The sequence below is a fragment of the Tamandua tetradactyla genome, chromosome 5 (genome assembly GCF_023851605.1).
Source record: "Tamandua tetradactyla isolate mTamTet1 chromosome 5, mTamTet1.pri, whole genome shotgun sequence".
Taxonomy (NCBI): Eukaryota; Metazoa; Chordata; class Mammalia; order Pilosa; family Myrmecophagidae; genus Tamandua; species Tamandua tetradactyla.
The window spans coordinates 11,038,191-11,514,125 of record NC_135331.1 but is presented as its reverse complement, the minus strand read 5'-3'; the positions used below and the strand labels follow the sequence as shown (position 1 = coordinate 11,514,125).

Genomic DNA, 475,935 nt, shown 5'->3' with positions numbered 1-475,935 from the left:
GCTCAGCACACAGTAGGTGCTCAGGTCATAAAGGCCCTGAGGGCATGTGAGAATGAAGGAGAAGTTAAGGGGTTAGGGAAGATGATGTCTATGAACTGGACCCAGCCTGGCCCCCCTGGAAATGCTGGTGTTTGACAAGTTCTCCACTCAGTCCTGAAATATAAAGACTCGAATCCTCAAGGCCAGACAGCGCTAACCTCCTTCTGAAAGTGTCAGAAGGCAGGGCAGGGTTAGGAAAAGTCTCTGTTTAGCCGATGAGGACAAAGATATAAGAGGACTCAGCAGGGGCCAGCTCAGGTAGTGGGGGAGTGTAGGGGGTGTGGTGGGTGAAGTCACCAAAGTCCCATGGGTGGTCCACAGAGAGGGAGAGGATGACGGTCCTAGATGCCGTTCTGAGCGCCCTGGGACATAGACTCCCTTAATTCTCCCAACAACCCTCTGAGGTACATAATGTTATTTCCCCATTGTACAGAAGGAAAAGTCGAGGCACAGAGAGCTTAGGCAGTTTACAAAGGTGGCAGGGCTGAGCAGAGGTCAGGACGGGTGATCCTGAACGTGTGTGTCAGAGCAAAGCCCCTCACCATCAGCCTGCCACCCAGTCCTGGGACCAGAGCTGGGTCACCCACCCCTGCCCTTCTGCTTCATGAAAGCCCATTCAGACCACATAGTTACCTTCAGAGCACAGGCCCCAGAATCTCACTGTCTCCCCAGCCCTGTAAACTTGAACAGATCGCTCAACTCTCTGAACCTCTATTTCCTCATCTGTAGAATGGGGATGGTAATTTACCTACCCCGCAGGATTGTTGTGGAGGGTTGATGCATGCAAGGGGCTTAGCACAGCCAGAGCTCCCAGAGAGCACTCAGAAGAAGCTACAGGCATGAAAGTGACTTTGCATATGCTGTTCCCTTCCGCTAGTGTCCTTCCCTCTTTTCTGCCTGTCTTCATCCTGCTCATCTTTCCTGGCTCACACCTAAAGCAAGTCTTCTGCAACATCTTCCTGCCTCCCTCTTAAAGTTTAATAAAGGGCTGTTGGAGAAGCCGAGGGCAGGCTTATGGGACATCCATGAGGGAGAGTGGGGGGCCGATATCACCCGGCCACAAAGCAGAGAGGGGAGGGGTGGTTATCACATCCGGGAAAGAGCTAGCCCTGGCTGCCAGTGACGCCTGCCTGATTGCAACCGAGCTAGCCAGGGGAGGAATGCTTGGTGCTCCCTCCGGGAGGAACTGGGAAAATGAATAAAGCTTCCCCCTCTCCTCCAGCCCCGCATCTCCCTCTGGCCTCCCTGTCTGCTGACCCTGACCAGATGCAGAAGGCAGGGAAACTGTGGCTGCACTGATGCGCTCGGCCGCCCGCATGCAGGGCAGGTGGAGAAGACTGCGCAGAGCGGAGCTGCAGGGACAAGCGCAAGACGCCGCTCGTGGCCCAAGCTCCCATGGCTGGTTTGTGGCAGAGTCAGAATTAGAACCCATGCCACCTGGCTCCAGCATCATCCAGGGAGTAGCTGACGGTGAAGTCTAAAGGCTACCTAAAGGACCTGGGATAGGCATGCTGGTGGATCCCAGCTTCAGCCGGTGGGAGCGCAGGCTCCTCAGCCTCAGACTTGGACAGCTTTCCTGACCTCGTCGGCATCGTTCCTGGTAAGAAGGATGCTGATATGGCTCAGCAAACGCAGGTTCCAACGTTAGACATGCTTAGGTTCAGATTCCAGCTCAGCCACTTCCAAACGAAGCAGTGAAGGATAAAGGACCTCACCTTTCCGGGCCTCAGTTGGCCTCATCTGTGGAATGGAGCTAATGATGGTTCACTCCAATGATCCACTGTGAGGAGCTGCTGGGGAGGTCTGCTCAGAGCCCCGGCTCTCTGCCTGCACCTGGGACACGGGGAGGGCACGGCCTCGCTTCCTATCCCCACCCCAGCCTGGACTCCTCCCTCTTTCCCTTTGTGCTTCCCAACAGCTCCCCTTCCATCCTGAACTACCCAGCTCGCCGGAACCCCCCCCCTCTCTGCCAAGAACCCTCTCTGCCAAGAGGCTCTGAGGCAGAGAAATCAAAAGCCCAGCAGGATCCCTTAAAGTACAGACAAGTTAGCAACCCAGGCAATTCAAGAAAGCTCTTGGATTTGAGTTCTGGACAAATCTGATCTTTAAAAAAAAAGAAAAATCCCGCACTCGAAGCCCAATTGAGGAGGTAAATTGCATGCCCCACAAAGCCGTTTTTTTTTTTTTTGGTGCACCGTTCCTGGAAGTACTGCAATACCAGGTCGATGCGCGGAGTGGACGGAGCAAGCTCCCACTCCATCTCCCTGCTCCAAAAATCCATTTAATATATTGTCCTCGGATAGAGGACGTATCAGATATTAAACTGATAAGAACAGATACTACACTTGATCTTAGCCAAAAGGCCGAGAAGCGATACAAAGCCGTTTTTAAGAAGTCCTTTGAGCGCTGGCGAGAGGGAGAAGCATTGGCATTTGTAGACAGGGCTGCCCGAGCCCCTCCATGCGGTCAAGGTCGCAGGAGGAGACGGAGAAAATACAAGTTCCCCAGACAAACACAACCCAGGCAGTCTCCCAGACTACCCGTCTGGGGCTTCAAAAATGCCAAGGTCACGAAGGGCGAAAAAGGCTGAGGAACGGTTCCAAATCAAAAGGGATGAAAATGAGTGGCAACTAAGAGCGCTCCGTGATCCTGAATCAGATTCTGGATTATTAAAAAAAAAAAAAAAAAAAGAAGGGAGAGTGCACGGGTGGTTCAGTGGTTAGAATGCCCGCCTTCCATGCGGGAGACCCAGGTTCGATTCCCAGACCTTGCTTCAAAAAAAGAAAAGAATAAAAGGGGGGGGGCATATTATCGACAGCCCCTTCCAACATGAAAAGGTTAGAATGGGCAGAGCCCAAATACCCCCAAAGAGTGGAAGAAAAATCAAAGGTGATGGTGGAGTTATACAGAGAAGTTCCGGTTTGACAAATGAGCATGAATGCTGAATCATTATATTGATATTTCTTTTAGTCTCCAGTACCTTTAGAGCAGCTAGAAATAAAAATCTAAAGTTGTGGTATTGTAGCCCATACCAAACTCTGAAATCTGCTCTACAACTAATTGTTGTGCTGTGACTTTGAAATTTATTGCTTTTTTATATATATGTTCTTTTTCACAAGAAAGAAAAAAAAAGTCGATTGTGATGATGAAAAAATATTTATTCCTTCTAGCCTTCAATGTTCTGGAGCAGCTAGAAGAAAAAATCTGAGATGATGGTATGGTAGCCCATGACAAACTCTGGGATCTGTCCTGTAACTACTTGTTGAAGTGTGCTTTGAAAACTATTGCCTTTTTCTTTCTTTGCTTTGTATATATGTTATATTGTACATGAAAAAGGTAAAACAAAAAAGGGGAGGGAGCAATTAGGAAAATTTGAATATGTACGGTGGATTAGATTATAATATCATATCCATGTTAAATATCCTGATTTGATAACTATACTGTAGTTATGTAAGAGAATTTTATTGTCCTTAGGAGATAAGTGCAGGTAAAAGGGCGTCACAATTGCAACTTCTTCCCAAATGACTCAGAAAAATATATATGCATATTTCTATATAGAAAGAGAGAAGTGATAGCGCAAATGTGGCAAAATGGTAAATCAGGGTACAGGACATGTGTATACATATATGTGACTCCTTTTCTGGAAGAGTGACAGTGTGAAAATGAAAAAGTGAAAAGTTTTTTAAAATGCATGTTCCAAGGTCACGTCTCCCTGGAGACCTTTGGCCGACCGGCATCTGTGTTTTAACGAGCTCCTCAGGGAAGCCTGGCTGCAACCCAAAGCTCCACTGAAAACGGGGTGGGGGTGGGAGGCCTTTGTCCCCATCAGAGGCCGTGTGAGTGGGCCTGCGGGCAGAGGCACAGCCCGGGTGGCTGTGCCCTCCTTTCCCGCTGTTCCAGGCAGCAATCACAGAGCCACTAATGGAGGGTTTTGCAAACCAACAGCAGGAGAGAGCTTCCAGATTTGTGCCAAGAGCAGAGCTGTGCTCCAGTCTCTAACCCACTTATAATTACATGACTTAAAATACAATCTGCTAAAGAGTCTGCTGGGGAAGGCAGACGGAAAAGAAAGGAACTGAAGGGAAACGAGGAGTCAGCTAAGACAGGATAAGGAGGGGACCTGGGAGGTGCAGAGAGCTCCAGCTCGTGTGTGTGTGTGTGTGTGTGTGTGTGTGTGTGTGTGTGTGTGTGTGTGATAATGATGGCATTGTTTGGCTTTAATCCTCTTTAGCCATTTTCATTTGGGGACATTGGCAGCAGCTGCCATTTCTTAAGGCATGGGAGACACCAGCACCTCACTGAGCTCAGCTTTTTTGTTCATATCTGCCAGGGGCCTGTCTCACCCAGACAGGGGTGCTTCTCACAAGCAGAGCCTCAGAAAAAGTGATGACACCCCAAAAGGCAATTAGGAGAAAAATAACTTGGGTAGAGTTGCAACCCAACACAATCTAGCCAGAAGCTTGCAATTTTTTTTTCTTTCCTTTTTTTTTTTTGCAAACTTTTTTTTTTCAGTTTGGTGGTTTCCTCTTTACTGATGTGCTGCCTACCATCCCCCTACAATTTCAGTCTCTTCCATCACCCCCGAAAAGCAGACAGTGAAAGGAAAGGATTGTTGGGGGTCTGAGCCCCTTGGGGAGTGAGAAATAGAACAGAAACCCAAACAATTACTGGAGGTGACAGAGGTTGACAGCCAAGAAAAAGTCTGAAGCAGAGTGGGAAAGGCGGCAGAGAAAAGAAGAAAGGGAGGCCCTGGGGCCCATCTCTCCTTTTAGGAGGAGCTGGAGAAAAAAAGCGTCACACAGTAAGAATTGCAAACTTTTTTGACCAGGACCCATAGTAAGGAGTTTTGTGGCACAATCTAGTTCACATTTGTGTGATGAAGATGAAATGCTTCATCCAGATCTAAGTCTAAGGAAGACCTTGCTGCCCCAGCTGTCGGAAGTGCTGTCAGTAGATCGCCTGTTCAGTTGAGCCTCTGGTTCTTGGGCAAACAGCCACCTTGCCCAAGCTCATGCCCCCTTCCCAGCGTGACCTGTGTCCAATGACTGACTGAGGGGTGTAAAGGCCTGGCCACCTTGGCTCAACTTGGGACAATTCTGAAGACCTCTCTAAGTCCCAGGTTCCCTGGAGTTAATCAAGGTTTTGGTTGGGCCTGCATCACAACTCAACTTCTCCTCCTGCCTACTCCTGCTTCTTGCTTCCACAGAAGTTGATCCCAAGGATCCTCCCTAATAAATATCTTACAGGCTAAGCCCCAGCAAAGAGTCTGCTTTCTGGGGAACCTAACCAGGGACCCACACAATTGAAATAAAAGCTTTGTGAAATAATATTGTACTCTCTATGTATTCTGCATTTTCCTATTATCTATGCTATCTCATTCTTTAAAATGTTGGTCGTGACCCACTGAATTAATTCCATGGCTCAACTCACCCCAGGTTTGAAGAAATCCTAGTCTGCACTATGCCTATGAAAGATGGTCAGTGGGTTCTTTGAGATGTCTTTGGCTGCAAATAGAAAATGCTTGACTAAACGTGGATTAAATATTAGGAGCTTATTATTTACAAAACAAGTTATTTGGCAATAGGTAGCTCAAGGATTGGTTTGTGGCTCAACAACTTCATCAAGATCACAGGGTCTTTCCATATTTACACTCTGCCATCCTTCACATGTTGGCTTCATCCCTAGACCTGTCTCCTCATGGTTGCAAGATGGCTGCTACTGCTGCAGGCATCATGTCTTCATACGACTACTCCATAGAAGTGGAGTGTAGGGGCATCTCCTTACATATTTATTTTAATTCAGAAGGAAAACTTTTTCCAGAAGCAGACTTCCCATTATCAGGACTGGGTCACTGTGCATGTCTAAATCAATCTCTGACCTCCAATACCCACCAGGATTCCATTAGCAAGAATGAAAACGTGAATGAATGTTAGTAAGCAACCAACAGGACTGCCACAGTTCATGTCAGGTATCCCAAAATATCTTGATATCCCATTTTTGGTCCTTACTTCTTTCTAGGATCCCATGTCAAAGCCCTGAAGTGGGGACAGAGTCATTGACCTAAGGCAGATTCACAGCAATCATGCCAGCCCTCGGCATCCCAGACCCATGGCAGACATCACTAATCGATTGCAGCAGTCATGCCAGCCTTCAGCATCCCAGACCCATGGTAGACATCACTAATCAATCACAATAGTCTTTCCCACTGAATAGCAGTGTGATTTCACAATGTATCTCCACAAAGTACTTGGTGCAGCATTGCCAACCTTATTAACGCTGGACTCAGAGATAAAATCTGGTTCCTGCCCTGGCCTCTAGACTAGAGGATAATAAAGGAAGCTGATGTGAGGCAGGATTGGCTGGGTTTTGTTCCCTACTTTCAGAGCACCTCTGACTCACACAATCCAATCCTCCCTTCTCCCACAGAATATATCCTCCCTCTGCCTATGGAACTCCCACCTGTCCTTCAAAAATGTCTTTTCAAGCCTCACCCCTTCAGGATTCTCCCCCGGGTATCCAACCTTGCCTAAAATTGTTCACTGGGTTCACTGATTAGTCCTAACTTCACTCCTAGTGGGATAGCCAGAAACGGTGTGCTTTCTGAAGTAATGCAGAAGAAGTGTTCCTATAAAGTATTCTTCTAAAACAAAAACAAAAACCTGAATCTAATTCAGCCACTAGATTAACCAGGGGTTATGAAGAGTATGGAGGCTAACATTAAATGACATGTGGGGATGCAACTAGCAAAAATCCAGAATGTTGGGAAATAAAGGACAAATGATCCAGTGTCCTTCAACAAGTGCCATTTTTAAAAGGACACATTTTGAAGATTTGTATCAGTTATCTATTTGCCTTGATAATGCTGCATAATAAATCACACTAGAGCTAAGTGACTTAAAAGAACCATTTGTTACTTCTCCTGAGTCTCTGGTTGGATACGGAGTTTGGGGTTGGGCTGGGCTTGCTCATGTGTCTTTGGTCAGCTGGCAGGTGAGGGGGGTACTGGCAGGTGTAGGCTGGCCTCACCTGGACAGTTCTCCTCCACATGCTCTTTCACCTCGATGGGGAAAGGGGGGAGCCATAAATACAGTGGAAGTTTGTACAGTGTGGCCATGGGATCCTTTTCCAGAAAACTTCCAGTCTTCAGCAAAGTTAACTAAACTCAATCCTGAGTGTGACTGCATTTCTTCTCACAAAGTCATGAGACTAGACTTCTCATCTGGGTTTGACTCAGAGTGGAAAGAGGATAGCTCACACAGGCCCAAAGAGCCTGGAGGCAGGGAGAAGCATGAGGAGGAGAGGAGCAAGATGAAATAATATACAGGAACTGGCAGAAATTGTAGGGAGACCTTAAGCTGCCTCGGGACCTGGAATTTAAGTCTCTGCTGTGTTTCCCAGATCTCTAGGGGTCAGAGCTCTGTGTTACATGGGTGTGGCAGAGGACATTGGATTATTGCTCTCAAGTCTTCACTCCTTTCTGCCAATGTGACTTTGAAGTGCCTGAAAATGAGGAAAGTATTTTTCTCTGCTCTGTTGAAGTTGGTTTTGGCCATGATTTTTTTTTTTTTTTTTTTTTTTGGCCAATGGAATGTACTAGATCTGAGCCAACACTTTAAGAGGTATTGCTTATGTTTGGTTGCTGCCTTGCACTTCTGCTGTTCACCATGGAAAGTACATGCCATGAGTAGTAGCTGGTTCAACAAGGATGAGAAGCATGTGGAATAGACTCAAACCGTACCACAGCCAGCCAGGTGAGCTCAGCAGAGTTCAGCTGACCTGCAGATTCAAAAACAACAAACTTTATTGACATATAATTCAATACATAAAATTCACCCATTCTAAATGTACAATTAAATAGTTTTTATTCTATTCACAGAATTGTGCAATAGTCACCACAATCAAGAATATCTTTATTGGCCCACTAAGAAACCTGCTGTGCAGTCAATCCCTATTTCCCTGTTTGTTGCTTTAAGCCATTTAATTTTGGAATAGTTTGTTACACGGCATTATCGCACTCATAGCTGACATACACACAGGTATCAGCAATGCACCCAGCTTGAGCAAGTCTACAATATTGCATTTCCCTCAGGGAAGCTCAAGAATAGAAAGCTTTGCATGCACATATCTGCACATAGCCCTCCATGCATATTCACACAGTAGTTCACACTTAGACACACTTTCACTTTCACACATTTCTACAAATATATCACACACCCACACTCAGAAATTTCCACTGATACACGCTTAGATTTATACACAGATTTCCATGCATCAGCTCACTTGTAGACACATAAATCCAGACAATAATTTCCCAAGCCCCACTCATTCAAATGACAGAAGACAAATTTTTCATATTCACGTATCACAGATGCTCTCATTTACTTATTTTTTTCTTTAAATGATCCCATTTTTATTTAAAGAAATACATATTTAAAGGAAGCTTTTTATCAGAGCTATAAAAAGAAGGTGACTATTTTTCCCATTTGTTCTTTCCCTTTTCCCCACCGTTCTCAATTCTGCCCATTTCAAGGTGAAGATCGAGTGCCACCACCTCCAGGAAGCCCTCCTGATCAGTGCTATCTTGATGGGGTCACACAACACTGAGCCCAGGTTCTGGAGTAAGTGTTGTCCTGAGTGTGACTTCTGGCCCCATCTAGCAGCTGTGTAAACTTGGGCTGGCCTGCCCTGATATTTTCAGAGGCTGGGACAAGAATACAAGTGGAGATCCCCGGGGCCAGGCATCTAAAAGTCTTTATGGCACAAATCAATGAAATAAATAAATGATATAAATCAATTAAATAAAACTGCATTCATTTCATTTTTAAAAATGCATTAAACCATAATAAATATTAATCCATAAAATGTTTCACAATTCTGGAACTCAATGTCCATCGGTCAATGTAAAGAAATTATATCAGGCTTCATGAGATTTATAGCTAGACCTACGTGTATTCAAATTTCAAAATGATCCTCTATTCCTGTCTTATTGTTGATGCGTAATGAATTATCGTGAACTCAGTAGCTCAAAACAACCCACATTTACTATCACATCGTTTCTGTGGGTCTGGAATCCAGGCACGGCTTAGCTGGATCCTGTCTGGAAATCTCACACAGCTGCAATCGAGGTGCCAGCCAGGGCTCAACTGGAGAGGGATCTGCTTCCAAGCCCATGTGGTGGTTGGCAGGATTGCATTCCTTGCAGGTTGTTAGACTTCAGGCCTCGGCTCCTTGCTGGCTACTGGCTGGAGGCCACCTCAGTTTCTTGCCTTGTGAGCCTTTCCCTGTGGCAGCAGACCTTATCACAGCCAACAGAGGAAAGAGCCAACAGAGAATCTGCCAGCAGCATGGTGGTTACAATCTATGGCACATAATCCCACAAGTGAAACCCCATCATCCTGGCAGTATCCTACAATTAAGGAGCAAGTTATGGGTTCTTCCTACACTCGAGGGTGGGGAGGGGATTACACAGGTAATATCAAGAGGTGGGGATTACTGGGGACTCTTTTGGAGCCTGCCATCCACAGTCACCAGGTGCATTTGCTGCAAATATTGCATTAATTTGTGAGTACCTCCTGCACCACATGTTGGAGCACACAAAGGAGCCCTACAAGGAAATGACAGTTCCTTGCACATTTATTCTATCAGAGACGAGGGATTTGGCAAGTTAATTAATTTGTCTTGGTGCTTCCAACCCTCAAATTACCCTTGCACCAGAAGCGTATCTGTCTTCAGTGTGGGTAACAACACAACTCATGAGCTTTCACCCCAGTAGGGCACCATTAGCTGCTATTTTGAGAGGAAACCTCTAAACGATGTGGAGAAGCTTTTCCTCGGGGAATGAACTTAATCATGAGAGTGGATGTATAGGGTTATGGGTCATGTCATACCAGCTCTGAGTACCAAATTCCAAGGGACAAAGGTCCCATGTGTTCTGTAACACAGGACTGCTTGAGTGTCCTCACAACATGGCGGCTGGTTTCCCCAAGAGCAAGTCATCCAAGAGGGAGCAGCCTTGCCTTGGAAGTCACATAGCATCATTTCTGAGTCTGCTACTGGTTACCCAGGTCAGCCCGATTCCAAGAGGGAGGGTCCCACACCAGGTATTATGGTAAGCAGACTGCTAATATAGCCCCCCAGGATTCATCCACACCCTGTACCATCCCTTCTCCTTGAGTGTGGGTGGGCCTCATGATATGATGGGGTATCATTTCCGTGGTTATGTTACATCCTATGATAGAAAAGGACTCTGCAGATATGATTTCAGTTCCTAACTGTGAGTTGACCAAAAAGGAGCGTTTTCTGAGTGCTCTGACCTAACCAGGCAAACATTTAAAAGAGGATAGAGATTTGAACCTAGAGGAGTTTCTCCTGGCTTCAAAGAAGCAAACAGCATGCTGTGAACTGTCTCTGGAGGGGGCCACAGTGACAAGGAGCTTAGAATGCTCCCCAGGCAACAGCTAGCAAGAAAATGGTGACTTCATTTCTACACCTGCCAGGAGTTGAATTCTTCCAACAAAGGATGAGTTGTAAGAGGATCTGGAGCCTCTGATGAGCTCACAACCCTGGCTAATACCTTGATTTCAGCTTTGGGAGACCCAGAGCAGAGAACCTGGTTATGCTGTGCCCAGACCCACAGAAACTGGGAGAATAAATAGGGGTTGTTTTAAGCTGCAAGGTTTATGACAATTTATTGCACAGCAATAGATAACTAGCACAACTGTGACTATCAGGATGCAGGTATCCCCCGGTGTCATTTTGGAGGCTGGTTACCATAGCTTGGTATTGTCAGATCTTTTAATTTTTGCCTTTCTGGTTGGTGGCAATCCCACTTTTCTTCCCTCTATTTCCTATGCCAACCTTCTTTATAGGTCACACACTCACTTGCTTACTCTCCCTTTATTCACTCATTCATTCCATGAACAATTCCTGAGCCCTGACTCTATTCATGTCCAGGGCAGGCTATGGGGACATAGAAGTGAGTCATGCCTGTTCTCTGAACTCCAGAAGAGCCAGCCTGGAGCAGGAAACACATCCCAGTATTCCTCAGTGTCCCCAGCACATGGTCTCCCGACACAGGCGGTACATGGTTTAGCATCTTCCCAAGATCACTTTCAGCATTCTGTCGCACCCTGAAACCACAAATCTAACTGACATACAACATTGATTTAGCCAAAGTTTCCACATGGAGACCAAGGATGGTATCACATCATATATTGCCAGCCAAATGTTATCAAACTTCTATATTAAACCTCTTCTCTTCCCTCAAGTGCTCCTGTTTGGAGCATCTTCTCTCCCTTCTCCCCTGCCAAAAATCTTCATTATTCTGGGAAGTTCTTTTCAATGGTCATATTGCACTTGGCAAAACAACTGCTTCATGAGTAACCCAACCAAGGTGGTGGGTGGACAAAGGACTGTCCTCCTTGCTCCTCCGGTGATCCTCCCGGTAGTCCTCCAGGTGTTCCTCCAGGTGATCCCCCAGGTGATTCCCCCAGGTGGTCCTCCAGGTGGGCCTCCAGGTGGCCCTCCAGGTGGTCCTCCTGGTGATTCCCCCAGGTGATCCCCAGGTGATCCTCCTGGTAATCCCCCAGGTGATCCTCCTGGTAGTCTTCCAGGTGTTCCTCCAGGAGATTCCCCCAGGTGGCCCTCCAGGTGGTCCTCCAGGTGATTCCCCCAGGTGGCCCTGCCCTAGCCCTTGTGACCTCGAATAAGGTACCCGTTGCCCTGGTTTCCTGGCCTATGCCCTGCAAAGGGCTTTAGGGAAGAACGCAGCCTCCCTAGGGCCCCACCCTTACTTTTGAGGTTCTGGGAGGAAAGTGTTGGTTGCATGGTGAGTCCAGATAATGACCATTTGAGGCTCCGAGAATGAGGGGTAGCAAAGCAGCAGACCGAAGGCCCTGAGGACAGTGTCTCCAGACCCAGCTTCCAGAACACCCAGAGACGCCCAGCCCAGCCCCCTCATGTCCCCTCTGAGCCGATACCCCGTCACCGTGGGACATGCATCTTCATTGCTCTCCTGTCACTTGATGAGGGGACTCTTTACTAGTCCCCCACGAAAATAATTCATCAGCAGATGTTGTCAGCTCTCCTTTCAAAATGTATCCAGGTCTGTCCTCTTCCCTTTGTCTCCACGGCTCCCATCTCAGGCCCAGGGATGGCGGCCACCCCCTGCTGTACCCCAGCTTCCCCCTTGCCGCACCACATTGTGTTCCCCACATGCCATCCCGAGTGAGCTTCCGAAGGGTAATTCAAAAAATATTGTATACATTGGAAATCAAAAGTTCCATATAATCCTAACTGCCCCAAGAGATTATTTCAAACAATATTTTGGTATATATCTTTTTCTTTCCTTTTGAAAAAAAAATGAGATGGAACTTATATACAGTTAAGTATCAGTTCTTAAGTATAGACTGATGAATTTTTAACCCATGTTTACAACCACCTAATCAACAGCAAGATCAAGCTCTGGAACCTTTCCAGTAGGTTTGGAGTCTCTTTCTAGACTTTTCTCATTTATAATCCAATAATCATGCGCATGCATGTGTTTCTCCTAAGATGATATATCATGGTCATATATATGATGATGCCAATATGCAATATAATTTTATGAATAGACACCAATTTTCTTTTAAAATGGAATTATCCTTGACTTAATATTCTGCAATACGTTTTCTTCACTCGGACATTTTTTCATATCAGTGCATAAAGATCAAGAGATAAAACACGATCTGCTTCATTCATTCATATAGTCATTCATTCAATCAACAAATACTTTCATATGTGCTTATACAACATGCTCAGCGGGATGTCACTAAAGGGATTTAAACAGAGAAGTGATTCCATGGTTTTATTTTTTGGCTAGCTCATTCTGGAAGAAATATGCTATCCCTCAGCCCCTGTAGTGGAAGATAAACCACTCCCTCCTCTGACCTCCACCTTGTTCCATCTCTCCCTCCTCCCTTACACTCTGTCAGACCAGGGGACAAAAAATATTATTCCAGAAAGCGAGGGGTAAAGGGTATGGTATGTATAATCTTTTTTTTCTCTATTATCGTTTTATTTCTTTTTCTGTTGTCTTTTTATTTCTTTTTCTAAATTGACGCAAATGTTCTAAGAAATGATGAATATGCAACTATGTGATGATATTAAGAATTACTGATTGTATATGTAAAATGGAATGATATCTTAATGTTTTGTTTGTTAATTTTTTTTTAATTAATAAAAAAAGTTAAAAAATATATATTAAAGAGGGCAGTGTGTGCCTGCCATGCCATAGACCCAGCTTCAATTCACAGTGCCTCCCCAGGCAAAAATAAATGAATAAATAAAAGTTAGAGATATTTTGGGTAGTGCATTATCTAACAAAAAATATATATATTATTTCACTTCTTACACCCTCCAAGTCTTTTTGTCTCTTGCAAGGCCCTGCATAGGCTGGCTCCTGCCTCCCTCTTGAACGTCCCCGCCTACCACTCTCCCCTCTGAGTCTGCCCCAACCACCTGGCTTTCTTTCTGTTCCCTAAACCTGCCAGGCTCGTTCAAGCCTCAGGGCCTTTGCACTTGCTGTTGCCACTGCCTGGAATGTTCTCCTACCTCTCCCTTCTGTTCATACAGCTGGCTCCTTCTTGCCACTCAGATCCCAGTTAAAGTTCCCTTTCCCATCTACACTTGGCCTGCCAACCACACGCCCAGCCAGTCACTGCCCACTGCCTCATCCTGTTAGAGTTCCTTCATAGTTCCTATCACTATCTGAGTATCTTATTTGTTCAGACTGTCCTCCCTACGAGAATCTCAGCTCCAAGAAGGCTGCCTGGTACACTCCTCTATCCCTAGGGCCTAAATCAGTGCCTGGCGCATGGAATGTGCTCAGGAAATAGCTCTCAAATTCATTCACTCACTCACTCCATTCATTCATTCATTCACCTCACAGGTATTGGGAGCTTACTGCTTAAGGACAGCGGGTCCCCAAGGTATAAGGGTAACCAGGATGTTTGGCATCAACGGATACAAGTTCAGTCTCCACCATCACCAAGCTCTGACTTTCGGCAAGTCAATTCCTCTCTCTGAGTCTCTATTTCCTCATCCATTAAAAAAGGGACTAGGCGGTGCGATAGGGGCTTAGTGGCAGAATTCTTGCCTGTCATGCCGGAGTCCCGGGTTTGATTCCCAGTGACTGTCAACGCCAAAAAAAAAAAAAAAAAAAAAAAAAAACCCAGAAAAAAAAGGGTCCAATGATTCTTGTTTGGTGGAATTATTATGAGAGTTTAGTCCTAACTTGTAAAAAAGCCTACCAGGCTTTCGACATAGAATAAACTGTGATGCACCCATACAGTGGAATATTATTCAGAAATAAAAAAGGAAGCTATCAAGACACAGAAAAACATGGAGCAATGCTTAGGAAAATGCTTAGGCTAAGTGAAGGAAGCCAATCTGAAAAGGTTCCAGGCTATGTGATGCAAACTCTATTACATTCTGGAAAAGACGAAACTAAAGAGATAGCAAAAAAGATCAGTGGGAGCCACAGATTTGGGGGTGAGGGTGGAGAAGGGATAACAGATGGAACACAGGGAATTTTTAGGATGGTGAAACTCTCCGGTGTGATTCTGTAACAGTAGATATGTGACAATATGCATTGACCAGAAGCCTTAAAACTATATACACAAGAGTGAGCCCTAACATTGACTATGGATTGCAGTTACTAACAAGTATTGATATTGGTTCAGGCAAATGTAACAAATGTCCCACACTAACGCAAGGTGTGAGAACCAGGGGAAACCGTGCACGTGTTGGGGAAAGGAACAGGGAGGGTCTGGGATCCCTCTGTACTTTCTGTGCAATTTTTTCTGCAAACCTAAAACTGCTCTAAAAGGAAAGTTTTTTACATACTACGACATGGATGAACCTAGAAAACATTATGTTAAGTGAAAGAAGCCGGACACAATAATCCCAATAGTGTGTGATTCCATTTATATGAAATTCCACAATAGGCAAAACCACAGAGACAGAGAGGAGATTAGTGGTGCCAGGCCTGGTAGGAGGGGGCCAATGGGGAGTGAGTGTTTAATGGCCACAGGGTTTCCTGTGGGGGTGAAGAAAATGTTCTGGAACTAAACAGTGGTGATAACGGCTCAACACTGTGAATGTACCAAATGTCACTGAATTGCACAATTTCAAATGTGAACTTCATGTTAATGTGTATTTTGCTACAATAATAAAACAATTTAAAAGTCTACCTGACAGCCTGGTATGTGGTTGGCACTCACTGAATGAATGAATGGAAGTCCCCTTCCCTTTCTCCATGCCCAGGGGTGATCCTGTCTGCAGGGCAGCCACCCCGGGAGACATGGGCACGGGCCTGGGAGCTCCGAGGAAGCGGTGGAACAGCTGGACGCCTGCGTGGGTGGGAGACCAAGAGCGGATGTTGGTGGGAGGACCCTGAGGCCAGCTGGTGACCTACTTGCCTCAGGAGGGAGAGGGGGGTGGGGAAGGACCACAAACAAACCAGGGCAGCTTCTGAAAATAATAGAGAGAGTGGGAGCAGCCTCAGGGCCACAGGATGTCTCCCGGGGCAACTTGGGGAGGCAGGAAACATTTGAGGTCCCCGACTCCAGCCTCCAAGACTCCCTCCCAGGCCAGGGAGCGTGGGCAGCTGTCCTGCGTCCACCCTGCGGGCCTGGGCATCCAGCCTACTACGTGTCAGCTGATCCAGGGCAGACAGAAATCTGGCAGAGGCTAAAAGACATTAGGCCCCGGGGCAATGTTTAAAAGCACAAGTTGTCCTTGGAGGCAATGGAATACTATGCCATACAGCTTCCAGACAACAACAAAAATGAGAATGCTCTTTATGTTCTGATATGAGCCATCCCTAAGCTAAGTTAAAAAAAAAAAGATGAATTAAAAAGGGATGAAATGCAATACATATGTGCATTTGCTGGTGCTTCATGCCGTTATTTCCGGAAGAACACATAATGAGAAATTGGTGGCAGTGGTTGAGGGATGGGGTGGAAGGAAAACTTTTCACTTAAATATCCTTCAACCCTTTTGAATGTTAAAGCATTAGAGGTAATACCATTTTGAAAACAGATATTGCAAATGTGAAAAGAGAAAAGAAAAGGAAAATGCAGCTGCCACCCACCATGGGGAAGTGCTTTAACCCTTTGCTTCCACCAAAGAGGGTGAATGATGGCATACTTCTTCCAGAATGATTTATCCAAAAAAAACAAACAGACAAACAAAAAAACTGGTTATATCACTCTTCTGAACAACGCTCCTTTGTTTAAATTCCTTCAGTGACATATAGCTGAGTATGTTGAATATGCTCAAAAAAGTATTTATTGATTGAATGAGTGAATGAATGCATGTATGAATGAAGCAGATAATGTTTTAGCTCTTGGTCTTTAAGTATGGACATGGAAACACGTCCACGTTCAGTGCAAAGAAAAATTTTTCACAGAATATTAAATAGGAAGAAAAAACGTAGAAGATATACTTCAAACTTGCTGGAAACATTCCATATCTTGATCCTAGGGTTGATTAGATGGATAAAAATTCATCAATCTGTACTTAAGAATTGGGCACTGGACTGTAGAAGTAATTTTTTAAAAGGAAAAAAATTTTTTCAAAGGGTAAAAGGGGGGTGCGAGGGTGGTTCAGCGGTAGAATTCTTGCCTGCCATGTGGGAGACCCGGATTCGATTCCCGACCCATGTAAGTCCCAAAACAAACAAACAAAAGAAACCAACAAAAACAAACAAACAAAAAATTCAACAAATGGTGCTGCAATAATGGGATACTCACAGGGAAAAAGAATGAAATGTGACCCCGCCATACAGCATACAGAAAAAATGAAAAGGAAAAAAGATACAAAACAAAATACTTATGGAGCTCATTTCTTGGGTGGGAGTTGGGATTATGGGGGCTTCTGATTTCCAGGGTATCTGTGAACAGATTACAACAAGCACACAACACACGGATCTTTTTGAAATATATATTTTATATGTTTTATTCCTATTACATTTATATTTACATATATACATTTTAGACTCTTTGGTTTAACACACAAAGTTTTACACTTCTTCAAAAACTAGAAAAACCAAGTTTTATTCCTATTCAATCTTGTGGGAGCAAGTGTCTCTCTTAATCCCTATTCAGCACTGTATGTTGGAAGCCTGATGAGATTATCTCCACGGAGACGTGACTCCCCCAATTGTGGGTATTAACTTTTGAATAGAGGGAGATGCGACTCCACCCATTCCAGGTGGGTCCTGATTGCTTTACTGGAATCCTCTAAAAGAGGAAGCATTTTGGAGTAAGCTTGAGAATGATGAGAGAAGAAACAAGAAAACTACAGAGTCCACCAGCCCAGTGACCTTTGGAGATGAAGAAGAAAAACGCTCCTGGGGAAGCTTCGTGAAGCAAGAGGCCTGGAGAGGAAGTTAGCAGACATCACCACGGTCGCCACGTGCCTTTCCAGTTGAGAGAGAAACCCTGAACCTCATCGGCCTTTCTCGAGTGATGGTAACCATTAGTTGGTGTCTTTACTTGGACAATTTCATAGACTTGCTTTAATTGGGACATTTTCATGGCCTTAGAACTGTGAACTTGCAAATTAATAAATTCCCCCTTTTAAAAAAGCCATCCTGTTTCTAGCATATTGCATTCCGGCAGCTAGCAAACTAGAACAGTGTTTCAAGTTTTTTTTTAAAAAAGGGAAGAAAACGATTAAAGCAAACTTCGAGATACTGGTTCCCTCGAGGAGAGGAAAGGGGCGTGTAATGGGTCAAATCGTGTCCCTCAAAAAGACATGTTCAAGCCCTAACCCCCGGATTGTGATCGTGACCTTATTTGGAAAAAAGTTCTTTGGAGATGTGATTAGTTAAGAGGAGGCCAAACTGAATTGGGATAACCCAAACCCAATACGGGTGGTGTCCTCGGGAGAAGGGGAGAATCAGATACAGACAGACAGACAGACAGACGCTGGGGAGGTGGCCATGTGGCGAGTGAGGCAGAGAGCCCCGTGGATGGCCAGCAAGTTGCCACCAGAAGCCAGGAGAGAGGCGTGGGACAGATTCTGCCCTGCAGGCTTCAGAGGGAGCAAGGCCTCCCAACACAGTGGCTTTGGACTTGTGGCCTCCAGAACTCGGAAGACAACGCCTGTCTGTTACTTTAAGGCACCCAGTCTGTAGGACTCTGCAATGGCAGCCCTAGGAAACTGCAATCAGCAGGGGCACTTGGCAGGCTTCTGGGGGTGGGGGTAGGGTGGGGGGGACCATGTGTTTATTGCCTAACTGCAGCACCTTTGTAGGTGAAAAGGGGAGTGCTGGTGATGGTTATGGTAGAACACAAGGTGCAAACCAAAACTGCCCCCAGGCAAAGCAGAACCCAGGATCTCCGTCCTGAGATATGACACCATTCTGTTTCTCGACCTGGGGGGGTAAGGACAAGGGTGTTGATTTTATTAGCACTTTTTAAACTATTTTTTTAATACATTTTATATGCACAATATATTTCACAGTCATTTTTTGCAATGAATAAATGAATAAGTGGGTTCCAGAATCAGTTCATGGTTCTTGCAGAAAAAGGCATTTATTGAAGGGAAGAGCGGTGAGCTCACACGTTGCCAGAATGAGGTCAGGAAACAAGCACAGACAGAGGGCAGGCACGTGGCTGGAGCACTGACCCCACTGCTGCCGCCGTCCCTGGAACCTGAATGGGGCTCCCACTTCTGCACCATCACCTGAATCTATCCTTGTCCCTGCATCTCTGCCAACTCAAAGGTCAAAATCCTCGGGGGGTGCCTCTGAATGCTCCAGCTGGTTGCAAGGGCTGCTGAGAAAGTGAGAGCCTGGCAACCTCACCTTGTTCGGGGGTGGGGGTTGGGGAGCACTGCCTGCCACCACAAAAGCCAAAACTGGGGAAGTTCCAGCTTCAGGATGAGGACATAGAGGATGAGCGGCTAAAAAAATTTTTTTAAATGGCCAATGTTTACTCAAGTCCTCATTGATTCTATCTGAGAAGCTGACAGCAATATCTGCCCGTGTCCCCAGGGTGCTGCTTCCGCTGGGTCAGCCCTGGCTTTGTTCCCTCCAGCGGCCCCACTTCGGCCCTGCTCCCCGGTGTCCAAACCCCACAGCGTTCGGTTTCCCCGGGTGTGTCAGAGACTAGGGACACACACCAAAATGGATCTGAAAGGATCTAAAGGATGTTAGAGGCAGCTAAATTCTAGAATCCTTGCCAGCAGGTCTCTGGTTAAGATTTAGAGTACGGGTTTAGCAGTTTATATACAAGTTGGTGTTAAGGTTGTGGTTAAGGGAACGGCCACTTTAATGAAAACAAATGATAACTTGAGCTTCGGTCCGGGGCAATTGCCACCAGTTCACTTGCTGATAACACAGAGGATTCGGGCTCCTCACACCTCCACATCTCTGACCACTCGCTTTCTTCCCGCCACACTGGCAGACACAGTCGCACCTCAGGGCCTTTGCACTGCTGTTCCCGCTACCTGGAACCATTGTCCTCCAGATATTTGTGTGCCTGGCTCCCTCATTTCCCTCATTCTTTGCTCACATGTTAGCCAGCCCTTGCCTGACCTCCTATATAAAATAGAAGCAGTTCCCACACTCCTACCTGCACTCCCTGACTTTTCACCTTTGGGAGGGATCCCAGAGTTATAGGATTTGGCACCAATTCAGATGAGCTCATGTGCACATTTACTTGAACGATTCATTCCTCCTTCAATAGCCATTTACTGAGCACCTACTATATGGTGTCAGCCAGGGGCCTGGTAGAGTGACTGCTTCAATTTCCAGTTGGCTGCCCCAAATCACCAAAATCCCCAGATAACCATGTTCCCACCCTCTCCCCTAGGCAGGAGGTGTCCTTTTGGAGGTTCTTAGAACAACCTGGAAATCCTGAGCTAATTGCCTGGCTTCCTGCAGGCCAGGTCACCTCCTGGGAATCCGGGGCCTGGAACCAGCTTCTGCTCTTCCCTGCCCAGTCTATTCAGGTATCGCTAAGGAGTACACTTTGCAAAGCCAGTCCAGGGAAAAGCTCAGCTCCTTGAACCTGTGCTTTGTCAGGGGTTTCCCAGGGGGCAGGCTGCAGGGCCCTGAGCAAAACCACAGGCCAGACTGTGGGCATAACGCTTCCTGACTTTCATATATTTAAAAATATGGTGTGTGGGCCACCATTTGTCCTTTTGTCCAAGACCTCACCAGCATTATAGGCAAGTTCTCAAATCTGGTTCAGGAATGGCAAATACATAGCAAACCCTCCATGACTACCCATCCCAGACCATGGCAGACATCACTAATGGAGCACAGCACTCATTCTCAGTCAGATGTAGCCTCAGAATTCCTTCTCATTTGATGCACATGTTCTAAGAAATGATCATGATGATGAATATACAACTATGTGATGATATTGTGAATTCCTGATTATATATGTAGAATGGGGAAAAAAAGGTTATGAATAAAGAAAATCAGCTTTTAGGATTATGCCACTATCTTTAGATAATTGTCTTATGGGGACAACACCCTTCAGAATTAAGATCAGAAAAGCTCTCACAAAACAGTAGTACTATCATGAATTACTGTAATAATATTTTCTGTGAATAAAAATAACCAGCCAAGCCTTTGGAAAGCATCTTCTTTGCCAAAGAAACAACACAAAGTAAGAATAAAACTAAGAATATCAAGTTGCAAAAATTCACATTTCTTCAGTTTGGGGAACTTCCCCAAGTTTTGCTCTGCCTGCATGAGTCTACAGAATAAAGAACTGACATTGTATATTAATGGTTAAAACTCAACTATTTCTAACTGACAAGAAGTTCATTTATGAGTTGTTTTTCATCGCAAACTGGACTTCAAACACGACAAATTCATGAAAATACTATTTTCACAGAACAATTTATAAAATGCTCAGATAAAATGATCTCTTTATTAACCCAATATTGAAATACTATTTAAAACAAGAAAAATTTCAGGGAGTCCTATGCTAAAAGACCACCGTATTATTTTATACAAACATGAACTATCTATAATGCATTATATCCCACAGGTAGGATTTTATATACTGATAATTTAAACATACCATGATCTGGCAACGGTCACAACAAAAACATTGGGAAAGTAAGTGCCCTTTCTAGGCAGCCTACATAATCTGATTGTGGTATTATTAATTCAAAAGGCTATTCTGTAGGAAAAAGGGTGAGCATTTATAAATCTTTCTTTTACTGCTGTTGATTATGTTATTTATGATAGGCACTGTTTGTTAGAGTTCCTTTTCAGATTAGGAAAAGGCATAGCTACAATTCATTTGTGTTACTGCCCAGAATACTTTTAAAGGACACCTATGCAAAATTATGAAAAATGTGGACGCAGAATTCTTTATTTAAAGTTTGAAAATTTAAAATTAAGAACTGGTAATATTTTACGATACTGTCTCCTTTTATATGTAGTATCAGGAAAAGCTGTCTCAAATGATTTATGAAAACTATACAGACTGTTGCTGCTAATAAGCTAATCACAACATGCAACTGATATATTGTGAACAGGGACATCTATTTCTCTGAGCAAAAGTCAAAGATGATGCATAAAGCACATTTTTGAAATAAAAAACAATTTAATTGGGAATTAAATATAAGTAACTAAGATAAAAAGTAGATTTCTAGCCTGCTAGATTTTTCCATATGTAGATGGTGTCCGCCTGGAAGGCAGAGATATTTTATTTCATAAAACTAAAACTACAAAGTGCACTGTGAAAACTAAAGATGTTTCCATTGTATGAATTGACTCAAATTTTTAAAAAAGTATTAAAAAAAACAAGTTATTCTATTTCCATGTGACTTTTCTAATTAAGATATGTGAAATGTCAGAACTAGAAATACCATATTGTTATAGACAAGAGTAAAAAATTAAGTTTTAAAGTCAAAAAAAAGAATTCCTCCTTACACAGCCCTCGGGGCGCCACTGCTAAGTGCAAAAGGCCATGGGTATGGGAGATGCAAGGGGATTTCTTCCCTGTTTAGAACTTTCTACATGGCAGTCGGCTCTAGGCTCACAGCATTCATTAAGAGGCATCATTTTTTCCTGGGAATTTTCTTCCCCTGTTAAGAAACTGCTGATGCCAGATGTTTATAGACAATAGATAAACCATACTCAAATGCTGTCTTTTTGAAACTTCTCAGAATTTTCTCAGAAATTCCTAATGTTATACGGAGAAAAGAAAAAATAAATAATAATAAAATAAATACCCGTTTGGGGAGCCATTACTTCTATTAAAAGCGTTCTTGAAAGCCCACTCTTCCTGCTGAAGAGATTAATGTTTTGCATTAAAGCCCCGCATATTCTGACTACCAGGAGTTTTTTGGCAGAGTAAGGAAGTCGGAAGGTACGTTTTGTCTGAACTGCTTGTTTCTTTTCCTCGCGTGGAGCTCTCTGTCTCCCTGTCTCTTCATCTCTGCTCTGTGTGTATATTCGTCTCTGTGAGTCTCAAAATTTTTTGGTCTCTCTCTCTGTCCCTTTCTCCCTCAGTCCCTATCTCTGTGTGAATTGATCTCTTAGGGAAGTTCTCTTCCTCCCTGTCCCTCGGTGTCTTCCTCTCCCAGCCTTAACCTCTCCATCCCCGCCCCCCACCCTCCTCTCTCCTCCCTCCCCCGGCCTCCTTCAGGACCCTCAGGTTGGGTCCAAGCCACAAGACTGGGTGTAAAGTGAAGAGTCACCCAAGGTTTCCAGGCCGTCAGATGCACACATCTTTAGATAGGTGGGCTGGATAACAACCATTTAACAATGTTCTTGTTTTTCTCCAGAAGGTTGCAGGGCATCTCGGCCAGCTCCGTGGCACCCACGCTTATCCTTGAATATAATCTGATTCAAATGTCTTCCCCTGCAACTTTTGTTCCTCCTCCTAACGGACCTTAGAAACTTGGGGTCTTTAAAGAAGCTCATAGGTCAACACTGGGGTACAAAAGCTCAGCAGAGCAGGTCTCGAATCCAGAACTTCTAGCTCCACAGCCTGCAACTCAAGCCCCAGCCTCAGGGACCAGCCGGACAGGAAGAGACCTTATAGTCAGGCCGTGGTGGGGGTTGGGGTGGGGGTGCAGCAGACACCCCGCGGCTTGGGCAAGCTGCTTCAGGTCTCTGAGCCTCAGTTTCCTCACCTGTGGGATGGGATGATAACCTATCTCAGAGGGCGTGCTGTGAAACTTTACTCCATGAAATGAGGCAATGCAAAGTGCCTCGATGATAGTAAGTACTCAAGCAGGGGCTGTTGCTATGATTCCTTTCAGTAGAGAACTGAAGCTCGAGTTTGCACAATGAGAGCATGGCAGATCCAGATTTAGTATCCGGGTCTCCCAGCTCTTACTCCAGCGTATTTTCAGGTCACTAATGAACATTCCTGGACCCTACCCTCACACAAATAATTAGAGAAATAGTTGAATAAATGCTGACACTAAGTTCTTAGGAATTGAATCCAAACCATGGCTACTCTTCTTTTCATTACCTTTTTTTCTTTACCTCTCTCTCTCTCTTTCTTGGTTGCCCTTTGCTTACACAAGTAATGCACGGATGCATTCTTGATGGAAAGACATTTGGGGCATTATTAATAAAACTAAAATCTGCTTTTTCGCTCCCCCCAGTCCTCGTAACTACCCCCAAATGTCCACTGTTATCAATTCGGGAGAATCCCTCCAGACCTGTTCCTATACATTTACATTCCGAGTCTGCAGCTAATTTTCAGAACCTTCTTACTGAAACACTAGAAAATAGAAATTGGGGCAGTCGGTCCTAAGAACGAAGGAGGGCAGTGGGGGTTGGAGAGGGTCTCGCTTTCTGTTTCCTAAAGATCAGTTACCTATAAATATTCTAGAAGCTTCCGGCAGGTAGTGTCGGCCAAGACGCCAGAGAGTGGGATGCATAATAACCTTTCCTGGACTGTACAGAAAGAAAACCGGAGAAGGCAGAGGTGCTCGTCCATCTTCTCCAATCCGCAGCCACTAGCCACATGGGACTTTTGAGCCCTTGGAATGTGGCCGGTCCAGATAGAAATGGACTGTGAGCACAAAATACACATGGAATTTCAAAGCCTTAATATGTTTTTTAAAAAAAAAACCTTATATCGATTACACGTTGAAATAATATTTTGGATATATTAGGTTAACTAAAATATAAAATTAAAATTAATTTTGCCTGTTTCTTTTTACCTCCTTAAGCAACTAGTGGAAAAATTTTAATTCCATTCATGGCTCACACTATATTTCTGAAAGACAGCCTGGTTCAAAATAGTTGCCCCCATGTCGTAAAAAATTATCATAGTGATAAATACAAAACGATGTGATGATTTTGTGAGCCATTGTGCACCATGTATGGATTGTTTGTGTGTTATATCAATAAAAACATTAAAAAGTTGCCCCAAGAGACACTTCATTAAAAAAAAAACACACAACTCACTGAAAGTAATAATAACGGTTAAATTGTACCAAGAGTTCATGGATTAGGTAGTAGGATAAATCCTTCCCAAGTATCATCTCATCCAAACCCTCATATCAGCCAGAGGAAGTGAGAACTGTTCTTACCTCCATTTTGCAGAAGAGGAGTCTGAAGGTCAGAGAGGTGAAACCACTTGCCGGAGATCACACAGCCCCAGGAAGCCACAGAGCCTGGACATGAACCAAAGCAACATCGCTAATGGGATTAACCCTGCACAGTGGCAGGAAAGAATACTCGTGGGACTCATCACAGAGAGAAGTGAGGACAGAAGCCTTTGAAAAGCTGGTTGGCATTGGGGTGAAGGGAGGATGCCCCAAGAGAAACACAAGACCATCTCGTAAATAGTCTCCTAAGGAGGGAGGTCTTAATCCTTGCTGGTGCTTTATTTTGTTAGTTTGAGAGCCAGAGGAGAAGCCAGCCAGACCACCGTTGTGCCCTTCTCTCTGCCCTGCATTCAAAGAGTAGTAGTTTGATTTATTAAGCAGCCTGTGACCTGCTGAGGCCCTCCCTAGCAACTTGTTCCTCACTGCACTACCTGTTTTCTCTTCTTCCTTTAGTGATAAAGCCCTCACACTTGGCCTGGGCACATGGCCATCCAGAATAGAATAGAGACTACAATTCTCAGCCTCTGTGGCAGTTAGGTATGCCCACATGTTTATAAGCAGAAGTGGCATATATAAATTCTAGGAAGTGTGCAAAAGTAGGGGGCATGTCCTTCATTTCCCTTTTATATGTTTCTCATGGCTGGAATGCAGACATGATGGCAGGTGCTAGAGCAGTCATTTTGTATCACAAGAGCAGTCATTTTTCAAGGATGGCAGGAAAACAAAGTATATAGAGCTTGGGATGCTGGTCTTTTAAAATCATTATTAAATAAGAAGATGCATGCAGAGTGCTTCTTTAAGCACTGTGCCTTAAAGTAACATGTGCAATAAATGATAGCTACAATCATCACGTGTTGAATTTCCCATGCAAGCAGGAAGTTGTAGGTGTGTTTGGAGACACCAGGAAGATATGATTCACTTGACAATATTTATTGCACACCTGCAAGCTGCATTGTACTACGATGGGAACTGAGGGCCACCAAAAGGAAGTGTTAGCACTGCATCTTGGTCCTTGTGACGTACTAGGATTCTTCAGTCCTTCTGTGAACCAAAGCAGACAACCATGCCCTTCGCTTTGTAACTGCAGTTCGCCCATGCTAGAACAGGCAGAACCAATTTTCTGGAAACCTTGAGATTATAGGCAAACACAACAGATGGCAGAGGGAAACGTTTACAAATTGGTTCCTCATGACTCTGTAGTGAGTCCCACACAAGTCCTGGACTGCCCACCTATGAACTCGTTTTAATATGAGAGAAAAATAAACCATTATGGGCTTGAATTTCTGTTCCTTGAAGCTAAAATTAATGCTACTTGGTATACATCTTCCTTTATTTATTATTATTACTGTTTTTATGCTCTGGGCCTGGCAGGAGTGGGAAATGTGTTATCAGGGGGTTGCAGAGAAAAGTCCTCAAGTCCTGCAAAGCAGAACCAGTTTCCCAGCAGATTTCCGCTAAGGCTGCTGCCGAGCTCTCCCCACTAGGATTCAGCCTTCATTTGCTCTCATACCTGCAAATGGTCTCCAGCCTCTGCTCTGTACTAACCCAAAGCGACTGCTGCTTTCTCTAAAGATAACCCACGAGTTGCAGAGGCATCCGTCAGTGTCAGCTCCTGTCTGCAGTTGGTGGTCACAACCAGGCATATGAGCCTGCCTGACACCAAAAGGTCGGGGCTTCTCCCCATCCCCCTTCACCCTGATCTTTCCTGGTCCTGGTTCCTCGGCTGTACTCGCAGTTGGCCTGTCCATCTGCCTGCCAAGCCCATTAAATTAAGCAGCTGGGCCTTTGCATCCTGACTCGTGCTTTTTTTTTTTTTTTTTTTTTTTTTTTGGCAGGAAACACCAGGCCAGAGCCACAGACAACTTTCAGAAATGATTTTTTGGCTCGGCCAAGGAGAGCCAGGTTATAAGTTGGAGAAAGGAGGCCACCACTCCCTTCCAATTCAGCTGCCGTTATGGAATGCCTGCTCTGTGCTAACTTCATGTGGTCCCGAGTGGGCAGCTGCTGTTTGCTCCACTCACCCACCTCGATATTCCTCAGGCCTCCCCCTTCCCCACCACTGGCTCGTTCGGTCTGGGCACCCGTAGCTCCACTTCCAGTGCTCAGGTCGGGCATGTGACTTGGACCGGCCAATCAGAATCTCACAGCCCTTCGGACGTAGTGATTGGCGACTCCTTTTGGCCGCTGATAGTGAGTCCGGATGGTAGCTGACTTGGAATTGAATCTTCTCTACGGTAATTGGAATTGAGAGGGTGGGAGGGTGGGGGCTGGTAGCAGCTGTTTTTCCACCTGAAGTGGACGATCTGACTGAGAGAGAGGAGTTAGCTGAGGGAAGCTGAACTGAGAGGTGGGAGGAGCAAGACAGAGAGAAACCAGCTCTCATGGCATCATTTGAGCTCCTGGATCAAGCCACACCTGAATGTTTTGATTAAGCATGCACTTTCCATTCATGTAAGCCAATCAATGAACTTTCTGTTTAAACCACTTATATTTGGGGTTTCTAGTCCTTGCAAATAATCGTCCTGATTTTCTATCCTCCTTCCTTCTTCATATTATAATCTAACATTCCATATTCTATATTACAGAATCTAATAATTCTATAACATTACTTGTTTATCTTGTTTATTGTATGCCCTCTAGCTATCCGCCCCTCCCCCACAGACACTGCTACAAAAGGGCAATGATTTTTATCTTTGTGGGGGGTGTGTGGGGGAGAATGTGTTTTGTTTAATGCGATAAGTCTAGAAACTGAAAGAGTGGTTAGCACCTAGAAAGTGTGCCATAAATATATGTATTTTTTTCTTTTTATTTTTTTAAATACAAAAAAACAAATAAATGCAAACATTCCTCCATAAATATTTTTATGAATAGAAAAATAAAAGTTCTGAATAGTCTTGAATAGGAGCTATCATATATATAATTTCGTTTAGAGCTCACCCCCATTTTATAAATATAAGGAAAATGGATAGTTGACAATATTTAGAAAGTATTATTACTTTTTAAAGATGTGATCGCAATATTATTATATTTAAAATTATTTTAAAACAATTTCTATCTTTTAGTGATATCGACGGAAATACAGTCAATTCTCATTATTTGAGGATTCCGTATTTGTGAATTGACCTACTCGCTAAAACCCCAGAATCAATACTCATGGCATTTTCATGGTCATTTACAGACATGCAGGGAGTAGTGAAAATTTTGAGTCACCCGAATGCACACGTACCCAGTTGAGGTTGGACAGGTGACATGACATCTTGTTTCAGTCTCATACTGTAAACAGTGTCCTTTCAATGGTATTTTTAGTTTGCCATGTTTTTTTGCATTTTTATGCTTTCCCTTGGTGATTTTGCTGTTTAAAATGCCTCCAAACATGGGGCCGAAGTGCTGTCTAGTGTTCGGAAGCACAAAAAGCTGCAATGTGCCTTAATGAGAGAGCACGAGTGTATTTTACTGAGCATCTCATATGTGCCAGACCCTGGTCTAGGAAGTGGGGATACAGATAAAAACCCCTGCTTTCATGGAGACAGAAAACAGAGCAACAAATAAAGACATACTACAATGCCAGGAAGTGATAAGTAAACTGAAGAAAAATAGAGCAAGCAGGGTATTTCAGTATGTTAATGCTGCCGGAACGCAATATACCAGAAACGGACTGGTTTTTACAAAGGGGATTTATTAGGTTATAAATTTAAAATTCTAAGGCCATGAAAATGTCCAAATTAAGGCACCAACAGGAGGATACCATCACTCAACAGAGGCCGATGGCATCCGGGTTTCTTTGTCACATGGAAAGGCACGTGGTGACATCTGCTGTCCTTCTCTCCTGGCTTCTGGTTTCAAATGGCTCTCTCCTCTCCTTCCGCATCGCCAAACGTCTGTGTCTTGGTTTCATCTCTGCTCTCTGTGTCACCTCTGAGCTCTCTATGTTTTCTGCCTTTTATTCTCTTCATTCAGGGCTCCAGGAAGGATTAAGACCCACCTTGAATGGGTCGGTCACATCTCCAAGGAAACAACCTAGTCAAAAGGCCCCATCCACAATAGGTCTGCCCCCACAAGATTGGATTAGAAGGATATGGCTTTTCGGGTTACATTACGGCCTAAACCAGCACCCAGGGTAAGGGGATAGAGTGTGATGGATGGAAGGGTGGGGGCTCGGTTGGCCAGGGAAGGGCTCTCTGCTGGGGTTACATTTGAACAGACCCGAGGGTCCTATAGAAATGCCTAGGATATCTGAGGCATAGGAGGGAGGCCAGTGTGGCTTCCAGGCAGTGAGCAGGATGGGAGGTGGCAGGGTCTGAAACCGTGACCTGCGGGAGGTAGCGCATGCCAGCTCCCAAGAGCTGAGAGATGCCGCCTTGGTAGCTTGAAATCGACTGCAGTGAGAATATTTACACCACGGAAATTGGCAAACACTGGACATCAGTGTTCCCCTCCACCCCCTCAGAGAGCTAATTTACCAGCACAGGACTATTTGTAGGCCACAGTCAGGCGTTTGGATTTTATTTCAAGTTTGACAGGCAGCAGGGAGGCTTTGGAGTGACATGATCATATTTTTATTTCTAAGAGACCATCCCTGGCTGCCAGGTGGAAAAGAGCCTGTAGAAACAGGTCACTTCGTTTCTCCAGGCAAGAGATGATGCCAGTTTGAACGTGAAGGGGTTGGATTTGGGATGTATCTGGATTTGCTGATAAGTGGGGAGTGTGAAACATGGGTGAAAGAGAAGCATCAAGAAGGTTTACTGTGGTCTCTGTATGTATCTATTCCTGCATAACAGAGTGCCCTAAAACTTAGTGGCTAGAAACAACAATCGTTTATTTGGCTCACAAGTCTGCCATTTGGGCAGGGCTCTAGGGGACGGCTTATCTCTAATGCACTGGGCATCACTCAGGGTGGCTCGATGGACAAGTGGAGAGCTGGACTCATCTGAAGACTATCACTCACATGTCTGATGGGCGACCTGGCTGTGACCGGAACATCTGTACAGGGCCTCTCCATGTGGCCTCATGGCAGGGTTTTAAGAGCAAGTGTCCCAAGAGAAAAGAAGGTCCTGGGGGTACGTTATTGCTTTTTAAGTTCTAACCTCAGAAGTCACCTAGCAATGCTTGCACTTGAGTCACAGGCCCACCCAGATTCAAGGGGAAGGAACCCAGGGTTGTGACCTTTTGGGGAAATACAATCTGCTACCTTATGTGTCACCTACTATAGCTAGGCACCCCACATACATGAGTTCATTCAATCCTGGACTATCTTTGCTTTACAGATGATAGAGGCTCAGAGATGTCAAGCCGCTCAGCCAAGGCCATTCACCCACTAAGGGGACAGAGCTGGGGTTTGACCCAGTAGGCTGACTCAGGTAACAGAGCAGCACCCAGCCAAGGCAAATGAAGCCATGGAGTCTTGGGCATGGCAGAGTATCGTTAACCCAGAGGAGGGGCGGCCAGCAGCCCGGAGCTGGCTGCTCTGGACCCACCCAGAGCCCCTCTGGCCTGCCCAGAACTAACCTTGGTTTCCCAACCGGTTCTCAGGCCATGAGTTTATTCTAATTTCAGGACTGGGAGTTGGAGACGAGGCTTGCACACACTTATAGGCAGAAAAGACTTTGCAATAAATCCTGGAGGCCCTGTCTCTCGAGCTGCGCGGGGGCCAGCACGTGGGCAGATAGATGGAAGGGCTGGTGGGAAGCACGTCTTCCAGAAACCATCACCGGGTAGCTTGGAGCCTCAGTAAGAGAACCAGAGGGCATGCTGGCCGCTAAGGCCGCATTCCAGCCACGCAGATGGGAGAGCACAGGAGGTTTTCTAAGCAGAGCCAGGCCCCTTTATCTTAATCGATATTTCCTCGGAGAAAAGGCCAAGTCAGTGCAAGAACCTAGATGTTGCCACCCAATGCCCGATCATCATTCTCGCTGTGGTTCAGCATTTAGTGATCTGCCAGAGGGCTGATGAGGAAGCATTGACTCGGGGGTTTCACGCCAGAAAAATTGCCAGAATACTGCAGGGGGCGGGGGTGGGGGGGTGGCTGTCACTGGGTGTACTTATTATCATTTTCGGTTTTCGTGTTTCCCTTTTCTTTTTTTCTTTTGGAAACCATTTCAAATGGCATATTTATTTTTTTAATAAACGATTTCAAGCATTAAGAAAGGATAGATAATACTGTGAATGTACTCGATGCATTTCACGCACTTAAAAAGGTTACAATGGAAACTTTTATGTTATGTACATTTTACCACAATCAAAACATACGTAAAATAAACGATCTCTCAAACTGGAAATAATCCAAATGCCTCTCAGGTGAATAGGTAAACAAATTCTGGTCTAGCCATGCAGTGGAGACCACTCAGCAGTAAAAAGGAAGGTACTACAGACGGACGAGCAGGAATCTTAAAAACGTTATGCTGAGTGAAAGAAGCCAAACCCCAAAGAGTTCATACTGCATGATTCTATTGATATAAAACTCTAAAAAGACAAATCTAGAGTTACTGTAAGTGAGTAAGGAGTTGCCTGGGTCTGGGGGCTGGGGGGACACTGACTGCAAAAGAGCCTGGAAGAAACTTTTGGGGGTATCCGTTACATGTGTGTCTACATTTATCAAAATTCATGGAACCGGACGCTTAAAGTGGGTGCATTTCATTGAATGTAAATTATACCCCAATAAAGTTAATTTTAAAAACATTAATATAACAAACTTGCACATACCTACCTCCCAACTTAAAAAATAAAAGGTTAGGAAGCAAATTGCGCCCCCTCTATTTCCTTCCATCACTTCCTGATTATGGTATGTTTCTTTTTCAGGAGTGTCTTTAAACTTTGACTACATGGGTGTAGTAAATACTTGCTAAGTAATACTTAGTACTACTTACTAAGCTAGTATTTTTCAAAGCACTGGTTGCAACCCTTTAACATGTCCTGGTTTCTTAGGGCCACCGTAATAAAGAACCACAAACCAGGAAATTAGAACAACCAATTAATGTCTTATACTTCCAAAGGCTTTGAAATCTGAAATCTGTAGTGGAGAATCCTCCCTTTCATCGTCCTGGCTTCTGGTGGTTTGCCTGCCATCCTTGAACTTCCATCTTCTGCCTCAGTCACCGCCTGGCCTACTTCCCCGTGTCTCTCCATGTGCAGTTCTCCCCTTCTTATGAGGACTCTAGTCATATTGGCTCAGGATCCACTTTAATCCAGTTTGGCCTCTCTCAACCAACCACATGTCCAAAGACCCTATTTCCTAAGAAGGTCACATTCATGGAAATGAGTGTTAGGACTTGAACACATGTCTTGGGGCAGGGGAGACAATTCAGTTCATTACAATAGGTTTTTTAAAACCAACTTAGGAGGGCAGGACGCAGTGGCTCAGCAGGCAGCGTTCTCACCTGCCATGCCAGAGACCCGGGTTTGATTCCAGGTGCCTGCCCATGCAAAAAAAAAAAATCAATTTAGGAGGTTACAACCAGCCCTTAAAGAATAAGGATGGGATAGGATAGTTAGCATAAGTGTAGTTAAGCATTGTCTTGAGAAACTTTCGCTCAAATGTTACAGCTTTGTATATGTGTGCCGGCTTGGAACATAAAATATCTTCCTTATCCCACAAATGTTTGAAAAACACTGTCCTAAATATCTAATATTCTTTTGCCATTTTCAAGTGTTAGATAAATAGTAACATACAGTCCTAATCCTTCTCCAGCTGTTTTTTTTGCTCACTTGACGTTAGTTTTGAGATGAAACCATGTTTATACATGTAGCTCGATTTCATTCATTGCAGCACTGTAGAAACATGCCACAGTTATTTTTCCATCTTCTCATGATTTGCTTTTATTCGTTTGCCAAATGGGACATTAAAAAGAAAAAAAAGCTTCCTAACACTATCGCCAGCATTTCATATTTGAAAGGACATCTTAATATAAAGTCAGAAAACATGACTCTCCAAATAAAAGACAGGCTTTCAAATGGAATGAATCTGGCTTTGTAAAAATTCACCCTATTTGTCCTTGGGGATTGAGGTTGTTGGTTTATTCCTTGTTGATTATGAGTCTGTTTATTTGTTGTTGTAAACTGGTGAGAACATAATTACATGTGCAGCGTTCTTATGCTACTTATTACCTCTGGGGAGGGTGGGGAAGAGAAGAGAGTCGGATAGAGAAGGGTTTCAAAGGTGTTCCCAGCTATAAAGCTTTATTTCTTTCATTCAAAAAAAAATTTAAGTGAAATATGGCCAAATGTTAACGCTCATTCCATCTGGAGTGTGGGTAGAGGCACCCATGGGTGCATTTTGTTCTGAGTTTAAAGCATTTCATTAATTTTTTTTCATCAACAACCTGTACTTTGTCCTAAGTGTTAAGTAGATCATTCACATTTTTTTTTTCCATCTCCAACCAGAGAATTGGGGAATTTCTATAGTACATGAAAGAGTTTAGACTTTGTGGTTGAAAATCCAGCATTGCCAGCTTGTCTGTTTACTCTGTGAGCTTGGGAAAGTCATTTCACTTTGCTGGGTCTCAAGTTCCTCATTGGAACTAAAGTTTGGAGCTACTGAGGATGAACATAAGATCATGCAAAGTCCCCAGCATTGGGCCTCAGAGATGCTGTTACTGCACATTACAGAAGAGGGGAAGGCTGAACTAGCCTGGCGTGTTTCACCTGCTAAGGCAACTTAATGATTCACCCAAGACCCCACAGTAAGTCGCTCATGGAAAATGTACTAGAACTCAGTTCTTCCAATCTACAAATGCAGAGCAAGGATCCATGCTGCTTCTCCTAGTTCATACTTGAGGAACTTGATAGCTTAGAAAATATTTATGCCCATATGATCCCCAAATCCCCTGGCTGCAGGGGCTCAGCATAGAACAGTGGTTGGGGAGCACGGCCTCCGGTGAAGGGCTGATTTGGGTTCAAATCCAGACTCTGTTGCTTCTTAGCTGTGTGTTTTTGAGCAAATCAAAGACCTCGATGACCCTGGTCTCCATTTGTAAAAGGGGAATAATGACTGCACATAAAGCTGGGGGCTATATGCAAAGCCGGTGCTAGGACAGTGCCTAGAACATGGTAAGCATTCAATAAACGGTGGCTATGAGTATTAGTAGCCGAAGAGAGAATGAAATGCATGTGGCAAGCTCGCCTAAGCAAAATAAGGGGTATCGCCTTCACAAAGCACTTAAAAACAGGGTTAAGAGTATTGGGAGAAGAATTTCAAAATCGTTTTCCTGCAGGCCCAAATGCTTTAAAGCAGGATCATTTGGGCCCCCATGGGGCATCTGGCACTCTCTGGAGACAGTTTTGATTGTCACACCTGGGTGGGTTGGGGGGCGGTTTGTCCTACCTGCATCTAGTGGGTGGAGGCCAGGGATTCTACCAAACATCTACAATGCCCACCACCCCCACCCCTTGCCTCTACAGCAAAGAATTATCTGGCCCAGAAAGCCGAGGCTAAGAAACCCTGGTCCAAAGTGAGCTCCCCTTTGCCAGAGGAAGTTGCCAATGGCCATGCAATGCACACTCCAGATCCGGGGACAGCTTGCTGCTTTCCTGACTGCGGAGTGAGTCATTTTGTGAAGCTCAGGAACATTTAGCAAGGCGGTATTGGTCAAATTAGCAAATCATCCTAATTTGTCCGTTGGGTAAGTAGAGCTGGAAGGGTGTTTGGGGCCTTCACAAAGAGAGACTCGCCCAACGCCAACGAAGACTCATGAGGACCGAAGATGGTTCAAGAGATTTCGAAAGAACCCATCTAAATGTCCCTCCTCCGAGAAGGATTCTGGGAACATCTGAACTCCTGGCCCAAAGAATTCAATTTCCCTCATCCCTAAAAACGCGACTCCTCAGTTTGATGAAAGGAGGTGTGAAGTCAGATAAATCCGAGCCCTGTCCTTCCCTAGCTGGGGTTACAAATAATCTCCTCTTTCCCAGCCTAACTCCTAAAATGGGGTGAGGATGAGCGTCAAGATTCTGCAGGAAAAGCCGTGAGCACAGAAACTGTCACATAGCAAGCACTCAGTAAATGTCAACTATCGCCGTCAGCATTGTCACCATTATTTTTACCAAGTCCCCAAGCACGTGGGAAGGTAAATTCTCACAATGACCTTCTGAGATGGGTGATGTCATTCTCACTTTGCAGATGAGGAAACTGAGGCTCAGAGTGATAAAGCCGCACCTGTCAGCGGCCTTCTCCCTGGTCTCAGGGCTCCCACTCCTGCCCACCTACAGTCCATTCTCCCCTCAGCAACTGAAGAGATCTTTAGAAAATGAAATCAGATCTTATTTAGGTGAAGATGCTTTCAGAGTTCTGATGCTACCTGATATGTCATGATCTAACCTTTCTTTATGATTTCGGTATCATGGAAAAAAAGAGTAATGTTATGGTTATATAAGATGAAACACTAGGAGAAACTGAGTCAAGGGTATTAGGGACCTCTCTGTATCATCTTTGTGATGTTTCTGTAAATAAAAAATTATTCCAAAATATAAAGCGTCTTTAAAAATATAAAATCAGATCATGTTACTCCTTGACCCAAAATCCTGCAGTGACTTCCCATTAGGCTTAGAATAAAATTTGAATGACTTTCCGTGGCCTATAAAGCCATGAACCAGCTGGCCACCTCTCCGACCTCACCTCCTAATACTCTCTTCCTCACTCTACACTCCAGCTGCTCTGGTCTTCTTTCCATTCCTCCAACACGGGAAACTTATTCCTGCCCCAGGACCTTTGCATTCGCGGTTCCCTCTGCTGGGGATGCTCTTCCCCGTTGCAGGTCTCCCCATGACTTCCTCCTTCTCATCCTTCAGGTCTTATTCAAATGTCACCCCCTCAGAGTCCCTCTCCCTATGTGGTCACATGAGCCCTTCTAATTTCCTCATAGCAATTTACCACTCTCAGAAATTATCTTCTTTGATTGAGTTATCTGTTCCTTTCCATCTTTTCCACCAGATTGGAAGTTCAACGAGGCAAGGACTGTCTGGTTTGCTTACTACTGTGTCCCCAGCTTCTCGCAGAAGGCCTGGAGCCTTGTAAAGCCTCAATAAACATTTTCCAAAAGAATAAGTGACTTCTGGTAATTTCACAGGACATTGAAATAAAGCTGCAGGCTTTACCAGAAAGCTTCCATTCACTGCAGCCCCCACACATGCTTGTCTGCCTTGTGCCATATTTTGGAAGGATTTGAATTCACAACCATCTTTTACAAATTGAAACATTTCACATAAAAATCCATATATCCAAGATCCTTTGGAAAAAAAAAAATCAGAGAATCTGGCCATACTGGGCTCATTATGTTCCCCATGGACTGGAGCTGGGAAATGGACACCCCCTAGCTGGGGAGTGGGCTCTGCAATTCATAAAAGTCACTACTCAGCCAACGTAATTCTTTCGCGCTGTCGGCCTGGTCCCCGTAGGCTTCGGATCCCCCTCAAACTCTAAAGGGTCCTGAGAGATACTACTGGTTTTCAAATATTTTAGACATAGCCCCTCTTTCCAAATCTCAATGGAAGCTCAATGTATTAGATAAAAGTAAGGATAATTAATATTGATTGCATACTTACTGTGGGTTATGCCTCTACTTTGCTGGACTCAAGGGGTTGGAAACAGAACCCGTTAGCTCCCACCCTCCTCAGTAGCTCTCTAAGAAAGTTCTGTAGATCCAAGGAAGGCAGTACAAAAAGAAGTAACATTTAACCCACTCTCCTCATTTTACAGATTGGCAAACTGAGGCCTAGAGGAGGAAGGCACCCTTCAGTAAATGGCAACACCCTTTCAGGTGAAATGAATGTGTCTGCCTCGTCCTTAGGGAGACCACCAGCATTGATTATTGCAGAAACAGGCCAATAAGGAATCGGTTCTTTCCTCTGTGAGCGGTTTGCCGATTCCCAGGATCTGTTCACACTTAGCCGTGTGAGCTCGCTCTCAGGCTCTGAGTCGGCTAATTCCTTTAGGCATGTGCCAGCGAAACTGGACTCTGGAGGGGAGTTGCCCAAACTTACAGTGGCATGTGGACAGAGGCACAGCCTATGTCCCAGCCCAGACCCAAGTCCTCCTCCAGAACTGATGATGTCAGTGGAGGTTAACACACCTTCCATTTTGCAGCTGGAAAATTACGGCACTCTTACTGTGGGAAGATACATGCGTGGGTTGCTCCATTGGGTTCTGCGTTTATGAAGTGTTTGGTGTGCGCCAGGATTGTGTCAGGGGCTGGGAATTCACAATGGGGATTTATTGAATATGAACGCTTTTGCTCTCAGGCTCTCCTGAGGTTCCAGCCTCTGACTTACTAGCTGTGTGACCTTCAGCAAGTGACCTAGTCTCTCTGTGCCTCAGTTCAGCTGTAAAATGGGGATGGGTAGGGATAGTACACAACACGTAGGATTGTCTTGGGGATTCAATGAGATAATGTTTTGGCACAAATGAAGAAAGTGAGTGCAGTGTTTGTTTTTTTTCTGCCGCACTTATCAGAAGCTGATATTTTTATTTGAGTCTTTGTTGATTTACTGTCTGGCTGGCTTACTAGCTGACTGTCCACGAGAGAAGGAGCTTGTCTGTTTTGCTTCCCGGCCTAGAACTATGCTTGGCCAGAGTACATGTTCTGTAAATATCTGTTTGCTGAATGAATCGCAGTCTTTCATATTCCTGCTGTAATTGCCTTGGCAATGACATGCCCTGCCCACCGCGGAGCTCAAGGTCTCGTGGACTCCTGTGTGAGCCATCACAGCAGTGCTGGGCACCCGTCAGAATGTCACCGACTGGGCTCGGTGCCCTGGGCTTACAAATGACACTTGTGTGGCTTTTGGTGGCCAGAGCCTCAGCACGGGGGAGTGAGCTGGCGACTCGGGAGAGTGGAGTTAGCGGTTGTGCAGAGCCGGCTGGACACCAGCTCCTCCACTCCAGCGGCGACAGGGGCGCAAGCCAGGACGCAGGGGGCCTGCCTGGGCCCCTTGGAGGGCGCTGCTTCCGAAGATGAATGCCCGCAGCGTAATCACCTTGCTAGTATTTAGGGATGGGGATTCGGGCACCCTGCATGCCTCGAGAAACAAACTGAATTTCTCTGTGGGAGCAAAGGGCCTTGCAAACTTACTGTAGGGCGCAGCAGGAGAAGAACGGATTACTGGGAAAGATCAGAAAAGAGAGCACCTCCAAACCCAGCTAAAGGCGATGCGCAACCCTCGGAAGCCGCACACTTTCTGCCCCGCCCTGAAGAGGGATGCCCGCTGGGGAGGCTGGGAAGCCCGAGGAAATGGACCAAAGTTTCCCGGGGTGTCCGCAGAATTCGAGACCTCCCCCCGCACTACCAGCCTCTGCCAACTCGTTCTTCCGGCCAAAAACTCAGAAATCTACACATTCTCCCTTTATCTTCTGCAAACTTGGCTCTGATTAGATTGAGGGTTACCGTTCCGATGATACTATAACTTCCCGAGTTTCAAAAAGATTATCTAAAGATAGAGAGGATGGATATTTTCTTTGGAGGATGACTTTTTTTTTTTCTGAATTGCACGGCCAGGTACCGGGAATCGAACCCTGGTCTCCAGCATGGCAGGCGAGAACTCTGCCACTGAGCCACCACCCTGTGAGCCACCGTCCCAGGATGACTTTTTAAGCTTTTTTCTTTTTTAATGTAAAAACTCACAGAAGTGACACACAAAATATACAGATACGCACATTTCCATACCTTAGAATAAACAACAATATTTTGACTTATCTGGGAAAGGGTTTTTAAAGCAACCAGACAAACCTCTCCTTTCTCCTCTCAATCCCAGAAAATTTGAATGCAAAAGAAGTCTACCTACTTCTCTTTAATAATCTCCCTTTCCACTCCCAAACCAGATTTATTTTAAAGGGCAAATTCCAGGAGCCCTTGAAATGCCTAGTCGGTCTTCCACATGCCAGGTCTGAAAACATCTGGCCTCAAAGAACTTGATCCGACGAAGGCCGAAGTCGCTAGGGCGCATATCTGGACCGTCCCCTCCAGCCCCAATTCCCGCGTGCAACTTTACAACTCCCGCTCCGGCCAGAAGGGCCTATTTGCTCGGCCCGCTTGGCGGAAGGATCCCGTGCGCTCGCAAGTTACGCTCAACCGTCTCCTGCCCCTACCCGCGCTCTGGCTCCGCCCCCTTTCCAGCGTCCGGACTCCGCCCCCTTCGGCGCGCCCTATGGCCCGTAAAGAAGTCCCGGCCGGGCCGCTGCACTCCCCCGCTCGCATCCGTGCGCCGCCCGAGGCTGGCTAAGCAGTCATCGGCCATTTTGTTCTTCTCGTGGTTCCAGCGGGGAGAGAAGGAGGAAGCAGGGAGCGGGGCGGCTGGGGGGGGACCCGCCGCGGCTGCTGCCACCGCCGCCACCACCGTCTGTGTGCTCGTGGCGTGGGAAAGGAGGTGTGGGTCCCGAGCGCGAGCCGGCGGTGGCGCCGCTGCGGGAGGGTCGGCGGCGGGAAGGCGATGGCGGATATAGATAAACTCAACATCGACAGCATCATCCAACGGCTGCTGGAAGGTGAGGGGGGCGGCGGGCGGGCTGAGGGGAGCTGGGCCCAGGGGCGGCAGGCGGCCCCGGGGCTCGCGGGAGGGGAGTTGGGAAGCCGGTTGGGCTTGCGGCGGTGAGGGGAGCGAGCCCGCAAGTTGGCCCGCGGGGCCAGGGGCTGCCGCCGGCCGGAGGGAGGCCGGGCCGGGTCCCGAACCTGACCCAGCCCGCGGCCTCTCCCGGCCCGGCTCATTCGTTACACGAGGCTGCAGCCTTCCTCCTGCCTGTAAAATTTGAAAATTCCGCCGCCTACCCCCACGTTTCCCACCCATACTCTCTCCTCCCCCATCCCCCCCTCTCCCCCCGGCAAACTGGACGACGGGTCTTGGGAGAGGAGATTGGGGGGGCTCGGTTCAACCTGCAGGACGGCGTGTACCGTGCTTTATTCTGGCCAGGATCGAGTTTCTGGTACTTTTTCTCAAAAAGCAATTTATTAGGGGAGTTGGTTTCATCGGGTTTGGGGGCTTTATTCATATCTTGCTTTCTTTTTTGTGTGTGTGGACTGGGGTCGGGGTTCCATTTCTTCATACTTGGTAGTGAACGCTCATTATCTGAAGGGGACGTAAGAATTCATCTCTCCCTAACCCCCAGATAACCTTTTAAGTTATCCTTCCTTATCTTCGATAGGGCTCCGCGCCCTTTTTCATGAGCGTGCTTGTGAACTTGAAATCAGCGATGACTGTGTCATTATCTTTCCAGTGTACCAGGGTCTGGGTCCAGCGCTTTGCGTTCTTCAGATTCTAACAATAATAATAGCCAACACTTCTAAGGACTTCACTATGTGTCTGGCATCCCTTTACAGATTTAATTTCATTCTCATAACCTTATGGGGTAGGTGCTATTATTTTTCCCGTTGTACATACGAAACTTAAGACACAGAGAGGTGAAGTCATTTGTCCAAGGTCACACAGGTAGTGACAGGTTTCAAAGCCAGGAGCCAGAACTCTCTACATTTCAACTCTCATCCTATAGATGACCCAATGTGTAAAGGAAAATGGAAGTGTCCCATGGTTAAGAAAAGGTTAAGTTAAAGCTTTCGTGTTGGCGGACCTAAGACTTGTGAGGTGCCTGGCAATTGATTCTTATTGATATGGAAAGCGGTGAGCTTCAGATTTTAAAGAGGGAGGCCACATAGAACTACGTGGGTATTCCAGAGCATATCTCCTAATACAAACATCTTTCCCAGACTTTGGAAGAGTTCAAGTAATTCTCATTCTTGATTTAGGCACTAAATCGTGTAGATTTGTCTGAGTTTTAACTGCTTTTTGCCTTTATGCTGTCCTAAAATATTGTTGGAATTTAAATGTGTGATAGAGGAGAGTATGAACAGTTGGGCACCTCTGGTGTTAGAATTTGCAGAACTTTTGAAGTAAATCATTAAAATGAAACTCCTAAAAAACTCTTCCTTTTCTTAAATCAGTGCCTTTTTTTTTCTTTTGCAGTACTTTCTAGCTTTCTTAAAAGAACAACCCACAGAATATGTATAAGAAACCCTGAAGTGCTGTTAATGACACTGCCATTTGCAGGTGAAATCCTTGTCATTCAGTTCCTGGGATTTATTATAAGAAACACAGGCTATAAAAAATATTCAAATGCTTTCCGTACTAGTCAGTACAGTTCTTTGATTTCTGTGTAGCAGTACTCTGTTAGAAACTGATTAAAACTTTTGCAGTGGGAAAGAAACTTTTATTAAATATTTTCATTTAAAATCTTAAATTAACTATACTTCTGTACAGGAATATATATATGTATTTAGGTCTCAACTGAAGTTCTGGTTTTGCCCATAATTGTCTCTGTAGTCACATAACAGGCTTTGTTAATTTAATCTTGTTGCCTTGATGAGCTTGGCTCATGTAAAATGAGATCAATCACTGTTTCTTAATAATCCCTCTTAATGCGTTATGCTGTACTTGAAAACCAGATTTTGAAATTTTCATTTTTCACTACAAATAATAGAATAAAGCAGTGCATTTTAATTCCTTGGGAATACTGTAGCTGCACAACATAGTTAAATTCTTGTCTCATGGATGTTAGATTGGCAGGGAAACAGTTGAAGAGGATTCCTTGAGGATAAGTATCCATCAAAGTTGAGAGATTCAATAAAGTTATTGAATTTTGTAATGCCCCAAAAGCCTTTTTCAAGCCTAAAAAATTTAATTAGATTAAATAAATCTGAAAATGGAGAGAAAAGGAGTTTTGTGACATTGTTAGACATTTTTTATGTGTTCAGAGTGTCTGATCTTTATGGTCAAGGACTGTACAAGCTATCAGTGTAAGTCCTTGGTTAGCACTGAAAAGACAACTCAAACTTAAGTCCAGTTTAAGAAAAACAGAATGCTGGTTTAGACCTTACTCACTAGCTTCGCAGTTCTTTTTCTACTATAAATGTTTAGTTTTTCCTTAAGCTGAAGTATCACTTCTGTGTCCCACCTCAGAAATTTTATCCAAGGAAGCTCTGCCTTCCTGTTGATAGATAAATTATTCAAGTTATTTCCTAGTATGACTGAGGTTCACTTATATAAATACTACACAATAAAACTTGGGGGATTTAGAGAGAAAAGAAATCAGTATTCGGATATTGTACATTGGAGAAAGGTCAGTTTTGAGGGCAGACTTATTTTGTAAGCGACCCCATTCAAGGGTCAGTGATGGCTAGCGCTTTTCTTGCACAGCAAGTGGTTGTAACTTACTTCACATTGTAGTTTGCAAAAGCATCTTTGTTCTGAAGATAGCTGTTGTCAAATTGGGAGTTCGTGCCATACTGTAAAATTGCCCAACTTGTTTGGTGATCTAAACAGAGGTTCACTAGTAAGGGTTCTTTTGACGATAGTATTCAGATATTCTGAAACACTAAAATTATTAAAATAACCTAGGTTTCTGTATACTCATGTTAAAAAGGCAGAGGCTCCTGGTCCTAGAGGTAAGAAAGGACAGACATAATGTCAAAAAAGAGTTCTTAAAATGCTGAGAAAACAACAGTGATCTTTTCTAATGAGACATCTGCAATTATTTTTTTGCAAGTCAATTTTAATAGTTGGAGGCTTTTCTTGTAATCTGTTAATATAGGAATTCTGTTAAAAAGAACAATATCAAAGTCATATGTTTCTAATTCTAACTTCTGAGAAGCCTGTGTTGTGAGCCCCTTGCCCTTCTCCCCTTTTGCGTGTCAGTTGTGTACCCACATCCTCTCCTGCTGGGAGACAAGGAAAACTTGACCAGTGATAGATGATCTGCAGCTTGAGAGTTTGACAAATCCATTTTTTAAACCACGGCATCAGAAGGATTATTGTTGTGCCTGCAGTGCCTTCATGCCTATTAGCAGGAAGCAGTAATGAAATATGTTATTTGGTTTGTTTGAAGTTTTATGTACATGAGCAGAGGTCCAGGCTTTCTGCCTTAGAATAGGCAGCACTGGGAAAAATGCCTTAGTAGTAAGTAGCCTGTCAGTCAGCAAGAGAAGTTGGTGAAAATGTTTTATGCCTTTGAAACTAGTCTCAGACCTGTGACTGTTTCGCGAAAGCTTGTGGCAGTCTTTCCGCTTGGCTAGGTGAGGATTGTTGATCCTGAAGCATACAATTGGGCTTATTAGTCGACCTTAAAGAATGAAATGTGAAAGGAATGATCTGGGTGTGAATTGCTTTATGGATGAGAAAACGAACTGGAAAGTCTTATTTAAAGTAGAAGTCTTCCTGCTGATGTCTTTGCAGTAAAACCAAAAAGATAATACTTTTTTGTGGTTTATATTTTTTCCTAGAAAAGATTCAGTCTGTGAGAAAATTTAATGTTGCAGATATTCACTGGTAGTATTGTTTTGCTGTAAGTTCTTCTTTTCCTAAATCTGTCACATACCGTGAGGTTACTGATTCATTGAAATGAATATGATGTGGCATACTCTTAAGATTACCTCCTATGGGCGGGCCGCGGTGGCTCAGCGGGCAAAGTGCTTGCCTGCCATGCCGGAGGACCTCGGTTCGATTCCCGGCCCCAGCCCATGTAAAAAAACAAACAAACAAACAAAAATACAATAAAACAAGAAGATGTTTCCTTTCCTTCCTTCTATCCTTCCTTCCTTCTCTCTGTCTTTCCTTCCCTTCCTCCCTCAAAAAAAAAAAAAAAGATTACCTCCTATTTTAATAGGATTATTAAAATAGCAAAATTTCTTGACTGATTTTTGTATAGGTTGTGCCATTCTCAGGTTCTAAAACTTAATTATTCCACTGAGGCTTTGTGCATGTGTGCTGTTCTTTAATATAACTTTTCTTTTTTTCAACAATTAAGGACCAACTATACTATTTTTATTCCTCGTAAGTAACCCCAAAGCAGTCTTAAACTTCCTTTCAAAACTTTCATCTCTTTGCTTGTTGACTGGTTTCAGGAAAGTTACTCTTGTTGATGAGAAAAGCTGACATTGCAGATAGTTGCTGATGTATTTTTACTTCAGGTTCTCAGTTCGTTTTCAGTAAAATTACATGGAAGTTTTTATGATATGCTCCTGAACCTCTGCTAACATTTCTGAATCTCTCTTTCTAGCCAGATAAAGAAATGCTTTTACTTAAAAAAAGTCACACTTAATGTCTAAGTTGTATTTTAATGTATTAATCCCTAACCTACATGTTCACAATGTCTGCTGACTTTATTTCCATGCAGTTCCTAGAATTCTCATTTCTTAGAAAATGCTATACTGTAGAATGGAATTTTTATTTGTTGGAGTATGTTGCATTTCCCTGAGATAATTTGATATCTATTTGAACTTTATCTATAGGTATCACAAGGTAACAGTCTTGAAATTTTCCTCCTAGAAGCTCCTTTTTGTGCTAGTTTCTCCCAGCATGCGCAGAACCCGGTCAGGGCTTTAAAACTCTAGTGAGTGTTGACTGGTCTACATAGGTGTGAGCCACTTACTGCAGAAATAGTTTCCTGAAAAACCTAGAGTTGGGTACTTATTCACTAGTCTGAGACTCTGCTAAGAAAAGATACAGGTTGAAACCAGAAGCTTGCTGAAAGTGAACTTTCCTGCTAGGTGATCTGCCCAAGCTTCTGGGCAAATTGTGAAATCATTAATGATCAGAGTTTTCTGACCATTGAAGCAGGGAACCCACCATCTTCCCATCAGCTGCGTTTCTGGAGATCACTACCATGTGTAGTTTGTTAAAAGGAAACGCTAATGTGATTGTTCTGGGAAAAAAAACATTTTTTGTTTGTTTCTTTCTTCCCTCAAAGAGTATCATCACTCTGCTTTCCCTTCTCATCTTGTAACACTTTGATCACAAAAAGGTGATCACAAAGAGACTTTAATTTTATTTCAGTTTTATGTTCTTGGGCCCATAGTAGTGACGTGATTTGCCCAAGGCTGCCTAGACTTGATAAAGGAACTTTGAGCTCCTGGCGCTCCAGTTCAGTACTGTTCTCTTACCATTTTCTTTTCATTGTGTATTTGAAGGGTTTGTCTCTTCCCTCTTGTCTTCCTTTCTTACTATTTTTCATTGAAAAACACAGCTCCCGTTTATGCGCAGTGTTCATTCAAAACTTGTTTCTTCAGAGAATTCAGAGTTTTAGAGACATTTCAGGCTGAAGGATGGCTCCACCTAGAGCTGTATTTTCTCTGACTTGGTAATAAATACAGCCCTTTTAATGGAAAAAAAAATATTTACAGACCAAAGCTAGGTACAAACTAGTTATGCTTATTGCTCTTATTCATCCATTAGGCCAAAGTGATTTTATCATTTGAATCCAAACAAAATCCCCTAAGCCAATAAAAATTAAATTAGTAACTTTGGTTTAATGGTAGGTTTGCTAAAGCAATATCAAGCTCACTTGATATTGACTTTAATGGTCGAATGAGACAGCCTCAGAATATTTAGTCTGGTCCTATGTTTTTACTTCAGTTCTAACTCAGAAAAATGCCTGTTTTCATAAATCTTTTGCACAAAACAAATATTACGGCTTCGATTGCAAATTGAGGATGATCAAGCTCTGTATTTAATCAAACTGCCAGGAAGCAATTCTTGACTGCCAGTTTAATGGAGGGGGGGATCATTTAATAACTGTAAAATTAAGGTGAATTTAGCAGTTGTTTAATCTGTATTAAATGCTGTCTAATCTGTTAGAATCAAAACAGAAAATTTCTTCATTTCCTGCTACTAACTTATAAATGAACTGTTAAAAGGACAGAGGATTCTTGTGCTTCCACTTTGACAGTGACAAGAACTGTGTCTAGTACAAATACTTCTAAGTTTAGTGTGCCCCTATGCTGTGTGAGGAATTCTGTCTCTGGTCACTTTTCATCTGTTCAGATTACCGGGAGACCTTTCTTACAGTACACTCTGACATCCTTTGCAATGTACAGTCATGATTGTAAACACAAGTGCAAGCCCAGGAATTAGAGGCACAGCAAAATGTGTGCTGAACCTGTGTCATTCTTAATGAAATGGAAACATTAAAATTTTTTCTTAGATAATTAAAAGGGGCCCGTGAAAAAATACCATGGTTGTCTAAAAATATTCATGTCGGGAGGGCTGCAGATATTTCTCATCCAACATTTTAAAAGAATAATTCTTAGGACAAACTTTGGTAATGTGGCAGTCTCTAAAACTCTCCTAAGTGCTGTACAAATACTAATTCTTTTTAAGTCTGGAGAACAAAAAACTGAATGTAAGAAGGGCTGTCCTGGTGGGAGGCTGTAGGTTGGAAAGGCTGATTGCTTGGCTTGGATGCAAAAATGAGGCCTCCACCTGTGCTATCTATAGTTTAATTTCAGCCAGTAGAAAAAGGAAGGCCTTTCTAGCCATTAGTATTCATAAACAAGCAGGATGGCTACCCCTTGTTCAGAATACTATAAAGAAGTCTTACTTGGTGTTGAAGACCTGATTAAATTTTTTTAATCATAAGATTTTTTCTTTTTTCATTATGAAATATATCTACAAGAAGGCAATAAATTGGCAAAATACATTGTAGCAAGTAGTTAGAGAACAGATTTCAGAGTTTGGGATGGGTTACTGTTCCTCAATTTTTCCTTCTAGCTACTCCAAGATACTGGAGACTGAAAGAAATATCAATCTAATTAGGACTCATATGTGTAAACTGTGTAATTCTCCTTTGATCCTTCTCCCGATCTTTAGGGGCATTTGGGCTCTCTGCTTTTTAACTTTTTTCATATTGGAAAAGGTTGTTGATAATACGGGATAGGGGTATGGATCTAGTTGCTGTTCTTGAACAGGTTGGCCTCTCTGGGTTTCAGTACTAATCTGGTCTAGGAGCCCATCTGGTGGTTGTAAGTTTCTGGAAAGTAATCTTAGTACATGAAACTTTATAGATTCTTAGATAGAGCCTTAGGTGTTCTTTAGGGTGAACAGAAATGGTTTTGGTTGGGGTTTGGCAAACCATGGTAATAAGTGATATCTAGCTAAAGCTTGCATTAAAGTAGCCTCCAGAATAGCCTCTGGACTCTATTTGAACTCTCTTAGCCATTGATACCTTGTTTTTTTACACTTCTTTTCTGCCTTTTGGTCGGGAAGGTGTTGTCAAAGCTACATTGCCAAGGAGATTTTCACTTCTGGATGTCCTGTCACATCTGGGGCAGGGGAGGATGATTATTTTACTTGCAGAGTTGGGCTTAGACAACAAGGCTACATCTGAGCAACAAAAGAGGTTTTCTGGAAGACTCTTAGTCATAACTATAGGTAGGCTTAACTTCTCCACTACAGAAATAAGCTTCATAAAATTAAGCCTCAGGATAAAGAATTGGGCCTATTCACGGTATCAGGGGTTTCCCTGGTGGTAAAGCTTAATAGTTCTATGTTTTTTCTCCCATCCCTCAGGGCACTTTGCCAGTACATTTTAACTGACTGTCCAACATACTCTTGGATGTATCTGAGTATTACTTTAAGTTAAACAGAGTTATAAACCCTCATTCTCAGTCAGGTGTTTGGGTTGTTTAAATGAGCTGTCCAGACAGGTTAAGTTACATTATGTGCTACAGAAAATTTAGGTTTTAGACAAATAAACCTCTTTTCCTTTGGTCTCATGTAGTAGGTGGAGTTCTAGAGTACAGAGCTTGTTATACTTACCCCTCTAAGATTTTAAGAATCTTATTAGGCATGAAAGCCATATTCTTTGTACAAGTCTTAAAAATAAAGCCAGTCAGAGCAAGTGACATCATGTTTTTGCCCCCTGTTCATCTGAAATTTCTATCTGTTCAGATACTTTTAATTTTACATAAAATCATATATTTACTTCATTTGACTAATTGGAGTTTTCATCTCTTACAGTGAGAGGGTCCAAGCCTGGTAAGAACGTCCAGCTACAGGAGAATGAAATCAGAGGATTGTGCTTAAAGTCTCGTGAGATCTTTCTCAGTCAGCCTATCCTACTAGAACTTGAAGCACCACTCAAAATATGTGGTAAGTTTTAGCATGCCAAATGGGTATCTTTGATTTCATGATTGGGTAGCATAAGTCATGATTCTACTTATGACCTTGTTTTAGCCAGCATAACCATCTACTCTTTATGAATAACCTGGAGCTACTTAAGGTTAAGTTAAATATATATATTTTTTTAAGTAACTAGCTTTGAATGGACTTAGTTTACTTAGAATTCCAATTTTCTAAAAGTGATTTTTTTTGAAAGATTGCCGAAAATGGAATGAAACCAAGAATGGAGAACTAAGAAAAGGTCTGAACTATGTGAAAATGTAGGGAATTATATTTAATCTTAAAGTAACAATGGTTAAGAAAAACAACTTCCTCGATTCTAGCTTTGTGGTTTCAGCTATATGCAGGATAAATGCTGATAATTGATATTTTTAACTCAACAACACAGTGTACTTCATGTAGATAATAATATATTCCTCTAGCATATTTGACTACATTGATAAAATCCTATGTGTGTTTTAAGGTAAAGTGCTCTTTGGCATTATCTAGCAGGGAGAAATTCAAAACCTCATGTGTTGGTGGGGAGAGTGTGGGCCTTTGTTGCTGCTGGCCAGGGCTCCCTAGAGAGCGGTCACTTGCTGACACAGTGTCTGTGACTGTCGGGCTCTGATATTGATCAACTGGCCTGAGGGGAAAACCGACTTACTTGGCAAGAAGGCAGGCATAGGCACTGGTACTCCTTTCCACAACATAAATTCTTCATTACTTGAGTTTTGCATGAAGTGTTGGGCAGACACGTGAACATTTAACATTTTTATTAAGCTTGGTTGAGTTAAATATGATCCAAGGTTGGAAATTACTAAGTGTTAACGTTCAAATTAGACTCATAAGAGGTTAATGCCATTGTGTAATAAGAGTAAAGAATGTCTTTCCAAAGGTTTTTTAGTCTGTTGAGCCATAAATATGGAAACACAATGTAACAAAATTCTTGCTTGTAGGTGATATCCATGGGCAGTACTATGATTTGCTTCGACTTTTTGAGTATGGTGGTTTCCCACCTGAAAGCAACTACCTGTTTCTTGGGGACTATGTGGACAGAGGAAAGCAGTCATTGGAGACTATCTGCCTCTTATTGGCCTATAAAATCAAATATCCCGAGAATTTTTTTCTTCTCCGAGGAAACCACGAATGTGCCAGCATCAATAGAATTTATGGATTTTATGATGAATGTAAGTTCTTTTGCTGTCTAAGGAAGAGTTATTGGCATTAAGATACTTTGTCATAAACTGAATTGTCACATACTTCTTTTGTTAAGGTTTGTGAGAGTTTGGATGCTGTGTTATAATCTCCCATGTTTTCTGCATCATTACCTTGCTTTTATCTTAGTTTTTTCTTTCTTGGGCTAGAAAAAGAACACTGCCTCTGCAGTATGATAATGTCCTGGTTTCTGTTAGGAAGTGATGGATCAGCTCAGCAAGTAATAATCACATTGTTTGATTCTCTAAGATAGTCATTGTGAATATGATCAGGTAAAACTTAGTTCTTAGTACAACTCTATCCAAAGAGGTAGGTCGTTTGTTTTGGTTTTTTTTTTTTGTTTGCTTGATTTTGTTTTTTGTTTTTTTTTTTTTTGCGTGGGCAGGCACTGGAAATCGAACCCGGGTCTCTGGCATGGCAGACGAGAACTCTGCCTGCTGAGCCACTGTGGCCTGACCGGTAGTTTTGTTTTTAACAGCTTTACTGAGATATAGTTTTATTCCATAAAATTTATCTATTTTAAGTGACTTCTAGAACTATCACTGCAGCTCCAAACTTTTTTGAACACTTCATGTAGATGGATGCTTAAAATATGCCAATTTGTTTTTAAAATTTGTGGTGTTGGGCTAGTGTTTTCCTTCTGGCACATATGGACCCAGGAAAAGTGCTGAAAGAAGAAAGCAGAATTGTATGCAAGTATTTTTTATGACCCATTTTGAATCTCTGACTTGAAAGTTGGTCATTGTTTAGTTGGTAAAAGTTAGAAACTATTCTTAAAGCCTTGGAAATGGTTTTGGTAGAGGGGTTGTTTAAAGTGACTATAATGGCATTAAAAAAAGGTTTTGAATCCTTAGCTCCATGCTTTTGTGCTCGTCATTTCTACCAGGAGAGGGTTCTGATTAGGAAGGAGGGGCGGCTAAGGAATTCAAGTTATTAACACTAGTAAGAAAACCACCAGACAAGTAAAGCACTGTGGCCCACTTGGCTACAGTCATAGCCTTGTGAAGTCTCTCAGGGTATGATGTTTTTTTGCCATCTTAATTTGACACAGGTGTGTTCAGCCAGTTATTAGTTAGAAATGCAGTGCTGAAAAGGTTAGGTTTGAGCCCTCCTGCCACCACCCTCCCACAGCTAGATGTTTCCTTGGTCTTGGACTTTGAAGCGCTTCCATCTAGCGGATGAGATTAATGCTCTTGGAAGGCTACTGGGGAAAAGGTCCTTTGGGTTCTGGCCTGACTTGTCCCAGCAATAAGACTCTGACATTGAGAAAGAGGCTGTATCAGAGAAGTACTGGCAAGGCAGTGAAACAGAAGCAGGAGTTTTTTTGTAATAAATTATGTTTTGATATTTGTTAGATGCTGGTACTTAAAGGGATTAGGAAAGGGTTCCTTTTTACACAGCTGCTAGCTCAGCAAGTACTTTGATGTGATGAAGTTCAAATCCAGATAATTCTGTATTGTGACATATATCCTGACAATATTGGCTACACAGTTTTGCTTTATATTTAATTCAGGAGCCTTTAAAAATGATTTAAAAGGTCACCTTTGGTCTCAACTTTGACTCCTGTTTGGCCATCAAGACACATTTCTAGACCTGTACTCAAGCTTCTCCCATCAGACAAATATAATTTTCCATCCAATGTACTTGTGGACATAAAAGTGTCATCTGTATAGATGACTTTAAATCAAGATGGTTTGCAGGCTTTTTTTTTTTTAATCCTTCGGTCGTTTTATTAAAATGAAAGTTGAAGTGTAGATTTCCACACAGCAATTAAAAACCACTGCTTTAAATGATATGCTTGGTCCCTAAGTAAAATAAGTATCCTTTATACCATTTCCTATTTTTGAGTTTTATGGGTAAGGTGATGGGAAGACTGAAACATCTTATGAAGTAAAATGTGAATGGTTGTTGATCCTTTTCTGGTACCTGAGCTGTCTGGTCTGTATTAATATGAAACTGCATTAGGAATTGTGGTTCAACATCATGAAATTTAGAAGCTTGTCGGGGCTCTGGTGATTACCCAGGCTAGACTTTGTTGGAGCCAGGTATTCTTAGCAGTCTGAAGTGACCTTTGGGAGGAAATGTAGTGAGGACAGAAAGCAGGGGCCCAGGACTTAGTTAAGATGCTCAGAGAAGAATAGGAAGTTTTCGATGGACAAGCCTGAAAGATAGCAAAGGAATAGGAAAGAGGAGCTGGAGTAACATGATTAAAGAAACAAGAAATATAGGTAGGCTTCAAGAAAGGAAAGTATCACCAGTTGGCAGTGACAAGTGCAGAGGAAAAGGAAAAATACAGGCAGTACAAGAAAGGGAGCCACTGGGTGATTGTTCAGAGAGAGAGGCTTCAGTAGAAGAGTAGACACCAGAAGTAAATCACATTGTAAGTGGAGTTAAGACAGTTGGGCCTCTCTTTTGTATTATTGCTAGTATTATTTTGAAATCAGAGTTGATAATTGTGCACAGGTTTCCCTTCAGGCTTAAGGGAGAGTTCTGTTATGCTTCCAGAACCCTCCAGTGAAGGATGATAGGGACAGAGAATTAAGTGTTTTCTAAAGAAATATAAAACAAGATGAGCTGTGGTGAATTATACCACAGTCCTAGAGAAACCAGAGCAATTAGGAGGAAAGACAGACAATAGTCTTCCTCCAGCAAATGATATATCAAGATGTTTGTGGATTTGCGTTACATCCTAAGCCCTGTGTAAATCCCACCCCCCACCCCAAGAAGAGGTACAGGTTTCAACCTAGAAATGCCCTTTTGCTCCCCAGGATAAGAAAGGAGAAGAGGCTAAGGACAAACTCCTGGTTTCACGATAAAGAGGTTGTGCTTTGGCTTTCAGTTTTCTTAGCATGGTGAGGTACAGGTGACTCAGGCACCCCAGTAGTTTGGTAGTCCCCAACCAGTTCAGACAGAATGACACTTTAAATGTTTGTGAGTTTGTTTTTAACTCAGAACTTAATTTTCCTGTAAAAACAATGCCTTAAAGAATTTATAGTTCTTTTGTCAGAAGGGCATTCTGATTCTAGCATACATGAAATCACAGGGTTGGTGAGGGCAGTTTAGCCACACTAGTATTGTTTCTGTGGGAAAGTTCTGAGTTTCTAAAGCATAATGTTAGGAACAGATAGCTGTAGTGCCTGCAATAAGCAGTCTATATTCTCTATACTTAGTATGCCTTCTGCTGTAAGGATTGAGGGACTAGGGGTTGTCTGTTATCAGTAGGTTATTAAACAGGAAAAAGGAGGAGGGTTAGCTCTCAGAGATTAGTTTGTAAATTGCCTCTGTAAATAGGGAGCTTACCTGTCGGTTGAGATTGTACAAAACAGACTAGGTTTCAGTATTTCCTGTGAAAATTGAATTGTTGCTTATAGATCAAATAGTTCCAAGTGTCATTTCCAAATATCACAAGCTCTTTGGGGTTTTTAATAAATGGATAGTTTTTATTTAGTTAAAAGGTAATCAGAACCTTTGCTTTGGGACGTTTATTCTTAGCGCAATCCCTTTAACCATCCTAAACTTTTTGTAGGTAAAAGAAGATACAACATTAAACTATGGAAAACTTTCACAGACTGCTTTAACTGTTTACCGATAGCAGCCATCGTGGATGAGAAAATATTCTGCTGTCATGGAGGTATGCAGGCTGATTTTAGTTCCATGTAGATTACAATTCCTTCTAAAGGATAGACACTTTGGTGTTCAGGAGTAATTGTGTTAACTTCCTCTGTCGCATTACTCTTCTTTGTTGATACATGGTACCACGGTTTTACCCTGGTATACTTGAGGATAACTTTGGAAGAAGTTGAAGTATGTTAAAGGAATTATAGGTTGTGTACCAGTTTGATTGAAAACAGAGCAAAAAATATTTTAAAATATTAAATGAAGAGTGGATTTGCTGTTCCACAGATCCTCTAGAATATTGAAAATGTAAATAGACCTTCCATTTGAGAAATTTTTCTGACTGCAGTTTTTAGAGGCTATTATTTTTCTTCAGTAATTCAAAGATGCTGTCTTCTACATCTGAATTGGAATTTCAGTGTTGCTTTGTTCGGTAATTGTGCTTCATATTAAAGCAGTAATTGCAAAAAGGGGGATTTCTTTTCGAAATTAGGTAGCCTTCAAAAAATCAATGTAATGTATTTTAGTAGGGGCATTATCCCTGCCCCTCCTAGACTAAATGGGTTTTAATAGAGTTGGGCCTGTGATTTGTAACACAAATGGTCATAAATTATATCTATGCTGGTCCAGTAGATTTGAAACTCACTGTAAGTGTGCTCCATCACACCTGAGTCGCTATCTTCTATGCCCAGGTGTTAAAGTAATCAGTAATAAAATATAGTATGTACATTGCCATTATTCTCATAAGCTCAGGGGATTGGGCACAGTTGTAGTTTAAAAGTCACAGGATTTTAATTTTATAGAATTCTGTAATACTGAGGTAACCACCTCCAAAAGCATCCTCTGCCCTATGGATTAGAATAAATTACTGGACTTACTCTGTTGAAGTTTTTATTTATTTTTTAAAAACAAAACAAAGAAATATAATTACCCTAAAGGATGGATCATTGGCAAAACATAACTGTAGATCTTAAGCTTAGATATTAGTCATTGAGTCTCTATAGACTGTAGTGTTATTTGTTAACAGTGATAGCATCCTTTTAAAAGTTATTTTCTTCTATTTCCTACCCACCCCCTTCATTTAATAGGTTTATCACCAGATCTTCAATCTATGGAGCAGATTCGGCGAATTATGCGACCAACTGATGTACCAGATCAAGGTCTTCTTTGTGATCTTTTGTGGTCTGACCCCGATAAAGATGTCTTAGGCTGGGGTGAAAATGACAGAGGAGTGTCCTTCACATTTGGTGCAGAAGTGGTTGCAAAATTTCTCCATAAGCATGATTTGGATCTTATATGTAGAGCCCATCAGGTATTGATTTTGAATTTTACATGTACACTTAAGAGCATGTGTGTGAGCACAGATTCTCCTTGTTGATTTTGGTGGGTAGGTATTGCTTATTTATACAAAATGTCTCTGGAAACAGTCTACAGGATATCAGGCTCAGTGGGAAACTGAAGAGTGGTTTTACTCATCATAATTTTGCCCCTACTTATAATGAAAAAATTTTCTCCCCAAGGTGGTTGAAGATGGATATGAATTTTTTGCCAAGAGGCAGTTGGTCACTCTGTTTTCTGCACCCAATTATTGTGGAGAGTTTGACAATGCAGGTGCCATGATGAGTGTGGATGAAACGCTTATGTGTTCTTTTCAGGTATAACATGTTTTCAACATTATTTCCTTTTATTGTATCTCAGTTTTTGCTGCTTTAAAAAAAAATAGTTTCTGCCTATTGTTCATTTTTATTGAGTAGGTTAAATTTTTTATTTCCCCTTAATCCAGCTTTAGTAACTTAAATGTTAAATATTTAGCAGTAACTTAAAACTTAAATATTTTAAGAGCCCATATATTACTCTATGGTAATATAGTACTGTGAAAATATTCTTTAAAAAATTTTCATGGGCCCTTTCCCCTGGTGTTAATAATTTAATGGTTTTTATATTACTTAAATAGGAAAAACATTAGACAGCTTCTTCACTCCTTATGCTTATGGCTCTTTTACTGTAATGCCAAACCGTAGTGTCACTGATTTTCTGCTAAAAATGAGATCACCACCTGTACATGAGATAGTACTGTTGCTCTGTTATTACTCGATTCTACTACCACGTTGTTCTCATCTAATCTCTACAAAACCTTTGTTCACCATGACGTAATTTGGCCTTCATTTGACACAAAAGCATTCATTTTTACATAAAGTCTGCTTCAGTGTTTTTCTCACTTGTTCATTCGTAAGCAGAAATACAGCAGCTACTGGAGTCATGTGTCATTTACCAGTTAAATACATTAAAACTGTAGTAGCTTCACCTACTATGGTGAATGCCCACATTCATCTTCCTTCGAGCATGTGCTTTTGCTGTGCATTTGAACTGTTTAAAAAAAAAAAGCAATACCAGTTATTATATTGTGAAGAGCTTGCAACTCAGATATGAAAGGATCCCCTAGGGGTTGAGAACTACCTTCCCACTTAGACCAGGATGGGTATCCTAAAGATACTACCAAGTATACGCTACAGAAAGTTGTTTTATCTAGAAGCAAAATAACATGCCCAGATTATATATTTTATCTGTTCATCATAGCAAGGTTACAAAAATGTTTACATGCTTGCTTGATTTGTATTAATATGCTCATTAGGCTTTCGGAATTCTGAGGCTTTTTTGGGGGGGCTTGGGCAGGTTCTGCGAACTGAGCCAATTTTAAACAAATGAAATCAAAAAGCTTTCTGAACAGGAGATTTGAGGGAAGTTAAAAGAATCTCAAGATGTGGACCAAATATGTTTTCTAAAATGCACTGTCTTTGGAATCTTTTCAGATATTAAAGCCTGCGGAGAAAAAGAAGCCAAATGCCACTAGACCTGTAACACCACCAAGGGGTATGATCACAAAGCAAGCAAAGAAATAGATGTCATTTTGACACTGCCTGGTTGGGACTTGTAACATATAGTATATAACCTTCATTTTTAAAACTGTAACGTGTACTGGTCAGCTTGCTCAAATAGATGTATGTTTGTGGGGCACTCCCCCTGCCAATTTTGATTTAATGAGTGGCATTTGCTGGTTATAACAGCAAATGAAAGACTTTTCCATTCCCAAAAATAGTATTTCGTTTTGTTTTTTAATTCTCTATTCCTTTTGCAAACAACTTCAATGATGGTGTTAAAACTGTACACCCCAGGACATTTTAACCTGTCTAAGGGGTAGGTGTACCATTGATCTTTTTTAATTCAGTACAACTCATGAATAATGTAAATGTTTGTTTTCTTTAGGATATAAAGAGAGCCCTAGGGTGCTCTGAATCTGTACATGTTATTGTTATAAAATGCATACTGTCAAAACAAACCACTGTGAACATTTTTTTAATTTTAAAAATTTGTTTCAAAGGGATTGCTTTTTTCTCTCATTGTCTTATCATGTACAAACTAGTTTTTATAGCTGTCAACATTAGGAGTAACTTTCAATCTTGCCAGCATCACTGGTATGATGTATATTTAATTAAAGCACACTTTTCCCCTACCGTATACTTAAAATGATGATTAAAGCCATTGTTTTAAATGTTTGTGACTCTTTCCTAAAGCCAAAGTTTCTGTTGAGATCTATATTGACACTAGGTGGCATGGTTATGTACACATGCCATCTTCTAGGGGATTCAAACAGGTTTTTGATTTCAAATAGCAATTAGTAATATAGTACTGTTTAAGATATTAATGATTAAAGTTAACATTTTGTACAATTTCCATATATAGTCTATTCATTAAGTAATCTTTTTACAGTTGCATCAGGCCTGAACCCGACCATTCAGAAAGCTTCAAATTATAGAAACAATACTGTTCTATACGAGTGACCGATTATGCTTTCTTTGGCCTACATTCTTTATTCTGCGGTGAAGTTGAGGCTTATAAGTCAAAACAAAGGAACTAACTTACTATCCACCAGTTTATACAAAACTCACAGTATCTATGACTTTTTTAAACTAAGATCTGTTAAAAAGAAATCTGTTTCAACAGATGACAGTGTACAATACCATGTGGTAAAAATGAATTCAGACTTATTAAATGAAGAACTTGTTAAATCCTCTCAGTGTCTATTTATCAGCACAATACACACAGGAGAACTGTTGATGGCATAGTGAATAGAATTTAATGAATAAATTACTCTGGAAACCACACAGGCTCAATTTGGATTTGTCTTCCCTCAAACATTCTTGTTTTCCAAAATGGATTATAATACAGATGCTCATATTCTTTGAGCTCTAACCTGGATATAAATAAATTTCTGAAAGTCTAAAATAGAGTGGTGAGATATTTATTTGGAGAGAAGGAACTTGAGCTGTGATTTTTCCAAATCATGTGACATAATCTCTGTCCATGCTGTTTTCTCATCGTCTGGGTTAATTTGAACTTGGTAAGTTTAATAACTACTTTCTTTATTACTTTGTCTTGAACAACATTTTCACATACAGTTCTTTGAATCTTTTCCGCTTTCCCTATTTTGTAGGGAACACAGTGTTGTGTTGTATTATATTTGTCATAAATGTGTCAAACATTAAGTCCTTATAGGACATGAAATGTTGGTGAAGAGCATAGCATTTGGAAAGCACATCAATTAAAATCTTGGTTTCCTTTAGGGTGTTGGGGAAGGAAATTTCCTTGTGAGGAAATGTTTGGAAAGACAGTGTGAGGTGGAGGGACAAATTTAGGAGCCTCTCCCATCTGCACTAACAGGCTCTGATCCTGAAGCATCTGCTTCTTTGGGTCTCTCCAGGTGAGGGAGGTCAAACCTCATGACCGTCTAAACTTTCAGATATTTTATTTTCCACAATCTCCCACGTTCCTTTGACTCCTCGAAGAAAAAGATGGGCAAAAGTTGATCATGTCAAAGGCAAATTCTATAGGCCTTTGTTTCATGCCCTGGATGTTATCAGTTGTGTCTTTTAGGATTTCACAAGTCTGCAAAGTTCTAAAATGCCAGGGTTATGCCATCATTAGAAAGTAGTACAGTTTGAAATTCTTTCAAGAGAACATGGGCACATAGCACTGATTAAGTAGAGAACAAAATCAATCTTTATAGGACATGAGCTCTTTAGGAGAGATGCAATTCATTTAAAGTAGCATATGAAATCAGCTTGAGGCCTTGCTCTTTCATCCCACTCTACGTTCATCTTTCCTTTTGCTGTTTTCGTTTATCTCTGCAGGCACAATCACATCTTGGTCCAAGTCCTAGCTCTTCTCTTAGCTGGGTGAGTCGATCTCTGGGCCACAGGGGCAGAATTACCTGCCTTATATTGTGAGTCTTGACTGGAATAATTTGGTGTGCTTAGAAGAGTACCCTTGGCCCAGGATAGGATTCAGTAAATATTCACTATTTGTTGCCTTATAATTAAGCCTAGTTGTTTTATGTGTTTGAGTATCTTCAGTTGGCTGACTTCCAAGTAGCACCTGCCTTTTTTAGTTATGTCTTGACAAACTAAGCATTTCTGAGCACTTAACTGCATGCAGAATATCAATACAGATGTTTCGAGTAGATATATAATAAGTAACTAGGAAACGAAGTTGTTGAAAATTAATTGTGTGGTATTTTAAATTCTAGTTTTCTTCTAAGTGATTTCTTAAAAAGAGCTCCAAGGTGACAGCACCATTACAAAACCATACAGAAAAGTGTCAGCCATCATATGCATTTAGAAAGTTTGTATAATACTGTTTAAACCTATTAGTCATAATCAACTTGGTACCCACTTGACTAGGCCTGTCCTCTTCTGTGTGCAGTAGCATCTTTCTCCTTGAGTCTCTTGATAAGAGTAGAGACTTCTCAAGTAACATACACATAAATGGATATGAGGCTTGGGGACTAGAGACAAGTTATTGAATGCTGAGCCTTGAATAACGCACAGGATTTAGATTGATTGACAGGAAGCTACACCCCCTAAATTTCCTAACGTGAAAGTATAGTTGGAGGATACAAGACACCAAAGAATATTTCTAAGTTTTAAACCAATGTCAGAATAAAGGAACGTAGAAGTACAGTAAGAGAATTTGGTCCAGATACAGGCAAAAGTCTGCATTTGTCCTTGCTGAATTGAGCTCCAGATGAAGAGTACAAGTGATGTTTTATCACTTTCAACTTCAACCTTCCATTCAGAATGAAGATTTGCACAAAACTAGCATTTAGTTAGTACCTGAAGAAGGATTGTGTGGTCACAGATTCAGTAGCTTGAACAAGACTTGGAATTTGGATTTATTACAAATGCCTGAATATTTCAATTACAGGTAAGCACTTTAGCTGTGAAAATTGTCATAAATATACATATATGAATTATCAGTATAAAATGTGTTATGGGATTAAAACACTTATAAAAGCTTAGTTTTTAATCAGAATATTTAAAAGCTTGTGGTAAATTAGGGCATATTGCCTAGATTTTATACTTTTTGAGCTAATATATTTATAAAAACTTAAGTTCAAGGCATGTAGAATATTGGAATTTAATCATTATAGCAACAATCTTAAGTGCTTCTGGAAATATTCAGAAAGCATCTTGAGGTACTGCACGAAGCTTGAGATTGAAGGATTGTGTGGAGTTAAATCACCATCAACCAAATCTTTCAAGGTCCAGAAATTGATAAGTATTAAATTGTTATCTTGCTATTAGACACTCAGTTTGGTGGTAGGGTCAGCCAAAAAAAAAAAAAAGCTTGCTCAATCAAGGTAAAAGTGAGCATCTGCTTTAGTGTTACAAATGAGTAAATACTGTCTGCAGGAGCAGTGGGTGCTAATTCTAATATTAATTTGTAATACTTAAAAATTTTTGGATACAATTTCAAATTCATTGTGCCCTAAAGATCGGTTCTCTAACAGTGATATTTGGTGCAGCTCTAGAAGAAATGTCAAAAACCCACTTAAAGTGCATATTCCTTTTTTCTTCTAGCTACCCAGTTAGCACAATGTCAAATAATGTGTCTCGCAGAGAGGACCAGCCCACACACCAGTTGTTCAATACTGGTAAACAGGCGAACAGTAAACCAGTCATTATGTTCTTGGACAAACCAGCTGCTTGACCTTTCAGCAAAAAAGCCTGTCAAGTTAGGTAGGTGTGGCAGAGAGCGGGTGGGATAAAGGATGTTCTTGCTGAGGTTGAAAGAAGTTAATATGCCATCTGCTGGGAATTTGCTCACTCACCAGTTCGACAAGTCATTAGAGGAATCAGGGTCCATACCTGTTAGTTCCCAAAATAAAATAACTTTTTTCCACGTTTTAATTAGCCACCTACAAACACTAAATAGCTTTCTTTTTGTATTAAGTGATAGGTAGTAGACTCAACTATTCCCCTGGTTGGGAGTTTGTACAGATGCGTGGACCCAGCATGGATCAATAGGTTGCCTGCATTTTGTTGGTCTCTGGTGTAGGTTGATTTCAGGTTTGCTCCATGTGTATCTTGTTTTGGGGCCAGTGGGGTACTTCATGGCAAAGGAGAAGAGAAAGCAGACAGTCTTTCTCTTCTAAGACTAAGATTTGCTTAGTGCAAACTGCTTATTGGGTGCACATTCTGTTCCCCATGAATGGCATATTTGTATAAGATTATGGAAACAATATCTGCAGTCTTGCTCAGATCAACATGATTTCAAAACCGTTTTTTTGTGTTTATATAGAATGAAAGGGTTGAGAATTCCACAAGCTAGGATTATTTTAACAGTGTTGTTCAAACTTTTGACAGGTAGAACTCTTCAAATAAAATCATTAAAGACATCATATATAAAATGAAATGCTTCTGTTCGAAGCAGTAGCTGGGGTGTGCTTGCCCCCATTCGCTTCAGCCCCTGAGGATCAAAACCACTGTTCTAGGAGAAATATTGGCTGCTGTTTACAGGCCTGTACCTGTAGACCAGCATCTGAGATGTCAGCACGACCTTCCGCTACTTTTATGATGCCTTGTCTAAGATCTAAATAGTTAAGAAATTAAATCCCAGTACTCTCTGAGTAGATAATCAAGCAAGTGATCACTTTCAGAGTTATCTAGTTGATTTTCATTTCTTATCATTGCCTTATGGGATAGGTCAGAAAGCATTCTGCAGATTTGAACAAAGCGTCCAAGGGTTTTTCATTTTGGGGACCTCAGGATAGCAAATACTGCTTTAAAAAAGCATGTTTATATAAAATATATATGATTGATACTTTCATATTTGTGTATATATAAGGCATGTTATCATTAGGTATGTTGTGTTTTTATATACTTTTCATTTTTAACATTTTTTTTTGTAAAGTATATCTTAATGCAAAAGAATATATAAAATGAATGTCCTTGTGCCCCCATCTTGGGTTAAGAAATAGGCTATTATCAGGGTCTTAGCAGCCCTCTGCATATACCTGCCAATTACATACTTACCTCTCTCTCTCCAGAGTTAAGCGCCATCATGAATTTGAGGTTAATCATTTCCGTGCTTTTCTTTGTGTGTTTGTGTGCCAAACAAGATGTTAAATTTGCCAGTTTTTTTTAACTATGTATTAAAAATTATAGTGTTTTTTTCTCCCTACATGTTTTAAGTTAATGTTTTTACTATTGCTAGTAGTAACATTAGCAATTTTATTTCATGTTATTAATGTTAGAAGTTACTATCTTGCTCTTCCAGTTCTCTCTCCTTTGGGAACTATAATTAGATGTGTGTTGAACCCCATTCTTACTTTCTTTTTACTTTAACCTGTCCTTTTTTCATATGTGTTCATTGGGCTATATTACGGAAAATGTGAACTCTATTTTCTTGTTTTCTAATTTTCTCTTAAGCTATACCTATGCTAATCCATCCACTGAATTTTTTATTTCCATTACTATATTTTTATTTCAAGAAGTTCTATTATTTTTCTCCCCAAATCTGCTTAATAGTTATTTATCGTCTTTCTTCCCTGCTAATCTTTTTAAACTTCTGTTATTTCTTTCCTGTAATAAGCATGGTTATTTTATATTGTCTCTGGTTATTCCAATATCTGAAGTCTTGGTGGACTTGTTACTGTTCTTTGTTGTTCTTAAAGGTTCTCGTTTTTTTCTGTGTGTTTTGTGGTTTTTGACTGAGAGTTGCCCGTTTTCTTCGAATCTTTTACTGTGGGGATTCTCTGTGGCTTGAATGGGAGTTGCTCCATAAATTAGAGTTTGCTTCTAACGGGTATGCAAAGCCTAGAATTTTTTAGTTCTTCATTTGATGGTTTTCAGATTATACAGGTATCATGAAACTAGAGCACAAACCTGTAGCACCTAGTCATAAACTCTCAGGAGACACTTTTTCTTTTCCTACCCAGTATCAGGGTCAAACTAGGTGAGTTTCTTTGCTATCCCCTTCTTTGTGGTAGGGTTATTTCTCCTTTGTCTTTATACCATATTATACCTAACTGATTTGGGGGTGTACTGTGATTAGGTCGAACCATATGAGAATTCTCCAAATTCAGCAACATCATGTGGTTTGGGCCTACAAAAACACTAGTTTTGCAATAGATTTACCATCTTCAGTAGGTCCTAGATTTTATCTCCTGTCTCCAAACACCCCCAGGTAGTTGTAAAAACTGAAGTGGAAGATCTCCAGGGTTTTGCAGAAATCTTTAAAGTTTAGGCCATCTTGGTATTCACCTGTGTGCTGGTTTGAAAGTGTTATGTACCCTAGAAAAGCCATGTTTTAATTCTGATTCAATCTTGTGGGAGAAACCATTTCTTTTAACTGTATGTAGAAGTTTTGATTAGATTATCTCCACAGAAATATGGCTCCCTCAGCTGTGGGTGTGGCTTTTGATTAGGTAGAAATGTGACTCCACCCATTCCAGGTGTGTCTTGATTAGGAATCCTTTAAAAGAGGAAATATTTTGGAGAAAACCTCAGAAATGACTGAAGCCTCAGAGCCAATAGAAATTTCACAGCAGATCTGACACAGATGCGAACATTTAGAGAACAGGAAGACACAGATGTTTGGAGATGCTTGGATCCCAGCAAACATCTCCATGAGATGTTAAGCAAGCCAGAACCTGGACAGAGCCAAGGGAAACCAAGAGATTGAAAGCAATGAAGCCCAGGAGCAAGAGACCAGCAGATGTCAGCCATGTGACTACCCAGCTGACAGGTGTTCCTGATCAGTTGGCCTTTCTTGAGTGAAGGTAACCTCTTGTTGATGCTTTAATTTAGATATTTTCATAGGCTTAAAACTGTAAACTTGTAACATATTAAATTCCTCTTTTGAAAAGCCATTCCAGTTCTGGTATATCACATTCTGGCAGCTTGCAAACTAACACAGCTGCCTCCGAAGGTTCCTGTTTCTATTTTATTTGGGGATCAGTCTTTTAATTGCTTTCATGTCCACCCTGTGGTATATTCAGCATTTTAGTTGTAATCAAAAGGGCCTGTCAGGGTCTTTCTCGATTCTTTTGTCTGTTCAATTCTAATTCATTTCTATTTCAAGTTTTGTTTAAGTTAAATTGAATCCTTGCTATTGTTTTTTGTTTGTTTGTTTGTTTTGTGCATTAAAGTATATTGCCGCTTAAAACACAAACACTCTGGAATTCAAGGACCCATCAGATTTGTCTTTAATAGGCTCATCCTTTGACCCTGAATCCCACTTTAAATGGGTGTTGCCTTTTATTTTATATTTTAATTGTTTGAGGTTACTACCCGCACATCCTCTTTAGGTAAGATGTGATGTATCAAATAGTTTACTGGGTGAGTATACTGCTGTTAATATTTTAGAGACCCCTGTTGATTTACAGAGCAGCTTCCTCCTATGAGAATTCATCACACCACTTGGATTTCACACCTAAAAAGTGGAGTTGATGTGCAGAAAGACCCCTCTCAGGACTTACAGAGGCCAGAGAAATTAACCAGCAAGAGCAGGTGGCAAAGGCACCCTTGCCCTCAGTCCATAATTCCCCAATCCCACCTCTAGTTTGATTGATCAGGGTCTGTGAACTCACTCAAAGTCTATGCAGGATACTATATGCAAGTCCTATTGTGAGTCATTCTAGGGAAAGAATTTATAGCTTTATTGATTTTGTAAAACAAGAGAGGGTAAGTGGTAGTTTGAAATGAGTGAGTGGACCTGGTCCTACCTCAAACTTAAAGGTGGCCATTGTCATAATTACTACTTTAATTCTAGAGAAGATTTCTAAGATACAAAGATTATTACCAGACCTGGAATTTAATCATTTTTTTGTCTTATGTTTTAAAATGGCATGTATACACTCTTGCTAGTAATTACTCATTCATGGTTTCTTTGCCAAGAGTAATGGAGATCCCTTTGGTAATAACTTTAGCATTTATATTGTGCCCATCTGTGTTCACTTTCATGAATAAATAATAGAATCATACATCTTCCAGGCATAAGGAATGTTTCTGTATTAATAGTTTCTAAGGACCAAATGATATAGATTCAATTTAAGCATTCTTTTATTTTAGGAGTCATTTGTCATTTGTGGTAGAGAAATAGGAAAACTAACCCAGAATTAAAAGGGTTTCTGCAAACCATGCTCAAGCTAGTTTTTACATAAAATATAGAGAGGTCTCCTTTCTGAGTTTGTGGGCACCTAGAACCTTTGGCTGGTTACACTAGCCCCTGAGTCTCCAGAAGCCCACGCTCACAGGAGCCCAAGCTTCTCTTTCTGAGACGCCATGCTGGGTAGTGTATAGCGCAGCAGTCTGGCCATGACCAGGGCGGGAAGCCTCACCACCACTCTGGCTGTGTGGCTTTGGGCAAGTCCTTTAACCTGTCTATGCCTCAGTGTTTACTTGGTTAAAAAGGGGGTGACACCCCCAAGAGAGCCTCTTTTGTTGCTCAGATGTAGCCTCTCTCTCCAGCCAATATGATGAGCAGTCTCACCACCCTCCCCCTCTCTGCGTGGGACATGACTCCCAGGGTTGTGGACCTTCCTGGCAACCTGGGACAGAGATCCTGGAATGAGCTGAGACTCAGCATCAAAGGACTAAGAAAAACCCTAGAATGAGCTGAGAATTAACATCAAGAGACTGAGAGAACCTTCTCGACCAAAAGGGGGAAGAGTAAAATGAGGCAAAGTGTCAATGGCTGAGAGATTCCAAACAGACTTGAGAGGTTATCCTGGAGGTTGTTCTTACGCATTAAGTAGATATCACCTTGTTGTTCAAGATGTAGTGGAGAGGCTGGAGGCAACTGCCTGAAAATGTAGAACTGTGTTCCAGTAGCCATGTTTCTTGATGATGATTGAACAATGATATAGCTTTCACAGTGAGACTCTGTGAATGTGAAAACCTTATGTCTATGCTCCTTTTAGCTACTATATCAACAGAAGAGTAGAACATATGGAATAAAAATAAACAATAGGGGGAACAATGTTAAAATAAATTCAGTTTGAAATAGTGGTAAATGAAAGCGAGGGGTAAGGGGTATGGTACGTATAGTTTTTGTTTTTTTTTTTTCTGTTATCATTTTATTTCTTTTTCCGTTGTCTTTTTATTTCTTTTTCTAAATTGATGCAAATGTACTAAGAAATGATGAATATGCAACTATGTGATGATATTAAGAATTATTATATATGTCAAATGGAATGATTTCTAAATGTTTTGTTTGTTAATTATTTTTAATTAATAAAAAAGGGGGGGTGACAGCAGTCTACGTAAGTGTTGTCATGAAGGTTAAATAAGCTAGTGCATGTAGAGAAACACAGGCCCATAATACTTTTGCAGCAAATACTAGGGTTTTTTCTTTTAATTTTAATTTTATTTTTTACTATGAACTGCCTCCAAAGCCAGTTGGCACTGAATGAAAAATGTAAAACAGTTTAAGTTAAAAAAAAAAAAAAGAAAAAGGCCTCCACCCCCTCCACCATCATGCGGTTGATAACCAAAAATGGAATTAGTCTTGAAATTCAACAGATCCAAGTGCTTTCCACAGCTAAGCCAACCGTGAAACTGAAAGAAAAGCAATTTCATATACAGTCTCAACAAATAAGTTAACAAAACTGAAGTGAATGCTTCAGCCCTCGATTAATTTCTATTTTTAGTATTTTTTTATTTTTAAAATTAGTTTATATTTGAATAGGTATAATAGATGATTGTTTTTTAAAGATCCAAGCCCTCTAAAATGTTAAAAGTAAATCTTCCCTTCAGCCCCAACCTCTAGCCACTCTCCTCAAATGAAGCCTTTCCCGTTTCTTCCACTCTTTCAGAGATATACTGTGCATACACCAGCAGCTACGTTTGTATATCTTACTCCATCTTTTTTTTTTAACACAAGTAGTATTTAAACATTACTTTGATTATTTAGCACATCTGTAGCTATTAGTATATTCTAGAGCTGCTTCATGCTTTTAAACTCAGCCCCTGAGTCTAAATTTTCAAAAAGCTTATTAAAAGCACATTCTACCTCCCTTTGTTGAAAATAGAGAAGTCTAAAGTCAGGATTACAATGGAAAAGGGTATGTGAAGGGAAAATCTATCATGAGTAGACATGGGTCCTGTTTTATCCCAACAGAACTGGCACTATTTACCTGGAAATATTTATTCTTTGTGACAAACCATTCTCAGTTCTAGTCCCTTGAGGTGGGTGAGTTCCTACTCACGTGGTGCCAAGAGAGGAAAGTGGGTCTGGCTGAACCCCTTTCAGCTTGGTGGCTGTGCTGTAAGGGAGCAGCAGGAGCTGGTCTCAGACTGCCAACGAAGAGCAAGAAGAGTCCCTGTGAGCCCGCTGGGCAAGCTCGTTTTCTTACAGGGACAGTTCTTGAGCTACTATCCCTGTGTTATGTAACCTTGAGTAGATCTGAGTTTTTAAGTTGTTTTTATGAACTAAATAATGTTCATACACATGGTTAAAAAAATTTTTTTTTTCTTGAAGATAGAAACAAACAGTTAAAGGTCTCTAAGCCACAGAGTTCCGACGCAGACTGTGACTTTCTGATTTTGAGTATTTATCAGGGCAAATGTTGATCCTTTTTTCACACTAATTCTTTACATGCCTCTACATCTTCATTAGGATAAGAATATTGTTTCAGCTTGCTAAAGCCACCAGAATGCTATATACCAGAAATGGGGTGGCTTTTTCAAAGGGGATTTTTTAGGCTACAAATTTAAGTTCTCTGGCCATGATACTATCCTAATTAAGGCATCTGGAGAAAGATTCTTTGAATTTGAAGAAAGGCCACTGGCATCTAGCATTCCTCAGTCACGTGGGAATGTACCTGGTGACATTTCTAGGCCCTTCTCTCCTGGGTTGGTTTTAGAATGGCTCTTTCAGTTCCTGTGGGTCCTTCTGGCTTCTCCTGGGGCATTTTCTTTCTCTCATTGTGTCTCCTGGGGTATTTTCTTAAGTGCTTTCTCTCCTCCTTGAGCTCTCTTAAAGGACTCCAGGAAAGGGTTAAGACCCATGTCGAATTTGGTGGGTCACATCTCCATGGAAATAATCTAATCAAAAGGTCCCACCCAACAATTGGTCTGCCCCCATAAGAGTAGATAAAAAAAAAACATTGGCTTTCTGAGGTACATAACAGATTCAAACCGGCACAAATATTAATATATGCTTAATAATACATCTTGGAGACATACTGTAATTTGTGTGCATAGAGCTGCGTTATTCTTTTCAAGAACCGCATGGTATACTTTAGTGTGGTTTTACCATAATTTATTTAACCAGCCCCCCCGTGTACAGACTTTTAGGTTGTTTGCCCATGTTTGTTGTTATAAATAATGCTGGAATAAAAATCCTTGTCCACCTTATGTTATTTTAGTCTCCTAAGCTACTCAAGCAAATACCATGAAATAGGTCAGATTATGCAATGGGAATTTTCACTCACAATTTGAGGCTGGGAAAATGAACAAATCAAGAAGGCAGTGCTTTCTTCCTGCAGACTGTGGTGTTCTAGGGCTGTCTACTGACAAATCTTGGTCCTTAGCTTGTCACATGGCAAGGCATGTGACATTGTCTTTTGTCTCTCCCTCCTGGGTTCTGTTGATACTTGGCTTCTTGCTTCCTGTGGCTTCTCTCTGTGTGAATTTCATTCTATTTATAAAGGACTCCAGTTATAGAATTAAAACCCACCCTGACAGACTGGGCCACCCCTTAACTGATGTTACCTCTTCAAAAGGTCCTACTTCCAATGAGTTCACACCCACAGGAGTGGTTAGGTTAAGAACATGTTTTTCTGGGGTACATATAGCTTCAAACCACCATATATGTATATGTATAAAAGTGTTATCTGTTGGATAAATTTCATGAAGTTCAATTGTTGATCAAGGGGCAGAGGGAAAGAGTGTTGATTTTATTTTTTAACTTTTTGTTCTAAAAATCTTCCATATACACAGAAAACTACTGAACCTCATGTGCTCATCCCTCAGCCTCATAGTCTTCAACTTGGGCCAAGCTTGTGTCCTTGATGCTTTACTCCCCCCACATGATTATTTAAAGTAAATCCTAGATATCATTTTATCTGTAAATATATCAAATTGTGGCTCTAAAAGATGTTTTTTTTAAACATTGTCATTGGGTGCAGAGGTGGTTCAGTGGTAGAATACTCGCCTTCCATGTAGGAGACCCGGGTTCGATTCCTGGACCATGCACCCAAAAAAACAAGCAAACAAAAGACAATGTCATTATCATACTTAATATCTAGTTGGTATTCAAATTTTCTAGATGGTTTTAGTTTACTTGAATGAAGATCCAAAATAGGCCTGTGCATTTAATAGGTTGATATATCTCTTAAATATTTTTTCAGGTGTAGGTTCTCCTTTTTAAAGAATCCTGGCTGTCTGATCTTTGGCACTTTCTGGGTTTTAGATTCCCCTCTGAACACTGTGTTGAAGCTAAAGACTGAATCAGATGCAGATTCCATTTCAGGGAGTAATATTTTGTTAGTCCTGTTCTTCCATCAAGAGACACATCCCATCTGGGTGTTTTTTTGTGTATGTGTGATATTAGCAGCTGTTGATGCCATTAGTACATTAGTTGCAAAATGTCTGTACTCTGATTCTATCATTTCTTCTTTATTTATCAGCTAGAACATGTCTATATTGAGAAATCTGCTATTCGATTACTATGCTGTGCAATACATACGGAAAAGTCTGGATAAATGCTTGATTCTTTCTCTTTATTTACCAGTTTTCAAAATAAATGAATAAGTGAAATCACTAGTGGTCTCTCAGAGGTGACCAATCAGTTTTGTTTTGCTCTGTTTTTGTATCGTTATGAACTCATGGATTTTAATGTACTTGGAAGTGTTTCCATCCATTGAAATTCGTGTTCTTGCTGATGTTCAATTTCCACCATCTTTGGCCAGTCAGAACCTTGGCTCCTGTCCTCTTTTGACATAACCAGTTTCCTTGCCTACCCTGAAATCGTTCTAGGTTTATTTTGAATTTGTCTTCATTTTTCCAGAGAGCCATGGTTCTTTTTAGGTGGGAAATGATTTTGAGTCTGGTTGTTAGGGGTGGGTGCTCAGTACCAAGGAGTTGTTTGTTTCTAGGCCTTGTCAGTGAACAAAATTAGGAAATACATATTTTTCAGAGAAAATAAATCATTTTTTCATAAATGATTTATGATCATAAATGATTTTCCAATTTAGAATTAGCAATTTCTACTTTAAGTTCATATTTGTATCTCTTTTCTTGTATAGAGAAAATCATAGTTCCTAGCAATATTAACGTAATTATTTGTTTCATCTTATAATTAGTTTCAGAATAATATCGATAATATTAACAATGTATTTACTAAAAATTGTTGTTTTTTTTTGTTATAAAGCTGTGGGTTACAGAACAATCCTGCATAAAATACAAGATTCCCATATGCCACCCTCTTAACAACTTACATTGTTGTACAGTTGTTACAGTTGATGCAAGCACATTTTTGTAGTTATACTATTACTATAGTCCATAGTTTAACTTAGGGCTCACTGTGTTGTACAGTTCCATGGATTTTTTTTTTTTTAGAAAATTTATATTCTGGTACTATATATACAACAAAATTTCCCCCTTTTAACCACATGCAAATATATAATTCAGTGCTATTAATTACATTTGCAATGTTGTGCCGCCATCTATTACCAAAACTCTTCCATTGTCCCAAATAGAAGCTCTGTACATTATAAGCCTCAACTCCCTATTTCCTATCCCTACCCTATCCCCCAGTAAACTATATTCTAAATTCTGACTGAGTTTGCTTATTCTAATTATTTCATATCAGTGAGATCATATACTCCTTGTCCTTTTGAGTCTGGCATTTTTTACTCGCCATGATGTTTGCGGGGTTTATGTTATCACATGTATCAGAACTTTATTCCTTTTTAGAGGTGAACAGTATTCCATTATGTGTTGTTTTCACTTGCAAGCCGCCAGAATGCACTATACCAGAAACAGAATGGCTTTTAAAAAAGAAGAATTTATTGAGTTACAAGTTTACAGTCCTAAGGTTGTCAAAATGTCCAAATTAAGGCACCAACAAGAGGTTACCTTCACTCAAGAAAGTCCAAGAAGTTCGGTGATTCTGTCTCAGCTGGAAGGGCACGTGGCAAAGTCTACTAGCTTTCTCTCCTGGCTTCTTATTTCATGAAGCTCCTCCAGGGGCATTTTCTTTCTTCATCTCCAAAGATCTCTGGTTGCCTGGACTCTAAAGCTTTTTCCAAGATGGTTCCCTCTTAAAGGGCTCCGGTAAGCAAACCCACCTTGAAAGGGTGGAGACACGTCTCCATGGAAACCATCTAATCAGAAGTTACAACCCACAGTTGGATGGGTCACATCTCCATGGACACAGTGAAAAAGCTCCCACCCAGCAATATAGAATGAGGATTAAAGAACTTGGCTTTTCTATACTATACAACAGACGTAAACCGGCACATGTGTATATCCCACATTTTGTTTATCCATCTGTCTCTTGACTTACACTTGGGTTACTTCGATCTTTTGGCAATTGTGAAACATACCACTGTGAACATCAGTGTACAAATATCTGAGTACCTGCTTTCAATTCTTTTGGGATATTCTTGGAAGTGGGATTGCCAGGTCATATGGTAATTCTATACTTACCTTTCTGAGGAATTGTCTTCCACAGTGACCATAGCATTTTATATTCCCACCAGCAGTAAATGAGTATTCCTGTTCCTTCTAAGAATCCATTGCCTAGCGCAAAGTCCTAAAGATGTTTCCTATGTTTTCTTCTAGGAGTTTGTTTTAGTTCTTACATTTAGGTCTTTGATCCGTTTTGAGTTGTGTATGGTGTGAATTAGATGTCCTTTCATTCTTTTGCATATGGAGAGCCAGTTTACCTAGGACCAGTCTTTCTTGAAAAGACTGTTCTTTCCCAGTTGAGTGCCCTTTGCCCCCTTGTCAAAAATGAGTTGGTTGTAAATGTGAGGGTTGATTTCTGAGCTCTCAATTCAATTCCATTGGTCTACATGTCTGTCTTTGTGCCACTACCATGCTGTTATGTTTATTGTGGCTTTGTCATAAGTTTTAAGATCTCGAAGTGTGAGTCCTCCAACTTTGTTCTTCTTTTTCAAGATGGCTTTGGCTATTTGGGGCCTCTTACCCTACCATACAAATTTGATAATTTCTATTTCTTCAAAGAAGGTTGGAATTTTTATTGGGATTGCACTGAATCTGTCAATTGCTTTGGGTAGAATTGACATCAAGTCACCTGAAAGAACTTTCAGTGGGATTATGTGAAAACAATAAGGCTTCTTTGTTTCATCTTGCTTTTTAAGTTTGTATTTTTTTAAATTTGCTTTTATACTAAGTGTGAAACGTTAACATGATTCCAGAGTCAAATGTACAAAGCAAGGTGGAATTCAGAGATATTTAACTTATCTCCTTTCCCTTCCCACCTGTCCTTGCCCTACCTTTTTTGTTTATCCTTCTCTGTGTGTGTTATTAATATAAGTAAATACGTGTGCATGTGTGTGTGTGTATATAAATATCTATATATATTCCTAGACCCCGTTCCCCCTTTTATTGGAGAATGGAAGCCTATCAGACACTCTTGTTTCCCACTTTGCTTTTCCCCCTTAAGTTTATCTTGGAGACGAGTCCATAGTAGTATTTGTGTTCCTCGTGCCTTTTACAGCTTATGGTACTTCAGGGCAAGGAGGTGCAGTTATGAATGTTATCACTTCTCTATGAATGACATAAAGGCAGTTTCCAGCTTGTGCTGTCTCAAAGCGTGCTGCCGTGAATAACTCGCACATATATCTCTTCATCAACTTACTACCTGCCTTGCAAAGAGTCCTACTTGCCTTCTACCAGCAGCATATGAGAGTAGATTCATTCTTTTTACATTCTTGTTTATAAGGCAGAGGCCCTCAACTCACTGTCTTTGCATTTTAATTATGTCCTTGATTGACCCCCCCCCCAGCACCTGATTAATGACCATGCTCACCAAAGGTAGACTGGGGGCCGCTTAGACCTAGACTCAGACAAGAAAGGGGGTGGGGCAGGGCAGTACTGGTTAGAACAGCACACTGAGGGCCATTTTGATGCCGAGTCTTCCTCATTCTTGTATTTCTTTTGTGTTCTTCTCAACCATTTCTGTGAATATACACAAACATGTATTTATGAGTGAGTGCATGTCTGTATCTGACACTTTTTTAGTTTCCTGGTTGCTAAAACTAGCACCATGTGATGGTTGCTTAAACAATGGGAATTTATTGGCTCACGGTTTTGAGGCTAGGAGAAATCCAGAATCAAGGTGTCACCAAGGCAGTGCTTTCTCCCTGAAAACCATGGTGTTTGTTCTAGGGCTGCCTACTAGCGATTGTTGGCCCTTGACTTTTCTGTCACATGCTAGTGCATATAACAGTGGTGTCTTTTCCTTTCTCTTCCAAGTTCTGTTGACTTCCAGCTTCTGCTGCTCCCTCTGGCTTCTTCCATGTCCAATTTCCTTTGCTTACAGGAACTTTAGCCTTACTGGGTTAAGGCCCAGCCTCATTCAGTTTGTGCACACTAACTAATAACATCTTCAAAGGTACTATTTACAAATAGTTTCACACAAGCAGGACAGGGGTTGGGACCTGAACATGCCTTTTGTGGGGGTCATGACATCAATAGACATCAAGTTTAAATGGTATTTTAAATGTTTTCTGATTATAGATAACCCAACCTCAGTTCCTTCATTTAATGACAAATATTTATTGAATGCCTGATATGTTCTTAGTGACACTAAGGTGCCGATACTGATTTTTCCCCTTGGGCTTTGGGGTTATTTCTGTAAGGTTGAAGCTAGAAATGATTGGGAAACAGCAAGGTCTTCCACAGCTGATCTGAATGGAGATTTCAGGCTGAAGAAGCCCATGAAAGTGTCGAGGGATTTAGAACCTTAGGTGAAGTGTTACTGAATCCCTTTTCTACTCAGGGTCTACTTTTGGGAAGCTCTGTTGCTCACAGTTAAATATAATCCAAACTGGTTGGTGTGGGCATTTTGGATTATATGGTTTCCTCCCTAACTTCTTCCTCACCTTTCCCTGGTAAACAGAGCCAAAGGTTTGGGTGGAATTAACCCAACCATTGGCCATAATTCCTTGGCATGGAGATTGGTGTAGAGATGGGCTGCCCAGCCCAGTCAGTACACAGTATTCTCCTGTCAGAGTGTATTGTTCAGGAATGGAAAGGCAACCCAGGTTGGTTCAATCCAAAGGAAGGCTGGGGCTATTCTTTAATAGCTGGGGAGAAGGGACCCAAGAATACCTCTCTTCTCTGGAAGTTGTGCTATGCTGAGGTGAAGCCTAAACTGCTACAAATCATTTTGCACAAGAAGGGAAACTAATCTGAGAACAAAACCAAGACATGGAAAATAGCAGATAGGAGAATGACAGAAACAAAGCGAGAGCCCCTTTCAGGCCACATCTGATGCCTGTCCTACCACTGGGCCTGTCAGTTAAATGATAAATAAATGTCCTTAAGTTCATTTTGAATTAAAGTTTATGCTACTTGTAACCATGTAATAGGCTTCTGGATTTTCCTTGTAACCGTGTAATAGACTTCTGGATTTTCCATCAGTTTACTCAATGCAGTGATAGGAGACAAAAGCAGTTTCTCAACAGAGTGGCTTAAAATTGCCACCACATATCAGCAGTTGCATCATTCAAGTAATTCCATCTTGGTTCTCCTCAGGAAATACTTGCACAAGTCACCTTCATGCTTCAACCCAGCCTATACCTTCTGGCAGCAGATTGGGTGGGATTGATTATATATGAGGGTTGGTAGCAGCTAGATCTGCCAACCAGCAAGGGAGTGACTCCCCTGAACCCTTCCCACGTTGATGGAAAGGTATGAGCCCCTTCGAGGGAAGTTGCTTTTGTCATTCCTCCTGATGAACAAGGAGAACCTAAACTTGGAAAGTTCAGAGAAGAAATGACAACAGCATGAAGGGATATGGCTCAAGAAACTGGACGTCACAAGCCAGAGCTCAAGAAAAGACCCAGGAAGTGCTGGGGCAGGCCCATATCCTATTTGGTACAGAACCTAAAGCGGCCGTGTTGCTGGCCTCTGCTTCCTCTTACCAAACATCATGCTGGGCCCTATCCACGTGGTATCTCTTGCACCTTCCCACAAGCCCAATGCTGGCAGTACTCAGATCCCCTTTTACTGATGAATGAGGAAAATGAGACATAGATTGTCATTACAAAGGCCAAGTGATTGATTTTGTTTTTCTGTGGGATGTTTTTTTTAAATATATTTTTATTGAGCTATACACACACATACAGTCCATACATGATAAACAATCATTGGTTCACAATATCATCACATAGTCGTGTATTCATCACCATGATTTTTAGAACATTTGTATCACTCCAAAAAAGATTAAATAAACTCATATATCCCTCTCACTGACCACTAGTATTTCAGTCTACCCAGTTTTTTACCCTTTATCCCTCCCTATTATTTTTTTTTAATCCTTATTTTTTTTACTCGTCTGTCCCTACCCTGGATATGTAGAGCCTTAGACACAAGCTTTTTACAATCACACAGTTACATTATAAAAACTGTATAGTTAATTCAATCATCTTGGAGAATTAAGGCTGTTGGAATACAGCTCAACAGTTTCAGGTATTTCCCTTCAGCCACTACAATACACCATAAACTAAAAAAGGATTATCTATATATTGCATAATAACCCTTCCAGGACAACCTCCTGACACTGAAATCTGAACCACTGAAACTTTGTTCTGTCTCATTTTTTTCTTCCCTCCTTTTGCTCAAGAAGGCTTTCCCAATCCCGTGATACCAGGTCCCAGCTCATCCCAGGAATCCTGCCTCACGTTGCCAGGGAGATTTACACCTCTGGGAGTCATGTCCCATGTGGGGGGGAGGGCAGTGAACTAACCTGCTGAGTTGGCTCTTTAGAGAGAGAGGCCACACCTGAGCAACAAAAGAGGTTCTCTGGGTGTAACTCTTAGGAATAATATAAGTAGGCTTAGCTTCTTTGCAGGAATATTTCATAGGGGTGAACCCCAAAACCAAGGGCTCAGCATATTGAATTGATTATCCCCAATTGCTTGTAAGAATATCAGAAGTTCCCCAGATGGGAAAGTTTAATATTTCCTCCTCTCTCCCAATCCCCCAAGAGGACTTTTTATTCTCTGCTCAAATTACTCCGGGATATATTGCAGCATCACACACTAACCTATACTGACCAACTGGATCTCGTGCCCTATTCAGGATTCCATGTAATTATGGTATTCAAATAAACTGATTGTATTAGTTAGGGTTCTCTAGAGGAACACTTGCAAATATAAAATTTATGAAAGTGTCTCACCTGACCGTAGGAATGCAGAGTCCAAAATCCACAGGGCAGGCTGCGAAGCCGATGACTCCAATGGATGGCCTGGACGAACTCCACAGGAGAGGCTCACCAGCCAAAGCAGGAATGCAACCTGTCTCCTCTGAGTCCTCCTTAAAAGGCTTCCCATGATTGGATTTAGCATCACTAATTGCAGAAGACACTCCCCTTTGGCTGATTACAAATGGAATCAGCTGTGGATGTAGCTGACGTGATCATGACCTAATCCTATGAAATGTCCTCATTGCAACAGACAGGCCAGCACTTGCCCAATCAGATGAACAGGTACCACAACTTGGCCAAGTTGACACCTGTCCCTAACCATGACACTGATCATACAAGTTAAATTAGATAATGCACTACCCAAAATATGAATTTTGCAATATGAATTATGAAAGTGTCTCACCTGACCATAGGAATGCAGAGTCCAAAATCCACAGGGCAGGCTGCGAAGCCGATGACTCCAATGGATGGCCTGGACGAACTCCACAGGAGAGGCTCACCAGCCAAAGCAGGAATGCAACCTGTCTCCTCTGAGTCCTCAAATAAACATTCCTTCCTTTGGTCTTAGAGAAGTTGAAGTTTTAAAATATGGACCATATCATCCTTTATCCTGTATTCTGATTCACCTTGGTCCTAGGCCAATCAGCTTCATTCATATCTCCAGTTAAAGTCTGATCACTTTTTCAACTTTTAAAACAGATGCTGTATGGGATAATGCTGATTTTCATAGCTTCAGTGCTCTAACACAGAGTCTCAGGTGTCACATACTTACCTGAAGTTTCAGGGAACTACCAGGTTATACTCAAATAGCTCAGTATCTCAGAATTTAGACATAACAGAACTCCAGAATAGATGTGACTCCTGTAAGGGCAGGACCCTTTACAATAGGCCCTGATCTGATAACCCATGCTCTCAACTTCAGTTCTCCGTGTTCATACATTACCGTGTGAGTGAGGCATGATAATATTTGTCTTTCTGTTTCTACCGTTTCATTCAGCATACTGCCCTTAAGGTTCATTCACCTAGTTGCATGCCTCACAACTTCATTCCTTCTTGCAACCACTCATGTACATACCACAGTTCCCCCTTCCTTCCCTTGGTCATTGTACGCTTAGACCACCTTATCCATTGCAAATCAGACATTACCGCCATAAATACCAGTGTGCAAATGTCCAAACATGTCCCCACTCTCAGTTCCTCCAAGTATATACCTAGCAAAGGGGTTGTGGGATCACGTGGTAACCCCACCCCTAACTTCCTGTGGAACCACCACACTGCCCTCCAATGGGTTGCACCTCTCAGCTTCCCTACCAACAACGAATAGGTACATCTCTTTCTCCACATCTTTTTTAGCACTTACTTCTCTTGTTCAGTTTTAAACAGTTTCATTTGCACATTGTACAAGAGCTGTGTGTTTTAAAATAAATAGGTTAGCCTGGTACATAGTAGCAGTCGATGTCATTTGTCAAATGAACGAATGTTAGGTATTTTACTGAGGTTGCAAAGGGCGTTGGTATCTTTGTCTATTCAGGGGCTATTTATAGCACCAGCCCCTGGGAAAGCAGGACCCTACCCACTTGGAACTCAGTTTCAATAGTGTGGATAGATGCAGAGAGAGGAGATAACCAGGGACAGGTCTCCTGAGGAAGTGTCATTGCAACAGAGACTTGAGCCTGAAAATGAGCTGGCGGCCCTAGATGATGGGCAGAGTATTTCCACGAGAGGAGCAGCTGGTCTGCAAGCCCTAAGCAAGGAGCAGTGCATGAGAGGACATCAAGACCAGAGTGACTTGAGCAGAGGAGAGTCACAAGGGATGCTTGAGAAGGAGCAGGGCTTCATCGGCCACACTAAGGATTTTAATCCTAGAGCAAAGGGAAGCTAGTGAAGGATTCTGAGCTTTGTGTTTCAAGAAAAGTTACCTTTTTATTCCTTAACTTGGTGGTGAGGGCATGGGTGTTTCTGTAGTATTCCATATAATCTTTGAATGTCTGAAATATACCTTAGTAGATTAGACTTTTTTTTAAAGAAATCATTCTTGGGTGGGCCACGGTTAGCAGGCAGAGTTCTCGCCTTCCATGCCAGAGACCCGGGTTCGATTCCCTGAACCTGCCCATATGAAAAAGGAAGAAGAAGTCATTCTTAGTACTGTATGGTGAAAGTAGAAGTGGAAAGACTGTTCAAGCATGGGATGGTGGTGATGTGGAGCAGGTAGATGACAGTGAACGGGAAAGGCGGACTCCAGTGATGTCAGAAGGGAGAACCGTGGGGCTTGGTGACTGACTGGGTGGGGGAGGTGAAGGAAAAAGAGGAACCAAGACTCCTATTCTAGCATGAATACAAAGTCCATGTGCCTGAAATATAAAAAATTATATTTTCATCATTCTCAAAGATAGACCATATGCTGGGTCACAAAGCAAGTCTTAACAAATTTAAAAAGATTGAAATCATACACAACACTTTCTCAGATCATAAAGGAATGAAGTTGGAAATCAATAATAGGCGGAGTGCCAGTTTCACAAATACGTGGAGGCTCAACAACACACTCTTAAACAACGAGTGGGTCAAAGAAGAAATTGCAAGAGAAATTAGTAAATACCTCGAGGCGAATGAAAACAAAAACACAACATATCAAAACTTATGGGACACAGCAAAGGCAGTGCTAAGAGGGAAATTTATTGCCCTAAATACCTATATCAGAAAAGAAGAAAAGGCAAAAATTCAGGAGTTAACTGTCCACTTGGAAGAGCTGGAGAAAGAACAGCAAACTAATCCCAAAACAAGCAAAAGGAAAGAAATAACAAAGATTAGAGCAGAAATAAATGAAATTGAAAACATGAAAACAATAGAGAAAATCAATAAGACCAGAAGTTGGTTCTATGAGAAAATCAATAAGATTGATGGGCCCTTAGCAAGATTGACAAAAAGAAGAAGAGAGAGGATGCAAATAAATAAGATCAGAAATGGAAGAGGAGACATAACTACTAACCTCACAGAAATAAAGGAGGTAATAACAGGATACTAAGAACAACTCTATGCTAATAAATACAGCAATTTAGATGAAATGGATGGGTTCCTAGAAAGACATGAACAACCAACTTTGACTCAAGAAGAAATAGATGACCTCAACAAACCAATCACAAGTAAAGAAATTGAATCAGTCATTCAAAAGCTTCCTAAAAAGAAAAGTCCAGGACCAGACGGCTTCACATGTGAATTCTATCAAACATTCCAGAAAGAATTAGTACCAACTCTCCTCAAACTCTTCAAAAAAATCGAAGTGGAGGGAAAACTACCTAATTCATTCTACGAAGCCAACATCACCCTCATACCAAAACCAGGCAAAGATATTACAAAAAAAGAAAACTACAGACCAATCTCTCTAATGAATATAGATGCAAAAATCCTCAATAAAACTCTAGCAAATCGTATCCAACAACACATTAAAAGAATTATACATCATGACCAAGTAGGATTCATCCCAGGTATGCAAGGATGGTTCAACATAAGAAAATCAATTAATGTAATACACCATATCAACAAATCAAAGCAGAAAAATCACATGATCATCTCAATTGATGCAGAGAAGGCATTTGACAAGATTCAACATCCTTTCCTGTTGAAAACACTTCAAAAGATAGGAATACAAGGGAACTTCCTTAAAATGATAGAGGGAATATATGAAAAACCCACAGCTAATATCATCCTCAATGGGGAAAAACTGAAAACTTTCGCCCTAAGATCAGGAACAAGACAAGGATGTCCATTATCACCACTATTATTCAACATTGTGTTGGAGGTTCTAGCCAGAGCAATTAGACAAGAAAAAGAAATACAAGGCATCAAAATTGGAAAGGAAGAAGTAAAACTATCACTGTTTGCAGACGATATGATACTATACGTCGAAAACCCGGAAAAATCCACAACAAAACTACTAGAGCTAATAAATGAGTACAGCAAAGTAGCAGGTTACAAGATCAACATTCAAAAATCTGTAGCATTTCTATACACTAGTAATGAACAAGCTGAGGGGGACATCAAGAAACGAATCCCGTTTACAATTGCAACTAAAAGAATAAAATACCTAGGAATAAATTTAACTAAAGAGACAAAAAACCTATATAAAGAAAACTACAAAAAACTGTTAAAAGAAATCACAGAAGACCTAAATAGATGGAAGGGCATACCGTGTTCATGGATTGGAAGACCAAATATAGTTAAGATGTCAGTCCTACCTAAATTGATTTACAGATTCAATGCAATACCAATCAAAATCCCAACAACTTATTTTTCAGAAATAGAAAAACCAATAAGCAAATTTATCTGGAAGCGCAGGGTGCCCCGAATTGCTAAAAACATCTTGAGGAAAAAAACCGAAGCTGGAGGTCTAGCGCTGCCTGACTTTAAGGCATATTATGAAGCCACAGTGGTCAAAACAGCATGGTACTGGCATAAATATAGATATATCGACCAATGGAATCGGATAGAGTGCTCAGATATAGACCCTCTCATCTATGGACATTTGATCTTTGATAAGGCAGTCAAGCCAACTCACCTGGGACAGAACAGTCTCTTCAATAAATGGTGCCTAGAGAACTGGATATCCATATGCAAAAGAATGAAAGAAGACCCGTATCTCACACCCTATACAAAAGTTAACTCAAAATGGATCAAAGATGTAAACATTAGGTCTAAGACATAAAACAGTTAGAGGAAAATGTAGGGAGATATCTTATGAAACTTACAATTGGAGGTGGTTTTATGGACCTTAAACCTAAAGCAAGAGCACTGAAGAAGGAAATAAATAAATGGGAGCTCCTCAAAATTAAACACTTTTGTGCATCAAAGAACTTCATCAAGAAAGTAGAAAGACAGCGTACACAATGGGAGACAATATTTGGAAACGACATATCAGATAAAGGTCTAGTATCCAGAATTTATAAAGAGATTGTCCAACTCAACAACAAAAAGCCAACCCAATTACAAAATGGGAAAAAGACTTGAACAGACATCTTTCAGAAGAGGAAATACAAATGGCCAAAAGGCACATGAAGAGATGCTCAATGTCCCTGGCCATTAGAGAAATGCAAATCAAAACCACAATGAGATACCATCTCACACCCACCAGAATGGCCATTATCAACAAAATAGAAAATTACAAGTGCTGGAGAGGATGTGGAGAAAGAGGCACACTTATCCACTGTTGGTGGGAATGTCAAATGGTGCAACCACTGTGGAAGGCAGTTTGGTGGTTCCTCAAAAAGCTGAATATAGAATTGCCATACAACCCAGCAATACCATTGCTAGGTATCTACTCAAAGGACTTAAGGGCAAAGACACAAACGGACATTTGCACACCAATGTTTATAGCAGCGTTATTTACAATTGCAAAGAGATGGAAACAGCCAAAATGCCCATCAACAGACGAGTGGCTAAACAAACTGTGGTATATACATACGATGGAATATTATGCAGCTTTAAGACAGAATAAACTTATGAAGCATGTAATAACATGGATGGACCTAGAGAACATTATGCTGAGTGAGTCTAGCCAAAAACTAAAGGACAAATACTGTATGGTCCCACTGATGTGAATGGACATCCGAGAATAAACTTGGAATATGTGATTGGTAACAGAGTCCAGCAGGAGTTAGAAACAGGGTAAGATAATGGGTAACTGGAGCTGAAGGGATACAGACCCTGCAACAGGACTAGATACAAAAACTCAAAAATGGACAGCACAATAATACCTAATTGTAAAGTAATCATGTTAAAACACTGAATGAAGCTGCATCTGAGCTATAGAGGTTTTTTTTTGTCTGTCTGTTTGTTTGTCTTTTTTTTTCTTTTTCCTTTTCTTTTTTTTATTATTAATATTTTTATTTTTTTCTCTATATTAACATTATATATCTTTTTCTGTTGTTTTGCTAGTTCTTTTCCTAAATTGATGCAAATGTACTAAGAAATGATGATCATGCATCTATGTGATGATGTTAAGAATTACTGATTGCATATGTAGAATGGAATGATTTCTAAATGTTGTGTTAATTTCTTTTTATTCTTTAATTAATAAAAAAAAAAAAAGATATCACCTTGTTAGTCAAGATGTAGTGGAGAGGCTGGAGGGAACTGCCTGAAAATGTGGAGCTGTGTTCCAGTGGCCATGTTTCTTAAAGATGATAAAAAAAAAAAAATTATATTTTCATTTTAAAGATAGAGTAGGCAGGACGGGTCACGGTGGCTCACTGGCAGAGTTCTTACCTACCATGCTGGAGACCTGGGTTCGATTCCTGGTGCCTGCCCATGTAAAAGAAAAAAAGAGATAGAAGATAGAAGAGGCAGACCTGGTTTCATATTCATCAGCAGTAACGTTAGGTAGGTCAACCTTTCTGAGCCTCTCTTTTTTTTCTTCTTTAAAATGTAGACTCTTAGAGCTATTGAATGGTTATGAGGATTTTAGAGGGTGTTCATGTAAAACATTTAGCACGCTGCTGGGGACATGCAGATCGTTTGGTTGTAATTGAAAATCTTGGGGGAGAATTGTTTTATCATCTGAGTTCGTGGTGGGATTTGGGTTGGATCCCAAATCACTTAGTTCAGCCATTGGTTCTCAAATTGGGTCCCTATGAGAATCCCCTGAGGTTCCAGGCCTTGTAGCCAGAGATTCTGATTTGGAAATGGGGGCCCAGAAATGTACATTTGCGTATAGTTCAGTAGCTGACTCTCAGATATTGGTTCATGAACACCCTTGGAGAGACACTGCCCTAGACCCTACTGCTTTTATAAAAAGTGCACAAATACACACACTCCCCACCTCCCGCCAGAGTTGAGGATAAAAACAGCCTTACATCTCTATCTGTATTAGTCAGCACTCTTTCAGGTGTAATTGACAGAAGCACCAATCACAATCTGGCTGTATAGCAAAGGGAATTTTTCACTTGTGTAACTAACATGTCCCCGGTGGCTCTGGAGACAGCTAGATGCAGGGCTGCAAGTAAGATCATCTGGACTTTGCCTGCATTCCTATCAGATGTCTCTGCTCTTCTCAGTGTGGCCTCACCCCTCCCAGCAGGCTTGCTCTCCACGATTCCCCATGGGTCCAGGCCCTACCCACCCTTGCCAATAGCAGTCCCAGCAGAGGACTTCCAGCATAGGTCCCCACGTGGAGGATCATTGGCCTGGATTGGACCAGCTTCCCCTGAACCATCTGGATTGGACCTAGGGGGAGAATGACATTACCAAAAGGGGGAACAGATGCAAGGCAGGAAAAACAGAAGAAAGCCCCCATTCTCTCTAAAGAAGAGCTCAGATTAGAAATATTCCCTCAATGCAATGTGCTTTCTCAGAGGTAGTGAACGCCCCAGCTGGAGATACTCCAGCTGTGGCCAGAGAGCCATTTTTGTAAGATGCCACTCAAAGAGAAGAAGTTTTCTTCCAACTGATTCTCATTCTTCTAGAACTAGGCTCAACACCCTTCCTCCAGGAAAGCTTCCTGGGTCCTTCTGGTTCCCGTATAATTATGCTTTCTTCTGCTGCTGAAGACAGACAGTGAGTTCTAGTCCTGCTGTTGGCCACTTCATGGCTGGGTGATGTTGCATAAGTGATGTCATTTCCCTGAGCATTGTTTTTCTCTTTGTATAATGACAACACGCATTTTCCTAAAGATCCCTTCTCTGCTTCTTCAACAGCTGGCACATGGTGCTGAGAATAAAGGCCACATTTCCCATCTTCCCTTGCAGCTAGGTTGCACGAGACTAAGCACTAGCCATGGGACTTGTGTGAGCCTCAGTATCATGGGACCTCTTGAGAAGGCAGCTGGTATGCTTCTTTTGTCCCTTTCATGGTCATCCCCTCCTAAGTCCTGCCATCTTTGACCATGAGGAACAAGTCCCTGGACGGATGGAGAGCAGGACTGGGAAGGAACCTGAGTCCCTAAAGCTGAAGAACTTCTGGCTTGTTTAAGCCACACATCTGTTGGACTTTCTATTCCAGCCAAACCTGGCCCTAACTGATAGGAGTGCCTGCCTAAAAGTGTTGTAGAGATGACACGAGGTACATGTAATGTGTGTACTGGGCACTCAGAAGTGGCTGAGGTTCTTCTCCCAGGTTCTATTATCACTGTCCAATTCATTCTTCTGCCTCATACTAGATTTGGTTATTTCCAATTGGTCTCTCGCACCAAGGGTATGCTCTTTAACAGTAGGGACTTGGTCTTCTCTGGCTCTCCCTCAGCTTCTGGCCCAGGTTCCTGGGGTGCAAAGAAGAGAAGCCCACTTGGACCAACTGCAGCACATAGGAGATTTATTGCAAGATTATGAGGCACCCACATGATGGGAAGAAAGGCTGGAGAGCCAGGCTTGGCTCAGATGAGCCCCCAGAGCCCCCAGACCTCCTGAAGACTGCTGAGTCACCAGATCCCAGCGCCGATGGCAATAGATAGCTACCATCGGCTGTCTGCCTCTCCTGTTGGCTTGGCTTGGGTCACATGCTCACCCCTCAGAAGAGGGGGACGGTTTGATGAGCAGACCTGCTGGGCTGGACCCAACAGTGAGGCTTTCCCCAATGGAAACTAGAGTGCTTTTACCAGAAGAAAGTGAAAAGGGTGCTGAGCAGGAAACAAAACTCAACAATGTCCCTGTAGGGGCAGGGTCTGGACATTCTTGACAATAAGTAACAGAAACCCTGACCCAAGCAATAATGAAACACATCACTTCAAAAACTGAAGTGTGGATATGGGACTGTGCCAGGGCTGCTTGAGTAAGTGATTCAGCAACATCAGAGGCCCAGGTACTTTCCACTCTCAGCTCTGTCCTTCCCAGGCTGGGAGCCAAGTGGCAGAAGCAGTCCCAGGCAGAGAAAGAAGAGACGCAGGCTCCTTCTGTGACTACCTGGGAAGGATGACACTTCCCAGAAGCCCCAGCAAAGCTCCCCTGGGGTCTCACTGGCCAGAGAATTGGGTCACATGCCCTTTTCCTAGAACAGGCACTAACTAGCAAGGGCAGATAGAACCACTGAAATGGGTTTAGACTTTTCTCCTGGGTGGAGAGAAGCTAGGGAGTCTTCCCCAGATGACCATTGTTAGGCCTATCTGGTTGATGCATCCTCAGCTGAACAGGAGGGCCAGACCACTGTAGAGAGTAGTTTCTGTGAGCACCCAGCAGAAGGTAATACTGCTAAATCCTTTAGTTTGGGGTTCTGCTTACCAAACTAAAAATCAGAAAATAGTTCCAGTGTCTTCTATCCTCTTTCCAGAGGAAATCTCAACTATGTCAATAGATAAGAAAAATTCAAGAGAACTAGGTAACTTGACCCACAGACATTAGCATCCACTACTCTGATGATGTATAGGGAAGAGTCCATTGTGAATCCTTTCTCTGGAGCAAGGTTAATGGTTGAGCTCTGCCTCTGTCCAGCCATGTGGCCTTGAAATCAGCTTCAGATCTTTGAGTTTCAGTCTTGTCTGTGAAATGGGGACAAGATGCTTAGCACAGTGCCTGGCATATAGTATGAGCTGAACAAATGGGACTTCTTTTTTTTTTTAATTTATTAATTAAAAAGTTAAGAAATAAAATATCAACATACATAATCAGTAATTCACAATATCATTACTTAGTTGCATATTCATCATTTCTTAGAATATTTGCATTAATTCAGAAAAAGAAATAAAACGAACACAGGAAAGAAAGAAAAAAAAAAAAGATTATACCTACCATACCCCTTACCCCTTGCTTTTTTTTGATCACTAGCATTTCAAACTAAATTTATTTTAGCTAAATGGGACTTCTTATGTCCCAGGTACTGTGTTAGGCCAGAGGGTCTTCTAAGCCCCTCCTGCCAGCATCCTTTTGTGTGTGTCTTCATGGTGGTCTCTCTTCCTTCTCCATTTCCCTCTCTCTGCATTCCTCAGCCCATTACCGTCAGCATGTGATACCGTTTACTCTGCCTCCTTCAAAACACTCTCCTCCCTTGTTTTCCAGGACACTACATTCCCACATTTTTTTCCCTAGCTCCTCTTTCTTCTTTGCAGCATCTTCCTTGCCTGCTTAACCTCTGTGAGTCCTGTGCCCCTCTGTCTACATTCCTAGAGGCAGACCTCATCCTGGTCCATGGTTTCAGTCCCAGCTGTGCACCAGTGCTGCCCAAACCTTTCTGCCAAGGTCCAGGCTCAAATCCAAGTGCCACTTGACACCTCCACTAGAACAATTCAAACCAAACATTTTCAAAATAACGATGTCCTCCACACCCTTCACTGTCCCAGGCTTCTCTGTCATGGCGGATGGCACCACTGTGTACTCATGCATCCAACCTCTTCTTTCTCCTCCACATTAATACATTCACAATATCCAGCTGTCCTGTGTCAAAATGGGTCCCAAATCCATGCCCTTTTCATTTCCTGCTCCCAGCATTCTAGTCCAAGCCATCAGTTATCACATGCCTGCACCTCCATTCTATTTTACTTTCCTTGTAATCCATTCTTCATCCAGCATCCAAAATCATCTTTTAGAATTGAATTATATCAATAGATCCATGGAAAAATAAATGGAATATTATTCAGCCTTAAAAAGAATGAAGTACTGATACATACTACAACACGGGTGGACCTGGAAAACATGATGCTAACTAAAAGAAACCAGTCACAAAAGGCCATATATTGCAGGATTCCATTTACATGAAATGATTAGTGGTTGTCAGAGCCTGGGAGGGTGGATAATGGGGTGTGACTGCTAATGGGTATTGTTTTCTTTCAGGGTAATGAAAAAGTTCTAGAACTAGATATTGGTTACAAAACATAGTGAAAGTACTTAATGCCCCTAGAGTATACTTTTTAATGGCTGAAGTGTTCAGTTTTATGTTATATGTATTTTGCCACAGTTTAAATAAAATCAAACTATTTCCCTCCCTTGCTTAAAACTCCCATGAAGTGTTGTAATTTCCCTGACCCCCGCCCTTCCCATTGCCTCTGCCCTGTTTTCTGACCTTGCTTCTCTCTCACCATTCTTTTACCCTCCCGGCAGGTGCCAGTAATTCTGGCCACCTTCTGGTTTCTAATCAGGCCAAGCTTTATTTCCCAACTCAGGCCCTTTGCATGTACTGTTTTCCTGGCTTAAAATGTTTTCCCCTCACTTTTCATGGTCAGTTCTGCCTCAGCTTTTAGTAGTAATTAAAACGTCACCTCGTCAGAAAAAAGGCCTTCCCCAATCATCCTACCTCATCTTTTTCTGCACCACTACTTCCTGCCATAGCCCCCTGGTCATTTATTTCGTAATACTTATTACAGTTTGTGTGTTGGTCTTGCATACCTCCCTACTAGACAGAAGTTCATGAGGTGGGACAGGGGCCTGTCTTGTTCGGTTCTGCATTCTCGGTGCCTAGAAACACTCAGTGTAGTCAAATAGTTGACACTCTGTAGCTGTTTGTTGAATTAACAAAAGGGAAGGGGTGGAGACAGGATTCCAACCAGGTCACTTAGCAAATCCTGTGTTCTTTCTTTTTTTCCACATGAAGAACTATGGAGCAGAAGTTTGAGACGAGTATCTGAGAATAGGGTCAGAATTAGCCATGACCTTTATGTAGCTACATTATCATGTGCATACTTGTCACAGATACCCAAGCTTTGTGCAGATATCCATGTGTTTCTGTTGCTGCTATAAGATAAATAATTTCGCCTGGGGAAGTAGCCCCAGACAGTAGATGTAACTCTGGGAAATCCAAGCAGAACCCCTATGCCGTCTCCCTGCTGAGATCTCATCTAATTCTCTATCCTCCTTTCTGTTTTCTCATCTTCTCCTACAGCCAGGATCTGGCTTTTGTCATAGGAAGGGAAGCAGTCAACTGCAACAGCTGACAAAACTGGCCTGGGGGTACTAAAACCAGCAGAGGCAGACCCCTATGTTCCCATGGGATAAAACCAGAAACTGCTACTGCCCTGGCCCAGCCTCAGCTGTCCTGGGGCCAAGTGCACAACCACACTGCAGGGGCAGTGCTTCGGTCTTCTTCCAAATGCACGTGAGCACCAAAAGGGAGGACACCCAGAAAGCTCTGGGACGATACCTGGCACATACTTGCTTGGCTTTTATAAGAGGGAGGCAGGCATCAGAGTGAATGTGAGGAGAGGTGCGGAAGCAGAGGTCGGAATGGTGGGGCCATGAACCAGAGAAGTCAGGCAGCCTCTAGGAGCTGGGAAAAACAAGGAATTCTCCCCTAGAGTCTCCAGAAGAAACACAGTCCTGCCCACACCTTGATTTCATCTTGTAAGACCCATTTTGGACTTCTAACCTATAGAACTGTAAGATTATAAATTTGAGTAGCTTTAAGCCACTGAGTTTGTAATAATTTGTAACAGAAGCAGAAGGAAATTGTAATCCCCAAGGAGATGAGATTCTTCTGTCCAGCTAAAACAGACTCAGAGGTGTCTAGGAGATGGCTTCTGCCCTTGGGAAACTTTGGGACAAATGGTCCTTCCCAGAGAGAGAGGCTGACAGAGCAACTAATTCCAGTGTGAGCAGCTCCAGGAATGAAGAATGAACATAGTCGGGGGGGATGCCCAGGTAAGGGAGGGCCCCAGGGGGATGCTCGAGGGGGACATGGAAGGTGGGTAGGAGGAGGTCCAGGCAGAGGGTTGTAGCCCAGACTCCTCAGCCTTTAGGCATGGTGGGCCCCTCCTCTCATGGCCACCAGTCCGTAAGCAGGGACACCCCCTTACCTCCACCCTCAGCATACTGTACAGGGGACAAGGTGGGCCACTCGCAGCCACCCTGGGGAATCAGGAGCCTCAGGCAGGGCATGGCCTGGGGGGAGTGTTAGGCCCTGCACCGCCACTTGTGTGCCTCACTCTAGCAGGAGGAAGGAAGTGGCTCCCTCCTCCCACCCCTTCCAGCTGTTGGGGCGGGATTCTCGTGATTTACCCACCCCCACCCCAGGCAGGACCTTTGGCCATCTGCAGGACTGTGGGGGGCCTCACTGGGCTCAGGCTTGAGAAGGGGAGAGGGACAAACAAGAGTCAGAGAGATTGACATGAGACGAAAAGAACAAGGACATGGGGGGCAGATGCAGACAAGAGCTGAGCTAGATACCCAGAGCCCAGAGGAAGACTCAGACAGAGTTAGAAGGAGGACAGAGGAGAGAAGAGGAAGGGGAAAGGGGCAGGTCGAGGGCAGGGAGGGGCGGAGGTGGAGGGAGACAAGGGGCGGGGCGGGGCCAGCCCAGGACCGCAGGCGTCTCCCAGTTGCTGCAGTGGCCCCGGGCGAGCGCAGGGTAAGTGCTCCCGGGCGGGAGTTGGGGGGAGGCGCCCCTTCTTGGAGCGCAGCCCCTTCTACAAGCCACCCTGCCCCGCTGAGGACCCCCGCCACAGCACACCCCCTCCCAGGTCCTGCCTGAGACCCATGGAATCCCAGCTGGGCCCCCGACCCCAGTTGTCCTCAGTCTTGCATTTCCCAGGGCAAGCTCACACAGCAGGGCAGTGGGGATGGGGATACACCTGGCCGGGTCTTCCCAGGGGACAGTTGGGTTCAGTGGAGGGAGTGGGATTGAGATAGGATCACCAGACTGGGAGGGAGCCCCCTTAGCCCTCAGTCATCTCCTCAAAAATGGGAGTGTTGACCTGAGCCACCCTTTTGCAGTGAGTGTTCTCTGTGGCTGGGGCCTTCCCCTCATCACAATCCTGCGCAGCAAGGTCAGCGGGTACCATCATCTCCCTCTTAGAGGCGAGGAAACCCAGACTCAGAGGGACCGAGCCACTTGCCTTGGGTCACACAGCCAGAGGAGGCAGAGCCTGCACCTACACCCAGGTCTGTGTGAACGCTAAACCCTTTCATCCATCGTTCACCCTGCCCCGCCCCACCCCGCCCTGCCCCGCCCCACCTTGCTTTCCTAGGGAGACTGCATGGGAGGGAAGGGCAGTGCTGGGCATCCTGGTAGGGGCCTGAAGTGACCAAGGCCACCCCTTTGCATGGGGGCGGGCACTGTCCCTGCAGCCACCCTTTGCCTGGAAATACTAACAGCACAGCCCCTTGGGGCCAGGGTTCAGTTTCAGAGCAGACAGTGAAGAGCGGTGAGTGTTGGGAGCCCTATCCTGGAACTCCCCGGGGAACCAACCAGCACCAATGCTGGGTGTAGGGGCTCTATACAGGCTTATACCTCTCAGGATTACAGAGAAGATGGAATGAGATGGTTCGTGGGAAAGCTTAGCACTATGCCTGCAGCAAGGTTCTCCCACACTGTGGGCTGCTCCCCACCATCTCCACCCCTCTGAAAGCAGTTCTCTGTTCTGGCACCTTTAACCTAGAGTAGCTCAGAGCTGTCTGAGATCTGCAAGATTTCCGGACAGCCTCACCACCAGCTGGAAGCTTCTTGAGTAAGACTAAGGTTGGGGGCAGCAACTTCTCCTTGTTGGACTTTCCCAGGGGAAAGGCTGGGCCTGGCCAGAGTGGAGTAAGCGTAGGGTTTTGAAAATCTTTACACTAAGGCTTGCATAATTCCAGAACAGCTCTGCATCCCCTAAGCCCTCCCTCCACCATTAATTTACCAAGGAGGAAGCCCAGGGTATTTTTTGACCACAAAAGTGTTTCTCTCCTAGTCACTCAAGCCTAAAACTTTAGAGCCCATCTTCCATTCTTTTCCTCCTGTCCCCATCTAGGCTATAAACAAGTGCTACCCCTAAGCATATTTCAAATTAAGCCATTCCCCTGCACCTTCACCCTCAAACTTAGACCATCATCATCTCTTGCCTCTTCCCTGGTCTCCCTGCCACACCCTTGACCCCCAAATCCTCATCATCATCTACCAAGCCCCCAACTTGATGACCCATGAACTCTTGGATCTTATCTCCTGCCACTCTCTTCTGACCCCAACCTTAGTTCTTTTCTCTCTTAGGCCTGTGCATGTGCTGTTTCTTCTGCTGGAAATGTGCTTCCCTGCACTCTTTTTTGGGACTTACCTCCTTGTAATTCAGGGTGCACCATAAATGTCCCCTCCTCAGAAGTCTTTGCTAGCCACCCCAGCTGTGAAGGAGTCACATGGACCTTCTCTCACATTAATGTGTTTTCCTTTCTTTCCACCACTTAGCCCTGGGTGGTGTTAATCTTGTTTATGTTTCCTCAGTTCCTTGTTTGTCACCCTGGCTAAAATTTCTGCCCACCACAGCTGTGGCCTTTTTCTTACCTCTTCACTCTGATTCCCCAGAGCCCAGCACAGTACCTGCCACACAGTAAATGTTGAGGTAATTTTGTACATTGCTAGCAGCATATGCAACTGTCTGAGTTCTATTTTTCTTATCATTGCTTATCAGTATTCTTTCTACATTTCTCCATAAACCTCAGAATTGTCATTCCTCCTTACAGACCACTGCCTTTCTCGGTGTTCTGAGAAAGTGGGGCATGTGACTGTTTCCAAGTTGTAGCCACGATATCCAGTTTAGCTTTAAATATCTTTGTCCAAATTGTGCTTGTTTTTTGCTTTCAAAGGGTTTCTGTGAGACATAGTTCCCATGCTGATGTGTTCAAAGCAAGGGCACAGTCATTCTGAAGTTACCTGCTGCTTATTATCAGTTGGCTGTTCAGAAAGAGGACCCCCAACAATGTGTACCAGTTTCCTAACAGCCCCACAAGCATTGGGCTTTATGATTTTTGTTTGTTTGGGCTAGTTTAATGGGAAGGGTAAAGTAGTTTTCAATTTTCTATCACTTGAATTAGTGAAGCTGGGTGTTTTTCCTAGTTGTTTGCTTTCTATTTCCTGTCTTGTGAAGGAAGGAAATGTTCAGTCCACCTTAATTCTTTCTTTCTTCTTTGCTGGTGGTGATAGTTCCACTTGAGCCCATCTCATGAGAACAGGGTCCCCAGGGGCCTGGAATGGAACACACCGAACCATACTCTGTGGTTTCAGAAGCTGCTCTTGTCAGTTAACCAACAAGACACTCTCTGAGGGTCCAAGTCTTTGTAAATATATATTTTTCAAAATGGTAATGTTTTTTAATTATAAAAGTAACACATGCTGGGTGCATAGGTAGTTCAGTGGTTAGAATGCCTGCCTTCCATGTGGGAGACCCGGGTTTGATTCCCGGACCATGCACCCCAAAATAAATAAATAGATAGATAATAAAAAAGTAGCACATGCTGTGCAGGGTTATTTATTGGAACACTAGGGCAACAAAAGTTTGGAAGACAACCTAAATGTCCCTAGTGGGACTATACACATGAAAGGTGCATTCCTACGTGGAGGCCTGGGCAGCTGCTGACACAGTGACACAGAACAATCTCTGAGATACTGTTTTAGTCTCGGATGGCTGCTGTAACAGATTATCACAAACTTGGTGCTTTAAGACAACACAGATTACCACAAACTTGGTGCTTTAAGACAACGCAGATTTTTAATCTTACTGTTCTGGAGCTCGGAGGTCAAAATCAGTCTCACTGGGCTATCAAGGTATGACAGGGCTGTTTTCCTTCTAAAGGCTCCAGGGAAGACTGTTTCCTTACCTTTTCCAGCTTTTAGAAGCTGCCTGCATTCTTCGGCTCCTGGCCCCATCCTCCATCTTCACATCCAGGAGTGTAGCATCTCCCACCGCAGCTTCCATTGTCACATCTCCTTCTGTATCCCTGACCCTCCTGTGTCCACTTATCAGAACCCCTGTAATTCCATTGGGCTCAAGCCGATAATCCAGGATCACCTCCTTAGCTTAATCCCATTTCCAAGTTCCCTAGTCACAGATTTCAGGGCTTAGGACATGAACATCTTTGAGGGCTGTTATTCAGCCTACCGCAGGTATATTAAGGGGAATATGCCTGGTTCCAAGCTGTATGTGGACTCACATTTTTAGGAAAGTTGGGGGGGGGGGCGAGTGATGTAGGAGAATACAAATGTGTGTGTGTGTGTGTATATATTCGTGCTTGCAAAGACATAGAATATCCCAGAAGGCTATGCAGGAAACTAAGAGTGGCTGCCTTGGGGAAGAAGAACAGGGGTGAGACGGAGACTTACTTGACTTTGTTTTATTTAAATTTTTACTACATGCATATGTTATCTATGTTAAAAATAATTTTAAAAAGCAACATATAATCATTGCAAAAGTTCAGTTTTTCCAGAGACAAAGAGAAGGAAAATACCCTCCATCCATGAAAGCACCCACTTTCCCCCAAGAGAACTTTGACTATTTCCTTCCAGACTTAAAAAGTACATATGTAGTTCCTGGACAAGGCACCCCCCCCCCCAAAGAAAAAAGATTAAAAAAAAATACATCTGTAATATTTAACATAGATAGGATCGTCCTGCACACATTGTACTGTGATGTGATTTTTTTTTTTTGGCTTCCCATATTATTGGCATTTTTCCAATGTGTATATGAAGGTTTAACATCAACCTTTAACAACACTAGAATTTTCTGCTGTTGAGATGTACCTTAATTGACTTAACCAGACTGTTGGCGGTGGACATTTTGATCGTTTACTGCTCTCCAGAATAATCTCAACGTTGTAATGTGTATCCTCTGCCTACACTTTGAGCCTTATACTCTTTTCAGACATCGTTAACCTAAGCAAGTTAAAAATAATCTGTCAGGAAGTGTTGCAAAGCCACGTTACTAACACAAATGGCAACAGATGGGCACATTTGGGCCAATGTTTTCTTATTTTCCAGATCCAGAGGCAACAGAAAAATGGCCACCTCGGATGATAAGGTAATTTGATTCTGGGGAACTAGGAATGTTAAAGGGCTCCTCAGCCCTAGGAAGATAATCATGTTTGGTGTCTTCAGACAGCCTAGAGGGAAGCCCATAGTTGAGAATGTTTGCATTGTACTGAAGTTTTTGAAGTCACCAAGGTGAAAATCCCCAGAAGGATTTCACAAAACCTGAGATATCCTGGTAATCTGAAATCAGGTCATTCCAATCCCAGTGCTGCATTTTAATAACTGTGTGTCATCAGGCCAGATCCTTCACCTCCCTGAAGGTCAGTTTCCCTCTCTGGGAAATGGGAAATACTCATCAGCCCCATCCCTGAAGGAGGATTCTAGGAGACGATGCTCGGGTGCATTCAAGGAGACAGTGCTTGCAGAGTACTAGGCAAATATGTCCCCCTGGGGGCTTTTAACAACCACTTTTTTATAGATAAAGAAACTTGGGCTCAGAGAAGGAAAACCACTTGCCCAAGATCACACAGCTAGGAAGCAGCCAAGATGGGATTCCAACCCTGGCTTGACTTCAAAGCGAGTGCTTGCCCCCTGTATAATGTGACCTTCCCTGGGTAAGACTAATAAATTCTGTCGTTGATATCCAGGGTGCAGGTTTGTTGGTATTTGGGGGGACATTGGTTGTGAAGGGGTAAGGCAAGGTGGAAGGAGGTGTTGACTTCCATTTTCAGCTGTTACTTTGGAGGTTCTAGAGCTATCTAGGTCAATGCTAGAAGTTCAGGATAGGAGCAGGAGTGAGGTGGGCAGAGTCCAAGAAGCAAATGTGGGGCAGAGAGGACCATGGAATAATGAAGGTGACCTTGCATTTCATCACATTGATGACCCCTTTAATTGTAAGTCGTTCTGATTTCAGAGATGTTTCAAATGAGGGGAGAGAAATGACCAGTGGCACTTGTAGGTGACTCCATTTATTCTGATTTCAGAGATGTTGAAATGTGCAGACGGTGTTCCTCTTTGAATCTATGGAATATGATTGTAGCCACACTAACAATGACAACAAGCCTCCAGGGGGTACTTACTCTGTGCCACGCACATGCTAAGGGGTTTCTTTGTATTTGGTTTTTTAACTCTCACTTCAACTCTATGAATTAAATATTATTCCCCAAGGTACAGATAGGGAGACTGAGGTGCAGGAAGTTTAGCAACCTGCCCAAAGTCACACAGTAGGCAAGAGGTTCAAAACCATTCCAGCTGGCTCCTGTGCCCTTAATTACTTTAGGATTCTGCACTGCATACTTGGCAAACCTGATCCATTCCAAAGATAGTATAGTTTTCCAAGAGGAAGAGTGGAGGAAGGGGAGCATGGGAACAGCAAGTGCTCTCTGGGAAGGATATGGTCAGAGACTCCTCCTCTCATTCATCTAACAAATGTTTATGGAGTGCTAGCTATGTGCATGGCACCGATTTAGCCACTTAGGCTTCGGTGGCGAAGATAGGCGCTGGTCCCTACCCACCTGTGGCTTCCTTTCCAGCTAGGGGGACAGGCCCTTGTCTGAAAGTTGCAAAACTGAATATGTGAAGGCACATGGTGGGGAGACCTGTGATGGGAACTTCACAGGGGCTCCTGAGACCTTTGGATCAGGGAGACCAATCTGAGCTGATACCTGAAGAACCATTGGAAATAACCTTGCAAGAGGGGCACAGGGGAAGGTGTTCCTGGCAGAGGAAGCAACCACTGCAGAGCTCAAGAAGCAAATGGCAGTGAGGCACAGCTGAGGCAGTATACTGGAGGGCAAGAGTGGAGGCAGCGTGGGGAGAGGCGAGCCTGTGCAGAGCCTGGAGGACACTGCAGGTCTCGGTTGTTCTACGTGCCGGGCAGGCAGTGGAAGGTGGTAAGCAGGGGAGTGACAGATGAGGCATGGGTTTGGAAGTCTGTCTGCTACTGTGTGGAGAACGATGGAGATGTGAGAATGGACACAGGGGGACAAACAAGGCAGTGGAAGCCACCCTCCAGGGCTACCCTCCAGAATGGGGGTAGCAGTGCTGAGGAAAGTGAGTGATTTAGGGGAAATTTACCAGTGCAATGCACAGGACTGGGGAGGATGGTGATAGGATACAACAGAAGGAAGAAGAGACGCCTTTCCCGTGGAGGGTCTTTGAAGGATCTCTGGAGGAAGAGGCTTTGAGCTGGACTTTGAGATTTGGATGTGTGGGCTTTGGGGGAAGGGCATTTCTAGCAGAGGGAAAAGCACGGTCACAGGCCTGATGGCAGGCTGGAGGGGAGGGGGCATGAAGCTGCAGCCAGACGGCAAGAGGCCTTGAATGCCCAGCTGCGGAGTCTGGACTTTCATCAGAGGGAACCCTGGTTCTGTGGCAGGTTTTCGGCCAAGGTGGAGACTGTAACATCGTCCTGCCGGTGCCAACCTCGGGATGTGCTGCGCCTCCAGGGGGTGAGCCAGATTTCTCTCGGGGTGAGAGAGAAAGCTAGCGAGAGCAGCACGCTCTGGAGCCAGAGGGCCAGGGTTCAAATCTTGCCTCTGCCCCTGACTGACTGTGTGACCTTGGACCATTTTCTTAGCCTGTCTGAATTCATTCTTAGGGCTGCTGTAACAAATTAGCACAAAGTGGGTGTCTTTAAACAGCAGACATTTATTCTCTCACGGTTCAGGAGGCCAGAAGTCTGAAATGAAGGTGTCGGTAGGGTTGGTTCCTTCCGGAGGCCCTGAGGGAAAATCTGTTTCTTGCTGTCTCCAAGCTCCTGGTGGCTGCGGGCCATCCTTGGCATTTCTTAGCTGGTGACTTCATCACTCCGATCTCTGCCACTCTCCTGTGTCTCTGGGTGTCCTCCTCCTCTTCTCAGGGCACCGGTCATTGGACTTAGGACCCACGCTAATCCGCTCTGACCTCATCGTAACCAAGTACATCTGCAATAGTCTATTTCTAAATAAGGGCACATTCTGCAGCTCTGGGTGGACGTGAGTTTGGGGCACAGCATTCAGCCCCCTCCACACCCTGAGCCTCAGTGTCCTCAGCTGCCTAATGAGAAGCATAGAGGCCACTGTCCTATAATAGGAGCCCAGTAGGTTCTTTATTGTTAGTAATCAAAGAAAGGCAAATGGAAACAATCAATACTTTTACTTCGTCATTTCCTATTAAACCAGGCAAACTAGAACAGTAAGTGGGAATGCTCAGTGTTGGCTAAACGATGGTGAAGCCACCTCATTTGTACACATTGCAAGGGGCTGGATCAACCAGTATTGCTTTTCTGGAAAGAAATTTGACAATGTGTATTAAGGACCATTAAAATGTTCATAATCGAACTGGGTCATCTCAAACTTGAGGAAAGGAAATAATTCATAAAAAGGAAAAAGTGTAAGTCACAGCACCGTATTTCTTAGCATTTAAGATGGCATTGATTGTAAATATGTACCATTATTTTACGTACTATTGAAAGAAATTGTGCTGCAATTTACTGTGATACAGTATGATCCAAAGCTGAAACACCATTAAGGTTGTAAAACACATCTAGATTTCAGAGATGTTAAAATGTGGTCTTAGAATTGGTGATAAAGTTGCTAAAAATTAGAAACAGTCAAAAAAATGCAATAGAAACACTGATTCCTTGGTAAGTTTCTTGGCCATTAAAAAGACAAAAGTCTAATGCAAAGAATTAGTGGGAAAATAAAAGATGCAATACTGTCTACAATCTCTAGTTATAATTGTAAAAGATAAGATAGGTAGATAGAGAGATGGATGGATGGATGGATGGATGGATGAATGGATGGATGGGCGGATGGATAGATAGATACATAGATAATAGGTAGGTAAGTAGGTAGGTAGGTAGATGATATATAAAGTTTGGGGTGTTGGTGTTGTGTATGAATGTATTTTCCTTTATTCTGCTCATGCTTTTGCAATAGTACTTCTAACATAAATAGATCCAGGGTAGAGGTGTGTTTATTGGGTAGATGATAGTAGGTAAAGCTGGGGGAGGGACCCTGCAGGGCCCTGGTGAAGCTGGGGAGATGCAGAGACAGGTCAGAATTGAGGGGGTGTTGAGGCTGTGTCCCAGAGGCTGAAAGAAAACAGCAGGGGAGGCAGAAGGTTGGAACACAGATCCAAGGACGTACCTTGGGGAACACCTGGGAGGTGAGAGCCTGTTTGTCGTCACCCAGAGGACAATGCAAAAGGCTATGGCTCTGTGGGGCAGCCAGGGAGCTTTGGCGAGGACCACTTGCAGCAAATTCGCCTCTTACTGGTTCAAAGAACAAGTTGATTTTAATAAGTTACCCTCTGGAGTTAGTTGTGTTTAAAATTTGTACTTATGAGGTTTCTTTTAGGGCTTTCTAATTATCCAACTCCCCTTGTTTTTCAGTGGGAAGCAACTGTATTGTAGGAGAAACCAGTGGGTTTTTTTTTTAAGCCATGGTTCATGTCTTGTTTGCAGTTGCTATTTCTCCTGAGATGGGCTCAGCAGCCAGTAGACACCTCCCTCTCCATCCCAGCCCGCCTGGGTGACCACTGGGAAGTCAGCCCATCTCTCCGAGCCTCAGTATCCCTTTTATGTAACAGTGCCGTGTAGAAACACGAATGTGCCTGAGAAGCACCAAGCAGGGGACCTGCACACAGCAAGCACAGCACCAGAAGTGCCAGCTCACTTATGACCTATGCCAAGTTTTCAGCCAGTTCCCTGCCCTTAGTCCTCATCTCAGATGACTGCACTGGAACAGCCGCATCTGGGGGACTTGGGAGCCGGGTGTGCTCAGAAATCCTTCTGGTCCTTTGGCTGCTCACTTCTCCCTAGGCATCTGGAGGCTCTGGCTTGCAGCTGTGATTCATTTAAGGCACTGAATTGAAGAAATGCCACCACCCAGGCCAGGCCCAGACCAATGGATCAGAATCTCGTGGTGTGGGACCCAGGCATCAGTGTTTTTAAGGCTCCTGTGCTGAGAGCCCCTGGTGAGACTGTGGCTGGGCAGGTTCTTCCTCTGTAAGTGGTGGGAGCGTGGGGTGCCCCTAAGCCTGCATAGTCTGCCCGTTCCACAGTAGAAGCATAACCAAGACTCTGGGGGAGAGGGTCCCACACACAGCTTAGCCACACTAGTGCTAGGTCTTCATTTCTAGCTGGACACCCCGTTGTTTCATGCTGTGCTTTCGTAAAACAAATAGCAAGACTTACACTTCCCAGGTGATGTGAACGACGTCACAGACTTTGGATAGGACTGTCACATCTCAGGCTGTCGTCATTTCCCCCTCCTCCAGGGAAATAGGCGGGGCATGTCTGCCCCATAACGTTTGTCGGTCCGACTAAGGTTTTCCACCCATCAGTGGGTCATGACATCCATATAATGACTTACAATCGGCCTTTCAAATACTGAAATAGAATAAAATAGAAACTGTAGGAGGGTATTGCACAGAATAACTTGAGTGTCAGCTATAGAATGTAGATATGTCAGTGTGTGCTCACGGGCATGTGGTAAAGTGAATATGTCATTGAGAAGCCCTGTCCTCTCCCCCGCCTAGCACTGGTGCACCCAGCACTGGCGTGGCCCTGTTAAGGAGAGGGAGAGCTCCTGCGCGAGGGGGCGGCGGGGGGTTCCCAGCTCTGCCTCTCCCTGGCTGTGTGACCTGGGCCAAGTCACCTGGCACAGTTTCATTATCTGTAAATGGCAGCGATTCAGCCCCCACCTCCTGGGTTGTTGTTGGGTTGTCAGGGGCAATGCGTTGTAAAAATGTTGCCCAGAGCTTGGAAAACAGCAAGTGCTCTGGGGATAGTTCTGACATCCACCTGTGTGGATGCTTTCGCCCATGTCGTCTGCACCCAGCCTCACAATCACCTTGTAGGTGGGCAGGCAAGAGGGATCCTGACCCCCCAGGAAAGACCTAGAAAGTTGGAGAGCCCAGACTTGGGGGGGACCTTGAGCGCCTTGCTAGGTCATTGGTCCCCGTTGGACAGCACAGCGGGTGAGCACGCCCACCCACCTGAGCTGGCCTGCGTCATGGTGGTTGTTTTTGTGAACCTCAAACTTCCTCCCCACCTTAGAGCAGGAAAAACTTCTGCGCTTATTTAAAGACTTCCCTGAATTTAAAAATAGACATTCCTCAGAACACAAATCCCCTGGGGACGGGGGCAGGGGGGGCAGGGGAAGCGGGCCCCTTGGGGAGGTGAGCTTGTGCCCACCTTCCCCTCTCCCTCGCAGCGGCCAGGGCCTAGCCCCCCTGTCTCCCCACAGGGGGGAATTTGCTCGGGGTCATTCCACTTGTCCACTTATGTTTAGTGGAAGCCTGGAATCACCCAGTCTCTGCCCAGGGTGGGGCTTGGTCTGGTGGCGGGGCGACAGGCTCAAGTAGTCATGCAAACAAGAGAACACAGTTTCAACAGAAGAGAATGTGGGGTCATGTGCAGGTGGGACGGGGGAGGTGTCTGGTTGGAAGTCAGGGGGCTTCCCTGAGCTTGATGCTTGAGGAAGACCTGAAGGAGGAAAGAAAGTAAATGACAAGATGAGAGTGGCAGGGGGTGGGAAGTGGGAAACATTCCTGGCAGGAGCACTTGCAAAGGTCCTGTGGGGAAGGGACCTGCCAGGTGCAAAGGGCTGAATGGAGGCTATGTGGAGGCTACGTGGGCAGAGCAGAGAGAGCCGTGAAAGGCGAGGTCAAATAGGCGGGTGGAGGCCGCATCACGCAAAAACAGGCAAGCAAACCAAAGCATTATACAAAAGGCATCTGAAAGGCACTTTGGTTGTTGGTCTGTATTTTTAAGAGTCGTGGGAAGCCAAAGAAGAGCTGTAAGTAAGGGAATGTGTTGGGGGTCCCTAAGCTCACCCCAGGTTCAATAAAGACTCAGCATATAGTTGTACTCAAAGCTATGATTTATTACAGTGTAAAAATACAAGCAAAATCAGCTAAGGGAAAAGATGTCTGGGCTAAGACCAGCAGAAATCACACTCAAACTTCCAGAGTTCTCTCCCAATGGAGTCTCAAGGGATGCACATACTTCCTCCAGGAATGTGTTGTGACATGTGGGAAATGTCAACCAGGGAAGCTCATTAGAGACTCAGTACCCAGTTTTTGTTGGGAGCTGTTCATGTAGACTTCTTCTGCCTGCTATATACCAAGATTCCAGACTTCTAGAAAGAAAGCAAGTGTTCGGTATAAGCCACATTGTTCATACAAACAGTCTTAAGCACAATGAGTCACTCTTATCAGGGGAGGATAAGAACCTACCAGAATCCACATTCCCCTACCACAGTCCAGTCAAGGGCCAAGCAAGCCTTTCTAAGATTGAAGTCTCAGGAAATAACTCTTTCTGCTTGGGCAGTGACATGATTTATGTTTCAAGAGATGTTGCATGGTTGCTGTTAGAGAATGCAAGTGTGACGGGAGAGCAGTGAGGAACTGATACATCCTCCAAGTGAGAGAGGGTGGAGGCTGGGATAAGCATGGGCAGAGGGGTGGAGAAGTAGATGGTAGACTCAATAGTAATTTAGATGCTAAAGTGCATGGGGCATAGTGATGAGTGGGCTAAGGGGGAGGAGGAGGAAGGGCTGGAATTGGGGACATCTCCTTTGGTCCTGCCTGGGTGGACCAGGAGACAGGAGACCCAGATGCAAGTCCACCTGTCCATGAGACTTGTGGTGGTTGCCATTTTGCAGGGCCTCAGTTTCCCCATCTGCAAAAGGAGGAGAACTTGCATGTCAGGCTCTTGATCCTATCTCTTATAGCATCGTCATTCTTGTTGCCTAAAAAGTCAGCTTTTCTGTCATGTTTTCCCCTCGTCAGCAGAGTGTCTTGGAAATTACAAAGCTGAAAGAGTTGAGTTCATGTGCCACCCTCACCACTTTTTTATGTTATTTTGTTTTGTCTTTAAAATCCAATGTTTAGAAACATTCTATACTAACCAAACAACACCCTTATGTTGTATTTTTGTTGTTTTTAAAAACTGTACATAAACAATTCTCAATATGGGAAATTAAAACAATGGGTATTTATTAGTTTGAACCATATGAAATTGCTTGCTTCTGCCAGTTTTAACTTTTAAAGGCCATTTTATTTCAAGAAAGTTTTCTTAAATTTCTTAAATTATTTGTTCTGCTCCACTGTTTTGGTTTTCTTATCCAGATTTCTGTTATGCATATAACATTTGCATTTGTCATTTGTCTCTCTTTTCTCTCTCCCCTTCCTCTATCTCCCACCCCCATTCTCTCTCTCTCTCTCTCTCTCTCTCTCTCTCTCTCACTTTCCTCTTCTCTCTCCTCTCCCCTCTTTCCCTTTTTCCCTCTCTTAAGTAGTTCATTGACCACTGAATTTTCTGCAGGCTGCCTCTTACCCCCAGATGCCCAATTTATTTTTATGGTTAAACCTAATAGAATAAAAAGTGAAAACTTCTCTTCATCCTCCAACCCAGTTTCACTCACCTCCTAGAAGTCATCATTTTGGTTGTTGATTTTGTCTTTTCTTTTTTTAACAAAAATGGAATTATTTGATGCATTCCAGTCTATAAGTTGCTGGCTTTCACTTAACCATACATCAAGGATATCATTCTCAATTGGTGCATTCAGGAATCCAGGTATAACACATTCTCCACAGTTGCGTGCGGTCACCATGGTGTATTTGACGATGGACTTTGAGGTTGTTTCAGTTTGGGGCTGTTGTTGCAGGACTGTAGTGAGCATCCATGTGCACACGCGTGAGTCCTTTATCAGCTCAAAGAACATGACATTTAAAAATTTGATGGAAACTGATTTAAAGCTAATTACACACGTCTACACACTCCCATATCTTGCACTTCAGAGAGGCTCAAACATTTTTTGAAAAGATGAAACTGCCTAGCTTTTCTCCAAAAAGGGGTATATCCATTCACACATCACTAGGTGTGTAAGAGTGCCCACTTCTCTGTGCCTTTATCATCCTGTGATAAAGTGTGACCTGAGGGAAGCAGTCTCCCCTCTCTGTGCCTCAGTTTCCCCTCATGTAGAAAGGAGAAACTGCTCCTCCCTGCCCTGCCCACTTCTTAGAATTGTTGTAAGCATGAAATGGGAGGAGGCGGGGATGAAGTGGCCTCTTCACTGTGAGCAGAGTAGGAGGTGTCCAAATTGGCCACAAAAACAAGCTTTATCCAAGAGGCTTTGTCTGCCTTCTGAAGGAGACTGCTTCCTCCTTAAGAGTCCTGCACAGACATGCAGCTGTGAAGATAAGGTTCTTCGGGCCACCCTGTTTTCAGGCTGACACGTGCACATGCTCTTTGGATTAGTCTCCTGGGAGAGCCATAACAAATATTCACAAAATGGGTGGCTTAAAACAACAGGATTTTTTTTATCTCACAGAACAGGAGGCCGGAAGCTCAAAATCAAGGTGTGGGCAGGTTGTTTCCTCTGGAGGCTCTGAGGGAGAATCCGTTCCATGCCTCTCTCCAGGCAACCCCCACAAGCCTTGGCTTGTGGCAGCATCACTCCAGTCTCTACCCGTTGTCACGTGGCCTTCTTCCCTGTGTGTGTGTCTGTGTGTCCTCTCCTCTTCTTATGAGGAAACCAGTTTTTGGACTTAGAGCCCACCCTAATCAAATATGATTCCATCTTGAGTAATTACACCTGCAAAGATCCTATTTCCAAATAAGGTCACGTTCTGAGGCCCCATGTGGATGTATATCTTGGAAGGGCAATATTCACCCACTTAGTTGGTGAGCCCCCAGTCGCTGGCTGCCTGGCTTTCTCTCAGCTGACCATGTATTGTAGAGGACAGGTTCCCAAGCCACACGGCCCAGGGGCAGGGCCTGACTCTGCCTTTTTCCAGCAGTATGTGACTTTGGATAAGTCATCTCCCTCACCAAGACCCAAAATGATGGCCTCCTCTTCGGAGGACTGTTGGGAAAGAGTTCATAGAAGGAAGTTAGGGTCATGTCTGGCGTATGGTAAACAATCAGTAATAATAGCTGTCACTGTTGTTGCTGCTGCAGTTTTGGGGTGGGGCTTAATCAGCAGATCAGGGCCCCAAAAGTAGGCTCTGGGAGGGAGCAAGGAGGTGGGGACTTAGGCCTTGAAAATTGGGAGTTTGCTGAATTTCTTAAAATGTACCTTTTCTGTGATTTTAGATGCTCATGAGATGGGGACTTTCCCCTCCTGCAGGTGGCACGGCTTCAGAAGGCCTGTAAAAATAAACCTCCAAGTAACCGCGTTATCTCCATCACTCCTAGATCATTTCATCCCCTCTGTCTGGTAGTAATACTTCCAGTATAATATCCACCATATATAAAGAGAAGTAGACAGTTGATCCACCTTTGAGGGGTAGCTCCTGTGATTTTGTTGTTAACTCATTTATTAAATATTGAACCCCAAGCAGGGTTTAATAGGAAGGAAGGGTTTCTCTCTCAAAAAGATCACCATCTAGTGCAGGGGACAGACAAGGCTGGGGTGTCCAGTGCTTGCTAATAAGTGTCGTGACGGGGAAGTAGAGGAAGGACCCTTGCCCAGCAGGTGATAAAATCTGGCATAAAATCTGAAAGATAAATAGGGTGAGACAGGCAAAGGATAATCTTGACAGCGGAGGCAGGATGTACAAAGTCTAGGAAGTAAGCAAAAGCGTGGTGCTTCCTAGAACCCTCAGGAGTTCAAGGTAGCCAGAGAAAGCCAAGGCGACTGGGAGGAAATGAAACTTCATTCCACGGGGCCTTGGCAACCAAGAGAGCTTCCACTTTATATTGAAGGCAGTGGGGAGGGGTTATGGGAGGGGGTTAAGACTGGAGGTTGGAGGGCCGGGACACAGCCAAACTTGTATTTGAAGAAGATGACTCAGGCTGAGACTGTTTGGAGAAGGAACTGGAGGTGAAGCAGAGCTGGAGCAGGAGGCCAAGCCATGAGGCTTCTACAGGTGTCCAGGCAAGTCAAGAGGTGATGGTGGCAGATGATGCAGAGAAGATGGAGTGTCCTCAGTACTGAGGGAGTGGAATAGATGGGGCTTGTGGGAGAGTGGAAAGCCAAGGATACAGCTTGTTGTGGTGGGTAGAGCGTCTTTCTGTAGGAGAACATAGAAGGGGGGGGGGGCAGATATGGGGGGAAAGGTAATAAGTTCCGTTTGGGCATCTTGAGTCAGAACAAACTAAGGGTGATTCTTGTTGTTTGCAGTAGTTATGCTCTATAAGGGCTCCATGAGCACCGCAATAATGAATACTGGAACCATTGCTTCCAGGGAAATAGAATTAGGTTCCTGTGAGTTTCTGGTCATATTTTTGTCAGCTGATCAATATATGAACTTGTTTTATGTGTATGTCTGTTTAAAGACATCTTATTTTTTTATATATTGTTGCTTCATTAACACTGAATTCATGACCAACAGCACAGCACTATAAATCATGCACTAATGAAGTCTGTTTAACCCACATTTTCTCCATAAGGCAAATCACAGCCTTTTTGTACTTAGGAACACTAGACAGCACTTCAGCATTACACCTGGGGGCTGTTTTAAATCACCCACAAAAAGCAGGAAAATGTAGCTCTAAATATAGTGAAAAGGACATTCTCAGTATGAGAACTGAAATAAGAAGACAGACCATCACTTTGTTGGACCTCAGCTGGGAACATATGCATTGAGCAGCTCAAATTTTTCACTGCTCTGTGCATGTCCGCAAATGACAGTGAAAATATTTTGAATATTGATTTTGGAGTACACATTAATTGTAGGAAGTAGGTGAATTTGCAGTACAGGATCCATGAATAATGAGGGTCAACTGTAATTTTCTGATAGGATATCAGAATAATTGGGTTAGAGATTTTGGTTTGGGCATGAACAACACTGAAAACACAGGTGTGCTGAAGCCAACAAAGGGGAAGCGTCTCCGGGCACAAAGGCAGGTCAGGGAGGGGGTCTCAGAGATGCCTGGCACGGGGGCAGGGATGTGGTGCAGGAGACTGAAAAGGGGCAGCCAGAGAGTAAGAGAAAAGTCAGCAGGGATTGGGAAGCAGATCAGAGTCACCAGGGTCAGACGATGCAGTACAGTCAGGCAGAATGGAGCCAAGCAGAGTTCTGGGCTAAGGAAAGGGGACCCCAGCGAGAGCAACGTGTTGACATTGTAGGGACAGCAGGAGTAATGCAGGGGAGATGGAGACATGGAGGTGTCCAGTGTTGGTGACACCACTGCTTAGGTTCTTGGGGTTGCAAGTGACAGAAACAAACTCAATCCAGCTTAATCAACTGAGAACATATCAGTTCATGTAACTGCAAAACCTAGGTGCTGCAGAGGCTGGAGAGGGACAGATGAACAGAGAAGCAGAATGTGAAATATCCACAAATGGGTGAAGTTGGAGGAGTTGAGGAGACAGTATTTGTTGTTAAGGGGTAGTAACAGCTAGCGCTGGTAGAGGGGCGGCTCTCAGCTGGGCAGCGAGCTTGGCGTTTTGTGGACTTGAGCTCAGTTCAAGTTCCTGCCATCAGTCCGAGAAAGGTGGGGGAACCCGAAAGCGGAGAGTCCAGAGTAGGTGGTGAGGTTGTTGAAGCAACAGCATTTTCTTGATCTCAGCTATATATTTGCCCTTTTCTGGGACTTTTCTGACAGGCCCTTGACTTAAAACCAGAATTGGTCTCTGCTCCACCGGATGCCATAAATATTTTCATCCCAAACTACTGAAAGTTGCTTCTTTACTGGTTGCAAAGTTTCAGATAGAAAAGTTTCCTCTCTTGTAAAACATAAATGTGGTTTTTGTAAAGTACCCCGAGGCTCCAGCCAGGCTGAGAAAAGGCACCAGAGGCGTTCATCTTCCGGGTGAGCTGTTTTAAGGGGAATTTATGGCCAGTAGCCACTCAGCGGGTTTCATTATACCTGCAGGCTGGCCCGTGGCTACCCAGAGATGGATGGGTAGCCAAGTGGGTCCTGGGGTTCCACCGACCTCGATCAGGGGGTACTTGATGGGCTTCTGCTCTAGGTCAGTGTCACCTGAGCCCCTGGGGACGCAGACCCTGCCTTCCTGAAGCTGAAATGCTAGCAAGGAGAGAGAAAGCGTAATACATGGTCGCACCAGTAAAGTTCTCATTATAAACAGTGATAAGGGCCCTGGAAGGAAAAGTAAAGAACAAGAGGAGAGAACTTAATGGGGGGTCTGCTTTAGACCTGCGGGGCCAGGGAGGGGCTTCTTTTGGAAGTGACGTCTCAGCTGAGGCCTCCAGCTTGAGTGAGAGTCAGCCCAGCACAGAGTGTGGGGAAGAGCATTCCAGGCCCAGAGCGCTGCGGAGTCAGCCCCGCCCATCTCTGCACTAGTGATAAACCACTTGATTGCTGGATGTAGAATTTTGGGGTCCCTTCCCCCAAACCTTGCCCTGCAGTCTTTGCAGTACCAGTGGCTGCCCCAGGTACTTCACAAGAAAACGTTGGAGTTTAGGGGAGGCTTGTTAAAGAGGTGATATCCTTTGACCAACTTTAGAAACCTCCGAGGCACCACAGGACAGAGGAAGGACAGTGGACGGGGACCCAGGTGGCTCAAGTCCTGCTTCCGAGGGACCTGGCTCCCCATCCTGCAAACGCTCCCACCCCAGAAATGCTCTGCTTCGCTGACAGAGTGGGACATTGGCAGGGGATCTCTTTGGGCGCTGACCTTTCCTGAGCATGCAGGTGTTCACTTGTATTTCCTTCTCAAAGTCTTAACAGTTTAGTTTTATGCATTTATCTACATTAATATTAATGCATCCGGATTTTATTTTGTGTGGCTAGAGGTAGGGATCTAATTTTTTTTCTGTTGGGAAAACTAGATGTCCTATCTTATCCACCGTCACAGCTCAGATTCCTGCAGGGACAGGGGTCTGTTTTGGGCTCTCTTCTCTTGTTATATCGGTTATATTGCTTGTTCTTATTCACATGCTAGAAAATTCTAAGTATTTAACTTTATTGAAAAGTTGATATCTGCTGAGGTAAACTGGGCAAAGGGGACATTACTTTGAAGCCATGTCTCTTTAAACAACTGTCCAAAGTATATTTAAAATAGCACTAGCCTAAATTATTTTACAAATTTATTCACCACTCACCCTTCGAGAACTGATGTGTAGCATGAAGTAGAGTCTCCTCATATTCTGTGAAACCCTATGTACTTTTACTTCTCCTTCCCACCCCACCCTGCCAGCTCTGACCTCCGGCTTTTCGGGTTCTCAGGGCCCTGCGCCCTGAGACCAGCCCTTCCTGCGCTGGACCCTGCGCCCGGGGCGGGTGTTTTGTGAGCGGGCTGCAGAGCGGGTTCCGCCGGCTGCTGCCAGGCCGCCCGCAGGGACGGGCCTGCCGGGGCCCGGGGTTTCCTGTTGCCTGCCCGGTTCACAGACTCTGGATTCCAAAAATAAAAGCACGAGAAACCGCCGTGACCTCCCGGGCCCGTGCCCGCGCGGCGCGCCGCGTCCCCGGGCCGCCCCTCCTGGGCCCGGCGGGGCCCGGCCCCCCACACCCGGCAGGCCCGCCGCCCCGCTCACGCGCCCGCGCGCCGTCTCCCGCCCCAGCCCGTGCCCCGCAGGGCCAAGGTGGCGGCCCCCGAGAGGATGAGCCGGTTCCTGAGGCACTTCACCGTGGTCGGGGACGACTACCACACCTGGGACGTCAACTACAAGAAGTGGGAGAACGAGGAGGACGAGGAGGAGGAGGAGCAGCCGCCCCCCACGGGGCCGGCCTCGGGCGAGGAGGGCAGGGCCCCCGACCCCGCCGCCGGCCCGCAGCCCGCGCCCAGGCCCTCCGCAGACTTCAGGGCCACGCTGAGGAAGCTCTTCAGCTCCCACAGGTTTCAGGTACGTGGGGCAGGAACCCGGGACCCTGCGGGGGCGGGGGCCTCAGGCAGGGCCACGGGGCTCAGTCACCCCGTCTACGGCACGGCCTCACCCAGGCGTCCGTCCAGCGCCCGGGACCCGGCGGGCGGACCCCACGATGGCAAGGGTAAAACGGGTCATGATCCAAAGTAAATTCAGATGCCGTCAGCAGATGAAGGAATGAACGAAGGGTGCTCCCTCCGCCTTGTGAGATACTGTTCCGCCATTTAAAGGAGTGGAGCACCAGCACAGCATGGACGGGCCCGAGAACATCATGCTAAGTGAGAGGCGCCGGTCAGGAAAGGCCGCATGTTGTAGGATTCCCTTTATATGAATTATCTAGAAAAGGCAAAATCCTAGAAACGGAAGGTAGGTCAGAAGTTGCCTGGGCTGGCCGGAGGGAGGACCGGAGAGTGAGAGCCAGTGCGGTGCTTTCAGTTCTGTTTGGGGTGACGGAAATGTTCTGGAACCAGACAGGGGTGATGGTAGCCCAGCATTGTAGAGGTATAAGATGCCACTCAGAACGATTACAGTGGTTACGGTTGTAGATTTTGTGTTACATGCATTTTATCACAATTTTTTAAAGAGTAGATTAAAGATTAAACATTGGAGGTGAAAAAGCATTCATCCATTCAGCAACCATTGAGTACCTGCTCAGTGAGTTGAAGGGGGGCCAAGAGGGTCCCATCCCTTATTGAGACTCATTGCAGGGCCTCATTCTCTTCCTCTGTGAAGTGAGGCCAGCATCACCTGCCTGGCTTTACCCACCACCAGCCACCAGGTGAGGGGATGGGAGGACACGGGGGGTGGGGGGTGGGGTGGGGGGGGAGGGGGCACGTGGACTTCAAGGAATAGCAAAGGTAGTGGGACTTTCTATAGAGAACAGTGTCCCAATGTCCTCAGATTTTGAAGACAAATGCAGTTTGAGTCTGGCCAGCCCTTCCCGAACCCCTATTCCAGATCTGGGAGCACGTTCCGAGTCCCCAGAAAACACAGGAGGCCCGGTGACATGAGCTATTGTAGGCCTCCTTTTAACCGAAATAAACCCCCTAGTACGATGGTCTTTCTAGAGCAGAGAGAAGCAGCCCTTGCCTCGCCCATCATTGACTTTGTTCCAGAGAACAAAGAGAAAAATATATTTTCCCCCCTCTGATGTGGCTTAAAGTGATGAAATGAGCTGACAACTCAGCCCTCCTTCGCACACGAGCTCCTTCCCTCTGGCTGTGACAGGAAAGGAAACGTGGGATTAAGTTGTTGGGGTTGAAATCCCAAACCCACAATTTCAGAAGGAAGGAGCCAACTTCCTCCCAGCTGTGAGCGGGAGCCCTGGACCACCCCCTTGGGATCCCAGCCCCCTGCCTGGGCTCACGAGCCCCTGGGTCTGTTGTGGTCTGGGGGTGCACCCTGAGCTGGGCGCCTGTAGACACTCCCACTGGGAAAAGAGACGCTGACTTTTGTAAAATAAGTGGAGATATATTGTTCATTCACATGACATTTGCTTATCAAGCTCCAACTGTGTACCAAGGTACAGTGGCAAATGTGGCAGACAGGGTCCCTTCCCTCATGGACCCAGTGGCCTTTGGGGAAGCGTGTGTCAAAGGACTCATCCTCCAGACACATGCTGGCCCAGTGGGAACAGAAGGGGCCTCTGAGAGACCCCGGCCATGGGGTGGGCCTGACTGAGGATTGGGAGTTTGCAGACATCTCTCGGAGGAAGGGACTTTCCAGCAGCCAGGGTGAGTGGCAGTGAGCTCTGTGTGTAAGGAGGCCAGGAGCCCTCCAGGCAGAGGGCACCATGCAGGGCAGTCCCTTGAAGGTGCGAGGAATTGAGAGGGCACCCGCGGCTCAGGGCAGCTTGGCAAGGGCGGAGGCCAAGGCAAGCCTGGTCACCCTGGGCCATGTGGCCTTAATCCTGTGGCCTTTAATCCACGTGGAGGGGAGGGGGTAGGCTCCATGATCAGCTTTGTGGAGGGGCTCAGGGTGGAAGCAGGGAGACCTGATTGGAGGAGCTGATTCTCTACAGGTAGAATCCACATATGGGAAACCTCTGGAATCCCTTTCTTGGATGTCCCTTCATCTGCTGAGAGCACTTGAATCTACCAGTGTGAAGTGACCAAGACAGCAGGTTAAATATCTATATAGAGATGGAGACAGAGACAGAGGGAGAGGTGGAGAGATAGATACATGGACGTGGATATGGACCTGCTGTCCCTCCTTGCATGGGGAGGGCACAGCCATGGACAATATAGGACATTCTGGGCCTCCATAGAAACCACAGGTGGACAGCCTGGAGCTGGGCCAGGGGGAAACAGTCCCAGAGGTAAAGGAGCCTCCTTTTTATCTGCCCTCCATGGGCCAGGCCCTGTGCTGAGTACGTCTCATGCGTTGTCTACTGTCCTGCTGCCACCATCCCTGTGGGGTAGGCAGTGGGGCTGACCCCCTTTTCCCGGGGGGACGCTGAGGCTCAGGGAGGCCAGCCCGGGGCCAACAGCACTGAAAGAGGCGCCCATGGCTGGTGGTAGGGGGAGATTTGGAATTAACCAGCTCCTCTGAATTCCCAGCGTTTTTCTTTGTGATATGGCTCCTTCGGAAATAGTACTGCCCTCTGAACCCGCAGATTCCCGTCCTTGGGGTTTAGTTCACAGGGGCTGGGGCTGGGGACCTGGGCTTTGCAATTCTGGGTCTTGGGTCTGTCTCCTAGTATTTCTGTGCCTTGATGATGAGCACATCCATCCCTTTAGCTCTGAAATAAAACCACGGATGAAGGGGGAGGGGAACACTAGAGGCTTGAATCTTTATTAAGCTACTGAATTTGGATTTGCATGAAAACTTCATTACAAAGCAATTTACCATGAGATTTTCACAATAAACCACGTCATCAAATACCTTATTTACTGAAATAACTAGAGCTAAAGGTTGAAATGGACGCAAGATTTAATAGTCTGATCTGGCAGAGGCCTGAACCCATTTAATTTAAACCTGAAACTATAGTAATTCCCAAGTGCATCAGTGTCCTAGGGCTGCAGTAACGAATCACCCCGCCCCTGGCAGCCTAAAGCAGCAGACATTGATTCCCTCACATTTCGGGAGCCCAGAAGTCTGAAATCAAGGTGACTCCCTCCGAAGGCTCTGGGGGATGCCTGTCCCCTGCCTGTTTCCTGGCTTCTGGTGGCTTGTGGCCCTCCCTGACAGTCCTTGGCTTGTGGACGCGCCCTCCCATCTCCACTCCCGGTGCCCGTGGCCTTCTCCCCCGAGTGCCTGTGTGTTTGTGTCCGGACTCCCTCTCCTTACAGGGACATCCGGCATTGGATCCAGGGCCACCTGAGTCCAGTGTGACCTCATCTTAACGTGATGACATCTGCAAAGACCCTTATTCCACAGAAGGTCATATTCCCAATTCCCAGGGTGATGTGAATTTTAGGGGACACCATTCAGCCCAGTATAATGACAGATTAATTTTCAGGGGCCCACTCTATCGACCTGAGAGTCTAAGAGGCAGCACTTACTGGGGAAGAAAGGGGCCCTCCATTGTCTTTTGGGGTTCCTTCCACTGTTGCCATCTTTACTACCAGTACCATAGCCCCAGGGCTCCCCGAATGCGGCCGCCTCCACGCCACCATCAGTGCCTGGGCCCACACCGTCCCTCTGTTTGTCCTGTTACCACCCCTCCCCATCACCCCTCGCCCCTGCTGCTTCCCCGCAGCCACCATGGCCCCATCCACCTCCACCGGTGGCCACAAAGCCAGTGGCACGTATTGCCTTTTCTCCACTCTTTTCAGCTCTCCAGGAAAGCTAGGACCCGGTCTCCTTTTCACCCCATCACGAGAGCACGTGCGCTGTCGTGGGGCTGCACGTCTCCTCGGGTCCGTGTGTGCGGTGGGGTCACCGTAACCTCCCGGGCTCAGAAACTCTGGGGCCGGCCTGTGTTGAATTCCTCCCTGAACGTCTGCTCTGTGCATATCTTGGCAAGGGCAACCCCAAGAATCATTTGAAAAAAAAATTTTTTTTAATTGTTATTTTTTTTCCTTTTGGCAGTCTTGTTTGAGAAACAGTGGACGAGTTAGCGACAGACTGGTAGTGACCAAGGGCTTGGGAAACGAGCTGTGCAGAGCGGCTCCGGGAGGGCAGGGCAGGCAGCGCCCGCCGGGAGGTGCAGCCAGCCTGGCCGCCCCGGGGCCTCTGTGTCGGAGAGGCAGTGCCCCGCACCTCCGGCGGCTCCCCGGAGACCACTCGGGCCCTTGGCAGCGGCCTCCAGTCCTTGGTTTGACTCTGATGTGTCCAGACAGCTCTGAAAGATGGGGGTGGGTCCCTGTCGAGACTCACGGGCTCGCTCTCATCCCTTGGGCCCACAGGTTGTCATCATCTGCCTGGTGGTCCTGGACGCCCTCCTGGTGCTGGCCGAGCTCGTCCTGGACCTGAAGATCATCCAGTCCGACGTGAATAACTACGCCAGCCGGGTACGTGCGCAGCCCCCGCGGAGCTTCCCCAAGACCCTTCACATCCGGCGCTGCCCGGAGGGAGGGCTGAGGGGTGCACAGAGCGCTGACCTCCTCCCGCCCATGTCCCCGGGGCCCTCCCCCTGGCGTGAGGCCGCTTTTCTGTAGGTGGCTTGACCGTGGGGGTACCTCACTTTCTATTTGGAAGAACCACCGCGCCCTGAATGAGGTATGATGGGCCACGCGTGTTAGGAACACCCACGTGTGGCAAAGCAGAAGAGCCCCCAGGCTCCCCCCACCTGCCCATCCATTAAACCCATGCTGATTGCACCCCACTGTGTTAGTCATGGCGCCAACAGCGAAGGCTGTGGGCACGGTCTAGTAGGAGAGACTGGCAGACAGGCATGGGGTTGCAGAGTGATAGTGCTCTTGGGGGCAGTGGGAGGCCCGGGTGAGGGTGGGGGCAGGGAGGAGGAGCACCTGACTCCTGGTGGGTGCATCATGAGACTTCCTGGAGGAAGAGGCGGTGAGCGGGACCCCGCAGGATGTGGCAAGCACAGCTACACTTAGGCTTTTTTTCCCTTCGGGCAGTGATGAGGGCGTGAAGCCAAGCACCGGCTCTGAGCAGGAACATTCCCTCCCCAATACTTCCACCTGAGCTCCCCGCCTGGGTCCGACTCAGGTCCGTACCTGTCTCTCCCATTGTATGATAGGCTCCTTGAGGGCAGGTCCCCTGCATTCCTTTGTTGCCCTAATACAACCAGCACACAGTAGGTGTTCAGCATATTTCCTGGATGCATCTGTTCTCAGAGCAAACCCTACAGCTGTGTGGGGTCCTCGGTAGTGAGGACTCACCTGGAGAGCTCGGTAGAGCAATTCCATTTGGACCTGCCCTGGCCCCATGTGAGGCGGGTTGAGTCAGATCTGGCTGACATCCGGTTCCCTCCTAGGTGGGTCTGCTGCGTGGTCCCAAGGCAGGTCCGCGCGGGCCTGGGGCTGGGGCCGGGTCCGGGTGGTCTCTCCAGGACTCACGTGCAGGTTAGGATTCAGGCTCCTAAGCATTGCCCTAGGAGTGGGTCCCCCATGGTCTGTTCTCTGGAGTTTGGGGTGCTTCCGGCCTGAGGGCCTTTACAGTTGGGTTAGTGAGCCTTTGTTGAGCACCTACTGTTTTCAACTAAAGAATAAGATGGGAGCACCTTCCCTGGCATTTCTTAAACTAGAATGTGAACACGAATCCACAGGGTCTTGTTTAAGGGTAGATTCTGGTTCAGCAGGCCTGGGCTGGACAGAGATTGTGCATTTCTAACCAGCACCCGGGGGAGGCTGCTGCTGCTGGTGGCAGCTGCTCAGAGTTGCACGGCCTTTTTAGGGGGTGGTCTCTCTGGCCAAAGATCAGAGAAAATTATTTACTTTCCCAATGATAGAGCAGGAAACCTTCTCATTTCACTTAATGGCTTCAGTCTTGGGCTTTTTGAACCACTGAGCTGGAGCATGTCACTGGTTCTAAAGGGACTGTTTAAACATGAGCATGAGAGAATTTCCTGTCCCCAGGAGGCAGGTGACCGTTTTTTTTCTCCGGCCTTCTCCTGTGGGTGTTTCAACGTGGTTCCGACCCCAGAACCGATTTCGGGGTGCACCTTCCGTTGATTCAGCAGTGGATGACCCAGGCCCTCCCAAGGTGTCCTAGACACGCCCAAAGCACCCCACGCCTGGCCCTACCAGAAATGCCATGGGAGAAGGCCAGGAGGGTTAAAATAGCTCCTCCATACCGCTAAAAAAATTTGAATTGGTAATGCAAGCACATGTCTGTTCAAGTAGTAACCGAGGGGGTTCAGAAATACCGAAGCTCCTCCCTGCTCCTGCTCCTTTCCCAGGGCTACCCCAGGGCCGTCTCCTCTGCCCACTCCTAGAGTGCTCATAGATGGATGACTATCCTTCCTCCCCTCCAGCTTCCTTTTTCTCAACTTTTTATTACAGAAAATACGAAATATACCTACTGTCATACTTGATTTCTCTGTAGAGCCGCAGACACATTTTTTTGCTTGACCATTTTAAAATCGGGGCCCTCATAACACTTCACCCCTAAATCAATACTTCAACATAACCACAATGATCACACCCCCCAAAATTACCAAGAATTCCATCATAGCTAATAACCAGCTCATGTTCACATTTCCTCATTCCTCCAAGAATGTCTTTGGTAGAATTTTTTCAAACCAAGATCCAGAGTTCCAATATTATATTTGATTATATCTCCTCAGTCTCCCTTAATCTGGAGGAGTGCCCCTTCCCCCCACACCATTTTTCCCTCTGTCATGACAGTTTATTTTTCAGAGCCCTGGATAGTCTCCCAGCAGGAGGTCCCATGTTCTAGATTTGTCTGATTATATATAAATGTAAATTTGTCTGATTATATATAACTTCCTCATCGGTAATTTGTCCCTCTCTTGCCTGTATGTCCTGGACATCTGAGGTTTGGTCCTGGGGCTCGATTAGCCAGAATTCTTTCCTGGTGGGCTGTGTTGCTTATATTGCAGCACTTCAGAGAAGGGGGCCCCCCGTTAGTGGTGCTAAGTCGGATTGCTGGTAGGGAGTGAAAGCTGGAAGCCTCCATGCTCCACGGACTCTTCCCCATCCCGTGCTGAGTCCCCGCCCGGTGATTCTTTGGCACACGTGTGTCTCCTCTTCCCAAACAGCCTCTGCCTCACAGCTTTGGCGTTTGTTGACGATCCTTGCCTGAGTCAGTGACTATACTGCAGGGTGGAAAAGGGTGATTTTCTTATCCTCTCTTTCTCTATATATTTAGAGAGTTGAAATGTTTCCATAGAAAGCCTTCTTTTTATTCTGTGTGTGTGCGCACGTGTGCAGGTGTCACCGTGGACTAACGGACTCAGTGTGTTATAACCAGTCATAGCCATTCTTTGTCGATCAAAGTTGTCCCAAAGTTGGTCACTGTGGGCCTTTTGCAGGTGACTGCTGGGTCCTTTTGGCCTGACTTTTCACATCTTGGAGCATTTCCTTGCTTTCTGGCTCAAGAAGCTGTCCCAGCTCACTCTGTACTTCCCCTGCCCCGGAACTAGAGCTGGTTGCTTTGGAGAGGACTGGTAGGGATAAAGCAAGGCCTCAGAGCTCCACTCACTTACTACCTACCTTAGCAGCTGCTGTAGTCAGTGTCTGTCTGCTTGCCTGAGCTCCGCCGCAGTCTTTTGAGCGGTCGTGTGCTGCACTGCACGGAGACACCATAATCTGACAAGTGCCTTTGAATGGATATCCACGTCGTGACTTCTTTTTTGCTCTACAAACAATGCTTCAGCAAATATCCTTACAACATGTCAGTGCGCATGTGGGTTTAGCGGTAGGACAGATGCCTGCAGTGGAATTGCTGGGGGGCCCACGGGCCATGTACGTCTTTCGTCCTGATGGCTGCCGTCTGACGGCCCTGAAAGAGCAGGGAGGGGCCTGGAGGGCTCCCCGCTGAGCTCCAGCACCCACAGCGGCTCCCGGGGATCTGGGGGAGTCAGTGTTGCCTGAAAGCTGCAGCTCGGGCCCCAGGCAGGTGCACGCAACCCTGGGCCACTCTGACCCGTGGCTCCTCGTCCCCCTCAGGTGTTCCACTATTTGAGCATTGCCATCTTGACCTTCTTTATGATGGAGATTTCCTTTAAACTATATGCCTTCCGCCTGGAGTTCTTCCACCACAAGTTTGAGATCTTGGACTCCGTCGTGGTGGTGGTTTCATTCGTGCTGGACATTGTCCTCCTGTTCAGCGAGCACGAGTTCGAGGCCCTGGGGCTGCTGATCCTGCTGCGCCTGTGGCGGGTGGTCCGCATCATCAACGGTAGGCGGGGCGGGGGGCGGGGGAGGAGGCGGGCAGTGGGGTTCGGGCGGCAGGGGGGGCTCACCCAGGGCCCTGAGGAACGCGTCAGGCCGCACACTGACCATGCTGTGTGCTCCCGGAGGAACCCATCTCTCCTTTGAGCAATTGAAAGTCACTTCTGGGTGGACCACGGTGACTCAGCAAGCAAGAACGCCTGCCTGCCATGCCAGAGGACCCGGGTTCGATTCCCGGTGCCTGCCCATGTCAAAAAAAAAAAAAAAGAAAAAAGAAAATCATTTATGAAAAGAATTTGCCCATTCCCTGATCAGCCCCTCCCAGCCAGCGTCCCACACCCTCCTTGTTTTGCTTGTTTCTTATGGCACGAACGTATATGTAACATTAAATGTGCCATTTTAACCATTTTTTAAGTCTATCGCTCAGCGGCGTTAATTACGTTCACGATGTTGTGCTACCATCGCCACCTGTCATTATTAAAACTTTTTCATCAACCCAAACAGAAATCCTGTCCCCATTAAGCAAATAACCCTCCAGTATCCCCTTCCCCTGCCCCCCTGGGAACCTCTGATCTACTTTCTGGCCCTATGAATTTGCTTATTTTTGTTATTCATGTAAGTGAAAACAAACAATATTTATAATTTGGGATCTGGCTTATTTCACTCAACATTATGTGTTCGAGGTTCATCCACGTCACAGCACGAATGAGCACTTCACTCCTTTATAGAGCCGACTAACCTCCCATTGTATGGCTAGACCGCATGGTGTTTTTCCATTCATTCGTGGATGAACACTTGGGTTCTTTCCACTTTTGGCTATTTTGGAATTATTTTATTCTGTGTTTTTTTTTTTTTAATTTGGTGTTTCCTGCAAGGCATTCATTCCAAATCCAATCCGACCCATCCAGAGGGATGCAAATAAGTCAAGAAATGCCATATGCATTGATTCCTCCCCATTTGAGAGAGTTACAATGCACGTTAGTGTAATAAAGCTCTGAGGACTTTAGTACATTGACCATGGAGGGAAATCTCTTCTATTCAGTGCAGGGAAATCACTTCTGTTAACATACCACGTCACACTGGTTCCAGGACACAGGTGGGGGAATAGTGCTCCGACCTACTTCAGGTAAAAATCCCAGGCCCCACGCACACACGTTGGTGCGGGAACCTTGTTTGGAGGCCCTGCTTCTGCTGGGAGTCGTGTTGACTTGGGAAGCACTGTCCGATTAATAGTTCAGCCTGAATGAGTTAGAGCCTCTGAAATGCCCCTCCCTGCAGCAGAATCGCCTGCAAAGCTTTAAGAAAAAAATGGTCTAAGCCATTGGGTCTGGGGCAGAGCGCAGGGCCTTTGTGATGTGCTCCCAGGTGCTTTGGGTGTCCAGCAGACTCGGGACGCCCTGCATAGGCCCGACGGCGCCGGCTGGGGGTCACAATCAGGAGATGGAGCATGGCTTGTGTTGGAGGGCAGCCTGCCCTCTGCATGGAGGTCCTAGAGCCAGGGAGCACTTCTACCTTAGGCCCTACCTGTGGGCTTCAAAGGTCAGCTACCAGCAAGTTCCGATCTAGTGATCAAAATAAAGCCCATTAAGAACATTCATCTGAACTCTGTTGGGGAGAACAGAAGAAGTTCTTCAGTTGTGACTGAAGATGCCTATTGCTAATTGACTATTTTATTAAATGTACAGAAAAATACTCTGTACCAAGGTTATGCTCAATTAAGGTAGGTCTGTCGTTACTGATTGTAAATGACTGGTTTAAGTTACTACCCGTTATCTTCTTCTTCCCCAACTATGAAATTTGCTTTTGCAAATGAAACCAAAATTTGACATTTTTGTCTAAATGTTAGTAGTAGAGAAGGACTGGCCATTATTACCAAATTTGGTAGCATGACATGAATGAAAACTCTGAAGAGGCAACACAAGACTAAACTGAGTTGAGTGAAATAGCCGAGAAAAGGTGGCGACCAAGCACCTCCCCCCCGGGCCCCACAGGTAGCGGGCAGCAGGTGGAGACTGGTCATCCCAATTTGGAAAGGGGGTGCCCCAGTTACACGTCAAAGACATAGCCTTTTGAGGCCTCTGGGAGCCTCAGATCAAGCTGATGACTCATGAGCCAGGGGCGGGTCGTCACCTGACACCTAACCAGGCCACAGCTATGGGAGGCAGGGAGTTGGGGGAAGTGATGACCCCACCACCAGCTTGAGTATTTGTACTTTTGGGCTTCTGGGGCATTTGTGAACACTGTTGCCAAGTAACAAGGCTGTCATGAGCAAGCTCTGTATTGAGAAGCAGAACGCTCACTTTGTCAGTGATTATTTTTAAGGACTTCTCAACTCAGGCGAGCTGAAGGGGAATATTTCAGACTGGATACTGAGTAGCTCAGAATTGAAACTCTAACCTTCCCAGGCCTGATGCCTTGAAGCAATGATGACTAGTTTGAGTTGTCCATCACCACTCTTCCCAGCTATATATGTCTACAAGGGATACAGTTCTTTTATTAAGTGGTTAAATTAGAAACCAGTGTCATTGAGCCCCTCAATTGCTTTTCAGGGATCATTATCTCAGTTAAAACACGTTCAGATCGGCAACTCTTAAGGTTAAAACAGATTAACATGCAACTGGCCAGCAAGATCCAACACCTTGAATTCAGCTGCTCTGAGAAGGTAGGACATGTGGGGTGGGGGGAATGCCATCTGCTTTCAGTGCCGCACCTTGGTGTGGCCTTTGCCCCTGCTGTGCCCTTCCCTTCACTCTGTCTTTGTTATCCTTTCTGATTCAGCTTCAGCATCCCCTCCTCCCTGAAGCTGCCCCTCCTCTGGCATCTCATCACTGCTGTCATTGCTGTTTGGTGAACTGTGTCTGGTAGCAGCAGTCCCCTTCAGCAGACTGAATTCTGCAAGGGGTGTATCTTTACTCACCTGTGTGTCCCTTGTGCATGGGACTGAGTGAATGGCCTATCGCTGGTGAGACTCAGAAGGTAAATTTGGATGTCTGTCTGCTTTTGTTATAGGAACAAGAAATTGAGAGACTTAACAAGCTATTAAAGCAGCATGGACTTCTCGGTGAAGTGAACTAGATGTATGCCTGCTCACAACCAAAGAGGAGAACCCTGCCTCACAGCGCCTGAGCTTGTGCCAGTGGGGACAAAGACAACAGCCTTGCCTGGGCCATTTGAGGAGAGGTTTGCTTCAATGCTTTTGACTCCCTTTGTCCAGCTTTGGTCTTGGACAGTTTTTCTGAAGGTTATCTTTCTTCCTAAGTATGGCCAAGAACTTTACATCCCATTCCCAGCCCTCTGTGTATACAAATGTATCATAAACTATATTTTCTCATATCAAACACTTTACTCTTGCTTGAAAATGAGCAACCAAGTAGGACAATTGCTAGTTGTATATAAAATTTATTCTCATCAAAAATACAGTTTTCAAATTTCACATGTATATTCAAAGACCAAAAACACACACATAAAAAGCTACTCTTTATCCACCAGCCAACTCTAGAAAAGTCCTTTTTATTTTCAACTGTTCTCAGCAGCTCTTCTTGCCGAAGCTTCCTCAGGGAGGCTCTGCCCAGGCCCAGGCCCTCCTCTCTCCACACCATCCCACTGCAGCACACAGCTCCGCGTGGCTCCTCTTAGCTCTGCCACCTGACGGCATTTTTTTTTTCAATTACTGTACAATCAATGTATAAAATAAACTCTCTCCTTCCCTTGGGCCCTCCTACTGTATTCTTTCCAGCTTCAACTGCCTGGAGCTGTTCTGGGGCATCCAATACTAGCCCTCCCAGCTGAAGAGCTAGTGACGTGCCTGGTTCAGAAATGGCAATTAAACCCAAGATTGCACTGTAATTAATATGATATTTGGGGAAGATCCCCTCATGAGGCTTTGTATTCTACTCGCAGCATTTAATACAGCATTCTGCTATTTTTATACTCATTTCAATGGGATTTCAAAAGGAAATAAAACCTGAACTGAACAAAACTAGTACTTGTAGAAAAACTCAAACCTAAAGCAGTGGGATGAGTACTGTGACTGGACCCTCAACACTCAAGCTGCTTCAAGGTCTGTTCTCTTTACTGTCTCCCTCAAGGCTATCTGGTTTCCATATATGACTACCATGTTGAGAGTGTTAAAAATGACCAAGACCAGATGTTTTTCCCATTCTAAATTCAAACTAAGTAAATGAAACTTCCCCTCCCCCCAAGAAAATTCAAGAGGGAGTGAGTGGAGAGGGGAAGTGTGTGGGGTTGGGGGCGCCCTCAAGGATTAGAATAGAGGAAGCGTATGCTAAAGTAGGCTACTGAGGGACCCCACTGGCCCCACATGCACTCCATCCTATACAGAAAGGCCTTAGAGCTCAAGTGCAGTTTCCTTATTTAACAACTTACATCAAACAAATGGGAAGAAGAAATTAAAGGGCAGCTTGGCATTAATGGTTGGCTGAGCCCTGAAACCTGCCTCTGCAGGTGCAGACACATCCACAAAAGTGACTGCAGTGGAAATAAGAATCGTCCTTTCATTAACCGTGCTGGTCTGTAATAAGAAATCAGAGTTATACAGGGCCCGCCCTCCCCTGCATTCCGCTACCTCCTCCTCACTTGCCCACGGCCATGGTCAGTTCGTGGCTCAGGGGGCTACAGTTCGTGGCTCAGGAAGGTAACAGCCATGACCCCACACAAGCTGTTCTGATTAACACATCCACAACAATCACAACCCGATTTTCATAACAATTTTAAGGATCCAATCTAAACTAGAATGGTAATATGAAGCACTGTCAGGGAGATTTTTTTCCTTTAGTAAAAGATAAAGAACAACTGCAAAATTTGAAGAATTTAAAATTTAACTATAGGGCAGTACACTAGTGGCTCAATGGCAGAATTCTCGCCTGCTGTGCCGGAGGCTCAGGTTCAATTTCCAGAGCCTGCCCATGTAAAAAAAAAAATTTAATCTCTTTCACAAAATAATAAATATCACTTATCAACTTGAGTATTTGGAAACTTGTGTCTTAACCAATGCCTTTAAACTAAAGTTAGGCCTACCTCAGGAAATGCAGATGAAATTAGATTTGCAGTTACATTTACTATTTTAGCCTGTGGGTTCACAAAGGATCCGTATTTAGTCCACTTCACTTCTATAACCAAAGCCACAGGGATTTGGCATGAATCCTGCAAAACAAAATGCCATTAGTTGATTTGAAGATTATACAACTTCAAGTCAATCTTAACCTGCAGCTCAGAGTTTTAATTATAAAATGTTTCCCACATTACATTTTCTGAATAAGAGAATGAATAGATTCTTGAAATTGAGATAAAAACAGCTTAGAGAAAATGCACATTTTAAAATACTCAGTGCTCCAAAAATATTTTAACACAAAGCATAACTTTAAAACCCCTCCAATTTCTAAAGAAGCCATTGTCACCTGGGAGTTGTGATAATACCAGTCTAACCCTGCAACCTTCAGGGCCTTAACTTCTCTGACTCCAAAATGGGCAAAGTCCTACCCATATACATCTACCCCGGAAATACTTCAGAAATCAGCATCAGAAAGGGACAAGATGGTATTACTAACAGACAGAAATTAAACATGGTGTTAAAATGCACCTAGAGGAAATGTGAGTGCTTTCCTTCCAATGATCTAATTTCATCAGCTGGCAGCTGTTCCACTTGGGCACACAGGCAGGGTGTGGGTGCTGTCAGAGGCCGGGGGCGACGCAGGGCTGATGGCAGAGGAGCCAGGCCCAGGAGCTCACCGCAGGATCTGTGTTTGGCCAGCTCCAAGGGGGGAATAGTGTGAGTGGGCCTTCTGGAACTTCTCCTGCCTTTAGTGTCTCTTCCGTTGGCAAAATGTGGTAACTGCTGAAGCTGCACAATGGGTAGCTGGGGATTCCACTGTACTTGCATCTGTTTCAAGTTTTTCTTATAATAATAAAAAATACATCTCTTTAGGGCACCAAAAGCTATCAGGCCTGCTAAATCTGGTGCCTGCCAAAAAAGCATTGATGGGATTCCTGAGCTTAGAACTGCCTTTTAAGAAACTTGCAGGCTGAAAAACCCTTGAGAATATCCTGTTAGGAGAAGATGCAGCTGCTATACTTTGAGCTTAGCAGGCAATCTCATGCCTGCTTCTACCTGGCTTTCCTGGTTGGAACAAAGCCCACTCCATGCCCTCTGAGCTCCCCCACCAGCAGACCCCTGGTGATGCTAACGCTAGCACTGCTGCTTCTCCTCCCCACCTGTTTTCCCTTCCAAGGGGGCGGTAATAACATGTCTTCACCCATGTCTAAGAAGCCGGAAGCCATCTGCCTGGTCTGCCTGGTGCACTAAGGTGGCACAGTGGAGCCAAGATTTAGCAGCTGAACAGCAGGGACTGAGTAATCACTGGTCTCTGCTGGAGGCTTGGCGGGGAGAGCGGGAGCAGAGCCAGTGAGGAGTCCTCACCCCCGTTATCCCCATGCTATAAATATGTTAAACAGATAATGAGAGGCCTGAAGAAACTGTGACAGGAAGAAGCCAGGCAATTAAAGGCTAAGATGGAGAGCACGCCTCTGGTGATGGGTCCAGCCCACACTGTGACAGCTAAGACAAAAGAAAGGGCAGAGCAGTCACATGGGACCACAGCCTATTTATAGGACGTCAACTTCCATTACACTCTTTGGGGAACTTCTAAACCGGAATCTCACACGTGTGGGCTGCCTCTACAGACCAGGGAACCCTGTGCAGGGCGGCTTACGTGGTTGGGAAATCAGTCTTCTGGAAACATCTGCACGTCCTTCAGTCTTATCACAGTATGCTTACAGGCCTGGGTAATACCACCAGTAACAGCAGGAGTGGTAAGAGGAGGAGGACAGCAGCGGGTCCTATTGAATGGAGCAACCACCAGGCCCCATGCTAAACGCCAAAGGAGCAGGAGCTCACTGAGCCCTGTCCACCAGTCCAGGAGGTGGGTCCTCTGACTGTCATTCCTGGTTCACAGGTGAGGAAATGGAGACTCAGATCCATGAAATCACTGGCTGAAAGTGGCAGAGCTAGTAATAGACAAAAGCAGACTCCCAAATCCAAAGCAATCAGATAACAAAGCCTGTGCCCCTACTTGGAGCCGAGCCGTCCACCTCCTTCACAGGAGCTGCTTCCAATGCCCCTACCCGGGAAAGGAGGAGTACCCGGGAAAGGAGTACCTGGGAGGGGGAGGAATGCTGGCACATGCCCCCCACTTCGCCCCCTTTACCTTCACGCTGGATGACTGGGTTGCGAAGTGGATGGGCACCCAGTCCAGCACCTCGTGGGGCCGGGAATTTCCGAAAGGGGCCACGTAGTCAGGGAAGCCCTGGCCCTTCAGCAGGCTCTGCACCGTCTGCGCGACCCGCCAGCACGCGAGCACCCCGGGCAGGCTGGGACGGAGGAAGAGGCCCCGGCGTGAGGATGCTGTTCATCACCCAGCAGCCCTGGGGTGTTTGCAGACTTTGTACATTGAAATAATTTCAAACTTACAGGACAGGTGCAAACATAATATAAACCCTATACCAAGAACTCCAACATACAACCCACCCACATTTTAAAGGCCTCAAGGCTATATACTCTTCCTTCATTTTCTTTATTTTCACATGCTCCAGGTGAGGATTATTTGACAGAAGCTATAGTGTCTCTAACTTTGTGATATCTGGGTAGCTGGCAGACAGATGAGTCCAAAACAGTGTTTCCCAATCTGTGTTCCATTGAGAAGCTCTGGTCAAGAAGGGTTCTGTGGTCTAATGTAGGTAAACATTGCATGACTCACTGCCCACCCAAAGCACACTAGCCTTGTAGAGACTCTGAGAAGTCCTACAGAAAGGAATCGTGTTTTAACTTTAATTGGCACTTCCAAAATATATTGGACCAAACACCATGCCTCCTAAAATACTGTGGAATTGTTATTTCATAGAACCCCCTCTGAGAAATGCTAGTCTAAAGAAATGGTAAATACTGGTCTAACCAAAATAATGGTACATAACCAGACTGGGGAGTGTAGGGATGGGAAGTGTGTGCATTGTTGGGAGGAGAGGCAGATTTAAGGGGGAAGGAGCCAAATCTTCATCTTCCTTAGTAAGAAATCAGTAAAATAAAAAAATGAAGAAATAGCATTATATGCAGGTTAAAGATTTGGAGGTAAATTTCAAAAACAACAACAACAAAACCGCTACAAGAGTTTATAGTTGCCCATGGGGTGGGGAAATGAGGAACAAGCCATGGAGAACTACTTGACTTTTTGCATTTTTAAGAACACCTAAAAGACAAAAAGATGATATTTAGACCTCCTACCACTGGCTTTGTTGTGCTGTGTATATTAAAAATCAGAAATATAAGAAAGACTGTAGGAAAAATATTTTACTGTGAACTAAAGCACTATGCAGCTTTAAAAATGAAGCAGAATCTTGAGATTTGTATTCTGCTATATGTGATTGAGGTAATAAGAAAAACGGTTGTAATAGTTTTCCTGTGAATATTGACAAATGGTTTATTGTTATGGGAACTAAATCAAGAAAATGAAAAACGCCATCAGTGTGAGATATGGCTGCTATTCATTAATAATGGTAATAAGCTACTTAGGCCTTCACGTAAGCCTGTCAGTGGATGCAAACCCTTGACTCAGGTAGGCAAAGGTGGGAATGCATTGTCTCCTGATCAACACAAACAAGTTCAAGTAGAAACGAGTTACTCTTACCTTAGTTTACAGCCCGACTGCATGTTGTAGCCAAATAAGATTGGGGTCCGCATCCCCTCTATTGCTAAACAATCTTGCTCACTTGTGCTATGAAGAATTGTAAACTGTCCATATCTATTCCTGGTCTGAATGATCCCAGATGTACATGAAAGTTAAGGGACAACGGTCTAGCCCTAGAACTTGGAAGTCATTGCTTAAATTTGAAATTAAATACATTCAAGTGTCTATCAGCTTTTCGGTCTTAGGGTTTTCATTTTAAAACCCTGGCATTTTCCCAGGACATGCCCTTCACCTGCAGCCTCCAGTTTCCATTGCCCACCACGGCCGCCCAGAGGAAGTGCTGGGGGAGATTCAGCCTGGGGATTGCAGCCCGCAGCATCCGCATCAGTGACGAGAAGTGGGACCCTGCACGTGGACAAGGAAAGCAACCTTCTCTACAGAGCCAAAAAGGATATCCCTTCTGAGGCTGAAAGCCAGCAGCTAACGGGAGTCCCACAACATAACCAGGGTTTCCACTGAGAGGAACTGGCTTTGAATTTTGCTGAAAGACAAGGCAGAAATGTCCCCAAATAATCTCATTTTAATAAGGAAATGGCACAGAAAAAAATGAAATGCTTTTCATAATAAAATTACTAACCAATAAAAGAATTTCTCCCCCTACTCAGAAATATAAATATCTCTCACGAGTGTAGGAGTATATCATGCTGGAAAAGAACAAGCTAACATAGAAGTGAATCTTATTCCCGAATGGAAAAAGATACGAGGACTCGCATGATGTCATCAAAACCCCATGTGCTACATGCCAGGTACTTTGTTCAGTACAAAGGGTTAGATGTGGTTTGGTTTTTTTCACTAAGAAGTTATGATTTCTTTTTTTTCCCCATGATTTCTTTTAAACATGGCAATTAAATAGTTGTACAAAATTGCCCAAACTTACCTGAATAAAATGAATTTCAAACTTTTGCTGAATTGGAACCATTGCACTGCTAACTGTCCCCAGAAGGAGAGCGAGACCTGCTTTTGTTATTTCACCTCCATCTGTATGCGTGAGGCTGTACTTGACCTAAAAACCAAATGATACTTCAAATATACTTGTTTCCATGACACTTCAGTAGCTGTAGTAGTATCTCATATAAAATATACTTAGGAGGCAAATCCTCTCCCTCTTCTCCACTTGTTAGAAGTTTTTCTCTCTTGCTTAAAGGGATTGAGAGGGTTCACTATCTACGCATCACCCCCAGTTGATGAGCAGGGGCATCTGAGCCTCTGAGGACTCAGTTACACAAATTCCAAATTGGCTGGCCCAAGCTGAATGTCATTAACCTATCTCTGCAGAGGAAACATGTTAAAAAACAAAAACAGCAGCAGCAAACAACAGTAATGTTTTCAACATATTCTTTCAAATCACTAGAGTTGTGGGGAAAAATCACCTGGCTGTTCCAGAGACAAGAACCATCCTCTGATGAGGTGACATACAAGCAGGCAGGAGGCCAAGGCAGGCCAAGCACATACGGAGGGTGGGCCGGTGTCCCCCTTGGAGAGGGTCTGCTGCAACAGATTGAGCTTTCAAAGCCATGCTGGGCACCTACCTCAAGAACGACATTGGTGCAGACTTTAAAATCCCCAGACTTGACAAGAGCAGGTTGCAAAACAACATCAGTGTCTTCCAGTTGGGTTAGCGTTTTATTTAAAGACTGAACGATGATGGACTGAACAGTGATAGAAACCTGCAAAGTGAATGATTCCAATTTGCAAAAATACAGATACTTAGATGTAAATACATTCACATGGAAAATACTCAAGAAGGATATAAACAAACTTTAAAAGTGGTTATCTCTGAAAAGGTATGTTCACACAAAAACTTGTTCACAAATGTTCACAGCAGCAGTATTCATAATAGCCCAAAAATAGAAACAACCCAAATGTTCATCAACTGATGAACAGATAAGAAAAATGCTCTATATCTATACGTTAGACTACTCAGTCACAAAAAGGAATGAAGCATTGATACCTGCCACAATATGGATGAACCTTGAAAACATGATGCTACATGAAAGAAGCCAGACAAAAAAGGCCACATATCATATGATTCCATTTATATGGAATATCCAGAATAGGCATGTCCATAGAGACAGAAAGTAGATTGGTGGTTGCCAGGGGCTGAGGGTACAGGGAAATGGAGTGGCTGCTAATGGGTATGGGGTTTCTTTTTGGACAATGAAAATGTTATGGAATTAGATAGTGATGATGGCTGCACAATTTTGTGAATATGCTAAAAGCCACAGTACACTTTAAAAGGCTGAATTTTATGGTATGTAAATTATATCTCAAAAAGCATACCCAAAGCCCATTCCACCATAAGCCACACAGGCACACATACACACATATATTCACAACTCTAAAACCCAATCAATCCCTATGACAAATTTACTCACTCTGTACATGTATATAGTACAGTCCACACACAGCACAACACATACCCCTATACGCCCCCCCCAAAAAAAATCTGACCCAATTTAAACACAGCTTCTATACACATCCTGAATACATTAACACAAACTCCCCCCCCAAAAAAGTGGTTATCTCTGAGTGGGAGGATAATGGGCAAGAGAACACACAAGAAATATAAAGCTTTTTAACAGAATCAGGAAGCCCTATTTAGCCCTATGCTACTAAGGGACAATTTTTCATTTAAGGCTATTGTCAGCAGAGTGACAAAGCAGCAAGCAATTCTGTAAATGGCTCGAACCTGGAAAGAGAGCAAGACCTCTGGGTTCAGTGAGATATATCTGATGTTTGCTCTCAATTTCAGCTTGCAGAAACCACTTTTTAGGAAAGAACCTAACTTGCATCTAGTTGTTTATGTTGCTTTGAACTTTGGCCTCAATCAAGTACCACGTTGTCTACAATTCAAAATTGCTAAGTAAGCTGTGATTTTATAATCACATACCATATGTGTCTGCTCCCAAGACCAACGAGATCTTTATACATCTTCATACGTCTACCCACTATAAAAATGCAACATGGCACAGGAGAAAGGCAAGCTGTCATATGCCTAGAGTGGCAGGAGGGCAGAAACAATCACCATACGCCCTCTGCCTAATGAGCTGCGCCAGCACGTCTAAGAGTTCTGGTTAAGGGTTATTTAAGTAGCTTAAGTCATTAAATGACACCCCTAAACATATGGTTCCCAGTGCAGAAGTGATATAGGGTCCCAGGAAAGGGCACCCTTTCCATGCCTGTCTCTGTCAAGCCCCTCCCTGGGGTGTGGTCATTAAATATGCTTCCGAAAGACGCAGGGACAAGTGTGAATGGCAAGAGCCGCACCAGTCCACTGTCACCTCACCTGGATAGTCCCAAGGATGGAAATGACAGGGCTGTTTTATTTCCTGGATGTCTTTGTTCAATTCTATTTCAACTCCCCAACTACCCACTGGCAAAGAACTAAAACACGGAAGCCATTGCTAGCCATTGTCAGTCAAGATAGTTATGCCCTTCAAACATGAGGAAGTCTGGAACTACAAAAACCAAGAAAGACTGAAAATCTGAAATGTGACTACAAAAGGGTTATCCACTAAGGAGTCGCCCTATTTCGCTTTTACTTGTTACTGGCAATAAGGGATCTTTCTAATCAGAAATGTGCTCATTTCAAAGGCTTAGAAATAAGACAGTATATCATAAACCATCTTACTTCCCATACTCTTACCTTTATTTCTGAGTAAGGAACCTAGACCAAAAAAAAAAAAAAATTGTTAAGTACAACAAAGAGAAGCATTTTTATTTCTTTTTCAGACCTCAGGTTACAGGGTATATTCATCAGATTAAAGATTTTCCTCACAGAGAGGAAAAGAAAATTTCTTTAATCAAGACTTACCATCTGCTTTTTTTGTTGTATGTATGTCATAATCGAAGGGGTAATTTTACATTTTCCTTTTCTATTCATTCCTTCTGAGTGGAAACTCAACACACTGGCCCAACAGAGCTGGCCTCAAGAAGCCCCCATCCTTCAGTGTGAGGAGCTATGTGGTGCTTGCACGTGGCCCCGCTGAGGGGAGCACCAGGCAGAGGGCAAAATGGGGAGACCCAGCCCTGCCCTCCGAGCACAGCTCGGCCCTCGCTGGCCTTCCCTGGGGCTGGGCCAGCCTGACGCCCAGCTGCTCCCTCCCTGGCAGGTGGGAGCTCTCTCTCTCAGTACTGTGCCCAGCCCCTCCAACCTCATTGCTCCGATCTCAAGACACCCTGCTAGGCCATGTGGAGCTTTTTGTTTGGGGAGGTCTGTGCTGAAAGAGAACTCTGGCAGGACTACTTCCAGGAAACTGGCAAAAATCAGCCTAACTGCAGGAACTTAAGGGCCTAGATGGCTAACTGATGAGAAAAGAGAGGGGAAAGCTTGATTCTGAAAACTGAAGGCTAGATGAATAAATAATAATAATTAGTAGTAGTAGTATGAATAATCCTTCCCTCACCCCCAAAAAAGTAAATCAGGAAGGGGGCTCTTTCACAATAATCTTATGGTTTGTAGTTATTGAAAAATATCCTCTCCCTTGCAACTCTCCACCTTATCAGCCGAGTGAGCCAGGAACCTTGTCATTTATTTACTTCAGGGATCACTGCAACCAGAAAGAACGGGGCCCTGGCCACAGGGAGCTTCTCTCCCTCCTCTAGCAATCTGGGTCCCGTCCTTTACTGCCTGTCCCTTACATCTGCCAGTGAGAAAACAGACTTTTATTCTTTTCTGGTCTATTTCCAGGAGAGAGAGATCTTCTTGGTGCTTGCTTTTGTCACAGACATGAAAGTGTTTTTATAATTTCTTAAGGTTTTGTTTATTTGTAAAGGTTTTTTTTTTAAATTCAGGAGACAGACATTATTGCTTAGCATCAAGATGAATGAAAGCAAAATATAAGCTAATTATAGAAAAATAAGAACTATTGCAGTGATAAGCTCAATAATTACTGAAACCAAAAAAATGAAGAAGAGGAATTTAAACTTGGGTTTCAATCATATACCAAAATAATTCTATATTTTTGTCAAGGTGCAAAGAACAAAAAACATACCTAATGAATTAGTTTCACTTCAAAATAGTTCTTACCCTCAGAATTTCTGGGCTTTTGTAATAAGCCATGCCAAGGACTTCCATTTCTTTACACTGTTCCAAATTTATCCTTCTGGTACACATAACAGCTTGGTTCACTAGAAATGCTGGAATCATAAATATTTTCCCCCAAAAAAGAACAACATAAGTTAGAAGAAATGATCAGCAGTCTAACGATAACTAAAAAAACTGTATTCTAGGTAAAATGACAAAATAAGGTACAATACAGATATGAAAGGTTTAATTTTTTTTTCAAATGGTTAATACATTCACATAGTTCAAAATTCAAAAGGCATGAAAGATTTTGAGTAAGTCTCCCTCCAACTCCTGTCCCCCATCTACCACCTGTGCCTGAAGTTTCCAGTATGGCCTTCTGGAGATATTCTTTGCAAATAAAAGCAAATACATGTGTGTGTATTTTTAATTATTTATTTCCCCCTTTGGGGCACAAACGGATGATATATACACTCTCCTGACACTTGTGATTTTTCACCAAACCATGTATCTTAAGATCATTCTGTCTCAGTACACAAAGAGCCTCCTCCTCTTTTTTTAGGGATAAATAGTATTCTATTATAGACGAGCCATAATTTACTCAACCAGCTCCCTATTGATGGACTTTGAAGTTGTCTCTATCTTTGCTATCACAAACAACGCTGCCATCTGTTATTTGGCACCTGGGCCAGTGTTTCTGTAGGACTGACTCCTAGAAAGAGAACAGCTGGGTTAAAGGGCAGATTCATTTATAATTTTGAGAGCTATTGCTAAATTGCCCTTCACAAAGGTTGTACCAATTTATAGTTGCAGCAACAATGATGACTTCATAAAGCCACATGCCTTGATCTGTTACTTAAATAGCTCCTTCCCTGTGAAGCTTTCTTAAGAACTGGAGAGCACACCTGCTGTCTTCCACTACCTAGTGGGCTATTCCATGGATTCTAGGATGCCCTTTGAAGGAGAAGCAGGACCCAGGGAGGCAGCGGAGCACAGGAGAACATGGACTTGCAGGCAGGTTTTCTGGGTTCCCTCCCAGCTCTACCAGTGCCTAAGGGAGCCTGAACAAGGAACTGAGCAGGTCTCAGTTTTCTCATCTAAAAGATGGAAATAATAACCCTACCTCAGGGGAGCAGTGGGAGTAAATAGGAAAACACACCCAGGAGCTCAGTGCAATCCCCAGCACACAATAAGTGCTTAACAAGTGGTGGACTTTAGCTCCAGTGAAGGAAGAACATTCCAACAATTGGAAGTGTCAAACAACTGAGTGGACTATCTCCAGACAGCGAGTTTCCCATCAGCAGCAGTGCTCAAGCATGATGGCACGTGGCAGGAAAGATTCCTGCACTGGGTGGGAAATCTGGACTTGATAACCTGGAGGCCTCTGTCAACCCCCAGATTCTCTGATTTTAGTTATAAAGCCTGTTTAATTATGACTACTCAACATTTAACCAACAGCAAAAGGGGGAAAAGAAGTGTAACAAATAAGGTATCAGTGTCTGAGAGTTCAAGTACAGTTGAAAGGCTACTCTGGAGGTCTCTCATACGCAAGCTTCAGTTAGACATTGCTACCTATCATAATTTACCAAATCCCAACCAAAACCATTCCTGTCAATCCTAAAGAACACGTAGGGTATTATATAAGATTCTACAAAGTTTCCATGCACTAGGGTAACTTTCCAGAAATCTACAACCTCCAGATGGGTCCTTGTACCAGATAAGTCCTGAAATAAAGAGGGCCCAGCCTCTCCAGAACATCAACTAGTTCCATTCCCCTACCCCATATTATTAACAGCACCTTCCAACATGAAAAATTAGAATGGCCATAGCCCAAACACCCCTAAAGAGTGGGAGAAAGATCAGTGGGGATGGTGGAGTAATATAGAGAAGGTAGGGTTTAACAAATGAGTATGATGGCTGAATCATTATATTTCTTTTAGTCTCCGGCATCTTACAGCAGTTAGAAGTAAAAACCTAAAATTGTGGAACTGTAACCTATTCCAAACTCTAAAATCTGTTCTACAACTAATTGTTGTGATGTGCTTTGACATGTATTGCTTTTTTTGTATATATGTTATTTTTCACAAAAAAAGAATATAGGGTAAAGTTACTTTTGTTTCAATAAAGCATCCCCCCTCAAGCAAGAAAATAGAAAAATTAAAAAACCAACAGTGAACTCAGCTTAGGTAAAGTAAGAATGCCCACTTTCTCACCTGCAGGGTTGTTGTCAGTGCACAGAGATGATGTAAGGGGAGAAGGAAGTCTCAGAAATGAATCTGAAGTCTGCAGACGAACCCCATACTGTGAACAAAAGGACAGCCAATAGCTGGGATGGTGTTGGTAAGTCACCCGCTCAGCACTCGCTGGGCATCTGCCATGTGCCTGGCACTGCTGAAGACATCAGGGACACCAAGACAAGCCAGACACAGACACAGGCCTTGCCTACGTGAAGCTTACATCTGGTTGCCCCCCTCCCTTTTTTGTTAAGATGTATGTTTTTGTATGTATAAATTATCTGTAGACTGTTTGATTATAGAATTCCTCCAGAAGGCTCCACAAGAAGCTGATATAAGTGTTTGCCTTTCCAGACAGGGACTGGGTGGCTGGCAGCAGGGAGATAGAGGTAATTATTTTGCACCAGCAAGAAATTTTTAAATAACAGAAACACTACATTAAAATCATAAAACTGATAATTCCTTCTTTCTCAAAACCAAACTCCATGAAATTCTTCCTCAGTATGCACAGCAAAATTTACAGCTATTGGGCAAACTGCTAATTTTCTTGAATTTCAGTTCATCCAAATGCCTGGTAGCAGCAAGAGTTTGGGAAAACAAGCCATTTCATTCACGGGAGTTGGCACTGTAAACTATTGCCATTTTTTGGATGGCGATTTGGTATCAATAATTAAATTTTTCATTCATATTGGCCGAGCTGTTTCCTAGGAATGTATCCTAAGGATTTAATCAGACAAACATACAAGGATATATACACGCAGGAGGATCTTCATTGTGGTTTGTGTCTAATAACAAAAAACTAGAAACAATCCAACTAACTGCTAATAGTGGAATGGCTCCATAAAAAAAAAAAAACAATGATACATATTCAGAAAGGAATAATTTGTATCAGTTATATGTAACTCCAACACTTACTACCTCCAACAAGTTACTTTCCAGGGCCTCCCTTTTACTCCTGGGTTACCCTGGGCAACTCTGCCTCCCCTTCCCAGGGTAGTGTGAGGTAATGCCTGCAACATGGAAAATGTTCAGGAAATGCTAAGAATTTGACATGGGAAGATGCCCAAGATTTATCACTGAATTAAAAGGTAGCTTATAGAGTAATGTATACAACAAATCCCACTTCTATACAATACTATAAAGAATCTTTTTATACCCGCATTTAAAAGTCAGGAAGAATACACTCCAAACTGTTAATAGAGATTGGCAGTATGAATTTAATTGGTGCTAGGGGCACTTCTGGTTTTACTTTATGCATCTCTATATTTTTTACTTTTCAGACTAGCACATATTGCTTTTGAGCTTTCTTTAAAAAAGATGCTTCCTCCAAAAGTTAAAGGACGTTTACTCAAAGTTAATGTACCTCACATTTAAAGGTTTGCTAATGAAAAGACAAAAGCACAATCTCCCCAAAGTGGAAAACTAAATATAATTTTAAGAAGAGGACTAAGCAACTAACCAACCCACTCCATGTTCCCAGCAGCAGGCCTCAAGCATTTTGTTGCACCTTCTCAGGTGAAGAACAAAGAACTGCATGGAGACAAAATCCAAACTGAATCTAGAATGTAAGACCTATTATTCTATTATAAAAGAATAATATTTTAAGAACCATTATATTCAGAATTCAACCATTCAATTTTAATTTTTATGATCTTTGATTTATAGATACAAACCAAGTTTTTCATTCTATAATATAAATTCTATGTATTTGATAAGCCAGTTTTGTAGCAACAGATTTTAAAAATTCCTAGGACAGCACATTTGTGACTGAATGAGTGGATTTCAGCAGCATCTTGGCTCACCTCATATTTAGCAGACGTAGTTGGAACATCCATTTTGGTTGTGGAAAAAATGTCTGATTCTGCATTCAATGCAAAACCATCAGATTTTTTCATCAACTTATCAAAATTGTTTTCATCAGGCACTTCAGGATTAATAAACGATAATGCAGGCTTATCTGTTTTTAGAAAAAGTATCTTAAATCAGTATAACATATAATATGTATATCATATGTGACATATATAATGTTTTGGAAGTAGTTTTTAGTGGCCCTTAGACTGATATGAAAAAATAAAGTGTCTTTTCCATAATCACTGCCCCCAGGATTTCCCAAATCGTATTAAATAAAGAGGATTCCCAGACCGGCCTGCTTCTCTAACAGTGTGGAATCCATAATCCCTAAAGCCCACTAGTAAACAGCACAACAGAAGCTGTTCCTTATCAACCTCATCCTCCAGCCCATGGATTGATGCGTCTGCTGCATAAACCTCTAAAGGAAGCTCTCTCCAGATGGCTATGGGAATGAAAGAACCCTATTTCTACCCTCACACAGCCACCTCCAAAGCCCTGAGAATCGAGTACTGTAAACAAAAGAGGGAGAAGGAGCTGGTATGTTCATTGGGCTGGTGTTATGTCAGAGTGAGGCAATGACTGACGAGTCATTACATCATTTTCCAAAGAGCAGCCCATTCGTCGCACTCATGAGGGAACAAAACCAAAACGTAAAGACATTCTGAGAAGACAACAAAGGAGTTTAATAGATAAATACAAACCATAAATGTGGTTTGATATTTTGATAACATTCTACACTTACACGTACTTGAGACCTCAATGCCTATTTGAGCTAAATGCTCAGATAAAAATAAAAGTCCGGTTTTTATGCAAATATTCGTAATAAAAATAAAAGAGAAAAAGGAAATAGAAACCACAGGTAATGTTCAGAAGCTGAACCTGATATTCAACCATTAAACCAAGAGGAAATAAAGTTAAAAAGAAAAACATTTATATAAATAAAGCTAGATTCATTTGTATGTCTACATATTATAAACACCTTTGAAATCAAGTATGAGATTTCAAAACACAACTACTTTTAAAGAAAATGTTCATTTCCACAGCTTTGTAGTTTCTTGCAGTTGCCTGTGAAATTGTCCCAAAGATAAATCCTAGTCAAACAATGTGAATGACTCCTTTAAGTTAACTCAATGGGAAATTTTGCTACAGAACTTTAAAAAAGAAAATGCTTGCAGAGATTCACAAAATATGCCAAAAAATACTTACAGTTTGTAATATGAATGCAGAAAATAGATGGATTGATTTGATCTATGAGTTTAAATACCCTTTGAGGTGGATTTGCTGTAAAATTCAAAGAATAGATAGCTGCTTTTTGACTGCAAAACTGGCTATCACCCCTGCAAATTAAAAAAATAATATTGATTCAACAAAGTTTTAAGGCATATGCACACAATATTAACAAGATTATTTTAAGGCTGTCAGATGCTTGTACTGTACTAACTGTATAGTACTTAACAGCTACATGGAGGATATTTATGAAAGTGTGACATTAAAATTGAATCCATTTTTATTTAGTTTATTCAGTGTTAAAATGTTTGGCATTTGAAACATTTTCCCTGAACAAGGGAAAACTTAGACCAGCCGAATAATCTTTAAAGAAATCTTCTGAAGTATAGAATATATAGGTCAGGGTATAATTTTGATATAGATGAACCTTATAAACTCCAATATAGTCAATTATATAAAATTTTGCAGAACTTCAGATTGTTTTTAAGAACCAAGTCAGGAATGAATCCAAAAGTCCTTGTCTTTAGAAAAAAGCTTGTACCCAAAGAAGTATGAGAATAAGAACAAGCAAAATCATCTGGGAGTTTTAGGGTTTAGAAGTTATGGTATAGACAAGTTTCCAACCAATCCTAGACTTGACGAACCCTAAACAATTTGACAGGCTGATCAATGAGATATAAACTTTGGAAGATTCAGAAAAGCAGAATGGGGTAGTTGATTGAAAACACCTATGTAAACAGTTTTACAATGAAGTTATTATCAGTTTGCTTCCTAAGAACAGAGATATACATACTTACAAAAGAAAACTTGAAGGAAAAAAAAAAAAAAACTATGAAACCACCACTCACATTTTGGAGTCTGTATTTCAGTTATTTTCCTAGGCAGATAGAGATATGGAATGGAGAGAGATGGAGACACAACTAAAATGGGTGCATATTCTACATCCTGCTTGTGTTGGTTTGAAAGAATGTGTGTCCCCTAGAAAAACCATATTTTAATCCTAATCCCATTTTGTAAAGGCAGCCGTTTCTTCTAATCCCTATTCAGCATTGTATGTTTGAAACTGTAATTAAATCATCTCCCTACAGATGTGATGTAATCGAAAGTGGTTATTAAACTGGATTAGGTGACATGTCTCCACCCATTCGGGTGGGTCTTGATGAGTTTCTGAAGTCCTATAAAAGAGAAAACATTCTGGAGATTGGAGATTTGGAGAGAGCAGAGAATGCTGCAGCACCACGAAGCAGAGTCCAACGGCCAGTGACCTTTGGAGATGAAGAAGGAAAATGCCTCCTGGGGAGCTTCACGACACAGGAAGCCAGGAGAGAAAGCTAGCAACTAGAACACTGCTTTAAAGCCTTTTCTCACTTTATATTTTCCAATATTTCCCATATCATCAAATATTCCTGTGCAATATTATACTGAATGGCTTCATTATATATCATATACCCCAATTGTATAACCAATTCTCTACTGTTGGTTTACGTTGTTCCTAATTTTTCCATTATATATGTTGCTATAAGGACATTCTTCTCCCCACATCTTTATTAATATCTCCAATTATTTCCTTAGGATATATTCCCTGCAGTGGAATTCCCTGTCAGTATAAAGATAGGTCCATAATTTAAGGCTCCTGAGACATGTTGCCAGATTGCCCTCCAGAAAGGAGCCACGTACAAGGAATTAAGAGAGTCCATCTCCCTGCACCCTTGCCAAAACTGCACATCTTCACTCAGTTTTCACTCTGCCAATTTCATGGGCAAAAATACATTGTTATGAATTTTCTTGTTTACTAGGGAGGTTAAACACTTTCCCATATGGTTCCTAACCACTGGTATTTCTTCTTCAGTTAAACTGCTTATTCATATCTTTTGACCTTTCTCTTATTAGAATGTTGGTCTTATTGATTGGTAGGGATTTTTGTTTTTAAGACTCTCCCTCTTTAAGTGTCATGTGTTGTAAACACGTTTCTCAGTTTATTAATATCTTTCAATTTTACGGTGGTTTTCTGTCATATAGAAGTTTTAAATTTCCTAATCATCAAGTTATCAAGCTTTTCTTTTATGGTTCACCTATAGGTTTATGCTTAAAAGACTCTCCCAAAGATTTCTTGATATTCTCACAAGCAGCAGGGACATCCAAAGCAATAGGCTGAGCCCCTAATCTTGGGGTCTGTTCATATGAAACTTGAACAAAGGATAGGCTAAGCCTACTTAAGATTAGGCCTAAGAGTCACCCCCCAGAGAACCTCTTTTGTTACTCAGATGTGGCCTCTCTCTCTCAGCCAACATGACAAGCAAACTCACTGCCCTCCCCCTCTCTACGTGGGACATGACTCCCAGGGGTGTGGACTTTCCTGGCAGTGTAGGGCAGAAATCCTAGAATGAGCTGGGACTCAGCATCAAGGGATTGAGAAAGCCTTCTCAATCAAAAGGGGGAAGAGCGAAATGAGACAAAATAAAGTGTCAATGGCTGAGAGATTCCAAACAGTCGAGAGTAAAACATATGGATTAAAAATAAATAAATAATAGGGGAACAAATGTTAAAATAGATTTAGTAGACTGAAATGCTAGTGATCAATGAAAGGGAGGGGTAAGGGGTATGGTATGTATGAATTTTTTTCTGTTTTCTTATTTCTTTTTCTGAATTGATGCAAATGTTCTTAGAAATGATCATAATGAATATACAACCATGTGATGATATTGTGAGTTACTGATTATATATGTAGAATGGCATGATCATATGGTAAGAATGTTTGTGTTTGTATGTTGGTATGTTTAATAAATAAAATAAAGAAAAACAAAAGACTCTCCTGAGGTCAATGATGGTGATTAAATGTACAAAAATAAGAATGTTCTTGCATGAGGGAGAACAAATAAATGTCAACATTGCAATGTTGAAAATGGGATGATATGCAGGAAAAAATACAATCAATGCAAACTAGGGTCTATAGTTAACAACAACATTGTAATATGCTTCCATTGAATGTAATAGGCAATATGCCAAAGCTAAATATCAATAACTGGGGGAAATGGGGGAGACATATAGGATTCTTTGTGAAAGAAAATGAAATCTCCTCATATAGGTTGTGGTCTTAAAGGCATGGCTATGTGATTATACCAGGAACCATTGATTTTTTTTCTTAGGTTGGATTGTATGATAGGCAAATAAACTGTTTAAAAATGAACCAGAGAGATACAAAGTGCTAGAGAAAACATGGAGAGAGAGATATACCTATTCACAATAGGTAGGGAAGCAGAGTGGTGCAGCCCCTCTTAAGAACAGTGTGAGGCACAAATGGACATTTGCACAGTGGTGTTTATGGCAGCAGTGTTCATCATTTGCAATGGATGGAGGTGGCCTAAAGGTACATCGAACTGAAAAATGGAAAGGGGAATTGTGGTGTGTACATACAACAGACTACTAAGTGGCTGCAAGAAGGAATGAAGCTGTGAGGCATGCAACTAGGTGAATGTACCTTGAGGACAGTAGGCTGAATCAAATATCAGAAACAAAAGGCAAATATTATCATGCCTCACTCACATGGACTAACTATAATATACAAACTCAGAGGACTGAATTCTAGAACATAGGTTATCAGTTAAGGACTGTTGTAAAGGTTCCTAGATTCTAAGCTCTTATACAGCATAACATCTATTCCAGAGTTCTATTATTTCTAAATTCTGAGATGGTGAGTTGCATATAACCTGATCATTCCCTGGAACTTCAGGTACTTGTGTGACACCTAAGACTCAGACCTACAGCTCTGAAGCTCTGAAAGTCTGCTTTACCCTATAGAGCAATTGTTTAAAAAGTTGAAACAGTGATCAGACTTCACCTAGAGATATGAATAAAGCTGATCTGGATAGGACTAAGGTAAATCAGAATACAGAGTAAAGGATGATATGGTCTATATTTTAAAACTTCAACTTCTGTATGAGACCAAAGGAAGAGATGTTTATTTGGTGCAAAACTTATACTTTTGGTAGCATAGTACCTAATTTAACTTGTATGGCCAGTTTTTTCAAACAGCATAATTACATGGCATCTTGAATAGGGAGTGAGATCTTGCTGATTTGTACATGTTAGTGTGATGCCCCAATATATCCCAGAGTAATTTGGGCAGTGAATATAAAAGTTTTTGCAAAGTCCCCCTGAGGAACTGGGGAGAAAGGAGGAAATATTCAACTTCCTACCTGGGGAATTCCTGTTATTCTCGCAAGCAGAGGGGACAACCAATTTAATAGGCTGAGCCTTTGATTTTTGGGCTCACCTCTATGAAACTTATTCCTGCAAAAGAGAAGCCAAGCCTACTTATAATTATGCTTAAGAATCACCCCCAGAAAGCCTCTTTTGTTGCTTAGATGTGGCCTCTCTCTATAAGCCAACTCACTGCCCTCCTCTCTACATGGGACATGACTCTCATGGGTGTAAATCTCCAGGGGACAGGACTCCAGGGGATGAGCTGGTCCCAGCATCATGGAATTGAGAAAGCCTTCTTGACCAAAAGGGGGAATAGAGAAATGAGACAAAGTTTCAGTGGCTGACAGATTTCAGATAGAATCAAGAGGTTATTCTTATGCATTATATAGATATCCTTTTTTATTTTTTAGTGTATTAGAATAGCTAGAAGGAAATACCTGAAACTGTTGAACTATATTTCAGTAACCTTGATTCTTGAAAACAACTGTATAACTATGTAGCTTTATGGTGTAATCGTGTGATTGTGAAAACCTTGTGGCTGACGCTCCCTTTATCCAGGGTATGGACAGATGGGTAAAAAAATAAGGACAAAGTGGGTGCAAGGGTAGTTAAGTGGTAGAATTCTCACCTGCCATGCAGGAGACCTGGGTTCAATTCCCAGCCCATGGACTTCCCAAAAAACAAACAAAAAATTCAACAAATGGAGCTGGAATAATGGGAAACTCACATGGAAAAACAATGAAATGTGACCCCCCACTATACAGCATACAAAAATAATAATAATAATAAGGACAAAATAAATAAATGAATAATGGAGGGAGGGTGTAAGGGGTTAAAAATCGGGTAGATTGCAATACTAGTGGTCAATGAGGGAGGGGTAAGGGGTATGGGATGTATGCAGTTTTTCCTTTTTCTTTTTATTTCTTTTTCTGGAGTGATGCAAATGTTCTAAAAATGATCATGGTGATGAATACACGACTATGTGATGATATTGTGAGCCAATGATTGTATACTTTGGACGGAATATATGGTGTGTAAAGATATCTCAATTAAAAAAAAAAAAAGATCCTCCCCAAAGCAAGAGGAAACAAATGTTCAGCTATATTTTTTATTCTTTTATTAATTATTTAACATAGCACTCTTTGATCCATTTGTCATTTATTTTGATATAATGCTACTAAGCCATAATCTGACATTTTTGTTTTTCAACAGGTAATCATCCTACGTTTACTGAATAATTCAACCTTTATTCTGTCAATGCAAAGTAACATCTTTACTGTATATTAAATATATAAACACGCCCCCCCAAAAATACATGCAACTGATTTCTAGCCTTTCTATTCTCTTCCAGGGATCTACCTGTCTAGTCTTCAATCTATATGTATAATTTTCATTATTGTGGTATTACAAAATGTTTAAATATCTGCTAGTCTGCTATTATTATTCAATAACCTCTTGGCTGTTCTCAACTGTATACACTTCCAGATGAACTTCAGAATCATTTCGAATCTAAAATCATTCAGATTTTGGAATCATTATCCCTCTCCCATCTGACTGGAATTAGTTATAAATTATATTTGTATAAATTGATTGGAATCTCTGTGTAATGGATCTTCCCAGCCAAATATGCAGGATGTCTCTCTGATTATTCAAATGTTTTCTGTCTCCCACTATATTTTGGAGTTTTCTTCACATAGATTCTGATACCTTTTAACTTGATTTCTAATTATATTTCTGTTGGTGTGACTAGAACCTATTTCCATTATATTTTCTTAAAGGGCATTGCTGAGATATAAGAAGCTGCTGATTTATTTTATAACTAGCCATCTCTCCCACTCCTCTGTATGGTTCTAACAATGTATCAGTTGTTACTGTGGACATGAATATTTTTGAAAAACCATGAGTACTATTTATGAGAAAAGACCCAGCACTGAGTAGTCTGCAGTGAGTCCACCTGGGCCCTAGATGGTGGGGAGGAAGAGGAATCGGAGGCCCGGGGAAAGGGAGGCCCAGCCAAGGGCAGGAAGAGCATGGGCAATGCACTAACGGTGCTGGTGCGATTCTAAGAACCAGGGCTAGACTGGGATTAGTAGGAAACAGGATTTGAAAGGAGTAAAGGATGTATTAGAATCTAGGCTAAGGGCAGATCTGAATCCAGGCTAATGAGTCTGTAGTTAATGAGAGCTTCTGAAGATTTTTTAGCAAGAGAATGACAAGATGAGGCGTGAGCTTATAAAGCAGAAGTGGAGGGGTCTAGGAAGGGACAAACATGAGGCTATTGTGAAAGAAGACTAGGCAAAATGGGACTTCCCACTCCACCCCACTCCCTGCCCCAAATCAGCCTCCCGTGATGTATGCACCCACTTCATCCATTCAGATCTGTGTACTTCTCTCTAGTTTCACTGGCACAACCTTCAGGGAGGTGCCCATTAATCATCATGGGCTATGGCTTCTTATTTGGCTTGGTACCTCTGGTCTATGGTCCCCACTGCTAAAGAGTTACATCAGATGGGAATCCAATCCACTCAGTTCCCTGGCCCCTGGCAGATTTCAGGGCAAAGTCCAAGCCCCTCTGCATGCACACAAGGCCCCTCAGGGTCTGAGCCCTGCTCACCTCCCTATATCTGTCTCTCCTACCCTTCTCTCTCCACACGGAGTTACTAGCAGGGAAGCCACACCCCTTCATCCCCAGACCCTGCACAGACAGTGCCCTTTGCTTGGAATGCCCCTGATTCTATGCTGTTCAACTTCTACGAGTCCTGCAGGACCCTCAGCTAAGGGCAGCTTTTCCAGAAAGCCTTCTCTAGCCCTGCAGTCTGGGTCAGATGCCACTCCTCTGAGCTCTCCCAGTGCTTGGTGTGGACCTGCCATCCACTCATCTTTGAAGGCAGGATATAATCCATCTTTTTATCTCCAGTGCTGACTCATAGGGGTACTCAAAAAAGGTGAGCTGAGGTTTGAATGACTGCTTAGAGGTGAGAAGGCAAGGAAGAGGCAGGAGCAAGGTAGCCTCCAGATTTCTGGCCTGGGTGCCTGCCTGAAAGGATGGTAAAGGAAGTTTAAGAAGATAGAGGAATTCAAAAGCTAGAGAGTCAGGGATGGAAGGGAAAAACTCATTTATTCATTCAACTAATTTTTAATGAGGGCCAACCATGTGGGAGCAGCAGGGATAGGTATTGGGGGTAAATAAAAGAGATATTCTTGCTCTCATGACGCTTATCTCTAATGGGGAAAACACACATCAATCCAATAATCTTACAATTAAATTTGCAATTAGATGATAGCATTAGTTGCTGACAGTTTAACAAATATAAACCTTTCTATGAATTGGAACCTACTAACTATAACACTCAATTAATTAGAATTATTAGTTTTGATTTGTTTATTTCTACCCTTCATTTTTAGTTACAAGTAAAATCAACTTGACAAAACTTTTAGGTGCTTTCCCAAGGGCACGCCCTTCTAAACTGGGATCCAAATAAGAGCAGACACTCCTTTAGATGTTGGTTTAGACTTTATGGCCTTTAAATAATACCAAATTCAGAAATCAGGTTTGGGTTCTTCTGCCTGGGGGAGAGTTTCACTTTCTTTCCCTAAATATTATTATCTTGGTCCAACTGTATCTAAGTTGCATGTGCCATAAACTTACGTGACAACTGGAACTGAGCAGTCAGAGAAAACGCTGAAATCCACAGGGCTACAATCGGGATCACAGCAGCAGTTGACGTCACACTGTGCCGGGGACAAGTCACAGACACACAGAGCAGCAACTACAGAAACCAGAGTGGGTGGGGGAGAGGGAAGAGGGAACAAAGCATCACCATCATCAGGCAGTAACTGCTCCCTGCCTCTGCAATGTACCAGAGGCCCATTTCGCACACAAGGTCCACTGCATTTTTCCGACTGCACTTTGGGGGAAATGGGTGAGGTGAAAATTAGTCGCTTTGAGCGTCCCTCAATCAGAGGTTCCTTGAAGTGGCTCACATGTGATTCACGTGGGAAGTTCTGTTTGTGCTCTACTTACAAAGACTTGTATTCGGTCAGCTGAATATGAAACAGAGACATCTGTAATTTTCAAAAACTTGCCAGGGGATGCTGATAAATAAGAGAGGTTTAGGAATCAGCATGCTAAATTGCTTGTCTGAACATAGGAATAGCCAGTTTAAAACTGCAGATTTGCAGCTCCTCATGGGTCTGATTGTGGCAATTGGACCAGCATAAGGCTTCTAGGAAACATCGTTTTCAGTTTAGTCCCTCTCCTTATACATAACCTGCAGCCTTAAAACTGAACCCATATTCACAGGCTATTAGCCAAGAATCAAACTGGTTCAGGACTTTAGTACCTGGGATCCTAGAAATTTAGACAAATAAAACTTAGAAGAGGAGTAGCAGAAATTGTCCCACTTCACAACTTTTAATTATTAATAACGAACAACCTGATTTTATTCTGTCAAAACAAACAGGAGAAAAAAACCTTTTAAAGATACAACAGAGCGTAAGAATTATAAATACTGAATTTATGATAATAGTTGGGAGAGAGAAAACAAGATCGGGGGTTCAACTTTATCTTAATGTTTTGTTTCTTTTTTCAAAAAAGGACCTCAAGAAAATACGGATAATGTTAAGATTTTATAATGCTTGCAAAGATTCTCATTGCATATTTGAATTATTTCACAATAAAAATGAGCTTTAAAAAAAAGACAAAGTGTCAATGGCCGAGAGATTCCAAACAGAGTCGAGAGGTTATCCTGGAGATTATTCTTACGTATCAAGTAGATATCACCTTGTTGTTCAAGATGTAGTGGAGAGGCTGGAGGGAATTGCCTGAAAATGTAGTGCTGTGTTCCAGTAGTCATGTTTCTTAATGATGATTGAACAATGATATAGCTTTCACAATGAGACTCTGTGAATGTGAAAACTTTATGTCTGATGCTCCTTTTAGCTACTATATCAACAGAAGAGTAGAACATATGGCATAAAAATAAATAATAGGGGGAACAAATGTTAAATTCAGTTTGAAATGGTGGTAAATGAAAGCGAGGGGTAAGAGGTTTGGTATGTATAGTCTTTTTTTTCTCTATTATCATTTTATTTCTTTTTCTGTTGTCTTTTTATTTCTTTTTCTAAATCGATGCAAATGTACTAAGAAATGATGAATATGCAACTATGTGATGATATTAAGAATTACTGATTGTATATGTAGAATGGAATGATATCTAAATGTTTTGTTTGTTAATTTTTTTAATTAATAAAAAAAGTTAAAAAAAAAAAACAAAACAGTCCCCAAAAAGGCACAATGGGAAAAAAAAATGTGTGATTGAGGGGAAGTGCCATGTTTTGTCAATAAATACAATCCTTTCCTAGTCCAAGGCACAAAAGTTCTCCCCCTTAAATTTATGTGCTTCTCTCTAGCTTTGTAAAATGATGTGCAAACCAATGTAAATAAGAACATGCAGCTTCCCTGCCTTATGAATTTAAAATTATAATCCTGCTTTATTTTCCAAAACTTAAAAGGAAAAGAGCTACAGGACTACTAAAGAGAAAGGAGAAGTATTAACAATCCCACTTAGGAAAAAAAGTGTCTCCCTCTAGGATGTGAGTGCACTTAATCAGCCAACAAGGATCTGTTGACGACTCTCTGGGTCTAAGCAGCACTTGGCTGCTCTTACACACCACTTAACATCTACAAGCCTGGCTTGTAGAGCAGAGGACAAATGGGTACAAATGAACCAAGCTGATTCAAGATGAACAGTTACCACTCTTCTCTTCCACCAATACTGCCTGTGACCCATTCTGCAAATAGCTGTCCAGTTCTCTATAGTGGGTCAACTTCCTTCCTGCTCAACCACTTACCAGTCATATGACCTTAAATTAACCAAGTAATTGAACTACCTAAAAAATGAGGGTAACAGTATCCCCATCACAGGGTTTTTATGCGGATTAAACGAGATACATGGGAGGTGAAATACTTAGCACAGTGCCTGCCACTTAATAAAAGTTAATAAATGGGGCAGGCCACGGTGGCTCAGCAGGCAAGAATGCTTGCCTGCCATGCCAGAGGACCCGGGTTCGATTCCTGGTGCCTGCCCATGTAAGAAAAAAGAGTTAATAAATGAAAGTTATCATTACCATCACAAGTAATGATAGGTAAAGAGGGGTCCTTTAAAAAGGTGAAGATCAGTACAAATTCATCCTCCATCTGGAAAACAGTTCTGAATACAAACACTACTAATGATAATTCAAGAATAGTTTCTTGGGGACAAGATTCATTAGCAAATGGATTACTTACATAAAAAACACAGTTCCAAAAGCTTTAGAGAACTTCAGACATTCACTAGTCTGCTGTCTTCTGTCTCAATTTATCACTGATTTAACTTCCTTACTAACTCATCAAATCAATTGTTTAAATACAAAAGTTTTGTGTGTATATATTCAAATAACAAATGGATTTCACTGTACTTTTTCTTACATACTACTCATAATCAAAGGAGGGCTTCTGGAGAAATAATGGTTCAGGAACCAAAGTTAAGTCCTACGCTTCAAAGTCATCAGTCAATGATGACTTTTCTAGTTATTAAGTCTTACCCTATTTAAGTAAAAATCTTTTTCTCTTAAGACAGGATATATATATATATATTGCACACCTACTGCAGTTACTCCCAATCCGCACACAGGATTTACATTTTTATCATTTTGAGATCACAAACCCCTTTGAGAATCTGCTGACCACTATGGCCCTCACCCCAGAAAAATGCAGTCGCAAAATTGTGCACTCAATTTCAGGAGGTCATAGACACTCCCTGAAGTCATCTGTGGAAAATCAGATTATAAAATATTCACTAAATGTGTAACTCCCAGGTTAGAGGGTCGCTTTCTGAGATATATGCTAACTATCCCTAAATATGACTTCTAAGAAGGGGGCATAACCCCTCACCCCATATCTTCCTGCATCCAACTGGGTTTTCATATTAAAAATCAAGAGACATTAACGTGTCATCCTGTCTATAAAATCTGATGTTAAACTTTTGTTCCCGGCTCAGACTTTCAGAGGCTAAGCCCAATGGCCACGGAAGAACAAAAACCTACTTTCTGAAAAAAAAAAAAATTAACAGACAAGGGTCTCGACTTCACATTTAGTAAGCTAAACCTTCGGCATCTCTCTTTCACGTAAGTAAAAAGTTAAATGCATCTTCTTGATGAAATTTCATCTTTGGCTACACGGCCTCACTCAGTGTTACTTTGAGCATTAATTTGTCCGGTATCACCGCAAGAACTTTCAAAAATATGATTTTCCGCACTTATGCTCTCCGAGCCTATTTATAAAACGGGGATCAGTGTTGTTGGAAATGTTAAACAATGCCTATAAAACACTGAGCAGTATCTGGCACACGTAAGTGTTCAATAAAAGTTAGCTATCATTGGTATTATTACATTCTTCCCTAGGTTACCTCCTTCTAGCTGGAACACTCCGGACCCCAAAGAATTGGCTCGAGGTACCCACCATCCGTGACTGGGGTGGGCCTGGAGCGGGAGGAGGGATCCGGAACCCTGGGAGTGTCGATGGGCTCAGGCGACCGAGAGGCTCCGAGGATCGCTGGAGCTGCCCGGGTGAGGGTGGGGACCTCCGTCGTCACCGCCGGGGTGGCCCCGGCCCGGGCGCTCTCGGGGGCCCAGCAGCCCAGGAGTACGAGGAGGAGCGGCCAGAGGCCTCGCGGCCCCATCACCCAGCTGAACCCCCCGCGGCCGACGCTGCGGCCCACGCGTTGCTTGGCAACGGCAGGGGCCAGGCGCGGAGCATGACGGGAAAGGGCCTGTGAAGCAGCTAGGGTGGCGGGAGACCTGCTGGGGCGGGGCGAGGGAGGGGCGGGGGCGGGGCGAGGCCCACGGTAGCCGGGATGAGGAAGGGTGGGGTCCGCAGGGCGGGGCCCAGAGGCGGAGCGAAGCCGCCCAGACAAGGCACTTGTAAGTTTAGTTATGGTTTCCTAACCCCACCTTAGCGCCTATTTAAAATATGCGGATTTCCAGCCCAGGGGATTCTGATTCAGTAGGTCTAGAGAGTGGCAGCCAAGAGTCAGTATTTTTAATAAAGGTCTTGACGCAGCCGGTGTGCGGGCGGAGATTTGGGAGCCGCATTTCTGACGAGACGACATACGGGTCTTTTGAAGGGGTGCGTGAGGATCACGTCACCGTCGTTTTGGTGCTTCCCGAGAGGGGTCCGCAAATAATGTTTGTCCACCTTTTTGTGGTAACAGGGGAAAATAAACACAACATTTTCACAGACGGAAAAAAAACACCTGACAAAAATTAAGTAGGGTGATTTTTTTTTTTGAGTAGGTTGATCTCTAAGTCTTAAAAGAAAAACAAACAAAAAACAAACCCAATCTACTATAACTCTACAAAATGGTAAGGAGAACACAAGACTTAGTGATATCGGTCAAAAGTGGTGGGTTCTCTGCCCCAGGCGCTGAAATGATAAATTCCTGAGACGGGGGTGGGAGTGGGGGGTAGGGGGGTGGGGGAGGTATTTCAAAGAGAGAAAAATTATTGTTAGGTGCGAAATAGATGATCTCATGGCCTAGCTAAAAATCTGTCTCCTGAATTGCAATAATTCTGAAGGTTTTATGGTCCCAAAGGATGGTCAGGTTTTAGGATAATAAGCACAATGACTCAAGATGACAAAATTAGAGATAATCTAATTATTGAGCATGTGCAGGTTGATTACATCCTTAGTCAAGAAGGTATGTCAGCAAAATGGCGGTCTTAATATGATGAGGGGCATGATTTTTAATATTATAATGAGGTATAGGTCATGAATAGGTTGAAGTCTAAGCTACTGCACATGTCAGGCGGGCCCATTTTGGTGAGAGCCAGCTTCCTCTATCAACATAGCTTTGGAATTGGAATGGGTTAGTTCTGGGCTGACTCAGGACCCTTCATTCATAAACACTAGGGGCTGTCTTTAGTGATCATAAGACTCTGAAGTTGAAAAATGGGATACAGCTCTCACAGTTGTGAGAGTCAGTCACAAGGATTTTATAATCACAAGATAAAGACTGTCATTATACAATATTATCAGAGATAAGACACCTGGATTAGTAATTTCAGGTATTTCCTCTGTCTATTCTAATATACTAGAAAGTAAAAAGAAATATCTATATAATGATTTGGTAATCATAATCATTTCTCAATCCTAACTTTTCAATTACATTAGGATGCCCTTCTGTTGTAAACTGGATTATTTATAAAGAAGTACCTGAACCTGTGAATGGTGGGTATACCTTTGACACTCTCCTTGTATTTCAGATGTAGATGTGAAAATACTTATACACATCCTGATATTTATTCAAGAAACACAGTTTACCCATTCAGAAGAATGCCGAAATAGTATATATACTGGTATATTTAATTTATATAGCAAAGCTAAATTATCAAAGTGACATTGTTAGGGCCTTCCTGTGGCATTCCAGAGAAAGTGAATAAAAATATAATTTAAAAAAACATAAAATATCATTGGATCATTCAAATCTATAATACAAATATTTCCAATTTTTTTCTGCCAACTATTGCCTTAGTATCTGTGCCATTTTGAATCTGTTGTGTACCCTAGAAAAGCCATGTCCTTTAATCCTCATTCAGTATTGCTGAATGATATCTTTTTTATTATTGTTTCCATGGAGATGTGGCCCACCCAAGTGTGGGTGGTAACTTTTGATTAGATAGTTTCCATGGAGATGCGTTTCCACTCATTCAGGGTGGGGTTTGCTTACCAGAGCCCTTTAAGAGGAAACCATTTTGGAAGAATCTTTAGAGCCACCAGAATCAATGGAGTCACCAGAACTGACTGAGTCTGCATAACCAGAGACCTTTGGAGATGAAAAAGGAAAACACCCCCTGGGGGGGTCTCATGAAGCAAGAAGCTGGGAGAGAAAGCTAGCAGATGTCACCATGTGCCCTTCCAACTGAGAGAGAAACCCCGAACTTCATCGGCCTTTCTTGAATGAAGGTAACTCTTGTTGGTACCTTAATTTGGACATTTTCACAGCTTTAGGACTGTAAACTTGCAACGTATTAAATTCCCCTTTTTAAAAGTGATTTCGTTTCTGGTATCACATTCTGGCAACCTGCAAACTAGACCAGCATCCGACTGAAATTCTAGACCGTTTTTAATAACTGATGAAATGCTTCCTTTAAAAAAAAAAAAAAAACGGTATTTTTCAACACAGTTTGAAACTTCTCATCACATAACTTCTAAGTCCAGGACTTTTTAATTTTTTTTTTTTAAAAGGGAAAGAAGTCTTTTCTTCTAGACCTCTATTTTCTTTTTATTTCTAATATCTGTGAATCACTTAGTCCTATTTTCTGTTTTGAAATTTTAGGCTGTTTGATTGAATTTGATAAAGTGCCCTATGACTTTAACATTTTTGTCTTTATGATTATATGACCTTTGAGATTCTCTTCAAGTAAAATATTCCATGATTCCAACTGAGACCTGCTGCATGATTTGGTAACTAATCTCATCACCTCTTTCTGTCCAATCTCAAACACTCAGTAGATGACCTAAAAACAATCTATGACATCTTACAAAGTCAAAATGAAGGTTAAGTTAACTCAGATACATTTTGTAAACCTTAGGGAAATTGGAACGAACTTTTCATTTCACGGATTATCCATTTCTGTCAGGTTACACCCTCTTGAATCTGGGTTTTTTCATCTTTCTCACAATGCCCCCTTCTCCCTTCCTTTTACCCAGGCTTTATCATTATGATGTGAAAATAACAGGAGAGGCTAAGTTATTTTCCCATATTTTATCCAGCTGCACAGCATTTGGATTGTATATAAATGTTTGTGATTAAAAATGTCCATCTGACTTTACACCAAAAACATGGGCAACAAAATAAAAAATAGATGAATGGAACCTAATCGAAGTTAAAAACATTTGCACATCAAAGTATTTTATCAGGAAAGTAAAATGATGACCTACAGAATGGGAGAAAGTATTGAATATTCTATATATTCTTTATATAGAATATATAAAGAACTCGTACAACTCAACAACAAAAAGACAACTGTGTTTAATGTACAAAAGACTTGAACAGACATTTCTCCAAAGAAGATATATAAATGACCAAAAAGCAAATGAAGAGATGCTCATTGTCATCAACCATCAGGGAAATGTAAATCAAAATCACAAGTACCATTTCACACCCACTGGAATGGCTACTACTTAAAAAAACAGAAAATAACAAGTATTGGAGAAGATGCGGAGAAGTAAGAACCCTTGTACATTGTTGGTGGCAATGTAAAATAGCGTAGCTGCTGTAGAAAACAATTTGGCAATTCCTTAGAGAGTTCCGTATAGCATTACTCTGACCCAGTAATCCCACCTCTAGGTATATACCCCAAAGAATTGAGGGAAAGGACTTGAGCAGATATTTGCACATCGGTGTTCATAGTGACATTTTTCATAATTGCCAAGAGGTGGAAGCAACATCAAGTGTCCGTCTATACATGAATGGATAAACACAATGCAATGTGGTATATACATAAAATGGAATATTACTTTGCTGTAAAAAATGAAGTTCTGATACATACTACACCATGGATGAACCTTGAAAACATCAAGTTGAGTGAAATAAGTCAGACATAAAGGGACAGATACTGTCTGACCTCATTTATATGAAAACAATATGCAAATTCATAAAGTCAGAAACTAGAAGACAGGCTACCAGGAGCCTGGTGGGGAATGGGAAGTTAGTGTTTAATTGGTACGGGGTTTCTGTTTGGGGTGTTGGAAAAGTTTTGGCAATGAATGATGGGGGTGGAGGCACAACTTTGTGAATGTAGTTAACACTGCTGAATTATATATTCAAAAGTGAACAAAAAAAGGAAATTTTAGGTTGAATATAAGTTATCAAAAAGAAGACATAAAACTGTACAACTCAGAGTTAAACTTTAATTAAACTATTGGTTATAGTTAATAGTATAATTATAGTAATATTGTTTCATCTATTGCATTTATGCACAATGTTAAGATTAGGGAAAACTGTATGTGAGGCAGATATAAGGGAACTCTGTGCTTTCTGCATATTGTTTCAGTACACTTACAACTACTCTAATTTAAAAAAATGCAAAGTCCCATCTGTTTCTCTAGGTTTATTGGCATTCTCAATTCCTTATATTTCTGCCAATTTGGGAAGAGTCAAGGCAGTTCAGACTTTTGGAATTCGGTGTTTTGAGGCAGCTGTATATGAGGATCCTGAAAAAAACGGACACACCGGAGTAGCCAGGGGAAAAGAAAGCTAACACTGGCATCACAAGGCAGTGTCAGCCATTCTTTCATGCTGTTTGGTGTGGTTTAAGGTGAGTTATTATTTTTGTAGTTGTAACCTAGAAATCAGTATTCAAGGGACAATTTTGATTATTGAATCGTTATGTAGATATTTGTTTATGCTTTCTGGTTTATTGATGTAGACAGAGGGAAATAGCTAAAATACCTAAACTGTAATCCAGTTAAACTGTCTGGATCTGTGATAATGATTTATAGCCCTTGTCTTCTGCCCTTGTGATTGTAAAAACCTTGTGACTAATCTTCATTTGTACCCAGTTATCCAGTTTTTCAACTTCAGAGTCTTGTAATCACTAAAGACAGCCCCTAATATTTATTAATGAAGGGCCTTGTGTTAGCCCAGAATTAACCCACCCCAAGTCTAGTTATCTTGGAACATGACTGGCTCTAACGAAGTGGGCCTGCCTGACATGCACAGTAGCTTAGATTTTAACCTCCAAGTCACCTATATACACCTCATTCCACCATTCTGTATATGTTCTCTAAGCATGTAATCAATCTGCACATGCTCAATAATTAGATCACCTCTAATTACATCATCCAGACTACTGTGCTGATTATCCTAAACCCTGCCTATCTTTTTATCTAACAAAACTATCAGAATTACTGCAGTCTGGGGAGATTTTGGGCCAATAGGCCATCTGCTTTCCTACGATGCACCTAGTAAAAAACTCTTTCTCTCTTTGAAACCCCCAGTGTCTCTGGAATTAGTTATTGAGTGTGTGGGGCAAAAGAATCCTCTGACTTTGTCCAGTAATATTGTTGTTCTTATTGTCTTTATTACTGAAGTCACAGATTCTAACCTGCTTACAATTGGGTGAACATTTTGTTCCTGTTAATAAGTAAATCCATCTATCTTTATTTACCAGAGCCAAATATTTTACAAATAAGGAGACAAAATCATCAACTTTACAAAGGGCTTCTAGAAGCTACAGGGAGATCAAGTCTGTGCCAGACAAAGGGTTAACTCAACCACTTGGTTGAAGTGACCAGTGCAGAAAATGATTTCTAGATCTGCCCAGAAGAAATTAATACACGATTGCTCCTCCCCTCCCACACCACACACCTCCTCACCCACCTGGTACTATTCATGCCTTACTCTTCAGATGTTTTCCGAAATACCCAGGGGGCTAAAGGCCTATTTGAGCAGACTCCACGTTCTTGAAAGGCTTCAAATATAGATGTTTGACGTTTTCACAAAATGAAGTATTAGAAATGGTCACAGCCATACAGTGAAAGGATTGAAATATGAATTCCTTGTTTCCCATCCTACTTTCAACTTGCATCCTACTACTGGACCATACTGGTATACAAATGAATTAGTTGGCTATTTAAAAATTACTTTTGTTCTTATTGTTTATAGATTGAAACAATTCAAACACAATGAAAAATGTAGAAAATAACACCACTGTACACTGTGTCAGGAGGTTGCAGTGGGGAGGACATACTTATTACCCCCTGGTCTGCCACTGGAACAGCAGTCCTAGGATCCCAACCCACTCTATGCTTTGCTGGTATGAGGATGCCAGTGAGAGCATGACTCCTCTGGGCACTAGGTCGAACACCATTAACTCACATAGGGAGGAGACAAAGCAAGGTTAGTTTCACCAATGGGCATCGGTCCTCCATCTTCAGGACGTCTCGATCCACAGCCAAGGTCTTGATCCTCAGCTGATGCAGGGATATGGTCTGTGCACACACCCCACTTATGCCATGGTGGAAGGATCCTGTTCCCTCCCCACTGGATACAGATATAGCTGGGGTAGGCCAAGTGTCATAAAACTTACCTACTTCAGCCAGGCTGTCCCCAAGGAATGTTTTCATATGTTGATGGCAAAAAGGAAAAAGAATGTGCCCACAGGCCACTAAATACTATGGGATGGGTTTCTGGCAAGGCACTTGGAGTCAGTACACATTTATTACCCCATACTAAGAGCCAGGCTAAGTAAGGCAGTCCTGAGTATGGGGTTTGTTTCTAGGTCATGGGGAAAGGCAGCAACAGGCTTTGCTCGGACCATCTCCCACACGTTGCACCAAGATTATCCAGAGATACAGATATTTTGTCATGTTTGCTCCATATTTCCTTTTAGTCAGGTTTATTGAGGGATAATTAATATTCAGTAAATTCACCCAAAGAGCATACAATTTTATGTGTAACAGTGGTCTTGTGTAGTATGGAACCATGACCACCATCAAGATAGAGGACAGTTTCATCACCCCAAAATAGTTCTCTCATGCCTCTTTATAGTCAACTTCTCCCACTCTCCCAGCCCCTGGAAACACTTATCTATCTGTCCCTACAGTTTTGCCTTTTCCACACGGTCACATCTGTGAACTTATACCACATGTAGCCTTTTGAGCATGACTTCTTTAACTTAGCTAGCATATGCCTTTGAGGGTCATTCCTTTTTATTGCTGAGAAGTATTCCATATGTGAATATACCACAATTTGTTCATCTGTTTACCAGTTGAAGGACATCTGGGGTTCCAGTTTTTGGCAATTACAAGTAAAGCCACTACAAACATTCATGTACAGGTTTTATGTGAACATTTATTTTCATTTCTTTTGGGTATACACCTAAGAATGAGATTTCCAGGCTTTACAGTACATTTATGTTTAACTTTATAAGATGCTGCCAAACTTTTTTTCAAAGCAGTTGTACCATTTTTGAATTCCTGCCAGAAATGAATGAGAGTTTTAATTGCTCCACATACTCCCAAGCACTGGGTTATGGCTGGTTTTGTTTTCATTTTTTATTTTAGCCATTCTAGTAGGTGTGTGATGGTATCTCATTGTGGCTTGGCTTGGCTTTGAATAAATCCAACAACGTTATAATGGCACATTTATATTGCATTTTAGTTTGGGGATGCCAAAAATATTTATCTGTTAAATGAAACATATAAATGTTAAATACAATGAATCACGTTAAAGAAAGAAAGTAATTTTTCATTTCTTTGTAAACGGTGTTCTAGTTTGCTATCTGCCAAATGCAATGTACCAGGAATGGAATGGCTTTTTAAATGGGGAATTTAATAAGTTGCTAGTTTACAGTTCTAAGGCCGAGAAAATATTCCAGTTAAAGCAAGTCTATAGAAATGTCCCATCAAAGGCATCCAGGAAAAGATACCTTGGTTCAAGAAGACCGATGAAGTTGAGGGTTTCTCTCTCATCTGGAAAGGCACGTGGCAAACACAGCGTCATCTGCTAGCTTTCTATCCTGGCTTCCTGTTTCATGAAGCTCCCCGGGAGGCATTTTCCTTCTTCATCTCCAAAGATCACTGGCTGGTGGGCTCTCTGCTTCTCATGGCTACATCATTCTGCTCTCTCAGAATCTCCTTCATTCTCCAAAATGTTTCCTGTTTTATCGGACTTCAGAAACTAATCAAGACCCACCCAAATGGGTGGAGACATGCCTCTACCTAATCCAGCTTAACAACCACTCTTGATCAAATCACATTTCCAGGGAGATGATCTAATTACAGATTCAAGTTTACAGTTTTGAATAGAGATTATTCTGCCTTTACGAAATGGGGTTTTGATTAAAACATGGCTTTTCTAGAGTACATGCATCCTTTCAGACCAGCACATTCTACCCTCTGGACCCTAAAAAAGACATGTTTTTCCCATATACAAAATACATTAATTTCATAGCAATATCAGAAATGCTTAAACCATTTCAGTAGTGATACAAGTGAAATACAAAGTTAGAAACAGTACAAACTCCTATCAAAATTAGTTACAGGCATGGTTTGTTCTCAGGCAAAATTCTCCTCTGGCTCTGAACTTATAAAAACTCAAAACAAGTTATTTGCTGCCAGCATACAAAGGAGGAACATTCATGGGATACATATACGCATTTCCATAGGGAGGAAGGAACACAGGGGTCACCAGACCCATACAGGTTTGAAAACCCACAGGGCAAAGTCCATTAGATTTCAAAGTCTGGGAATCATTTATATTTGGGGCTTTAGAAAGTGGCAGTCCCACCCTTTCCAAGGGCCTATGTAGTGGCTTGCCTCTCTCTGAAGTAAAACCTTGGGGGACTTTGGGGAGACCACCTTTTATGCAGCTCCACCCTCTCCAAACATTGGGGCTACACCCAGACTCTGCCATCTCCCAGCATGCTCAACCCCTCCATGTGGTAGCAGCCAGGCTCTCCCCAAACCCTAAGGAATGTGCTTTGCCCTCTCCAAGGCCTGAGGTGGCATGACTCTTCCACTGCAATGAGGTGGAAGGCCCATTCTTTGCCTTTGGGGCAAACTCACCCTCTCCACTTGCTTGAGTGGGCCTGCTCTTCTGGCCTGAGGCTTCTTGACTCCAGACCTCAGCCTCCATGGCTTTACCTCTGAAGTTATTTTTACTCCAATGTGTCCTTTCTCTGTCTTTCTATCCCAACCTCGCAATGGCTCTCTTCATGCAAATCCTGCAACACTCTTGTTTGCTTTCCTTTTTTTTTTTTCCTTTTTTTAAATTTATTCATTAAAAAAAATTAACAACAAACAAACAAAACATTAAGATATCATTCCAGGAGGAAGGGGCCAAGATAGCGGCTTAGCAATGTGCATGTTTTAGTTCGTCCTCCAGAACAAATACTAAACAACCAGAAACAGTACAGAACAGCTCCCGGAGCCACGATAGTAACCAGACACACAGCGTACCCCAGTCTGGACCAGCTGAACCAGCAGCGAGTCTCCGGAACCGTGAGTTCCCCAAGCTGTCGCGCCGGCGCCTAGCACCCCTCCCCCCACAGGCGGCTTCCTGGAGGGAAAGGAAAGACGCTCTAACAGTAGCAGGGACTAAGTCCAACCAAACACCAATTGTGGCATTAATAAACAAATTCTGACTACTAAAAATAGGCCCCCAGCTCAGGCGAAACTGGTCAAGGCAGAGGTCGCTTATTGGGCTAACCGAAAAAGAGGAAAGGGGACTAAACGGAGGTTTTTGTGGCTGTTTCTACGGAGACTTGGCTGCCTCTTGGATTCGGTGGTGGGACTACTCAGGCTGCAACTGCCCCAGGCATAGGCAGAAACAGACTGCTTTCAGGGCTGTCTCCCACCTGTGCCTTCCCCAGGGGAGGGGTGAAGCCCAACTTAGGTGGAATCCGTCTCTCAAGGAATTCAGACCCCAGGACTTGGCAATTTGAAGCCATTAAAACCAGCTTACAACCTCTCCTCTGTCTCCACCACACCCCCAACAGGGAGAGTCTTCCAAAGTTAAAGGAGCCACAACATCTTTTGCTGGTGGGACCCGCAGGCAGACAAGCACCACATACTGGGCAGGATAAGAAAAACAGAGCCCAGAGACTTCACAGGAAAGTCTTTCAACCTGCTGGGTCTCACCCTCAGGGAAAACTGATGCAGGTGACTCCTTCCCCCTGACAGGAGGCCAGTTTAGTCCGGGAAAACCGGCTGGAGTCTGTAATACCTATGTAGACCCTCCTAAGGGTGAGGAGGGAAAAGGCACCTTACAAGCAGGGCAAGAAACAAGAAAACAAGAACTAAAAAATTACCCTCTGTTAAACAAAACTTAAGCTAGAGGTCCAGTAAAGCTGAACTGAAGGTCAAAGAACAGATAGACCACAAACTCATCTAGCAAGAAAACCCTAGGTAAGATAAGTGAAAGCAATCTCCAGAATAAATTAATTAAGGTAATTAAATGTCTAGACGCCAGCAAAAAATAACAGATCACACCAGGAAAATTGAAGATATGGCCCAGTTAAAGGAACAAACCAATAGTTCAAATGAGATACAGGAGCTGAAACAATTAATTCAGAATATACAAACAGACATGGAAAACCTCATCAAAAACCAAATCAATGAATTGAGGGAGGATATGAAGAAGGCAAGGAATGAACAAAAAGAAGAAATGGAAAGTCTGAAAAAAACAAATCACAGAACTTATGGGAATGAAAGATACTGTAGAAGAGATGAAAAAAACAATGGAAAGCTACAATGGTAGATTTCAAGAGACAGAGGTTAGGATTAGTGAACTGGAGGATGGAACATCTGAAATCCAAAAGAAACAGAAACTATAGGGAAAAGGATGGAAAAATATGAGCAGGGACTCAGGAAATTGAATGATAATATGAAGCACACAAATATACGTGTTGTGGGTGTCCCGGAAGGAGAAGAGAAGGGAAAAGGAGGAGAAAAACTAATGGAAGAAATTATCACTGAAAAATTTCCAGCTCTTATGAAAGACCTAAAATTACAGATCCAAGAAGTGCAACACAGCCCAAAGAGAATAGATCCAAATAGATGTTATCGAAGACACTTACTAGTCAGAATGTCAGAGGTCAAAGAGAAAGAGAGGATCTTGAAAGCAGCAAGAGAAAAGCAATACATCACATACAAGGGAAACCCAATAAGACTATGTGTAGATTTCTCCGCAGAAATCATGGAGGCGAGAAGACAGTGGGAGGATATATTTAAATTACTAAAAGAGAAAAACTCCTGACCAAGAATTCTATACCCAGCAAAATTGTCCTTCAAAAATGAGGGAGAAATTAAAACATTTTCAGACAAAAATCACTGAGAGAATTTGTGACCAAGAGACCAGCTCTGCAAGAAATACTAAACGGAGCACTAGAGACAGATACGAAAAGATAAAAGAGAGAGGTGTGGAGAAGAGTGTAGAAAGAAGGAAAATTAGATATGACATATAAAATACAAAAGACAAAATGGTAGAGGAAAGTACTACCCAAACAGTAATAACACTAAATGTTAATGGAACGAACTCCCCAATCAAAAGACATAGACTGGCAAAATGGATTGAAAAACAGGATCCTTCTATATGCTGTCTACAGGGAACACATCTTAGACCCAAAGATAAACATGGGTTGAAAGTGAAAGGTTGGGAAAAGATATTTCATGCAAATAACAACCAGAAAACAGCAGGAGTAGCTATACTAATATCCAACAAATTAGACTTCAAATGTAAAACAGCTAAAAGAGACAAAGAAGGATACTATGTACTAACAAAAGGAACAATTCAACAAGAAGACATAACAATTATAAATATTTATGCGCCAAACCAGAATGGCCCAAAATACGTGAGGCATACACTGCAAACACTGAAAAGGGAAATAGACACATCTACCCTAATAGTTGGAGACTTCAATTCCCCACTCTCATCAATGGACAGAACGTCTAGACAGAGGATCAATAAAGAAACAGAGAATTTGAATATTACAATAAATGAGCTAGACTTAACAGACATTTATAGGACATTACACCCCACAAGAGCAGAATACACCTTTTTCTCAAGTGCTCATGGATCATTCTCAAAAACAGACCATATGCTGGGTCACAAAGCAAGTCTCAACAAATTTAAAAAGATTGAAATCATACAAAACACTTTCTGAGATCATAAAGTAAGGAAGTTGGAAATCAATAATAGGCAGAGTGCCAGAAAATTCACAAATATGTGGAGGCTCAACAACACACTCTTAAACAACCAGTGGGTCAAGGAAGAAATTATAAGAGAAATCAGTAAACATCTCAAGGTGAAAGAAAATGAAAACACAACATATCAAAACTTATGGGACGCAGCAAAGGCAGTGGTAAGACGGAAATTTATTGCCCTAAATGCCTTTATCAGAAAAGAAGAAAAGGCAAAAATGCAGGAATTAACTGTCCACTTGGAAGAACTGGAGAAAGAACAGCAAACTAATCCCAAAGCAAGAAAAAGGAAAGAAATAACAAAGATTAGAGCAGAAATAAATGAAATTGAAAACGTGAAAACAATAGAGAAAATCAGTAAGACCAGAAGTTGGTTCTATGAGAAAATCAATAAGATTGATGGGCCCTTAGCAAGATTGACAAAAAGAAGAAGAGAGAGGATGCAAATAAATAAGATCAGAAATGGAAGAAGAGACATAACTACTGACCTCACAGAAATAAAGGAGGTAATAACAGGATACTATGAACAACTTTACGCTAATAAATACAACAATTTAGAGGAAATGGACGGGTTCCTGGAAAGACATGAACAACCAACTTTGACACAAGAAGAAATAGATGACATCAACAAACCAATCACAAGTAAAGAGATTGAATTAGTCATTCAAAAGCTCCCTAAAAAGAAAAGTCCAGGACCAGACGGCTTCACATGTGAATTCTATCAAACATTCCAGAAAGAATTAGTACCAACTCTCCTCAAACTCTTCAAAATAATCAAAGTGGAGGGAAAACTATCTAATTGATTCTATGAAGCCAACATCACCCTCATACCAAAACCAGGCAAAGATATTACAAAAAAAGAAAACTACACACCAATCTCTCTAATGAATATAGATGCAAAAATCCTCAATAAAATTCTAGCAAATCGTATCCAACAACACATTAAAAGAATTATACATCATGACCAAGTAGGATTAATCCCAGGTATGCAAGGATGGTTCAACATAAGAAAATCAATTAATGTAATACACCACATCGACAAACCAAAGCAGAAAAATCACATGATCATCTCAATTGATGCAGAGAAGGCATTTGACAAGATTCAACATCCTTTCCTGTTGAAAACACTTCAAAAGATAGGAATACAAGGGAAGTTCCTTAAAATGATAAAGGGAATATATGAAAAACCCACAGCTAATATCGTCCTCAATGGGGAAAAACTGAAAACTTTCCCCCTAAGATCAGGAACAAGACAAGGATGTCCACTATCACCACTATTATTCAACATTGTGTTGGAAGTTGTAGCCAAAGCAATTAGACAAGAAAAAGAAATACAAGGCATCAAAATTGGAAAGGAAGAAGTAAAACTATCACTGTTTGCAGACGATATGATACTATACTTCGAAAACCCGGAAAAATCCACAACAAAACTACTAGAGCTAATAAATGAGTACAGCAAAGTAGCAGGCTACAAGATCAACATTCAAAAATCTGTAGCTTTTCTATACACTAGTAATGAACAAGCTGAGGGGGAAATCAAGAAACGAATCCCATTTACAATCGCAACTAAAAGAATAAAATACCTAGGAATAAATTTAACCAAAGAGACAAAAAACCTATATAAAGAAAACTACAAAAAACTGTTAAAAGAAATCACAGAAGACCTAAATAGATGGAAGGGCATACCGTGTTCATGGATTGGAAGACTAAATATAATTAAGATGTCAATCCTACCTAAACTGATCTACAGATTCAATGCAATACCAATCAAAATCCCAACAACTTATTTTTCAGAATTAGAAAAACCAATAAGCAAATTTATCTGGAAGAGCAGGTTGCCCCGAATTGCTAAAAACATCTTGAGGGAAAAAAACGAAGCTGAAGGTCTCACGATGCCGGACTTTAAGGCATATTATGAAGCCACAGTGGTCAAAACAGCATGGTATTGGCATAAAGATAGATATATCGACCAATGGAATCGAATAGAGTGCTCAGATATAGACCCTCTCATCTATGGACATTTGATATTTGATAAGGCAGTCAAGCCAGCTCACCTGGGACAGAACAGTCTCTTCAATAAATGGTGCCTAGAGAACTGGATATCCATATGTAAAAGAATGAAAGAAGACCCATCTCTCACACCCTATACAAAAGTTAACTCAAAATGGATCAAAGATCTAAACATTAGGTATTAGACCATAAAACAGTTAAAGGAAAATGTAGAGAGATATCTTATGAATCTTACAACTGGAGGTGGTTTTATGGACCTTAAACCTAAGCAAGAGCACTGAAGAAAGAAAGAAATAAATGGGAGCTCCTCAAAATTAAACACTTTTGTGCATCAAAGCACTTCATCAAGAAAGTAGAAAGACAGCCTACACAATGGGAGATAATATTTGGAAATGACATATCAGATAAGGGTCTAGTATCCAGAATATATAAAGAGATTGTTCAACTCAACAACAAAAAGACAGCCAACCCAATTACAAAATGGGAAAAAGACTTGAACAGACACCTACCAGAAGAGAAAATACGGATGGCCAAGAGGCACATGAAGAGATGCTCAATGTCCCTGGCCATTAGAGAAATGCAAATCAAAACCACAATGAGATATCATCTCACACCCACAGAATGGCCATTATCAACAAAACAGAAAATGACAAGTGCTGGAGAGGATGCGGAGAAAGAGGCGCACTTATCCACTGTTGGTGGGAATGTCAAATGGTGCAACCACTGTGGAAGGCAGTTTGGTGGTTCCTCAAAAAGCTGAATATAGAATTGCCATACGACCCAGCAATACCATTGCTAGGCATCTACTCAAAGGACTTAAGGGCAAAGACACAAACGGACATTTGCACACCAATGTTTATAGCAGCGTTATTTACAATTGCAAAGAGATGGAAACAGCCAAAATGTCCATCAACAGAAGAATGGCTAAATAAACTGTGGTATAGACATACGATGGAATATTATGCAGCTTTAAGACAAGATAAACTTATGAAGCATGTAATAACATGGATGGACCTAGAGAATATTATGTTGAGTGAGTCCAGTCAAAAACTAAAGGACAAATACTGTATGGTCCCACTGAAGTGAACGGACATTCGAGAATAAACTTGAAATATGTCATTGGTAACAGAGTCCAGCAGGAGTTAGAAACAGGGTAAGATAATGGGTAATTGGAGCGGAAGGGATACAGACTCTGCAACAGGACTAGATACAAAAACTCAAAAATGGACAGCACAATAATACCTAATTGTAAAGTAATCATGTTAAAACACTGAATGAAGCTGCATCTGAGCTATAGGGTTTTTTGTTTTGTTTTGTTTTTTACTATTATTACTACTTTTATTTCTTTTCTTTATATTAACATTTTATATCTTTTTCTGTTGTGTTGCTAGTTCCTCTAAACCGATGCAAATGTACTAAGAAACGATGATCATGCACCTATGTGATGATGTTAAGAATTACTGAGTGCATATGTAGAATGGTATGATTTCTAAATGTTGTGTTAATTTCTTTTTTTTTTCTTTATTTCCGTTAATAAAAAAAAAAAAAAAAACTTATGGGATGCAGCAAAGGCAGTGCTAAGAGGGAAATTTATTGCCCTAAATGCCTATATCAAAAAAGAAGAAAGGGCAAAAATTCGGGAATTAACTGTCCACTTGGAAGAACTGGAGAAAGAACAGCAAACTAACCCCAAAGCAAGAAAAAGGAAAGAAATAACAAAGATTAGAGCAGAAGTAAATGAATTGAGAACATGAAAACAATTGAGAAAATCAATAAAACCAGAAGTTGGTTCTATGAGAAAATCAATAAGATTGATGGGCCCTTAGCAAGATTGACAAAAAGAAGAAGAGAGAGGATGCAAATAAATAAGATCAGAAATGGAAGAGGAGACATAACCACTGACCTCACAGAAATAAAGGAGGTAATAACAGGATACTATGAACAACTTTATGCTAATAAATACAACAATGTAGTTAAAATGGACAACTTCCTAGAAAGGCATGAACAACTGACTTTGACTCAAGAAGAAATAGATGACCTCAGCAAACCAATCACAAGTAAAGAAATTGAATCAGTCATTAAAAAGCTTCCCAAAAAGTAAACTCCAGGACCAGATGGCTTCACATGTGAATTCTACCAAACATTCCAGAAAGAATTAGTACCAATCCTGCTCAAACTCTTCAAAAAAATTGAAGTGGAGGGGAAGCTACCTAATTCATTCTATGAAGCCACATCATCCTCATATCAAAACTAGGCAAAGATATTACAAAAAAAGAAAACTACAGACCAATCTCTCTAATGAATATAGATGGAAAAATCCTCAACAAAATTCTAGCAAATTGAATCCAGCAACACATTAAAAGAATTATACATCATGACCAAGTAGGATTCATCCCAAGTATGCAAGGATGATTCAACATAAGAAAATCAATTAATGTAATACACCATATCAACAAATCGAAGCAGAAAATCACATGATCATCTCAATTGATGCAGAGAAGGGATTTGACAAGATTCAACATCCTTTCCTGTTGAAAACACTTCAAAAGATAGGAATACAAGGGAACTTCCTTAAAATGATAAAGGGAATATGCGAAAAACCCACAGCTAATATCGTCCTCAATGGGGAAAAACTGAAAACTTTTCCCCTATGATCAGGACCAAGGCAAGGATGTCCACTATCACCACTGTTATTCAACAACGTGTTGGAAGTTCTAGCCAGAGCAATTAGACAAGAAAAAGAAATACAAGGCATCAAAATTGGAAAGGAAGAAGTAAAACTATCACTGTTTGCAGATGATATGATGCTATATGTCAAAAACCCTGAAAAATCCACAGCAAAACTACTAGAGCTAATAAACGAGTGCAGCAAAGTGCCAGGTTACAAGATCAATATTCAAAAATCTGTAGTGTTTCTATACACTAGTAATGAACAAGCTGAGGGGGAAATCAAGAAACGAATTTCATTTACAATTGCAACTAAAAGAATAAAATATTTAGGAATAAATTTAACTAAAGAGACAAAAGACCTATACAAAGAAAACTACAAGAAAATGTTAAAAGAAATCACAGAATACCTAAATAGATGGAAGGGCATACCGTGTTCATGGATTGGAAGACTAAATATAGTTAAGATGTCAATTCTACTTAAATTGATTTACAGATTCAACGCAATACCAATCAAAATCCCAACAACTTACTTTTCAGAAATAGAAAAACCAATAAGCAAATTTATCTGGAAGGGCAGGGTGCCCCGAATTGCTAAAAGTATCTTGAGGAAAAAAAAACAAAGCTGAAAATCTCATGCTGCCTGACTTTAAGGCATATTATGAAGCCACAGTGGTCAAAACAGCATGGTACTGGCATAAAGATAGATATATTGACCAATGGAATTGAATAGAGTGTTCAGATATAGACCCTCTCATCTATGGACATTTGATCTTTGATAAGGCAGTCAAGCCAACTCACCTGGGACAGAACAGTCTCTTCAATAAATGGTGCCTAGAGAACTGGATATCCATATGTAAAAGAATGAAAGAGGACCCGTATCTCACACCCTGTACAAAAGTAAACTCAAAATGGATCAAAGATCTAAACATTAGGTCTAAGACCATAAAACAGTTAGAGGAAAGTGTAAGAAGATATCTTATAAATCTTATAATTGGAGGCGGTTTTATGGACCTTACACCTAAAGCAAGAGCACTGAAGAAAGAAAGAAATAAATGGGAACTCCTCAAAATTAAACACTTTTGTGCATCAAAGCACTTCATCAAGAAAGTAAAAAGACAGCCTACACAATGAGGGACAATATTTGGAAACAACATATCAGATAAAGGTCTAGTATCCAGAATTTATAAAGAGATTGTTCAACTCAACTACAAAAAGACAGCCAATCCAATTACAAAATGGGAAAAAAACTTGAACAGACACTTCTCAGAAGAGGAAATACAAATGGCCAAAAGGCACATGAAGAAATGCTCAACGTCCCTGGCCATTAGAGAAATGCAAATCAAAACCACAATGAGATATCATCTCACACCCACCTGTATGGCCATTATCAATAAAACAGAAAATGACAAGTGCTGAAGAGGATGTGGAGAAAGAGGAACACTTATTCACTGTTGGTGGGAATGTCAAATGGTGCAACCACTCTGTAATGCAGTTTGGCAGTTCCTCAAAAAGCTTAATATAGAATTGCCATATGACCCAGCAATACCATTGCTAGGTATCTACTCAGAGGACTTAAGGGCAAAGACACAAATGGACACTTGCACCCCAATATTTATAGCAGCATTATTTACAATTGCAAGGAGATGGAAACAGCCAAAATGTCCATCAACAAACGAGTGGCTAAACAAACTGTGGTATATACATACGATGGAATATTATGCAGCTTTAAGACAGAATAAACTTTTGAAGTATGTAACAACATGGATGGACCTTGAGAACATTATGCTGAGTGAGACTAGCCAAAAACTAAAGGACAAATACTGTATGGTCTCACTGATATGAACTGACATTAGTGAATAAACTTGGAATATGTCGTTGGTAACAGAGACCATCAGGAGATAGAAATAGGGTAAGATATTGGGTAATTGGAGCTGAAGGGATACAGACTGTGCAACAGGACTGGATACAAAAACTCAGAAATGGACAGCACAATGCTACCTAACTGTACTATAATTATGTTAAAACGTTGAATGAAGCTGCATGTGAGAATGATAGAGGGAGGAGGGCTGGGGACATAAATGAAATCAGAAAGAAAGATAGATGTTAAAGATTGAGATGGTATAATCTAGGAATGCCTGGAGTGTATAATAATAGCGAAATGTACAATGTACAAATTTTAAAAATATTTTTGCATGAAGAAGAACAAAGGAATGTCATTATTGCAGGGTGCTGAAAATAGATGATAATTAATACTTTAAAATGTCACCTTATTTGTGAGACTAAAGCAAAAAATGTTTATTTGTTACAAAATTTATATTTTGACTAGAGCGTTTCCTAATATAACTCATGTAGATAGTTTGATGGACGTCATAAGTACTTGGAATCTCAGGTAGGGCATGAGATTTTATTGGTTAGTCCAGAGTGATGCCCCGATGAATCCCAGAGTGATTTGATCAGTGAGTGGAAAAGTATTTGCAAAGCCCTTTTCGGGGAATGGTGAGAGCAGGGAAAAATTCAACTTCCCCAAGTTGAATTCTTGATATTCTCACAAGCAGTGTGGACAACCAAAGTTATAGGCTGAGCCCCCAGTCTTGGGGTTTGTTCATATGAAACTTAACCCCACAAAGGATAGGTCAAGTCTACTTAAAATTTAGGTCTAAGAGTCACCCCCAAGACAGCCTCTTTTGTTGCTCAGATGTGGCCTCTCTTTCCAGCCAACATGACGAGCAGTCTCACCACCCTCTCCCTCTCTGCGTGGGACATGACTCCCAGGGGTGTGGCCCTTCCTGGCAACGTGGGACAGAGATCCTGGAATGAGCTAAGACTCCGCATCAAGAGACTGAGAAAAACCCTAGAATGAGCTGAGAATTAACATCAAGGGATTGAGAAAACCTTCTCGACCAAAGGGGCAAGAGTGAAATGAAACTAAGTGTCAATGGCTGAGAGATTCCAAACAGAGTCGAGAGGTTATCCTGGAGGTTACTCCTATGCATTAAGTAGATAGCACCTTGTTGTTCAAGATGTAGTGGAGAGGCTGGAGGGAATTGCCTGAAAATGTAGAGCTGTCTTCCAGTAGCCATGTTTCTTGATAATGATTGAACAATGATATAGCTTTCACAATGAGACTCTGTGAATGTGAAAACCCTATGTCCGATGCTCCTTTTAGCTACTATATCAGCAGAAGAGTAGAACATATGGAATAAAAATAAATAATAGGGGGAACAAATGTTAAAATAAATTCAGTTTGAACTGGTGGTAAATGAAAGCGAGGGGTAAGGGGTATGGTATGTATAGTTTTTTTTTCTCTATTATCATTTTATTTCTTTTTCGGTTGTCTTTTTATTTCTTTTTCTAAATCGATGCAAATGTTCTAAGAAATGATGAGTATGCAAATGTGTGATGATATTAAGAATTACTGACTATATATGTAGAATGGAATGATATCTTTTTAAACTTTTTATTAATTAAAAAAATTAACAAACAAAACATTAAGACATCATTCCATTCTACATATACAATCAGTAGTTCTTAATATCATCACATAGTTGCATATTCATCATTTCTTAGAACATTTGCATCGATTTAGGAAAAGAAATAAAAAGACAACAGAAAAAAATAAAATGATAACAGAGAAAAAAAAGATTATACATACCATACCCCTTACCCCTCGCTTTCATTTATCACTAGCATTTCAAACTAAATTTATTTTAATATTTGTTCCCCCTATTATTTATTTTTATTCCATATGTTCTACTCTTCTGTTGGTATAGTAGATAAAAGGAGCATCAGACACAAGGTTTTCACAATCACACAGTCACATTGTGAAAGCTATATCATTGTTCAATCATCATCAAGAAACTGGAGCTACTGGAACACAGCTCTACATTTTCAGGCAGTTCCCTCCAGCCTCTCCATTACATCTTGAACAACAAGGTGATATCTACTTAATGCATAAGAATAATCTCCAGGATAACCTCTCCTCTCTGTTTGGAATCTCTCAGCCATTGACACTTAGTCTCATTTCAGTCTTCCCCCTTTTAGTTGAGAAGGTTCTCTCAATCCCGTGATGTTAATCCCCAGATCATTCTAGGGTTTTTCTCAGACCCTTGATGCTGAGTCTCAGCTCATTCCAGGGTCTCTGTTCCACGTTGCCAGGAAGGGCCACACCCCTGGGAGTCTTGTTCCGCGCAGAGAGGGGAAGGGTGGTGAGACTGCTCGTCATGTTGGCTGGAGAGAGAGGCCACATCTGAGCAACAAAAGAGGCTGTCTTGGGGGTGACTCTTAGACCTAAATTTTAAGTAGACTTGACCTATCCTTTGTGGGGTTAAGTTTCATATGAACAAACCCCAAGACTGGGGGCTCAGCCTATAACTTTGGTTGTCCACACTGCTTGTGAGAATATCAAGAATTCAACTTGGGGAAGTTGAATTTCTCCCCGCTCTCACCATTCCCCGAAAAGGGCTTTGCAAATACTTTTCCACTCACTGATCAAATCACTCTGGGATTCATCATTTGCTTTGTATGCAGTAGCCTTGGATCATGCCCATCAGACATAAGGAGTTTCCACAAATCCTTCCTGGATAACTCCATGTCGAATCCTGGCTTTCTCTAAAATGGCTGACTGGTTCCACATTTGGTTAAGTCCTCACACAGGGCACTATTCTCTGTGTTTTCCCTTTCTGGAGGCCCAGAATTTTCCAGGACGTCAATTTCTGGTTTCTTTGTACCCAAGAGTTCACTTCTTAGCTTATCTCTTTCCTGTCACATTTCACTGTATGCTGTGAGAAGAAACTAGGCCAAACTTTTGACATTTAATTTGGAGATCTCTTCTGCTAAATATCCAAGTTCATGGCTTTTACAATCAGCCTTCCAGCCAAACCCACTAGTCAATTTTGCCAGATTATGTGCTATTTATAACAAGGATCACCTTCCTTCCGGTTTGCAATAACACATGCCTCATTTCTAAGGCCTTATCAGAAGTGTCTTTAGAGTCCACATTTCTACCAAGAGTCTCTTCAAAGCATTCTAGGACTTCTCTATCAAGCTTCTCACAGCTTTTCCAGAATCTTCCCCTTATCCATTTAAAAAGTCATTCCAACATGTGTCATATTTGCTAATCGCAGCAGCACCCCACTCCTGGTACCAAAATGTGTTCTGGTTTGCTAGCTACTGGAATGCAGTATACCAGGAATGGAATGGCTTTTTAAAAGTGGAATTTAATACGTTGCTAGTTTACAGTTTTAAGGCTGAGAAAATGTCCCAGTTAAAGCAAGTCTATAGAAATGTCCCATCAAAGGCATCCAGGAAAAGATACCTTGGTTCAAGAAGGCCAGTGAAGTTCAGGGTTTCTCTCTCAAGTGAGAAGGCACATGGCAAACACAGTCAGGGTTTCTCTCTATTCTGGAAAGCTACATGGCAAACACAATGTCATCTGCTAGCTTTCTATCCTGGCTTCCTGTTTTATGAAGTCCCGGGAGGCATTTTCCTTCTTCATCTCCAAAGATCACTGGCCGGTGGGCTCTCTGCTTCTCATGGCTACATCATTCTGCTCTCTCAGAATCTCCTTCATTCTCCAAAATGTTTCCTGTTTTATCGGACTTCAGAAACTAATCAAGACCCACCCAAATGGGTGGAGACATGCCTCTACCTAATCCAGCTTAACAACCACTCTTTTTTTTTTTACATGGGCAGGCACCGGGAATCAAACCCGGGGCCCCTGGCATGGCAGGCAAGCGTCCTTGCCTGCTGAGCCACCGTGGCCCACCCTTAACAACCACTCTTGATTAAATCACATCTCCAGGGAGATGATCTAATTACAGATTCAAGCTTATAGTATTGAATAGGGATTATTCTGCCTTTACGAAATGGGATTTTGATTAAAACATGACTTTTCTAGGGTACATACTTCCTTTCAAACCAGCACAAATGGGTAGCCTCAAAAAATAGAAGTGAGCTTGACTTCTCAGTACCTCTCAGAGACACTGCTTCCTCCTCTTCCACTTCTATTTCTGAGTTTCTGTGTCATAAATTTGTTTTCATAGTTGACCTCAGAACCTGCAGGTAGTTCCTCTTTCATGTACCCCTTCCTGACAGCCTGTTAGCAAATTCTTCTTGAGGTCTGACCTGGCCTCATTTCGCCCTCATGGGGTCAGGCAGTTCTGCTACAGCTTGTTTTGGAATGTGTACCTTTTATGGCCCAAATTTATTGGAAAGGACATGGAGACCAAAGAAAAGCAGGCATAAAAGCTAAATAAGTCTGTGCGCCAAATACATCAACCACACAGCCACAAGCATGTTTTCCATACCTAAAAGAGCCATGATCTGCTTAGAATGCCCACCTTCCATGCGGGAGACACAGGTTTGATTCCCGGATCATGCACTCCCCCACCCGAAAGAAGGATCCATGATCTGACATGTATGAATGTATTATGAAGACAACAAAAAGTTTAGAGTATTCTAGAAACTTCAGACATTATTATACATGTAACAAACTCTTAATTCCAAAACCCTCGATTACCCAAATCTCTCCATTATTGTCAGTTTATTAGGAGGAAACATAGATGGCCCTATGAGAAAAGAAGTTTATCAAGGCCTTTGGACAAAGACTTTAATTGCTACCTCTTTTATTCAGAGATAATTTGTGAATTATTTAACAAATGAGAGTCCTCATGATCTGAATCTAATGACAAAGTCTGCCTCAAAGGGCAGCTGCATACTACAGTGAGAGAGTAAAACATTAGTCATACCTAACTTTCATCCTCTCCCAATATGAATGGACCAAAAAGGTTTCCTCTTAATATGTACTCTTTAAGACATAAGAAATTGGTAATTACAGCAGTTTCTGGGAAAGGAGGATAGAAAGTGATTAGTTCTTCAATCTATTGTACATGGTTACTTTTCAATTACGAACTAAATAATTTCAAGAATAAAATAAATTATAAAAATTATTTCCCCTTCTTATAGCATTTCAATATTACCATCAGGAAAACACTTAGAAAACAGGGCAAAAATCCCTCCCAGTCTTGCCCAAAGTTTGCTGCTCAAACTAGACTTGGAAGCAGAGAAAAAAAAAACACTTGTGAAATTTTTCAAGTCTAAAGATATTAGACTAAATACTTAATCCTCTGTGACTGTACTCTAAGAAGACTTACTTTGGGAAATTATTGAAAATACATCTCCCTGTGGTTAAAATTTTTTGAAGGAATGACATAGACGGAAGTTAATTGGCTGCCCAGGTAGCTTCCATTGAGTAGAATTACATAGGTCACTGGTCACGATGATTTGAGTCTGGTTATCAATTTTTTTTTTAATTTTTAAATTTTTTAAAATTTTTTTTATTAATTAACAGAAAAAAGAAAAAAAAGAAATTAACCCAACATTTAGAAATCATACCATTCTACATATGCAATCAGTAATTCTTAACATCATCACATAGATGCATGATCATCGTTTCCTAGTACATTTGCATCAGTTTAGAAGAACTAGCAACACAACAGAAAAAGATATAGAATGTTAATATAGAGAAAAAAAATAAAAGTAATAATAATAGTAAAAACAACAAAAAAAAACAACCAGATAGACAAAAACAAACAAAAACCTATGGCTCAGATGCAGCTTCATTCAGTGTTTTAACATGATTACTTTATAATTAGGTATTATTGTGTTGTCCATTTTAGAGTTTTTGTATCTAGTCCTGCTGCACAGTCTGTATCCCTTCAGCTCCAATTACCCATTATCTTACCCTGTTTCTAACTCCTGCTGGACTCTGTTACCAATGACATATTCCAAGTTTATTCTCGAATGTCTGGTTATCAATTTTGAAGTTTCAGAAACAGAGTCTTTCCATGGTAGCCCAGGATTACTGGGTCATATTAAGCAGACCTTTCAGAGATAGACAGAAGAAATGTCCATTTTTTTATTTGCTCCTACTTATCCTTTAAATCTCACTTTCTTCAGGAGACCTTCCTTTCTATATTAGTTTCGCAGGTCTGTTGTAACAAATTGTCACAAACTGAGTGGCTTAAAACAACAGGTATTTATTCTGTCATAGTTTTGGTGACCAAAAGGCCAAAATCAAGGTGTCAGTGGGGCCTTACTCCCTGTGAAGGCATTAGAAAAGAATCCTTCCTTGCTCCTTCTAGTTTTTGGTGGTTTCTGGCAATCCTTGGTGTTCACTGGTTTATGGCAGCATCTCTCTAATCTCTGCCTCCATCTCCACGTGACCTTCTTCCTTCTGTATCTTATCTGTGGTCTTCAGATGGCATTCTTATAAGGATGCCAGTCATCCGGTATGACCTCATCTTAATCATTGCATCTGCAAAGACCCTATTTCCAAATAAAGTCACATTCTGGGGTCCTGGGTGGACATGGATTTTGGAGGGACATCCTTCAACCCAATACACTTTCCTAACCTGCCATAGAGGTAGACCCACATGAGCTTTGGCACAAGACAGTCCAGCTGATAATCTTGTTCCATCCCTTATTAGCTGGGTGACCTTGTGCAAGTGACTGCACCTTTCAGAATTTCAATTCTTGAATCTGGATAACAGAGAAAATGCCTAACTTGGAGTATAGTTGGAAGAGTTAGCCCCTCCTACATTGCCTACCTTTCACACCCGACTTAAAGCACCTCAAAGGCAAAAACTGGGTATTGGTAATCCTGTATTCTCAGCTTCTAATAAATGTCTGATACCGAGTGGGTCCTCAAACTTGGAATTATTATACCTCTCTAGGCCTCATTCCTTCATCTCTCCTTGTGATGCCAGGGGCCATGGTGATCATTCTAGGGTAACACTGTATAACAAAAATATACTGTAAACCACAAATGTGAGTCCCTCCTATAGTTCTAAATTATCCAGTAGCTACAAGAAAAATGCAAAAATAAATAGGTAAAATGAATTTAAATATATTTTATTAAAACCCCAAATATCCAACATTAGAAATTTTAGAATTATTGAGGCATTTTACATTTACAGGTACATTTACAGAAATTGAGACATTACATTACTTTTTTTTAACTAAGACTCAGAAATCCAGTGTGAATGTACACTTTCAGTGCATCTCAATCCAAAAAAGCCACATTTTGAGTGCTCAGTAGCCTCCTGTGGTTAGTGGCTCCATGTTGGACAGCTAGGCCTACATACACTAACTCTTTAGGGGTTACAAATAGTGCTAGTTGAAGCCTGTCACCTTTTATTTATTGACTGGAATGTGATGCAAAGAGAAATTTCCCTTCAAGTCTTTGGTTACCCAGAGTAGTTTATGTGGGAAAGGCAGTATAAATACTTGATTTATTCCCATTTATTAACCAAGTTTCAGAAAAATGACTAGTTTCCTTAGCATTCTCCCAAAGTAACCAATTAGTTGGGTTTTTTTAAAACACCATTGTGAACTCATGGATTTAAATATGTTTGAAATATTTCAATCCACTGCAGTTATCTTTGATACTCATATTGTCCCATGTTTAGCCAGTGGGAGCTTTTTCAAATAGATGCTTGAGACTCTTTGACACCATCCTAATAGTTTTGTGGGTTTATTTTATTTTATTTTTTTAAATAGAATCCTCACTTTGTAATATGAAAAAATGTTCTATAATAATCTTCTCCAGTTCTGAGCTGGAATCAACCATTTCTCCTAGGAGTAATGCTTCTTTTCATCGGAAATAATATTTGGAGGCCACAGTATTTAGGAGCTATGGATGCTCTGCTGCTTGGTTGTAGGGTTGTCAGATAAAAGATGCTCAGTTGATTTTTTAAAAATCCTATTAACTGTTTAAACTTGCATCTTCAAGGACAGGAGCTGTTATATTCAACTTTATGATGATGATGATGATTATTTCAATTAGAGAGGTTGTAGCTTTACAGAAAAGTCATGCAAAGGTACCACACTTTGCATTAGTGTGGTACCTTTGTTACAATTGATGAAAGAATATTAAATAGTGCTAATTAACTATTTTTCCCCAGATACCATATTATTAACCATATTTTCTATATGGTTATTATTAGATATTGTTATTAACTATATGTAGTCCATAATCTACATTAGATATTTTTCCCCAGATGCCATGTTTTTCCCTAGATACCATATTATTAACACCTTGAATTAGTGTCTGTGCTGGTTTGAATCTATTATGTACCCCAGAAAAGCCTTATTTTTTTAATCCTGATCCAGTCTTGTGGGGCCAGACCTGTTGCTTAGGGTGGAAACCTTTGATTGGATTGTTTCCATGGAGATGGACCCACCCAATTGTGGGTGTGAACTTTGAATTAGATTACTTCTACAGAGATGTGACACGCCCAATTGTGGATGTGGAGTTTTGATTCTATGGAGATGTGACTTCACCCGTTCAGGGTGGGTCTTAATTAATTTACTACAGTCCTTTAAAAGGGGAAATATTTTGGAGAAATCCCAGATGCAGATGCTTGGAGACCAGTTGCTTCAAAGCTAACAGAGACAGATGTTTGGAGATGCTTGGAGTGCTGATAAAGAGAGCAGATGTGTAGACAGAACCCAGCATGTGTTGCCATGTGATGTTAAACAAGCCAAGAACCTGGAAAAACCTGTAGAAGGAGCCAAAGAAGCCGAGAGGTGAAACCCAACCCTGCAGAAGCCAGTGGGGACCCCCACAGGTCACGGAGGCTGAAAGCAACGGAGCTCATGAACAAGCATCCAGCAGATGCCAGCCATGTTCCCAGCTGACAGAGGTGTTCCAGACAGCATCAGCCTTTCTTGAGTGAAGGTAACCTCTTGTTTGTGCCTTAGTTTGGACATCCTTATGGCCTTAGAACTGTAAACTTGTGACTTAATGAATTCCCTTTATAAAAACCATTCCATTTGGTATATTACATTTGGCAGCCTTTAGCAAACTAAGAACAGTGTCATACATTTGTTTTATAATTCATCAAAGAAGATTCTTATACTTGTACTATTAACCCCAGTCCATCATCCACAACAGGGTTCACTGTGTTACACAGTTCTGTGTTTTATCTTCTTTCATTCAAGTAATATACATTACCCAAAACTTCCCATTTCAATCACATCTAAAAACATAATTACATTCACAATAAAGTGCTACCATCACCACCATCCATTTCTAAACCTTCGCAATCAGCCTAAATAGAGATACTGTACAAATTAAGCACCATTCCCTATTACCTACTCCAATCAATCCCCTGGTAACCTATATTCTAGATTGTCACGCTATGAATTTGCTTATTATAATTAATTCATATCAGTAAGATCATACAATATTTATCCTTACTACCCAGCTTATTTCACTCAGCATAATTTTCTGTTTTTTTTTTTTTAATATTAGCCATTCTAGTGGGTGTGAAATATCTTATTGTGGTTTTGATTTGCATTCCTAATAGCTAGTGATTTTGAGCACTTTTCACATGCATTTTAGCCATTTATATATCCTCTTTGGAAAAATGTCTATTCAAGTCTTTTGTCCATTGTAAAATTGGGTTCCTTTGTCTTTTTAATGTTGAGTTGTAAGATTTCTTTGTGTATACTGAATATTAAACCTTTATTGGATATGTGGTTTCCACATATTTTTTCCCATTCAAGAAGTTGCTTTTCACTTTTATGGCAAAACCTTTGATGTACGAAAGTTTTTAATTTTGAGGAGGTCCCATTTATCTATTTTTTCTTTTCATTGCTTGTACTTTTGGTATAAAGTCTAAGAAACCATTTCCTAACACAAGATCTTGAACATGTTTCCCTATATTTTTTTCTTGGAGTTTTATAGTCCTGGCTCTTATAGTTAAGTCTTTGATGCATTTCGGGTTAATTTTTGAATATGGTATGAGTAGGGGTCCTCTTTCATTCTTTTGCACATGGATTTCCAGTTCTCCCAGTACTATTGATTAAGGAGATTATTCTTTCCCAATTAAGTGGACTTGACAGCCTCATCAAAAATCAGTCGATCATAGCTATTTCTGTACTCTCAATTAGAATCTATTGATTGATATATCTATCCTTATGTCTGCACCATGCTGTTTTGACACAATGGTTTTGACCACTGTATCTTTGTAGTACGTTTTAAAGTCAGGAAGTGTGAGTCTTCCAACTTTGTTTTTCTTTTTCAAGATGTTATTGGCTATTTGGGGTCCCTTACCCTTCCAAATAAATTTGATAATTGGCTTTTCCATTTCTCAAAGTAGGCTGTTGGAATTTTAATTGGGATGGCATTGAATCTGTAAATCATTTTGGGTAGAATTGACATCTTAATGGTATTTAGTCTTCCAATGCATGAACATGGAATGTCCTTCAATTTATTTAGATCTACTTTGATTTCTTTTAGTAATGTTTTATAGTTTTCTGTTTATAAGTCCTTTATATCCTTGGTTAAATTTATTCCTAGATATTTGATTCTTTTAGTTGCTATTCTAAATGGAATTTTTTTCTTGATTTCTTCTACAACTTACTCATTACTATGTACAGAAACACTGTTGATTTTTGCATGTTGATATTCTACCCCATCACTTTTCTGAATTCAGAAAAGCTATTAGCTCTAATAGCTTTGTTTTAGATTTTTCGGGACCTTCTTTGTATAGTATCATATCATCTGCAAATAGTGAGAGTGCTACTTTCCAATTTAGATGCCTTTTCTTTCTTTCTTTTTTTTTTTTTTTTTTTTTTTGCCTAATTTATCTGGCTAGAACTTCCAGTCCCATGAGGAATAACTGGGGTGCCAGTGGGCAAGAATGCTCAGTAAAATTTGTATTTCAGGTAAACAATTGATATTTTCTAGTGTAACTATGTCCAAAATATTGCGTGGTTTATATTTATACTTCATTGAGTATTTGTTTATTTGTTCGATGTGGTAACCTTACTTGGTTTTGTTTCATGCCATTTCAGTGGATAGAACTAAGAAATATGTATTCTTTCAAGATAAAACCCCTCATACTGAAATGTCCAGTTAAAATCAGGAGTACAGGAGTTTTGCTTAACCACTTTGATCTTCTCTATGTGCCTCTTTTCTCCCATGTCAGAAAGCTTGGGCCTCAGCAACTCAAGCATAATATACTATTTGCTTTATCCTACATTACACACTTAGTATAGTGCTCAGACTCAACAATATGATTACTAAAAACATGTTAAGAGTTTTAGCTGCACACTTTAATTTAACCCCTCTGATTATAGCATGTTGTCTTACCCCCATGCTTTTCTTTGGCTGTCTCTGAAGTTAGAGCTCCTCTAGAGCAAGTTCTCTAGAGAAGAAACATCTAATCTTATGTAGGGATTGGGACAAAGGAGTCACAAGGAGGGGGATCTGAGTCTAACAGTTCGTGGCATTAAGTGCAATTAATTATCTGTTTTTAGTCCCCTCTGACCCACGGGGCCTCCCAAGGTACCTGGGACCTCTAATTCCTGAGCCTTTTTAAGGTCAATTAGGTCGGTTTGGTCATAGTTCATTAACAGTTATCTAGTCTTCTATTCTTTGTCCTATGGAATTTATACCTCTACTATCCTTTTAGTTGTGTTTCAGGAAAGAGCAGAGATAATTGCATGGGTTCAACTTGCCATGTTTCTATATATTTCATGTAATCATATTTTTCATATCAGGCTTAGAGAGGCAGTATCGTGAAATGATTAAAACCACTCATTTGGTAATTTTTTTTTATTATTAGAGCAGTTGCAGGTTAACAGAAACATCATGCAGGAAGTAGAGTTCCCATATACCTCCTCCCCCAACGTACACACACACACACACATACACACACACACACACACACAGAGTTTCCCTGTTGTTAACATTTTCCATTAATGTGGTATCTTTGTTACAATCCACAAAGCAATATTATTATAATTATGTTATTAATTTTAGTGTCCTATTTGTGTAGTATAATTCGTTTGTGTGTGTATGTGGTAATTTAAATAAATCTAAAATTTCCCCTTTTTACCCTTTCCAAATATACAATTCATTGGAGTTAATTACATATACAAAGTTGTGCCTTCATCTGCATCATCCATTTTCAAAACTCTTATGTTGCTCTAAACAGAAACTCCATACCAATTAACCTTAACTCCCCATTCCCCTCCCCCACTTGGCCCATGATAACCTGTATTTTCGTTTCTGACTTCATGAACTTATAAATGCATCCACTTTGCAGTCACAATGTTTGGTTCAAATCTGTAGTTCTGCTACTTGCTCTCTTTGTAAGATTGGGCTAGCTTTCTGGGCTTGGAATCCGCATCTGTAAAGTGGGAATAATAGAGACATCTATGGCATAATTGGGTAGTGTGAAATGACCCTGGGCACTTAATAAGTGCTCAAAAGACCTTTAAAATATCATTAGAGAACTGGCTCAGGGTTACTTAATTGGGAATGGCAAAATGTTAACTGTTATTCTATATGGCTATGCTAACTTTCAGGGCTGCCTAATTCTGCCTAAAGCCAATGGAGGAAAATTAATTCTCTGGTAATCTTCCTATAAATCAGCTGGATTTCATCAGTTCTGCAGTTCTGAATTTTGCAGTTCCATCTTTTCCCTGCAGGTGGCAGCTTCTGTCATCAAAACTTGGTAACTCATAGGGCTGTCACGGGGAAAAAGGCTGATTCTTTTATTGGCTCAATCAGTCAATCAATCAACAAATATTTTCTGAGCACCTACTATGTACTCAAGCAGACAACGTCGTTGCTCTCTCACAACTTATGGTTTGCAGCAGTTCTAGAACTTAATTGAGAAAAGTTGAGGAGACCTCCCCCCAAAAAACCTCCCATGTGAATATCCTAGACTGTTCTAGAATGAGCCCTTACTCAGAATGAGTCAAAGAAGGCACTATAAAGGATATTATTTAACACTAATTGTTTTTCAGGTCTGCTTGCACTTGATAGGACGTTTTCATAAGCTCTACCCTCAGAGAAAAGAGTTGGGATGCTTTGTATTGAAGTGGTTCCTATTTTGTGGTGATGGAGTAATGGGGGATGGACGGTGGGATTTAGAAATTAAAGACCAGAGATAATAACCAAAATGCCAAGATTTTTTAAGCCTAACATCTTTTTGTTTGTTTGTTTAATATATATATACAAAGAAGAAAAGAAAGAAAAAGAAATAATTTTCAAAGTATACTTCAACAAGTAGTTACAGAACAGATTTCAGAGTTTGTTGTGGGTTACCATCCCACTATTTAAGATTTTTCCTACTAGCTACTTCAAAATACTGGAGGCTAGAAGAAATATCAGTACGGTGATTCAGCAGTCATACTCATTTGTTACGTCCTATTGGCTCTGTTTTAATTCCTCCTTCTCCTTTGATCCTTCTCCCAATTCATAGGGATCTTAAGGAAATGCCAGTTCTTTTCATGTTGAGAAGGGGTGTCCACACTAAAGGATAGGGGAATGTCACTAGTTGATAATTTTGAAGAGGCTGGTACCTCTGGGTTTCAGGATTTATCTGGCCTAGGAATCCTCTGGAAATTATAGGTTCCAGGAGAGCAAATTTAGTGCATGAAACTTTTATAGAGTCTCAATTCTAGCCCTAGGTGTTCTTAAGAGTTAACAGAAGTGATGTTGGTTGGGGTTTAAGCAAACCACAGCAATTAGCACTATCTAACTGAAGCTTGCATAAGAGTAGCCTCTAGAATAGCCTCTTGACTCTGTTTATTCTCTCTTGGCTACTGATACCTTATTTCATTACACTTCTTTTCCCCCGTTTGGTTAGGAAGGTGTTGTCCATCCCAAAGTGCCAGAGCCACACTCATCCCTGGGAATCAGGCCCCACGTTGTCAGGGAGACTTTCACCCCTGGATGTCATGTCCTATGTAGGGGGGAGGGTAATGTTTTTCCTTGCAGAATTGGGCTTAGAGAGAGTGAGACCACATCTGAACAACAGAAGAGGTTTCCTGAAAGCAGCTGTTAGGCCTCGTTATGAATAGTCTTAGCTTTTCCGTTATAAAAATAAGTGTCATAATGGCAAACCTCAAAATCAAGGGCTTGAAAAAAAAAAATCAAAGCCTTGCCCTATTTTCTTGGAAGTTCCCAGTGATTGAAAAGGTACTGGGGTTTTCTGGATGGGAAAGTTTAATAGTCTCTCTCTCTCTTTTTTTTTCTTTCAGACTCTCAAGGGACTCTACCGATACTTTTTTTTTTTTTTGCATGGGCAGGCACAGGAAATTGAACCCAGGTCTCTGGCATAGCAGGTATGAATTCTGCCACTGAGCCATCATCACACAGCCCTTTACCAATACTTTTTAATTATCAGCCTACCATAGTCGGAGCTGTATCTGGGTATTACATTAAGCTATACAGAACTGCAACACCTCAGTTCTGTTCTGGATCAAGAAGTTTGTTGATTTAGGTTGTATGTTACAGAAAATTTAGGTTCTAGACATAATAAACCTCTCTGCCTTTTGTCTCGCATCGTATGTGAAGATCTAAGTACATACACTACCATCTTTTACCCTGTATTCTGATTTACCTTAGTCCCAGCCAGATTAGCTTCATTTTTATCTCTAATTAAGGCCTGATCTCTTTTTTCAGTTACTTTAACTGTTATTGCATATAGCTGTGCTGACTTTCAGGGCTGCAGCACTTCTTTTCTGGGTCTTAGGTAACACAGAGTTACTCAAAGTTCCAGGGAAATACCACTTGATACACATATAGCTCGGTGTCTCAGAATCTAGAAATGCACTTACAGCTTCAAACTAAGTGTGGCTGCAATAAGGGCTTACAATCTTGGCTCCAGTTTTCTTTTAGATACTTTCTAAAAGAGACCTTAGCAAATATGTTCTTTTGTTTCTGGCTTATTTGCACAACACATTGTCCCCAAGGTTTATTCAGTTCATTGCGTGCCTCCTGACGCCCTTCCTTTTTGTAGCTGCACCATATTCTATCATATAAATGTATCATAGTTGGCCATTCAGCATCTCAGTCTTTGTTCCTGTTGGCTCCCTCCTTCTGTTGGGCATCATGGATAATGTCCAAAATAAACAAACCATGTCTTACAGTAGCCTCCTTGGTTTACAATCAGCAGCCCTCTCAATTTTAGACAATTTTCATTGGTCCGAAGAGACAAAGAATTGACAAGCACAGCCTCACCAAATATCAAATCAAAATTCATCCTAATCACCTGTCCCCCTCCCCTATTAGTTGGTACTGTTGAGGACTTCCTGTTAACTATTGACTATAGCATGCAATTTTAGTTTTCCCCTGTACCCCTCTACTATCAACTCTGTGTCCAATAGCAAACCTTTGAATAGTTCATGTGAGATCTTATTTATAATTGTGAATTCAGTCAGTGGGATACATGAAACTGTACATCCCCCTCAATCTTATTCACCTTTAATATAAGCCTAACATCTTTTTAGAAAAATTATTAAAAATTTACAAGTAAGACCAGGCGAAGACAATGTAGCGTTACTGGATTTTGGTGTATTAAGTTCTTGGCTATGCCATAAGAAAGAATTCAGAGGCACAGCACAGATAGGGCAAGTAGGTAAGAAATTTATTAAGGGGTGGGCCACTGTGGCTCAGCAGGCAGAGTCTTGCCTGCAATGCCAGAGACCCAGGTTCAATTCCCGGTGCCTGCCCATGCAATAATAATAATAATAAGGCACTTTAGAAATGTATTAAGCACACATGCAAAGAAAAGGAGCATGTGGGCACTCTCACAAGTAAAGGAAGATGGAGGGTGAGAGGCAGTAGGCAATGTGGGGCCACTTGCTTTAATGGATTAGCTTTACTAATTCCACACACACATACCCCCTTCCTTGTTCAGGCCTTTTCTTCTTCCTTCCCCTCTCCCTGGTGGTGGACAGTGCATTTGTTGGGTCATTTGGTTCCACCCTTCTCAAAAAGTGACTCATTGAGATTGGTGTCATTTGGCTTTAGACATATTGGCTGCTGCTTCCTGTAAGTGCATAGCCCCGGGCGGGGCATTTGTACCAGACCTGACCTGCTGACCTTGATTAACAGTCCTTGTTCAAGGGCTCCTTCATGGTTTTCTCTCTTTCCCTTCTCTCCCTATTCTAGCCTGCCTCAGTAGTCCTTTTAGTGTCATTTAAGGCATTAAGAAACCCACTCAAGGATTACTTCATTCTCTAGCAGAGGTCAGCAAACTTTTGTAAAGGTCTTGCTAGAAAATATTTTAGACTTTGCAGGCTGTATGCTCTCCTCAACTCTGTATTTGGAGTTCAAAAGTACCTTAGAAAATACGTAAATGAAAGGGCTTGGCTATGTTCCAGTAAAACTTTATTTACAAAAACAGAGGGCCAGATTTGACCTACTACTGGCATAGACCAGGGAATATACTTTTGTTTGCTTTCTATTTACTATTGATTAAAGGCCTAAATTTCTATCTAGTAGAGTTTCAAATATTTTCTGTCTGGTATAAAAAAAAAACCGCAAAGTTACAGTTTTTTATTACCCTCCAGGACATTGAATGGTTTTGTATCTAACCAATTTCCTACTTCCTCAAACACCCAGTTCCTCAAAAGGCTCTTTGAAACATCTTTCCCATTGTTTTGGTTTGCTAAAGCTACCTAAATGCCATATACCAGAAATGGGTTGGCTTTTAACAATGGGGATTTATCAGTTACAATTTACAATTCTAAGGCTATGGAAATGTACAGATTAAGGCATCGACAAGATACTTTCACTGAAGAAAGGTTGGTGGCATCCGGAGTTCCCATCACATGGGAAGGTGTCCTGCCCCTGGGTTTCTTTGCTTTTATGTTCCTTGTGTCTTTGGTCACTTCTCTCAGGACACCTCTCAGAGCTCTTTGTGTCCTACAGTTCTTGTTTTAGTGTCTCTTGGGTGGTTCTCTCTTCCTGCGTTCTTCACTTAATATATGTTTCTGTCTTTATTCTCTTCATAGTGGGTTCCAGTAAAAGGATTTTGACCCATCTTGAATTGGGTGGGTCACATCTCCACAAAAATAATCTAATCAAAAGGTCCTACACACAATGGGTCTGCTCTCACAAGCATGGATTTAAAAAACATTGGCTTTTCTGGGTTACATAACATTCAAACCAGCACATACACCTTACTTGTTCCCTCTTTAACAAGTTGAATAACATTTTGATGTGTTCGTTCTAAATTTGAATGAGAGTCATGTTTTAAGTTTTGACATCCCTGTTTGTTACTTTTGTTATTTCTCTCACTAACCAACAAAGAGACAGGTGTTATCATGGAGGGAAACAAAGGGGGAATTTAGGAACTACATCCCTTTTCTTAGTCAAACTCAGAGGAAGAGAAATCCCCTGTGGTGGGGGCAGAGATTTTTTGCTTTTTTTAAAAAATTTTTATTAATAAAACCAATCAACATACAATATGAACATTCTTTTTTTCATCACATAGTTGTATATTCATCATCATGATCATTTCTTAGAACATTTGCCTCAATTCAGAAAAAGAAATAAAAAGAAAACAGAAAAAAAAAATACATACATACCATACCCCTTACAACTCCCATTCATTGATCAATAGCATTTCAATCTACTAAATTTATTTTAACATTTGTTCCCTCTATTATTTATTTATTTTTAATCCATATGTTTTACTCATCTGTCCATAAGGTAGATAAAAAAAGAAGCATCAGACACAAAGTTTTCACAGTCACACAGTCACATTGCGAAAGCTGTATCATTATACAATCATCTTCAAGAAACATGGCTATTGGAACACAGCTCTACATTTTCAGGCAGTTCCCTCCAGCCTCTCCATTACATCTTGACTAACAAGGTGATATCAATTTAATACGTAGGAATAACCTCCAGGATAACCTCTTGACTCTGAAATCTCTCAGCCATTGACACTTTATTCTGTCTCATTTCTCTCTTACCCCTTTTGGTCAGAAGGTTTACTCAATCCCTTGGTGCTAAGTCCCAGCTCATTCTAGGATTTCTGCTCCACTTTACCAGGAAGGTCCACACCCCTGGGAGTCATGTCCCACGTAGAGAAGGGGAGGGCAGTGAGTTTGCTTGTCATGTTGGCTGAGAGAGAGAGGCCACATCTGAGCAACAAAAGAGGTTCTCTTGGGGGTGACTCTTAGGCCTAATTTTAAGTAGGTTTAGCCTATCCTTTGTGGGATTAAGTTTCATATGAACAAACCACAAGATTGGGGGCTCAGCCTGTTGCTTTGGTTGTCCCCACTGCTTCTGAGAATATCAAGAATTCTCCACTTGGGGAAGTTGAATTTTTCCCCTTTCTCACCATTTCCCCAAGGGGACTTTGCAAATACTTTTTTATTCACTGTTCGAATCCTTCTGGGATTTATCAAGGCATCACTCTGGACAAACCTACAAAATCTCATGCACTACTCAAGGTTCCATGTAGTTTTGGTGTTCAATTAAGCTGTCCACATAAATTATATTAGGAAATGCACTAGTCAAAATATAAATTTTGTACCAGATATTTTTTGCTTTCGTCTCACACATAATTAAAATTTTAAAACATTAATTACCATCTGTTTTCAATACCCTGCATTATTGACATTCCTTTCTTCTTCCTCATGCAAAACATTTTTAAATTTGTACATTTAGTCACTATCATTTACACTCTAGGCATTCCTAGATTATACCATCTCAGTCTTTATCGTATATCTTTCCTTCTGATTTCATTTGTGCCCCCAGGCCTCTTCCCTCTATCATTCTCACATTCAGCTTCATTCAGTCTTCTTTCATTATTGCATTACAGTTAGGTAGTATTGTGCTATCCATTTCTGAATTTTTACAATCAGTCCCATTGCACAGTCTGTATCCCTTCAGTTCCAATTATCCAATATCTACCCTATTTCTATCTCCTGATGATCTCTGTTCTTAACTGAAATTATCCAAATTCATTCATTAATGTTAGTTCATATCAGTGAGACCATACAGTATTTGTCCTTTTGTTTCTGGCTCATCTCACTCAGCATAATGTCCTTAAGGTCCATCCATGTTGTTACATACTTCATAATTTAAACCATCTTACAGCTACCTAATGTTCCATCTTATGTATATACCACAGCTTATTTAGCTGCTCATCTGTTGATGGGCATTTTGGCTGTTTTCATCTCTTGACAGTTGTAAATAATGCTGCTTTTGTGCAAATGTCCATTTGTGTCTTTGCCCTCACGTCCTCTGAGTAGAAATCTAGCAATGGTATTGCCGGGTCATATGGCAATTCTATACTTTGCTTCCTGAGGAACCGCCAAACTGCCTTCCACAGTGGTTGTATCATTTGACATTTCCACCAACAGTGGATAAGTGTGCCTCTTTCTCTACATCCTGTCTAGCACTGTCATTTTCTGTTTTATTGATAAATGGCCATTCTGGTGGGTGTGAGATGATATCTCATTGAAGTTTTGATTTGCATTTCCCTAATAGCCAGGGAAGTTGGCTTTTCATGTGCCTTTTGGCCATTTGTATTTCTTCTTCTGAGAGGTGTCTGTTCAAGTCTTTTGCCCATTTTGTAATTGGGTTGTCTGTCTTTTTGTTGTTGAGTTGAATAATCTCTTTATTTATTCTGGATACTAGACCTTTATCTGATATATTGTTTTCAAATATTGTCTCCCATTGTGTAGGCTGTCTTTTTACTTTCTTGATGAATTTCTTTGATGCACAAAAGTGTTTAATTTTGAGACGTTCCCATTTATTTATATCTTTCTTCAATCCTCATGCTTTGGGTGTAAGGTCTAGGAAACTAAGAGGCAGAGTTTTTGCCTTTGGCAAAGAATAAAAAGAAAGGCCTGTCTAATTTCCCCTCAGAGTGTTCCTTCCACAAAGCCTAAGTCTGTACACCAAAAATGGACTGTGGATGGAGTCATTCTGTCTTACCTGACCTCAGAATTGATCTCTAGGATTCCACTTTCACGTTTTACTTCTAAACTCCTGGCCACCTCAAATCTACTTTTTTTCTTTCTTTTAAAAATTGTATGGTGGTAAATATATATAACATAAAATTTTCCAATTCAATTTTTTTATCTCTAAATTCTGTGTTCAAATCTACTTTTAAAGCAAGTCCCACATGGAGAGGTAGGTCTTGGGTATATTGAGCAAGCACTTCAATTCTCTAGTGAAATGAACCATGTGCTGCTTTTTTCTTCAATTGCATCATTCTTTCATTAAAAACTTGGGTGGCTTCCCATTGCCATGGCATAAAACTTCACACCCTCGCCCTGGCCTCTGAGGCCCTGAATGATCTGTCCTCTGTCTGCTTTCTTACTGCAGCTTCCCATAGTTAACTACACATTTCCACCGCTGACCTTTTCTTCTACTCCTCAACCAAGCCTAATATTCCTCCTTCACATCGTCGTTTGTATTTGCTATTCCTCCTGCCTCGAATGTTTTTTCCAGAACTGGCTGCTTTCCTTAAATTTCCATTTAGGTCTCAGTCTAAGAGTACCTTTTCTAAGAGGTCTTCTCTGCCTTCCCTATCTTAGCCTCCCCAAAGTCATTTCCCTGATTACTGGTGCAATTTGGTATCTTTTCATATGTTTATTAAACATTCATGTTTTTTCTGTGAAATGCCCTGTTGGGTTATTACTCTACTTTTTCTACTTTTCTATTGAGTTTTTTTCTTTTTCCTTATTAATGTGAAAGAGTGCTTTTGTAATGTTGGTACTAATCCTTCCTTGACTTTATACATTACAAATATCTTCCCTAGTCTGTGGCTTATCTTTTTTTTTCTTCATTCTGCTTGTCTTTTGCAGTATATATATATATATTTGTATCCAATGTGGCAGGGTCACATTTTATATTTTTCCATGTTAGTGTCTCGTTATTGCAGTATCATTTTTTGAACTTTTGTTTGTTTGTTTTGCTTGTTTTTTTGGGGGGGGTGGGGTGTGCATGGACCAGGAATCTTGCACCCCCAACTAACCTTGTACCCCCTTGTCTTTTATTGTACATAATTTAGTCAAGTCAATCTAGTGTAGTAAAATCAATCAAATATAGTCAAATTAATCAAAAATTTCCTTAATAACCTATATATTCCTGAACCCATCATTTCTTATTCTAATATTCTATATTTTCTTCTGAAAGTTATAAAGATTTGCTTTTAACCCCTGGAATTTATTCTTGTATATGGTATGAGTTAAGGATCCAGTTTAATTTCTTCCACAGAGATGACCAGTGTCCTTGCACCATTTTAAAAATAATTTATTCTTTCCTACTGCTTAGTAACATTTCCTCAACTTCCCCTCAAGTATCCATATGTGTGAATCTCTTCTTCCTTTTAATATCTAACTAGTAGATCTTCAGAAACTCATTTTCCTTTCCTATCTATCCTGTCTGTCTGCTAAGACCACATCTTTAGCTTAAAAAATCTCCCTGCCTCCCCTCAGCTTAATCAGTCCATCTTCCTTTATTTGCTTTTCAGTCATCCAGTGATTCTGACCTGACTGCAGGACAGAAGCATCTTTTTTAAAACAAGCTTGTTCCTCCTGATGTCCTGAGCAAACCTGTTTCTCAGAGGCAGCCTTCCAGGCATAGCCATCACTACTGCCTGTTTAATTTTGGGGTTTCGTGAGCTTTCTCTACCTCAGTGCACAAAGAAGCTTATCTCCTATAGAAAAAGGGCTCCATTCTTTTAATTTTTTTTTCATTAATAAAATATGTGGGTATTTCTATGGGTAAAGTCAGATCTGGCCTCCCTAAATCCAAAGCCATGATCAAGACTTATGCAGTTAACAAATCAGAGCCAACGTACGGTGGCACTGATAGTGTGAGCATGTGACAAGCCAAACGGATTCAAGAGATCAGCCTCTGTACAGGTCCTGCCTTGCCCTTGAATGCAGCTCAGTACAACCTACAGGAAAACAGGTTTGGGGCAGCTAACCCTGTGACTTCTACTTCACAATGTAAAAAGGGTAGATTCTCATAAACAAGAGCTCCAGGATATCCCACAGAATTTAGCTGTCTTGGCTCCTTAAAGTCCAAGCCTAAAACCTTGCTGAAAGAGGGACAATAGGAAGCCAAATATTCTGCTAGCAGAGCCTAAACATTTATAAGTTAAAGCTCTGCCCGCTTTGAAGTAAGCCTTCCCTGGACAGAAGGGTTCTTTGCCCAGTAATCTATTCCCTGTCCCAGCCGCCTGCTGAGGTCAATGCTGTGCTCACACAGGTTAGGTCAAGGCCTGCCCCAGAGGCCCTTGTACTCAGGCTCCTGCCAGTTAAAATCCTGCTGAACAACTGTAGCTGTCACGAACTGCCTCAGTCAAGAACCTGCTTGATCTACAATTACCTTTAAGCCCAGAGCCTTGGCTAAACCAGAAATTTGATCTCCATGTGTTATTTTAGCCCCCAAAGGGCAGTCCTCATGCCCACATCTCAGAGTTTTCTGAACAGAAAATTAGCATGTTGGGTTTTATGGGGTGATAATTACACCCTTCTGGGCCTTTCCAAATTCTGAGCTCACTGAGAAGCAGATGCATGAATCAGGCAGCTAGAGGTCAAAAATATCAGCTTTATTGATAAAACTGATTAAAGAACATGGCTTACTCTACCTACAGTCCCCCTCTGGATTAAATTGATTTACCCAGTTGCAGGCAGAAGGGGTTTCTGCTAGCCTCTTTCATAGGAACAGGTTCCCCCCTGTGGGGGAGGAAACATGAGTATGCAAAGATCAGAACACAACAAAAAAGAAAAAAAGAAAGGGTGTGGGCAACATGTTTATCATCTTCTTCCCAAACCCAGCAATCAGACAACACGTTCCTCATGTTGTGGAGGTGCAAAAGAAAGAGGTCCCAAGTTTTCCTACAGTACTTTTTTCCCTGAGGAGTAAAAGCTCCTCTTCTCTATGGAAACATGAGGCATGGAGGATAAGTTCTCTTCAACAGCTATCTTTGGGGACTTATTTGATCCAGTAGTTGTGGCCATAGTACCTGGGTCACATGATGTTTTTGTCAGGATTCATAACATTACAAGCCAAACCCAAAGCAGCTTAAGCAAATAGGGAAATTATTTGAAATCAGGGACTGATCTTCCTTCAGGCAAATCTGGATTTGTTGGTTCAGTCAATGTCACCAGGCCTCTGTCTCTTGCCTTCTCCAGGCTCTGCTTTCCTCTGTATTGGCTTCGGTCTCAGGCTGCCTCTTCCTAGGTGGTGGGAAAGATGGCAGTCAGCAACCCCAAGCTTATGTTCTACCAGCTTAAAAAGCCTGGTGAGGATTTCTCCTTCCTAATACTCCCGGCAAAAATCCTAGAATCATGTCTCATTGGTCTGGCTTGGATCATATACCTTCCTTCAGAACCAGTCACTGTGACCAAGAGAATGCAATGCTTTGGTCAACCTGGGTCATGTGTCCACCCTGGGAACCATGGTCCAGTTCCAACCAAACTGCATGAACCAAGACAGGGTTGGGTTGTTCCCTCAAGAAAAATCAAAGTACTGTATTACAGAAGGGAAGAATGTATTCTAGAGGGAAAAAACAAATGACCACCACACATGATTCAAAGCAAGATGAGTTAAGTGGAAATTCAGCTATTGATAGGTTCCTTCAAAAGGGTTTTGCAGGGTAGGTGCTAAGAGTCTTGAGGGGGCCTGTCTGGTTCAGCCCAGCCCCTCTACAAACTTCCTAGAAGATGAATACATTACTCATCCCCTTTCCTCTCCTGTAAAACAAGCCATGGGTTTTGTGTGGTCTCAAAGCTTCTTCTATTCAACAACATTCACTTCATAGGTATGTACTTAGCACCTGTATATGTCAGGCACTGTTCCAGACACCTGGGATAAAAACAGTGAATAAATAGACAAAGTTCTCTGCCTTCATGGAACTTACATTCTAGTCAGGGCAGAGACTAACAATAAAAAAATAAGTAATCTGTCAGATGGTGCTATATGTTAAGAAGAAAAATCAGGAGGGTGTGTTGGAGGGTTGCATCTTTATATAGGTGATCCGAGAGGGAAAGCATGTGGTAAGTGCTCACTCAACATATGGTGTCTGTTGTTCTCTCATTAGTAGTCTCAGTCTCACTCTTATTATCTGGCATATTAAAAGCAACAGTGACTCATTGATGAAGTATCCTCAGCCTGGTATATAAGGCCCTCTGCACTAGGTCCTAAATTATTTTAATTGAAATGTAATTAACAAACTATAAAATTTACCCTTTTAAAAGTATACAATTCAGTGGTTTTTAGTATATTCATAAAGTTGTGCAAACATTACCACTACCTAATTCAATAATATTTTCATCTTAATTCAATAAGATTTTCTAAAAAGGAATCTCATACCCATTAAGCAGTCACTCCCCATTTCCCCATCCTCTCAGTCCCTGGCAACCACCAATCTACTTTCTGTCTCTGTGGATTTACCTATTCTAGATATTTCATTTAAATGGAATCATACAGTATATGGAATCATACAGTATGTTTGGCTTCTATCACTTAGCATCATGTTTACAAGGTTCATCCATGTTGTGACATGTGTCAGCACCTCATTCCTGTTTATGGTAGAATAACATTCCATTGTGTGGATATACCACATTTTGTTTATCCATTCATCAGTTGATGGACATTTGGGTTGCTTCCACTTTTAGGTTATTATGACTTACGTGGCTATGAATGTTGTGCACAATTTTTGCATGGGCATGTTGTCAATTCTCTATATCTAGGAGTGGAATTGTTGGGTCATATGGTAACTCTATGTTTAAGTTTTTGAGGAAATGCCAAACTGTTTTCTGAGGGGGCTACACCATTCTACATTCCCACCAGCAGTGTATGAGAGTACCAATTTTTTCACAACCTTGCTATAATACTTTTTATTGTCCATCTTTTTTATTATAGCCATCCTTTCAAGTAAGTCCCAGAGTCTCATTGTTCTGTCTTGGATCAAGAGCCCTATTTCTCATTATTCTGCATTCAAACCTTAAGGTCAAACTTCCCTTGACTACTTGCCCTTCTCCAATCACATTCTGCAGTTGTTAAGTTTCCTTTTCTTCTCCTTGGAGTGACCAGAAACCACTTCCCCCCAGACTCCTGTCTGTCCTGTCAGGCATCTCACAAATGTCTTCTTCATGAAATAACCTCGAGTATCCCTCCACCCAGACGGGTTCCATCTCCCTTCCCCAGAGTCTTCCTTTATTTGAACCAACGGGGCTTATTTTCTTTCTATATTTACTTTATTTTAACCCACCCACTAGACTGTGACTGCTTTAGCCTAGTGCCTTAGGGGCATAACAGGGGCTCACCAACTATTTGTTCACTTGCATGGTATTGCTGTATCCCATAGCCCAGTGATTCTAAACTGGCAGCAATTCTGTTCCCTACCCTAGGGAACACTTGGCAATATCTGGATGACATTTTTAGTCGTCCCAACTTGGGGATGGGGGTGAGAGTGCTACTGGTATTTAGTGGGTAGAGACCAGGAATGCTGGGAAATATCCTCCAATGCACAGGACAGCTACTACAACAAAGAGTTGTCCAACCCCAAATGCCAGTAGTCCCAAGGTTGAGAAACCCTGCCATAAGCTAATTAGTGCTCCTTTTGAATAGGTTAGCCAAGAGAAATCAGAAGCCATCAGTGTACCAGTCTGGTGAAAATCTCACTGGAGAATTCATGCCTCGTTATTTTTTCCTTTTCTTTTTTTAGGAGCTGGGAAGCTCCTAGGAGCTGGGGTGACTCCAGCATAAAGCTCTTTCCTAATGCCATCGAGGTGCCCTGGGAACACAGATGGTATTTTTGCCACTTGTTCTCCTCTAAGAGTGACAACTGACCTCCCAGGAATCCTAGAAGTGCTAGGAATGTAACTCTGTTAAGAAGAAAACTCCTAGGTCTTTTTAAGTCTAGCAAAATGTCAAATGTGGATAGTGCTCTTGGGGAAGGACAGGAGAAGATATTTTTCAAAGTATTCTCTCCTGGTATCGCAATGATGGTAAAACTTTTCAGAGCTGACTTTGGAATAAATGATTCAATAGAACCTGAGACCATGTCTCCTCTCCTTTCTCAAAAGTGCAAAAGAGCTTTAAGAAAGGATTCTATTCACATTGTGCATCATGAGCAACTCATTTGCAGGCAACTCAAGGCATCCGTATAATTTGACTGTGAAAACAGCAGCCCAATGAGAGTAGAGGTTACCAGCTTTAGAGATACATGTTATGTTCCTATTCATCTCATCCAACCGGTTCTTGTGAGTGACATAGAAATTAGGTAATATATCTTTTGAAAATGAAAGGTAGGAAAAGGCTGAAGAAATCACAGCCTTGGAATAGGGGTTGACATGCTATTTTAAAAAGTTTGTCCTTGGGGCAGAATTACCTGACAGCCTGGCTGGGAGTTGGTAGCCATGTGTGTGCTTGAAAGAATAATCTTTAGCGCAGATGATGGGAGACAGAACCGCCAAGGCAGAGGCCTCCGTCGAGCTCCACCCCTGCTCGGGCGCTGTGCAATTCTTGTGAGCCAGAAACCGTAGTATGGTGCGATTGCATTATTGGGACAGCTATGTCTCTTATCTAGTAATAAACTTTTTTTGTGTGCGTGTATATTTGAGAAAATGCCACTCACTATGTAAAGTGATTTATTCAGTCCAATTTTGATGAAAACCTTGAGGACAGAAACAGAGAGAGAGAATTCTTGGCATGCTGTGAATTACAAAAGTTTAATGAAGACATTAATTAGGATAGTGGAATAATGTAATTTGAGTGAATGGTTGGAAGGACTTTTTGGTATATTAACAAAGATATAAAAAAAAAGAATCATTTTAAAAATGGGATGGGAATTCCAAATTAACCACAGTCAAAAGTGAACTGCAGCAAACCATGATATGCCAAGCCCCACTCTACAGTATTCCTGAAAACTATAAAGAATACCCTGGGCTCTGTCTAAGACTCTATAAAGTTCTACTCATTAAATTTATTTTTTCAGAAACTTAAAGCTCCAGATTGTTCTATGCCAGATAAGCCCTGAAACCCAGAGGTACCAGTCTTTCCAAGAAATCACCCAGTTTCATTCCTCTACCACATAATGTCGACACCCCTTTTCAGCACAAAGAAGTTATAATGGTCATTGCCCAGATATTCCTGAAGATTGAGAGAATGATCCAATGAGACGGAGGAGATGTAACTGAGAAGTTAGGATTTGACAAATGATTATGACTACTAATTCATTATATAGATACTTCTTTTTAGTGTCTAGTGTATTAGGATAGCCAGAAGGAAATACCTAAAATTGTAGAACTGTGCTTGATCTTTTAAAATGATTGTATAACTATATAGCTTTTATCTTGTGACATTGTGATTGTAAAAGCCTCAGCACTGACACCCTATTTATCCAGTGTTTGAGTAGATGAATAATAAAATAAAGACATACATGAAAAGAAAACAATAGGTTGTGAATATGAGGAAAAACACACCTATGTAAACTATGGACAATATTTATAGTACTACTTTAATAATCTCTCATCAGTTGTAACAAATGTAACTACTATTAAAAAAAAGTGCTATCATCAACTGTAACAAATTTTCTACTCTGCAAGTGTTGGTAGTGGAGTGGTATATGGCAGTCATGTATTTTATGCATGATTGTTCTATAAACCAACAACTTCTGTAATAAAAATTTTTTTAATAAAAAAAGTGAACTAGAAAAAACAAATGTTTCTGGTTGGTATATACTTCCTGTTTTTCAATAAAGCTAAAAATTGGATTCTTTGCCCCAAATCTCAATTTTCCTCTATTATTTTTGAAACTCATTCATTCAATCATTCTTCCTTTATTCAACAAACATTATTTCTTCTATATTTATATATTCCATTCAGTCATTTCTTCTTTATTCAATAGACATTTACAAACTCACCTATAGTGTACCAAGTATTGCATTAGATTCTAAAACGGTAAATGGTCCTTGTCCCTCAGGAGCATAGAATCTAGTAAAATATTCATTCTTACTTTCATTCATTCATGTAAGTATGTACTGTGCACATTTGTTCTGGAGATACAGCAAGGAAGAACAGAGATAAGACCTTAGATAATGGGGTTAAAATCTTGTGGGTAGAAGGAAGAGCAAGGGCAAAGGCGTGGGGGCAGCTGTGAGCTTGAGTTGGTTGAGAAACATAAAGAACACCATTGACTAGAGTCCATTTAGTGAAGTGGCACCATATGGAGTGGAAGATTATGTGCTGCTACACAGAACATGGTTAAGAAGTTGACATATACATATACAAACACACACATATATTTGGTGAGCTAATCTCCCCATTAGTTTACAAAATTCCCATTAATTTAGCTTTTTTCCAACCCAAGTAATTTAAGAAGAAAGCTACTTGTTAAATGATAGTAAAAAATCTGGAGAAGGCTACATGGTGTCTTTGCAAGGACTAATCTGAGACCTTAAAAAAAAAGTAAGAGAGCCACCTTTCTTGCCAAGGGTTGCCCTTGAGGAGAAGGTGACAGCTGTGGAGGGACTGAGGAAGGAGTCTCATCTGTCCAAGTCTTGGAAACTCCCTGACTTTCCTGGGCAGCTCAGCTGGAGGACAGAAGACTTGTTTGGCCAGGTGGACCTTCAAGTAAATCAAGATTTGGGGCCTGGGATTTTTTTCGCCCCCCAAAATTTGAATTATCTTGAAATTTTTGAAACATTTCCTTATCACACGTCTTCAGTGGCCTTGCCTAACTCCATTATCCCCCTCCCAGCTCCCACTTTTCATTCTTTAACATAGACATCATAGCATTTTTTCCTCAAGAGCCATGTAAAAAGTCTCTCCTTCCAACCAGACTGTCCTCCTGAACTCTTCCAGTATGTAATTATGGAGGTGTCTCTAGATTTGTATACCCCAGTTTTTCAATATAATACTACATTGAATGATATTAGGTGACCTGACGTTGGTTTCTTTCAGGTTTTTGTTCAAAGGGAGGGTGGTGTCATTTAAAACAATAACTATTAAAAGTTATGGCTACTACAGGTAGGGAAACCTCTCAAACAATCCACGGGGAATTCTGAATAACTTAACGTAGGTCCCGCACCTAAGGGAGACTCCTCTTAGGTCCTTGATCCTAGGCAGTCAAGCAAAAGCGACTACAACTCCCGGACTACAGCTCCCAGGAGACATTGCGTCCACACCCTCTGTGCACGCTCGACCTCGGTGACTGCATAGGGCAACGAGCCCAAGGGGCGGGGCCTGAGCCTGGGCCGCGGCTCGTGGGCGGGGATAGAGGTGGGGCCAGGGGTGGGCGGTGCTCCCGGTACGGCCCGGAACACGCTAGTGGAGCGGAAGATGGCGGCGGCGGCGGCGGCTGCATCCCGGACCCCAGTCCGACAGGGGCGGAGGAGCCATCGGCTCTGACCTCGCTCTGGCTCCGGTCCGCGCAGTGGAGCGAGTGCGAGGCCCCGCGCGTCGGGCAGGGGCGGCGGCGGCGACTGCGCGCCGCTCTGAGGAGCGCCCCGGCGGCGGCGCGGCTGCGGCTGAGGAGAGAGCCGGCTCCGGGCCTCCGCGTCCTCCTGCTCCCCGGGCCCCCCGCCTCCTAGGGGGGGCGGCGGCGGCGATGTTCTCGGTCCTCTCGTACGGGCGGCTGGTGGCCCGCGCCGTGCTCGGTGGTCTCTCGCAGACCGATTCCAGAGCCGGCGGCGGCGGCGGCGGCGGCGGCGGCGACTACGGGCTGGTGACCGCTGGCTGCGGCTTCGGCAAGGACTTCCGTAAGGGCCTTCTCAAGAAGGGCGCGTGCTACGGGGACGACGCGTGCTTCGTTGCCCGGCACCGCTCCGCCGACGTGCTTGGTGAGTCCCGGCCGGGGTCACCCCGGCCCGGCCCGGGATCCGCCTCCTGGGGACTCCCCTGCATGGGGCTTTCCCGGTTCCCCGGGCGCCGAGGGGAGCCAGAGAGCCCGTAGTAACAACCCACAGGCAGGGAGAACTTACTATGTGCCAGGCGCCATGCCCAGCTCTGCAAGGTGCGTTTCCGCTTGAAGTCACCCCTCCCCCCATTTTAGGGATGAGGAAACTGAGGCGCCTAGCGGTCAAGCCACCTGCCAAGGTCACACAGCCCGAGAATGTGACAGTCCGAGTCCAGAGCCCGCACTCTTAGTCACTTGGCTCTGCGGGCCGCAGGCGGCCTCATCTCCTCCCCCGACGACACCTGCAGCCTCCTAACCTCGCTCTTTTCCCCTCCCTCCTCTCTCCGCGTGCCCGGGGGATCCCTGCTTCTGGGCGTGCTCCTGACGGCCTGGCCGCGGGCTGCGGGATCTCGAGCCGACCGACTGTGGTGAACCCAGACAGCCCAGCTGCAGCCTTTTGCCGCCTCAGTCGCGACCAGCTCTCCATCCTTTTTGGAGTCCTGCAGCTGGGGCCGCTGGCCTGATGGAAAAAAACATTCGTAATGCATTCTCCCATTCTGATCTTGTCCACTCGAGGTCACTTGGGGTGGAAGAGAGTTTGCTTGACCCAAAATAGAATGGGTTAACCTGCTTTTCGGCTGTATCCAAAGAAGCCTTGAGAGTTGGTCAAAGCCTGTGCAGGCCACAGGTGCCAGTTACCCCTTCGGGGCTGGGAGACTTGGGAGGGAGCTTGCAGAAGGACTGAATAGACTTCGCAAGCAGACAGAAACTACCATAATATATGCCTTTGGAGGCACTGTTTATGCCATAGTATTGAATGCGCTTTAAATCTCTTAATAAAACACTTAACTTTGAAATTGAAGGACATGCTGACATTGAACTTGGGGTTCACATGCCACTTTCATTTCACTTCACAGGTGAGACTGAGTTTTTAGTTACTTTAAATATATGCTGAGGCAAAGTTTGGCATTGAAACAAATATTCTGTAACTTTTGTCTAGAAAGATTTTATGACAGTAATTACTTTTTAATCTGATCTCAGAATGGTTGCCTCAGTTCTTTGGTTCTTCTACATGTAGTGTTTGTGGACCAATACTGGAAAGGTTCTTCTCTGTTTAATTTGTAAATGACCCCATGACCTAGGTTGAAAAAAATCATTTAGTGTTTAGGCAACGTTATTGACCCTAACCTTTGAGGGAGAGGAGAGAGACTTTAGCAGGTCAGGGAACTTCCAGATTGAAATGGTAAAAATTCAATCTGAAATCAATTTGATCCTGACTCAGTGTTTTTTTTTTTTTAAAGGGATGTCAGTAGCTGTCTTTTCCCCTTACATTTAGAAACACCTCACTCAATGAGCTTGTGACTGTGCTGCTTTTGCAAGTTGTAACCATAGTGCAGCAATATGGAGGGGCAGTATGTGTGCAGGTAATGAGCCATTAACATTCCCCCATATGTATATGAATCTGCTATATCTGTCTTTTGTGAAAGACTTGTGATTTGATTGATAATTTGGGGGCTGTTTAATATATCAAATTCTAATATGGAAGCTTGATGTTAGAACTTTAAAAGGCTAGTTTAGTGGACTGGGATATCTAGAAAGTTATGGGAAATTTTGGTCAAATCTATTCTGAAAAAAAGTATAAACAGAATTTCATGCTCTGGCATCCTGGTAGAAACCTGGCCTAGTTTGACATTCAGCTTTGCCTATTAACCAGCTTTGTGATCTGTAGTCTTGGGCAAGAGCTTCTCTTGGGTCTCATTTTCTTCCTCTAGAGGATGAAGGGAGTAGACTGCATGGTCCTCAAGAACTAAAGATTCTAGCTATCAGGTCTTATTTTCTTTATGTTTTAAAAAGATGGCACCCTTTGTTGTCTTGTACCCCGAATAATAGACATTTTCTCCAGTCTTATTCACAGGTATGACTTCAGTTGATTTCTTTTTCTTCCTTCTTTCTTTCTCTCTGTCTTTCTTTCCTCTCTCTCTCTCTTTCTTTCTAAACGCAGTGTTATTGAGCTATTTGTTCACATTCATATAATCATCCAAAGTGTACAATTAGTGGTTCAGAGTATCATCATTTACCTGTGTATTCATCATGACAATAGATTTTTTGAACATTTTCATTACTCCAAAAATGTAAAAAAAGAATAAAAATAAAAGTAAAAAAAAAAACACCCAAAACATCCATACTCCCCATATTCCCTATTATTTATTTATTTATTGTCTTTATTTTTATTTTCTTACTCACCTGTCAATTCACTGGATAAAGGGAGTGTCAGTCACAGGGTTTTCACAATCACACAGTCACAACCTAAATGCTGTATAGTTATACAGTCATCTTCAAGAGTCAAGACTACTGGATTACAGTTTAGCAGTTTGAGGTATTTCCCTCTAGCTACTCCAATACACCAAAAACTGAAAAGAGATTTCTATATGCTGCATAAGAATATCCTCCAGAATTACCTCTTGACTCTATTTGAAATCTCTCAGCCACTGAAACTTTATTTTGTCTCATTTCTCTCTTCTCCCTTTTGATAAAGAACACTTTCTCAATCCCATGATGCCAGGGCCAGGCTATTCCTGGGAGTCATGTCCCACGTAGCCAGGGAGATTTACACCCCTGGGAGTCACATGTTCAATAGATTTCTTCTGTTTTATATCTAGACCAAGCCAGAGAGTAGTTCTTAACTTTCCTTGGTTCACAGCATCCTCTGAGAATCTTTTGATTATCTCAGGGCTCTCTCTCCAGAAAAAATGCACACAAAGACAGAATTTGTTCTAAACTTTTAGAAACTTTACTTATTCCATGAAGTCCATCCATTAACCACCTAAAGGTCCTTATGTGGATACCAGATTACAAACCCCATTTCATACCCTTCCTCAAAGGAATGCCTCCAGGCACAACCAGAGAGATGGTTGCTTTTATGACCTAAGGACAATCTTTGGCCATATTTGACAAAAGAGCCATTTTAAAACATGTGTGTAGCTTATGCCTCAAAGCCGAATTTCTCTAAACCATTTATATCACAAGATAAAATAGTGAGGGGTAGGTTCTCTTGGGCTGTTCTCGTGTGGAGGAGCTCTTCTGAGGATCAGTCTTGGGAGCCACCTGAAACAACTTCATGATTTGACTTCATTTGGTCACTGCCTGCTATTTCATATGATGTTTGACTTTTGTTTCTTGATGCCATCCCATCATAGTGTAGTCTGATTATCTCTTGCTGTGAAGGAAACGATGAGCTTCAACAAATATATATTATTACTTTCTTCTCCAGTAGTTGGATTGTTGCATTGTAGGGCTAGGAAATAATAACTTACGTTGAACTTCTGTATCTTGAACCTTCTAGTTCTATAGATGATTCATTTTCTTTGGGTTGGCACTTTGTTTATTGCTGAGTATCTATGTTAATCAGATTGTTCACTGTTGTAACCTAGGATTCCTTGACTGAGCTGAAAGCTGCTATTTCTTTTGGTATGAGGAAGAGAAAACGGTTTTGTTTCTTTAATTTGGAATTGTTCTGTCCTTATTAGTCAGGCAATGACTAAAAGTACTTGGTGGTTCACAACATTTTTGTAGAGTCCCCACTGGATTTCTTTTAGGAAAAACCAACTGTGCTGGGTGTGGTAAAACACAGGAACCATTCCTATCCCTGGAAACTTGGCAAAGGTGTTACTCTTTATCAGGTCCAACAGGAGTGAACTAGTACCAGCAGGAGCTATGTATACACTTTTCTTTTTCCTCCTTCCCTGTGGTTAATCCTGAGTTCTCTTATGACTCTCACTGGCTTCTTAGGTACACAAAAATGTGAAACTTGCCTAGTGTGTAATTGTTGGGCCTCCCACACACCTAAGCTACTTAATAAAACCAAAGACCGTTAAAGAATTCTAAGACCTAGGGATCCTAAAGTCCAATTCTTTCATTTTACTGATGAAAAAACGGAAGCCTACCAAGTGTCAAAGGACTTCCCTAAGGCTTCTCTACTAGTAGTGGTTTTAGAATTGGAACTAGTACCTGGATTCCCTATGTGCATCTGTCTCTATGTTCATTTTTTCTGGAGAGAGAGCCCTGAGATAATCAAAAGATTCTCAGAGAAGGCTGTGAACCAAGGAAAGTTAAGAACCAGTTCTCTTTCCAGTACACTAGTGGTCAAGTTTTCTTGGCCACGTGTCTGAAATAAAAATCAGATTGTCTTCTATTACTTCTTGCCCTTCTTATGCTTTTCGCCCTTGGTGTATGTGTGTGTGTGTTTACAACTTCTTTCTTCACTCTATGACTCATGACCGAAATAGGACAAAAACTCCCCTGCATACTAAACCACAGTTTACTCAAACCATTTATTTAATAAAAATGGCAGCATGGCCTGTGCCATGTAAGTTCTGACCTATGACTATTGAGTTGTAAAGCACTTCGTATACAGCTGTGGGATATTTATTTAAGCTTGATTTAACTTGAACCTTAAAAAGAAAACAATTTCATATTGTAGCTTTTGGATCTGATTTTGATTGTGGCCAGGCTTTTGATGTGTTTTGTTATACCAGGCTTAAAATTAGTTGTCTTTAAGTATAAGGATTATGTGAATGATATAAAGATCTGAATTTTACTTAGGAAGTCAATGAATTAAGTAGAATTTGGTGTTTTCACACAGTCATGATAACTTTAATATATTTCATAGAACCTCTGTAATATCTAAAAGTGAGTTGTCCTTTTAAGTAGTCACCTTGGAGAGTGGGAGTACTAATTTCAGACTTTTATAAGAATTCTTTGGAATTTCATTCTGCTAGCTTTCAGCTGTGTCAGAAAACCAGTCTGATTATTATTTAGACATATTTCTATTTTAATTGAGATATACAATTTATGTACATAAAAACTCACCTTTTTTAAAGTGATTAGTTCAGTGGCATTTAGTATATTCACAACATTTGCAACCATCACCACTATCTAATTCCAGAACATTTTCATCACTCTGAAAGTAAACTTTGTACCCATTAGCAGTCATTCTCTATCCTCCCCTTTCCCAAACCCCTGGCAACCACTAATCTACTTCCTATCTCTATGGATTTGCCTATTCTGGACTTTTCATGTATAATGGAATCATACAGTATGCAGTGTGACTTGCTAAACTTTCATTTAGCAAAATGTTTCAGGGTTCATCCATGTTTTAGTATATATCAGACTTCGTTCCTTTTTTAAAATTGTGATAATGTATATATGAAATTTGCTAGTTTAACTGTTTTTAAGTAATACAGTTCACTGCTATTAACTGCATTTATAGGGTTGTGCTGCCATCACCACCTTCTATTACTAAAATTTTTTCATCATCCCAAACAGAAAGTCTGTACTTTAAGCATTAACTCCCCATACTCCTCCCCCCTGCCTCTGGTAAATCTCATGTCCACTGTTTTGCTTCTAGATATTTCATATAAGTGGAATCATACAACATTTGCCATTTTGTGTCTGGCTTATTTCACTCATACTATTTTCTAGGTTCATCCATGTTATAACTTTATTTCATTTTATTGCCAAATAATATTCCATTGTATGAATATACCACATTTTGCTTTTCTAGTCATCTGTTTTTTTTTTTTCCCTAGTCATCTATTGATGGACATTGACATGGTTCCATTTTTTTGGCTATTATGAACAGTGCAGGCATAAAAATACATTTTTGTAAAGAGGTTTTAAATTGTAGCAGAAGGTAGGCTGCAGATGTTAGCTGCTTGTAATGGGGTTTGAATGGTTTTTTGGGGGAAGAGGTTATTCCCTGAACTTTAGCACTGCTGTATGAACCTGGGCAATATATAACCTGAACAGTTGCAGCAGTATCCAAGTAGAGTTTGTACTAGTATGTGACTCAGGAAGCAGTACATCAGGTCAGGATGTTTGACCTACAGCCCTGTCCTTTAAATATAGCAAGCGCTTATGTCAAGTTCAAGCTAAATGTCAAATTCATTTTCTCTAGGGCCCTGTGCCTTTTAGAGAGGCTTTTCCTGGGGCTAATACTACCAGAAGCTTTCGTTAGCTGAAAGAAGGTGGCCTTGTCTGCCTTTCAAAATTAACTTTTGGTTTCTTTTTTAAGAAGTGGTGCCCTGGATCTTAAGTTTTGTTGTTACTAATAAGATTTATTAATTTCATTTGGGAGTTGTCAAATACTTTAAAAACCTGATAGGGAATTTTCTGTCTCCCTAAGATCTAAAATCGTTTGTTTCCTATTGATAAACAATTCCCACATTTTACAAAATCAGAATCATAAATCAAGACTTTTGTAAAACTCACCCACTGCAGAGGGCATTGGTTGATAAAATATAACTATCTGTATATTTAAACTTGAGTTAGCAATCAGCTTGGTTTTTCAATTTAGTTTAGAATTTTAAGAAATTAAATGAAAGAAGAAAAGAGATGCTAAATTCTTTTGTATTTTTTTTTTATTAGAGAAATGGTAGACTTAGAGAAAAATCATGTGTACATACTGAGTTTCCATATACCACCCTAAATGAATAAGATTTCAAACAGGGTGGGGGGAGAGGTGCAGAAAAATTTCTTTCAAGAGTAAAAATACTTCACTCTGTTCCTCCTAATTGTTTTTTCACTATCTAATACAAAATAAGATTCTACCATTTTACCAGTGCTTCGTTTACCACTTTAGATTTTATACAGTTTTTAATTTTTTTTTACATCATTTAATCTTTATGCTTCTGTGAGTAGCTGTTCTTATTTCGACTTAGTCTGAGTCTGTTTCCTCATCTTTAAAGTTGACTCGTCAGTCAGGTTGGCACAGCTAGCATTGTAGTTGAAGCTACTATTGTGGTTGAGATTTGAACCTGGGTCTCCTGATTGTGTATCGAGTGCTTGTAAATAAATGATTTTGTTTTGTGCTTACTAGAAGTAACACACATTCAGAAAAGCACAGAATTAAACACTTGTAATTCATATCGTGGCTCTCCTCATCTTGGTTCCCCTTCAGTCTTTGTGTATGTACAAGTGTATATGTACACATTATTAAATAAAATGGTGCTAAAGTATTCTGCTTTGTAATGTTTTTTTCTAATTAATGTACGTTGAGCTGCTTTCCATGCTGATAAATATAACTGCGTCATATTTATATGATGTGTATAAGATGCATAATCCATAACTTATTTAACGGCTCCTCTGTTGTTAGATTGTTTCCAATTTTCTCTTATGAATTACACGAATGTTTATCTCTTTACATCTGTGATATATTCATTGAAGAGGAATTTCTGAGTCGAAGGCTATGAACATTACAAGGCCTCTCTCTGATGTAATTATTACCTAAGTGCCTTCCAGAAAGGTTATACTTTTCCATTTGCTATCAGATTGTTCTCATCAGTAAGCTCCTTGTTTGTCTATTGTATTAAATGATTTGTAAATCTATGAGGTTCTTAAACAATTGTTTTTGATGTGAATAAGTTGGTAACTGGTGAATAGTTCCAGAATTGATTGTACTGTTGGTGTGGATCCCAAGGACTGCAAAGTGACTGTAAAAACTTTGCCAGAGCTACAAAAGTGGCTAACTACAAAGAGTGCTTTCTGTTGAAGGGTCCAGGACTATTTTCAGTCAGGCCAATACCAGCACATTTTTGCACTAATTTTTCTTTTATTCATTAATGGGCTATTTTAAAAAGAAAAGGAGGGAATTCATCTCTTTTTGAACTGCTATGACTACATTTTGATCTTTGAATGAATGATGCTATTCAATCAGCGAGGTTTTTGACTTATCAGAAATTAGTCTGTATTGTCATTTGAGGTAGATGCAAAATGTTAACTCTGTGAATGAAGCAAACAAAAAGTGCTTCTATTTTCACTTTAATGTTTGGTTAGGAGTTTTGGATAAGAAAATAGATTTGAGCTTTTTCTGCCTGAGCTACAAAACTGTTCATCCTTCTGGGTTGTCTACTAATTGGTAATATGGTCATCAGTGTTTCTGATGTGTTGTTTTTAAAAATCCACTTCTCCTTTCCCTTGAGCAGCAGCTTTGATCTTATTATTTTTCTTGCTAATGTACACTGAATTCACTGAACAATCAATGGCCTTTGAATAACAAGGTTAGTATGGTTTGTAAACACATATTGTACACCACTGGAATTCCATGAAATCAGTTAATACTAATTTATATCCATGTGTTTTTTTTTAATCAGAATTCAAATTGAAAATTGTTGAATTGACTTTTTGATAGCAGCTTGCAGGAGAAAACTTCCAACATTTTAATCAGGATGTTAAAACTAAAGTGAAAGGACAGAAGACAGTGTTTTTGCTCTCTGCCTCATTATTAAGAGGTCTTTGAGAATATGCATGTGGTAATATGATAGAGAAGGGATAAATTGGAAAGCCTGAATGGAGCCTTTGCTTCAAAACTAGTTTGTGCAGTAAATGTAATATTGTATGTGAAACATGAAGTATAGTAATATGTGTTAACCTTTATATTATAAAGAATTTCTAAAATGAGCTCCTTTTTTCTTGTATGCGATTTAGAATTCCAGATTGTAAATGGTTCTTTTAAACCTGAAAAAGGGACCCTAGAGGAAGTTTTTCTTCTTCCCCCTCATTTTACAGATATGAAGTACTAAAGCTTAGAGAACTGATTTGGCCAGGGTTTCACAGCCAGTTAGTGGCAGAAAAAAACTGGTAGTAGCATTATCTCTAGACTGCTTTTCAAATGGTCTTTGCATCATGTCTTCCCTAGTACTGTTAGCTGAGACGTGTATCGTGTATGTGGAGCTCCGACAACACCTAGTGAAAGACTTGGATCAGATAACCGGTCCTTTTCTTTTTGGAGTTCTCAGAAAGTATACCAGAGCACTGAAATTCTAACTTTTTCTGTACATTCAATCGAATTCATTGTTTTCTGGTTGTTTGTTGTTTGTAGTTATTTCCTGACAGGTGCTTTGGAGACCAAGATGTTTAAGACAGACTTCACCCCTGAAGTTTCCTAGTCTGATGGGGAAGGCAAACATATGCAAATAGGAACAATATTTTAAAAATGCCTATAAGGTGTATGATAGAGGCCTCAAGATATGAGGTTTTCAGTAAATTGAGGCAAGTAGGGAGAAGAATGATAAGACTCTTCAGGGCCTACTCAGGTTCCCAGTTATCCGTAATTATTCTGTGGCTAGAGAGTGCTTTGGGCGGGTAGAGGGAGGGGAAGGGGAGTTGTTGAGAATTGATGTTAGAAAGTAAGTTGAGGCCAGGCTGTTGAAGATCTCAATTGCTACATTAAGGTCTTACATGATTTTTTTTTTGATGGGGGGGCAGGGGGGCGTGGTGATGGTGGTGGTGCTGGTTGTATTTATGTATTTATTTTCACTGTAATGGTTTTTTTTAAAATATTTTTGAGATATTGTCACACACATATACATTCTATCCAAAGTATGCGATCAGTGGCTCAAAATATCATCACATAGTTCTGTATTTGTCATCATGATCTTTTTTAGACATTTGCATCACTCCAGAAAAAGAAAGAAAAAAGAAAATCCCCATACCCCTTACCTCTCCCTCTCATTGACCATTAATATTGCAGTCTACCTTTTTTTCCTCCCCTTATTGCCTCCCCCCACTGTTTATTTATTTATTTGTCTTTATTTTTGTACTCATCTTGCCATACCCTGGATGAAGGGATCATAAACCACAAGATTTTCACAATCACAAGGTCATGCTATAAAAGCTATATAGTTACACTGTTGTCTTCAAGAATCAAGGGTAATGGAATACACTTCAACAGTTTCAGGTTCTTCCCTCCAGCCACTCCAATACACCATAAACTAAAAGGATTATCTATATAATGCATAAGAATAACCTACAGGATAATCTCTCAACTCTGTTTGAAATCTCTTAGCCACTGAAACTTTATTTTGTTTCGTTTCTCTCTTCCCCCTTTCAGTCAGGAAGGCTTTCTGAATCCCATGATGCCGGGTTCCAGGTCATACCCTGAAGTCCTGTCCCACGTTGCCAGGGAGATTTATACCCCTAGGAATCATGGCTCACGAAGAGCAGGAGGGTAGTGAGTTCAGCTGCCAAGTTGGCTTAGAGAGAGAGAGGCCACATTTGAGCAACGAAACAGATTCTCTGGGGGGTGACTTTTAGGCATAATTATAAGTAGGCTTAGCTTCTTCTTTGCAGGAATTAGTTTCATAGGGTTGAACCCCAAGATTGAGGTCTCAGCCTATTGAATTGATTGTCCCCACTGCTTCCAAGAATATCAGGAATTCCCCAGATGGGGAAGTAGAGTATTTCCTCCTTTCTCCCCAGTTCCCCAAGGGGACTTTGCAAATACTTTTATTTTCTGCCCACATTACTCTGGGATGTATCAGGGCATCACACTAACCTGTACAAATTGGGGTGGGGTGGGGTGTATTTTTGATAGCATGCTATAGAAAATACTTTTGCTTTTGTTGTTTTTGGTTTGGTTTGGTTAGTTTTGAAGAGGCAACACATTCAGGATGCACAGTGAAGGCTCCCTCACATCCTGGTTTCTGTTCTTCTCTAAGAACCAATACTGTCAGTTTCTTGATATCCTTCTAGAGAATTTTTTTTTTACACATACAAATAAGTCTATATATATGGAAGGTATTCGATTTGGACTCCTTCACATGTTTTACGGACTTTACAATGTTGTAAAAAACAAATAAAAATTTATACAGAGAGTGTAATGGGAGAACAGGAGTCAGAAGACCAGCTACGAAGCAACTGAAAAAGTCTGAACCAGAAAGGGCTTCAATTAGGGCAGTGGAAAATAGTTGAACTTTAGACCCATTGCAGACATAGAGTCAACTGGACTTAGTTATAATTGGATGTAGAGGTGAAAAAGGAAGAGGAACTGAAGTCCATTTTGAGATTTTGCAACTGGAAGATTCCTTAAGGTTAGGGTTTCTAGCCTGGAAGTATAGGTAGAGTGACCGCCATTAATCAGAAATGCAAGAGAACGATCAAGTTTGAGAAGGGGAAACAATTGGTACAAGAAGCATTTCAGAGGCAGAATCTTCAGGATTGTGGAATGCTTGCGTCCAGCAGGACTTTATTGAGGCCTTAGTGGTCAGGTCAGTGATTCTTAACTTATTGTGAACATTAGAATCACCTGCGTGGTTGTCTTATTTTTTTGTTTTTGTTTTTGTTTTTATACCACTTGAAGACTCAGGCTCACCCTAGGCATACTGGCTCAGGGGTGTGCTTGGATTCTACCGGTAATCTAAATGTACAGCAAGGGTTGGGAATGGAGTATTAAAAGGTGGCTTACAATCTGAAAGAGACTCATTCTTCATGAGGCTTGCAGGACAGAAGAGAGGAGAAGGGAGGTCATGGTAGAGGCACTGGGACTATTGCAATTGGTTAGGATCATTTATATATTTCTAATTGTTTACAAGATTTCCCACTTAATATGAGAAAGTTCTGTGTCTGAACCCTGACATCTGGTAGACAGCAGGCACTTAAAGAGATATTTGTTGAGTAAAGTTGTTTCAGAGTCATTTCTGGAATAAGAAACATCAAAGCTAATTATTTTCTTCATAGTGCAGGTGTCTTTTTTTTTTTTTTTTTTTTACATGGGCAGGCACCGGGAATCGAACCTGGGTCCTCTGGCATGGCAGGCAAGCATTCTTGCCTGCTGAACCACCGTGGCCCGCCTGCAGGTGTCTTTTTTTCCTTGGTATTTTTGGAGATAAGTATGTATATATTCCTTTGTATTTGAAAATATTACTATAAATGTTTGCTGGAATATTGAATGGTGGTAGATGTATGTTGAAAAAGCTGAATGGATCACTCATCCCTTACACATTATCTATGAATGGAAATTGTCCTATGGTTGTGACCACAGACCAGTGTTTATAGAGCTTGCCGCCTTCTAACACTAAATCAAAGACTTTTTTTCTGATTGCTTCAGCTAGACTGATCTGTTTGCTGCTATTTGGTTCTTGTTAAAGACAGGCATAGCTCTCATTTCTAGAAAGTTTGTTATGAGCTGAGCACCGTGGCAGACACTTTTAGCACATTTATCTCTATTCCTCACACCAGCCCTGCAAAGTAGATAATGTATTCCCACTTACAGGTAAAGAGATACTGTTGGTTGGTATACCTCATCCTAGTCTTGGAGTAGAAGTTTGAACCCAGATCTACATCACCAATGCCTTCGCCCAGTAACCAGACTGCCTTTCGATTTAGAAACTGTAATTTAAAATTTTCTTTTAAGATGCTTTTTGCTAAATTGAATACTGTTTAGTTATTAGCTACACCTAGGCTAATAGTTGTACAAAGTCCCTTACTTAAAACAAATAAGGGTCTTCAGGATCCTAGTTAAACCAGTTAGTGTGCTGCCAGGACGCTGATAGCCTCCAGCCAGCCTTTTCTTCCCTGCCTTGTTCTAATGCCTTAACTCCTGCAGTGCAGTTAATTATTGGGGTGATGGTAAGAGGATCCTGGCTTGGGTGTAATAGGCATTTAAACTGAGGTCTGCTTTCTCTACCCTGAGAATTCTGATCACCGTTCTCTGACTTGTACTTTATCGTATTAGGTAAATCGTAGGCAACTGCTCCATATGCTTCCCTCCTCAACCTCCTTCCTTCACAGCTCATCTTTTCCTTCTTTAAACCTCTCTTCTCAGTGAATCCTTTTCTGATTCCTTCAGCTAGATATAATCTGTTCCTCCTTACTTTTGTTTTTATTAGCACATATTTATTATACTTTGCATTATAGCCATTTATTTTAAACCTCTCCAAACCTACATCCCCAATGGCCTTCATACCACATGATTTTTTTTCTTTGTATGCTGTAAGGCGGAGGTCATATTTCATTCCTTTTCCATGTGAGTATCCCCTTATTGCAGCACCATTTGCTATATTTTTATTTGATTTTTCGTTTACTTGTTTGGGAAGTGCTTGGGCCGGGAGTTGAACCCTGGTCTCCCACATGGCAGGCAAGGATTCTACCACTGAATTACCCTTGCACCCTGCCATACCACTTGATTTTAAGCTCCCCTGGGCAGGAAATGTTTTATTATATTTTAATGCTTTTAAAGTTGAATAACTTTAAATGTTGAAATTAAGTATGGAATGTAATTCTAACTGGATTTAATGCAAATAGTTGTTATTCCTCCCATAAAGGTAAAATGTACTCATTACTGAAAAATGGAAAAGTGGGAAGAATGAAAAGAAAAAATTACTCATTGTCCTATCTCTCAAAAAGAGTTAACATAACTGAATGATACATAGAGTAAAAATATAATTAGGGTTCAGAAATTAAGGGACAGTTTTCCGCTTGGCAGGCTTATTTGAATGAATGATGTTCTCGTTTAAAAAAAAAAAAAGTGTTTGTGCCAAGGCTGCAAGTGACTCTTAACCTCTCCCAGACAGATGGTATTTTAATAAAGGGCAGCTCTTACTTTTATAGAGGGGTGAAGAAAGCAGGGAAAAATTAGTATCCTCTTTGGGATTACATCAAGGATATAAAGCTTAATTGTCATAAATACCACGTTAACCTTCAGAACAAGGATTCTACTTCTAATATTATAAATTACAAACGGAAGGAAAACTTTTCTCCCAGCCAGTACAGATAGGTACTCATGAGACAGCTGGACTTTGATTGCTATTCCTTTCTTATTTAAATATTACATTATTTAATATTTAAAAATTAACTGAAGCTTTAGCTTTAATAGAAGCCCTTAATTCTATAACACATCTCTACTACTCATAACTTAAAATAAATGTGACCCCCTAGATGATTTGTTTGTTGCTTTCTCTTGTCCTGAAAACACAGCATTTAGCATTTGGGAATGTGTTTGTTACAGGTTAGAAAAAAGTGAAGTTACCTTGCTGATGACCTAACCTTCAGCTTTTTACAGTTTGTGTGGAGGAAAGGCCCGTGATTCATACCTAAATTCCCTTTAAGTCACAATTGAGCCAAACAGTTCCATGTTAAGTCTTTTGTATTTAGACAGAAGAGCTAAAGTTAGAGGAAGAACATTTTTATTTTGAAATTGTTGACTTTGAGTTTCTCTTTACCCTATTGTTTTCTACTCCTCATTTCAGCATTATTCACTGCTTTTTAAAACAAAGCAAGTGCCCAAAATAATCTGGAAATTATCTTTTCTAGTTAATGAAGTATTCTGGACAATACTTGTGAGTGTCTGTGTGCTTGAGTCTGCATGTACTCGTGTGTGCTTGTGTATGTGTGTGTACATGTATGTGCACACGTGTGCTTTAATGTGTGTAATGATCAAGCAGTTTTATATTTGCTACGCCAGAAAAGAATAGTTATTTTGCTTAGAATTCTAAAATATATAATGGCCCATTTGTCCTTGCTTCAGTTTCTTATCCTGGACAGTTATGTTTCTTTACCAGAATTTGAATTTTGCCTATACGTTCCATTTTCAGAAATTTTATTATAGGCTTTCTTCTTTGATTCCTTTCAGCTTCATTGCCTTAGCTTTTGAGTTAACTATTCTGTTTAGAGATTTTTCCGCGAGTTCTTGACGTAGAAATGGTCTCTGGAGAAACAGAAGATGCAGGTTTCCTTGTGATTAATGTAGAGTGGTTGCTGTGGGGAAACTTCTTGCAAAGGGAATATAATCTATCTCTTGCTTGTTAAAGCAGAAAGAGCATCATAATCTATGTCATTTCACCTCTAGAGAACTGAAAGGACTGTTAGTCACAGTATATTGTACTTTTCTGAATAACATGACTGTTGAATTTATTTTTTCAGTAATCCTGTTTTTTCATTCCTTTTGGAATAATTATTTGCAGATACATTTCACAGTCCTGAATCACAAGGGAGTGTTCTTAAATGACCAAATACTTGAGGCTTAGAAAAATGGTGATTTTTTTTTTAAAGAAAGAAATGTTGGTATGAATGTACTCTGTTCCTTCTGATAGTTATGCTTTATGTTGTGATGCCTTAAGACAAAAAAGGTTGACTGTGTAAACATTAGATTATAGTATATGAAGAAAAGCCTCAGCATTTGCAAAGAAGATGGCTGTAGCACTACAATAAATATTGCCTAACTGGCTTCTCATTAGATGAACACTTGCTGCAGAAAGTCTGTAAAGCCAGATATCCTTATCCCTCATAGTATATAGGGTCTTCTGCTAGTTTTATTATTCAGCCTTTGTAATCCAGCCAGATTCTTATTCAACTTCTCCTTTGGAGTTTTGGTTGACTGCCAAGTATCTATGCTCCTAGATAGGAGATGCATTTCACTGATGGGAAAAACAATCCCTGTAAAACTGCCTTCTTCATTAAAGTGTAAGGCTCGATGTAAAATACCTTGAGGTCATCAAAAAGTGCCAGGAATAAACTTATTTCCTTTGAGTACGATTTAATATTTGCAATTCTGCCAGTCTGTTTTAAATATTTTTTTGGATAAAATAAAACTGCTAAATTTTTCTGCATTGATGATTACATTAAAATTGAAATCAGGTATTTTACTCTCTGAGCCTTACTTTCTTCCAGTGAATGTTAGCATGTGATTGCATGTCTGTATGAAGATGAGTGTGGTAGGAGGGCTTTGAGAAGAATGGCAGCATCATGTTGCTGGCAGGTCATGGAGGGTAATGCTGGGGAGCCCATGTAGATGTTAGCTTAGTCCAGAAGTCTTTCTCAAGAGGTGAGCCTTTGGCAGCCACTGAGGTGGCCCTGTGTAGTTGGGAAGATAGGATTTTTAAGTCTCCGTAATTTGTATGTATTTACTAAGCCATTTTTCCTTGAACCTTTTGCCTGGGAGAAGCTGTTAAGTAAATTTCCAAAATTAATAAAAAGCTAAGTGAGTTCTAAGTACAGCAAGGTTTTGTTTTTATGTGGTTATAATTAAGGGAAAGACAAAAGTGTGTTAGTTAGAAAAATGAGAATTGGCTGTTATCTAAGAATTTTCTTCTAGGGAAAAGATACATTTAAATATTGGGAGACACACCAGAATTTTTATTTTAATTTTTATGAGAGAAGTTGTAGGTTTACAGAAAAAACATGCAGAAAATTCACATCCCCATCACAGACACAATTTTCCCTATTGATATTTTGCATTAGTATAATACCTTTGTTAAAATGGATGAAACAATGTTACTATAATTTAATATTAACTATAGCCCATAGTAATTTACATTAGAGTTTACTCTTGGTGTTGTACAGCTCTAGCTTTTGTTTTTCTTTTTTCCTTCTCTGGTAAATATACAACTTAAAATTTCCCACTGTATCCATTTTCAATTATACAATTCAGTGCTTTTAATTATATTCACAGAGTTATATACCTCCATCACCATCATCCATCCATTGCCAAAACGTTTTCCATCACCCCGAACAGAAACTTCACAGCAATTAAACATTAACTCCCCACTCCCCACCTCTACTCAGACTTTGGTAACCTGTTCTAGTCTCTGATTATAGGATTTTCATATTCTGCTATTTCATTTAGGTGTCTGGCTTATTTCACTGAACATGAGATCTGCAAGGTTCATCCATACTACAGGATGCATCAGAACTTCTTTCCTTTTTAAGGACAAACAATATTCCATTATATGTATATACCACATTTTGTTTATTCATTCATCTGTTGATAGACACTTGGTTGCTTCCACCTTTTGGCAGTTGTAAATAATACTGCTAAGGACATGGGTGGGCAAATGTCGGTTGAAGTTCCTGCATTCAATTCTTTTGAATATATACCTAGAGGTGGGTTGCCTGGTTATATGGTAATTCTATACTTAATTTTCTGAGGGATCACCAAACTGTTTTCCACAGTTTTACATTGCCATCATAATGTACGAGTATTCCTGTTTCTCTACATCTTCTCCAACACTTGTTATTTTCCGATTTTTTAAATAGCCAGTCTAGTGGGTATGAGATGGTCTTTCCTGCCTTTGATTTGCATTTTCCTATTGGCTAATGACATTGAGAATTTTTTTTCATGTGTTTATTGCCCATTTAAAAATCTTCTTTGGAGAAATACCAGAATTATTTTTTCACCTTTTTTCTTAACTCTTCATTTTAGAAAAATCAGTCAGTGGAAAATGTAATAAAATTCTTTATAAAAACAAATTCTATGTAAAAAGTGCATAAACATCATGAATATTTTCTAGTTGATCATTTCCCATTTCATAAAACTGACGTTTTCACTTAGATGGTACCACAACTAAAAAGGAATTTTCTGTGCTTTCTAGCCTCTGCTCAGGCTTTTGCTCAGCTGTTTCAGATATGTGACCATTATCTTAATCTAATAATGGTTTTAATTGGATTTTCTGTCAAAGGAAACAAGTTAAGATAGACATATGCTGACAGAATGTTGTTAATGGAGACATAAGATGATTATAGTGAATTAAAGGAAATAACTTCTATATTTAGTGCGAACTCTTTACCTTGGCATTCAAGGCCTTCCAGGTATTAACTCAGCCCACTTTTTCAACTTCACCTCTGTTCACTTCTAAAGAGATCATATCATTCTGACAAACTGAATTACTTGGCTGCTCTTTAAATTTAATCAGCAATCACATTTAAGATTGTAGTTTGTTGCCTGGAGTAAGATGTGATTCACAAATGAGTTATTTGGCCAGGAATTTTCATCTCTAAGATAAGGTCCCTCCTTAACTCCTTGAACTTCTTATTACTTTCCATGACCATCTTGCCCATCTATCACTGTGGTGTCACTTTTTGGATCCTTGTCAGAAATTAGGCCCTGACTGGTCTTCCCAAGTTGCAGAATCTGTTCCTAACTTCAGACAGAACATCTGCATAAAGATACTATCCTGCTGGCACCTGAAACTCAGTATACCCAAGACAGAATGCATTTTCTAAAGGTATTTCCACCCCCTTTCCCAACTGTGAAATCATCTAATTATCGTTGTAGTTCCTGGAATCTAGAAGCCTATTGATTCTATGTGCAGGTGTGTTTTCTAGTCATCCTTTCCTTTGTGTTTCCATTGGTTGTCCACCTTTCTTGCTACCTCTAACCTAAATTATTGCAACCTAACCTTTAAACTCTCCCCTCTCCCCTTTACACTGCTACCAGGTTTATTTTTCTAAAATACAGGTTAGATTATATTATTTCTAACCAGAAACCTTGATAACTTGCCATTGTCTATAGCAGTGCTATACAGTTGAAATAGAATACAAGTTACATATGAAATTTTTAATTTCTAGTAACCATATTGAAGAAATCACAATGAAACAGATGAAATTAATTTTAATATATTTTTTTAACCCAATATATCTAAAAATTTTGACATATTTAATATAAAACATTACTAAGATATTTTACATAATCTTTGTACTAAATATTTGGATCCTGTATGGATTTTATACTTAGTAGTACATCTCATTTGTACTAGCCACATTTCAAACTCGATATCTGCATGCGGCTAGTGGCTCCCATACTGGGCAGTGCAGGTCTGTAGCATAAACTCCACAATTTTTAGACTGACGTTCTGGATCCTCCACAACTCTACCGCCTGCCCTGAATTTTTCAACTTCTTCCCACTCATCCAAGTGCCGGTCACACCTAATTGTTTGCGCTTACCCTTCCCTGCCTGTAGAAATCTGACTTGCCCTTCAGGGCCTAACGTGAATGCCATCTCCTCAGAGGCTCTCCCCGTTCTTACAGTGCCCTGTAGCATGAAACTCTCCGTCTTGACCCTCCTGTAGCAGCAGCATTTACGGGAACCGTTAGCTTGTTTCTGTGAGGATAGTCTAGCTCCCCAATAGAAGTAAATTTTACAAAGGTAGGGTCTCTCAGTTTTCTATTTCCTAGCCCCAGTGTACACAGTTTGGGGTGCACTTGTGGCCAGCATTTGCTTTTTGAGATATTCTTATCCTTGCTGTTTGATAAGTGCTATGCTGATATCATTGGGATTTTATGTGATCCCTGCATTTTTTTTTTACCTTTAAAATTTATTCTAAACAAATTTACTCTATATCTGGATTAATTCCACTTTTTAAGATGTGGCTTTCTTTGTGAATTGTTAGCTTTTGCTTATGTAATAGAGGGCATACCAATTTCCTTGTAGAAATAACTGCCTAATATAAATAAAACAAGGTTTCAAATTGTTCATTGGTAAAGTTATCTTGGTTTTAACCTGATTTTAATCCGGAATATGACTCTTCACTTATATAACTTGTTCTTCAGTAGTAAATTGCAGATGTATGCTCAGGCCTTTTTCCACAGCTTTATTGAACAGTTTATATATTTTTTTTTATTCTCTTTTTTTCCCCTGAAGAGATTTGGCCAGTAGAGTTTTTTCTGGGATCCTTTTCCCATGTAAAAAGCAAACAGGTGCCTAAAAGGTTATGCTCTATTCTGGGAGAAATCTGATTAATGTTGAGAGGTTATATCGGGTCAGATTATTTAGTGCGTGCCAGGATCAACTCTAAATGTTATCTCAGATTTAAATGGTTTTCTTGTAGCATTTGTAGATGAAAACTAATTTGTATTTAAAGTTAATTGTGGCTGTTGGATCAGAGACTGGTTGAGAAGAAATTTCTTTCCTCAAGCAGGCAGTTGTTTGAAAAAAATAATTCATCAGATGGCATTGCAATATATTTGCATTCTGTGTTTTAGCATAAATTGTTGGATTTAAATCATGGTGAAATCTTAATCCTTATGAAATAAAACTTATTCAGAAGGAGTCCCTATTAAACCAAATTAAATCCTCTTTTAGGTTCCCCATATCACCTCATAACTCCTTGAAAAACAGATTAAAAAGAGCTACTTATTCCTAGTAAAGTAGATCTCAGAGTCACCCTTGATGCTGCTTGCCCCTCCCAACCCCCCAAATCCCCAGTCTACTTGTGAGTCCTTTGGTTTCCTCTGATACCTAGTCTCTCCACTCCTCTCTGATCTCTCTACTACCACCATTTCACAACTGGACAAATAACAGCTCAACTCAACATCCTTTCCACTCTTTCCTATAGTCTATCCTCCACACAGTAGTCAAAAGGATCACGGATATATATTTTTAATTTATCACGGATATAAAAATTTTATATTTTTAAGGTTTAATTATTATTTAAACCTTGTATTATGGAAAATTTCAATTATACAGCAAAGTAGAAAGATGAGGGTACCCCTCATACAATGTCAGCAGTTATCCATTCATGGCTATTCTTGTTTCATATACTCTCTTATCACTATCCTCACCCCTAATAATTTTGAAGCAAATCCAAGACATCATACCATGTAATCAACTAATTTTTAAATGCCCCAAATTGAAATTTTGTTGCTTGGTTGGCCACATAAGTGGGGAAAATTGCCCCAGTGTGTTATTTATCACTTTCTTTCCAGTCTTCTAATTCTGTTTCCACTTATTTTTTTTAGGATTTGTTCCCTTTCTGTTTGATAACTGGCATTACCCGGAAAATAAATGTGTCCATTTCATGTTAAGCCAGTTTTTTAGGTTTGCATATATAGGCATTCTACTTTTATACCCAATACATTTCTAAAAAATTTGTATATAAGGTGAATGTGCAAAAAATGTAAATGTGTATATGGAGAGGAAATTGTTTGATGCTCAAAAAGCCTTAAGAATTGTGAAATCCCAGTTTAACGTTTTTCTTGTAAAATCAGTACATGTTCGTGATAAACATAACATTCACACCATACAGAAATGATCTTAGTAAAAAGTGAAAATTCTCCCTTTGTTCGTTGATCATTTCTAGGCCTTTATTTCCCTGTGTTTCTTATACACATACGCGCGCGCACGCACACGCATATATACAATGTAAGTATATATTATTTCTTTTTAAAAATCTTATATATCCTTAGAGAAAGGTTTATAAATAGTCATTTAAGGCTTTAATAATGTATTATATAATAATGATGTTTTAGTTCTTTCAGTTTGAATTTAGTAGACAGAAATTGATTTTAATGTGGTATTTTGCAAGGGATTGAAGAGAGGATTGTGTGATGTTGTCTTTGATGTTTTGTAAACTTTTTTGAACACCAGTCTTCTCTTGATAAAGGACCTTTAAGCAGTCTGTGAACTCGTCAATTGCTTAAGGACCCATGAAACTCTTATACTACAAGGTGCTAATAATAGAGGGGGTCTGTGGGAATTCTGTATTTTCTGCATGATTTTTCTGAAAACCTCTACTCCTCATTAAAAAAAAAAAGAATAAGTGAATAAGTTCGAGGTGAAGAAAAAAATCTATACTGGTGCTGGTCAGTAGAAATATAATGTAACCACATATGTAATTTTTAATTTTCTAGTTTTTATTATATTAAGTAATATAAATAAAAAGACATGGGTAGAATTAATTTTAATAATGTATTCTATTTAGCCTAATATATCCAAAATATTATTTCAACATATCAATAAAAATTAATGAGATAATTCATTTTTTCATGCTAAGTTTTTTAAATCCACTGTGCATTTTATACTTACAGCACATCTCAATTTGGAATAGCCCCATTTCAAGTGCTCACTAGTCACATATAACCAGTGGCTACTGTACTGGGCACCGCCACCCCATACAGAATAGTGGTTCTTTCTGAGGCAGGAAGAAAAGGAATGGGATTTTGATTTTCTTACGTCACAGTTATTGACCAATGTTTGTAGTTAAAAGTTTGCTGCTTTTGTTGTCTTGGTGATTTCCTGTCCTGACTCAACCATATTATCACTAGCATCAACACTTTCTTTTTATCAGTTTTCATTCTTTCTTATAAAATACAATTAAGTATTAATAGCACAGATAATTCTATACAAAGATGATAATCTGGCTGAAATTGAACTCTTGGTTGGTAGGCAATGCCACCCTGTGGTAGCTCAAAATGTCTATTCATCAATATATGAAAGACCAAAGTCCAAATAAGGGCTGTGGCTCAGGGGTATTAATATATAATACATTCAAGCTCATTTTTACTCTGAGCTTCATGGCAAATATAAGTACTGGTATCTAGTAAAATAAACTTTTAGGAGGAAACAAGAATAAGAGTTACTGAGAAATTACTAAGAACATTCTTTAAGTGTAGTCTTTTCTTTTTAAGGGGTTGCGGATGGTGTTGGAGGATGGAGAGACTATGGAGTTGACCCATCTCAGTTCTCAGGGACTTTAATGCGAACGTGTGAACGTTTAGTAAAAGAAGGACGGTTTGTACCAAGTAATCCCATTGGAATTCTCACCACAAGCTACTGTGAGCTTCTGCAAAATAAAGTACCTTTGCTTGGTAAGTAGATATCCTATCTGTTTTCCTCTTTCAAAACACTGAGTAAGTGGTTAAAAACAAAACAAAATTACTTTCTAGCTCAACTTTTTTCTGAGGCTTTTCCTACTAAGCAGAGTTTGAAGGAGAAGCTGTGGACTAACCAGAATACTTACTGCTACTTGGTGGGAAAATAAACAGATACAACCACTTTGGAAAACAATTTAATATTGCCAAATAAAGTTACTCATGAGCATATAGTGTGCCCCAGCAGTGTCACTTCTAGGTATATTCCTTATACCAGAGAAACTCTTGCACATCTTTGTACCAGGGGATAGGTACAGGAATGCTCATATCAACATTGTTTATTATACAGGACTCTGAGAACAACCTGAAAGTCTACAAATAGTAGAAAATGGATTGTGAAAATGAACAACTTAAAGGTGTATGTAGTACTCAGGAATATATTATTGAGGGAAAAATAAGAAATTATAGATTACTACCTAACAGTATGATTCTATATATTTCAAGTTCAGAAACATAAAAAATTAAAAATGTACAGTGCCCCCAACCTGATCAAGATGGCAGAGTAAGGTACTTCAGGGCTCTATCCACCTACAGAAGCTTTGAATAACCATAAAGATCTGGCAGAAACATATTTCTCAAAGCTCCAGAAAAGATTTAAAAGACTACAACAGCAGGGTGAGAACTAAATCTAAGGAAAAGATTTTCTAAAAGTTGTAGAATCTCCTGGTGCCCTGCCTGGGCCCTCCCCCCATACAACCTCTGAGCGGAGCAGGCCCACCCTGCTAATGTGGATCCCTGGTCCCAGTTCCTGAAGGAATAGAGTAATCCTTGTGTACATACTGTGGAGACATGTTGTTGGGCCAGCCTGTCTGATCGTGGCCTAAGGGACTCACTGTCGCAGAGCTTGACCTGCACGTAGAAGGCAGCTCATGGAACTCCCCTATAGAATGCTGTGGAAGAATAGTCAAGTCATGTTGCCTGAGGCAAGGGCAGTCTGGAATCATGAGGAATCTGTTTCCTGTGGAAGAAGAGACATTTGGAGGTGTATAAATGGGAGAAATCCCAGGGCCACATGCACAAGACAAGACACATGCACAGAAAGGACCCTGGAGACCCCTATGCATTGGTTTGGAGCTTTTCTTTAAATTCATTTATGGATAAGTTCTGAAGAAGAGCACTTGCTCAGGTTAATCTGCAAAGACTGGGAAAGGTGTTTTCTCTCCTCCCCTGCAACCAGCAGTCAAGGAAAGCTCTGTCATAACACTAGCTGGATACAAGATTAAGGAACAGATATTCCAAGGTCTGAATTACAGCAATAACACATTAAAATATCAAAATGTCCAGGTTTCAACCAGAGAGTTTCAACAAAGAAACTGGAAGCAATGGCCCAAGCAAAGGACAAAATGAAAACATTGGAAACAATCAGTGAGGAAAAGCAGACCTGGGACCTACTAAAGACTTTTTAAAATAGTAAGGGGATATAGGGGGAAAACTAAAAAGTAGAAAGATATAGGGGAAAAACTAAAAAGTAGAAAGATACAGGGGAAAAACTAAAAATACATTCTATGGCCAATAGTTGATAAGCTGTTAGATAGTGCTAATGGTCCTGGTTTGCTTAACCCCAATCAGCATCACTCCTGTTATCTCTTAAGAGCACTTGGGCTTGAACTGAGACTTTTTAAAGGTTTCATGCACTAGGTTTGCCTTCCTGGAGCATATAATTCCCAGAGCATTCCTAGGTCAGATAAATCCTGAAACCCAGAGGGACCAACCATTCAGGATTATTGATTGCTTGCATCCTTCTATCCTTCAGTGTGGACACCCTTTCTCAGTATGAAATAGTCAGAATGGGTGTTCCCCAAGGATCCCCATAGGGGAGGAGAGGGATTAAATGAGCGGGAGGGGGTATGATGGAGAAAATGGAATTTAACAAATGAATATGGCTGCTGAATCACTATATTAATATTCCTTCTAGCCTCCATTGTTTTGGAGCTGCTAGAACGAAAAATCTGAGATGATGATTTTTCCATCAGCTAGTTGGAAAGATTTTGAATCTGTTCTGTAGCTGCTTGATGAAGTGTGCTTTGAAAATTATTGTTTTTTCTTTCTTTGCTTTGTATATATATTATATTTTACAATAAAAAAAAACTTTAAAAAATAGCTACAGCAAAACATAGAAAAAGAACTAAAGGAAATCAGGAAGATAATAGATGAATACAAAGAGAATATATCAGTAAAGAGATGGGAAGTATGGAAAGGAACCAAACAAAACTGAAAACCACAGTAACAGAAATTTAAAATTCCTTGAGGGGTTCAACAGCAAATTGGAGCAGGCAGAAGAAAGATTCAATGAACTTGAAGATGAGACCATTGAAATCATCCAGTTTGAGAAGCAGTAAAATCAAAGAATGAAGAAAAGTGAACAGAGCCTGAGGAATCTGTGGGCCACCATTATATATGCATCATGGGAATCCCAGAAGGAGGAGAAAGAGAAGGGGAAGAGAAAATATTCAAAGAAATAATGGCTGAAAACATCCCAACTTTAGTGATAAAGACATGAATATACATACCTTTAAGATACTCAATGAACTCCAGGCAGAAAAATCCCAAATAGACCCATACCATGGCATATTAAAATCACACTGTTGAATGTAAAGAAAAAGAATTCTGAAAGCCACAAGAAAGAAGCAACGTGTCATGTACAAGGAAGCCTCAAGAAGACTGGCTACCGATTTCTCTTTGGAAACCATGGAGCAAGACAGCAGTGGGAAGACACATTTAAAGTGCTGAAGACAAAAAACTGCCACCCAAGAATTCTATATCTGGCAAGACTCTTTCAAAAATGAGAGAAAGATTAAGACATAGTCTGGCCCTATAAGAGATGCTAAAGAGAGGAGTGCAGGTTGAAAGGAAAGTACACTAGACAATAGATCAAAGCCAAATGAAGAAGTAAAGATCTCCAGGGAGTACAACAATATGGTAAATATAAATGCCTATAATGCTATTGTGTTTTTGATTTGTAACTCTACTTTTTATTTCCTATGGGATCTAAAAGGCAGATGTATAAAATGTAATGATAAATCAGTGGTTTTTGACTCATAATATATGAATGTGTAAAATTTGTGACAAGAACTATATAAAAATGGGGGGATAGGGGAGTATAGGAACCTAGTTTGTGTGTATAGAAGTTAAGTTGGTATCAAAACACACAAGAGTGTAAAGTGATTTAAAGTGTTAAATATAAGCCCCTTGGTAATTACGAATAGTGGAGATGTGCAAGGTTAGAGAGACAGAAATCATAGTACAAGGTCTAGGGGCAGGGGAAATGAGGAGTTAATACATGATGGATGTAGAGTTTCTGTTTGGGGAGATGAAAAAGTTTTAGCATTGGAAGGAGGTGACAGTAGCACAATATTGTGAATGTGATTAATCCTACTAAATGCTATGATTGAAAATGGTTGATATGGGGAAGTTTATGTTCTGTGTATGTGTTCCTGCAATTAAAAAAAAAAAAAGAGCAACTAAAGATGCATCAACAATTAAATGCAATACATGATCCTGATGGGATCTGGCAAGGAAGGAGAAAAGGATCAAAGTGACTTTTTGGGAATATGGAAAAATTGGAATATAGACATAAGCTTTATATCAGTATGAAATTTCTTGAACTTGATAACTACATTTAGGGTAGATACATAAGTGAATATCCTTGTTCTTAGGAAATGTAAGTGGTAATATTAGTGTACAAGGAGCATGATATATACAAACTACACTCAGGTGTTCAGAAAGCAGATAAATAGAAAGAATGATACAGCGAATGTGGGAAAATGTTTAAAATTGGTGGGTCTGGGTACCAGGAGGGGTAAGGGTATGTTTGAATTCTCTGTATGGGGTTTGTATTTTATTTGTAATTGTCTCATAAGTTTGTCCATATTTTAAAATAAAAAATTAATCTAAAAATGTATTGTAGTGGGCCGCAATGGCTCAACAGGTAGAGTTCTCACCTGCCATTCTAGAGACCCGAGTTCGCTTCCCAGAGCCAGCCCGTGCAAAAAAAAAAAAAAAAGATGTATTAGGGAAAACTTCATGTGTGGAGGGTGTATGTGGATGCCTTTCCTCATGATATTTCTGAAAACCTAAAACTGCTCTAAAGTGATAAAATAAGGAAAACCAAGAGAATGTGGTTGTCTTTGAAGGAGGAGGAAAGGGGATGGGAACTACATACTTAAAATTCAGTTGATTACCTGTAGGAAGTTCAAGGTGAGAAGTTACCCACTCTTATATCCTGGACTGCCAACAGTTAGCTGATGAGTCCATTAAATAGCATGGCACAAGATAAATCCATTTCTGTTCAAGATATTCAACATATAAATCCATTCAAGATATTTCTGACATCTTGTATAACCAAATACCCAGTGTTTATCTGGGATGCTAATGGAGCATCCTTTGGCTGAGCTTCTACATTTGTTTGTAAAGTGGTTCCCTAGGAACTTATCTAACAACTCACCCAACCTTCTAAGCAGGCTCTCAGAAAGGGTTTTACTAAGTTCTTGCTATTTGCTGTCATCTTTCTGGTTACTAGGCCTCCCTCCCAGTCACCATCCACATTTAAAACATCTTCTGTTCACTGTTAATGGAGATCTCCACATTGTAGTGTTTTGCCTTCAATTTAAATTGTTTTTTAAGAAGGGGTTCTTTTCCTCATGCTGCCGTCTTCTGTCTTCTTTGTGTTGTGTTTAACCTGCTTGTCCTAACTGAAGAGAAAGTTTGTCTTGTGGTTTCAATATCCCACTTTGTCTTAATTCCCTATTTGGACATGCAATCTGGGACTTCTCTGGCACAGGTAAACATCCTAGATGCTATTTTTAGCACCCTTCTGTCAACCTGCTGCATGACTTTGGGCAAACCACTAACCCTGACCCTTTTCTTCATATGTTAAATGGAGTGAGAACCCATAGAAGCAGATTCCAGGGGGCTGATTCCTGCTTGTTCCCATGGATGCCTCTTCCCCATCTCCTCAGTTCAATTACTTTGACTTGGAATGTAACCAGTTAGAAAACATAACTATCTTGATCTTGTACTTTAAAAGCTTTGTTTTTTTGCTATTTTTTTTTCTCTATCCTTATTTTACTTCCTGTTCATCCTCAATTAACTGGGAGATATAAATTAATAAAATAAACTTAAGGACAATATTAGAGGGTTTTTAAAATACTGAATGTTATAATTACTTTTTTCTCCTAAAAGGCATATTGAAATAATCCTCCATTGCCATGTTTGACACATCTGTACCTCACCCAGTCAGCAACTCTTCAGGCTGTTTGTAACTAAAATCCAGAAATTTTGGCAGAGAAGTTGCTGTTTTACTGAGCTTCAGTTAGATATAACTGTAAATAATAACTTTCCAAAATTAGGTAATCTTTTTTTTTTTTTCCCCCACAATTGCTGAAAAGCCTACAAAGAAATTCTAATATAAAGGTCAAGCAGATAGCTGTAACCATTTTTTTCTAGCTGCTTTTGGATCTGGTTTGGCATCACAAGCTAATTGCTGACTTATATTGCCTCAGAAACCCTTTGGTAGATTTAAATCTCAGGTAGCAATATATCTTAAGAATTTGGGATCAGTCCTAACAAGGTTATCCATTTGCTGCACATAAGGCTATAGAAGTATTTTACAAAATCAGGGGCCAGGTGATAACAATATTTCCATCTTAGGTCTGAGGGATTTGTCTGTGTGCCTGTTTGCTTGGGTCAGTCATCTGTACCCCAACACTGTCATTCTCAGCCACCTCTTTTGTGCTTCTTTGCCTGTTTGTTTCTTACAAACACATAATGATGCGTTCTCCTCCTGGTCTTAGGCTGTTGTGGCCTGAGCCATGTGCATCCATCAGTAATTTGAGGAGGCAGAGAAGGGAGGAGTGAACTCCAAGCCCAGAGGGGTTCTGTGAGACTAGCTTTACATTTATTAGGTGCTGCTTTGGATATTAAAGCTCCAGCACAAGGCCCATTTTAATTCCAACTCGGTTGCTACCATAGGGGTAGCAAAATGATAGTATAGTTTTGTCAGTGAATAATAATGAGTCAAAATGAGTCTTTCTGTAGCAGAATTTTCAAGGCTATGCTATCCAACCCTGGTTCTTCATTCTCAGTAGATTTAATCCTGTCGGCTTTCAAAAGAGCTTTTGTATGGCGATTCTATTCATAATTAATAGTTGAAGTTTTTGTGCATTGAGTGAGGAAGGAAAGATAATTGACAATCTTAGCTCTAATGTAAACTCCGGAGCAGGTTATCTGATGACCCTGCCAGTTACTGTACCTGCTTTTTTCTTTTCTTTGACACTGAATGGAGAGACTAAGAAGGCTTAGCATGTGAGTGCCAGGTTAGGACCAATGTGAACATCAGGATGAGAAGGATGCTTATATCTAAGTGTTTATAAAGTAAGTTACTCATTTTCATTAAGGAAAAATTAATAACAAAAGCTTAAATTATTCATAATTCCACTAAGAAAACTATTAATATTTTAGTGATTATGCTCCCAGATTTTTTCTGTGTATATTTAGGCATAGGATAATAGTAACATAATATTGAGATTTACTGTATAGTTACAACAGCCTCATGAAGTATATACTTAGGTCCTTTTACTTTCCATTTTGGTAAGAAGACACTGAAGCCTAGAGAGAGTAAGTGAAGCTACCCATGGTTACACAGCCAGAAAACGATGGAGCTGGGGTTCAGCACAGCTGTGTTTTTTTGTTTTGTTTTTTTCTCACAGTAAACTTCACTTATTTTGATGGTGTATAGTTTTTTTAAGTTTGGAATTGACTTTTTTTTGTTTTTAAGGAAACTTTAAGGCTCATCTGTAATTGACTTATTTCACATTATCATTTCACTTTATCGTCTTTCCTTTTCAAATATATTTCTTTAACATAATTTTAATGCCAGTCAAATAACTAACACTGTGTGTATAAAAGTTTGACATGGCTTAACTAATTTCATCCTTACAACTCCATGGAGTAGTTACTACTATCCTTAGTTTTATATCAATGAGAAAACTCAAGCACAGAGAGATTAAGTAATTTGCCCCAGGCCAAACAGCTGTTAAATAGCAGAAATAGAATTCAGACTCAGCCAGGCTACTCTGGAGTCTACACTCCTAAGCATTATATGACGTTAGATTGCCTTTCATTGTATCAGGGTACTGTAATTTATTTAACCAGTTCTCTAATTTTAGATGCTTAGTTTGTTTCTCGTTTTTTCTGATCTTAAATGGCATTTTTGTACTTAAGTTTTGTTTACAACTCTAGTTATTTACTTACCAAAGGCTATTACATTTTCAGGGTTATATTGCCTTTCAGAAAGATTGTTTAATTTTACTCTCTCCTTCCACCTAAAGAGAGCAGCTATGGTTCCCTGCACTTTTGCCAACAACATGCATTATGTTTTTTTTGACTTCTCATTAAACTGATAGGCAGAAGTAGTTACTAGCAAGATGGTCATTTTTTCATATCTTTACAGACCAGTTACCATTTATTTGTTGGTGAGCTCCTTATTTTCCTCTTTTCCCATTCTCCTGTAGCTGTAGGATTAAATGTTATTACTTGAAAGTGATCCCTACCAGTGGTACTACCAGGCTTCCCATCTGGGAAACAGCATGTGAGCCATGTGCAGCAAAGGTACACTGCAACCTTCTGCTCCCTGCTTGGAAAGTGGTCTTCCTGGAAAGTGAGCAGGTTGATTCCACAAGCTGGAAACCTGGGGAAATTGGTCTTGTTAATTCAGTGAGTCATTAGCCTCCAGTAAAATTCTTTGTAACCTCAGCTGATGGAAATCTGGCTTAACACTTTAGTTATGTGACCTGTCTTAAATGTTCATGAATATCATGGAGAAGGCTTCCTGCCAATGACTAATGAAAAATGTGAGGAAAACATAACAGTCTCATTCTGGCATTTAATTATCAAAACAGTATCTCAAAAACCTACAGAGCGTTTGTGCATTTGGCATAGATTATAGCACTGTTGAAAGGATGTGGTTAAATACCAGCCATTTTTATTGTTTTCTGTCTGCAAATGGAAGAATTCAGATCCTCTGTGGCCTACTTACTATTATGTAAACCCTTTTCTCTTTCCCCATCGGGTTGACTTTGATGAGGTTACTGTTCACGTTCATAGGGGATACTGAGTGCCCCTAAAAAGGTCTGCTTTAGGCAAAGGAGATTCAAGTAATGGCATGTTGCTTTTTGGGGGCTTTGTGATAAAAAGCGTATGTAGAGGCAGCCTAAGAAGAGAAAATAAATGGAAATCACTTTTGTTTCTAGGTAGCAGCACTGCCTGCATCGTGGTACTGGACAGAACGAGCCACCGCTTACACACGGCCAACCTGGGCGATTCAGGCTTCCTGGTTGTCAGGGGTGGCGAAGTTGTGCACCGATCGGATGAGCAGCAGCACTACTTCAACACTCCGTTTCAGCTCTCCATAGCACCGCCCGAGGCAGAGGGAGTTGTCTTGAGTGATAGGTAAGCTCACCTCTCAGCCACGAGTAGGATGTGGTTCATCCACGCAGCCCCGCAGCTCCCCCTTAACACAGTAGGGGTGGGCATTCTCCGTTTTCTTGTGAGAAAAGAAGACATGTTGAGATGGTGCTCATCAGGAGGACCTTTTAGTTTGAATTTAAAGGCATTTTGCTTGAACTTGATATTATAGCCAAGATGAATTCTGACAAACAGCCAGTTAAAACATCCAGATACAATCTTTCGTACAATACTACATGGTACATACAGTTGTATTTGGTAAGCTGTACTGAAGAAACAAGTCAGTGTTCATGCGTGCCGTTGCCTGACCAGGTTTTGCATACATTAGTAGGGAAGGGCACAACCCAGACATCTGCTTTATTTATCAGAATAGCTTCCTGATTCTCAGCCTGCCCGTGCACATGTAGTCAGGCAAAACCTGCCAAGGCAGAGTTAACTCGCAGGAAACGGAATCAGAAGTGGTCCTGGATATTTCTTCTATGATGATACTGAGGAGCTCTGTTTTTCTTCTGACTCCTTCTCTCAGGTTATTTTTAAATTTTCAGTTGGTCCTTTTTGAGCTAACTTTTACAGAAAGTTTATCTTTTCTAGTAAGTATACAGAGTAGTTAAGACTCTCTTAGATTTCACTGCCTTTAACAACATTACAGAACCTGGCACAGACATGTTGGCAATTCATAAATGATTTTTATATGGCTAATGAACCTTTTGTAAAAATAGAAGCATTCCAGCAAGTGCCTCATTGTATCTAATAATTAATAATTCTTATTAAATCAAATCTGAACTCCACATTAAGATAAAATGATTAATATTGCCATCCTTTAACTGCAGTGAGTGTATTCTGTACTTCTATATTTGTCTTTTCATTATTGCCTGTGTAAAGCCTGTTGCTGACTCTTGGGAGGGGGAAGCCCATTTTTACTTTCAGATTTAGGCAGTTTACCATATTTGGAAGAATATTTGCGTATAGGTCCTGCTTCAGTTGGCTGTAATGCATATTAATATTAACCATATTGGAGTGGGGAGAACTCAGAACCCCAAAGCCTCAGCGGATACCAAGTTCAGCTCACAGTTTTTTGAGAATGGTGCTTTAATTTTCATTCATTTGGTTCTTCTCATTTGGGCTTCTAAGTGCCAGAGCAATGCTGCTGCTATCTCACACATTTTCTTTGGGAACGCTATGATTAGGGAAATACTCTGACTGGCCTGCCGTGAGGTAGAGGTGGCTTCTCTTGGAGCCCAGAGACAGCTCGCTAGCATGTGATTTCAGCTCATGTTTCAGTGCAGTCAAAAGTTTCCAGCAGCACAGTATGTTCAATGAAAACGGGCAGAGCTGCAGCTGGCGGAACACCAAGCTCATGGGTGGGAGTGTGAGGAGAAGAGGTGAACGGTCCAATGGTAGCAGGCCTCGCACAGGCAGACTAGCCGAGGACACTCTTGGGGAAAGGAAAACCTCAGCATAAAAGAGAATTTCATTGCCAACCTGGTCATTAATCTAGACTTCTAGAATCTGCTTAGTTTCCAAAGACTGAGCAATTGTGAAGTGTCTTGCATTGTTTCTCTTTATTCCATCGAAGGAATCGACCTGTTTTTAACCAGTTTTATAGTTGTCTTTTTTTCCCACTGCTACATGTGTCATCTTAGTTTATGGTCTCTCTTATCTATAAAATGTATTTTAAGCTTAACTTACAATCTTTCCCTTAGTAGCTGTTTTCACAAAATTTGTAAATGTATACATGAAAGTTTGTTCCTTACCAAAGTACATCACAGAACTTTTAGATGTGCCCACTTCTTTCCTCAGTCAAGAGAAAGATGAATCATAAGTTTTTTCAATGTGTCTTGTGTAAATACTGAGTGGGTGTGGGGTTTTTGTGGTTTTTTTTTTTTTTTTAATGTTTTCACATACGTTCCAACATGTTGCTTATACAAGTTTTACTGTCAAGCTTAGGGTGCTTTGGTTCTCTCTGACCCCCTCCCCCCCATTTCCCAGGTCAGTGTCTGAATGGGGTTACAGGTTAGGACAAATAATCAGCTATTTCACCTTTCAGTCACCTTGGAGACCAGGAAGCAGTAAGGTTGGACTTCTAAAGTGGCAGAGAACCAGCCTCAGTGAGGACCCATCAACTCTTTGACTATATGGTCTTTTCTCTTCTCCCCTAGCTGGGTTTTTCCCCCCCCAATCCTATTTCTCTTTTTATCAGGCATTGTCAAAGAAGAAAAACCTCCTTTCTGAAAATTATATGCAAAAAGATGTTCAGGAAATCTGTCCCAGGCTCCTGTTTCTCTCCTCAGAGGCAGCCGCTCTTTACTGTCTTTGATCCTCTGTATCTCCTCTCGGCAAAGAGAAGCCTCTACATCTCTGTGTCCCCCCACCTTGTTTACAGAAGTGGCTGCTTACCGTACACACTATTCTGCACCTTGCCTTCTTCACTTAACAAATATTGAAGGTTCTCCCCACCCCAGTTTGGAGAATCAAATACTGCATTTCTTCCTTCATTTATTCATTCACCAGAAGACCTACTATGTGCCAGGCACATTATTAAATAAGTACCTGGTGAATGGCAAGTAATCTTGTTAGCACTGGGACAGACACAACCCTTACTATGCCAGAGCTTGAGTAGGGAATTGTACAGGATCTGTGTGCTCTTCTCCACAGGGGCTCAGCATCCCACCCTTACTGTAATGTAGCATCCTGAGAGCCAAGATTCAAACCTACAGTGAAATTGACCAGTGAAAAATGAGTAAGATAGGATGGAATTTGGCTCTAGACTACTAGGAAATAAAGACTCATTTCCACTAGGATTTTAGTGGCATGCTAGTATCTGACTCAGAAGAGAACCTTCCTCCTTTTTGAACCACTTGTGACTAATCATCAGATGCCGTTTTACTTGGTATCTCGGTTATGCATGTATTTTTACGAGAGTTTTCAATTTTTTCAAGATTAGACATTTTAAAGTAACTTGTTTTCATTATTGACTCCAATATTATAATTACTTTTTCTCAAAGTAGCACTTTACATTGTAACATAGTGCCTGTAGGAAACTTTGAACTGTATTTATAATTTACATTGTAACGCAGTGCCTATAGGAAACTTTGAAAACTGTATGGGTTTTCTTAACTCTGCCCCTACCCTGTTCTTGCCACAGCCCGGATGCTGCTGATAGCACATCTTTTGATGTCCAGTTAGGCGACATTATCCTGACGGCGACAGATGGACTCTTTGACAACATGCCTGATTATATGATCCTTCAGGAGCTAAAAAAGTTAAAGGTAATTAACTCAAAGATTAGCCCTCTCTGAGCAGCTGAACTTTATTGACTCAGTCGCACTCTCTCTTTTTGTAGTCATGGAAAGAACTATTTTGTGAACTTGATGAAAATAATAATAGTTCTAATCATTCAGCTATTGTAAATGGAAATATTTGCAATAGGGAAAACTTGAGTGGGGAAAGGCTTCTCACCCAAGTGTTTGGTAGGGTGGTAAAGGTAGGAAAAGTCCAGCTGAGGAAATTTTTTGTGATATTTTAATTTATATTTCAATGGTGCTGGCTCCTGGTTTCTTTGTCTCCACTAATTCTTGTAACTGATTCCGTCAGGTGTTGAGGCTGGAAGGACAGGAAGTGGTTGTTAGAGAGCCACCCAGGTGCAGTAGGTAGGGCCTTGGTGTGATCTGTCACCAGTAGTGAAACAGTTCAGACTTGTCCCATACCAAAAGTGGAAGGAAGTAAACACCAGCCTTTCCGTATTCTCCTGACTTTGTCAAAGTATTGTCTCTGGGGAAAAAAATAGGTCATTTCCCATGAGTGTCTTCTAACCACTGTGAGCTTAGGCAAGTCCGTTAAACTTTCTAAGCAATATTTTCTTCACTGGAAGAGGTAGGGTAATGACGGACCTATTGGACTAACCAAGGCCATGCATGCAAATTCCTCAGCATCACCCCTGGCTTATGATGTTCAACAAATATTAGGGACTTACATGCAACAGTCTCCATACTATGCATACTATGTGTATTGACAGAGTGGTGAGCAGAAAAGATACGGTCCAGCCCTCATGGAGTTTTTATTTTAGTGGAGGAAAACAGACAATACAGAGAAATAAATACATAATATACTGTTGGTGGTAAATAATGAGAAGAGAAATAGCAGGATAAAAGAATAGAGAATGGGGGTGGGGTGCTATTTTGGATAGATTGGTCAGGAAAGGCCTCTTTTAGGAGGTGACTCAGGATCAGAAATTTATTGTTATTGAAACTGTTAGAACCATAGAATGCTAGAGCTAAAATGGATCTTGTTTTCCTGTCCTCATTTAACAGTTGAAGTTGAAGCAAGTAAAAATAGGGTATGGCTCAAAATTGCAGAGCTAAACAAAAATCTTTCATCCTGATATGAAATATAAAATTCTAAAGGTATTTTTAGTCAGGCCCCTGGCAGCTCTTAAATGGAGAGAACAAACGTGATTGGCAAGGGGTATTTTCCCGAGTAGGGAAACTTTTTTTTTAATTTTTTACTTTTTAAAAAAAATATAACAAACGCAAACATTCTTAACTTTTGATCATTTTGTTCTACATATATAATCAGTAATTCACAATATCATCACATAGTTGCATATTCATCATCATGATCATTTCTTAGAACATTTGCATCTATTCAGAAAAAGAAATAAAAAGAAAACAGAAAAAAATCATACATACCATACCCCTTACCCCTCCTTTTCATTGATCACTAGCATTTCAATCTAAATTTATTTTAGCATTTGTTCACCCTATTATCTATTTTTATTGCATATATTCTACTCGTTTCTTGACAAGGTAGATAAAAGGAACATCATACACAAGGTTTTCACAATCACACAGTCACATTGTGAAAGCTATATTATTATACAGTCATCTTCAAGAAACATGGCTACTGGAACACTGCTCTACATTTTCAGGCAGTTCCCTCCAGCCTCTCCATTACATCTTGACTAACAAGGTGGTATCTATTTAATGTGTAAGAATAACCTCCAGTATAACCTCTCCACTCTGTTTGGAATCTCTCAGCCATTGACACTTTATTTTGCTTCATTTCGCTCTTCCCCCTTTTGGTCGAGAGGGTTTTCTCAATCCATTGATGCTGAGTCTAAGCTCATTCTAGGATTTCTGTCCCACGTTGCCAGGAAGGTCCACACCCCTGGGAGTCATGTCCCACGTAGAGAGGGGGAGGGTGGTGAGTTTGCTTGTTGTGTTGGCTGGAGAGAGAGGCCACATCTGAGCAACAAAAGAGGCTCTCTTGGGGGTGACTCTTAGGCCTAAATTTTAAGTAGGCTTGACCTATCCTTTGTGGGGTTAAGTTTCATATGAACAAGCCCCAAGACTGGGGGCTCAGCCTATAGCTTTGGTTGTCCACACTGCTTGTGAGAATATCAAGAATTCAACTTGGGGAAGTTGAATTTCCCCCTTTGTCATCATTCCCTGAAGGGGACTTAAGCGGGAGACCTTTGAGGTCATCCTTAAAGTGCTATCAGGGCCACCTCTTCTCTTTCTGCCATCTTGGAGACTGTGGAGGCCTGCCGGACACAGGACTTCTAAAATGGCAAGTATGTCTGGAAGGCTGAGGTCCAAGTGATACTTGCATGCAGAAAGCATCTGAAGCATTATGGTAAAAATCATTCTCATCCCTTCATCTTAGAACTCAAACTATGAGAGTATACAACAGACTGCAAGAAGCATTGCTGAGCAAGCTCATGAGCTGGCCTACGACCCAAATTATATGTCACCTTTTGCACAGTTTGCATGTGACAACGGATTGAATGTGAGAGGTAAGCATTCTTTGGAAAGTTCGTAAGTACTAATTAGGGACATGGTATTGGTGGAATGGGAGTGCTCTGGGCCATGGGGCGAGGTAAGCTAGACTATTGAGGTTAGACTGGTTAGGTGTTATATCGCAGCTTCCCCCCTGTGGCTTTGAGCAAGGTCAGCAGGCCTCAGCACTCAAGGACGCGAGCATGTGCCTGTCGTCACTGTCTTTCCCACAGAAGATACTTTTCAGAACTGAACTTCACTGGCTGCAGAAGCAGGCGGAACCTGGAGGCCTACTGCCCCCACTGCACGGCTTGGACTTGAGCCCGGAAGGCTCGAAGCTCTGCCTGGAGAGGCTGGGCATTCCTAACACTCCAACATTCTGCCCTTCACGTGTCTGACATTTCACTTTTCCCTTCCTCTGGCTTTGTGAAACTCTTTGACAGTATTCGTCTGCCAAACTGCCACAGCAGTTTTCATAAAAGGATGCAGTGTTGAACTGTCCTTGACAGAAACGTCCTTCTGTCTCCTGAGTGACATGTAACTTGGGAGCAGGCCGTAGATCAGTCTTGGGGCAGGGACATGTTGGTGCTAGCATCTCAGAATTAATATAATTGGTTAGTTTCTTGCTGTTGCATTATTATGACATGTAAAGCATTTCTTTTCCCTGCAGGAAATATTAAAATAGAAAAATAGCACATGCCATAGCTGTTTTGCAGATTAGAATAAAGCCTGTTCCTAGTTTTAAAATATTGGATATTTGTTCAAATTAGGATTATGGGTAGAAACACAAAACTTTATTGTCAGGCAGAATTTTCTTAACTATTACTAGATTTTGTCTTTACTGTGATGATTTAAACAGAGGATATGGTGGCCATTTATAAAAATGTAAATATTTTTAAGAGAAATTTTCAGGTTTACAGAAAAATCATGCAGAAAATACAGAGTTCCCATAAATACCCCTCATACACACAGTTTTCCCTATTTTTAATGCTTTTGCAAAAGTGTGGTACCTTTGTTACAATTGATGAAACATTATTATAATTCTACTATTAACTGTAGTCCATCATTTACATTAGGGCTCACTGTTTGTGTTGTCCAGGCCTATAGTTTTTTTTTATATTTTTATTCTAGTAACTGGTGGCCATTTTAACAGAGTTCCAGGAAATGTTTTTTTTTCAAGCTTTAGTTAAATGATATGTAACTTCTTGCTGTTTTTTTGTTTAATTCTTTCTCTGTATCAAATTTTTTTTCTTTTTCCTACTATGATATATTGACAAACCAAAAATGTCTGAAATGCAAGAATTTGTCTCCTAGTACTTATTTACATTTGCATTTTTAATTGATTTTTCCTTTTAAATATTTATGAATACATTTTTATTTTAGGTGGAAAGCCAGATGACATCACCGTCCTTCTTTCAATAGTGGCTGAATATACAGACTGACTCACCTAGAGGTCAACTTCCGTCTCTCCTTTTGTCATCCCTAGTTCTTCCCTGCCACATGTGCTGATCCTGCTGGCAGGACCACATTTCTTTGCCACTGATCTCAATGGCCAGTGATGTAAGCCTTTTGCCTGTCTTTTTGAGACCCAGTTGAGATCTTTGTTGAGAACCACTACTATCATTCACTAGCTCATATCTGCCAGCAACAGTTGAAGAGAATCAAGATTTGAAGATTGGCCTTCATTGCTCATTGTCCTTTCTCATGATGGGATAGAGATTTTCAAAGCCAAAATGGCTATTTTTTAAAAAGCATTTGAAATATTGAAAATGAATACTGTTGGTAAAGTGAATTCAAAATGACAGTGTGTAAAAGGGATTTTTAAAATCTGACACAAGTCATATGTTATGATGCATCTACTAGAAGCATAACATTGTTCATCAAGAAGTGTTACACATGTGCCACCCAGGCTGTCTTTGTTAGGGTGATCGGTGTGGCTTATGTCTTCATTATAACTCCTATTTTTCAGGGGCTTATAATTCTGCTCCAAAACATTGTTCTGGGTTATGAAATCTTGATCCCAGGAGCTTTTCGTTACAAATTGGAAGAAACAGTCATTTTAGTTCTGTGGATACAAATGTTTTGTGCTTTTTAAAAGATGTTTAATTGTGCTCCTGTGATTAAAGTTTTGACAGTTTATTGATAAGCCCAAATGACAGGCTGGTGGCCTGATCTGCGGGAGGCATGGGGGAGATTCCTTAACACAGTTTTTTAATGGAAATATTTCTCAAGATTGTAAAATTCCACAAAGTCTAGAAATTTAATGTTATGGCTAATTCCTCCTGGCTGACATGATGCCACGGGAGTTCTAGGCCCATAGGCCTGATATGTCAAGAATGGACAGCTGTGACTTTGAATTTTCTTGACTTTTGATGGTCATGCTCCCCATACTTACTCACAGACCTTTGATTAGTAGCCTTGCTTTCTATAGCATGTACCAGTGACGCCACATGGAAATGGCACTGTGTGCAGTGGGGCAGTGGCAGAAAAGTCCACAGGCAAAACTTCTAGTGATGATCTGATGTTTGCAATTGCTCTATACAGAAATTTAGGCAGTTCTGAATCAAGCTTAATGTTTACAGTTTCCTAATAGCCATTTTGCAGTGTATAGTTCCTTATAAAACTACCCACATTCAGTTTTCCCATGATCTGCAAGTCAAACTTATTTTTAAGGTTTGTGGACAAGTTGACTGCTGTAAAGATATATATTTTTGGGTCAGTTTTTTCCTTCATTAACTTGGTGGTAGAAAAATATATATACTTAGAAATCCTTAAATTAAAGCCATGTTTTATATATAAGTCAGGTAACATTGATGTATAGATGAGAATGCAATTAAACCTGATGAGAATCTACTTGAGGAGAATGTAGAAAGTTTTTTTCTCTAAAGGAGATACTTCCTGGTTTATTGCATTAAAACTTATGTTTGAGGTTACCTCAACTTGTTTTAAAAGGTTTTGTTTTGTGAATTTGTACTGTATATTTGAGTAACTGTCAAGCTTTTGTTTTATTTAAAATTGTTTAACATGTACCATGTACATGTCATTACTATATTTCAATGCATCATGCTTGTAACAGGCATTTCATTTATAATATAAGAATGAGTTATTCATTTGTAAGCCGTTCAGTAATTTACTATTCCTAAATTGGCATAACATTAGATGTCTATTTTGAATCACCTTTAATTACATGTCAGAATGAATGCCTTAACTGCCCTAACTTGACAAAATAGAATTCTTTGGTAGAGGAGGTGGGGGGAGGGGGGATGGAGGGAAACTGTTTAAAAAATGAGAAATCATCGTGCTATGTTAAACCACAGACACGTGAGTGACAAGTGGCAGGGTATTTATTTTGCACAAACTATGTGCTGTCTCTGTGTATTTAAAAAGTAAAGAAAGTTGCATCCAGAAGGGTTTTGTTGGAAGGAATACGTTTATACTTGAGCTGATGACTTCAGTTCTTTAGTTTGGGGATTTAAATTATTTCTGGACAGAGGTATGTAGCCTTATGATCTGGATATATTCTGCATTAATTTTCCAATGCCTACATTTAAATCTTGGTCAGAGCACTGCTGGTCAAGTTACTGGCTTTTGTCTGCTCTAATTTAACCCATCAAACACAATCTTTGTGGAGCTAGATCGGTGGTGTATTACAACTCATTTAATCAACTTAGTCTTTTTTGAGAAAAGGTGTTAGAAATTGACAATGTGTTTGTTCCAGTGATGGTGAAAATAGTGGGACGAGAATTGAGTTTCACAGTGGAAGTGTCTTTGGACCTGGCCTGTAGATTAGTGACATATAATATTATTTTTTTGTTTTGTTCTTTTCCCTGTCCTTTTTGTGTTATGCACTTAATTTTATTACTGCTGGGGGTTGGTTGAATGCTGCTTAACAAGAAGCTCTACCCCTCTCGGTGGTCAGAGGCTGTCTGTAGTAGACCCATACTAGAATTCCAGGTCACAGCACCCAAGCCTCCGTGGGTGTGACTGAGTGATACCACTTAGTGGGTCTCATTCTGAACCAGATGTGTGTGTTACTTATATTTTAAATCAAGCAGAATAAAAACACACACATTTGCCTCATGTAATGGACTTTTATAACAAAAGAGAAAATTTGGATTTCTAACTAACAAATGGCAAATTATTTATCCCTCTCTGGATGCACCAAAGACCAGTAAAGTTTATAGCTTTTCCATCTATATTTATAAAGCAATACTGTATTATAAAAAACAATATTTTTATCACATGCTTGAAATTTTTATTTTGTTTTGTTTTAAAATGTGCACTCTAAACATATCAGAACCTTGTTTCTTCCTATGAACTTATGCTGTCTGCGCACAAAAAAATTCTACTGAATGGAGATACAGTGGAGTCCATAGGCTCTTAAAAACTGAAATAAGAAAGGGGGGGTGGTGGGAAACAAGTTATTTGTACTGAATTACTGTACTGGCTTGCCATGACTGATGGGTACTAAGTCACAAAAGAATCCATTCCAGGTGTGCATGTCTGGGGGTTGGATGTATCTAGATTAGAAGTTAGATTTCAAGCTTTGCATGATGGACAAGAGTTTCCTGTCAGCTACATGTGTTCTGGATAGACCAGTAAATAGCTCAGAGACAGAAACCAACTTCAGTACCACCAACCTACTATACAAACAAGGCAGGAATTGTGGGAGTTTACTGAGTCAGTTTAGGGTGTTTTGGAAATTGAGAACAAGATTGGCCAGAACTGTAAGTGTTTGTAATTTGGTTAAGTTCATGGTTTCTTGTCATCTTGTATCAGCTATCTTTGGTAGAAGCTACAGCATCTAATTTCCCTGGAAACTGTATCACATTCTTGCATTTAACAAGTTTGCATATCAACAAACCAAAATCTACTTATTAAACTGAAAATTTGAAATAAAAAGCCTTTGGATTTCTATTTGTTACAAAAAAAGAAAGTAACTTACTCCTTTTCAAAATCAAACATCTCAACTAAAAGTCAGCAGTGTCCATGTCAGAATTTTAACTGTTAAAGGTAGTTTGTGGCAAAGATGGCTAAAAATTGAAGCAAATTTGAATTTGTGTATACTAATAAGCTGCTTCTTTCTGTTGAGACTATCATTATTTGTCTTATACAAGAGGCAGTTACCTGAATTGGATGTTTGAAATATAACTTATGCAGGAATAGTTCTGTAAATACATTTAAATAAACTGTAAAGATATTTAATAAATATAGTATTTATACTAATCTGTGCACTCCTTTTAATTTCAATAGTAGCTAAAAATACAATGTCAAATTAAGACACCAGCCCTTGACATCGAGCTTGTTGGTCTCTTTCAAGTCCTCATTCCAAGCTGCTTAGTGAATCTAGCAGTGACTCTGCACTTTGTAGCTATTATTTTCCATGTATTACTAGTTTATCTGCCTTGGCTCTTTTTTTGTTTTTTTATTTATAGATAAAACAATGTAAAAGCACATACATTCCTTTTTAAAAATTTTTTATTAATAAAACCAGTCTACATACAATGTGAATTTTTTTCATCACAGTTGTATATTCATCATAATGATCATTTCATAGGACATTTGCATTAATTCAGAAAAAGAAATAAAAAGAAAACAAAAAAATTCATACTTACCATACCCCTTACCCCTCCCTTTCATTGATCACTAGCATTTCAATCTACTAAATTTATTTAAACATTTGTTCCCCCTGTTATTGATTTATTTTTAATTCATATGTTTTAATCATCTGTCCATAAGGTAGATAAGAGAAGCAAAAGACAGAAGGTTTTCACAATCACACAGTCACATTGCAAAAGCTATATCATTACACAATCATCTTCAAGATACCAAATTAGACTTCAATCTAGAAAAGAAAAGAATTGTATTCATTGAATGAAAGGAAGCTACTTGAAATGAGGACAGAAGTAGTGGCATTGCACACCCAGCAGGACTGAGCTCTTGCCCAGGCAGACCGCAAGATAGACACAGAAGTCGCCGGCCTCAAAACCATGCTCGAATCTCACAAACTTGATAACATTAAGTATTTAGCAGGGTCTGTATTTACGTGCCTAACAGTAGCTCTGGGATTTTATCGTCTGTGGATTTAATAAAGTCTATTTAAAGAGAAAAAAATAATAATAATTTGGTAGAAGCTACAGCATCTAATTTCCCTGGAAACTGTATCACATTCTTGCATTTAACAAGTTTGCATATCAACAAACCAAAATCTACTTATTAAACTGAAAATGTGAAATAAAAAGCCTTTGGATTCTATTTGTTACAAAAAAAAAAGTAACTTAATCCTTTACTGGAACACCGTTACTGGAACACAGTTCTACATTTTCAGGCAGTTGCCTCCAGCCTCTCTGTAACGCCTAACTGAAAAGGGTTAACTAAAAAGGTGATAACTGTTTAATGCATAAGAATAACTTCCAGGATTACCTCTCGATTATGTATGGAATACCTCTCTACTATGTGTGGAATCTCTCAGCTATTGACACTTTATTTTGTCTCATTTCTCTCTTACCCCTTTCCTTGGTGCTGAGTCCCAGCTCATTCTGGGATTTCTGTCCCACATTGCCAGGAAGGTCCACACCCCTGGGAGTCATGTCCCACATAGAGAGGGGGAGGGCAGTGAGTTTGCTTGTCATGTTGGCTGAGAGAGAGAGGCCACATCTAAGCAACAAAAGAGATTCTCTTGTGGGGTGACTCTAAGGACTAATTTTAAGTAGGCTTACCCTCTCTTTTGCAGGGTTAAGTTTCATATGAACAAACCCCAAGATTGGGGGCTCAACCTATTGCTTCGGTTGTCCCCACTGCTTGTGGGAATATCAAGAATTCTCCACTTGGAGAAGGTGAATTCTCCCCCTTTCTCACCATTTCCCCAAAGGGACTTTGCAAATACTTTTTTTATTCACTGTTCGAATCCTTCTGGGATTTATCGAGGCATCACTCTGGACAAACCTACAAAATCTCATGCCCTACTCAAGGTTCCATGTACTTATGGTGTTCAATTGAGCTGTCCACCTAAGTTATATTAGGAAATGCACTAGTCGAAATACAAATTTTCTACCAAATATTTTTTGCTTTAGTCTCACAATTAAAGTTTTAAAATATTAATTACCATCTGTTTTCAACACCCTGCATTTCTGACATTCCTTTGTTCTTCCTCATACAAAACACTTTTAAATTTGTACAGTTAGTCACTATCATTATCCACTCTAGGGATTCCCATGTTATACTATCTCAGTCTTTATCATATATCTTTCCTTCTGATTTCATTTGTACCCCCAGCCCTCCTCCTTCTATCATTCTCACATTCAGCTTCATTCAGTCTTCTTTCATTATTGCATTACAGTTAGGTGGTATTGTGCTATCCATTTCTGAATTTTTACAATCAGTATCCCTTCAGTTCCAATTACCCAGTATCTACCCTATGTCTATGTCCTGATGACCTCTATTCTTAACTGAAATTATCCAAGTTCATTCATTAATGTTAGTTCATATCAGTGAGACCATACAGTATTTGTCCTTTTGTTTCTGGCTCATCCCACTCAGCATAATGTCCTTAAGGTCCATCCATGTTGTTACATACTTCATAACTTTATTTTGTCTTACAGCTGCCTAATATTCCATCGTATGTATATACCACAGCTTGTTTAGCCACTCATCTGTTGATGGACATTTTGGCTGTTTCCATCTCTTGGCAGTTGTAAATAATGCTGCTATAAACATAGGTGTGCAAATGCTCATTTGTGTCCTTGCCCTCATGACCTCTGAATAGATAACTGGCAATGGTATTGCCGGGTCATATGGCAATTCTATACTTAGCTTCCTGAGGAACCACCAAACTGCCTTCCACAGCTGTTGTACCATTTGACATTCCCACCAACAGTGGATAAGTGTGCCTCTTTCTCCACATTTTCTCCAGCACTTGTCATTTTCTGTTTTATTGATAATGGCCATTCTGGTGGGTGTGAGATATCTCATTGTGGTTTTGATTTGCATTTCCCTAATAACCAGGGAAGTTGAGCATCTTTTCATGTGCCTTTTGGCCATTGGTATTTCCTCTTCTGAGAAGTGTGTGTTCAAGTCTTTTTCTAATTGTGTTGTCTGTCTTTTGGTCATTGAGTTGAACAATCTCTATATATTCCAGATACTAGAACTTTATCTGATATATCGTTTCCAAATATTGTCTCCCATTGTGTAGGCTGTCTTTTTACTTTCTTGACAAAGTTCTTTGATGCACAAAAGTGTTTAATTTTGAGGAGTTCCCATTTATTTATTTATTTCTTCAGTGCTCATGCTTTGGGTGTAAGGTCTAGGAAACTGCCTCCTATTAAAAGATTTATAAAATACTTCCCTACGTTTTCTTCTAACAGTTTTATGGCCTTAGATCTAATGTTTAGGTCTTTGATCCATTTTGATTTAATTTTTGTATAGGGTGTGAGATATGGATCCTTTTTCATTCTTTTTCATGTGGATATCCAGTTCTCTAGGCACCATTTATTGAGGAGACTGTTCTGTCCTAGGTGAGTTGGCTTGACTGCCTTATCAAAGATCAATTGTCCATAGATGAGAGGGTCTGTATCTGAAAACTCTGTTTGGTTCCATTGGTCAGTATATCTGTCTTTTTGCCAGTACCATGCTGCTTTGACCACTGTTGCTTCGTAATACACCTTATAGCATGTGACCTCCAACTTCATTTTTCTTCCTCAGGATACTTTTAGCTATTCGGGGCACCCTGCCCTTCCATATAAATTTGGTTATTGGTTTTTCTATTTCTGAAAAGTAAATTTTGGGGATTTTAATTGGTATTGCATTGAATCTGTAAATCAATTTAGATGGAATCGACATCTTAACCATATTTAGTCTTCCAATCCATGAACATGATATGCCCTTCCATTTATTTAGGTCTTCTGTGATTTCTTTTAACAATTTCTTATAGTTTTCTTTAGTTAAATTTATTCCTAAATATTTTATTGTTTTGGTTGCAATTGTAAGTGGAATTTTTTTCATGATTTCCCCCTCAGATTGCTCATTACTAGTGTGTAGAAACACTACAGATTTTTAAGTGTTGATCTTGTAACCACCACTTTGCTGTACTCATTTATTAGCTCTAGTATTTTTGCTGTGGATTTTTTGGGGTTTTCAACATATAGTATCATAGCATCTGCAAACAGAAGTTTTACTTCTTCCTTTACAATTTTGATGCCCTGTATTTCTTTTTCTTGTCTGATTGCTCTGGCTAGAACTTCCAACACAGTGTTGAATAACAATGGTGATATTGGACATCTTTGTCTTGTTCCTGATCTTAGGAGGAAAGTTTTCAGTTTTTCCCCATTGAGTATGATGTTAGCTGTGGGTTTTTCATATATTCCCTTTATCATGTTGAGGAAGTCCCCTTCTATTCCTATCCTTTGAAGTGTTTTCAACAGGAAAGAATGTTGGATTTTGTCAAATGCCTTTTCTGCATCAATCGAGATGATCATGTGGTTTTTATGCTTTGATTTGTTGATATGGTGTATTATATTAATTGATTTTCTTATGTTGAGCCATCCTTACATACCTGGGATGAATCCTACTTGGTCATGGTATATAATTCTTTTAATATGCTGCTGGATTCGACTTGCAAGAATTTTGTTGAGGATTTTTGCATCTATATTCATAAGAGAGATTGGTCTGTAGTTTTGTTTTTTTTTTTTTTTGTAATATCTTTGTCTGGCTTTGGTATGAGGGTGATGTTGGCTTCATAGAATGAGTTAGGCAGCTTTCCTCTTCAGTTTTGTTTAAAGAGTTTGAGCAGGATTGGTACTAATTCTTGAATGTTTGGTAGAATTCACATGTGCAGCCATCTGGTCCTGGACTTTTCTTTTTGGGGAGCTTCTTAATGACTGAATCAGTTTCTTTACTTGTGATTGGTTTGTTGAGGTCATCTATTTTTCTCGAGTCAATGTTGGTTGTTCATACCTAGGAAGTTGTCCATTTCATCTACTTTGTCAAGTTATGTTAATGGATTAAAAAACTCCCCAATCAAAAGACATCTATATGCTGTAGACAGCATATAGATGGGTCCTGTTTTTTAATCCATTCTGCCAGTCTGTGTCTTTTGATTGGGGAGTTTAATCCATTAACATTTAGTGTTATTACTGTATGGGCAGTTCTTTCTTCTATCATTTTGACTTTTGGATTTTATATGTCATATCTAATTTTTTTCCCTTTTTACCTTTACTGAGAGTCTTCATTTCTACACTCTTTTCCTCATCTTTCTCTCCTGTCTTTTTTTATCTGTCTCTAGTGCTCCCTTTAGTATTTCTTGCAGAGCTGGTCTCTTGGTCACAAATTCTCTCAGTGATTTTTTTGTCTGAAAATGTTTTAATTTCTCCCTCATTTTTGAAGGACAGTTTTGCTGGATATAGAATTCTTGGAAGTCTTTCATAAAAGTTGGGAAATTTTCAGTGATAATTTCCCCCATTAGTTTTTCTCCTCCTTTTCCCTTCTCTTCTCCTTCTGGGACACCCAGAACACATATATTTGTGCGCTTCATATTGTCATTCAATTCCCTGAGTCCCTGCTCATATTTTTCCATTTTTTCCCTATATTTTCTTTTTTTTTTTTTCTTGTCGGATTTCAGATGTTCCATCCTCCAGTTCACTAATCCTATCTTCTGCCTCTCGAAATCTACCATTGTAGGTTTCCATTGTTTTTTTCATCTCTTCTGCTGTACCTTTCATTCCCATAAGTTCTGTGATTTGTTTTTTTCAGACTTTCAATTTCTTCTTTTTGTTCATTCCTTACCTTCTTTATATCCTCCCTCAATTCACTGATTTGATTTTTGATGAGGTTTTCCATGTCTGTCTGAACATTCTGAATCAATTGTTTCAACTCCTGTATCTCGTTTGAATTGTTGGTTTATTCCTTTAACTGGGCCATATCTTCAATTTTCCTAGTGTGATTTGTTATTTTTTGCTGGTGTTTAGGCATTTAAGTACCTTAATTAGTTTATTCTGGAGATTGCTTTCACTTCTTTTACCTAGGATTTTCTTGCTGGATGACTTTGTTGTTTATCTGTTCTTTGACATTCAGTTCAGCTTTTTCTGGACCTCTAGCTTAGGTTTTGTTTAACATAGGAGAATTTTTCAGTTCTTGTTTTCTTGTTTCTTGCCCTGCCTGTATGGTACCTTTCCCCCCCCACCCTTAGGAGGGTCTACTTTGGTACTATAGACCCCAGCCAGATTTTCCCAGACCAACTGCCCTCCTGTCAGGAAGAAAGAGTCACCTGCATCAGTTTTCCCTGAGGGTGAGACCCAGCAGATTGAAAAGCTTTCCTATGAAGCCTCTGGGCTCTCTGTTTTTCCTATCCTGCCCAGTATGTGGTGCTTGTCTGCCTGCAGGTCCCACCAGCATAAGGTGATATGGTACCTTTAACTTCGGCAGACTCTCCCTGCTGGGGGTGTGGTGGAGACAGAGGAGAGGTTGTAGGCTGGTTTTAATCGCTTCACTTTTCCAGACTCTGGGGTCTGAACTCCTTGGGGAAGGGATTTCACCTGAGCCGGGCCCCACCCCTCTCCTGGGGAAGGCACAGGCTCTAGACAAACACTCAAACAAGCTGAATTCTACCTATGACTGGGGCAGTGGAGCCCAAGAAGCCTTGCAGCTGTAGCCAAAGAGCAGTCAAACCATAGAAACACAGCCACCAAAACGAAAGAGAAAAATCCTTTTCAGAGCAGGACCCCTGTTCCTCAGGTTTTCCAATCAGGCCTTTAAGTTGGTACGTTGCTCTGTGTATCTCCAGGTCCTATATACCCCCTCCTTTCCTGCAGGGCCCAGACCTTTTCAAATACAAAAAAAAACTGTTTTGTTTTGGTTTTCTTTTTCTGTCAGCCCTGCCCCTTCTGTGCCGGGGCAAAAAACAGCGACCTCTGCTTTTACTTAAGATTCAGCTGAGCTGGGGGCCTATTTTTAGCAGTCAAAATTTGTGAATTAATTCCACAATTGGAGTTTGGTTGCGCTCAGCCCCTGGTGCTGGTAAACTCTCTTTCCTTTCCCCTCTGGGAAGCAGCCTGTGGGGGAGGGGCACGACTTGAGGAAATCATGGTTCTGGGGGGGCCCCACAGCCAGTCCAGCTGGTCCAGACTGGGGTAGGCTGTGAGTCCAGTCACTGATGTGGCCCCAGCAGTTGTTCTGTACTGTTCCTGGCTATTTATTAGCTTCTCTGGAGAACGAACTTAATCCCACACCTTGCTAAGCCGCCATCTTGGCTAAGACTCTCCTTGGCTCTTTTCTTACCAGCTGGTTTACTACATCAGGTTAGCGTCCTCAAAAAAAATTCATCAAAATGGGCTGATGATTAAATGTAAGATACAGATTTTCTCCCAGCTGAGAAGGCTTTGGATCTTCCAGCTGATACAGGGTGAAGATACAGAAAACACTGGTGTCTTTTAAATCTAGTACATTGTATCCAAATTCTAAAATCCAAATTTTATACAGTCATTTAACAGGATAACTGTCTTTTACAGACTGGTGCTGCCACCAGGCTTTTACTATTATGTTGCCTTCATGACCTCAATCCGCTTGCTTATCACAGTGCACAAACCAGAAGCTTCATCTTCAGCAAGGAGCCTGCAGTTATTCTTGTGTGCACAAGATCTCTGTGCAGTCATCTCCACTGGTGACACATATCAGAAAGTCACTGTTAATCATCAGTGTCAGCATGAGACATAAATCTTCAGCCTACAGCATGAAAGGATGAAGTTGAATTACGTGAAGATTGCCAGTTTCCACAAAAAGCTTGATGAGAGACCATTTTCATTCATTGAGGAACATCTTGGGGTGAACTTGAGTTTTTATTAGGTTATTGTGGGTAGCTGTGACTCATGACTAAGCCACAAGAGCCAAATTCATTCTGGTTTCAGTTAGAACTCTGTTCACAGTTCTAAAAGCATACTGACCCACTCAGCCACCTTTGTTTATGGATTTCTCACAAAATCCAAAGCACAGTTGTTTGCCAGTTAACATTTTCCTGTGATTTCACAAAGACTTAAGATGTTACAGAAGTCTAGTTTTTCAGGGTATAATTGACTATAAACAGGTTTGGGGAGGGGGAGGCACACACTTTAAGATATTACATAATAATGTCTTTGTGCCAGATATCTTAGTTTGCTTTTGCAGGTAAGAAGCAGTTCTTAAAGGGCAAAGAACAGACGTTCATCGTCCACCTAATTCTGTTCCAACCCAGACTCCCAGGTCAGTGGGGGTTGCCGCTCTGTCAGATAATTCAGAGGTGCCTTTTTGGCATTACTTCCATAAAAAAAAATCACATCTGAAGATCAGAACAGTCCTTTACGGTTTTTTTTTTCAGAGGTTATTTTACTTAAAATCTTAACAAAATACAAACAGCAATAAACAAGAAAAGTCATGGCATTACATGAGGAAAGGTTGCATAATTTTTTACTATTCCTGAAAGCACTAAAACTCAAGTGTTTGCAATCACATTCAAGAGATACCTGTCTACTGATCCCAAAACTGTTTTACGCTATAGTGATGCACTCCAAATGGCTGCTGAAGAGTTTAAATACCTTTATAAAATAAAATGTTAAGCTGTAGTGTGAACATGCACTGAGTGAAGAATTCTAATGGGCTTTTCCCCTACACTGAAAACTACTGCCTTCCAAATAGGATAATGGATTTAAAGCAAATTATATATATTTTGAGCATAGGGCTAGAGTAGGAAAAGAAGAAGATGGAGATAGCAAATGCTATTTCTAGATTTGGCCATTGTATAAGATGATGTCATTTAGAACAGAAGCCCATTCTCTATTTCAGGGATTGTCTCGGAAGTCCAAGGCAGTGTCTTTATATACTAAGTGTGAACAAATGTTTGAGATGCAGGTGAGCTAATAAATGCCCCGGGGGCCAACTCAGGTAGACCTTTTTAAATGTTAGACTGTAGAGAAACCACCATTACTTGTGTCCTCTTCACTATCACTTGCTGTTGCCAGATTTTCAAAAGGATAGTTGAAGCGTTCTTGCTGGTCAGAAGAAACTGCTCCAAAGAACATGGAAGAAAACTGGAGGGAAAAAAAAATTAACCGCTGTTTATTAGTGCTCATTATATGCCCAGATGACCTATTGTTTTCAGAAACTTGGCCACCTTGATTTCCCTATCTTTGAACACCCAGAACTTCCATTAATCACCCAAAACATCATTAAAAAAAAAAAAAATCTCTTCTCTGACTTCAGAAGCACAAGATGAACTTTTCAGTTTGGGATCAGTGACCTGCTTCTGACTGCCCTGCTTGAGCATCAGAATTTCCCCAGAGCTGTGGGAGAGGACAGCCTGTGAGAGACCAAGGAGGCCTCAGGAGGAAATCCTGGGTGCCTGTGATGTCATCTTCTCCCTTTCCCTCCAACTACCACAAGAAACTACCCTTAAGGCTAAAGCCAATTCTTCCCTACCTGCCTCTGTGTCCCAGCCCCGCTAGCGCCTCCTCTACTAGATAGGAATATAGCATCAAAATGCTTGAATGTCTCTTGCCTTTAGAATACATAAATTACCTCATCCCATTACTCCCTCCAACCATTGCCCTCCCTCTCTGCTGGAGAGTTGTCTGCACTTGCTATCTCCATATTCTCCTTTTCCTATTCTAGCCCTATACCCAAAAGTTCTGACAGCCCTTCCCCCTTCACCACATCAGCTCTTACTATGGTCACTAAACATCTTCACAAACTTAAAGCAGATGACCACTTTCAGTCTTCAACCCACTTGATGGTCACTCTTTGACACTCTTCTCATGCCTTCCTTCACACCTACACTCCTAGTCACTCAGACATTTAGCTGGCTTCCCTCTTCTACCCAGACTTTAAATCAGGGTCTTGGCCTCAGCACTAGTGACATTTGGGGCCAGATAATTCTTTGTTGTGGGGGCTGCCCTGTGCTTTGGAGGCTATTCAGCAGTATCCCTAACCTCAGACCGTTGGATGCCAATAGTGCACATGCATGCATACACACCTACCCAGTTGTGACGTCCAAAAATGTCACCAGAGATTTCAAATGTCCCCAGACATGATGGTCCCAGTTGAGAACCAGTGCTTTAAATGATGCATAATCCTCTTCTCTGTACCCTCCCCCTTGGAGATTTCTTCCACACCATTGGCTGAAATCTATATGCCAGAGATTCTCAAATGTAGACTCTGTTCTTCAACCCACATATCCTATCACCCACTTGATTTCTGAAATTTAACCTTTCCAAAAGTGAACTCATGATCTTAGTAAGCATCAAACCTGGGTCTCCAAACCTAAATCATCATTGATCCTCATTTTCCCCAAGCCCCATGTGCAACTCATCACCAAGTCCTGTCAGTTTTACCTCCTAAGTCACTTGTTCACCTTGGCTCCTTCTGTCCATCTCTACCCTAAGAAACCACCATCTCTCAGAGGCTACAACACCCTCCTGGACTGTCGGCTTACATCTTACCTTACTGCACCCCATTCTTCACACAGCAGCTGCAGCTAAAGTTATTCTTTAAAAATTCAACTCTGATCTGTCAGCCCTTCCTGTTAAAACTCTTTAAATATTTCAAATACCAAGGCATGTATTTGGCTTACAAGACACTTCCTTCATGACTTGGCACTTACCAATCACCCTAGCTAGTGTCGTCTTGTACCACTGACACCCCCTGGCTCTCTGCTGTCCAATCATACTGGCCATGCTTCAATTCCTGAACACCACATGCCTGTTTCCCATCACGGGGCCTTTGCAAATGCCCTCAGAGCCCTCCCCTGTCTATTCAATTTCTTTTGAGCTCAGCTCAAACATAAGTTTCAAAAAGAAGATTTCCTGACCTCCTGCATTAGGGCAGTTCACATCTTAAATCTTTCTAAGCACCTTGAACTTTTTCTTTATTGAAATTATCACAGTGTGGTTATTTTTGTTGTTTTCTTCTAATCACCATATATTTAGCCATTTGACTGTTCGATGTTTATCTTCCTAACTTCACCCTAGTCTATAATTTCAAATTTAGGTACCTGTTTATTTCCTAATCCCCACTTATAGGTCTCAGCAAATATTTGTGGGAGTCGAATGATGGAATGAATGAATAAATGAACGAGTCCTGCTCTTGGCTTATCCTCATGTAATCAGAAGCTGAAGATACCCTTTGCAATGTGGCAGTTCTGACAGCAGCTGTTCAATCTTTGCTCCATCTGCAGAATCCCAAATTAGCTGTGCTATTGGCTATGATAGGCAGAACAATGGCCCCCCAAATAGGCCCGCACCCTAATCCCTGGAACCTGTGAATATGATACATCACTTGGCAAAGAGGAGTTAAGGTAGCAGATGGAATTAAGGCAGCTAATCAGTCAACCTGGACTACCCAGGTGGGTCCAATGTAATCACTAGCAGCCTTAAATGTGGGAGAGGGCAGAGAAGTCAGCATCCCAGTGAGCAGTGTGGGAAGGGTTCAACTGGCCGTTGTCAGCTTTGACGCTGGAAAGGGACAACAAGTCCAGTGAGAGCTATTTTGGACTTCTGACCCTCAAAATTGTAAGATGCTAAATTTGTGTTGTTTTAAGCCACTAAGTTTATGGTAGCGTTTTACAGCAGCCATAGGAAAGGAATATACTGGCCTTGATCGTGATTGGAGACATAGTCTTAATTGCGTCTAAAGAGTGTAGTCTGGTCCAAGGTGAAGGTCCTAAAGCTGGAAGTAACCTAAAGATAGCATCTGTGTTTCTTCAATGTATATTGCCACGCACAAATGGCTCTCAATAATGTTTTTGGTGTTATACTAGACTAGAAAGCTTAGATTTAGTTTGGTCTTTGAGATCTCCCCTGGATTTATTACTGATTTAAGATAAATATAATTTGCTACCCTCCCTTGGTCCTGCCTCCTTTTCAGCCTTTGTGTCTTGCCTGACTGAATGTTGAGGCCGTGCTTAATGAAGAAAACTTGTGAACATCCATTCACCTGAAAATTAGCCTCAAATAGAATAAAAAAGAAATTATTATAAAACCTTTGCTTTATAATCCCATATTTCCCCCATTTTGGTGACCCTGAGTTATGTATAACTGCTTTTTTTTAACTTGACTGAAAACCCACAATAGAAAAAGTCACTAATGGTCACCATTTAAACTACAGAAGTACAGTAGTGCTCTATCATAGTTTAATTTCGAAAAACCCCTTCCCCAAAGGAAAAAAAATAATAAAGGGAGTTAAACTGATTTCATTTTTGGAATTTTATGATACCACTGGAGATTTATTATTATTGTTTTATTACTATTATTATTATTTCTCCCCTTAGGGTATCCTAAAACAGGGTTGGAATCCTTGTGCCATATGGGCTCCTTCAATTCAAATGTGTGCCAGGACTCCAGAAATGAGTAAGTCTCGGGCCTACCTCAATGGATGCTCAATCTACCTAGTGAGAATAACAAGCATATCTGTTCAATTATGGTGTGACAGTTATAATGACTTAGATGAGCAAAGTGCTCAGAATGAGAAGGCTTCAGAAAGTGTCATTTGAGCTGGTTCTTGAAGGGTGGGTAGGAGTTTAGAAGGTGGCGAAAAAAAGAATGCTACTTTCCCAGGCTGTAGGAACATGAGCAAAACCAGAGCTCAGGAGTGTGTGCCATATATTTCCACTGAGTTCAGGAACTAAGCAAGGATGCCCATTCTCTCCACTGCTACTCAACACTGCACTTAGCTTATGAGCAAGGCAAATGGACAAAACAACATAAATTGGAGGTATTAAGGGAGAAGTAAAATTATCCCCATTTAAAGATGATATACCTGCCAAACCTGAGAGAATCAATGATTAAAGCAATTGAAACAATAAAATAATTTGGCAAGGCAGCAGCATGTAAAACTAACATGCAAAAAAAAAAAAAAAAAAAAAGCCTTCATATACATAAAAAATAGGTAGTGAGTGGACATATGGTAGAAAGAATCCCATTCACAATAGAAACATACAAGATTATTTAGGAATAAATGTAATAATAAAGATGCAAAACCTACATGAAGAAAACTTTAAAAACACTCCTAAAAGACAGAACAGTAGACTTGAACAGTGGGAAGCTGTTCCTTGATTTTGAACAGATGACGACATCATAAAGAGGATAGTTTTCCCTATATTAACTTATAAATTTAAGGAAATCCCAATAAAAGATAACAACAGACTGTCCATTAATGGAGCTTGATAAGTTGAAGCTAAGGTTCAAATGAAAAATAAACATTCAAGAATAGCCGCGGAAAAACAGATAAAATCTACACATAGAGACTGACCCTACCACACATTAGAACATCCTCTGCAGTGTCTACAATGAAGAGTTGCAGTGCTGACACATGAAGAGACAAACAGATCAGGAGAACAGAAAAGAAAGCCCAGAAATAGACCCAAGTACAAAAACTGAGTATATGATAAAGGGGGCACCTTAAAGGTAGACTTTATAATAAAAAGTGCAGGGATAACTGGATAGCCATTTTGGAAAACATCAAATTAGATGCGTACCTCACACCATGCATAAATAGAAACTCCAGTGCTCCAGGATGTAAATGTAAAAGAAATGAAGCCATACAAATTATAGAAGGAAGCACAGATGAATTTCTCTTTAACTTCCATACAGAAAAAAAGGCTTTCTAATTATGAATCAAAAGTCAGTGGTAACTAAAAAAAAAAAAAAAAAAGATAAATCTGACTACATAAAATGAAAAAAATTTGCATCTCAAAAAGATACTTAAAAGACAACTGATAGCACATTTAGTCCAGAGTGATAATATTTCTGGATTTTGAGAGGCTCTTTTATATATGTATAACCTGGTATTTAGAGATAAGAAAGAAGCCAGCCAGGCTGGGATTAAGGTAATTCAGAACACAGGGGTAAGGAAGACATTGCCTGTATTTTAGAACCACACCTACTCTTTGAGATCAAAGGAAGAAAGGTTTATTTGTCCAGAACCTAAATTTTCTGTAGCACATAATCTAACTCAACCTGTCTGGACAGCTCATTTGAACCACTGAAACACTGAGAGCCCAGAATAAGAAAGAAGTCCTTTAATCCTGTATAGCTTAATATAATGCCTGGGTATATCCTAGATTATTAAGCAGATAATCAAAAAGTATTGGCAAAGTCCCTTGAGGGATGAGAGAAAAAATATGGAACTATTAAACTTTACCATCAGGAAATCCCTTGATACTGTGTCAAACATTAGGGACACCCAAACCAATAGGTCATGCCCTTGATCTTGAGGCTCAATCTTGTGAAACTTATGTAGGTAGCGGAGAAGCTTAGCCTCACCTATAGATATAAGTAAGTTATTTCTGGAGGACCTCTTTCATTGCTCAGATGTGGCCTCACTCTCTCTAACCCTAATTGTGCAAGTGAAACCATTGCCCTCCCCCTGACATGGGACATGACATCCAGGGGTGAAAAGTCTCTGTGGTGGCATGGAGATGACCCCCCAGGGATGAGTCCGGCCCTGGTGCCGTGGGATCAACAATTCCATCCTGACCAAAAGGGGGAAAAGAAGTTTAATAAAGTATCAGCGGCAGAGAGAGTTCAAATAGAGTTGAGAGGCTACTCTGGAGGTCACTCTTATGCAAGCTTCAGTTAGACATTGCTATCTATCATAACTTGCCAAACCCCAAAACAACAAAAAAGACAACTGATAAAATGGAAGAAAATATTTGCAATATAAATCACTGATAACTGGCTAATATCCCTACCTATAAAGAACTCTTAAAAACTTAAAAACTTGGGGAGAAACAAAATGACCTTTTAAAGATGTTTGACCTCACGATTAGAAAAAATGCAGATGAAAACTACACTGAGATTCCACTGTTCAACTATTAGTTCTGCAAAAAAATTTAGAAGTATGATAACAGGGGCCGTTAGCCAGACTGTGGAGAAACATTGCTGGAGGGAATGCAAAGTGGCGCAACCTTTCCAGGGGAGGGAATTGGGCGGTACCTAACAAAACTGCATAGGCACTGACCTTGTGAATCAGCAACCCACTTTTACAAGTTTACCTTGAAGGTATACTCAAACAATATGAAGGTACCTGTGCTACCAATCAAGATAATAAAGTATCACTGATACTTTATTAAACTTCTTTTCCCCCTTTTGGTCAGGATGGAATTGTTGATCCCACGGTGCCAGGGCCGGACTCATTCCTGCCCAATGTGCTCAAATGACCAATTCCTGAGACACTGGGACTTCAAAAAGAGTTTATTGATAGGCTGTCTGATCTCCTGCTTTTCTCCTATCAGCCTAAAAATCAGTCTAAGGAGTTCAGGGTTTTTAAGGATTCAAAAAGGAGAAATGGAGTCATTACCTTCTCATTAACACGTTTAAGCAGAGGCAATTTATAAATGTAAAGGAGTGGAGCTAAGCTAGAACCAAGCTTAACCACTACAAGAGCAAGTCATCGGTTAGTTCTGTGCTGACTCAAGTTCCTTCAGTAGCACTAGGGGATTGGCTTTGTGATCGATCACAAGATGCTAAAGTTGCGGGAAAAAAAAATGCAACGGATAAAGGGGGTACAAGTAAGGGTCAGTCACCAGGTTTTTACATTTACAAGGTCACAAGCTAAACACCAAATAATTATGCAGTCGTTATCAAAGATCAAAGCAACTGGATTACAGTTCAACAATTTCAGGTATTTTCTTCTGGCTATTCTAATAGACTAGAAGGTAATAAGAAATATCTATATAATGATTCAGTAATCATAATTATTTGTTAAACCCTAACTTCTTGGCTACACATGTGCATAATATCATTCATTACAGCACTATTTGTAATTTCAAAATACTGGGGAGAAATCTAAATGCCCAACTAAAGGAGGGTGGGTGGATTCACTATGGTACATTCACACCTGGAGTACTTACTATGCAGATGTTGGGGGTGGGGTGAGGAAAGGAACTGGCATGGAGAGATTTCCAGTATATACAGTTAAGTGCAAAATGCAAAGTACAAACAGTATTTGTAGTATAATGAAGGAGGATAAGAAAATATACATGTATCTGCTCATCTGTGCAAAAATAAACACACTAATGATGAGAAACAAATGCAAGATTATCCACACGGAGTTGGTAGGCACAGGGTGGAAAGGTTGGGGGGAGTGACACTGTAGGCTTTCGGTAGAGTTCTGACTTTGAGGATCATGTTAATGGTTCAGCACTCAAAAATAAACAAGTAAATAAATAGAATCAACAAGGATTTGGAGGGAACAAAAACAGAATACAAACAAAAACAAATGAAGCTAACTGTATTACAAATGACTAATAATAATCATGCTGAAATATGCCTGGGGAAAGAAAAGAACTAACCTATGTAACTTTGAAAAATAGTATACACACACACACATTAAGGCTAAAGGCAAAACTGTTCACAAATATTGCACTGTGGTTAGATTTGTCTTTCACAGGGGTATTGGTTAGCAGCTCTGAAACTAAGTGTTCTAGGATAGAAGAAGTAAATATATTGTGACTAATGAGGGCCAAGTTTCTCATTGTCAGGAAAAGGAGCTACAAATAAGGAAGGGAGGAGGCTAGGTTGAACCCAGAGCCGTTGGACTGGAATTGGAGATATCGATATGAATTCATGGTTTTTAATATATGTATGTTTAGAAATACATAGATATAAAAGAGAGAAATATATGTATGTATATACATAAATACAAATATTTCTGAGCTCTGTCTGCTGAGAGGCCCTAGAAGCAATTGAAACCCAAACAGCCAAATTTGGGAAATTTGAACAAAAAGATAAATAATGATAGTAATGGATTTTTTTTGGTTGGGGGTGGCAGTGCATGGATTGGGAACCGAACCTGGGTCTCCGGTATGGAAGGCGAGTATTCTACCAGTGAACCACCTGTGCACCCTGAGAGTAATGGGTTTTAACCCCTAGAATAAAATAAAAATCCACGAGTACATACTGATATGGGAGAGTAGGGAAAGGTCTTCCTACCAGTGGGATATCGTCTAATTCATGGAGAAAAAAAGTTATAGAAACAGAAAAATCACCATTTGACAAACAACTATTTCAGATAAACAGCACCAATGGATGTTGAAATTAGTAGGCAAAAAGTAGGATGAGAAACGGGATCTTTAGACAGCCTCAAAGTAGCTCCAAACAACAGACTTTATTACTAATTACTAAAAGAGAAAAATAGTAACTTTACAGTGGAGAGACATGGAAGATACCATATTAACCATGATAGAAATTAACAGCACCAGTAATAAGACAACCCTTCATTGTGTGCCTCCAGCTTACAACTCTTTGTTATGTGCCTCTAGTTAGGATGTATGGAGGAGAACACAATATTACTTGTGTTGTATTCATACCAAAAATGCATAGCCTCAATTTAATCACGCAGAAACATCAGAAAAAGCCAAATTGAGGGGCATTCTGTTGAAACCTTAAGGTAAAGTCAAAGCAAGAATGAGAAAATGTTTCAGAATAAGGAGACTCTACTAACCTAGCATGTTCACATTTGGAGAATATGGATGAAAGGTATATAAGAAATTTTTGTACTATTTTAGCCACTCTGTATTTTTTCTAAATAAAAAAATTTTTTTTTAAGTTTAATGTGCATGCATACGTGTGTGTGTGTGAGTGACCAAGAAGTTAGGATTTAAGGGATGAAGTTGATTATTGAATCATTATATAGACATTCCTTTTTATTTTCTGGTATAATAGTGTAGACAGAGAAAAATATCTGAAATCTCTGAACTGTAATCCAGCTGCCTTGATCTCAGATAATTATTGTATAGCCTTATCTTGTGCCCTTGTGATTGTAAAAACCTTGTGTCTGACCTTAACTTGTACCCATTTTATCTGCTTTTTGACTTGAGAGTCTTATGACACTAAAGACAGTCCCTAATGTTTATTAATGAAGAGCCTTAGGTCAGCCCAGAACTAACCTACCCCAATTCCAAAGTTATATTGATAACCTAAACTGGATCTAACCAAAATCTGCCTACCTAACATGCGCAGCAGCTTAGACTTTAACCTACAAGTCACCGATACCTCATTATATTACTAAAAATCACACCCATCATCATATCACGCCCACCATTTTCTTACATATGATCTGTAACTAAGCATGTAATCCATTTGTGCCTGCTTAATAATTAAATCACCTCTAACTACATAATCTGGAGGTATTGTACTCATTATCCTAAAACCTGCCCATCTTTTGATACTATAAAACTATAAGAATTACTACAGTTTGGGGAGACAGATTTTAGGCAAATAGGCCACCTGATCTCCTACTTCACACCTAGCAATAAACTCTTTCTCTCTTTTAAACTCTATGGTGTCTCAGGAATTGGTCATTTGATAGCATAGGGCAGAAAATCCACCTCCTTTGTCCAGTATTAGGTGTGTAGGCATAGAAAAAAATCTAAAAAGGTAAAGTAATAAAATATTTACAGTGACTTTCTCTAGCTCATGATGTTTATTTTCTTTTACTTATTTTCTGATTTTACATAATTTCTGATTTTTCCTCAGTGAAATGGTAATTGTACTCTTGTTACATAAATCTGGATGAAGCGTATATAGGAATTCTTCGCACGATTTTTTTTCAACTTTTAAGTCTGAAACTATTTCAAAGTGAAAAGTAAAAAAGAAACAACTACCATGAGGACATACTGAAGAAACTGCATTTTCAGAGAGAGACACATCAAACAGGACTGAAAATGGACACTTCAAAGGGATTCATGATAGACCTGCCGATGGAGCCCGCTGGTGCCCAGATGGACAGAGGGTCCTGGGAATCCTCAGAGCACCCTTTAATCCACATGGGTGATTCCAGTATGAAAATGATACCACAAGAACAAGTGGATTACAACTTTCCATCTCAAATTTCGGGGCCTCCAATGAAGAGAATGGCCCCAGAGAATCCCCAGCCTGCCCCTTTTATCAACATGGATGATTCCAACATGAACTTGATACCACAGCATTCAGCCAGTCCTGTATTGCAGATGAGCAGATTGCCCATTGAGACTCCCCAGCTGGATCCTTTTATCAATAGGCGTGAATCAAGCACGTACCTGGCACCTCAGCATCAACCCAATTCCTCAATATGGAGGAAGCATCATGACCGTACCGTATTCTCCCCCAAACAGCATGAAGAATTGGAGGCTCTATTCAGCCAGACCATGTTTCCAGATAAAAATGCCCAGAAGAAACTGGCTTTGAAACTCAAAATACAGGAGTCAAGAGTGAAGATTTGGTTCAGGAACCGGCGATCCAAATTGAGGAAGCAACGGCGGCAGCAGCAAAAACAGCAATCACTAGAAAAACAAAGCCAGATCCTTCTAGCCAAGGAGGATGTGCCCACTTCATCCGGAGCAGGCACCAATCCCTATTCTTTTTTTCCTGTGGTTTCTGATCACTACAGCTTCCTTCCACCACGGCCATTAGGTACTCCAAATTTGGCATGGGATTCTGTCTTCACTGGGAATCCCACAAGGGGCACCCAAATGCACGATCCACAGCTGGAAATGCTCGTGGCCTCAGTTCCTGCTTTGTATTCTGATGCTTATGACATATCCCAAATCATGGAATTGTACAGTTTTCCCGATGACGAGATATCCAGCTCTTCCTTCAGCTGTCTATATCAGTATCTCTCATTCAAAAGACCTCAGTCAGAAGAAGAGGATAACACTCTTAGCAACTTTGCTGGTCCAGCTGTAGGTCTATCCCCAGAGCAAATGTGGTGTGGTAGGACAAGCCAAAGATTTGAAGCCTATCATATAAGACATAGCCTGGAATTCCAGAACCCCTCCAGGATGGTGGACTATGGATTTCTATATCAGGATACTAGTAAATATCAGCCCTTATAGAAGTAGGGTCTTCCCAGCCCTTGTACATGCTTCTCTTCTCTTTTTGGTCTACTTTTGACTTAGATTTCTGAGTCAGTGTCACTTTGATTACCTTGAAAATATTGTAAATACTAGAGCTTTTCCAAGCATAGCTCTGCACCACACAATAAGCCCTCTAGACTCTCTCTTTAGGAAAGGCCTTCCTGGTCCCTCAAGTGGCCAATGGTCTTGTCAGTGTTTGGGATTTTGGCCATTCTAATAGATGTGTAGTGGTATCTCATTGCTGTTTTAATTTGCAATTCCCTAATGACAAATGATGTTGATAAGCTTTTCATATGCTTATTTTCCATCTGCATATCTTAACTGGTGACCTCTCCAGATCTTTTGTCCAGTTTTAAGGTTTGGTTGGTTGTTTTCTTATTGTTTAGTTTTCAGAGTTCTGTGTACACTTCAGATATATGTTCTGCAAATATTTTCTCTCTTTGGCTTGTCTTTTCATTCTCATAACAGTCTTTTGCAAAGCAGAAGTTTTTAATTTTACAGAAGTCCAAGATTTTTTCCTATATTGTGTTCTAGAAATTTTATAACTTTTTGTTTACATTTAGGTGTCTGATCCATTTTGAGTTAGTTTTTGTGAGAAGTATAAGGTATGTATATAGATTCACTTTTTTTGGCATGTGGATGCCCAATTGTTCTAGCACCAGTTGTTAAAAACTATATTTATTCCATTGGCCCTTTGTCAAAGATCAGTTGACTATATTTGATGCATCTATTCTGTTCCATTGATTAATTTGTCTGTTCTTTCACAAATACCACACTGTAGCTTTATAGGAAACCTTGAAGTCTAGTAGCGTCAGTTCTCCAACTTTGTCCTTCTTGCCTTCCACATTTAATGGGGGGAAGTTAGAAGCTCAAATTTTATTTCCAATATTTAGGTTTTGTGTTTTCTAAAAGGTATTGTCAGTCAAAATTTGGGGGAAATCACCTCACTCTCAGTTTTAATATAGTACAAGTGTCCAGACATAGTAAGAAGTATAAGGACTGGAATATGAATAGATAAAACTGATTTTTAAAGACGAGATGACCAAGTCTCTAACATAACCGAAAAAAATCAACAAACTTTCAGAATGGCAGTTCAGCAAGTTTTCCAGCTACATGATCAACCTACAATGAAATAACATTTCCCAACATTAGTAATAAACATGTAATAAAATAAGTAGCTCTCTATAAAAATATAAAGCATCTACAAATTAAACAAGAAGTAAGACCTATGGAGAAATGCCAAAAGTTGAATAAAAGAGTAGAAATTAATTTAAATAAAAGGCATTTCGAGCCATAAAATAATAAATTTAAAAGGCTGGAAATCATATAAATATGTGATCTGAACAAATTGGAATGAAATTAGAAATCAACAGAAGAAGGAAGTTTAAGAAATCCAAAAATACGTGGGCATTAAACAACACTCCTAAACAACCAATGGACCAAAAAAATATTACAAGGGAAATTAGAAAATACTTTAAGATGAATGAAGACAAAAGAAAATATGCTGAAACTTTTAGGCTAAAGCTAAACTTAAAGGAAATAACTGTTAATAGTATAAAAGATCTCAAAACAGTAACTTTGATTTTTACCTTAAGAAACAAGAAAAAGAAGAGCAAACTAAACCAAAGATTTAGACTAGAGCAGGGAAAAATGAAATAGAGAACAGAAAAAATTTGAAAAGATCAACAAAACTGATCAACATTTAGCTAGAATGAAATAAATTGCGACCTTACAGAAATGAAATACCATGAAGAACTGTACCCCAAAATTAGAAAATCTAGATTGATGGGACAATTTCCTAGAGAAACACAAATTGCTTAAACTGAATTAAGAAGTAGGCAATCTCAAGAAACCAATAACAAGTAAAGAGTCTGACATAGTAATCATTGGTTAATTCTACCAACCACTCAAAGGAGAATTAACACCAATCCTTTTCAAACCCTTTCAAAAAACTGAAGAGAAGGGAACCTTCCAAACTCATTCTATGAGGCCAGCAGTACCCGGATACCAAAGCCAGATAAAAAATCACAAGAAAACTATAGACTAATATCCCTTATTAATATAGATGCCAAAATTCTCAATAAAATACTAGCAAATCTAAGAACACGTTTAAAGAATTATTATACCCATGGGCAAATGGGATTTATCCCAGGAATGCAAGTCTGGCTCAACACACTAAAATCAATGTAAAATACCCCATTAATAGATTCCAAATGATCATGGTTTGAATATACAACTCCGTGATGATGCTGTGAGCCATTGATTCCACACCAAGTATGGAATGTTGACACGTTAAGAATGTTTGTGTTTGCTGTTTTGTTTTGTCAGTAAAAAAAAAAAAAACACATTAATAGAATGAAGGAAAACATAACACATGATCACTCAGTTGATGTAGAAAAAGCAGTTGACAAAAGCCAGCACCCTTTTTTGATGAAATCAGTCAGAAAACTAAGAATAAAAGGGAACATCTTAAGAATGATGAAGGGTATATGTGAGAAGCCCATGGTTCACTTCATGCTCAGTGGTTCAATGGTGAAAGATTTAAATCTTTCTCCCTAAGGTCAGGACCATAACAGAGATTCATGTATCACTTACCACTGCTACCCAATTTCAAAACAACAGCAATAAGGCAAGAAAAAAACAGAAGGATCCAAATTGCAAAGGAAGAAGTAAAACTATATTTGCAGATGACATAATCTTACAGATAGGAAATCCAAAGAAATCTATAACAAGACTTCCAAGGCTAATAAACAAATTCAGCAAAGTGGTGGAGTAGAAGAACAAGATACAAAAATCATTTGTCCTCCTGTACAGCAGTAATGAGCAATCTTAAAAGGAAGTCAAGAAAGCAATTCCATTCACAATAGCACCTAAAAAAATAAAATATCTAGGAATAAATTTAACCAAAGACTTGAACACTGAAAACTACAAAACAAAACACTGCTGAAAGAAATGAAAAAAGACCTCAATAAATGAAAGACATTCCATTTTCCTATATTGAAAGATTTAAGTTTTTTTTAACTTTTTAAATTGTGAAATATATGCAAAGAAGCAATAAATCTCCAGTACATTTTTTTTTTAAAAAGAAACAACTAAATAGATAAGATAAGCCATATTACTAAGCACCAGAATGGCTATGGTTTTAGTCTGGTTCACAGATAAATGACTGTATAGTAAAGAATTTGACTTCACCCAAGAGAAGGTTTGGCCTTTACCTTAGGCTTCTGGGAGGTAAACCCCTGTCTCCTGGACTGTTATGCCTGACAGGAGTGCCTTTGTTTGCCCGGATTATTCTGGATAGTCTAACAAGGTAACTTAGGGTGGGGAGCTGGGTCAAGAACTCAGGCAATCAATCAATCAATCAATCAATCAATCATGACCACATAAAGGAGCCCCAATAAAACTCTGCACACTGAGGTTCAGCTGAGCATTCCAACTGACAATGCTCCATGCATACTGTCACATATCCTGATTCGATGGGGAGAAGACTATGGGGGTTTTGCACTTGGTGCTTCTCTTGAACTCTGTCTACACTTCTTACTTGGCTGATTTTAATCTGTATCCTTTCCCTGTAATAAACCAGAACCATGGACATAACAGCTTTCAGTGCTTTTTGGGACTCCTTATTGAACCCAAAGGTAAATGGAGAATCCCCTGAACTTGGGTTTGGGCAGAAGTAAGGGCAGTCCTGGGGACTCTGCCTCAAATTTAGCAGTTGGCTAAACAGCCCTCATGGCCCTCTAATGTGCAAGGCAGACCTAGCTAATCAAGTAGAGAGATAGCATTATGTCATTCTCCACACTGCTTGCCCAAGAAATAACTGGTGTGACTGCTGAAGAGGAAACCTATTTGCCATTCCTGGCACAGGGTGTGTTGCATACAGGGTTGGGGGAAGGAAAGCAGGGCCCTCATGAAAACTGTAATAAAGATTCCAGTGAAAGTCTCTAAATGCCATTCTGAGGAGTTGAGGCTAATGCAGCTTACAGGGCTAAATGTTACTTTCCCTAATGAGGAAAATGGAAATCTTAGTAGATTTCAGAAAGGTGAAACAGCAGGAAAGTATATTCCTGTTGTTGCTGCTGTGAAAAAGTAAGCACAATATGTGTGACCAAAAAAAAAACAAGGAAGGAAAATTATCTCATATAACAAGAACAGAGATTTCAGTTTTTACTTTATGGCCAAACTAGTAATACATAAGAGAAAATTGCCCTAAGCATCAGGTATTTAATAGATTCTCAATAAACACCTGAGGCATCAAACTGAATAATAAATGCATTTTTACTATCTACATTCTGTCCTAAAAGTCTTATACAGCATAAGGTGGTGATTTTAAAAAATATATTTTTTCCAGTTTTTTTTTTTATTAATTAACGGAAAAAAACAAATTAACCCAACATTTAGAAATCATACCATTCTACATATGCAATCAGTAATTCTTAACATCATCACATAGATGCATGATCATCGTTTCTTAGTACATTTGCATCGGTTTAGAAGAACTAGCTAAAAAATATTTTATTTCTCCTTTCAATTTCCTAATTCTAAGAAACTCATATATTCAACCTAGTAATAAGAGCAACAGGAACATAAACTTGGATAAAATATTAATCTAAATATATAAAACTGGGATGATCGTTATTTAGGATACTTCAGCTTCTAACAAGTTATGTTTATCTTCAATAGATTTCATAAGGTCTAATACAATATAGCATTCTATGAAGCTTATCATTCATCTAGTAAAATGTTAGTGGTATAATAGAATTAATTAACTGGGACTCTTCTATGAAGGAATTTGTGATGATTATTGGGATGAAATATATATCTGTATTACTATGAATAAGGTATTTCCCACTCAAATTCAAAAAATAAAATGGAGGGCGGTGTAACAGTGGCTCAGTGGCAAGAATTCTTGCCTGCTGAGCTGGAGACCTGGGTTTGATTCCCAGAGCCTGCCCATGCCCAAAAGAAAAAGAAAATTAGAAAAAGGAAACAGTCTAGGAAACAAACTATTTAAATATCTTTAGCATATTATTTGTACTGAAAGATACAGAACATCATAAGCAAACATAATTTATTCTTGAAAAGAAATGACCTAAATTTCCATCTAGATATGCTTTTAGAAATAACCTAAATGAGCAAGTCACTGAATTTCATATCGACATTCTAGGAATCAGACTTTTTTCCACCTCAGCCTGGCTTCAGCCTTCTTCAGGAATTGGGGGTGGGCTAGGGCAGGCAAAGTGCAAAGGAAGACAGGTGGTTTTTTACTGAGATATGGTCGGGTCTTAGCATTGGCCCTTTACCTTCTTGAGAGGAGACCTTGGCATTTCATTCTTATCACTGACACTGCTCTCTGGAACTTTGCCGACATCCGTATCCCCTGTTTTCATTTTATAGCTGCCACAGTTTTCCAAAGCAGAGGTGTTTGTGTGAGTCTCATTAGGATAAAGCCTTTTAGCTGTTGGTTTTTTCAAGATACACTCGGGGGCCTTCTTGCTGATGTTTTTACCAGCCTTTGAATCTGAACATGTCGAATCTAACCTGAGATATTAACAGGGATTAAGTGAATGAGTTAGTTACTTGAAATATACTTTTTTATATGATGGAACAATATGAAATAATTATAATGGCACAGACTTGGGAAATGTATCAAAATAACATGGAACTAATTATTGAAAGCTAAGATTCACATACAGGATCATTTAAAAATCCTCTCTACAGACTTGAATTTTTCAGTAAAGTAACCCAGTGTGCATGATACATCTTGTCATAGGGTAACAGGGCCAAGTTAGAAAAACAGTTCAATTATGATATACCTGTATGATAAGGTTTTTATGTAGGTCATTTAAAAAATCATATTTTTAAAGTCGATACTGGAACATATAATATAATTCTTTTATGGGGAAAAAAACAAAATAAAAAACATTATATGCTATAGGATCCTAGTGGTGTCTTAAAATATATGTATATATAAAATTTTAAAACGTGAAACAAATTCAGTGAACCAAAATGTTAACGGGGGCTCTCTCTAGGTGGTACAATTAGAGGTGATTTTTATTTTCTTTTTTGCGTTTTTCTACATTTTCCAAATTTCCCAGAGTAACTGTATGTTCCTTTTACAGTGAAATGTCCCCACCCCCCCAAAAAAAAAGTTTGTGAAAAAAACTAAGGAAAAACAATGGCTGTCCCTATGTCTGAGAGATTTCAAAGTAGTAATCAACAGACTCTCCTGTATCACTCTTAAAAAACAAAAGAAAAACTAAAACTTGAAAATGACTTGTAGGTAATCCCAAAGGTAATAAAACAGTCCCGTTAAATTTTGGTCAGAAGTGAAAAGGTAAGAATAGTGACAGTTCTATATTCTGGTTAGGTGCTATACAATGGCTTTTCCTGTTCAGTCAAAATTTCTGCTATTCTGGGTGATGGTAGCACAACATCATGAATGTAATTACACTACAAAGTTATGTATCTGAATATGATTAAATGGGAAATTTAAGTTGTATGTACATATACTATTAAAATAAATATTAGAAATTTCTTCTACTGTTTCAGTCTTCATTTGTTTCCTAAATGAAAGCCACTGAATTATTTCAGAATAAGACTGTGATGGTTTATTTCCTACCATTCAAAATGATAAAATATAGCCTTACCTTTTTAATTTTTGAGAAAGACACAGGGATTGTGGTGAAGATGTCCTACTTGGCACATCATCTAATGTAGCCAAAATAAAGTTAGCTTCCAATAACATGTCATCAATACTTAAAGCCATGGGTCTAAAAATGCAAAGTCAGAGTAAGATGACACCCATCTTAGGATGGACATTAGGAAAACAGAAAATGACAATTTTTTTTTTGCATGCTGTATGGTGGGGTCACATTTCATTCTTCTTCCATGTGAGTATCCTGTTACTGCAGCAATATTTGTTGGATTTTTGTTTGTTTGTTTTTGGGAAGTGCATGGGCTGGGAACCAAACCCGGGTCTCCTACAGGGCAGGTGAAAATTCTACCACTGAACTACCGGTGCAGCCCCAATACTTAATTCTTAAGTAAAAAGAAACAGAAGTCCTGTATCTTTTCACAAATAAACTGTCCTAAAAGCTGAAAGGGCCCCTCGAAATCAACACATCCAATTTCAAAAATACCTTTTAATCCAACCTTATTTGAAATATTAATTCTGAAATATCCTATGATGTATCCTAGTTTCATAGAGATTTGACTTAAGACAGATGTAATTTTCTAATTAGACAATTTAATCAGCTCTTTGTCAAACTGATAAATATTTTTACTCTGCACTTTTATTATATCATTCTCAACCAAGATACCAATTAAATAACACCATGTTAATGGCATCTTTTAATATTTTAGTTTGATAAATGTTGTTTGTAAAGTTAAGAAATCTCAATGAGTAAATTATTTTCAAAGTGATTTTAAGAGTTTTATCATAGATCTACAACAAACAAAAATAAACTTAGAAAAGTTTCCAAGGACCTACTTTCCAGGAAAATCAAAATGCATGGATATAGGAGCATGTGTGGCTTCTGAAAGTGTCAGCATTCCCTGAAAGAAGGAAAATAATAAACTTGAAATCTTTATAAATTACCAGCGAAATTTGAATTTTAACTTGACACAGGCCTACCTTCAATTCTTTGAAGCAAAATGTTATTTCAGTATTAAGTCCAATTTGAAAGAATTCAAACTCATTTGGCTCAACAAACATCTCACTGTACACAGAATTTGTCAAATCTGTTCAGTATTATAGAAAAATAAAGAATAAACAAAATTAGCTCCATAGGTATTTGTAAAATTTTAATACTAAAACATAACCATAAGTGGTAAGTTAAAAAAGAACCACAAATTCTTGGACACCTCTTGATTAAGAGGTGGGGTCTATGTCCCCTCCCTGGAATGTGGGGAGCTTTTGTGATTGCTCTGACCAATAGGATATGGAGAAGTGATCTTGTGCCAGATTCTGGGCTCAGGCCTTAAGAGACAGGGCCTTCACTTCCTATCTATTGGAACACTCACTTTTGGAACTCAGCCATCATTCTATATGAAGTACAAGTTGCATGTAGAGATAAATGCTATATCTATATTTGTGTGTGTGTGTGTATGCTGTACAGCGAGGTCACATTTCATTATTTTTTCCATGTGAGTATCCCATTATTGCAGCACCAGTTGTTGAATTTTTGTTTGTTTGTTTGTTTTGCGTGTTTGTTTGTTTGGGGGGAAGTGCTGGGCCGGGAATCAAACCCGTGTCTTCCGCATGGCAGACGAGAAATCTACCACTGTACTACTCTTGCACCCCCAATGCTATATATTTTTAAAAGGACTAAACGATACCTTAAAAATGCATTTATCTCAAACAAGAATGTTCATATCACTCCCGGTAACAAAGAATAAGTTTAATAATAAAGTCAAACAAGTGGGTCCCCAGCCAACCATAACAATAACTATTATTAGAAAGCTGCTCACTGGAGACAGTGTATCCCGGTTACTAAATGACCATCTTTATTCAGAGATGGCATGACGGAAAATAAAACAGACCTCTTCACCAGCCAAGCATATACATTCCAGATCATGCACTCCTGGGTGTCAAAAAAGAATGCTACATGAGATTTGAAGGAAGCCAAAATAGCACAGAGATAACAAGCCTGAACCCTGGAACCAGACTATCTGCATTTAAATTATAATTCACCACTTAATGATGATATGACACAAGTCACTTACTTTCTCTGTGCTTCAATTTCTTCATATATAAACGAGGACAACTTTAGCACCTATCTCTCTACACAGTTGTTAGGAAGATCAAATGAACTCATAAACATAAATCACTTAGAATGGTTCCTGGCATATACTAAACACTACAAAAGTCATCTGACCCAACTTAAGCCCTGGTTCTACTGGTTTTCATTTTTAAATAATACAGTTCCTTCCTTTATATTCTTTCTTGACTGCCCTCCCTGAAAACCTGAAAAAAAGTATCCAAGGTTAAAGTGTTTCCAACAATTTGTTGTGCCAAAAATACCCTAGCAAATTTTATTGACACCAAACTCCTGACTCAATTGTGCCATGGTTTCTCCATTGCATCTAGATAACTTGGGAGGACAGATTTAAAGAGTAATCACACTTTTTGCCCTAGCATTTGCCATATGGAATATCTTATACAATTCTAAGTCAAAGTTACATTTTCTTCTTATGTGGGCAAAGATGATCTCAATTGTATTGCTGGCTTAATTTGATTTATACTAAACATACTAAACACAAAGGATGGTAAAGGATGAGAAACAGACTTTAAAATCTTAACTGAAGATATATTTTCCTTAATAACCACTCCTCTATTTTGAAAAACAACCTGAATTTCAAAGCCATATATTTTAATTACTGATTGTGTTAAATGGCTCTTTTAACATTTGGTGATCTTCGTACATTTTACTTCTTTTTAGATAGTAATAAGTATTATGCCACTAATATTTACTATATATCCAGTCATCAAGAAAGCCAGGGAGTACTAGTCCACCAAAGCTCCATCCTTACCCATTGATTCCTCCTTCCAACTCTTGAGGCAAACGTTTAGTGGAGTAACAGCTAGAGTAACTTCCTCTTGATTGGATGTAAAATGAACAATTGCCTCAGCAAGCACTCTAGGAAATGCAATTATAAGAATTAACATTATTAGGAAAACAAACAGAAATAAATAACTTTGTTCACTGGGACTAGTTTTTAACCTGAAATAAATAGGTTAGTTGGCCCCAGTTGAGAAAAAGGTACCCAAAGGCCCACCTTCTTTCTTATTTATTCACTGCTATATTTTTAGTATATTTTAAAAATTGTATCCTCATTTGAAGGTCAAGATAGCAGTAAAACATGTGAAAGCCACAGAATGAACAAAATATCAGGAAAAAATGTCTTTAATTTGATGCTTTTTGTATGCCAGATATATATTTTTTAAGTTGGCCTGGAACCTTACTTCAAAGGGAGATAGTAGAAAAGGGAGTTGTTCAGTGGAACTGGGGTGAGCTCCGTTTGAGGCCCAGTTCAGGCGTTGGAGCAGCCTGCTGCCCATATTCATTTCTTTCGTCAAGGATCTCTTAACATTCCAATGCCCTTCTATCCTGGGTTCCCTCTTCTTTTATTTTTTTTTTTTTTTTTTTTTTTTTTTTTAGGGAGGAAGGGAAGGAAAGACAGAGAGAAGGAAGGAAGGAAGGAAGAAAGGGAAACATCTTTAAACATTTTCTTGTTTTATTGTATTTTGTTTGTTTGTTTGTTTTTCACATGGGCTGGGGCCGGGAATCGAACCGAGGTCCTCCGGCATGGCAGGCAAGCACTTTGCCCGCTGAGCCACCGCGGCCCGCCCTCCCTCTTCTTTTGAACAGCTTTTTGAGATTAGTTCACATACCATAAAATTCTGATTTAAAGTGGTTTGATCTGCATTTCCCTAATGATTAATGATGTTGAGCATCTTTTCATGTACATATTGGGATTTGTATATCTTCTATAGAGAGTCTCTGCAAATCCCTTGCCCATTTTTTAGTTAGGGTGTCTTTTTATTTTTGAGGTCTAAGTTTTGAGCTTCTTTTGAAATTGAGATGTTGTAAAATAAAAATGAGATTCCTAGAATTTATGTAACCTTGATGTTAACCTGATGCCAGACGTTGGCTTAGCAGTGTTTCTTGATGCCAACATGTCAGGAACACCTACCAAGTTCATCAGGGAACTTTTTCAGTATGAGGAGTTGTTATATGTCACAAGATACCAAGAGCTAATAAAAAGAGAAATTTAATTGGATGTAATTCAAGAACAACTTTTCTAAATAGGGGCAAATATTATATATATATACATAATTCTTCTTTCCTGTAGTTATTTGTTAGGAGATGTAGGTTTTTATGACAAGAGGGGTTAAGCGGGAAAGGAGCTAACAGAGGGGAGATGGGAGAACTCTCTAACCCTTTGTGCCCGTTTACTCCTTTGCCCTAGACTCGGGATGTCTCACCCTTACCACCGTTCCTCAGTAGGTCACTATAGCTGCCTGAGGTTCTGAAGGTCAGACTGGCCTCCGTTCTCAACACATTATCCTGAGACCCCAGAGAGGCTACAGATTCCTAAAGCAGATCTGTTGTAGCAGGCAAGAGTACAAAGAACAAGGGAGAAGTAGGCTTTGGTCCTAGTTCCACCTCTGCTGTAAACCAATTTTTTCACCACAGCAGTTTACTTGATTTCTGTGGTTCTCAACTTCCTCTGAAGAGGAGAGGGCCACATTGAATCATCTAAGAGTTACTGATAAGCAACTATATGCCAGGCACTGTGCTAGAGGCTGGGCATTCTAAGTAGCAAAAAAAACCCACCTCTGCCCTCAGAAGAACCCATGATTCGCTGGGGCCACACTCAGAACTAACTATATAATAATGAGGATTGGCAGTCTGGAAAGTAGACAGGAAGTGGGAGGGATTCTGGAGCATGGAAGGCAGTGATGTAACAAGACAGTCAAAAAGAGTGCCACTTGAACCACTCCTTCTGAATAAGTAGGATTTAGGTTTGAGGGTAGGGAAAATGGGAAGAAGTTCCTTATTACTCTTAAATTTGAATATTCTGGACAATATAAAAACAAAATATCTTTTAGTGATAAAATGTGCATATTTGTTTAAAAGATGTGTATATGTGTGTTTATTACTTTCTACATTGTTCTATATGTTTGAAATATTTCATAAATTAAAAGGTACATTTGATACCTGTATTCAGATATTCAACATTTCTGGCCTAGAGGTAATATTTACCATTGTTGCTAAGATCAAGTTTTCAGCTGGTAGAAAAACCAAACTGAATGAAAGTATGTTCATAAGTCCATGATGAAAACTGGCTAATTCAAGAAAGAAAGCTCATACCTTTATTGCTACTTCTCCAATTCTCAAGAAATGTCAGAAGAAATATATTTAAAAATATATATATATAGCAACCCTTGAAAACAGGCAAAAGTGTCTGGGTAAACAAAGCCTGGGAAAACAGCAGAAACCCACTGTGCCCCGCCCAACCCAACCTGATGTCGAGAGCAGAGGGAAATAGTAATGCAGCTGGCCATAGCGGCCCAAGTTGCCAATAGCCCCAGAATGGTACCTCTCAGTGGATTACTGCTTGGACAGATGGCACCAACTAAGGACCAAACCACTTCCTCCTCCTCCCCTGGGCACACCAAAAGCCCCTAGTAATGTGCAATCCCAGGGAACACAAGGTAGGGAAGGAAAATTCTGAACGACTGAAATTAAGGACAGTTATTTATACCCAGCATATACAAGAAACAAAGGGCTAATTCTCATAATACACAAAGTAATAAAAATATAAAATAAAACAGTAATAAAATACGTAAATAACAATAGAAAAATGGTGAAATATTTGAATGTGCAATTCAGCAAGGAAGAAAAATACTATTTGCTAATAAACACATGAAAAGATGCTCAAATTGACTAGTAAAATAAATGCCACAATAAAGAATACCTGATTTTCTATCTGGGTTGATAAATGATGGTGATGGTAGTGCAACTTAAAAATTAGGACTTCTGTAATGGTAAAACTGAACCTACTTATAATTAATGCCTAAGAGTCATCCTCAGAAAACCTCTGCTGTTGCTTAAATGTGGCCTCTCTCTAAGCCAAACTCTGACCTTTCCCCATAAGTGGGACATGATTTCCAGGGGTGTAAGCCTAGTCCTGGCATCACTGGACATGGCCTCAGGGATAAGCCTAACCCTGGCATCATGGGATTAGTTAACCAAAAAGGGGAAAAGAAATAGAGTTTCAATGGCTAACAGATTGCAAATCAAGTCAAGATGTCATTCTAGCGGTTACTCTTACCCAAGTTTCAGCCAGATATTGCAAACAGCCACAATATGGCAAGCCCCAATCAACAGCGTTCCTGAAAACCCCAAGGGACACCCTGGGCTCTAAAAAAGTTTACTTATTAAGTTTGTTTTTCAGAGACTTAAAGCTTCCAGATTGTTACAATGCCAGAGAAGCTCTGAAATCCAGAAATAACAGACTCTCCAAGAAAAACAGTTTCATCCCTCTGCCCTTAAATGACAATACCCCTTTTCAGTCATGAAGAACTTAGAAGAGTCATCACCCAAATATCCCTGAAGATTGAGAGGGAAAAATATCAAATGAGAGGGAGGAGTTGTAACCAAGAAATTAGGATTTAAGGGATGATTATAGTTGCTGAATTATTACATAGATATTCCTTTTTGCTTTCTGGCATATTGGGGTAGACAGAGGTAGATATCTGAAATCTTTAAATTGTAATTCAGCGGCCTTGATCTCTGATAATGATTGTCTAGCCTTTATCTTATGCCCTTGTAATTGTAAAAACCTTGTGACTAACCTTCACTTGTACCCATTTATCTAATTTTTTGACTATAGAGTCTTGTGATCACTAAAGACAGCCCCTAATGTTTATTAATGAAGGGTCCTAGGACAGCCCAGAATTGACCCATCTGAAGTCCAAAGTTATCTTGATAACTGAAACTGCATCTAACCAAAATGGACCCACCTGACATAGGCAGTAGCTTAGACTTTAACCTATAAGTCAGCTATACTTTATTATAACACTAAAAATCATACCCATCACCATATTAAGGCCACCATTTTCTTACTTATATTCTATGGTTAAGCATCTAATCAATCTGCGCATGCTCAATAATTAAATCACCCCTAATTACATCATCTGGGGCCACTGCACTCATTATCCTAAAACCTGCCCAACTTTCAATGCTATAAAACTATCAGAATTACTACAGTTCAGGGAGACAGATTTTTAGGCCTATAGACCATCTGATCTCCTACATCGTGCCTAGAAATAAACTCCCTTTTTGAAACCCTGCTTTCTTAGGAACTGGTCATTTGAGCTCAATCCACCGCCTTGTCCAGTAACAGTAGCACGACATTAGAAACGTAATTAACACCACTGAATTATATATTTAAAGTAGTCAACATGGGAAATGTTATGGCATACATGTTACCATAATAATTTTTTTTAAGTAACATCTAATAATACCAATTTATACTTATCAGGTTGGTAAAATTTTTAAAGATTGATGATATCCTCTACTTAAACAGAATGTCCTGTCCTTTCGGTAGGAATGCAAACTGTCACAAACTTTTCAGGGGACAATTTAGTAGTCGATATGTATGCAAATTTAAAATTTGTGTAGCCTTTGACTCAGTAATTCCATTTCTAGGTCTTTGTATTCTTCTATAAACTTTGGATATACTGTAAAGATCATGTATTGGCTTTGTAATTTAAAAAACAATAGTGATGAAATATCTTTTGGCTTACAACATAATACTAATGTTTAATGCTACAGCTTGACTGAAAAGTTTTGATTCCCTTTTGTTAACAAATATAATTCACTCATTCTCTAGAGAATAAAACTGAAACACTTAGGAATTAAATCAGTTCACATTAAAAACATTAACATTTCTTTGTTTTGTGTTCTAAGACTCAGAAGTCGCCATATAAATGCAAGGAATTATTAGATAATATATTTTTCTCTTTGATACCACTCAGTGATGTAGAAAGGCACAGAGAGGATGTTTATAGAAAGTTCACGAGGCAGCTATTATCTACTATTCTCTTTCCTTGGACTTATAAGGTAATTTCTTGAAGTCAGGTTTTAGTTTTTAAAAATGAAACTAATTGAAAAGTTCTAAGGCATTAATTCTTTACTCTGCAACCATACCATGTTCGCAAAGAAAAAAAAGTAAATATCAGAGAACTATTACCTTGGTTGAATCATTAGTGTATTACTGCACGTATTCTTATCAAAAATTACTTGCAAAGGCTGACTTTCTTGAAAACATACATTATGAGTTCTTCTAATACCTTTTAAAAGAATAGAGCAACATGTTAATAGTTTAATGTGCAAAATGAATTTATGAAGACTTTAAATCCCACAGCCAAGTTAAAATAATAAAATATATATTGCATATTGCTTGGAGCAGCGCTATTCCTTGGTGAAATGTGTTGATCGCCCCCTAGTGGACACCATGCAACAGGTCATACCCTCTACAGTCAAGTACTGAAATGTCTTTTTAATACAGGTAGGTAGTTTCTTGAATTGTGTATAAAAGAGCATGTAAAGTAGTGATTGCCTACTGTGATGGTTAGGTTCTGGTGTCAACTTGGCCAGGTGATGATGCCCAGTTGTCTGGTCAGGCAAGCACTGGGCTGACCTTTGCTGCAAGGATATTTCGTGGCTAGCTGATAAATCGGAAGGCTGGAATATTAAGTCATCAGTCAGCTGACTGCATTTGTGGCTGATTACATCTGTGATCAACTGAGGTTCGTCTCCCACAGTAAGATAATACAATCAGTTGAAGGCTTTTAAGGAAGGAGAGAGACTTATTCCACTGCTTCTTCAGTCAGCAAGCCTCTCCTGTGAAGTCCGTCCAGACCTTCATCAGAGCCACCGGCTTCACAGCGTGCCCTGTGGGTTTTGGACTCTTCCATTCTCACAGTTGTATAAGACACCTTTATAAATCTCTTATTTACAGATCTCTTCTGTTGGTTCTGTTTCTCTAGAGAACCCTGCCTAATATGCCTACTACAGATTATATTCTCTTTCAGTATCTTTCTCCCAGGACTGATATTTTTGGATGGGATTTTGGATATGTGGTCTGTGAATTACTTTCCCCTGGGAAGAGGAGGTGGAGAGTAGTGTAGAAATAATAGCTGTGGCCCTATCTGCATGTCTACATTTTACAGAAATAAGCTCTGAGCCTCATAATTTCCCTAGAGGGGTGTCCATAATCTCAGGAGAGGAAACTACAGTTCAGTGAGGTTAAGTAACTTTTCAAGACTACACTGTTTTAACAAGTACAGCTAGAATTTGAATCTAAAGTTGAATATAGGACCTACGTAATAAAATAAAATCCAGCATTATAATGTTGCAGTGATAATCAAAAGGGCTCACTAGAAACATTTCTCAACTTAATTGTTTATTTTTACTGAAGCAATTAAAGCAACATTCATTAATTGAATAAAATTTTTTATTCTATTATAAACTATCTACCAGGCTATATTAGGTAGCTTTTCCTGCATAACAAACTATGCTAAAACTTAGTGGCTTAAAACAACCAACATTAAGTCTAATGATTCAGCGAGTGGTTGTTCTGGCCTAGGCCAGGCTCAGCTGTTGCTGGAAGGTCTAGGATGACCTCCCTTTCATGTCTGGTGTTGCAGTTAGGATAACTGGGAGAGCCGGAATGGCTGAGGCCTCTTGGAGGATAAGACACTGGGGCTACCCTTGTTCTCATACTGGTAAAAAGGTTCATAATGCAACAGTGGAAGCTGAAAGCTTTCTTGGGGGCCTAGGCTTGGAAATTACAAAGCTCTAGTGTATTCAGTTGGTGTCAAAGCAAGTCTAAAGGTAGCTGGGAGTCAAAGGGTGGGTAAGGAGACTCCAGCTTTTGCAGGGAGAGACTGCAAATAATTTGTAACTTTTTGTTGTTGTTGTTATCTACCACACTGAGACTATTTTAGGAGCTGGAGACTAGTGGAGAGCAAATCAGTCAAAAACCGCTGTTCTGGGTGGGCCACGGTAGCTCAGTGGCAGAGTTCTCGCCTGCCATGCTGGAGACCCGGGTTCGATTCCCGGTGCCTGCCCATGCAAAATAAAAATCCTCTGTCCTCACAGAGCTTACATTCTATGGGGAGAGACAGACAATAAGAAAAAAAGTTAAGTAATTGGTATATCACAAAGTAATAAGTAAGAAAAGGACAGCATAAAGGAGGTGAGGGAGTGCTGGTGGTGGCAGACAGCAATTTTAAACAGGGATGTCAAGGAAGCCCTCATGGCAAAGATGACATTTGAGTGAAGAACAAAAGAAGGTGAAAAAGTAAGTGATGCCGGAGAAGTAGCTTGCTAGGCAGAGGCAGCAGGGTAAAGACCCTCAGGAGGGAGCAGGCCTGGGGCTTCTGAATCATATGGGGTTTTATAGCCATGTAAGATTCTTGGTTTGTCCCCTGAGTAAAAGAAGGAGCCATCTTGAGCAATGGAGTGACATAATCTGACCACCTTTTAAAAGGATCACTATGGCTGTTTTTTTGGAAAGGCCCAAAGTTCAAAAGTTGGTATACTTGACCTATTTTTTAAAATGTTTTAAATTAATTTTTGAAGGGTAGGTAATAAATGCATGTTGTATAAAATTCAAAAGAAAACCAAGGAGTAGAAAATGAAAAGTAATTCATGCCAGTCCCCTCCCCAGAGGCAATTACTGTTAGCAGTTTCTTAGGTATTCTTCAGAAATAGCCTATATACATATAAACACATTCACACTTTTATAATGAATATTAGTTGCAAGTAAATATTGGAGTTCCTGATCATGTCCAATTGAAATATCTGCCTTCTGTCTTGGTCCTCAATTCCCTTGACAGGATGCAAATGGGGTAGAAATATAGAAGTCCTGTTTACTCTCTGGTTCATTTATTAACCTCATCCTGAGCTGCTCAAAGTGTTGGACTGTGATGAGATAAGGAGTTTTCACCAGAATGTACTTCCTTCATCAAAAACATTTAAAAATTAAAAAAAAAAAATTTTTTTAAGCTGAGCTAAAAAGAACGCTTGGTTAACAGGGCTGACTTAAATTCTGGCATAAGCTCCTTGTTTTCTCAATGAGCGAAACAGAGAGTTTGAGGTCCAGCAGCCAGTCCACTGAACAGCACTGCCTTATATCATCTGCTCCTGAATGCTTTGATGGAATTCTGATTGCCACTTCATAAGTTCAATTTGGAACTTTCCTCACTGGGTCCAGAGAACTCTTTCAGAACCTGAAGCAGTACAGCTAAGGAACAACCATTAGTTTAGGGATGTTGCAGTTGTGGAAGTTGAAATTTTAGAGGCCAGTTATACTTCAAAAATCTTATATGTTATAAATGTTTGCCAATCCCTTCAAGTTCACTATTAAGCCAGTTTGAAGTCGGTAGCACATTTTTAGAGTGCCCTTTTACAAAAACTTAAAACCCTGAAGTAAGATTCTAACCCTTTCCATATTTCTTTATTAATTTACATGTATGAATGAGAGTTCTATTTTCACTTGGTAGCCCAATGCACCCCTTTTGGAAGCCCTTCTTGTCTCCTTGAGCCAAGACAGAACTATTAGCAAGTTGTCTGTTCTTCTATTATCATGACATATTCTTCAGAGACAACTCACTGACTCATTTTTAGTAACTCTGGGGTCAGTGCTAAAAGAAATACGGAGAAGTGGTTGAATGATAAATAAGCAGGTAAAACATTTTAGATGATGTAAACTTAAATTTAAGTTCTGAATGTATAGAAATCCCCTTTTCCTGGTTATTTATAAAATAGCTATTTCAGCAGACAGGCAATTCTCTTCTGTTCTGAACAACATTAGGCAATTTGCTTTATCAAGATTAGTTAGGCATTATGAATCTGCCCTGATAAAGTGAGATCATCCCTTTTTTCTATTAGCAGATGCTAAATAATCTAAGATATCACTGTTCTGGCTAAGGTTTATGGTTACATTCACAGTGAGGCTAGTCCTTTTCAGTAGCTTATGTTTTGACAATTGCTTTCTACCATTGAAGAGGGCCAAATTAATTTCTCTATCCTTAATTTTCCCCCCAAAATCCAAATCTCTATTTCTAGCAATTTATTGGATATCTCTACCAGGCTGACTTTTCTCAACTAAATTTGAATGATATTCCTCTACCAGATTATTAATGTAAAATTGAAGTCTAATTTGCTGAGGACTTAGTTTTGGAAAGTGTAACTACTTAACTCAATCGTGGTCTAACAAGCATCTGCCTTCCCTACTTCCTGCTTCCTTCCTGCACCATTCCTTACCCAGTGTGCAGCAGCCATGAGGTTTGGGTGGGACTGACTCCACTTCCAGCTCCAGGGGTGAGCCCTGACTGGAATAGACCAACTGCTGTGATCTCATCCCTCCTGTCATAGAATGTGGTGCAGTCATGGCAATAAGCTGAGCAGTTAGAGAATGGCATACCCCTGGCCACCAGGATTAGTTTAGATTGGTCCAGTTGGAGCAAAGTCAAGCACTTTTGTTCAATAGATTCAGGAAGCAAGGCTCTCATGAATGAGTAAGCTTTGTAGTGGTAGCTGCTGCTGGGCTTATTATTGTAATTATCATTATTAAAACGAAGTGGGCCTTGAGCTAAGATTAACACATGGAGAAGAGCAGAGCTGAAAAAACTGGGGGAAAAAATGAAGCTATAGCCTGGATCAAGACATGCCTAAAGCCCGATCTAACTCTGAACTTTTCATTTACATGAGCTGGTATTCCTCTTAATTGTTTGGCCAATTTGAGTTAGTATTGAAGCTGGTACTAACAGTATCCCATTTTACTTATTAAGAAACTGAGATATGAAGCTGTAAAATAATTTGCTCACAGTAACAGCAAGGAAGGGGCCCAGCTGAATTCCACCCTAGATTCTATAAGTGCTCTTAATCACTGTGCTATACTTATTTAAGTATGTTCAAGTCCTGTGAGTATAACATTTGAATATCTAGCATGCAAGGTTGGGAGCCAGGAAATCTGTTTTACAGCTCAGGATAGCAGAAAGAATGCTCTACCTACTAGCTTTGTGACTTGGGCCAGATACCATGCTTCTTTCTGTCCCAGACATAATAGTATCTGCCTCTTAGAAGGAGGAAAGCATTATACAGATAGGCATTGTTATTTTCTGTTCTTACTAAATAATTTTAGTAAGGGGGCATTTGTGATTGAGTAAATCCACAATAAACCTTCTTATAGAATATCATCAAGAAGCCAGTAAATTTTAGAACAACCAATTGTTTGCAGTCAAATGGACATTTTAAAAAACTGGCTTGGATGCATGCAAAGTTTATACCACTGACAAGTGATAAAAGGAAATAATTATTTAATACTAATCATCTCACAATACCTTTATGGTGGCAGGTAAGATAATATTTTTCAAGTACCTACAATCACCCTAGTGCAAAACCACACAAATTCTGAGTAATAATGCAAATAGGTATTTTAATAAACAGTTTGAAAATTCTAAACATGAAAAATATTTAAGAAAAAACACATTATTTTAAAATAGTTTTAATTACACCTACCATGTCTGCAGAAGAACTGAATAACTACTTTGCACTTATCAGTTCTGGTGAATATTATACACTTCTCTACATTTCTTTCGAGGGAATTCAGACATCTAAAGATGGGCAGAAGTGACTGCAAGACAAATACATTACAGAACAGTACATACTTAATATGGTTGCTTAATTAGTAAAAGAAAACTAACAAAGAGGAGTACGTATAATCAGAAATGAATAGATTTGTCCTGCATGTCATTTAAACCAAGTGTGGTGTAAGGGGCAGATGTTTTGTCCTACCTAATGAATATTTATACACAACAAGAGAAAACAAAGACCACTCATGTTTACCTTCATTCCCAATTTGCAATTTAGGTTCAATGTTGTGTTATTATCATTCATATCCACTGAGGTTGACCATCGATAATGTTGAAAAAACAAAGGAGAGAAGAGGATGCAGCCATATGCTGATCGACAAGAATTCACAGATCTTAGAGAAAGCTGAAAAAAAAAAAAAGAAAGAAAGAAAAATAGCTACTTGGAGAAAATCAATTTTCTTTAAATGATAGTTCATTTCATTTACTCAAAACCCCCATTCTGTTTAACATCACAGTTAAATGTGTTCAAATAAGGCCAAGGGATTTTCACTATGGTCGGCAATATATAGTGCGTATTGAACTCCTATATGTATACACATATGCTTTCATGTCTATATTGAATTCACGTATCTTGCATTTTAGTGGCCTACCAGGGCCAGATAAGTTAAGATTTAATTTAAATGAGTAGTATGGCAGAAAGTGATATAAAAGAGAGAAAAAGAGATTATAGCAAACTGGCATTCTTCTACCCTAACTGCAGAAACTATGACTCAGCTTCAGCCAACTGCTTCCTCTTGGGAATGCAGTTCCAAAATCGTCAGGTCTTCTAATCTTTCAAGAGAAGTAGAAAATTCCAATTTTTATGTGGACTCTCCCAAATTTTAAATGTTTGGAAATTATTTCAATTTTTTTTAAAAAAAACATGGTATAGGCCTTGCAAAAATACTACCACAGGCCATATCCAAACTTTTGGCCACCAATTAGTGACTTTCAGTTATATAAATTATGTTTATGTGATTTTCAAGTTTACCTTGTTGTAGATATATTTAGATATGTAAAATGAAGATGACCAGTGAAAGGGATAATTCCAATTTCTGGATTTCCTGGTTAACTCTCAATCTGGAGAGGGATCTTTAAACATCTTTCGCCTTAATAAGTGGCCTATTAGTCAATTTTCTTACTTACACCTCTTTCAGATGGATCCAACCACAGCTCGTCACTAATTCGCGATAGAGCTTGGACTGCCTTCCCAAAGACTGTGGAGAAAAAGAAAGGTGCTGTTTTCATTTTTTTCTAACAATAAAATCAAATCATGGAACTACTGTAGCTTTCAGAGGACTCAAGATAAATTCATAAAGAACGGGATCTTAGCCTAACATTACATTGTTTTAAGAAATACAGTACAAAACTCTCGGAAAAATGCCAGACACATAGTAGGAGCCAAAAAAAAAAATGCATAATGAGTGCATGAAATGATAAAAAAAAGTGTTGCAAGGATATACTGTGACAAGCCAGTCTAAATACTATGGTATTTTTAAACTTGGTTTAAACAAATGTATTTGCCAAAAAAAAAAAAAAGGAGGGGGCAAGGGGTTAAAACTGAGCAAGGAAAGGATGATTGGATGGTTTAATAAACTTCACAGAAGGCAAAATAAAATCAAATTTTGTGATGAAATTAGTGGTAGCCAAGCTACATCTCTGATTTTTTAGAGTATCAGAACCCAGAAAGAAAGGGTAGGGATGGATGAAATATTTTGTCTAACCTAGTAGGAGACTCTTAACGTTCTTATGAATTATGACTAAATTTAAAAGATGGAAAACAGATACAGGACACAATGCTACAATAAAAGTGAATGGCCAGGAGCCATCCCATCAAGATGGAAGAGTAAGATGCTTCAGGGCTCTTGCTGAAGCTTTGAACAACCAGCAAGAACTGACAGAAACATCTTTCTCAAAGCTCCAGAAAACTGTTAAAGTATTGCAGTAATAGGCCAAGCACTGAATCCAGAAAAAGAATACTTAAATATGGTAGAAATCTCATGGTAATAGGTTGTCCCCTCCCTCATCCCTCACCAGCTTAGCATGGAGCCCAGCTGCACTTCCACTGAACCCTGGTCCTGGTTCCTAAGGGAATATAGTGACCCTCAAGTACATATTGGGAGCACGTATGCCTGGCCCAATCTCTCTGATGGTGGCCTGAGGGACTTGCTATCTCAGAACTTGCCCTGTGTGTAGAAGGTGACTCACCTAGGACTCCTACAGAATACAGTAGAGCAGACTGACTGGGACAAGGGAGGCTGACTGTGGCACATGCAGGGCAGTGCCCAGGACTATGAGGAAACAGTTTTCTAGGGAAGAGTTGACATTTGTAACAGTATAAATGGGGGAAGTCCTACAGCTACATGTGCAAGCCCAAGACAAGACACATGCCCAAAAAGGACCAGGGAGGCCCTTATACTTTGGCTGGGAGGTATCCTCTCATTATTAGAAGAAGAGTATTTGTATAGGTCAACCTGAAAAGATTAGGAGAAAAGGTGTTTGCTTGCTTGCTTCAAGTTAATAAGACATGAATACACACATCCAAAAAACTCAACAAACTCCAAAGAGGATAAACCCAAATGGACCCACATAATGACATATTATAATCAAACTGTTGTGTGCCAAAGATACAGAGAATTCTGAAAGCCACATGATAGCAGTGGGCTACATAGAAGGGAAACTCAATAAATTAGGTACCAATTTCTCATTAGAAACCATGGAAGTAAGACAGCAGTGAGATTATATATTTAAAGTGCTGAAAACAAAAAATTCTAAATCCAGCAATACTGTCTTTCCTTCAAAAATGAGGGAGAGATATATCTGACAAGGGTTTAATATTCAAAATATAAAAATAACTGCCACAACTCAATAACAATAAAACGAACCCAATTTAAAAATGGAAAAAAAAAAAAGACGAATAGGCATTTCTCCAAAGAGGGTAAACAAATGGCCAATAAACAAATGAAAAGATGCTCAGTGACATTAGGCATCAGGGAAATGCAAAGCAAAACCACCATCTCATATGAGTGAATGGCTACTACTAAGAAAATGGAAAACAACAAGTGTTGAAGAGAATGGGAAGAAATAGGAACATTTGTTCATTGTCGGTGGGAATGCAAAATGGTGCAGCCACTGTCGCAATAGTTTGGCAGTTCCTCAGAAGTTTAGAATTATCATATGATGTGGCAATCCCACCAGAAAAAGTTTAAGGCAGGGACTTGAACAGTTATTTGCATGATGATGTTCATAGTGGCATTATTCACAATTGCCCAAAGATGGAAGCAATGCCAAGTGTCTATCAACCAACAAACAGATAAACAAAGTATGATACATACACACAATGAGATTTTTTAAACATTTTTAACTGCGCAATATAACATATATACAAAAAAGGTAATAGAATTTAAAGTACAATTTTAACAGGTAGTTATAGAACAGATTTCAAAGTTTGGTATGGGTTACAATTCCACAATTTCAGGTTTTACCTTTTTAGCTACCCCAAGACACAAGAGACTAAAAAGAGATTAAAAAGAAATATCATTATAATGATACAGTAGTCATACTCATTTGTTAAATCCTAACTTCTCTGTTATAATTCCTCCTTCTCCTTTGCTCCCTCTCCCAATCTTTAGAGGTATTTGGGCCATGCCCATTTTAATTTTTTCATGTTGAAAAGGGGTTGTCACAATATGGGATAGGGGAATGGAACTGGTTGATGTTCTTGGAGAGACTGACATCTCTGGTTTTTAGGACTTATCTGGCCTAGGAACCATCTGAAGGTTTTAGTAAAGTAAAGTAAATGAATGAAACTTTTGTAGCATCTCAGATAGACCCCTGTGTGTTCTTTAGGGTTAACAGGAATGACATTGGTTGGGGTTTGGTAAACTGTTGCAATTAGCAATATCCAGTTAAGCTTGCATAAGAGTGGCCTCCAGAGTAGCCTCTCCACTCCATCTGAACTCTCTTAGCCACTGGTACCTCATTTTGTTACATAATTTTCCCTCTTTTAATCCAGAAAGCATTGTTGATCCCATGGTGCCAGGGCCAGGCTCATCCCTGGGAGTCATGTCCCATATTGTCAGGGAGACATTCACCCCTGAATGTCATGTCCCATGTAGGGGCAAGGGTAATGATTTTCCTTGTGGAATTGAGCTTAAAGAGAGAAAGGCTGCACTTGAGCAACAAAAGAGGATTCTAGGAAGCAATTCGAAGGCATAATTATAGGCAGTCTTAGCTTTTTCACTACAAAAATAAGTTTTCTAAGGACAAGCCTCAAAATCAAGGGCTTGGCCTATTTTCTTGGGAGTCCCTAATGTTTGAGAGAGTACCAAGGGTTTCCCAGGTGGGAAAGATTAGTAGTTCTATATTTTTTTGTCCAGTCCTCAAGGTACTCTATCAATACTTTTTGATTATTAGCCCACCATAAGCTGGGATGTACCTGGGTATTATACTAAGCTATACTGAATTACAAGGTCTTGTTCCTGTTCTGGGCTCCATGTGTTTGGGTCATTTAAATGAGCTCCAGGCAGGTTGATTTAGATTCTGTGTTACAAAAGATTTAGGTTCTAGACACAAGAAACCTCTCTGCCTTTGGTCTCATACAGTAGGTGAAGCTCTAGAGTACATACAATATCATCTTTTGCCCTATTTTTTTTTCATAGACTTTATTTTTTAGAGTAATTTTAGGTTTACAGAAAAATTGTGCAGAAAATACAGAGTTCCCAAACACCCTCTCTCCCCTGTCCACTGTACAGTTTCCCCTATTAAAACATCACGTTTTAATGTGATACATTTGTTACAATTGCTGAACCAATAATAATATATTATTAACTAAAGTCCATCATTTACATTGGGGCTTACTCTTTGTGTTGTACCATTCCATGAATTTTTTGTTTACTTAAAAAAAATAATTTAAAATTTACAGGACAGTTGCAAAAACAATACAAACCTGTAGAGAAGACTACAACATACCCCTAGCTCCTTAGATACCAAGCTCCACCAATTTTAACGTTGTGTCATTTTTGCCTATTTTTCTATCATCTATCTAATTTTCCAAGCTTTTTAGAACAGGCTGCACACAGCATATTCCTTGAATAAATAATACTTTCATTTACCTTTCCTAAGAACAAAAATATTAATTTATGTAATCCCCTTAAATACAGTTATGAAGTTCAAGAAATTGAACATTGATATAAAGCTCAAATTCAATTTTTTCTTATGGCCAGTAATGTCTTCTTGAGCCTTTTCTCCCCCATTCTTAGATCCTATCCAGCAGTACGTATCGCATTTACTTGTCATCATCTCTTTAGTTTCTCTCTCTCTTTCTTAATTGTGGAAACATATTCGGCACTGATCTCCCCATCCCTGTCCTCCACAAGCATGCCACTCAGTGGGATTAATCTATTCACAGTGTTGCAGTGCCCTCATCACCATCCATCGCTAAGGTATTTCCTTCACCCCAAACAGAAACCCTACACTCATTTTGCATTCACTCTCCATTGCTCCAGCCACTCACCTCCGGTAACGTGTACTCTAACTTCTGTCTCATAAGTTTGCACATTCTCTGATATTTTCTGTATGGTTACAGAGGGGCTTAAATTGAATATGCAAATCTTTAACAAATTTGTTTGCTTTGATACCAACTTAACAACTTCAAAAGCATACACAACCCATATTCTTATACAACTTCATCTCCCCACCACGTAGTTTTTGTCACAAATTACACGTTTATACATTATGAATCCAAAACCACTGATCATTACATTTTATGCTTTGTCTTTTAGGTCCTGTAGGAAGTAAAAAAGTGGAATTATACAAATCGAAAATACAGTAGTACTGGTATTTATATTTACCCATATCATTATCTTTACTGGAGATATTTATTTCTTCATGTGGTTTCATTCAGTTGTCTAGTATCCTTTCCTTGCAAGCTGCAGAACTCCCGTTGGCATTTCTTGCAGGGCTGGTTACTGGTGATGAACTTCCTCAGTGGTTGTTTATCTGGGAATGGCTTAATTCCTCCCTCATTTTTAAAAGGTACTTCCGATATATCTATATTTGAAAGATACAGAATTCTTGGGGTTTTTTTTTTTTGCTTTCCACACTAAGTAAATCTCCCCACTTGCCTCCACGGTTTCTGATGAGAACTCAGCATTAATCTTACTGAAACTCCCCTCCATGTGAAAAATTGCTTCTTTCTTGTGGCTTTCAGAATTCTCAGTCTGGGCATTCGACTGATTATAGTGTGGGTCTATTTGAGTTTATTGTGTTTGGAATTTGTTGAGCTTCTTGGATGTCATTATTCATGTCTTTCATTAAATTCGGGAAATTATCAGCCATCATTTCTTTGAATATTCTTTCTGCCCCTTTCTCTCATTCATCTCCTTCTGGCACTCCCAATTCTTCATTTTTCCCCATTCTGCTCTCAGAATGGATGATTTCAATTGTCTTTTCAAGATCATTGATTCTTTTTTCAGCCAGCTCCTGTGTGCTGTTGAACCCTCTAGGGATTTTTTAATTTCTGTGGTCTTCAACTCTGATTGGTTCATTTTCATAATTTCCATCTCTCTATTGATATTCTCTTTGTGCTTATCTATCATTTCCTTTAGTTCTTTGTCCGTGTTTTCCTTTCAGCCTTTGTCTGAAATGTCCCAGATTTGGTCTTTCTCGTTGATGACTTTAAACACTTGAACCTTTCCCTGCGCCTGGGCCATCATTTTCTATTTCTTTGCATGTTTTGTAATCTTTTGTTGAAACCTGGGCATTTTGATATCTCAGTGTATTATCACTTGAATTTAGACTCTGAGGGCATCTCTTCCTTAAGTTTGTATCCAGCTAGTGTCACGACAGAGCTTTCCTTGAGTTCCAGGAGTTGTTTTGCCCATTGTCTGCCTTCACACTCTAGAATACAGCTCCACGAGCCAGGGCACATTGTCTGTTCTATTGATTGATGTGTTCCAGTGCCTAAAATGGTGACCTAGCGGGTGTTCCACAACTAGCTGTTCCTTTGCCCTATATTTTGATTTACCTTAGTCCCAACCAAATCGGTTTCATTTTTATCTCTAATTGAAGCCTCACCTCTTTTTTGGTTACTTTAACAGCTGTTGTATGTATCAGTGCTGATTTCCAGGGCCACACTTCACTTAGTTGTATAATCATCAACATTCTCAATTTTAGACAATTTTCATTGGTCCAAAAAGACAGCTGAAAAACAGTCTCATCAAATATCAAATCTAAACCTCCCCTTATCCCTTGTCCCTCTCCACCACCCACCCACCCCCACCTGCCCTAATTATTTACGCTTGGTATAGCTGTGGTACTGTTGATGTCTTCCTGTTAACTATAGGCCATAGCATGCAAGATTAGTTTTCCTCCTATACTCCTTGTATTCATTTGTTAAAGCTGCTGGAATGCGATATACCAAAAATGGAAAAGCTTTTATAAAGGGAATTTAGTAAGTTACAAGTTTACAGTTCTAAGGCCATAAATATTCCAAACTAAGGCATCCAGAGACAGATACCTTGGCTCAAAGAAGATTGATCTGGGAAGGCATGTGGCTGCCATCCCATCTGCTGGGCCTTGTTCCGGGTTCGCTGCTTTCACTTCTGATGCCAGTGGTTTCCTCTCTAAGTCTCTGTGGGCCTTCACTTAGCTCCTCTGGAACACAGCTCTGGGTTCTGGCTTGCTTAGCATCTCATGGGAAGGCACATGGCAATGTCTGCTAGGCTCTACCCATGTCTAGGCATCTGTTCTCTCTGTTGGCACTCCAAGCATCTCCAAATATATGTGTCTTTATCTGCTTGGAAGCAACTGTTCTCCAAGCATCTGCATCTGAGGTTTCTTCAAAATGTTTACCTTTTTAAAATACTCTAGTAAACTAACCACAGCCCACCTTGAATGGGTAGAGTCACATCTCCATCTAATCAAAAGGCCACACCCACAACTGGGCATGCCACGTCTCTGTGGAGACAATCTGATCAAAAGTTTCCACCCTGCAATACTGAATCAGAATGAAAAAAAACAGGTGTTCCACGAGATTGGTTTAGGATTAAAACATGGTTTTACTGGGGTACATAATAGTTTCAAACTGGCCCACTCCCCTATTGTTGACTCTTTGTACAACAGCAAACCTTTGAGGTAGTTTACTTGGTGGGATACATGACTCTATACAACCCCTTTCAACCCTATTCACCTTTAATATGGCCATATTACTTATAAACCCACTAATGAACTACCTTTACTTCTATCCATTCCCTAACATTTAAGTTCAACCTCATTGGGTGTCTGTTCACCCATCTTTAGCTTCTGTGTACCTCTAGGTCCCCTATATTCTACATTGTAAGCCTCTGCATTTACCTTTACCAGAGTCATAATAATGAAATCATACAGCATCTATCCTTGCATCTGGCTTGTTTCACTCAGCATTATATTCTTGAGTTTCATGCATGTTGTCATATGCTTCAAGACCTCATTACTGCTCCATAATATTCCATCATATGTGTATACCACATTTTGTTATCCACTTTGTTTATGACTTTTAACAATGGGAATTTATTATTTACAGTTGGGGGCTAAGAAAAATATCCAGATCAAGGCATGATCAAGGCAATGCTTTCTTCCTGAAGACTGGCTACTGGCAATCCTTAACTTCTTTGCCACATGGCAAGGCACATGGGTATCTGCTGGTCTCAAGTCCCTTCTCTTTCAGGTTTCATTGCTTTCAGTTTCTTGCTTCTGTGGCTTTCTCTTTCTTTGTCTGAATTTCATTCTCTGACAAAGGACTCCAGCAAGAGGATTAAGACCTATCTTGGGCCACGCCTTAACTGAAGTCCCCTTATCAAAAGTTCCTACTTAAAATACTTTTATACCCATAGGAGTGGGTCAATTTTAATAAACTGATTTTCTAGGGTACGTACAGTTTCAGACTACCAGACTCCACCCTGTGGACCCCCAAAAGACATATTCTTTCTATATGCAAAATATATTCATCCCATCACAATTACCCAAAAGCCTCAAGTCACTTCAGTAACAATGCTAAATATAATGTCTCATCATAGGTGTGGTCTGTCCTGGGGCACAATTCCCCTCCCTCTGTGGACCTGTAAAACTTAGAGAATGATATCTGCTTCCAAAACACAAATTAGGGACAGTTCTAAGATAAACTTTTCCATTCCAGAAGAGAAAAATTGGAAAGAAAACAAGGGCCATGGGTCTCAAACAATTCCAAAACCCTGCTGGGCATACTCCATTAAATTTCAAGGTCAAAGAGTCACCTATGGAATGATGTTTTGTCCCCCTAGACAAGTGCTTGCACAGCAGCCATGCGCTCCCCGAATACCGGAGTGCTGCTCTCTCCAAATCCTGGGGCGAAGTTCCAACCTCATCAAACATGACCAGATTCTCCATGATCCCCCAGGCATCTGAGAAATCAAGAATGGTACCACTCGCCCTGTATAAGGTGGAAAGCCCATCCCCTCCAAGTGCCAGGGTAACTCACCTTTTCCATACATATGGGTGGGCTCACTCTCTTGATCGGAGAGGATATCCCTGGTGCATACCTCAGATTCCATGGTTATGCCTTTGAAGTCATTTTCCCTTCAATCTGTTCCTTTTAGTTCAGGCTGCCAATGGTTCCGTTCATACAGACCTTGCAAAAAACTTGTTTCACATATAGTACACAGGAGTCCAAACCAACAGACGGAAGAACTTTCCACAAATCCTTTCTGGTTAACTGTGTTTCCATTCCTGGCTTGCATTGAAATGGCTCACTGGTTCCTTGTTCAGTTAAACCCTCACATGGAGTGCTACTCTCTGCGGATTTGCTTTGCAGAAACTTAGAATTTTCCAAACCATTCATTTCTGGTTTCTTTGTGTTCTGTAGTTCAGTTCTCAGCGTATCCCTTTCTTTTCACATTTTACTATAAATGGCAAAGAGAAACCAGGCTGCAGTTTCCACATTTAATTCTGAATCTCCTCAGCTACATATGTACACTCACTTTCAAATTCTGCCTTCTATCTGACGTCAGTACTCCATTTTGCTAAATTCTCTGCCATTTTAAAACAAAGATTGCCCTTCTTCCAGTTTGCAACATACTCATCATTTCTGTTTAAGGCCTTATCTGAAGTAGCTTTTGTGTCCATATTTCTCCCAACAGTCTCTTCAAAGCAGTCTAAGCCTTTTATGTCAATCAGCTTACAGTTCTTCCAACCTCTACCCATTAACCAATTTCAAAGCTGTTTTCATATTTTCGGTATTTGCAGTAGAAGCACCCTACTCTTCTGGTACCAAAAACAGTTTCCAAGGCTGTTTAAAGCAGATACCATGAAATGGGTTAGCTTTTAACAATATGAGTTTATTAGTTTACAGTCAGGCTGAGCAAACCATCCAAATCAAGGCATCATCAAGGAAATGCTTTCTTCATAAAGGCTGGTTGCCAGTGATCCTTGACTCCTCTGCCCCAGGGCAGGGCACATAGCAATGTCTGCTGGTCTCTCCCTTATCTTCTGAGTTTCCTTACTTTTGTTTTCTTGCTTTCACAGCTTTCTCTCTCTATCTGACTTTCACTCTCTTATAAAAGATTAGCTTTAAGAACATGATTTTGGGGAGTACATACAGCTTCAAACCACCACTTGGGGGGGAAGGTATTTTGAAATTCTCTGTACGGGGTTTGTATTATTTTTGTAACAGACCTATAAGTTTGAAAGTATTTCAAAATTGAAAGTTAAAAAAAAAAAGGGAAAAGTATAAAGAAGGAAAGATAATTCCAGAACATAAAATCAGATTACAATGAATGCTTCAACAGTGCAACAGTGTACATTGAGAAAGGATGGAAAAAAGAGATGACATTTGTCCATTTTTACCACTCTACATTCACTACTCTTCTCTAGAGCTGCCTGATACAGCCCTTTCATTTATTCATTGCTTATTTATCAGCACCTACTGTCTCCCAAGTGCAATCTAAGACACTGGGATACAGCAGTGAACAAGACAGGTATAGTTCGTGTTCTCATAGCCTTTACAATCTAGGAGGGAAAAACAAAATTAAGCAATCATTCAAATAATTACTTATTGATAACTGAGCTGCACACTGCAAAACAGAAATTCCCAGTGCTCTGAGAAGGAGCAACAGGGGGGCTTGTTCTCCCTCCTCCTGTTCATACTATTGCATAAATGTCCTCAATACACGTGCAGCCTGAAACACAAGAGATCTTTGCTCTTCTAAACAGAGACTTTCTGGAATAATTTACAGTTGTAAAATGTAATTTATAATGAAAATAATGGAAACGTGCGTTTCCATTTCGTTTCTAATTAAACCCTATGAGGGTGGCGCCGTTATTCCCGCACTTCATAGACAACTAAGGCCCAAAGGGGTTTAGTGTCTTGTCTGAAATCATACATTAGGAAGTGGTAGAATTTGGAATCAAAACCAGGTCTATGCTTTTATCACAGCACTAAGATGCTTCTACTTTCCAAGACACTATTTTTTTCTCCCGACCCTTCCCAACTCAGTTCTGATCCCAAGTTTGAGGCCTGCAACCTAATTTCTGTCCCGATGGTGCAATTTCGCTTCCTCAGAGACACCACCCATATTAAATAATATGCATAAATAAAAACAGGCCTCATCCTCTCCTTAGAAGCTACCAGGGCACTGGTGTCAGGTGGCGGGTGGCTGTGGTCAGGCCCTGGAGCTGCGCACAAAAGAAAGAAAACGACGAGCAGACGCCCACATCATCTTAGGCTTTCCCCACTCTACGAAGGAAGGCAGAAAAGCCTCCCCACCTTTCACCTGACTGCCGTTCATCCAACACCTCATCATGGTTACGAGCCCTAATGAACCGAGCCGCAAGGCACGCCTCAGCTCGACGGCCACAGGTGCCCGGATGCGGCCCGCGCTATTTGAAGCTCGGCTATCTCACGCTCCTCCCTCCCTTCCCTCAAATCCTGAAGAGCAGTTTTGCTTTTCGGTGGCTACTGGCCTGTGCGGGCCTCCGTTGGGCGGTTTCCTGTCTACCTCGTTTTTCATTGGTTGTGGGCGAAGTGGGCGGATCCCCAGTTGCCTGAGGAAGAGGGCGGCGGCGGTTGTGGTGACTGAGCGGACCCGGGTGACAGGATGGTGAGGACGGCTGCTAAGGCGACAGAAGCCTGGCTCTCCGGCTCTCCGCCGGGAAGCTGCGCCTTTGGGGGCTGCGGGGAGTCTCGGGGCAAAGGCTTTGGCCACCCCGGTGGTTTTGGTGGACGCGGCTCGGGCCCTGGCTTGGGAAGGCCCAGAGGGAAGGCGAGGGAGGAAGGGAGCGGCCACCCCTCGGTGTGGCGGTCGCTGGTCTTGCACCGCCGCCCTCGAAGCCAGTGGACGTCCGAGGGGGAAATGGGGGGCTTCTCAGCTGCTCGTCCTGTTACGAGACCCTACGCCCGAGCTTGGGAACATCTTTGGGCCTGTACCACAACCGTCTCCATGAAAGGGGCACAGTCCGCCTCCGTTTCCAGACGTTTTCCTACTTCACCCCGTCAGTAAAAGCTTCTCTCGCTCAGGCGGTGTGCACTCCGATGTCGCGAAAGCGGGCCTCGCATGCAAAACGGGAAGTAGTGAGCAGAATTCTCTGTCCTTTTAAGTTTGCCGTCTAGGGAAAGGTTTGATAAAAAACACACCTGAAATAATGTGCAACTAATGTTGAAATGTCGTAGCTTGCCCTCAGAGGTTGGATGTGTCCCGTAAAATTGCTGGAAGTCCTCGTTTCCTCAGTGTGCTGATTCTTTAATCGTCTGTGAACTCCCCGAAATTATTTGGAAGAACTCCCCGAAGTTACTTGGAAAATTTAGTGACTAGGTACAGTTTTCTAGGAAGAGGCCCGTGTTGGCTCCAAGGGGTAGTTGGAGCTTTACCTCAACCATTCATAAGACTTGCCCAGCCAGCTCAGGACCCATCATCACTTCTTCACCCCCAATAGATTGCTACATCTAAAACTTCATAAAAACTCAGGAGCTGTTACTGGAGAAGGCCCGCAACTGTCATCAGATTTTAAAGGGGCCCTTTAAAGAAGTATAGAACTCCCTAAAAAGAGCTCTGATTATCTTGGTATTATGTTAATGAGGTTAAATGTAAAGGGGCTTCTCGCTCCTTAGCATTTTTAAGATTACCACGATTCTGCGACAATCTTTTCACTTATAAAACTGACAGCTAAAGATTTGTGCTGTATGGTCTGTGTGTGTGTGTGTATGTGTGTGTGTGTGTATGTGTATATATATACATATATATAGGGCTTTAATCCCACTTTTGACTTGCTTCTAAACGGACCGCAATTATGCAATTTAACTTTGTCCCCCAGTCACTATGGAGCCAATAAAGAAGTGCTAGAAGTCGTTGAAATTTATACTATTTGAAATATCTTCCCAGTTATTGGAACAGCAAATCTTTTGTGATATTTCTATTTAATTTTGAGATAGTTATCCAGAGGAGGGGACGTAGTTACCTGACATGTGGTTCTATACCCATTTTTCCAAAGTTGTTTTAAGAGATGACCACACTTTTTTAGGATAGTTGTAATGGAGCATCACTTTTCATGTGAATTAAAAAGAATTGGGTAAAATTAGCATTAGTTGATTCTTCTATTATTAAAAACATTTTATTTGCAAAGGATACATTCCTCACATAATTCGGTGTCCAGAGTCTGTGGGCAGCCAATTCAGGTGTGGAGAAGGTCAGTTCTAGCTGGAGTAATGTCTTTACCATCTTTAGTTGGCGACTTTTGTCTTCATCCTCTTTAGTTGGCAACTTCATCATTTGATGATGTATTCATAGTGCTGTTAGATCCTCTATAAAAAAAAATAATGACCTAACTGCAGCATAATTTTCCAACAGATAGAATTTTAAACATAAAATAATCAAAATCAATATACTTGAAAAATGACTCAGTTCTAAGAATCCAGAAAATTTTAGGCTTCACTTAAGCAATTGCTAATGAGTTTTGCAAATTGTTTTATAAAAACGAAAGGGATGGAAGTCAATGTGAAAAACAGAATTAGGAAAAGTAGAAAAAATTGGCAAGGCAATTTTTTGAAGAGTGTGTGTGTATGTCTTGTTTAAAAATACAGCAAATTGTTCTTGTATTATTCTGAGCAAAGCTGATTTTTAACATTTTCTTTCATAACACTCAGAAATCATTAACATTTGTTTGCATATTCATTTGGATATGGGATTTTTGTTATTGTTCTTTTTTTTTTTTTTTTTTTTTTGGTTTGTTTCTTTTCATTGCTTTCTTTTGTTTAACATTGGTCATGTTTCACCCTTTTTTTTCATCCCCTTGTCTGCAATCAACTTCTTCATTCCACTAAGGCTGGGCACAGAGTAAGTGTCTTCTTTTAGCTCCTACTAACAATGGTGGTTGGGTGGCTGATGACTGGGTTTCTCACCCTTTTAAGGTCTATCAAATAGGAAGTAACCAAGTTCCCATGTCTTGATTGTGTTGGTTCGTTATTTGAGTTTAACAAGACTACCATTTCCAGGATCTTTTGCTATTTTTAAAAACTCTATAATCTATATCTAACCTAACCTATTGAAGTGTGGAATTTGGTCAAAGACATTCCCTAAAGTATGACATTTGTTTTGTGACACTATTTCCCCTATACCTTGGCCCTCTATAGGAAATCAGAGGATTCTGTCCTAGTAAGAATCTTTACTAATTTAAAATAATATCTGTATCATCATTCAAACAGTTATCTCTTTAGACTGCTAATATTCTGTGTACACTTGGGGATATTCCACAATAGTTTACAAAATTTAGTCATCAGTCGTTATAAAATACCATGACTTCCTAATATTCTTTCTAGCACGTTAAGTCTGAACAGCTTATTCATTATTGGCCCCAAACATTTTCAAACTGTTGTAGACATATACCCTTTTATGAATTTGGGATTCTTTTTTTTTTTTAATATAGAAATGTATTTTTTACCTTTTTCTCAAATGCCAGCTTCCCACATTAATTATGTACTTCAATCCATATCTGAAGGGATCCCCCTCTAAAGATGAAGATTGTTCTGTCTCCAGGTACTTTTATATTGATTACCAATGAGGGTGGCAACTTCGTGGTTGTTTTAAATTGTACAGACATTTTGTCCACTAAGATCTGGATTGAAACAATATAGGCCATTGAGTAAATAACAACTGAAACTATAAAGAAGAAACTTATTTAACAATTTCTTTTAAAGTGTGCTTAATTTGTAACCTCATGTTATTTGAATTACTATATGTCCTCCTAACAGTTCCTTTCCTTTTCAATCATTTTGGTTTTTATTGCAAAATGAATCAACCGTAATTGCATTTTTATTTCCCACTTTAAAAAATCAATTCACATTTACGAAGTCTGTGGTGGCAAAACTATTTCCTATTTTATCCTGTTTTAGATATTTAGTGTTTTTTTGATAATATTAAGGAAAAGTCATGTCTTCTTCAAAAGCAGTTTAAAAGACATATATATTTATTGAAGGGGGTTTTATGTGGGAAAACATCCTGCCATAGAATTAAGGTGCTTATGCTAATCAACATGAAATTGATTCCATTGTCCTTTGGAAGACAGATATTTTGAAATAACCGTTTTGACAATATTTTTGATAAGTGGGTAAATTAATAATATTTCTATGTCAAATCTTAAAATTTTTAAATTTTACAGCACTGGGCTTTTTTGTTTTTTCTATTTACAAGTAAAATTTATTTTTTGTTGTCTGAGACTATGTTGCAACTCTTAAATCATCTACCTGCTAAAATTATCATTTATTTAACCAGTCTCTTTCTTTTAAATGCTCTAAATCACAAGAAAGATTGTGAAAATGTTATTTTATAATTTGAGAACTATAATGAGGGCACATAGGCAATTCGATCTAGACATGTGACAGAAAGTAATTATTTTTAATAATGAAGGAAAGATAAGGTATCAAGGATAATTTAAAAGTAAAAATAATTCAAAAGAGTGTTGAAACTCTTTGGAACATTGGCTGTTTTTATACCTCTGTGATATATGGTTAGTAGTTGTAAGTAACAGATATTGTAATTTTTGGTTACCATTCTACCAAATGTTTATCAGTCTAATAAGCATAAATTACAGAAATAACTTTTTTCTCAATTATTATGTTTTTAACAATTCCTTTTATTGATGTTCTTGAAATTTATGTGCGGTTTTCACACTACAGCTGCAGAAATATGAATATCCACATCAGTCTTCAAAAACGCCAAATTCCTTAGGCCCCAGAAGTATATTTTTCATTTTGCAAATTTTTTATTCAGTGTAATTCATAGGTTTCTAAATGAATCCCTTTAGAATGCTTGATTTTATTTTTGGTAAATAGATTGATTACCTATATTGTGTATATACAGCCATTTCTGACCAAGGTAAAATAAGATTGTTTCATTACAGAGTCTGTAACAGAGTGTGTGTTTTTCATGATAGGAACTGGATGGTGAATGTCTGCTCTCTATTTGGTTCTGGAGTCTCTGATGCATTTCATTTAATGGGAGAGTCTGGAGGGTGAATAAGGACATGTACCTAAATTGTTACATTCTGCGTATTGTTTTGACATTTTACCATTTCATCTTGTTTTACTTTGGTACTTTAAAGTTGGTGTTGGTATTAGGAGATCTGCACATCCCACACCGGTGCAACAGTTTGCCGGCTAAATTCAAAAAATTGCTGGTGCCAGGAAAAATTCAGCACATTCTCTGCACTGGAAACCTTTGCACCAAAGAAAGTTATGACTATCTCAAGACTCTGGCTGGTGACGTTCATATTGTGAGAGGAGACTTCGATGAGGTGATGTATTCAGAATATTTTCCTTACTTGATTCTTATATATGTAAGCTTTATCCTTTAGACCAGGGTTTCTCAACAGTTAAGGCCTTTCTTTTTTATTATTATTATTTTCCAAATATAAAGTCATATTATTGAACATATTTTTCAAACTGTACATGTCCCTTCCTTACTGTTTTAAAATCACTGATTTAGACTATCCAATAAACATGTGAAATATGTGTTCTAACTAAATATATTGGTGCTGAGTATTTCTGAGGGCTGCAGTAACACATAAGCTCAAGCTGGTAGTCTAAAACAACAGAAACTTATTCTGTCACAGTATAGAACCTAGAAGTCTGAAATCAAGGTGTCAGCAAGGCCATGCTCACTCTGAAGGCTCTAGTGGACACTCCTTCATTGTCTCTTCCTAGCTTCTGTGGGTTGCTGGCAATCCCTAATGTTCATTGACTTATGGTTGCATCATTCCCATCTCTACCTCTGTCTTCACATTTCTATCTTTCCTTTGTGTTTGTGTCTACTCTGTGTTTACATGGGTTTTTTTTTTTTATATAAGGATTCTAGTCATTAGATTTAGGGTCCATCCTAATCCAGTATGTCCTTACTTTAACTTATCTGATTATAACTGCAAAGACCCTGTTTCCAAATACAGTCACATTCACAGGTACCAGGGAATAGGACTTGAACATATTTTTTCTGGGACCCACTACACTGAATAAATTTAGCTTTATTCAGTTACTAAGTTTTGTAGTACTGTTCCCTGTATCAAGGGTTGACTATCAAGGGGCATGAGGGAATTTGGCAGGGAGGTGGGGGGAGTAATAGAAAAATTCTATATCTTGATTTTGGTAGTTCTTATTCAACCATCAGCATTTGTCAAAATTCATTGATTTGTGTTTTAAAAGGGTGATTTTACTGTATGTAAATTATACCTTGGTAAAACAGGCTTTAAAGAAAAAGAAAGGAATTCTGGGCTTTCAACTTTGCTCATTAGCTAAAAATGAGACATTAGGCAAATTGCTTATTCTTTCTGAACCTTAGTCTCTTCATATTAACAATTTGATTGAATTAGATGATTTTTAAGATCCCTACCAATGCTAGAAATTGTATGATTTAGCATGAGTAACCTGATTCCAATATGAAAATTTTATTTTGTATTTCTGGGCCTATAAGCTTTTTCTTAAATTGTTTAGCCTGGTTGGTGCTCTTTAGTGGGGTTCCTTTATACCAAGCCAAACAGGCATAGTGTCTCTGCTTTTTTAGTGGATTTAAAACATCTTTTGGAAAAAAAGAAAGAAAACATCGTTTGAAAAAATGAGAGGGAGAGTGGAGGTAAAAGATAGGGTCATGAGAAGGAAAGTGGCCAGCTTCTTGTCAATAATTAGCATGCAGCTCTAATCTGTTAGAAATGAATATGGCCTTCTAATAGTTAACAGGAAGACAATAGTACCACAGCACTACCAGGGGCAACTAAGTGGGTGGAGTGGAATAAGTGATAAAAGGTAGTTTTGATTTAACAGTTGGTGAAATTGTATTTGCTGGTTCTTTGTCATTTTGGACCAATGAAAATTGTCTAAAATTGAGAGTGCTGCTGATTATACAACCAGACAAAGATACTATAAAACATGGTTTATTTTGGACATTATCCATGATGCCAAATAGATAGAGGGAGCCAAAGAATACAGTGGCTGAAGAGTACAGTGGCAAATGGTGATCCACTTACATGATGGAATTTTTGATGGGGCTACAAAAAGGAAAAACATTGAGGGACACACAATGAACTGAATAAACCTTGGGGACAATGGGCTGTGCAGAATGGGCCAGAAACAAAAGAACAAGTATGCTAAGGTCTCTCTCAGAAAATACTTATATAAAAAAAAGAGAGCCTGGATTGTGGGCCTCTATAGCAGCCATATTTGGTCTGAAGTTGTGGATATATTTCTGGAGTCTGAGACACTGAGCTAAATAAGCTGATATTTCCCTGGAATTTTGAGTAGCTCTGTGACACATGGGTCGCGGAAATGGAGTGCTGCAGACCTGAAAGTTTAGCATAGCTATATATATACAGTTGAAATAACTGAGAAAGAGATCAGGCCTCAGTTAGTTTAAAACCAAGCCACTCTGGCTGAGTCTAAGGTAAATAAGATGATATTGTGTGTACTCTAGACCTTCAGCTGCTATATGAAAGCAAAGGTGTAGAGATTTATTATGTCTAGAACCTAAATTTTCTGTGACACATAGTCTGAGTCAGCCTGTCTGGATAGCTCATTTAGACAGCCCAAACTCCTGGAGTCCAGAACGGAAACAATGCCTTGTAATTCTCTATGGCTTGGTGTAGTACCAGAATACATCTTAGACTATGGTGGGCTGATAATTAAAAAGTATTGGCAGAGTCCCTTGAGCATGTAAAGGGGAAATATATATATATTTAAACTATTAACCTCTCACATCTGGGAAACCCTGGGTACCTTCCCAACTATAGAGTACTCCCAAGAAAACAGGCCGAGCTCTGGATTTTGAGGCTTACCGTTATGAAACTTTTTCTGTAGGGGATAAGCTAAGACGACTTATAATGAGGCATAAGAGTTGCTTCCAGGAAGCCTCTTTGTTGCTCAAATGTGGCGTCTCTAAGGCCAGCTTTGCAAGGAAAATCATTGCCATCCCTGCTATGGTACAAGCTATTTAGGGGTGAAGCTCTCCCTGACAGCGTGAAGTGTGACTCCCAGGGATGAGTTGGCATTGGCACTGTGGGATCAACAACACCTTCCTGACCAAAAGGAGGAAAAGAAGTGTAATGAAATAAGGCATCAGTGGCCAAGAGAGATCAAGTGGAGTCAAGAGGCTGTTCTGGAGGCTGCTCTTATGCAAGCTTCAGTTAGACAGTGCTAATTGTCATGGTTTGCTAAACCCCAGTCACCATCACTCCTATTGTCTCTTAAGAGCACCTGGTGGTCAAACTGACACTCTTTAAAGGTTTCATGCACTAAGTTTATCTTCCTGGGAACATAATTCCCAGAGTGTCCTAGGTCAGATAAATCCCGAAACCCAGAGGGACTATCCTTCTCCAGGTTTATCAGTTAATTACATCCCTCTGTCATTCAATGTGGACACCCCTTCTCAACATGAAAAAGTCAGAACAGGCATTCCCCTAAGATCCCTATAGAATAGGAGAAGGATTAAAGGAGGAGGAGAAGGAGGTATGACAGAGAAAATGAGATTTAACAAATGATTATAGCTGCTGAATCACTATATTAGTGTTCCTTCTAGCCTTCAGTGTTTGGGGCAGCTAGAAGGAAAAATCTGAGATGATGGAATGGCAGCCATTCCATCATCTGTTCTGTTCTGTAACTATTTGTTAAAGTGTGCTTTGAAAAAGATTGCTTTTTTCTTTCTTTGCTTTGTATGGATGTTATACCAAAAAAAAAGTTTAAAAAATGTATACGGGTTTCTTAGCAGCCAACTTCTTGTCAATAATTAGAATGTAAATTTAATTTGTTAAAGATTTATATGGCTTCTGTTTGTGCTATGCTAAAGACATTTTCATTAATGAGAGTTAAAATTTTTTGCTTTTAATTTGCTAAATTCACAGATCCTGGAGCCTTACTAGCAGGGTTTGAATCTTGTGGTTATTTTAACCTGTGTATCAGTTTTCTCATCTGTAAAATGAGGATCATAACAGAACTTCTGTCTTAAGGTTGTTTGTTATTATATAGGTTGATATTTGTGAAACCCTTAGATAATGTCTGGCTCAAAATAAGTGTTATGTAAGTTTTAGCTATCATTATTATTTTAGGCTATCAATGTAGCTATTAAAGGCTGGGATGTAATTTGAATACACCCTAGCTTACTGGTCACATGCCTAGGATTCCTAGGTAAAGGAAAATAAAAAATTTGGGTGAATAATTCTTTTCTACAGCCTTCCTAGAACAACCATATTCCATATAAATAAATTACATGATAAATCCCAGTTCACTTGGAGTAAGTTACACTTTAAGCATAGTTATAGCCTTAGTATCTCTGAGAAGAAATGAAATATTTAATGAATTTGTTGGTTGTGTGGGTACTGTGTCAAAATGCCAGTATGAGAGTGAATATTTAAGCAGGCTGCTTTTTTTAAACATTAGATTCTCTAAAAATATGTATTTCTTTATGTCTATTTATTATTTTAGAATTTAAATTATCCAGAACAGAAAGTTGTTACTGTTGGACAGTTCAAAATTGGTTTGATCCATGGACATCAAGTTATTCCATGGGGAGATATGGCCAGCTTAGCCCTGTTGCAGAGGCAGTTTGATGTGGACATTCTTATCTCGGGACATACACACAAATTTGAAGCATTTGAGCATGAAAATAAATTCTACATTAACCCAGGTTCTGCCACTGGAGCATATAATGCCTTGGAAACGTGAGTAGTATGCAGTTTGGGAATTTTTAGAGTTTTATTAAATAGTAATTGTGCATGTTGCATTCCATAAAGGAGAAATGCAGTCAGTTTAGTAATTCTAGCCTTTCTGGCAATCTTCTTTTGATTTTTTTTCTCTGTATATGAGTAACAACCAGATTTCTCCTTGAATCCAAATTATCACCTTGAATGGAAAATTTCAGTACTGCTGCTTTTCAGTATAAATACTGACATCATTTTTTCTTTCAGAAATATTATTCCTTCATTCGTGTTGATGGATATCCAGGCTTCTACGGTTGTCACTTACGTGTATCAGCTAATTGGAGATGATGTGAAAGTAGAACGAATTGAATACAAAAAATCCTAAAGCCAGGCCTGTCTTGATAATTTTTTTTCCCCATTCTCCTGTTCAAATCAAGTAATTAAACATTTAAAAGCCACAAAATTGTATCACTTTTATATTTTGCAGTATATCTTTTTCTCTGTTAATACATAATTGCTATAAACTATAAGGATATATTTAGTTTGCAGTATATGATTTCTATGAAAAAATGTCCACTTTATAGTAAATGGTCACATGTTAAGAAAAGAAAAAGGTTTTCCTTCTAAGTATCTTCAAAGTTATTTGGAACTTTATTAGAAAATAAGTGCATGAGGAGAAAGAACATAGATTTTCTTGTATACATTTTTCTCTTCTCCATTCAGTAAAAATGTTTACCTTTCATTTATACTTTCTTGATAATCTATGTTTAATTAAAAAAAAAGAAAACAAAAATTAGAGCCCATCATTGTTCTTAGGGCAGTTCTAAAATACGTTTGACTCCTGAAGGGATAGTATTTTGTATGAATTCAGTATTGTTATCTAATAGTCATAGACTATTATAACTTTCTGAGAATATACTGTTTTTACTGTTGCTATAAAAAATCAGAATTAAAAAAAAATCAGAATTCCCCATGGCAATTTTTAACAGTCAAAAAAAAGGGGACCAAATGAAATTATATGGATAAGTATTAAAGTGATGAAGTAGATGCCTTTCTGATTTCTCTCATTTCTTACAGCGTTCTGTGTCATAATGTGACCTCAGATTTTATTTTCTGTTGGTTTTCTACATAATATGCCCTATTTACATATTTAATCAGTAGAGATTCTTTAAACTGTAGCTTTAAATTGTCCTACTTCCCATTTTTCAAGGTTTAACAAAAAAACCACTAAATTTGCAAGGAAGCACACTAGAGTGAATATATAATTTAAAGAATCTGCTCATCCATGCAGTTTCTCCCAACTTAATCTAGTTAAACTGCAAGTGTTTACATGGCAATTTCTATAAAATACAGCAAATCATTGTTTCCATTTTTAAGTTGTATTTAAACAGCCAATATTTATTGAATGGCTATTTTCTGCAAGCCTGGGTAATACCTCTGTCAAATGCTATTCTATATCAGGATGTTTCAGAGTTTTTATTAGCCCAAACAAGAAAATACTTGGAGGATATTCTAAATGTTGCTTTAACACTTGTAAACAGAGAATGAAGCAATTATACAATGCATTTATCAGATATAAAGAAAAATAATTCAATTTTAAGTGACAAGAAAAATTTTAATTGCATCTAGCTAGAAATACAGGCATAAATTACACACAAACTTTATTACACAGTACCATAGTATAGTGAACTACATCAAGCCAATTACATTGTTGTAAAAGTTTCTGAACAAACTGAAATTACTTAATGACTTAATGATGAATAACAACACTATCCTAAACATAGAAAGAGGACACAATCAATTCACAACTCCTTCCCACCCCCCACCTTTGGCATGTTATCTGTATGTAAGTTGGTGTTTAAATTCAATACCCAAGACAAGAATGTCAAGTTAACATCAAATGTTCTCCCTGTTCTTCAATTGACATTGATTGCATGCACTTATTTAGTAAATCTTCTTCCTTTTTTTCTTCATTCATGTATGATTCAGAATAATTTGTAGAACCTGAAGGAAAATAAGAGTTTATAATGTATTTTAGAAAGTTATTTTTCCTAATGAATATTCAGGTTTGTATATAATTAAAACCTTCAAAATGATGTAGCCTATTAAGCCTTCAGCAAAAATTGCAATTTTCAAAAATCTTAAGCCCCATCAAATCTCTTACTTTTAAATATAAGATATACAGTACTGAATTCTAGGCAATGTGTTATATAACAAATTCTCTGTTACTAAGTCCTTTTTTCCCATTGATTTTCATGATAATATTCTCCAACAGATTTAGCCAAAATCTTTTGGTTATGAAGGTGTCAGTTGCCTATCTTCAGTATTTCTTCATTTCTCTTTAAGCTTCTTCTCATCTCTCATCTCTTGGAGACCACAAGGACTTTACCCCTACTTGGAATTTCTCCTGCTTTTTGGAACCAGTCTTACCTTCTCCCCTACCTTTGCTCTTCTTTCTTGGATAGGCTTAGGATGGAATTCAGTAGGCCTAAGTCCTGACCTCCTTATTATGGCAATAATTTTAGGAAATTATTTAAATTTTATTTAATGCTTTCCACTTTATCAATTGTAAGGGATACTTTCTTCCTTTTCACTTTTTTTATCTTGCAGTATTTGTATTATGTGGAATGTTTGCAAGCTTGGATTTTTCTGAGTTACATCTGTAAAATCTGGCTTACATCCACTGGTTTGTTGACTATGAAACAGCATTTTAAGTGATACAGACGTTTATAAACTGTTAGATGCTCTATAAAATATATCATCCATTCAAAACACTATGGCTTGAAAAAGTCATGTTTGTGGCTCTTTTTTCTGACAAGTTCATTCTGTTACGTCTCTGACCTTGATACGGTAAATAGCTTTATTTAGAACTAGAAGTGCCTTGACTATCACTGGTCAGTATGTTCTTTAAAATGAAAGCAGAAACCGTATTTCATGTTTAATTTTATTTGGAGTAATAAGAGCAAATTACAGTCTAAAATTTTTAATGTCTTCTGTAATAAAAATGGAACTATATTGGGTTTAATATTTTTTAAGCATAAGATCTTTGCACATGCATTTTTTTTAATTCCACATTTACCTGGTTGCATGAACAGTCTGCTTGGTCTTCTAAAAATCTTCAGTGACTTACATCTTGTTTTAGATGCATATCCAGTTTTTAACCTATAAGAAAGGGAATTTTCTTAATTGGAGCCAGCAAAGTGAACCAAGTTGTGTAACCATGTAGGAAATCATGCCAATTCTTTTATTAAGATACTAGTATCACCAAAAAGACCCTTCCAGCTCAGAATTCTCCTGTGACTTAATAACCCTGAAATGCAAAGCTAACTATAGTAGTACAGGCTGAATACTTAGTCTTCCTAATCTCTTTTTACTTTGTTCTATAGTATTCCTGTACAGAAGTAGTCATATTTTGGAAGTATTTATATTATTTTGAATCTAAATGGGAATCATATTAAAAGGGGCAGTCTTCCCTATCTCTCATTAAGAAATTTTTACAATTCCAGAAATGTGTTTTAAAGAAATGATGCCTCTTTCAATTTGTGGTGCCTGGGTGGTTCAATGGGAGAATGTTTGCCTGCCATGCAGGAGACCAGGATTCAATTCTCAACCCATGCACCTTACCCCCTCTCCACCTAAAAAAAAAAAGTTGGCATATCTCAATCAGGTCAGTAAAGAGACAGTTTAAGGGCCATGCATGGTGGCTCAGCAGGCAAGAATGCTTGTCTGCCATGCCAGAGGACCTGGGTTCGATTCCCGGTGCCTGCCCATGTAAAAAAAAAGACAGTTTAAGATAATACTGTTTTTTGCTTTTTGTTTAACCTATTCTGAATTTAGCAAAGTGATGAACATATTAAAGAATGAAGTTTTAATAGCATTTAGCTGGCCTTCAAATGAAATTATAGAACATTTCCCCCTTTTAAACGATAAGAAACACACCCTCCTTTGTTTCTCACTGGTCGCCAGAGGGAATGCTGTATAATCATCTCAGGTGCAGATGCTGCTGTAATGTTAGACAGCCCTGAGTCCTCTCTCTCCAGTTGATGTCTCCATGTAGTGCAGGGGTAATGCTGTTTCTGTGAGTAACGAGAGCTGAGGCGGCTCCTGTGATGAGTGAGGACACCTGTCATATAAATCACCTCTGTTAGAAGCACCTCACATCTCAGATTCTGAGAATTACTGAAAAGCAACTTCAGGTGCACTTGCCTGGCTTTTGTGAGCTGCACTGAATCACATGCATGTACTGTCTCTTCATTAATGTTCTTAGACAGTTTGCATTATAGATTTTAGCAATGCTGCACAGATAACGCTTTTGACCTGTGGTGAGATCTGGATGCTGAAATACAGAATAAAAGAATTTTTAGTCTGCATGATAGAACAGAGGTTGGCAATATTTTCCTTATCTGAAAGGATGAATGTGTTTAGGGGAATGGCACCACATGTACATTTAAATTCTGCAAATTCAGCTAGTTAACTCAAAAGTTAGCCAAAAAGAGAAAAATAAATGATTGCTTACATAGTGCCATTGATTCTATTTGCCGTGCCACTCAAGTGATTCCAGTGCACACTATGAGGTTTGATTACTACTCACCTAGACAAAGAAGGTGTGGATCTGCTATCCAGTCAGTGGGTTTTAGTTCCCATGTGCCTCTCAGTGTGAACATCTTGCCTTTTTGATACGGTTCTAGTATTTAAGGGTTTTTTTTTTTTTGATTGATTGGTACGTATGTGTGTAAAAACATGGTACCTAAAAGCAACCCAATTACTTTACTTCATCTCAACTAAGGAAACAGTCTTTCAGCACCAGAAGAATAACCAGCTGTGTTAGACATGTGGGGGGATAGTATGTTGGTCTCTAAAATATGTAATTTTGACAGATTTTCACTGTACTTGCTGATTTTAGAAATTAATACTGAAAGAAGCAAGATTCCATTATACTGAACTGAGGAGATAATAAACCTAGAGAAGATTCAAAATGTTGATCAGAAAAATTTACCAGTTTGCAAAAGTCTTTAGTAACCCTAATTTATAGTACTTTAGATATGATACTTCTGGAGGCTATGATCTTTAATGAGTAGTACAGGTCAACTGTTGTAAAATTTTTGCTTATTATTTTAAAAATCTACTTATAATTTTTTAGTATTTGTGTTATCTTTAGGAGGTTGGATTACCACCTCTAGGATGGTACTTTCCTCAGCAATCTTGATGCTCATGTCATTGAGCTTTCTGAGTAAAGGGACATTAGATCTGAAGTAGCAAAAAGCCTGAAAGAACTCTTAAGATAAGGAATCTATAACGATATAAAATTCTTAAATTCACTCATGAGTTTACCCAACAGATATTGACTCCTAAGACAATATACTAGTAGACCTTGTTAGCTGCAGTACCTTACCTGCTAAGAAGTTTATTTTTAATACAAAGTTCAGCTCAGAACTTCACAAAGAGTACTGCTATTTATATAATGTGCCATTTCCCTGCTATCATACCTTTAGAAAGGATGTATCCATCATTGATTTAGGGAAGTGAATTGTTTGAATATGAGGAGTTTTCCATAACTCTTGCAGTTTGGCTGTGGGTGAGTCCACTTTGTGTCCATCTTTGATTCTTTCTGTAGGCAAGGACATTATCATGAGAATTTCATATTCAATAAATTAATTATTAAGATCTAAGATCTCTATATTTACAAGTGTCAATGATTATTCTGGTTTATTATGAGTGTTTTGCATCAGATTCTTAAATTTGAAAGTAGTAGACATTTATTCATGAGTGTCATTTGGTTTTAGAGCACACAAACATCTTTTAAGATAATTCATAAACAATATACAATGCTGGAAGAATTTTTTACTATGGTTTTAAGGCAACAGAGCTTATTACTTTTTGTCAAATTATATATGGACTACATTAATTTCAACTCAGGTGAGATGCAAACTGTTGGCAATATCTCATTGTTTTAGTTGATTGCATATCAGAAACATAAGACTATATATGCAGCATTTGTGCTTTAAAGATTACAACAAAATTATTTTATTATTCATTTGACTTTAGTATGTGGTTTTAACATTCTATTCAGTAGGATATGGAAGCACTGATAGTAAACAGCAGTCAGGATATACCATGCTACTATGCCATATCTCAAACTTTTATCCATTTATCTTAGAAATACCACTCCTAATATTCTGTTAGCTAAGCTATAATAAACTTTAAGTGGATTCTCCTATTTGATTCAAGATAGAATACCACAAATTTTATTCCTTTAATAATGCAATATTAAAATGAAGGCTATTTACTGCAGAAATTTAAAACTTACTTTCACATAGTTTCAGTTATGTCATCATTTTTAATACTGACATGGCAGAATAACAGCTTTTTAATAAAAATAAAAGACATATTCTGAGAAGCATGGAAAATAGTTTTCAGTTCCAGATACAAATGATACCAGTAACAGTCTAGGGTAGAGTCTTCATTAGCAGTTTGGGGAATATCAACATCTGGCAAAAATTCATCAGGAATTGCCCCCCTTTGAAATAACTCCTTCTCCCAATCCACCGCCCTTCCCAGCAACCACTGGTGTGCTTTCTTTCACTATAGATTAGTTTGCATTTTCTTGAATTGTAGATAAATGGAATCATACAATATAATACTTTTTTTCTTTGGCCTTATTTTACTCCACAAACATATATAGTTTTATTAGAGAAGTTGTGGATTTATAGAACATACATAAAACACAGGATTCCCATATTATTAACATCTTGCATTATTGTGGTATATTTGTTACAACTGACAAATATTTTGAGATTCATCCTCAAAAATGTAATAATAACTCAATCTTTTTATTGTTGTGTAATATTCCATTACATGTATATACCACAATTTGATTATCCATCTGCCTGTTAGTGAGCATTTGGGTTGTTTCCAGCTTGTTGCTTTTATACATAAAACTGGCAAAACATGTTTTAAGTTAAAAATTTATAGTTAGTAAATTGAATGAGATAGTTTTGTTTCAATATTATTGATTAGCAAAGGCCAAACTGGATGGTTCGTGCAGATAAGAGATATTTGAAGGACGAATTTGTTTTCCAACAATGAAAAATCACCTTGAAAAAGTTTATTTTAAAGAATCCTTTTTCAGGTCATAAATGTGAGATGTATATTATATCATGAACTGTAATTAACTTTCTGAAAAATGTGATAGCATTTCTTTATAGAAAATGAAATGCTTAAAAATCAATACAGGGTGCACAGGTAGTTCAGTGGTTAGAATGCCTGCCTTCCCACTGGGTTCCAAAAAAAAAAAAAAAATCAATACACTAGGACCTCGTTTTTATGTGACCAATATGTTCCAAGACCCTTCATGTACGTTGAAGATCACGCATAATAGTGAACTCCATTATTTAATAAGTACTTTTTATATGAACATACCTATCACACATTCTTTAATAAATTAGGCAAATAAACACTAGTAACAATAAACAAAATTAATCATAGAAATAATTTTTAAAAATCTTAATCCTCTCTCTGCCTTTTTTTTCAACTGCCAATCACGTATTTCTGAACTCATAAGTGTTGAGTTCATGTTAAATGAAGTCCTACATATAGTTAACTAACCCAAGTAACTTGAATATATTGCTTGAACTATACGCCCTCAAACAAAAATTACTCTTAATATTGAGCTCTAACTGCCAGGCTTCTTTTTTACAGAGGCATGGGTTAACAATTCTGAAGTTATTTCTTATACATTTTAAGACTGAGCAAGTAAATAAACAAGTATTTGCTTATTTAAAACTCATGGGTTTTAGTTCACATATTAGGGAGATAGACGGTAATGGATGTAGCTATCTGTGGGCATGCATGTGTGTGCTTACATGTAAGTGCATGCATGTATGTGTGTATAAATATACATACATCTTTTTTCCAGCACTGTCCACTAAGAGCTTAGAAACAAGGATATTTTGTTATCAGTGAGCATACCTAGCACCCAATCTTGTTTTCTAAGTATGATACTCCACTAAAGAAGGGGGGTGGGGCCCCCCAAAATAGTTTTCTATTGCTGCCATAACAAATCAATACAAATTTAACAGTTTAAAACAACACCCATTTATTATCTCATGGCTCTATAAGTCAGAAACCTGGGCATAACATGGTTCAGCTGGGTCCTCTGCTTAGTCTCACGAGGCTGAAATCATGGCCTATTATATGAGGGCCCTGAGGAACAATCTGCTTCCTGGCTTATTCAGTCTATTGTCAGAATTCAGTTCTTTCCAGCTATAGGACTGAATTCCTGCTTCCTTGACACGAGGCCCTCCTCATCTTCAAGCCAACATCAGAGTGTTTAGTCCTTATGCTTCGAATCTTTCTAACTTCCTCATTCTCTGACTTCTGCCAGAAAAGTTCTTTACTTTTCAGAGCTCATGTAATTACACTGGGCCACTCAGATAATCGAGGGTAATCTCTTTATTTTAAGGTCGGTAACTTTACATCTGCAAGATCTCTTTTGCCATGTAACATATTTGCGGGGATCAGAGTGTGGACATCTTTGTGGGACGATCCTTGCCTACCACAGGCTTGTTGAAGAAATAGCCGACTCTATAGCTGAGGCAAAGAAAGTACAAGATAAATCTACAATATTTCGTGCCAAAAAGTAAGAAAATGCTCAAAGAGTAAGTGGGACAAATTGCAAGGGCACATTAATCATCTTAAAAGGGCTCTTACTGGCCAAATCTATGATTTGAACATCAAAATAAATAATAATAGTAAAGGATAGTAACCTATTAACTAAAAGTAAGAATCCATGAGTCCACACTGATATATAAATAAATATAGGTATGAAGAAGTAAATGGCAATGAAAGGAAAGCTCTTCCTTATAATAAAAAACCAACTGCCAATTGTAAAATGAGTGATAGAATTAGAAAATCCCCATTTTCTAGCCATCATAATAACTGATTCAGTCAAGAGCCATAAATGGATGACAAAACTAATGAAGGAAGGTTTGAGGAATTACAGGATATATTTATGTTACAAGTATATTCCCACAAGATACTTTTACAAACAGTAAAATAGTTACTTTACAGTGCTGAAACCTGGCAAACATCGCCTGAACCAAATTATCAAGATTAACATTGTCAATAATGGGACTAATTGACAGCATGTCCCTCCTGATAGGATGAACCAAGACAAACTCATCCTAATTTCTGTGGTATTCCTGTTAAAAATGCATAATCTGAATCTCACCAAGTGAAAACATCACACAAATCCCAACTGAGGGAAATGCTACAAAAGAAGTGGCTTGTCCTCTCCAAAACTGTCAGAGAAAGACTCAGGAACTATGCCAGACTGAGGAAACTAAGAAACCTGACAACTGAAAGCCATGCTTCGTCTTGGATTTTTTTTTCTTATCAAGGAATTATTGGAACAACAGTCAAAATCTGAATTAAATCTGTAGATTAGATAATAGCATCATTCAAATTTCCTGATTTTGATAATTATTTTGTGAGATACATAAATGTAGGTAAGATAATCCCTTTAAAAAAAAGACATACAATTTCTAATATTTAGTAATAAAGGGGCATCCATCATGTCTGCAAGTTACTCTTGAGCATTTCAGAATAAACATTTATGTACATATATAATAGTGAATATTCGGGAGAATCAGAGGGAAAAGATAAAAGGGATCTTGAAATTCTATGTACCATTTTCTCAACTTTTCTGTAAATGTATAAGTCAAAATATTTTAAATGTTTTAAAGTTGCTAATTTTGATAAACTGTCCTACATTATTACAGAAATGTAGTTTATTGTCAGGGTAGATAGTTAAGTTGTTACTTTAAAATGGGTTTAAAAATGGGTTTAGCTCATTGTCTTGAAGTCTGCCAAATTTTAGCGATGGTAAATCAGTTTCAAATAATATCTAGATCCCCTGTCAGGAGTTGACTGTAGTATTTGTAATAGGATGAGACCTTAAGTCCAAATACAGAGGAACACAAATAAAGCACTTGTTGAGTACTGGCCTTCACCCGTCCATCCACCTGATTAAACAGTAATACACTTCAGTTGTAGATTTGTGAAGTATACTGGTTCTAAAAAATATAATAAAAATCCTTTAATCTCACCATTCTGTAGTAACTATTTAAAAACACTTTGATACATTGTTTTTCATGGCTTCTTCTAGACGTATATGTATGTTGTTTTTATATGAACATGGTCCTACATGGTCCTTTTCATTTTTATTTTGAATATTTGTTTAGAGCTTTTGCTTTTATATAATTGAGTAAGTCTACCTCATAAACTAATAATTGTTAAAATTTCTTCTATAGACAAACTATTTCCTTCCACATCAAAAGAATGTATTAATTTTTGTGTATTTTATCTATTTTTAACTTTAATTCAGCAAGACTGTGAAGTAGGAAACTATAACTACTGTACTTTTATATATACTTAAGGTCAGTAAATTCCACTTCTATCCCACCCCCCAAAAAAAGCAATTAGGGAGAGGACTTTGGTAGCCTATCTTAATCTCTTAACTGCAGCAGAGAAGTGAGTACTTTGAAAACACCAACCTTTACTTCAAGTAAGAAGAAAATAACATTGAGAAGTACTGTATGTGCTTTAAAGCTGTTTAAATTCAGAATTTTTCCCTTTAATCTGTGTATAAACCCCTGACTGTGCCCTGTGCTTTTAAACCAACCTCAAGTATAAACACAGTTCTTTTTCGGTTCAGTGCTAATCTTCAAATACCTTTTTAAAAATGCTTGATGTGAGATACATTAACAGGAGGGAAAGAACCTCCTGCGTTCTTCCAAAACATCTTAAAAGACCTAAATTCACCAATTCTGCAAATAATCTATTTTTAAGACGCCATTGTGTAAGTAATTAGGTAAACTGGCTTCTCTGAACATGTTATTTATAGGTATCTATTCTGTATGCAGTACTCACCAGTACCTTTGGAATTCTGATAAAAAGAATGTCCAGCTGATCTGTTTTAAAAAAGAATGCAAATATACAATAATTAACAGCTTTAAAGAAAGTACTTAAAATGACAAAAGGGACAGTATTGCAGATGCTTGTCACTTTTCCTGTTTCCATCAAACATAATGTCTTACAAATATTCTTTTGTAATTCTTGTTAAATCCTAACAGCTCCAGGCTTTTTTGAAAAGTGTGTGATATATGATTTTTTTAACCATATTACAAAGAATTTACTTTAAACCAGATTTGTTTTTACTTTTATAGCCTATAATCTAATTTGTACAATGAGTTCGATAAAGTGGTTTAGGCTTCTGTGCTAACCATGAGACATTTTCTTGCTCTCTTTCCCTTTAATAAAGTAATTTGGGCATTGAAAATGCTTAGTCTTTACGTAATTAAGTGCTGGAACTGATACAAGTTCTTTTTTCTTTTCTCAAATTAAGTTGAAACAGAAATACCCCTTCTTCCCTCTTCCCACAGTTTATTCATTCACCAAAAATTTATTGATCTCCTGATACACTAGGATCCAGCACTTTGCTAAACACTGTGAAGAACAAAAAAGAAACACATCCAGCTTTAAGAAGTCGTCCACCTCCAGATATAAAAAAGATGGTAGGGTACCATACCAGGAGATGGGAAGAAGGGGAAATGAAGAGTTTTTGCTTATTGGGTACAGTGCTTCTGTTTGGGGTGCTGAAAAAATTTTGGAGACAGATAGTGATGATTGCACACCATTGTGAATATGATTAGTGCCACTGAATTGTACGCTTAAAAATGGTTAAAATGGCAGACTGTGTTATATACATGAATAACTACAATATTAAAATGTTTTTTTTTAAGGGTGAAACAGGAAAAAGGAAAAGAAAAAAAAAAAGACAGCAATGATGCCATGACTATGGGCTGCATCTGACAGCGAATACCCCACAACTCTCGCTTTTAGGGAATAATGGGGAGAGCAGACGAGGAGGTATTTTAGAGCAGAGGCCGGCAGCAGTGACTTCAGTAGCTATTTGTCTTCACCATTCAGGAAATAATTGTTCAAAAACAGCTAAAAATGAAATGGATTTAAAAAGGAGACTTCTGAGCGAAGAAAATATCTCACGAGCAAGGTGCCTCTAAATGCTAATACTGCCATCAGGCTCACCGGCGATTATGAGCCCCCATTTGTAGGAATGGTGGCCCATGCCACACACAAGAAACTGATTTATCGACATGGAACCCCTCCGTAGAGCCGGGCACGTTTTCTCCCTACCCGGTTCCCCGCTGGCCTCGCCTGCAGATACTGATGGGGCCAGACGGCAAGGTTTCCAACGGGCTTCGCAGCGCCTCCTCGAGGCAGAAAGATGCACCTAGGCAGGCGACTGTCGCAGTCCCGCGTTTAGTCAGTACACCAAACCCTCCCCCGAAGCCCTTCCCCTAAACCGTGAGCGCCTCCATATTTCCCATCCCGACCACAACAAACGTTTCCCCTCCGCTCACTTCAGTACACCGGGGCCCAGTTCCTCCGCGGAGCAGCCAGCTCCCACCCACTACTAGACAGGGGGTCGCGACGCGGGCTGGCCGCCGTCCCCCAGCCCCGCAGGACCCCAAGCCTACCCGCCTTCGCCACCCTCGGTCCCGGCCACCGCGGGCGACTGTGCAGAGGAGCCGCACTCGGTCCAGTCGGACGCGGGACCCTGGCCCGGCATCTCCTCCCGGAGCCCCGGCACGAGCGGTGTGAGGAGCGGCTCTCCCCTCTCCTCTCCCCGTCAGCACGCGTGCGTCAGGCGGCGGAGGTACTGGGGCGAAGAGGCGGACGCGGGTTTCTAGACCCCCTCCGAGGCGGCCCGGACACAGCCCGAGTAGCTTCGGGAGCGCCAAGAGGGCAGACCCACAATCCTGGAGCTAAACTGGGGGGTGGCGGGAGGGCTTTAGTTGATTGCGCGTTTGCACGTTTTCGTTTGTATTTTTCGTGGAAGGGATGCGTCACAAGAAAGGAAACACACGTGCTCCCTAAAATAGGAGGTGCCCTCCGCCTCAGTATTCCAGACTCTCAGCAAATTCGCAAATATTGGGTGTCAGTATATAGGCCAAACAGCAGTGCGCAAACCAAGGACCACAGCCCGGCGCAGCTAAGCTGAGCGTTTTGCGTTATCCATTATATCACTTAGGCAACCAGCCGTCACCAGGCTCCAAACCGCCGAATTTCGGCACTTATTTGTGCGCACGCGCCAGCGCCAGCGCCGCGGCCCCGCCCCTCAGAGATTCCCTCAAGAAGCGCTTCACAAGAAGTTCGGCACTCGGGACTCTCCGTAGTGAGAGGTGTGGCAGAACCGTAAACGCCCAAGGGACTTGAATTGTGATTGGTCGGGTTTGTGGTGTTCCCGGAATTCAGCTGGCGTCGCGCGAAGGCTGGAGGGAGCATATAGGTCAGAATCTTAGTTCTGTGTGGCCGGCGTCCCTGGGAGCCTGGAGCCCTGAAATGCCTCGGTATGCTCAGCTCGTCATGGGCCCCGCAGGCAGCGGGAAGGTGAGAATTTTGAGCGAGGAGGGGAGAAAAGTCGGAGGTTCCTGGGTAGTGGGGTGTTCGGGTCCTGAGGGAGGGGGCGGCGGGTGTATATTGGGGAACCTGAGATTCTGAGCACCTAGCTTCTGTTTCTGGACTTCAGTGCCTTATTGTTTAGTTTTGAAAAGGGAGTCATAGTAATTGCTAATATTTATTGGATCTCTCAGCCCGAAGTACTGCTCTAAATGACTCGTTTATTTCCCACGGCAACCTTACGAGGTAGGTGCTGTTATTTCGAACATTTCTATAATCTTCAGAGAGCAAGATTTAGACTCACAGCCTTTGACAGGCAGCTGTATTTGGCTAGAATTAAAAGCACTTTAAAGTTGCATTTAATGTTACAGTTACCTTCAAGTTTTGATAAAATATAATTAGCTTACTATTTACAACAGATAAAACTTTTTCTTGTAAAGAAAATATTAATATTAGGGGCACTCAAATATGGCAGACAGGTGATGCTAGAGCTCAAGTAACAGAAGTTTGGGAAACACTAGAATCTGTGGAGGTGTTTTATGGCTTCAGTTTTTAATTTAACAAGCATATGATTCTGACCCATTGTCCTATTGTGGGTACAAGGAATATACATGTGACTAAGATATGTCTCGCGTCTACCCAGAGCCTGCAGTCTATTTTGAAAGACCCATAGGTGACTAGTTATTTAAAATACACTCTGATGCATAGAAAGGGCAAAGGTAACAGTATGTATAAAGGCATTGAGGAGAAAGCATGAAAGAAATTATTTCTGTATTACAGATTAATTAAAAAAAATTTTATTGTAAAAAATAAAACTTTTTTTTATTTTTATATATACAAAGCAAAGAAAGAAAAAAAGCAATAATTTTCAAAGCACACTTCAACAAGTAGTTACAGAATAGATCCCAGAGTTTGTCATGGGCTACTATTCCACCATATATTCCAGATTAATTTTTGGACTGATTGTGATCAGTACTATCCTTCATTCCTTCATACAGCAAGTTTTTGATGCTTACTGTCATAAATACTCATTGGGCATGTTCTTTGTGCCAAGCATTGTTCTAGACCCTGGGGATTTCATGGGGAACAAAACATATATACAAAATATACCTGCCCTTGAGGACCTTATATTCAAACGTATTTTTTAATTAAGTCAGTCAATTAAAAATAATGGTTGTTTTAGTTTTTAAGCTGCCAGTATGCAGTGTACTAGAAACGGAGTGGCTTTTTAAAAAGATAATTTAAGTTGCAAGTTTAGAGTTCTAAGGCCGTGAAAATGTCCAAAATAAAGCATCCAGGGAAAAATACTGTGCTAGTTTGAAAGGATTATGTATCCTAGGAAAGCCATGTTTTAATCCTGATCCATCCCGTGATGGCAGCCGTTGCTTTTTTTTTTTTTTAGATGGGTAGGCACCGGGAATCGAACCCAGGTCCTCAGGCATGGCAGGAGAGCGCTCTTACCTGCTGAGCCACTGTGGCCTGCCCGCAGCCGTTGCTTTTAATCTCTGTTCAGTACTATAGTTTGGAAACCTGATTAGATTATATCCACAGAGGTGTGGGTTACCCAATTATGGGTATTAACTTTTTATTAGAGAGAGATGTGATTCCATCCATTCCAGGTGGGTCTTGATTAGTTTACTGGAAACCTTTAAAAGAGGAAATATTTTGGAGAGAGTAAAGAACAGAGCCATGAGAACCAGGAGAGCCCACACACCCAGAGACCTGTGGAGATGAAGAAGGAAAATGCCCCTGGGGAAGTTTGATGAAACAAGAAGCTTGGAGAGAAAGCTAGCCGACATCACCATGTTTCCCATGTGGCTTTCCAGTTGAGAGAGAAACCCTGAACGTCATCAGCCTTCTTGAACTAAGGTATCTTTCCCTGGATGCCTTAGATTGGACATTTCTATAGCCTTGCTTTAATTTGGACATTTTTGCAGCTTTAGAACTGTAAACTTGCAACTTATTTAATTCCCCCTTTTAAAAGCTGTTCCATTTCTGGTATATCACATTCCGGCAGCTAGCAAACTAGAACGGATACTTTCATTGAAGAAAGGCTGATTGGGTCCAGAACACCTCTGTCAGCTGGAAAGGAACATGGTGACATCTGCTAGCCTTCTCTCCTGGCTTCTCATTTTATAAGGATTCCCTGAGGGTGTTCTTCTGCATCTCCAAAGATGTCTGGCTGTGTGCGCTCTCTCAGCTCTTTCCATAGTGGTTCCCTCTTAAAGGGCTCCAGCAAGCAATCCCACCTTGAATGGTTGGAGACGCATCTCCATGGAAACCATCTAATCAAAAAGTTACCACCCACAATTGGGCGGGTCATATCTCCATGGAAACAATCAGAAAGGTCCCCCCAGCAATATTAAATGAGGATTAAAAGAGATGTTTTTTCTGGGGTACATAATAGCTTCAAACCTGCACAGTGATCAAATAATTATGTACCAGATGCTGTGATAGTCCCTTAGTTTATAAAACTGAGTAAGACACATCCCTTTCTCTTAATAGTGAGGTAGACAGCGAAGTAACATGGCAACTTTAACAAAGTGTAATGACTACATGAGGGCTAAAGATTCTCTAAACCAGAAGTTGCAAACTGATGGCCCACCTCAAGACTATGTATTGATCTCAATGTTCCCTTATTGGATAACCTTCCCCCAGATCGGCAAGCACATTCCCATCTTTCATATCTTGTCCCATATATCCCCTCTTCAGAGACATTGTCCCTGATACCCTACCTAAAGCTTTGTTTAGACTGTGCAAGTGCTAGTAGAGATACTACATGTGCTGAATAATCCAAAATCTTCCCTTTAAATTCAACTTTTAGGACATTAGAGCAAAAGGAGCCTTAATAATCGTGGAGGCCATTCTAGTTAGAGACAAGAAAATAGAGGGCAGAGTGAAGAACAGATTCCCCAAAGTTATTCATGAATCCAGTCCTGGTCTGGTTTGTAATCCAGTCAGATCCCTGACTCCCAGCCCAGTGCCTCTTGCTTTTTTTTTTCACTCAGCCTCCTGGTTAATGATGGTGTTGTTCTGGACTTAGTGGACACTGCCCCAAGGGGTTGGGAGAGTCCTGGGAGAAGGGGGTTTAGCACTGTACTGCCTGCTATTCTAACCCCTCTAGCCTTGTGATATTGCAGAGCACCTACTGTGCCACCATGGTCCAACACTGTGAAGCCCTCAATCGATCTGTCCAAGTTGTGAACCTTGATCCTGCAGCCGAGCACTTCAACTACTCTGTGATGGCTGGTGAGTCCTGAGCAAAGACTCTTTTCCTGAAAAGTTAAGAGGGAAGGGGAACCAGAATAAGTACTGGCTGTTCAGCACAGAACCTAAAAAGTTAATTACTATAATCTGGTCCCCTGAATTCCAAATCATGATGAACAGAAAAGGCTTAGTGTCATGTGGTGGTATAAGGTCATGATGTCATGTGTACATGACAGCATCTTTTTTGAGTCCTTGATGTAAGAATTCAAAGTGATTGGACTTGTCCCTCTCCACCTTTCCCCTCTGTCCCTTTCATGCTTAGTCCTGCTGGCTTACTGTTACTCACACTTTCAGTGAGCAGCCCAGGTGGTTTTTTGTTTGTTTATTTTATTTTAATTAGTTAATTCATCTATTTGTTTGACCCATTTTATGCCAGACATCTGGGTTATAGCAGAGAACCAGACAGACACTATCCCTGTCTTCATGAACCTTTTAGTGGGACTGTTAAGTATTAAACAAAATGAAAAACATATTAGAGATTGTGATAAAGACTGCAAAGAGGATGATCAGAAAGAGTAGCTAGGGGAGATTGCTTTAGGTGAGTTGGTCAGGGATAGTGTCTGTAAGGAGGAGAAATTTAAGCAAAGACCTGCAAGATGGGAATGCACTTGCCAAGCTGGATGAGGGAGGGAGGGAAGCAATTGAAGATGAGGGAATATTGAGATAATTGCCTAGACGTGGCATGGGATTGGTATTTTCCAGAAAAGTAGAATGTGTCAATGAGCTAGAGCATAGAACAGGACATGAAGAGTTAAGATTTTATTCTGATAACAGAGGGTTTTATGTAGTAGAGTTATTAACATCTGATTAATGTTTTTAAAGATAAACTCTGGCTCTTAGATGACAAAGTCGACTCCAGGAGGTTAAGATGAGAACAGGGACCAGTAATATGGCTGTCTAGTTGTCATGGATTATGATAGTTGTGGTGATGTAAAGAAGCAAATGGATTCATTGTGTATTTCTCACGTAGAATTGACAGCATTCTGTGGGGGGGTTGAACCAGGAAGGTATAGGAAAGGGAGAACTCAAGGGTAATTCTTAGGTATCTGACTTGAGCTATTCAATATATTATGTCATTTACTGAGGAGAAAGACAAGAAGGTTTGGGTTTGGGGCAATTCTCTTTGCCCTTATTAAGTATGAAATGTCTGATAGACATGGGAGGTGATCTCATGGAAACACCTGGATATAATAGTCTGGAATTCATAAAAGAGGTCTCACCTGGGCAAATAAATTGGGGGGTCAGCAGCATATTGATAGTACATAAAGTTGCTGGCCTGGATGGGATCACTTTGGGAGAAGGTGTGGTTAGAGAAAAAGACTCAAGACTGAGCATGAAGCTGTATAATCCTTAGAGGTCTGGTGGAGGGGGTAGAGTCAGAGAGGTAGGAGGGAAATATGGTGTCACCAAAGCCAGGAGGTGATAGTGATTCAAGATAGAGCTAATAGTTGGCTGTGTCATCTTGAGGACAGAGACGTAGCTGTTAAATTTGGCAACATGAAAATGCTGGTGACCTTGATGAGCGGTTTCAATGTAGTAGTAGTAGGGATGAAAACCAGATTGGAGTGATTTGAAGAGTGAATTGGAGGTGGTGCAGTGTAGGTATTGAGTGGAGAAGTCTTGCTGAAACAGTTCAGTGAGAAAAAAGGAGCAGAAAAATGATGTGATAATTGGAAGGAGGTGTGAGGGATCAAGGGAAATTTTCTTCTAAGATTGGAGATGACAACTAGAACTTGCTTGTATGTTGAAGAGAACAGTCCAGTAGAAAGGGAGAAGTGAAAGTGCCAGAGAGAGAGTAGAAATGGCTACAAGAATGAATTCCTTGAGAAAGACAAGGGGATTTAGAACAGGTCGAGGATTTTGCCTTTACCCAGAGTGGTAAAGTGCTTCTTCCATTGTAACAGGAGGAAAGGCAGGGAGATAGGTATGGAATCTTGTTATATTGCTGGTGGAAAAGTGGAAATTTCTGTTAATGACACGTGAGGTTGTCAGCTAAGAGTGGCTGGAAGGGAGTGAGGGGAGGGCATGAAACAGTTATCTTAAGAAAAAGGCATTTTAGTTAGAATGGGCATAGACCAAATACCCCTAAAGAGTGGGAGAAAGATCAAAGGTGATGGTGGAGTTATACAGAGAAGGTAGGGTTTAACAAATGAGTATGATTGCTGAGTCATTATATTGATATTTCTTTTTGTCTCCAGTATCTTAGAGCAGTCAGAAGGAAAAACCTAAAATTGTGAATTGTAACCCATTCCAAACTCTGAAATCTGTTCTACAACTAATTGTTGTGCTGTGCTTTGAAATGTATTGCTTTTTTGTATATTTGTTATTTTTCACCAAAAAAAGAAAAAGTCAATTGTCATAAATGCACAGCTATATGAAGCTATTGTGAACCACTGATTGTACACTTTGGATGATTACATGGTATGTGAATATATAATATATATCAGTTAAAATTAAAACATTAGAAAGGACGTTTCATTGTTCTGAGATCTTTTGATTGCAACAAATAACACTCAAGCTAGATTAAGTAAAAATAAAATTTATTAGAAGAAATCAGGGTCTCTCAAAAAACCCAACAGCAAGACTTCTTGAGAGACTAGAACCCAAAACAAGAAAACTAACAGGAACTGAGGCAGGCTTTCTGTCTCTCTCTGTCTTTTTTCTTGCTTGGGAACCAGTTTTCTCTGCCTCAGGATGCATGTGGCCCAGTAAAGTTTCCCCAATCCTAAATTCACATCCTTCTGTGGTCCAGGTGTTTTACAGACTAACTAGTGTCCTTGATTCATCCTTTTAGGAAACAAATTTATTTTCCCAACTTGAGTTAGTTGTTTATCCCTAAGGGGAGTACATAGGAAGATGTTATTAGTACAAATCCAGCTATGAGTGAGGCACAGTTCTCCATGAATGGAGATTGTAGGTTTAAGCAAAAAGACATAAGGTAGAAAATTGTAAGTACTAACTTCTAAATATCAATAAGAGATTTTTAAGTCCCTACCCTAAGTGATGTATGTACATTATCTCCTTTGGTCTGTGTCCTTCTACTCCAGGATGTATAATTCTCCACCAACCTCCTTAGTTTTATGAATCAGGAAAGTGAGGCGCAGGGAGATTATGTAGCTTCCCTAAGATCATCATGTGAATAATTGGAGGTGGGATTTTGTTTGGTTGGTTGGCTTTGTGATACTTTTTTTTTTTGTAATAGGAGTACATATTCACATGGTTCAAAATGCAAAAGGTATGAAAGAGTGAATATACAAGAGAAAATCTCCTTCCCAGCTTTATGTCCCAATGATCTAGCTCCCCTTGCTGGAGTCAGCCGGCATTACCACTCCTGGTATATCCTTTCACAGATAGTCTATGCACAGAAAATAAAATTTGTACATGTATTATGTATATGTGGTGAATTTTTGTCTCTTCTTTTTTTTTTTTTTTTAAACACAAATGATAGTGTAATTACTTAGTTCTGTGCCTTGCATTTTTACCTGAACAGTATACCTGGGAGAGAATATTATGTCAGTACTGAAAGAGTTTCCCCTTTATGGCTGCATAGTATTCAATTGAATGGCTATACAATAATTTAATTAGTTCTCTGTATGGTTGTTAATTATTATGTGTGAGGGTAATAATTTGAATGGATATGCTTATATTCTGGGCCCTATCTATTCTTTTCAGACATCCGGGAACTGATCGAGGTAGATGACGTGATGGAGGATGATTCTCTGAGGTTCGGTCCCAATGGAGGATTGGTATTTTGCATGGAGTACTTTGCTAATAATTTTGACTGGCTAGAGAACTGTCTCGGCCATGTAGAAGATGACTACATCCTTTTTGACTGTCCAGGTAAGTCAGCAATTTGTGTCATTTTCCTTAAAGTTGTGATCACTCTGTCCTCAGTGGGAGAAAGTGGAGTGTGCATTTGTAGCTCTACACTGTACTGCATTGAGGTGCAAAATTCTTATTCCTTGAGTTTATGGGGTGCTTCTTTGCGTGCTGGGAATACCATAGAGAGCAAGGTAGATCTGGCCTCTGGCCTCTGTCCTCTGAGCTCATAGTCAGATGGGGATGGGAGTGCTAGACAGTATAAATAAAAATCAACCTAATAATCATTTAATGTGTGGTTGTGGCAGGTGCCCCACAGGAGTAGCGTAGACCATCACGTGGAGGGAGCTTAGAGGAGGCTTCTAATCAAGTGGCCTTTTTAGCTGGGCCTTCAGAGTGAAGGTGAGGGAGAGTGTGATCCAGGCAGAAGACACAACCTGCTGCAGGCCTTGAGGCAGGAAGGAACAAGGAGGTTTGTGGGATTGAAAAGATCAGCGTGGCTAGAGTCTGATAACAAAGAAGAAAATGTAAAGGTGAGGCTGGCAGTAACAGGTAATCACACATGGCTTCTTAGGCCATAATGTGAATTGTAGACTTAAGCCTAACTCTGCTGTGATCATATGGCCTTAATCCTCCATCCCCAACCCACTCTGTTTTATTGAGCATGCTTTTACCTACAGAAATGACACATAGCAGCCTATGCAATGGGAGGCAATATTTGAAAACCATAAGGGTTTAATAGCCAAAATATATGAAGGAATTTTATAACTCAACATGAAAAAGACAAACTCAATTTAAAAATGGGCAGAAGACATGAACAGACATTTTTCAGAAGAGGAAATACAAATGGCCCAAAAACATATGAGACGAGGCTTACCTTACTGGCTATTAGGGAAATGCAAGTTGAAACCACAGTGAAATATCATCTCACACCTACTAGAATGGCCAGTAACAAAAATAAACCCAGAAAACTACAAGTGCTAGAAAGGATGTGGAGAAAGAGGCACACTCATTTACTGTTGATCAGAATGTAAAAATGATGCAACTGTTCTGGAAGGCAGTTTGGCAGTTCCTCAGGAAGCTAAGTATAGAATTGCCGTATTATCCAGTAATCCCATTACTAGGTACATACCTGGAGGAACTGAAGCCAGAGGCATAGATAGTTGTTTACCTGTGTTTTATTTTTTGTTTTTTCTTTGTATGCTGTATGGCGGGGGTCACATTTCATTCTTTTTCCATGTGAGTATCCCCTTGTTGCAGCATAGCACCATTTGTTGACTTTTTGTTTTTGTTTGTTTTTTGTTTGTTTGCCAGAAGTTCATGGGCTGAGAATTGAACCCGGGTCTCCCACATGACAGGCAGGAATTCTACCACTGAACCACCCTTGCACCTCACTTACCTGTGTTTTATTGTGGCGTTAGTCACGATTGCCAAGAGATAGAAATAACACAGATGTCCATCAACAGTCAATTGGCTAAACAGACTGTGGTATATACATACAATGGAATATTACATAGTTGTAGACAGAATAAAGTCATGAAGCAGGTAACACTGGCTGAACCTGGAGGGCATTATGCTGAGGGAAATTAGCCAGAAACAAAGGATATACTGTATGTTCTCACTAATGTAAACTAACATTGATGAGTAAATTTAGAGTAAAAGTTAAGAACACAAGTTATCAGGAGATAGAAAGAGGGTCGAGATCGGGCATTTGATGCTGAAGGAATAAAGAATGTTCAGTAGAACTGATTGTAAAGATCCAGAAATGCATAGCACAATGCTATCTGATGGTAACAATATTGTAAGTACACTGAACGAAACTGAGTGTGAGTATGGTTGAGGAAGAAGGGCTGGGGGCATGTATGACACCAGAAGGAAAATAAGAGGACACATTGTAAGTAAAGAGCTTAATGAATAGTTTCAAATGGCATATGCCCTTGTAGCTCCTTCTTTTTTAAAACGTTGTATTGTGCAACATATATATAACAAAACCATTTTTTTAATTTATGTATTTATTAATTTTTAAAAAATTAAGAACAAAAACATTAACATATATTCCTTTCTACATATACAATCAGTAATTCTCAGTATCATCACATAGTTGCATATTCATCATTTCTTAGAACATTTGCATCAATTCAGAAAAAGAAATAAAAAGACAACAGAAAAAGAAATAAAATAACAGGAAAAAAAAAGATTATACATACCATACCCCTTACCCCTCGCTTTCATTGATCACTAGCATTTCAAACTTAATTTATTTTAACATTTGTTCCCCCTATTATTTATTTTTATTCCATATGTTCTACTTGTCTGTTGACATGGTAGATAAAAGGAACATCAGACACAAGGTTTTCACAATCACACAGTCACATTGTGAAAGCTATGTCATTATTCATTCATCATCAAGAAACATGGCTACTGGAACACAGCTGTACATTTTCAGGCAGTTCCCTCCAGCCTCTCCACTACATCTTGAACAACAAGGTGATATCTACTTAATGCGTAAGAGTAACCTCCAGGATAACCTCTCGACTCTGGAATCTCTCAGCCATTGACACTTTGTCTCATTTCTCTCTTCCCCCTTTTGGTTGAGAAGATTTTCTCAATCCCTTGATGCTGAGTCTCAGCTCATTCTAGGATTTTTCTTAGTTCCTTGATGCTGAGTCTCAGCTCATTCCAGGATTTCTGTCCCACGTTGCCATGAAGGTCCACACCCCTGGGAGTCATGTCCCACGTAGACAGAGGGAGGGTGGTGAGTTTGCTTGTTGTGTTGGCTGGAGAGAGAGGCCACATCTGAGCAACAAAAGAGGCTCTCTTAGGGGTGACTCTTAGGCCTAAATTTTAAGTAGACTTGACCTATCCTTTGTGGGGTTAAGTTTCATATGAACAAACCCCAAGACTGGGGGCTCAGCCTATGCTTTGGTTGTCCACACTGCTTGTAAGAATATCAAGAATTCAACTTGGGGAAGTTTAATTTCTCCCCGTTCTCACCATTCCCCGAAGGGGACTTGGCAAATACTTTTCCAGTCACTGATCAAATCACTCTGGGATTCATTGGGACAAAACCATTTGTAAGTGTACAGTTCATTGGCATTAATTCTAATCCCACTGTTGTGCCGCCATCACCACCATCCATTACCAAAACTTTTCATCACCCCAATCAGAGACTACCCACTAAGCAATAATTCCCCCTTGTCCCCTCCCTGCAGTCTCTGGTAACCTCTCATTGAAGCACTTACTTTTTTTTTTTTTGCCATGTGAGAAGTCCTTATATCTTTTTTTTTAATTGACATATCTTCACGCACCATACAGTCCATCCAAAGTATACAATCAGTGCCTCACATAATCATCACATAGTTGTATATTTATCATGATCATTTTTAGAACATTTGCATCACTCCAGAAAAAAAAAAAAGACAAAAGAAAAAACTCATACATCCCATACCTTTTGCCCCTCCCTTTCATTAACCACAAGTATTACAATCTACCCAATATTTTTTACCTGTTATACCCCCATTATTTATTTGTTATTTTATACTTATTTTTTTGCTCATCTGTCCATTCCTGAAGTACTTAGTTTGATTGACAGAAAGCTAAAGTGTGAAGAACCTCATTTTCTACATAAAACTGGATAGTTTACTTGGGATTCCGATGGTGGAATGCTTGGTTATGATTGCTTTGAGAGGCTGTAAGGCCCCTTAAAAATTCAATGTATTACTACCAGCTGTTGACTTGCTGCACATAACCCCTGCCCCCTTTCTTTTTTTATTGTCTTATGGAGAAATTTTCTTTCCTGTAATTTGATGATTTAACCTATTTCCTGTTTGTTATATTCTTCTTGTAGGTCAGATTGAGTTGTACACTCACCTGCCTGTTATGAAACAGCTGGTCCAGCAGCTGGAACAGTGGGAATTCCGAGTGTGTGGTGTTTTTCTTGTCGATTCTCAGTTCATGGTCGAGTCATTCAAGGTGAGGGTAAATCTGTTTTGACTTCTAACACTTCGTACCGGCAAAGACAGTGTCCTTTAATCATTTTGTGATTCTGGATATCTCACAAACTGTGTTCCAGAGTTGTTAAATATCCTCTTATTACTCAATTATGATGATGATAATGTATTTTTAAGTCAAAAAAAAAAGTAAATTATGATGACGTATATAGATTTTGAGGAGCTGCTTTTTAAGAAAAATGAGGCAGATGCATATTAAATAAAATAGTTTATTTTTAATGTTCTTTTGTCCAATTTATGAATTATCCAAACCAAATTTTCTTTCCTCTTAACTCTTGAGGAATGTTCTGTAGGGAAGGAGACGAGAGAGATTGATTTAAGAGATGTGTGTTTACTCTATGCACACTCTACACGTTAAATCTCCGTCATCTAATTTTCACCTTTGGAAACCAAGCGTTGATCATCTGATTAGAAAACTGTCTTTTTTCTTTTAATATTAGCATTTCTTTTGCTTATGCCAATTTTGTTGCAAGCAGGAGCAGAAACTTCTCTTAATTCAGAGACCAGGCAACTTTGTCAGCAACAGCTAATTCATCTTCCCTTTTCTGTTTCTTCCTTCAGTTTCTGTCTGGCATCTTGGCAGCCCTGAGTGCAATGATCTCTCTAGAAATTCCGCAAGTTAACATCATGACAAAAATGGATCTGCTGAGTAAGAAAGCTAAAAAGGAAATTGAAAGGTAAGTTTTACCACAACTCATCCATTAGCATCAGATCTCAATTGCAAAGATAAAGCTCTTAAATTTTATTAAGGCTTGAGGTCCTGTCAGTCTATAAATTTAGTTTCCTGATTTATTCTTCTCTTTTTTTAATCACTCTTCTTTACACTTTTAAAGGTTTCTAGATCCAGATGTGTATTCTTTGTTAGAAGATTCTACAAGTGACTTAAGAAGCAAAAAATTCAAAAAATTGACTAATGCTATATGTGGACTGGTAAGTTTTCAGATACAATTTTTTTTTCTTTTAATGATCTACACTTTTTTTTTTTTTCAACTCTTAACTTTTACCGTAAATAGACACTGGACACAAATTTCTGTTTTGGGCACAGTGTTGTTTCCTCCTACCAACCAAAACAGCTCTCCTTGTGGAGGCCTTTCTGAGCCACAGGGAGGGGTAGATCATACTATAGCCATGGCACTTTCTCAGAATTTGTGGTTAACTGCCCTAGAATCCACACTGAGTTCCATTAACTTTAATGCTTAGTTTGTGATCTGGTAAGAGTTGTAAGAATGAGCACTAGAATTTTGGCAAACATGTCTTTTGTGTTTACTTTTTAAGTAATTTTAAGGGTTTTGTTTTTGTTTTATATATGTCCTCAAATACTTAGAAAATGATTATTATGTTCAGGGCATTGGCCTGATAAACCAGTTACTGGAAGCAAAAACCCATGCAAAGGAGCTGTGTTAGTTTGCAAGCTGCCAGAATGCGATATACCAGAACTGGAATGGCTTTTAAAAAGGGGAATTTAATAAATTACAAGTTTACAGTTCTAAGCCTATAAAAATGTCCAAAGTAAAGCATCCAGATAAAGATACCTTAATTCAAGAACGGCCAGTGGGTCAGGAACACCTCTCTCAGGTAGTCACATTGCTGGGATCTGCTTTTCCCTTGATTGTGGGCTCTGTCCTTTCAGCCTCTGTTCCTATGGAGGTTCCTCATTTCGCTTCTCTGGGCTTCCCTTGCTCTCTCAAGGTCCTGCCTTGCTTAACATCTCATGGCGATGTCTGCTAGGTTCCAAGCATCTCCAAACATCTGTGCCTTTTTTCTCTGAAGCAGCTGTTCTCCAAGCATCTGTATCTGCTCTCTCTGTTGGCTCTGAGGCTTCCGTCATTTCTGCTCTGTCAACTCTCCTCTGAAGTTTCTGCCTACTCTGTCCTTTCTGACTCTCTCCAAATGTTTCCTCTTTAAAGGATTCCAGTAAAGTAATCAAGACCCACCTGGAATGGGTGGAGTCACATCTCCATCTAATCAAAGGATTACACCCACAATTGTGTGTGCCCCATCTCCATGGATATAATCTAATAAAAAATTTTGTGCCACAGTGTTGAATCAGAATTAAAGGGTTGCTCCCACAAGATTGGATCAAGATTAAAGCATGGCTTTTCTGGGGTTCATAATACTTTCAAACCGGCACAGGAGCTCAGGTAATTATTAGGGTGTCCTAATAGGGGACTGATAGGCACTTTCAAATTAAAATTCCTTGCGCTTGCTCTGTAGGCAACTGTGTAAAAACAAGTGAAAAAAACAATTTACCTGGTTCCGAAAAGAGAAGATCTTGGGTGCCACTACATTCAGACATCTCCAGCCACAAATGTCCTGAGAGCAGCTGATAATACTGTGTATTATTAGCATTACCTGGGAACATTGTAGAAACCCAGATTCTCAGGCTACACCCAAGACCCATTGAATTAGAAATTCTGAGGGTGGAGCTAAGCCTTCTAGGTGACTCTTATAAGCACTAAAATTTGAGAACCACTGCCCTATAGAAAGAGTTCCAAAGCACAGAAACAGGACCCCACTGGAGCTATGGACAGGTCTAGTTGGGTTGCTGTACACAGCCTGGGAAAACTCCGCAGACGAGGTGCATGTTTTCCTTTCCTTACTTCATTTGGGAGCAGAGATTGGTTGCTCAGTCCTTAGGCTTTCAAGTTCTTGGCAGGGGACTATCAAGCTTTTATATAGAGTTCTAGCAGATGGTCTGGAAATGATATTGGGTTTTTGTTTGCAAGTCGATTGCACAGGAACGTTATCCTAAATGAGCTTAAGCCCAAAGGAAATTTATTGGTGCTCACAACTGAAAAAATCCAGGGGTTGATCTTGACTTAAGGTAGCTAGCTTGAGGGGCATGGGCTCCAATGATGTTTTTAGAACCTGGTCTTTCTCCTTCTCATGGTTGGGTACTCTGTATTATTCCTTTCTCAACAGACTCTCTCTCCCTGTAACAAGATACAATCAGCAGTTCCTCATTTCTATCTTCAGAGTTCTTGGTGCAGCAAAAAGGATTATGGTTTTCTTAGTCAGCCTCAGTATCAGTCATGAGCCCATCCCTGAAGCTGGCTGTGGCCAGGGACATTTGATGCTCTTGTTGGCTGACCTTAGGCCCATTCCTCTCCCTTGAGTTGCACAGCACCACGTAAACCTCGTGGACTGAGAATTGTAGAAGAGAGGTATTTTCCCAGGAGAGAATCCAGGACTGCAACCAGCAGAAGGAGGAATGGGGTTGTGCAAGCAGCAGTGTCCAGGACCATGAACCTATCAGATGTTATGAAGGCTTTATTAGGGACTGATGGCTTTGACCTCATCACCCATTTCTCAAGAAGTGAAACCTTGTGTTTAATACCTGGCAGGTTAGTCTGGCTGACCACAAGTTTACTGGAATTTCCACAGCAACGATTTTACCTGCCATTTCTCTCTTCTGTGAGCCTTGGCATGCAGTCTGAAATATTTATGTCTGTGCCATTAATGCATAGATTTTGTGTCTCAAATGATTGGGACTGAATATTGATATATTCCTGATTTCTCAGTAGACCAAGGGGTGAGGCTGGAGGTGGAGGATGTGGCAATGTCATAATAGCAGTTCTCAGAGAAACTAAAGGCAGAAAGCACAGCTGAATTTCCTGGGAAGTCGAGTTGGGAGGTCCAGGTTAGAAAGCAAGACCTCCTTCTCCATTCCTCAGCAGCCCGTAAGCTTTTGCTCCTCTCTGCACTTTCCTGCTTAACACATTGATCTTGCCACGTCCTCGAACAACTTCTTAATCATTCTACAGATAATTGCAGCTCTCTTAAATCACTTCACTACAGCCTAACACCAATTGGCTGCTTTCTCTTTGTCTCTCAGGTTCAACTCCAAAGAGAGTGAGTCTAATTGGTCAAACAGCTTTTCTTTGGTCAATGCACTGAGTCAAGTTTGCTGACAAATCACTGGATTGGTAACCCCAGGTCTGGTGTTTACCAGGTCTAGTATTGGCCACTCTTATGAAAATCACAGTCCAAACCTATTTCCTTGCAAAGGAGAGGAAAGTAGGGTGGCCAGGCAGCAGTTTAATTTAGAAGTAGTTATTGGTGGTGGCCAGTAAATTAACTGATATGTCTAGTATTTCAAACCATTTTGGGAATTGAGAATTGCTTATGCCCTTATGAAATATCCAGTGATTGTTGAATGCAGATAAATACCCATTAATAGTAAGTGTCCAGTTAAGTAACATACCACTGAGTGTTCTAGTAGGTCAGAGATCAGAAAAATAAATAATGACCTGCTGGTGTTCTGTCTCCAGCTCTTCCAGCCCACACACAGAGGTTTGTAATCAGAAGTGCAAATGGTTATAAGACTCAAATATAGGTTGAACATTATATATTTTACACAACTTCAGAATGAACCTTTCTGCAATCCCCAACTTGTAGATTGACGACTACAGCATGGTTCGATTTTTACCTTACGATCAGTCAGATGAAGAAAGCATGAACATCGTATTACAGCATATTGATTTTGCCATTCAGTATGGAGAAGATTTGGAATTTAAAGAACCAAAGGTAATTTCTGAGTTTGGGATATTTGATGGCTCTTGGTTGAAATGATTGCCACCACTTAACTGGTTTCCTGCAAAATCCAGGCAACTTCTTAAATTAATTTTTGTCTTAGTGGTCGCATTAACCAAGGCATTTCTGGGTGATCTCTGAAATTGACTCCTGTGTCAATAAGCAGTATCGGTTTTACTCTACCTTTTGTTGAGGCTGTATTATTTTCTTTGTGATCAGATATTGGGGATATGTGCAAAAAGGAGGTGAAATCCAGTTGAACTTGGGATGCCCTCACGTAGGTCAGTGGAAAGACTGATGCTATTTGGCAGTAGGGGCACAGTCTCAGCAAATAGGCTGAGTCAGGGTGAATGTAAACGCAAATGCGAGTTGCTTCCAACGAAGTATGAGTACTTTACCACATACCTGGAAAACTTCTATCCATCATGTCTTTTATTACTATTAGCCATTACTTATGAGCAGAACTGGTGTTGGGCATTAGCTCATTATAGAATATTACCTGAAAAATATGTAAACATATTCTAGGTCTAACTGAGTGGAATTTAATGTATTTTCTATTCTGTTTCCTCTGTCAGGAACATGAAGATGAATCCTCTTCTGTGTTTGATGAATATTTTCAAGAAGGCCAGAATGAATGAAGATTTTGCTAAAATATGACTGTATGTATGTGAAGAGCTTGTGACTGAAACTGCAGAACATTCATCTCTTCAGAGGAGGCAACTGTAGAAAGCTACATATTTCAATGAAAAAATAATACTTGGCTGTTTATCTGCAGCATGCATGAATCAAGTTCTGAATCATTCTGAAACTGCTGCTGTTTGAAGTAGGATCATTTGGCATTATTTTAACCTTATCAAAGTTGAAAGTGAAATAAATGCACATAGATTTGTATGTATACATATAAATATAAAGTAGATCTATGCTACAGTTAAGACCATTCTAACTTAATTTACTATGTTTGATTTTTGTTGTTTTTGAGTTTTTTGGGGGAGTGGGAATTACTGTAACAAAATTTACATGTGTATATATAATATGTCCAACAGAAAAAATCTGGAAGGATACAGATAGGACCATTGCTTTATATGTATCTTCTAATTTTCCTACACTAAAAATGTATTATTTCTATAATTAAAAAAGTAAAAGTAATTGTGTTGAGCTAGATATTTATATATGTTACATATATAAAAGAAACATTAAGGTTGCACAAACCTTTCATTACCCTCTTGTTTTGTAGTTAGAATTTTAAATACTCAGTGAGGTCAAATGTTTCAATGAGTAACTTTCCCTAAGTAACAAAACATAGGCAGTGATGTTTTTTAATGCAGTTTGTAGTCTTTGAGAGTTTAGAATAAGAAATGATGTAATTTTTCCTTTTTAACTTCTTGCTTCACTGTTTCTGAGTTCGTTGGGTTGGGTATGTGAGCAGGCCCTGGGAAATGACTAGTCAGTCTATGAGTATTTATTTCTCTAGCATCCACTATAGGCCAGGCTCTGCTAAAGTCAGGCTGAATCTCTCATATTTAGTAAGTGCTGCTATGCATTATGCTGAGAAGCCCTTCTTTACATAATTCATTTAATCCTCCTAACAGACCGAGGTCATTCAGTGAGAGATCTTCCATCTGATTCAAATTAAGCGCTTATAGAAAACCTGGATCTCAAGTTAATTTTTTTTTGGGGGGGGGCTTGGTAATCAGTATATTATGGAGATATTCTTACATTTAAGAATCGCTTAAGTTCTTATATCCAGATTTAAGCATGTAAACATAAGAAACCAGGACTAATCAACATACATATATATATATTTTAAGGCATAGTGGAAGGGAATGCAGTTGTAGAAATGCCCTCAAGAAGCAGCATATTAATGATAAGCTTCTTTAAAAAGCTGTCGTTTTTATTATTGATACCACACACTAAAATTATTACTGTGCCATCTTCAAATAACAGTTTATGTAATAGAATAAATGCAGAAGCATCACAACAAAACCCACTTAATACAGATCCATAGCTTAACTATGGGGGTCATACGCATACCTATACCTAGCATTTCACTCTAACTTCATGTAATCAGTGAAAAACAATTTCAAGGTATTGCCTAACAAAAGCCAAGGGGAATTTTTTTTTCTAAACCAAAAATAGTTTTAACAAGTATTAAACTTCATCTTGCACACTGAAGTCATTATACATACAGGGCAAAGTGAAAGCTTTTGTATTTGAATTTATTCTTCATTTAACTTTGAAAACATTATTATAGTTGAATATTAAAGCAAAAACAATAGCAGGTAGTGAGCATATTATGATTACAATCTTTCACTTATTCACTACTGCATATAAAATGCCAGTAGTGAGTGTTGCTCGCTGGTCCCCAGTGGGAGGATTGACAGTGAATACTACCTCTGGTATGAGGTTCATCATCCTCATATGTGTCTCCATTGTAATGGCAACATCTTTCCTGATTGGGATCAAAGGCCGCCAGTCCTACCTGATTGTTTCATCAGTTTCTTGTACTTCTTTCCTCTTGGGAGTTTTTCCAGCAAAGACAATTTATCAGGAGAGAGAAAGCCATTCTCAGAAAAGTTTGCTTTAAATTGGATGATTAGGCGACCCTTTCCATATGGTCTATGATAAATTGGCATCCCTTCATTTAACACATGCTTGATTTTTCCATGCTTGACAGTCTGATCTGGTGAGAGGTGGTGACTGTGGTTCAGTTGTCAAGAGTAGATATTGACTTTTGGGAGCCACACAACTGTTTTAATCAGCTGTATGTCCATATACATGAACAGGTCTTGTCGAGTAAAAAAATAGCATTATCCTTCTGATCTAAAACAATGGCAGTATCTCCTGGCTCCAGTGCTGGCTCTTAGTCTCATTCACCGTGGACTGTTAGCTTCTGGCTATCTTTCATGCTTTTGTCAATGTAAACTTCTAGAATCTATCCTTCTTCCACTGCAGTTTTTTAATCTGTAGAACTGATCCATTCCCCGATCTGTTCCTCATGGACCTGGCACTCCATGCAACGGACTGAATTTGCTGAACCATTCCAGGTCCTATCTGATGAAATCTTATTTGGATGCCAGTCCCTTGGCAATTGAGACAGCGCTCTACTGATCCTTTCTTACCACCTCACCCTTCACATTTGTGGCAGATCACATTCTTTTGCAGAGCTAGTTTTCTTGTTGCACCATTATATAAATCTAAGGTTACTGAGAGCTGATGTACAACATTTTTACCTCTCCCTTTCTCTCTGCATCCTTCTACCATCTCCAAAAAATCATAGCAAAGATGTCCATGGGAGGAATAAAAATCCCCACCTGCTCCACCCTCTCTGATGGCCTGTCTCCTCCTTTGTCATATAATTCTTTCTGTGCATCAGAGAGCACCTCAAATGCTTGGGAAATTTATTTAAACTTCTTGACTTCAGTTGGGTTCTTATCAGGGTGATATTTTCAAGGCTAGTTTCCTATAAGCCTGTTTCAACTCTTCCTGAGTGGCATTGGGTTTGGCCCCAAAATATCATACTAAGTAACTTCTTTCACCATTTTCTACTGCAGGTGAGTGGACTAAGCAGGTAAGGCAACTGGAAGGAGCACTCTGCTGTTGAAGTTAAATTTTAAATCATTCTTGTGCTTAGATAACATAAGTGCACCTGCAACATCACATTTTGACTAATCAAATGCAAAACGTGAGGAAACCATAGGTACCTGGTAACTTGTGTCTGGGGGCTCAGGCCAGGGGCAAAGGGCAGTCAGGGAAGAATATAACATAGGGCGTTGGGATGTGCTGGCCTGCTTGGGAATATTCCCGGGCCCTCTGGTAATAAAAGAATTAAGAAAACCCTGATCTCCAAGCATTGATAATTCCTAGTTAGAAATGTCATTGTCACATCCAGGGGTAAGAAAGAAAAGGTAACTTTTCACCTGCCCTCTTCATCACCCTCTTCTTGGCTCCTTATGCTTAACTTGTCTAGTTTCACTCCTGGTACGTTCCTGTAAGGAAGAAGTGAAGGGCCAAATTTGGTTTCCTTCTCCTTTGGACACAGATTTCAAGGATGAAAATGACAAGTCCAGTCTTCAAAGATTTCACTAACTTGTAGGAGGACCTGACATGATTCTTTAGATAAATTTACTGGTTCGGGGTTCTGTGGATGCCAGACATTGGGAATAAAATAAGGATTAGGGTAGACAAAGCCTGACATTCATAGAACTGGCATGCTGGGTGGCTGAGCCTAATTATAAAAAAGGAAAGGAAGATAATTTCAGTGGATGAGAAGTCAATTTTGGGTCATGTGGCAAGCAGGGAACATGTCCAGTCTGATAGACTGGTAGAAGAAAAGGCCCCAAGGCAGGATTGAGGTTGGTTTAAAATGAGGTGCTTTCTAGTAATGGGCAAAAAACTCCTGAAATTTAGTATGTTCCAGGTGTGTCAATTCTAAGCACTTTTCAAATAATTCCTTTAATCCTCACAAGTGAAGTAAGTATTGTTATCCCCATTTTCAGATGGGAAATTGAGGCACAGAGAGGTTACTTAACTTGCCCAATATTATGCAGCTGGGATTCAGCTCAGTCATTACACAAAGAATTGTAGGACAGAATAATACACAAATCCTTTCTGTGCTCTCTAGTTTCCCTGTTTTTAAAAACAAGTGAATTCTGTTCAGTCATTCACTCAACAAACATTTATTGTTTACTTTGTACCATCACTGTTAACAGGCACGGGGGATACAGCAGTGAAGAAAGTGGGCAAATTCCTCGCCTTTTTGACGCTCGTATGGGGCGGGGGATAGGAACAATCAATACTAAACTCAATAGTAAGAGCCCCTGCCTAGTGCTCGGGCGCCCCCTGGCGGCTCTTCGCATTCGCGCAGCCGCAGAAGCCAAGGGAAACAGCCGGAACTTCCCCTCTTCTCCTGGTCCGCCCCTTCCGGCTCACTTCCGCCTACCCCGCCCGGGCCGCCAGACCGGAAGCCCCGCGCTAGGATTTGATCTTCCTCAGCTGGGGCCAAACCTGGGCACCGTCAAGATGCCGGTGAGGGGTCCGAGCCGGGGGCGGGTGGGGACACGGCTGGGATCGGGGTGAATGGCGAGAAATCGTGTGTGTGCTGAAAGAAAGGGCCGAGAAGGCAGAGGGGAAGCGAGGACCTGAGGAAGTGGACATGCGAGGGGAGGGGGTCGGTCCCTGCCGGATTCGCGGCAGTTAGGGGGTGTCGGCCTTGGGGGCGGGAAGAGTGGGCTGAAGTCCCGGGGCCGGCTGATGAGGTTGCCCCAGCCCTTCCGGCTTCTTTCTCTGAAATTCCGACCCTTTCTCTAGCCCCTTCTTCTCCTCCGAGTCAGAAGGGTTCCCGAAGCCTCACTAGAGCCTGAGCCCAAGCCTAAGTTTTTTTACTTTTCATATTTTAAGTCTAGGCCCCGGCTTCTATTTCCTTTCAAGCCCACTTCCTCCTCCGCCCGGGGGCGGGTCTCTCTCGCTGCTTGTCATCTGTCAGACCCCACTTCCCGCACTCCTCCCCTGTCGCACCGGCAGGGGTGGCCATCCCCGAGCCAGCTGGGTGTAGGGCTCCCAGAACAGACTCGAAGGCAGCACCTAGAGTGCAAATGTTCCCGTTTTCGTGTGTCAGAGTGAAAGTAAAAATTGATAGTCTGGTTGTCCTTTATTTCTGACAGCCAGTCAGTGGATATTTTAATCGCCAGCATGGTCTCTGTCTTCTAGATTAGAAAAACGAAGGTTTGGCAGCATGTAATAATTCATACAACAAACATTACCGAGCAACTACTGCCTGCCAAGCACTATTATAGCAATGAATAAGACCAATAAAACCCTGCTCTTAAGGCGCTTGCGTTCTGGTGGGAAGACAGACAATAAACATTTAAACAAATAAAAGAGAGTTTCACGTAGTGACAAGTGCTATGAAGGAAATAGGTAACGAGAGTGACTGGTGAAGAGGGGGCAGAGACTGCTTTAGATAGCGTCTGACAAGGAGCAAGCTATAGTTTCAGATAAATAGATCATGAATCTTACAACTATTACCTTTTGACTCATGTGTACAGGGCAGCTCCTGAGCTACATGCTTTGTGTAAATTATCCCATTCAGTCTTCACAGTGACTCTGTGAGGTAGATACCCTTACTGTTTCCATTTTTCAGAGACTCAAGCACGTAATTTTTACAAGGTCACACACTAGTGATAAGGATGTATTTTAAGCCATTATTCTAAAAGCCCGTGCTCTTTCCAGTTGCACATAGAGCACCCTGGACTTCCCTTGTGATTACTTTATTAATGTCTGCCTTGTTCATTAGCCTGAAAGTTCTCTGAGGGCTAGACTAAACTGGTTTTGTATACCAAGGGACCTTGCACATGGAAAGTGCCTATTGTTTATGGAATAAATGAATACAAGACTGGGTCCATGTTGTCTTACAAAAACCAGCCATCTTGTAAAAGCAGAAATGGCATGTAAATTACTCTCGTAAATGTGATAGTTTTCTTTCCTTTAACTCATACCTCTCCACTGCAGGCAAACTGTTTCATTTTACAAACTTGGAAACAGGCTAAGAGAAAAAAAGTGATGATGGTCAAAGGCATAAAGGCAGGAAGTGGCAAAGCTGAAAAGCTAGTACTTGGGTCCTGGTAAATGTTTTGATAACCACTTGGGGGAGAGTAACCCTAATTTAGTTAGCGTTTGCCTGTTTCTGAAGTGTAACTGTTCCTACCGGCTACCAGTATGTTGCCACTGAGTACAAAATTGGGGAAAGTACAGTAACACACATAATATAATATTCCTTGCGTAAAGGTACAAAAGGTGTAAATAACCTTAAGAACATAGACAATAGTAAAATATCATTTAAAAAATGAGTGAGTGAAGAGTTTCAAGTATTTATTACCTTTGGTTTTGTGTTTTTTTTGTTTTGTTTTGTTTTTTTACATGGGCAGGCACTGGGAATCAAACCCAGATCTCCTGCGTGGCAGGCAAGAACTCTGCCTGCTGAGCCACTGTGGCCCACCCTACCTTTGTTTTTAATATAATTTATTTAGTTGTAACCTTTATTATTGGCTGTTAAAAACACACCACCAGCTTGCAAAATTCATCAAAATTTAACGGTCGGCTTTCTTGAGCCAGGGTAAGAGCCAGCTCCAACAGATCACTGCTGCCATTCCTTCTTCCCCTCTCCCAGTAAATCTTGGGTGTGTTATTCTTTTTTTCCTTTGGGGAAATGTGCTTGTCTTCTTTGGTGATATTTGCTCTCTTTCTGCTTCTGTATCCTCACTTGGCTTGCTGTTCCAGGCTTACCACTCTTCTCTCATGGACCCCGACACCAGACTCATTGGAAACATGGCACTGTTACCTATCAGAAGTCAGTTCAAAGGACCCGCTCCTAGAGAAAGTAAGTCTAGATCTCTTTTCATTCTTTTCAAGTCTTGGTATAAAATGCATAGCAACCCTCTGACATTATCAAATTAGGAAAATTCTTAGGTCTCTCCTCTGCCTCAGATTGTTCTCATACTTACTACTTACTTGGTGGATGCTGTGTTCTAGACCTTCAAGATCTTTGTTAAGTGTGTTGAATCTTATAGAGAACTATTGTTGCTGTTCATTTCTCCAGGATATTTTGTTGAGAGAGAAGAGGGAATGTGCCTAGTTTTGAACACTGTTCCTGTCATCACTGTCGGTTCTTTCACATTGATCTAGTGCTGCCATCTCTGTAGCATGCCATTCCCTATCCTTTCTCTGTCACCGAGCTGGGGGGAAAAAAAACATTTTAACCTCTTTCCTCATCTAAATCTACTTTATCCGTCCTTCAGGATCTTCATTTTGAGTAATGGCTCGATTTTTAAGATTTTTTAAAATTTTGGAAAATCTTGAGTGTCTTATATAACAGTGCTCATTTCTTCTTTTGCTTTTCTGAATTTTTTGCTTTCTTTCTTGATATGCTGCCTTTTTTTTATACTCTGCTTTTTGAGATCTTTATTACTATACAGAAAGCCCCTTTCTTTTTCAGAGAATAAGGCTCTCCTGACACATGCTGAGATGTTCTGCCAGCGGTGTAATTTATGATATATTAAAAATGGTTCCCCTGCTCCCAGGGCCAAGTCATGCAAAGGTCTGAATTAAATTCCATTCATGTTTTTCAAGGCTATGTTTATAATCACCTATTTTGTGCCGACCCCGTCACCATTCCTTTGTCAGCCTAGTGGACTTGACCTTTACTTTAATTTTGTTTTCAACACCAGTTTGTTTATTCAATAAACTTATTAAGTTTGATGAGTCACCTTAGGCTTTACTTGATTCTGAGACTAAGAAAAAGGAACAGATGAAAAAAGGCAGACCCAAAAAGGAGAAAAATAATGTAAAAGAATTGCAGTACAAAGAAAGAATACGAATCATTGATGACCCAAATCCCTCCAGAAAGAACCCTTTTCAAGAACATTTAAAAAATACCATATGTATATATTAAAAGTTGCAGTTGACTAAGGATGGAACAAATCTGTTTGCCACTTTTCGACTCTTGGTCCCATAAGGGAGGATGAGACCACAAGAAACGAGATCTTCATGGTTTTTGAAGCTAAGGAATGGCCTAATGCTCTTCCCTGGGGGACTGAATTAGGACTAAATTGGAATTATTGTGGAGTGAAAGCGTTTGCTGTGAGCTAAATAACTGTTAGCAAAAATGAGATACATTCATTGACATTTTACAGATATCTTCTCAGTGTCTTTTATGTGCTAAGAACTCTTGTAGAATCTGTATGCTGTACCATCTCCCTGCCCCCAAATCATTGCATTTGGAAGAACTGGCTGGCTTTTATGAACACTGTCAAATCCTCTAAGGTGGTTTCCTTTTCACAGATAAGAAAGTAGATTGCGAGGACCACAAGTTTAGAGTTAGAATTCTTTTGAAATTCTTCAGGAAAAAGAGTTGGGATCAAGACGACCAAATTGCAGGGTAGTAAACCTTCAGGCTTCCTTTGCATTCCTGCTGTGTGAGAGAGATGCAGTTCTTGGACTAGAAACATAAATAACTGTCCTGGCATTGTTGAAACCAGCTGCCGGATATAAAGACCCTGGGATTTTGACCTTTTTAAAATAAGAAAAGAAAAACAAAAAATCGACTGAGAAATTGTGGAATGAAATCTGTCTTTGTCACAACAATATTTCTGGTTTTTCTCAGTCTCTCACCACCTAGAACAACTTGTACAAGTAGATTTTAAGTCTTCATTTTCGTAAAAAGAAAGATAGTTATCTGAACCCCAGTGTGTTCCCAAATGACGGTTGAGGGTGTCTTTTTCTTTTTTTTCATGGGCAGGCACCCGTAATGGAACCCAGGTCTGGCATGGCAGGCTAGAACTCTGGCACTGAGCCACCATGGCCCACCCTCAACAATATGCAAATTCAAATAAAATTATATTGAATAAGTTTTAATTTTAAAAAAGCATTTCATTAAAGTTAGTCTGTGTTTGAATCTATTTTTATAAATGCATCAGGAAATGTCTGGAATCATGTTCACCCGAAGTTAATAGTTATTTCTGCACAGTGGGCTTTGGGATACCAATACAATTTTTTTCCTGAATTGCTTGAATTTTTTTACAATGAGCATATGTAACTTCTTTAAAAACAAGAAAGCAATAAAAATAAACCATGTATTTATTTTTCAGAAATTGTCTCTAAGGACTTTATATTGCAGAAGCCTTATTTTATTTTATCAATTCTCAAAACTCCTTGACAGTTGCACCTGGATTTTTTGTTTCTCTTTAACCTTTTTAGATGTTATATTTTATATTTGCCTAATGTTCTCTGCCCTCTTTTTCTTGTGTCTTGCTTAGCAAAAGATACAGATATTGTGGATGAGGCCATCTATTACTTCAAAGCCAATGTCTTCTTCAAAAACTATGAAATTAAGGTAAATTGTAGAGCTTTTACTATTTAATTTTCTAGCGGGGATAATGTCAGCCTTGCAATCAGGGTTGTTATGTGGAACAATTGAAATGAAATGAGATTATGTGGTTTTTAAAATCCAGAACCTAGTCTACTGTTATCTCTGTGCATGTGTGTGTATAAATGTGTGTGTATATTATATATATATATAAAATACATATAATAAATACACATGTATTATATATATATATTATATATATAATATATATATAATATATACACATATATTAGTGTCTCTTTTCTCCAAAATCTACACCAGGAGTCAGCAAACTACATTCTGAGGGCCAAATTTGTCCTGTTGCCTCTTTTTATAACTAAAGCACTACTGGAACACAGCCAGGTTCGTTGGCTTATGGCTGTTTTCACACCACAATAGCAGAGTTGGGTAGTTGCAACAAAGACAGTGTGGCTCACAAAGCCTAAAGTACTTCCTCTTGCCTTTTACAGTGAAAGTTTGCCAACTTCTAGTCTAGTTACTTCTTTACTTATTCAGCATTAATTAAGCACCCAGTATGTGCCCACCCTGTGCTTTTGTGTAGGACTAGTGCAAAACCAAAAAATGTTATGGGCTACATTATTTTTTTGTATATATACTTCTGTGTTCTTGACCTGAGGTGGAAACACAAAGAAACTTGAATGGCCCAGACCCTATTGTGAGTCCCCATTCTTCATTCTTGCCTCTTAGTTCTTGTGAGGAGGGGGTCAAAGGGAAGATGGAGAAAAGAGGATAAAATGAGGGAAAAAAAGAAAGTGTAGTGAGCTCCTGCTTTGAGCATATTACGAAGAATGTCAATAAATTTTCTTGGTAATATTTTAGAGTGTAGAACTTTTAGCCTCTCCATGCCTAATTTGAGCTTTTAGAATCCTACAGAGTATGAATGTTTTATTTGTAGACTCTTGGGCTACAGATTGTAGTCTAAATGTTCTGTGATGTTCAGTTGTTTTGTAGGCCCAATACATGGTCTAAGTGTTATGTTCATAATATGTGTAAATAAATATTATAATTTTGCTGCACTCTACTCTCTCTGGTATTTCCTGTCATCTTAAAAATAGGGAAATGAGGCAGGCCACGGTGGCTTAGTGGCCGTTCTTGCCTGCTATGCTGGAGACCCAGGTTCAGTTCCCATTGCCTGCCCATGTAACAGAAAAAAGGGAAATGGCTAGGGCTTTTTTTAAAAAAACTGTAAATCTTTGTGAAATTGGACCCAGGGGATTACATTTGGTCAGTATCTATTCATTTTCTTCACATTTTCCTTTCGGTGAAGCCAAAATGTTGGGCTGGTAGAGCCCTTCAAAACAAGTCGCGTGTGAAATAATTGCTTCCTCCCTTAGAGTAATGAATGTTTCTGTTCTCGGCAGGGACCCTGAAGTGAAAACATTTTTAACTGTTAACTAAGCATATGGTGTGCCTCAGATTTTCGCAGCAGCTTTTAGTAATTCTCCATCCTACACAAAGTAAGGGGCTGTTTGCACAGTTCCTCAGGAGCCTGGAGAAATGGGGGCTCGGAGAAAAATAAGGGAGCAAGCACATAGCTCAGGGGTACAAATTGTTGACACCATCCCTAGGAGGGAGTGAAGAGGAACTTCAGAAGCCTGTGGATTTAGAGAATGGGACTTTTTAATGCTTTAGCAAATCTTTTCTATCGTAGTTTTCAGTAGATAATAATAAAAAGATGTTTGAATTCATTTATTTTATGAGATTTTTTAATGTTTTGATCAGAACTGTTTTTAAGTTTTGTCATCTCCCCCCCACACCCCTAACTCCCCATAGAGTGAAGCCGACAGGACCTTGATATATATAACGCTCTACATCTCTGAGTGTCTAAAGAAACTCCAAAAGGTAATAAAACTTGGATGATCGTGTATCAGGAAATTACTGACCAGTGTTTACCCTCTTAGCCTCCTGGAGTTTGTTGAGACTTTGAGAACAAATAGAAAATATTTCGTCAGACTTAAGAGGGCCATGGGAATGCAGCTCTCTGAACTCTCAGTGTGGTTGACTGGCTAGAAGAAGGGGGTTGTGCTGGATTGAGGCTTTGCATGTATTTTCCCAAGACAGAAATCTTGACAGAGAGATACCTTTTAAGTCCTTGGCTCAGGGGTTCTTACCCTGGGGTCCAAGGATAGACTTTAAGGATCCGGGGACTTGAGTGGGAAAAATTAACATCTTTCTTTTCATTAACCTCTGATTGAAATTTAGCATTTACTTCAGTTATTGACGTAGGCAAAACCCGCAGTAGTATTAACAGTACTTGTAACTTTTTCTCCAATAGGAATCACAGTATTTTCCTATTACATTAGAGTTTAAGATATTTTTAAATATTATCACTACTTCAAAATTGCAGTAGATTTTAAGCCCACTGCTGGATCTTATTACTTGGTGCAATAATAAGGAAGCACAAGTATGAGTATATCATAAATTTTGTTTTTAACTATTTTGTTTATTATATCACTATAATTGTTTCTCTTGTAGTTCTGTATAGTTTATTTTGTTGATTTAAAAACATTGTTCTGAGAAAGAGCCCAGAGACTTCACCAGATTGCCAAGGGCACAAAAATATTAATAACCTCAGCTTTAGTGACTTAGACTAAAAAATGACAATCTAAATATTATTCTTCTGTGTGTGTGTGTGTGTGTGTGTGTGTGTGTGTGTGTGTGTAATTATTTATTTATTTATTTTTAAGTGTAATTCCAAAAGCCAAGGAGAGAAAGAAATGTATACGCTGGGAATCACTAATTTTCCCATTCCTGGAGAGCCTGGTTTTCCACTTAATGCAATTTATGCTAAACCTGCAAACAAACAGGAAGATGGTAAGAACACAGTATCTACCTGCTCTCTCTCTCTCTCTTTCTATAGCACAGGAAGATGTTCTCCATTTAACTTAAAACACTGTTTCTACCCTACCCCCCCCCCACCTTTTCTTGCTTTGTTTGATATAATACAGGGTGGAATCATTAGCTCATGGGTTAGTCACTTTCCCATAAGATTCTTGACAGTAAGTATGATATGCAGAGAATCTTTTGAACGAAAATGAATCTAGAGATAAAACGATTTGGACTATCATTTCTATATTTTATCCTGTTCAAAAGTATAGAAATGTATTGCCCACTTCATTGTCTAAACCAGAACATTTGGGATGTTTTAGCAACTCCAGTCTTCTAAATGCTCTCCCCACTGCTTCTTGTAGAAGTGATGAGGGCCTACCTACAGCAGCTAAGGCAAGAGACGGGACTGAGACTTTGTGAGAAAGTTTTTGACCCTCAGAATGATAAACCTAGCAAGGTAAGTCTTTATTTAATTGGTAAATCAACTTCTGTCCGCCCTGGAGACACCGTTGAACACACTAAGTTCTTTCATTGCAAGAATACTTTTAGTTTCTGCACTGCAGTGTGGCTTAAATTTGAGTATATGCCTAGTAACTCAACAATTTTTGGTAGTATGTATTCTGTCAGGGTGTTGTAAACCTATACAGCAGGCTTTTTTGTATGTGATATCTTAAATATTTAAACTTCTTTTGCTGTTATCAGTTTGAATGACCTGTGAGTTTAGATAAGAAAATTCTGCATGTGCTTTCAAGGAATTTATAATGTATGACATTGGATATCAGACTAATAATGAAATTTTGCTATTAAATAAATTTGAATTCTGAACTTACCCTTGAAATTGCATTGTGATTTGACCCCCTCTCTTCATTATTTTCTGTGCCCCGTTGTTAGTGGTGGACTTGCTTTGTGAAGCGACAGTTCATGAACAAGAGTCTTTCAGGACCCGGACAGTAAAGGGAGCCTGGGCAGCCACACCGTCACGGCCATGGGCAGTGTTTCACAACAAGATGTACACAGTTCTTTGCCTTTATTTCATAAAGTTTTATACGGAAAAGAGAAGAGATTACATCTTTACTTGAAAAGTTCTTTATCAAGAATTTGAGTGGGGAAATGGGGATTAGATTGTGGAAGGGTGATTTGAATTTCTTTTCAGTATTAAGCTGGTGCTTAATAATAATAAGTGATAATAAAGAATTTCCTAACATTCCATGTAAGAAAAACTCTCTTTATTCTTACCTTTGACATTCACTTAAAAATGTTTTTTGATATATAATTCACATACCATAATATCCATTCCTTTAAAGTGTACAGTTCATTGGTTTTTTGTGAATGCACAAAGTTTTACAGCCATCATCACCACTGTCTTAATCCTAGAACATCTTCATCAGCCCAAAAAGAAACACTTTCTCCGTTAGCCATCACTCCCCATTCCACCGTCTCACCAGTCCCTGGTGACACTAATCTACTTTCTGTTTTTATAGGTTTGCCTATTCTAGACATTTCATATAAGTGGAATTATACAGTATCTGGCCTTTTGTGACTGGCTTCTTTCACTTAGCTCAGTGTTTTTAAGGCTCGTTACTGTAGCGTGAATCAATACTTCATTCCTTTTTATGACTGAATAATGTTCCTTTGGCTGGATATGCCACGTTTTGTTTCTTCATTCATCTGTAAATGAGCATTTGGATTATTCCTGCTTCTTGGCTATTACGAACAGTGCCACTAAGAACATTTATGTACAAGTTTCTGTGTGGATACGTTTTCATTTCTCTTGCTTTTATACCTAGGAGTAGAATTGCTGAGTTATACGATGACTATGTGTTTAATTTTTTGAGGAAGTGCCAAACTGTTTCCTCAGTGGCTCCACCATTTTATATTCCCACCAGCAACATATGAGGGTTCCAGTTTCTCTACATCCTTATCGTTTTCTAATTTTCTAACCAGCCATCCTAGTGGGTATAAGTGGCACTGCCTTGTGGTTTTGATTTGCATTTCCCTAATGACTAAAGATATTGAGTTTTTTCATGTGCATATGAGTTATGAGTTGTTTGTATGCCTTCTTTGGAGAAATGCCTATTCAAATCCTCTGCCCATATTTAATGGGGTGATTATTTTTCCCTTTTTTTTTTGTTGAGTTGCAATCTTTATATATTATGAATCAGATATATAATTTGCAAAAATTTTCCCCAGTCAGTGGATTGCCTTTACTTCCTTGATAATATCCTTTGAAGAACAAATGTTTTTAATTTTGGTGAAGTTCCATTTATCTATTTTTTTCTTTAGTTGCTTGAGCTTTTGATGTCATATCTAAGAAACCATTTGCGTAATCCAAAATGTTGAAGATTTATGCCTGTTTTTTCCTAAGTGTTTTATAGTTTTAGCTCTTAGGTTATTGATCCATTTTGAGTTAATTTTTGTATATAGTGTGGGGAAAGGGGTCCACTTTCATTCTTTAGCCTTTGTATATCCAGTTATCTGAGCACCATTTGTTGAAAAGTCGATTCATTCCCATTGTATTCTCTTGGATTCCTTGTCAAAAATCAGTTGTCCAAATGTATGGGTTTACTTCTGGACTCGCAGTTCTATTCCATTCGTCTTACATTGTCTACATTTATATTTGCCCAGTTTTTAGTATTTAAGATGTTTTCATTATTTTGGCTGACTGAAGTAGCTGTTTTGTGAGGTCTTATAAAAGCTTGTGAGACCATGAATTTCTTGGTATGTTATGATTGTTTATTAGATATTTCAGAAAATGCCTTGAGTCCTTAGACATAGAGTTACTGCAGTGTCATCTGTATTGCACCTTTATATGCTTTGGCTTTTATTTATTTATTTTATTTTATTTTATTTTTTTTACATGGGCAGGCACCGGGAATCGAACCCGGGTCCTCGGGCATGGCAGGCAAGCACTCTTACCTGCTGAGCCACCATGGCCCGCCCATTGGTTTTTATTTTAAGAGGCAATTGTGTTATCTATGTTGGGATTATATCTGACCACAAGCAACAGAAAACCTAATTTACAGTGCTTTAGGGATTTTGTTTTACTTTTCAATCTGGAAGTAGGCGTTCCAGATGTGGGCATCTATTTAAGGATGTCATTGGAGTCACAGGCCTATTTTCATGCTCCATTGTCCTTTGCTTGCAGCTTTCATCCTCATAGTCCCAAAGTAGCTCCTGTATCTCTGGGCATGGTAGGAAGAAGCAAGGAAGAGAGAGGGGTTATGCCACCTTTAAACACCCTTACCAGAAACCCCACCCAGAAACTTTCATCTATGTCTCTTTGAGAGATGTGGATCCGAGGGACACCTCCAGCTACAAGGGAGTCTGGAAATGGAAGTTTTTAATTGCATATATTGCTATCCTGGTTGGCTGTGTTATTACTGAGCACAAAGGGAGCACTGTCTATCTGCCACAGTATCTTTGGAGGTATAGAACTGAGTTTAAACTGTTGTTAAAACTGGAGCTTTACGATGTTATTTGGTCACCTAGAGTGTATCTGTTTTGTTTTTATGGGTTAATAGTCTATTTTCATGTATGGGTTAAATGTTTTTATGTTTAACTTTTTTTATTTTATAATATAACATATATACAAAGCAAAGAAAGAAAAAAGCAGTAGTTTTCAAAGCACTCTTCAACAAGTAGTTACAAGAGAGATTCCAGAGTTTGTCATGGGCTCCTTCTAGCTGCTCCAGAATATTGGACGCTAGAAGGAATAAATATTTTTTTATCATTACAATCGACTTTTTTTTTCTTTTTTTGTGAAAAATAACATATATGCAATATTTCAAAGTACAGCACAACAATTAGTTGTAGAACAGATTTCAGAGTTTGGTATGAGCTACAATTCCACAATTTTAGGTTTTTACTTCTAGCTGCTCTAAGATACTGGAGACCAAAAAAATATCAATATAATGATTCAGCAATCATACTTATTTGTTAACCCCTACCTTCTCTGTATAACTCCACCATCACCTTTTATCTTTCTCCCACTTTTTAGGGGTGTTTGGACTATGCCAATTCTAACTTTTACATGTTGGAAGGGGCTGTTGATAATATGGGATAGTGGGATGGAACCAGTTGATGTTCTGGAGAGGCTGGCCCCTCTGCATTTCAAGACTTAATTGGTCCAGAGACCCATCTGGGGGTTATAGATTTCTGCAAAGTTATCCTAGTGCATGGAATCTGTGGAATCTTACGTAACACCCTAGATGTTACGAAGGTTGGCAGAAATGGTTTTGGTCGGGGTTTGGCAAGCCTTGATAGGTAGCAATGTCTAACTAAAGCTTGGGTAAAGACCAAAGGAACCTCAACTCTATATCAACTCTCTCAGCCACTGATAATTTATTAATTACACTTCTTTTCCCCCTTTTGATCAGGATGGCATTGTTGATCCCACGAGGCCAGGGTTGGACTCATCCCTGAGAGTCATCTCCCACACTGCCAGGGAGACTTTTCACCCCTGGATGTCATGTCCCACATAGGGGGTAGGGCAGTGATTTCACTTTGAGAGTTGGGCTTAGAGAGAGTGAGGCCACATCTGAACAACAAAAGAGGTCCTCCAGAAGTAACTCTTAGGCATACCTATAGGTGGTCTAAGCTTCACTGCTACCTACATAAGCTTCACAGGAACAAGCCTCAAGATCAAGGGCTTGGCCTATTGATTTGGGTGTCCCTAATGTTTGACACAGTATCAGGGGTTTCCCTGGTGGTAAAGTTTAATAGTTCCATATTTTTTTTTCCCATCCCTCAAGGAACTTTGCCAATACTTTTTGATTATCTGCTCAGTATATTCTGGAATATATCCAGGCATTACCTTGAGCTGTATAGGGTTAAAGGCCCTCATTCTTATTCTGTGCTCCCTGTGTTTCGATTGTTTAAATGAGCTATCAAGACAGGTTGAGTTAGATTATATGCTACAGAAAATTTAAGTTCTGGACAAAATAAATCTTTCTTCCTTTGATCTCAAAGAGTAGGTGAGGTTCTAAAATATAGACAATGTCTTCTTTACCCTTGTGTCTAAATTACTTTAATTCTGACTGAATCGCCTTCGCTTTTGTTTTTTTGATTGCCTTCATTTTTATCTCTGAATACCAGGTTCATGTATGGGTTAAATGTTCGAAGCATCTACTCACTGAAGACATGAATTAGGAACTAATTAAGCACCACATTTTACATACCCAAAGTATAGATAAAGACATACGCCATGGATATTATTGGAGTATTTTTGTTTTTTTAATTAAAATTTTTATCTAAAATCAGAATATTGGTGTTTGGGTTAGAACTTCTGTTACAGACTCACATGTTAGGAGAAAGAAAGAACACGAGAATGATTCATTTCAAAATTAAAGGTTTGTTTCTAACAAATGTGAGTTTTTAATTTTTAATTGCAGAACCTTTGTGATAGAAAGTCACCCTAGTTTGCGGCCTATTCCAGTAGGGCCAGCAGGGGGAGCACAGGCCATAGGACTTAAAACATTGTCCTTTAGTGTGATACAATGGTAGGATTTTTCTTTACGTTTCTTTGAATATACTTGAGAGAACAGTTTCCAAAGGATTTAGAATCATTATCCATGAAGTACGGTATAATGGATTTAAATATACAGTTTAAATCAAAATGGAAGGCCAACATTAAAGGACTTGTTACAAGATAGGACATTTTAGGGAAGGCAATTTAGTAATGACTGTAGATTTTCAAATGTCCATTCTTTTAATCCAGCAATGCCACAACATTCAATTGTTGAATGTTTGAGGGGATAGGGGCAATACCTGGAAATAATCAGTTTTCTCTGGGAATTGGATAAGTAAGTTATGGTGCATCCATAAAGCGAAACATGTTACAGCCATTAAAAACTAGGGTGGCTTAAACTGCCCTGTCATAGAAAGATGGCTTAAGTTACCTTATTAAGTAAGAAAAACGTTGAGAACAGTATTATAGTATTATCCCATCCTTGTCTTGATAAGTGGTTGTATTTCAGGAACAATATGGGTACATACCCACAAAACTACCCAGGGATTATCTTGGAGCAGGAGGAATTTCAGAACTGCCATCTTCTTAGTCATACATATCCATAATTTAGAAAGGGTGTTATCGATAACCAGAAAAAAATACTAAAAAAAAGATTGTCAAAAAATCAAATGAACTAAAAACAGGCTGAGGATAACCATCCCCTTTTCTTTCTTTTAAACATCCTGTTTACATTCATCATTTTAATATACCACTAATTACTGTCATCATGTGTAGAAAGCTTACACTACGTAGTGATATTTGGACAGGATTTATGAATATCATTTTATTCTGCATTTCCCTTTTTCCCAAAATTATTAGTACTGAAGACCTTAATAAAACTTTTGGAGTGTCCAGAAAGGGATGTATTATAACCAAAAGACATTTGGTTCATTTCCTCCTTCATTTCTGTTTATAGAAGCTTGGAAAACCGTTCCATTAGGAGAGTATAATTTTAGGGCCACATCTGCTCTGTGTTGATTTTGAGATAAATAATCAATCATGATTTTCCACTTTGCTTTAACATTGAAGCTCTGATTTTTGTGTGTCCTGGCAGTGCGCTAAACCCTTTACATTTTTTAAACCCTTTACATTTTTAAATTCCAGTTTAACCCTTGCAAGAACCTCATGTGGCTGATACTATCTCCTTTCCCAAATGGAGAAGCTGAGGCCTGCAGAAATTAGATAGTGTGCCCAAACTCAGACACCTGAAAAGTGACAGAATTGACATTTAAACCTGTCTGTTTGAATCCAGGGCTGGTCACTTTGTCACACTGCACTTCTCAGTAAAGCATTCGTGCATCACAATCTGGGCAGTTGCACAGCTTGTTGTATGTGCCGTCTACTGAGAAACTATTCAAGAAACATAAACTGGTCTCTGAGAAATGGGTATCACTAGATAAAAAGAAGCACAGCAAGATGAGCATGTCTCTTCAGGGTTGTAGAAGTCCAGAGAAGGGGAAGGCTGTTATTCATTGCCCAGGTCAGATGGAGATTTAGTGGAGGTGGCACTCTAACTGACCTCTGAAAAAGAGCCTAGCTAAGAAGGGGGTGCACTGGGCCAGCTTGGTGAGATGATCAAAGCCTGGTGTCTTAGTTCCCTAGGGCAGCTGTTACAAAGTACTGCAAACTGGGTGGATTAAACATCAGAAATTTATTGTCTCGCAGTCTGGAGGCCTGTGTCCAAAAGTAAGGTGTTGACAGGGCCACACTCCCTCTGAAACCCGTAGGGGAGAATCTTTCCTTGCTTGTGTTTCTGCCAATCCTTGGCATTCGTTGGCTTGCAGCTGCAGCACTACATTCTCTGCCTCTCTCGTCACCTGCCTTTCTCCCCTGTGTCTGTCTCCTCCTCCAAGTTTCCTCTTCTTCCAAGGACACTTGGAATTAGGATTAGGGCCCCCAATAATCCATCTTGGCCTCATTTTAACTAATCCCATCTTCAAAGCAGAGAGATGTATGAGACACTCCAAAAGTCGATTCTCCTGCATTGGATTTAGCAGTTGAAATTAGGTTGAGATTTTTATTTTAGTCAATTGGGAAATAGCTCTGCCTTTGGTGGAAATCAGTTGGTTAACCATATAATTTGTCATATAAACTCTTGGGCATAGACAAGTATGCTATTGTTACTGATGCTGGGACTAGCAAATTACCTAGAAACAGGTGGTCGGGCTAGGAGTCTTTTGGAAAGGGAGTGGAGGATGAGCTCAGTTCTGAGCATCTTGAGTTTGAGGGGCAGTTGATCACCTCCAGGTGGTTAGCCAGCAGGCAAGGAGTGAATATGAAAGAGCAGGATTGTAAACATAGACATGAGGGACACAGGGCATCAGGAGATAGAATCTAATTCTTGCTACAAATCAGCACTTGGGAATCAGGAAGAAGGAAGGGCTCAGCAAAGATTTGGCCTAAAGAATAAGAAGTTGATCTTTACAGCGTTAGGGCCACAGAGAGGAATCTCTTGGAGGGGTTTAGCAGTATTAAACTCTCCAGAAAACATTATTTTATGGCAATTGAACTCTGGCTGGGGCAAGTCCTCTCTTGGCTTTGCCTTTGTACCTGAAAGAGTGACTTCCTCTGTTTTCACTTGTCTGAACATCTCATTCGTAAAATGCCAAGCTGGATGTTTTGTAGCCCCAGAATGTGTTGCCTTGGTGGCCACCTTTACTGAAAACAGGAAAAATTGTTTGGAAAGATGGCTGTATTACCCCACCCCCGCAGTTCTTAGGGCAACAAATTCTTTGTCCTGAAGTTAGTTTTGCACTGAAAGGAAGGATAGCACTGCCAGGAGAGACACTTAAGGGATGTTAAGTAATGTTTCCCTTCAAGCAATTTACAAGTGTTGTATTTTCCCCCTTGTACAAAAGACAGATCTAAGAAAAATGTCTAATGCAGCTGGGAAAGCTTTTCATTCTTAGGAGGCCACTGGACGTTCAGTAATGAACTTAAGTGAAGCTGAACATTTAAATTTATAAAATGTTCTTCTAATGCATTGGATTCAACACTCCCCGTTTCCACGTCGTTCTGCATCTGTTAATGGCTTACCCAAAGGTTAACCCCAGCTGTATAGCAGCTCATGGCAGTTACCTCAGTTTCTTCACACGTAAGATGAAAAAAAAACAAGATAACCTCTAAAGTTCCTTCAGCTCTAAATTATGACTTTTAGAAGGTGAGCATTAGTGGGGCGTTACCATGGATTCTGTCCTATTTTTGGTTCAGTGATTTTAAACTTGCTTGTAAAAATGATTTCCAGGGAAGAAAATTTTTTTTATAACTTTTTTTCTATAAATATTTTCCTTGATATATTCTCTGTGTGGGTTTGCCGACCCGTAGGGCATATTCTAGCACTATTGCTTTATAGTAATTATCTGCTTTCTCCTCCCTTCAGTTAGGGACATATACCCCTTCCTTCCCACTTGTGTACAAACATATTCTTATTTCTCCTATTTTAATAAAAGCCTCTTACTCCACTTCCCCACCCATCTCTCTACATCCCCTTATAACAGGACTTTTCAACATCAACACTATGGGCATTTTTTACCAGATGCTTAAATTCTGCTCCACTTTGTGGTAAGAGGCTGTCCTGGGCATTGTAGGATGCTAAAAAGCATCCCTGGACTCTACTCAGATGCCAGGAACACCATCCCCCAAACCCCTACCTTCTGTCTCCAGACTTTGCCAAAAGTCCCCTAGATGGAAAAACCTCCCCTGGTTGAGATCCGCAGCAAAACTCCGCAGAAGACCTTTCTATCTGCATTGTGTCTGCTTTGTGTCCTCCCATCCGCTCTGAATCACCACTTGACTGAAAATGTTCTTGTCAGGGTCATTGTTTTAGTTCCCTTGGCTGCTCAGCAAATACCATGCAATGGGTTGGCTTAAACAACGGGCATTTTCTTGCTCATGGTTTTGAGGTTAGGAAAAAGTCCAAATCAAGGCATCTTGAAGGCAGTGCTTTCTCTCTGAAGACTGGTGTTTGGGGCTGGCTGCTGGCCATCCTTGATCCCGGCTCCTCTGTCACATGGCAGTGCACAGGGCAACCTCTTCTGGCCTCTCCCCTCTATTCTCGGTCCTACTGAGCAGCTTCTGACTGTTCCTCTGTCTGAGTTTCATTCTGCTTATAAAGGATTTATAAACAATTAAGAGATTGGACAGAGAAATCACCCTTTAGGAGAAGGTGTGACAATTTCAACTAAAAATACCTTTTTTTTTCCTTTTAAAATTTTTTATTTTCCCCCTTTCTCGTCATTCCCCCAGGAGACTTTGCAAATACTTTTTTATTCACTATTCAGATCACTCTGGGATTTCTTGGGGCATCACTGTGGACAAACCTACAAGATCTCATGCCCTACTCAAGGTTCCATGTGATTATGGTATTCAATTAAGCTGTCCACATAAGTTATATTGGGAAATGCACTAGTCAAAATATAAATTTTGTACCAAATAAACATTTTTTGCTTTAGTCTCACACATAAGTTAAAGTTAAAATATGAATTACCATCTATTTTCAACACCCTGCAGTATTGACACTGCTTTGTTCTACTTCATGCAAAAACATTTTTTAATTTGTACATCTAGTCACTATCGGTATACACTCTAGGCATTCCTAGATTATACCTTCTCAGTCTTTATCGTATATCTTTCCTTCTGATTTGTACCCCCAGCCCTCCTCCCTCTGTCATTCTCACATTCAGCTTCATTCAGTGTTCTAACATTATTGCATTACAGTTAGGTAGGATTGTGCTATCCATTTCTGAATTTTTACAATCAGTCCTGTTGTATAATCTGTAGCCCTTCAGCTCCAATTACCCAATATCTACCCTATTTCTGTCTCCTGGTGGTCTCTGTTCTTAACTGAAATTCTCCAAGTTCATTCACTAATGTTAGTTCATTTCAGTGAGATCATACACTGTTTGTCCTTTTGTTTCTGGCTAATCTCACTCAGCATAATGTCCTTAAGGTCCGTCTGTGTTGTTACATACTTCATAACCTTATTCTGTCTTACAGCTGCATAATATTCCATTGTATGCATATATCACAGCTTGTTTAGCCACTCGGCTGTTGATGGACATTTTTCTTTTTTTTTAACAAAGGAATTCAGTAAGAGGATTAAACCCACCCTGAATGAGGTGGGTCACATCTTAACTTAAGATCCTACTCACCAAAAGATCTTACTTAAATAGACCCACACCCACAGGAATGGATGAACTTTAAAAAATATATTTTTATTGAGCTATCTTCACACACCATACAGTCTATGCAAAGTGTACAATCGGTGGCTCGGAATATCATCACATGGTTGTATATTTATCACCATGATCTTTTTTAGAACATCTGCATCACTCCAGAAAAATAAATAAAAAGAAAAAAGAAACCCCATGATGCATCACATACCCCTTACCCTTTCCTGTCATTGACCAATAGTATTTCAGTCTACCCATTTTTTTTTACCCCTTAGCCCCACCCCTATTATTTATTTATGTATTTATCCTTATTTATTTACTCATTTGTCCATACCCTAGATAAAGGGAGCATCAGCCACAAGGTCTTCACAATCACACTGTAAAAACTATATAGTTACAAGGTCATCTTCATGAATCAGGGCTTCTGGGATCCAGATCAATAGTTTCAGGTATTTCCTTTTAGCTAACCTAATATCCTAAAAACTAAAAAGAGCTGTATATATAATGCATAAGAATAGCCTTCAGAATAACCTCTTGACTCTGAAATCTCTGAGCCACTAAAAATATTTCTTGAATCTATGATTGTTGTTTTATTCCAGGGCCAGTAGATGTGTGGTAATTTGCATTAAAATGTCAATCCAGATATGAAGCTAACTGTATTTTAGAGTTGTAGTATACTGTAGAGATTGTAAAGTGGCCCCTATCATATGTAGCTTATAGGGTGTATTCATTTTTAATAGCTTTATTGAAGTATAATTAGATACAAAACAATTGACCCATTTTAAGCATACAACTCAGTGATTTTTTAGTAAAGTTGAGACTTGTGCAACCATCACCACCAGCCAGTTTTAGAACATTTCCATCAACCCGAAGAGGTCCCTTTGTGCCTATTTGCAGCCACCTCTCTTTCCCACCCCCAGCCTCTGGTAAACATGAATATGAAATATTTCAAATGTAGATATTTTAAAAGCATAATAGCAAACATTTAAATAAGTGCTTACTGTATGCCAAGCATTGTTATAAGTATATTAGATGCAGTGGTATGTCTAGCATGTCTGACACCAGAGCCAATAATTTTTTTACACCCCCTCTCTCATATGACAAAATTACTTTCAAAAGTAATCATGAAATGAAATGACTAATAATAATGGCCAAAAAAGGAACAGAGTGAATTTTGTATTTTATTGAACTTCATCTAAATGATCATGACTGTAAAATTGTAAATCAAAAATAAACATTACAATACAAAAGAAGGTACAGAATTAATATTTAATTACACTATAAATTTCTAAAACAAAAATAAACCTTTATGAAACATATTGGATGGCATAGAAATGAATATTACAGTTTCTTTGTTTAATTCTTAATTTTTGCAAACTTAGAATAACTATATCAAAAATGATCAATCCTAAAAAAAAAGGTCAACTCTGCATATTCATGTTCAATAGCACTATTAACAGATTTTTCAACTGGAGTACAAACTAATGAACACTTTATTAATTTTAATCTTGATGCATCAGATATGCAAATAGTTATAAAAAGATTTAAACATAAGGAAACATTTGTCAGAGATGAATAAAAATTGCATTTCCCAATAAATTCCAGAAATCTTAAGCACTAATAAAAATTCCGAGCAGTTACATAAAATGATAGAATTGAAGTAACTCGAGTTGTTTCTTTCTCTTTAAAATCGCTGAGACATCCTTGTTTATTTCAAATCTGTTTAAAAGTAAGTGTATGCTGTACAACAAGGTTGGATACACACAGTGGCGCCAGAAGGAAGCTAAAACAATTCTGAATTGATAAACACATGTAGCTGAGTCTCAGTGTGTGTGTGTAGGGTGTGTGTGTGTGTGTGTGTGTATGTGCATGCATATGTATATGGTGGAGATTTACTGTATAATTAGGTGTTTTCCAATTAACTGCCGTACAACTTTATTAAAAGATAAGTAAATGAAATTGTCAAAATCCAAAGACAGAGAGGATTTTGAAAGCAGCAAGAGAGAAGTGACTTTGCTCATACAAGGGATCTCCAATAAGATAAACAGAGAATTTCTCATCAAAAATCATTGAGGCCAGAAGACTTGGATAGCATATTTAAAGTTCTTAAAGAAAAAGCTGTTAAACAAGAATTTTATTTCTGCCAAAATTATCTTTCAAAAATGAGTGAGAGAATAAATTAAAAAGTAAACAACAAAAAAAAAAGAAAAAAAAAAACGAACGAGAAGCCGGGGCCCCCTCCTCCTCCTCTCTCCTTCCCAAGAGACCACCTGTGTCAACGTGGGGCTTCTATACCCAGGCATATTTTTATGTTCTTATCACATGTATGCATTGTCTTCCACAAAAAAAAAAGGGAAAAATTAAGACATACAGAGATAAACAAAAGCTGAGTTAATTATCAGAAGACTGCCTGTGCTTGTTTGATAGTGTTGTGTACCCCACAAAAGACATGTCCTTTAATCCTGATTCAACACGAAAAGATGGAAAACCCTTTGATTAGATTATCTCCACAGAGATGTGGTGCTCCCAGGTGTGGATGTGACCTTTGGTTAGACTTTCTCCAGGAAGATGTGGCATGCCCAATTGTGGGTGTGGGCTTTTGGTTAGATGGAGATGTGACTCTGCCCCATTCAAAGTGAGTCTTGATTAGTTTGCTAGAGTTCTTTAAAAGGGGAAAGATATTTTGGAGGAACCTCAGATGCTGACTCTTGGAGAACAGGTCTTCAGACCTGACAGAGACAGAGGTGTTTGGAGATGCTTGAAGTGCTGACAGAGAGCAGATATGTAGACACAGGCAGAGCCCAGCAGGTGTTGCCATATTACTTTTCCATGAGCTGGTAAGCAAGCCAGAACCCAGAATTGCATTCCAGAGGAGCGAGATGAAAGCCCACAGACGATTAGAGAGGAGACCACCAGCATCAAAAACTGGCAGTTATGGAAGCAGGAACAAGGACCATCAGAAACCAGCCACATAGGAGGGGCCAAGATGGTGGCTTAGCAATGTGTGCGTTTTAGTTCGTCCTCCAGAACAACTACTAAATAACGAGAAACAGTACTGAACAGCTCCTGGAGCCACGTCATTGACCAGACACACAGCGTACCCCAGTTGGGACCAGCTGGACTGGCTGCAAGCCTCCCCAAAACCGTGCATTCCCTAAGCCGCGGCAGCTGGTGCCCGGTGCCCCTCCCCCACAGGTGGCTTCCCAGAGGGAAAGGAAAGAGACTCTAAACCTGGTCAAGGCAGAAGTTGATCATTGGGCTCACGGAAAAAGAGGAAAGGGAAGGAAACGGAGGCTTTAGTGGCTGTGTCTGTACGGAGACTTGGCAGCCTCTGGATACAGCGGCGGGACTTCTCAGGCTGCAACTGCCCCAGGCATAGGCAGAAACGGGCTGCTTTCAGGGCTGTCTCCCACCTGTGCCTTCCCCAGGAGAGGGGTGAAGCCCAACTCAGGTGGAATCCCTCCATCAAGGAACTCAGACCCCAGGGCTTGGCAATTTGAAGCCATTAAAACCAGCCTACAACCTCTCCTCCATCTCCACCATGCCCCCAGCAGGGAGAGTCTTCCAAAGTTAAAAGTGCTGCAACATCTTTTGCTGGTGGGACCCACAGGTAGATGCGCCACATACTGGGCAGGATAAGAAAAACAGAGCCCAGAGACTTCACAGGAAAATCTTTTAACCTGCTGGGTCTCACCCTCAGGGAAAACTGACGCAGGTGACTCCTTGCCCCTGATAGGAGGTCAGTTTAGTCCGAGAAACCTGGCTCGAGTCTATAATACCTACGTAGACCCTCCTAAGGGTGGGGAGGGAAAAGGCATCATACAAGCAGGGCAAGAAACAAGAAAGCAAGAACTGAAAAATTCTCCTCTGTTAAACAAAATCTAAGCTAGAGGTCCAGAAAAAGCTGAACTGAAGGTCAAAGGACAGATAGACAACAAACTCATCTAGCAAGAAAACCCTAGGTAAGAGAAGTGAAAGCAATCACCAGAATAAACTAATTAAGATAATTAAATGTCTAGACGCCAGCAAAAAATAACAAATCACACCAGGAAAATTGAAGATATGGCCCAGTCAAAGGAACAAACCAATAGTTCAAATGAGATAGAAGAGCTGAAACAACTAATTCAGAATATACAAACAGACATGGAAAACCTCATCAAAAACCAAATCAATGAATTGAGGGAGGATATGAAGAAGGCAAGGAACGAACAAAAAGAAGAAATGGAAAGTCTGAAAAAACAAATCACGAATTTATGGGGATGAAAGATACAGTAGGAGAGATAAAAAAAACAATGGAAACCTACAATGGTAGATTTCAAGAGACAGAGGTTAGGATTAGTGAACTGGAGGACGGAAGATCTGAAATCCGACAAGATACAGAAATTATAGAGAAAAAAATGGAAAAATATGAGCAGGGACTCAGGGAACTGAATGATAATATGAAGCGCACAAATATACGTGTTGTGGGGGTCCCAGAAGGAGAACAGAAGGGAAAAGGAGGAGAAAAACTAATGGAAGAAATTATCACTGAAAATTTCCCAACTCTTATGAAAGACCTAAAATTACAGATCCAAGAAGTGCAGCGCACCCCAAAGAGAATAGATCCAAATAGATGTTCTCCAAGACACTTACTAGTCAGAGTGTCAGAGGTCAAACAGAAAGAGAGGATCTTGGAAGCAGCAAGAGAAAAGCAATCCATCACATACAAGGGAAACCCAATAAGACTATATGTAGATATCTCAGCAGAAACCATGGAGGCGAGAAGACAGTGGGATGATATATTTAAATTACTAGAAGAGAAAAACTGCCAACCAAGAACTCTATACCCAGCAAATTTGTCCTTCAAAAATGAGGGAGAACTTAAAACATTTTCAGACAAAAAATCACTGAGAGAATTTGTGACCAAGAGACCAGCTCTGCAAGAAATACTAAAGGGAGCACTAGAGACAGATATGAAAAGACAGAAGAGAGAGGTATGGAGAAGAGTATAGAAAGAAGGAAAATTAGATATGACATACAAAATACAAATGGCAAAATGGTAGAGGAAAGTACTACCCAAACAGTAATAACACTAAATGTTAATGGATTGAACTGCCCAATCAAAAGACATAGACTGGTAGAATGAATTAAAAAACAGGACTTCTATACGCTGTCTACAGGAAACACATCTTAGACCCAAAGATAAACATAGGTTGAAAGTGAAAGGTTGGGAAAAGATATTTCATGCAAACAACAACCAGAAAAGAGCAGGAGTAGCTATACTAATATCCAACAAATTAGACTTCAAATGTAAAACAATTAAAAGAGACAAAGAAGGATACTATATACTAATAAAAGGAACAATTCAACATGAAGACATAACAATCATAAATATTTATGCACCGAACCAGAATGCCCCGAAATACATGAGGCAAACACTGCAAACACTGAAAAGGGAAATAGACACATCTACCATAATAGTTGGAGACTTCAATTCCCCACTCTCATCAATGGACAGAACATCTAGACAGAGGATCAATAAAGAAACAGAGAATTTGAATGTTACAATAAATGAGCTAGACTTAACAGACATTTATAGGACATTACACCCCACAACAGCAGGATACACCTTTTCTCAAGTGCTCATGGATCTTTCTCAGAGATAGACCATATGCTGGGTCACAAAGCAAGTCTCAACAAATTTAAAAAGATTGAAATCATACAGATACTTTCTCAGATCATAAGGGAATGAAGTTGGAAATCAATAATAGGCAAAGCGCCAGAAAATTCACAAATATGTGGAGGCTCAACAACACACTCTTAAACAACCAGTGGGTCAAGGAAGAAATTACAAGAGAAATCAGTAAATATCTCGAGGCAAATGAAAATGAAAACACGACATATCAAAACTTATGGGATGCAGCAAAGGCAGTGCTAAGAAGGAAATTTATTGCCCTAAATGCCTATATCAAAAAAGAAGAAAGGGCAAAAGTACAGGAATAACTGTCCACTTGGAAGAACTGGAGAAAGAACAGCAAACTAACCCCAAAGCAAGCAAAAGGAAAGAAATAACAAAGATTAGAGCACAAATAAATGAAATTGAGAACATGAAAACAATAGAGAAAATCAATAAAACCAGAAGTTGGTTCTATGAGAAAATCAATAAGATTGATGGGCCCTTAGCAAGATTGATAAAAAGAAGAAGAGAGAGGATGCAAATAAATAAGATCAGAAATGGAAGATGAGACATAACCACTGACCCCACAGAAATAAAGGAGGTAATAACAGGATACTATGAACAACTTTATGCTAATAAATACAACAATGTAGATGAAATGGACAACTTCCTAGAAAGGCATGAACAACCAACTTTGACTCAAGAAGAAATAGATGACCTCAACAAACCAATCACAAGTAAAGAAATTGAATCAGTCATTAAAAAGCTTCCCAAAAGGAAAGTCCAGGACCAGATGGCTTCACATGTGAATTCTACCAAACATTCCAGAAAGAATTAGTACCAATCCTGCTCAAACTCCTCAAAAAAATTGAAGTGGAGAGAAAGCTACCTAATTCATTCTTTGAAGCCAACATCACCCTCATACCAAAACCAGGCAAGGATATTACAAAAAAAGAAAACTACAGACCAATCTCTCAAATGAATATAGATGCAAAAATCTTCAACAAAATTCTAGCAAATCGAATCCAGCAACACATTAAAAGAATTATACATCATGACCAAGTAGGATTCATCCCAGGTATGCAAGGATGGTTCAACATAAGAAAATCAATTAATATAATACACCATATCAACAAATCAAAGCAGAAAAATCACATGATCATCTCAATTGATGCAGAGAAGGCATTCAACATCCTTTCCTGTTGAAAACACTTCAAAGGATAGGAATACAAGGGAATTTCCTTAAAATGATAAAGGGAATATATGAAAAACCCACAGCTAATATCGTCCTCAATGGGGAAAAACTGAAAGCTTTCCCCCTAAGATCAGGACCAAGACAAGGGTGTCCGCTATTACCACTGTTATTCAACATTGTGTTGGAAGTTCTAGCCAGAGCAATTAGACAAGAAAAAGAAATACAAGGCATCAAAATTGGAAAGGAAGAAGTAAAACTCTCACTGTTTGCAGATGATATGATACTATATGTCGAAAACCCTGAAAAATCCACAGCAAAACTACTAGAGCTAATAAACGAGTACAGCAAAGTGGCAGGTTACAAGATCAACATTCAAAAATCTGTAGTGTTTCTATACACTAGTAATGAACAAGCTGAGGGGGAAATCAAGAAATGAATTCCATTTACAATTGCAACTAAAAGAATAAAATACCTAGGAATAAATTTAACTGAAGAGACAAAAGACCTATACAAAGAAAACTACAAGAAACTGTTAAAAGAAACCACAGAAGACCTAAATAGATGGAAGGGCATACCGTGTTCATGGATTGGAAGACTAAATATAGTTAAGATGTCAATCCTACCTAAATTGATTTACAGATTCAACGCAACACCAATCAAAATCCCAACAACTTACTTTTCAGAAATAGAAAAACCAATAAGCAAATTTATCTGGAAGGGCAGGGTGCCCCGAATTGCTAAAAGTATCTTGAGGAAAAAAAACGAAGCTGGAGGTCTCATGCTGCCGGACTTTAAGGCATATTATGAAGCCACAGTGGTCAAAACAGCATAATACTGGCATAAAGATAGATATACTGACCAATGGAATCGAATAGAGTGTTCAGATATAGACCCTTTCATCTATGGACATTTGATCTTTGATAAGGCAGTCAAGCCAACTCACCTGGGACAGAACAGTCTCTTCAATAAATGGTGCCTAGAGAACTGGATATCCATATGCAAAAGAATGAAAGAGGACCCGTATCTCACACCCTGTACAAAAGTTAACTCAAAATGGATCAAAGATCTAAAAATCAGGTCTAAAATCATAAAACAGTTAGAGAAAAATGTAGGGAAATATCTTATAAATCTTATAATTGGAGGCGGTTTTTAGACCTTACACCTAAAGCAAGAGCACTGAAGAAAGAAAGAAAGAAATGGGAACTCCTCAAAATTAAACCTTTTGTGCATCAAAGAACTTCATCAAGAAAGTAAAAAGACAGCCTACACAATGGGAGACAATATTTGGAAATGACTATCAGATAAAAGTCTAGTATCCAGAATTTATAAAGAGATTGTTCAACTCAACAACAAAAAGACAGCCAATCCAACTACAAAACGGGAAAAAGACTTGAACAGACACCTCTCAGAAGAGGAAATACAAATGGCCAAAAGGCACATGAAGAGATGTTCAACGTCCCTGGCCATTAGAGAAATGCAAATCAAAACCACAATGAGATATCATCTCACACCCACCAGAATGGCCATTATCAACAAAACAGAAAATGACAAGTGCTGGAGAGGATGTGGAGAAAGAGGCACACTTATCCACTGTTGGTGGGAATGTCAAATGGTGCAACCACTGTGGAAGGCAGTTAGGCGGTTCCTCAAAAAGCTGAATATAGAATTGCCATATGACCCAGCAATACCATTGCTAGGTATCTACTCAAAGGACATAAGGGCAAAGACACAAATGGACATTTGCACACCAATGTTTATAGCAGCATTATTTACAATTGCAAGGAGATGGAAACAGCCAAAATGTCCATCAGCAGACGAGTGGCTAAACAAACTGTGGTATATACATACGATGGAATATTATGCAGCTTTAAGACAGAATAAACTTATGAAGCATGTAATAACATGGATGGACCTTGAGAACATTATGCTGAGTGAGACTAGCCAAAAACTAAAGGACAAATACTGTATGGTCTCATTGATATGAACTGGCATTAGTGAATAAACTTGGAATATTTTGTTTGTAACAGAGACCATCAGGAGATAGAAACAGGGTAAGATACTGGGTATTGGAGCTGAAGGGTACAGACTGTGCAACAGGACTGGATACAAAAACTCAGAAATGGACAGCACAATACTACCTAACTGTAGTATAATTATGTTAAAACGCTGAATGAAGCTGCATGTGAGAATGATAGAGGGAGGAGGGCTGGGGACATAAATGAAATCAGAAAGATAGATGTTAAAGATTGAGATAGTATAATCTAGGAATGCCTCAAGTGTATAATAACAGTGAAATGTACAAGGTACAATTTTAACAATGTTTTTGCATGATGAAGAACAAAGGAATGTCATTATTGCAGGGTGCTGAAAATAGATGGTAATTAATATTTGAAAATGTCACCTTCTGTATGAGACTAAAGCAAAAAATGTTTGTTAGATACAAAATTTATATTTTGACTAGTGCCTTTCCTAATATAACTTATGTAGATAGTTTGATTGAACGCCATAAGTACTTGGAATCTCAGGTAGGACATGAGATTTTGTTGGTTTATCCAGAGTGATGCCCTGATGAATCCCAGAGTGATTCGATCAGTGAGTGGAAAAGTATCTACAAAGCCCCCTTCCGGGAGTTGGGAGAATGAGGAGAAATTCAACTTCCCCAAGTTGAATTCTTGATATTCTCACAAGCAGTGTGGACAACCAAAGCTATAGGCAGAGCCCCCAGTCTTGGGGTTTGTTCATATGAAACTTAACCCCACAAAGGATACGTCAAGTCTACTTAAAATTTAGGCCTAAGAGTCACCCCCAAGAGAGCCTCTTTTGTTGCTCAAATGTGGCCCCTCTCTCCAGCCAACACGACAAGCAGTCTCACCACCCTCCCCCTCTCTACGTGGGACATGACTCCCAGGGGTGTGGACCTTCCTGGCAGCGTGGGACAGAGATCTTGGAATGAACGGAGACTCAGCATCAAGGGATTGAGAAAAAACCCTAGAACGAGCTGAGACTTAGCATCAAGGGATTGAGAAAACCTTCTCGACCAAAAGGGGGAAGAGTGAAATGAGATAAAGTGTCAATGGCTGAGAGATTCCAAACAGAGTCGAGAGGTTATCCTGGAGGTTATTCTTATGCATCAAGTAGATATCATCTTGTTATTCAAGATGTAATGGCAAGGCTGGAGGGAACTGCCTGAAATTTGGAGCTGTGTTCCAGTAGCCATGTTTCTTGAGGATGATTAAATAATGATACAGCTATCACAATGTGACTGTGTGACTGTGAAAACCTTCTGTCTGATGCTCCTTTTATCTACCTTGTCAACAAAGGAGTAGAACATATGGAATAAAAATAAATAATGGGGGGAACAAATGTTAAAATAAATTTAGTTTGAAATGCTAGTGATCAGTGAAAGCGAGGGGTAAGGGGTATGGTATGCAAAAAATTTTTTTTCCTGCTTTTGTTTTATTTTTCTGTTGTCTTTTTATGTCTTTTTCTGAATTGATGCAAATGTGTGGGAAATGATCATGATAAACATGCAACTATGTGATGATATTGTGAATTGCTGAGTGTATGTGTTGGGAATGTTTGTGCTTCTTGTAATTTTTTTTTTAAGTAATAAAACATTTTTTTAAAATGCAAAAGGAATGAAAATTCATTCTTCAATGGAAGTGGAGCTATATATGCTACTGCAATAAAAATTTTTAAAAGAAAAAAAAAGTGGAAAGAACAAAATCTTGTAGCCCTGCAGTAAATAACTGGAAGCTACAGTAACACGTGGAGTGCTTTGAGGAGGCAGGAGTGGAGGGCTGCAGGCAGAGGCTCTAGGACCGAGAACTTGCAGCAGCAAAGGCACCTGGGCCAGTGCCTCAACTTTCTCTTCTCTGAAATGGGAATGTGACTCTGGATAGCCAAACATTCTAGAACCTTCCGCAGTCCTACCATTCCAGTCTATTTCTCCTCCTAACATGCCTTCGCATGTTATAGAGGGATAATGATGCCATAACTATTATTCATTTTAAATTAAAATTGATCATAAGCAAGTGAATATAGTAACAATTTGGATGCACAGCTATTTTCTTTTATCCTCGCACCAAACGAAGTGAGGAAAATGTGTTTAAAAATCTTCTGCCTGATTCTGTTGGTCTGCTTCCTTGCTGACCTCCCCAAAGCGTTTATTCCTGGAATGTGTAAATTCTTAATTATAAATTAGTTATTTACGATTCAGTCTTGTTTATATATTTGAGTGTGGTTAAAAGGGGAAATGTTAGGTTGTATATATGTTCCTAGAAGAGACATAAAAATTAAAAAGCCCATGGGGCGATACAACACAGACAGTGATTCTAATATAAACTCTGGACTATCGTTAATAGTTCAATTACACTAATATTCTTTCATCAATTGGAACAAAAGTACCGCACTAATGTTAGGTGTCAGTAATGGAAGGGAGGGGCTTGTGTTGTGAAAAAAATCTCTATTTTCTGCATGAGGTTTCTGTAAACCTATAACTTTTCTAACAAAAAATTATATTTAAAAAAAGCCCTGCAGTTGAGTGCACTTTGAAAATCATTGCTTTTTCTTTCTTTTCCTTGTATATATATTTCACAATAAAAAATTATTTTTTATTGTTTTTTAAAAGAAGACCTGCAGCTCTAGCCTGGCCCCCTTAGACTCTCGCTCTGGGGGAAGCCAGCTGCCAGGCTGGGTAAGGTGTGTGATGACGTCCTGTGAGGAAGTCCGGGGGGCTGCGTGGAGAGAGAGGCACTGACCAGTCTCAGCAGATCCAGCTGTCCCGCTGCTGTCCCGGATGCTGGAGGGAAAAGGGCTGGTCTCCATTCATCCGCAGGCGTGTGGCATCTCAGCTGCCAGAGCCGCCCTACATAGCCCAGTCAACACTCGAAACTGCAAGACAAGAATTGTTGCTGAAGCCTCTGAGTTGTGGTGTAGTTTCTGTGCAGCAGTTTCTGTGCAGCCAGGTCCACCTCCACCCTCCAGGTCCCCTTGTAGGTGTGTGACACAGAGAAACTCCTACCCATGTCTCCATGGGATCCAGATACCAAGATATGCATTCAAAAGTTTATGACCCTTGAGATTTTGTTGGTTTGTCCAGAGTGATGCCCTAATAAATCCCAGAGTGATCTGAACAGAGATTAAAGAAGTATTTGCAAAGTCCCCTTTGGGGAATGGTGAGAACGGGGGAAAATTCAACTTCCCCAAGTTGAATTCTTGATATTCTTACAAGCAGTGTGGACAACCAAAGCAATAGGCAGAGCCCCCAATCTTGGGGTTTGTTCGTATGAAACTTAACCCCACAAAGGATACGTCAAGCCTACTTAAAATTGGCCTAAGAGTCACCCCCAAGAGAACCTCTTTTGTTGCTCAGATGTGGCCTCTATCCAGCCAACACAACAAGCAAACTCACCACCCTCCCCCGTCTATGTGGGACATGACTCCCAGGGGTGTGGACCTTCCTGGCAACATGGGACAGAAATCCTAGACTGAGCTGAGACTCAGAATCAAGGAATTGAGAAAAACCCTAGAATGAGCTAAGACTCAGCATCAAAGGATTGAGAAAACCTTCTGGACCAAAAGAGGGAAGAGAGAAGTGAGACAAAGTGTCAATGGCTGAGAGATTCCAAACAGAGTTGAGAGGTTATCCTGGAGGGTTATTCTTACACATTAAGTAGATATCACCTTGTTATTCAAGATGTAATGGAGAGGCTGGAGGGAACTGCCTGAAAATGTAGAGTTGTGTTCCAGTAGCCATGTTTCTTGATGATTATTGCATAATGATATAGCTTTCACAATGTGAATGTGTGATTGTGAAAACCTTATGTCTGATGCTCCTTTTATCTACCTTGTCAACAGAGGAGTAGAATATATGGAATAAAAATAAATAATAGGGGGAACAAATGTTAAAATAAATTTAGTTTGAAATGCTAGTGATCAATGAAAGGGAAGGGTAAGGGGTATGGTATGTATAATCTTTTTTTTCTGTTGTCCTTTTCTTTCTTTTTCTGAATTAATGCAAATGTTCTAAGAAATGATCATGATGATGAATACGCAACTATGTGATGATACTGTGAGTTACTGATTATTTATGTAGAACAGAATGATCATATGTTTGTGTTTCTTTCTTGTCATATTTTTTAAAAAATGTAAAAATTAATAAAAATATTTAAAAAAAAAAAACAGCCACATGCCTTCCCATGTGACAGACATTGGCCTTTCTTGAGCCAAGGTATCTTTTCCTGGATGCCTTAGTTTAAACATTTTTCTGGCCTTAGAACTATAAACTTGCAATTTAATAAATTCTATTTTTAAAATCTGTTCCATTTCTGTTATATTGCATTCTGGTATATCTGCATTTGGTTTAGCAAACCAAAACAAATTTTGGTACAAAGAAGTGGGGTACTGCAGTTTGCAAATACCAAACATGTTGGAATGGCAGTTTAAATGGATAAGAGGAAGACTCTGGAAGAGTTTGAGGAGCTTGATAGAGAAGACCTAGAATGCTATGAAGAGACTGTTGGTAGAAATATGGACTCTAAAAATACTTCTGATAAAGCCTTAGATGAAGTGATGCTGTGCTACTGAACTGGAAAGAAGGAGATCCTTGTTTTAAAGTGGCAGAAAATTTAGCAGAATTGACTACTTGTTTCTAATAGATGGCAGGTTTATTTTAAAACCATGAACTTGGATATTTAACAGAAGGGATTTCCAAATTAAATGTGGAAAATGAGAGAGGAAAGAGATAGTTGAACTGAACCCATGAATAGGGCCCCATGTGAGGATTTAAATAAACATGGAAGCAGTCAGCCATTATACAACAAATGAGGATTGGAGATGGAGTTATCTAGAAAGGATTTATGGAAAGTCCTATTTTCTGATGGTTATGATTCCTGCACACTGCATAGAAAACCAGCAAGAGTGTTGCAGGATCTGTATAAACAGAACCACTGCCATGGTTCAAAGGGACAGAAAAGGGAAAAATTGAGTGAAAAATTATTTCAGAGGCTGGGCCATGGAAGCTAAAGCCTGGAGCCAAGGAATCTCAGGATCTACCCATGTACTTGAAGAGGGTGAGTTTGCCCCAAAGGCAGAGGGCAGGCCTTCCACCTCGATGCGCAGGAAGAGTTTTGCTACCCCAGGCCCCAGAGAGGGTGGAGCACATAAACCTCAGATTTGGGGGAGCCTGGCTGTCACCCAGTTGTTCTGGAGAGGTTAAGCATATGCCCACAAGATGGTAGAGATCCCAGGTGCTGTCCTGAAACTTGGAGAGGGTAGAGCCTACAGAAAAGTGGGCCCCCCAATGTGCCCCAGTGTTGCCACCCTCACCCCAACATTTAGAGAGAGCAAGGCCACTGCATAGGCCCTTGGAAAGGGTGGGACTGCTGCTTTCTAAAGCCCCGAGAATAAATGATTCTTAGACTTTGAAATCCAGTAGCGTTTGCCCTGCAGGTTTTTAGAACTGTTTGGGTCCAGTGACCACTTTTTACCTTCTGATTTCTCCCTATGGCAATGGAAGCATGTATCCTATGACTGTCTCTTCTTTGTATATTGACAGCAGATAACTTGTTCTGAATTTTTCAGGTGCAAAGCCAGAGAATTTTTTGCCTTAGAACAGACCATGCCTATAATTGACTTTGATGAGATTTTTACCGTTTTTTACTGTTCATGGTATTTGTCTGTTGTTTCTGAAATGTTTTAAGGCTTTTGTGATATTGTGATGGAGTGGTGTATTTTGTATAGGGAAAGAACATGCCTTTTTGGGGTCCATAGGGTGGAACGTGCTAGTTGGAAAGTGTTGTGTACTCCAGAAAAGCCATATCCTCTAATCCTAATTCAATATCGTAGCATGGAAACCTTTTGATTAGATTATCTCTAGGAAGGCATGGCACACCCGGTTATGGTGGTGGCCTTTTGTTTAGATGGAGGTGTGATACCACCCATTCAAGCTGGGTCTTACTTGGATTACTAGACTCCTTTAAAAGGGGAAACATTTTGGAGAAACCTCAAGGAGTGGAAATGGAAGTAGCACCACTTACTATCACCCCCAGTGATTCACTAGAAAAATTTTTGCTTCCTGTCCCTAAAACCTTAAGCTCTGCTGGTCTACAGGTCTTAGTTACACAAGGAGTGCTCCTATCAGGAAACACAACAATGATTCCATTGGACTGAAAGTTAAGACTGCCACCAGGCCACTTTGGTCTTCTCATGCTTCTGAATCAACAGGCAAGGAAGGGAATTACTGTACTGGCTGGGGTGATTGATCCTGATATCAAAGGAAGATACGACTGCAGCTACACAATGGAGATAAAGAAGAGTTTTCCTGGAATACAGGAGCTCACCTAGGGCATCTCCTAGCACTACCATGACCTGTGATTAAAATCAATGGAAAACTGCAACAACCCAATCCAGACAGGACTACCAATGGCCCAGAAACTTCAGGAATGAAGGTTCCCCTTTTAAAAGCCACACTATTTCTGGTATACTGCATTCTGGCAGCTTCAGCAAACCAATACACTGCCCTACAGGAAAGGCTAAAGGGAGTCCTTCAGGTTAAAATAAAAGGGTATTAAATAGTAACTTGAAGACATAAGAAGAAATAAAGAAGCTTTGTAAAGTTAACTACAAAAGTAAATATAGGGCGGGCCACGGTGGCTCAACAGCAGAGGTCTTGCCTGCCATGCCAGAGACCTGGGTTTGATTCTTGGTGCCTGCCCAATCAAAAAAAAAAAAAAAAAAGTAAATATAAAATCCTGTGTTATGGTAGTTTGGGTTTGTAACTGCTTATTCCCCTCCCCCCCATATGACTTAGGCAAATGTGAAGAAAATATTTTAAATCTGTGCTTTGGGCATACAATGTATAAAGCTATAATCTGAGACAATATAAAGGAGAAGAGATGGAGATACATATATATATATGAGTCTATACTACTGAAACTAGATAGTAACTAGTTAAACTAGGTGGTTTTGGTTTAAGATGTTAATGGTAATTATAAATGTAACCACTAAGAAAATAACTAAAATATAGAGAGAAAAGGAAAGAAGGGAATCAAAATAGAGCACTACAAAAAAGCAACAAAGTCCCCCCCCCAAAAAAAAGGCAGTAATGGAGTAATTGAAGAACAAAAAAAACATGTAAGACATACAGATGACAAGTAACTAAATGGCAAAATAAGTACTTCTATCTCAGTTATTACTTTTAAGTGTCAATGTATTAAACACCCTATTAAAAAGACACAGATTGGCAGATTAGATGAAAAAGCATGATCTGGCTATATGCTGTTTACAAGACACTCACTTTAGGTACAGACACAAAGAATGTAAATGGATAGAAAAAGATATCCCATACAAACAGTCTCAAAAGAGAGCCAGAACCAACATGGGACTTGACATCCAGGGGTGAAAGTCTCCTTGGCAATGTGGGAGATGACTCCCAGGGATGGGCTTGGCCTTGGCATCATGGGACAACAGCACCTTCTTGACCAAAAAGGGGAAAAGAAAGGTATCAGATAAGGTATCAGCGGCTGAGAATTCAAATAGAGTTGAGAGACTACTCTGGAGACAACTCTTAGGCAAGCTTCCGGTGGATATTACTGTTTATCTTGGTTTACAAACTCCCAACCAAAACCACTCCTGCCAACCCTAAAGAACACCTAGGGCTTTGGTTTAGTGTGAAAACTGCCAGAATGCAATATACCTGAAACAGAATGGCTTTAAAAAAGGGGAAGTTATTAAGTTGCAAGTTAAGTCCATGAAAATGTCCAAATTAAAGCAAGGCTATAAAAACGTCCAATCTTAAGGCATCCAGGAAAAGATACCTTGGTTCAAGAAGGCTGATGATGTTCAGGGCTTCTCTCTCAGCTGAAAAGTACATGGTGAGATCTGCTAGCTTTCTCTTTAATGGCTTTCCCAGGGCTCTGTCTGTTCTGCCAGCTCTTTCGGTTCTGGTGGCTCTCGTGGCTCTAAAGCTTTTTCCAAAATGGTTCCCTCGTAAAGGGTGCCAGTTAGCAACCCCACCTTGAATGGTGGGGTACCATCCAATCAAAAGGTACCACTCACAATTGGGTGGGTCATATCTCCATGGAAACAATAAAAAAGATTCCACCCAGCAATATTGAATGAGGAGTAAAGGACATGGCTTTTCTGGGGTACACAATAGCTTCAAACCAATACAAGCTTTATCTGAGATTCTACAAAGGTTCCATGCACTATGATTACTTTCCAGAAACCTACAACTTCCAGATAGGTTCCTTTGCCAGATAAGTCCTAAAACCCAGAGGGACCAGTCTCATTAGAACATCAGCTAGTTCCATCCCCCATCCCGTATTATCAACAGCCCTTTCCAACGTGAAAAAGTTAGAATGGGCATAGTCCAAATACCCCTAAAGAGTGGGAAAAAGATCAAAGGTGATGATAGAGTTATACAGAGAAGCTGGGTTTAACAAATGAGTATAATTGCTGAATCATTATATTGTTATTTCTTTTAGTCTCTAGTACCTTTTACAAGTAAAAACCTAAAATTGTAGAATTGTAACCCATATCAAATTCTGAAATCTGTTCTACAACTAATTGTTGCAAAATATTTGAAATTTATTTCTTTTTTTCATATATCTTATCTCAAAAAAGAGGAGTATAACAGAGAAGATAGGATTTAACAAATGAGTATGACTGCTGACTCATTATATTGATATTTCTTTTGATGCCCAGTGTCTTGGGACAACTAGAAGAAGAAATGAAAAATCGTGGAGCTGTAACCCATAGCAAACTTTAAAATCTGTTCTATAACGATTTGCTAAATGTACTTGGAAATTTATTGCTTTTTTGTATATATGTTACATTTCACAATAAAAAATATATCTTTTTTTTTAAAAAAGAGAGAGCCAGAACCAAAGAAGATTGTCTAAAATTGAGAGTGCTGCTGATTGTATAACCAAGCAAGAATACTATAGGACATGGTTTGTTTATTTTGGACATTATTCATAATGCCCAGTAGATGGAGGGAGACGAAGTGTACAATGACTGAGAAGCACAATGGTGAACTGTGATATGTTTATATGATGGAACATGGTGCAGCAACAAAAAGGAAGGATGTCAAGAGGCACACAACTAATTGAATAAGCCTTAGGGACAATGTGTTGTGCAAAATAAGCCAGAAACAAAAAACAAATATGCTAAGGTCTCTTTCAGAAAATACTTATAAGAAAATGGGAGCCTAGATTATAAACGCTTATAGCAGCCACACACAGTCTGGAGCTGTAAACGTATTTCTAGATTCTGAGACACTGAGCTATGTGTGTATCACCTGGTATTTCCCTGAAACTTTGAGTAACTCTGTGACACCTATGACCCAGAAATGGAGTGCTGCAGTCCTGAAAGTTAGCACAGCTACACACTGTAACTGCTAAAGTAACTGAAAAAGAGATAAAGCTCAATTAGAGATAAAAACGAAGCCAATCTCTCTGGGACTAAGATATAAATTAAAATACAGGGAAAGAGATGACAGTGTGTGTACCCTAGACTTTCACCTACTGCATGAGTCCAAAGGCAGAAAGGTTTATTATATCTAGAACCTAAATTTTCTGTAACACAATCTAAATCAACCTATTTGGATAGCTCATTTAAACAACCCAAATTCCTGGAGTCCAGAATGGGAACGAGGCCTTGTAATTTTGTATAGCTTAATGTAATACCCAGATACATCTCAGACTATGGTGGGCTGATTATTAAAAAGTATTGGTAGAGTCCCTTGAGGTTTTGAAGGAAAAAAAATGAAAGTATTAATTTTTCGCATTTGGGAAACCTTGGGTACCCACTCAACCATTGGGTACTCCGAAGAAAATAGGCCAAGACTTGATTTTGAGGCTTGATCATATGAAACTTATTTCTGTTGTGGAGAAGCTAAGACTACCTAAATAAGGCTTAAGAGTTGCTTCCAGGAAACCTCTTTTGTTGCTCAGAAGTGGCCTCTCTCTCTCTCTCTAAACCCAACTCTGCAAGGAAAAACATTATCCTTCCCCCTATGAAACATGACATTCAGTGTGAAAATCTCCCTAACAATGTCAGGCATGACTCCCAGGGATGAGTCTGGCCCTAGTACCTTAAAATCGATAACAGCTTCCTAACTAAAAAGGGGAAAAGAAGTGTAATAAATAAGGCATCAGTGGCTAAGAGAGTTCAAGTAGAGTCAAGAGACTATTCTGGAGGCGACTCTTATGCAAGCTTCAGTTAGATAGTGCTAATTGCCATGGTTTGCTAAACGCAACCAACCTCATTCCTGCTAACATGTAAGAACACCTAGGGCTTGAGCTGAGACTCTCAAAAAAGTTTCGTGCACTAAGTTTGCTTTTTTTGGAACCTATAATTTTCAGAGGATTCCTAGACCAGACAAATCCTGAAACCCAGAGGAACCAGCCTCTCCTAGATAATCAACCAGTTATATCCCCCTATCCTCTAGTGTTGACACCACCTCTCAATACGAAAAAGTCAGAATGGGCATTGGCTAAAGTTTTATATAGTTTGGGAGAAGGATCAAAGGAGAATGAGTAGTTGTAACAGAGAAAGTAGGATTTAAACAATGAGCATGCCTACTGAATCACTATTTAGTAATAGTGATTTTGGCTGCCAGTGTTCTGGAGCAACTATAAGGAAGAATCTGAACTAGTGGAATGGTAACCTATTACAGACACTGAAATCTGTTCTGTAACTACTTGCTGAAGTGTACTTTTAAAATTATTGCTTTTTCTTTTTCTTTGTACATATATTTCACAATAAGAAACTTTTTTTTAAAGAGCCAGAGTGGCTATATTATTATCTGACACAACAGAGTTTAAGTTAAAAAAAAAAAAAGATTATAAGAGACAAAAAAGAGTATTGTATATTGGCAAAAGTTTCGATCCAGCAAGAAGATATAATGACTATAAACATATACACACCTCACAACACAGCCCCGGAATATATAAAGCAAAACTTAACAGAATTGAGAGGAGGGAGATAGTTCTACAATAAGAGTTGGAGACTTCAATATGCCAATTTCAATAATTGATAGAACATCTGAACAGAAGATCAGGAAGGAAATATAGGATTTGAATAACACTATTAGCCAATTAGACCTAATGGGCCTAGATAGAGCTCTTTTTTCAACAAAAGCAGCATACACATTCTTTTCAAGTGCATATGGAACATTTTCCAGAATAGACTACATGTTAGGCCACAAGTTAAATCTTGGTGCATTTATAATTGTTGAAATCATGCAAAGTAACCTCTCTAATTACAATGAAATGAAGTCAGAAATCAATAACAGAAGGAAAACTGGAAAATTTACAAATATGTGAAAATCAAACAACACAGTATTAAGAAATGATTGGGTCAAAGAAAAAATCACTAGAGAAATTAGGGAATATATTGAGATACATGAAATAAAAATACAACTTCTCAAAACTTATGGGATACAGTGAAGGTAGTGCTCACAGGGAAATTTATAGCTTTAAATGCCTATATTAAAAAAAAAAGAATGACCACAAGTCAATAACTGAACACCACACCTAAAGAAACTAGGTCCAGCAAAATTAGTAGAAGGAAGGAAATACTAAAGATTAGAGCAGAGATAAATGAAATAGATCATTGAAAAACAGTAGAGAGGGACTTCCGGGTCAAGATGGTGGCTTAACAATGTACGTGTTTTAGTTTGTCCTCCAGAACAGCTACTAAATAACCAGAAACAGTACAGAACAGCTCCCAGAGCCACGACAGTGACCAGACACACAGCGTACCCCAGTCTGGACTAGCTGGACCAGCTGTGAGCACCCCCCAGAACCGTGAGTTCCCAAAGCTGTGCGGCCAGCGCCCCTCCCCCACAGGCCGCTTCCCAGAGGGGAAAGGAAAGGACTTTACCAGCAGCAGGGACTGGGCACAATCAAATGCCAATCGTGGAACTAATTAACAAATTCTGACTACTAAAAACAGGCCCCCAGCTTAAGTGAACCTGATCAAAGCAGAGGTTGCTCATTTTTGCCCCAGCACCAAGGGGGCAAGACTGACAGAAAAAGGGGGGAAAAAAAGAAGGAAACAGAGATTTTTGTGGCTGTGTATCTACAAAGGCTTGACTGCCTCTGGATACAGTGGCAGGACTTTTCAGGCTGCAACTGCCCCAGGCATAGGCAGAAGTGAGCTCTTTTGGGGGCTTGTCTGGAGCCTGTGCCTTCCCCAGGGGAGGGGTGAAGCCCAACTCAGATGGAATCCCTCCATCAAGGAATTCAGACACCAGGGTTTGGTCATTTGAAGCCATTAAAACCAGCCTACAACCTCTCCTCTGTCTCCACCACACCCCCAGCAGGGAGAGTCTGCCAAAGTTAAAGGTACCGCATCATCTTATGCTGGTGGGACCTGCAGTCAGACAAGCGCCACACACAGGGCAGGATAAGAAAAACAGAGTCCAGAGACTTCACAGGAAAGTCTTTCAACCTGCTGGGTCTCACCCTCAGGGAAAACTGATGCAGGTGACTCTTTCCTACTGATAGGAGGCCAGTTTGGTCTGGGAAAATCTGACTGGGGTCTATAATATCTAAGTAGACCCTCCTAAGTGTGTGTGTGGGGGGAAAGGCACCACACAAGCAGGGCAAGAAACAAGAAAACAGGAACTGAAAAATTCTCCTCTGTTAAAACTTAAGGTAAAGGTCCAGATAAAGCTGAACGGAATGTCAAACAACAGATAGACAACAAATTCATCCAGTAAGAAAACCCTAGATAAAGGAAGTGAAAGCAATCTCCAGAATAAACTAATTAATTTGCTGCCTAGACACCAGCAAAAAATAACAAATCACACTAGGAAAATTGAAGATATGGCCCAGTCAAAGGAACAAACCAACAATTCAAATGACATACAGGAGCTGAAACAATTAATTCAGAATGTACGAACAGACATGGAAAACCTCATCAAAAACCAAATCAATGAATTGAGGGAGGACATGAAGAAGGCAAGGAAAGAACAAAAAGAAGAAACTGAAAGTCTGAAAAAACAAATCACAGAACTTATGGGAATGAAAGGCACAGTAGAAGAGATGAAAAAAACAATGGAAACCTACAATGGTAGATTTAGAGAGACAGAACATAGGATTTATGAACTGGAGGACGGAACATCTGAAATCCGACAAGAAACAGAAACTATAGGGAAAAAATGAAAATATATGAGCAAGGACTCAGGGAACTGAAAGACAATATGAAGCACACAAATATACGTGTTGAGGGTGTCCCAGAAGAGAAGGGAAAAGGAGGAGAAAAACTAATGGAGGAAATTATCACTGAAAATTTCCCAACTCTTATGAAAGACTTAAAATTACAGATCCAAGAAGTGCAGCATACCCCAAAGAGAATAGATCCAAACAGACATACTCCAAGACATTTAATAATCAGAATGTCAGAGGTCAAAGAGAAAGAGAGGATCTTGAAAGCAGCAAGAGAAAAGCAATCCATCACATACAAGGGAAGCCCAATAAGACTATGCACAGATCTCTCAGCAGAAACCATGGAGACGAGAAGACAGTGGGATAATATATTTAAATTATTAAAAGAGAAAAACTACCAACCAAGAGTTCTATATCCAGCAAAATTGTCCTTCAAAAATGAGGGAGAAATTAAAACATTTTCAGACAAAAAAATCACTGAGAGAATTTGTGACCAAGAGACCAGCTCTGCAAGAAATACTAAAGGGAACACTAGAGACAGATAGGAAGACAGAAGAGAGAGGTGTGGAGAAGAGTGTAGAAAGGAAGACTATGAGTAAAGGTAAAAAGAAGGAAAATTAGATAGGACATATAAAATCCAGAAGGCAAAATAGTAGAAGAAAGTACTACCCATGCAGTAATAACACTGATTGTTAATGGATTAAACTCTCCAATCAAAAGACATAATCTGGCAGAATGGATTAAAAAACAGGACCCATCTATATGCTGTCTCTACTCAAAGGACACAAGGGCAAGGACACAAATGGACACTTACACACCAATGTTCATAGCAGCATTATTAACAATTACCAAGAGATGGAAACAGCCAAAATGTCCATCAACAGACAGTTGACTAAACAAACTGTGACATTTCATAAGATGGAATATTATGCAGCTGTAAAACAGAATAAAGTTATGAAGTATGTAACAACATGAATGGACCTTAAGGACATTATGCTGAGTGTGATTAGCCAGAAACAAAAGGACAAATACTGTATGGTCTCACTGATATGAACTGACATTAGTGACTAAACTTGGAATATTTCCTTGGTAACAGAGACCATCAGGAGATAGAAATAGGGTGAGATATTGGGTAATTGGAGCTGAAGGGATACAGATTGTGCAGCAGGACTGAATATAAAAACTCAGAAATGGACAGCACAATACTACCTAACTGTAATTATGTTAAAACACTGAATGAAGCTACATGTGAGAATGATAGAGGGAGGAGGGCTGGGGCATAAATGAAATCACAAAGAAAGATAGATGGTAAAGATTGAGATGGTATAATCTAGGAATGCCTAGAGTGTATAATAATAGTGAAATGTACAATGTATAAATTTTAAAAATGTTTTTGCATGAGGAAGAACAAAGGAATGTCATTATTGCAGGGTGCTGAAAATAGATGATAATTAATACTTTAGAATGTCACCTTATGTGTGAGACTAAAGCAAAAAATGTTTATTTGTTACAAAATTTATATTTTGACTAGAGCATTTCCTCATATAACTCATGTAGATAGGTTGATTATTCAATCATAAGTACTTGGAATCTCAGGTTGGACATGACATTTTGTTGGTTTGTCCAGAGTGATGCCCCGATGAATCCTAGAGTGATTTGATCAGTGACTGGAAAAGTATTTGCAAGCCCCCTTGGGGAATGGTGAGCGCGGGGAGAAATTCAACTTCCCCAAGATGAATTCTTGATATTCTCACAAGCAATGTGGACAACCAAAGCTATAGGCTGAGCCCCCAGTCTTGGGGTTTGTTCATATGAAACTTAACCCCGCAAAGGATAGGTCAAGTCTACTTAAAATTTTAGACCAAAGTCACCCACAAGAGAGCCTCTTTTTTTGCTCAGATGTGGCCTCTCTCTCCAGCCAGCACAACAAGCAGTCTCACTACCCTTCCCCTGTCTACGTGGGACATGACTCCCAGGGGTGTGGACCTTCCTGGCAACGTGGGACAGAGAGCCTGGAATGAGCTGAGACTCAGCATCAAGGGAATGAGAAAAACCCTAGAATGAGCTGGGAATTAACATCAAGGGATTGAGAGAACCTTCTCCACCAAAGGGGGAAGAGTGAATTGAGACTAAGTGTCAGTGGCTGAGAGATTCCAAACAGAGTTGAGAGGTTATCCTGGAGGTTATTCTTATACATTAAGTAGATAGCACCTTGTTGTTCAAGATGTAGCGGAGAGGCTGGAGGGAGCTGCCTGAAAATGTAGAGCTGTCTTCCAGTAGCCATGTTTCTTGATGATGCTTGAACAATGATATAGCTTTCGCAATGAGACTCTGTGAATGTGAAAACCTTGTGTCTGATGCTCCTTTTAGCTACTATATCAACAGATGAGTAGAACATATGGAATAAAAATAAATAATAGGGGGAACAAATGTTAAAATAAATTTAGTTTGAAATGCTAGTGGTAAATGAAAGCGAGGGGTAAGGGGTATGGTATGTATAATCTTTTTTTTCTCTGTTATCATTTTATTTCTTTTTCTGTTGTCTTTTTATTTCTTTTTCTAAATCGATGCAAATGTTTTAAGAAATGATGACTATGCAACTATGTGATGATATTAAGAATTACTGATTGTATATGTAGAATGGAATGATATCTTAATGTTTTGTTTGTTAATTTTTTTAATTAATAAAAAAAGTTTTAAAAAAAGAAAAACAGTAGAATCAGCAAAATAAAAGTTTTTTTAATTAACATCAATAAAATCAATAACCTTTAGCTTACCACCAAAGGAAAAGAGAGAACGCAAATAATTAAAATCAGGAATGAAAGTGGGGACGTTAATACCAACCTTACAGAATTTAAAAGGATTCTAAGATGTTTTATGAGCAATTATATGCCAGCAAATTACAGAGCCTAGTGAAAGGAAAGATTCCTAGAAATATACAAATTGCTTAATCTGATGCAAGAAAAAATAGAAAATCTCAACAGAACTAAAGAGATTGAATCAGTAATCAAAAACTTCCCAAGAAGGAAAAGTCCAGGACCAGATAGTTTCACTGCTGAATCCTTCTCAAAGTCTTCCAAAAACAAGACAAAACAAAAAAACAGAAGATGAGCGATTACTTCTTAACTCCTTTTATGAGGCCAACATTACCCTGATACCAAAACCTGATCAAGCCAGCACAAGAAAAGAAAATTACAGATCAATATCCTTTAAGAATATAGATGCAAAAAATCCTGTTTACAGTGCCAAATCAAACTGTATATTAAAGGGATTATACATAATGACTACCAGAATACGACATAAGAAAATCCATCAATGTAATATGCTACATTAATAGAACGAAGGAGGGAAAATCACATGATCATCTCAATTGAAGGAGAAGGGGGATTTGACTAAATCCAACATCCTTTTGTGATAAAAATACTTAGAAAAACTAGGAATAAAAGGGAACTTTCTTAACATGATAAAAGGCATGTATGAAAAACCTACAACAAATATCACAGTCAATCGTGAAAGACTAAAAGCATTCCACCTAAGATCAGGAACAAGACAAGGATACCCACCCTCACAGCTATTATTCCACGTGTACTGGAAGTTCTAGCCAGAGAATCAGGCAGGAAAAAGAAATAAAAGTTATCCAAATTGGAAAAGAAACAATAAAAATATCCTTATTTGCAGATGGCAAGATCTAATATTTACAAAATCCCAAAGAATCCACAAGAAAGTTACAAGAACTAATAAATGAATCCAGCAAAGTTGTCGGATAAAAGGTAAATACGCTGAAGTCAATTGGATTTCTGTACACTAGTAGCGAACAATTTGAAAAGGAAATAAAGTAACAGTTATATTTACAATAGCATCTAAAAGAATAAAATACTTAGGGATAAATTTGACCAAGAAAGTAAAAGACTTGTACACCAAAAACTACAAAACATTGTGAAAAAATTAAAGACCTAAATAAATGGTAAGACACCCCATGTTCATGGATTGGAAGACAATATTGTCAAGATGTCAACCAATGTCACGCCCACTAGGATGGCTAGTATTAAAAATTTTGAAAATAGCAAGTGTTGGCAAGGATGTGGAGAAATAGGAATCCTCATGCATTGTTGGTGGGAATGTAAAATGATGTCTCAGCTGTGGAAAACAATCTGGAAATTCCTCAGAAAGTTGCACATAGAATTATGAAGTTTTCCAGTGTAACGGTTTGGAGCTGTCTGTATCCACAAGACATGTTCTTAAATTTAATCCATTCCTGTAACTGTGAACCCATTTTTGTGTTTAGCAGTTTTATTCACACGATACAGTCTATTCAGCTCGTACAATCAGTGGCTCTCAGTATAATCACAGAGTTATGCTTTCATCACCACAATCAATTTTAGAACATTTTCTTTGCTCCAAAAAGAAAAACCCCATGCCCCTTATACCTCCTTATTATTGGCATTTAGCATTGGTCTTGTGCCTTTTTTTATGACTGATGAAGAATACTGTAAAATTACCGTTGACTATAGTCTGTAAGTTTGCATTAGGTGTGTTTTTTTTTTACCCCATATACCACCCTATTTTTAACCCTTGTAATAGTGACATAGATTTGCTTTAGTTCATGTAAGAACATTCTCATAATGATACTGTCACCTTAATTATCCACAACAGGGTTCACTGTGTTATATAATCCCATGTGCCATTTTCTAACCTTCCCTCTAATGACATACACAACCCCAAACTTCCCCTTTCAACCACAATCACAGCAGAATTCAGCACTGTTAATTACACTCACAATAATGTGCTACCATCACCTTTATCCATTTCCAAACATTTACAATCAACCTTTTAAAAAAATTCTGCACAAATTAAGCATCAGTACTCCATTCTCTGTCTTCATTCTATCATCTGGTACCCTATATTCTAGATCTTAACTCCATAAATTTGCTCACTATACTTAGCTCATGTTAGTGAGAGTATACAATATTTGTCCTTTTGTGTCTGGCTAATTTCACTCAACAATGTCCTCAAGGCTCACCCATCTTGTCACATGCATCAGGACTTCATTTCTTGTTATAGCTAAATAATATTCCATCATATGTATATATCACATTTTGTTTTTCCACTCAACAATTGATGGAAACTTGAGTTGTTTCCGTCTTTTGGCAATCGTGAATAATGCAGCTGTGAACATTACTGTGTAAATGCCTGTTTGCATTCCTGCTTTCTGTTCTTCTCAGTTTATACCTAGTAGTGGGATTACTGGATCATTAGGCATTGCTATACTTAGCTTCCTGAGGAAGCACCAAACTACCTTCCACAGCAGCTGCACCAATTTCCATTCCTACCAGCAGAGAATGAGTTTCCTATTTCTCCACATCCCCACCAATACTTGTAGTTTTCTGTTTATTTAATAGTGGCCATTCTAGAAGATGTGCAAGGACACCTCATTGTGGTTTTGTTCTACATTTCCTTAAAAGCTAGTGATATTCAATCTCTTCATGTCCTTTTTAGACAGTTGAATTTTCTCTTTGGAAAAATGTCTATTCAAGTCTTTCCCTCTTTTTTTTAAATTGGGTTGTTTCTTTTTATCAATGAATCACAGATTTCTGTAATTACAGATTCTGGATATTAAACACTTATCAGATAAGTACTTTTCAAATATTGTCTCCCATTGAGCAGGCTGCCTTTTCACTGTTTTGGAAAGTCATTTGATGCACAATTCAGTTTTGAGGAGGTCCCATTTATCTATTTTATCTTTTGTTGCTTATGCTTTAGGTATAATAAACCAGAAAATCTTGATGTTGCTTCACTACATTTTCTCCTAGGAGTTTTATAAACCTGGCTCTTATATTTAGGTCTTTGATCCGTTTTGGGTTAATATTTGTATAAGGTGTGAGATAGGGGTCCTCATTCCTTCTTTTTTGATATGGTTATCCAGTTCACTCAGCACCATTTGTTGAAGAACAGTCTCTTCAGTCTTAGTTGTGTGGATATGGCAGCCTCAGTCTCAATTGAATTGTTATTCCTCATGGCAGCTATGTCAAAAATGAATTGACAGTGGTGCAAGGGTAGTTCAGTGGTAGAATTCTTCCCTGCCATGTGGGAGACCTGGGTTCAATTCCTGGCCCATGCACTTCCCCCCCAAAAAACAAACCAACAAAATCAAATGAACAAATTCAAAAATCGTGCTGCAATAATGGGATACTCACATGGCAAAAGAATGAAATGTGGCCCCCTCCATACAGCATACAAAAAACCAAAAAATAGAATTGAAAACCCCAAATTGTGGAACTGTAACCCATACCAACCTTTGAAATTTGTTCTATAACTGTTAAAATGCACTTTGAAATTTATAGCTTTTTGCATATGTGTTAGATTTCACAATAAAAATATTTTAAAATTCAATTGACCATAAATATGTGGGTCTATTTCTGAATTCTCAGTTCGGTTCCATTGATCGATATGTCTATCTTTATGCCAGTACCATGCTGTTTTGACCACTGTAGCTTTTAATATGCTTTTAAAGTCAGGAAGTGTGAGTCCTCCAACTTCATTCTTTTTCAAGATGTTTCTGGCTATTCAAGGCCCATTACCCTTCCAAATAAACTTGATAATTGGCTTTTTCATTTCTTCAAAGCAGGCCATTGAAATTTTGATTGGGATTGGGCTGATGCTGTGCATCAGTTTGGGTGAAATTGACATCTTAATGATCTTTAGTCTTCCAATTCATGAACACACAATGTTCCATTTATTTAAGTCTTCTTTGATTTCCTTTAGCGATGTTTTGTAGTTTTCTTTTACATTTATGATTAAATTTATTCCTAGATATTTGATTTTTTAGTTGCTATTGTACGTAGAATTTTTTTTCTTGATTTCTTCTTTTGATTCTTCATTACTAGTGTATAGAAATACTACTGATTTTTCCGTGTCAATCTTGTATTGCAACATATTGCTGAACTCATTTATTAACTCTAGTAGCTTTTTTGTAGATTTTGTGGGACTTTCTAAATATAGGATCATGTCATCTGCAAATAGTGAAAGTTTTACTTCTTCCTTTCTGATCTGGATGTTTAAAAAATTTTTTTCTTGTCTAATTGCACTAGCTAGAATGCTAGCATAATGTTGAATAAGAGTGGTGATAGTTGACATTCTTGTCTTGTTCCTGATCTTATAGGGAAAATTTTCAGTATTTCACCATCGAGGATGATGTTAGCTGTGGATTTTTCATATATGTCCTTTATTGTGTTGTTGAAGTTTCCTTTTATTCCTACCTTTCAAAATGGTTTTATCAACAAAGGAGGCTGGATTTTGTCAAATGCCTTTTCTGTATCAATTGATATGATCTTGTGGCTTTTCCCCTTTGATTTGTTAATGCAGTGTATTACATTAATTGATTTTCTTGTGTTGGACCACCCTTGCATACCTGGGATAAAATCCACTTCATCATAGTATATACTTCTTCTACTGTGTTGTTGGATTTGACTTGCAAGTATTTTGTTGAGGACATTTGCATCTATATTCTTCAGAGAGACTGGTCTTTAATTTTCTTTTAGTATCTTTATCTGGCTTTGGAGTTAGGGTTTTGTTGTCTTCATAGAATGAGGTAGCATTCCCTCCTTTTCAATTTTTTGGAAGAGTTTGAGCAGAATTGGTATTAATTTTTTATTCTTCTTGGAATGTTTGGTAGAATTCACTTGTGAAGCCACTTGGTCCTGGGCCTTTCTTTGTTGGCAGGTTTTTTTTTTTTTTTTTTAAATTTCTCATTTGTTCTTTTTTTTATTAATTAAAGAAAAAAAAAGAAATTAACCCAACATTTAGAAATCATTCCATTCTACACATGCAATCAGTAATTCTTAACATCATCACATAGATGCATGATCATCATTTCTTAGTACATTTGCATCGATTTAGAAGAAGAACTAGCAAAACAACAGAAAAAGATACAGAATGTTAATATAGAGAAAAAAATAAAAATAATAATAATAGTACAAAAAAAAAGACAAACAAACAAACAGACAGACAAAAAAAAAACCCTATAGCTCAGATGCAGCTTCATTCAATGTTTTAACATGATTACTTTACAATTAGGTATTATTATGCTGTCCATTTTTGAGTTTTTGTATCTAGTCCTGTTGCACAGTCTGTATCCCTTCAGCTCCAATTACCCATTATCTTACCCTGTTTCTAACTCCTGCTGGACTCTGTTACCAATGACATATTCCAAGTTTATTCTCGAATGCCGGTTCACATCAGTGGGACCATACAGTATTTGTCCTTTAGTTTTTGGCTAGACTCACTCAGCATAATGTTCTCTAGGTCCATCCATGTTATTACATGCTTCATAAGTTTATTCTGTCTTAAAGCTGCATAATATTCCATCGTATGTATATACCACAGTTTGTTTAGCCACTCGTCTGTTGGTGGACATTTTGGCTGTTTCCATCTCCTTGCAATTGTAAATAACGCTGCTATAAACATTGGTGTGCAAATGTCTGTTTGTGTCTTTGCCCTGAAGTCCTTTGAGTAGATACCTAGCAATGGTATTGCTGGTTCGTATGGCAATTCTATATTCAGTTTTTTGAGGAACCGCCAAACTGCCTTCCACAATGGTTGCACCATTTGACATTCCCACCAACAGTGAATAAGTGTGCCTCTTTCTCCGCATCCTCTCCAGTACTTGTCATTTTCTGTTTTGTTGATAATGGCCATTCTGGTGGGTGTAAGATGATATCTCATTGTGGTTTTGATTTGCATTTCTCTAATGGCCAGGGACATTGAGCATCTCTTCATGTGCCTTTTGGCCATTTGTATTTCCTCTTCTGAGAGGTGTCTGTTCAAGTCTTTTTCCCATTTTGTAATTGGGTTGGCTGTCTTTTTGTTGTTGAGTTGGACAATCTCTTTATAAATTCTGGATACTAGACCTTTATCTGATATGTCGTTTCCAAATATTGTCTCCCATTGTGTAGGCTGTCTTTCTACTTTCTTGATGAAGTTCTTCGATGCACAAAAGTGTTTAATTTTGAGGATTTCCCATTTATTTATTTCTTTCTTCAGTGCTCTTGCTTTAGGTGTAAGGTCTAAAAATCGCCTCCAATTATAAGATTTATAAAATATTTCCCTACATTTTCCTCTAACTGTTTTATGGTCTTAGACCTGATATTTAGATCTTTGATCCATTTTGAGTTAACTTTTGTATAGGGTGAGAGATACGGGTCCTCTTTCATTCTTTTGCATATGGATATCCAGTTCTCTAGGCACCATTTATTGAAGAGACTGTTCTGCCCCAGCTGAGTTGGCTTGACTGCCTTATTGAAGATCAAATGTCCATAGATGAAAGGGTCTATATCTGAACACTCTATTCGATTCCATTGGTCGATAATATCTATCTTTATGCCAGTACCATGCTGTTTTGACCACTGTGGCTTCATAATATGCCTTAAAGTCCGGCAGCGTGAGACCTCCAGCTTTGTTTTTTTTCCTCAAGATACTTTTAGCAATTCGGGGCACCCTGCCCTTCCAGATAAATTTGCTTATTGGTTTTCCTATTTCTGAAAAATAAGTTGTTGGGGTATTGCATTGAATCTGTAAATCAATTTAGGTAGGATTGACATCTTAGCTATATTTAGTCTTCAAATCCATGAACACGGTATGCCTTTCCATTTATTTAGGTCTTCTGTGATTTCTTTTAACAGTTTTTTGTAGTTTTCTTTGTATAGGTTTTTTGTCTCTTTAGTTAAATTTATTCCTAAGTATTTTATTCTTTTAGTTGCAATTGTAAATGGGATTCGTTTCTTGATTTCCCCCTCAGCTTCTTCATTACTAGCGTATAGAAATGCTACAGATTTTTGAATGTTGATCTTGTAACCTGCTACTTTGCTGTACTCATTTATTAGCTCTAGTAGTTTTGTTGTGGATTTTTCCGGGTTTTCGATGTATAGTATCATATCGTCTGCAAACAGTGATAGTTTTACTTCTTCCTTTCCAATTTTGATGCCTTGTATTTCTTTTTCTTGTCTAATTGCTCTGGCTAGAACCTCCAACACGATGTTGAATAATAGTGGTGATAATGGACATCCTTGTCTTGTTCCTGATCTTAGGGGAAAGTTTTCAATTTTTCCCCATTGAGGATGATATTAGCTGTGGGTTTTTCATATATTTCCTCTATCATTTTAAGGAAGTTCCCTTGTATTCCTATCTTTTGAAGTGTTTTCAACAGGAAAGGATGTTGAATCTTGTCAAATGCCTTCTCTGCATCGATTGAGATGATCATGTGATTTTTCTGCTTTGATTTGTTGATATGGTGTATTACATTAATTGATTTTCTTATGTTGAACCATCCTTGCATACCTGGGATGAATCCTACTTGGTCATGATGTATAATTCTTTTAATGTGTTGTTGGATTCAATTTGCTAGAATTTTGTTGAGGATTTTTGCATCTATATTCATTAGAGAGATTGGTCAGTAGTTTTCTTTTTTTGTGATGTCTTTGCCTGGTTTTGGTATGAGGGTGATGTTGGCTTCATAGAATGAATTAGGTAGCTTTCCCTCCACTTCGATTTTTTTGAACAGTTTGAGGAGAGTTGGTACTAATTCTTTCTGGAATGTTTGATAGAATTCACATGTGAAGCCGTCTGGTCCTGGACTTTTCTTTTTAGGAAGCTTTTGAATGACTGATTCAATTTCTTTACTTGTGATTGGTTTGTTGAGGTCATCTATTTCTTCTTTTTTTTTTTTTTTTTTTTAATTTTTTTTTTTTTTTTAGAGAGAGGGAGGAAGGGAAGGAAAGACAGAGAGAAGGAAGGAAGGATGGAAGGAAGGAAGGGAGGAAGAAAGGGAAACATCTTTAAACATTTTCTTGTTTTATTGTATTTTGTTTGCCTGTTTGTTTTTTACATGGGCTGGGGCCGGGAATCGAACCGAGGTCCTCCGGCATGGCAGGCAAGCACTTTGCCCGCTGAGCCACCGCGGCCCGCCCCATCTATTTCTTCTTGAGTCAAAGTTGGTTGTTCATGTCTTTCTAGGAACCCGTCCATTTCATCTAAATTGTTGTATTTTTAGCGTAAAGTTGTTCATAGTATCCTGTTATTACCTCCTTTATTTCTGTGGGGTCAGTGGTTATGTCTCCTCTTCCATTTCTGATCTTATTTATTTACATCCCCTCTCTTCTTCTTTTTGTCAATCTTGCTAAGGGCCCATCAATCTTATTGATTTTCTCATAGAACCAACTTCTGGTCTTATTGATTTTCTCTATTGTTTTCATGTTTTCAATTTCATTTATTTCTGCTCTAATCTTTGTTATTTCTTTCCTTTTGCTTGCTTTAGGGTTAGTTTGCTGTTCTTTCTCCAGTTCTTCCAAGTGGACAGTTAATTCCTGAATTTTTGCCTTTTCTTCTTTTCTGATATAGGCATTTAGGGCAATAAATTTCCCTCTTAGCACTGCCTTTGCTGCGCCCCATAGGTTTTGATATGTTGTGTTTTCGTTTTCATTTGCCTCGAGGTATTTACTAATTTCTCTTGCAATTTCTTCTTTGACCCACTCATTGTTTAAGAATGTGTTGTTGAGCCTCCACGTATTTGTGAATTTTCTGGCACTCCGCCTGTTATTGATTTCCAACTTCATTCCTTTATGATCCAAGAAAGTGTTGTGTATGATTTCAATCTTTTTAGATTTGTTAAGACTTGCTTTGTGACCCAGCATATGGTCTATCTTTGAGAATGATCCATGAGCACTTGAGAAAAAGGTGTATCCTGCTGTTGTGGGATGTAATGTCCTATAAATGTCTGTTAAATCTAGCTCATTTATAGTAATATTCAGATTCTCTATTTCTTTATTGATCCTCTGTCTAGATGTTCTGTCCATTGATGAGAGTGGTGAATTGAAGTCTCCAACTATTATGGTATATGTGTCTATTTCCCTTTTCAGTGTTTGCAGTGTATTCCTCACGTATTTTGGGGCATTCTGGTTCGGCGTGTAAATGTTTATGATTGTTATGTCTTCTTGTTTAATTGTTCCTTTTATTAGTATATAGTGTCCTTCTTTGTCTCTTTTAACTGTTTTACATTTGAAGTCTAATTTGTTGGATATTAGTATAGCTACTCTTGCTCTTTTCTGGTTGTTATTTGCATGAAATATCTTTTCCCAACCTTTCACTTTCAACCTATGTTTATCTTTGGGTCTAAGATGTGTTTCCTGTACACAGCATATAGAAGGATCCTGTTTTTTAATCCATTCTGCCAGTCTATGTCTTTTGATTGGAGAATTCAGCCCATTAACATTTAGTGTTATTACTGTTTGCATAATATTTTCCTCTACCATTTTGCCTTTTGTATTATATATATCATATCTGACTTTCCTCCTTTCTACACTCTTCTCCATACCTCTCTCTTCTGTCTTTTCATATCTGACTCTAGTGCTCCCTTTAGTATTTCTTGCAGAGCTGGTCTCTTGGTCACAAATTCTCTCAGTGACTTTTTGTCTATAAATGTTTTAATTTCTCCCTCATTTTTGAAGGACAATTTTGCTGGATATAGGAGTCTTGGTTGGCAGTTTTTCTCTTTTAGTAATTTAAATATATCATCCCACTGTCTTCTAGCTTCCATGGTTTCTGCTGAGAAATCTACACATAGTCTTATTGGGTTTCCCTTGTATGTGACAGATTGTTTTTCTCTTGCTGCTTTCAAGATCCTCTCTTTCTCTTTGACCTCTGACATTCTAACTAGTAAGTGTCTTGGAGAACATCTATTTGGGTCTATTCTCTTTGGGGTGTGCTGCACTTCTTGGATCTGTAATTTTAGGTCTTTCATAAGAGTTGGGAAATTTTCAGTGATAATTTCTTCCATTAGTTTTTCTCCTCCTTTTCCCTTCTCTTCTCCTTCTGGGACACCCACAACACATATATTTGTGCGGTTTAAATTGTCCTTCAGTTCCCTGATCCCCTGTTCAAATTTTTCCATTCTTTTCCCTATAGTTTCTGTTTCTTTTTGGACTTCAGATGTTCCATCCTCCAAATCACTAATTCTATCTTCTGTCTCTTTAAATCTATCATTGTAGGTATCCATTGTTTTTTCCATCTTTTCTACGTTATCCTTCACTTCCATAAGTTCTGTAATTTGTTTTTTCAGTTTTTCTATTTCTTCTGTTTGTTCAGCCCATGTCTTCTTCATGTCCTCCCTCAATTTATCGATTTCGTTTTTGAAGAGGTTTTCCATTTCTGCTCGTATATTCAGCATTGGTTGTCTCAGCTCCTGTATCTCATTTGAACTATTGGTTTGCTCCTTTGACTGGGCCATATTTTCAATTTTCTGAGCGTGATCCATTATCTTCTGCTGGCATCTGGGCATTTAGTCAGATTTCCCTGGGTGTTGGACTCAACAGGTTGAAAGATTTTTCTGTGAAATCTCTGGGTTCTGTTTTTCTTATCCTGCCCAGTAGGTGGCGCTCGTGGCACACGTTTGTCTTCGGGTCCCACCAGTAAAAGGTGCTGTGGGTCCTTTAACTTTGGAAAACTCTCGCCGGTGTGGGACGTTCGCCAGCCGAGCGGCTTGGAAGAGTGCCAGCCGGCCTGGGGATCCAAACGCGGGGAGGGTTGCCAGCCGCCGCAGCCCGGGAGAGTGCCCGTCCGAATCTCCTAGTCGGCCCGGGGCACCAAGCGTTGCGGAAGGGCACCAGCCGCCGCAGCCCGGGAGAGGGCACCATTCACAGCTGGACCGGGAAGTCATGCGTCTGGAAGGGACCCCGGTCACCATTCTCCGTGGCCTGGGGGTCTCCGATCCAATTCTCCCAGTTGGTCCGGGGGGGCCGCGCGTGGGGGGGTCGCCAGCCGCCGCAGCTTGAGGGGACCACCTGTCCACTTCTCCCAGCTGGCCTGGGAAGGAGGAAGGGAGGGACACCGGCCGCTTGCCGCCCCGGCCCGGGGAAGCCCACACTCCTCGGCGATCTCACCGGAGCGGGTTCTCCCAGCCAGTCAGCTGTTCCAGGATGGGATACGCTGTCTTTTTTATCTCTGTTGTGGCTCCAGGAGCTGTTCTGTATCATTTCTACTCCCCTAGTAGATGTTCTGGAGGAGGAACTAAGATCCGCGCGTCTTACTAAGCTGCCATCTTCTCCGGTAGTCTCCTGTTGGCAGGTTTTTGATGACAAATTCAACCTCTTTAATTGTAATTGGTTTTTTGAAGTCTTCTATTTCTTTTCCAGGGTCAAAGTAGGTTGTTCATGTTTTCTTGGAAATTGTCCATTTCATGGGAAACTGTTAATGAGTTGACATTTAGTTGCTGATAGTATCCTCTTTTGATCTTTTTTATTTCTGTGGAGTTAGTAGTAATGTCTCAGTCTCATCTCTGATTTTATTTATTTGTGTCCTCTCTTTTTTTTAATTTGTCAATCTAGTTTGTCAATTTTATTGATCTTCTCAAAGAACCATCTTACAGCTTTGTTGATTCTCTCTGTTTTTTTGGTTGTTGTTGTTCTCAATTTCATTTTTTTCTGTTCTAATGTTTGTTATTTTTTTCCTTCTGTTTGCTTTGGGATTAGTGTGCTGTTCTTTTTCTACTTCCTCCAGGTGTGCAGTTAGGTCTCTGAGTTTAGCTCTTTCTTCCTTCTAAATGTAGGCATTTAGACTATACATTTCCCCCTCAGCTCTGCCTTCACTGCTTCACATAAGTTTTGATATATTGTGTTCTCTTTTTCATTCGTCTCAAGATATTTACTGATATCTCTTGCAATTTCTTCTTTGACCCCCTGATTGTTTAAGAGTGGGTTATTTATCCTCCATATATTTGTGAATTTTCCAGTTCTCCACGTGTTATTGATTTCCAGCTTCATTCCACTATGACCAGAGAAAGTGCTTTGTATAATTTCAAGCTTTTAAAATTCATTAAGAGTATGATTGCTGAAACGTTATATTGATATTTCTCTTAGTCTCCAGTATCTTAGAGCAGCTAGAAGTAAAAACCTAAAATTGTGGAATTGTAACCTATTCCAAACTCTGAAAACTGCTCTAAACTAAATTGTTGTGCCGTGCTTTGAAATTTATGGCTTTTTATATATATGTTATTTTTCACAAAAAAGAAAAAAAGTTGATTGTTATGATAAATGCACAGCTATATGATGATATTGTGAACCACTGATTGTACACTTTGGATGATTACATGATATGTGAATTTACAATATATATCAATAAAAAATAAATAATAAAAAAAAAGAAACTACTGCTTGTTGGAGTTTGGGTCTGGTATCCAAGAAGAATTAACAAAAAATCATTGAGAGCTGTTTTGTGACTCAATATATGGTCTATTCTAGAGAATGAAGAGGTCTGTCCATGCTCACTTGAGAAGAATGTATATCTTGCAGTTTTAGGGTGCAATGTTCTGTATATGTCTGTTAGCTCTAGTTCACTTATCGTATTATTCAAGTTCTCTGTTTCCTTATCGATCCACTGATTCATGTCTATTACTCCCTTCAATTTTGCTACTGTTTTGCCTCATGTATTTTGGGGCACCATTGTTAGGTGTGTAAATATTTATGATTGCTATCTTTTTCTTAGTGTTTTATTAATACATAGTGTCCTTCTTTGTGTATAACATTTTTGTAGTTAAAGTCTATTTTGTCTGCTATTAGTATAACTACCCCAGCTCTTTTTTGGTTACTGTTTGCATAGAATATATTTTTCCAGCATATCACTTGCAACCTATTTGTATCCTTGGGTTTTGTAAGTAGGAAAATAATGGATCATATATTTTTTTTAGCCATTTTGCAAATTTTTCTCTTTTGATTGAGGAGTTTAATCCATTAACATTCCGTGTTATTATTGTAAAGGCAGTACTTTACGTCAACCATTTTATCTTTTGGCTTTTATATCTCATATCTTGTTTTTGTCTCTCTCTTTACTGTTTTAGTTACTCTTTTTAAAAAACTTTTATTTATTAATAAAAAATAAAGAAACAAAATAAAACAACATAATCAGTAATTCACAATATCATCACTTAGTTGCACATTCATCATTTCTTAGAACATTTGCATTAATTCAAAAAAGAAATAAAAAGACAATAGAAAAAGAAATCAAATGAACACAGGAAAGAAAAAAAAGATTATACCTACCATATCCCTTACCCCTTGCTTTCATTGATCACTAGCATTAAAACTAAATTTATTTTAGCATTTGTTCCTCCTATTATTTATTTTTATTCCATATGTGCCACTCCTTTGTTGACAAGGTAGATAAAAGGAGCATCAGACACAAGGTTTTCACAATCACACAGTCACATTGTGACAGCTGTATCATTATTCAATCATCCTCAAGAAACATGGCTACTGGAACACAGCTCTACATTTTCAGGCAGTTCCTTCCAGCCTCTCTACTACATCTTGAACAACAAGGTGATATCTACTTAATGCATGAGAATAACCTCCAGGATAACCTCTCGACTCTGTTTGGAATCTCTCAGCCATTGACACTTTGTCTCATTTCACTCTTCCCCCTTTTGGCCGAGAAGGTTCTCTCAATCCCTTGATGCTAAGTCTCTGCTCATTCTAGGGTTTTTCTCAATTCCTTGATTCTGAGTCTCAGCTCAGTCTAGGATTTTTGTCCCATGTTGCCAGGAAGGTCCACACCCCTGGGAGTCATGTCCCACGTAGAGAGGGGGAGGGTGGTGAGACTGCTCGCCGTGTTGGCTGGAGAGATGGGCCACATCTGAGCAACAAAAGAGGCTCTCTTGCGGGTGACTCTTAGGCCTAAATTTTAAGTAGACTTGACCTATCTATCCTTTGTGGGGTTAAGTTTCATATGAACAAACCCCAAGACTGGGGGCTCTGCCTATAGCTTTGGTTGTCCATACTGCTTGTGAGAATATCAAGAATTCAATTTGGGGAAGTTGAATTTCTCCCCGTTCTCACCACTCCCTGAAGGGGGCTTTGCAGATACTTTTCCACTCACTGATCGAATCACTCTGGGATTCATCGGGGCATCACAACAAAATTTCATGTCCTACCTGAGATTCCAAGTACTTATGGCGTTCAATCAAACGATCTACATAAGTTATATTAGGAAATGCACTACTCAAAATATAAATTTTGTATCTAACAAACATTTTTTGCTTTAGTCTCATACAGAAGGTGACATTTTCAAATTTTAATTACCATCTATTTTCAGCACCCTGCAATAATGATATTCCTTTGTTCTTCCTCATGCAAAAACATTTTAAAAATTGTACCTTGTACATTTCACTATTATTATACACTCTAGGCACTCCTAGATTATACCATCTCAATCTTTAACATCTATCTTTCTGATTTCATTTATGTCCCCAGCCTTCTTCCCTCTTTCATTCTCACATGCAGCTTCATTCAGTGTTTTAACATAAATTATACTAGTTAGGTAGTATTGTGCTGTCCATTTCTGAGTTTTTGTATCCAGTCCTGTTGCACAGTCTGTATCCCTTCAGTTCCAATTACCCAATATCTTACCCTATTTCTATCTGCTGATGGTCTCTGTTATGAACAAAATATTCCAAGTTTATTCACAATGTCAGTTCATATCAATGAGACCATACAGTATTTGTCCTTTAGTTTTTGGCTAGTCTCACTCAGCATAATGTTCTCAAGGTCCATTCATGTTGTTACATACTTCATAAGTTTATTCTGTCTTAAAGTTGCATAATATTCCATCGTATGTATATACCACAGTTTGTTTAGCCACTCGTCTGTTGGTGGACATTTTGGCTGTTTCCATCTCTTTGCAATTGTAAATAATGCTGCTATAAACATTGGTGTGCAAATGTCCATTTGTGTCTTTGCCCTTATGTCCTTTGAGTAGATACCTAGCAATGGTATTGCTGGGTCATATGGCAATTCTATATTCAGCTTTTTGAGGAACCGCCAAACTGCCTTCCACAGTGGTTGCACCATTTGACATTCCCACCAACAGTGGATAAGTGTGCCTCTTTCTCCACATCCTCTCCAGCACTTGTCATTTTCTGTTTTGTTGATAATGGCCATTCTGGTGGGTGTGAGATGATATCTCATTGTGGTTTTGATTTGCATTTCTCTAATGGCCAGGGACGTTGAACATCTCTTCATGTGCCTTTTGGCCATTTGTATTTCCTCTTCTGAGAGGTGTCCGTTCAAGTCTTTTTCCCGTTTTGTAGTTGGATTGGCTGTCTTTTTGTTGTTGAGTTGAACAATCTCTTTATAAATTCTGGATACTAGACCTTTATCTGATATGTCATTTCCAAATATTGTCTCCCATTGTGTAGGCTGTCTTTCTACTTTCTTGATGAAGTTCTTTGATGCACAAAAGTGTTTAATTTTGAGGATTTCCCATTTATTTCTTTCTTTCTTCAGTACTCTTGCTTTAGGTGTAAGGTCTAAAAATCGCCTCCAATTATAAGATTTATAAGATATTTCCCTATATTTTCCTCTAACTGTTTTATGGTCTTAGACCTGATATTTAGATCTTTGATCCATTTTGAGTTAACTTTTGTATAGGGTGAGAGATACGGGTCCTCTTTCATTCTTTTGCATATGGATATCCAGTTCTCTAGGCACCATTTATTGAAGAGACTGTTCTGTCCCAGCTGTGTTGGCTTGATTGCCTTATCGAAGATCAAATGTCCATAGATGAGAGGGTCTATATCTGAACACTCTATTCGATTCCATTGGTCGATAATATCTATCTTTATGCCAGTACCATGCTGTTTTGACCACTGTGGCTTCATAATATGCCTTAAAGTCCGGCAGCGTGAGACCTCCAGCTTCATTTTTTTTCCTCAAGATACTTTTAGCAATTCGGGGCACCCTGCCCTTCCAGATAAATTTGCTTATTGGTTTTTCTATTTCTGAAAAGTAAGTTGTTGGGATTTTGACTGATATTGCATTGAATCTGTAAATCAATTTAGGTAGAATTGACATCTTAGCTATGTTTAGTCTCGCAATCCATGAACACAGTATGCCCTTCCATCTATTTAGGTCTTCTGTGATTTCTTTTAACAGTTTCTTGTATTTTTCTTTGTATAAGTCTTTTGTCTCTTTAGTTAAATTTATTCCTAAGTATTTTATTCTTTTAGTTGCAATTGTAAATGGGATTCGTTTCTTGATTTCCCCCTCAGCTTCTTCATTACTAGTGTATAGAAACACTACAGATTTTTGAATGTTGATCTTGTAACCTGCCACTTTGCTGTACTCGTTTATTAGCTCTAGTAGTTTTGCTGTGGATTTTTCAGGGTTTTCGACATATAGTATCATATCATCTGCAAACAGTGAGAGTTTTACTTCTTCCTTTCCAATTTTGATGCCTTGTATTTCTTTTTCTTGTCTAATTGCTCTGGCAAGAACTTCCAACACAATGTTGAATAACAGTGGTGATAGCGGACATCCTTGTCTTGGTCCTGATCTTAGGGGGAAAGTTTTCAGTTTTCCCCATTGAGGACGATATTAGCTGTGGGTTTTTCATATATTCCCTCTATTATTTTAAGGAAATTCCCTTGTATTCCTATGCTTTGAAGTGTTTTCAACAGGAAAGGATGTTGAATTTTGTCAAATGCCTTCTCTGCATCAATTGAGATGATCATGTGATTTTTCTGCCTTGATTTGTTGATACGGTGTATTACATTAATTGATTTTCTTATGTTGAACCATCCTTGCATACCTGGGATGAATCCTACTTGGTCATGATGTATAATTCTTTTAATATGTTGCTGGATTTGATTTGCTAGAATTTTGTTGAAGATTTTTGCATCTATATTCATTAGTTACTGTTTTAGTTACTCTTACTGATAATCTTTCTTTCTATGCTTTCCTCAAAATGTCTCTCTCCTATCTTTTCTTTTCAGCCTGAAGAACTCCCTTTAGTATTTTTTGTAGTGCAGGTCTCTTGTTTACAAACTCTCTCAGTTTGTTTTTATCTGTGAATATTTTAAACTCTCCCTCAAGGACAGTTTTGCTGGATAAAGAATCCTTAATTGCGTTTTTTTTCTTTCAGTATCTTAACGTATCATGCTGCTGCTTTCTCATCACCATAGTTTCTGATGAGAAATCAGAACCTGGTCTTATCGAGCATTCCTTTTATGTGATGAATCGCTTTTCTCTTGTTGCTTTCTGAATTCTCTCTTTGGCAATGGACAGTTTGATTAGTATGTGTCATGGGGTATCTCTGTTTGGATTATTGTTTGGAATATGTTGCTCTTCTTGGATATGTAGATTTATGTCTTTCATAGAAATTGGGAAGTTTTTGGCCATTATTTCCTCAAATGTTCTTTCTGTTCCTTCTCCTTTCCATTCTTCTTGGATAACCGAGAGGCATATATTTTTGCATTTTGCACTGTTTTTCAATTCATTGATAATCCCTACTCAAATTTTCCTGTTCTTTCCTTTATTTGTTCTTTTGTTGGATTTTGAATGTCCTGTCTTTTAGCTTGCTGATCCCTTCTTCTGCCTGTTCAAATCTGTTCTCATATGCCTCTAGTGAAGTTTTAATCCCATCTATTGCACCTCTCATTCCCATAATTTCTATTATGTTTCTTTTGGTACTTTCAAGTACTTCTTTATGCTCACCCAGTGTCTTCTTAATATCCTTTTTCTCTTTAGCCATATTTTCTTCATCTCCTTGAATTAATTTAAGAGGTTTCTTTTAACGTCTTTGATTAGTTGTTCCAAATTATATATCTCCTCTGACTTTTAAAATGTGTTCCTTTGCCTAGGCCAACTCTTTCTGTTTCTTGGTATGGCCTGTAATTTCTTGCTGATATCTGGGCATCTGATTATGTTGATAAGATTATTCTGAAGGTTGGTTTCTCTTTCTTGGCTAAGAATTTGTTGTTGACTGGGTTAGTGTTAAGGTAATTCTTTGCCAGTTATTTTGTCAGTATTTCACAGCCCATACAGGGTCAGGGACCCATACTAGGGACCCACTCCAGTTCCACAGTTCCCTGGGTAATGGCTCAGGAATGATGCCAAAAAAGCTCTTTATTCAGCTCTCCAAAGTTGTGCTTTACTGGCCTGCCCAGCAGATGACTCTTTCCAGCAACTATTCCTGCAACCCTAGGAAAACAAGGTATTTTGGGACCTCTTGATTCCACCTCTGACACTAGTCAAAACAATGGCACAGCATCACCTGTTTGGGATGGACTAAAGCAATGGGACCCAGCTGTCTAAATTCATGAGGCAATAGCTGCATCAGTACTGAGCCATGTCCCCTTTTGTTGTTTGGGAAGAGGACTTCTGCAGCCATCCTATTCTGCAGCAGCCTACTAGGTAGGAATCAGGCTGACTCAATGCTCCTGGCTTAAACTGTGTGGGCTGGGCACCAGAAGCCATGGCAGCCTGAGTTACTCACAGTTTTCATAACTTTCTCTCTCTCAGTAGGACCCTTTGATGAGGTCACTTCAGTTAAGGTATAGCCCAACTCAATCTGGATGGATCTTAATCCTATCACTAGAGCCCTTTATAAGGACAGTGAAATTCAAACAGTTAGAGAATAAGCCACTGGAGGCAAGAAGCTGAAGGTCAGTGTAACCCAGAAGAGAAGGGAGAGGCCAGGAGAGGCCACCATGTGCACTGCCATGTGGCAGAGGAGTCCAGGACCAAGAATCACTTGGCAGCAGCCAAGCTCAGAACCCCATAATCTCCAGGGAGAAAGCTTCACCTTCACTATGCCTTGATTTGGGCTTTTTCCTAGTCTCAAAACCATGAGCTAATAAATTCCTATTGCTTAAGCCAACCCATCGCATGGTATTTGCTTAAGAAGCCAAGAAAACTTAAAACTCCCAGCAATTCCACTGCTAGGTACTTACTCTAAAGAACTGAAATCATGGACTTGAAGCGAGAATTGTACATCAATGTTTATCATGGTGTTATTCACAATGGCCAAAATGTGGAACAAACCTAAATGTCCATCAGCAGATGAATGGATAAACAAAATGTGGCATATCCATACAGTGGAATCTTTTTCTGTCATTAGTATAAATGAAGTGCTGATGCATACTACATAACATGGATGAACCTTGAAGACATGTTGAGCGAAATAAGCCAGACACAGACGGGCAAATCTAGCATGATTTCTCTGATATGAAATTCTTACAATATTTAAATTCATAGAGACAGAAAGCAAGGCAGTGGTTACTTGTGTGGTGGTGATGGAGGATGGGGAGTTATTGCTAAATGAGAAGGAGTTTTTGTCTGGGATGACCAAAATAGTCTGGAGACAGATAGTGGTGGAACTTACAAACTGTTGTCAAAGAATTGTCCATTTAAAATGTTTAAAATGATTGTTATATTATTATATGGCCACAATTGTGTATATTACCACAATTTTTTTAAACCTTTTTTTTTTTTAAAAAAAGGATACTAAGTGACAAAGATGGGATTTGAACTCAGGCAGGCTGGTGCCCACATCCCCCTAAAGAATACCTGTATGTCTGCTACTTAACTTTATCAGTCCTAAGTGTTTTGCCACAGTTGAAGCTCCCATACATACTTTCCTCACCTCATTCCCACCCACTTTTCCTATAGGTAATCTCTATCCTGATTGATGTTTATCATTTCCATGAATTTCTTTATGATTTTTTAAAGGTGTGCATATCCATATATAATATATAATATTGTCTTGTGTATTTTTGAACTTTATTTAAATGATAGCACACAGTGTTATAGTTATGGGACATTTAATTGCTTCCCTGGTTCTTGTACACATTTGAATTTGTGACCCAATATATTTAGTCACTGTATAATGAAGGAATTTGGAGTCAGAACACCTGACTTAAACAGCCATTTAACGGGTGGCCCATGATGGCAGAGTTCTCATGTGCCATGCCAAAGACCTGGGTTCATTTCCCAGTGCCTGCCCATGTGAAAAAAAAAAAGCCATTTAACAACCCAGGCACAAAATTTAAGTAGACAGCCTCCTTACCTGTAAAAAGGTAATGGCGAGTTCAACCTGATAGATTGATTGATTTGTGAACATCCAATGCAAAAAGTGGTGTAAATCTTTCGTAAAATACTGACTGTGTTGGACAAATGCTGATTAAGGATACCAGCTCATTCTTGGACCTAGCCTTTATTAATGCTGGCTCGCCAATCATTTCACAGGGTAAGCTATGCCCCTTCCCACCCCAGTCAGCTAATGTGCAGGCAAAGCAAGAACACAAAACACTTTGGAGGAGGTGGGGTGTGGTGCCTTCACCCTGCTAGGCAGGCCGATGGGGAATGCAGTTAGGACTGCCCTGGCTCTTGGTTAAAATATTTAATGACAGCTGTTGGGAATTGTGTCACACCCTACTATGTTTATTTTTATTTATAAGAGTCCACCTCGTTTTATTCGTTACTGAGAGGCACAAATTCCTCTTAGACTCATCTGATTTCACTTGAGCTGCTTCTGATACCAATCAAACCCGGGGATCTCTGCCCGAGGTGCCTCACAGCCGATCTATGACACTGGGTTTCAAAGGGAGAAAGAGTTTACTGCAAAGCGAAGCCAGGAGAACAGATATGGCCCGTGGGCCCAGACTCTCTCTCCCCTTCCAAGGAGTCAAACAGTGTTTTGATGGATTCACCCAAGGGGAGGTGGAGTTACTATTACGATTTACAAATGTAAAGGAGTGGAACCAGGCTGGACCTAAGCTAGACTAACCATTACCATAACAAGTATGAACCCCGCAGTTAGTTCAGGGCTGCCTCAAGTTTCTTCCTTAACATCAGGGGGTTGTCTTTGTGATAAGTGTCTAAATTTGTAAAACAGGGTAAGGGGTTACAGCAGGGCCAGTCAAGAGGTTTTTACAGTTCGAAATTTAGTGGATTTCAGTAACTGACTATTCTACAACATACCAGAAGGTAAGAAAAAGGCGTCTGTATAACGATTCAGTCATCATTTTTTGTTAAATCTTAATATCTCGGTTAGATTCCTACTGAGGTGCCTTTTGTCCAACCCAACCCATTTTAAGCCGTCAATAAAACCTGCTGTTTAGCATGCGGATGTTATTATTGCTCAAAAAATAAAGAACCCGTGTCATTCTACCACGCCGGGTAGGCGGGGTAAGGAGGGCGCTCTGATTTTTACGCAGGCACCGCGCTGGGCGCCCGCGCGCTTGGGGGCGGAGCCGCCGGTGGACCCGATGGACCCCGGCGGGGCTGCCATTTTGGCGCCTTCCCTGAGGCGCTCCTACCGGCCTCTGGTGCCGCCGCCGCTGCCGCCGTTAGCGGCGGCTCTGTGTGCCAGGATGAACGTGATAGACCACGTCCGGGACATGGCAGCCGCGGGACTGCACTCCAACGTGCGGCTCCTCAGCAGCTTGCTACTTACAATGAGTAACAACAACCCGTGAGTCGAGGCGGGGAGTGGTCTGGGGCTGAGGAGAAAGCGGCGCGGGTTTGGGAGCCGGGGCTGCGGGGGTCTGGGGTCGGGCGGGACGGATGGGGACCGCGGGCCCCGATCGAGGGTGCAGGGTCAGCGAGGGCCTCGTCGCACGGAGCCGGCTGCGGGGCGCGAGCTGTTTACTAGGCGCCTGCGTTGCGCCCGGCTTTGGGATGTTGCGAGCGGCGGCGGCTCGGAGGATGGGAGGCAGGAGGTGCTGAGAACCTCTTGAGGGTCCGGCGCCCCAGACCTTGGGCGCCGGAGTTTTCCAAGGCACCTGGCGCTGAGCGGAGCGGCTGTCGCGTCGCTGGATTGAATCCCCCTCTCCCGGCTCCTTCACAGAAAATGTTTTCCCTCTCTCGCCGCAGCTCAGATTGGCCCAGCCTCCCGGATTGTATACACTCGCTCCCAAGTAAGATGGATGTATTCCCTCGGGTGTATCTGGAGGGTCCACTTTGTCGCCTCGGCATGCCCCCGAATACGGAACACTCCCTGGGTGGGTGGGCGTGGCGCCTCTTTGACTTGCACGAGATGCCATAGCCTGGCCCTTTCCGGGTTTTCCGAGCTTCCTTTTGTGGAATCTCAGTAAGGAAGAACCAAAGGTCCAGAGAGTCTTTCTCTGACCACCAGCGTAACCTCTGCTGTATCTCATTGCCCTGTTTTATTTTCTGCATGGCTTTTACCGCCTAATGAAGTTATTTATTTCATTTGCATCTGCCTCTCCTGCTAGACAGCAAGGACCATGAGGACAGGTGCCTCATCCGTTTTGTTCACTGCTATAGTCCCCATCACCCAACAGGGTGCCTGGGGGGCAGTGATCGCATACATGTTTATTGTACGTCATAAGAAGTGGGTTCAACCTAGTACCTTGTCGAATTTCACACATCTGGAAAGTGGAGGAGCCAGGACTGGACCTTGGGCCCCTCTGACTCTAGAGTCTATCTGTTCTGACCCACCCCAGACTAAAAGGCATTGTACTGAATCTTCTGTGCAGTGTGGATTCCCTGCAGTTGGCATGCTCCAGAAGCTGTTTAGGTCAGCAAGGAAAGGCCCTAAGTGCATGCAGTGCAGACACTGCTCCCCATTTCATTCCCGTTAGTGTAATTTGGACCTCACTATGTGAGACTCATAATTTTGCCAGCCGCTTAGAGTTGACAGTGAGGAGGCCTGGTCTCTGTCAGGCTTCTGTGTTTATTTTGGAGCCTTTCATTTGGTTTCCAGTGATTTTCCAAGGCATTTGGTTTCACCATTGAGGATTTATGCAACATTCCGTCAATACTCTAAGTTCTTAAAGATGTTACAGGATACTCTGAAGCAGTTTGGTCCTCTGGCTAGACTAAGTTTACATAGCCCAGGCTGTGTGTCATACTGGGGACCAATAGTTTTCTAGTTTCAGGAGGTGTTTTAGGTTCTGACCTTTATCATTTGCATTTTAAATTAACTTATTGAATATGTAATACACATACTGCTAAAAAAATTTTTTTTAAAAGATACAAATAGTGCAGAAGGGATTTGCAGGTAATTGTCTGTCCCTGAACCATTTCCCTTCTCTAGAGGCAACAGCAATTGAGTTTCTCATGTATTAGTCTAGAGATAATCTCTGCATGTATATGTAGGCATGTATGTTACATTATATAAAAATCTAAATGAAATTCTTGTATGTAGTAATATTTTGTTCTTTATCCGAGGTCTTTATTTTTCACTAAATATATAGAATCTCAGAGTTAGTTAAGTCATCTGGTCTGTACTTTTTGGTCCGTGAATTTCCTTTGTAACTTTCTTTTTTTATTAATTTTTTATTTTTTTATTATGATCATTCCATTCTACATATATAGTCAGTAATTCATAATATCATCACATAGTTACACATTCATCATCATGATCATTTCTTAGAATATTTGCATCAGTTCAGAAAAAGAAATAAAAAGACAACAGAAAAAAATTCATACATACCATACTCCTTACCCCTCCCTTTCATTCATCACTAGTATTTCAAACTAAATTTATTTTAACATTTGTTCCCCCTAATTATTTTTATTCCATATGTTCTACTTGTCTGTTGACAAGGTAGATAAAAGGAGCATCAGGCACAAGGTTTTCACAATCACACAGTCACATTGTGAAAGCTCTATCATTATACAATCATCATCAAGAAACATGGCTACTGGAACACAGCTCTACATTTTCAGGCAGTTCCCTCTCCAGCCTCTCCATTACATCTTGACTAACAAGGTGATATCTGTTTAATGCGTAAGAATAACCTCTCTAGACTCTGTTTGGAATCTCTCAGCCATTGACAGTTTATTTTGTCTCATTTCACTCTTTCCTCTTTTGGTTAAGAAGGTTTTCTCAATCCCTTAATGCTGAGTTCCAGCTCCTTCTAGGATTTCTGTCCCACGTTGCCGGGAAGGTCCACACCCCTGGGAGTCATGTCCCACGTACACAGGGGAAGGGTGGTGAGTTTGCTTGTTCTGTTGGCTGGATAGAGAGGCCACATCTGAGCAGCAAAAGAGGTTCTCTTGGGGGGTGACTGTTAGACCTAATTTTAAGTAGGCTTGATCTATCCTTTGTGGGGTTAAGTTTCATATGAACAAGCCCCAAGATTGGGGGCTCAGCCTTTTGCTTTGGCTGTCCACACTGCTTGTGAGAATATCAAGAATTCAACTTGGGAAAGTTGAATTTTCCCCCTTTCTCACCATTCCTTTGAAAATACTTTTTATATTCACTGTTCAAATCACTCTGAGATTTATGGGGCATCGCTCTGGACAAACCAGCAAAATCTCATGCCCTACTCAAGGTTCCATGTAGTTATGGTGTTCATTTAAGCTGTCTACATAAGTTATATTAGGAAATGCACTAGTCAAAATATAAATTTTGTACCAAATAAACGTTTTTTGCTTTAGTCTCACACATAAGTTAAAAATTTTAAATATTAATTGCTATCTGTTTTCAACACCCTGCAGTAATGACATTCCTATGTTCTTCATGTAAAAACATTTTTTAAATTTGTACATTTAATCACTATCATTATACACTCTAGGCATTCCTAGATTATACCATCTCAGTCTTTATCATCCATTTTTCTTTCTGATTTCATTTGTGCCCCCATCTCTCCTCTCTCTATCATTCTCACATTCAGCTTCATTCAGTGTTTTAACCTAATTATATTACAGTTAGATAGTATTGTGCTATCCATTTCTGAGTTTTTACATTCAGTCAGTCCTGTTGGCACAGTCTATATCCCTTAAGCTCCAATTACCCAATATCTTACCCTATTTCTGTCTCCTGATGGTCTCTGCTACTAATGAAATTCTCCAAGTTTATTCACTAATGTCAGTTCATATCAGTGAGACCATACGATATTTGTCCTTTTGTGTAACTTTCTTTTTGTTTAGTCTACCTATCCTTTTTTTGTTTTTTTAGCATTTTTAAATTGAGATATAATTCAATTTCATAAAATTCTTTTAAAGTGTACAATTCTGTGGTTTTCAGTATATTTATAAGGTTCTACAAACATCACCATAACCTCAGTTCCAGAACATCCTGGAACATCCAAAAAGAAACTCCCTTGAAGGAGTTAGTGTCTTTCATTTCAAGAGAATTACTCCATGAGCAGTCCTTCCCCATCCTCTCTGACCCCGTAGGCTCTAGCAAATAGTAACCAGCTTTTTGTCTCTGTGGTACCTATTCTTGATAATACCTTCATTTGTGAGACATTAGCAATCTGTAGAGTTTTTTCACTCACTCTGACTTTTATTTTAAGGGCCTGAAATTTCTATGCATCAAAGAGAAACTTGTAAGCTCCTTTTAACTTGGGTAGGGGAAGGGTGGGGTTGAAGAGTAAAAATATGCGTTTCCCATTAAGTATGGTGGCCAGATTCTAGTCAGTTAAAATACTTCTGAGCAATAGTCAAGGCTAAATAAAAAGTTTGAAACATTGGTTCCTTTATGGTGTCCTTAAACCCCTGAGATTCAAAGAGGTAAAATAAGAATTCTAGTCCTAATAAAATTAACTTTTATATTTAATAAAAATAAAAATCATACCAAACAAGAGTAATCTTTCTGTGTGGTGTTTTCTTTAGTATTTGAAGTTTTCAAGTCTTCTCACACCTCTTTATATTCAGCCTCTTCCTAAAAAGGATTCAGCGTAGAGAGGTTTCTCTTTTCAGTTCCTTTAACCCTTGTTTGGCATTATAGTTAAATTGTTGTAATTGTTCTCCTTTGCCCATATTATTCTTAAAACTTGATGTTAACATAAGATAATATGGACAGTTACATATTACAGTTAAGAGGGCTTTTATTAAAGGAGGAGAGGGAAAGGCTTATTGCATTATCCTTTTATATGTCTATATTATTGAATGTGATTTACAGGTATGCATTCCATTATAGATAGTAAAGGAAAATTAAAGTATATTAAAACAACAATTTATGGCAGTATGCTAGACCACATTAGCGTAGAGATGACTGTCATGCCTCTCACTTTAGGGACTAATATTTAAAGTACATTGACTTTTTTGTAAACTATCACTCTGTAAGGCTTTGTGCTAGGCTTACATAGACGCTAAGGAGGGTGTTCTGTCTAATATCAAAATAGCTCATGTAGGAGGTGTGCTTTCTTTCTTTTCTAGTGAGTTATTCTCCCCATCTCAGAAGTACCAGCTTTTGGTATATCATGCAGATTCTCTGTTTCATGACAAGGAGTATCGGAACGCTGTGAGTAAGTACACCATGGCTTTACAGCAGAAGAAAGCCCTAAGTAAAACGTCGAAAGTGAGACCTTCAACTGGAAATTCTGCATCTACTCCACAAAGTCAGGTAATTGGAGATAGCAGTATGAAATTATTCTGAGAGAGACTGAAAGAATCTAGAAGATGGCTCATCAGCTGTAGGAGATAGTAAAATAATAACTAATTTTAAAGATAATCTGATTGGAGGAACAATGACAAAAAGCTGCATTTCAATGGGAAAATGCACCCAGTCAAGCACTGGGGTGTAAGAAGAAAATTCACTTTTTATGTATGGATCTGACAATGGAATCAAACAGGAATTATCAGGATTCTAACCAAAGTTGTATGTTGTCTCCCTTTTATACAAACAGAACTCAGAATGTATAGCATGCTTGTAATATCAATGGAAAAACGACTTTTAAAATGTCATTCAGTTTTTAGAACTGTGAATACCTGAGAGAATTATTGGAAATAATTTAAGGATTTTTGATGATTTTTGTTACTTGATAAATATTAGTTAAATAAATGAAAGGAAAAAATTGTAACGTCCTCACTGTTTGAAATATCCCATTGCTAGAAATTAACCCTAACAATAGACTCAGTAGGTCTACAAGGTGTGACCTAAGGCTGCTCATTGCCACCTTATTTAAAATAGTAAGAAACTGGAAACAAGGGTCTGGTTAAATTATAGTGTAGCCATAAAAATGCAGTATCATGGAACTATATGAGAGATAAAATATGAGATAGAGGTATACATGCAAATTTGGAAAGAATTGTATTTATTAATGAGGTATAAAGTACTGTGTTTGTTACCGTATTTGTTTAAAGGGGATAGTATATGGAACTATAAATATATCCTAGCACATGCATAAAATATCTGAAAAGTGTACAAAGATTGTGTGTGTGTGTATGTGTGTAGGAAATAAATTTAAGGGTAGAAAGCTTTAGGGAGTGAGAAACTTTGACTTTTTAATATGAATCTTTCTTAAGTTTAAGTATCCTAACTATATATATGTAATTTATATTTAAAAAGAATACCAGTAAAGTGGGAGTGAGATTATAGGCCCAGTTTTTTTTTATCTTTGTATTTTTCCACATTAAAAACCCCACAAATTAATGTTATAGTTCCTTTTTTTTTAAGCATATAGAGACACACTTTATTTTTTTTCGTTATTAAAGAGCTGGTTATCAAGGGTTTTTTCTTATTTTCTGATGCCGAATGGATAAATATCATCCAGACAGGATCATTCATAAAGATAGCTAACATTTATTGAGCATTCACTATGCCCAGCATCATGCTAAATCTATCATATGAATTAATATATTTAATCTTCAGGGAGGCTTTTTTAAGAACTTGAGATTCATTTCACATACCAGAAAATCTGTCCTTTTGTGGTATACCATTCACAAGGTTTTACAGCCATCACCACTATCTAATTCCAGAACATTTTCATCACCTCCACCACCACTTCCCCCCACCCACCCCCCAAAACTGTACGCATTAGCACTCATTCCCTATTCCCTCCTTTCCCCAGCCTCTGGCAATCACTAATCTGCTTTCCATCTCTTTGGGCTTGCCTATTTTGGACATTTCATGTAAATGGAATCATACAATTGGAGCCTTTGTGTCTGGCTTCTTTCACTTAACATGTTTTCAAGATTTGTCCGTATGGTGGTGTGTATCAGTTCCTCCTTTTTATTGCCAAATAATATTCCATTAAATGGATCTATCACATTTTGTTTATCCTTTCATCATTTAATGGATATCTGGGTTTCTTCTTTTTGACTATTGATGATGCTGCTATGAACATTTGAGTACAGATTTTTGTTTGGACATAGGTTTTCTCTTTTGAGGAGTGTATACCAAGGACTGGAATTACTAGGTTACATGGTAACATCTTTTGTTTAATTTTTTTTGAGGAGCTACCATACTGTTACAATAAGGTCTTGAAGAGGGGTTTTCCTTACTTTTTAGTGTCTTCCATCTGAAATTGAAGTGAAATACAAAATGGCTGAATGTTATACAATGCTAAAACAAGATAAAGATGCCATTGCTATACTTGATGGGATCCCTTCAAGACAAAGAACTCCCAAAGTAAGTTGAATGAACAATTTGTTTATTTTTGTCCTTCCCAGCCCTCAAATTCTCTTCCCCCCATATTTTCCCTGTGCATTCAGGAGCTCCTCTGAACATTTTATTCATGACTCTCTCATTTTGTTCCCCTGCTAATCAGGGAATGGGGGTTGTTCAGGGAGCTAGATGAGTGACTTTCTTAGGAGACCTTGAATGATAGCTGGAAAATACTGTGCTAGTGCTTACCCTTCTTTAATATTCCTTTCTCTAGGAAATAATAATTTGCAGAACACTTCCAAATGGCAAGAATACTTCTTTAGAACTTTTTTTCATTCGATAGCAGAACCCATTTGATAATAGCTGTGGTTTTTTATATCCCTTTATTTTTTAAATTAAGACCACAAGATTCCCTTTGTACTTACTGGTTTATGGGATATTCATTCATGTTAGATTGGGCCACATACTGAAATGAGGAAACACCTTTAGTTGACATCAAAAGATCTGATATTTTGGGCAGTGCGATGGCAGCTCAGTGGCAGAATTCTCGCCTGCCATGCCAGAGACCCGAGTTCAATTCCTGGTGCTTGCCCATGCAGGAAAAAAAAACAACAACAATAAGGCACAAAAGATCTGATATCTTATCTGAGTTTAGGGTGTTCAGGCTGGGTACAGCATGAATGTGGATAAATTACCAATCTCTGAGCTTTGCTTTTTTTCTCTCCATATTTATAAAATAAGACTTAATATATTTTTTTCTGCTGACTTTTGTAAAAATAAGTAAGTTAATGTACATGAAAATACTTTTTAAAATTATTATTCTTAAGGAGTATTATATTAAGCATTTTTTATCAAAAATATTTTTTGAGGTCTCTTAGATGAACGAGAATCCTTGCTCCTAGTATTGAATTTACATCAGTATTTAACCTTCTAACATATACTCTCATGTCACCTGCCACCCTCACTTCACTTTAAATTGTTCTGTGTAACTTGTGCTTGACAATAAGATACCATACAGATTAGATATTCGTGGACATCCTTCTTCCCTTAAAGAAGAGGGATCTGAACAGCCAGGAAGCGGTATATTTTAGTGAGTACTTCTTCAACAAAGTGTTGCTGTATTTTGAAAGTAACCAGTTAAACTTGAAGAGAATGTATTTAAGCACTTCCTGATATTGAGGAACTATTTATTATCTGAGTTTCTAAAACTAGGATATTTCCCCCAGTATGTCTTACAGTGGTGGCTGCTATTAAAAGCATGTGTAAGTTTTTTTGTTTTTTTTTTTTTATATACATGGGCAGACACCGGGAATCGAACCCGGATCCTCTGGCATTCCAGGCAAGTATTCTTGCCTGCTGAGCCACTGTGGCCCGCCCAAAAGCGTGTATAAGTATTTTATGGAGTAACCTATCACACTATAATGTTGGTTGCTATGTACATACAAACTAAATTGCAGTCTTTTTTTTTTTTTAATTGCATTCTTGATAGCCTGTAAAAGTCTTGTCTTACTTCCAGAGTAATTTTTTGGCATATGTGAAGAGTGAGTATTGCTATATTCGGCATGTCTCCTTTTGGGAGAAACCATTATGATTTTAAACTTTGAGTGATACCTATTCCTCATCTTACTGGAAATATACCCTAATTTCCTTCTTAATAACTTTCAGAATTTTAGGGAACATTTTTGGAAAATGGTTAAACACAAAAGCCAGCTTTGTGGTAAGCAAAACTTTGATGTTTGCAGCCATCATTCTTGGAGATACCAAAGTAGTCTGCATTTGTTAGGATTGCATATCCCTTATGCTATAGAGATGTAGCCAGGAGCAAAGATGTATGCCTCAAGCATAGACCTTTAATATTTATAGTTTTTCTTTCTTGTCAGTTAGGGAGTTAACTGGCTTCTCAGTCTGTGTAAACGGCAAAGAAGTGAGTCAAAATATGTCTATATGAACATCTGTTAATGTATGGTAAACATCATCCATCACACATTCCCTTATATTTTAAAGGAAAATCCAGTTAAGATGATAATATCTTGTTAAATCTTCACCTTTTAAGAGTAAACATACCAGTTAAAATTCTCAGTTTTTAGAAAATGATCACTGCTTATTTTTATAACTGGTGGAATATACCTTTAAGATGTTCCCAAGTACAGATCTGTTTTAAAAAGACTTTCTCACTTAGGTACTTAGTACTCAAAATTCATCCTTTCAGAGTGATAGTCAAGTAGCCTAACAGGATTTTAATATTTGTTGAAATAGATCCATCAGTCAGAGTTTGTAATAACCAGCAGTCAAGAAAGGTTCTTTCAAGTATTGAGATCAGCACTGGAGTTTTCCTTTAAGTACTTGCCTATGCATTTTTAAAATAGCCTAAAATGGAAAATCTGAGACCAGATAATTTTATTTCTGGTGTTTCATGATTTCATTGTTTGAATTAGGTGGACTAAGGCCATTCTGATTGTTTTATATACTGAAGGTCTGTAGTTGGTCTTGTACTTCATCTTCAGAGCCATTCTTGAGTAAATATCTGGGTTTTAAATTGCATACCATGCCACAGACAGTTGCAGACATTAACTTTTTTTGTGTATCCTCATGTTGACTGATTCCTTAGGTTAATGATCGGGCAAACACTATGTTGCATTTGAAATCTATTAATTTTAAATTGGAATATTGTGTTTTTTTCTTTGTACCATTAAGAAAGGTCATTCACCTCTTTTTGAAACCTCTACTTTTGGGACTTGAAGACATTCTTAAGTTTTCCCTGTTATGTTTTTGGGAAGGGTTATTTCAATAGAGCTTAACTAAGTTATATATTTGAATTGTGCAAAAAATGCAGGTATACTGTACTTACTGGGTTTAAATACTGTAGCAATTCTCTGATTCATTGTCACCTCTATAGATCAGTTAAGAGTCTGATTTTTGTAGCATTGCTTCAACGAACTAGATAATACCTGTGAGTCAAACCACTGGACTAATTGTTGAAAAGAAGCCAAGTATTTAATTCTGTATCTGTCATTTCCTTTTTGGGGAAGTTCATCTGATACTCTTGCTAGTGATGTCAGGAGTTCATTTTCTTATCCCTTTATATTAATTGTATTTAAGATATGTAAACTTGAGCACTTTTGAAGTAGTTTGGCTACTGTCTTGAGATCAGGAATAAAGGTAAATAGAATTCTGTAACAGTGCTCAAATGAATGTTATTCCAGTTTCCAGAAGCAGCATCTTTGGTTCAGATATTACTGGACAGTTTGGTTTGGTAAGTGAGAGAGTAATTGACTTTCCTATTAGGGTTGGGAGGACCTAAATAAAGTAAGGGTAGTAATTTTTTCTTTATTTTTAAGAATAGGGCTATGGGTAGATTTTCCAGTGAAAAGAAGAATAGTAGCTGGTAGTAAAAAGCAGGACTTTTCATGGTAAGATATTTTCTTTGCAATATACAATCACCTTACTGTCTTTTGTTTGTTTATTACAGATAAATATGATGCTGGCAAACCTCTACAAAAAGGCTGGTCAGGAACGCCCATCTGTCACCAGCTATAAGGAAGTGCTACGGCAGTGCCCATTAGCCCTTGATGCCATTCTAGGTATGGATACTTTTCTGCCTGTTTTTGTGGCATGTTTGTAAGATTGTAGTTCTCAATCTTGGATATGCATTAGAATAACATTTTTTAAAAGTTTGCCCAGGCTTCACGTTGAGAGGATTTCATTATCAACATATTCCTTGTGTAGTGATATTAAATGATGGTTGTTCTTTCATATGTATCTTGCTTAGAATAGGGAAATGGTTGTGTTTGTAGCCAAGGGAAAGCATAGATTGTTGCTTCTTGTATTGTGGAAAAGGTATTGTTGCTTCTTGGGTTGTGTATTCTGTAATGCCTCACCTTTCTCCTGCTTTCCCTTGGATTAGGTTTGCTGTCCCTTTCTGTAAAAGGTGCAGAGGTGGCATCTATGACAATGAACGTGATCCAGACTGTGCCTAACTTGGACTGGCTCTCTGTGTGGATCAAAGCATATGCTTTTGTGCACACTGGTGACAATTCAAGAGCAATCAATACCATCTGGTGAGAGCCACAAAGTTAGCTCAATGTTTTTTGTTGTTTTTTTTTTTTACATAGGCAGGCACGGGAATTGAACCCATGTCTTCTGGCATGACAGGCAAGTATTCTTGCCTGCTGAGCCACCGTGGCCTGCCCTAACTCAATGTTCTTGAGGCCCTTTCCTTGACTGGAGGTTTGCTGTGTCTAAACTAACAAAAGAGAAAAGCAAGATGCTTATCTCTCAGTGTTGCAGCCAGTTGTTCCTGGGGTTTGTCAGCCCGATATTGAATGTCCTGACTGTAATAATCTCTTTGTTGGGGACCTTTTAAAGTATAAAATCAGATTGAATTCAACTCTATACTTGAAAAAGTAGTATGACTCTTGAACTGCAGACTTCCTTAGTGTACTGTGTTTGGGCCTAGAGAGACATCTGTTTGGACACGCCAGAAAAATACTTTATTTAAAGCAGCATTTGACCTGGTTTGCCTTCTTAGGGCATAGATTTTCTTTCTAGTCAGATAAAGTCCAAGGACAAGAGACTGGGGTTTATTTTACACAGAGTCATCCAGTTGAAGTAGTTGTCACTTGGTAGTGACCTTACATTTAACATCATTTAGTGTATAGTTATGAAAAATTTTGTACTTAAACAAAAGAGAATAATACTCATTTACCAATCACCCAGATTCAGCAACTAGTAGGATTTATAATAGATTTTAAGGTTCACTATTTGATGTCTTCAAGTTCACTAGAGAAAAAATCATTATTGCGAGATAACGTGGAGCTACTGGGAAGCTTAGCAGATCTTTACTTCAGAGCTGGAGACAATAAAAACTCTGTCCTCAAATTTGAACAGGCGCAGATGTTGGACCCTTATCTGATAAAAGGTAAGTGTAATTCTGGGAAGGGTGGGAGTGGGTGTAAAGAGGCAGATCAGAGATGATACAGAGAAAATGTAAAATGACCTCCTAATACCATTTTTCATAGAAATATTTTGAACAACTTACAAAAGTAGCTTTTTATCATTTTTTTTATAATCCTGACACATCTCTAATGCTTGTATAATCCCATTTTGAACATTTGTTTTTGTTTGAATTCAAGTGTTTCCTTCCCACAGATCATTACTTGTTTTGTTTGTTTGTTTGTTTGTTTGGGAGAGTCATAGTCCCTGCTTATGATTTATAAATTTATGATGTGCCTGATTGAGAGTTTAGATGACCTCCCTAGAGCCATTAGTATCCTTTTAGGAAATTTTTTTTTTAACTGCGTCCTTAGTACAATTAAAAGATAGTAAGGGAACAGATACTAAGAAAGGGATAAAATGATTAAAGGAGGTATTTAGGAATGAACAAAAAAATCACTGACCAGAAAAAAGAGTGTAGCTGAAGGGGTAAGCATGGATACTTGTTAGTGACTGTCAGTGAGCACTCAGAGGGTTGGGCTCAGGAATAATGGGAATTCAAAGTTAGTTGGAATGGCTGAATTCCATTTATAAAGGACCAGAAAAAGCCATCATAAAAATGTGGCCTCAGGCTGTGCGACAGGCTCAGTGGCAGAATTCTTGCCTGCCATGCCAGAGACCCTAGTTTGATTCCCGGTGCCTGCCCATGCAAAAAAAAAAAAAAAAGGAAAAGAAAAAAATGTGGGCTTATGACAATAAACAGTCTTATAGCCCCTTAAGCCTAGAGAATAACAGAGCAAGAAAGGGACCTCCACAAACATCTAGATGAAGCAACAGACCTAGAGAAATTGCTCTTTTCCAAGCTGTATGCACCAATGATGAAAATGGTGTTTTAGAAATGCTAATGTGGTAGGAGGCAGCTCAGAGATGGAAGCTCAAACTCAGGCTCAGGGGACAGCAGGGGATGCTGAGGTAATATTGGCTTGACAGGAATTTTCATGGGAACCTAAAGAAATAGCAAGGAGTGGAAGAGAATTGTAGCAAGAGGTGGCGACGCAGAGAGCATGGGACCCTTTTTATAGAATATTTTTTAAAACGATTGAGAGTTAAAGGGGGTGATTTTTAATGAAGTAGATTTCAGAAAGAGCTTCATGCTTTTTCTGGAGTAGAACAATGTTTTCTGAGAGTAACTGGTGTATTTTTAGCATATTGTGTATACTCCTGACTGCCTGGAGCTCTTGGAAGAGAGAACTTATTTGATGCCTCTTTTAGGCCTTTTCTGGTTATGAAGTAGGATAGTTGTATTCATCATACCAAGGTTATAGGGAAAAACAGTACCTAAAAATAACAGGCTTTCAAATTGTGGGGTAGGTCCTTCTCCGTTGTTTGTTTTTGGATGGGTTTTGCCTTTTATAATAGCCTTTCTTTTCTTTTTTTTTTTGTTTGTTTGTTTGCTATGTTGTGGCAGTCACATTTCACTCATTTCCATGTGAATACCCAGTTATTACAGCACCATTTGTTGAATGTGTGGTGTTTTTTACTTTTTGGGTTTTTTTTGTGGGTTTTTTTGGTTCATAGGCTGGCGATGTAACCTGTCTCCCGCATGGCAGTGTTTTTAAAAACTACTTTTGTAAAAAAGTAGTCTTTTTTTTTTAAATTAATTTTTAAATTTCTTTTTTAAAATACCAAAAAACACCAAACAAACACAAGCATTCTTAACCTTTGATTATTCCGTTCTACATATATATCAGTAATTCACAATATCATCACATAGTTGCATATTCATCATCATAATCATTTCTTGGAACATTTGCATCTATTCAGAAAAAGAAATAAAAAGAAAACAGAAAAGAATTCATACATACCATACCCTTTACCCCTCCCTTTCATTGATCACTAGCATTTCAAACTAAATTTAATATTTGTTTCCCCCTATTATTTATTTTTATTCCATATGTTTTACTCGTCTGTTGATAAGGTAGATAAAAGGAGCATCAGACATAGGTTTTCACAATCACACGGCAGTAGTCATTTTGTAGGAAACCAAAAGTACTAGTGGAAGGTATCCCTAGCAGTAGAAAGGGCTCAGACCCTTCCTGAGCTGGGGCCTGGGCAAGGGTCTGAAGGGCAAATACCCTGGGGCCAGTTATAGGTGTTGCTTCTTTATGTAAAACCCCCTGCTTCTTTGTTCATAGAGCCTTTTTTTACTGGGTCCTTCCTTTTTAGGAATGGATGTATATGGCTACCTTCTAGCCCGAGAAGGGCGACTGGAGGATGTGGAGAATCTTGGCTGCCGCCTTTTCAATATTTCTGATCAGCATGCAGAACCCTGGGTGGTCTCTGGGTATGTTTTACCATCCTCCTTGCTCCCCAGTTTTCATTAGATTCTTTGGGAAATTTAAGGAAGTAATTTTAAGAAAGTAATCAGACCTGGATTCAAATCATGTCTGTATCTTAACATTGTTTACCTGTTTGAGTCTGTTTTGTCATTTGGGAAAATGGGGATGATAATCCCTATTTCAGAGGGTTAAGTATCAATTGGCATATTGACTACATTGTGCTTAGTGCTGGGCCTCTGCCTAGTAAGCCATCAATGAACAGGATCACACAAATGCTGCTTTGTTATTGACCTGGCTTTACAAACTCCTTTAATGTCTCTGATAACTTATATCCAGGTTATCAGATTCTTTTCCATAAGTTTTCCCTTCCATATCAAGATGTCCCCCTTTAAAATAAATATATAGTAGGTTTTTTTTTTTCTTTTCTTGTTTCGCTGATACAGCAGTTTAAAGCTATAAATGTGGTATGTAATAAGGAGTATTGTATGGCCTTCTCTTTGATTTTTTTTGGATGAAGTTTCTTCATAGTCTCTCAGATAACTTTTGGTTGTTTTTTTTCCTCCAGGTGTCATAGCTTCTATAGCAAACGTTATTCCCGGGCCCTCTATTTAGGAGCCAAGGCCATTCAACTGAACAGTAATAGTGTTCAAGCTTTGCTACTTAAGGGAGCAGCTCTTAGGAACATGGGAAGAGTCCAAGAAGCAATAATCCATTTTCGGGAGGCCATACGACTTGCACCTTGTCGCTTAGATTGTTATGAAGGTAAGACAGAAAATATAGGTAAGTAGTGTGAATCTGTATATGTGTTGACAGCACTCAGATTGAAGGGGTCATTAGGCCGGTTCCCAAATTTTGTTGTACTTTAGAATAATCTGGGGAGCTTTTAAAAATCATCCTTTAAGTCAGACGGTTTGGAGCTAGGAGGTTAGGCATCAGTAATTTGTAAGGATTCCAGGTAATGCCAGTATGCAGACAAGTTTGGGAACCACTGCATTTAGCAGTTAAACTTATGTAGGCCTATAACTTGGTTTTCAGTTTAAAAACTTTCAGAATTCATCTTTTTTCTTTTTTTTCTTGTTTTGTTTTGTTTTGTTTACTTACTTTTTTTGGTGAGGGGTTAGTTGAGGTGGTTTTTTGTCTTTTTTACCCCCTTAAATGTGACTATTTGCCAGGTACTGGGTTGAGTCACTTGGTTATATCTATTCTTTTTCACTATCGTCTTGGACCAGAGATTACTCCTAGGGAAACTCCATATCCATATCTAACAATGTTGGTGGTGGGAACAGGTCCATTCATTGTGACCTCTAAAGTGGGCACAATTAGGGTCAACCTTTGTTTTATTATGTAATATTTTAAGTTCATGTGAACTGACTCTGGGAGTTGAAAGAAACTGTGCCAGCTTCAGCTACATTTAGTGACTCAGTCATGGATGTTAAAATAGATCATATGAGATGCAGTTCTCTAAAGCATATTTTTATAAGAACTTAAAAATAAACCCAGGAGTCTAGGAGTAAGTTGCTCTTCACAGGAAGATGAGTTCAAATTTGAGGAATAAAATTTGGAAGAATGGCTAAAGAAAAAATCTGCATATATAATCAGAGAGCTAGGCCAATTTGGATTTCTTTGGGGAAAAAGGATTGTCTTTGTTCTTTATGAAACCCCAGCAAACCAAACACCAGCTTTTGAATTCAGATTAAACTTTTGATCATGAAACTTCCATACCCTCCCAACTACTTTTATCATAATAATTCCATTCTCTGCATACCTGTTTGACAAGGGCCCAGTAATGCGGTCAGATAAACCACCACCACAGTGCTTGTAAAGAAGATGGTTAGAGTCATTGGGGCAGAGGACATTCTCCAGTTGGCCAGTGATCCTCTGTGAGCCGTCTTCTTTCAAGCCACCATTTGGAAATTTGAATCAGGGTGAATGTAGTTATGCACTCTGGTGCTTCCTGAAACCTCCAGCAGAGCTTTGATCCTTTACTAGGGGAGTGCAGTAAGTGCACTCTTTCCATGTAGTGGGACGTGAGCATGATAACCTTACATTCTGAATGCTACATGCTGCCCTTAAGAGGGAGGTAATTCTGGTTAAATAATCACAGTGTATCATAGAATATGCATGAGTGTTATAAAGTCTGCTAGGTTGAAGAATTATGCAGAGAAAATCTATCAGAGATAGTGCATGAGTTTGGGGTTTAATCTGTTTTTCTGTTTTAATAAGTGCTTTGTGACAATACGTTCTTTCTCTGTTCTCCCTGACTTCTTGGCATGAATATCTGAGAGTTGACTCTACTTGAGTTGACCCAAAAGTGCATCTTGCAGTGTGTGCGAAAAGAGGCAGGAGCTGCAATATTTGGTCCATCTAATTAAATGCTTTCCTGCTAGTGCAGGGGTCTGAGGCTTAAAGAGGAAAGCCTCAGCAAGTGCCATTTGAGTTAACTTTTATATTTCAATTGAAAAAGCTTCCTATGCTCCTAGGTTGCTTGACAGTAGGGCCTTTTAGTTGGTAGAAGTAGTTTATAGTTTGGAGTGTAGGAGCCCTTCCCCCTTTAATCCAGGACTAAAGATGACTGCACTTATCTGGAGATTAACAGCTCATTGATGAGCAGGAGACACCAAAACTTTGAGTTTTGTTGGAAACATCATCTCTTGCTACTTTAATCTCCTCACCGTAGGACACACTAGTGACTGATATCAAACTTGTTCCTCTGAATTTGGATGGGTGTCTAAATGCTGTGGTTTACTTAAACACACTTGTAGCCTTCACTCACTGAAGGTACCTTTATGCAATACAGGTTTTTTCCACATCCATCAAGTGTTCCTGGGAAGAGTGCATCCTCACTATTTCAGCAACATAATCCTCCAGTCTAATCTCACCATCAGAGTTTTTCCCTGGTCTCCCGTTTGTCAAAAATGTGAAGGTTTGCAATTTGGAAGGCTGTCAGAGTAGAAGAATGGCTTGGAATGGTAATATAGTTGAATTTCTTTCTGTGCTTTATTTTTTTCAGGTCTCATCGAATGCTACTTAGCCTCCAACAGTATTCGTGAAGCAATGGTGATGGCTAACAATGTTTACAAAACTCTAGGAGCAAATGCACAAACCCTTACCCTTTTAGCCACTGTTTGTCTTGAAGACCCAGTCACACAGGAGAAAGCCAAAACCTTATTGGATAAAGCTCTGACCCAAAGGCCAGATTACATTAAAGCTGTGGTGAAAAAAGCAGAACTACTTAGTAAGTGTATCTTATACTCCCAACTGTTCATTGTTGATTTTTTATAAAACTTGATCTTATTTGATTTCCCCATATCCCACTGGTTGCAGATGACCAGACAGGTGCCTTTTGCAGTCTGCTTGAATTGGTTTATTTTTAGCACAACCAAAAGCAGCTGGCATAGAACTGTTTGAATTGGTGATGGCCAACTTGAAACTTTTTCCTACTGGCTCAAACTAGCTACAGTTGGTTGGCACCTGTTCAGCCCACTTTGATCTGGTTTTAGCTGTTCTGAACTTGTCTGGGCTGAATACAACTGGTTTTAGCCACTTGTAACTCTTTTAAGCTATTTGGTTTTTCTTAACATCCCTTGATTTTTTTTTTTTTCTTTTCAGTCCCGATTATGATCAGTCCTGGGTTCAGTCTAATTTGGCAAATAAAATGCCTTTTGGCTTTCCATTTTGAGCTAAGGTTAAGAGTATATTTTAAAAATCATGGGAGCACGGGTGGTTCGGTGATAGAATGCTCACCTGCCATACTGGAGACCTGGCTTTGATTTGCAGTCCATGCACCACCCTCCCTCCCCCCAAAAAGTATATTTTTAAAATCAGAACTGAACTGCAGATTTCCTAATGAAATAGGAATTGCTCTCACTTCTTGCATCACTATCCTTCCCTTGACTTCTACAATTAGAGTGTCAGATGCGATCATCATGGCAGTTTATGTATATATAACTTGGGATGAGAGTATATTTTCAAACAGTTGTTGAAATAGAATGAGGGTTTTTTTCCTTTTCAGGCAGAGAACAGAAATATGAAGATGGAATTGCTTTGCTGAGAAACGCACTAGCTAATCAGAGTGACTGTGTCTTGCATCGGATCCTAGGAGATTTCCTTGTAGCTGTGAATGAGTATCAGGAAGCAATGGACCAGTATAGTATAGCACTAAGGTAGGCATTTAGCCTCCCATGGTGGGAAGGAGGGGTAGAGGAGGCAGTGGAACCGTGTAATAGAAGTTCTAGAAATACAGAGTTTGTGCCCAGAATTGAAAACAAAATAATAAGTAATGATAGAAGAGTTATTTGTGAATTCATGACTTCTAAATATTTTTCCTAAAGTATATTAGCAACATTAAAGAACTGTTTCACTCATAAGCAGCCTATACCACTATGACATTTGTTTTCATTTTTATCATCTCTTCCTCTCCTTGCCCACACATATATGTATTTTTATAAGGTTATAAGTATAGTATATTTTATATTCTGCTTTTTAAAATCAAAGTATTGTAAGTACTTTCCCACGTTTCTACCTACTGTAGTGAAGAACTTAATCTCTGAAGTTTGAATACTACCTTCACCACCTACTTACTGTTATCTTGGGCAAGTTACTAACAAATTTCCTTGTCTATGTCTACCTACTTTATTAGGTATTAAATGACTAAATGAGGATTAAATAATTATTCCATGTAAAGCTCATAGCACTGTGTCTCATACATAGTAAACATTTAATAAATAGTGGTATTGTTACTACTTAACATAGAAGTGATTTTTTTTTTTGAGGGTTGTCTGTGTGTCTGTAAGATCATGGTAGAGGCCTATCTTTGAGTTTAATCAATTCCTTTCTTATTCATCAGGCAGTTGCACACCAGTTGAGTGCCTGACATCATAGTACCCTCTGAGGATGCTGTGATCTAGGAGATCACAATCTTGGGGGTAGTCAGCCATGCAAACCAATCGGTACCATCTGCAAGGTGCTTTTTATTGTAGTCTGTAGAAGCCCAGGTGGGGGGCCCAGAGGACAGAGAGTCCTGGGTGTCAGGGGAAAGCTATATGGAATGTTTCAGAGAAGTCAATGCACAGGTGACTTGTATAACAAGTCAATACACAGTTATATAAGTAGGAGTAGATTCCAGCATGGTTTTTTTTTTTTTTTTTTTTTAATCCAGCATGGTTTTTTATCTGTTTTTTTGGAAGCCCAGAAGCAAGTGAGAAAATAAAATGCCAGACTTTCATAAGAGGTGGGATTTGCTAGGGATTGGACACCTACTGGCATGGGTGATGGTCATGAATACAAACAGAAAGATTGCTTAGGGGACAAATAAATGTCTTAGGGCTCTAAAGATGTATTGAAGCTTAGCTGCTTAACTTGAAAGTCCAGGTAGGGGTAGCCTTGAGGTCCTGGGGTCTAACCTAGGAGCTTTACACGTACTGTTCCATGATGCAGCATGATGCTTCTGGTTGCCTAGTAAAATATGCATATGTTTAATTAATGTTGTACATGGAACAGTTTTACTCACAGATAATAACTTTTGTAATTTTATAGCTCAAAAACCCAGTATTTAAAGATTATATTTGCATTTTTCTGTTAGTATTTGCTACTTTTTCGTTTGTGTTATCTGGTAGCTTACTCTAGCAAAATGCTAGGGGTAATAGGTATAAAAAGGTTGAGGAGTTCTAAAAATAAAGAAAAGACACCTTTTATACTTCTAGTGGCAGACTTTCTCATTCTAGCCTGTGGAGCCCGGAGTTGTTTGGAGAGGCCAGGCTTTAGCAGTTTCTCTGTGACTGTGGTCATTTCACTGCCGTGCCAGGGAGATGACGAATCACCCAGCAAGAAGCAAAGCAGAGATTCAGGCCTCTCCTTTGTTTTGTTGTCCCCTAGTTTGGACCCCAATGACCAGAAGTCTCTAGAGGGGATGCAGAAGATGGAGAAGGAGGAGAGTCCCACGGATGCCACTCAGGAGGAGGATGTGGACGACATGGAAGGGAGTGGGGAAGAAGGGGACCTGGAGGGCAGCGACAGTGAGGCAGCCCAGTGGGCTGACCAGGAGCAGTGGTTCGGCATGCAGTGAGGCCAGCCTTGCTCTGAGCACTTCCCGGTGGACTGAAGGACCCCTAGGAACCTGCACTCTGGGAGGACACGATTTGCAGCATGGGATTACAGCAGGGGTCTTTGCACCTCACTCCATATTTCTAGTAGTGACTTCAATTTTCAAACTAAGACTGACCAACCTTCCATATATTTCCATCCTCTCCCATCCTGCCAAGGAGGACAGAGGGAGCACTCTGTGAGGCTCACAAATATGGTGGGCTTCTGGGACAAAGAGTGCTTTTTTAAAACTAATTTCTAAATATGAAAGTTCAAGGAATAGATAAGTGTTTTTTATCTGTGATGTCGCAAATAAGTTTAAAGGAGTGATCTGTCATCCCAAAGCGAGAGGGTCCTCTCCCTAATCAGATGGCAGGATGGGCTGGTCCTTTCAGAAAGGGCTTCCTGTTCCCTGAAGTAATCATCCTGGGATGTCCAAAACTTCCCTAGTATCTTTGCTTCCTTCTGCAACGTTAATAATGCCTTAAACTGACAGTTGCTGTTTTGCAGAACAGTTTTCCTATTTGCTAATATGTGGTAATTTGCTGATGAGCCTGGGCCAGACTGAGAAACAGCTGTCACCTAGAGCATGAACAGAGGTGCACTTGGGGCAATTAACTAATAAAACTGTTTTTTGTACAGTAGTGGTGTTGGGTTGATCAGAATGGAAATCCTTTTATAGATGGTCGCTTTATTTTTGGTCTCATTCAGAATACTTTGATTCAGCCTTGGAGTTAGCTTGCCAAACATATTCTCCCTTTCTCCCATAATGTTGAAACAGGGAGGGTGGAAACCTCAGATAACACTGGGCTACCTGGTTCATGTATTTGTATTTTCAGTTGGTAAATTTCCTTGGGACCTGACAGTTTTAGGTCAGGTTGTGGAGATGGTGTCAGCTTTCAGTAGTCATGACGGGGTGGGTCAGCTTGGGGTCTCATTCGTGTTGATTGCGGGTGGCTAGGAGACTACTCACCCACCTTACCTTCAAGGGGAGGGTGCTCTTTGAGTATATGATTTAGCTCCTGTTTACTTGGAGGTAAGGATAGCAGGGAATGGATGTCCCAGCAAACCCCCTCATCATTAAAACAAAATTAGTCAAAAACTGGCACAAAATGTAAATTTGATATAAATGGAAACAAATCCACAATTAATAGTTTGAGTACAAAACTGCTAAATTTTAAATGGCCAAAATGTTCCTGTTACACTCTTTCATTGTGAGAACTAAAGCTTGTGCAGCATGTGGTTACTGAGCAGTTTTTAGAGTCTAGCGGGCACCACCAAGTGAGAATATGCACTGTTCCCTACTTTGCCACCAGATGTTTGCTCATTGATCCCATGGCTCTTGCCCAGGCACAACCTCATGTGCTTGCTCAGGTCCATCCCCTGAGCAGCCTTTGTCAGCCACGTGCTTTGGGAGGAAGGGTGAAACCTCTTTGCGTCCCCTGACCAGCCAGCTCGCTCTGCCAGCTTGTTTCTGCGTTTCTGGTTTGCCCACCATGATTCTGAGATTCCCTCTGCAGCAGGATGGTGTTCAGAGCCCAGTACATTGCCTTCCTATTGGCACTCATGCTCCCCTTTCTCCAGTGTGACCCCCAGCTCTGCTGGGTCAGCCTGGCCTGTCTATGCAGGTCTCCATTCCAAAGGCACCCTGGACTGGATCGCTCCGGCTCTGCCCACTGGCAGCTCCAGTGTTTTCACCTTGAAGGGCTAGAGGTGAAGACCTTTTGGGAGAGGGGCTGGGACTACATTCTTAGAGCACCTCATTTAGGACTCTGTGTCAGAGCAGGAGGAGCTTGACTTCTAAGATCTCACTAGATACTGCCTCTATCACATTCCATGACTTCGTACCAACAACCAAACCAAAACACTTGTGAAGGGCAGAGGGTTACAGGAAGCAGTAACCCTCTTGCACAATGATCGGAATCTGGCTACCCAACTCTAATATTATCCCATTGTGCTACCCGCAAAGAGATCAAGAGACTTCTGGCAAAGGATTGCCTTCCGTGAGCCTGCAGTTGCCTTCTGGAGTCCAGAATTTCACTCGTGGTAGTATGAGGATGTTTTAACTGATTCCTTTAATTTCCCCCCTCACACAGACTATTAGCACAGGCTTGGGAATCAAAGAACAGTCTGGATGTTTAAAGCCCCAACTCTTCCACTTAGAAGCCTCTGCAGGCCTGTTTCCTCACCTGTCTCCTAAGGTGAGGATGGAATAAACCCGTAAAGCATTCAGCCAGATCCACCTTGAATTCCTCATCTCCGCCACCTGAGTAAATGCACAGATGCCTGTCTGCCCCAGGCGATTGGGAGTTGGTGGGATTGCTCAGAAACCCTGTTTCTTCTCCTTTTAGGACCTTCAGCTGAGCAGGGAGTCAAGACCCAAGGTATAAGTGTTCCCTCCGCATAAACCTCTTCACTTCTGAGCTCTTGCTGTGCACCAGGGGTGTGGCAGGAGTGGCCCCATTCACAGGGCTGCTGTCTGGGGCGCTCCTTTCCTGCCACAGGTGGGGCACCCCACACCTGTCTCTGAATTCCTCTGAGAATGAGGCCAGCCTAGCTTCTGCCCAAAGTAATCAGTTTCAAACATGAGCAAGCTTGCCAATAATTCTGATTCCCAGACCGAACACCAAGCCTTAACCCAAATACGAAGGCAGGATTCAGGGCCCTGGAGTCTGCATCTTTATTCCCTGCCTCACCTCCCCATTCTGATGCAGATGTTCCCTGAAACCCTGCGAGAGGGGTCGCGGCCCTGCAAGCTGCAGCATGATCTCAGAGGGCCCAGAGGGCTCTGCCTTGCCTGCCTGTAGGTGGGAGGAATTGGCCCCACTTTATAAACCTCACCTGCTTCTGGCTTCCTGTTCCTCCCCTGGCTTACTTGGGGCAGGCCAGAACCTGTGCAGAGCAGAATACCGGGAACTTGCAGAAAGTCTACCAAGGGACCTAGGTGGTCCCTGGAGCCACCTCGCATAGGCTGTGGGACTTCTTGCTCCACAATGGCCACGTGCTTCCTGCTGAAGAAGGCAGCAAGACCTGACTGGACGCACACTTTGGCCTATAAGGACAGTGGCTCGATCCAGGCCACCAGGGATTCCTGGCACCTGGAAGGGCCCTCTGAGGTAAGAGCCTTATTAAGGTTTTCCACTGCCTGTAGGAGCCTCCCTGGCCTGAGGTGTCTGGGGAGGGCACAGAGGGCAGGCTTCTACTGTCTAGACGCTTCCAGGCCCAGGCATGCTCAGCAGGGCCTGCCTTGGCCCCACCCGGGCTGGGGTGGGGCTTTCCAGGTTACCATGAAAGATGTCAGCAGTTGACAGCAAAGAGCACAGTCACCTATTTCAGAAACCACACAGTACCAACCCTGCCAGGAATACACCAGAGCCTGCAGGTCGGCCTCTTCACTGCTGTTAAGAGAAAATATTTATTTAAAGTAACACGGTAAAGAAATGGCTTATAATCCCTTTTAACAGCTCTTGACTTATATAAAATGTTATATATTTATATATGTGCACTATATAAAAGCATACATGGTTTAAAAAGCTTCAAACGGGAGGTATAAAAATTTTAAATGTATTTACTTCTCAAACTACTGAATTCCAGTGCCTATCCCAAAATGAAGAAAGTTTCTGGTATTACATTAAAAAAAGTATTTGTGTGCTTTTGCCTAACTACACATTAGATAGTGTATGAAACACTGCAGGAGTCGTGCTGTACATGTGGAGAGGAGTTCCAAGCTAGTGTTTTCAGTGCATAGAAGCCCATTCTGTGGATGGAACAATTTCTGCTATAGGTGGATGCTTGTTTCCAGTTTTGCACATAATTATTACAATCTGTGCCGCCATGAACACATCTTGGTATAATTTTTTCAAGGCTATGCAGAAGTCAAGTTCCTTGTAGTGAAACTTCTGATCTCAAAGATATCCATATAGGGCAGGCCACGGTGGCTCAGCAGGCAGAGTTTTCACCTGCCATGCCAGACACCCAGGTTCAATTCCCAGTGCCTGTCCATGCAAAAAAAAAAAAAAAAAAAAAATTAGGCTTATAAATTTTTGGTGGACGCTGTCAATTCGCTCTCCAAAAAAACTCCCCTGCCATATTTTCTCTCCCACAATAGATGGGAGTGCTCATTTCTAACCCTCTTCAGCTCAGGCATCATCAAAGTTTTTTACCAATCTCACGTGAGAAAAATACCCCTTGGTTTTAATTTGCTTTAGCTGCTATTTCTGTTCTTGGGGCTGGGCCCTGAGGCAAAGAGCACAGTCACCTATTATCACATTATCACAGCTAGCCTTCACCCCCTGGAGGTGGGGCTGCATTTAGTTCCACTCCATAGATGAGCACCCTGAACTCAGATGGCCACGTTAGATATGGTCATCTGCTCAAAGCCTCTCAGCCTGGAACTTTCTTTTGGCCTTAGCTGTGGTCTCTATCCAATCTTACATTCTGTCAGCAGGAACAGCCCACCCTAAGCACATCTTACCTGGATTTAAAGGCTGCCAGACAGTTTGGCAAGGCAGCACTGTCACCACACAGCTCCCACTGGCTATTTAAATCTTACAGTGCCTGACTCTGTAAACAACCTTCTGGTGACCTTTTTTGCTCACTACTTTTTCCTTCTTTGGGTAAATTCCCAGGAGAAGGATTTCAGAGTGAAAGCCTAGTATGATGTTTTTGGAGCACACGAAAAGATGTATGGAATGTCCTGCGCAGCCAATGCGGAAGCCCAGATTGATACTGTGGTCTCCCCAGCCTGCCCCAGTCTGTTCAGGGAGCATGTCCATGGGCTTCAGGTTAGGGGTGAACAAGGAGCTCCCTAATCTCTGAAATACCTGTCCCACTTCCTCTCACCAGATCTGGAAGCTTGTGGTGGACCTTCACCTTCTCACCCGGCCACCATAGGACAGCCTTTGCCTTTGCTTTAGGGGTTGGGATATTGGTTCCTGGCCTGGAGTTCTGGCTGGGATGTGGGTCCCACGGAGTCAGGTCTCTGCTGCCTTAGAAAAATCATGTGCTTGATGAGGTTTATTTGGTAGGTGTGTTGGGTAAGGAGCGCTGACTGGCCTCCCAAGTTTCCCCTTCTTCCTTCATTGCCTCTTCTGGGGTATCCTACTCTTCCCCACCCAGAGGGTTGGGGTGCAAAGCCCTGGCTGTGTGTTGGTGGACAGCTCCCTTAGTCCCTCTATGCCTTCATGTCCTCTGGAATGGCACTCGTAGAGTCAGGTTTCTTTTCCCTGTTAAGGGGCATCGGAGAGACTTTGTGGCAAGGATTTCAGCCTTTGGAGCCCTGGAGCAGGGTGCAGGTGATTGAGGACCTCCCAGGCTAAGTTTTGGGAAGAACCTTGCTCTTCCCAAAAGTGGGGAAGAACCCACTCTGGTGTGGGATCCACAGACTTGCCCTGACCCATTCTCAGTGCCAACTCTAGTCCCACAGGAGCGTGGAGCCAGGTGAAATTATCTTTTATTTCTTGGATCATCTTCTTCTCAGGACCTCAGTCAATCCAGTCCCTCGGCCCACTGGCACCCATTTCTTTTGTCAGTGTCCAGGTATTGCAGTAAGCAAGGCTCTTTCTCAAGGCTGAATAGGGACCAGAGAGGAATTGATTGGCCCTGAGTGATCCCTGTGGGGTCCTGTCTGTTCCCTACTCCTGTGCCAACCACTGCTAGTGATGGGGAGGGACAGAGATGAGCCCTATGCACAGCCTCTCATCTGAAGTCTTTTCCGGAATGCTGGGCACGTTTCTCAAACCATGTGTGGCCCCAGATGGAACTCTTTCAACCTAGAGGAGGCCAAGGCTTTGTGGAGACCCCTGAGCAGATATGACATTCTATTCAGAGTAATTCTACCAGTGAGCCAAGGCCAAGAGCCTATCAGGGGCTGGGCAATTATTCCTTTGATTCTTTTTTTTCAAGAAATGGTTTAAATGTGTGAAATATGGCATTCCTAGAGAAGTATATGAAAATATATTTAAAGTTAAAAGAATCATAGATTACAAACACACATGTATAGATAAGAAATAGAAAATCTCTGCTACCCTGGAAGCCCGTGTGTACACAAACCCAATCACAGAGTCCCTGTCTGCCATCCTCCTATACTGAATTTTGTGTTTATCCTTCCTTTATTTTTTGACCATGGAAGATATATGAACCTTAGGCAAATAGGATCTCGGTTTTCTCTCCTGTAACATAATATTGTCATTCCCTTATTTTATTTTATTTTTATGTTAGGGATATTTATTTTATTTTATTTTTTAACTTTTTTATTAATTAAAAAAATTAACAAACAAAACATTAAGATATCATTCCATTCTACATATAAAATTAGTAATTCTTAATATCATCCCATAGTTGCATATTCATCATTTCTTAGAACATTTGCATCGATTTAGAAAAAGAAAAAGACAATAGAAAAAGAAATAAAACTATAATAGATTAAAAAAAAGATTATACAAACCATACCCCTTACCCCTCGCTTTCATTTACCACTAGCATTTCAAACTGAATTTAACACTTGTTCCCCCTATTATTTATTTTTATTCCATACATTCTGCTCTTCTGTTGATATAGTAGCTAAAAGGAGCATCAGACACAAGGTTTTCACATTCACAGAGTCTCATTGTGAAAGCTATGTCATTGTTCAATCATCATCAAGAAACATGGCTACTGGAACACAGCTCTACATTTTCAGGCAGTTCCCTCCAGCCTCTCCACTACATCTTGAACAACAGGGAGATATCTACTTAATGCATAAGAATAACCTCCAGGATAACCTCTCAACTCTGTTTGGAATCTCTCAGCCATTGACACTTAGTCTCATTTCCCTCTTCCCCCTTTGGTCGAGAAGGTTCTCTCAATCCCTTGATGTTAATTCTCAGCTCATGCTAGGGTTTTTCTCAGTCCCTTGATGCTGAGTCTCAGCTCATTCCAGGATCTCTGTACCACATTGCCAGGAAGGTCCACACCCCTGGGAGTCATGTCCCACGCAGAGAGGGGGAGGGTGGTGAGACTGCTCGTGTTGGCTGGAGAGAGAGGCCATATCCGAGCAACAAAAGGGGCTCTGTGGGGGTGACTCTTAGGCCTAACTTTTAAGTAGACTTGACCTATCCTTTGTTGGGTTAAGTTTCATATGAACAAACCCCAAGACTGGGGGCTCAGCCTATAGCTTTGGTTGTCCACACTGCTTGTGAGAATATCAAGAATTCAACTTGAGGAAGTTGAATTTCTCCCCATCCTCACCATTCCCCGAAGGGGGCTTGCAAATACTTTTCCGGTCACTGATCAAATCACTCTGGGATTCATCAGGGCATCACTCTGGACAAACCAACAAAATCTCATGTCCTACCTGAAATTCCAAGTACTTATGACATTCAATCAATCTGTCTACATGAGTTATATTAGGAAATGCTCTAGTCAAAATATAAATTTTGTACCAAATAAACATTTTTTGCTTTAGTCTCACACATAAGGTGACATTTTAAAGTATTAATTATCATCTATTTTCAGCACCCTGCAATAATGACATTCCTTTGTTCTTCCTCATGCAAAAACATTTTTAAAATTTGTACTTTGTACATTTCACTATTATTATACACTCTAGGCATTCCTAGATTATACCATCTCGATCTTTACCATCTATCTTTCTTTCTGATTTCATTTATGTCCCCAGCCCTCCTCCCTCTATCATTTTCACATGCAGCTTCATTCAGTGTTTTAACATAATTACGTTACAGTTAGGTAGTATTGTGCTGTCCATTTCTGAGTTTTTATATTCAGTCCTGTTGCACAATCTGTATCCCTTCAGCTCCAATTACCCAGTATCTTACCCTAATTCTATCCCATGATGGTCTCTGTTACCAAGGAAATATTCCAAGTTTATTCACTAATGTCAGTTCATATCAGTGAGACCATACAGTATTTGTCCTTTTGTTTCTGGCTAATCACACTCAGCATAATGTCCTTAAGGTCCATTCATGTTGTTACATACTTCGTAACTTTATTCTGTCTTACAGCTGCATAATATTCCATCTTATGTAAATGTCACAGTTTGTTTAGTCAGCTGTCTGTTGATGGACATTTTGGCTGTTTCCATCTCTTGGTAATTGTTAATAATGCTGCTATGAACATTGGTGTGTAAATGTCCATTTGTATCCTTGGCCTCGTGTCCTTTGAGTAGAGACAGCATATAGATGGGTCCTGTTTTTTAATCCATTCTGCCAGACTATGTCTTTTGACTGGAGAGTTTAATCCATTAACATTCAGTGTTATTACTGCATGGGTAGTACTTTCTTCTACTATTTTGCCTTCTGGATTTTATATGTCCTATCTAATTTTCCTTCTTTTTACCTTTACTCATAGTCTTCCTTTCTACACTCTTCTCCACACCTCTCTCTTCTGTCTTCCTATCTGTCTCTAGTGTTCCCTTTAGTATTTCTTGCAGAGCTGGTCTCTTGGTCACAAATTCTCTCAGTGATTTTTTGTCTGAAAATGTTTTAATTTCTCCCTCATTTTTGAAGGACAGTTTTGCTGGATATGGAACTCTTGGTTGGCAGTTTTTCTCTTTTAATAATTTAAATATATTATCCCACTGTCTTCTTGCCTCCATGATTTCTGCTGAGAGATCTGCGCATAGTCTTATTGGACTTCCCTTGTATGTGATGGCTTGCTTTTCTCTTGCTGCTTTCAAGATCCTCTCTTTCTCTTTGACCTCTGACATTCTGGTTATTAAATGTCTTGGAATATGTCTATTTGGATCTATTCTCTTTGGGGTATGCTTCACTTCTTGGATCTGTAATTTTAAGTCTTTCATAAGAGTTGGGAAATTTTCAGTGATAATTTCCTCCATTAGTTTTTCTCCTCCTTTTCCCTTCTCTTCTCCTTCTGGGACACCCACAACATGTATATTCGGGTGCTTCATATTGTCTTTCAATTCCCTGAGTCCTTGCTCATATTTTCCCTTTTTTTTTCCTATAGTTTCTGTTTCTTGTCGGATTTCAGATGTTCCGTCCTCCAGTTCAGTAATCCTATGTTCTCTCTTGAAATCTACCATTGTAAGTTTCCATTGTTTTTTTCATCTCTTCTACTGTGTCTTTCATTCCCATAAGTTCTGTGATTTGTTTTTTCAGACTTTGTTTCTTCTTTTTGTTCTTTCCTTGCCTTCTTTATATCCTCCCTCAATTCACTGATTTGGTTTTTGATGAGGTTTTCCATGTCTGTTCGTATATTCTGAATTAATTGTTTCAGCTCCTGTATGTCATTTGAATTGTTGGTTTGTTCCTTTGACTGGGCCATATCTTCAATTTTCCTAGTGTGATTTGTTATTTTTTGCTGGTGTCTAGGCATTTAATTACCTTAATTAGTTTATTCTGGAGATTGCTTTCACTTCTTTTATCTAGGGTTTTCTTACTGGATGAATTTGTTGTCTTTCTGTTGTTTGACATTCTGTTCAGCTTTATCTGGACCTTTAGCTTAAGTTTTGTTTAACAGAGGAGAATTTTTCAGTTCTTGTTTTCTTGTTCTTACCCTGCTTGTGTGGTGCCTTTCCCCACACACACACACTTAGGAGGGTCTACTTAGATATTACAGACCCCAGCCAGATTTTCCCAGACCAAACTGGCCTCCTATCAGGAGGAAAGAGTCACCTGCGTCGGTTTTCCCTGAGGGTGGGACCCAGCAGGTTGAAAGACTTTCCTGTGAAGTCTCTGGACTCTGTTTTTCTCATCCTGCCCTGTGTGTGGTGCTTGTCTGACTGCAGGTCCCACCAGCATAAGATGATGTGGTACCTTTAACTTTGGCAGACTCTCCCTTCTGGAGGTGTGGTGGAGACAGAGGAGAGGTTGTAGGCTGGTTTTAATGGCTTCAAATGACCAAGCCCTGGTGTCTGAAATCCTTGATGGAGGGATTCCACCTGAGTTGGGCTTCACCTCTCCCCTGGGGAAGGCACAGGCTCCAGACAAGCCCCCAAAAGAGCTCACTTCTGCCTATGCCTGGGGCAGTTGCAGCCTGAAAAGTCCTGCCGCTGTGTCCAGAGGCAGTCAAGCCTTTGTAGATACACAGCCACAAACACCTCTGTTTCCATCTTTTTTTTTTTTTAATCCCCTTTTTCTGTCAGTCCTGCCCCCTTGGCGCCGGGGCGAAAGTGAGCAACCTCTGCTTTGATCAGGTTCACCTGAGCTGGGGGCCTATTTTTAGTAGTCAGAATTTGTTAATTAGTTCCACAATTGGCGTTTGATTGTGCCCAGTCCCTGCTGTTGGTCAAGTCCTTTCCTTTCCCCTCTGGGAAGCAGCCTGTGGGGGAGGGGTGCTGGCCGCCACAGCTTTGGGAACTCATGGTTCTGAGGGGTGCTCGCAGCCGGTCCAGCTGGTCCAGACTGGTGTACGCTGTGTGTCTGGTCACTGACGTGGCCCCATGAGCTGTTCTGTACTGTTTCTGGTTATTTAGTAGTTGTTCTGGAGGGCGAACTAAAACACGCACGTTGTTAAGCCGCCATCTTGACTCGGAAGTCTCCCTTATTTTATTTTTAAAGTTTTACCACTTTTTTTTTTTTACCTAAACAACACATTCATTTGCTTGTTCTTGAACTTTATGAAAGTGGAGTTATGTTGTATGTAGTCTTCCATGAAATATTTTGCTTATCATTATTTTAAAAATTGATGCATATTAATGCCACTATATAACCCATTCATTTTTCATTGCTGTATAGTGTTCCACGATGTAGATATAACACATCCATTTATTAATTCTGTTGATGGACATTTTGCTCTGTTTTTTTTTTCAACAGAATGCTGTTGTATATGTTTTTGTATGTGTCTGCTAGTGTGCCTACCCACACATTTCCGTGGAGTTATACCGTGGTTCTAGGGTATGCGCATGTTCAATTTTACTATATACTGTCAAACTCTCCCAAATGATTCCAAAGAAATTGTACAAAATTACATGCTTACCTGCAGTGCTTTGTTCACTGGCTCATTGGCGTTTGGTATCATCAGACCTTAATTTTTGCCAATACAATGAGTATGAAGTGATGGTGATTTTTTTTTTAATAGAAAAGTTGTAGATTTATAGAAAAGTCATGTATAAAATACATAAAATATGGGGTTCCCATTTACCACCCTATTATTAACACCTTGTATTCGTGTAGCTTATTTGTTGCAATTCATGAAAGAACATTTCTATCATTGTACTATTAACGAAAGGCTGTCATTTACAATCACGTTCACCATGTTGTAAAGTCCTGTTTATTTTTTGCTTATTTTTACCCTAGTAATAAATATACAACCAAAATTCTCCTCTTAACCACATTCACAAATATAATTCAGTACTGTTAATTACATCCACAATGTTGTGCTGCCATCACCCTCATATATTACCAAAACTTTACAACTAACCTAAATAGAAATGTACAGCTCAAGCATTAATTCCCCATTTCCTCACCAACCCCAGCCCCGGTAACCTATACTATAGATTCTGACGCTATGAGTTTGCTTATTCTGATTATTTCACGTCAGTGAGCTCATACAATGTTAGTCCTTTTGTGTTTGGCTTATTTCATTCAGCATAATGTCTTCAAGTTTCATCCATGGTGTTGCATATATCAGAGCTTCATTCTCATTGCATATATATACCATGTATTATTTATCCATTCATCAACTGATGGACATTTGAGTTGCTCCATCTTTCAGCAATTGTAAATAATGCAGCTGTGAACATTGGTGTGCAAATATCAGTTCATGTCCCTGCTTTCAGTTCTTTGGGGTATATATCTAGAAGTAGGATTGCCAGGTCATATGGTAATTCTATACTTAACTTTCTGAGGAACCACCAAACTGTCTTCCATGGCAGCTGCACAATTTTACATTCCCATCAGCAACTAATGAATATTCCTGTCTCTTCACATCCTCTCCAACTCTAGTTATTTTTCTGCATTTTTAATAGTAGCCATTCTGATGGGTATGAAATGGTATTTCATTGTGGTTTCAATTTTCATTACTCTAATAGCTAATGATGTTGAACATCTTTTTTCATGTGCTTCTTGGCCATTTGTAGATCCTCTTTGGTGAAATGTCCATTCAAACTTTTTGCCCATTTTAAAAATTGGGTTGTCTTTTTATTGTTGAGTTGTAGGATTTCTTTACATATTCTGGATATTAAACCCCTATTGGATATGTGGTTTCTAAGTATTTTCTCCCCTAGAGTAGGTTGTCTTTTCAACCTTTCATTATGAAGTCCTTTAATGCACAAAAGTTTTTAATTTTGATGAGATCCCATTTATTTACTTTTTCTTCTGTTTCTTGTTCTTTGAGCATAATATATAAAAAAAACCATTGCTTCTTGTTCTTTGGGCATAAAGTCTAAGAAACCATTGCCTTTTTTTTTTTTTTCATTTGTGCCCCCAGGCCTCCTCGCTCTATAATTGCCTAACACAAGATACTGGCCTGTATACTCTTCTAGTTTTATAATCCTTCTTCATATGCTTATGTCTTTGATCCATTATGAGTTAATTTTTTGCATATGGTGTGTGTTCTAGTTTGCTAGCTGCTGGAATGCAATATACCAGAAACAGAATTGTTTTTGAAAAGGGGAATTTAATAAGTTGCTAATTTATAGTTCTAAGGCTGAGAAAATGTCCCAATTAAAACAAGTCTATAGAAATGTCCAATTTAAGGCATCTGGGGAAAGATACCTTGGTTCAAGAAGACTGATGAAGTTCAATATTTCTTTCTCAGCTGCAATGGCACATGGCACACATGGTGGCATCTGATGGCTTTCTCGTGGCTCTACCAAAAAGGACCCTCTCCAATGTTTCCTTTTTTAAAGGGTTCCAGTAAGCAACTCCACGTTCAGTGAGTGGAGACATACCTCCATGGAAATCATCTAATCAAAAGTTATCACCCACAATTGGGTGGGTCGCATCTTCATAGCAACAATCAAAATGTTCCCACCCAGCAATATTGAATGAGGATTAAAGGGCCTGGCTGGCTTTTCTGGGGTCCAGCACAGATTCAGATCAACACAGTGTGACATAGGGTTCCTCTTTCATTCTTTTGCGTACAGATAGCCAGTTCGCCCAGCACCGTTTGTTGAAGAGACTGTCCTTTCCCAATTGAGTGGACTTGTTTGCCTTGTCAAAATTCAGTTGGCCATAAATGTATTGCTGTCTGAACTCTCAGTTCTGTTCCATTTGTTGATATATCTATCCTTTTGCCAGTACCATGCTGTTTATACCACTGTAGCTTTGTAATAATTTTTTTTGCAATAAATTTTAAAGTCAGGAAGTATGAATCTTCCACCTTCATTCTTTTTCAAGATGGCTTTGACTATTTGGGGAACCTTACTCTTCCAAATAAATTTGATGATTGTTTTTTTATTTCTGCAAAGAAGGCTGTTGGAATTTTTACTGGGATTGCATTGAATCTATAAATTATTTTTGGGTAGAATTGACATCTTAACAATAATTAGTCTTCCAATCCATGAGCATGGAATGTCCTTCCATTTATTTAGATATTTTAAAATTTCTTTTAGCAAAGTTTTGTAGTTTCCCATACATAAGTCCTTGGTATTCTGGTTTGAAACTTTTGTGTACCTCAGAAAAGCCATGTTCTTTCAATCCTAATTCAATCTTGTGGGGGCAGCCATATTCTAAAATCCTGATTCAGTATTGTAGGATGGAACCTTTGTATTAGGTTGTTTCCATGGAGTTGTGACACACCCAATTTTGATTAGATGGAGATGTAACTCTTCCCATTTAAGGTGGGTTTATTGGAGTCCTTTAAAAGGGAAAACATTTTGGAGAAAGCTCAGAAGTGACGTAGACACAGACATTTGGAGATGCATGGAGTGCCAACAGACTTCATAGCCCAGGTGCTAAGCAAGGAGTCACAAAAATAGTTAGGACCTGAAGAGATGAAATCTCCAGTCCTGAGAGATGCTAAGGTAAGAGATGAAACCCCGATATTTGCCCTGGAATGCTAAGACAGGACCCACAGATACTTAAAGAAGAAGCCACTGAAATCAGAAGCTGAAAGCAATAGAAATTGTTCCTGAGCAAGGTTCAGCAGATGCCAGCCACATACCCTCCCATGACACACTTTCTTAGGAGTCAAGGTATATTCCTCTGGATGCCTTAGTTTGGACATTTTTAAGGCCTTAGAATTATAAACTTGTAACTTAATAAATCTCCTTTATAGAAACCAATCCATTTCTAGTATTTTGCATTCTGGCAGCTCTACCAAACTAAAACACTTGAATAAATTTATTCCTAGATATTGGATGATTTTAGTTGTTATTGTAACCAGAATATTTTCCTTAATTTCCTCCTCAGATTGCTCAATTTTAGTGTATAGAAACACTAGTGATTTTTGCGTGTCGATCTTGTACCCTGCCACTCTGCCGAATTCATTTATTAGCTCTAGTAGCTTTGTTGTAGACTTTTTCAACAGAGGATCATATAATCTACAAATAGAGTTTCACTTCTTCCTTCCCAATTTGGATGCCTTTTATTTCTTTTTTTGTGCCAAGTTCTCTGACTTGAACTTCCAGTCTGAACTCTCAGTTCAGTTCCATTTGTTGATATATCTATCCTTTTGCCAGTACCAGTTCAATATGGAATAATGGTGGTGACAGTGGGCATCTGTCTTGTTCCACATCTTAGAAAAGAAGCTTTTAGTGTCTCAATATTGAGTATAACGTTAGCAGTGGGTTTTTAATATGTAACCTTTACATGTAGAGATTTTTTCCTACTATTATTTTTCTAAGTATTTTTAAAAAGAAAGGATACTAGATTTTGTCATGCCTTTTGTGCATAAATTGAGATGATCATGCATTTTTTCCCATTGTTCTGTTAATGTGGTGTATTACATCGATTTTCTTAGGTTTAACCAACCATGAATAAGCAGGATTAATACCTTGATCATGATGTAAAATTCTTTTAATGTTCTCTTGGGTTTAGTGTGCTAGTATTTTTTTTTTGAGGATTTTTTCATCTATATTCATAAGAAAAATTGGTCTATAATTTCCTTTACGTGCAGTATCTTTATGTGGCTTTGGTATTAGGGTGATGTTGGCCTCATAAAATGAGTTAGGTAGTGTTCCTTCTTCAATTTTTTGGAAGAATTTGAACAGGATTGATATTAATTCTTCTTGGAATGTTTGGTACAATTTACCAGTGAAGCCATTTGGTCCTGGGCTTTTCTTTGTTGGGAAGTTTTTGATGACTGATTGAATCTCTACTTGTAATTGGTCTGTTGATGTCATCTATTTATTCTAGAGTCGGTATAGGTTGTTTATTTCTAGCAATTTTTACATTTCATCTAGGTTGTCTTATTTATTGACATACAGTTATTCATAGTATCATCTTATGATTCTTTTTATTTCTGTGGGGTCAGGAGTAATGTTCCCCTTCTCATTTCTGATTTATTCATTTGCATCTTCTTTCTTTTTTTCTTTGTCAGTCTAGCTAAAGGTTTGACAATTTTTTTTCACTTTTAAAGTTTATTCACATGTGATACAATCCAACCTAAGTAAAAAAATCAGTAGTTCCCAGTATAATCACATAGCCATGCCTTTGCCACCACAATCTATATTAGGACATTTCCTTTTCTTCCACAAAGAATCTCATACTCTCCCTCATGTCCCCTACTTATTGACATTTAGTTATGGCATATTACCTTTGTTACATTCAATGAAAACTTATTACAATATTACTTTTAACTATAGTGGACATCCTTGTCTTGTTCTTGATCTTAGAGGGAAAGTTTTCAGTTTTTCCCCATTGAGGATGATATTAGCTGTGGGTTTTTCGTATATTCCCTTTATCATTTTAAGGAAGTTCCCTTGTATTCCTATCCTTTGAAGTGTTTTCAACAGGAAAGGATGTTGAATTTTGTCAAATGCCTTCTCTGCATCAATTGAGATGATCATGTGATTTTTCTGCTTCGATTTGTTGATATGGTGTATTACATTAATTGATTTTCTTATGTTGAACCATCCTTGCATACCTGGGATGAATCCTACTTGGTCATGATGTATAATTCTTTTAATGTATTGCTGGATTCGATTTGCTAGAATTTTGTTGAGGATTTTTGCATCTATATTCATTAGAGAGATTGGTCTGTAGTTTTCTTTTTTTGTAATATCTTTGTCTGGTTTTGGTACGAGGGTGATGTTGGCTTCATAGAATGAATTAGGTAGCTTTCCCTCCACTTCAATTTTTTTGAAGCATTTAAGCAGGATTGGTACTAATTCTTTTTGTAATGTTTGGTAGAATTCACCTGTGAAGCTGTCTGGTCCTGGACTTTTCTTTTTGGGAAGCTTTTTAATGACTGATTCAATTTCTTTACTTGTGATTGGTTTGTTGAGGTCATCTGTTTCTTCTTGAATCAAAGTTGGTTGTTCATGCCTTTCTAGGAACCCGTCCATTTCATCTACATTGTTGTATTTATTAGCATAAAGTTGTTCATAGTATCCTGTTATTACCTCCTTTATTTCTGTGGGGTCAGTGGTTATGTCTCATCTTCCATTTCTGATCTTATTTATTTGCATCCTCTCCTTCTTTTTGTCAATCTTGCTAAGGGCCCATCAATCTTATTGATTTTCTCATAGGACCAGCTTCTGGTTTTATTGATTTTCTGAATTGTTTTCATGTTCTCAATTTCATTTATTTCTTCTCTAGTCTTTGTTATTTCTTTCCTTTTGCTTGCTTTGGGGTTAGTTTGCTGTTCTTTCTCCAGTTCTTCCAAGTGGACAGTTAATTCCTGAATGTTTGCCCTTTCTTCTTTTTTGATATAGGCATTTAGGGCAATAAATTTCCCTCTTAGCACTGCCTTTTCTGTGTCCCATAAGTTTTGATATGTTGTGTTTTCATTTTCATTTGCCTTGAGATATTTACTGATTTCTCTTGTAATTTCTTCCTTGACCCACTGGTTGTTTAAGAGTGTGTTGTTGAGCCTCCACGTATTTGTGAATTTTCTGGTGCTCTGCCTATTATTGATTTCTAACTTCATTTCTTTATGATCTGAGAAAGTGTTTTGTATGATTTCGATGTTTTTAAGCTTGTTGGGACTTGCTTTGTGACCCAGCCTATGGTCTAACTTCGGAATGATCCATGAGCACTTGAGAAAAAGGTGTATCCTGCTGTTGTGGGATGTAACGTTCTATAAATGTCTGTTAAGTCTAGCTCATTTATTATAATATTCAAACTCTCTGTTTCTTTATTGATCCTCTGTCTAGATATTCTGTCCATTGATGAGAGTGGGGAATTGAAGTCTCCAACTATTATGGGAGATGTGTCTATTTCCCTTTTCAGTGTTTGCAATGTTTGCCTCATTTATTTTGGAGCATTCTGGTTCGGCGCATAAATATTTATGATTGCTATGTCTTCATGCTGAATTGTTCCTTTTATTAGTATATAGTTTCCTTCTTTGTCTCTCTCTCTCTTTTTTTTTTTTTAACATGGGCAGGCACCAGAAATCAAACCCGGGTCCTTGGGCATGGCAGGCAAGCGTTCTTGCCTGCTGAGCCACCGTGGCCCGCCCTTCTTTGTCTCTTTTAACTGTTTTACATTTGAAGTCTAATTTGTTGGATATTACTGTAGCTACTCCTGCTCTTTTCTGTTTTTTATTTGCATGAAATATCTTTTCCCAACCTTTCACTTTCAACCTATGTTTATCTTTGGGTCTAAGATGTGTTTCCTGTAGACAGCATATAGAAGGATCCTGTTTTTTAATCCATGCTGCCAGCGATGTCTTTTGATTGGGGAGTTCAATCCATTAACATTTAGTGTTATTACTGTATGGGTAGTACTTTCTTCTACCATTTTGCCTTTTGGATTTTATATGTCATATCTAATTTCATTCTTTATCACCCTTCTCCACACCTCTTTCTTTTGTATTTTTGTATCTGTCTCTAGTGCTCCCTTTAGTATTTCTCGCAGAGCTGGTCTCTTGGTCACAAATTCTCTCAGTGATTTTTTTGTCTGAAAATGTTTTGATTTCTCCCTCATTTTTGAAGGCAGTTTTGCTGGGTATAGAATTCTTGGTTGGCAGTTTTTCTCTTTTAGTAATTTAAATATATCATCCCACTGTCTTCTCTCCTCCATGTTTTCTGCTGAGAAATCTGCACATAGTTGTATTGGGTTTCCCTTGTATGTGATGAATTGCTTTTCTCTTGCTGCTTTCAAGATCCTCTCTTTCTCTTTGACCTCTGACATTTTGATTAGTAAGTGTCTTGGAGAGCTTCTATTTGGATCTATTCTCTTTGGGTACACTGCACTTTTTGGATCTGTAATTTTAGGTCTTTCATAAGAGTTGGGAAATTTTCAATGATAATTTCTTCCATTAGTTTTTCTCCTCCTTTTCCCTTCTCTTCTCCTTCTGGGACACCCACAACACGTATATTTGTGCACTTCATATTATCATTCAATTCCCCGAGTCCCTGCTCATATTTTCCCATTTTTTTCACTATAGTTTCTGTTTCTTGTCGGATTTCAGATGTTCCATTCTCCAGTTCAGAAATCCTATGTTCTGACTCTCGAAATCTACCATTGTAGCTTTCCATTGTTTTTTTCATGTCTTCTACTGTGCCTTTCATTCCCATAAGTTCTGTGATTTGTTTTTTCAGACTTTTGATTTCTTCTTTTTGTTCATTCCTTACCTTCTTCATATCCTCCCTCAATTCATTGATTTGGTTTTTGATGAGATTTTCCATGTCTGTTCATATATTCTGAATTAATTGTTTCAGCTCTTGTATCTCATTTGAACTATTGGTTTATTCCTTTGACTGGGCCATATCTTCAATTTTCCTGGTGTGATTTGTTATTTTTTGCTGGTGTCTAGACATTTAATTACCTTAATTAGTTTATACTGGAGATTGCTTTCACTTCTTTTACCTAGGGTTTTCTTGCTGGATGAATTTGTTGTCTCTCTGTTCTTTAACATTCCATTCAGCTTTATCTGGACCTTTAGCTTAGGTTTTGTTTAACAGAGGAGAATTTTTCAGTTCTTGTTTTCTTGTTTCTTGCCCTGCTTGTATGGTGCCACCCCCCCCCCCACACACACACACACTTAGGAGGGTCTGTAGACTCCAGCCAGGTTTTCCCAGACTAAACTGGCCTCCTATCAGGGGATCAGGGGGAAGGAGTCACCTGCATCAGTTTTCCCTGAGGGTAAGACCCAGCAGGTTAAAAGACTTTCCTGTGAAGTCTCTGGGCTCTGTTTTTCTTATCCTGCCCAGTATGTGGTGCTTTTCTGCCTGCGGGTCCCACCAGCATAAAATGTTGCGGCACCTTTAACTTTGGCAGACTCTCCCTGCTGGGGGTGTGGTGGAGACAGAGGAGAGGTTGCAGGCTGGTTTAAATGGCTTCAAATTGCCAAGCCCTGGGGTCTGAATTCCTTGAGGGGGGGATTCCACCTGAGTTGGGCTTCACCCCTCCCCTGGGAAAGGCACAGTCTTGAGACAAGCCCTGAAAACAGCCTGTTCCTGCCTATGCCTGGGGCAGTTGCAGCCGGAGAAGTCCTGCTGCTGAATCCAGAGGCAGCCAAGCCTCCGTAGAAACAGCCACAAAAACCTCCGTTTCCTCCTCTTTCTTCTTTTTCCATTAGCCCAATGAGCGACCTCCACCTTGACCTGGTTCACCTGAGCTGGGGGCCTATTTTTAGTGATCAGAATTTGTTAGTTAATGCCACAATTGGTGTTTGGTTGGACTCAGCCCCTGCTGCTGTTAAAGTCTCTTTCCTTTCCCCTCTGGGAAGCAGCCTGTGGGGGAGGGGCGCTGGCTGCCATGGCTTGTGGAACTCACCTTTCTGGGGGGGGCTCGCTGCTGGTCCAGCTGGTCCAGACTGGGGTACGCTGTGTGTCCGGCCACTGACGTGGCTCCAGGAGCTGTTCTGTACTGTTTCTGGTTATTTAGTAGTTGTTCTGGAGGACAAACTAAAACACGCACATTGCTAAGCCACCATCTTGGCCACACCCTACTTTTAACTATAGACCCTGCTTTGCATTAATTGTATTTTTTCCTGTATATCATTCCATTGTCAACACCTTGCAGTGTTGACATTCATTTGTTCTCCCTCATGCAAAAACATTCTTATATTTGTATATTTAAGCACCATCATTGTCCACTCTAGGTATCACTAAGTGATACCATCTCAGTCTTTCTCCTCTATCTTCCCTTCTGGTTTCATGCATGCCCCCAGCCCTCTTCTTCAACCATACTCCCACTCCCCTTCATTTAGTACTTATATTATTGTGTTACCATCAGGTACTATTGTGCTATTCATTTCTGGATCTTTATAATCAGTCCTGTTGAACATTCTGTAATCCTTCAACACCAAATGCTCAATCTCTCTCTTCTTTCTTTCTCCTGATAGACTGTGTTCTTAACTTTAACTCTCAAAGTTCATGCTTTAATGTTAGTTCATATTAGTGAAACCTACAGTATTTATACTTTTCTTTCTGGCTAATTTCACTCAACATAATGACCTCAAGCCTCATTCATGTTGTTATATGCTTCATGACTTTATTCTCTTACAGCTGTATAATATTCCATCATATGTATACCATAGCTTGTTCAGCCACTTGTCCATTAATGAACATTTGAGCTGCTTCCATCTCTTGGTAATTATGAATAATGCTGTTATAAACATCAGTGTGCAAATGATCGTTTGTGTTCTGGCCTTCAATTCCTCTGAATATATACCTAGTAATGGGATTGCTGGACCTTATGGCAATTCTATGCTAGCTTCCTGAGGAATCACCAAACTGCCTTCCAGAGTGGTTGCTCCTTTTTACATTTCCACCAATGGTGAATATGTGTGCCTCTTTCTCCACATCCTTGTCACTTCTCATTTTCTGTTTTTTGATAATGACCATGTTAGTAGATGTGAGATTATCTCGTATCTCAATAATATCTCATTGTGGTTTTGATTAGCATTTCCTTAATAGCCAGTGAAGTTGACATCTTTTTCATATATCTTTTAGCGATTTGTATTTCCTCTACTGAAAAGTTTCTGTTCACGTCTTTTGTCCATTTTTTAATTGGGTTGTCTTTTTTTTTTGTTAAGTTGTAGAATCTCTTTATATGTTCTGAATATTAAACCCTTATCTGATATATGATTTCCAAATATTGTTTTCAGGTTGCACTGTTTTTAACATCAGTCCAGCTAACCTATTTATGTTTGTATATATCATAATTATAGCTTGTACTTCACTTGTTTAAAGAAGTTGCTCTTGAAGATTTAAATGAAAAGTTTATTTTAAAGAGTGTCTTTTATGGTGGTGGATATGTGTGGCCTTTATAAATAGGGCAAAAACACAGTAGCACAATCCCCAGTTTATGATTCATTAGATTCTGGGCAAGCTGCTTAGTGTTCTGGCTGTTTCTTCATATGTAAAATTTGAACAGTTCCAGTCTTGGAGATTCAGAGTTAACTATGACAACATGCTTGCCTTTATTGGTACGTAATGTCCTTCTTTGTCTCTTTTAATAGTTTTATATTTGAAGTCTAATTTGTCAGATATTTCTCATTGTTGTTTGTATGAAATGTCTTTTCCTAACCCTTCACTTTCAACATATTTTTCTCCTTGAGTCTAAAGTGAGTCTCCTATAGACAGCATATAGATGGGTACTGTTTTTTAATCCATTCTGCCAGACTATGTCTTTTGATTGGGGAGTTTAATCTGTTAACATTTAATGTTATTACTGTAAAGGCATTAATTTCTACCAGCATTTTGGCTTTTGGATTTTTTATGTCGTATCTGTTTTTTTTCTCTTTTTGCTTTTACTGACAGTCTTCATTTCTACACTCTTCTCCAGACCTCTCTCTCCTGCCTTTTCCTATTTGCCTGTAGCACTTCTTTTAGCATTTCCTAGCCAGTCTCTTAGTTACAAATTCTTTTAGTGACTGTATGAAAATATTGTAATCTCTCCCCTTATATTTTTTTTTGGTGGTGTGAATTGAAATTATTCTAATGATCTTGAATCCCAAAAACATTGTAATAAATGGGGGGGGGGGTGTGGGACAAATATTGTAAACATGTTGATCACAAATAGAATATAAATACGATTTTTGTAATAAGCAATAACTAGACATTTATGCAAAGAAATGATGTGGAGAGAGGCCTGATACAGCCAGATGGGCACTTCTTATAAGAACCTGAGCTGTGCTAGGAAGCAGCCCACTGCTGCTCTCACTGCATCAGTGACGAGCGCCCCCCACCATTGGCTTTGGAACCTCCATAGGCCCAGCTCCCGAGACCCCTCGTTAGATCCTGCAGTCCAGCAGCTCTTGAGCCAGTAGACTTTTGAGACTCTCCTCTGCTTTTAAATGTGTCATCTGCCCTTGACCTGGCTGTCGTGCACTTGTTGTGTTGGCTGCTTAGCTTAAGCCAGCAAATAAATCGCCATTGAACTTTCAAAGGAGAGTGGGATCTGCTTTCATGTGCTAAATTTACTTTTTTTCCCCCCACAATCACACAGCCATATTGTGAAAGCTATATCATTATACAATCATCTTCAAGAAACATGGCTATTGGAACACAGCTCTACAGTTTCAGGCACTTCCCTCTAGCCTCTCTAAAATACCTTTAACTAAAAAGGGGATTATTTATATAATGCATAAGAATAACCTCCAGGATAACCTCTCGACTCTGAAATCTCTCAGACACTGACACTTTCTTTTGTCTCATTTCTCTCTTCTCCCTTTTGGTTGAGAAAGTTTTCTCAATCCCTTGATGCTGAGTCCAGCTCATTCTAGGATTTCTGTTCCACATTGCCAGGGAGGTTTACACCCCTGGGAGTCATTTCTCACATAGAGAGGGGAGGGCACTGAGTTTGCTTGCCATGTTGGCTGAGGCAGAGATAGGCCACGTCTGAACAATAAAAGAGGTTCTCTGGGGATGACTCTTAGGCCTAATTTTAAGTAGGCTTAGCCTGTCCTTTTTACTGGGATAAGTTTTATATGAACAAATTCAAAGGTTGAGGGCTCGGCCTATTGATTTGGTTGTCCCCACTGCTTGTGAGAATATGAGGAATTCTCCAAATGGGAAAATTGAATTTTCCCCCTTTCTTACCCTTCCCGCAAGGAGACTTTGCAATACTTCTTTATTCGCTGTTCAGATCACTCTGGGATTTATTGGGGCATCACACTGGACAAACATACAAAGTCTCATGCCCTATTCAAGGTGCCATGTTCTTATGATGTTCAATTAACCTGTCCATATAATTTATATTAGGAAATGCACTAATCAAAATATAAATTTTGTACCAAATAAACATTTTTTGCTTTAGTCTCACGTAGAAATTAAAGTTTTAAAATATGAATGACCATCTATTTTCAACGCCCTGCAATATTGACATTCCTTTGTTCTTCCTCATGCAAAATCATTTTTTAATTTGTATATTTAGTCACTATCATTGTACACTCCAGGCATTCCTAGATTATACCATCTCAGTCTTTATCGTCTATCTTTCCTTCTGGTTTCATAAGTGCCCCCAGCCCTCCTTCCTCTATCCTTCTCACATTCAGCTTCGTCAGTGTACTTACTTTATTGTGCTACAATCAGGTAGGATTGTGCTATCCATTTCTGAATTTTTACAATCAGTTCTGTTGCACACCTGTATCCCTTCAGCTCCAATTACCCAATCTCTACCATCTTTCTATCTCCTGATGACCTCTGTTCTTAACTGAAATTCTCCAAGTTCAATTCATTAATGTTACTTCATATCAGTGAGACCGTACAGTATTTGTCCTTTTGTTTCTGGCCAATCTCACTCAGAATAATATCCTCAAGGTCCATCCACATTATTTTGCTGTCTAGTTCTTCCAAGTGGACAGTTAATTTATTGATTTTTGCCCTTTCTTCTTTCTTGATATAGGCATTAGGATAATAAATTTCCCTCTTAGCACTGCCTTTGCTGCATGCCATAGTTTTTATATGTTGTGTTTTCATTTTCATTCGCCTCGAGATATTTACTGACTTCTCTTGTAATTTCTTCCTTGACCCACTGGTTGTTTAAGAGTGTGTTGTTGAGCCTCCACATATTTGTGCATTTCTCGGCACTCTGTCTATTATTGATTTCCGACTTCATTCCTTTATGATCTGAAAAAGTGTTTTGTATGATTTCAATCTTTTTTAATTTATTGAGACTTGCTTTATGACCCAGCATATGGTCTACCCTTGAGAATGATTCATGAGCACTTGGGAAAAAGGTGTATCTTGTTGTGGTGTGGTGTAATGTTCTATAAATGTATGTTAAGTCTAGTTCATTTATTGTATTATTCAAATTCTCTGTTTCTTTATTGATCCTCTGTCTAGATATTCTGTCCATTGATGAGGGTGGAGCAATGAAGTCTCCAACTATTATGGTAGATGTGTCTATTTCTCTTTTCAGTCTTTGCCTCATATATTTTGGAGCACTCTGGCTTGATGCATAAATATTTATGATTGTTATGTCTTCTTGTTGAATTGTTTCTTTTATTAATACATAGTGTCCTTCTTTGTCTCTTTTAACCGTTTTACATTTGAAGTCTAATTTGTTGGGTATTAGATTGTTATAGCTACTCCTGCTCTTTTCTGGTTGTTATTTGCATGAAATATCTTTTCCCAACCTTTTGCTTTCAATCTTTGCTTGTCCTTGGGTCTAAAATGTGTCTCCTGTATACAGTATATACATGGGTCTTGTTTTTTAATCCCTCCTGCCAATCTGTGTCTTTTGATTGGGGAGTTTAATCCATTAACATTTAGTGTTAATACTGTACAGGCAGTACTTTCTTCTACCATTTTGCCTTTTGGGTTTTATATGTCATATTTAATTTTTCCTCTTTTTACCTTTACTGATAGCCTTCATTTCTACACTCTTCTCTACACCTCTCTCTCCTGTCTTTTCCTATTTGTCTCTAGTGCTCCCTTTAGTATTTCTTGCAAAGCCAGTTTCTTGGTCACAGATACTCTCAGTGATTTTTTTTTTTCTGAACGTGTTTTAATTTCCCCCTCTTTTTTTGCATGGGAAGGCACCTAGAAATGAATCTGGGTCTCTGGCATGGCAGGCAGGAACTCTGCCACTGACCCATAATTACCCTCCCCCTCATTTCTTTTTATTAAAAAAATTTTTTAAAACATAACAACATACAAACATGAACATTCTTATCATATGATCATTCCATTCTTGGTATATAATGAATAGCTCACAATATCATCACATAGTTGTATATTCATCATCATGATCATTTCTTAGAACATTTGCATCAATTCAGAAAAAGAAATAAAAAGAAAAAATTCCCCACAATTCCATACCCCTTACCCCTCCCTTTCATTGATCCTTAGCATTTCAATCTACTAAATTTATTTTAACATTTGTCCATAAGGTAGATAAAAGGAGCAACAGACACAAGGTTTTCACAACCACACAACATATTGTGAAAGCTATATCATCATACAATCATCTTCAAGAAACATGGCTACTGGAACACAGCTCTACATTTTCAGGCACTTCCCTCTAGTCTCTCCATTATACCTTAACTAAAAAGGTGATATCTATATAATGCATAAGAATAACCCCCATGATGACCTCTCGACTCTGTTTGAAATCTCTCAGCATACTGAAACTCTTTTTTGCCTCATTTCCCTCTTCCCCTTTTTGGTCAAGAAGTCTTTCTCAATCCCTTGATGCCAGGTCCTGGCTCATCCTGGGATTTGTATCCCAGATCTCCAGGGAGGTTTACACCCCCTGGAAGTTGTGCCCCACATAGTTGGGGAGGGGAGGGCAGTGAGTTCACCTGCAGGGTTGGCTTAGAGAGAGAGAGGGGCCACATCTGAGCAAAAAAGAGGTTCCCTGGGGGTGACTCTTGGGCCTAATTTTAAGTAGGCCTAGCCTATCCTTTGCAGAAATAGGTTTCATAGGGGCAAACTCCAAGATCAATCAATGGCTCAGCCAATTGATTTGGTTGTCCCCACTGCTTGCAAGAATATCAGAAATTCTCCAAATGAGGAAGTTTAATATTTTCTCCTTTCTCTCCAGTCCCCCAAGGGGGTCTTCCCAGCTCTCTGTTGTTTACCGATTGCATGAATTATCTTTTTACATTCTTTTGCTTTAACTTATGCGAGTCTTTGGGTTTAAGATGAGTCTCCTGTAAACAAAATATAGTTGGATTGTGCTTTTAAATCCATTCTGTCAATCTGTGTCTTTTGATTGGGGAGTTTAATACATTAGCATTCAGTGTTTTACTTATTTAAGCCATTTTGTCCTATGGTTTTTATGTCATATATATTTTTTATTGTTTTTATTTACCTTGAGATTGTAACCTCCTTATCTGTATAGTTAATCTTTTGTGATATATTTGGCTGACTGATCCCTTGCTTTTTTTTGTTTTATATATATATATATATATATATATATATATATATATATATATATATAAAACTGACCCATCATTACCTCCCCCTCATTTTTTTTTTATTAAAAAAATTTTTTAAAACATAACAACATACAAACATGAACATTCTTACCACAACTCCCAGGGGGTGTAAATATATATATATATATATATATATATATATATATATATATAATTTTAGCACAGTCAATTTTAGAACATTTTCATCAGTCCAAAAAAAAAAAAGAAATAGAAAAGAACACCCAAAACATCTATATCCCTTATTCTACCCCCTGCAATTTATTTATTTGTTTATTTATTTATTTTTGCCTTACTTTTATTATTCATATGCCCATACACTAGATAGGAGAAGTGTCAGTTACAAGGTTTTCGTAATCACATGGTTCCATAACACTATGTAGTTATACAATCATCATCAAGAGTGAAGGCTACTGGATTGTAGTTCAGCAGTCTCGGGTCTTTTCTTCTGGCTAGTCTAATACATTAGAAACTAACAAGGAATATCTACACAATTCATAAGAATAACTTCCAGAATGACTTCTCAACTCCATTTGAAATGTCTTAGCCTCTGAAACTTTATTCTGTTTCATTTCTTTGTCCCCTTGTGATCAAGAAGGCTCTCTCAATCCCACAATGCCTGGGTCAAGCTCATCTCTGGGAGTCATGTCCCATGTGGCCAGGGAGACATCCACCTGGGAGTCATGTCCCACATGGTGGTGGTGGTGGGGTGGGGGGGTGGGTAGTGAGTTTATTTGCAGAGTTGACTTGGAGAGAGGCCACACCCAAGCAACAAAGAGGTTATCTGGAGATGGCTCTTTATAAGAGTTAATTATAAGTAGGCTTATCTTCTTTGCAGGAAAATTTCATAAGGGCAAACCCCACCCCAAGATCAAGGGCTTGGCTTTTCTTTCTTTCTTTTTTTTTTTTTTTTTTTTTTAACTTTTTTATTGTTTAGTATAACGTACATACTAAGCAAAGAAATAAAAAAAATCAATAGTTTTCAAATCACTCTTCGACAAGTAGCTACAGGATAGAGCCCAGAGTTTGTCATGGGCTACCATACAATCCTCTCAGATTTTTTTCCTTCTAGCTGTCCCAGAATGTAGGAGGCTAGAAGGCTTAAATATTTTTTTCTATCATCACAATCAACTTATTTTCCTTCTTTTTTTTTTTTTTCAAAAAATAACATATATACAAAAAAGCAATAAATTTCAAAGCACAGCACTGCAATTAGTTGGAGAACATATTTCAGAGTTTGACATGGGTTACAATTCTACAACTTCAGGTTTTTATTCCTAGCTGCTCTAAGATACTGGAGACTAAAAGAGAAATCAGTTTAATGATCTAGCATTCATATTCATTTGTTAAATCCTATTTTCTCTGTATAATTCCACCATCACCTCTGATCTTTCCATTCATCTGTTTAGGGGTGTTTGGGCTATGGTAATTCTAGATTTTTCATATTGGAAGGGTCTGTCACTAACATGGGGTAGGGAGATGAAACTATCTCATGTTCTGGAGAGGCTGGTCCCTCTAGGTTTCAGGACTTATCTGGACCAGGGACCCATCTGAGGTTGTAGGTTTCTGAGAAGTTACTCTAGTGTATGGAACCCTTGTGGAATCTTGTATATTGCCCTAGGTGTTCTTTAGAATTGGCTGGAATGGTTCTGGTTGGGTGTTGGCAGGTTATGATAGGTAGCAAGCTTGTGTAAGAGCAACCTCCAGAGTAGCCTCTTGACTCTATTTGAACTCTCTCTGCCACTGATACTTTATTAGTTACACTTCTTTTCCCTCTCTTGGTCAGGATGGAATTGTTGATCCCACAGTACCAGGGCCAAATTAATCCCTGGGAGTCATCTCCCACATTGCCAGGGAGACTTTCACCCTTGGATATCATGTCCCATGTAGGGGGGAGGGCAATGATTTCGCTTTCAGAGTTGGGCTTAGACAGAGTGAGTCACACTTGTGCAACAATAGAGGTCCTCAAAAAATAACTCTCGGAGGCAGGCAAAGCCATGGGCGCCGCGACTCCGCCGCCGCCGCCACCCGGCCCCAGGAAGAGAAGTTAGACCTATAGAAAAATCTAATGGACAACCTCCACAGCAGCAGGTGACACAACCTTGGACATTAGAGAGAAGGAATGTCACTGGGAAAGCACAATACAGCCAGATGAAAGAGGACAGAACCCGTAACCAGAGGAGGCCGTCATCACCACGCTTGGGAGAGGCGCAGCCGCATTGCCTTCAGATGGTAACAAACAACAATCCAGATGGGGTGCAGGTGCTGTAAAATGATTCACAGCTTATCTTTGATCCAGTTCAAGTGCCCTCCCCAGGCTACGTCAATGAAGTAAGCAGTTGCAAGATAGATGAAGATAATGTGGTTAAACTAAAAGGCCAACAGAGCAGTGAAGTCCTGGTGCATAAAAACCACCTTCAGAATGAGGGCGTGAAGAGGACTGAGAGCAGAAGCAGGACAGCTAGTCCGCAGGTGCCCTCCTGGCCTCCCCAAGGACCTGACCCTCAGAGGGACGGAGCGGGGCCCTGCACGGAGGGGACTGGTGGTGCCGTCGATGGCATCGACACTGCTGCTACTTCACAGCCCACCGGGAACTCCAGGCCCCACCAGGGTGACAAAGGCCCCTTGGGCAGTACTCCAAATGACAGTCACCTGACTCAACCCTTCCTTGATGGAGAGAAACAGAACTTGGCACTGTTGGCTTCAGAAGAGACCTTAGTCTTCGAGAATGGAGACTTCAGGGCTCCTTCCAGGGAGGAAAGCCATGCCGTGGACGTTCAAGACCGTACCATTCAGATCCCAGCCCCAGATTACCCTCAACTTTGGGGCTCAGGAGTAGACAGTATTGCTCATGGAGAAAGGGATTGTCTTTTCCAGAACCACGCTCACGATGAGCCCTTGGAGAGAATTCACCCCAGGGCAGGGGAGCATGGCTGGAACATGCCCTTCTCCATGAAGAGAAGCTGGGACTCATTAAATGAGGCCGTGACGACAGAGGTTTTAAGTGTCTACTTTAAGGAGATGGGTCCTGCTCCTGCTGCACCTGTGGTTGATACAAGAAATGGGCGGGAGGCTGCCTGTGGCTCCCACGGAGACCAGAATGGAGAGATGGTGGACGAGGATGCAGCAGTGGCAGAAGCCCTTGCAGCTTTAGAAGCTGCTACTGCAGGAGAAGATGTTGATGAGGCATATTAGGGGAGGTGGGTAGTGCAGGCAAGTAAGCTACTGCCTGGACATCGCTGAGCAGGTCGGGATGCGTTTGCTCCTTAGAACCAGGGCTGACACTCCGCCAGCATGCACCCAGGCAGCCTGACCAGTGTTTACATCCAGCATCCCTTCTGTCGGTACCTGTGCCATACTGCTTCTTAAATATTTGGCACATCATTCTGTTGATGGGCTATCCTTCAGGACACTAGTATAGAAACTCAGAGTGGGGTATTGTGCCCATGTCCAAAGCACATCTAGAAATTAAACAAGCTGCTTGCCAACCCTCCAAGCTCCTGAGAGTATCTGGTAAAGATGTTCATTAGAATGCTCTGAGATCCAGACCCTTAATCTCAATGGCACAGGATCACAGAGCATTGTTTGACTGTCAATGCCATATCTTGTTTTCGGAGCCAGATGTTGGTACCTATGTGGAAAAGGTAACTACCCCAATGCAAGTGCCTAATATGTACCCGCATGGCTTACCTTCAGGGACAATCACCCAGGGAACTAATAACTAACCATTCGTTTGACACTGAGTTAAGCTTAGCAGCATTCAGGGTTGAGCAGAAGTCACCAATAAACAAGTGGTTAGTCTTTAGCTGTGATATTAAGACACCTTGACCTTAATGCTTTCATTTTTTTTTACATTATTACGTTTTAATTTCCTTTGAGATTGAGGAGGCTGGCCAAAATAATTCTTAAAACTACTTCTGTCATATTTGGGTTTTAAGCCCATGAGGTCTGGAATAGCAACGTGATCTATGGAGTGTTTTACGCTATTAAATGTCTGGTTCTGATTAAAATGTAAAACAAATAACTCTTAGGCATGCCTGTAGGTAGGCTAAGCTTCTTTGCTACCTACATAAGCTTCATAAGAGTAAGCCTCAGAATCGAGGACATGGCCTATTGATTTGGGTGTCCCTAACGTTTGACACAGTATTAGGGGATTCCCTGCTGGTAAGGTTTAATAGTTCCATATTATTTCTCCCATCCTTCAAGGGGCTTTTCCAATACTTTTTGATTATCTGCTTAATATAATCTGGGATGTATCCAGACATTACAAGGGCTTTGCTTTTTCAATTGGGAGTCTCTAATGCTTGAGAAAATATCAGGAACTCCCCAGGTGGGGAAGTTTAATGTTTCCATCTTTTTCCCCCAGTCCTTCAAGAGGACTTGGCATATATTATTTTTTATTTTCTGCCCCAAATACTCTGGGATCTATCAGGGTACTACATTAACCTGTACAGAACAATCATCTCATTCCCTATTCTAGGTTCCATGTAATTAGGTTGTTTAAATAAACTGACCATACAGATTAAATTAGATGTGTGTGCTACAGAAAATATAAATTTTGTACCAATCTTCCAGTACTTATACTTTTATTTTTTAAACAGTTTTATTCACACACTAAACCATCCATCCTAAGTAAACAATCAATGACTTCTATATAATCACATAACTAGCTTTCTCCACCACAAACTAGATGAGAAAATTTCCATTTCTTCTACAAAGAAAGAAGAGGAAAAAAATAATTAAAAAGGAGAAAGAACAACAATAAGGATCCCATATTTGTTATATACATACTTTATATAAGGGATATAAAAATCCTTTCTATTCCCCCTCTTAGTGACATTTAGCTTTGGTATCTTTGTTACAATTATAGAAGAATATCACAATGTTACTGTTAATTATAGGCCCTACTTTGCATTGATATTTTTCCCATATACCGTCCTATTTTCAACACCTTGCAATGGTGACATTCATTTGTTCTCCCTCATGTAAAAACTTTCATATATTTGTACATTTAATCATCATTGTATTAGTTAGGGTTCTCTAGAGAAACAGAATCAACAGGGAACACTTGCAAATATAAAATTTATGAAAGTGTCTCACGTGACTGTAGGAACGCAGAGTCCAAAATCCACAGGGCAGGCTGCGAAGCCGATGACTCCGATGGATGGCCTGGATGAACTCCACAGGAGAGGCTCACCAGCCAAAGCAGGAATGGAACCTGTCTCCTCTGAGTCCTCCTTAAAAGGCTTCCCATGATTGCATTTAGCATCACTAATTGTAGAAGACACTCCCCTTTGGCTGATTACAAATGGAATCAGCTGTGGATGTAGCTGACGTGATCATTAGCTAATCCTATGAAATGTCCTCATTGCAACAGAAAGGCCAGCGCTTGCCCAATCAGATGAACAGGTACCACAACTTGGCCAAGATGACACCTGTCCCTAACCATGACAGTCCACCCCTTGTCAACTTGGCATATATATATATATATATATATATATATATATATCTTACAACTTAAATAGTATAACACGAACAAAACAGCATTACAGTCCTCGTTTCTGGAACTGATCACGTGGTCGAAGTTCATATTTATCACTACCTTCTTCCACTACCCATTCCATGTTCCCTTTCCCCTCAGCAAGCACTTCACCTGGCCGTGGTTCTTTGCCTGGTGGGGTGACCCAAACCTTCATTCCTGAAGTCTCAGAGCCACTAGTGGTCCTGCCTGGATTGTGTTGTTGCAGTTTTCCATTGATTTTAATCACAGGGCATGGTAGTACTAATAGACGCCCCAGGGGATCTCCTATATTCCAAGAAAACTCTTCTTTACCTCCATTATGTAGTTGCAGTCCTACTTCCTTCTGATAGTCAGGGTCAATTACCCCAGACAATAATGTAATCCCCTTCTTGGTGTGTTGATCCAGAGGCATAAGTAGCCCAAAGTGGCCAGGTGGCAATCTTAACTTCCAGTTCAGTGGTATCACTGTTGTTTCTCCTGGAGAAAGCACACCCCATTTTGGAACTAAAACCTGTAGACCAGCAGAACTCAGGGTAGCAGGGACAGGAAGCAAAAATTTTCCTAGTGGATCACTAGGAGTAATAGTGAGTGGCACCACACCCATTTCCACCCCTTGGTTCCTGGACCCATGGATCCTGGCTATGGGAGAAACAGCACCATACAGTGGACGCTGATTCAGAGCATACACAGCTTCCTGGAGAACATTACCCCAGCCATTCAAGTTTTTGCCACCTAGTTGGCACCGTAATTGAGTTTTCAAAAGGCCATTCCACCGTTCTATCAATCCAGCTGCTTCTGGATGATGGGGAACATGGTAAGACCAGAGAATTCCATGAGCATGTGCCCATTCCCGCACTTCATTTGCTGTGAAGTGTGTTCCTTGATCCGAAGCAATGCTATGTGGAATACCATGACGATGGATAAGGCATTCTGTAAGCCCACGGATAGTAGTTTTGGCAGAATCATTGCATGCAGGGAAAGCAAACCCATATCCAGAGTGTGTGTCTATTCCAGTTAGAACAAATCGCTGCCCCTTCCATGAAGGGAGTGGTCCAATGTAATCAACCTGCCACCATGTAGCTGGCTGGTCACCTCGGGGAATGGTGCCATATCAGGGGCTGAGTGTGGGTCTCTGCTGCTGGCAGATTGGGCACTCAGCAGTGGCTGTAGCCAAGTCAGCCTTGGTGAGTGGAAGTCCATGTTGCTGAGCCCATGCATAACCTCCATCCCTACCACCATGACCACTTTGTTCATGAGCCCATTGGGCAATGACAGGAGTTGCTGGGGAAAGAGGCTGACTGGTATCCATAGAACGGGTCATCTTATCCACTTGATTATTAAAATCTTCCTCTGCTGAAGTCACCCTCTGGTGTGCATTCACATGGGACACAAATATCTTCATGTTTTTAGCCCACTCAAAAAGGTCTATCCACATACTTCTTCCCCAGACCTCTTTGTCACCAATTTTCCAATTATGGTCTTTCCAAGTCCCTGACCATCCAGTCAAACCATTAGCAACAGCCCATGAGTCAGTATACAAACGCACCTCTGGCCAGTTTTCCTTCCAAGCAAAATGAACAACCAGGTGCACTGCTCGAAGTTCTGCCCACTGGGAGGATTTCCCCTCACCACTGTCCTTCAAGGACACCCCAGAAAGGGGTTGTAATGCTGCAGCTGTCCACTTTCGGGTGGTACCTGCATATCGTGCTGAACCATCTGTAAACCAGGCCCGAGTTTTCTCTTCCTCAGTCAATTCACTGTAAGGAACTCCCCAAGAGGCCATAGCTCTGGTCTGGGAAAGAGAAGGTAATGTGGCAGCAGGAGTGGAAACCATGGGCATTTGGGCCACTTCTTCATGTAACTTACTTGTGCCTTCAGGACCTGCTCTGGCTCTATCTCGTATATACCATTTCCACTTTACAATAGAGTGCTGCTGTGCATGCCCAACTTGATGGCTTCGTGGGTCAGACAACACCCAACTCATGATAGGCAACTCAGGTCTCATGGTAACTTGGTGGCCCATGGTTAAGCATTCAGTCTCTACTAAGGCCCAGTAGCAGGCCAAAAGCTGTTTCTCAAAAGGAGAGTAGTTATCTGCAGCAGATGGTAAGGCTTTGCTCCAAAATCCTAAGGGTCTGCGTTGTGATTCTCCTATAGGGGCCTGCCAAGGGCTCCAGACAGCATCTCTATTTGCCACTGACACTTCCAGCACCATTGGATCTGCTGGATCATATGGCCCAAGTGGCAGAGCAGCTTGCACAGCAGCCTGGACCTGTTGCAGAGCCTCCTCTTGTTCAGGTCCCCACTCAAAATTAGCAGCTTTTCTGGTCACTCGATAAATGGGCCGGAGTAGCACACCCAAATGAGGAATATGTTGTCGCCAAAATCCAAAGAGACCAACTAGGCGTTGTGCCTCTTTTTTGGTTGTGGGAGAGGCCAGATGCAGCAATTTATCCTTCACCTTAGAAGGGATATCTCGACATGCCCCACACAACTGGACACCTAGAAATTTTACTGAGGTGGAAGGCCCCTGTATTTTTGTTGGATTTATCTCCCATCCTCTGACACGCAAATGCCTTACCAGTAAATCTAGAGTACTTGCTACTTCTTGCTCACTAGGTCCAATCAACATGATATCATCAATATAATGGACCAGTGTGATGTCTTGTGGGAGGGAGAAACGATCAAGATCTCTGCGAACAAGATTATGACATAGGGCTGGAGAGTTGATATACCCCTGAGGTAGGACAGTGAAAGTATATTGCTGACCTTGCCAGCTGAAAGCAAACTGTTTCTGGTGGTCCTTACTAATAGCTATTGAGAAAAAAGCATTTGCCAGATCAATAGCTGCATACCAGGTACCAGGGGATGTATTGATTTGCTCAAGCAATGATACTACATCTGGAACAGCAGCTGCAATTGGAGTTACCACCTGGTTGAGTTTACGATAATCCACTGTCATTCTCCAAGACCCATCTGTTTTCTGCACAGGCCAAATAGGAGAGTTGAACAGGGATGTGGTGGGAATCACCACCCCTGCATCTTTCAAGTCCTTAAGAGTGGCAGTTTGTTTTGGCACACCAAACATGACAGTATCTTCCTCTATAAGCAAAGATAACTGTGCCTTGGCACTTTATCAGTCAGGATTGTCTAGGCTTTGTTGTGATAACAAACACATCCTGAAATCTCAGTGGCTTACTACTTAGAAGCATTCTCATAAAGGTCACTGCTAGTCTGTCAGTTGTCCACACCAGTTCCTTTCCAAGGGTGCCTCAGAGATCCACATTGATTCCATTTTGTTGCTCTGTCTTCTCCACAAAAGGCCTCTATGATCACACTGAGGATTAAAATTAAGCAAGGGCTTTTCACTTCCTTAGCTCAAAAGAGCTTTATTTCTGCTCACAGCAATAGTTTACCTAGTTTATTTGATGCTATGGACTGGATAATTATATATTACATTCCTCCTTTGTATGACAAAATTATTTTCAGTAATAATGGCTTGAAATGAGAAATGATGACTAGAAAAGAAGGGTAGTCAATGAAAATTTTCTTGGTGATATTACTAACAAGCTAGTAAAAAAAAGCAAAATAAAAATTATAAAGTAAAATAAGTATTTTAGTGCCAAAAAAGAAAAAAAGGCATGGATTCTTACTTCTTAGTTCCATTAATGTGACTTTTGATAAAAAGGGAAAATTAAGTGATGCTATTGGTCTGCCCCATTCATAAATTAAAAAAATAGTATTGCAGTTTTTGATTGTGAGATTTCTGTGAATTTGTCAATGACTCACCAAAATTGATGTTCTTAAAAGAAAATTGATGTTCTCTTCTTCATATTCACCCATAGTTGATAGAAGAATGCATTTTATTAGCTTCAAATTTTAAATGTTTCTTTCATATTAAGCAACCAGTTTACAAATAGTTAGGAAATACCTTAAACATAAGAATAATTTTGGTAGAGATTCGTAAAATCCTGTTTCACAATAAATTCCAGAAATTTCAAAAAAAAAAAAAAAAAAAAGAGTGGCAGTAATCTCTGCAATCCCTCCAGGAATCTGGTATTGCTTTTGATTTACTATTTTGCTTGGTAGGGGCAGTTCTAGTGGCTTCCACTTGGCCTTTCCCACCATAATAGCCCTCACTGCACGAGTTAGAGAACCAACGTGGGGATTCTGCCAGTTGCTCAGTATGTCTATGCCAATTATACATTCCGGAACTGGGGAAATAACTACAGGATGGGTCCGGGGGCCCACTGGACCCACTGTGAGACGGACCTGAGCTAAAACTCCATTGATCACCTGGCCTCCATAAGCCCCCACTCTGACTGGTGGTCCAGAGTGATGTTTTGGGTCCCCTGGAATTAATGTCACTTCTGAACCAGTGTCTAATAATCCCCAAAATATCTGATCATTTCCTTTTCCCCAATGCACAGTTACCCTGGTAAAAGGCCGTCGGTCTCCTTGGGGAAGACTTAGAGGAAGGTTAACAGTATAAATTTGTGGCAGTGTAACAGGTTTCTCCCCCACAGGGACCTGGCCTCCCCTTCATTCAAGGGGCTCAGGGTCTGTAAACTGTTTCAAGTCTGGAAATTGATTAAGGGGTCGTGACTCTGTGTTTTTGTAATTCAGGTTAGACTTCTGTTCCCTTGACCTAGAACTCTTTTGTTTATACAGCTCCAACAAGAATTTAGTAGACTGCCCTTCTATTGTATTTCTAGGCACCCCATGATTTACTAGCCAATGCCACAAATCTCTGCGTGTCATATAATTTTGATGCCTCCTTTGAGTTTGTTGTCTATTATAATAACCATGTCTACCCTGTCTTTGGCGATTAAGTGCTGCCACCTGGCTTCTGCCAACTTGGGATCCTGTCATCCCCATTGTGTTTAAGGATTCCAGCTCAGTGACAGCAGTTCCTACAGTAATATCTGACCTACAGAGGAGTGCAACCACAGAGCTCTTGAGGGATGATGGTGCTAGTCTCACAAACTTATTTCTCACTGTTCTGGTAAAAGGTGCATCCTCTGGACATTCCTGGGGTGTAAGAGCAGGCTTTGCATGATAAATCCACTCTAACATCCCAATCTCTCTAAGCCTCTGGATCCCCTCATCTACATTATACCAGGGCAGTTCTGGCATTTCAACCTCAGGTAATGTTGGCCACCTTTTGATCCATGTTTCAACCAACCACCCAAACAAGCTGTTAACACCTTTTCTAACTGCTCTAGCTATAACATTGAATGCAGAATCTCTGCTTAGTGGGCCCATATCAATAAATTCAGCCTGATCCAGCCTTATATTCCTCCCACCATTATCCCACACTCTTAAAATCCATTGCCACACATATTCCCCTGATTTCTGTCTATATAAATTGGAAAACTCACACAGTTCTTTTGGAGTATAACGTACCTCCTCATGTGTGATACTTTGTACCTCACCTTTAGGGGCCTGTTGGGACTTTAGTCTAGTTATAGGTCTAGAAGAAATGAGGGGTGGTGGGGGTGGGTCATAAAAAGAATTAGAAATATCTTCCAAGCCATTTGCTTCAGGGCTTTCATTTGCAGTTTCATCTGGTGAAACAGGATTAATAACTCTAGGGCTAATCCCTTCAGGAGGAGGTTGGGTGGCCAATTCCTCAAGGCAGGCTGGAGGTGGGGCAGCTATGTCCTCAGGGCAGACTATTACAGGGTTATCTAAAGAAGGCTCAGCATGGTCTAGGGTTTCAACCTCACCCCCAACATCATTATCAATCCATATGTCACCATCCCATTTTTCAGGATACCACTCCTTTCCAATCAATGCCCTCACTTTAACGGGCACCATGCAAGACTGAGATTTCAGTTTACGTTGTAAAGTTGCTACTCTAACAATAAGATTCTGAGTCTGATTTTCAGAGATCTCAAGTCTACGGCTACAGGAAATAAAATTTTCCTTCAGGATACTCATAGAAACCTCTACATCTTTCAGACGGCACTTAAGTTTCTTGTTTGAAGCCTTAAGCCCATCCCTTTCACCCTTTAATGTAGACAGTGTATCTAGCAACAACCAACCAACATCTCTATAACTCTTATTTCTACAAAACTCTGTAAAGGTGTCAAAAACATTATCCCCCAGAGTCTGGCTTCGTACAAGCGAAGCATTAGGAGAATCAAATGATGATATTTTGACTATCTCCTTTGCCAACTCAGTCCATGGATTGGGAGTGTCATTCTGATTACGGGAATCAGAGTCCTTAGTGTCTCTGAGCCCAGTCAGAGTAGAAAACCATTCATAAAAACCCATTTTTAAGATTCTGTTCCTTAAGAACCACTCCTGGTACCAAGATGTATTAGTTAGGGTTCTCTAGAGAAACAGAATCAACAGGGAACACTTGCAAATATAAAATTTATGAAAGTGTCTCACGTGACCGTAGGAACGCAGAGTCCAAAATCCACAGGGCAGGCTGCGAAGCCGATGACTCCGATGGATGGCCTGGATGAGCTCCACAGGAGAGGCTCACCAGCCAAAGCAGGAATGGAACCTGTCTCCTCTGAGTCCTCCTTAAAAGGCTTCCCATGATTGCATTTAGCATCACTAATTGTAGAAGACACTCCCCTTTGGCTGATTACAAATGGAATCAGCTGTGGATGTAGCTGACGTGATCATTAGCTAATCCTATGAAATGTCCTCATTGCAACAGAAAGGCCAGCGCTTGCCCAATCAGATGAACAGGTACCACAACTTGGCCAAGTTGACACCTGTCCCTAACCATGACAATCATCATTGTCCATTCTAAGTTTTGCTAAATTATACAGTCCCTGTTTTTTTTATCCTCTATCTTTCCTTTGGTATCATACATGTAGCCCTCTTTCAGTCATATTTTTAGCCCTCATTTTTTTTGAAGGACAGTTTTACTGGGCATGGAACCCTTGGCAGGTTTTCTCTTTTAGTATCTTAAATATATCATACCACTCCCTTCTCACCTCCATGCTTTGTGCTGAGAAATCCGCACATAGTATATTGAGCTTCCCTTGTATGTGATGGATCATTTTTCTTTTGCTGCTTTCAGAACTCTCTCTTTGTCTTTGATATTTGACAATTTGATCAGTAGGTGTCTTGGATTAGGTCCATTTGCATCTATTCTGCTTGGGATGTGCTACACTTCTTGGATCTGTAATTTTATGTCTTTCATAAGAGTTAGGAAATTTTCAGTGATTATTTCCTCCATTATTCTTTCTTCCCCCTTTCCCTTCTCTTTTCCTCTGGGCCACCCATAACACATGCAATCATGTGCTTCATATTGCCATTCAGCTCCCTGAGACCCTGCTCATAGTTTTCCATTCTTTTCCCTGTTTGTTCTTTTGCATATCAGATTTCAGATGTCCTGTCCTCTAGTTCATTAATCCTTTTTCTTCCTCTTCAAATATGCTGTTGTAAATCTCCATCGTGTTTTTCATCACTTTTGTTGTGCTTTTATTTCCCATATGTCCTTCCATTTGTTTTTTCAAGCTTTTGAGTTCTTCTGTATGGTTGCCCAGTGTCTTCATTATATTCAATATATCTCTTTTGCATTATTTTCCTTCAACTCATTGATTTGATTTTGAAGACTTGTTTGAACATCTTTAATTAGTTGTCCCAACTCCTACATCTTATTTGAATCATTAGTTTGTTCCTTTGACTGGGCTGTACCTTTTAGTTCTTAGTATGATTCATGAGTTTTTGCTGGTGTTTAGGTATCTGGTTTCCTTGATTAATTTAGTCTAGAAATTGTCTCCTTTTTACCTAGAGTTTTCTTGTTGATTGGCTTTTTTCTCTATCTGTTCTTTGACATTCAGTTCATAACTTCTGCTTAACTGGTCAGAATTTTCCAGCTCTTGTTCTTCTGGTTCTAGCCTTGCCCATATGGAAAGTTTTTTTGAGAAATCTCCCCAAATATGATCGCCCTTAATCAGATTTTCCCAGACAAGATAGACACAGCTCTCAGGAAGAGTGTAATCAGTATAAAGTTTCCCTCAGCATAAGGCCCAAAAGGGTGCCGGTCTTTCTGTGAAGTGTCGTGATGCTGTGGTTTTCCTATCCTTGTCAGCCCACAGCTCCCCATTGACATATAGTGGATACAGTGCCTTTAATTCTCAACAGACTCTGTCTCTGCCAGGGACATGGTTGAGACAGCAGCTGGCAGAAAGTGGACTTAAGCTGTTTCTATTTTCTAGCCTATATTAAAAAAAAATACTTTCTTTGTGGTTACCCTGGGGTGTGTATTATACAACTATGTCTAAAAAAGCTATTAATTTGAAAAGATACCAGCTTAGCTTCATTAGCATATACATTCTGAACACCCATAACCCTCTGTTTCCCCTCTTAAAATTGTTTTTGTGTCACATTGCCTCTTGATATTTTGCATTTCTATTATCCAGGAAATATGCTTTTTTCTTGTTTAATTGTATGTTGATGTTTACAAGAGTTAAAGAATAGAGTTGTATTTTAAGGATACTGTATAATTTTTTGTTTGTTTGTTTTGTTTTTTGGTTTGGTTTGGTTTTCTGGCATGGGCCAGAAATTGAATCTGGGTCCCCAGCATGGCAGGTGAGAATTCTGCCACTGCACCACTGTATGATTAGGTTTTGCATTTACTCACTTAATTACCTTACCTGAAAATCTTCATTTCTTCACACTACTCCAAGATACTTTCTCCTGTCTTTTCCTTTCAACTTGTGGAATTTTCTTGTCGGTTATGTCTTTTTTTGATGAAGTCTTTCAGCTTTAGTTTATTAGCGAATATTCTAAACCTCCCCTCATTTTTAAAGGACCAGTTTGCCTGATAAAGAATTTTTGGCTGACATTTTATTCTTTCAGTACCTTAAATATATCATACCATTGCCTTCTTGCCTCTGTAGTTTCTGATGAGAAATCAACACTTATTAAGGATTCCATGTATGTGAAAAATCACTTTTCTCTTGGTGCTTTCAGAACTCTCTCTTTATCTTTGGCATTTGACATTCTGATTAGTATGTGTCTTGGGGTGGGTTTATTAGGGTTTATACTGTTTGGAGTATGTTGTGTTTCTCAGACATGTAAGTTTATGTCTTTCATAAGAATTAGGAATTTGGGGGGGCATTATTTCCTCAAATCTCCTTTCTGCCACTTTTCCCTTCTCTTCTTCTAGGAGATCATGATGAGTATGTTCATACACTCCATGCTGCCACTCAAGTCCCTTAGACTCTGCTCAATTTTTTCTATTCTTTTCCCTATCTGTTCTTCTGATACCTGATTTCAATTGTCCCGTTTTCTAGTTTATTGATTATTACTTCTACCTGTTCAAATCTTCAGTCATGTGGCTCTAGTGCCTTTCATCCCCATCGTTTCTGTTATGTTTGTTTTTAAACTGTATAATTTTTTTGTTAACACATTATCTTAATATCCTTTAGCTTTCTGTATACCATCAGTTTATTTCTTATCCATATTTTCCTTTATTTCCTTGAATTGACTTTGGAACAAGTGGTAAAAGAAGTTCAAACAAATCTTCTAAGTCTGAATTTTCTCTGAAGTTTTCATTTTTTTCCCTTGATTGAGCCATATCTTCCTCTTAGTTTGGCTTGTAATTGTTTGCTGATATATGGGCATCTGATTATTCTGATGTACTAACTTTAAAGGTCAGTTTCACTCTCTTGGCTAGGGTTTTATTGTAGATTGGATATGTGTTAAGGCTTTTCTTTGACTCTTGGTCCAACTTATACTGGACCATTAGATTAGCCCATGTTGAACTGTTCAGATTTTCTCAGGTCTCTTCTGCACCTGATTCTTGCCCTGGATATGTGCTTTTCAGTTTGCTAAAGCTGCCAAAATGCACTATACCAGAAGTGGATTGGCTTTTATAAAGTTTTACAAAGGGGATTTATTAAGTTATAAGTTACAATTCTAAGGTCGTGAAAATGTTCAAATTAAGGCAATAAGGGGATATCTTCTGTGCCTATTTGAAATGGTTGTATACCGCAAAAAGCCATAATCTTTAATCCTCATTCATTATAGCTGGGTGGTATCTTTTTTATTCTTTCCATGAAGATGTGACCCATCTAATTGTGGGTGGTAACTTTTGATTAGGTGGGGTTGCTTACAGGAGTCCTTTAAGAGGAAACCATTTTGGAAAAAACTTCAGTGCTGACAGAGCTCACACAGCCAGAGACATTTGGAGATGAAGAAAGAAAATACCGTGCAGGAAACTGTTTGAAGAAGCTGGTAGAGAAAGTTGGCTGACATTGACATGTGCGTTCCCAGCTGAGCGAAAAACCCTCAGCGTCATTGGCCCTTTCTTTGAGTTGAGTTATTTTTCTCTGGATGCTTTAGTTTGGACTTTTCTATGGCCTTATAACTGTAAACTTGTGACTTACTAAATTCCCTTCTTAAAAGACATTCCATTTCTGGTATATAGTATTCTGGCAGTTTACTAAAACACCTTTTTGGAGGAAAGAGGGCTGGTATCCAGGGTTCCTCTGTCACCGGGCAAGGCACATGTTCATGTCTGCTGATTCTTCTCTCTAAAATGTCTCTGTGGGTATTTTCTTTTTCTCTTAGCTTCTCTCTGCTCTGAGCTCTCTCCAAGATATCTCTCCCTTAAAGGACTCCAGCAAGCAGATTAAAACCCACCTTGAAGGGCAAAGGTAACATCTCCATGGAAACAACCTAATCAAAAGGCCCCATCCAACAACTGGCCTGCCCTCACAAGATGGGACTGAAAGAACATAGGCTTTTCTGGGGTACCCAGGTCAAACCACCACGATGCAGTATAACTGCTAAGTCGGCCCTTTTATGTGGAGACATTTCACCTCCAAGAGGAAGCTGCTTTTCCTCTGTTACTTCTCTGGAAATCCTGATCTGTTCTGTTTGTATTTATATAGAATTTTCTCCACTGTTCCTGTGTTTTGCCTAACTTCTCTCCCTCACTGAGTGCCCCACTTTTGATTTCACTTTTCAGTTCCCGGACCCAACCTGCCTTAAGGCAGTTCAGTTTTCCCTGTTTTTTTTTTTCATATGAGGCTTTTCTGCCTCCAGTTGCTTCCCTGCTGGACTAGTGTCTTGCCCCTGGGGATCCAGATGGGTCAATTAATAAAGGTCTGCTTTTCCATCAGGTGATTCAGCAATCAGAAACTGGGCTCCTGCTGAGAGCTCTGCCATGGTCTCTTCTTTCCTGGGGGCCCTTTTTTATTACATTTTTTACTGTGAAATATAACATATACACAAAAAAGTGGTAAATTTCAAAGTACATTTTAACAGTAGTTATGTAACAAATTTCAACCTATGGTATAGGTTACAGTTCCAAAATGTCAGGTATTTCCTTCTAGCTGCTCTAAGACACGGGAGACTAAAAAGAAATATCAATATGACTCAGTAGTTATACTTGTTTGTTAAAACCTAACCTCGTGTTTGACTTCCATGTTACAGGTTTGATCTTCCATATGACAGTTCTTCACAATTCCTTTCATCATTTCTTAAATTTTTTTTTTACTGCCTATGGGCTGTGATGTATATAGAAGCTGTACATTAAACATACCCTTGTGTTTTCTTTTCTTTAGTACAAAGTTTTTAGTTTCTTTCTCATGATGTAACTACAAAGTGATGGTAGATTTAAACAATTTTTTATTTTTACCTTATATATTTTTGTATTAGGGCCATATCTCCAAAAAAAGAAGAATACAAAAAGAAAAAAGAAAGAAAAGAAACTAAAAATGACACTTGAAAAGCAGGGTAAGGTACACGTTTCTGTACTTATATGGTCATGCTCTATTTCAAAAGGCAGCTGGTCATGATTTGCTTCATGAATCAAGGTATGGAAATGGTTGCATATGGATTGATTTAGAAAATGGTTACAGAAACAGAAAAAAAATACAACTAAAGAAAGGGAATTTCAAAGATTTTTCACTGATGAGAATCTACATTTGTATTTCAAGATAATGTTTTTTTTTTTTAAAAAAAAAAAAAACTTGGTGTAAATTCCTCCTTTTCCTCTGGCTTAATAAGTATCATTTATTCAGCATAAAATCTTTATATGTTTTACATATTTAGAATAAATGTACATTAAATCTTGTTTAAAAAAAACACACACACCACCACCTATCCTCTATTACACAACCCCTCTGATCCTTCTCCCAGTCTTTAGGGGTATTTGGGTAGTGACCATTCTAACCTCATGTTGAAAAGGGGTGTTGACTTTATGGGGTAGGGGGTGCAACTGGTTGCTGCTCTTGGAGAGACTAGTAACTCTGGGTTTCAGGACTTATCTGGAGGTTTTGGTTTCTGAAAAATGAACTCGGTGAGGGAAACTTTTATAGAGTCTCAGACAGAGCCCTGAGTGTTCTTGAGGGTTTGCAGGGACGCTGTTGGCTGGGGCTTGGCACACCGTGACATCCTCGCTGAGGCTTGCATAGCTCCAGAGTCGCCTCTCCTGGGAGCCCCTTTGTATCTCGCATTGGTCAGCTGTTTGTGCTCTGCCCTGGGAATCTGCAGACTTGGGCCCCAGAGCCTGGATTTGCTCGGGGTTCTAACTCACTGTCTACACCTGCAGCAGGAGAGGTCCAGGGGAAGTGCCTCTATGTGACTCTTATGCTGCGCCAAGTCTGGGTTGTAAATGTTCTACCCTTTTTTGGTGTTTGTTTTTTTCTTTTTCTTGAATTCAGCATTTGTGGAGTTTTTTCCAGTTTCTATCATCTTCCAGAGTTGGAAGCAAGTGAGATTTGCCGTTTTATTAGCTATTACCAAGGGAGACTTTTCTAGTGTCTCCTAGTGTCTTATGTCACCATGGTGATGACATCTGGCATAGTGGTTTTTTAGTATTTAATTTTTAAATTGTGGTAAAATATATATAATATTAAAGATCATTTTAAACTTAAATGCAAGGAAATGGATAGAAGTGATAGTAACTAATTAGTGGGGTAATACTTAACATTGCCATATTGAAGGTGAATATGATTGAAAGGGGATGTATAGTGCCATGTATCCTACTGATTAAAACTAAAATTATAAATAAGTTCTCACATGAACTATTTCAAAGGTTTGGTATTGGAAAAAGAGTCAATAGTAGAGGGGTATAGAAGAAAAATTAAAATTGCATGCTATGGCCAATAGTTAACAGGAAGACCACAGCACTACCAGGAGCAACTAATTAGGGGGTGGCAAGGGATAAGGCGTAATTTTTGTTTTTGTTTTAATTTATTTTATTTTATTTTTTTAAATACCAAAAAACACAAAGCAAATGCAAGCATTCCTATTTTGATCATTCTGTTCTACATATATAATCAATAATTCACAATATCATCACATAGTTGCATATTCATCATCATGATCATTTCTTGGAACATTTGCATCTATTCAGAAAAAGAAATCAAACGAAAATAGAAAAAAAATTATACATACCATACCCCCTACCCCTCCCTTTCATTGATCACTAGCATTTCAAACTAAATTTATTTTAACATTTGTTCCCCTTATTATTTATTTTTATTCCATATGTTTTACTCGTCTGTTGACAAGGTAGATGAAAGGAGCCTCAGACACAAGGTTTTCACAATCACACAGTCACATTGTGAAAGCTATATCATTATTCAATCATCATCAAGAAACATGGCTACTGGAACACAGCTCTGCATTTTCAGGCAGTTCCCTCCAGATAAGGGGTCATTTTGATTTGAAATTTGATGAGGCTGTGTTTGTTGATTCTTTGTCTCTATGGACCAGTGAAAATTGTCTGAAATTGAGGGTACTGATGATTATACAACCAAGCAAGGATACCATAAGACATAGTTTGTTTATTTTGGACATTATCCATGATGCCCAATAGATAGAAGGAGCCGAAGGGTACAAAGACTGAGAAGCACAATCGTGAACAGTGATACATTTATGTAAAGGATTATGGTGCAGCTACAAAAGGGAAGGACATCAAGAGGCACACAATGGAAAACTGAATAAACCTTGGAGCCAATGTGCTGTGTAAAATAAGTCCAAAACAAAAGAACAAGCATGCTAAAGTCTCCTTCAGAAAATGCACATAAGGAAATAGAAGCCTAGATTGTAAACCTTTACAGAAACTACAGTTAATCGAAGTTGCAAAGGTATTTCTAGATATTGAGACACTGAGCTATATGTGTATCAGCTGGTATTTCCTGGAACTTTGAGTAACTCTATGACACCTGGGACCCAAAAATGGAGTATTGCAGCCCTGAAAGTTAGCACAGGTATATACAATAACAGCTAAAGTAACTGAAAAAGAGATCAGGACTCAATTAGAAATATAGTCCCAGCCTGATTGGCTTTGCTTTGGTAAATCAGAATACAGGGTAAAAGATGATAGTGTCCGTACCCTAGACCATCTCCCACTTTTTGAGACCAAAGGCAGAGAGGTTTATTGTGTCTATAACCTAAATTTTCTGTCTCACACACTCTAAATCAACCCATCTGGGTAGCTCATTTAAACAACAATCTTCAAGAACAGGAACGAAGCCTTGCAATTCTGTTCAGCTTAATGTCAGACTATGGTGGACTGAGAATTAAAAATTATTGGTAGAGAGGGTGTAAGGATAGCTCAGTGGTTGAATTCTTGCCTGCCATGTGGGAGACCTGGGTTCGATTGCTGTCCCGTGCACTCCACCCCCCACCCCTGCAAAACAAAAAAGAAAAACAAAAAAAAAAAATCAAGAAATGGTGCTGCACTCATGGAATAGTCACATGGAAAAAGAATGAAATGTGACCCCCCCCCCCCACCATACAGCATACAAAAATAAAAGTATTGGTAGAGTCCCTTGAGGATCTGAAGGAAAAATAAATATGGAAATATTAAACTTGCCCATCTGGGAAACCCAGGTGTCCTCTCAACCATTGGGAACTTTCAAGAAAATAGTTCAAGCCCTTGATTTTGAGGCTTGCTTTTATGAAACATATTTCTGTAGTGGAGAAGCTAAGACTACCTATAACCAGGTTTAAGAACTGCTTCCAGGAAACCTCTTGTGTTGCTCAGATATGGCCTCTCTCTCTCTAAACCCAACTCTGCAAGGAAAATCATTGCCCTCCCTACTATGTGGAACATGACATCCAGGGGTGAAAGTCTCCCTGACAAAGTGGGGTGTGACTGCCAGGGATGAGTCTGGCCCTGGCACCTTGGGATTGGCAACACCTTCCTGACCAAAAGGGGGAAAGAAGTGTAATAAAATAAGGCATCAGTGACCAAGAGAGATGAAATAGACTCAAGAGGCTATTCTGGAGACTATTATGTAAGCTTCAGCTAGACATTGCTAATTGTCATGGTTTGCTAAACCTGAAGCAACATCACTCCTGTTAACTCTTAAAAATATGTAGGGCTTGGACTGAAACTTTATAAAAATGACATGTACTACAAAAAAACAAACAACCCAATTACAAAATGGGCAAAAGACATGAACAGACACTTCTCAGAAGAGGAAATACAAATGGCTAAAAGGCACATGAAAAGATGCTCAACTTCCCTGACTATTAGGGAAACGCATATCAAAACCACAATGAGATACCATCTCATACCCACCAGAATGGGCATTATTAACAAAACAGAAAGTGACAAGTGCTGGAGAGGATGTGGAGAAAGAGGCACACTTATTCACTGTTGGTGGGAATGTCAAATGGTACAAATGCTGTGGAAGGCAGTTTGGTGCTTCCTCAGGAAGCTAAGTATAGAATTGCCATATGATTCAGCAATACCATTGCTAGGCATCTATTCAGAGGACACGAGGGCAAGGTCACAAATGGACATCTACATACCAATGTTTTATAGCAGCATTATTTACAATTGCCAAGAGATGAAAACAGCGAAGATGTCCATCAACAGGTCACTGGCTAAACAAGCTGTGGTATATACATACAATGGAATACTATGCAGCTGTAAGACAGAATAAAGTTATGAAGTATGTAACAACATGGATGGACCTTGAGGACATTATGCTGAGTGAGATTAGCCAGAAACAAAAGAACAAATACTGTATGGTCTCACTGATATGAACTAACATTAGTGAATGAACTTGGAGAATTTCAGTTGAGAACAGAGACCATTAGAAGATAGAAATAGGATAGATTTTTGGGTAAATAGAGCTAAAAGGATACAGATTGTGCAACAGGACTGATAGTAAAAACTCAGAAATGGACAGCACAACACTACCTAATTGTAATGCAATAATGTTAGAACACTGAATGAAGCTGAATGTGAGAATGACAGAGGGAGGAGGCCTGTGGGCACAAATCAGGAGGAAAGATAAATGATAAAGACTGAGATGGTATAACCCAAGAATGCCTAGAGTATATAATGATAGTGACTAAATGTACAAATTTAAAAATGTTTTTGCATGAGGTAGAACAAAGGAATGTCAATACTGCAGGGTGTTGGAAATAGTAATTCATATTTTAACTCGTGTGAGAATAAAGCAAAAAATGTTTATTTGGTACAAAATTTATGTTTTGACTAGTGCATTTCTTAATATAACTTATGTGGACAGCTTAATTGAACACCATAATTACATGGAACCTTGAGTAGGGCATGAGATTTTTGTAGGTTTGTCCAGAGGGATTTGAACAGTGAATAAAGAAGTATTTGCAAAGTCCCCTTGGGGGAATGATGAGAAAGGGGGAAAATTCAACTTCTCCATGTGGAGAATTCCTGATATTCTCACAAACAGTGGGGACAACCAAAGAAATAGGCCAAGCCCTCAATCTTGGGGTTTGTTCATATGAAACTTATCCCCACAAAGCATAGGCTAAGCCTACTTAAAATTAGGCCTAAGAGTCACCCCCAGAGAACCTCTTTTGTTGCTCAGATGTGGCCTCTCTCTCTCAGCCAACATGACAAGCAAACTCACTGCCCTCCCCCTCTCTACATGGGACATGACTCCCAGTGGTATAAACCTTCCTGGCAACATGGGACAGAAATCCTAGAATGAGCTGGGACTCAGCATCAAGGGATTGAGAAAAACTTCTCGACTGAAAGGGAGAAGAGAGAAATGAGGCAAAATAAAGTGTCAATGGCTGAGAGATTTCAAACTAAGTAGAGAGGTTATCCTGGAGGTTATTCTTATGCATCATATAAATGCTACCTTTTTAATTAGGGTATATTGGAGAGGGTGAAGGGAACTGCCTGGAAATGTAGAGCTGTGTTCCGGTAGCCATGCTTCTTGATGATGATTGTATAATGATATAGCTTTCACAATGTGACTGTGTGATTGTGAAAACCTTCTGTCTGATGCTTCTCTTATCTACCTTACGGACAGATGAGTAAAACATATGGATCAAAAATAAATAAATAATGGGGGGACAAATATTAAAATAAATTTACTATATTGAAATGCTAGTGATCAATGAAAGGGAGTGGTAAAGGGTATAGAAAAAAATACGGGAAACAAAGGCTAAAATATATTGGGTAGGTAGAAATACTAGCAGTCAATGAGAGGGAGGGGTGAGGTGTATGTACGATTTTTTTTCTTTCTCTTTTTATTTCTTTTTCTGAATTGATGCAAATTTTCTAAGAAATGATCATGGCGATGAATATACAACTATGTGATGATACTGTAAGTTACTGATTATGTACCAAGAATGGAATGATCTATGTGATAAGAATGTTTGTTTGTATGTTGTTGTGTTTAAAAAAAATTTTTTTTTTAAATGTCATGCACTAAGCTTGCTTTCCTGGAACATATAATTTCTAGAAGATTCCTAGGCCAGATGAACCCTGAAATCCAGAGGGACCAGCCTCTCCTTCCCGCCAGCCTTTGGTGTCTGCACCCCTTCTCAGCATGAAAAGTCCGAACAGGCATTGCCTAAAGATCCCTACAGAGTGGGAAAAGGGCCCAAGGAGGAGGTATAACAGAAAAAATAGGATTCAACAAATGAGGATGGCTGCTGAGTTACTATATTGATATTTCTTTTAGGCTTCAGTGCTTTGGAGCAGCTAGGAGGGAAAATCTGAAATGGAATGGTAGCCATAACAAACTCTGAAATCTGTAACTACTTGTTGCAGTGTACTTTGAAAATTATTGCTTTTTCTTTCTTTGTACATATGTTATATTTCACAATAAAAAATAGTTTTTTAAAAGAAGGCTAATAAATTGCCCAAGGATTCAAGGTCAAAAAAAAAATCATTTTAAACATAGTGATTTTCATTTGGTTTCCCCATTTTGTAATGAGATTGAACCTCATTTCTTACCTTTAGAAACCATTTGTGCCTCCTCTTCTATGAAATTCCTTTACTTTTGCCCCCCCTTTTTTTGTTATTGTTTTGTCTTTTTCTTATTAATGCATAGAAGTTTTTTTATATATTCTCTATATAATTCCGAATGTAAGTTGCAAATATATTCTCCCAGTTTGTGTCTTCTCTTTTCATTCTCTTTCAGTCTTTTGATTAACAGGGTTTAATTTTAATGTAGTTTAATTTATCAATCTTTTTCTTCATGGTCATTTTTCTAATTCTTGAAAAATCCTTATCTCAAAGTCAAAAAATACATTCTCCTGTATGTATGATATGAGGTAGGAGTCCAATTTTGTTTTTTTCTAAATTATTGAAAAGTTGCTAGTTTTCCCCACTGATCTAGAATGCCAGCTGTGTTAGGAATCAGGTATTCACAGATAAATGCGTCTATGTCTAAGCTCCAACAAATTGACCACTGGTCAGTTTTTGTATCTCAGCATCAGTATTATGCAGTCTCAATTGTTATAGCTGTATGATTATTCTGGCTATCTGGAAGGGAAGGCCCTTGACCTTATCTTATTCTTAGACTATTCTGGCTTCTTTGTATTTTTATAATTTTTTAAAATGTTCTATTTTTTTTTTAAAGTAAGATTCACACATGATAAATCTGAGCATTTTCAAAAGGGTAGTGAAATTGTCCCATTTCATCTTCCACCTCCCAGTTCCTTCCCCAAAAGCAAGCATGGTTACAAATTTCTCGCATATTTTTTCCAGGAATAATCCAAAATTGCCTAAGTAAATGTGTCTCTGGTTTACCCTTACACCGAGGTGGTATCCCTTTGGGTTCACAGCTTTAATATTCTTTTAGAGCCCCCGACTTTGACAGGCCCTGGATTTTGACATCTGCCTTTTGCTCTGCAAGACCTCAAAAAACCCTGCTTATTTCCACGGCTTAGTTTGTTCAGCTGGGCAAAAGCCATTATGGAAAAAGTGGCCTTGGCTGTTCTGATCTCTGCTTTTCTATCTTGTGGTTCTTTGATGCTTCTATGAGGGTTTTAAAAGACAGTTTATTCCAGAATTTAAAATCTAAACTATTTACTTTAGAATAGTTTTAGATTTATAGAAAACCGCAGAGATCATGCAGAGTTCCCATTTACCCCGTATCCAGTTTCCCCTGTTATTTACATCTTATGTCAGTATGGTATCTCTGTCACAACGAATGGACCAATATTTACACATTATTAACCAAAGTCCATACATTATTCAGACCTTCTAAGTTTTTACTTTTTTCTGTCTTGGGATTCCATCTAGGACACCATCTTACATTTGATCGTCATGTCTCCTTAGGCTCCTCCTGCTGTGAAAGTTCCTCAGACTGACTTATCTCGAGGACGTTGATAGTTTTCAGGAGAACTGGTCAGGTATTTTGTACGGTGTCCATCTTTCCGGATTTGCCAGATGTTTTTTCTAGTGATTAGGCTGAGGTTATGTGTTTTGGGGAGGGAAACCACAGAGGCCAAATGCTATTCTCAACCCTTCATATTTGTGTACATGCTCTCAGGGTGGCCCATCTCTGTTGATGTTGACCTTGACCAACTAGCTGAGGTCATGTCCGTCAGCTTTCTCCACTGTCCTCCCCTCACTACCTTTTCATACTCTACTCTTTGGAAGTAACTATGCACAGCTCACACTTAAGGAGTATGTATGTCAGTATGGACTCATGGATATTTACTCTATGCTTTGGATAATAATCCAATACTACTTTATTCTGTCGCTCAAATTGTTCCATCTTTTGCCCTTTAGAGTTCTTTCCATGAGCTCCTGTGTCCCTTTGACATACTATCATCATCTTTTTTTTCCCGTTTTTTGTTTAAGCTCTTCCTTATTTCCGGCACTATGACATTCCTTAGCTCATGTAGCATATTTTCTGCCTCAGTCCTAGAATCAGCCATTTCTCCAAGAGGTCCTGGTTCCTTTTATTGGAGAATGGTATCATAAACCTAAAGCTGGGAGCTAAGTGTCCTCCTTGTTACTGGAATATCCTTGCTTCTTGGCTCTCTCAGCTGACAGTGTAGGGAAATGTGTATCTGTGTAAACTAATCTGTATATATACACATAACTATAAATATTTCTATATGGAACCATTTGTGTCAATATTAAGCTAACCATGAGGCCATCCTGATGTCTCCAATGCTAACCCTTTGCCATGTGGCTCATTCTAGCTTTGTCCCCTTGCTTATCTGTAACCTCCCATTCCAACAGGGAAAAACCTAGTTCCTGTAATCTGCCATGTATATATATCCCAGCATTTTTAGTTATTTTTAGCAACCATCACTATTAGAAACTATTACCCTCCTGCCTGTTTATTTTTTTAAATGAATGGTAGCATATTATACAAACTGCTCTGCACTTGAATATTTCACTCGAAAGATAACATATATTGGATATCACCCTTTCCAGTACACACAGACAGGCCGCGTCCTTTTTAAAGACCACATAGCATTCCATAGTTTAAGAATGTTCTCTAGTTCATTTAACATCTTACCTGGGATGGACATCTAGGTTAGTTCCCACACCTTGCTACGACAGTGTGGCAGGGATTATGCTTGGCTTTTTGTGGACATATGGGAGAATTTCTGTTGGATAAATTCACTGAACTGGAAATATTTCATCAAAAAATATGGATCAAAGAGTTTAAAAATTGAACAGATATTGTTAAATTGTTTTCCATAGATCAGCTCAATTTATATTCTCACCACCAGCATACAATAACTGTTTCCTAATGTCAGCAAAGGGTGTATCGATATCAGACTTTTCAATTTTATAACTTCTAGTTTTGAAATACGTTCAAATTTATAGGACAATTAGAAAAATAATATAAGCCCTATACAGGAATTCCTCCCAGATACCCAGATCCATCAATTTTAATATTTTATCACAATTGCCTAGATCATTGTGTCTGTCTATCCGTCTGTCTATTAATCCATTTTCTAAACACTTGAGCATAGGTGGTATATTATATATTATGTTTCTTGAACATTTCATATAGCAATGAACATTTCCTAAGAACAAGGATATTCACTTATATAACTGCCTTAAGTGCAGTTATGAAGTTCAATAAATTTAATATTGATTTAAAGCTTAAAGTCTATATCCTAGTTTTTTCATTTGTCCCATTAATGTCCCTTTGAGCCTTTTTTCCTCCTTTGCTTGATCCCATCGAGGTCCTTATACGGCATTTAATTGTCATCTCTTTAGTTGCTCTTCTTTTTTTTTTTTTTGACTTGTGGGCATATATATACAACATAAACTTACCCAACTCAACAGTCCTAAGCATAGTATTTATTCAATTGGTTTAATCATGTTCATAATATTGTGGTAACCTCACTACCTCCCATTACTAAAATTTTCCCATCTCCTCAAACAGCACCTACATCCATTACATAGTTATGGATGGGAGTTACCCCGTTTTCCCTGCCCCCAACACCTTACAACTTTGCATGTTCTCCATTATTTTCTTTGTAGCTACCATAGACTTAAATTTACTATCCCAAATCTGTAACATTCTTGTTTGCTTTGACACCAACTTAATTGCAATAGTATACAAAACTATGTTTCATACCCGCCCCCCCAACCCCACGTTTATGTGCTATGAATCCCAAACCACTATATATCATTACATGCTATGCATTTGTCTTTTAGATCCTACTGGAAGCAAAAAGTGGAGTTACAGTCCAAAAGTTCAATAGTACTGACGCTTACTTTCATCCATGTCATTATCCTCACCAGAGATCTTTATTTCTTCACGTGGCTTTCATCTATTAATTAGTGTCCTTTCCTTTCAACCTGCAGAACTCCCTTTAGCATTTCTTGTAGGGCTGATCTGGTGGTGATGAAGTTCCTCAGCTTTTGTTTATCTGAGAATGTTTTAATTACTTCCTCTTTTTTGAAGACAGTTTTGTTGAATGTGGGATTCTTGGTCAGCAGTTCTCTGCTTTCAGCACTTTAAATATGTCATCCTACTGTCTTCTTGCCTCCATGGTTTCTGATGAGAAATTGGCAGTTAATATTACTGAAGTTCCTGTGTATGTGTGCTTGTGGCTATCAGAATTCTGTTTTTTTATCTTTGGCGTTTGATAGTATCTTTATAAAATACCATGTTGTGGATCTATTTAGGTTTATCTTGTTTGAGTGTCTTGGATATGTACAGTCATGACTTTCATTAAATTTGGGAAGTGTCCAGCCATTATGTCCTTGAATATTCTCTCTGCCCTTTTCTCTCTTCTGTCTCCTTCTGGGAGAAGAAATGCATATATTGGTATGCTTGAAGGCAGTCCACAGGTTTCACTCACTATGTTCACTTTTCTTCATTCTTCTGCTCCTCAGCTGAGTGATTATAATTTCCTATCTTTAAGTTCACTGACTCTTTCTCCTGCCAGCTCCAATCTGCCATAGAATACCTCCAGGGCATTTTAAATTTGTTCCGGTGGTCTTCAGCACTGTTTGGTTGCTTTCCACAATTTCCATCACTGTATTAATATTCTCTTTGTGTTCATCTATCATTTTCCTGATTTCCTTTAGTTCTTTGTCCATGTTTTCCTTTAGCTCTTAAAGCACATTTAGGACCATTTTAAAAAAGCCTTTGTCTGATGAATCCCAGGTCTCATCCTCTTCTTTGATGGTTTCTAATGCTTTGAACTTTAAACCTAGACCATCACTTCCTGTTTCTTTGTATGTTTTATATTCTTTTGTTGTAACCTGTACACGTTGATATTTTAATGTGTTACCTCTGAAATTTAGACTTTTTGGTATCTGCTCCTTAAATTGTATCCAGCTAGTGTTAGGACCAAATATTCCTTGAATGCCGGGAACTAACAATAAAAAAGAAGAAAAATAGAAAACACCCTTCCCAGTCTTTGCAGATTGCCTTCTGCAGGTGTTCTCCTTCAGGGCATATTATCCATATAATGGGTTGTATGAGAACAGCTCCAGGCTAAAGCACAGGGACCTCCCTGATACTTTCTTTGCTTGGGTTTTATCTGGGGCTTACAAATGTGGCCCTAGGAATTCCCTCATTTACACACTTAGAAATGTCCTTCCTTCCTTAGGAAACAGTTTCCTTGGTGTTCTGGGCACTGCATTGTGTGCCTACAGCAATGGTCCCTTCCTTGCCAATGGCAGCATTACTTCACTGCTCTTCCAAAGGATTCTTCTGTAGGAGAACTCTATGAGCTGCCTCTACACGCAGAACAGGTTCTGGGTGGTAAATCCCTCAGGCCAGCACCAGACAGATGGGATCAGACATACACGCTTCCAGCACATACACAGGGTCACTCTGCTCCCTCTGGAAGGAGAGATGGGTTCTCCCTGGGACTGTGGACCAGCTCTGCACTAAGGTGGTGAGAAGTGGTAGAGAGGTGAGCTTGGGAGCCACAACATCCTACTGCTAGCTTTTCTTTTGGGTGTGTGCAATTATTAATTAACTACTATTTATGTAAAATCATATAGAAAATGCAGAGTATTTACAGAAAAATTGGGCAGAAAATAGAGTTCCCATATACCACCTTATTATTTACACCTTGCATTAGTGTAGTATATTTGGTACAACTGATAAAAGAACATTTTTATAACTGTGCTACTAGCTATAGCCCATACTTTACACTAGAGCACACTGTGTTTTACAGGCCTATGGTTTTATTATTTTTTTAAAATTTATTCTAGTAATATAGATATAATCCCAAATTTTCCTCTTTTAACATTCGTATGTAATTCAGTGCTGTTAATATGCATTAACAGTGTTGTGCTGACATCACCGCCATCATCACCCCACATAGATATTGTATCATTTAAAAATTAACTCTTCATTCCCTACTCCCACTGCAGCCCTTGGTATTCTAGTTTCTCAGTCTACAAGTTTGCTTATTCTAATTATTTCCTATCAGTGAGAGCATACATTATTTGTCTTTTTGTGCCTGGTTTATTTAACTCAACATGGTATCTTCAAGGTTCATCCATATAGTATCATATTTCAAATTTTCATTCTTTTTACAGCGGAACAATATTCCATCGTATCTATATACCATATTTTGTTTATTCATTCATTGGCTGATGAACATGAGTTGTTTCTATCTTTCGGCAGTTGTGAATAATAATGTGAATGTTGGTGTGCAAACATCAGTTTGAGTCCCTTTCAATTCTTTTGGGTGGGTACCTAGAAGTGGGAGATGGTGATTCTATACTTAACTTTCTGAGAACCTACCAAACTGTCTTCCAGTGCCTGCACCATTCTACATTCCCACCCACAGCAATGAATAAGAGTTCCTATTTCTCCACATCCTCTCCAACAGTCGTAATTTTCTGCATTTTTAATAGCAGCTGTTCTAGTGGGAGTGAAATGGCATGTCATTATGGTTTTGATTTGTGTTGCCCTAATAGTTAATGATGTTGAGTATCTTTTCATGTACTTTTTGTCTATTTGAATATTCTCTTTGGTAAAATGTCTATTCAAGTGTTTTACCAATTTTTATTTTGGATTTTTGTTGTTGTTATTGGGTTGTAGGATTTCTTTATATATTCTCATATTAATCCCTTATCAAATACCTGGTTTCCAAATATTTTCTCCTACCGTGTAGGCTGTATTTTTACTTTTTTGAGAAAAGACTTTTGCACAATTTTTTATTTTTAATTATCTATTTTTCTTTTGTTCCTTGTGTTTGGGTATAAACTCTAAGAAACTGTTACCTGAACAGGGTCCTGAAGATGCTTCCCTATGTTTTCTCCTAGGAGTTTTGTAGTTCAGATTCTTACATTTAGGTCTTTTTCCATTTTGAGTTTTTTTTTTCCCAAAGAATAAATCCAGTTTTATTAGAATTTATTTTATATAAATGATAAAAATTAAATAAAAAACATGCATGTCATTACAAGAGTTCAAAAACAGCCCAAAATGGACTAATGAATGCAAAATAAGACAGATGAAGCTCAAATGATAAATGCCAAATCCTACCAATAGTAAAGTATAATAACAAGTGATAGTATGAAAAAATTTATGCCAAAAATGGAAAATAGGAATAAAATTAAAAATATAAAAATGCTTTCTAACAAATCTAACTTAGATTTTAATAAGCAATCTAAGTAGCTCTCCATTTAATAAAGCAATTTAATTTATAATCTAAAATAAATCACAAATCAATAGATTCACTGGAAGTTTTTACCAAATATTTAAGAAAAAATAACAGCAATTGCACAAATGTTTTCACAGAAGTTTCCCCATTCATATGATGCCAGTCTCTTTTGTTATCAAATCCAACAAACACAAGATAGGAGAGGAAGGTGACCAGCAGTACAATTCATGAAAATACAAAAAAGAGTATATTGACAAATGAATTACACACTATCCATAAATGATAATAACTGTGACCAAGTTATATTTTGTCTAGTCATGTATACTTGGAATATTTATTGAATTTTAAAAAATCAAATATTCCTTATTGTAGTAAAGGATTAAAGAAGAAAATAAATGATCATCTCAAAAGATACCAAAAATCTGTGTTGAAATAAACAGTAAAGTGTAAATAGAAAACCATTTCCTCTTTCTGATAAAGAGTAACTACAAACACAAATATAAACAAAAAGTATCAGGAAATGCATGGTCTCATTTTAATTTTCATTTTATTTATTTTTCACTTTTTTATTGTATCATATATATACAAAGCAAAGAAAGAAAAAAGCAATAGTTTTCAAAGCACTCTTCCATAAGTAGTTACAGGACAGACCCCAGAGTTTGTCACAGGCTACGATACCATCATCTCAGATTTTTCCTTCTAGCTGCTCCAGAATATAGGAAACTAGAAGGAATAAATATTTTTTTATCATCACAATTGACTTTTTTCCCTTCTTTTGTGAAAAATAACATAAATGCAGAAAAGCAATAAACCTCAAAGCACAGCACAACAATTAGTTATAGAACAGATTTTAGAGTTTGGCATGGGTTATAATTCCACAATTTTAGCTTTTTACTTCTAGCTACTCTAAGATACTAGAGACTAAAGGAAATATCAATGTAGTGATTCACCAATCATATTCGTTTGTTAAACTCTACCTTCTCTGTATAACTTCACCATCATCAACATCGCATTTTGAGTTCCTTTTTATATACACTGTGAGGTAGGGGTCTAGTTTCATTCTTTTTCATATTGACATCTGGTTTTCCCAGCACTGTTGGATGAAGAGACTGTTCTATCCCCATTGAGTGGTCTTTACATGCTTACCGGAAATCAGTTGGCTGTAAATGTGACTGTTGATTTCTGAATTCTAAATTCTATTCCATCGGTTTTATGTCTGTCCTTATGCCAGTATGATGCTGTTTTGGGCAATGTGGCTTTGCAATAAGTTTTTAGACCAGAAAGTGAAGTCCTTCAACTTTGTTCTTCTTTTTCAAGATGACTGACTATCCAGGGCCCCCTTACCCTTCTATATAAATATGAAATTGGCTTTTTAGTTTCTGTAAAGATGGCCATTGAAATTTTGATTGGTATCGCATTGAATCTGTAAATTGTTTTAGGTAGAATTGACATCTTAACTATATTTAGTCTTCCAATCTATGAACATAGAATGTGTTTTCATTTATTTTAGTCTTCTTTGATTTCTTTTACCAATGTTTTATATTTTTCTGTGTACAAGTCCCATACATCCTTGATTAGATTTATTCCTAGATATTTGATTCTTTTAGTTGGTTTTATAAATGGAATTTATTTTCTTGAATTCTTCTGTTTGTTCATTATTAGTGCATAGAAACATGACTGACTTTTGCATGTTGACCTTGTATGCAATCACTTTCATTAGTTCTAATAGCTTTTTTTGTGGATTTTCAGGATTTTATGTATATGGGATCATATCATCTGCAAATAGGCTAAGTATCACTTCTTCCTTGCCAATTTGGATCTCTTTTATCTTGCCTAATTGCTCTAGCT

At 39.9% G+C, this 475,935-nt stretch overlaps 10 protein-coding genes, 1 long non-coding RNA gene, 1 other non-coding gene and 2 pseudogenes across 22 annotated transcripts; 9 read left to right on the top strand and 5 right to left on the bottom strand.

Moving 5' to 3' along the window:
* Positions 1-2,223: 2,223 nt before the first annotated feature.
* Positions 2,224-2,414, bottom strand: LOC143685348 (U2 spliceosomal RNA). Its single transcript, XR_013176593.1, has one exon. It is a non-coding gene; the product is annotated as a U2 spliceosomal RNA (small nuclear RNA).
* A 36,410-nt stretch (positions 2,415-38,824) lies between these two features.
* Positions 38,825-56,523, top strand: PPP1CC (protein phosphatase 1 catalytic subunit gamma). 2 transcript variants are annotated; one of them, XM_077159841.1, is made up of 8 exons: positions 38,825-39,094; positions 47,389-47,520; positions 48,489-48,719; positions 52,274-52,378; positions 53,451-53,674; positions 53,883-54,017; positions 55,173-55,233; positions 56,131-56,523. In XM_077159841.1, exons 1-8 carry the CDS (start codon positions 39,040-39,042, stop codon positions 56,199-56,201), a joined length of 1,014 nt encoding a protein of 337 aa, XP_077015956.1. In that variant the 5' UTR covers positions 38,825-39,039; the 3' UTR covers positions 56,202-56,523. The 2 variants fall into 2 exon arrangements, with proteins under 2 accessions (XP_077015956.1, XP_077015957.1); XM_077159842.1 differs by lacking the exon at positions 38,825-39,094 and adding an exon at positions 40,614-40,647.
* Positions 56,524-88,296: 31,773 nt separating this feature from the next.
* On the top strand, positions 88,297-119,466 carry HVCN1 (hydrogen voltage gated channel 1). 4 transcript variants are annotated; one of them, XM_077159843.1, is made up of 8 exons: positions 88,297-88,359; positions 88,725-88,892; positions 92,734-92,773; positions 107,188-107,469; positions 111,840-111,944; positions 115,530-115,761; positions 118,304-118,416; positions 118,764-119,466. In XM_077159843.1, exons 3-8 carry the CDS (start codon positions 92,753-92,755, stop codon positions 118,827-118,829), a joined length of 819 nt encoding a protein of 272 aa, XP_077015958.1. In that variant the 5' UTR covers positions 88,297-88,359; positions 88,725-88,892; positions 92,734-92,752; the 3' UTR covers positions 118,830-119,466. The 4 variants fall into 4 exon arrangements, with proteins under 4 accessions (XP_077015958.1, XP_077015959.1, XP_077015960.1 ...); XM_077159844.1 differs by having other exon boundaries at positions 88,327-88,359; positions 88,807-88,892; XM_077159845.1 differs by lacking the exon at positions 88,725-88,892 and having other exon boundaries at positions 88,342-88,359.
* Positions 119,249-146,830, bottom strand: TCTN1 (tectonic family member 1). Of its 2 annotated transcripts, none has more exons than XM_077159838.1 (15): positions 146,553-146,830; positions 142,701-142,821; positions 134,828-134,958; positions 133,573-133,727; positions 131,750-131,837; positions 129,540-129,649; positions 128,157-128,177; positions 126,040-126,177; positions 125,388-125,513; positions 124,906-124,991; positions 124,451-124,591; positions 122,978-123,140; positions 120,792-120,917; positions 120,141-120,242; positions 119,249-119,399 (listed from the first exon to the last, which is right to left on the bottom strand). In XM_077159838.1, exons 1-15 carry the CDS (start codon positions 146,770-146,772, stop codon positions 119,271-119,273), a joined length of 1,857 nt encoding a protein of 618 aa, XP_077015953.1. In that variant the 5' UTR covers positions 146,773-146,830; the 3' UTR covers positions 119,249-119,270. The 2 variants fall into 2 exon arrangements, with proteins under 2 accessions (XP_077015953.1, XP_077015955.1); XM_077159840.1 differs by having other exon boundaries at positions 120,141-120,285; positions 146,553-146,828.
* Positions 146,831-146,926: 96 nt separating this feature from the next.
* LOC143683612 (uncharacterized) lies at positions 146,927-192,972 on the top strand. Its single transcript, XR_013175563.1, has 3 exons — positions 146,927-147,013; positions 179,541-179,624; positions 192,266-192,972. It is a non-coding gene; the product is annotated as an uncharacterized LOC143683612 (long non-coding RNA).
* Positions 192,973-194,877: 1,905 nt separating this feature from the next.
* Positions 194,878-236,832, top strand: PPTC7 (protein phosphatase targeting COQ7). Its single transcript, XM_077159837.1, has 6 exons — positions 194,878-195,109; positions 217,124-217,303; positions 225,616-225,814; positions 228,975-229,098; positions 231,494-231,623; positions 232,990-236,832. Exons 1-6 carry the CDS (start codon positions 194,878-194,880, stop codon positions 233,046-233,048), a joined length of 924 nt encoding a protein of 307 aa, XP_077015952.1. The 3' UTR covers positions 233,049-236,832.
* Positions 236,833-244,907: 8,075 nt separating this feature from the next.
* On the bottom strand, positions 244,908-288,622 carry RAD9B (RAD9 checkpoint clamp component B). Of its 5 annotated transcripts, none has more exons than XM_077159828.1 (11): positions 288,454-288,622; positions 277,821-277,891; positions 276,889-277,038; positions 276,562-276,676; positions 271,223-271,322; positions 265,991-266,097; positions 264,093-264,199; positions 263,949-264,013; positions 263,107-263,229; positions 261,760-261,997; positions 244,910-245,657 (listed from the first exon to the last, which is right to left on the bottom strand). In XM_077159828.1, the coding sequence occupies exons 1-11, from the start codon at positions 288,488-288,490 to the stop codon at positions 245,529-245,531; spliced, it is 1,242 nt and encodes a 413-aa protein (XP_077015943.1). In that variant the 5' UTR covers positions 288,491-288,622; the 3' UTR covers positions 244,910-245,528. The 5 variants fall into 5 exon arrangements, with proteins under 5 accessions (XP_077015944.1, XP_077015943.1, XP_077015942.1 ...); XM_077159827.1 differs by lacking the exon at positions 288,454-288,622 and adding an exon at positions 282,527-283,585; XM_077159829.1 differs by lacking the exons at positions 263,107-263,229; positions 288,454-288,622 and adding an exon at positions 282,527-283,599 and having other exon boundaries at positions 244,908-245,657.
* Positions 288,623-288,675: 53 nt separating this feature from the next.
* On the top strand, positions 288,676-298,898 carry VPS29 (VPS29 retromer complex component). The gene is made up of 4 exons (XM_077159836.1): positions 288,676-288,787; positions 293,280-293,471; positions 297,637-297,872; positions 298,119-298,898. Exons 1-4 carry the CDS (start codon positions 288,785-288,787, stop codon positions 298,234-298,236), a joined length of 549 nt encoding a protein of 182 aa, XP_077015951.1. The 5' UTR covers positions 288,676-288,784; the 3' UTR covers positions 298,237-298,898.
* A 589-nt stretch (positions 298,899-299,487) lies between these two features.
* On the bottom strand, positions 299,488-311,004 carry FAM216A (family with sequence similarity 216 member A). Of its 2 annotated transcripts, none has more exons than XM_077159833.1 (7): positions 310,409-311,004; positions 308,781-308,821; positions 303,338-303,459; positions 302,058-302,187; positions 301,791-301,974; positions 300,931-301,013; positions 299,488-299,855 (listed from the first exon to the last, which is right to left on the bottom strand). In XM_077159833.1, the coding sequence occupies exons 1-7, from the start codon at positions 310,498-310,500 to the stop codon at positions 299,737-299,739; spliced, it is 771 nt and encodes a 256-aa protein (XP_077015948.1). In that variant the 5' UTR covers positions 310,501-311,004; the 3' UTR covers positions 299,488-299,736. The 2 variants fall into 2 exon arrangements, with proteins under 2 accessions (XP_077015948.1, XP_077015949.1); XM_077159834.1 differs by having other exon boundaries at positions 308,787-308,821.
* Positions 310,738-328,111, top strand: GPN3 (GPN-loop GTPase 3). The gene is made up of 8 exons (XM_077159832.1): positions 310,738-311,321; positions 314,471-314,579; positions 318,270-318,437; positions 322,264-322,388; positions 322,988-323,103; positions 323,260-323,356; positions 326,825-326,953; positions 327,535-328,111. The coding sequence occupies exons 1-8, from the start codon at positions 311,274-311,276 to the stop codon at positions 327,595-327,597; spliced, it is 855 nt and encodes a 284-aa protein (XP_077015947.1). The 5' UTR covers positions 310,738-311,273; the 3' UTR covers positions 327,598-328,111.
* A 1,307-nt stretch (positions 328,112-329,418) lies between these two features.
* On the bottom strand, positions 329,419-330,498 carry LOC143682970 (dnaJ homolog subfamily A member 1-like; annotated as a pseudogene).
* Positions 330,499-331,876: 1,378 nt separating this feature from the next.
* ARPC3 (actin related protein 2/3 complex subunit 3) lies at positions 331,877-340,916 on the top strand. The gene is made up of 7 exons (XM_077159826.1): positions 331,877-331,984; positions 334,235-334,334; positions 336,769-336,845; positions 338,652-338,720; positions 339,566-339,692; positions 340,070-340,164; positions 340,599-340,916. Exons 1-7 carry the CDS (start codon positions 331,979-331,981, stop codon positions 340,659-340,661), a joined length of 537 nt encoding a protein of 178 aa, XP_077015941.1. The 5' UTR covers positions 331,877-331,978; the 3' UTR covers positions 340,662-340,916.
* Positions 340,917-396,493: 55,577 nt separating this feature from the next.
* Positions 396,494-417,532, top strand: ANAPC7 (anaphase promoting complex subunit 7). The gene is made up of 11 exons (XM_077159825.1): positions 396,494-396,705; positions 401,367-401,553; positions 403,441-403,560; positions 407,006-407,117; positions 407,441-407,594; positions 408,312-408,454; positions 410,695-410,812; positions 411,373-411,569; positions 413,818-414,042; positions 414,820-414,970; positions 416,682-417,532. Exons 1-11 carry the CDS (start codon positions 396,500-396,502, stop codon positions 416,869-416,871), a joined length of 1,803 nt encoding a protein of 600 aa, XP_077015940.1. The 5' UTR covers positions 396,494-396,499; the 3' UTR covers positions 416,872-417,532.
* A 27,750-nt stretch (positions 417,533-445,282) lies between these two features.
* On the top strand, positions 445,283-447,541 carry LOC143682242 (PDCD10 and GCKIII kinases-associated protein 1 pseudogene; annotated as a pseudogene).
* The last annotated feature ends 28,394 nt before the right edge of the window (positions 447,542-475,935 follow it).

Coding starts and splice junctions, on each gene's coding strand:
- PPTC7 (XM_077159837.1), top strand. CDS start 194,878: ATGTTCTCGGTCCTCTCGTACGGGCGGCTGGTGGCCCGCGCCGTGCTC. Junction 217,304..225,615: donor AAATAAAGTACCTTTGCTTG/GTAAGTAGATAT, acceptor TTTTGTTTCTAG/GTAGCAGCACTGCCTGCATC. Junction 231,624..232,989: donor CAACGGATTGAATGTGAGAG/GTAAGCATTCTT, acceptor TTTTTATTTTAG/GTGGAAAGCCAGATGACATC.
- ANAPC7 (XM_077159825.1), top strand. CDS start 396,500: ATGGACCCCGGCGGGGCTGCCATTTTGGCGCCTTCCCTGAGGCGCTCC. Junction 410,813..411,372: donor GAACCCTGGGTGGTCTCTGG/GTATGTTTTACC, acceptor TTTTTCCTCCAG/GTGTCATAGCTTCTATAGCA. Junction 414,043..414,819: donor GAAAAAAGCAGAACTACTTA/GTAAGTGTATCT, acceptor TTTCCTTTTCAG/GCAGAGAACAGAAATATGAA.
- PPP1CC (XM_077159841.1), top strand. CDS start 39,040: ATGGCGGATATAGATAAACTCAACATCGACAGCATCATCCAACGGCTG. Junction 48,720..52,273: donor TTATGGATTTTATGATGAAT/GTAAGTTCTTTT, acceptor AACTTTTTGTAG/GTAAAAGAAGATACAACATT. Junction 53,675..53,882: donor TTATATGTAGAGCCCATCAG/GTATTGATTTTG, acceptor TTTCTCCCCAAG/GTGGTTGAAGATGGATATGA.
- RAD9B (XM_077159827.1), bottom strand. CDS start 282,575: ATGAAACCACATGAAGAAATAAATATCTCCAGTAAAGATAATGATATG. Junction 277,892..282,526: donor CAGTAAAGATAATGATATGG/GTAAATATAAAT, acceptor TTTTCTCCACAG/TCTTTGGGAAGGCAGTCCAA. Junction 266,098..271,222: donor ACACTAATGATTCAACCAAG/GTAATAGTTCTC, acceptor TGCATTTCCTAG/AGTGCTTGCTGAGGCAATTG.
- FAM216A (XM_077159833.1), bottom strand. CDS start 310,500: ATGCCGGGCCAGGGTCCCGCGTCCGACTGGACCGAGTGCGGCTCCTCT. Junction 303,460..308,780: donor TCAGAATTCCAAAGGTACTG/GTGAGTACTGCA, acceptor CCTTGCCTACAG/AAAGAATCAAAGATGGACAC. Junction 301,975..302,057: donor GTGCAGCTCACAAAAGCCAG/GCAAGTGCACCT, acceptor TTTATATGACAG/GTGTCCTCACTCATCACAGG.
- TCTN1 (XM_077159838.1), bottom strand. CDS start 146,772: ATGGGGCCGCGAGGCCTCTGGCCGCTCCTCCTCGTACTCCTGGGCTGC. Junction 128,178..129,539: donor AAAGCCCAGAAATTCTGAGG/GTAAGAACTATT, acceptor TTTTTGGTCTAG/GTTCCTTACTCAGAAATAAA. Junction 126,178..128,156: donor TTCCTTACTCAGAAATAAAG/GTAAGAGTATGG, acceptor TTCACTTTGCAG/GTTTCTATCACTGTTCAGTC.
- HVCN1 (XM_077159843.1), top strand. CDS start 92,753: ATGGCCACCTCGGATGATAAG. Junction 111,945..115,529: donor TGAATAACTACGCCAGCCGG/GTACGTGCGCAG, acceptor CGTCCCCCTCAG/GTGTTCCACTATTTGAGCAT. Junction 115,762..118,303: donor GGTGGTCCGCATCATCAACG/GTAGGCGGGGCG, acceptor ATTGCTTTTCAG/GGATCATTATCTCAGTTAAA.
- GPN3 (XM_077159832.1), top strand. CDS start 311,274: ATGCCTCGGTATGCTCAGCTCGTCATGGGCCCCGCAGGCAGCGGGAAG. Junction 318,438..322,263: donor CATCCTTTTTGACTGTCCAG/GTAAGTCAGCAA, acceptor TTCTTCTTGTAG/GTCAGATTGAGTTGTACACT. Junction 326,954..327,534: donor TGGAATTTAAAGAACCAAAG/GTAATTTCTGAG, acceptor TTCCTCTGTCAG/GAACATGAAGATGAATCCTC.
- ARPC3 (XM_077159826.1), top strand. Junction 334,335..336,768: donor AGGACCCGCTCCTAGAGAAA/GTAAGTCTAGAT, acceptor TGTCTTGCTTAG/CAAAAGATACAGATATTGTG. Junction 339,693..340,069: donor TGCAAACAAACAGGAAGATG/GTAAGAACACAG, acceptor TGCTTCTTGTAG/AAGTGATGAGGGCCTACCTA.
- VPS29 (XM_077159836.1), top strand. Junction 293,472..297,636: donor TGAGAGGAGACTTCGATGAG/GTGATGTATTCA, acceptor TTATTATTTTAG/AATTTAAATTATCCAGAACA. Junction 297,873..298,118: donor GCATATAATGCCTTGGAAAC/GTGAGTAGTATG, acceptor TTTTTCTTTCAG/AAATATTATTCCTTCATTCG.